A 487,587-nucleotide genomic window follows, 5' to 3' on the forward strand; every position below is an offset into this window, starting at 1 on the left:
TCACAGGATTAAATTTCATAGATAAGAGTGCCTGAAGAATTATGGACAGAGGTTCATAACATTTTGTAGGATGCAGTGATTGAAAACCTCCCCAAGAAAAAGAAATGCAACAAGGCAAAATGGTTATCTGAGGAGGCCTTATAAGTATATGATAAAAGAAGAGCAGCAAAAGGGAAAGGATAAAAAGAAAGATACATGTCTCTTTCAATTCTGGTTTCCTTGGTGTGTATGCCCAGCAGTGGAGTTGCTGGGTCATAAAGCAGTTCTATTTGAAAATTTTTAAGGAATATCCACACTGTTCTCCATAGTGGCTGTACTAATTTGCATTACCACCAACATTGTAAGAGGGTTCCCTTTTCTTCACACCCTCTCCAGCATTTATTGCTTGTAGACATTTGGATCACAGCCATTCTGACTGGTGTGAAATGGTACCTCATTGTGGTTTTGATTTGCATTTCTCTGATAATGAGTGATGTTAAGCATCTTTTCATGTGTTTGTTAGCCATCCATATTTCTTCTTTGAAGAAATGTCTATTTAGTACTTTGGCCCATTTTTTTGATTGTGTCATTTATTTTTCTGGAATTGAGCTGCATAAGTTGCTTGTATATTCTTGAGATTAGTTGTTTGTCAGTTGCTTCATTTGCCATTATTTTCTCCCATTCAGAAGGCTATCTTTTCACTTTGCTTATAGTTTCCTTTGTTGTGCCGAAGCTTTTAACACACCGAGAAAACCAGAATTGAAAGAGACGTGTACCCCAATGTTCATCGCAGCACTGTTTACAATAGCCAGGACATGGAAACAACCTAGATGTCCATCAGCAGATGAATGGATAAGAAAGCTGTGGTACAGGGTGGTCCTAAGATGGCAGAAGAATAGGACGGGAAGACCACTTTCTCCCTCACAAATTCCTCAAAAGAACATTTCAACACTGAGCAAACTCCACAAAGCAACTTCTGAATGCTGGCAGAGGACATCAGGCAACCAGAAAAGCAGACCATTGTCTTCACAAACAGGTAGGAAAAAATATAAAAGATGAAAAGAGAGACAAAGGAGGTGGGGAGGGAGTTCCATCCCGGGAAGGGAAGCCTGTACCGGGAAGGGAATTTCAAGAAGAGAGGTTTCCAAACACCTGGAAACACTCTCCCTGCCGAGTCTGTGGTGAGCCTTGGAAACACAGAGGGCAACATAACAGGAAGGAAAAATAAATAAATAATTAAAACCAACAGATTACAAGCCCAACAGTAACTCCCCCAGCGGAAAAGCAACACAGATGCCTGCATCCGCCACTAGCAAGTGGGGGCAGGGCAGGGAAGCGCGGGAGGCGTGGGCTGCAGAGATTTGTAAGAATCGGGCAGGAACGCCCCACGCATAACCAAAACGATCTAACTTGGGCTAGCAAACCAGACTGTGGGAAGGCTACCACGCGAAAAGCTCGAACATAAGACACCACCAGGACCGTGCACAGAACAAAGGACTGAACGGAAATAGCCGGCTGCAGACCATCCCCCACCGGGGACAGGCAGCCAGAGCTGTAAGGGCTGGAAAGAGGCAATTGCGGCCCCGGAGAGACTTTACCTACCAAACTGCAAGAAGACTTCTTTGCTAAGACTTCTGGGGGTGCTGGACAGTCACCATCTGCCTCACAAGGGGCGCCAGCCGTACACTCAGAAAACCGAGCAGCAGAGACAGAAAAGGTGACAAGTCGCAGCGACTGCGCTCGCCAAACTCCTGAGCTACTCGGACCTGGGGAGGGCACAAAACGCAGTCCCAACAGAATCTGAGCCTCTGAGGGTTACCTGAGTGCTGAACCTGAGCGGCTTAGATCAGGGAGGCGCACGCAGCCTAAGGCTGGCCTCAGACGGTTCCCGGCTGAGCATCGTAGAACCGGAGTGGTTTGTGCACCACGAGAAGGGACAGGTCCAGCGGGGCTGAGACACTATGTGCACACGACAGTGCTATTTGTTTGCAGCATCCCCCCCCCCACCCGCCCCCACAGCGCGACTGAACTAGTGAGCCTAAAAAACCAGCAAACAGAAGTTAAACAGAGGGAACCGCCTTGGAAGTGACCCCACACTGCCCACAACATCAGAGAAGGGCCAGATATATTTTTACTATTTTTACAGTCATTCTTTTTTTTTTCCCCTCTTTTTTTTTCTTTTCTTATTTTCTTTCTTTTTCTTTCTAACTTTTTTTAAAAATTGTTAACTCTTCTATTTCTCCTTTAATTTTTATTTCTATAACCTACTATTACTTTTCAAAACAAAGACTCTATTTTTTTAAGGCAAACACCATGTATAGGCTTTATGTGGTTGTTGTTGGAGTTTTTTAATAATTCTTGTGGCTTTTTTTTTCTTTCTTTTTTTTCTTTTTTGTTTTTTCCTTCTGCTTCATTTCTTTAATATTGTATTTTTGAAAATCCAACCTCTACTCTAGATTTTTAATCTTTTCTTTTTGGTTTTTGTTGTCAATTTTGTACATTTAAAAACCCAAACTTCACTACCCAATTCTACCTGAGAGCAAGATTACTGGCTTGACCACTCTCTCCTCCTTTGGACTCTCGTTTTTCTCCACCAGGTGGCCTCTGTCTCTTTCCTCCCCCATCTCTTCTCTATCCAACTCTGTGAATTTCTGTGTGTTCCAGACGGTGGAGAACACCTAAGGAACTGGTTACTGGCAGGATTTGTCTCTCTCCTTTTCATTCCTCTCTCTTATCCTCCTGGCCACATCTGTCTACTTCCTCCCTCTCCTGTTCCCTGTATAACTCCATAAATACCTCTGAGCGGTCCAGACTATGGAGAGCGCATAAGGAAGTGACTACCGGCTAGCTTGCTCTCTCCTCTTTTGATCTCACCGCATCTCATTCCAGTCACCTCTAACTACCCCCTCCTTCTTCTCTACTCCATGTAAATCAGTGAACCTCTCTGGGTGTCCCTCAATGTGGAGAAACTTTTCATCTTTAACCTAGATGTTTTATCATTGGTGCTGTATAGATGGAGAAATCTAGAGGCTACTGTAAAAATAAAACTGAAAACCAGAAGCAGGAGGCTTAAGTCCAAAGCCTGAGAACATCAGAGAACTCCTGAATTCAGGGAACATTAAGCAATAGGAGCTCATCAAATGCCTCCATACCTACACTGAAACCAAGCTCCACCCAAGGGCCGACAAGTTCCAGAGCAAGACATATCACGCAAATTCTCCGGCAACACAGGAACACATCCCTGAGCTTCAATATACAGGCAGCTCAAAGCTACTCCAAAACCTTTGACGTCTCATAACCCATTAATGGTCACTCCACTGCACTCCACAGAGAAGAAACCCAGCTCCACCCACCAGAACTCCAACACAAGCCTCCCTAACCAGGAAACTTTGACAAGCCACTGATACAACCCCACCCACAGTGAGGAAGCTCCATAATAAAGAGAACTCCACAAATTACCAGAATATTAAAAGGCCACCCCAAACGCAGCAATATGACCAAGATGAAGAGACAGAGGAATACTCAGCAGGTTAAGGAACAGGAGAAATGCCCACAAAACCAAGCAAAAGATGAAGAGGTAGGGAATCTACCTGAGAAAGAATTCCGAATATTGATAGTGAAAATGATCCAAAATCTTGAAATTAAAATGGAATCACAGATAAATAGCCTGGAGACAAGGATTGAGAAGATGCAAGAAAGGTTTAACAAGGACTTAGAAGAAATAAAAAAGAGTCAATATATAAGGAATAATGCAATAAATGAGATCAGAAACATTCTGGAGGCAAAATAGTAGAATAACGAGGCAGAAGATAGGATTCGCGAAATAGAAGATAGAATGGTAGAAATAAATGAATCAGAGAGGAAAAAACAAAAACGAATTAAAAGAAATGAGGAAAATTTCAGAGACCTCCAGGACAACATGAAACGCTACAACATTCGAATTATAGGAGTCCCAGAAGAAGAAGACAAAAAAAAAGACCATGAGAAAATACTTGAGGAGAAAATAGTTGAAAACTTTCCTAAAATGGGGAAGGAAATAATCACCCAAGTCCAAGAAACACAGAGAGTTCCAGATAGGATAAACCCAAGGCGAAACACCCCAAGACACATATTAATCAAATTAACAAAGATCAAACACAAAGAACAAATATTAAAAGCAGCAAGGGAAAAACAACAAATAACACACAAGGGGATTCCCATAAGGATAACAGCTGATCTTTCAATAGAAACTCTTCAGGCCAGGAGGGAATGGCAAGACATACTTAAAGTGATGAAAGAAAATAACCTACAGACAAGATTACTATACCCAGCAAGGATCTCATTCAAATACGAAGGAGAAATCAAAAGCTTTACAGACAAGCAAAAGCTGAGAGAATTCAGCACCACCAAACCAGCTCTCCAACAAATTCTAAAAGATATTCTCTAGGCAGGAAACACAAAAAGGGTGTATAAGCCCAAACCCAAAACAATTAAGTAATTGGTAATGTGATCATACTTATCAATAATTACCTTAAACATAAATGGGTTGAATGCCTCAACCAAAAGACAAAGACTGACTGAAGGGATACAAAAACAAGACCCCTCTGTATGCTGCTTACAAGAGACCCACCTCAAAACAAGGGATGCAAATAGACTGAAAATGAAAGGCTGGAAAAAGATATTCCACGCAAATAGAGACCAAAAGAAAGCAGGAGTGGCAATACTCATATCCGATAAAATAAACTTTAAAATAAAGGCTGTGAAAAGAGACAAAGAAGGCCACTACATAATGATCAAAGGATCAATCCAAGAAAAAGATATAGCAATTATATATATATATGCACCCAATATAGGAGCACAGCAAAATGTAAGGCAAATGCTAGCAAGTATGAAAGGGGAAATTAACAATAACACAATAATAGTGGGAGACTTTAATACCCCACTCACACCTATGGACAGATCAACTAAACAGAAAATTAACAAAGAAACGCAAACTTTAAATGATACATTAGACCAGTTAGACCTAATTGATAGCTATAGGACATTTCACACCAAAACAATGAATTTCACCTTTTTCTCAAGTGCTCATGGAACCTTCTCCAAGATAGATCACATCCTGGGCCATAAATCTAACCTTGATAAATTTTAAAAAATCGAAATCATTCCAAGCATCTTTTCTGACCATAATGCATTAAGATTAGATCTCAATTACAGGAGAAAAACTATTAAAAATTCCAACATAAGGAGGTTGAACAACACACTTCTGAATAACCAACAAATCACAGAAGAAATCAAAAAGGAAATCAAAATATGCATAGAAACTAATGAAAATGAGAACACAACAACCCAAAACCTGTGGGACACTATAAAAGCAGTGCTAAGAGGAAACTTCATAGCAATACAGGCATACCTCAAGAAACAAGAAAAAAGTCAAATAAATAACCTAACTCTACACCTAAAGCAACTAGAAAAGGAAGAATTGGAGAACCCCAGAGTTAGTAGAAGGAAAGAAATCTTAAAAATTGGGGCAGAAATAAATGCAAAAGAAACAAAAGAGACCATAGCAAAAACCAACAAAGCCAAAAGCTGGTTCTTTGAAAGGATAAATAAAACTGACAACCATTAGCTAGACTCATCAAGAAGCAAAGAGAGAAAAATGAAATTAATAAAATTAGAAATGAAAATGGAGAGATCACAACAGACAACACAGAAATACAAAGGATCATAAGAGACTACTATCAGCAATTATATGCCAATAAAATGGACAACGTGGAAGAAATGGACAAATTCTTAGAAAAGTACAATTTTCCACAACTGAACCAGGAAGAATTAGAAAATCTGAACAGACCCATCACAAGCACAGAAATTGAAACTGTAATCAGAAATCTTCCAGCAAACAAAGGCCCAGGTCCAGACGGCTTCACAGCTGAATTCTACCAAAAATTTCGAGAAGAGCTAACACCTATCCTACTCAAACTCTTCCAGAACATTGCAGAGGAAGGTAAACTTCCAAACTCATTCTATGAGGCCACCATCACCCTAATACCAAAACCTGACAAAGATACTACAAAAAAAGAAAACTACAGGCCAATATCACTGATGAACACAGATGCAAAAATCCTCAATAAAATTCTAGCAATCAGAATCCAACAACACATTAAAAAGATCATACACCATGACCAAGTGGGCTTTATCCCAGGGATGCAAGCATTCTTCAGTATCCACAAATCAATCAATGTAATTCACCACATTAACAAATTGAAAAATAAAAGCCATATGATTATCTCAATAGATGCAGAGAAGGCCTTTGACAGAATTCAATATCCATTTATGGTAAAAAAAAACTCTCCAGAAAGCAAAAATAGAAAGAACATACCTCAACATAATAAAAGCTATATATGACAAACCCACAGCAAACATTATCCTCAATGGTGAAAAATTGAAAACATTTCCCCTAAAGTCAGGAACAAGACAAGGGTGCCCACTTTCACCACTACTATTCAACATAGTTCTGGAAGTTTTGGCCACAGCAATCAAGGCAGAAAAAGAAATAAAAGGAATCCAAGTTGGAAAAGAAGAAGTAAAACTCTCACTGTTTGCAGATGACATGATCCTCTACATGGAAAACCCTAAAGACTCCACCAGAAAATTACTAGAGCTCATCAATGAATACAGTAAAGTTGCAGGATACAAAATCAACGCACAGAAATCCCTTGCATTGCTATACACCAATAATGAGAAAGTAGAAAAAGAAATTAAGGAAACAATTCCATTCACCATTGCAACAAAAAGAATAAAATACTTAGGAATATATCTACCTAAAGAAACTAAAGACCTATATATAGAAAACTATAAAACACTGATGAAAGAAATCAAAGAGGACACTAATAGGTGGAGAAATACACCATGTTCATGGATTGGAAGACTCAATATAGTGAAAACGAGTATACTACCCAAAGCAATTTACAAATTCAATGCAATCCCTATCAAGCTACCAGCGATATTTTTCACAGAACTAGAACAAATAATTTCAAGATTTGTATGGAAATACAGAAAACCCCGAATAGCCAAAGCAATCTTGAGAAAGAAGAATGGAACTGGAGGAATCAACTTGCCTGACTTCAGGATCTACTACAAAGCCACAGTCATCAAAATAGTATGGTACTGGCACAAAGACAGAAATAAAGATCAATGGGACAAAATAGAAAGCCCAGAGATAAATCCACACACATATGGACACCTTATCTTTGACAAAGGAGGCAAGAATATACAATGGAGTAAAGGCAATCTCTTTAACAAGTGGTGTTGGGAAAACTGGTCAACCACTTGTAAAAGAACAAAATTAGATCACTTTCTAACACTGCACATGAAAATAAACTGAAAATGGATTAAAGATCTAAATGTAAGACCAGAAACTATAAAACTCCTAGAGGAGAACATAGGCAAAACACTCTCCGACATAAATCACAGCAGGATCCTCTATGATCCACCTCCCAGAATTCTGGAAATAAAAGCAAAAATAAACAAATGGGATCTAATTAAAATTAAAAGCTTCTGCACAACAAAGGTAAATATAAGCAAGGTGAAAAGACAGCCTTCTGAATGGGAGAAAATAATAGCAAATGAAGCAACTGACAAACAACTAATCTCAAAAATATACAAGCAACTTATGCAACTCAATTCCAGAAAAATAAACGACCCAATCAAAAAAATGAGCCAAAGTACTAAATAGACATTTCTCCAAAGAAGACATACAGATGGCTAACAAACACATGAAAAGATGCTCAACATCACTCATTATCAGAGAAATGCAAATCAAAACCACAATGAGGTACCACTTCACACCAGTCAGAATGTCTGCGATCCAAAAATCTGCAAGCAATAAATGCTAGAGAGGGTGTGAAGAAAGGGAACCCTCCTACACTGTTGGTGGGAATGCAAACCAGTACAACCACTGTGGAGAACAGTGTGGAGATTCCTTAAAAAATTGCAAATAGAACTGCCATATGACCCAGCAATCCCACTGCTGGGCATACACACCAAGGAAACCAGAATTGAAAGACACACATGTACCCTATGTTCATTGCAGCACTGTTTATAATAGGCAGGACATGGAAACAACCTAGATGTCCATCAGCAGATGAATGGATAAGAAAGCTGTGGTACATATACACAATGGAGTATTACTCAGCCGTTAAAAAGAATACATTTGAATCAGTTCTGAAGAGATGGATGAAACTGGAGCCGATTATACAGAGTGAAGTAAGCCAGAAAGAAAAACACCAATACAGTATACTAACACATATATATGGAATTTAGAAAGATGGCAGTGATGACCCTTATGCAAGACAGCAAAAAAGACACAGATGTGTATAGCGGACTTTCGGACTCAGAGGAGAGGGAGAGGGTGGGATGATTTGGGAGAATGGCATTGAAACATGTATACTATCATGTAAGAATTGAATCGCCAGTCTGTGTCTGATGCAGGATACAGCATGCTTGGGGCTGGTGCACGGGGATGACCCAGAGGGATGTTGTGGGGAGGGAGGTGGGAGGGGGTTCACGTTTGGGATCGCATGTGCACCCGGGGTGGATTCATGTCAATGTATGGCAAAACCAATACAGTATTGTAAAGTAAAATAAAGTAAAAATAAAAATTTTTTAAAAAGGAAAAAAAAAAAAAAGAAAGCTGTGGTACATATACACAATGGAGTATTACTCAGGCATTAAAAAGAATACATTTGAATCAGTTCTAATGAGGTGAATGAAACTGGAGCCTATTTACAGAGTGAAGTAAGCCAGAAAGAAAAACACATATATATGGAATTTAGAAAGATGGTAATGATAACCCTCTATGCGAGACAGCAAAAGAGACACAGATGTATAGAACGGACTTTTAGACTCTGTGGAGAGGGAGAGGGTGGGATGATTTCAGAGAATGGCACTGAAACATGTATACTATCAGGTAAGAAACGAATCGCCAGTCTATGTTCAATACAGGATACAGGATGCTTGGGGCTGGTGCACGGGGTTGTTCCAGAGAGATGATATCGGGTGGGAGTGGGGTTCAGGATTAGGAACTCATGTATACCCATGGCTGATTCATGTGAATATATGGCAAAACCAATACAGTATTGTAAAGCAAAATAAAGTAAAAATAAAAAAGAAAGATAAACCCATCTGAATTCAGAGTTCCAAAGAATAGCAAGGAGAAATGAGGAAGTCTTCCTAAGTAAACAATGTAAAGAAATAGAGGAAAACAATAGAATGGGAAAGACTAGAGATCTGCTTAGAAATTTAGAGATATCAAGGGAAACATCATGCAGAGATTGGCAAAATGAAGGACAGAAATGTTATGGAACAAACAGAAGCAGAAGATATTAAGAAGAGGTGGCAAGAATACACAGAAGAACTACACAAAAAAGATCTCAGAGACCCAGATAACCATGGTGGTGTGATCACTCACTTAATATCTTATAGTGAGAAGTAAAGTGGGCCTTAGGAAGCATCACTATGAAAAAAGCTAGTGGAAGTGAAGGAATACCAGCTAAACTATTTCAAATCCTTAAATAAAAAAAAAAAAGATGCTGTTAAAATGCTGCACTCAATATGTCACCAAATTTGGAAAACTCAGCAGTGGCCACAGGACTGGAAAAGGTTAAGTTTTCATTCCAATCCAAAAGAAGAGCAGTGACAAAAAATGTTCAAACTACCGCACAGTTGCACTCATTTCACATGCTAGCAAAGTAATGCTCAAAATTCTCCAAGCTAGTCTCCAACAATACATTAACTGAGAAATTTGACATGTTCAGGCCAGATTTAGAAAAGGCAAGGGAACCAAGATCAAATTGCTAACATCTGACAGGTCATAGAAAAAGCAAGAGAATTCCAGAAAAACAATTACTTCTGCCTCATTGACTATGCTAAAGTGTTTGACTGTGTCAATCACAACAAACTGGAAAATTCTTAAAGAGATGGGAGTACCAAACTACCTTACCTGTCTCCTGAAAAACCTGTATGCAGGTCAAGAAGCAACAGTTGCAAACAGATAAGGAACAATGAACTGGTTCCTAATTGGGGCAGGAGTACGTTAATGCTGTATATTGTCACCCTGCTTATTTAACTTATAAGCTTAGTACATCATGTGAAATCCTGGGCTGGATGAAGTACAAACTGGAATCAAGATTGCCTGGAGACATATCAATAATCTCACATATGCAGATGACACAACACTTATGGTAGAAAGTGAATATGAACTAAAGAGCTTCTTGATGAAAGTGAAAGAGGAGAGTGGAAAAGCTGGCTTAAAACTCAGCATTCATTCAAAAAACTAATATCATGGGATCCAGTCCCATCACTTCATGGCAAATAGATGGGGAAACAATGGAAACAGTGAGACTTTATTTTCTTGGGCTCCAGAATCACTGCAGATGGTGATTGCAGCCATGAAATTAAAAAATGCTTGGTCCTTGGAAGAAAAGTTATGACCAGCCTTGATAGCATATTAAAAATCAGAGTCATTATTTTACCAACATAGGTCCATACAGTCAAAGCTATGGTTTTGTCCAGGAATCATCTATAGATAGATATAAGAGTTGGACCATGAAGAAGGCTGAGTGTCAAAGAATAATGCTTTTGAACTGTGGTGTTGGATAAGACTCTTCAGAGTCCCTTGCACTGCAAGGAGATCAAACCAGTCATGCCTAAAGAAAATCAGTCCTGACCATATATTGGAAGGACTGATGCTAAAGCTGAAGCTCCAATTCTTTGGCTACCTGATGAGAAGTGCTGACTCATTAGAAAAGACCCTAGTGCTGGGAAAGATTGAAGGCAGGAGGAGAAGAGGGTGACAGGATGAAATGGTTGGATGGCTTCACTGACTCAATGGGCATGAGTTTGAGCAAGCTCTGGGAGATGGTGAAGGACAGGGAAACCTGGCCTGCTGAAGTCCTTAGGGTTTCAAAGAATCAGACACAACTGAGTGACTGAACAACAACATATAAGAAGCAACCTATGTGTCCATCAGCAGATGAATGGGTAAGGAAGATGTGGGATATAGATACAATGGACTATTACTCAGCCAAAAAAAAATTGAAATTTTGCCATTTTTATAAACATGGATGGACTTTGAGGGTACTATGCTAAGTGAAACACGTCTGTCAAAGTATGTAATAGTGTATGATTTCAATGTATGGAAATTAAAGAATTAAATGAACTAGATATACAACCAAATAGAAACAGACTCACAGATACTGGCAACAAACTACATGTTACAGCTGGGAGATGGAAAGGGAGAGGGGAAATATGGGGTAGTGGACAGAGGTACAAACAATTATGTATAAAATAAATAGTAGCTACAATTATATATGTACAATGCAAGGAATTAGCCAATTTTTATAATACTATAAATGGAGTATAGCCTTTAAAATTTGTGACTCACTATGTTATATATGGACTTCTTTGGTGGGTCAAGTGGTAAAGAATTTGCCTGCAATGCAGGAGACCTGGCTTTGATCTCTGGGATGGGAAGATGCCCTATAGAAAGGAAAGGCTACCCTCACCACTATTCATGCATGGAGAATTCCTTGGACAAAGAGTTCTCATGGATATTTGGACTACAGCGCATGGGGTCACAAAGAGTTGGACATGACTAAATGACTAACATGTTCACTTTTCACTTTTTCATATTGTACATTTCTAACTTATATAATATTGTACATCAAATCTCCTTGAGTAAAGAAAAGAATACAATCCACTTCAAAAAAGGAAAAAGGCAACAATATTACCACACATATAGAAAAAGATAAATCAATTTTATTTTTTTCCTTTATGGAGTGCTACATTGCTTATGTAGCCGTTGTAGTCAACAAGAGTCCAAAATGCAGTTCATGGGTGCAATATCAAAAATGACAGAAAGATCTCTGTTAATTTCCAAGGAAAACCATTCAATATCACAATAATCCAAGTCTATGAGCCAACCAGTAATGCTGAAGAAGCTGAAGTTAAATGGTTTTATGAAGACCTACAAGACCTTCTAGAACTAACACCCAAAAATGATATCCTTTTCATCATAAGGGACTGGAATGCAAAAGTAGAAAGTCAAGAGATATCTGGAGTATAAGGCAAATTTGGCCTTGTAGTAAAGAATGAAGCAGGACAAACGTTGATAGAGTTTTGTCAAGAGAACGCACTGGTCATAACAAACACCGTCATCCAACAACACAAGAGAAGATTCCACATATGGATATCACCAGATGGTCAATACTAAATCAGATTGATTATAATCTTTGCAGCCAAAGATGGAGAAACTCTATACAGTCAGCAAAAACAAGACAAGGAGCTGACTGTAGCTTAGATCATGAACTCCTTATTGCTAAATTCAGACTTAAATTGAAGAAAGTAGGGAAAACCACTAAACCCTTCAGGTATGACCTAAATAAAGTCCTTTATAATTATACAATGGAAGTGACAAATAGATTCAAGGGATTTAATCTGATAGAGTTCCTGAAGAACTATGGACACAGGTTCATGACATTGTACAGGAGGCAGTGATCAAGAACATCCTCCCCAAAAAAAGAAATGCAAAAAGGAAAAATGGTTGTCAGAGAAGGCCTTACAAACAGCTAAGATAGAGAAGGTAAAGGCAAAGGAGAAAATGAAAGATATACCATTTGAATGCAGAGTTCCAAAGAATAGCAAGGAGAGAGAAGAAAACCTTCCTCAGTGATCATTGCAAAGAAATAGAGGAAAATAATGGAATGGGAAAGACTAGAGATTTCCTCAAGAAAATTAGAGATACCAAGGGAATATTTCATGCAATGATGGGCACAATAAAGTACAGAAACAGTATGGACCTAAGAGAAGCAGACAATATTAAGAAAAGGTGGCAAGAATACACAGAAGAACTATACAAAAAAGATGTTAGTGACCCAGATAACCATGAAAATGTGATCACTCACCTAGAGCCAGACATCCTGGAGTGCAAAGTCAAGTGGGCCTTAGGAAGCATCACTATGAGCAAAGCTAGTGGAGGTGATGGAATTACAGTTGATCTATTTCAAATCCTAAAAGATGATATCTCCCCAACACCCCATGTCCATGAATCTGTTCTCTGTGTCTGTGTCTCCATTGCTGCCCTGCAAATATTGATACAAATGTTCCCATTGCCATTTTCTTAATTCTTCTGGGTTATTTTCTTGTGTTTTCTACCTATAGAAATCCCTTTAACATGTGTTGTAAATCTGGTTTGGCAGTACAAAATTCTCTTAACTTTTGCTTTCCTATAAAACTTTTGATTTCTTCATCAAGTTTGAATGAGATCTTTCCTGCTGGAAGCCAGTGTGAGGAATCCCGCCCGTGACAAGGTCATGAGGAAGGAAGCTGACATACGCAAGGCGTGCTCAGACTTCAGGGACCCCTCTGGAAATTCCTAAGCATGTACCCCAACAAAAATCTGCCGGCTTTTGTGCTCTGCTTTTCCACTCTTCTGACATTTTCTGGAAAAAGTCAATTCAGGGCTTTAGTCTTCTGCATTTGAAAGAGTGTTTCAATCCAAAAAACCCCTCTGATGGCTTTCTAGCCTGCCTGCAGGACTCGTACAGCTGCACATGTGATTATTTGAGGCCTCCTGATGGCACGAGGCACAGGAAGCTTAAAACATCCTAGGAATGTAGGGGCTTCCGAAGAGTCAAAATCTTTAGAATAGGACCGATTAAAAGTTTCATTTGTTGAGTCAATGCTTGCTGCCAAATTTTCATATCCTTTATTTTTAGATATAGTTGGTATATAGAAAAACAAGTAGTAGACCTTGTATTAGCAACATTAGACCTTTGAGTTAAGTACCTTCTTTGTTATAACCCACTGTGCCTTTGTTCTATAGAGATGCAACTTTAATGCTTTAAGGAGATGCAGATCAAAGAAAAACACTTCAGGGGAAACAAAATTAACATTCATTAAGGAAGAGGGCCAAAAAGTGTTAACAAGCCTCTTGGCCAGAAGATAATGTAAATCACCTGAGACCTTTTGTATACAAAATGATGTATAGAAAGAGTCTGGGCTGCAAACACTACATAATTTTGTGTTACCCATTGATCTCCATGTTTTATCAAAAGTATAAAAGGCCTTCTGAACAATAAAGGATGGGACCAGGTTCTCAGACCAGCTTCTCGGACCAGCTTCTCGGACCAGTTTCTTGAACTAGTCTCTCGGCCTGGTTTCTGGGGAATCTGGCTCCCCCCGTGTCTCTCTCTCTCTCATTTTCTCTCCCTTTCCCTCTCTCTGCTCTTTACTTTAATTTCAGGCTGAATTTTCATCTGGGGCGCGGAGGCTCGCCAGGTCTACTTACTTGCCGTGGTTGTTAAGACCCGCGCGAAAGGGAGCTTAAGGCGAGGCACCCTTAGATATTCAAGCGGGCGCTGGTGGCCCAACGTAGATGGTGCAAATTCCTTGTCTGGAATTTTATTGGTCTTCCGCGTAAACCAAGCTATTCAGCCTTCTTCCTCCACTTAATCTTCCTACTATACTATAGTTTCTTAATCTAATCTTATATTAATAAATAAACGAGTTTTTCCACGCCAACGCCGTCCACCCTTCGAATTCCCTGGATCCACCGGGGCTGGACCCCGGCACTTTCCCAGGTATGTAATCTTGGTTGTAGATTTTTCCTTTTCAGAACTTTAAATATATTCTGCCATTTCCTTGTGGCCCACAGTTTCTACTGAAAGATCAACTGTTAATCATATGGGATTTTCTTGTATGTTACTTGTTGCTTTTCCCTTCCTGTTTCTAATATCTTTTCATTGTGTTTAATTTTTGTTAATTTGATTAGTCTGTGTCTTGGCATGTTTCTGAGACGCATGTATGTTTTATCCTCTATGGAACTCTGTGCTTAGTGGACTTGATTGACTGTTTCCTTTCCCATGTTGGGAAAATTTTCAGCTATAATCTCTTCAGAAATTTTCTTAAAACTTTTCTCTTTTTCTTCTTCTTCTAGGATCCCTATAATTTGAATGCTGGTACTTTTAATATTGTCCCAGAAGTCTCTGAGATTATCCTCAATTCTTTTCATTCTTTTTCCTTTATTCTACTCTTTGGCAGTTCCCTCACCCCCCAGGTGTAAGTCCAGTTATGCTCACTCTCCTATTTTTCTCCTCCATCCCTTTCTCTACCAAGCTTTGCATGAATCTCTATATCCCTTTCCAGTGCTCATGGATTCCTGCCATCTCTCATCTGCTGTTCTGAAGGATCTTCTGTATTATTGATGCATTGGTGGAAAAAGAAGTACTCCACATCCACCATCATGTCTCTCTCCTTGCCTGAGTTTAATATCAGGGTGATGGTAGACTGATAGAATGAGTCTGGAAATGTCCTTTTCTCCATAATTTTTTCAGAAGGATAAGTGTTGACTCTTCTCTAAATGTTTGATAGAAATTGCTTGTGAAGCCATCTGGTTCTGGACATTTATTAGTTGGACGTTTTTACATCAGTTTCAATTTCAGTACTTGTGACTGGCCTGTTCAAAGCTTCTATTTCTTCCTGCTTTAGTCATGGGAGACGTACCTTTGTAAGAATTTGTCCATTTCTTTTAGCTTATCTATTTTATTGACATATAATTGCTTGTCTCTTATCATTCTTTGTATTTCTGTGGTGTCTGTTGTGACTGCTCTTTTTTTATTTCTAATTTTATTGATTTGAGTCCTCTCCCTTTTTTTTCTTGATGAGTCTAACTAAGGGTTTATCAATTTTGTTTATATTTTCAAAGAACCAGCTTTTAGTTTCATTGATCCTTGCAACTGTTTTTCCCCCTCTATTTCATTTATTTCTCTTTTCATCTTTATGATTTCTTTCCTTCTAGTAACTTTGGGTTTTATTTGGCCTTCTTTCTCTAGTTGCTTTAGGTGTAATACTACATTGTTTATTTGAGATTTTTCTTGTTTTCTGAGGTAAAATTGGTATAAATTGTCCCTCTTAAAACTCTGTTTTTGCTTCATTTAGAAGTTTTGAATCATTGTGTTTTTGTTTTCATTTGTTTCTAGATTTATTTTTTATTTCCTCTTTGGTTTATTCAGTGACCCATTGATGGCTTCATATTAAGTAACCTGTTGCTTAGCCTCCATGTGTTCATGGATTTTTTAAACAGGTTTTTTTTTTTTTCTTGTATGGTATTTCTAAGCAATAGCACTGTAGTCAGAAAATTTGCTTGATATGATTTAAGTTTTCTTAAATTTACCAAGGCTTGATTTATCAGCCAGTGCGTGATCTAATGAATATCCTTATAATGTTCTATGTTTGCTTGAAAAGAATGTGCATAATGCTACTTTCAGATAGCGTGCTCTATAAATATCTATTAAGTTCATCTGATCTAATGTGTCATTTGAAGCCTGTGTTTCTTTTTTGATTTTCTGTCTAAATGATCATTACATTGATGAAAGTGGGGTGTTAAACAGTCCCACTATTTTTGTGTTACTGTTTATTTCATCATTCATGGTTTAGTATTTTCCTTATATATTGAAGTCCTCCTATGTTGAGTGCATATATATTTACAAGTGTTTTATTTTCTTCTGGGATTTATCCCTTAATCATTATGTAGCGTCCTTCTTTATCTAATAACACTTTATTTTAAAGTTTATTTTTTCTGATATAAGTATTGCTATTCCAGCTTTCTTTTGGTTTTGATTTGCATGGAATATATTTTTCCATTTTCTCACTTTCAGTCTGTATATGTATCTAAATCTGAAGTGGGTTTCTTGTAGACATCATATATATATGGTCTTATTTTTTAATCCATTCAGTCAGTCTGTTTCTTTTGGTTGGAGAATTTAGTCCACTTAAATTTAAGGCAATTATCCCTATGTTTGTCCTTATTGCCATTTTGTTAATTGCTTTGAATTTGTTTTTATACATCTTTTTTTCCTTTCCTTCCTCTTTTATTCATTTCTCTTTTGATGACTCTTTAGTGCTGTGTTTAGGATACTTTTTCTTTTTGTGTGTGTATCTATTGTAGATTTTTGTTTTTAGTTTCCATGAGATTTTGATATATCCATCTCTACATAAAAGATTTTTTTAATTGCTGGTTTGTTAATTTCAAATGCATTTTTGGTATCCTGCATTAATACTCTCCTCCTCTCACAATTACCAACTTTGATATCCTATTTCTGTGTGGATGATTCCCTACTTTTAGTATATATATATTTGCCTTGGCTGTTGACCTTTCCCATTTGTAATTTTCTTGCTTTTAGTGTTTTTTTTTCTGCCTAGAGAAAGCCATTTAGCATTTTTCATAAAGCTGATTTGGTGGTGTTGATTCTTAGCTTTTGATTCGCTGTAAAGCTTTTGATTTATCCATCAAATCTGAATGCATGCCTTGCTGTATAGAGCATTCTTGGTTGTAGGTTTTTGCCTTTCATCACTTTCAATATAGTGTGCCATTCTCTTCTGGCCTGAAGTTTCCGCTAAGAAGTAAGCTGATAACCTTATGGGGATTCCCTCTCATGTTATTTGTTGCTTTTCTTCTGTTGCTTTTAATATTTCCTGTTTGTCTTTAATTCTTGTCAATTTAGTTGATATGTGTCTCAGCTTTTCATCCTTGGGCTTATCTTGTATTGGAATCTCCGCACTTTTTGGACTTGGATGAGTGTTTACTTTTCCATGTTAGGAAAGTTTTCAGCAATTATCTCTTCAAATTTTTTTTTCCCTCAGGACCTTTCTCTCTTTTCCTTGTGGCACCAATATAATGTGAATGTTGGTATATTTGTTGCTGTCCCAGACATCTCTTCGAGTGTCCTCATTTCTTTTCATTTTTTAAAATTTATTCCACAGTAGTGATTTTCACCAATCTGTTTTCCAGATCACTTATTTGTTCTGTCTCAACTATTTTGCTATTGATTACATCTAGTGTATTTTTCATTTCAGCTACTGTATTGTTCATCTCCCCTTGTTTTTCACATTTTCTAGCTCTTTGAGAAACATTTCTTATATCTTTTCAGCCTGTGCCTACATACTTTTGTGAGATTTTTTTAAATCATCTTTATTATAATTAACCTGAATTCTTCCTCAAGTATATGGTCTATCTCCACCTCACTTAGGTATTCTTCTGAGGTTTTTTCTTAATTCTTAATTTTTTGTCTACTGAACATATGTCTCTGATGTCTCATTTTGTCTAAAGTTCTGTGTCTGTGAGCTCTGTTCTACAGGCTGCAAGATTGTAGTTCTTGCCTCTGGTGTCTGCCCTTTGTTGGGTTCATTTGGTCTAGGAGCTTGTGCAGACTTTCTGGTGGGAGGTGCTAGTGTGTGGCTGGAATTGGGTCTTGTGCATCTGATGAGTAAGGCCACATCAAGTGGTGTGTCTGGAGGTGACTATGTGCTCAAGAGGACTTTATGCTGCCTGTTTGTTGATGGATGGGGCTCTGTTCTCTTCCTGTTGTTTATATGGCACAATGCATCTCTCCACTGGAGCCTGTGGGCTCTTGGATGGGGACATTCTCAATGGCAAAAGGGTGACCTACTGAAGTTCTCACACCTTTGAATATTTCCTAGGGGCCACCAGTGACCTTGCTCCTCACTCAAGGCCACTACAAACTCCTGGCTTCCTTGGAGACCCTCAAAGATCCTCAGGTAGTCTGGCCCATTGTCCTATGAAGTCACTACTTTGCCCTCGGTCCCAGTCCATGTGAAACTTTGTGGCTACTTTCCAAGATTGAAGTCTCTATTTCTCCCAGTCTTGTGAAGCTCCTGAACTCAAGCCCTAACTAGCCTCTGAAACCAAATGGCTTGGAAGCCTGAAGTGGGGCTCAGAACTCACTCCTGTGGGAGAACCCCTGCAGTTTAATTATTTTCCAGTTTCTAGGTCATTCCCACCTGGTGGGCATGAGATATGATTATATTGCAACAGTACCCCTCCTGTCTTGTGGCTTCTGCTTTATCGTTTGATATAGAATATCTTTTATTGGTATGTCCCAATCTTTTTTATCAATGATTGTTCAGTAGTTACTTGTGTTTTTGATGTTTGAGTGAGAGGCGATGAGTCCAAGTCTTCCTACTCCATTAAATTATCACCAGTCAAGTAAAAGTTATATATGCACAGTGGTTTAAATAAACAGTTCTTTGTCCCAATTGAGATATCCAGTCTCAATTTCTTTAGCTAAATATTTTTTTTACTCACTATACCTGAAAATTTTACTTAAATTACTATTTATTCATCTCTATTTTTTTTCCATTAAACAACTGTCTTTGTTGTCTCTTTCCTTCCTTTTCCTTGAATGAACATGCACACTTTCAATTTTCATAATCATCCTAATAAACTATTGTAATTTTAGTAGAATAAATATTTAGTATTTACATTGTAAATACATTTCACAATTATAAAGCTGTTCAAAACTGAGCAATGTACTATTGTTATATGATAATTTTCTTTGCCCATATAAATTTTTCTTTTCCATGGAGTTGATGGGGATATAGTAGGATAGTTAAATTTTTAGTTTAGGAATCCTATAGGAGAGTAAAGACAGAAAGGCAATTTTAAAGAATTGGGGGAGATTATTTTCAGCCAATGACCACTCAAGAAAAGAATCCAATAACTCTCTACACTACCTTGAAAAAAAACGAGGTGCATTTGAGTGCTGGGCATAGTCAGATCACAAGACCCATTAGTTACAATGCATGCCAATAGATACGGGGTCTGAATTTTGTTACAGGAAGTCAGGGATTAATGGACTTTGAAGAGTAGCATCTCTTCATGTAACCAAGATAAGAATATAAGTGAAAGGGGAAAGAAACTAGGTGAAATGGCACACTATACCAGAACCTGAGATGAATCCTTATCTTTTGGTATATGCTACCACCATTTTAGTATTATACATATGATTCAAGTAGTGCCATGACAGTCCCAGTTACACCATATAGGTTCAAAGGAAGGACTAATGACATAAATCTTGTTAGCAACCCAAAAATGAGGAAGAAGGTGGTCTTCTCTGCTTCCACATTTTCTTTGACTCTAAAAATATAACCCTCTTTGTTCTTTTGGCTGCACTCCATTGCTTACCTGTTTGTATCTCTCACAAGCACTCACCTTTTGCCTATCACTTTGTTTATTTCTGAGTTCTGTCTGTGCTGAGACAAAAGAACCTCAGCTTCAGTAAATCCTGAGACCAGATGTGCAGTTTCAGTCAAAAGACTGTGGATTCGAATTCCCTCCTAAGTCAGAGACTGTGGATTCAAGTCCCAATTTGAGATGCGACTGGATTCAAGTCCCAATAAAAGAATACAGTTTCAAAGTTAATAGTTGTCTTTTCTTTTCCCACTAGCTTAATGTTGCCATTGTTTTTCAGTCACTAAGTCATGTGTGACTCTTTGTGACATAATGAACTGTAGAACATCAAGGTCCTCTGTCCTCCACTGTAACCTAAAATATTCTCAAATCATGTTCATTGAATAAATGATCCTAAGAGAGTTAATTTTAGGTATATTGATAAGGAGTCCAGAGCCCTTGAGGAGGAGAAAGGGGTCCAGGGACCTCAAGGAGGAAAAAGCAACAAACATTTTTTTTTTCCTACATTGCTTTGTCTTGGTCACAAGAGACTCTTTTTTTTTTTAAATTGAACTCTTGAGTTGTTATGGCAACAATATATTTATTCTAAGACTAACTTTCTTTAAGCACAGAGCCAGTGATTACATAACAAAACAATATTTCTCAAGGGTGTTTTCCTTTAAGCTCTGTACTAATGATTGCATAACAACAATGTATCATGTTTGAGGAACTTTTTCTCCTTCTTAACAAGAAACTTCTGACTAATAGTGTTATCTTAAGGTATCTGTTGTGGGAGTGAGTCTGGTAAGACCATTATATTGTTAGTAAACAATTGAAAAATTATATAAAGCCCCACCAAAACAAGTGAATGGGGCACTTCTGCCCCTTTCTGGTGCCTATGTCAGAAGTTTTTCTATCCCTTTTTTACTGTAATAAAACTTTTGCCTCACAAAGCTCTAAGTGACTGAAACTGTGTCTTTGATCCAAAACTGAAATTCTTTCCTTCAGAGATCATGAATCTGACTCCATTCTCTGTAAGCCATCAATGTTGTCTCACCATCTCATCCTCTGCTACACCCTTATCCTTTTGCCTTCCACCCTTCCCATAAATTGGCTTTGCCGATGAATTGGCTCTTTGAATCAGGTGGCCAAAATAATGCAACTTCAAAAACAATGAATATTCAGGGTTGATTTTCTTTCGGATTGACTGGTTTTATCTCCTTGCCGTCCAAGGTACTCTCAAGAGTCTTCTTCAACAACACAATTAGAAAGCATAGGAAAGTGATTACTAGCTAGCTTGCTCTCTCCCTTTTTGATTCCCCCTCTTCTCCTCCTGGTCACCTCTATCTCCCTCCTCCCTCTTCTCTTCTCCATGTAACTCTGTGTACCTCTCCAGGTGTCCCTCACTGTGGAGAAACTTTTCATCATTAACCTAGATGTTTTATCATCAGTGCAGTATAGATGGAGAAGTCTTGAGGCTACTGTACGAATAAGACTGAAAACCAGAGGCAGGAGGCTTAAGTTCAAAACCTGAGAACACCAGAGAACTCCTGACTCCAGGGAACATTAATCGATAAGAGCTCATCAAAATCCTCCATAACTACACTGAAACCAAGCACCACCCAAGGGCCAACAAGTTCCAGAGCAAAGCATACCATGCAAATTCTCCAGCAACACAGAAACATAGCCCTAAGCTTCAATAAACAAGCTGCCAAAAATTACGCCAAACCCACTGAAATCTCAAAACTCACTGCTGGACACTTCATTGCACTGCAAAGAGGAGAAATCCATTTCCACCCACCAGAACATCAACACATGCTTCCCTAACCAGGAAACTTTGACAAGCCACTTGTCCAACTGCACCCACATTGAGTAAACTCCACAATAAAGAGGAACCACAAACTGCCAGGATACGGAAAGGCCACCCCAAACACAGCAATATAAACAAGTTGAAAAGGCAGAGAAATACTAAGCATGTAAAGGAACAGAATAAATGCACACCAAACCAAACAAATGAGGGAGAGAGAAGGAAACCACCTGATAAATAATTTCAAATAATAATAGTGAAAATGATCCAAAATCTTGAAAACAAAATGGGGTTACAGATAAATAGCCTGGAGACAAGGATTGAGAAGATGCAAGTAGTGTTTAACAAGGACCTAGAAGAAATTTTAAAAAGAGTCAATATATCATGAATAATGCAATAAAAGAGATCAAAAATACTCTGGAGGGAACCAACAGTAGAATAACAGAGCAAAAGATAGGAGAAGTGAGGTAGAAGATAGAATGTTAGAAATAAATGAAGCAGAGATTTTAAAAAAGGAAAAAGAATTAAAAGAAATGAGGACAACCTCAGAGACCTTTGGGGCAATGTTAAACGCCCCAACAATCGAGTCATAGGAGTCACAGAAGAAGAAAACAAAAAGAAAGATCATGAGAAAATACTTGAGGAGAAAATAGTTGAAAACCTCCCTAAAAAGGATCAGGAAATAGTCACCCAAGTCCAAGAAACCCAGAGAGTCTCAAACAGGATAAACCCAAGGCAAAACGCCTCAAGACACATATTAATCAAATTATCAAAGATCAAACACCAAGTTCAGTTCAGCACAGTTCAGTCACTCAGTCATGTCCAACTCTTTGCAGTCCCATGAATCACAGCACACCAGGCCTCCCTGTAAATCACCATCTCCCGGAGTTCACTCAGACTCACGTCCATCGAGTCCGTGATGCCATCCAGCCATCTCAACCTGGGTCGTCCCCTTCTCCTCCTGCCCCCAGTCCCTCCCAGCATCAGAGTCTTTTCCAATGAGTCAACTCTTGCATGAGGTGGCCAAAGTACTAGAGTTTCAGCTTTACAATCATTTCTTCCAAAGAAATCCCAGAGCTGATCTCCTTCAGAATGGACTGGTTGGATCTCCTTGCAGTCCAAGGGACTCTCAAGAGTCTTCTCCAACACCATATTTCAAAAGCATCAATCCTTCAGCACTCAGCCTTCTTCACAGTCTAATTCTCACATCCATACATGACCACAGGAAAAACCATAGCCTTGACTAGACGGACCTTAGTCGGCAAAGTAATGTCTCTGCTTTTGAATATACTATCTAAGTTGGTCATAACTTTTCTTCCAAGGAGTAAGCGTCTTTTAATTTCATGGCTGCAATCACCATCTGCAGTGATTTGGGAGCCCAAAAAAATAAATTCTGACACTGTTTCCACTGTTTCCCCATCTATTTCCCATGAAGTGATGGGACTGGATGCCATGATCTTCATTTTCTGAATGTTGAGCTTTAAGCCAACTTTTTCACTCTCCACTTTCACTTCCATCAAGAGGCTTTTTAGTTCCTCTTCACTTTCTGCCATAAGGATGGTGTCATCTGCATATATGAGGTGATTGATATTTCTCCCAGCAATCTTGATTCCAGCTTGTGTTTCTTCCAGTCCAGTGTTTCTCATGATGTACTCTGCATAGAAGTTAAATAAGCAGAGTGACAATATACGGCCTTGATGTACTACTTTTCCTATTTGGAACCAGTCTGTTGTTCCATGTCCAGTTCTAACTGTTGCTTCCTGACCTGCATATAGGCTTCTCAAGAGGCAGGTCAGGTGGTCTGGTATTCCCATCTCTTTCAGAATTTTCCACAGTTTATTGTGATCCACACAGTCAAAGGCTTTATCATAGTCAATAAAGCAGAAAGAGATGTTTTTCTGGAACTCTCTTGCTTTTTTGATGATCCAGTGGATTTTGGCAATTTGATCTCTGGTTCCTCTGCCTTTTCTAAAACCAGCTTGAGCATCAGGAAGTTCACGGCTCACGTATTGCTGAAGCATGCCTTGGAGAATTTTGAGCATTACTTTACTAGCTTGTGAGATGAGTGTAATTGTGTTGTAGGTTTGAGTATTCTTTGGCATTGCCTTTCTTTGGGACTGGAATGAAAACGGAGCTTTTCCAGCCCTTGGCCACTGATGAGTTTTCCAAATTTGCTGGCATATTTCACAGCATCATCTTCCAGGATTTGACATAGCTCAACTGGAATTCCATCACCTCCACTAGTTTTCTTTGAAGTGATGCTTCCTAAAGCCCACTTTACTTCACATTCCAGAATGTCTGGCTTTAGGTGAGTGATCACACCATAGTGATTATCTTGATCGTGAAGATCTTTTTTGTACAGGTCTTCTGTATATTCTTGCCACCTCTTCTTAATATCTTCTGCTTCTGTTAGGTCCATACCATCTCTGTCCTTTATCAAGTCCATCTTTTCACAAAATGCCATATGACACAGCAGTCTCACTGCTGGGCCTACACACCGAGGAAAGCAGTATTGATAGAGACATGTGCACCCCAATGTTCATCGCAGCACTGTTTATAATAGCCAGGACATGAAAGCAACCTAGATATCCATCAGCAGACGAATAGATAAGAAAGCTGTGGTACATATACACAATGGAATATTACTCAGCCATTAAAAAGAATACATTTGAGTCAGTTCTAATGAGGTAGATGAAATTGAAGCCTATTATGCAGAGTGAAGTAAGTCAGAAAGAAAAATACCAATACAGTATACTAACGCATATATATGTGAAGGGTTAATAGGGTAGCAGAGATGTGCCTGCAAACGGGTCTCTCTGCTCAGGCTGAGCATCCTTGCATACGAGGCGTTCTGCCAAAGAGTCTGGACACAGCCTTGAGTTTAATGGTCCCTTGCAAACGAGGGAGCATTCCCTTCTTGAGATAAGAAGGAGATGAGGGCTTTGGGCAGACTCTTCAGTAGACAGAGATTTCACTCCCCTTTGCTATATGATAACATGTATGCACCTGCACTGTACTAAAAAGGCTTATTCTTACAGTCTGGAATTCTGCCTAAGGAGGGCTTTATAATAATAAACGGCAATTAGTTTGCCCAGTTGTTCCTCTGGCCAGAGTGGTGTCCTGTCTGTCTTTTGTATGTCTTGAATGTTTTATGTCATTTCACTCGTAATCTCCAGAAATCTCCTACAATATGGAATTTAGAAAGATGATAACAATAACCCTATATGTGAGACAGCAAAAGAGACACAGATGTATAGAACAGTCTTTTGGACTCTGTGGGAGAGGGCAAGGGTGGGATGATTTGGGAGAATGGCATTGAAACATGTAAATTATCATATGTGAAACGAATCACCAGTCCAGGTTTGATGTGTGAGACAGGGTGCCCAGGGCTGATGCACTGGGATGACCAAGAGGGATGGGATGGGGAGGGAGGTGGGAGGGAGGTTCAGGACGGGGACATATGTACACCCATGGCAGATTCATGTCAATATATGGCAAAACAACTACAATATTGTAAAGTAATTAGCCTCTAATTAAAATAAATAAATTTATATTAAAAATAAACTGTAGCATTAAAAAGAAAAGAAAAAAAAAGCATCAGTTCTTCAGTGCTCAGCCTTCTTTATGGTCCAGCTCTCACATTCATACATGACTATTGGAAAAGCCATAGCTTTGACTATATGGAGCTTTGTTCGCAAAATATTGTCTCTGTTTTTTAATTTGATGTCTACATTTATCATGGCTTTCCTTCCAAGGAGCAAGTATCTTTTAATTTCATGTTTGCAGTCACCTTTCACAGTGATTTTGGAGCACAAGAAAATAAAATTTGTCATTGTTTCCAATTTTCCCCTTCTATTTGTCATGAAGTGATGGAGCCAGTTGTCTTTTTTGAATGTTGAATTTTAAGCCAGCTTTTTCACTCTTCTCTTTCACTCTCATCAAGAGGCTCGTTAGTTCTTCTTTAATGGCTCTCTGCCCTTAAAGTGGTATCATCCACATTTCCGAGGTTGTTGATGCTTTCCTGGCAATCTGATTTCAGCTTGTGACTCACTCAGCCCAGAATATAGTATGATGTACTCTGCATATATGTTAAATAAGCAGGGTGATACAGCCTTGTTGTATTCCTTTCCCAACTTGAAACCAGTCTGTTGTTCCATGTCTGGATCTAACTGCTGCTTCTTGACTTACATACAGGTTTCTCAGAGACAGGTAAGGTATTTCCATTTCTTTAAGAATTTTCAACAGTCTTTGTGATCCATACAGTCAAAATCTTTAGTGTAGTCAATGAGACAGAAGTAGTTGTTTTTCTGTAACTCCCTTGCTTTCTCTCCTTCAATTATCTAATGAATGTTGGCAACTTGGTCTCTGGTTCCTCTGCCTCTTTGAATGTATATACTAGAAATTCAATCTCAATTTCTTCCCCACAGTCATATACAATAACATTTATTATTTTTGTAAGTTATTTCTTTTTATGCTGCTTTTTTTTAATTTCAGCTTTTTATGCTGAACATATTTGATTGCACTTTATTGTTAATATTCAGCTATCATTGTGAGATTTCACCTTATCCATCTCCTGAAGATTCTTTTTACTTTCCCCATTTGGATCTCCTGTTACTTGCAAGTGTGATTTTCTTCTCTATTGGTTTTGTATTTCAGAGACACATATCTTTATCAGTTTTTTGAGAGAAGTTTATGAGTAGTGTGTGAAGCACATCTTCATTTTGCTCTTCATTTGATTATTAGTTATGAATCAGTATAGAATTATGGGTTAATATCTTAACATATGACTCTGAAATTCTTTCTTCATTGTTTTCCAGCTTCCAGTGTTGTTAGTAAGAAGTCTTCAGTTCATTTTTATTCCTTATCTATTATATGTGTTAGCATTCTTAAAATTTGTGATGGTGAGTCTTCTATCAATTGTAATCCATGTCAGTAGATATTCAGTGTATTCTTTTATTCTTGAAAGTCACGCCCTTTGGTTCTTGGAAATTAATGTTTTTGAAGATTCATCCCCCCCATATTTTATCTCTTTTAACTTTTTCTGAATCTCTTATTATTCTTATGTCCAATCTCCTGGATTGGTCATCTTTTTCTTTTTTAATTCCTTTTTCATTTTTTCCATTTCTTTCTTTCTTTTCTCTTCTCTTTCTTGTTTACTTTCTCTTAATTCTGGAAAGTTTTATGTGATACACTGCATTGTCTACTGATTATGTAGAGTTAGCTCTCTGATGTTTGTTAAAAGGTACAATTTGTCTTACTGTTTTTTTGTTTGTTTGTTTGTTTTTAATTTTAAAATCTTTAATTCTTACATGCGTTCCCAAACATGAACCCCCCTCCCACCTCCCTCCCCATAACATCTCTGTGGGTCATCCTCATGCACCAGCCCCAAGGATGCTGTATCCTGCGTCAGACATAGACTGGCGATTCAATTCTTACATGATAGTATACATGTTAGAATGCCATTCTCCCAAATCATTCCACCCTCTCCCTCTCCCTCTGAGTCCAAAAGTCCATTATACACATCTGTGTCTTTTTTCCTGTCTTGCATACAGGGTCGTCATTGCCATCTTTCTAAATTCCATATATATGTGTTAGTATACTGTATTGGTGTTTTTCTTTCTGGCTTACTTCACTCTGTATAATCGGCTCCAGTTTCATCCATCTCTTCAGAACTGATTCAAATGTATTCTTTTTAACGGCTGAGTAATACTCCATTGTGTATATGTACCACAGCTTTCTTATCCATTCATCTGCTGATGGACATCTAGGTTGTTTCCATGTCCTGGCTATTATAAACAGTGCTGCGATGAACATTGGGGTACATGTGTCTCTTTCAATTCTGGTTTCCTCGGTGTGTATGCCCAGCAGTGGGATTGCTGGGTCATAAGGTAGTTCTATTTGCAATTTTTTAAGGAATCTCCACACTGTTCTCCATAGTGGCTGTACTAGTTTGCATTCCCACCAACAGTGTAGGAGGGTTCCCGTTTCTCCACACCCTCTCCAGCATTTATTGCTTGCAGATTTTTGGATCGCAGACATTCTGACTGGTGTGAAGTGGTACCTCATTGTGGTTTTGATTTGCATTTCTCTGATAATGAGTGATGTTGAGCATCTTTTCATGTGTTTGGTAGCCATCCGCATGTCTTCTTTGGAGAAATGTCTATTTAGTTCTTTGGCCCATTTTTTGATTGGGTCGTTTATTTTTCTGGAATTGAGCTGCATAAGTTGCTTGTATATTTTTGAGATTAGTTGTTTGTCAGTTGCTTCATTTGCTATTATTTTCTCCCATTCAGAAGGCTGTCTTTTCACCTTGCTTATATTTTCCTTTGTTGTGCAGAAGCTTTTAATTTTAATTAGATCCCATTTGTTTATTTTTGCTTTTATTTCCAGAATTCTGGGAGGTGGATCATAGAGGATCCTGCTGTGATTTATGTTGGAGAGTGTTTTGCCTATGTTCTCCTCTAGGATTTTTATAGTTTCTGGTCTTACATTTAGATCTTTAATCCATTTTGAGTTTATTTTTGTGTGCGGTGTTAGAAAGTGATCTAGTTTCATTCTTTTACAAGTGGTTGACCAGTTTTCCCAGCACCACTTGTTAAAGAGATTGTCTTTACTCCATTGTATATTCTTGCCTCCTTTGTCAAAGACAAGGTGTCCATATGTGTGTGGATTTATCTCTGGGCTTTCTATTTTATTCCATTGATCTATATGTCTGTCTTTGTGCCAGTACCATACTGTTTTGATGACTGTGGCTTTGTAGTAGATCCTGAAGTCAGGCAAGTTGATTCCTCCAGTTCCATTCTTCTTTCTCAAGATTGCTTTGGCAATTCGAGGTTTTTTTGTATTTCCATACAAATCTTGAAATTATTTGTACTAGTTCTGTGAAAAATATGGCTGGTAGCTTGATAGGGATTGCATTGAATTTGTAAATTGCTTTGGGTAGTATGCTCATTTTCACTATACTGATTCTTCCAATCCATGAACATGGTGTATTTCTCCACCTATTAGTGTCCTCTTTGATTTCTTTCATCAGTGTTTTATAGTTTTCTATATATAGATCTTTAGTTTCTTTAGGTAGATATATTCCTAAGTATTTTATTCTTTTTGTTGCAATGGTGAATGGAATTGTTTCCTTAATTTCTTTTTCTACTTTCTCATTATTGGTGTATAGGAATGCAAGGGATTTCTGTGTGTTGATTTTATATCCTGCAACTTTACTATATCATTGATGAGCTCTAGTAATTTTCTGGTGGAGTCTTTAGGGTTTTCCATGTAGAGGATCATGTCATCTGCAAACAGTGAGAGTTTTACTTCTTCCTTTCCAGTTTGGATTCCTTTTATTTCTTTTTCTGCTGTGATTGCTGTGGCCAAAACTTCCAGAACTATGTTGAATAGTAGCAGTGAAAGTGGGCACCCTTATCTTGTTCCTGACTTTAGGGGAAATGTTTTCAATTTTTCACCATTGAGGATAATGTTTGCTGTGGGTTTGTCATAGATAGCTTTTATTATGTTGAGGTATGTTCCTTCTATTCCTGCTTTCTAGAGAGTTTTTATCATAAATGGATGTTGAATTTTGTCAAAGGCCTTCTCTGCATCTATTGAGATAATCATATGGCTTTTATTTTTCAATTTGTTAATGTGGTGAATTACATTGATTGATTTGCGGATATTGAAGAATCCTTGCATCCCTGGGATAAAGCCCACTTGGTCATGGTGTATGATCTTTTTAATGTGCTGTTGGATTCTGATTGCTAGAATTTTGTTGAGGATTTTTGCATCTATGTTCATCAGTGATATTGGCCTGTAGTTTTCTTTTTTTGTGGCATCTTTGTCAGGTTTTGGTATTAGGGTGATGGTGGCCTCATAGAATGAGTTTGGAAGTTTCCCTTCCTCTGCAATTTTCTGGAAGAGTTTGAGTAGGATAGGTGTTAGCTCTTCTCGAAATTTTTGGTAGAATTCAGCTGTGAAGCCGTCTGGACCTGGGCCTTTGTTTGCTGGAAGATTTCTGATTACAGTTTCAATTTCCGTGCTTGTGATGGTCTGTTAAGATTTTCTATTTCTTCCTGGTTCAGTTTTGGAAAATTGTACTTATCTAAGAATTTGTCCATTTCTTCCACGTTGTCCATTTTATTGGCATACAACTGCTGATAGTAGTCTCTTATGATCCTTTGTATTTTTGTGTTGTCTGTTGTGATCTCTCCATTTTCATTTCTAATTTTATTGATTTGATTTTTCTCTGTCTGCTTCTTGATGAGTCTGGCTAATGGTTTGTCAATTTTATTTATCCTTTCAAAGAACCAGCTTTTGGCTTTGTTGATTTTTGCTATGGTCTCTTTTGTTTCTTTTGCATTTATTTCTGCCCCAATTTTTAAGATTTCTTTCCTTCTACTAACTCTGGGGTTCTCCAATTCTTCCTTTTCTAGTTGCTTTAGGTGTAGAGTTAGGTTATTTATTTGACTTTTTTCTTGTTTCTTGAGGTATGCCTGTATTGCTATGAACTTTCCTCTTAGCACTGCTTTTATAGTGTCCCACAGGTTTTGGGTTGTTGTGTTCTCATTTTCATTAGTTTCTATGCATATTTTGATTTCTTTTTTTGATTTCTTCTGTGATTTGTTGGTTATTCAGAAGTGTGTTGTTCAACCTCCTTATGTTGGAATTTTTAATAGTTTTTCTCCTGTAATTGAGATCTAATCTTAATGCATTATGGTCAGAAAAGATGCTTGGAATGATTTTGATTTTTTTGAATTGATCAAGTTTAGATTTATGGCCCAGGATGTGATCTATCCTGGAGAAGGTTCCATGAGCACTTGAAAAAAAGGTGAAATTCATTGTTTTGGGGTGAAATGTCCTATAGCTATCAATTAGGTCTAACTGGTCTAATGTATCATTTAAAGTTTGTGTTTCTTTGTTAATTTTCTGTTTAGTTGATCTGTCCATAGGTGTGAGTGGGGTATTAAAGTCTCCCACTATTATTGTGTTATTGTTGATTTCCCCTTTCATACTTGTTAGCATTTGTCTTACATATTGCGGTGCTCCTATATTGGATGCATATATATTTATAATTGTTATATCTTCTTCTTGGATTGTTCCTTTGATCATTATGTAGTGGCCTTCTTTATCTCTTTTCACAGCCTTTATTTTAAAGTTTATTTTATCGGATATGAGTATTGCCACTCCTGCTTTCTTTTGGTCTCTATTTGCGTGGTATATCTTTTTCCAGCCCTTCACTTTCAGTCTGTATGTGTCCCTTGTTTTGAGGTGGGTCTCTTGTAAGCAGCATATAGAGGGGTCTTGTTTTTGTATCCATTCAGCCAGTCTTTGTCTTTTGGTTGGGGCGTTCAACCCATTTACATTTAAGGTAATTATTGATAAGTATGATCCCGTTACCATTTACTTTATTGTTTTGGGTTCGGGTTTATACACCCTTTTCGTGTTTCCTGTCTAGAGAATATCCTTTAGAATTTGTTGGAGAGCTGGTTTGGTGGTGCTGAATTCTCTCAGCTTTTGCTTGTCTGTAAAGCTTTCGATTTCTCCCTCGTATTTGAATGAGATCCTTGCTGGGTATAGTAATCTGGGCTGTACATTATTGTCTTTCATCACTTTAAGTATGTCTTGCCATTCCCTCCTGGCCTGAAGAGTTTCTATTGAAAGATCAGCTGTTATCCTTATGGGAATCCCCTTGTGTGTTATTTGTTGTTTTTCCCTTGCTGCTTTTAATATTTGTTCTTTGTGTTTGATCTTTGTTAATTTGATTAATATGTGTCTTGGGGTGTTTTGCCTTGGGTTTATCCTATTTGGAACTCTCTGTGTTTCTTGGACTTGGGTGATTATTTCCTTCCCCATTTTAGGGAAGTTTTCAACTATTATCTCCTCAGGGATTTTCTCATGATCTTTGTCTTACTGTTTTATACCAGTCAGTTCTTTTTCTGTTGTCTCCCTTTTTGCTTATGATTTTCTGTCTTTGTAAAACATTCAGTTTAGATTTGAAGAAATGTTGACTACCTTTCTTCATATTAGTTTATTTAATATTTAATTAAATTGCATGTAGAAAATAACCAGCAAAACTAGACTCAGCAATTTTGAAATTAACCACAGTCAGTATACAACTAGATCCGGGGGGGGTGGGGCGGGGGAAGAAGAAGCTAAAAGTTCCCTGGTCAGCGACTTTGTTAAAATGGTTAATCTTGTAGTTTACTGCCAGAGGAGCCCAATCATAATAAAGAGGGGCAAATGATAATTTGATTAGGCAGTTAGGTGATAGTGTACAAGCCCAATGAGCGCAACAGAATTCAAAAGGTGCTCAATGAGTAAATTGTCATTAGAAATGAGAATCTCTGAATTAAGATCTCGCTGACTTAATGATGTGATATTTACCCTTTATAGGGCATGTAAGATTGCTCTGCATTACATGATATCTCATAAATGAAGAGCAACTAAATTCTAAAAAGTAAGATCTAGTTATTTATCTGATTTATTTGTCAGAAATGTATAAACTCTGTTTTATGAAACAATTTTTCCATTTTACCTCAAATATTAGAATTTTAGTAATTTGGAGGTCTAAGGAAAGAGAGTATGGTTATGGATGCAAAAAGTATTTAGACTGTTGTGTTTGAAATAATTTAGATTACCTGAAAACTTTGGCTGTAACTTTTGACTTCATCTTGAGACCTCAATGTAAATACTTCTGGGCTTTGTTTTGTTTTGTTTAGCCACTAAGTCAGGCCTGACTCTTTGCGACCCCCTGGACTGTAGCCTGCCAGGATTCTCTATCCATTGGATTTTCCAGATAAAAATACTGGAATGGGTCACCATTTCCTTCTCCAGGGAATCTTCCCAACCCAGGGATTGAATCCTCATCTCCTGCACTGGTAAGCGAATTCTTTACTGCTGAGCCACCAGAGAAGCCCTCAGAAAATAAATGTATGTATTATTAAATTTTATAAAAAGAATCAGCATTTAGATTTGGAATAAATTATGAAAATAACCATGTGAACAGGTAAATAGGCTTAATTTAATTTTTAAGAAAGAAATGAAAATCTTTCTGGTATATATTTTAGCAATTAATAACAGAGATCAAAATTTGTTGGCAATATAGTAACTGTTATATACAATATATTTGAATCTAATATTGCAATTTGATTAGAAAGAAATAAAGAGTGTAAACTAAGAAGTTTGTTCATAAGGTAGGAAAGAAAAAAAATTATGATCAAAAGACTTTCAAATAAATAAGGAAAAATTAGAGTTGATTACAACAAACAAAAATAATGACTATGAAACTGAAGAGAGAGAACAAGAGAGTTGGGCCCAGCTTAGCAGCTAGAGTTTGGCCTGGACTTCCTCAGATTTAGATGACTTGGACAGGAACGATCAGCTGTGAAGACTGTACTTCATGCATGGAGAAGGATAGAGAGAGTTTGACTGGATTCACAAAGTGCCTCCGATCACCCCTTCAACGAGTCTTGAACTTGAGGTTGAAGGCAGCAACCTCCCTTTGAGAAAGTATCTCCTATTTTCTCTGACTCATTCTGGGACAATGTAAGGCAGCTTGTAGATGATTCTGTGTACAATGTACACAGTTAGAATGGCCAAGGTTCCTCAGAGACTGGTATTTGGAGAATTGAAAAGGCTAAAAAAAGATGACAATAGTTATGCAACAAGAGATTGCAGTTAATTTAGAGACCAGAAGTGAGGCTAGAGAATAAAATAAGAATGGAAATTACAACTGAGTAGATGTTGGAAATCAGTGAAAATCTGGGTCTCTCACATGAATATTTTCCAACAGTGCTTTTGTCTGTGGACTTTGATAGCATAGTTGTCTAATAAATGTTTCATTGTCTCAGTCTAACAATGGATTTTATTCCAGAATACAATTGTTATAGAGCAAAACTTCAGTATGTTGGAGAAAATGTTGATCAGCATAGTTTCAAGCTTTGTTTGTCCTTTGTTTGCAGAGTCAGGCATAAATGCGCATTTGTGATTAGACTTTTCTAGTGCATTTCTGGTGTCCTGTGCCTTGGGCATGGCACATCAGAGTCTGGTGATTATCTTTTGTTAACTGCCAGATTCCTCTGGAAAAAGGCTCCATGCAATACATCATCTGCAGTGTTTGTTTGGGGTATACATATAAATACATGTTGAATGCATTTGTTACGGATATTGTGGTTTCCAAAGCCAACTTAAGTAAAACAGTGTGAGATGAATGATGAAGGGGACCTTCTGAAGGAGGTATGAAATTAATAATTATAATATTATTTACCTAAATATAAACAGGAAAACTTTTTATTATTCTATGTCAACTATTTGAGTGCCAGAATGAATCAGGACAACATGGTTATACTTGCTTTATGTCTGCATTGGGGAGGTTTGTGAGGAAACTCTCTATGACACATTGAGTATAAAAATGTAATAAAAACTAAATTCACATTAGGAAAGTGTATTTGGTTTGATTAATCATTTAAAATAACTTCATTTGAAGCATAAGTATATTAAAATTTTTAAGCCTATTTTGGTTGTTATTGAGAGCCAAATCTGTTTTTCTCAAAGTTTTTAGTTCATTCAAACAAAAAATGCTTTGAGCTTAAATGATTAAAGGTGAGAAGTCATTTTCAAATTATATTTTAAAGTGATAACCACTCATCTACTCTAGAATATCTTAAACAACTCATTTGCCAACATGTAGCATTTCTCATTATTCCTTAACATGTCTGTACCCATCTTCAGCTTATTATTCTCACAGATCATTATGAATGTAGACAGGGAGGCATGCTGTAGTCAAGACTTGTAGTATGTGAGTTTTCATTAAAGTTAAGAAAATACCATGTGTGAGGCACAATGGTAGACCGATGTACTGTGTTTGAAATAGTGGAAAAGAGAAAGTAGACTCCTCAATCTAGTAGAGAAGACAACTAAAAATGTAAGGAAAAGTGGGGTCATTGCTATGTATGATGAGTATAAGCAGATGGAGATGAGTTCTTTCCGCAAGGAAACCAGGTTACACTTTGTGAAGAAGAAACCCACTGAGCAGTGGCTGTGGTTTATCAAGTAGCATCCTGTTACTTTCAGTGGGATCAAACGATAGAAATATTTGAGTAATAGAACAAATTAATCTAAATTAAACTTGTAGCTGCAAGTGATGACTTAGAGGAAGAAAATAATTAGTATACACATCATTAGCTTTCTGAAATTTTTATTTCTAACTATTTAATTTTATCCTGGATTAGCTTTTACTACTCCTGAGACTGTGGCAGAACTGTGTTTTCTTCCCCACCTTCCACGATTTTAGTTAAGAATTTCAGATGGCCCAGTTTTGTTTTTGTTTTTAATCTATAAAAGTCACATTCTCCCCAAGATGAGTGTGGACCAAATGTTGATCGTTCACTTTCACTCTTAGGAAAACAGAAAAACCAACCATGTTTTTATAGTACACAGTTTTTACAACAAAAGATATGCTATATTTTGGGTAAAAATTCCTTGCCAGCTGGGATGGAACATTATATTTAATAGATGTAGAGAAAAAAAAAAAACCGTGAGTCTTGATGTCCACTTGACCTAATTTTTCACTGAATGACCTCCTCTGTGCTCTCCTGCACAGGGTCATATTCTCAGGACGAGAAAGATTATGGAAGGAGCAAGGAAGATGGTGTGTGACATCCCTTACCAGTTAACTGATGCCTTGAAATGGACAATGATTGTGTTCCATACCAGATACTCTGGTAAAGTGAGCAGCAGCAGGATGAGGTTAACTGCAAAAACCAAAGGCTCAGTAGATTCAGGAGAGCAGATTGTGTGCATAAAGAAAATGCCCAGAATGGTCATGTCCCCAAACTGAACGAATTCATTGTCAGAATCTTCAGTAAAAATGAACTGTTATTAACCGTAGATATGGTATGATATTCTCTAAAGAATATTTTACTGATATTCTCTATTCCAAACAATGTCATGCAGTCATGTGTTCAGCTATATTCTTTTCAAAATGAAAAGATATTAGATCAAAAACACATTCTTATTCCTCAAAATAGACCCTATTGGTGTATGAAACTGTGAAATTGAGTAAAATAGCAGCACATCTGCTTATCAAAATTAAAATCTATTTATCAAAAACCTTGAGTGTGGTACTGAGTTGGGTGATATGCCAAGTGAGTTGAGTAACATCTATTATCTGCCCTGTAGATGCTTATGACTCAATACAGAAAACATTCACATAGGTTGACACAAAAGGCTGATACTTCCACATTATAATGTGGAAGAGAAATGAATGGCAGGTGGGGCGAGGCAAGAGGCTCCTCATCTTCTGCAGCCTCTGTGTGTATTGGCAGTAAGTATGGCACAGGGGAAGCTGTGACTGATGGAGGCCACTGCATTCAATGCTAGAGACTTACCTCCCACAACTTCCCTTACTTTTCCTGCTTTATCATATTGCCTGTGCAACTTTATAAAGACTTCTTAATTCTGTTTTTATATCTTAAAGGTGCTTCTTTTAGGATTCAAAGATTTGTTTTCAGATTTCAAGGTTTTTAGTTTATTTTATACTTATTTGTATTTGCTCAATTTTACCTTCTTCCAGTTCATCAAGTGCCTCTGTCAATGTTAAAAAATTAGGTTTGTGTTTCACAAGCAGTGATTAAGGGTACATTCCCTAAAGTCAAAATGTCTGTGTTTTAATCTCAATTCTACTGCTAATTACCCGTGTCATGTGGAGTAAATTATTGGACTTCTCTGTGTTTAATTTGGACATTAATAATACCATATGGAAGAGATTTTGTGGTGGAATTAAATGCCTTAATTCATGTAAAGTGCTTTGCATGGTGCTTACAATACAGTGAGCACAAAACAGAAGTTGTTTATCATACATAATTATATTGCAGACTGAATAATAGTATCTCCTAAGTTTTCATTTTTACAGGCTTGAAGAGTTTTACACTTTTTCTTTTTTTAAAATAAATTTATTTGTTTTAATTGGAGCTTAATTACTTTACAATATTGTATTGGTTTTTGCCTTACATCAACATGTGTCTGCCACAGGTATACACGTGTTCCCCATCCTGAACCCCCCTCCCTCCTCCCTCCCCGTACCATCCTTCTGGGTCATCTCAGTGCACCAGCCCTGAGCATCCAGTATCATACAATGAACCTGGACTGGCGACTCGTTTCACATATGATAGTATACATGTTTCAATGCCATTTTCCCAAATCATCCCACCCTCTCCCTCTCCCACAGAGTCCAAAAGACTGTTCTATACATCTGTTTCTCTTTTGCTGTCTCACATACAAGGTTATCATTACCATCTTTCTAAATTCCATATATATGTGTTAGTATACTGCATTGGTGTTTTTCTTTCTGACTTACTTCATTCTGTATAATAGGCTCCAGTTTCATCCATCTCATTAGAACTGATTCAAATGTATTATTTTTAATGGCTGAGTAATACTCCATTGTGCATATGTACCACAGCTTTCTTATCCATTCATCTGCTGATGGACATCTAGGTTGCTTCCATGTCTTGGATACTATAAACAGTTCTGCGGTGAACATTGGGGTACACGTGTCTCTTTCAATTCTGGTTTCCTTGGTGTGTATGCCCAGCAGTGGGATTGCTGGGTCATAAGGCAGTTCTGTTTCCAGTTTTTTAAGGAATCTCCACACTGTTCTCCATAGTGGCTGAACTAGTTTGCATTCCCACCAACATGTAAGAGGGTTCCCTTTTCTCCACACCCTCTCCAGCATTTATTGCTTGTAGACTTTTGGATCACAGCCATTCTGACTGGCGTGAAATGGTACCTCATTGTGGTTTTGATTTGCATTTCTCTGATAATGAGTGATGTTAAGCATCTTTTCATGTGTTTGTTATCCATCTGTATGTCTTCATTGGAGAAATGTCTGTTTAGTTATTTGGCCCATTTACACTTTTTCTTTACATGACAGAACTTCGTTACTTTTCTATGTGATAATGATAACAATTATATGTGACATACATTTATATAAATAAACACACATCTGTTTACTTCTAGCCCATTAACTCTTTCCTAAGGTACAGTGCTGAGAACTATATTTAAAATTCTAGATATAGGTACATTATATTTTTAAAAAGATAGAATGCTTTCTCCTGTCATATTTAAAATATTTTTGATATTTGACCTACAGTTCTACAAAGTTCTTGGATCTTATTTGAACAGTTTTCTAAGAATCTATTATCATAAATATACATTATATTATATAATATGCTAAATGCACATTTAAAATTTTTACAAGTCTTTTCTGCTTTTTAAGCATATTCATTGCTTTCCTGCCCATCCATACCTTCAAAAATTGTTTTTATCCTACCCTCATAGATAAATATGCTTAGGTGCAAAACCTTAAGTTTCCTAAAGATTTCTTTTTTTGGTTCACTTATGGAAAAAGAAAATAAAATTGGTATACTAACACCAAGTCTGGGGAATTGACTAAATTTTTTTCAGCCTCCTTTGTTATTTATAATCCTGTTATGCAACTAACATGGTTTTAGACCTTTGGAGAAGGAAATGGCAATCCACTCCATCATCCTTGCCTGGGAAATCTCAAGGACAGGGGAGCCTGATGGGTTATAGTCCATGGGGTTGCAAGAGTTGGACACGACTTAGTGACTAAACCCTCACAATACCTTTATAAGATCATTTTTTCCCTTCTCTAAACCTATTGACTAGGCGTGCTTTTCTTTTATAGAATTTTCTGTTGCAGATTTTTCTTTGCTCCCAAAGTTGCAATTTGCTTTGGGCTTGATGTTGATGTTGCATAATTGCCATCTTGCTGGGAATGGAAGTAAGATTCAGAAGTCTTCATATGAGGAACAGCCATATCATTTACATTGTGAAAATTGCTTCACAGAGAGGTTTTTTTAAATACATAATTTCTCTATAATTCTTAGGTGTATGTGGATATATATTATATTCCAACTAATGTGCCAACTAGGATCTATGATCAGCTAGCTCAGTTCAGTCGCTCAGTTGTGTCTGACTCTTTGTGATCCCATGGACTGCAGCACACCAGGCTTCCCTGTTCATCATCAACTCCTGGAATTACACAAACTCGACCATCAAGTCGGTGATGCCATCCAAACATCTCATGCTCTGTCATCTCCTTCTCCTCCTGCCTTCAATTTTTTCCAGCATCAGGGTTTTCCCAATGAGTCAGTTCTTCGCATCCAGTGGCCAAAGTTTTGGAGTTTCAGCTTCAACATCAGTCCTTCCAATGAATATTCAGGACTGATTTCCTTTAGGATTGACTGGTTGGATCTCCTTGCAGTCCAAGGGACTCTCAAGAGTCTTCTCCAACACCACAATTCAAAAGCATCAATTCTAGTAAGCCAGAAAGGAAAACACCAATACAGTATACTAACACATATATATGGAATTTAGAAAGATGGTAATGATAACCCTGTATGCGAGACAGCAAAAGAGACACAGATGTATAGAACAGACTTTTGGACTCTGAGGGAGAGGGAGAGGGTGGGATGATGTGGGAGAATGGCATTGAAACATGTATACTATCATGTAAGAAATGAATCGCCAGTCTATGTTCAATACAGGATACAGGATGCTTGGGATAATATGGGGTGGGAGGTTGGAGGGGGGTTCAGGATGGGGAACTCATGTACACCCGTGGCAGATTCATGTGAATGTATGGCAAAACCAATACAGTACTGTAAAGTAAAATAAAGTAAAAATTAATTTTAAAAAAAGCATCAATTCTTTGGCACTTAGCTTTCTTTACAGTCCAACTCTAACATCCATACATGCCTACTAGGAAAGCCATAGCTTTGACTGGATGGACCTTTGTCAGGAAAGTAATATCTCTGCTTTTTAATATGCTGTCTAAGTTGGCCATAATTTTTCTTCCAAGGAGCAAATGTGTTTTAATTTCATGGCTGCAGTCACCATCTGCAGTGATTTTGGAGCTCAAGAAAATGAATTTTCTCACTGTTTCCACTGTTTCTCCATCTATTTCCCATGAAGTGATGGAACCGGATGCCATGACCTTAGTTTTCCGAATGTTAAACTTTAAGCCAACTTTTTCAGTCCCCTCTTTCACTTTCATCACGAGGCTCTTTAATTCTTCTTCACTTTCTACCGTAATGGTGGTGTCATCTGCATATTGGAGGTTATTGATATTTCTCCCAGTGATCTTCATTCTAACTTGTGTTTCATCCAGCCCAGCATTTCACATGATGTACTCTGCATATGTTTAAAAAGCAGGGTGACAATATACAGCCTTGACATACTCCTTTACCAATTTGGAATCAATCTGTATGACCTGCATACAGATTTCTCAGGAGGCAGATCAAGTGGTCTGGTATTACCATCTCTTGAAAAATTTTCCACAGTTTGTTGTGATCCACACAGTCAAAGCCTTTGGCATAGTCAATAAAGTAGAAGTAGATGTTTTTCTTGAACTCTCTTGCTTTTTTGATGATCCAACAGAGTTTGCCAATTTGATCTCTGGTTCCTCTGGCTTTTCTACATTCAGCTTGAACATCTGAAAGTTCATGTTTCATGTACTGTTGGAGCCTGGCTTGGAGAGTTTTGAGCATTACTTTGCTAGCATGTGAGATGAGTGCAACTTTACGGTAGTTTGAACATTCTTTGGCATTGCCTTTCTTTGGGATGGAATGAAAACTGACCTTTTCCAGTCTTGTGGCCACTGCTTAGTTTTCTAAATTTGCTGGCATTTGAGTGCAGCATTTCACAACATCATCTTTTAGGATTTGAAATAGCTCAACTGGAATTCCATCACTACCACTAGTTTTGTTCATAGTGATTCTTCGTAAGGCCCACTTGACTTCACATTCCAGGATGTGTGGTTCTAGGTGAGTGATCACACCATCGTGGTTGTCTGGGTCATGAATTTCTTCTTTTGTACAGTTCTTCTGTGTATTCTTGCCACCTCTTCTTAATATCTCCTGCTTCTGTTGGGTGCTTTATTGTGCCCATCTTTGCATGAAATTTTCCCTCGGTATCTCTAAGTTTCTAAAGAGTTCTCTAGTCTTTCCCATTCCATTATTTTCCTGTATTTCTTTGCACTGATCACTGAGGAAGGCTTTCTTATCTCTCCTTGTTATTCTTTGGAACTCTGCATTCAAATGGGTATATCTTTCCTTTTCTCCTTTGCCTTTCACTTCTCTTCTTTTTTCAGCTGTTTATAAGGCCTCATCAGACAACCATTTTGCCTTTTGCATTTATTTTTTTGACGACGGTCTTGATCACTGCCTCTTGTGCAATGTCATGAACCTCTGCCCATAGTTCTTCAGGCACTCTATCAGATAGAATCCCTTGAATCTGTTTGTCACCTCCGCTGTTGTAAGGGATTTGATTTAAGTCATATCTGAATGGTGTAGTGGTTTTCCCTACTTTCTTCAATTTAAGTCTGAATTTGGCATTAAGGAGTTCATGATCTGAGCCACAGTCCATTCCTGGTCTTGTTTTTGCTGACTGTATACAGCTTCTTGATCTTTGGCTGCAAAGAATATAATCAATCTGATTTCAGTATTGACCATCTGGTGATGTCCATGTGTAAACTCTTCTCTTGCATTGTTGGAAGAGGATGTTTGTTATGACCAGTGCATATCTATGTTATCTTATTGCAAAAGTGATGAGAATCTATAGTAGTAGAACTGAAAGCAATCTGGGTCATCCCTAACAACTGACTATTTAATCTCTTCGCAAATGAGCTTGAGGATAAAATACATGACACTTTTCTAAAGAACCCATCCTCTTTTACCCCTTATATTAAGCAAAATTCTAACTCTCTGTAACTTCCAAAATATATATCTGTATTTTCCATGTATGTTTAGTTTCACTTCAAGGGACTAAAATGCCACTTAGGTTGGAATGTGAAGTTATTTAAAAAGACTCAGATTTCTTGCTGCTTTTTTATAAAGCTACTCAGTACTTAGCATTCTTTAAGGACAACATTTTTAGAGCTCAGTATTTTGTTCCTGTAAAATTTACAAGTAAAATGAAGAAATAAAATAATGGTTTCAAACAGCATATTGAATTCTGCTTTAAATGTGTGAAGACAGACAAATTATTGCATCTTTCAGTTGCCTCAATAGGAAGATGGTCCCAATGATGTTTCATTCACGTAACACATGTTTACAGCTCTTTATCATGTATTATGCTTATATTCCATGGAACAATAAGCAATTTATTTATCCTAGAGCTTCTAGACCTAGGACTGACTGAGTCTAGGTGTTCATTATTTAAGATGCATTATGTTAATTAGTATTGACACATTAAATCTAGAAACAATTATTAAAGAACTTATATTAGAAAATGAGCCATTAAAATAATTATTCACAGTAATACTAAACTATTTTTATAATTTTTATTTTATTTTAATTGGAAGATAATTATAATGTTGTGATGATTTCTGCAATCCTTCAACATGAATCAGCCATATGCATACATATGTCTCCTCCCTCCTGAACCTCCATCCCACCTTCCACCCCATCCAACCCCTTAAAGTTGTCACACAGCACAGGATTAAGATTCCGTGAATCATACAGCAAATTCCCACTAGCTATCTATTTTATATGTGGTAATGCATATGTTTCAATGCTTTTCTCTCAAATTATCGCACCCACTCTTTCCCCTACTGTGTCCAAAAATGTTCTTTCTGTCAGTGTCTCCTTTGCTGACCTGCAAATAGGATTGTAAGTTTCATCTTTCTTTCCAAATATATACACATTAATATATGATATTATTTGTCTCTTTCTAACTTACTTCACTCTGTATAATAGGTTCTAGTTTCATCCAACTCATTAGAATTGACTCAAATGTATCCTTTTTTATAGCTGTGTAATATATGTACAACATCCTCTTTATGCATTCTTCTGTCACTGGACATCTAGGCTGCTTCTATGTCCTAACTATTGTAAATAGTGCTGCAATGAACATTGGGTGTATGTGTGTTTTTATTCAATTATGGTTTCCTCAGTGTATATGCCAAGTATTGAGATTGTTGGGTCATATGGTAGTCATGGGGCTTCCAGGTGGCACTAGTGGTAAAGATCCACCTGCCAATGCAGGAGGTGCAAGAGATGCAGATTTGATTCTCGAGTTGGGAAAATCCCCTGGAGTAAGAAATAGCAACCCACTCCGTTATTCTTGTCCTGAAAATCCCATGGAAATAGAAGCCTGGCAGTCTACAGTCCATGGGGTCGCCGAGTTGGGCATGATAGAGCACACACACACACACACACACACACACACACACACACAGTAGTCTTATTCCTAGTTTCCTAAAGCAATAACCATACTGTTCTCCATACTGGCTATATCAATTCATATTCCCACCAACAGGGCAAGAGGGTTCCCTTTGCTCTACACTCTCTCCAGCATTAATTGTTTGCAGCTTTTTAAAATGATGGCCATTCTGACTGGCCACCTAGTGCAAAAAACTGACTCATTGAAAAAGAACCTGATGCTGGGAAAGATTGAAAGCAGGAGGAGGAGGGGATGACAGAGGATGAGATGGTTGGATGGCATCACTGACTCATTGCAGATGAGTTTGAGCAAGCCCCAGAAGTTTGTGTTGGACAGGGAAGCCTGGCGTGCTGCCGTCCATAGAGTCACAAAGAGTCGGACACAGCTGAGTGAACTGAATTCTGACTGGTATGAGATGATAACATGTAGCTTTGATTTGCATTTCTCTAATAATGAACAATGTTGAGTATATTTTCATGTGTTTAATAGCCATCTGTATGTCTTTGGAGAAATGTCTGCTTGGGTTTTCTCTCAACTATTTTATTGGGTTGTTTGATCTGGAATTGAGCTTCATGAGCTGCTTATATAATTTGGAAATTAATCCTTTGTCAACTGATTCATTTGCTATTATCGTCTCCCATTCTGAGAATTGTCTTTTTACCTTGTTTACAGTTTCTTCCATGTGCAAAATCTTTCAAGTTTAATTAGGTCCCATTTGTTTATTTTTTGTTTTTATTTCCATCACTTTAGGAGGTTGGTGATGGAGGATCTTGCTGTGCTTTATATCAAAGAGTGCTCTGCCTATGTTTTCCATTAAGAGTTTTATAGTTTTTGATCATACATTTAAGCCTTTAGTTCATTTTGAGTTTATTTCTGCATATGTTGTTAGGAAGTATTCTAATTTCATTCTTTTACATGTAGCTACCCACTTTCCCCAGTACTGCTTATTGAAGAGACTGTCTTTAATCCATTGCATATTTTGGCCTCCTTTGTGAAAGAATGTACCCATAGGTGTGTGGAATTATCTCCCAGCCTTCTGTCTTGTTCCACTGATCTATAGTTCTGGTTTTGTTGCCAGTACCATGCTGTCTTCATGAATGTAGCTTTGTAGTATAGTCTAAAACCAGGAAGGTTTATTCTTCCAGCTCTATATTCTTTCTAAAGTTTGCATTGGCTATAAAATGTCTGTTTGCTTTCATACAAATTGTGAAATTATTTGTTTTAGTTCTACGAAAAATACCATAGTGGTTTGACAGGGATTGCATTGAATCTTTAGATAGCTTTGGGTAATAGTCATTTTCACAATACTGATTCTTCCAGTCCAAGAACATGGTATATCTCTCCATCAGTTTGTATAATCTTTGATTCATCAGTGTCTTATAGTTTTCTGCATATAGATCTTTTGTCTCTTTAGGTATATTTAGATATATAAATATTTATAATATTTTATTCTTTTGTTGCAGGGGTGAATGGGATTGTTTCCTTATTTTTTCCTTTTTTTCATTATTATTATATAGGAATGAAAGAGATTTCTGTGCATTAATTTTATATCCTATAGCTTTACTGTATTCATTGATTAGCTTTATTAACTTTCTGGTGGCATCTTTAGGGTTTTCATGTCATCTGCAAACAGTGAAAATTTTACTTCTTATTTATTTTTCTTCCCTGATTGCTGTGGCTAGGACTTCCAAAACTACACTGAAAAATAGCGGTGAGAGTGGGCACCTGTGTCTTCTTCCTGATCTTAGAATAAATATTTTCCATTTTTCACCTTTGAGAATGTTTGCTGTGGGTTTGTTGTATTTGGCCTTTATCATGTAGAGGTATATCCCTTTTATGCCTACTTTCTGGAGAATTTTTTTTTAATCATCAATGGATATTGTGCTTTATCAAAAGCTTTCTCTGCATGTATTGAGATGATCATATGGTTTTATCTTTCTATTTGTTAATATGTTGTATCACATTGATTGATTTGCATATATTGAAGAATCCTTGCATCCCTGGGAAAAAGTCCACTTGATCATGACAAATGATCTTTTTAAAGAGTTGTTGGATTTTGTTTGTTAGAATTTTGTTGAGGACTTTTGCATCTATGTTCATCAGTGATATTACATTATTATTTCTTTGTGGCATCTTTGTCTAGCTTGGCTATTAGGGTGGTAGTGACCTTGTAGACAGAGAAGGCAATGGCATCCCACTCCAGTACTCTTGCCCGGAAAATCCCATGGATGGAAGACCCTGGTGGGCTGCAGTCCATGGGGTTGCTAAGAGTTGGACACGACTGAGCGACTTCACTTTCACTTTTCACTTTCATGCATGGAGAAGGAAATGGAAACCTACTCCAGCGTTCTTGCCTGGAGAATCCCAGGGATGGGGGAGCTTGGTGGGCTGCGGTCTATGGGGTCGTACAGAGTCGGACACCACTGAAGCGACTTAGCGGCAGTGGCGACGGCCTCATAGAATGAGCTTGGGAGTTTTATTTCCTCTGCAATTTTCTGGAAGAATTTAATCAGGATAGGTGCTAATTCTTCCCAAACATTTGGTCTATTTCAAATCCTGAAAGATGATGGTGAGAAAGTGCTGCACTCAATATGCCAACACATTTTGAAAACTCAGCAGTGGCCACAGGACTGGAAAAGGTCAGTTTTCATTCCAATCCCAAAGAAAGACAATGCTGAAGAATGCTCAAACTACCGCACAATTGCACTCATCTCACATGCTAGTAAAGTACTGCTCAAAATTCTCCAAGCCAGGCTTCAGCAATACGTGAACCGTGAACTTCCTGATGTTCAAGGTGGTTTTAGAAAAGACAGAGGAAGCAGAGATCAAATTGTCAACATCTGCTGGATCATGGAAAAAGCAAGAGTTCCAGAAAAAACATCCATTTCTGCTTTATTGACTATGCCAAAGCCTTTGACTGTGTGGACCACAATAAACTGTGGAAAATTCTGAAAGAGATGGGAATATCAGACCACCTGACCTGCCTCTTGAGAAATCTGTATGCAGGTCAGGAAGCAACAGTTAGAACTGGACATAGAACAACAGACTGGTTTCAAATACGAAAAAGTAGTATGTCGAGGCTTTATATTGTCACCCTGCTTATTAAACTTATATGCAGAGTACATCAAGAGAAACGCTGGACTGGAAGAAACACAAGCTGGAATCAAGATTGCCAGGGGAAATATCAATAACCTCAGATATGCAGATGACACCACCCTTATGGCAGAAAGTGAAGAGGAACTAAAAAACCTCTTGATGAAAGTGAAAGAGGAAAGTGAAAAAATTGGCTTAAAGCTCAACATTCAGAAAACTAAGATCATGGCATTTGATCCCATCACTTCATGGGAAATAGATGGGGAAAGAGTGGAAACAGTGTCAGACTTTATTTTTTTTTGGGGGGGGGCTCCAAAATCACTGCAGATGGTGATTGCAGCCATGAAATTAAAAGAGGCTTACTCCTTGAAAGAAAAGTTATGACCAACCTAGACAGCTTATTTAAAAGCAGAGACATTACTTTTCTGACTAAGGTTCGTCTAGTCAAGGCTATAGTTTTTCCTGTGGTCATGTATGGATGTGAGAGTTGGACTGTGAAGAAGGCTGAGGGTCAAAGAATTGATGCTTTTGAAGTGTGGTATTGGAGAAGACTCTTGAGAGTCCCTTGGACTGCAAGGAGATCCAACCAGTCCATTCTGAAGGAGATCAACCCTGGGATTTCTTTGGAAGGAATGATGCTAAAGCTGAAACTCCAGTACTTTGGCCACCTCATGGGAAGAGTTGACTCATTGGAAAAGACTCTGATGCTGGGAGGGATTGGGGGCAGGAGGAGAAGGGGACGACCGAGGATGAGATGGGTGGATGGCATCACAGACTCGATGGATGTGAGTCTGAGTGAAATCCGGGAGTTGGTGATGGACAGGGAGGCCTGGTGTGCTGTGATTCATGGGGTTGCAAAGAGTCGGACACGACTGAGCCACTGAACTGAACTGAACTGAACTGAAACATTTGGTAGAATTCACCTGTGAAGTCATCTGGCCTGGGCTTTTGTTTGTTTGATAATTTTTAAATTACAGTTTTGATTTCTTTGCTTGTGATTGGTGTTTAAGTATTTTATTTCTTCCTGGTTTAGTTTTGGAAGGCTATACTTTTCTAAGAATTTGTCCATTTCTTTGAGGTTGTCCATTTTATTGGCATATAGCTGCTTGTAGTTGTCTGTTATGATCCTTTGTATTGCTATGTTATCTGTTATAACTTGTCCCTTTTCAATTTCTAGCTTTATTGATTTGAGTCTTCTCCCTTTTTTCTTGATGAGTCAGACTAACAAATTGTCAATTTTATTTATCTTCTCTAAGAACCTGTCTCGTTTTTTTGACCTTTGCTATTTTCTCCTTCATTTATTTTTCATTTATTTCTTTGCTGATCTTTATTGTTTCTTTCATTCTACAGACTTTGTGTTTTTTGGTTCTTTTTCTAGTTCCTCTAAGTGTAACATTAGGCTGTTTATTTGTTGTTTCTCTTGTTTCTTGAGGTAGGCTTGTATTGCTATAAACTGCCCTCTTAGCACTACTTTTACTAAATCTCATAGGTTTTGAGTTGTTGCGTTTTTCTCATTTGTTTCCCTGAACATTTTTATTTCCTTTTTTATTTCTTCAGTAATCTGTTGGTTCTTCAGACGCATATTGTTTCACATCTATGTTTTTGTGTTTTTTATAGCTCATTTCCTGTAGTACATTTCTAATGTACTCTACCTTGCTGTGGTCAGAAAAGATGCCTGAAATGATTTCAGTTTTTAAAAATTTACCAAGGCTTGATCTGTGGCCAAATATATGCTCTATCCTGGAGAATGTTCCATATGCACTTGAGAAATCTATTTAGAAGATAAACAGATGTGAAATCTATTGTTTTTGAATAAAATGCCATGTAGGTATCAATTAGGTAAAACTGGTCCAATGTATAATTTAAAGCATTTTTATCAATTTTCTGTCTGGGTGATCTGTACATTGGTGTCAGTGGGGTATTGAAATCCCCCACTATTACTGTGTTACTGTTGATTTCCCCTTTAATAGTTGTTAACATTTGCCTTATTTATGTTGGGTGCACCTATGTTTATAATTGTTATATCTTCTTCCTGTATTAATCCCTTGATCATTATGTAATGTCCTTCCTTGTCTCTTGTAATGGTCTCTAAAGTCTATTTTACCTGATATGAGTATTACTATTCCTTTCTTTTTATTTCCATTTGCATGGAATCTTTTTCCAGATCCTAAAGGAATATCCACTATTGAATCAATAACTCCTATAAGTACACATAGGGATATATAAAACATGAATTTTGGGGTGATCACTAAGATTTTCTTACTACATGTTATGTATAATCAAGGTCCATCAGAAAAGCAGAATCAGTGGGAGGTTATATATATATGTATGTATGTACTTGTGTGTGTGTGTATATTTTAGAAGATTTATTCTGGAAATTAGTTTAAGCCATTATGGGTGCTGGTATGTCCATGATCTGTTGTCTTCAAGCTGGAGAACCAGGAAAGTCACTGGTATAATTAAGCCTGAGTTCCAAGACCTTAAACTGGGGGCCACAGGTCTATGTCCAGGAGTCTGAAAGCCTGAGAACCTGTCCAAGAGAATAAGATGTCGACATCCAAGCTAAAGAAAAGAAAGAAAGAGAATTCACACTCATTATACAATTTTTTTCTACTAGGGCTCTTCAACAGGTTGGATATTGGCCACACTGGGAAGGCTAGATCTTCTTTATTCAGTCTAGTGATTCAGATGTTCTTGTATTCTGGAAAACCCTGTCTTAGTCCATTCAGACTGTATTGGTCTTGGTTTTGTATCCATTCGGCCAATCTATGTCTTTTGCTTGGAGTATTTATTTGCATTTAAGGTAATTATTGATATATATAATCTTATTGCCATTTAATTTACTGCTCTGGCTTTTTTTTATGTAGACATTTTCCTTCTCTTGTGTTTTCCTTTGTAGAGAAGCTCCTTTAGCATTTGTTGTAAAACTGGTATGATTATGCTGGATTCCCTTAATATTGTCTGTGAATGTTTTGATTTCCTCTGACTAATCAGTTTGCCTACTCAGAAAGTCCTCCTAGATTTTTTCAAATGTCTCTGGACATCTTGTGGACTGTGTGGGGTCAGCTCAGTCTCAGATCTTGCCTTGATCCAGCTTGTACTTGCTCTCAAAGTCTACAGCTGCTCCCACATTTCACAGTCTCAGGCTAATTATGGGGATTTAATCCACTTCCCTGCAACTGCAAGGGCAATTTTCCCCTCTTTCCTTTACTCACAGAGCTCCTGGTGTTCCAATTGGGCCCACTTCTGCTATATGTTCCTTTCCAGGGCATGTTCTCTGCCCAGACATGAGGGGGTTTAAGTAGCCTCTTCTTAGGGCCCAATTGCTCAGTTGTAAGTGGGGAGAGGGAGGGGTACAGTAGACACAGCTGGGCTGTGTTGGGATTGTCTGCCATGGCTGGTACCTGAGGGAGGTTGCCACAATCTGAGGCAGGTCTCGCACTTCCCCAGAAGAGTTGGTCCTGGGTTATGACACCCTTGGTAGAGCCAAGTCACTTAGGCTCCCAGGAAGATGTGGGCAGTGACCTGCAGCCACTCATAATTTGGTGGTAGCTGCAATCCCTGGGGCCAAAAGAGTAGCAGACCCCACTTTCCACCTTTGGCACTCAAGCCTACTTTTCTACCTCTGAAACTGCAGACCACAGCTGGCTCATCCTCCTTCTTTGGCATTCACTAAAGTGGGGTCCTTTGTTCTGCTAGTGGGTAGAGTTAGAGTGCAAAGTTAGAGCCTTCCCATGGGAATGATTTTTTTCCTTCTCTTGGGCGCAGGCTTTTCTCTGGTCTGCCTCCACTGTGTCACACTAGTCCCCTCACAGTATCTTTCTGGAAATCAACCCCAGTCCTCTTCCTGAAGTCTGACCCCTGAAACCCAAGTCTCTGTACCCATCTCCCACTCTCTAAAGCAACTGTGAGTATGTGGCCGCTTCTCAGCTGGGAAGTGCCCTTCAGCACAATCTCTGGGGTGAATTCTCTTTGTTTTGCCTTCTGAGTATCCACTGTTTAACTGCTCTCTGAGGTTCTGCTGCCCTCCCAAGACTCCCCCTTGTGAGAGGGCTTCTGAGTGTGTGGAAACTTTTCCTCCTTCATGACTCCCTTCCTGGGGAGCAGGTCCCCATCCCCAAATATTTTGTCTTGTCTTTTAATTTCATGGCTGCAAGCACCATCTACAGTGATTTGGGAGCCAAAAAAATAAATAAATAAAGTCTGACACTGTTTCCGCTGTTTCCCCATCTATTTCCCATGAAGTGATGGGACCAGATGTCATGATCTTCGTTTTCTGAATGTTGAGCTTTAAGCCAACTTTTTCACTCTCCTCTTTCACTTTCATCAAGAGGCTTTTTAGTTCCTCTTCACTTTCTGCCATAAGGGTGGTGTCATCTGCATATCTGAGGTTATTGATATTTCTCCCTGCAATCTTGATTCCAGATTGTGCTTTTTACAGCCCAGCATTTCTCATGATGCACTCTGCATATAAGTTAAATAAGCAGGGTGACAATATACAGCCTTGACGTACTCCTTTTCCTATTTGGAACCAGTCTGTTGTTCCATGTCCAGTTCTAACTGTTGTTTCCTAACCTGCATATAGGTTTTTCAAGAGCCAGGCCAGGTGGTCTGGTATTCCCATCTCTTTCAGAATTTTCCACAGTTTATTGTGAACCAGCCATAGGTGTACATATATCCCCTCCCTTTTGAACCTCCCTCCCATCTCCCTCCCCATCCCACCCCTCTAGGTTGATACAGAGCCCTTGTTTGAGTTTCTTGAGACATATAGCAAATTCCCATTGGCTGTCGATTTTACATATGGTAATGTAAGTTTCCATGTTACTCTCTCTATACCTCTCACTCTCTCCTCCCCTCTCCCCATTTCCATAAGTCTATTCTCTATGTCTGTTTCTCCTTTGCTGCCCTGCAAATAAATTCATCAGTGCCATTTTTCTAGATTTCGCATATATGCATTAGTATACAATATTTATCTTTCTTTCTGATTTACTTCACTCTGTATAATAGGCTCTAGGTTCATCCATCTCATTAGAATTGACTCAAATGTGTTTCTTTTTATGACTGAGTAATATTCTATTGTGTATATGTACCACCAGTTTACCCATTTATCTGTTGATGGACATCTAAGTTGCTTCCATGTTCTAGCTATTGTAAATACTGCTGCAGTGAACAATGGGACACATGTGCCTTTTTCAATTTTTGATTCCTCAGAGTATATGCCTAAGAATGGGATTGCTGGGTCATATGGTAGTTTTATTCCCAGTTTTTTAAGGAATCTCCATACCATATTCCATAGTGGCTGTATCAATTTACATTCCCAACAACAGTGCAAGAGCGTTCCCTTTTCTCCACACCTTCTCCAGCATTTATTTATTTATTTATTATAGACTTTTTGATGATAGCCATTCTGACTGCTGTGAGGTGATATCTCATTGTAGTTTTGACTTGCATTTCTCTAATAATGAGTAGTGTTGAGGATCTTTTCATGTGTTTGTTAGCCATCTGTATGTCTTCTTTGGAGAAATGTCTGTTTAGGTCTTTTTTCCACTTTTTGATTGGGTTATTTGTTTTACTGACATTGAGTTGTATGATCTTGCATATTTTGGAAATTAATCCTTAGTCAGCTGTTTCATTTGTTATTACTTTCTCCCAGTCTAGGGGATGCCTTTTCACCTTGCTTATAGTTTCCTTTGCTATGCAAGAGCTTTTAAGTTTAACTAGGTCCCACTTGTTTACTTTTGTTTTTATTTCCATTATTCTAGGAGGTGGGTCAGAGTATCTTGCTTTGATTTATGTCATCAAATGTTCTGCTTATGTTTTCCTCTTAGAGTTTTACAGTTTCTGGTCTTACATTTAGGTCTTTACTCCATTTTGAGTTTATCTTTCTGTGTGGTGTTAGGAAGTGTTCTAATTTCATTCTTTTACATGTAGCTGTCCAGTTGTCCCAGCACCACTTACTGAAGAGGCTGTCTTTGCCCCATTGTATATTCTTGCCTCCTTTGCTTTTACTCCTCTCTTTAATGCCTTCTTTTTTATTAACTCCTTTCATTAAGCATTTAAATACTTGTAAGACTTTTCTTCCTAAAAGCAACATAAGTTTTCATTGGACTTCTATGTACTCTTCCAGTGGCCGTTTCTCTATTATTTTCTTATACATTTTAGCTGCACTTCTGCCTATCTTCACTTGGTTCATTTCAATTCAGTTCAGTCACTCAGTCATATCTGACTCTTTGCAACCCCATGAACTGCAGCACGCCAGGCCTCCCTGTACATCACCAACTCCCGGAGTCAACCCAAATCCATGTCCACAGAGTCGATGATGCCATCCAACAATTTCATCCTCTGTCGTCCCCTTCTCCTTCTGTCCTCAATCTTTCTCAGCATCATGATCTTTTCCGATAAGTCAGCTCTTCACACCAGGTGGCCAACATATTAGAGTTTCAGCTTCAACATCAGTCCTTCCAATGAACACCCAGGACTGATCTCCTTTAGGATGAACTGGTTTGATCCCCTTGCAGTCCAAGGGACTCTCAAGAGTCTTCTCCAACACCACAGTTCAAAAGCATCAATTCTTTGACACTCAGCTTTCTTTATAGTCCAACTGTCACATTCATAAATGATCACTGGAAAAACAGTAGCCTTGACTAGTTGGACCTTTGTTGGCAAAGTAATGTCTCTGCTTTTGAATATAATATCTAGGTTGGTCATAACTTTTCTTCCAAGAAGTAAGCATCTTTTAATTTCATGGCGGCAATCACCATCTGCAGTGATCTGGGAGCCCAAAAAAATAAAGTCTGACACTGTTTCCACTGTTTCCCCATCTATTTCCCATGAAGTGATAGGACCAAATGCCATGATCTTAGTTTTCTGACTGGTGAGCTTTAAGCCAACTTTTTCACTCTTCTCTTTCACTTTCATCAAGAGGCTTTTTAGTTCCTCTTCACTTTCTGCCAAAAGGATGGTATCATCTGCATATCTGAGGTTATTGATATTTCTCCTGGCAATTTTGATTCCAGCTGGTGCTTCTTCCAGCCCAGTATTTCTCATGATGTACTCTGCATAGAAGTTAAATAAGCAGGGTGACAATATACAGCCTTGATGAACTCATTTTCCCATTTGGAACCAGTCTGTTGTTCCATGTCCAGTTCTAACTGTTGCTTCTTGACCTGCATACAGATTTCTCAAGAGGCAGCACACCTTTCTTAGGTGGTCTGGAATTCCCATCTTTTTAAGAATTTTCCACAGTTTATTGTGTCCACACAGTCAAAAGCTTTGGCATAGTCAATAAAGCAAAAATAGATGTTTGTTTTGTTTTGTTTTGTTTCTGGAACATCTTGCTTTTTCGATGATCCAGCAGATGTTGGCAACTTGACCTCTTGTTTCTCTGCCTTTTCTAAAATCAGCTTAAGCATCTGGAAGTTCATGGTTCACGTATTGCTGAAGTCTGGCTTGGAGAATTTTGAGCATTAATTTACTAGCGTGTGAAATGAATGCAATTGTGTGGTAGTTTGAGCATTCTTTGGCATTGCCTTTCTTTGGGATTGGAATTAAAACTGACATTTTCCAGTCCTGTAGTGGACATTTCCAGTATGCTTATTGTGTGTAGACTCAGGACTAAGCACCTCCCATTGCTCTTCAGTTTACTGCAGTCTCATTGCTCCTCACATTTTTCCACTGAAACTACACTTACCACGGCCCCCAGTACCTGGTTGCAAAAAAGGGGCGAGGCTGAGCAAGTTTTGATACTAACCTTATTTTTCATTTCATTAACAGGCCTAGAGATTCTCCCTTCTCTTATGAATAATACAGCTTTTATCTTTTAATATCAATGAAGCCATCTTGTCCCCATTTATTCTGTTGCCTTCTCATCTTTATTTTCTGACACTTTCTGGGATTCAATTTCTATATTTAATCATTAAATATCATTTTTCTCAGTTTTATTTTATTCCTCATTTTTTTTCAATTTCTGCTTTTTTTCTTTATGATTCTAACCACTGTCAGGGTTTTTCTTTTTTCATTTTGTTTTAAATATCTTTTTGATTCCGACAATACGGCTAATATTTGCTAGGTACTTCCAGAAGACATTAGACTCTATATACACAAAGCAGAACCCCAACCCCCTCAAGTCTCCTCTTTATTGGGGTTTCAGAAACCTTACCACTGTATTTGATCCTTCTGTCTTCTTTAACTCCTAAATCCAATCACCAATCTACCAAGTCTGCCTCTGAAATATACCTGTAGTTTGCTCATTTTCCTTCATCTCCCAACCATTATCCTAGTTTGGACCACTGTAATCTTTACCCTAGATTGCCCACATGGATATTGGAGGTCTAAGTAGTTCCTAGGTTTGTGACTGCAAAGATTCTTAATTCTAGAAGGAATATCTAAATATGCACTTGGCTCTTAAGGAATCATGTGATACTTAGGCTAAACTAATCACTGCCTTAGGGTTTGGAGGAAAAGGTATGTAAATGAAAATAAATCTACTTTAAAAGAATAGCAAGAAGAGATAAGAAAGCCTTGTTCAGCGATCAATCCAAAGAAACAGAGGAAAAGAACAGAATGTGAAAGACTAGGGATCTCTTCAAGAAAATTAGAGACACCAAGGGAACATTTCATGCAAAGATGGGCTTGATAAAGGACAGAAATGGTATGGACCTAACAGAAGCAGAAGATATTAAGAAGAGGTGGCAAAAATACACAGAAAAACTGTACAAAAAAGATCTTCACGACCCAGATAATCATGATGATGTGCTCACTAATCTAGAGCCAGAAATCTTGGAATGTGAAGTCAAGTAGGCCTTGGAAATCATCACTACGAACAAAGCTAGTGGAGGTGATGGAATTCCAGTTGAGCTGTTTCAAATCTTGAAAGATGATGCTGTGAAAGTGCTGCACTCAATATGCCAGCACATTTGGAAAACTCAGCAGTGGTCATAGGACTGGAAAAGGTCAGTTTTCATTCCAATTCCAAAGAAAGGCAATGCCAAAGAATGCTCAAACTACCCCACAATTGCACTCATCTCACATGCTACTAAAGTAATGCTCAAAATTCTCCAAGCCAGGTTTCAGCAATACGTGAACCATGAACTCCCTGATGTTCAAGCTGGTTTTAGAAAAGACAGAGGAACCAGAGATCAAATTGCCAGCATCCGCTGGATCATGGAAAAAGCAAGAGAGTTCCAGAAAATCATCTATTTCTGCTTTCCTGACTATGCCAAAGCCTTTGACTGTGTGGATCACAATAAACTGTGGAAAATTCTGAAAGAGATGGGAATTCCAGACCACCTGACCTGCTTCTTGAGAAATCTGTATGCAGGTCAGGAAGCAACAGTTAGAACTGGACACGGAACAACAGACTGGTTCCAAATAGGAAAAGGATTACGTCAAGGCTGTATATTGTCACTCTGCTTATTTAACTTCTATGCAGACTACATCATGAGAAACACTGGACTGGAAGAAACACAAGCTGGAATCAAGATTGCCAGGAGAAACACCAATAACCTCAGATATGCAGATGACACCACCCTTATGGCAGAAAGTGAAGAGGAGCTAAAAAGCCTCCTGATGAAAGTGAAAGAGGAGAGTGAAAAAGTTGGCTTAAAGTTCAACATTCAGAAAATGAAGATCATGGCATTTGGTCCCACCACTTCATGGGAAATAGATGGGCAAACAGTGGAAACATTGTCAGACTTTATTTTTGGGGGCTCCCAAATCACTGCAGATGGTGATTGCCGCCATGAAATTAAAAGATGCTTACTCCTTGGAAGGAAAGTTATGACCAACCTAGATAGCATATTCAAAAGCAGAGACATTAGTTTGCCGACTAAAGTCCGTCTAGTCAAGGCTATGGTTTTTCCTGTGGTCTTGTTTGGATGTGAGAGTTGGACTGTGAAGAAGGCTGAGTGCCGAAGAATTGATGCTTTTGAACTGTGGTGTTGGAGAAGACTCTTGAGAGTCCCTTGGACTGCAAGGAGATCCAACCAGTCCATTCTGAAGGAGATCAACCCTGGGATTTCTTTGGAAGGACTGATGCTAAAGCTGAAACTCCAGTACTTTGGCCACCTCATGCGAAGAGTTGATTCATTGGAAAAAACTCTGATGATGGGTGGGATTGGGGGCAGGAGGAGAAGGGGACGACCGAGGATGAGATGGCTGGATGGCATCATGGACTCGATGGGCATGAGTCTGAATGAGCTCCAGGAGATGGTGATGGACAGGGAGGCCAGGCATGCTGCGATTCATGGGGTCGCAAAGAGTCGGCCACGACTGAGCGACTGAACTGAACTGAACTGATTGATATTGAGAGTTATTTTACAAAGTCTTAAATGAGATTCCTGAGGCAACTAAACAATTTGCCAATTGTAATAAAGGAGACAATAACTGTGAGTTATTCGAACATGGTACAAAGTTTAATAAAGAGTCTACTTTGACATGGAATGATTCAAAATTGGGAAAGCAGAACGTTAAGGATACAAATTGTCACCCTGCTTTACTTAACTTATAAGCAGTGTACGTCATGTGAAATGCTGGGCTCGATGAATCACAGCTGGAATGAAAATTGCTGGGAGAAATATCAACAACCTGATATGCAGAGGATACCACTCTAATGGCAAAAAGTGAAAAGGAACTAAAGATCCTCTTTATGAAGGTGAAAAGGGGGAGTGAAAAGGTTGGCTTAAAACTCACCATTCAAGGGCTTCTGACTTGAGATAGTGGTAGAAAGATGGGAGCTTATATTCTCCTATGAGACCACCAAAATCACAACTACTTGTTTAACAACCATCAACAAGAACCCATCAAAGAAAAAAAGATACTCCATGTTCAAAGATAAAGGAAAAAGCTTCAGTGAGATGATAGGAGGGGCACAATTACAATAAAATCAAATCCCATACCTGATAGGTTGATGACCCAGAAACTGGAGAACAATAATACCAAAGAAGTTCTCCCACTGTTGTGAAGGTTCTGAACCTCATGTCAGGCTTCTCAGCCTGCGTATCTGACAAAAAGTCTGGGGATCCCCAGAGAATATGACCTTGAAGGCCAGTGGGATTTGATTATAGAAATTCTACAGGATTGGGGGAAACAGAGACTCTAATCTTGAAGGGCACAAACAAAATCTTGCATACACCAAGACCATGAGGAAAGAAGCAATGACCCCACAGGAGACTGAACCAAAACTACCTGCTGTTTTGAAGGGTCTCCTGTGGAAGCATGAGTCACCAGATGCTCACCACAGGGATGGGGGCACTGGCAGCAGCAGTCCAGGAATTCCCTCTTGGTGTAAGCCCTCTTTGAGGTCACCAGTAACCCTATCATAACACCTGTAGACCACAGGGCTGGATTGCCTCAGGCCAAATAACTACCAAGGAAGAAGTGCAACCCCAACCATCAGCAGATAACTGGATTAAAGCTTTACTGTGCAATGCCCTGCCCATCAAAACAAGTTTGTTAGTTTTTCCCACCACAGGTTCCTCCCATCAGGAAGCTTACAAATGCCTCTTAGCCTCCTCTATCACAGGGCAGACAGAAGAAGCAAGAAGAACCACAGTCCCACAGTGGCTAAAACAAAAACCACATTACAGAAAGTTAATCAGGATTAAAAAGCAGAAAGTTATGTTCCAGATGAAAAGACAAGATAAAACCCCAGAAAAACAACTAAGTGAAGTGGAGATAGGCCAACTTCTAGGAAAAAGAATTCAGAATAACGATAGAAAAGGTCACCCAAGATCTCAGGAAAACAATGAAGAAAATGCAAGAAATGTTTATCAAATACCTACAAAAACTAAAGAACAAAGAAAGAGATGAAAAACGCACTAGAAAAAAATCAATAGCAGAATAACTGAGGCAGAAGAATAGATAAATGACCTGGAGGACATAACAGTGGAAATCACTACTGCAGAATATAATATAGAAAAAGGAATGAAAAGAAATTAAGACAGCCTAAGAGACATTTGGGACAACATTAAATGCAACAACACTCGCATTATAGGGGTCCCAAAAGCCGAAGAGAGAGAGAAAGGACCTGAGAAAATATTTGAAGAGATAATAGCTGAAAACTTCCCTAACATGGAAAAGGAAATAGTCAATGAAGTCCAGGAAGCACATAGAGCCCCAGGCAGGGTAAACCCAAGGAGGAACACACTGAGCCACATAGTAATTAAACTGACAAAAATTAAAGATAAAGATAAAACATTAAAAGCAACAAGAGAAAAATGACAACACACAAGGGCTATCCCATCAGGCTATCCACTGATTTCTCAACAGAAACTCTACAAGCCAGAAGGAAATTGAATGATATATTTAAAGTTATGAAAGGTAAGAACCTACAACCAAGAACACTCTACTGGGAAGACTCATTCAGATTTTATGGGAAAATCAAAAGCTTTCCAGTGAAAGTTAAGAGAATTCAGCACCATCAAACCAGCTTTACAACAAATGCTAAAAAAAAAAAAAAAAAAAAAAAAAAAAAAAAAAAAAAACCTCTAGATAGGAAACACAAGAGAAGGGAAAGACCTACAGAAAATAAACTCATAACAATTTTAAAAATGGTAATAGTATCATTGTTGTTGTTCAATTACTCAGATGTGTCCGACTCTGTGATCCCATGGACTGCAACACGCCAGGCTTCCCTGTCTTTCACCATTTCTTAGAGTTTGCTCAAATTCTTGTCCATTGCATCAGTGATGCCATCTAACCATCTCATCCTCTATCACCTCCTTTTCCTCCTGCCCTCAGTCTTTCCCAGGATCAATGTCTTTTCTAATGAGTCCACCTTCCCATCAAGTGGCCAAACTATTGGAGCTTCAGCTTTAGCATCAGGCCTTTCAATGACTATTCAGGGTTGATTTCCTTTAGGATTGACTGGTTTGGTCTTCTTGCTGTCCAAGCAACTCTCAAGAGTCTTCTCCAACACCACAGTTTGAAAGCATCAATTCTTTGGCCCTCAGCCTTTTTTATGATTCAACTCTCAAACCCATACATATTGATAATTACCTTAAATGTAAGTAGATTAAATGAACCAACATGTACATGGAAGTACATGTATGCACTTCCACTTACCACATCACTCTGCTTGATCCTCCCCAAACCATATGTAATTATTTTATATTGTTAAGTTAATCATGTTTCCATTATAGCTTGCAGTTGTAATTATCTTTTATCTTTTGTTTGCCTGTTGATTGTGAAAATTGTTAAGCATATTTTATTATTGTGATTATGTAACTATTACTTACTTAATTGAAGAAGGGAATGGCAATCCACTCCACTTTTCTTGCCTGGAGAATCACATGGACACAGAGGCCTGGAAGTTTACAGTCTGTGGAGTCACAAAGAGTCGGACACAGCTGAGAGACCAGCACACACACTCTCACTTAATACCATTGTATCAAGATGGGTCAACAGAAAATTAATAGAGCTCTATATCACCAAAACTACCATTAAAAAAAAAAACAAAACCTGTAATCACTTTTTAAAATCCAGATGCATATCAAAAGTATCTTGATTTTTTTCTTTTTTAAATATAAATTTATTTATTATAATTGGAGGCTAATTACTTTACAATATCATATTGGTTTAACCATACATCAACATGAATCCACCACAGGTGTACACATGTTTCCCATCCTGACCCCCACTCTCACCTCCCTCCCCATACCATGAAAAAATATAAATGCCCAGGTATCGCTTTTCTTTTCTTTCTTTTTTCTTCCGCAGAGCTCCAAATATGTTTCTAATGAGCAGCCATACTTATAAAACAACTGGTCTACATGAAAATCTTTAATTTTATCTAATTTGTTTCAGTTTTCCTATTTCATGTTCAGTGCTCCCATTTCATTTAGTTTATGTTTTCCAATATCTCCATCTCTCCCTCTTTTTTTTTAATGTTCTTTCTCAAGCCTTTGTCAGGCATAGTAGAAAAGCTTTTGTATGTGCATATATATATATATGATTGATTCCACTTGCTTGACTTAGTGTGAATAAGATGATAGATTTCCAATTTTAAAAATATAGATATGCAACAAACAACAAAGTTTTACTATATAACACAGGGAACTATAGTCGATATCTTGTAATAACCTTGTAATAATAATAATGATAATAAAATAATAATCTTTTTCTGTTATTTTGCTGTTTGTTTTCCTTTTTAAATTAATTAATTTATTTTAATTAGAGGCTAATTACTTTACTATATTGTAGTGGTTTTTTGCCAAATATTGACATGAATCAACCATGGGTGAACATGTGTTCCCCATCCTGAACCCCTCTCCCACCACCCTCCCCATCCCATCGCTCAGGGTCATCCCAGTGCACCAGCCCTGAGCACCATGTCTCATTCATAGAATCTGGACTGGCAATCTGTTTCACATATGGTAATGTTTCAATGCCATTCTCTCAAATCATCCCACCCTCGCCTTCTCCCACCAAGTCCAAAAGTCTGTTCTTTACATTTGTGTCTCTTTTGCTGTCTCATGTATAGTGTCATCATTACCATCTTTCTAAATTCCATATATATGCGTTTTTCTTTCTGACTTACATTGCTTTGTATAATAAGCTCCAGTTTTGATTCAAATGCATTCTTTTCAATAGCTGAGTAATATCCATTGTGTATATGTACCACAATTTTCTTACCCATTCATCTGCCAATGGTCATTTAGGTTGCTTCCATGTCCTGGCTATTGTAAACAATGATGCGATGAACATTGGGATACACGTGTCTCTTTCAATTCTGGTTTCCTTGGTGTGTATGCCCAGCAGTGGGATTGCTGAGTCATATAGCAGTTCTATTTCCAGTTTTTTAAGGAATCTCTACACTGTGCTCTATAGTGGCTGTACTAGTTTGCATTCCCACCAACAGTGTAAGAGTGTTCCTTTTTTCCTCCTCCTCTCCAGCATTTGTTTGCAGACTTTTTGATAGCAGCCATTCTGACTGACGTGAGATGGTACCTCATGTGGTTTTGATTCGCATTTCTCTGATAATGAGTGATGTTGAGCATTTTTTCATGTGTTTGTTAGCCATCTGTATGTCTTCCTTGGAGAAATGTCTATTTAGTTCTTTGGCCCACTTTTTGATTGGGTCATTTATTTTCCTGGAATTGAGCTGCATGAGTTAGTTGCTTGTATATTTTTGAGATTAATTTATCAGTTTCTTCATTTGCTATTATTTTCTCCCATTCTGAAGGCTGTCCTTTCACCTTGATTATAGTTTCCTTCCTTGTGCAAAAGTTTTTAAGCTTAATTAGGTCCCATTTGTTTGTTTTTGCTTTTATTTCCATTATTCTGGGAGGTGTAAAGTTTTACGCATAACTTTAATGCGGGCTCAAACTGCCCCTGAGTAAAAGGAACTGTCTCCTTTTGAATTGTCTCTAAAGCAGACTGTTTTTGCACACATAAGCATATATTAACATAGATTCTGAAGCCCAAGAATTAACTAACTTGGTGACTCAGCTTTCAGCCTTTCAACAGACATTACAAGAACTCTGAAGATGACTCTTTACCCAGCCTCCACAATAAGTCTAATTTCTGGGTCTGCAGAGAGCTCCCCTCCTCATCAATTGAAGGCTTCACATGGTGGGTTTCTCTGCTTCAAGGAAAAATCTTTCTTTAAATCTACAAATACCTTCACCAACAACAATCATATGTGACACCTCTTCTTAGTCTGATAACATCTAACAATCCTAAAATTAACTGATATAACTATGGAGATAATGTAACTTTTCTTTTTAATTATATTTTTTGATTTTGCTGTTTTCTCCCTATATCTGTAACTGTGTAGCTGGATTTGTTTCTAGCTATACAAAAACTTTTAGGTTACAAATGGTTGTTCAAGCTGATACAAATGCCACAACCTCTGCCAACTATTATTTGGGGTCCCTGGATCAGAGACCCTCAACATAAGGGTAAGGAAAATATGCTGCCGCAACAATTTAGGGCCTATGCCCCTGGCCAGCAGGAAGTAGGTACAGAATGAGAGTGACAACACTTTTCCCTCAGCAGCCCTATTCTTCTAAAAGAAAAAGGGGGTAATGAGAGAGATAATTCTTAAATAGGTTGATAAGGAGTCTGGGGCCCACAAGTAAGAAGGGGTCCAGGGCCCTTGAGGAGGAGAAAGGGGTCTGGAGCCCTCAGGAGAAAGGGGCCCAGGACTCTCAAGGAGAATGGGACAAATGTTCTCTTTTTTTTCTACATTCTTTCATCTTAGTCACTTAAGAAATTATTAGCCCAGAGCTAATGACTACACAACTAAACAACTCATCTTGCTCAAAGGTATGTTTTTCCTTAAGTTCTGTACTAGTGATTATATAACAATGTATCTTGCTTGATGACATGTTTCTCCTTAACAAGAGCCTTTTGCCTTATCTTGTTATCTTAAGATATATGTTGTGGGAGTGGGTCTGGTAAGACCTTTCTATTGTTAGTTCTAATCTTGTTAATTTAAGATGCGTGTTGTGGGAGGGGGTCTAGTAAAAGTATGTAAGGCCTTGATAAGACAAGACTAGTGTGTGGGGCACTCTCCATCCCCCTTCTGATGTCTGTGTCAGAAGCTTTCTCTGTCTGTTTTCACTATAAGAAAACTTCTGCCAACAAAACCTGAGTGATCTGAAAGGTTGTTGCTGACTCACGAAAAGACTCCAGGATTCTTGGCCTCTGGAGGAGAAGAATTCAATCCGGGGTGAGAAATGAGGCTTGATCGCTCAGAGCTTTTCTGTAACAAAGATTTATTAAAATATAAAGGAGATAGAGAAAGCTTCTGACGTAGACATCAGGAGGGGCCAGAAAGAGTATCCCCTGCTAGTCTTCAGCTGTATGTTATATAGTCACTAGCAGTCTGTTAATGAAAGAAAGGAAGTCCTTAAAACTCAGAATGGCACCAGGCCCCTCATCCATAACATGTATTTTGGGATAATCTTGGCACTAGACAATTCATCCTGGGCTATAAAATGATTGACTTGAATCTTGTAGAAGGGCAGATTACCATACAAATAGTTTCATTTACATAGATTAGGGGAATAATATCTGAGTATAACATACTGGTTTGTCAAATAGGTTCTGAGCCATTAGGCAGAACCGACTTGAAGACAGAATCTGGGGTAAATGCATAGTACATTAACATAGCTTAAGACAAACGTTTATATAAGACAAATGCATTGGTTAACTCAAGGTTTGAAAATAGTTAACTTCAGGTGAAACCAGGTGTCATTATGGCAACACAGTATTTTAAGAGAAACCTCCTTTTAAATTTGTATAGAGAAGGAAATAAATATCGCTAGTTTGTTTCCTCCTGCCACTTAAGAGAGAGAAAAAAGTCTGACACTTACAGCCTATTTCCTCCATTTGGAGACCCCTAGCCTTTATGCCTGTTACCCTCTCGTTCCCCCCTTTTCTTTTAGGAGAATTATGTTGCCTAGGGAAAAGGGGTGTTGTTCTCGTTCCATAACTGCTTCTGAGCTGACAAGGGCCATTGTCCCTAAACTGGCCAGGCAACGTTTCTCCTAACCCTCATACTGAGGACTTCTGATCAAGGGGCCCCAAGTAGTAGTTGCATGAAGCTACAGCAGTAGCACAAGTTTGAGCAATCATTTGTAACTTAAAAGCTTTCATGTGATTAGAAACAAATCCAGTTATACAGTTACAGATGCAGGGAGCAAACAGCAAAAACAAAATAATCAGAATAACTATAATTAAAATAGTTTTCCACCATGGGGAAATAGCTAACGTCTCCCAAAGTGAGGCAATTGAGGCTTCAGGTGTATCCATAGCCCAAATCATCTTGTTCATGTATTTAGTAAAATGAGTAACATTAGTGCTCATCAGTTATATATGTACAACATTGGGTATGAATAATGGCACAGGTTTCTCCTTGCACAGCTGTCAGGATATCTAAAGCCAATATGTTTTGTAAAACTACCTTTCTAATTTGTCCTTGTTCAGCTTTAAGAGCTGAAATCGCTTTTTGAGAATATTGTAATGACTGTTGAGTAAAATTAGTCCAAGCATCCACTCGTAGCATAACCTCTGTAGTTCCCAAAGAGGGAACAAACACTACAGCCAAATAATCATACCAGTGAAATACAGACTTTGCCCACCGAGTTTTAAGGTGGGGTAAATTAGCAGGCTTTTCTGGAAGCTCTGAAAATATAAAGCCGTGGGTAAAGGCTAGACCTAGGAAAGTGGCCGGATTTAATTTCCACAGACTTTAAGCTTAGTTACTGGTCCTTCTAACAATAATGACTGACATTTAAGAAGCCTATTGTCTGTCATCCAAATATTAACCTTAAAAAATAAGATTCCACTCACATCATGAGAAGTCAATACAGTAAGGTTTTGTCCACTAATTATTTTTAAAGCTTCAGGCACTAATAAAGCCACTGCCCCAATTACTCTTAGGCAGTGGGGCCACCCACGTGAAATTACATCTAATTCTCTGGTTATATAAGCAATAGCTTGCTGGTGAGGCCCTCGGGCCTGTGTCAAAACTCCCAAGGCCATACCTTTTCTTTCAGTGACAAACAAATTAAATTCTGACCCTTTGGGCAAGCTCAAAGCAGGAGCTTGCAGGAGAGCAATCTGAAGAACTTTAAAAGCCTTTTTTGTATCTGGAGACCAAACCAGTTTGTCAGTTTGGGCCTGTTGAGTTTCAGCTATAAGTTTATAGAAAAGCCAGGCAAGTTCCTCATAACCCAGAATCCAAATCACAGTAGCCCTGTGATTCCCAAAAATCCTCTCAATTGTCTTAAAGTCATAGATAGGGAATGATTTAGTATAGGTTTAATTCTCTCAGGGCCTATGACCCTAGTCCCTTCTGATATGATTAGGCCCAGATATCTAACAGATTGTTGACAAAGCTGAGCCTTTCTCTTGATGCCTTGTAACTGCAGCCTGCCAGAAAGTTTAAGAAATCTTCTGAGGCTCAAGAACAAGTTTCCTCTGTCTCAGCACAGAGGAAAATATCATCTATATATTGTAACACCACCGCTTCAGAGCTATTAAAGTTTTGCAGATCCCTTGACAACTTTGTCTAAATAAGTGAGGATTGTCATGAAATCCCTCAGGCAAAACTGTCCAGGTCAACTGAGAAGCTGGCTGCATAGGGTCTTCAAAGGCAAATAAAAATTGACTTCCCTCCACCAAAGGCACTGAATAGAAGGCATCTTTCAAATCAATTACTGAGAAATATTTGGCTCATTCAGGAATTTCAGACAATAGAGTATAAGGATTAGGTACCATTGGATGTACAGGAATTACAGCCTCGTTTGTTATTCATAAATCTTGAACTAGTCTCCATTTACCTTTTGATTTCTTTATACCCAAAATAGGAGTGTTTCATGGACTGTTGCAGGGAACTAATAGTCCCTGCTCCTTTAAAATTTCAACGATAGGCTTTAACCCTTCCCTAACCTCAGGTGTCAGTGGATACTGCTTCTTATGTGGAAATAAGTGCGGGTCTTTCAGCTTGACAACTACAGGAATAGCATTTTGTTCTAGACCCACAGATTTTCCATCAGCCCATACTCTAGGATTTAGATTTTGTTCAACTAAAGGGAGAGAAAGGAAGGGCCCCATATTCATGAAAACAGAGGCACGGACCTTGCTCAGTATATCCCTCCCATAAAGGGATGAAGGAGATTCTGGCACGATAAGAAACTCGTGTGAAAATAGCACAGAATCCCAGTTACAACATAAAGAATAACTGAAATAATACCTTTTGGCTAGTCCAAACAGTTCCATTACAGAAGCGGATTGGGAAGAAAGTGGGCCAGGGGCTTCAGTAAGCACAGAGTAAGTTGCCCCAGTATCTAAAAGGAAATCGATGGATTGGCCCCCACAGTTATTAATACCTGGGGTTCTTCAGGTGTAATTAAGACAGGAGCTTGTGTGGGGAACCCCAGGCACCTTCAGTCCTGATTGTCTTGAGAGTCTGACCCCTGAGACCTATGCCTCTGGGGGCAGTCTCTCTTCCAGTGTGGTCCTTTGCAAACTAGACATGGAGCTGGGGGCAGCTAGATGCCTTAGGGCAATACCACTTGAGGTGCCCCTCCTTTCCACAGTAATAGCAAGCCCATCCCTTTTCACCTGGGTCCCTCTGGGCATTTTTCCCAGGCTGTTTAAGAATGGTTTTCATAGCCAGTGGGAAGGCTTCCGCTTGTTCCTTTGTCTTTCTCTGCCTTTCTTTCTTTTCCTCATATTCCCTACCATAATAGACTGTCTGAGCCAGTTGTAACAGATAATCTAAAGACTGATTTTGTCCATACCCCCATTTTAATAGTTTACAGCAGTTATCTGGAGCCTAGTGAGTGATAAATATATCCTTTAAGATCACTTTTCCCTCTTCACTTTTGGGATCAATCTCAGTGAATCTGCAAAGGGCTTCTCTCAGTCTATCTAGGAATTTACTGGGAGCTTCCTTCTCCTCCTGTTCTATGTTTGCCAATTTACCATAGTTTAGAAGCTTAGAACGCACCTGCCTAGTCCTTCAAGAATATATCTAACAAAATGACTCTGATCCCATCTTCCTTTAGCTGTGTCCCAGTCTGGTTCTGTAGTTGGGACCACCTGATTTCTAGTGGGGAGGGTGGTTATCTTGTCCTCCTTCTTCCCTACTGATTCATTACCAAGCCATTCATCTCCATAAGCAACCGCTTTTCCACAATGTCCATTCTTTGAGTTAGGAGTCAGAGTTTGCCCCAAGAAATACATCACATCCTTCCAAGTAAGGTCATACAGCAGAGTAACACCTTTAAAAGTTCCAATATATTTTTCTGGGTCCTCTAAATAGTCTCCCAGATCCTCCTTGATTCTTTGTATTTCTTGATAAGAAAAAGGCTTATTAACTCTCATAGACTGATTATTTCTCCCCGTGGGTGCTTCATGAAGAGGCAACAGCTTGTGTGGTTGTTCCTCAGTCTCTCTGGCTGCTCTGCATATATGATCCCAGGGGTAGATTGGAGAAACCTGCTTTTCTTTAACTCTTTGTCTCCTGTCCTCCATTTCATCTCTTACTTCAATGGTCTGAGTCTCTATTGAAACCAGAGTAATCTGAGGTAGTACTGAGACAGCCGTTGTTTGGACCTCTATGTGTACAGTTTGAATCTCAGTTTGGGTTTCCACTGAGCCCAAGGCAACCCTTCTTGGGAGGGGTGGGGTTCTCTGTCTTTCAGTTTGCTCAGTTTGGAGCCCTGGTTACTGGGGCAAAGTACGAGGACAGGAAGGAGCTGAAGTTTGCACACCCAAATCTATACCCTTAAGACATAAGTCTGGCATATTTTGCAGAGAGAAAAAGGGCAACACATATGCTACTTCTACCTATTTCCCTTGTTTTCTATAGAACCAGTCTAATTGTAAAACAGTATTATACTTAAGAGACCCTCCATCCTCCAGTGGATACCGCAGCCATGCAGTATCACATAGGAAGACCAGGTGTGTCTTCTTTAAGCCCTGGGAATCAAATCTATCCCAGATTTTCAGAATACAGTTCAAAGGAGTGAGGCTGGAATTGTTAGCTCCCATCTGTAAGAGAGAAAAAAAAGCAACCAGTGCCATCTTTCTACTGGAGGCGTCCTTCCCTGCTCTAGATGGGAGTGTAGACAGACTTTACACCAAAAGCTTTTCTTTCCTGGTCGGACTTAGTCTGTCCCTTACTGACAAAGGCGTCCTACTCGTCCCTCCCTATTCTACCACCAAGAAGGGGTGGGGATGCACCAGGGGTAGACCTGATGGCATCTCAAACTGACGTCCAGCTCTTCACCATTAAAACCTTGCTTGCCTCTGATGCTACCCGGGGTGCAATCAAAGTAACCATCCAGAATGCTTCCCAAGCTAAGACTACTGGGGGAAACATTTGTCACCTGAGTGCCTGTGCACGACCCTGAGTATATTCTTGACCACAGTAAGACTGACACAAACATAAAACTGAGATGTTCCTTCCAAGCATCACCACACCAGTATAAGAGCCTCCTCTGGTCCATTAAGAGCCAGTGTTACCAAAGGGAAAAAAACCATTGTAGTTCCAATCTGAGTAACCTTTAACCTCAGAGATGTTCTTGGAGCCAGAGCTCCATCTAGCTTCCAAATTTTCGATTCCTAGTGAGGCTAGGTACTTCCTGACTACCAATCCAAGTTTGGGACCTAAGTCACAGTACACAGTAACAGCTTAGATTGTCAGCTACACCTGTAACGCCAGCTACTTGATAAACATTTCCATACAGGTTGATAAGCAGCTGCTGACAAGAATCCCTTGAAGGTCTCCCAAGCCTCTAAACTTCTCTAACTGTCTTACTGTTTCCCTGGGGCCCTTAGACCTCTTCTTAATCTATCCACTGAAGAGTTAATATCTGGTCCTTCAGTTCAGTTCAGTTGCTCAGTCATGTTCGACTCTTTGCGACCCCATGAATCACAGCACGCCAGGCCTCCCTGTCCATCACAATCTCCCGGAGTTCACTCAGATTCACGTCCATCCAGTCAGTGATGCCATCCAGCCATCTCATCCTCTGTCATCCCCCTCTCCTCCTGCCCTCAATCCCTCCCAGCATCAAAGTCTTTTTCAATGAGTCAACTCTTCACATGAGGTGGGCAAAGTACTGGAGTTTCACCTTTAGTATCATTCCTTCCAAAGAACACCCAGGGCTGATCTCCTTCAGAATGGTCTGGTTGGATCTCCCTGCAGTCCAAGGGACGCTCAAGAGTTTTCTCCAACACCACAGTTCAAAAGCATCAATTCTTTGGCACTCAGCCTTCTTCACAGTCCAACTCTCACATCCATACATGACCACAGGAAAAACCATAGCCTTGACTAGACGGACCTTAGTCAGCAAAGTAATGTCCCTGCTTTTGAATATGCTATCTAGGTTGGTCATAGCTTTTCTTCCAAGGAGTCAGGGACCCTCTAAAACCCTGCCTTGACTTCCCAGCACCCCAGTAATTATTCTGGGGCATTCTGACTGAAAGTATTCATTAAGGATACATTAAGCACCATGTGCTCTTAAGCCAATTGCCTGGGTTTGAATCCTATCTCTATCATCTAGTAGTTGTGTGATTTGGGGCTAATTAATCTTTATTTGACTCAGTTTTACTCATCTCTAAAATGGAGATGATAATGTATCTATCTTGGGAAGTTGTTTGAGACTAAATGCAGAGCATTTAGAAGAGCCTGACACATAGTAAGTAAAATAAAATTGTTATTTTTATTATTTATGCATGTTAAATCACTTCAATCATGCTTGACTCTTTGCAAGCCTATAGACTGTAGCTCACCAGGTTCCTGTGTCCATGGGATTCTCATAGAGTGAGAATTGGAGTGGGTTGCCGTGACCCGCTCCAGGGAATCTTCCTGACCCAAGGACTGAACCTGCATCTCCTGCCGCTCCTGCATTGCAGACAGGTTCTTTACCACTGAGGCATCAGGGAAGCCCTTTATTGCCTGTATTAATGGATAAATATCTTAATTATCATCTCTCAGTAGTGTATTAGCCACCACTGTTGAGGAAAAACTAGGTGATTCCTATTACTATCATTGTGCCCAGAATGTCTAGTACTGTTGCATATTCTGAACATCATTCCAGTGTTTTTTGAGATCAGCATGTATGGGACTTAAGAACTTTTCTTCTTTACCACCTACTTTATACTTTAAATTGATTGCCAACATTTAAAAAAATCACAAAAGTTCTAGTAAAAATCCAGATTTCTGGTATTCCTTGGAAATTTATAAAACTGGCATCACTGGGGCCATATTTTGTGATGGCAACTCTTGACCAGAGCCACATATTGGCTCCTTCTTTGGACTGATGTCAACTCGGGTGTTCACCATCCAACCCACTGCATCTCTTTATTCCTTGTGTAGCACTGAGTCTGCTATCTCAGAATTAGAATAGCCTAAGTCTATCACTTTCTTTACAACTTGGAAGTCTTCAATTTCCATAACAACACTTTATTGCCTATACTAGATTGTAATATTCTTCAGAAAAAGACCATGTTTTATTTATTTTTACATCTTTGATTTTGCCTTACCCATAGTCCTCATTGTTTGGACTGGTGAAATTTAAGCCAATGGTGACTTAAGATGATTTTAATCTTTATTCAGGAAAAAGTTATTAAAACACAATATAATTGTAAAAGAATATGTAACTGAGCAAGTTGAGTGGACAAATTTTTACGAATCACACAGATAATCTTATAAAATAGAAGTGGAATTTCATCCAGTTTGACTGTCTGCTATGGTGATGTAGGAAGCTTCCCCAAGCTTTAATCATGGTGACTCTGTTTATGCATTGTCAAAATGTAGGTAATAATAAATGTTCCCTGAAAGTTGTTTTATTTAATTAGATGTAAAATATTTATTTTTTGATTATGAAAATACTTGTTAATATACTTGCAGGGTACAATTGTAGCAGTGTTTACATGAAAATGCCAAGGTTCCAGAGGACTTGTACTTAGTAGAAAAGACAAAATTAGGGCTCAAATCACATGAATCTTGCCTAGCAGAGTTTTTACTGAAACATCATTCACATTGTAACTAAATGTAGTAGGAGATAAAAGAGAATAAAAATACTTTATTAGAGGTGTGGTAAACCTGGGATCCACAAAATTTGTCTAAGCTATTATAGAAATGATAATTTTAGTATATAAGAGAAAATCAAAGGACTGAATTAAATGTATTCTTCATTTAAAAAAAAAAAGAGAGAGCATTTATTTTAGAGTCCAGAGGTGTTATTGGTGAAATTCTCATGTTAGGAACTGGATAAATCGTCCTTGTTTTTCTCTTAATAAATTCCCACTTTTAGTCTGGTTTATATAAAGGTAGGTTAATATTACTAATATAAACTTTCTCTGGACTTCAGTCTCTGGCATTTAAGAAGCAGGTTGGCATTTTGGAAACCAGAAGACCTGTCTGTACTCTCTACTTGCAATTCACTTCCATTCCTTTGGACATTTTTCAGGGTCTCACTTTTCTCATTTATAAGGTGGAGATTCTGCCTCCCTGAAGGTTTTGCTGAGGACATGTGCCTGACAGAGTGCTCAATTTTAGCACATTGTTATTTAGTATAATTAGAATTTGAAACTGAAAGAAATCTTAAGGTTTGTTTCATTTGATTCCCTCAATCTGTATGTGAGAGGATCCCTAATGGATCAAACTAGTTGGTGATGGACAAGGAGGCCTCGCATGCTGCGATTCATGGGGTCACAAAGAGTCGGACACGACTGAGTGACTGAACTGAACTGATGTTAGCCTACTCAGTTTCCTTTGATACTTATGTAAGTAGCCTAGTAAGTAAGTAAATAAGTGTTAGTCGCTCAGTTGTGCCAGACTATTTGCGACCCCATGTACTGCAGCTTACCAGTCTCCTGTGTCCATGAGATTTTCTAGGCAAGGATATTGGGGTGGGTTGCCATTTCCTTCTCCAGGGTATTTTCCAAGCCAGGGATCAAAGCTGGGTCTCCTACACTGCAGGCAGATTACCAACTGAGCTAAAAAGGAAGCCCCCTTTGTATGTAATTTTCTAAATAAGACTTCTCTGAAATAACCAGAGATATGAATATATAATAACATTTACCAAAATTATAATTATCTAATGTATATTTCTGGCAATGCAACTTTAGAAGTGGTGAATACATACAATAAGACAAGTATATTACATCAGAATCTTATCCAAAGTCTGTAGGGAAAATTTGCACAAATATTTGTATAAAATTATAAACTACTAGGAAAAAAAAAGACTATACCTAATAATAAATAGCACATAATTCAATATAAGATTATCTTCAGTGAAAAACCACAATTTTCTAAAATGTGAAACTTTAAAATCACATGCTTTATCCTATGAAGCATATCTTTTTTAAAACATAACAATGATAACAATATATCATAACTACACTTAGACACAAAAAGTTAAATTCATTTTTCCTGTTTTAACATTTAGAGATTAATTTATATAATTGACAATGGTAAAGATGTTCACCAGCAACAACTCTAGACATATATTTGTAACTTGCCTTCAGATATGGAAACTTCAGAAATGGCTCTTCATTCTCTTCAAGAGAAAATGGCTCAAAACATTTTAGAATATAAATTTTTGACCCTGACATTCTCTCCTCAAACCACAATGAGGAGTTTGTTAAAAAAAAAAAAAGTAAAATAGAAGTGTTATCATAATTCTCTCCAGATTTATCCAAGTTGTTGCAAATGGAAAAACTTCATTTTTATGGCTGATAATATTCCATTGGGTATATATGCCGTTTTATCCTTAGTGAAATAAGTTGGATCAAGACAAGTACTATATACTTTCTCTTACATGGGAATTTGTAAAAAAATGAACAAATACAGCAAAACAGAAACAGAATCACAGATACAGAGAACAACCTACCAAAGTGGAGAGAAGTGGGGAGGGATGGGTGAAATACTAGTAAATGATTAAGTGGTACAAACTACTAAATAAGCTACAAGGATATGATCTGCAGCACAAGAAATATAGTCAATATTTTATAACTTTGTATGGATTATGTGCTATAAAAATATTGAATGTTGTACACCTGAACCTAACATAATATTGTAAGTAAATTATACTTCATTTAAAAAAATATAACAATTGACTTGGTAGAACTAATAACACCTGAACAAAATTTAACATGGCAGAATCTGTAGTTGGTACATTATAATGTGTATAAAGTATCTAGCCTTCTACATAAAAATGATTGATTCTTTTAGAAATTACTTCAGTGAATTAAAAATAAAGTGGATAATTGAAAAAGTCAACATCAACTTTTAAGTTTTAAAATATACTTATTTAGCTGTATGATGCAGGGAACTCAGACCTGGTGCTCTGTAAGGAGCTAAAGGGGTGGGATGGGATGGGAAGTGGGAAGGAAGCTCAAGAGGGAAGGGGACATATGTATGCCTATGGCTGACTCATGTTTATGTATGGCAGAAACTAACACAATATTGTAAAGCAATTATCCTCCAATTAAAAATAGAGTAAAAAAGAAAAAGATATACTCTTATTTATTTCAGCTGAGTCCCAAGACAGTAGGGGTGATTCTGTCTGCTGATGAGGCAGAGACATCAAAGCTCTTCAGCCCTGCCTCAGTGTCCAGCTCCCTATGGAGAATAGCCCTTGACAACTCTGTCAAAGGATCCTGTCAAAGATTATAACTAGGGTGTTGAAGTTAGATTATTTTGTTTTAAAACGTTTTTCTGTAGGCTTTTCCAAGCTATAAAACACTTTGAGCATGACATTGTTTTACATATATAAAACAGTCACAAAATAGCATTGTACAAAAGCATGTGCTTTTTCAAAGCATTCAATAAATATTGATGCCATTAGGATGAGGGTAAGAAGAGAATGCTTTGGTTCAAAAACATTAGAGATTCTAAAAAGAGAGAAAAATTATAAAAGAGAGGTTTTTTAGCTAAAATGGGTTTGGTGAAATTACTTAAGGAAAAAAATATAATTTGAAATATCCCAGAGTAAAAAATAATGATAGACAATCTTGATTCGTCGAGCAAAACTTTCATTTATGTCATGATATTTTCTGTACCAAATATAAAGAAGATAAAGAAAATCCATCTTGTCAGCACAATGTTGAGCAACTTAATTTTGAATTATTCAAGTAGATGTGGAAACAACAAAATTTACCTTGTTGTAAAAGTCTCTATAGTCACTTTTATATTTGGCTATCCAATCATTTTTTCCCTTTATGACTTTTTGTTTATTGATTATTTTAGGACACAAGAGATGAAGATAATGAAACTAAGGCCAGCAGTATGAGTAAATTGATGGGGACAAGAGAGAAAGTCACTAAACTACATATTTTTTCAACTGAAGTAGGAGAAATGGATATATCCAACTCAAAAGGTATCTTGCCATTATAATTCCTCAAGAATATGTTATCAAAGACAATCTCTATCTGGTCTCTTTTTCATAAAGCATTTTTCTTTTTTTTAGAGGAAGTAATAAATTAAATAAAACTTACTCCTACATAGGCAACATAAAGGATGAACATATATGTTTACAATATAAATATATAAAATGATAAATATATATATATATATATATATATATATATTTAGAATTTAAAGGGAGATAGAACTAAGATAGTAGTAGGGGAAAGAGAGAACCGAAGGAACATATGAGTAAAAAGAGAGCATATTTCTGCTCTGAGAATGAGTGCAAAGATCACTACTGAGGCAAGCCACAATAAAGGAGTGGCTCATGTTTTCATACCACATTTTGGAATTCCGACTAGACTCCAGTGAATTTGAAACAGCATTGAACCTAGGAGCTAGTTTGGACAGCACTCTCAATTCAGGAACAGTAGTGTTCTAAGGCAGGGGCAGTAAGAACGGTCAGTGCATAGCAACAATAAAATGCAGTCAGACTTTTGTAGAGTTTATTACTCTTTTAAAATTCTTTACAGACAATGCATCTCCATATGGCTTGCAACTCGGATGAACTACCCCCATGGCCCCTTATTTGATATGTCACTGCCTAGAAATAAATTATTTTCTTAAGTATTCCTCTTCATATCATATTGAAAGACAGTTGAAAACAATTTCAACATGTTTTAACACTTTTCTTACTTTTTTTAAAATTGTAAATACAGTTGATTTACAATATTGTGTTAGTTTCAGGCATATAAAAGTGTGATTATACAGAGTGAAGTAAGCCAGAAAGAAAAACACCAATACAGTACACTAACACATATATATGGAATTTATAAAGATGGCAATGATGACCCTGTATGTGAGACAGCAAAAGAGACACACATGTGTAGAGCGGACTTTTGGACTCTGAGGGAGAGGGAGAGGGCGGGATGATTTGGGAGAATGGCATTGAAACCTGTACACTATCATGTAAGAAACGAATCGCCAGTCTATGTCCGATGCAGGATACAGGATGCTTGGGGCTGGTGCACGGGGATGACCCAGAGAGATGTTATGGGGAGGGAGGTGGGAGGGGGGTTCATGTTTGGGAACACATGTACACCCGTGGTGGATTCATGTCAATGTATGGCAAAACCAATACAGTATTGTAAAGTAAAATAAAGTAAAAATAAAAATTTTTTTAAAAATGTGATTCAGTTATATACAGTTTTTCTAATTATTTTCCATTATAGTTTATTACAAGATATTGAATATTGTTCCCTTTGTTATGTAGTAAGTCGTTGTTGCTTACATGTTTTATATATAGTGATATGTGTCTATCTGGAGAAGGAAATGACAACTCACTCCAGTATTCTTGCCTGGAGAATCCCATGGCCAGAGGAGCCTGCAAGGCTATAGTCCATGGGATTGCAAAGAGACGGACACAACTGAAGAGACTTAACACACATATATGTGTTTGTTAATCCCTTACTCTTATTTTATTTTCCCTTCCCACTCTTCCTTTCCCTTTTGGTAGCCAAAAGTTTGTTTCTGTGAATACCATAAATCTGCTACAGAAAATATAATTCTGTTTGTGTTTTATATATAGATTCATCTTATTTTTTTTTAGATTCCACATATAAGTGATATATATTTGTCTTTGTCTGATTTACTTCACTCAGTAGGATGAACCCTAGGTCCATACATGTTTCCGCAGATAGCAATATTTATTTATTTATTTATTTATTTATTTATTCAGCTGAGTAATAATTCATTGTGTGTGTGTGTGTGTGTGTGTGTATCCATATATGTGTATATATATATATTTCGGAGAAGGCAATGGCAACCCACTCCAGTACTCTTGCCTAGAAAAATCCCATGGACGGCAGAGCCTGGTGGGCTGCAGTCCATGGGGTCGTGAAGAGTCGGACACAACTGGACGACTTCACTTTCACATTTCACTTTGATGCATTGGAGAAGGAAATGGCAACCCACTCCAGTGTTCTTGCCTGGAGAATCCCAGGGACAAAGCAGCCTGGTGAGCTTCCATCTATAGTGTCACACAGAATTGGACACGACTGAAGTGATTTAGCAGCAGCAGCAGCGCTTGTATATGTATGTATGTATGTGTATATATATATATATATATATATATATATATATATATACACATATATATATATGGTTCGTGCAAAAGTAGTCGCGGTTTTGCCAGTGTTGAACTTTGCTGCTTGATGTTAGAACACATTCTTAAATATATGTGGTTATGTTATACATTATTTTAATGCACTTTTTTTTGCTAATGACATTACTTGTTATGTATTTTATATTCATTTTAGACTATGGAAATGATGTTACACAAAAAGCAAATTCAAGAGATTTTCTTATTCAAGTGCAAAATGGGTCATAAAGCAGCAGAAACAACTTGCAGCATCAACTCATTTTGTCCAGAAACTGCAAATGAACGTATTGTGCAGTAGTGGTTCAAGTAGTTTTACAAAGGAGATGAGAGCCTTGAAGATGAGGGGCATAGTGGCCAGTCATCTGAACTTGACAACAGTGAATTTTAAGAAATCATGGAAGCTGATCCTCTTACAACTAGACAAGAATTTGTCAAAGAACTCAAGTTTGACCATTTGCTTCATTCAGGATTTGAAGCAAATTGAAAAGGTGGAAAAGCTCAATAAGTGAGCTGACTGAAAATGAAAACAAATCGTCTTTTGAAGTGTCCTCTTCTCTTCTTCTACGCAATGACAATGAATCATTTCTCGATCAGATTGTGATGTGAGGTGAAAAGTGGATTTTATATGACAGCCAGTGATGACCAGGTCAGTGACTGGATGGAGAAGAAGCTCCAGTGCACTTCCCAAAGCAAAACTCACAGCAAAAAATGTGCTGCTGGTCTGACCCACTACAGCTTAATGAATCCTGGCAAAATCATTATATCTGAGAAGTGTGCTCAGCAAATCGATGAGATGCACCAAAAGTTGCAACTCCTGGTTGCACTGGTCAACAGAAAGGCCCCAATTCTTCTCCATGCCAACACCCTAATGCACATCACATAACCACTGCTTCAAAAGTTGGATGAATTGGGGTACGAAGTTTTGCCTCATCCACCATATTCACCTTACCTCTTGCCAACTGACTACTACTTCTTCAAGCATCTCAACAACTTTTTGAAGGTAAAATGCTTCCACAATCCGTAAGAAGCAGAAAATGCTTTCCAAGAATTCATTGAATCCCAAAGCGTGGTCTTTTGCACTACAGGAATAAACAAACTTATTTCTCATTCACAAAAATGTGTTGATTGCAATGGTTCCTATTTTGATTAATAAAGATGTGTTTGAGTTTAGTTATAATGATTTAAAATTTGTGGTCCAGACCCACAGTTACATTTGTACCAACCTACTAATATTCCAGTAATACCTTCCAGAGACACTTGAAGGGCACAGAAAAAACTTTGTGTGCATCAGGACCCAGGGACAGGAGCAGTAACCACAAGAGACTGAACCAGGCCTGCCCATGAGTGTTTGAAGGTCTCCTTCAGAGGCATGGGTCAGCAGTGGCCTGCTGTGGGGACACAGGCACTGGCTTCAGGAGTCCTGGGAGGAGTGGCGTATGGCATAAGTCCTCTTGGAGGAGGTTGCCACTAGCCCCACCATAGAGCCACCAGGTGGGCGATCCACAAATTGCAGAAAAATATCAAAGAAGCTCTCACACTGTTGCAAAAGTTCTAGGCCCCACCGCAGACTTCCTAACCTGGGAATCCAGCAAAAGGCTAAGAATACCAAGGAAATCTGATGTGAAGGTCAGCAGGATTTGATTACAGAACTTCCACAGGACTGAAGAAACAGAGACTATTGGAGAGTACAAACAAAACCTTGTGTGCACCAGGACCTAAGAGAAAAGAGTAATGAATCTACAAGAGATTGAGCCAAACTTGCCTGTGAGTGTTTGGGAGTCTCCAGTGGAGGTGTGGGTTGACAGTGGCCTGCTTCAGGGTCACATACACTGGCAGCAGTATTCCTGGGAGGCACAGTGTGCTGGCATAAGTCTTTTGGTCAGATCAAACTACAGGAAGAGGACAACCCCATCAATAAGCAGAAAATTGGATTAATGATTCACTGAACATTGCCTGCCAGAACAAGTCCCTCTGCCTACCAAAACAAGACCCAGTTTTTGCCACAGCCAGTCTTCTCATCAAGAAGCTTCTAAAAGCCTCTTATCCTCATCCATGAGAGTACAGAGAGAATGAAAACCACAGTCAGAAAACTAACCAAAATGATCATATGCATCACAGATTTGTGTAACTCAATGAAACTATGAGCTATGCCATGCAAGGCCACCTAAGATGAATGGGTCAAAATGGAGAGTTCTGACAAAATGTGGTCCCCTGGAGAAGGGAATGGTGAACCTCTTCAGCATTCTTGCTTTGAGAATCCCATGAATACTATGAAAAGGCAAAAAGATATGACACAAAAGATATGAAAGGTGTCAGTAGGTGTCCAATATGCTACTGGAGAAGAGCAGGGAAATAGCTCCATAAGGAATAGAGGCTGAGCCAAACCAGGCAACAACAATGTCCAGTTGTGAATATATCTGACGGTGAAAGTAAAGTCTGATGCTGTAGAAAGCAATGTTGCAAGGAACCTGGAATGTTAGGTCCACGAATCAAGGAAAATTGGAAGTAGTCATACAGAAGATAGCAAGAGTGAATCAAAATTTTAGAAATCAGTGAACTAAAATGTATGGGAATTGGCAAATTTAATTCAGATGACCAATACATCTACTACTGTGGGTAAGAATCACTTAGAAGAAATGGAAAAATCCTCACAGTCAACAAAAGATCCAAAATGCAGTAATTGGGTGCAATCTCAAAAATGACAGAATGATCTCAGTTCATTTCCAAGGCAGACCATTCAATATCACAGTAATCCAAGTCTATGCTTCAACCAATGATGTTGAAGTGCAATGGTTCTTGGAGACCTACAAGACCTTCTAGAACAAACACCAAAAAAAGATGTCCTTTTCATCATAGGGGATTGAAATGCAAATGTAGGAAGTCAAGATATACCTGAAGTAATAGGCAAGTTTGGCCTTGGAGTAAAAAATGAAGCAGATCAAAGGCTAACAGAGTTTTGTCAAGAAAATGCAGTGGTCATGGCAAACACTTTCTTCAAAAAACACGAGGGATGACTACACATGGACATCACCAGATGGTCAATACTGAAATCAGATTGATTATATTCTTTGCAGCCAAAGATGGAGAAGCTCTACACAATCAGCAAAATAAGACTGGGAGCAAACTGTAGCTCAGATCATGAACTCCTTATTGCCAAATTCAGACTTAAATTGAAACAGTAGGGAAACCACCTACTTAGGTCAATCAGATATGACCTAAATCAAATTCCTTATGATTATACAGTTGAAGTGACATATGGATTCAAGGGATTAGATCAGGTAAACAGAGTGCCAGAAGAACTATGGATGGAGGCTTGTAACATTGTATAGGAGATGGTGATCAAAACCATTCCCAAGAAAAAGAAATGACACAAGAGAAAATTGTTTTCTGAGGAGGGCTTACAAATAGCTGAGGAAAGGAAAGAAACAAAATGCAAAAGAGAAAAGAAGGATATATCCACTTGAATGCAGAATTTCAAAGAATAACAAGAAGATATTAAAAAGCCTTTTAAACTGAACAATGCAGAGAAATAAAGGAAAAACAATAGAATGCAAAAGACTAGAGATTGCTCAAGAAAATCTAGAGCTACCAATGGAACATTTCATGCAAAGATGGGCACAATAAAGGACAGAAATTATATGGACATAATGTAAGTAGAAGATATTAAAAAGAAGTGGCAAGAATACACAGAATTATACCAAAAAGTTCTCAATGACCCAGATAACCATGATGGTGTGATCACTCATCTAGAGCCAGACATCCTGGAGTGCAAAGTCAAGTGGGTCTTAGGAAGCATCACTATGAACAAAGTTAGTGGAGTCGGAGTTGATCACATTGCTGAGCTATTTCAAATCCTAATAATGATGCTATGAAAGTGCTGCATTCAGTATGCCTGCAAATTTGGAAAACTCAGCAGTGGAAACCAGACTGGAAGAGATCAGTTTTCATTCCAATCCCAAAGAAGGGCAATGCCAAAGAATATTCAAACTACTGTGCCATTATACTCGTTTCACGTGCTAGCAAGGTAAAGCTCAAAATCGTTCAAGTTAGGCTTCAACAGTACGTGAATTGAGAACTTCCATATATATAAGATGGATTTAGAAAAGGCAGAGGAACCAGAGATCAAATTGCCAACATACTTCAGATCACAGAAAAATCAAGAGAAGTTAAAAAAAAAAAAAAAACATCTATTTCTGCTTCAGTGAATATGTCAAAGCCTTTGACTGTGTGGGTCACACCAAGCTGTGGAAAATTTTTTTTTAATTAGAATACCAGACCTCCTTACTTGTCTCCTGAGAAGCCTGTATTCAGGTCAAGAAGCAACAATTAGAATGAGATATGGAATCATGGACTGGTTCAAAATTGGGAAAGGATTCTGTCAAGGTTGTATATTGTCAGTTTGCTTATTTAACATATGCAGAGTACATCATGCAATATAATGGGCTGGATAAATCTCAAACTGGAATCAAGATTGCTGGAAGAAATACCAATAACGTCAGATATGCAGGTGATACCACCCTTATGGCAGATAGTGAAGAAGAAGTGAAGAGCCTCTTGACAAAGGTGAAAGAGGAGAAGGAAAAAGCTGGCCTAAAACTCACCATTCAAAAAGCTCAGATCATAGCATCTAGTCCCATCACTGCATGGCAAATAGAGGGGGTAAAAGTGGAAAAGTGACAGACTTTATTTTCTTGGGCTCCAATCTCACTACAGATGGTGACTGGGGCCATGAAATTAAAAGATATTTGCTCCTTGGAAGAAAAGCTATGACAAACCTAGACACTGGGTTAAAAAGCAGAGGCATCACTCTGGTAGCAAAGGTCAAGTATGGATGTGATATTTGGACCATAAAGAAGGCTGAGCACCAAAGTATTTAAGCTTTCAAGCTGTGTTGCTGGAGAAGATTCTTGAGAGTCCTTTGGGAAGCAAGGAGATTAAACCAGTCAATCCTAAAGGAAATAAACCCTGAATATTCATTAGAAGGACTGATGCTGAAACTGAAGCTCCAATACTTTGGCCGCTTGATGCGAAGATCTGACTCACTGGAAAAGACCATGATGCTGGGAAAGATTTAGGGCAGGAGAAGGGGGTGACAGAGAGTCAGATGCCTAGATGGCATCATTGGACATGAATTTGAGGAAACTCCACGAGATAGTAAAGGACAGATAAGCCTGGAGTGCTGCAGTCCATGGGATTACAAAGAGTTGCGACTGAGCGACTGAACAACAGCAACAAATATTCCACTGTATCTATCCCACTCCAGTATTCTTGCCTGCAAACACTCATGAACAGAAGAACCTTGTTGATATGGTCCATGGGGTCCCAAAAGAGTCAGATATGATTTAGTGACTAAACAACAAAACAAAGCTTCGGGGGTTTCCCTTGTGGCTCAGTGGTAAAGAATCCACCTGCCAGTGCAGGAGACACAGGCTTGATCTCTCAGTTGGGAAGATCCCCTGGGGAAGAAAGTGGAAACCAATTCATTCCAGTATTCTCACCTGGGAAATCCCAGGGAGAGATGAACCTGGCAGGCTACAGTCCAGGGGGTTAAAAAAGAGTTGGACATGACTTTGCAACTAAGAAACAAACAACAACATATACCACACTTTCTTAAGCTAGTCATACATTAAGGGCATTTGTGTTGTTTCCATGACTCAGTTCAGTTCAGTTAAGTCACTCAGTTGTGTCCAACTCTTTGCGACTCCATGGACTGCAGCACACAAGGCCTCCCTGTCCATCACCAACTCCCAGAGTTCACTCAAACTCATGTCCATCCAGTCGGTGATGCCATCCAGCCATCTCATCCTCTGTCATCCCCTTCTCCCCCCACCTTCAATCTTTCCCAGGATCAGGGTCTTTTCAAATGAGTCAGTTCTTCACATCGTGTGGTGAAAGTATTGAAGTTTCAGCTTCAGTATCAGTCCTTCCAATTAATATTCAGGATTGATTTCCTTTAGGATAGACTTATTGGATCTCCTTGCAGTCCAAGAGACTCTCAAGAGTCTTCTCCAACACCACAGTTTAAAAGCTTTCTTTATAGTCCAACTCTCATATACATACAAGACTACTGGAAAAACCATAGCTTTGACTAGACAGACCTTGATTGGCAAAGCAATGTCTGCTTTTTAATATGCAGTCTAGGTTGGTCATACATTTTATTCCAAGGAACAATTGTCTTTTAATTTCATGGCTGCAGTCACCATCTGCAGTGATTTTGGAGCTCCCCAAAATAAAGTATCTCACTGTTTCCACATGTATTTGCCATGAAGTGATGGGATCAGATGTCACGATCTTACTTTTATTAATGCTGAGTTTTAAACTAACATTTTCACTTTCCTCTTTCACTTTTGTCAAGAGGCTCTTTAGTTCTTCTTCACTTTCTGCCATAAGGGTGGTGTTATCTGCATATCCGAGGTTATTGATATTTTTCCCGGCAATCTTGACTCTAGCTTGTGCTTCACACAGCCTAGTATTTCTAATGAGGTACTCTGCATATAAATTAAATAACCAGGTGACAATATACAGCCTTGACGTACTCCTTTCCCAACCTGGAACCAGTCTGTTGTTCCATGCTTCCTGACCTGCATACAGACTTCTCAAGAGGCAGGTCAGGTGATCTGGTATTCCCATCACTTTTAGAATTTTCCAGAGTTTGTTTTGGTCCAAACAGTCAAAGGATTCGGCATAGTCAACAGAGCAGAAATAGATGTTTCCTGGAACTCTCTTGCTGTTCAATGATCCAACGGATGTTGGCAATTTGATCTCTGGTTTCTCTGCCTTTTCTAAAACCAGCTTGAACATCTTGAAGTTCACAGTTCACATACTGTTAAAGCATGACTCAAAGAATTTTGAGCATTACTGCTAGCGTGTGAGATGAGTGCAACTGTGTGGTAGTTTGAGCATTCTTTGGCATTGCCTTTCTTTGGGATTGGAATGAAAACTGACCTTTTCCAGTCCTGTGGCCACTGCTGAGTTTTCCAAATTTGCTGGAATATTGAGTGGAGCACTTTCACAGCATCATATTTCAGCATTTGAAATAACACAACTGGAATTCCATCACCTCCACCAGCTTTGTTCATAGTGATGCTTTCTAAAGCCCACTTGACTTCACATTCCAGGATATCCACCTCTAGATCAGCGATCACACCATTGTGATTATCTGGGTCATGAAGATCTTTTTTGTATAGTCTTTCTGTGTATTCTTGCCACCTCTTCTTAATATCTTCTGCTTCTGTTAGGTTCATACAATTTCTGTCCTTTATTATGCCCATCTTTGCATGAAATTTTCCCTTGGTATCTCTAATTTTCTTGAAGAGATCTCTAGACTTTCCCATTCTATTGTTGTTCTCTATTTCTTTGCACTGATTGCTGAGGAAGGTTTTCTTATCTCTCCTTGCTATTCTTTGAAACTCTGCATTTAGATGGGTATATCTTTTCTTTTCTCTTTTGCCTTAGCTTCTCTTCTATTCACAGCTATTTGTAAGGTTTCCTTAGACAACCATTTTGCCTTTTTGCATTTCTTTTCCTTGTCTAGACTGTTGTAAATAGTTCTGTTATGAACACTGTGGTACACGCATCCTTTCAAATTAAAACTTTCGTCTTTTCTGACTATGTGACCAGGAGTGTGATTGTTGGATCTTATGGTAGCTCTATTTTTAATTTTTTAAGGAGCTTCCATATAGTTTTCCAATAATGGCTGCACCCATTTTCCCATCCATTATTTTCCCACCAACAGTATAAGAGATTCCACACTCTATCAAATATTTATTTGTAGAAATTTTGGTGATAGACATTCTGACTGCTGTGATATGATACCTCAGTGTGTTTTTGATTTGCCATAATTGGTGATTATAATCATAATTGGTGATGTTAAGCATCTTTTCATTTGCCTGTTGGCCATGTGGATGTCCCTCTGGAGACATGTCTACTTCATTTTGCACAAATGCCCATACTACTCAAAGTAATCTTCAGATTTAATCAGAACCTTATCAAATTATCCAGGAAATTTTTCACAGAACCAGAACAAACAACTCTAAAATTTATATGGAACCACAAAAGACTCAGTCTTGCCAAAGTCCTGAGGAAAATGTACAAGCTGGAGGTCTAATCCTTTAAGATTTCAGACAATATTGCAGAGCTACAGTAATCAAAACATCATGGTATGGGCACAAAAACAGGCAAACAGATCAATGGAACAGAATAGAGAGTCTAGAAAGAAATCCACATACCTAAGGTCAATTAATCTTTGTCAAAGGAGGCAAACCTATATAATGGAAGGAAAAAAAAAGTCTCTTCAGCAATTGGTGTTGAGAAAGCTGAACAGCTGGATATAAATCAATGAAATTAGAACACTCCCTCACACCATACACAAAAACAAACTCAAAATGGTTTAAAGCCCTAAATATAACATGACACAATAAAACACCTAGAAGACATAAATTGTGACAATATTTTCTTACATCAGTCAATATTTTCTTTAGAGCAAAGCAAAAGAAATAAAAACAAAAATAAACAAATGGTATTTATAAATTTAAAAGCTTTTGCACAGCAAAGGAAACCATCAACAAAACACAAAAGACAATCTATGGAATGGGAGGAAATATTTGCAATGACATGACCAACACAGGACTAATATCAAAAATATTTATACAACTCAATATCAAGAAAACAACCTAATCAAAAATGGGCAGAAGGTCTTAACACTTTTTTTTGTTTGTTTCTACAGAAAAAATAGAAACCTCAGAGTGTGCCACAAACAAACCAGTCATGGCGCCTGGCTATCCTGAATCTCATTTGACACCAGATGACAAGGACTCCAAAGATCAGCCAGTAGTGATAAAACCATTGCCCCTTCCAACATTAATCAATGCTCCTGGTGGTGAATTTCACCCAAACTCCAGTGATACTGGTAAGGACTATGGAACAAACTCTTTTATGGATGTAGCCACTAATCTCAAATTTGTATCTGAGTTAATGATAATATGATGTTGGATGTTATCTTGGGAGTCAGAATACTTGCAATTTATACACCTATCACTTTATAAAAATGCTTTAGGTTTCTTTGCCCAGTAGGCTGCTCACCTGAAAAATGAAGAGTTGCAATGGATGATCTCTCAAGTCTTTTCTAAAAGTGAAAATCTGTTATTCTATTTTTTTTTTCTTTTTTAGATTCTATTCCCATGCAGGTCATTGTAGATTATTGAATAGAGTTTCCTGTGCTACACAATAGGTTCACTGGTTATCTGTTTTATATATAGTAGAGAAGGCAATGGCACCCCACTCCAGTATCTTTGCCTGGAAAATCCCATGGGCGGAGGAGCCTGGTAGGCTGCAGTCCATGGAGTCGCTGAGTCGGACACGACTGACCAACTTCCCTTTCACTTTCCACTTTCATGCACTGGAGAAGGAAATGGCAACCCACTCCAGTGTTTTTGCCTGGAGAATCCCAGGGACGGGGGACCTTTGTGGGCTGCAGTCTATGGGGTCACACAGAGTCGGACACGACTGAAGTGACTTGGCAGCAACAGCAGCAGCAGTGCATATATGTCAATCCCAGTCTCCCAAGTTACCCATCCCCCATTCCCTGCTTAATATCCCTGTTTATTTTCTATATCTGTGACTCAACTTATGTTTTGTTAATAGGATCATTTTTACCATTTTTAAAAATTTCTCATATAAGCAATATAATACGATATTTGTTTTTGTCTGACTTACTTCACTCAGTATGACAATTTTTAGTTCATCCATGTTGCTACAAATGGCATTATTGTATTCTTTTTTATAGCTGAATAATTATCATTGTATATATGTGCCACCTCTTTACCAATTCCTCCATGAATGGACATTTAGTATTGCAAGTAGTGCTGCAATGAACCTTGGGGGTGCATGTATCCTTTTGAATTATGTTTTTTTCTGGATATATGCTCAAGAGTGGGACTATTGGATTATATGGTAGCTCTGTTTTCAGTCTTTAGGGAATTTCCATAGTGTTCTTCATAGTGGCTATACCAATTTACATTCCTACCAACAGTATAGAAGGATTCTCTTTTCTCCATACCCTCTCCAGCATTAATGTTTGTAGGTTTTTTGAAGATGGCCATTTTAATTGGTGTGAGGTGATACCTTATTTTAGTTTTGATTTGCATTTGTCTAATAATTAGTGATATTGACCATATTTTCATGTGCCTCTTGGCCATCTATATGTCTTCTTTGAAGAAATGTCTATTTAGATCTACTTATTATGTGATTAAGTTGTTTGTTTTTATATTGAGCTGCATGTGCTTTTTGCATATTTTGGAGATTTGTCCCTTGTTGGTTGCTTCATTTGCAGATATCTTCTCCCATCCAGTGAGTTGTCTTTTCTTTTTGCTTATGGTTTTCTTTAGTGTGCAACAGTTTTTAAGTTTAATTGTCTCATTTGTTTATTTTTGTTTTAATTTTTATTACTCTTGGAGGTGTATCAAAAAAAGATAATGCTATGTCAGAGAGTGTTCTGCCTATGCTTTTCTCTAAGAGTTTTTTTCAATGTAGTTCTGAAAATCCTAGCCACAGCAATCAGAGAGGAAAAAGAATGCAAATTGGAAAAGAAGTAAAAATATCAGTTTTTGCTGAAAACATAATACTATACTAAGAAAATCCTAAAGATGAAACTATTAAAATTCATGAGTGAATTCAGTAAAATTGAAAGATACAAAATTAATACACAGAAACCTCTCTCATTTCTACCCATTAACAATGAAAAATCAGAGAAAGAATTAAGGAAACAATACAATTTACCATCACATCAAAGGGAATAAAATACCTTTGAATAAACTTACCTACAGAGACAAAATACCTGTACTCTGAAAACTATAATATACTTATGACAGAAATTGAAGATGACACAACAGATAGAAAGATATAACATGTTCTTGGATTGGAAGAATCAATATTGTCAAAATGACTACTGAAGCCAATCTTCAGATCCAAAGCAATCCCTATCAAATTACCAACAGCATTTTCACAGAATTAGAATGAAAATTTTCACAATTTGTATGGACACACAAAAGACTCCAAATGGCCAAGGACAATCTTGAGAAAGAAAAAGAGATTCTTCCAAACTCTGTTCCCTGACTTCAGACTATAGTGTTGTATTTGTTTAGTCACTATGTCTTGTCTGACTTGTTTGCAACCCTATGGACTGTAGCCAGCCAGGATCCTGTATCCATGGGATTTCCCAGGCAAGAATACTGGAGTGAGTTGCCATTTCCTTCTTTATGGGATCTTCTTAATCCAAGGATCGAACCCATGTCTCCTGCATTGGCAGGCAGATTCTTTACCACTGAGCCACCAGGGAAGCCCTCAGACATAGTACAAAGCTACAAATAAAAATAGTATGTTACTGTCACAAAAACAGAAATATAGATCAATGCAACTGGATAAAAAGCCTAGAGATAAACCCACATACCTATGGTCATTTAATCTGTGAAAAAGGAGGCAAGATTATACAATGGAGAAAAGACAGACTCTTCAGTAAGGGGTGCTGAGAAAGTTGTACAGCTACATGTAAAAGAATGAAATTAGAACCCTACACACACACACACAAAAAAAAAACTCTAAATTGATTAAAGACCTAAAATTAAGGTCAGATACTGGAAATTCTGCTATTATAAATTCTTGGGTTATCAACAATAATATAGCTATTTTGGCTTATGAGTGAATTGGTCAAAAAATTGGGATCCTTGAGATAGACACTAATTTAAAATAGTTTAAAAGCTATTTATTCCACATGGGAATTCATAATGAAAAGACTGAAGAAAAAAAGGTTTGGAAAAGTAAAAATATATCAGGGTGTGAGGTTAGAAGTACAGTGTCTACCAGCTGTTCACATTTCTGACACCAGTTTCAAAATGAGATGTTCCTTAATTTTTTTGTGTGTGTGATTGGCTACAAGAATTCAGAACTCATGGAAAGCTATTATGCTCAAGATTATGGTTTTTTTACAGTGAAAAAAATATGCAGATTAAAGTCAATCAATGGAAAAGATTCATGATAAACTGTCCAAGGAATTTTAGCTCCCATTTGTTCTCTCCTAATGAAGACATGGGCAGCACTATTCTCTTGGCAATGACTTGCAACAAAGTAATTGAAGTATTGCAACCAGGGACAGTTATCTGAGTTTTGGTGTGCCCAGTTTTTATTGGAGCTCCACGGTTAACTCCACAGTCAGCTCCAAACAGCTGATCTCAGTCTCCAGGCCCACTGGGGTCAAGTTGATACCACGTGACTCAATAATAAATGACATTGCTGGACTTTCTACTTTGGCCACAGACCAAAGACATCCTGTCCTCATCAGACAGGACATCCTAAGGGATTATATATTACCCATCAGGGCTAAGTGTAAAGGCCAGAGCTATTTTGGGGCAAGGTAAAATTCTCTATTACATACAAAGCCTAAGAATGACAGAGGCAAAGTGTGAACACTATCAAGACTCCATATATGTTAGTTTTCTGTTGTCTATGAACAAATTTATCTTTTTAAAAGAATGCAATTCATTATATCACAGTTATGTACACTAGAAGTTTGGGCTGGCACAGTTGATTTCTCTACTTCAAGTATGGCAAAGCCAAAGTCAAGGTGTTATCCATCTCAGATTTTAGCCAGAGACTCTAAGAAGCAATACACTTCCAAGACCATTTAGATTGTTGGGAGAACACTGTTCTTTGCAGTCACTGGACTGAGATTCCTGGTTCCTTTTTGCCTGCCAACTGGTGTGGCTCTTAGCTCCTGGAAGCCTCTGGTTCTTTATCTCTGAGCCAGTTTTGTCTCAGATCCTTCTCACATTTGGAATTTCTCTAAACTCTTTTTCTTCCACACATCTTTTCTGCCTACAGCTGAATAAATTTCTCTCCTTTTAAGGGTTCACCTGAACAATCTAAGACAATATCCCTGTTTTAAAGTCCATAACCTTAATTACATATGCAAAGACCCATTTCCCCTGTAGTTTAACATATTCTGTAAGTTCCAGGGTTTAGCGTATCAACATCTTGGGAAAAATTCATATAATCTATCATCTCTATAATTCTCTGTGGCTTCATTAATTTCTCCATGAAGCAAAGAACATGAGCACCAACAGTCTCTAAGCATCAATGTCTATTATATTAATGTAAATACCACAGAGGCCAGGCAGATAATGCTGATGAATGAGATGGGCTGGTGAGAATGTAGTGAGTGCAGGCTATGAGGAAACTAGAGCAGAGGATGACAAACTATGGCCAGATGCAAGCTCAGTTTACTGACCACTTTCAGTAAATAAACTTGTATTTTCTATGTCTCATTTTAGTCTATAATGACATAGATGACATGTCAACCAACACAGACTGCATGGTTTACAAAGCTGCAAATATTTACTATATACCCATTTACAGAAAACATTTGCCAACCCATGAATTAGAAGCTGCATACATACCCCATCTGAAGGCCACCCCAGAGTCCCAGCCAATGGTTGTGGTGGAGAAATGTTCACCCAGTGTTCCAAATTGTTCTCTTTCTTCAAGGGAAGCTTGAGCTCAAGATTTTTATATGAAATTTTCTAATATGTATGTCAAATAATTTTTTAAAGTTTCCAAAATCCTAGGAAGGCTAATAAGAAAACATCTGGTGGTCTCATTAACTCTTCCACAGTTTGTGGCTTTTGTTTTATGTAGTTTCAGCCATAAGAGAGAAATGGAATTTAGACTCAGTATCTGAGGAGAGAACTGTGTCATGAGCTCTCTTTGCACCAATCAACTATGACAAGGGGTGTAAATACAATTATTGATGGACTCAGTTTGGTTAATTCAGAATCTTCTGCTTTGGCCCAGAGATAGATTTTTTTATAGGCCCTAAGCATGAGAAAGTTCACAACTCCAAACAAACCACCAATAAATAATTTCAAAATAAATATTAAAGTCAATCCTTAAAATAAATGTAAGGAATTTCAACATGATATTTTCTTCTCTGTAATAACTACTTTGAACTTATTAAAACCTGTATTTTTTTCAAGAAGCAATTCCCCCAACTCTGACTTTTTATTGTTTTTGTCCTGGTTTTTATGCCAGGTTATCCAAAATTTCCTCTATAAAAGAACAATGATTTAATTTATTAATTCTCTGAGAAGAAGAGAAAGGAAAACACCACCCAGGGGCCACAATATAAGAAAACAAATGACCCCCGAGCTGGCAAATTTCTCCCTGCTCTTCATATTACATCTGGGAAGGGCTGACCAAAACATTTAATTGTAACTAGCAAGTATGATTTATTTGAAGAAAAGAAATTCAGACAATTCAGATTAGTTTATGCCTTGGAAATGAAATTTGATTGAATAAGGCTCTCATATTTGGTAAAAGAATTAAATTTATAAATTAAAAAAATTGATACTTAGGATACATATCAAAACATGTGATGGCAAATTTTACTTTTTTTTTTCTTAATTTTAAAATCTTTAATTCTTACATGTGTTCCCAAACATGAACCCCCCTCCCACCTCCCTCCTCATAACATCTCTCTGGGTCATCCCCATGCACCAGCCCCAAGCATGCTGTATCCTGCGTCAGACATTGACTGGCGATTCAATTCTTACATGATAGTATACATGTTAGAATGCCATTCTCCCAAATCATCCTACCCTCTCCCTCTCCCTCTGAGTCCAAAAGTCCGTTATACACATCTGTGTCTTTTTTGCTGTCTTGCATACAGGGTCGTCATTGCCATCTTCAAGATCAAAGCACACAAGATGCATTCATTAATTAATTAAATCACATTAATTATTAAATTATGAAAGAATTAGCCAGTGAGTGCCTGTGATATATCTGTTCTGCTATAGGTACTGGAGATATACCATTGAGTACATAAATAAATAAATAGGCAAGCTCTCCTGGAGCTGACATGAAAGTGGGGAAAGACAGTAAACATGTATTAAATAATATGGCAGGTGGTGAAGGAAATGGAAACTGGGCAGTATATTATTATAGGCTGAATTTTGTCTTCTCAAAATTGATATGTTGATGTCTTAATCCCTAGTACCTTAGAATATGACTAAATTTAAAGACACAGTGTTAAAAGACATAATTATTGTTGAATAATGTTGAACAAGGTCTGTTTCCCAAGGTTCCAAGTTAAGAAAGAAGTACATCAGGTTGTATATTGTCATCCTGCTTGTTTAAATTATATCCAGAGTATATCATGTGAAATGTTGTGTGAATGGAGCACAAGCTGGAATCAAGATCGCCAAGAAAATTAACAATAATCTCAGACATGCAGATGACACCACCCTAATGGCAGAAAACAAAGAAGGACTAAGGAGCTTCTTGATGAATGTGAAAGAGGAGAGTGAAAAAGCTGCCTTAAAACTCAGCATTCAAAACAACAAAGATCACGGCATCCAGTCACATCACTTCATGGCAAATAGATGGGAAAACAATGGAAACAGTGACAGGCTTTATTTTCTTAGTCTCCAAAATCATGGCAGATGCTGACTGAAGCCATGAAATTAAGACACTTTCTCCTTGGAAGAAGAGCTATGACTAAACTAGACAGCATATTAAAAGCAGAGACATTACTTTGCAGACAAAGGCCCAGCTAGTCAAAGCTATGTTATTTCCAGCAGTCATGTATGGATGTGAATGTTGGACCATAAAGAAGTTTGAGCACCAAAGAACTGATGCTTCTGAATATCAGTGTTCAGGTTGGAGGACCATCAGGACCACCAACACCATCAGTGTTGGTGTTGGAGGATTCTTGAAAGTTCCTTGGACTGCAAGCAGGTAAAACCAGTCAAGCCTAAAGGAAATCAATCCTGAATATTCATTGGAACGACTGATGCCAAAGCTGAAGCTCTAATACTCTGGCCACCTGATGTGAAGAACTGACTCATTAGAAAAGACCCTGATGCTGGGCAAAATTGAAGGCAGGAGGAGAAAGGGATGACAGAGGATGAGATGATTGGATTGCATCACCAACTTGATGGACATGAGTTTGAGCAAGCTCTGGGAGATAGTAAGGGACAGGGAAGCCTGGTGTGCTGCAATCCATAGGGTTGGAAAGAGTAGGACACAACTGAGTGACTGGACAACAATGACAAGATCTGTAGGATGGGCCCTAATCCAATATGTCTGATGTGGTGTCTCAATAAGAAGGGAAGGTTAGGAAACATACATGCAGAGGGAAAACCATGTGAAGAAGATGGCCATCTACAAGCCAAGGAGAGAGGACTTCAGAAGAAACCAACCAATGCTGCTGACACCTTGATCTTGGATTTCTACCCTTCAGAACTGGAAGAAAATATCTGTTTAAGCCTCCCGGTCTGTGGTACTTGTTATGGCAGCTCTAGGTACACTCACTGCCCAGACATAGTGCAACTTGGTGATCTTAGACTGAATCAGAGGTTTTACCTGTCCACATTCTGATCAAATCTCATAGAATTAATACTTCAGGTGATCTTTTTCAGCACTTTCACCATGGTAAATTATCCCCCCTTTGCATTTGATGGCATGTTTATTGCCTATAGTTTTCTCACTCAATAATATAAAGCTCTATTAAGGTGTCATTCTTTTTTTGGCTGCTTCCTAGATATATGTCCAGTATAAATAGTATGTGGTAACAACAACAGCAACAATAAAAAACTATACTGAGTGGATAAATCTTTTTTTATTTTAAAATAACATACATTTATTGTAGTAATTTTTTTGAGTGGAAAACATTTATATAGATTTTTTTAATGCAAAGCAATATATGTTCAGCATGTACATATGTTGTAAAAAATTAAAACATACAGGAAAAGATACACACAAACTTCAGAATAGTAGTAATTTTAGAAGACACAGATAAAGCAAAGAACTAGATTATCTGTGATTGTATTATTCGTGAACCAGTAAGATGACTTTATTTCTTTAATAAGAGTTCTATGTTGTTAATGTATTTATATTTACATATAATTACTTATTACATTTAAAATACTGATTATCTGAAATTTTCCATATTTTAAAATGCCTATATATTTTATTTTCTTTAATGGGAATTATTCATTTTGGGCACAACACCCAATAGTTAATAATAGGTTGGAAACACAGAAACTGCTAATTTAGCATAAAACAATGTAACTGCTAGAGCTTGTTTGTGTTAAATAGAAGGTAGTTATAAAGCCTATGGAGCCTCAGAGAAGCCAAATTTATCATTGACAAGACAGCATTCCTTATATATTTGCATAGATAGAACAAGTAACTTGTTTTCCACATGCTTCATATACTTAAAATCTACTTAAGCTGTGTTTTTAAACTGTCAGTCTTTTGGTTTAAAAGCCTAACTACATCTCAAAAAATGATATTCAAGCATCGTTTTAAAATTACAGCTGTTCGATGTCAGTGAAATGGCCACCCACTCCAGTATTCTTGCCTAGAGAATCCTGTGGACAGAGGAGCCCATTAGGCTGCCGTCTTTGGGGTCACACAGAGTCAGACACGACTGAAGCATCTAAGCAGCAGCAGCAATGCCAGTGATATGATAGATTGATATATTCAGATTCAGACATGATCATGGTACTGTTACCTGAGTTAGAGTAGTTGTGCCAAGTTGATAGATTTAAAAAGTATTGATATGGTGCTTATTGTCTACCTGAAACTCTTAAGTAACTTGCTTAATCATCACAACTAGCCCATGAAGTAGGTAATATTGTGTCAGGGAGAAAGCTGAGGCACATAAGAAAGCCGAGATAAGAAAAGTCACCAAAGCAAAGGCAGGATATGGAGGGAGCCAGATGAGCTTCAGTGTTTGTGCCAAATCATTACAGTCTGTTGCCTCACCTAAAAGTTCAGACAGTATCTAACATTTGTGATGCATGCTGTGGGTCTGAGCTTTCTATATGCTTTTCATACATTCAGTTGTTTTATGTTATTGAGCCACCACTGGGAATCAAAAGGTCTGGATTCCAGTTTCAATTTTGGTGAAGGACAAAGAGTGTGATTCAGGGAACCTGGCTGTCCTTTTCTGGGATTCAAGCTAATGAATTGGTTAAATTAGATGATTTATCTCCAAAGTCTCTTCTAATTCTAAAGTTTTAAAATTTGTAGACTATCTTAAAAGCCATGAAATGAATATATATTTTTTAGTTTTCAAGTTTTTTAAACTGAATACTCAGTCTATATTTTTCATCTTCTACATTCTCATTCTTGAAAAAAAACTTGTATTTAAATTTTATTTACTTCTTTTAAATGAAACAAAGATGAATATTTTTAATAATAAAAGGTAAAGAACCTCCATGCAGTGTCAAAAACCTGGATTTGATCCCTGGGTTGGGAAGATACCTTGGAGAAGGGAAATGCTACCCACTCCAGTGTTCTTGTCTGGAGAATTCCGTGGACTACACAGTCCATGGGTTTGAAAAGAGTCGGACATGACTGCGTGACTTCCATTTCATTCACAAAGAAAATAGACATGAGAAACCATTAGACACATTAACAACAAAGAAACAAAGACACATAAAGGAAAAATCAGAAGAAATATATGGGAAAAGAAAAAATATATAACCATAGTGAGACATTAACATTTCTCTAAGAACATTTTATTAAGTGCAGAAAAAATAAGAATAGGAGCCTCTTGAATGTTGTTATTAATAATTTAAATATAACAGATTTATATTTAGCTAATTTATATTAATCATATCCTACACAAATATATTTAAAATTTTGTATCTCATACCTTGTTATTAGATGTCCATAGGACATTTAGAAAAACTGGCAAAAAGATAAAAATTACTGAATTTCAAACAGTAGAATTCTTTTTTGTGTGTGATTCAGTTATACATATACATATGTTATTTTTGAACTTATTTTTCATTTTAGATTATTGCAAGATATTGACAATAGTTCCCTGTGCTATACAGTAAACCTTTGTTTCTTGTTGCATATCTATTTTTTAAAATTAAAAATGTAGCATTCTATTCATACTAAGTCAAACAAAAAACACTTGTATATTCTCATTTACACAAGTTTTGAATTTAACAAATAGATGTAGATATCTTAGATTCAGATGCTATTATAAAGATATAAAGCCATTTTGCCAAAGAAAAGGAAATAAAAAAGCAAACCAACAGAAAATAAACAAAAACAAATAATTTTACCTTTAATATTACAGTAACTTTTTATTGGGGGAATACCAGAACACATTATTTTTCCCCTAGGAGCTAAATGTATACTTTCAGCTTCCAAACAGCATTTATTTACCCAATAGAAATGCGAGGCTAATTATAATTAATACTGTTAATTTTAGTTCTGCCTTGAATAATTACACTTCACAGAGCTATCATTTTTACTCATTGCAATTATAAAATTATGATTTGTTTGATATGAGAAAATTATGACAGAAGACTTAGGAGTAAATATAAAAAGAAATTTTGATGACTTAATAAATATCATTAAGTTTTCAAAAATAGTGAAGCTCAAAGAAGCTCAAAGTCTTTTCAGTGATACTTATCTATATACATCTTACATGGTGCCAAAGCAGTGAGGGAAATATATTTTAATTTCTGTAAGCAAAGACATTTTCACTAAGTATTTCCAGTAAGTACTTCTGTTTATTTAAGCAAATACTCTTAGACTGAACCCCATCCCAAGTGAAAATCTCTTAGGCTGTTTAGAGACTATGTTCTCAGGAATATGGCAAAGGCAGGCTAAGAAAGGTAAAATCTCCAGCTCTAAGGCAAAGACATGGAAACATGATGCTTCTGTTAATGATCATAATGACTAATTCCCTATTCTTTAGCCTCATTTTACTTCTCAGTTCATCATGATCTAATGATTCAGATAATTTTTTATTTTACAGATAACACCAGGGACAACACTCGAGTTTCTACTGCACCTCAACTATCCTCTAGAATGAAGCACATTAAACAAGAGATGGCCAAAAATCACCTTCAATTTGTGCGATTTGAAGCAACAGACCTCCATGGTGTGTCCAGGTCTAAGAGTATCCCTGCACAATTTTTCCAAGTGAGTTTTACAAGTAGTTATGACTGAATGTCGTTTCATTCAATTCATTTGCAAGTGAATGGTCCTTATTACTCTTTCTAATTTTATTGTACTGTAAACAACAATTCAAACTGAAAACCAATCTAACCTTTGTTTGATATGAGAAAACTGTGACCGAAGACTTAGAAGCAAATATAAAAAGAAAGTTTTATGACAATAAATATTATTAAGTTTTCAAAAATAATGATATTAAGAAATACTGCATTTTCAGATATTTGAGACTTGAGTTTGGTTTTTTTTTGTTTATATCATGTGTTTATTTTAATAACTGATTACTGTGTTATTAAAACATTTCTTAGGAAGGGACATCAGTCAGTATTATACAAAAGTATCAAAAATAAGCATCCCTAAAGGTTATTATTTAAATATTACATTCAATATTAAATTGTAATTTTCTAATTTGCTTTACACTGAGTAAAACTGGAATTTTTCAAAACATTTTTATAGAGTTCCAAATAAGTCAAACATGTATCTTAAAAAAATTATTTAGATCTGCCTACACATATATGCATGAAATTTATATATACAGGTCCTTGAGTGGTTGAAAAACTAAACAGTCATTGAATAGTGCTTGACTTATCAACTTTATTACTGGTAAAGGCAGATTCAGATCACACAAGTCAAATGGCATTTGAAAATGTGTAGAGATGGTGAAAAGTGAAGGAGGCAGTGACTCAATACCAAATGCAGAAGAGTCACCTCTTCTAGTACCAGCTGCTCCTCAGTAGCCATGCTCTTTGAGATTTAGAGGTAATATAAAAACTAAATTGGCTTGCAGAATTAACCTCACCATGTTCTCTGACATCATGGGAACTGAACTTTACAGTTAGCTTTTTCTCTACCCATTACTGTAAATTTCAACACATGAAACCTTATTGATATTCCTACCACACAATTTCTAGAAAAAATTTTATGTGTCAATTCAACTTCATACTTCATTATTTCCCAGTTGTGTGGTACATAGAAAAGTTAAATAAAAACTAAATCATTGAATCCAACAAGCATTTGACCAGAAGATGTGTCAGCAATCATTTAGTCTAACACTTGTTTCACAGATATGGAGGCTGAGGCATGTATATAGTACCATGACCTGCCTAACTTCACACAAGCAATTAATGACAAAGTTAGGACTAGAGATAGATTTGGTGATATTCAAGTCATGCTGACTTGAAGGCTATAACATTCTGGAAACTATAACTTAGGTGCACATTCATGGGCAAGTTTTTTGGAACTCTGTGCCTATGAGGTAGTTTGCTCATTAGTGGACTGTAAAGGTGAGTGAGGAGAGAAGCGCCATGGTCAGCAACCCTGGCTCCTCTGTCCCATGTGTCCTGTGTGTGATCACAGTCAGCTCTCTGAGAAGGACTGCAGATTGTCTACTGATTCTTTTTGGAGGATTACAATAGAATGAGTTGAAATAAAGCCTTATCTGCAGTATTAGCAACTATGCCATGTGATAAAATGTGATTTTAAAAAGTACTTTGGGTTATGATCATTTCAAATAATTCCTTTAGATTTTACCTTTTTCATTTGCCACAAAGACATTTTCTTTATTGCTATAGCTTTTATTTATGAGTGCTGTTTGCATGAGCATATAAAGTCTCCAAAGGCTAAAGTTTAAATCTATTGACTTGTTTATAAATTACCTTTGAGAATATTATTTTAAACTATTTAAAATGTATCTGTAGTAAGCTAGTTTCAACTAACAGATGAAGCATGTATTTTTTTCTCATTAGTAATGCTCTCCCACTCCCACTTCCCATCCCCCGACTTTTTTGTTTGGTTTCAAGTTTCATAAGTTTATTGCTCTGTCCTTTAACTTATTTAGGAAAAAGTGATTCATGGTGTTTACATGCCCCGAGGTTATCTTGAATTGATACCAAATCCTAAGGACAATGAAGTGGATCACATTAGAGCAACGTGTTTTAATAGTGACATAGTCCTGATGCCAGAGCTATCAACCTTCAGAGTTCTACCGTGGGCCAAGAGAACAGCCAGGGTGATCTGTGACACGTTCACTGTGACCGGGGAGCCTCTTCTGACCTCCCCGAGGCACATCGCCAAAAGGCAGCTGAGCCAGCTGCAGGATGCCGGCTTCTCCCTGCTCTCTGCTTTCATCTATGATTTTTGCATTTTTGGTGTACCTGAAATTATCAATTCAAAAACCATATCTCTTCCTGCTTCAGCACTGCTAAATAATCATGACCAGCCATTCATTCAGGAACTTGTGGATGGTTTGTATCACACTGGGGCCAATGTTGAGAGCTTTTCCTCCTCTACCAGGCCTGGCCAGATGGAAATCTGTTTTCTGCCTGAATTTGGCATCAGTTCAGCTGATAATGCATTTACCCTCAGAATGGCTGTCAAAGAAGTGGCAAGGAAGTATAATTATATCACCAGCTTTTTCATCGAGACTGGATTCTGTAACTCAGGAATTTTGTCACATAGTCTCTGGGATGTCGATGAGAAGAAAAACATGTTCTGTAGCAGTTCTGGAATTGAGCAGCTCACAATTCCTGGGAAAAAATGGTTGGCAGGCCTCTTGAAGCACTCTGCTGCCCTTAGCTGCTTGATGGCCCCTGCTGTTAGCTGCAGGAAGCGCTACTCTAAGGAGAGTAAAGACCTGAAGGAGAGTGTGCCAACAACGTGGGGGTACAATGATAACAGCTGTGCTTTTAATATTAAGTGTCACGGTGAGAAAGGCACTAGAATAGAAAATAAACTGGGCTCAGCCACAGCAAATCCTTACCTGGTGCTGGCCGCCACTGTTGCTGCAGGCTTGGATGGACTTTACAGCGATGATGGCGTTTTGTCTGGTCCAGAGAACAGCACAGACCTTCATCAGGCCAAACCTTCTGAGATCCCTTTAAAACTGGAACATGCCCTCATGGCACTAGAGGAAGATCAATGTCTGAGACAGGCTCTAGGAGAAACTTTTATTCGGTATTTTGTTGCCATGAAGAAATATGAGTTGGAAAATGAGGAAACAGATGCTGAGAGAAATAAATTCTTAGAATATTTTATTTAGAGTGGAACCCTTAACCATTTCTGTAGCAGTGTGAGTTTTTTTAAGTTGCTGATTTGCCAGAAAGAAAAGATGGAGTTTTCTAATAACAATAAGACCACAAATGCTTTCTCTTTTTTGTTCCATGAAATATTTGAAGATGACATGGGGCTACTGGGAGGATTCTAATAAAAACAAACAATAAAGTTGTGGTGCAACAGTGATGTGCAAACCCAACAAGTCTTGTCACTCGGTGATCATTGCCTCTGTGTATGTTGGTTGACCTAGACACAAATACTCAGGGTTTTTTTTTGGGGGGGGGGCAGGAAACACATATATTTACACAATAAAAAAGACTTAAGAGTTAGAAAACAAAATTTAAATGATTAAAAATACAGTGAAGTAATTTTCAATTATACAAATAGATTGTGACTGCTAAGGAAACAAAGATATTTACTGATATAATCTCATTCATATTGAGGATCTATTTTTCAAACATCATTGTGATGTTTCCAAATGATTTAATTAAGATTTTCAAAAATATGTGATGATGACAAATTAGCAGAAGTTTTCACATATGTCCCATCTCTTTCTACTCTGCATCACCAGCTCCTGAAAGTCTAAGGATGTTCAAGGCTGTAATGCCCACAAGAAATGGATTTTGAGCTGGGAACAATCAGATCAAACATTTAAAAGCAGGAAAAGTCTTTCTTTAAGCCATATCTTGTGTAGAAACCTAATGCATAGAATACAGATGAAATGGAGATGGACTGGGGTAGGTGGGCTCTGCCTGGTTTGTACCAGTCTTTGGAAATTCCAAAGATACCTCTAGTGCTTTGTAAAGTGCAAGAACAGCTGCCTTGATAACCAGAGCACTGTTTCCAGCTAAAATTGCCTTTAAATTACCAGTTCTCCTACTGTCATAGGCTGGTATCTTCCCAGGAAATATTAAATGTTCTAAACATTTGTTTGAATGAGATACTATTGTAACTATTACTAAAGTTTAGCTCCTTTGGGAAGGAAATTAAATATCAACCTACTAACAAACAAAACCTTATTCCACTGCTTAAAATCAAATAGGAAATTTTATGTTCAATTAAAACTATGATCTCATTTTAGACAGCAAACACAGTCAGAGGATTAGAATATGACTCAGATCTTCCTAATTCAAATCCATGAAAGTGAAAAGTGAAAAAATGTGAAAGTGTTAGTTGCTCAGTTATGTCTGATTCTTTGCCACCCAATGGATTGTAGTGAAACCAGGCTCCTCTGTCCATGGAATTCTCTAGGCAAGATTACCTTCCTTACCCAGGTGTTTAACCGTGGTCTTCCATGTTGTGGGCAGATTCTTTACCATCTGTACCACCAGGGAAGCCTCAAACCCTTGAAACTGTCAACTAAAAAATTAGTAGAGAGTTATTTTATTTTGTTGTAATGTTAAGGACTCCAAGCCCAGGAGGCAGTATCTCAGTAGCCCTGAGAAAACTGCTTCAAGGAGGCAGGAGAGGGAGTCAGAATATATACAAATTTGCAACAAAGGGGGCAGGTAGTCTGAATATCAAAGATTATTGTTAAGTAAACAAGTAAGGAAAACCAGGTATCCAGTTAGGGAATTTAGTATTCTTCTATGTATGGGAAGATGCAAGTTTCTGGGCTCACTGAATTTACTCCTTTCATGTGTACTTCAGCAATCTAGGCCAAATATTGTCTCTTGATTATTTACACCCTCAATTCCTTGTTCTCCTTGTTCACTCTACAGGGTGGCAGGTGTGACAGCTGGCTGTTTATTGCATCCCCTCAAGCTCCTCAGCAAAAATTGAGAGGGGTGGTAACATCTTCTGGTTCACAGGAATTATGTTCCCTTTTGAGGGCTCTCATTCCCATTGGAAGCTCCAAATCACTGGTACTCTGACATTTCTTGCCCACCAATATCACAGGAAATATTTCATTTCACAATACTCAGTAACTTGAATAGTGAAAGTCAGTTAGTCTTCTAATTGATCTCCCTCTTTCCTTTGAGCAGGAAAAGTGTGTTTGGATACACAAAAATAAGATTTTTTTAGAAGATTAAGAGGAAGAGAGAAAGGTAATGTAAGGTAGGTGGAGAAGGAAAGGAAAATGCAAGGACGCTCCAGAAAATGAAACCCCACCCCACACATTCTGGGTGGGGTGGGGGAGGAGCTTGCTGGTTGTCTCCCTGTCTTTAATTTCCCCTCTGTTCTCAGTAGTGACATACAAAAGTGTCTACTTGGAACACACTATAAAAAATTAAAATGACATTTCTGGAGTTTTATTGTGACTATGTGTGGTCATGTTATTAGGATCAGGCCAAAGAAATATAACTTCTTCAAGGACAGATTCTCTGTTCTCTGTCCTTTCCCCATGCTTCTGCCCTTATCTTCCTGTTGGCTCCCTTGCAGAGCAAGGAGAGCAATGCCTTTGAGAATGGAGCCACACAGGGGTAGTAACAGGATGGAAGGCAGCAGAGGATGCATGCTTTGCCAACTTTCAGACTTTTATTTCTATCTCCTTTAAGGCATAGTGACTTTGTGTCTTTGTTACCTGGACAAAATTCACCTTTCTCGTGTGTGTGTGTGTGTGTGTGTGTATGTGTGTTGGGGGGACATTTGAGGGGTTCAAGGATGAAACAGTAAAGGTAAAAGGACTAGTGAAAGACCACTTATTCAATCTTTCTACTACCAGAGAGGAGAATCTGAACTAAAAGATTTATACATGCCAACAAACTGTATTGTCATTCACCCTAAAAGGGTTGTATAGACCTATAAAATAAAAATTATTTTCCACCCCCAGTTCTTCAAGGATCAAGTTTTTAGCACTGCAGTCATTGACTGATGTGTGTGCATGTGTGTTTAATTGCTAAGTCATGTCAGACTCTTTGTGATCCATGAGCTCTAGCTCACCAGGCTCCTCTGTCCACAATATTTTCTAAGCAAGAATTCTAGAATGGGCTTCCATTTCCTCCTCCAGGGGATGTTCCCAATCCAGGGATGGAACCCACATCTCCTGAGTCTCCTGCTTGATTATTTACACCTGAGCCACCTAGGAAGCCCCCACTGACCAATGGTGTTCCCCAAACGGAATTCAGGATGAAAACCAGGATGAGGCACTCCATGCCTTGGAAAACAGGCCCTTAGATAGTAAGATGCATACCTGAGGAATAATTTTAATAAACCAATATTCTCGTATCTTCCCATGCATGAGAAAACACTAAAATCATTAACTGAACTACCTGTTCATTGTGGTAAGAAACCAGGTAATCTTTTATTTAATTGTATGCTTGATTATCTGCACTTATTCTCTAGCCAAAAATCATGTATATCATGTATAAACCTCTTTGGAGCAGTTCCTCACAGCTCTCTAAGAGGTTGTGTGGCAGGCTGTAGTACTCAGTAAGACCTTAAATAGAATTTATTAATTTATTATGTTTCTTTCTCAGTTTTTTTTTTTTTTTACTTTACAATATTCTGTTGGTTTTGCCATACATTGAAATGAATCTGCCATGGATGTACATGTGTTTCTCATCCTGAGCCCCTCCTCCCTCCCCATCTCATCCCTCTAGGTCATCCCAGTGCACCAGCCCCGAGCATCTTGTATCATGCATCAAACCTGGAATGGCGATTCATTTCACATATGATAATTTACATGTTTCAATGCCATTCTCCCATATAATCCCACCCTCTCCCTCTCCCACAGAGTCCAAAAGACTGTTATATATATCTGTGTCTCTTTTGCTGTTTCCCATACAAGGTTATCATTACCATCTTTCTAAATTCCATATATAGGCGTTAGTATACTGTATTGGTGTTTTTCTTTCTGACTTACTTCACTCTGTATAATAAGCTCTAGTTTCATCCACCTCATAAGAACTGATTCAAATGTATTATTTTTAGGGGCTGAGTAATACTCCATTGTGTATATGTACCACAGCTTTCTTATCCATTCATCTGCTGATGGACATCTGGGTTGTTTCCATGTCCTGGCTATTATAAACAGTGCTGCGATGAACATTGGGATACACGTGTCTCTTTCAATTCTGGTTTCCTCGGTGTGTATGCCCAGGAATGGGATTGCTGGGTCATATGGCAGTTCTATTTCCAGTTTTTTAAGGAATCTCAACAGTGTTCTCCATAGTGGCTGTACTAGTTTGCATTCCCACCAACAGTGTAAGAAGGTTCCCTTTTCTCCACACTCTGTCCAGAATTTATGGCTTGTAAACTTTTGGATAGCAGCCATTCTGACTGGTATGAAATGGTACCTCATTGTGGTTTTGATTTGCATTTTTCTGAAAATGAGTGATGTTGAATATCTTTTCATGTGTTTGTTAGCCATCTGTATGTCTTCTTTGGAGAATCATCTGTTTAGTTCTTTGGCTCACTTTTGGGTTGAGTCGTTTATTTTCCTGGAATTGAGCTGCAGGAGTTGCTTGTATATTTTTGAGAGTAATTCTTTGTCTGTCACTTCATTTGCTATTATTTTCTCCCATTCTGAAGGCTGTCTTTTCATCTTGCTTATAGTTTCCTTTGTTGTACAGAAGCTTTTAAGTTTAATTAAGTCCAATTTGATTATTTTTGATTTTTTTAATTGTATTTTTACTTTATTTTACTTTACAATACTGTATTGGTTTTGCCACACATTGACATGAATCCACCACAGGTGTATACAAACTCCCAATCCTGAATGGTGGGTCATAGAGGATCTTGCTGTGATTTATGTCAGAGAGTGTTTTGCCTATGTTCTCCTCTAGGAGCTTTATAGTTTCTGGTTTATATTTTGATCTTTAATCCATTTTGAGTTTACTTTTGTGTATGGTGTTAGAAAGTGTTCTAGTTTCATTCTTTTACAAGTGCTTGACCAGTTTTCCCAGCACCACTTGTTAAAAAGATTGTCTTTACTCCATTGTATATTCTTGCCTCCTTTGTCAAAGATAAGGTGTCCATAGGTGCATGGATTTATCTCTGGGCTTTCAACTTTTTCCATTGATCTATATTTCTGTCTTTGTGCCAGTACCATACTGTCTTGATGACTGTGGCTTTGTAGTAGAGCCTGAAGTCAGGCAGGTTGATTCCTCCATTTCCATTCTTCTTTCTCCAGGTTGCTTTGGCTATTCAAGGTTTTTGTGTTTCCATACAAATTCTGAAATTATTTATTCTAGTTATCTAAAAAATACCATTGGTAGCTTGATAGGGATTGCATTGAATCTGTAGTTTGCTTTGGGTAGTATACTCATTTTCACTATATTGATTCTTCCAATCCAGGAACATGGTATATTTCTCCATCTATTTGTGTCCTCTTTTATTTCTTTTACCAGTGTTTTACAGTTTTTTATAATTTTATGTCTTTTGTTTCTTTAGCTAGATATCTTCCTAAGTATTTCATTCTTTTCATTGCAATGGTGAATGGAATTGTTTCCTTAATTTCTCTTTCTGTTTTCTCATTGTTAGTGTTTAGGAATGCAATGGATTTCTGTGTGTTGATTTTATACCCTGCAACTTTTCTATACTCACTGATTCACTCTAGTAATTTTCTTGTGGAATCTTTAGGGTTTTCTATGCAGAGGATCATGTCATCTGCAAACAGTGAGAGTTTACTTCTTCTTTTCCAATTTGGATTCCTTTTATTTCTTTTTCTGCTCAGATTTCTGTAGCAAAAACTTCCAAAACTATGTTGAATAGTAGTGGTGAGAGTGGGGACCCTTGTCTTATTCCTGACTTTAGGGGAAATGCTTTCAACTTTTCACCATTGAGGATAATGTTTGCTGTGGGTTTGTCATATATAGCTTTTATTATGTTGAGGTATGGTCCTTCTATACCTGCTTTCTGGAGGGTTTATTTACCATAAATGGATGTTGAATTTTGTCAAAGGCTTTCTCTGCATCTATTGAGATAATCATATGGCTTTTATGTTTCAATTTGTTAATGTGGTGTATTACATTGATTGATTTGTGGATATTGAAGAATCCTTGCATCCCTAGGATAAAGCCCGCTTGGTTATGATGCATGATCTCTTAAATGTGTTGTTGGATTCTGTTTGGTAGAATTTTATTAAGGATTTTTGCATCTATATTCATCAGTGATATTGGCTTGTAGTTTTCTCTTTCTATGGCATTTTTGTCAGGTTCTGGTTTTGGGGTGATAATGGCCTCATAGAATGAGTTTGGAAGTTTAGCTTCCTCTGCAATTTTCTGGAAGAGTTTGAGTAGGACAGGTGCCCTAAATAGAATGTAAACTCACAGTTTTTACACTGCATTTTTCTTTCAGACAACATGAGCCCTAAAATAGCGCATGAGTTTTCGTGAAACCAGTCCAGCTTGCTTTTATCATAATGTGTAAAAGATAGTATAAATCTCTGTTAATCAAGGTATTTGTAGACTTTTTTACCCTATCACATAACATTAGTATAAAACTTAAAAGAACACAATATTTAGGATGGCAGTGTGAAAGAGTTATGTAACTGGGAATGTTATCATTAACATTCAGTACACAATAATGAGTTGACAGAAAATATTCAGCCATTTACTACCAATCATTTTATAACATAATTTGGTGTGGCAGTCTTCACAGAGATTTCCTTTAAGTGTGTACTGCTGTATATATTCCATTCTTTAGGGAAAACCAAAAATTAACATTGACTTATGGAGTTTAGAGCTAAAGAAAAATTAGAGAAAATATACAAATTTAGTTGTCTGTTTCTTTCCTATTTATCTGTTAACAGGCTTTATATTTTTGAAGAGATTATCTCTGATGTTTCTATTCTCTTAGTCTAGGTTAAGAGGGCCAGACAGTGATTCAACAGCATTCTGTGTGCTAAGTTTTCTGCTGGGACTCACAGTACTAGGAGAGACTAAGACAAAGTTGACCAGACAATGAGTTTTGGATCTTTGCATCTTAAACAGAATAGGAAGGATTCTTAGAGCACTAGAATTGAAAAACACTACTTAGAAGGCTGCTTTTTGGCCTGAAAAGAATGTTTTATGAATCTCTTTGTGAAATTGGGGGCTTCCCTGACAGCTCAGTTAGTAAAAATCTGCCAACAATGCAGAAAGCCCATGTTCAATTCCTGGGAGTGGAAGATTCTCAGGCTTCCCTTATGGCTCGGGTGGATACGAATCCGCCTGCAATGTGGGAGACCTGGGTTCGATCCCTGGGTTGGAAAGATCCCCTGGAGATGGGAAAGGCTATTGACTCCATTATTCTGGCCTGGAGAATTCCATGGACTGTATAGTCCATGGGATCACAAAGAGTCAGATAGGACTAAGCGACTTTCGCTTTCACTTTCTTTCATGAAATTACTCTGTTATTAATATTTTCAATTACTATAGTTTTTTAAAGATCAGGAGAAAATGTGATGACTAAATTTAAGGTTTTTATTAAATTTGTATACGTAAGAAGTATAATTTTTACAAGTTTTTTAATTTATTTATTGATGTTGCTGGGTCTTTGTTGCTGCCCAGACTTTTATCTACTTGTGGTGAGGGGGGCTACCCTCTAGTTGTGGTGCTTGGGTTTTCATTGTGTTGGTTTCTCTTGTTGCTGAGCAAGGGCTCTAGGGCACACAGGCTTCAGTAGTGTGGTGCAAGGGCTCTGTACTTGCAGTTTCCAGGCTCTAGAGCACAGGTTCAAAAGCTGTGTCCCACTGGCTTAGTTGATCTCTGCCATATGGGATCTTTCTGATAGAACCCTTGTCTCTTGCATGGCAAGAGCCACTGAGCCACCAGAGAAGTCCAAGAAATATAAATTAAAGACTATAGTGTTTTAAGACTAGAAAAGAAATGTCAGTATCATAGTAGCAAGTTGCTTCTTTCAATGACATTTTATGATCTAAAATATCATTTTACAGTGATTTAGCAACAACAAAGTTGGAATAATTATTTGAAGGTAATGAAAGATTTGAAAACTTCAATATGAATAAAAATTGAAAGCACAAGTAAAGTCTGAACTTAGTGACACACAATAGTCTATTGATATATCTTCAATCACCTGTTTATCAAAATAGATTACTAATATGTTTATAATGTATGCATTGTGGGGCAATACCTTTGATGTTGGGTTTCTTATTAGAGGTTAAAAATTGTACCTCTAAACATTACATATGTGCACTGCGCCTTGCATCTTCCTTGTTAAAACTCTTCTCATGTTGCATATAGCTAGTAGTTTACATGACAGGTTTTCTAATTAGAACGTGAGTTCCAAAAATGAAGGGCACAGATCTTGTTCATATTTTTTTATTTCTTGCAGATATCCTGGAATTCATAACTGTTTAACCAATCAATCAACTTATCAATCAACTTATATACTAAAAGAATAATACAGGTTCTATCTTTGTATGGTACAATACCATCACACACAAGCACTTAGGCAGAGAGATTGAGAAATAAAGATAAGGGCAGCTGAGGTTTGTGGTTTGTTATTGGCCCTAAAATTTCTGACATTAGATGCACTTCTTCAGCTTCCTCTGTTCACAGAAGCTCATACAGAAACAGAATTTAGTGAGCTGATGGGAATCATAAGAAACAAAGATCAGGGTGGAATGGTTATGTTTATTGGCCAAGCAGAACCCTTCAGTGGCTTTCTTGTTTGGGGAATTTCCCTCATTTTGTCTCCTGTCTTTCAAGGTAGAAGTCAGAACCCCGCCTTTCCAGGTTATCTTACAGCTATGGTGTGTGCATGCTAAGTCACTTCAATCGTGTCTGACCTTTTGTGACCCTATGGACAGTAGTCAGCCAGGCTTCTCTGTCCATGGTATTCTCCAAGCAAGAATACTGGAGTGGATTGCCATGCCCATGTCCAGGGATCTTCCTGACCCTGGGATTAAATGTATCTCTTATGTCTTCTGCATTGGGAGGCAGATTCCTTACCATTAGTGCCACATGGGAAGCCCTGTGCAGCTATGGTGTATACTGCCAATCAGATGATACAATCATTTAACCTTTGTGGATTCCACTCTGGGTAAGTACAAGGGAGGCAGCAGCAACAAGATTCCAGCGACAGCAGCCTAGGGTGATTCTTGAGGGACTGTTGCCAGTGGTAGTGGTTTAGATCCTGTCTGGAATAGTCAGGAGTATCTTCTAAACCTGATTTTCTGACCCTCCCATATTCTATGAATTATATAATATCTTCCAATACAATATTTTTATGCTTAAATTAACTAGAACTTGAAAATAATTCTGACTGAAGACAGTTTATAAAAAGATACAGATAGAGCAAGAAATTTTGATAAGGGGGAAGGGTGAAGGCAGAGAGTGCTCTTTAATCAGAAGAGGGGGAACAAGTTGTTTATATTAAATATACATTTATACAGGTTTATTAAGGTACATCATGCTCATGCTTTCCCATTAGCTGCCTTATCTGATGCTCCCTACAATTTCATAATTTTGGTGTGCTCATTAGTTTATTGGAAGAAAAGTAAGACTTAAAAATGTTAAGTGTGGAGACAATTTTGGAGCTGAATTCAAGCCTACACTTTGAGTTTTATGGTTTCTGTGCTATACACCAAAACACCATTCACTACAGAGTTCTAGTGAAGACATTAAAAAGGATGTTATATTTTCATTTCAGTTTTAAGGCTCCTGGGCACCAACAAGTAAGTCCTTTTGCTAGATAACTAAATAATTGGGCCTTTTCTTTTTTGTTAATATGTACTTAAGCTTAAAGTAGCTTCACCAGGTTCTAGTCAATGTGTTTGACTATAAACAAATTTCGCAAACCAGATATGTGATTGTTCAGGTAATAGCTACCTACCAGGTACTCCAATCAAGCCACAAAAATCTCATCAGAAAGGAACATCATGATATAATAACATTTATGTTACATTCAGAACTTTTCTCAGAGAAGAATAGTAATTTAAGTGATAAATATTTTTATACTTTTTGAGCATAAATATACCTGGTATCTGGTTGAAATATGTAAGTCCCATGTATTTAAACTGAAATTATTTTGTTCCATCTTCAGGTATCTTCTTTGACAAGAAGTCTGCATTCACTGAACACATAAAAGGTTTGATAGTTCTCTATGGCTGCTTAAGGAATAACACATAAGAAAGTACGGTGATTCTTTTTTTTTTTAAAGACAGACAGCTTATCTGAAGGGGAAAGGGTAAACAAAAGTGAAAAGAGAACTGACTAGAACATAGCATGCAAGAGAGTTTTTCCCCTCTTTTCTTTCCTTTTTAGAGTTTTTCTTCTCAGGTCAATATAGTCAGTTAATTCATCACCAGTCATCAGGAGAATGCATGACAAAACCACAATAAGACATCATTTCATACCTATCAGAATGGCCATTATAAAAGTTACAACAAAAAACAATTGTTAGACACTATATGGAGAAAAGGAAACCCTCGTGCATAGTTGGGGGGATATAAATTGGTGCAGACACTAAGGAAAATAATATGGAGATTCCTCAAAAGATTAAGAACAACCTGTCATATGATCAAGTAATTCCACTGTTGGGTATAATCACTATGTTGTGTAACCAGGAACGAACATCATGTTGTAGGTCAATTATACTTCAAAAATAAGAAATGTGTTTTTTCATAAAACTAATAATGGAAATCCACTTACAATCACATGGCTTACATTTGAATACATTTAAATCAACAGACATTATGTAGAGACTCAATATCAGTGGGGAGAGGAGAGAGGAGCATTGGAAAGATATAATATTACTGATCAGTTCAGTTCAGTCGCTCAGTCGCATCCGACTCTTTGTGACACCATGAATCGCAGCACTCCAGGCCTCCCTGTCCATCACCATCTCCCGGAGTTCACTCAGACTCATGTCCATCGAGTCCGTGATGCCATCCACCATCCCATCCTCGGTTGTCCCCTTCTCCTCCTGCCCCCAATCCTTCCCAGCATCAGAGTCATTTCCAATGAGTCAACACTTCGCATGAGGTGGCCAAAGTACTGGAGCTTCAGCCTTAGCATCATTCCTTCCAAAGAAATCCCAGGGTTGATCTCCTTCAGAATGGACTGGTTGGATCTCCTTGCAGACCAAGGGACTCTCAAGAGTCTTCTCCAACACCACAGTTCAAAAGCATCAATTCTTTGGCGCTCAGGCTTCTTCACAGTCCAACTCTCACATCCATACATGACCACAGGAAAAACCATAGCCTTGACTAGACGGACCTTAGTCAGCAAAGTAATATCTCTGCTTTTGAATATGCTATCTAGGTTGCTCATAATTTTTCTTCCAAAAAGTAAGCGTCTTTTAATTTCATGGCTGCAGTCACCAACTGCAGTGATTTGGGAGCCCCCCAAAATAAAGTCTGACACTGTTTATACTGTTTCCCATCTATTTCCCATGAAGTGATGGGACTAGATGCCATGATCTTCGTTTTCTGAATGTTGAGCTTTAAGCCAACTTTTTGCTCTCCTCTTTCACTTTCATCAAGAGACTTTTTAGCTCCTCTTCACTTTCTGCCATAAGGGTGGTGTCGTCTGCATATCTGAGGTTATTGATATTTCTCCTGGCAATCTTGATTTCAGCTGTGTTTCTTCCAGTCCAACGTTTCTCATGATGTACTCTGCATATAAGTTAAATAGGCAGGGTGACAATATATAGCCTTGACATACTCCTTTTCCTATTTGGAACCAGTCTGTTGTTCCATGTCCAGTTCTAACTGTTGCTTCCTGACCTGCATACAGATTTCTCAAGAGGCAGGTCAGGCGGTCTGGTATTCCCATCTCTTTCAGAATTTTCCACAGTTTATTGTGATCCACACAGTCAAAGGCTTTGGCACAGTCAATAAGGCAGAAACAGATGTTTTTGTGGAACTCTCTTGCTTTTTCAATGATCCAGCTGATGTTGGCAATTTGATCTCTGGTTCCTTTGCCTTTTCTAAAACCAGCTTGAACATCAGGGAGTTCATGGTTCACGTATTGCTGAAACCTGGCTTGGAGAATTTTGAGCATTACTTTAGTAGCATGTGAGATGAGTGCAATTGTGGGGTAGTTTGAGCATTCTTTGGCATTGCCTTTCTTTGGAATTGGAATGAAAACTGACCTTTTCCAGTCCTGTGACCACTGCTGAGTTTTCCAAATGTGCTGGCATATTGAGTGCAGCACTTTCACAGCATCATCTTTCAGGATTTGAAACAGCTCAACTGGAATTCCATCACCTCCACTAGCTTTGTTCGTAGTGATGCTTTCTAAGGCCCATTTGACTTCACATTCCAGGATGTCTGGCTCTAGATTAGTGAGCACATCATCATGATTATCTGGGTCATGAAGATCTTTTTTGTACAGTCCTTCCATGTATTTTTGCCACCTCTTCTTAATATCCTCTGCTTCTGTTAGGTCCATACTATTTCTGTCCTTTATCGAGCCCATCTTTGCATGAAATGTTCCCTTGGTATCTCTAATTTTCTTGAAGAGATCTCTAGTCTTTCCCATTCTGTTGTTTTCCTCTCTTTCTTTGCATTGATCGCTGAAAAAGAGTTTCTTATCTCTTCTTGCTATTCTTTGAAACTCTGCATTCAGATGCTTATATCTTTCCTTTTCTCCTTTGCTTTTTGCCTCTCTTCTTTTCACAGCTATTTGTAAGGTCTCTCTGGACAGCCATTTTGCTTTTTTTCATTTTTTTCCATGGGAATGGTCTTGATCCCTGTCTCCTGTACAATGTCACGAACCTCATTCCATTGTTCATCAGGAACTCTATCTATCAGATCTAGGCCCTTAAATCTATTTCTCACTTCCACTGAATAATCATAAGGGATTTGATTTAGGTCATACCTGAATGGTCTAGCGGTTTTCCCTACTTTCTTCAATTTAAGTCTGAATTTGGTAATAAGGAGTTCATGGTCTGAGCCACAGTCAGCTCCCAGTCTTGTTTTTTTGTTGTTGTTGTTTTGTTTTTTACTGTATAGAGCTTCTCCATCTTTGGCTGCAAAGAATATAATCAATCTGATTTCGGTATTGACCATCTGGTGATGTCCATGTGTAGAGTCTTCTCTTGTGTTGTTGGAAGAGTGTGTTTGCTATGACCAGTGCATCTTCTTGGCAAAACTCTATTAGTCTTTTCCCTGCTTCATTCTGCATTCCAAGGCCAATTTGCCTGTTACTTCAGGTGTTTCTTGACTTCCTACTTTTGCATTCCAGTTCCCTATAATGAAAAGGGCATCTTTTTGGGGTGTTAGTTCTAAAAGATCTTGTAGATCTTCATAAAATCATTCAACTTCAGTTCCTTCAGCATTACTGGTTGGGGCATAGACTTGGATAACTGTGATATTGAATGTTTTGCCTTGGAGACAAACAGAGATCACAGCCTTGTCTAACTCAATGAAACCAAGCCATGCCTGCAGGGCAACCCAAGATGGGCAGGTCATTGTGGAGAGGTCTGACAGAATGTGGTCCTCTGGAGAAGGGAATGGCAAGCCACTTCAATATTCTTGCCTTTGGAACCCCATGAATACTACTGATACTTAAGGGTATATTCTAACTCAGTGAAACTATGAGCCTTGCCATGTAGAGCCACCCAAGACAGACAGGTATGGTGGAGAGTTCTGACAAAACATGGTCTGCTGGAAAGGGGCCACTTCAAATGGCAAACCACTTCAGCATTCTTGCCTTGAGAACCCCATGTACAGTATGAAAAGGCAAAAAGAGGTAACACTGAAAGATGAAATCCCCGGGTAGATAGGTGTCCCATATGCTACTGGAGAAGACTGGAGAAATACTCCAGAAAAAAATGAAGAGACGGAGCCAAAGCAAAAGCAATGCTCAGTTGTGGATGTGTTTGGTGATGGAAGTTAAGTCCAATGCTGTAAAGAACAATATTGCATAGGAACCTGTAACCAAAGGTACAGGTAAGTAAATTGGAAGTAGTCAAACAGGAGATGGCAAGAGTGAACATCGACATTTTAGGAATCAGTGAACCTGAATGGATGAATGGATCAGTGAACCTCAGATGATCATTATATCTCCTACTGTGGGCAAGAATCCCTGAGAAGAAATGGAGTAGCTCTCACAGTCAACAAAAGATTCCGAAATGCAGTACTTGGGTGCAGCATCAAAAATGACAGAATGATCTCTGTTCATGCCCAAGGCAAATCATTTGATATCACAGTAATCCAAGTTTATGCCCCAACCAGTAATGGTGAAGAAGCTGAAGTTGAACGGTTCCATGAAGACCTACAAGACCTTCTAGAACTAACACCAAAAATAAGATGTCTTTTTCATTATAAGGGACTGGAGGCAAAAGTAGAAAGTCAAGAAATACCTGGAATAACAGGCAAATTTGGCCTTGGAGTACAAAATGAAGCAGGTCAAAGGCTAACAGAGTTTTGCCAAGAAAACACACTGGTCACAGCAAACACCCTCTTCCAATAACACAAGAGATTACTGTACACATTGACATTACCAGATAGTCAATACCAATATCAGATTGATTATATTCTTTCCAGCCAAAGATGGGGAAGCTCTATACAGTCAGCAAAAACAGGATCGGAAGCTGACTGGCTCAGATCATGAACACCTTATTGCAAAATTCAGACTTAAATTGAAGAACGTAGGGAAAACCTCTAGACCATTCAAGTATGATCCTTATGATTATACAGTGGAAGTAACAAATAGATTCAAGGGATTATATCTTATGCACAGAATGCCTGAAGAACTATAGATGGAGGTTTGTGACATGGTAGATGAGGCAATGATCAAGACCATCACCAAGAAAAAGAAATGCAAAAAGGCAAAATGGTTGTCTGAGGAGGACTTACAAAAAACTGGGAAAAGAAGAGAAGCAAAAAGCAAAGGAGAAAAGAAAAGATATACCCACTTGAATGCAGAGTTTCAAAGAATAGCAAGGAGAGATGACAAAGCCTTCCTCAGTGATCAAGGCAAAGATATAGAGGAAAACAATAGAGTGGGAAAGTCTAGAGATCTCTTCAAGAAAATTAGAGATAACAAGAGAACATGACATGCAAAGATGGGCACAGTAAAGGACAGATGAAAGTGAAAGTATAGAGTGAAAAAGTTGGCTTAAAGCTCAACATTCAGAAAACGAAGATCATGGCATCCAGTCCCATCATTTCATGGGAAATAGATGAGGAAACAGTGGAAACAGTGTCAGACTTTATTTGGGGTGGGGGGGGGCTCCAAAATCACTGCAGATGGTGATCACGGCCATGAAATTAAAAGATGCTTACTCCTTGGAAGAAAAGTTATGACCAACCTAGATAACATATTCAGAAGCAGAGACTTTACTTTGCCAACTAAGGTCCATCTAGTCAAGGCTATGGTTTTTCCTGTGGTCATGTGTAGATGTGAGAGTTGGACTGTAAACAAGGCTGAGCGCCGAAGAATTGATGTTTTTGAACTGTGGTGTCGGAGAAGACTCTTGAGCGTCCCTTGGACTGCAAGGAGATCCAACCAGTCCATTCTGAAGGAGATCAACCCTGGGATTTCTTTGGAAGGAATGATACTAAAGCTGAAACTCCAGTACTTAGGCCACCTCATGCGAAGAGTTGACTCATTGGAAAAGACTCTGATGCTGGGAGGGATTGGGGGCAGAAGGAAAAGGGGACGACAGAGGATGAGATGGGTGGATGGCATCACGGATTCGATGGACGTGAGTCTGAGTGAACTCTGGGAGTTGGTGATGGACAAGGAAGTCTGGCGTGCTGTGATTCATGGTGTCACAAAGAGTCGGACACGACTGAGCGACTGAACTGAACTGAAAGGACAGAAATGATATGGACCTAACAAAGGCAGAAGATATTTAGAAAAGGTGACAAGATTACACAGAAGCACTATACATAAAAAGATCTTCATGACCCAGATAACCACGATGGTGTGATCACTCACCTAGAGGCGGACATCCTGGAATGAGAAGTCAAGTGGGCCTTAGGAGGCATCACTACCAACAAAGTAAGTGGAGGTGATGGAATTCCAGTTGAGCTATTTCAAATTCTAAAGATGATGCTGTGAAAGTGCTGCACTCAATATACCAGCAAGTTTGGAAAACTCAGCAGTGGCCACAGGACTGGAAAAGGTCAGTTTTCATTCCAATCCCAAAGAAAGGCAATGCCAAAGAATGCTCAAGCTACCACACAATTGTACTTATCTCATACACTAGCAAAGTAATGCTCAAAATTCTCCAAGCCAGGCTTCAACAGTATGTGAACCATGAACTTCCTCATGTTCAAGCGGGATTTAGAAAAGGCAGAGGAACCAAAGATCAAATTGCCAACATCCGCTGGATCATGGAAAAAGCAAGAGAGTTCCAGAAAAACATCTATTTCTGCTTTATTGACTATGCCAAAGCCTTTGACTGTGTGGATCACAATAAATTGTGGAAAATTCTGAAAGAGATGGGAATACCAGACCACCTGATCTGCCTCCTGAGGAATCTATATGCAGGTCAAGAAACAACAGTTATAACTGGACATGGAACAAAAGACTGGTTGAAAATACTGGACATGGGACAAAAGACTGCATGCAGAGAACATCATGTGAAATGCTGGGCTGAATGAAGCACAAGCTGGAATCAAGATTGCTGGGAGAAATATCAATAATTCAGATATGCAGATGACACTGCCTTAATGGAAGAAAGTGAAGAGGAATTAAAGAGCCTCTTGATGAAAGTGACGGAGAAGGCAATGGCATCCCACTCCAGTACTCTTGCCTGGAAAACCCCGTGGATGGAGGAGCCTGGTATACTGCAGTTCATGGGGTTGCTAAGTCAGACACGACTGAGCAACTTCACTTTCACTTTTCACTTTCATGCATTGGAGAAGAAAATGGCAACCCATTCCAGTGTTCTTACCTGGAGAATCCCAGAGATGGGGGAGCCTCGTGGGCTGCCGTCTATGGGGTCACACAGAGTCAGACACGACTGAAGCGACTTAGCAGCAGCAGCAGACAGAATATTTAAAAACAGAGAGATTACTTGCCAACAAAGGTCCATCTAGTCAAAGCTATGGTTTCTCCAATAGTCTTGTATGGATGTGAGAGCTGGACTATAAAGAAAGCTGAGCACCAAAATTGATGCTTTTGATCTGTGGTGTTGGAGAAGATGCATAAAAAGTCCCCTGGACTGCATGGGGATCCAACTAGTCAATCCTAAAGGAAATTGGTCATGAATAGTCATTGAAAGGACTGATGCTGCAGCTGAAACTCCAATACTTTGGCCACATGATATGAAGAACTGACTCACTGGAAAATACTCTGACATAGGGAAAGATTGAGGCAGTAGAAGAAGGGGATGACATAAGATGAGTTGGTTGGATGGCATCACCGACTTGGTGGACATTAGTTTGAGCAAGCTCTGGGAGTTGGTGATGGGGAACAAAGCTTGTTGAGCTGCAGTCTAGGATCACAAAGAGTCGGTCACCACTGAAAGGACTGAACTGAACTGAAGGGTATTCAATAGCTTTTAGAAATATGAAACTATAGAAAAATTAGTGCACTATAGGTACCTGAAATTAAATCAAGCTTTTAAAATTCTGTATTATTCTGCAATGCACTTATAATAAACTCTGAGAAGGCCTAAGGAAGAAGAATTTATTATTTAAAAAAAACCACGAAGGATTTTAAAAAGTCTAGCTATAATTCATTACTTATTTGGTAGTTCATATTAATGAATCAGATTATAAAAACTTCTAACATCTAACAGTTAAGTAAATTCTACAAAGTGCTAAATTTCTTCCCGAGACCACTAGGAAACATATACCAAATCAGTTTTTATGAGCTAGATAGAAATTATTATTCTTTGGTGTTCAAAGTGAAAAGGGGTGGTTTGATTTAAGTTTACAAGTGCTTCTTATTTTTAAAATAAATTTTTAGAATAGCTTTATATTTACAGAAACATTGCCAATACTATAGATAATATCACATACCTCAAACCCAGTGTCACTTATTATTTTTTTAAAAAATTACTTTTTAATAGAAGGAAAATTGCTTTGCAATGTTGTGTTGGTTTCTGCCATACAACAATGCAAATCTTTCATGTTGCTGTTGTTTTGTTCAGGCACTCATTCATGTCCAACTCTTTGCCACTCCATGGACTGCAGCATGCCAAGCTGCCCTGTCCGTCACTAACTCCCAGAGCTTACTCAAACTCATGCCCATCGAGTCAGTGTTGCCATCCAACCTCTGTCATCCCCTTCTCCTCCTTCCCTCAATCTTGCCCAGCATCAGGGTCTTTTCTAATGAATCGGCTCTTTGCATCTGGTGGCCAAGTATTGGAGCTGCATCTTCAGAATCAGTCCTTTCAATGAGTATTCAGGGTTGATTTCCTTTAGGATTGACTGGTTTGATCGCCTTGCTGTCCAAGAGACTGTCAAGAGTCTGGTCCAGCACCACAGTTCAAAAGCATCAATTCTTTGGTGCTCAACCTTCTGTGTGGTCCAACTCTCACATCCATTCATGACTACTGGAAAAACCATAGCTTTGACTATACAGATATTTGTCAGCAAAGTAATATCTCTGATTTTTAATATGCTGTCTAGGTTTGTCATAGCTTTTATTACAAGTATCAAGTGTCTTAATTTCATGGCTGCAGTCACAATCTGCAGTGATTTTGGAGCCCAAGGAAATAAAGTCTCTCACTGATTCCATTGTTTCCCCATATACTTGCCATGAAATGACAGGACAAGATGCTGGGTTTTAGTTTTTGAATGCTGAATTTTAAGCCAGCTTTTCCACTCTCCTCTTTCACTTTCATCAAAAGGCCCTTTAGCTCATTTTCACTTTCTGGCATAAGGGTGATACTGTCTGCGTATCTGAGTTTATTGCTATTTCTCCCAGCAATCTTGATTTCAGTCTGTGCTTCATTCAGCCCAGTATTTTGCATGATGTACTCTATATATAAGTTAAATAAGGAAGGTGAGAATGTAGAGCCTTGATGTACTCCTTTCCCAATTTTGAACTGATCCATTGTTCCATCTTTTGTTCTAACTGTTGCTTCTTGACCTCCATAGAGGTTTCTCAAGAGGCAAGTAAGGTTGTATGGTATTCCCATGGCTTTAAGAACTTTCTATAGCTTTTTGTGATCCACACAGTCAAAGGCTTTAGCATAGTCAATGAAACAAACATAGGTGTTTTTCTGACATTTTCTTGCTTTTATCTATGATCCAATGGATGTTGGCAATTTGACCTCCCGTTCTTCTGCCTTTTCTAAATCCAGGTTGTACATATGGAAGTTCTCAATTAACATACTAGTGAAGCCTAGCTTGAACGATTTTGAGCATTACCTTACTAGCATGTGAAGTAAGCACAATTATGCAGTACCTTGAACATTGTTTGGCATTGCCTTTCTCTGGGATTGGAATGAAAACTGACCTTTTCCAATCTGGTGTCCACTGCTGAGTTTTCCAAATTTGCTGGCATATTGAGTGCAGCACTTTCAAAACATCATCTTTTAGGATTTTAAAAAGCTCATCTGGAATTTCATCAGCTCCACTAGCTTTGTTCATAGTGATGCTTCCTAAGGCCCACTTTACTTTGCACTCCAGGATGTTTGGTTCTAGATGAGTGATCATACTATAGTGATTATCTGGGTCATTAAGATCTTTTTTGTGTAGTTCTGCTTATTCTTGCCACCTCTTCTTAATATTTTCTGCTTCTGTTAGGTCCATATTCTTTCCGTCCTTTATTGTGCCCATCTTGGCATGAAATGCTACCTTTGTAGCTCTAGATTTTCTTGAAGAAATCTCTAGTCTTTCCCATTCTATTGTTTTCCTCTGTTTCTCGGCATTGTTCAGTTAGGAAGGCTTTCTTTTCTCTCCTAGTTTTCTTTGGAACCCTGCATTCAGATGGGTATATCTTTCTATTTCTCCTTTGCCTTTCGCTTTTCTTCTCCTATCAGCTATTTGTAAAACCTCCTCAGACAGCCATTTTGTCCTTTTGCATTTCTTTTTTTTTTGGGGGGGGGTGGTTTTGATGACTGCCTCCTGTACAATGTTATGAGCCTCCATCCATAGTTCTTCACACACTCTGTGTATCAGATCTAATTCCTTGAATCTATTTGCCACTTCCACTGTATAATCATAAGGTATTTTATTTAGGTCACATATGAGTGGCCTAGTGGTTTTCCATACTTTCTTCAATTTAAGTCTGAATTTTACAATAAAGTGTTCCTGATCTGAGCCACAGTCAGGTCCTAGTCTGGCTTTTGCTGACTGTGTAGAATTTCTCCATCTTTGGCTGCAAAGAATACTTTCAATCTGATTTCAGTATTGACCATCTGGTGATGTCCATGTGTATTACTGTCTCTTATGTTGTTGGAAGAGGGTGTTTGCTTTTCTTTTTTTTTTTTTTAATGACCAGTGTGTTCTGTTGGAAAACTCTGTTAGCCCCTTTGCTCTGTTTCATTTTGTACCCCAAGACCAAACTTTCCCATTACCCAGATATCACTTGTCTTCCTGCTTCTGCATTACATTCCCCTATGATGAAAAGGACATTTTTTTTTTTTGTGTTAGTTCTAGAAGTTCTTGTAGGTATTCATAGAACCATTCAACTTCAGCTTCTTCAGCATTAGTGGTTGGAGCATAGGTTTGGATTATTGGGATAATGAATGGTGTGCCTTGGAAATGAACCAAAATCATCCTGTTGTTTTTGAGACTACCAAGTACTTCATTTTGGACTCTTGTTGACTATGAGGGCTACTCCATTTCTTCTAATTCTTTCACACAATAGTAGGTATAATGGTCATCTGTATTAAATTTGCCCATTCCCAACCATTTTAGTTCACTAATTTCTAAAATGAATACAATCTCCTAAAATATTTTCTCATACTTTTCCTTTTTCTATTCTTCATCTAATATCCCTATGGTTTGAATGTTGGGGCACTTAATGTTAATCCAGAGGTCTCTGAGACTGTCCTCATTTCTTTTTTCTTTATTCTGCTCTTTTTAAATTATTTCCACCACACTGTGCTCCAGTTCACTTTTCTGTTCTTCTGTCTTAGATATTCTGTTATTGGTTTTCTCTAGTGTTTATTTTTTTATCTTAGTTATTGTGTTATTCATTGCTAATTGTCTGTTATTTAATTCTTCCAGATCCTTGATAAACATTTCTTCCATCTTCTCAATCTATGCCTCCAGTCTATTTATCTGTGCCTCCATTTTATTTCCACAATTTTAGACCATCTTTACTACAATTGCTCTGAATTCTTTTTCAAAGTAGAATGCTGATTTCCTCTTCACTTATTTTGTCTTATGGTTTTTCTGTTTTGTTTACCCTGTTCCTTCATCTCCTGCATGTTTCTCTGTCTCCATTTAATTTAATTTGCTATGTTTGGGTCTCCTTTCTGCAGGTTGAAAGGTCCTAGTTCATCTTAATTATGAAGTCTGCCTCCCACCCCCACCCCATGGAAGGGGTTGGACCAGCGCCTTGTGAAGATTTCCTAATCTGAGGGACTTGTTCCTGCATTCCAGTAGATGGAGCTGGACCTTTGTCCTTCTGAAGGGCAATGCTATGTCCAGTAGTGTGTTTTAGGGCACATATGGGCTTGGCATGGCTTGGCAGCCTTTTTCTAATGAGCAGGATTATGTTCATGTATGGCTACAGATTTGGCATGATGTGCCCAGCACTGGAGATTGCTGGCTTTTGGTCTTAGTGGTGAGATGGAGGTCTTTGGGAACACTCATCCTGATTATTATTTCATGGGGTTGGGTGTTTCTGGTGTTCCACAGTCCTGGACTCAGGTTTCCCATTTCAGGGGTTAAGGTTCAACCACTTATTGTAGCAGCAATACTTCATAAGCCACACAGCACAGAAGACAAAACCCCAAGACTAATGGTGAAAACAACACTCAACAGCCATAATTTCCAAAGAAAGTCACACATTTATAAAGAGAAAAAAGAGGGGGGAAAAGGATAAAAGCAGGAGTAAAAAAGGAAGAGAGTAATCAAGCCAACTTAAAAATCTCCTACGTGAAAATGAATACTTCTAACTCAGTTCAGTTCAGTCACTCAGTCATGTCCAACTCTTTGTGACCCCATGGGACTGCAACATGCCCGGTTTCCCCGTCCATAACCAACTCCTGCAGCTTACTCAAACTCATGTCCATTGAGTTGGTGATGCCATCCAACCGTCTTATCCTCTGTCGTCCCATTCTCCTCCCGTCTTCAATCTTTCCCAGCATCAGGGTCTTTTCCAATGAGTCAGTTCTTTGCATCAGGTGGTCAAAGTATTGGAGTTTCAGCTTCAGCATCAGTCCTTCCAATGAATATTCAAGACAGATTTCCTTTAGGATGGACTGGTTGGATCTAACAAAAATACAAAATCAAAAACATATAAAAAATGCAATATAACTAAAGGGCACTGTAAAAATAAGAAAAATAAAATCAATTTATTCAAAAATAAAATATTTTAAAAGTGGAGAAAGTAGATTATAAGAACTGAAAATTAAAAGAATGATATAGAAAAAGAACAACTTGAGAACCATATGAACATGCAAAAAAAAGAAGAGAGAAACATAGAGAGAAGTAGTAAGAATTGTGACTTTGTGATTCCTCCATTTTCCTCTCCACACAGTGTGCTCCAATAAATCTGCCTGCTCAGAAAGTCCTCCAATATTTCCAGGAAAGTTTCTGGACCTGTTGTGGGCAGTATGATTTCAGCTCAGGCTCATACTTTGTCTTGCTCCTGCTTGTACTTGCTTCCCAAATCCAGAGTTGCTCCTAAAGTACCATCCCAGGCTGACTGCAGGGACTTAACTCACTGCACCTCTGGTTGCAAGAGTGATTCCCCCTTCTTCCTTTTATTCATGCAGTGCCTGGTGTTATGCTCTGGTTTGGAGCCTGTCTCTGCTTGTAGGCCACCCTTCAATGTCTTTTCTGTGCCCAGAGAGAAGAAGGTGAAAGTAGTAGCTTATTAAGGTTCACTTCTTCAGTTGGGCTGGGGAGAGGAAGGGGTATGGCTGACATAACTTGCATGTGTAGGGAGTGCCCATTGCAGCCAGGACCTGTGGGAGGTAGCCACAGTCTGAGGCAGGTCATGCAAGTCCCTGGGAAGTTGGCCCTGGGTTGTGGGTCCCTCAGCAGAGCCAGGCTTCTCAGGCTAATAGGAAGATTTGAGCAGCAACCCATGCCCATTCATAGCTTGGTGGCAGCTGTAACTCTTGGGATCAAGACTGTAGCCACTTCCTGTCCTCTCCCTCTGACACTCATATTGGCTTTTCTAACTCTGAAGCTACAGACTGCAGCCTGCTCATCCCCTTACAGCACTCCCAAATTCGGGGTCATGTTTGTCTGTGTGTGAAGTTAGAGCATTGCTGTGGCAATGATCTCTTGACCTTCTGGCAGGCCCAGGTTTTTCCCTGGACCCCTCAGCTGTGTTGTGCTAGCCCCCTCATAGTATTTTCAAGGCAATCACCCTGATCCTAACCCTGGGGTCTAACTCCCAAAGCCTGAGCACTCAGCCCCCACTCCACGGTGGGCACAGGTATGTGAGCTAGTTCTTAGTTGGGAAGTACTGTCCAGTAATGATGTCTGTGGTGAGTTCTCTCCATACTACCTTTGGAGCACCTATTCCTGTCTTCCTCTTTTAAGTTCTGAAGCTCCCCTCTTTCCCCCTCTTCCCCACTGAGGTGTTTCTAAGCATGCAGAATCTTTTCCTCTTTCATAACTCACTCGCTAAGATGCAGGTTCCTATCCCAAAGCCCTGTCTCTTTCCTCATATTTCCTTTTGCCCTACCTCATTCCATGGAGGTTAGCTTGCCTTTTTGGAAGTCTGGGGTCTCCTATCACCATTCAGGAAGTATTCTGTAGATGTTCCACATTCAGATGAATTTTTTAATGTATTTTTTGGGGGAAAGGTGATCTCCCTGTCTTATTTCTCTGCCATCTTGAAAGTTTCTTCTTGATACATTATTATTAAATGAAGTTCATACTTTATACAAATTTGATTAGTTTTTTCTATAATATCCTTTATAAAATGAAAATAATATTGGCCTACAACACTATGTTCATTCCAGGTGCACAACACAGTAATTTGACACTCCCATACATCACAAAATCACCACCACAATGTCTAGCTACTGTCACCTTCAAAAGTTCTTAGTCAATTACTGACTTTATTCCTCATGCTATACACTTCATCCCTATGACTCATTTTGTAACTAACTCACTTTGTACTTCTTCATCTTTTTCATTTATTTTACTTATTTCCACTCCCTCTCTGGCAACCACATGTTTATTTTCTGTAACTCTAAGCATGTGAAGTTGTATTTTTCTTTCTCTTTCTGATATTTCAGTTAGCATAATACCCTCTAAGTCCATCCATGCTGCTATAAATGGCATAATTTCATTCTTTTTTTATGGCTAATACTCCTTTGTGTATATATGTACACACACACCATGTCTTCATTATCCATCCATCCATTGATATATACTTAAGTTGCTTTCATATCTTTACTATTGTAAATAATGGTACAATGAACAACAGAGTGTATATATCTTTTCAAATTAGTGTCTCTGTTCTCTATAGAAAAGTACCCAGAGGTGAAATTGCTGGATCATATGGTAATTCTAGCTTTAATTTTTTTGAGGAAGCTCTCTGTACTGTTTTCCATAGTGGCTGCACCCATTTACATTCCCACCAACTGTGCGTGTTGTTGTTCAGTTGCTCAGTCGCGTCCAATTCTTTGTGACCCTATGTACCACAGCAAGCCAGTCTTTTCTATCCGTCACCATCTCCTGGAGCTTGCTCAAATTCATGTCCATTGAATCGGTGAGGCCATTCAACCATCTCATCCTTTGTCGTCCGCTTATCCTCCTGCCTTCAATCTATCCAGAATCGGAGCCTTTTCCAATGAGGCAGTTCTTTGCATCACGTGGCCAAAATATTGGAGCTTCAGCTTCAGCATCAGCCCTTCCAATGGGTATTCAGGGTTGATTTCCTTTAGGACTGACTGATTTGATCTCCTTGCAATCCAAGAGACTTTCAAGAGTTTTCTCCAGCACCACATTTAGAAAACAACAATTATTTGATGCTCAGCTTTCTTTGATGGTCCAACAATCACATCCATGCATGACTATGTGGAGAAACCATAGCTTTGACTAGACAGACCATTACTGGCAAAGTAATATCTCTGCTTTTTAATATGCTGTCCAAGTTTTTCATAGCTTTTCTTCCAAGGAGCAAGTATCTTTTAATTTCATGGCTGCAGTCACTGTCCATAGTGATTTTGGAGCGCAAGAAAATAAAGCCTGTTACTGTTTCCATTGTTTCCTCATCTATTTGCCATGAAGTGATGAGACCAGATGCCATGATCTTCGATTTTTGAATGTTGAGTTTTAAGCCAACTTTTTCACTGTCCTCTTTCACCTTCATCCAGTGGCTCTTTAGCTCATCTTTGTTTTCTGGCATAAGGGTAGTGTCAACTGCATATCTTAGGTTATTGATATTTCTCCTGGCCATCTTGATTTCAGCTTGTGCTTATCAAACATGGTATTTCACATGATGTTCTCTGCATATAAGTTAAATAAGCAAGGTGACAATATACAACCTTGATATACTCCTTTCCCAGTTTGAACTAGTTCATTGTTCCATGTCTGGTTCTAATTGTTGGTTCTTGACCTGTATACAGGTTTCTCAGGAGGCAGGTGAGGTGGTCTGGTATTTCCATCACTTGCAGGATTTTCCAGTTTGTTGTGATTCAGAGAGTCAAAGGCTTTAGTGTAGTCAGTGAAGCAGAAGTAGATGCTTTTCTGGAATTCTTTTGTTTTTTCTATGATCCAACAGAATTTGGCAATTTAATCTCTGATTCCTTTCCCTTTTTTTCAATCTAGCTTGTACATCTGGAATTTCTTGTAGCTACTCTGACAAATGTGAAGTGATAGCTTTTATTGTTTTGATATGTATTTCTTTGATGATTAGTGATTTTGAGCATCTTTTCATGTATCTTCTGACCATCTGCATGCCTTCTTTGGAAGCATGTGTATTCAGGTCATCTTCTCATTTTTAATAGGGTTTTTTTGATGCTTTTTTTAGGTTCTTTATGTATACTGAATATTAACTCTTCATAATTAACCACTAAGTCATTTGCAAGTATATTTCCCCATTTACCAGTAGGTTGTTTTTTCATTCTATTGACTTGTACAAAAGTTTTTTAGTTTAATGTAGTCCCACTTATTTATTTTCACTTTTGTTTACCTTGTCTAAGGAGATATATTTAAAATTATATTGTTAAGATTTATGTCAAAGAACACACTACCTGTGTTTTCTTCGTTATGATCTCAGGGCTTACAGCTGAGTCTTTAATCATTTGAATTTATTTTTATATGTGGTTTAAGAAAATGGTAGAGTTTGATTCTTTTGCATGTAGCTGTCAAGTTTTTCAACCCATTATAGTCTTACCTCCTTTTCCATAAATTAGTTTAACATTTAGGTGTGGGTTTATTTCTGTTTTTTTCTGTTCTGTTCCATTAATTTTTGTGCCCATTTGTTTATTTATTCATTGCCAGTACCATACTGTTTTATTACAGCTTTGTAGTACTGTTTAAAATCGGGGAACATGATATCTGCAGCTTTTTTAAAATCAAGATTTGGCTTGATCTAGGATCAAGGCTTTGGCTATCTAGGATCTTTGTATTACCATTCAAATTTTAGAAGTATTTAACTCTGTGAATATCACTGGTATTTTGATAGGGACTGCACTGAATCTGTAGATTGCCTTGGATGTTTTTTATTCTAATAAAATTAGAATTCTTCTAATTCATGGAACAACATTATCTTTTCATTTGTTCATATCATCTTCAACCTCTTTCATCAATGCCTCATAGTTTTCCAAGTATATGTCTTTTAATTCATTGGTTAGATTTATACATAGGTATTTTATCCTTTTTGATGTGATTATAAATGGAATTGCTTTATTAATTTCTCCTTCTGATAGCTCATTGTTTGTATATAGAAATGTGACAGATTACTGTATATTAATTTCATGTCTTACAACTTTACTGAATTCATTTGTTAGTTCTAATTGTTTTTCTGGTGGCATTTTTAATATTTTCCATGTACAATATCATGTCATCTGCAAATAGCAACAGTTTTACTACTTTCTTTCCAATTTGAATATTTTTCAAGGTAAGACTTTCATTTAAAGAGAGGTCCAATAGAATGTGTTTAATTTGGTGTTACAGGGATCTATGCTTACAACAAACAACACTTACTCAATACATCATGGAAACAGGCCACATACAACTGTTGCAGTAAAAAAGGAAAAAGAGGAGTGAGTATCTCTTTCCCTTTCCTAAGAACAAAGAGGATAAGTAGAGAAGTGAGCAGGCCTGAACATTTCTAGTGGTTTTACTTTAACTGTTCCACCCTAATTCTGAATGTCTATAACTGTTTGCTTTTTTGCCTCCTAACTCTGAATGTCTGTAACTAAGTTTGCTTTTCTGCCCCTTTACTCTGAAGGAGCTGCAATTCACATTTTTTCCTTTAATCCTATTCTAAATTCATCCTGTATCTGTTGTTTACCCTTACAACACCCTTTCCCTTGTAGTTACATATCAGAAAGAAAGTCGCAAAGCCACTGAACTGCCAGACTCAATTGCATGGTTACTGACACCAGTCTATGACTGTCTTTGAAACAACACAGGAGAAAGAAACCAAGATACTATCACCTTTGTTCCTCATCACTGAGTTCTGACCTCGAGCCCTTGTCTTATATAAGCTGCTAGAGTTCTCATGAAGGAATTCTTGAGGCATGAGACACTCTGTTCCCCTCTCCACTGGCTGAGAATTAAAGTCACTTTTCTATTTCCTCCAAATTCTGTCTACATTTATTTTTTTAATTTGGCTTCGGTGAGCATAGAAAGCCAATATTTTGTCCTGCTACACAACCAGTGGGATGATGTCATGCCATTCAAAAATAAGCCACAATGGGGGGGGGGGGTTAAGATGGCGGAGGAGTAGGACGGGAAGACCACTTTCTCCCTCACAAATTCCTCAAAAGAACATTTCAACGCTGAGCAAACTCCACAAAACAACTTCTGAATGCTGGCAGAGGACATCAGGCAACCAGAAAAGCAGACCATTGTCTTCGAAAACAGTCTTCTATTTCTCCTCTAATTTTTATTTCTATAGCCTACTATTACTTTTCAGAAAAAAAAAGACTCTATTTTTTTAAGGCAAATACCATATATAGTCTTTATGTGGTGTGGTTGGAGTTTTTTAATAATTCTTGTGGCTTTTTCTTTCTTTTTTTTCTTTTTTTTCTGTTTTCTTTTTTCCTTCTGCTTCTTTTATTTAAGATTGTATTTTTGAAAATCCAACCTCTACTCTAGATTTTTAAACTTTGCTTTTTGGTTTCTGTTGTCAATTTTATACATTAAAAATCCCAAACTTCACTACCCAATTCTACCTGAGAGCGAGATTCCTGGCTTGACCACTCTCCTTCCTTTGGACTCTCCTTTTTCTCCACCAGGTGGCCTCTGTCTCTTTCCTCCCCCATCTCTTCTCTATCCAACGCTGTGAATCTCTGTGTGTTCCAGATGGTGGAGAACAACTAAGGAACTGGTTACTGGCAGGATTTGTCTCTCTCCTTTTCATTCCTCTCTCTTATCCTCCTGGCCACCTCTGTCTACTTCCTCCCTCTCATCTTCCCTGTATAACTCCGTAAATACCTCTGAGCAGTCCAGACTATGGAGAGTGCATAAGGAAGTGACTACCGGCTAGCTTGCTCTCTCCTCTTTTGATCTCACTGCATCTCATTCCAGTCACCTCTAACTACCCCCTCCTTCTTCTCTTCTCCATGTAACTCAGTGAACCTCTCTGGGTGTCCCTCAATGTGGAGAAACTTTTCATCTTTAACCTAGATGTTTTATCATTGGTGCTGTATAGATGGAGAAATCTAGAGGCTACTGTAAAAATAAAACTGAAAACCAGAAGCAGGAGGCTTAAGTCCAAAGCCTGAGAACATCAGAGAACTCCTGAATTCAGGGAACATTAAGCAATAGGAGCTCATCAAACTCCTCCATACCTACACTGAAACCAAGCTCCACCCAAGGGCCAACAAGTTCTAGAACAAGACATACCACGCAAATTCTCCGGCAACACAGGAACACATCCCTGAGCTTCAATATACAGGCAGCTCAAAGCTACTCCAAAACCTTTGACGTCTCATAACCCATTAATGGTCACTCCACTGCACTCCAGAGAGAAGAAATCCAGCTCCACCCACCAGAACTCCAACACAAGCCTCCCTAACCAGGAAACTTTGACAAGCCACTGATACAACCCCACCCACAGTGAGGAAGCTCCATAATAAAGAGAACTCCACAAATTACCAGAATACAAAAAGGCCACCCCAAACGCAGCAATATAACCAAGATGAAGAGACAGAGGAATACCCAGCAGATAAAGGAACAGGAGAAATGCCCACAAAACCAAACAAAAGAGGAAGAGATAGGGAATCTACCTGAGAAAGAATTCCGAATATTGACAGTGAAAATGATCCAAAATCTTGAAATCAAAATGGAATCACAGATAAATAGCCTAGAGACAAGGACTGAGAAGATGCAAGAAAGGTTTAACAGGGACCTAGAAGAAATAAAAAAGAGTCAATATATAATGAATAATGCAATAAATGAGACCAGAAACACTCTGGAGGCAACAAATAGTAGAATAACGGAGGCAGAAGATAGGATTAGTGAATTAGAAGATAGAATGGTGGAAATAAATGAATCAGAGAGGAAAAAACAAAAACGAATTAAAAGAAATGATGACAATCTCAGAGACCTCCAGGACAATATGAAATGCTACAACATTCAAATTATAGGAGTCCAAGAAGAAGAAGACAAAAAGAAAGACCATGAGAAAATCCTTGAGGAGATAATAGTTGAAAACTTCCCTAAAATGGGGAAGGAAATAATTGCCCAAGTCCAAGAAACACAGAGAGTTCCAAACAGGATAAACCCAAGGCGAAACACCCCAAGACACATATTAATCAAATTAACAAAGATCAAACACAAAGAACAAATATTAAAAGCAGCAAGGGAAAAACAACAAATAACACACAAGGGGATTCCCATAAGGATAACAGCTGATCTTTCAATAGAAACTCTTCAGGCCAGGAGGGAATGGCAAGGCATACTTAAAGTGATGAAAGACAATAATGTACAGCCCAGATTACTATACCCAGCAAGGATCTCATTCAAATACGAAGGAGAAATCAAAAGCTTTACAGACAAGCAAAAGCTGAGAGAATTCAGCACCACCAAGCAGCTCTCCAACAAATTCTAAAAGATATTCTCTAGACAGGAAACACAAAAAGGGTATATAAGCCCAAACCCAAAACAATTAAGTAAATGGTAACAGGATCATACTTATCAATAACTATCTTAAACGTAAATGGGTTGAATGCCCCAACCAAAAGGCAAAGACTGGCTGAATGGATACAAAAACAAGACCCCTCTGTATGCTGTCTACAAGAGACCCACCTCAAAACAAGGGATGCATACAGACTGAAAGTGAAGGGCTGGAAAAAGATATTCCACGCAAATAGAGACCAAAAGAAAGCAGGAGTGGAAATACTCATATCTGATAAAATAGACTTTAAAACAAAGGCTGTGAAAAGAGATAAAGAAGGCCACTACATAATGATCAAAGGATCAATCCAAGAAGAAGATATAACAATTATAAATATATATACACCCAATTTAGGAGCACCGCAATATGTAAGACAAATGCTAACAAGTATGAAAGGGGAAATTAACAATAACATAATAATAGTGGGAGACTTTAATACCCCACCACACCTATGGACAGATCAACTAAACAGAAAATTAACAAAGAAACGCAAACTTTAAATGATACATTAGACCAGTTAGACCTAATTGATATCTATAGGACATTTCACCCCAAAACAATGAATTTCACCTTTTTCTCAAGTGCTCATGGAACCTTCTCCAGGATAGATCACATCCTGGGCCATAAATCTAACCTTGGTAAATTTTAAAAAATCGAAATCATTCCAAAAATCTTTTCTGACCATAATGCTTTAAGATTAGATCTCAATTACAGAAGAAAAACTATTAAAAATTCCAAAATATGGAGGTTGAGCAACACACTTCTGAATAACCAACAAATCACAGAAGAAATCAAAAAAGAAATCAAAATATGCATAGAAACGAATGAAAATGAAAATACAACAACCCAAAACCTGTGGGACACTATAAAAGCAGTGCTAAGAGGAAAGTTCATAGCAATACAGGCATACCTCAAGAAACAAGAAAAAAGTCAAATAAATAAACTAACTCTACACCTAAAGCCACTAGAAAAGGAAGAATTGGAGAACCCCAGAGTTAGTAGAAGGAAAGAAATCTTAAAAATTAGGGCAGAAATAAGTGCAAAAGAAACAAAAGAGACCATAGCAAAAATCAACAAAACCAAAAGCTGGTTCTTTGAAAGGATAAATAAAATTGATAAACCATTAGCCAGACTCATCAAGAAGCAGACAGAGAAAAATCAAATCAATAAAATTAGAAATGAAAATGGAGAGATAACAACAGACAACACAGAAATACAAAGGATCATAAGAGACTACTATCAGCAATTATATGCCAATAAAATGGACAACGTGGAAGAAATGGACAAATTCTTAGAAAAGTACAATTTTCCAAAACTGAACCAGGAAGAAATAGAAAATCTGAACAGACCCATCACAAGCACGGAAATTGAAACTGTAATCAGAAATCTTCCAGCAAACAAAAGCCCTGGTCCAGACGGCTTCACAGCTGAATTTTACCAAAAGTTTCGAGAAGAGCTAACACCTATCCTACTCAAACTCTTCCAGAACATTGCAGAGGAAGGTAAACTTCCAAACTCATTCTATGAGGCCACCATCACCCTAATACCAAAACCTGACAAAGATACTACAAAAAAGGAAAACTACAGGCCAATATCACTGATGAACATAGATGCAAAAATCCTCAACAAAATTCTAGCAATCAGAATCCAACAACACATTAAAAAGATCATACACCATGACCAAGTGGGCTTTATCCCAGGGATGCAAGGATTCTTCAGTTATCCACAAATCAATCAATGTAATTCACCACATTAACAAATTGAAAAATAAAAGCCATATGATTATCTCAATAGATGCAGAGAACGCCTTTGACAAAATTCAACATCCATTTATGATAAAAACTCTCCAGAAAGCAGGAATAGAAGGAACATACCTCAACATAATAAAAGCTATCTATGACAAACCCACAGCAAACATTATCCTCAATGGTGAAAAATTGAAAGCATTTCCCTTAAAGTCAGGAACAAGACAAATGTGCCCACTTTCACCACTACTATTCAACATAGTTCTGGAAGTTTTGGCCATAGCAATCAGAGCAGAAAAAGAAATAAAAGGAATCCAAATTGGAAAAGAAGTAAAACTCTCACTGTTTGCCGATGACATGATCCTCTACATAGAAAACCCTAAAGACTCCACCAGAAAATTACTAGAGCTAATCAATGAATATAATAAAGTTGCAGGATATAAAATCAACACACAGAAATCCCTTGCATTCCTATACACTAATAATGAAAAAGTAGAAAAAGAAATTAAGGAAACAATTCCATTCACCATTGCAACGAAAAGAATAAAATACTTAGGAATATATCTACCTAAAGAAACTAAAGATCTATATATAGAAAACTATAAAACACTGATGAAAGAAATCAAAGAGGACACTAATAGACGGAGAAATATGCCATGTTCACGGATTGGAAGAATCAATATAGTGAAAATGAGTATACTACCCAAAGCAATTTACAAATTCAATGCAATCCCTATCAAGCTACCAGCGATATTTTTCGCAGAACTAGAACAAATAATTTCAAGATTTTTATGGAAATACAAAAAACCTCGAATAGCCAAAGCAATCTTGAGAAAGAAGAATGGAACTGGAGGAATCAACTTGCCTGACTTCAGGCTCTACTACAAAGCCACAGTCATCAAAACAGTATGGTACTGGCACAAAGACAGAAATATAGATCAATGGAACAAAATAGAAAGCCCAGAGATAAGTCCACACACCTATGGACAGCTTATCTTTGACAAAGGAGGCAAGAATATACAATGGAGTAAAGACAATCTCTTTAACAAGTGGTGCTGGGAAAACTGGTCAACCACTTGTAAAAGAATGAAATTAGATCACTTTCTAACTCTGCACATGAAAATAAACTCAAAATGGATTAAAGATCTAAATGTAAGATCAAGAACTATAAAACTCCTAGAGGAGAACATAGGCAAAACACTCTCCGACATAAATCACAGCAGGATCCTCTATGATCCACCTCCCAGAATTCTGAAAATAAAAGCAAAAATAAACAAATGGGATCTAATTAAAATTAAAAGCTTCTGCACAACAAAGGAAAATATAAGCAAGGTGAAAAAACAGCCTTCTGAATGGGAAAAAATAATAGCAATTAAACAACTGACAAACAACTAATCTCAAAAATATACAAGCAACTTATGCAGCTCAATTCCAGAAAAATAAACAACCCAATCAAAAATGGGCCATAGAACTAAATAGACATTTCTCCAAAGAAGACATATGGATGGCTAACAAACACATGAAAAGATGCTCAATATCACTCATTATTAGAGAAATGCAAATCAAAACCACAATGAGGTACCACTTCACACCAGTCAGAATGTCTGCGATCCCAAAATCTGCAAGCAATAAATGTTGGAGAGGGTGTGGAGAAAGGGAACCCTCCTACACTGTTGGTGGGAACGCAAACTAGTGCAACCACTATGGAAAACAGTGTGGAGATTCCTTAAAAAATTGCAAATAGAACTGCCATATGACCAGCAATCCCACTGCTGGGCATACACACCGAGGAAACCAGAATTGAAAGAGACACATGTACCCCAATGTTCATCGCAGCACTGTTTATAATAGGCAGGACATGGAAACAACCTAGATGTCCATCAGCAGATGAATGGATAAGAAAGCTGTGGTACATAGACACAATGGAGTATTACTCAGCCATTAAAAAGAATACATTTGAATCAGTTCTGATGAGATGGATGAAACTGGAGCCGATTATACAGAGTGAAGTAAGCCAGAAAGAAAAACATCAATACAGTATACTAACACATATATATGGAATTTAGAAAGATGGCAATGATGACCCTGTATGCAAGACAGCAAAAAAGACACAGATGTGTATAGCGGACTTTGGGACTCAGATGGAGAGGGAGAGGGTGGGATGATTTGGGAGAATGGCATTGAAACATGCATACTATCATGTAAGAATCGAATCACCAGTCTATGTCTGATGCAGGATACAGCATGCTTGGGACTGGTGCACGGGGATGACCCAGAGGGATGTTGTGGGGAGGGAGGTGGGAGGGAGGTTCATGTTTGGTATTGCATGTACACCCGTGGTGGATTCATGTCAATGTATGGCAAAACCAATACAGTATTGTAAAGTAAAATAAAGTAAAAATAAAAATTAAAAAAATATATATATATAATATATAACCAAATATAAAAAAAAAAATAAGCCACAATGCTTAAGCAGCAGTCATCAGGGAAATACTGCTTCATAATCTAGCTCAGATGGTAAAGAATCTGCCTGAAATGCAACAGACCTGGGTTTGATCCCTCTGTCAGAAAGATCCTCTGGAGGAAATAGAAATAGAAAGGTGACTTTAATTCTCAACCCAATCCTATGGTGCATACATTTTAAAGACAGCATAAATACAATAGAGGAAATTAAAAATTTGGGAAGCCCCCCTGACCAGAGGTATACAAGCTCCTAGCAAAATTAAACATAACTGAAGCCTGCTATGTCAATTACTTGTCATGTTATTTGGCATAATTTTTAGCAAGACTTTCCTGACTCAGCAGGCAAAGATTTCAATACCCAGAGACAAACAATTATAGTAACATATCATGAATACTTGGCTATGATTTAATATATATATATATATTCAGCATCAGATTGACTGAGAAACCTGTTAGGTATCCAACCTTTCTTCCTTACATCTATTGATTCTTACCAACCACTTCCTTTAACAGTAATCATAGTTCTCAACATGAGAAGTTCTCATTCCACATAGAACAAAACTATATTTGGGGAGCCAGTCACAAAAGATCAAATACTATAGGAATCCAATCATATTAAATGACCAGAAGAGACAAGTCCATACAGACATAAAGTAGATTACTGGTTGCTCAGGGCTGGGAGGAATTGGGATGAAAGAACAGGTGACTACTAAAATGTAGAGAGTTTCTTTCTGGCATAATGGCAATGTTTTCAAATTGACTGTGATCATAGTTGTACAATTCCATGAATATATTACAAAACCACTGAATTGTACCCTTCATATGGGTAAACAGTAAGGTATGTGAATTATATCTTAATAAAATTATTATAAAACCATACTAGGAAAGGAAGACAGGCCTCAAAAGAGAAGAAAACAAGAAGCTGTTGCAAATCAAGCCATACCTGAGGAAAATGGTAGATAGGCCTGATGGACAGAGTTTGTTTCTCATACTCTATTTTGAATTAAATGACTACTTTAACCCCTGACTTCACATTTTATCAGTAAACTCATTATTAAATTATTTTAGATTCCTAACTTTGCTCTCCTTAGAGAGCAGAATCAGTGTTTCACAGACAGAGTGGGTTAGCAAAACAAAACTAAACAATGATTAAAAATTCAATGACAAAATAATCTTGTACTTTAGGCTGTGTGTTATCAGGCAGAAGAGCTGAGGTTCATTTCTAGTGCCATCAAGGATAAAACTCTTGTGTGAGAAAATTTTTCCTTTTTAAATCTGCATAAAGTTATTCCCTTTACAACTATACAATTCAAAAAAGCAACGTTCTCTACAAAGAAGTATTAAGCTTCCTGAAAGCCAAAGAGCTAACCAAGCTTTCCTACAATTAAATTACTGTTTCTCAAATAATTCTAGTCTGTACCTTTATCCTCATTTTCGGCAAAATACAATGAAGAAGGAAATCGCTAAGTCTGCTACAAATTGGAAGCCATGAAACAATTTCTTAAATGACCTAAATTTTTTAAATTAAAAGTTACTATTTTCAAATATTTAGAGCATATTTGGCCAATTCCATTGAAGTTTACCTTTAATGAGACAGTTTCATTTTGGTAATTCACTATCATAATACGCAGTAAAACAACAGAGGCTTTGAACAAGTTAAACTGGCTAGTGGCAAGTAAACAGTTTTCTTCAGTGAATATTATTCTTCTATATAGGCAGGATAAAATTCATGGACTTTTTTGGGGGGAGGGTCTATCTTCAGATATTCTTACACTACATAATCAATTAGGGACATTTTTCTTCTTTTTTTACAGATAAATGAAGAGAACACAGAAGTTGCATTTGTTAAATATATTTGTTAGAAGATTTCTGACACAAAAATTGCTCACTGCACACAAAACCCAAGAGAAGTGATAAAACAAGACAGCTGATATTAGGAGATGTAAGAGAGTGGGATGGATTGAGAAATCATGGATAAATTTAAAACTGCCAAGTATCAGCTGAAGCAGAGCCACTTTTTAAGAGGCATAAGAAAAACTGATAAGTCACCATTTTGGTCTCTTTAGAGATATCTGTTTGTTGTTAAGAGCTTAACAACATTTTATTATCATTCATGCAGGAAAATGCAGTAGTCCACTGTTTCTGAAAGGATCCTAAAAACTGTAGTACAAAACAGAAGAAATCTAAGAAAATATAGTCTCAAAACAGTGACTTTTACAAAAAATGTGGATTTGTTGTAAATGAAAAAAGAACTCTCTGTGAAAGAACAAAGACATATTTCACAGATACCTTCTATTGCAAAGAAATAGAGGAAAACAAAAGAATGGGAAAGACTGGAGACTCTTCAAGAAAATTAGAGATACCAGCGGAACCATTCATACAAAGATGGTCTCGATAAAGGATAGAAATGGTATGGACCTAATAGAAGCAGAAGATATTAAGAAGAGGTGGCAAGAATACACAGAACTGTACAAAAAAGATCTTCACGACCCGGATAATCACGATGGTGTGGTCACACACCTAGAGCCAGACATCCTAGAAAGTAAAGCCAAGTGGACCTTAGAAACCATCACTACAAACAAAGCTAATAGAGGTGATGGAATCGCAGTTGAGCTATTTCAAATCCTGAAAGATGATGCTGTAAAAGTGCTGCACTCAATATCCCAGCAAATTTGGAAAACTCAGCAGTGGCCACAGGACTGGAAAAGGTCAGTTTTTACTTCAACCCCAAAGAAAGGCAATGCCAGAGAATGCTCAAACTATCGCACAATTGCACTCATCTCACACGCTGGTAAAGTAATGCTCAAAATTCTCCAAGTCAGGCTTCAACAGTATGTGAACTGTGAACTTCCAGATGTTCAAGCTTGTTTTAGAAAAGGCAGAGGAACCAGAGATTAAATTGTCAACATCCGCTGGATCATCAAAAAAAGCAAGAGAGTTCCAGAAAAACATCTATTTCTGCTTCATTGACCATGCCAAAGCCTTTGACTGTGATCACAATAAACTGTGGAAAATTCTGAAAGAGATGGGAATAGCAGACCACCTGACATGCCTCTTGAGAAACCCTATATGCAGGTCAGGAAGCAACAGTTAGAACTGGACATGGAACAACAGACTGGTTCCAAATAGGAAAAGGAGTACGTCAAGGCTGTATATTATCACCCTGCTTATTTAACTTATATGCAGAGTACATCATGAGAAACGCTGGGCTGGAGGAAGCACAAGCTGGAATCAAGATTGCCAGCAGAAATATCAATAACCTCAGATATGCAGATGACACCACCCTTATGGCAGAAAGTGAAGAGGAGCTAAAAAGCCTCTTGATGAAAGTGAAAGAGGAGAATGAAAAAGTTGGCTTAAAGCTCAACATTCAGAAAACTAAGATCATAGCATCAGTCCCAACACTTCATGGGAAATAGATTGGGAAACAGTGGAAACAGTGTCAGACTTTATTTGGGGTGGAGGGGGGGCTCCAAAATTACTGCAGATGGCGATTTAAGCCACAAAATTAAAAGACGCTTACTCCTTGGATGGAAAGCTGTGACCAATCTAGACTGCATATTCAAAAGCAGAGACGTTATTTTGCCAACAAAGGTCCGTCTAGTCAAGGCTATGGTTTTTCCAGTGATCATGTATGGATGTGAGAGTTGGACTGTGAACAAAGCTGAGCGCTGAAGAATTGATGCTTTTGAACTGTGGTGTTGGACAAGACTCTTGAGAGTCACTTGGACTGCAAGGAGATCCAACCAGTCCATCCTAAAAGAGATCCAACCAGTCCATCCTAAAGGAGATCGGTCTTGGGTGTTAATTGGAAGGACTGATGCTGAAGCTGAAACACCAATACTTTGGCCACCTCAGGCGAAGAGTTGACTCACTGCAAAAGACTCTGATGCTGGGAGGGATTGGGGGCAGGAGGAGAAGGTGATGACAGAGGATGAGATGGCTGGATGACCTCACTGACTCAATGAACATGAGTTCGGGGAAACTCTGGGAGTTGGTGATGGACAGGGAGGCCTGGCGTGCTGCAATTCATGGGGTCACCAAGAATCAGACTTGACTGAGCGACTGAACTGAACTGAACTCATATTGCATTAATGATTTGATTAACAGTGCACGAATGATGGTCAGAGGCTTTCAAAATTAGCTCTGAAAGATCAATATAAATACTGATGGAGGGAAATGTTTTGTATCCCAAACCCCAATATTCCAGCTCTGTGTACTGTCCTGTTATTATAATTTGTAGAAATCTTAATGAGGCAGCAATTCAAGTTTTCATAACTTTAAAGATGTATTAGAGGACACTGCACCTTGGTGAGAAGAATTTGTTGTATCTGAAGGCTTAAACAGTACTCGACCATGATAAAATACATAAAATGATGTGTGATTCCCTAAAGCATGAAATGTCTTATTTTTTAGTTCTGAAGTGCACCCATGTCTTTAAACTACCCTGCAATATGAACTATACCATAACAGGTAAGTGCAAATGCCAAAAGTGTCTGAAGAACTATATCTATTAGCAGTGATTCTTTTTTTCTTTTGGGAGAGGAATGGCAATCCACTCCCATATTCTTGCCTAAAGAATTATGTGTGGTAGCCTTGGTGGGCTGCTGTCCATAGGATCACACAGAGTTGGACATGACAGAAGTGACTTAGCATGCAGGCACGCATTGGAGAAGGAAATGGCAACCCACTCCAGTATTCTTGCCTGGGGAATCCCAGGGACAGAGGTGCCTGGTGGGCTATACTTCACGGGGTAGCAAAGAGTCGGACACGACTGAGGCAACTTAGCAGCAGCAGCAGCATTTTCTATTAATCGCATATAAGAATGATGCTGCATGTAAGAAAAGACCTCATGACAAAGAGGCCAGTTCCCTTTGGGCCCTTCCATAGCATGCTGCCATGACTCCAGAGAAGCAGCAACCAAACCCAATTTTAATTTTTTCAAATTTCTTTTTTGTTTGACTGCTGTGGCTAGGGCTTCCAATACTTCATTAGTAGGAGTGATGGGAATGGTCAACGTTGTCTTGTTCCTAATATTAGAGGAAATGTTTTCTGCTTGACGAGTGTGATAAGTAGATGTTAGCTGTGGAATTATCATATATGGCCTTTATTATGTTGAGGTATGCTCTATGCCTGGGGCTTCCCAGGTGGCACTAGTGGTAAAGAACCTGCGTGCAATGTGGGAGACACAGGTTTGATCCCTGGGCTGGGAAAATCCCCTGGAGGAGGAAATGGCAACCCACTCCAGTATTCATGCCTGGAGAATCCCATGGACAGAAGAGCTTGGCAGGCTGCAATCCATAGGGTCACACTGAGTAGGACAGAACTAAAGCAGCTTAGCACAGGACAGCACCCATGCTCTATGCCCACTTCGTTGAGAGTTTTAAGCATAAACAGGTGTTGATTTTGTCAAAAGCCTTTTCTACATCTATTGAAATGATCATGTGATTTTTATTCTCCAATTTTTTTAAATTCTCAGTGCTCTTTTATTAATATATGTGTGGCCTTTTGCTTTTTTTTTTTTTTTTTACTTTACAATATTGTATTGGTTTTGCCATTCATCAACATGAATCCACCACAGGTATACACGTGTTCCCCATCCTGAACCCCCCTCACACTAATTGACTTGCAAGCACTGAAACATATTGCATTCTTTGGAAAAAAACCCATTTTACCATATAGTATTATTATTTTAATATATTATTGAATTTCATTTGCTAATATTTTGTTGAGAATTTTTGAATCTGTGTTCAACATTGGCTGTCGTGTGTGTGTGTGTGTGTGTGTGTGTGTGTGTGTGTGTGACATTTTTGTCTTGTTTTGGTGCAGAGTAATGCTGCCTTTAAGGAATGACTTTAGAACCATTCCTTCTTCTCCAATTTTCTGGAGTAGTTTGAAAGGAAAGATGTTTTCTTTAAGCGTTTTTAGAATTCTCCTATGAAGTCATATGGTCCTGGATATTGTTTGTTGGGATATTTTTGATTACTGATTCAATTTCATTGCTAGTAACTTTTTGAAAATTAGAAAGGTAAGCTTTCTAAAGACTAATATAATTTATGTATTCTAAACACAAACAAAATATTTACTAGTAAATTCTTAAATTTTATACATTTTTGAGAAGGCAATGGCACCCACTCCAGTACTCTTGCCTGGAAAATCCCATGGACAGAGGAGCCTGGTAGGCTGCAGTCCATGGGGTCGCGAAGAGTCAGACACGACTGAGCGACTTCACTTTTACTTTTTACTTTCATGCATTGGAGAAGGAAATGGCAACCCATTCCAGTGTTCTTGCCTGGAGAACCCCAGGGATGGGGGAGCCTGGTGGGCTGCTGTCTCTGGGGTCGCACAGAGTCGGACACGACTGAAGCGACTTAGCAGCAGCAGCAGCATGCATTTTTGTGCTATGAAATTGCTATGGAACTTAGCACTCTCTATATGAAATATATAGATAGATAGATAGATAGATATAGATATATCATGTGCTACTACAAGAAAACAATGAAATTTTTTTTATGGAATATAATTGCTTTACAATTTTTTTTTTTAGTTTCTGCTGTACAATTAAGTGGATTAGCTATACTTATACATATATTCCCTCCCTTTTAGAACTCCCTCACACTCCTTCTCCCATCCCACCCATCTAGGTCATCACAAAGTGGCAAGCTGAGCTTCCTCTCCTTTATAACAGGTCATTTGTAGAGAGATGGATGGAATCAGTCTGTCATACACAGTGAAGAAAGTCAGAAATAGACAATGGACTTTCTTTTTTTTTATGAGAGGATAACCACTTTACAGTGTTGTGGTGATCTCTGCCATACATCAATGTGAGTCAACCATAATTCCACCCCTCTAGGTCATCAAAGATCACCAGGTTGGGCTCCCTCTGTTATATAGAAGCTTCCCACTTGTGATCTATTTTACACATGACAGTGTGTATATATCAACGTAAATTTTACAACCACTATGAAGAATATGGAGATTTCATGAAAAATAATATGTTAGGAATAAAACTAGTATTCAACAACTAGACTCAACTAGACTCAACTCAACTCAGTAAAACTAGACTCAACAACCCCACTGCTGGGAATACATCCTGAGGAAGCCATAATTGAAAAGGACATATGCACACCAATGTTCATTGTAGCACTATTTACAATAACTGGGAAAGGAAGCAAGCTAGATGTCCATTGATAAATGGATGGATAAAGAAGTTATGGTACATATATATGAAGGAATATTACTCAGTCATAAAAAGAAACACACTTAAGTCAGTTCTAATGAGGTGGATGAACCTAGAGTTTATTATACAGAGCAAAGTAAGTCAGAAGGAGAAAAATAAATATCATACATTAATGCATATAATTAGGTCGATGCAAAAGTACTTGTGGCTTTAAATTGTGGAAATTGGCTGAAATTCCAGTTTGATACTGGAATACATTCTTAAATAAATGTTATGCTGCTGCTGCTGCTGTTAAGTCACCTCAGTCGTGTCTGACTCTGTGCGATCCCAGAGATGGCAGTCCACCAGGCTCCCCCATCCTTGGGATTCTCCAGGAAAGAATACTGGAGTGGGTTGTCATTTCCTTCTCCAATGAATGAAAGTGAAAAGTGAAAGTGAAGTCGCTCAGTCATGCCCGACTCCTAGCGACCGCATGGACTACAGCCCACCAGGCTCCTCCGTCCATGGGAGTTTCCAGGCAAAAGCACTGGAGTGGGGTGCCATCACCTTCTCCAAATAAATGTTATATATCATTGAAATGCACACTTCTCATTTTAAGTGTTTTTGATAATGACTTACTACTTGCTGTTTATTTTTTATGTATTTTAAACTATGGAAATGATGTTAGACAGAAAGCAATTTCAAGAGATTTTCTTATTCAAGCTCAAAATGGGTTGTAGAGCAGTCGAGACAACTCACAACATCAACGATGCATTTGGCCCAGGAACTGCTAATGGACGTACAGTGCAGTAATGGTTCAAGAAGTTTTGCAAAGTAGATGAGAGCCTTAAAAATGAGGAGTGTAGTGGCCAGCCAGCTACTTCCAATGTTGTCATCAAAATTTGACAACCAATTGAGAGCAATCATAGAAGCTGATTCTTTTACAGCTACACAAGAAGTTTCTGTCAATAATCAACAAAAAGGCCTCAGTTCTTCTCCACCACAATGCCTGACTGCACTTCACACAATCAAGTCCTCAAAAGTTGAGTGCATTGGGCTTCAAAGTTTTGCCTCATCCACCACATTCACCTGATCTCTCACCAATTGACTGCCACTTCTTCAACCATCTCAGCAACTTTTTACAGGAAAAAAACTTCCGCAACCAGCAAGATTCAGAAAATGCTTTCCAAGAGTTCTTCGAGTCCTGAAGCATGGATTTGTATGCTATAGGAATAAACAAACATTTCTAGTTGGCAAAAATGAGTTGAATGTAATGGTTCCTATTTTGATTAACAAAGATGTGTTTAAGCCTAGCTATAATGATTTAACATGCAGGTCAAGAAGCAAGAGTTAGAACCAGACATAGAATAGACTGCTCCCAAATCAGGAAAGGAGTACGTCAAGGCTGTATACCGTCACCCTGCTTATTTAACTTATATACAGAGTACATCATGAGAAATGCTGGACTGGATGAAGTACAAGCTGGAATCAAGATTGTCAGGAGAAATATCAATAACCTCAGATATACAGATGACACCACCCTTAAGGCAGAAAGCAAAGAACTAAAGAGCCTCTTGATGAAAGTAAAAGAGGAGAGTGAAAATGTTGGCTTAAAACACAACATTCAGAAAACAACGAAAAGGCATCCAGTCCCATCACTTCATGGCAAATAGATGGGGAAACAATGGAAACAGTGGCTGACTTTATTTTGGGGCGCTCCAAAATCACTGCAGATGGTGACTACATCCACGATATTAAAAGACGCTTGCTCCTTGGAAAAAACGTCATGACCAACTTAGATAGCATATTAAACGCAGAGACATTACTTTGCTAACAAAGGTCCATCTAGTCAAGGCTATGGTTTTTCCAGTAGTCACGCATGGATGTGAGAGATGGACTATAAAGAAAGCTGAGCACCAAAGAATTGATGCTTTTGAATTACTGTGTTGAGAAGATTCTTGAGAGTCCCTTGGACTGCAAGAAGATCCAAGCAGTCCACCCTAAAGGAAATCAGTCCTGAATATTCATTAGAAGGACTGATGCTGAAGCTGAAACTCCAATACTTTGGCCACCTGATTTGAAGAACCAACTCATTGGAAAAGACGCCTATGCTGGGAAAGATTGAAGGTGGGACGAGAAGGGGATGATAGAGTATGAGATGGTTGGATGGCATCACTGACTCAATGGACATGAGTTTGAGTAAACTCCAGGAGTTGATGATGGGCAGGGAAGCCTGTCGTGCTGCAGTCCATGGGGTCACAAGGAGTCGATTATGACTGAATGACTGAACTGACCTGATAATGATTTAAAATTCATGGTCAGAAATTGCAATTACTTTTGCATATAGAAAGATGATATCGATGAGCATATTTGCATGACAGCAATGGAGACGTAGACATGGAGAAGAGACTAGTGGACACAGTGTGAGATGGAAAGAGTGGGACAAATTGAGAGAGAGCATTGAAATATATACATTACCATATGTAAAATACATAACCAGTGGAACAATGCTGTGTGATGCAGATAGCTCAAACTTGATGTTCTGTGACAACCTAGCGGAGTGGGATAGGGTGGGAAATGGGAGCGAGGATAAATAGCGAGGTGAGATATATACATATATTTGACTGATTCATGTTGACATATAGCAGAAAACAACAAAATATTGTAAAACAGTTATCATTCAATTAAAAATAACTAAAATTTAGAATATCTGAAATAAACTAAAAAGAATAAATTACATAAACCCTACAAAAAATAACTTTGGTTATTTGGAGTATTTTGTGTTTTCGTACAAATTTTGAATTTTTTTTTCTAACTCTAAAAATTATCATTGGTAGTTAGATAAGGATTGAATTAAATCTGCATGTTGCTTTTGTGTAATATAGTCATTTGCACAGTATTGATTCTTTTGATTCAAGGGACTAAATCTGATACACAGGGTTCCTGAATAACTATGGATGGAGGTTCATGACATCGTACAGGAGGCAGTGATCAAAACCATCCCCAAGAAAAAGAAATGTAAAAAGGCAGAATGGTTGTCTCGTGAGGCTTTACAAATAGCTGAGAAAAGAAGTGAAAGGCAAATGAGAAAAGGAAAGATATATCCATCTGAATCCAGAGTTAAAAGAAGAGCAAGGAGAGATTTAAAAAAAAATAAAAAGGCTTTCTAGTGATCAATGCAAAGAAATAGAGAAAAACAGGAAAGACTAAAGATCTCTTCAAGAAAATCAGCAATACCAAGGGAACATTTCATGCCAAGGTGGGCACAATAAAGGAAAGGAACAGTATGGACCTAACAGAAGTAGACAGTAAAAAGAGGAGGCACGAATACACAGAACTATACATAAAAGATGTTAATGACCCAGACAACCACGATGGTGTGATCACTCACCTAGAACCAGACATCCTGGAATGCGAAGTCTAGTGGGCCTTGGGAAGCATCACTACCAAGAAAGCTAATGGAGGTGATGGAATTTCAGTTGAGCTACTTCAAATCCTAAAAGGTGATGTACTCAATATGCCAGCAAATTTGGAAAACTCAGAAGTGTCCACAGGACTGGAAAAGGTCAGTTTTCATTCCAATCCCAAAGAAAGGCAATGCCAAAAAATCTTCAAACTACCACACAATTGCACTCATTTCACATGCTAGCAAAGCAATGCTCAAAATTCTCCAAGCCAGGCTTCAACAGTACATGAACTGTGAACTTCCAGATGTTCAAGTTGGATTTAGAAAAGACAGAGGAACCAGATTTCAAATTGCTGACATCCACTGGATCATCGAAAAAGCAAGAGAGTTCCAGAAAAAAAAAAAACACATCTATTTCTGCTTTATTGACTATGCCAAAGCCTTTGACTGTGTGGATCACAACAAACTGTGCAAAATTCTGAAAGAGATGGGAATACCAGACCACCTCACCTGCCTCCTGAGAAATCTGTATGCAGATCAAGAAACAACAGTTAGAACTGGACATAGAATAATGGACTGGTTCCAAACTGGGAAAGGAGTACGTCAAGGCTGTATATTGTCACCCTGCTTATTTAACTTATATGCAGAGTACATCATGCAAAATGCCAGGCAGGATGAAGCACAAACTGGAATCAAGATTGCCAGGAGAAATATCAATAACCTCAGATATGCAGACCACACCACTCTTCTGCCATAGGCAGAAAGTGAAGAGGAACTAAAGAATCTCTTGATTATGTTAAAAGAGGAGAGTGAAAAAGCTGGCTTAAAACCCAATAGTCAGAAAACTAAGATCATGGCATCCAGCCCCATCACTTCAAGACAAATAGATGGAGAAACAAAGGAAACAGTGACAGACTTTGTCTTGGGCTCCAAAATCACTACAGATGATAACTGTAGCCATGAAATTAAAAGATGTGACAAGCATATTGCAAAGCAGAGACACTATTTTGCCAACAAAAGTCCATGTATTCAAAACTATGTTTTTTCCAGTAGTCTTTTATGAATGTGAGAGTTGGGCCATAAGAAAGCTGAGCACCAAAGAATTGATGCTTTTTAAATGTGGTGTTGGAGAAGATTTCTTGAGAGCCCCTTAGACTGCAAGGAGATCAAACCAGTCAATCCTAAAGGAAATCAGTCCTGAATATTTGTTGGAAGGACCGATGTTGAAGCTGAAGCTCCAATACTTTGCCACCTGATGCAGAGAGTGACTCAGTTGAAAAGACCCTGATGCTGGGAAAGAGTGAAGGCAGAAGCAGAAGTGGATGACAAAGGATGAGATGGTTGGATGGCATCACTCACTTGATGGACATGAGTTTATGCAAGCTCTGGGTGTTGGTGATGGACAGAGAACCCTGGCATGCTACAGTCCATGTAGTTGTAAAGAGTCGGACCTGACTGACAGTGAAATGAACTAATGTGGTGTTAGGAAGTGTTCTGACTTCATTTTCTTTCACATGGCTGACCAGTTTCCCCAGCACCACTTATTGAAGAGACTATCTCTTCTCTATTGTTTATCCTTGCCTTCTTTGTCAAAAAATAAGATGCCTATAGGTGTGTGGATTTATCTCAGCACTTTCTATCTTCCCTGATGGCTCAGATGGTAAAGCATCTGCCTGCAATGTGGGAGACATGGGTTCAATCCCTGAGTCAGGAAGATCCCCTGGAGAAGGAAATGGCAACCCATTCCAGTACTCTTGCCTGGAAAATTCCATGGACAGGGGAGCCTGGTAGTCTACAACCCATAGGATTGCAAAGAATTGGACACGACTGAGCAACTTCACTTTATTTCTTTCATTTTATCTTCTTCTACTGGTGTATATTTCCACTTTTCTGCCAGTACCATACCATATTGGTGACTATTACTTTGTAGTATAGTCTGAAGTCGGGTAGGATGATTTCTCCAGCTCCATTATTCTTTCTTAAAATTGCTTTTGCTATTTGAGTTCTTTTGTATTTCTATATTAATTGTAATTTTTTTGTTCTAATTCTGTGAAAAATACCATTGGCAGTTTGATAGGTATTGCACTGAATCTGTAGACAGCTTTGTGTAGAATAGTCATTTTCATAACATTCCTTTGAAATCCAGGAACATGGTATATCCCTCCAATCCTTCCATGTTTGTGTCATCTTTGATTTCTTTCATCAGTGTCACAGTTTTCTCCATTCAGGTCTTTTGACTCTCTAGGTAGTTTTATTCCTAGGTATTTTATTATTTTTTTGCAATAGCTATTGGGATTGTTTCCTTAATTTCACTTGCTGATTTTTCATTGTTAGTGTTAAGAATGCAAGGAATTTCTGTGTAGTAATCTTATATCCTGAAACTTTGCTATATTCAATAATTAGGTCAAGTAATTTTCTTGTGGCATCTTTACAGTTTTCCATGTATAGTATCTTGTCTTCTGCAGAGAGTGAGAATTTTATTTTTTTCTTTTCCAATCTGGATTCTTTTATTTCTTTTTCTTCTCTGATTGCTGTCACTAGGGCTTCCAAAACTATACTCAATAATAGTGGCAAGAATGAACACCCTAGAGTGGACTTTTGGAATCTGAAGGAGAGGGAGAGGGTGGGATGATTTGGGAGAATGGCATTGAAACATGTATACTATCATGTAAGAAACGAATCGCCAGTCTATGTCTGATGCAGGATACAGCATGCTTGGGGCTGGTGCATGGGGATGACCCAGAGGGATGTTATCAGGAGGGAGGTGGGAGGGGGGTTCATATTTGGGAACACATGTACACCCGTGGTGGATTCATGTCAATGTATGGCAAAACCAATACAGTATTGAAAAAAAAAAAGAATGAACACCCTTATCTTCTCCCTGATCTTGGAGGAAATGCTTTTGGTTTTTCACATTGAGAATAATGTTTGCGCTGAGTTTATCATGTATAGCCTTTATTATGTTGAGGTATGTTCCTTCTGTGCCTACTTTCTGGAGATTTTTTATTTAAAATATATGAAATTTAGAAAGATGGTAACAATGACCTATATGTGAGACAGTAAAAGGGACACAGATGTAAAGAACAGACTTTTGGACTCGGTGGGAGAAGGCGAGGGTGGGATGATTTGAGAGAATAGCATTGAAACATGTATATTGTCATATGTGAAATAGATTGCCAGTCCAGGTTTGATGCACGAGACAGGGTGTTCAGGGCTGGTGCACTGAAATGACCTTGAGGGATGGGATGGGGAGGGAGGCGAGAGGGGGGTTCAGGATGTGGAACACATGTACACCCAAGGCTGATTCATGTGAAAATATGGCAAAAACCACCACAATATTGTAAAGTAATTAGCCTCCAATTAAAATAAATAAAATTTTTAAATGGATGTTGAATTTTGTCAAATGCTTTCTCTGCAACATATGATATCTTTTATCTTGCAATATATTAACATGGTATATCACACTGATTGATTTGCATATATGAAGAATCCTTGCATCCCTCAGATAAAGTCCACTTGATCATGATGTATGATCCTTTTAATATATTGTTGGATTCTGTTTGCTAGAATTTTGTTGAGGATTTTTGCATGTACGTTCATCAGTGATATTGGTTTGTAGATTTCTTTCTTTTTTTGTGGCATCTCTGTCTGGTTTTCTTATGAGGATGATGACAGGGCCTCATAGAATGGATTTGGAAATTTTCCATCCTCTGCAATTTTTTGGAAGACTTTGAGCATGATAGGTGCTAGCTCTTCTCTAAACATTTGACGGAATTTGTCTTTGAAGCCATCTGGCTCTGGGCTTTTGTTTATTAGATTTTTGTTTATAGTTTCAATTTCTGTGCTTGTGATTTGTCAGTTCATATTTTCTATTTCTTCCTGGTTCAGTTTTGAAATGTTACACTTTTATAGGAATTTTCCCATTTCTTCCAGCTTGTCTATTTTATTGGCATATAAATATTTTATTGGCACCTCATAGTAGCTTATTATATCCTTCGTATTTCTATGTTGTCTGTTGTAACTTCTTTTTTATTTCAAATTTTATTCTTTTGCATCTTCTCCTTTTTTTAAAATTTGGATTAGTCTAGGTAACTGTCAATTTTGTTTATCTTCTCAAAGAACTAGCTTTTAGTTTTATTAATATTTCCTATATTTTCAATTTATTTTCCATTTATTTCTACTCTGATACCTATTTCTTTCCTTCAGCTAGCTTTGGAGTTTATTTTTGTTGTTCTTCTTCTTTTTATAGTTGCTTTATGTGTAGGTTTATGTTGTTTGATCTTACTCTTGTTTCTTGAGGTAGGCTTGTATTACTATAAACTTCCATTTCAGCACTGCTTTTATTACATCCTATAGGTTTTGAGTTGTGTTTCCATTGTCATTTGTTTCCAGGTATATGTTGCTTTCTCCTTTGATTTCTTCAGTGATCTTGGTTATTCAGAAACATATTGTTTACCTTCCATGTGTTTGTGTTTTTTATAGCTTTTTTCCCCTGTAGTTGATATCAATTTCACAGAGTTTTGGTCAGAAAATATGCTTAAAATGACTTTAATTCTTTTTTTTTACCAAGGCTTGATTTGTGACCCAAGATGGTATCTATCCTGGAGAACATTCCATGTGCACTTAAAAAAAAAAAGAAATCTGCTGTTTTCAGATGAAATGCCCTTTGAATATCAAGTAGACAGATCTGGTCCAATTTGTCATTTAAAGTTGTGTTTCTTATTAATTTTATGTATGGATAATCTGCCCATTGGTGTTAATGGGGTATTAAAGTCCTCCAGTATTATCATGTTACTATAAATGTCCCCTTTAATAATTACTAGCATTTTCTTTATGTATTGATGTTTTTCAATTTGGGGTGCAAATATGTTTATAATTGATATACATTTTTCCTGAATTGATCCTTTGATCCTTATGTAATACCCTTCCTTGTCTCTTTTAATGATCTTTATTTTAAAGTCTATTTTATCTAATATGAGTATTGCTACTCCCACTTTCTCTTAATTTCCTTTGCATGGAATATCTTTTCCATCCCCTCACTTTCAGTTTTTATGTGTCCCTAAGCCTGAGGTGAGTCTCTTGTTGACAGCATATATAAGGGTTTTGCTTTTGTATACATCATTCCAGTCTATCTCTTTTGTTTGGAGCAATTAGTTCATCTACATTTGGGGTAGTTTTGATATATATGATTGTATTACCATTTATTTTATTATTTGAGGTTTTATTTTGTAGGTCTTTGCTTTCTCTTGTATTTCCTTGCCTAGAGAAGTTTCTTTCGCATCTGTTATAAAGCTTGATGGTGCTAAATTCTCTTAACTTTTGTTTACCACTTAAGCCTTTGATTTCTCCTTTCTGAACGTGAATGAGATCCTTGCTTGATAGAGGTCATCTTGGTTGTAGGTTTTCCCTTTCATCACTTTAAGCATGTCATGCCACTGACTTTTGACCTGCAGATTTTCTGTTGAGTGATCAACAGTCAGTCTTATAGGGATCCCTTTGTATGTTATTTGTTGCTTTTCCTGTGTGGCTTTTAATAGTTTTTCTTTGTGGGTAATTTTTTTAGTTTGATTAATATGTGTCTAGCATGCTTCTTTTGGGGGTTATATTGTGTAGGACTTTATAATCTCCTCAAGTATTTTCTCAAACCCTTTCTTTTCTCTTATTCTTCTTCTGCTGCTGCTGCTAAGTCACTTCAGTCATGTCCAACTCTGTGCGACTCCATAGACGGCAGCCCACCAGGCTCCCCCGTCCCTGGGGTTCTCCAGGCAAGAACACTGGAGTGGGTTGCCATTTCCTTCTCCAATGCATGAAAGTGAAAAGTGAAAGTGAAGTCCTTCAGTCGTGTCCAACTCTTAGCAACCCCATGGACTGCAGCCTACCAGGCTCTTCTATCCATGGGATTTTCCAGGCAAGAGTACTGGAGTGGGGTCTTCTAAGACTCCTATAATTCAAATAGTGGTGTGCTTAATGTTGTCTCAGAAGCTCTGAGACTGTCTTTACTTCTTTTTACTCTTTTTTCCTTATTCTTCTCTGTCTAACCAAGTTCCACCATTCTGTCTCCCAGCTCACTTACCCATTCTTCTGCATCATTCTGGTGTTGATTCCTTCTAGTGTGTTTTTTATTTCAGTAATTATGTTGTTCATTGCTAATTGTTTGTTCTTTATTTCTCCCAGGTCCTTGTTAAAATTTCCTGTATCTTCACATTCCATGCCTCCATTTTATTTATCTGTGCCACTATTTTATTTCTGAGACCTTGAATCATCTTACTCTTGAATCTTTTTCAGGTATACTGCATATTTCCCCTTTATGTGCTTGATCATGTGAGTTTTTACTGTGCTTCTTTACCTGCGGCATGCTTCTTTGTATTTTGGATTTTTTAATTTACTGTATTTGGCATCTCTTTTCCACAGCATGCAAGGTCATAGTTTCTTTTACTTGTACAGTCTGTCCCCAGATGGTGGGTTTGGATGAGTGCTTTGTGACGTTTTCCTAATTGGGGTGCTGGGTCCAGTGATCTGGTGGATGGAACTGGATCTTGTCTCTCTGAAGGGTAGTATCACATCCAGTGGTTTGTTTTAGGGTGTGTGAGAGCTGGGTATGGTTTTTGGTGACCTGAGTAGGCTTGTATTTCTGTTTTGCTAGTTGTTTAGTGTGAGGTGTTAGGCTTTCTGGACTTTGGGTGGGGCCAGGTTTTAGGGTTGAGATGGAGGCCCTTGGGAGAGCTCTATTCAATTAATATTCAGTGGGGTCAGGAGGTCCCTGGTGATCCAATGTCCTGGATTCCAATCTTGCACCTCAAAGGTTCAGGCATAACTCCTGGCTGGAGCACCAAGATTCCACAAGCCACACAGTATAGAATAAGGGGAAAAAAGAAATATAAAAAACAAACAAACATACAAACAATAGCAAAAAAAATGGAGAGACAAATGGTAAAAGCAATGCTAAATAGACAGGAACACACAAAGAAACTCACACATTCACACTCACAGAGGAAAGGAAAAAGGACAAAAAAGGATAGAATAAAGAAAGTAACAATAAGAGAGCAGTGAAACCAATAAACAAGAACATTTCATTCATTTCATAAATGAAATAAAACACTAAAAACTAGCGTAACATATATTTGATTCCAAAAACATGAAAAATGCAATATAGTGTAAAGTACTGTAAAAATAAGAAAAATGAAATAAATTTATTTTAAAATAAAAACATTAAGAAAAAGGAAAAAGTAAGTAAAAACTAAAATATAAAGGAATAATGAGAAAGAACAGCAATGAAACAAAAGAAAAAAGAAAAAAAGACAAAAACATATAGAGAGAGACAGTGGTAGTAAGAAGAATATTTTCCAGTGATGTCAATTGTGCTCCTAAAAGATGATGCTGTCAAAGTGTTGCCCTCATATGTCAGCTAATACGGAAAACTCAGCAGTGGCCACAGGACTGGAAAAGGTCAGTTTTCATTCTAATCCCAAAGAAGGCCAATGCCAAAGAATGTTCATGCTACCATACAATTGCACTCACTTCACATGCTAGTAAGATTATACTCAAAATAGTTCAAAATAGAAGTCAACAGTATGTGAACTGAGAACTTCCAGATGCACAAGCTGGGTTTGGAAAAGACAGAGGAACCAGAGATCAAATTGCCAACATTCATTGGATTTTGAAGAAAGCAACGGCATTCCAGAAAAACATCTATTTCTTATTCAATGACTATGCTAAGGCCTTTCATTGTGTGAATTGCAACAAAGTGTGGAAAATTCTTAAAGAGATGGGAATACCAGACCACCTTACTTGTTTCCTGAGAAACCTGTATGTGAGTCAAGAAGCCACAGTTAGACCAGACATGGAACAATGGGCTGGTTCAAAATTGGGAAAGGAGTACAACAAGGCTGTATATTGTCACTCTGTGAAATATAACTTCTATGCAGAGAACATCATGTAAAATGCCAGGCTGGATGAATCAAAAGCTGGAATCAAGATTGCCAGGAGAAATATCAACAACCCCAGATAAACAGATGATATCATTCTAATAGTAGAAAGCAAAAAGTAAAAACAAAGAGGCTCTTGATGAGAGTGAATGAAGATAGTGAAAAAGCTGGCTTGAAACCCAGTATTAAAAAAACTAAGATCATGGCATCCAATCCCATCACTTCATGACAAATAGAAGGAGAAAAAGTGGAAGCAGTTATAGATCTTATTTTCTTGGGCTCCAAAATCATTCTGGATGGTGACTGAAGACATGACATTAAAAGACACTTGCTCCTTGGAAGAAGCAAGAAAAACTGACAAAACTAGTCAGTGTATTAAAAAGCAGCAAAGGTCAATATGGGCAAAGATATGATTTCTCCAATAGTCATGTACAAATGTGAGAGTTGGACCATAAAGAAGGCTGAGCACTGAAGAACTGATGCTTTTGAACTGTAGTGCTGACTTGAGAGTCCCTTAGACTGCAAGGAGATCAAACTAGTCAATCCTAAGGGAAATCAATCCTAAATATTCACTGGAAGGGCAGATGCTGAAACCGAAGCTCCAATACATTGGCCACTTAATGGGAAGAGCTGACTCATAGGAAAAGACCCTGATGCTGGGGCAGATTGAAGGGAAATGGAAAGGGGACAGCAGAAGATGAGAGGATCAAATAACATCACTGACTCAATGGACATGAATCTGAACAAACTCTGGTAGATACTGAAGGACAGGGGAGCCTGGTGTGCTGCAATCCACAGGGTCAGAAAGAGTGAGACACGACTTTGCAACCAAACAACAATCACAGCAAACCACTGTCCTTACCATAAAGTGAGTTACAGCCAATCTTCCTACTCAGGAAGTTCTTCAGTATTACTAGGAACATCTCTGAGCCTGTTGTGAGCACTGTCGTGTCAGCTCAGACTTGGATCTGGGCTTAACCCAATTTGTACTAGCTTCCAAATTCTACAATTGCCCCCAAAGTCCACAGCCTCAAGCTAATTGCAGGGATTTAATCTGCTGCGATTGCAGCTGCTGGAATGAATTCCTTTCCTCTTCATTGGTCACACTGCACCTGGTACTCATCTTTGTTTATGGCTCCACCTCTGTTTTTTTGCCATCCTCTCATTCCCCGCCTGGACAAAAGAAGATGGTGAAAGCAGCAGCTGCTTATGGCTGACTTGTTCAATCAGGCCATGGATAGGGCAGATGGAATTGGGATGTGTGAAGAATGTCTGTGGTGGTGGCAGAGGCCTGTGGGAAGTTGCTACAGCATGAAACAGGTCATGCATTTTCCCCAGGGAATTGGCCTAAGTTGTGGGTCCCTCAGCTGTGCCGAATTATCCAGTCTCCCGGGAAGTTCTAGGCAATAACCTGTATCATAGCTTGGAGGCAGCTGTGGTGCCATTTCACCTGCCTCTGGTGTCACAGACCATATCCACAACTTGTCCCAGCTGTGGCACTCACAAAGGCAGCATTTTACTTTCTGTGATCTCACAGAATTAGAGGATCCCCATGACAATGAACTCTTGCCTCTTTGGCAGGCCCAGGCTTTTCCCTGGACTTTCTCAGCTGTGTGGTATAGTCCCCTCAGTCAGCCTTCATGGCAATAATCCCAGTCCTCTCCCTGGAATCTGACCTCTGAAACCTGAGTCTCAGCACCCAGCCTCCACTTACCATGGCAGGCATCAAACAAGTGTTTTAGTCTAAGAACTGCTGGTATGCACTGGTTTCCATTCTGAATTACCTCTGCTTCTTCCATGCACCTGTTGCAACTTTCCCCTCTTGAGGTTCTGTAGCTATCCCCATCCCTGCCCTGGGGATTTCTGACTGTGTGAAAACTTTTTCTCCTTCACAGTTCCCTCCTCAAAGTACAGGTTTCATTTGATTATTTGTTCTCTCTCTTTTTAAAATTTATTTTGCCCTACCCCTTTATGTGGAGATTAGCTTGCCTTTTTGGAAATCTGAGATCTTGTGCCAGCACTGAATTGGTGTTCTGTAGGAGTTGTTTCACATGCAGATTTTTTTAAAATGTATTTATAAGGGGGAAGATGATCTCCACATCTTACTCTTCTACCATGTTGAAATTCCTCCCTTCCTGTAATATCTTACCAAGAAACCAGATTTTATGACTGTTAATCTTTGCCAGGGCTTTCCCTGGGCTCAGAGGTTAAAGCGTCTGCCTGGAATGCAGAAGGCCCACGTTTGATCCCTGGGTTGGGAAGATCCCCTGGAGAAGGAAATGGCACCCCACTCCAGTACTCTTGCCTGGAGAATCCCATGGAGGGAGCAGCCTGGTAGGCTACAGTCCATGGGATCACAAAGAGTCGGACATGACTGAGCGACTTCACTCATTCAAGGTGCTCCTGTGTTGGTTACACATATATTTACAATTGCTGTATTTTTCCTTGATCTTTTGATCATTATATAGGGTCCTTCTTTGTCTCTTGTCCTTATTTTAAAATCTGTTTTGTTCAATATAAGTATTGGTACTCCAGCTTTCTTTTTATTTTCATCCAGTACTTTTTTTTCCCATCCCCTCACTTCCAGTCCCTATGTGTGTCTATATCTGAAGTAGATGTCTTGTAGATAGCATATATATGAGTCTTGTTTTTGTACCTATTCAGCCAGTCTGTGTCTTTTGGTTGAAGTATTTAATCTGTTCTTATTGCCACTTTATTATATTGTTTTGGATTTGTTTTTATAGGTTTTTTTCTCTTCCCTTCATTTTTTGTTCTCTTCTGTTGTGATTGATTGCTATCTTTGGTGCTGTGTTTAGATTCCTTCTTTTTTGTGTGTATATCTATTTTAGATTTTTGGTTTGTGGTTATCATGAGGTTTTGCTATAGCTGTTTATATGATTGTTTAAATTGCTAATCTCTTAATTTTAAATGCACTTCAAATATCTTGCATTTGTACTCTCCTCCTCTCACAATTATTGCTTTAGATATCATAATTGTGTGTGGATTATTTCTTACTTTTACTGTGTATTTACTATGTATTTGCCTTTGCTTAATTATTTCATAATTTTCTTGTTTCTAATTGTGGAGTTTTCCTTTCTGCCTAGAGAAGTTCTTTCAGCATTTGTTGTAAAGCTGGCTTGTTGATGCTGAATTCTGTTAGCTTTTGCTTATCTGTAAAGTTTTTAATTTCTCCATCAAATCTAAATGAGAACTTTGTTGGGTAGAGTGTTCTTGGTTGTTGATTTTTCCCTTGCATCACTTTAAATATACTGTGCCACACCCTTATGGCTTGACCAGATGTGGTATGTATATGTATGTATACATACATATGGAATGTTAGCCATAAAAAAGACTGAAGTAATGCCATTTGCAGCAACATGGATGGATCCAGAGAGTATCATACTCAGTGAAGCAAGCCAGACAAAGAAAAACATATATCATATAATATCACTTATATGTGGAATCTAAAAAATAAAAAAGATGCAAGTGAACTTATTTACAAAATAGAAATAGACTCATAGACATAGGAAAAATCTTATGGTTACCAAAGGGGAAGGTAGGAGGGACAAATAGGAGTCTTGGATTAACATACACTCCTGTATATAAAACAGATAACCAACAAGGATCTATACTCAATATTTTTAATAACCTATAAGAGAAAAGAAATATATTTTATTTTCATTATATATATATTATATATTCATTTAAAATATATATATATAACTGAATATATATGTAAATAAATCACTGCTTTATACATGAAACTAGTACACTGTAAATCAACTATACTTCAATTTAAAAAAGAAACGTAAAGTTTCAGCTAATCATTTTAATGTTTAATGTAAACAATGAAAATTGAACAATTTTTAATATTTAAAAAGGTGAAAATTGCCTAGTCAATTTTGTTTAGAAACAGCCATTCATTTTCAGGTTCTTTAGTTTAAAATGTAAAAAAAATTCAAAACATAATTGTAATTGTTAGCTTCTGCTACTATAACAGAATCCCATTTCTTCCATAGTTTATAGTATCAGTATTTTTCCATTCACATTGCATCAGGCTTAGAGTTTGGCTGCAGACTGTAATAATCTGGAATATGTTCTAAGCTGTAGGTCAGTTTCAGACATTTTTCAATATCCTTTTTGTTTTGTGACTGATATGGCTCCCAAATTAGGTCACCACCTCAAGGCCCCATATCCACCCCTTATGACTTATCTGAATAATTTGCCCTGTCATTACTAAAGCAAGTGTAATGTAATAAAAGTATAAAATTCTTTTTAGCCAAAAGTTGCACAATTTCTTGGACTAAAACTACACTGCAGTTGAGCATCTAAAGAATCCTATCCTTCTCACTTCTTACCTAAGTTTCTGTATTTGCCATGTCAGTATGATTCTGTTGCTCCCCTTCTGAAATCTCACTTATACTATAAGGTCTCAGCTGAGAAAGCAATCAGGTTTTGTGTTGCTTTAAACTATGGACTTTTTAAATATAGATAAGCACCATGTTTATATTGAGCCACTACTTAAATTATATTACAATTTTCAAGCCTCTTTCAAAAATACATTTGTAGAAATCAACCAATCAAGGTGGAAAATAGGATTTTTGCAGATCACTGGGAAATTAAGTTGGAAAAATGGGTCTAGATTGTGTAGGCTTTTTGGTGTCAGTTTATCTGACTTATTTTCCAAGAGGCAATTTCCTAAGAAGCCAATTCCATCCTTATCATAATGGTTTATTTTTAATTCAGGAAGGGAAATAAACATTGACCTAGTTGTATGCTTTCTCTGTTAATAGCCTATCCACATAATTTTCCTTCTTCAAGTCTCTGTTAAAATTCTGCCTAGGTCATGGAAGTTATCTTCATTGTGCTTGAGTTAAAAAACTTTAAACTTCATAGTCCAAGGATTGTTCTTTGGTTGGTAAATGAATGAAAGAAGAAAAACTTGAGAAACTAAGATAAATTATAAAATTATGAGTTTTCAGTGCCAATAGTTTAGTAGTTTCACACAAACATTAGATGAGATTATGAAATTTATTTAGAAACATATTTAGAAATAAAAATATATTCATTTAGAAATATATATTTGACATATAGATACAAAGTGTATATTATATGTATACATTTATATCCTAGTATAAATACATTCAAGTAAATGTAATTGTACTCAGATTTCTAGAGCAATTTCCCAGAAGTGTTGAGGCATGGATCTGGGAGTTAAACTGCTACTTTTTTCACTTAGTGAGTGGTCACTTATTTAAGCTTTCTTGTATTCAGTTTTTTTTTTTTTTGTTGTTGTTGTTAAAAGAAATAAATAATAAATTCTCATAGATTGTGAGAATTAAATACACACATTATTCAAAATTCCTAACATCATGAATACTTGGGATTATCAGTTTTCAAGAGCCTAAAGTAACCCTAAATATATCTGGATTCCTGAAATATTCCAGAGATGGCCTAAATTTTAAAAGTCACTGGTCTGAAAAGTAGCATCTCTGGTCTCATATCTTCTTAAAGTGGGGTAACTTTTAGAATAAGCTTTGGTATAAGAGGTGCATGGTGCAATATTTAAGAGCACCAGGTTAGCAAAGCGATTTATAGTTCTTCCAAGATTGACAAGAGGCAAAGTGAATTGGAGCATATCAGACATTCAGTAAATACTCAATAGATTTCAACCAAATAAAAGCCGTCATTTCAATAATCATTGAGTTTTAAAGATTTGAAGTATAAATCCCTCACTTCGTAATGCCCTGATCAGGGTGGAACATATGGGAACATTGATATTACACACTTAACAGAATGTGACAACTGATAAATACTAGGAAACATAGATCCATGCTGAGTCTGAACAGAAAACTCAGTTTCTCAGCAGATTCTGTAGGCGTATGACAACTTTGAAGAATAGTACTTGGAGACCTGTTGGATGCAGCCATCCTGGACTATACAGACTTTCTCTCTGGTCTGGGTTACACCCCCAATGAAACCCTCATCAACATCATGTCAGCTGAGGTTGGGAATTTACTATAGATCTTCCTACCAAGAGCACTGGTAGAACTTCCACCTTCAAAATTGTTATCACCATGACATCCAAAGCTAAGGCCTTGGGTGTCTCTACCCTGCTGATAGATAGAGAAGTTGTCCAGAGTTGTAAATAAATTAGAAATGTCATGAAATGGCTTTCTATAAGTAATTCCTGGTACTGGCTTTGTCTGGCTCTCCCCTCACCACTCCCTCTGCAGTTGCACCCCCTTCCTTCCCATACACACATATGTCATTGGGAGAGCATTACTATACCCATGCCTTATTGCTGAAAACCATTTGGTCTAGGGACCAAGGCTGTATGGACAGATACTCTCCCTATCTATATCCCTCCTGTGTGTGGCTGGAAAACTTTTTGGTTTCTGTGATTTGGGAAATTAGGCATGAGCAATGAGGAGTGGCCTAGCCAAAAAAGACACAAGGTGATCTCTAAAGCCCATCCCAGACACACACAGGAAAGCTCACAGATATCACACAAAAATAATCACAGAGATGTTTTTAGCTCCTGCTCATGGGTCCTAGGCACAGAGTAGATACAGACTAACCACAGGGGCTTCTCCAAATCTGGCACATGTCCTCTTGATGCACAGTTGTGTACTCAAGTAACCTTAGACAGCCAGCAGTCGGTCAAGAGTTCATAAGTATTATATGCATATATGCATCTGATTATAACAGACTGAATTATGGGAAAGACACGTGCAATAGAGCCTATTGTTATATAACTTGGGCTTCCCAGGTGAAGCTAGTGGTAAAGAACCTGCCTGCCAATGTAGGAGACTCGAGACATGGTTTCAATCCCTGGGTCAGGAAGAATCCCTGGAGAAGAAAATGGCAACCTGCTCCAGTATTCTTGCCTTGGAAATCCCATGGACAGAGAAGACAGGCAGGCTACAGTCCTTGGGGTTGCAAAGAGTCAGACACGACTTACTACTGTCCATCAAAACTGTCAATCCACACTCCCTTTCCTGATTGGCTTGAGTGTACACCTATTTGCATTCTCTTCCCCGACTGGTGGTAGGTAAAGCCCTATTTTTCATAGGTCAGAACCAAGAGGAGGAGACAGGAAGTATAAAAAGAGAAGCCAAGAGGGATTGATGCCACTCCTTTAGGGTCAGCCTGCTCTCAGATCTCGTTTTAATAAAAGTTCTGTCTGCTTGAGCTGTAACTGAGTTGTAATTAGCAAGGTTTCAAACCTTGCTACAGTGAGAAATCCTGCTTGACTGAGCTGTAATCAACTTGTCATTCCAAAACTTTGTTATGAAAAGACTAGAACCAAGGGAAAGATATAAACCAACCTGACAGTTTCTGAATGTCTTTTTCTGAATAAAAAAGGAAAAACAAATATATAGAGACTAAAGTAATAAAATACAAATATGTGTTTATTATTTTTCAGCAAAGTATCCTGTTTCCTGTTTAAAATATCATTAGAAAAGAGCTGAAGATAGTGTTTGAACTGAGATCTGTTGCCTTTGTGTCCTGGATTTAGTAAGGATGACTGTTCTCACAATACAAAAATTCTCATCAGAATCACTCAGACTGCTCATTCCTAATTGTACTTACATCATATTCATACCTCTGGCAATAGATCTTATTGTGATTCTCTTTTGCTATCTTTATTAAATACAGTATATTTGAAAATGCAGATACAAAGAAAAAAATATATATAGACTTAGGATGATGACCTTAGGACCTGATGACCTAGTTCCTAAAGATTGTGTGTTGTTGTTGTTACCTGTTGTTCAGTTGCTCAGTCCTTTCTGACTCTTTGTAACCCCAAGGACTGCAGCACACCAGGTTTCCCTGTTCTTCACTATCTCCTGGAGCTTATTCAAACTCATGTCCATTTATCAGTGGTGCCATCCAACCATGTCATCCTCTGTCATCCCCTTCTCCTCTTGCCTTCAATCTTTCCCAACATCAGGGTCTTTTCTAAGGAGTCAGCCCTTCGCATGAGGTGGCCAAAGTATTGGAGTTTCAGCTTCAGCATCAGTCCTTCCAATGAATATTCAGGACTGATTTCCTTTAGGATGGACTGGTTGGATCTCCTTGCAGTCCAAGGGACTCTCAAGAGTCTTCTCCAACACCACAGTTCAAAAGCACTAATTCTTTGGCACTCAGCTTGCTCTATGGTCCAAATCTCACACCCATACATGACTATTGGAAAAAACATAGTTTTGACTAGACAGACTTTTGTCAGCACAGTAATGTCTCTGCTTTTTAATATACTGTCTAGGTTGGTCATAGCTTTTCTTCCAAGGAGCAAGCATCTTTTAATTTCATGGATGCAGTCAGCATCTGCAGTGATTTTGGAGCCCAAGAAAGTAAAGTCTGTCACTGTTTCCATTGTTTCCCCATCTATTTGCCATGAAGTGATGGGACCGGATGTCATGATCTTCACCTGTGAATTATTGAGTTGTTTTTTTTTATTTAAATTTTATTTTTTACTTTACATTACTGTATTGGTTTTGCCATACGTTGACATGAATTCACCACATGTGTACATGAGTTCCCAACCCTGAATTATTGAGTTTTAAGCCAGCTTTTCCACTATCCTCTTTCACTTTCATCAAGAGGCTCTTTAGTTCTTCTTTGCTTTCTGCCATAAGGGTGGTGTCATCTGCATTTCTGAGGTTACTGATATTCCTCCAGAAAATCTTGATTCCAGCTTGTGCTTCATCCAGCCCAGCATTTCACATGATGTACTCTGCATATAAGTTAAACAAGCAGGATGAGAATATACAACCTGATGTATTCCTTTTCCAATTTGAAACCAGTCTGTTTTTCCATGTCTGGTTCTAATTGTTGCTTCTTGACCTGTATACAGATTTCTCAGGAGGCAGGTAAAGTCTGAAATTCCCATCCTTTTAAGAATTTTCCACCATTTGTTGTGATCCACACAGTCAAAGGATTTAATGTGACTACACACAAAGCACAAGTAGATGTTTTTCTGGAACTGTATTGCTTTTTCTATGATCCTGTGGATGTGGGCAATTTAATCTCTAGTTCCTCTGCCTTTTCTAAATCCAACTTGAGTATCTGGAAGTTCTTGGTTCATGTACAGTTGAAGACTCGCTGGAGAATTTTGAGCATTACTTTACTAGCGTGTGAGATGAGGGCAATTGTACGGTAGTTTGATCATTCTTTGGCATTGCCTTTCTTTGGGATTGGAATGAAAACTGACCTTTTCCAGTCCTGTTGCCACTGCTGAGTTTTCCAAATTTGGGTGCATACTGAATGCAGCACTTTCACAGCATCATCTTTTAGGATTTGAAATAGCTCAGTATAGCTCAGTATTGTTCATATTTCACAGTATGAAAAGGTACCATCTATCACCATACAAAGATACTATATAGTTTTTTACTATATCCCCCATGCCAGCATTGCATACTCATTATTTATTTATTATAAATCATTCCCATGATTATTTATTATAACTGAAAGTTTCTACCTCTTATCTCCCTCACCTATTTCTCTGCTCCGGCAACAATCTGTTCTAAGACTCTTTTTCTATGTCATTATGTTTATGATTTGTTTTGTTTTGTTAGATTCCACATTTTAGCATTATATTCTCTAGGTCCTTTCACGTTTTTGCAAATAGCAAGAGTTTATTCTTTCCTATAATATTCCACTGTGTGTGTGTGTGTGTGTGTGTGTGTGTGTGTGTGTGTGTGTGTGTATAGTTACTACATCTTACTTATCCACTTATCTATCCATGGGCACTTCGGGAGCTTCCAAATCTTAGGTTTGTAAACAATGCTGTTATGAATATAGGGATGCATATATCTTTTCAAATCAGTGTTTTCATTTCCTTTGGATAAATACCAAGGAGTGGACTTGCTGAATAACATGGTAGTTCTATTTTAATTTTGGGGGGAACTTCCATATTATTTTCCATAGTAGCTGTACCCATTTGCATTCCCATCAACAATGTACAAGTGTTCCCTTTTCTCCAAATCCTCAACACTTGCTATTTGTAGCCTTTTTGATAATAGCCAATGTGACAGGTTTGAGGTGATATCTCATTATGGTTTTGATTTTCACATCCCTAAGGATTATTCACATCCCTGAGCATCTTTCCATGTGTCTGTTCGCCATTGGTGTGTTTCCTTGGCGAAAATGTCTATTCAGGTTCTCTGCCCATTTTTAAATCAAGTGTTTTTTCTCATATTGAGTTATATGCGTTCTTTGTATATTTTGGGTATTAACCTCTGACTGGATGTAACATTTGCAAATATGTTTTACTCAGTAGACAGTCTTTTAGTTTTACTGATAATTTCTTGTACTGTGCAACTCCCTCTTGTCCCTCTTGCCTGAGGAGGCATATCCAAAAAGATATTGTGAGAGGGTAACAGGCAGGAAGGCCAGGGTCTCCAAACGGAGGAAATAGGCTGCAAATGTCAGACATTTTTATCTCTCTTAAGTGGCAAGAGGAAACAAACTAGTGATTTTTTTCCCTTCTCTATACAAATTTAAAAGGAGGTTTCTCTTAAAATACTGTATTGCCATAATGACACCTGGTTTCACCTGAAGTTAACTATTCTCAAACCTTGAGTCAACCAATGCATTTTCCTTATGGAAATGTCTTAAGCTATGTTCATGTACTATGCATTTACCCCAAACTCCATCTTCAAGTCGGTTCTGCCTAAAGTCTCAGAACCTACTTGACAAACCAGTATGTTATACCCAGATATTGTTCCCCTAATCTATGTAAACTAAACTATTTGTATGGTAATCTGCCCTTCTACAAGATTCAAGTCAATCATTCTATGGCCCAGGATGAATCATCTGGTGCCAAGATTATCCCAAAATACATCTTATGGATGAGGGGCCTGGTGCCATTCTGAGTTTTAAGGAATTCCTTTCTTTCATTAACAGACTGCTAGTGACTATATAAATCCAGCTGAAGACTAGCAAGGGGGTAGGGTACTCTTTCTGCCCTCTTCTGATGCCTATGTCAGAAGCTTTCTCTATCTCCTTTATACTTTAATAAAACTTTATTACACAAAAGCTCTGAGCCTCGTCTCTGGCCCCAGATTGAATTCTCCTCCACCAGAGGCCAAGAATCCCGGTGTCTTTTCATTCAGCAACAACCTTTCAATTGCTAAGACTGATGTCAAAGAGTGTATTATGTTTTCCTTTAGAAAATATAGGTCTTGGCAGGAAGCAGGAGAGATGGGGCTGGAGATAGAAGAAGCAGCCCCAGGAGTTGCCTAAGGCACAAGGACAATCTGATGTGATCTCCCTGCAGGCCCAAAGCACCTGTGGCCCCTTCCTTGACTGACATGATGTTTTGGGCTCTTGAAACATACCCTCATTTCAGTTCAGTTCAGTCGCTCAGTCGTGTCCGACTTTTTGTGACCCCATGAATAGCAGCACGCCAGGTCTCTCTGTCCATCACCAACTCCCAGAGTTCACTCAAACCCATGTCCATCGAGTCAGTGGTGCCCTCCAGCCATCTCATCCTCTGTCGTCCCCTTCTCCTCCTGCCCCCAATCCCTCCCCGCATCAAAGTCTTTCCCAATGAGGCATGAGGTGGCCAAAATATTGGAGTTTCAGCTTTAGCATCAGTCCTTCCAATGAACACCCAGGACTGATCACCTTTAGAATGGACAGATTGGATCTCCTTGCAGCCCAAGGGACTCTCAAGAGTCTTCTCCAACACCACAGTTCAAAAGCATCAATTCTTCAGTGTTCAGCTTTCTTCACAGTCCAACTCTCACATCCATACATGACCACAGGAAAAACCATAGCCTTGACTAGACAGACCTTTGTTGGCAATGTGATGTCTCTGCTTTTGAATATGCTATCTAGGTTGGTCATAACTTTCCTTCCAAGGAGTAAGCATCTTTTAATTTCATGGCTGCAGTCACCATCTGCAGTGATTTGGGAGCCCAAAAAAATAAAGTCTGACACTGTTTCCACTGTTTCCCCATCTATTTCCAATGAAGTGATGGGACCAGATGCCATGATCTCCGTTTTCTGAATGTTGAGTTTTAAGCCAACTTTTTCATTCTCCTCTTTCACTTTCATCAAGAGGCTCTTTAGTTCCTCTTCACTTTCTGCCATAAGGGTGGTGTCATCTGCATATCTGAGGTTATTGATATTTTTCCCGGCAATCTTGACTCCAGCTTGTGCTTCTTCCAGCCCAGCATTTCTCATGACGTACTCTGCATAGAAGTTAAATAAGCAGGGTGACAATACACAGCCTTGACCTACTCCTTCTCCTATTTGGAACCAGTCTGTTGTTCCGTGTCCAGTTCTAACTGTTGCTTCCTGACCTGCAAATAGGTTTCTCAAGGGGCAGGTCAGGTGGCCTTGTATTCCCATCTCTTTCAGAATTTTCCACAGTTTATTGTGATCCACACAGTCAAAGGCTTTGGCATAGTCAATAAAGCAGAAATTGATGTTTTTCTGGAACTCTCTTGCTTTTTCCATGATGTTGGCAATTTGATCTCTGGTTCCTCTGGCTTTCCTAAAACCAGCTTGAACATCTGGAAGTTCATGGTTCACGTATTGCTGAAGCCTGGCTTAGAGAATTTTGAGCATTACTTTACTAGCATGTGAGATGAGTGCAATTGTGTGGTAGTTTGAACATTCTTTGTCATTGCCTTTCTTTGGGATTACAATGGAAACTAACCTTTTCCAGTCCTGTGGCCACTGCTGAGTTTTCCATATTTGCTGGCATAATGAGTGCAGCACTTTCACAGCATCATCTTTCAGGATTTTAAGTAGCTGAACTAGAAGCCATCACCTCTACTAGCTTTGTTTTTAGTGATACTTCCTAAGTCCCACTTGACTTCACATTGCAGGATGTCTGGCTCTAGATGAGTGATCACACCATCGTGATTATCTTGATCATGAAGATTTTTTTGTACAGTTCTTCTGTGTATTCTTGCCACCTCTTCTTAATATCTTCTGCTTCTGATAGGTCCCTACCACTTCTGTTTTATCAAGCCCATCTTTGCATGAAATGTTCCCTTGGTATCTCTAATTTTCTTGAAGAGATCTCTAGTCTTTCCTATTCTGTTGTTTTCCTCTATTTCTTTTCATTGATAGCTGAGGAAGGCTTTCTTATGTCTCCTTGCTATTCTTTGGAACTCTGCATTCAGATGCTTATATCTTTCTTTCCCTATCACACCCAAATTCCTTTACCTTACTTACTCTCTTTTTTCCTTACAACATTTGTCACCTTCTAACACACAAGATAATGCACTTGTTGTGTTTATTGTTAATTTTAATCTTCTCTCATTCAAATACAAGCTACACATGGACAGAGATCTGGGGGTTTTGCAGGAGACAAAGCACTAATCTATCCTGGTAACTAAAAGTGGACCAGGCACATGAGAGTCCTCAAGAAATGTTTGTTAGAAAATGAGTGAGTATCCTCTGAGCAGCACCCAGATGTCCACAGGCAACAAGTCCACCTTGAACCTATTTATGGTTTTCCAAACTTATTTTCCCCCTCCCCATTCATCCAAGATAGCAGGCTGATATCACTCCCCAATTTTCCCTCTCTCTTATCCTGCCCTATTCCTCTTCCTAAAATTATTTGGTTTTCACAACTTGCTACAGTTCCTCTGCATTATTCCTCACCCATCACCTGCTCACCGCCCCACGGTTCCACCTTGTCCTGTAGGTGTTGTGCATTACTTGACAATATCAAAGTCTACTTGTCTCTTATATATCCCCATATGACCCCTTCCTCACACTATTTCTTGATGATCTTTTTAAAATGCAAAATAATGAGAAATGAAACAGAAACCACAATTTATAAAACTAACAGTGTGTCTCAACACCGATAAACTGTCTCATACTGTGACATGCAAGTAAAACAATCTCAAGCTAAAACTGGCTTAACACAAGCTCATTCAGGTCTATACATTTGATTCCAAGATAAGCCCTTAGTTCATAAAGGGTTTCACAAATACTCAAGGATTCCAAAAATAAGACTGTGAAAGAAACTCCCTTGGTTTACAAATTCTGGCAGGTCCTTGCTGCAACCTGCCCCAGAACCATCTGAAACTTTTCAGCACCCTGCCCTCACTCTCCCTTTGAGATGTTACCAAGACTTTCTGGAGGTGATGTTCACTCTTGCTCAGAAAGTTGAATAAACTCAGCTTCATGTACTCAGGCCGGGTGGTCTTGGTGGGAGCTTTGTAGCCATCTTTCAATTTTCTGCTTAAGCTCCTTTTATTACTCCCTGCAGAGTAATAGCCTGCAGAAAAGTCCACTAATCCCATCATGGTGCACAAGCTGTCCCTGGGAAGCCGCCTGCCCTCTCCTCTCAGCATGGTTGTGGCTTTGTTCTTTCATCTTTCCTTGACTTTGCAGATGTTCCAACTACTTGTCTTCTTCTGCTCACTAGGGCATTCTTTCAGTTACATTTCAAGTTTCATCTACCAATCTACATATCCTTCTTACCTGTTCTCACTAGCCTCTTAGACATATATTGGCCCAAGTACTGAATAGTTGGCTTACTCAGCTCATTGGAGAGACATGACTTGCCCCATCCCAGGTCCAACATCAGGCCCAGTGCCTGGTATATGGCCATCATTCGTAAACTTTTCTTCATAAATTGGAGGTAATACATATGTGACCCCATGGGCTGCACCATGCCAGGCTTTCCTGTCTTTCACTGTTTCCTGGAATTTGCTCAAACTCATGTCCACTGAGTCAATGATGTCATTAACCATCTCATCCATTGTCACCTTCTTCTCCTCCTGCTCTCAATCTTTCCCAGCTCTAGGGTCTAAAACACTCATTAAATGAGTTGGCTCTTCACATAAAGTACTGGAGCTTCAGCTTCAGCAACAGTCCTTCCAATAAATATCCAAGGTAGATTTATATATTATTAACTGGTTTAATCTCTTTTCTGTCCAAGGGACTCGCAAGAGTCTTCTACAGAATGACAGGTTTAAAGCATCAATTCTTCAGTGCTCAGACTTCTTATGGTCCAACTCTCACATTCACAAATGACTACTGGAAAAACCACAGGACTTTTATCAGCAAAATGATGTCTCTGCTTTTTAATACAATCTCTAGGTTAGTCAAAGCTTTTCTTCCAAAAAGCAAGCATCTTTTAATTTCATGGCTGAAGTTACCATCTGCAGTGATTTTGAAGCCCAATAAATCCCTGTTTCCACTTTTTCTCCATCTTTGCCATGAGGTGATGGACCGAGATGCCATAATCTTAGTTTTTTGAATATTGAGTTTTAAGCCAGCTTTCTAACGTTTGTCTTTCACCCTCATCAAGAGGCTTTTTAGTTCTCTTTGTTTTCTGCCATGAGGGTAGTGTAGTGTCATCTGCATATCTGAGATTGTTGCTATTTCCCCTGGCACTTCTGATTCCAGCTTGTGATTCATTCAGTCCAGCATTTTGCATGATGTACTCTACACAGAAGTTAAATAAGCTGGGTAACAATATACAGCTTTGTCATACTCCTTTCCCCACTTTGAAACAGTCTGTTGTTCCATATTCTGTTATAACCTTTGTTTCTTGACCTGTATACAGGTTTCTCAGGAGGCTGGTAAGGTGATCTACTATTCCCATCTCTTTGAGAATTTTCCACAGTTTATTGTGATTCACATAGTCAAAGGCTTTAGCCTAGTCAGTAAAGCAGAAGTGGATTTATTTTTCTGGAATTCTCTTGCATTTTCTATGATTCAGTGAACGCTGGCAACTTGATTTCTGGTTCCTCTGCTTCTTGTACATCCAGTTTGTACATCTGAAAGTTCTTGGTTTATGTACTATTGAACCCTAGCTTGAAGGATTTTGAGCATTACCTTGCTAGCATGTGAAATGAGGGCAATATAGGGTAGTTTGAACAATTCTCTGGTATTGTCTTACTTTGAGATTGGGATGAAAACTGACCCCTTCAATTCCTGTGGCCACTGCTGAGTTTTCCAAACTTGTTGGCATATTGAATGTGGTATTTCTCAGTTCAGTTCAGTCGCTCAGTTGTATCCGACTCTTTGCAACCCCATGAATCGCAGCACGCCAGGCCTCCATGTCCGTCACCTCTCCAGGAGTTCACCCAAACTCATGTGCATTGAGTCGGTGATGTCATCCAGCCATCACATCCTCTGTTGCCCCCTTCTCCTCCTGCCCCAAATTCCTCCCAGCATCAGGGTCTTTTCCAATGAGTCAACTCTTCGCATGAGGTGGCCAAAGTACTGGAGTTTCAGCCTCAACATCAATCCTTTCAATGAACACTCAGGACTGGTCTCCTTTAGGATGTACTGGTTCGATCTCCTTGCAGTCCAAGGGACTCTCAAGAGTCTTCTTCAACAGCACAGTTCAAAAGCATCAGTTCTTTGGTGCTCAGCTTTCTTAACAGTCCAACTCTCACATCCATACATGACCACTGGAAAAACCATAGCTTGACTAGATGGGCCTTTGTTGGCAATGTAATGTCTCTGCTTTTGAATATGCTATCTAGGTTGGTCATAACTTTCCATCCAGGGAGTAAGCATCTTTTAATTTCATGGCTGCAATCACCATCTGCAGTGATTTTGGAGTCCCCCATAATAAAGTCTGACACTTACTGTTTCCCCATCTATTTCCAATGAAGTGATGGGACCGGATGCAGTGATCTTCGTTTTCTGAACGTTGAGTTTTAAGCCAACTTTTTCATTCTCCTCTTTCACTTTCATCAAGAGGCTCTTTAGTTCCTCTTCACTCTCTGCCATAAGGGTGGTTTCGTCTGCATATCTGAGGTTATTGATATTTCTCCCGGCAATCTTGATTCCAGCTTGTGCTTCTTCCAGCCCAGCGTTTCTCATGATGTACTCTACATAGAAGTTAAATAAGCAGGGTGGCAATATACAGTCTTGATGTACTCTTTTTCCTATTTGGAACCAGTCTGTTGTTCCATGTCCAGTTCTAACTGCTGCTTCCTGACGTGCATATAGGTTTCTCAAGATAGTATTCCCATCTCTTTCAGAATTTTCCAGTTTATTGTGATCCACACAGTCAAAGGCTTTGGCATAGTCAATAAAGCAGAAATTGATGTTTTTCTGGAACTCTCTTGCTTTTTCCATGATCCAGCAGATGTTGGCAATTTGATCTCTGGTTCCTCTGCCTTTCCTAAAACCAGCTTGAACATCTGAAAGTTCTTGATTCATGTATTACTGAAGCCTGCCTTGGAAAATTTTAAGCATTATTTTACTAGCATGTGAGACGAGTGCAATTGTGCAGTGGTTTGAGCATTCTTTTGCATTGCCTTTCTTTGGGATTGGAATAAAAACTGACCTTTTCCAGTCCTGTGGCCACTGATGAGTTTTCCAAATTTGCCGGCATATTGAGTGCAGCACTTTCACAGCATCATCTTTCAGGATTTGAAATAGCTCACTGGAAGAAACACAAACTGGAATCAAGATTGCCAGGAGAAATATCAATAACCTCAGATATGCAGATAACACCACCCTTATGGCAGAAAATGAAGAGGAACTAAAAGCCTCTTGATGAAAGTGAAAGAGGAGAGTGAAAAAGTTGGCTTAAAGCTCAACATTCAGAAAACGAAGATTATGGCATCTAGTCCCATCACTTCATGGGAAATAGATGGGGAAACAGTAGAAACAGTGTCAGACTTTATCTTTTTGGGCTCAAAAATCACTGCAGATGGTGACTGCAGCCATGAAATTAAAAGACGCTTACTCCTTGGAAAAAAAGTTATGACCAACCTAGATAGATAGCATATTCAAAAGCAGAGACGTTACTTTGCTAACTAAGGTCCGTCTAGTCAAGGCTATGGTTTTTCCTGTGGTCATGTATGGATATGAGAGTTGGACTGTGAAAAAGGCTGAGTGCCGAAGAACTGATGCTTTTGAACTGTGGTGTTGGAGAAGACTCTTGAGAGTCCCTTGGACTGCAAGGAGATCCAGCCAGTCCATTCTGAAGGAGATCAACCCTGGGATTTCTTTGGAAGGAATGATGCTAAAGCTGAAACTCCAGTACCTTGGCCACCTCATGCGAAGAGTTGATTCATTGGAAAAGACTCTGATGCTGGGTGGGATTAGGGGCAGGAGGCGAAGGGGACGACCAAGGATGAGATGGCTGGATGGCATCACGGAGTAGATGGATGTGAGTCTGAGTAAACTCCGGGAGATGGTGAGGGACAGGGAGGCCTGGCGTGCTGTGATTCATGGGGTCACAAAGAGTCGGACACGACTGAGTGACTGAGCTGAACTGAACCATTCCATCATCTCCACTAGTTTTGTTCACAGTAATGCTTCCTAAGGCCCATTTGACTTCACATTCCAGGATTTTTGGCTCTAGATAAGTGACCACACCACCATTGTTATGTGGGTCATTAAGACCTTTTCTGTACAGTTCTGTTGTGTATTCTTGCCACCTCTTCTTAATCTCTTCTACTTCTGTTACATATCGTTACTTCTGTTAATCTCTTCTACTTACCGTTTCTGTCCTTTGTTGTGCCCATCTTTTCGTGAAATGTTCCCTCGGCATCTCTAATTTTCTTGAAGAGAACTCTAGTCTATCCTATTCTATTGTTTTCCCCTATTTCACTGCATTGTTCACTTAAGAAGGCTTTTTTATCTCTCCTTGCTGTTCTTTGGAACTCTGCATTCAGTTAGGTATATTTTCCCTTTCTTCTTTCCCTTTTGCTTCTGTTCTTTTCTGAGCTATTTGTAAGGCCTCCTCAACCATTTTTGCCTTGTTACATTTCTTTTTCTTTGCGATAGTTTTGGTCACTGTCTCCTGTACAATGTTATGTCTGTAGTTTATGAATATATGTAATCATGAATATATGTAAGTGCTAATACATCATGTACATCTATGTAACTCTGAAAAAATTGAAACCCAATTGCATAGTATCCATAAAACTGTATATTGATCTAGAATAGTAAAGTCTGTGCCTGATTATTACCCATTTGATTTATTTAGTTGGTTAAACCATGATATATGGAAATCTCTGCTCTGGGGAATTTTTCAATCCTTTCAATCCATATAGTCATCGTATTATCCTTTCCAGTGTCCTGCATCCTCTCCAGGGCTTTACATGTCTTTTGGCAGGAAGTCACAAAGTCAAACAGTATCCACTGGGATTAGACAGCTGGATGAATTGAATGTTGGCTAAGCAAAAGATGACGACTATGACTACTTGACCCTCTGCACTGACAACTCAGCAGTCGATAATTGTGACTACATGACTCTGATCTGACTATGTCAACAGTGGTAACTGAAAGTAACACTCATACTCTCAGTTTGGTGAAAGAATGGCCAATTATTAAAGAATATTAAAGTTAAATATTAAATAGAGACCAGACTCGAAATGTACTGAACAGACAAAAAGAATTAAGCCACATAAGTGAAACAGTTTAACTTCTTCTGCAATACAAATGAAACTTAACCTAGGCCACTTCTTGTAAATGCCTCGAGGGAAAAGCATAAGTAAAAACTAAGCTGAATATGAGGTAACCACATTTAACTAATCTGCTATCACTAGGAAAATTCTAATGCTATAAGAAGTAATTGTAAAGAATAAACAACCTTGCATTTTCACTATGAGCTATCCTATAACAATATATCTCTGAACTTTATTTCACTGATTTAAGAGCCCCCAGTTTGTGAATTGTTATTATGTATACCAAAAAGAATCTTCCTAATGACTATTTTATTGACTAGTGGTTTTAATTTTGCTATTTCTGTGCTTTTGACAGTGTGTTAGTTGCGAAGTTCCAAAGGGCCTCCTTAGATACTTAGGACACAAAGATGAATAAGGAGGCTCCCAACACCAAGACCATAGCATGCCCCACCCATCCGTATATGCACCAGCCAGGCAGCCTCAGTGGGGAGAACAGTGTGCCAGGGTCCCTCTCCAAAGGTGGCCAGTGAGGATGCACAGAGTGGGAACTTCACTGTGAGTCTCCTGGCTCTCACCATCAGCTGCAGAGATTTACAGATGGCTTAAACTCTTTGAGTCTGTTCCTTCGGGCAGGTATTTGGGCCTGTCAGATACAAGAGACTGTGCTGATGCTGAGTGAGAGCCCACAGATCTGGTGGGGATCTTAGAAGCTTAGTGTAGAAGGGAGTAAGGGGTGTGAATACAACAACTATCTCTCAGGATGTGAAACCGAAGGACCCTGGATACAAGAAGTGGAAGAGTACTTTCTGCTGGTAAGAGCCAGACAAAGCTTGACAAAAGCCAAGAGCAGCAGAGTCTGGCTGATACCAGCGGGTATGAGGGTGAATGGATGAACCAGAGCTAGAGGTAGGATATCACACTGGCTTGCTGATAGATAGGAGAAGAATATTCAGTTATTCTCTTAACAATTATATATTAAACACTTCCTTGACTCTATATAGAGGCAAATAAAACAGAAACACATATAGAGAAAAATAAAACAGAAAAAATGATCTGCCTTTATGGTAAGTAAATTATGCTAGGAGAAGGAAAATAAACGAAAACATGAGTAAAATGAATAGTATGTTAGAGGATGAAAAATGCTATGCAGATGAAAAGATTAAAACAAAAAGGGAGTATTTGCAGTTTTTCTCAGAGAAAGTGAGATTGGAGTGGAAGCTCTTCCTCTGGGATAAAGGAGAGATACCTGGAAGAAGAGCCAGACAAGCCTGTGAGGAAGAGTGCCTGGGAGCCCAGGGATCCACGAAATGTCAGTGATGGATCAGACAAATGACATGGGCTGCCTTAGTGACAACTGGGTAGACAATGAGCAGAAGGCCAAGGGTTGAGCCTGGGAGTCCTAGAAGAAGATCAGACTGGGCTGGGCAACAACACAATGGGGCTCTGGAGGAAGGTGTGTGAGAATGGCAAGAATTTGATTCTGGATTGAATCTGGGTGTGAAAGGAAAGACAGACCTAGAAGACTAAAGGTTTTTCTGGCCTGAGATGTCATTGAATGCAATGGGGACATCTGGTGGAACATGTTTGCAGAGGAAAAGTAAGTTCAGCCTTGGGCATTTCATGTGAGATGTGACCATGGAGCAGAAAAACAAAGAAGGTGCTCAGAAATGAGAAGTGAGGTCCAGGCTGGAGGCACAATGTGAGTGTTACCATGAACAGAAGAGGCACACCCTCAGGCAGCAGGAGTAGACAGGAAAGGGAAGAGTTCAGAGACAAGAAGGATGTATCAAGAGAGCCTGAGAAGGAAGGAGCTCCAGGACAAGAGGAGCACAGGATAGCATGAAGCTGCCATGTTCAGAGTGAAGAAGGGTGGGCAATAACCTGCAGCTCACTGGGATAGGGACCAATGGCTGACTTCTCAATAAGAAGTTCTCTGGGAACTTGACTAGATGTAGTGGAGAGGACAGGAGCTTAATTGGAGTAGCTCAGGAAATGGAACAGCAGCTGGAGGATGATGGCATAAAAAAAGTGTTTAAAATGGATCAAGCAAATTCATTGTTCACATAAAAAGGTTTTGTTTTGTTTTATTTTTTTAATCTCTCCTTGCTTGTCTCTGAAATTCTGCACTGCTCCTTAGAAGGGAAGCTATGATATACATAGATGGCATATTAAAAAGCAGAGACATCCCTTTTCCAACTAAGGTCCATACAGTCAAACCTATGGTTTTTCCAGTAGTCATGTGTGGATGTGAGAGCTGGACCATAAAGAAGGCTGAGCATTGAAGAATTGATGCTTTTGCATTGTGGTGCTGGATAAGACTCTTGAGAGTCCCTTGGACTACAAGAAAATCAAACCAGTCAATCCCAAAGGAGATCAGCTCTGAATATTCATTGGAAGGACTGACACTGAAGCTGAAGCTCCAACACTTTGGCCATCTGATGCAAATAGCTGGAAAAACCCTGGTGCTAGGAAAGATTGAGTGCAGGAGGATAAGGGGGTGACAGAGGATAAGATGGTTGGATGGTATCCCTGCTCAGTGGACATGAGTTTGAGGAAACTCCGGGAGATTGTGAAGGACAGGGAAGCCTGGCATGCTGCAGTCCATGGGGTCACAGAGTCGGACATTAGTTAGCAACTGAACAACAACAAGTACATACTCTATGGAGACTCTGAAACCACAAAGTGAATAATATGAATTAAAAGCATCCACATAAAATGAAACTGATAATGGTTAAAATCAAAATTATATAAATTCTGGTAAATTTTATGGTGACTTTGCATTTTATCATGGCACATAGTAAGACTGATCACTGATCAAATATTGATTGAAAAAATAAATTTGATTTGCATTTCCTTGATGATTAGTGATTTTGCTGGGGTGGGGGTGGCTTTCAAAATTTTTATCTTCAGAACCTGAAAGAGTTGGTTAACAAAGTTAGCTGGACTGGTACAATCTGAAGGCCAGGTTCACAGGCCTCCTAATGAGGGCAGATGCATGTGGATATGTAGGAGGAGTGGCCAGGACTCTTATTTGAGGTCCCTGCACAAACAAGTGTCCATGGGCAGTCCCAGGACAGTGCACATGAAACCCGTCTCCCTGCACAAGCAGGTCCAATGGACCAAGGGCTCTCCTCAAGATATGAGGTCTTTGTGATGCCACAGCACCAGCCTTTAAGTGTCCCACATCCTCTGGAGCTATGAGGCAAGGGTACATTGAAGTGGTTCTCAACAAAGGCTTCCCTGGTAGCTCAGCTGGTAAAGAATCCACCTGCAATGAAGGAGACCCTGGTTCGATTCCTGTATCAGGAAAATCCCCTGGAGAAGAGATGGCATCCAACCATCCAACCCACTCCAGTATTCTTGGGCTTCCCTGGTGGCTCAGTAGGTAAAGAATCTACCTGCAATGCAGGAGACCTGGGTTCAATATCTGGGTTAGGAAGCTCTCCTGGAGGAAGGCATGGCAACCCACTCCAGTATTCTTGCCTGGAGAATCCCCATGGACAGAGTCTGGTGGGCTATAGTCCAAGGGGTCACAGAGTTGGACACAACTGAGCAACTAAGCACACAGCACAGTTCTCAGCAAGTAAATGGATATGGAAGTGTTATTTGCTGTGTACAGGCTCAGGTCATGACAATGTTCCCCATGATGTGTCATATGATTCTTCTTTATGACTGAGTGGAATAAATCCAAGAGAATACTGAGAGTTGAAGCTACATGTTGGGGGATGAAAAATCAACACACTGAAGGTCGCTGAGTCCCTGAATCTCTGATTGGAGAAAAATCAACAAGCAGAATTATTTGCTACTTGAAAGCTTAAGCCTGTGGTGATGTGTTATATGAAGTAAACAGAAGTGCATAAAATATTCAAATGCTTAATATCATCATATATATCTGTTATAGAAGCAAACTGTAAAGTCAATAACAAAAAAAAAATTGTGAAGAAGGTTTTTCAAGGAAACATCTATTCCAAAATCTAAAAACAGTAAATATTACTTGAAGTTCTGAAAGAATAAATTTCAAATGCAACTTATAAATTTATCGATTTAAGACAGGTTGTGTTCTCCCTAAATAACTTCTGTGTGTTCATGATGTATCATATTTTAATTCTATGATCCCTACTTTTTTCAGATATTTTAGAGCTGGTATGAGTGTTAATTACTTTCTTGTGCATAAAAATATAATTGAATAGATCCATCAGGATAATGTTTTTCTTTATTTATGTATATTTTAGAGGAAATGCTAAATGAGTGAAAAGCACAGTGATTCACTTCCTGACCAGCTCCAAGGAATGACAGCTGTATTCCTCTGCTTCAGATAACTACTGCTTTCTTGGAATCACCTCTGTTCCTCAGTACCCAAATGGGAACACATCTAAAGATTTTCAACTTTTGCCTTCTGCTCAGTTATTTGTGGTAGTTTATCAAGGAGAATTTTATTCTAAGAAGAGCTGAAGTTCTCTGTGCCTAACAGGCTAAAGATCCAGTGGAGAATCTGATGGTGGAAATGGGTAGCACCTTTCTGGGCATGGCTGGAGCAGACTATCACCAGTGCCATTAAGAAAGAAGTTGCTGCTGCTAAGTAGCTTCAGTCATGTCCAACTCTGTGTGACCCCATAGACGGCAGCCCACCAGGCTCCTCTGTCCCTGGGATTCTCCAGGCAAGAACACTGGAGTGGGTTGCCATTTCCTTCTCCAATGCATGAAAGTGAAAAGGGAAAATGAAGTCGCTCAGTCGTGTCCGACTCTTCACGACCCCATTCACTGCAGCCTACCAGACTCCTCTGTCCATTGGATTTTCCAGGCAAGAGTACTGGTGTGGGTTGCCATTGCCTTCTCTGAAGAAAGAAGCTAGGGATTTTAATTTTATGGATCAGAAGGCTTGATATTGTTAAAATATCAGTTCTCTCCAAATCAATATATACAGACTTCATTGCAATCCCATTCAAATTATAAGCAAGTTTTTGTCTATAAATTGTTTTTTTTAATTTATTTTTAATTGGGGGATAATTGCTTTATGATGTTGTGTAATATGTTTCTGCTGTACAACAATGTGAATCAGCCATAAGCACACATATATCCACTCCCTCTTGAACCTCACTCCCACCATCCCTGCATTCACCCTTCCAGGTTGTCACAGAGCACTGGGTTTAGCTTCCTGTGATATACAGCAACTTCCCACTAGCTACTTATTTTACATATGATAATGCATATGTTTCAATGCTTTTCTCACAATTTGTCCCATCCTCTCCTTCCTCCGCTGTGTCCACAAGTCTGTTCTCTATGTCTCTTTCTCTATTTCTGCCCTGAAAATACATTCATCACTGCCATTTTTCTAGATTCCATATATATGTGTTAATATACAGTATTTGTTTTTCTCTTTCTGACTTACATCACTCTGTATAACAGGCTCTAAGTTCATTCACTCAGTTCAACTGACTCACATTCGTTTTATGTCTGAGTAATATCCCATGATATATTTGTACCATGACTTCTTTATCTATTCATCTGTCATTGGACATCTAGGTTGCTTCTATGTCTTGACTATTGTAAATAGTGCTGCAATGAATATTTGGATCCATGTGTCCTTTTTTTTTTTTTACTTTATTTTACTTTACAGTACTGTATTGGTTTTGCCATACATTGACATGAATCCACCACGGGTGTACATGAGTTCCCAATCCTGAACCCCCCTCCCACCTCCCACCCCATATCATCTCTCTGGCTCATCCCCGTGCACCAGCCCTAAGCATCCTGTATCCTGTATTGAACATAGACTGGCGATTCATTTCTTACATGATAGTACACATGTTTCAGTGCCATTCTCCCAAATCATCCCACCCTCTCCCTCTCCCTCTGAGTCCAAAAGTCCGTTCTATACATCTGTGTCTCTTTTGCTGTCTCACATACAGGGTTATCATTACCATCTTTCTAAATTCCATATATATGTGTTAGTGTATTGTATTGGTGTTTTTCTTTCTGGCTTATTTCACTCTGTGTAATCGGCTCCAGTTTCATCCATCTCATCAGAACTGATTCAAATGTATTCTTTTTAATGGCTGAGCAATACTCCATTATGTATATGTACCACAGCTTTTTTATCCATTCATCTGCTGATGGACATCTAGGTTGTTTCCATGTCCTGGCTATTATAAACAGTGCTGCAATGAACATAGGGGTACATGTGTCTCTTTCAATTCTGGTTTCCTCAGTGTGTATGCCCAGCAGTGGGATTGCTGGGTCATATGGCAGTTCTCCATGTGTCTTTTTGAATTATGGTTTTCTCTGGGTATGTGCCCAGTAGTGGGATTGATGGGTAATATGGTAATCTCATTCCTAGTTTTTTAAGGAATCTCCATATTATTCACCATAGTGGCTGTATCAATTTACAATCCCATCAAAAGTGCAAGTGTAAGAGTTAGTCACTCAGTTGTGTCTGACCCTGTGTGACTCCATGGACTGTAGCCTGACAGGCTCCTCTGTCCATAGGATTCTCTTGACAATAATACTGGAGAGGATTGCCATTCCCTTCTCCAGGAGATTTTCCCAACCCAGGGATCAAACCCGGGTCTCCTGCATTTCAGGCAGATTCTTTACTGTCTGAGCTACCAGAGTCATAACAGGGCAAGAGGGTTCCCTTTCCTCTACATCCTCTCCAGCATTTCTTGTTTGTAGATTTTTTTGATGATGGTCATTCTCACTGGTGTGAGGTGATATGTCATTGTAATTTTGGTTTGCATTACTCTAATAAAGAGCAATGTTTAGCATCTTTTCATGTATTTATTGGTGATCTGTCTGTCTTCTTTGGAGAAATGTCTTTTTAGGTCTTCTGCCCATTTTTTGATTGGGCTGTTTGTTTTCCTGATATTGAGATGTATGAGCTGCTTATATATCTTGGAGATTGACCTGCTTCATTTCCAATTATTTTCTCCCATCTGAGGGTTGTCATTTCATCTTGTTTATAGTTTCCTTGGCTGTGCAAGACTTTTAAGTTTAATTAGATGGGGTTTATCCCATGGATGCAAGGTTTCTTCAATATACACAAACCAATCAATATGAGATACTATATAGGCAGATTGAAAGATAAAAACCATATGATAATCTCAACAGATGCAGAGAAAGCTTTTCACAAAATTCAACACCCATTTATGGTAAAAAAAAAAAGTCTTCATAAATGAGCATGGAAAGAAGCTATCTCAACATAATAAAGGCCATATATGACAAACCCACTGCAAACATTAATCTCAGTGGTGAAAAATGGAAAGCACTTCCTGTAAGATGAGGAACAAGATAAGGGTGCCCACTCTCACCACTATTATTCAATATAGTTTTTTAAGTTCTTATCCAGCAGAGAAGAAAAAGAAATAAAAGGAATCCAGAATGGAAAAGAAGAGGCAAAACTCATTGTTTGCAGGTGAAAATCCTAAAGATACCATCAGAAAATTACTAGATAAAATCAATGAACTTAGTAAAGTCTTAGGATATACAATCAATACACAGAAATCCCTTGCATTCATATATATTAACAACAAAAAATCAGAAAGAGAAATTAAGAAAACAATTTTATTTGCCATTTCAACGAAAAGAATAAAATATCTAGAAATAAACCTGCCTAAAGAGACAAAGACCTGTAGGCAGAAAACTATAAGATGCTGATGAAAGAAATCAAAGATAATACAAACAGTTGGATAGATGGATCAATGATATATTTATATCATGTCCTTGGACTGGAAGAATCAATACTATGAAAATGACTACACTACCCAAAGCAACCTACAGATTCAATGCAATTGCTTTCAAATTAACAATGGCATTTCTCACAGAACAAAACAAAAAATATATATATAATTTATATGGAAACAAACAAAAAAAAAAAACAGAAGAGCCGAAGTAATCATATGAAAAATAGAGCTGGAGGAATCAATTTTCCTGACTTCAGACTACACTACAGAGCTACAGTAATCAAGACACAAAAACTAGAAATATAGATCAATAGAACAAGATAGAAAATCCAGAGATAAACCAATGCCCCAATGGCACCTTATCTCTGAGAAAAGAGGCAAGAATGTACAGTGGAGAAAAACAGCCTTTTCATTATGTGGTGCTGGGAAAACAGGACAGCTACCTGTACAGGAATGAAATTAGAATACTTCCTAACACTATACACAAAAATAAATTCAAAATGGATTACAGATCTAAATGTAAGGCCAGAAACTTTAAAACTCTTGCAGGAAAACATAAGCAGAACCCTCTTTGACAAAAATTGTAGCAAGATCCTCTTTGACCTACCTGCTAGAGTAATGGAAATAAAAACAAAAATAAACAAATGTGATATAATTAAACTTAAAAGCTTTTGCATAGTAAAGGAAACTATAAATATGATGAAAATACACCCTCAGATTGGGAGAAAATGATAGTAAATGAAACAACTGACAAAGGGTTGATCTCCAAAATACACAAGCAACTCATGCAACTCAATATCAGAAAAACAAACAGCCCAACCAAAAAGTGGCAGAAGACTCTAAATAGACATTTCTCTGAAGAAGACATATAGATGACCAATAAACACATGGGAAGATGCTCAATATGACTCATTATTAGAGAAATGCTAACCAAAACTAAGTGAGGTATCACTCCATACCAGTCAGAATGGCCATCATCAAAATATCTACAAACAATAAATGCTGGAGAGAATGTAGAGAAAAGGAAACCCTCTTGCACAGTTGTGGGAATGTAAAGTGATTCAGCCACTATGGAGAACAATATGGAGATTCTTTTAAAAACTAGAAATAAAACTACCATATGACCCAGCAATACCACTACTGGGCACATACCCAGAGACAACCATAATTCAAAAAGACTCAAGTATCCCAATATTCTTTGTAGCACTACTTACAATAGCAAAGACATGGAAGCAATCTAGATGTCTGTTGACAGTTGAATAGATAAAGAAGTTGCAGTGAAAAGTGAAAGTTGCTCAGTCATGTCCAACTCTCTACAACCCCGTGATAGCCCATGGAATTCTCCAGGCAAGAATACTGGAGTGGATTGCCATACCCTTTTCCAGCAGATCTTCCCAACCCAGGAATCAAAGTGGGGTCTCATGCATTGCAGGCAGATTCTTTACCAGCTGAGCTACCAGGGTATAACTTGGCTATAAAAAGAAATGCATCTGAGTCAGTTCTAATGAGGTGGACAAACCTACAGCCAATTACACAGAGTGAAGTAAGTCCGAAAGAGAAAAACGTATTAACACATACATATGGAATCTAGAAAATTGGTACTGATGAACGTATTTGCAGAGTAACATGGAGATGCAGACATAGAGAACAGATTTGTAGACACACTGGGGGAAAGAGAAGAAGGGACGAATTGAAAGAGTAACATTGAAAGGTATACATTATCATATGTAAAAGCCAAGTAATTTGCTCTATGACTCCTGAGGGAGCTGAAATCCAGGCTCTGTGACAACCCAGGGGGCTGGAATTGTAGGGGAGGCAGGAGAGAGGTTCAAGAGGAAAGAGCCATATGCATATCTATGGCTGATTCATGTTGGTGTTGGCAGAAACTAACACAATATTGTAAAGCAATTATCCTCCAATTAAAAATTAAAAACAAAAAAAGAACAGGAGTCATTTCCCATGTCTTGTGGCAACTCATCTGTCAAATGCAAAACTGAAAATTACAATTGGAATAAGTTTACTCACTTGAGTTTAAAAGATTTTCTTTGTTTTAGGTTCTAAGTTCAGTTCAGTTTCTCAGTCATGTCCAGCTCTTTGTGATCCCATGGACTGCAGCACGCCAGGCCTCCTTGTCCATCACCAACTCCCGGAGCATACTCAAACTCATGTCCATCGAGTCAGTGATGCCATCCAACCATCTCATCCTCTGCCATCCCCTTCTCCTCCTGCCTTCAATCTTTCCCAACAGCAGGGTCTTTTCCAAGGAGTCAGTTCTTTGCATCAGATGGCCAAACTATTGGAGTTTCAGCTTCAACATCAGTCCTTCCAATGAACACCCAGGACTTATCTCCTTTAGGATGGACTGGTTGGATCTCCTCGCAATCCAGGGGACTCTCAAGAGTCTTCACCAACACCACAGTTCAAAAGCATCAATTCTTAGGTGCTCAGCTTTCTTTATAGTCCAATTCTCTCACATCCATACATGACTTCTAGAAAAACCATACTTTGACTAGACGGACCTTTGTTGGCAAAGTAATGTCTCTGCTTTTTAATATGCAGCCTAGGTTGGTCATAACTCTTCTTCAAAGGAGCAAGTGTCTTTTAATTTCATGGCTCCAGTCACATCTGCAGTAATTTTGGAGCCCCCCCCCCAAAATAAAGTCTCTCACTGTTTCCATTGTTTCCCCATCTATTTGCCATGAAATTATGGGGCCAGATGCCATGATCTTAGTTCTCTGAATGATGAGTTTTAAGCCAACTTTTTCACTCTCCTCTTTCACTTTCATCAAGAGGCTCTAGTTCTTCACTTTCTGCCATAAGGGTGGTGTCATCTGCATATTTGAGGTTATTGACATTTCTCCCAGTACTACTAATCAATTAAGTAAAATTTGAACAAGCTGAGAGATATGCTGATGGGGAAACATTTTATTTTTTTTAATTTTTATTTTTACTTTATTTCACTTTACAATACTGTATTGGTTTTGCCATACATTGACATGAATCCACCACGGGTATACATGCGATCCCAAATATGAACCCCCCTCCCACCTCCCTCCCCACAACATCCCTCTGGGTCATCCCCGTGCACCAGCCCCAAGCATGCTGTATCCTGCATCGGACATAGACTGGTGATTCGATTCTTACATGATATTATACATGTTTCAATGCCATTCTCCCAAATCATCCCACCCTCTCCCTCTCCCTCTGAGTCCAAAAGTCCACTATACACATCTGTGTCTTTTTTGCTGTCTTGCATACAGGGTCATCATTGCCATCTTTCTAAATTCCATATATATTTGTTAGTATACTGTATTGGTGTTTTTCTTTCTGGCTTACTTCACTCTATATAATCGGCTCCAGTTTCATCCATCTCAACAGAACTGATGCAAATGTATTCTTTTTAACTGCTGACTAATATTCCGTTGTGTATATGTACCACAGCTTTCTTATCCATTCATCTGCTGATGAACATTTTAGAGACTACACATATACATTTTACATTTGAGGTTATACCAAATTGTTAGTCAATCATTGTACATGTCCATTTAGCAGTAGACTTAAAGTTCTATATTTCATGAGTATTATACTCTGTGATGATTTAACTAGAGATTTCCCTTTTCCTCTTGAACCCTGAGGCAAATATATATATAATGTCAGCAGTATTTGCATTTTAAGAACTTGATAAGAGTTATATCAAGTTATATCAGGCTTTATCCTAGGAATGCTTTTGTTCTCTCAGGGTCTGAATTTTGAAAAAAAGGGAAATTTATCAAGCCAGCTTTCTCTAGCTATATGTGCCAGAAGACTCAGTTCTAGAATGTCAAAAGAGTTTCATCTTAGTATTTTTCTCCAGTCTAAAGTATATTGTTGCCATGTGGTGTTCATTTTCTGAAAATCATCTTTTTATCTTCATAGGAGCACAGCTGAAGATTTCCACATTTTGTACACCATAGAGGACTGCGGGACAGAATAGAGGTCTGATTTCCAATTTTGTCAAAATATAAGAACACACACACACTTAAACAACAGTTATGGCCACGCAGTTAAGATTTAACAATTCCAATCCCCCTCACAAATGCAGGCGTCTACACAAAAGCAAAGGAGAAAAGGAAAGATATAAGCATCTGAATGCAGAGTTCCAAAGAATAGCAAGAAAAGATAAGAAACCTTCTTCAGTGATCAATGCAAAGAAATAGAGGAAAACAACAGAATGGGAAAAACTAGAGATCTCTTCAAGAAAATTAGAGATACCAAGGGAATATTTCTTGAAAAGATGGGCTCGATAAAGGACACAAATGGTATGGACCTAACAGAAACAGAAGATATTAAGAGGTGGCAAGAATACATGGAAGAACTGTACAAAAAAGATCTTCATGACCAAGATAATCATGATGATGTGTTCACTAATCTAGAGCCAGACGTCTTGGTATGTGAAGTCAAGTGGGCCTTAGAAAGCATCACTACAAACAAAGCTAGTGGAGGTGATGGAATTCCAGTTGAGCTGTTTCAAATCCTGAAAGATGATGCTGTGAAAGTGCTGCACTCAATATGCCAGCACATTTGGAAAACTCAGCAGTGGCCACAGGACTGGAAAAGGTCAGTTTTCATTCCAATCCCAAAGAAAGGCAATGCCAAAGAATGCTCAAACTACCTCACAATTGCACTCATCTCACATGCTAGTAAAGTAATGCTCAAAATTTTCCAAGCCAAACTTCAGCAATATGTGAACCGTGAACTCCCTGATGTTCAAGCTGGTTTTAGAAAAGGCAGAGAAACCAGAGATCAAATTACCAACATCTGCTGGATCATGGAAAAAGCAAGAGAGTTCCAGAAAAACATCTATTTCTGCTTTATTGACTATGCCAAAGCCTTTGACTGTGTGGATCACAATAAACTATGGAAGATTCTGAGAGAGATGGGAATACCAGACCACCTGACCTGCCTCTTGAGAAATCTGTATGCAGGTCAGGAAGCAACAGTTAGAACTGGACATGGAACAACACACTGGTTCCAAATAGGAAAAGGAGTACGTTAAGGCTGTGTATTGTCACCCTGCTTATTTAACTTCTATGCAGAGTACATCATGAGAAACGCTGGACTGGAAGAAACACAAGCTGGAATCAAGATTGCCGGGAGAAATATCAGTAACCTCAGATATGCAGATGACACCACCCTTATGGCAGAAAGTGAAGAGGGACTAAAAAGTCTCTTGATGAAAGTGAAAGAGGAGAGTGAAAAAGTTGGCTTAAAGCTCAACATTCAGAAAACGAAGATCATGGCATCTGGTCCCATCACTTCATGGGAAATAGATAGGGAAACAGTAGAAATAGTGTCAGACTTTATCTTTTTGGGCTCCCAAATCACTGCAGATGGTGACTGCAGCCATGAAATTAAAAGATGCTTACTCCTTGGAAGAAAAGTTATGACCAACCTAGATAGTATATTCAAAAGTGGAGACATTACTTTGCCAACTAAGGTCCGTCTAGTCAAGGCTATGGTTTTTCCAGTGGTCATGTATGGGTGTGAGAGTTGGACTGTGAAGAAGGTTGAGTGCCAAAGAATTGATGCTTTTGAACTGTGGTGTTGGAGAAGACTCTAGAGAGTCCCTTGGACTGCAAGGAGATGCAACCAGTCCATTCTGAAGGAGATCAGCCCTGGGTATTCTTTGGAAGGAATGATGCTGAAGCTGAAACTCCAGTACTTTGGCCACCTCATGCAAAGAGTTGACTCATTGGAAAAGACTCTGATGCTGGGAGGGATTGGGGGCAGGAGGAGAAGGGGATGACAGGGGATGAGATGGCTGGATGGCATTACTGACTCAATGGACGTGAGTCTGAGTGAACTCCTTGAGATGGTGATGGACAGGGAGGCCTGGTGTGCTGTGATTCATGGGGTCGCAAAAAGTCGGACACGACTGAACGACTGAACTGAACTGAACTGAGACAGACCAAACTGGCCCAGTTCCCAGAAGAGAAGCAACCTGTACCAGTTCAGTTCTTAAAAGAGAATAAGCCCAGATGGAGTGGAGGGTGGGATTCCTCTGTACCCCAGAGCAACCTACACCAAAACAAAACCAAAGGTTTGCTGAGGGTGATGATGCCTGTTGGGAATAGTTCCTCCAGTTCCCCATAGTAAAATGAGGCCTTGGAAGCTGGTAAGGACTTAAGAAAGAGATGCCCCCTGATCAGTGTCAACCTACCATGGGCACAGACTCCTGGCTGACTCTCCAGAAATTGTTGTCAAACTCAACTTCATGTGTCCGTTTCATGGGAGGCCAAACAAACTGAAACTTTGAAGTATGGAATAGAGAAAGATTTCTTGATGGAGAGGGCATCAACCAAGAGCATGGAAGGCTGAAGTTTGTCGCAGATCCATCTTGCTGGCTTGTTGTGAGCAAAATTACACAAAGACAAAACACGAGACACACAAGAGATAGACAATACACACTCCAGCCAGAGGAACAGAACTGCGCAAAACTAATTGCTGTTTATTATTATAAAAGCCCTCTAGGCAGAATTCCAGACTGCATGAATAAGCCTTTTCAGTACAGCACAGGTGCATACATGTTATCGTACAGCAAAGGGGAGTGAAATCCCTGTCTGCTGCAGAGTCTATCCAAAGCCCTCTTCTCCTTCTTATCACAAGAAGGTAATGCTCCCTCGTTTGCAAGGGACCATTAAACTCAAGGCTGTGTCCAGACTCTTTGGCAGAACGCCTCATTTGCAAGGACGTTCAGCCCGAGCAGAGAGACCCGTTTGCAGGCACATCTCTGCTACCCTATTAACCCTTCACTGGCTGGCTGGGGCTGATCTATTGTTTAAATTGTTACCAGTTCTCCTGGCCCAACTGCTATTTTTTCCTTACTATGTGTTCACATTCTTCCAATCATTAACTCTTGATCCAGCCTTTTGAGACTCAGGGGAGGCCTGAGAGACTATAGCAAAAGATTTTACTTCAAAAGATGGGGACACTGGGGCTTGAATGTCGTTTCATTAGGGGAAAGTGATTTTGCCATAGAAAAAAGAGCTAGTACAACAGTAGGAGCACTTTGACCGTCAGACCTGCAAAGCTCTCAAGATGAGTCAGAAGGGGATTTTCTGTCATAGGGAGGGGTGAATAAGGCTAGAAAGAACAGGGTCTGTTCTAAGTGGGTGGTGTGATCCCATAGTTGAGTAGTAAATGTTCCCAGGTGGGCATTAAGAAGGGCAGTGCTCATAGTGAGCCCATATTGAGGGAACTTGGAGGAAGGACATTTTCCTGGATTGGTGAGTGAATACAGTCAATTCAGCTAATCATTTATGAGAATGGGAATTTGGAAGGTCTGTGGTGGCCTCACTCTAGATAAATAGTAGGGAGCATCCATGAGTCTTGCCTAAGTCACATAGGGCAGGTGGTTGAGGGGGGGATCAGTAAATCATTTTTAGGAACATAAAGGAAGTTTCCTAACCTTTACAGTTTCCAGGAGCACTGACTTAGGGAAAGTTTAACATCATCACTATGAATTGTTTCAAATTACTTTTATTCAAATATCTTACATAAATTGTGGTTTTTTATTTAAATTTATTTTATTTTTTTTTATTATTTTTTTTATTAAATTTTAAAATCTTTAATTCTTACATGTGTTCCCAAACATGAAACCCCCTCCCACCTCCCTCCCCATAACATCTCTGTGGGTGATCCCCATGCACCAGCCCCAAGCATGCTGTATCCTGCGTCAGACATAGACTGGCGATTCAATTCTTACATGATAGTATACATGATAGAATGCCATTCTCCCAAATCATCCCGCCCTCTCCCTCTCTCTCTGAGTCCAAAAGTCCGTTATACACAGCTGTGTCTTTTTTCCTGTCTTGCATACAGGGTCGTCATTGCCATCTTTCTAAATTCCATATATATGTGTTAGTATACTGTATTGGTGTTTTTCTTTCTGGCTTACTTCACTCTGTATAATCGGCTCCAGTTTCATCCATCTCATCAGAACTGATCTAATTAAAATTAAAAGCTTCTGCACAACAAAGGAAAATATACGCAAGGTGAAAAGACAGCCTTCTGAATGGGAGAAAATAATAGCAAATGAAGCAACTGACAAACAACTAATCTCAAAAATATACAAGCAACTTATGCAGCTCAATTCCAGAAAAATAAATGACCCAATCAAAAAATGGGCCAAAGAACTCAATAGACATTTCTCCAAAGAAGACATACGGATGGCTAACAAACACATGAAAAGATGCTCAACATCACTCATTATCAGAGAAATGCAAATCAAAACCACAATGAGGTACCACTTCACACCAGTCAGAATGGCTGCGATCCAAAAATCTGCAAGCAATAAATGCTGGAGAGGGTGTGGAGAAAAGGGAACCCTCCTACACTGTTGGTGGGAATGCAAACTAGTACAGCCACTATGGAGAACAGTGTGGAGATTCCTTAAAAAATTGCAAATAGAACTACCTTATGACCCAGCAATCCCACTGCTGGGTATACACACCGAGGAAACCAGAATTGAAAGAGACACATGTACCCCAATGTTCATCGCAGCACTGTTTATAATAGCCAGGACATGGAAGCAACCTAGATGTCCATCAGCAGATGAATGGATAAGAAAGCTGTGGTACATGTACACAATGGAGTATTACTCAGCCGTTAAAAAGAATTCATTTAAATTTATTTATTTTAATTGGAGGCTACTTACTTTACAATATTGTATTGGTTTTGCCACACATCAACATGAATCTGCCACGGGCATACACATGTTCCCCATCCTGAATCCCGCTCCCACCTCTTTCCCCATACCATCCCTCTGGGTCATCCCAGTGCACCAGCCCCAAGGATCCTGTATCAAACCTGGACTGGCAATTCGTTTCTTATATGATATTATACATGTTTCCATGACATTCCCCCAAATCATCCCACCCCCTCTCTCTCCCACAGAGTCCAAAAGACTGTTCTATACATCTGTGTCTCTTTTGCTGTCTCGCATACAGGGTTATTGTTACCATCTTTCTAAATTCCATATATATGCATTAGTATACTGTATTGGTGTTTTTCTTTCTGGCTTACTTCACTCTGTATAATCGGCTCCTGCATTGCAGGCAGACGCTTTAACCTCTGAGCCACCAGGGAAGCCCTTAAAGTCCAGTGTGATGTGGGAAGAAAAACTGAAAACGAGCATTATATTCTAGTGTTATAATCCTCATGCTACCTCACCTTCAGCATCTGAGACTGTTTGGATCTCTGAGAGAGGAACCACCAAGGAGGAAAAAGGTGGTCTTTTCATAAGTTTACATAAATGAGGTGTAAAAACAACAGCAACAACGACAACAACCCAGCAACATGTAAAGGAAACAAAGGAAAGACTGTGGGAATTTTTGCACTGAAAATGTAAGACTGGAAGAGGATGGAAGATAAATCCAAGAAAGTTGAGGTGGGTAGGGAAGGAATGGGCTGCATGTGGGGCATTTTGGGGCCTGAGAGGAAGAGAGAGCTCAAGAACTAGCCGGTGCTGATGACAGGGACAGGAATGAAGACAAAAGAATTTGCTTCTCAGAAGTTCTGCCGTGGATTTTGTACTAGCTCTTGTTGCTTTTCTCTTAAGAGGCTGGTTGGGAAAGCAACTATCATGGGGTCTGTCATCCCTTCCTGGGATTGTACCTCCAGGGCCCTAGGCCCAGAGCATTGTCCAGCCCACTAGTTTATCTGTCCCTGTGGGAAGGAGACAGGGTCTTTGCCTGCAGCAGGGAGGGGACCATGCAGCCCATTACCTGGTGTTGACATTAGGAAATCAAAAGATACAGTACACCACAGACCAGACTTGGTTCTTGCTGAGTCTCTCCTCTGTGAATAAAGTATTGTACGGACCAATGCTTTGCTTCTTGAGCTCTCTTTAGCTACTCCAACCCCACAGGGGAGGCAGTGGGTGTAGCCTGCAGTGAGGAGACCATTACTAGTGGTGAGCAGTACTGTATACCTCACCTCCATGAACTGGGACCCTCACCAGGGTTTGTGAACTGGACCTTCCCACTGGACAAAGCAAGTAAAAATTCACATTTTGTATTCAGATATTTATATTTAGATATTCTCAGTTTTAAGATGGGTTTTACTTGAATGTTTGAAACAGGGTGACCTGAGGTCCTGTGGTTATACAATTGCAACTGCCAAGGGCAAACACAGACCCTCCACTTCCTGTCCTTCATCTCATGATTGATCAGTAATTAAAACTTTTTTTCATGATTGGCTAAAATAATAATTGACATGTCCCTTTCAGGAAACAACCCCAGTTACAAATCACCTCATCTGTAGCTTGTTTACTCCACACAAAAAGAAGCAAGTCCACCCTTCTGAGATGCTGATTTGTGGATCTGTTTTTTTCTCTTCATTGCAATAACCTAAATAAAATCAGTCTTCCTATTTTGCCCAACGTTTGCCTTTGACACAGCAATGGAGATTCCAGCATGTTTCTAGGACAGCTGGGAATGACACTCTCCCTTCAACATTCCATTCATTCATCTAGTTTTTTCTTCCAATGAACCAATATCTAAATTCCTCTGCTAGGCCTATATCTTGCAGGGTCAGACCCGGGGTTCCTCTCTCCTAAGGTCACTCTGCTATGACAGGAACACTCCAACATACCCTTGCCTTGGGAGCTTACTCCCTGAGCACTTGGCTGCTCCTTCCTTCTCTAGAAATTTCCACATCTGGTCCTTCACTTTGTTTCTGTCCAGATGTCCTGTCCCCAACCAACCTAGATAGAACTGCTGACTGCATCTTTCTTCCCAGAGCTCACCACTGCCTGAGCATTTATCTAATCTACTTTCTGTCTCTCTTGAAGATAAACACCATTAGGACAGGTACCTAGAAAATTGCCCAGCACAAAGAACAAACTCAGTAAGTGATTGTCACTCACCTACAGAGAGGAGAGCCCAACACAGCTAATGCACCAGCACAGGTGAGGCTTGGTGTTGACACAAGGTCCAGACCATGTAATAACATGGGAAATTTTGATTGATCCATGGGATTTTCCAGGCAAGAGTACTGGAGTAGGATGTCATTACCTTCTCCATTTGACTACATAAAGCAGAGCAAAACCATCAAATCTATGCTTATATTTACCTTTAGTTGGGGGCTGATGTTATTGAGAAGGATAGAGAGTAATCTTGCATTACATGCAGTATTTTTTTTTCAAGTAAAATGGGTAGTGCATACATAGATAATCATTATATTTTCCAATTTTTTATGCCTGAATTATTTATAGCAATAAAAAGTGAATGAATTGGAAAACAAAAGATGCAAATGGCACAGAAGAAAATGTTTCCAAAAGTTTTAGGAACTGGGGTGGTGGTTAGAGGGAGATGAGTATTTTTAAGATAGTCTTAAATGGAAGTTCCATACCATCAGAATTTTTTGTTTGTTTTCACTTTCCCAACTCTAGAACCTGGAAACATTGCCTGGAACATTAAAAAAAAAAAAGAAATAAATAAATGTCTTTAAATTAACAAATGAATGAATGAATGAAGCCTGTGAAGTTATGTCTGTTTGTGGGTGGAAAGGGTGTGGTAGATGATGCAGAGGAGAGCAGTTTCTTTTTAGAAAAAGTACAACTCCTGAAAAAATGAAGGTTCAAGATTCAGAGTACACACGAGGCCTTTGATGAAGCCAGAGGCACTGCTATTATTTGATAAGACAGAAATTTGGATCAAGCTGCAGAAATAAATTTGTAAATTTACTAATGACAATGTTCTTTTTGGTGGATTTCCATGAACTCAGTGGAGTAAAATTGCAAATGGGAGTTGATCAATTGTGAGGTCTTGGAGTAGAGGAGGCATGGAATCTTCCCAGAGCAAAGAAACATGAACTTTCTAAGCGAGCTGCAGCTCCTCCCTCCGACCTATAGGCTCACCTCTCCTTTCTCCATTCTGCTTCTGGCCCAGAAGCTGGCTGACATAGACAACATACTGGAGTGGGTTGCCATTTCCTTCTCCAGGAGATCTTCCCAACCCAGGGATCGAACTTGGGTCTCCCATATTGCAGGCAGACGCTTTACCATCTGAGCCACCAGGGAATTCTCTGAAAGGTGTCCAACACCCTGTAATTCTGGTTGGGTTTGGCCAATGGAAACTGCTGGCAGGAGCTAGAAGAAAGGGGGATTGACACTGGTATCTCTTTTCCTCTTTTCAGCAAACGAAAAGTGTGCTGTATCATTTCACCAAATATTGTCTGGAGGCCCTCTTCACATAGCTTTCAGTTCAGTACAGTTCAGTCACTCAGTCAGGTCAAACTCTTTGCAACCCCATGAATCGCAGCATGCCAGGCCCTCCTGTCCATCACCAACTCCTGGAGTTCACTCAGACTCACGTCCATTGAGTCAGTTATACCATCCAACCATCTCATCCTCTGTCGTCCCCTTCTCCTCCTGCCCCCAATCCCTCCCAGCGTCAGAGTCTTTTCCAATGAGTCAACTCTTCGCATGAGGTGGCCAAAGTACTGGAGTTTCAGCTTCAGCATCATTCCTTCCAAAGAATACCCAGGGCTGATCTCCCTCAGAATGCACTGGTTGGATCTCCTTTAAGTCCAAGGGACCCTCAAGAGTCTTCTCCAAGACCACAGTTCAAAAGCATCAATTCCTCAGCACTCAGCTTTCTTCATAGTCCAACTCTCACATCCATACATGACCACAGGAGAAACCATAGCCTTGACTAGATGGACCTTTGTTAGCAAAGTAATGTCTACTTTTCAATAGGCTATCTAGGTTGGACATAACTTTTCTTCCAAGGAGTAAGCGTCTTTTAATTTCATGGCTGTAGTCACCATCTTTAGGTGAGGGAGCTTTAGGGAGTGATAATGGTATTTCTTTTCCATGGGGATGGTCTCAATCCCTGTCTCCTGTACAATCTCACAAACCTCATTCCATAGTTCATCAGGCACTCTATCTATCAGATCTAGGCCCTTAAATCTATTTCTCACTTCCACTACATAATCATAAGGGATTTGATTTAGGTCATACTTGGATGGTTTTCCCTACTTTCTTCAATTTGAGTCTGAATTTGATAATAAAGTGTTCATGATCTGAGCCACAGTCAGCTCCTGGTCTTGCTTTTGTTGACTGTATAGAGCTTCTCCATCTTTTGCTGCAAAGAATATAATCAATCTGATTTCAGTGTTGACCATCTGGTGATGTCCATGTGTAGAGTCTTCTCTTGTGTTGTTGGAAGAGGGTGTTTGCTATGACCAGTGCATCTTCTTGGCAAAACTCTATTAGTCTTTGCCCTGCTTCATTCCGCATTCCAAGGCCAAATTTGCCTGATATGCCAGGTGTTTCTTGACTTCCTACTTTTATATTCCAGTCCCCTATAATAAAAAGGAGAAGGCAATATCACCCCACTCCAGTACTCTTGCCTGGAAACTCCCATGGACGGAGGAGCCTGATAGGCTGCAGTCCATGGGGTCGCACAGAGTCGGACACGACTGAGTGACTTCACTTTCACTTTTCACTTTCATCCATTGGAGAAGAAAATGGCAACCCACTCCAGTGTTCTTGCCTGGAGAATCCCAGGGACAGCGGAGCCTGGTAGGCTGCCCTCTTTGGGGTCACACAGAGTTGGACACGACTAAGCGACTTAGCAGCAATAGCAGCAGCATAATGAAAAGGACACCTTTTTTGGGAGTTAGTTCTAAAAGGTCTTGTAGATCTTCATAGAACAGTTAAACTTCAGCTTCTTCAGCGTTACTGGTTGGGGCATAGACTTGGATTACCGTGATATTGAACAGTTTGCCTTGGAAATGAACAGAGATCATTCTGTCGTTTCTGAGATTGCATCCAAGTATGGCATTTCAGACTCTTTTGTTGACCATGATGGCTACTCCATTTCTTCTGAGGGATTTCTGCCTGCAGTAGTAGATATATTGGTCATCTGAGTTAAATTCACCCACTCCAGTCCATTTTAGTTTGCTGAGTCCTAGAATGTTGATGTTTACTCTTGCCATCTCTTGTTTGACCACTTCCAATTTGCCTTGATTCATGGACCTGACATTCCAGGTTCCTATGCAATATTGCTCTTTACAGCATCAGGCCTTGCTTCTATCTCCAGTCACATCCACAGCTGGGTATTGTTTTTGCTTTGGCTCCATCCCTTCATTCTTTCTGGAGTTATTTCTCCACTGATCACTGCTTTATTGACTATGCCAAAGCCTTTGACTGTGTGGATCACAATAAACTGTGGAAAATTCTGAAAGAGATGGGAATACCAGACCACCTGACTTGCTTCTTGAGAAATCTGTATGCAGGTCAGGAAGCAACAGTTAGAACTGGACATGGAACAACACACTGGTTCCAAATAGGAAAAGGAGTACATCAAGGCTGTATATTGTCACCCTGCTTATTTAACTTCTATGCAGAGTACATCATGAGAAACTCTGGACTGGGAGAAACACAAGCTGGAATCAAGATTGCTGGGAGAAATATCAAAAACCTCAGATATGCAGATGACACCACCCTTATGGCAGAAAGCAAAGAGGAGCTAAAAAGCCTCTTGATGAAAGTGAAAGGGGAGAGTGAAAAAGTTTGCTTAAAGCTCAGCATTCAGAAAGCGAACATCATGGCATCTGGTCCCATCACTTCATGGGAAATAGATGGGGAAACAGTGGAAACAGTGTCAGACTTTATTTTTGGGGGCTCCCAAATCACTGCAGATGGTGACTGCAGCCATGAAATTAAAAGATGCTTTCTCCTTGGAAGAAACGTTATGACCAACCTAGATAGCATATTCAAAAGCAGAGACATTACTTTGCCGACTAAGGTCCGTCTAGTCAAGGCTATGGTTTTTCCAGTAGTCATGTATGGATGTGAGAGTTGGACTGTGAAGAAGTCTGAGCACTGAAGAATTGATGCTTTTGAACTGTGGTGTTAGAGAAGGCTCTTGAGAGTCCTTTGGACTGCAAGGAGATCCAACCAGTCCATTCTAAAGGAGATCAGCCCTGGGTATTCTTTGGAAGGAATGATGTTAAAGCTGAAACTCCAGTACTTTGGCCACCTCATGCGAAGAGTTGACTTATTGAAAAAGACTCTGATGCTGGGAGGGATTGAGGGTAGGAGGACAAGGGAACGACTGAGGATGAGATCGCTGGATGGCATCACTGACTCGATGGACGTGAATCTGAGTGAACTCCGGGAGTTGGTAGTGGACAGGGAGGCCTGGTGTACTGCGATTCATGGGGTTGCAAAGAGTCAGACACGACTGAGCGACTGAGCTGAGCTGAACTGAACTGAATGCTATTTAAACATTACAAACTACAGGCACTTCACTCCCCTTTGTAGTTTCTTAATATTGTGACCATACTTTGCAAAGAGTTACTTCTTCAAAGTCTTCTCATATTTTGCAGTTTTCCCTGCCAAATCCATAACTTAAGTGGATCCAGGAAAAAAACTCCCATAGTAAGAACTGGAACTATTTTCCTCACATTTCTGAGGGAGGCAGGGTTTTCACCTCCTTTCTGGAGAGAATAGAACCATGCTGCTCATGGCTACAGCAGCATTGCTATCCTTGAAGGTCAGCAGGAGGACAAGACATTGGACCTCAGTGGACTTTGATCACCAAGGTGTCTGGAATCACATGGCTTCTCCTGACAGATAAACAGGAAACTGTATAGGAGCTGAAAGCCAAGGATAATGTCTTCAACTGATAGCGTGAGTAGTTGGTCAGAAAGCTTTGAAGGCAACTTGGAAGGAGCCAGCATATCTGCTGAGGCCCAGACCCAGAGCCTGAATGTGAGGGTTGGCAATGATGCTGGTGGGAAAGAAGTGGGACCCTGATAATGGGACAAAGATATGTAATTAAACTCAGACCTACCTGAGAACACTGAACCAAAAAACTCTGACTGGACCTCCCTCAGGACTGTATAGGAGAGCAGCCTCATCGTGTAACAAACATTTTGTGGCTGCACTTGAGTTAGTTGTCTCCCAAGATGATATGAATTTGCCTCAAGACTTATTCCCCAAACCCTTCATTTCTCCAGGGATCTAACAAACTAGTATATCCTGATAAAGAGGTATAAAGTCTACTTCAAGAAAAACTATTTTGCTTATTGAAAAAGTTCCCACTCTGTGTAGGGAGTACATAGGGAATTGGAGTCAGTGTATATCACACAATGAAGGATGAAATATAATGCTTCAACAAGTCAGCACTTACTCGGAATTTGAAATTACATATGTTGGGTTGATCACTTGGAAGAGGTGTATTTTGCCAAAAGTCTTCATTTTTGTTTCATGTTTAAAGGGTTTGCTAACAAAATAATCCACTTGTTATATACAAATAAGTAATACAAATATTTATTAGAGAATTATCTAGCTTAAGTTAAATATACTAACATTAAAAGAAAAGAGAGATAGAAAGAGCAGGGAATACATCACTAAATTGGGTTTTGACCAACATCCAGACTGAATCAGCACTGGGAAGTCCCGTGTCATAGCACATCTGGAGTCCCAATTGGGAAAAGTTCCCAGGAAGTGCATCTACTCTGTGGGTGAGACTTCAAAGATTACAATTCAGGTTCCCACTTATAATCCCAAGACAGATATCACCATCAACCTGTGACCAAACTGCAAGCCTGATTTCATGATAATGTTGTTTGTTTTGTCTTGTAAAACCTGGAATGTTGTTAAGTCTGGGGCTTGGTTGGCCAGGCCCTCTCCAGGGGCTCAACAATCTCAAAATTCTTCCCCCATCTTATCTATGGTACTACAAGCCTTGCACTCACATCAGGCAGTCTCTCCTGGTCACTCCCAGTCTGGGCAGTGTCCAGGCAGGTTAGAAGCAAGATCAGAAGCCTGATCTGCTCTTTTGCCTGTGAAGCCTGAAAAAGACCACTTCTTTTTTATTTCCCTAATGGGGTGTAAATTCTAGGTACAGCTGGTTAGTTCTTGGAATATATACAAAAGAATCCAAAGGCTTGGACTGACTGTGTCTGATCTACCACGCTGCTCCATCCATTCTCTGCAAGAGAATCCAGAGGCCACTTCCTTCATGAAGGCATCAAGTGTGGTAAGGCATAAAGGAGGGCACAACATCCTTGGAAACCCCTGTTATGACTCTCCTCTGGAGAGCTGTTGAGAGTAGGGGACACAGTAATGGAAGGGAGTCCTCTTTTCCCAATGGTGATAATGTGATCCCAAGGCAAAAGAGGTACTTCATTGCGAAGCACTTCATTGTGAAGCACTTCATTGTCACAGTCAGGGTGGGCACATTGACCGCAGTGAACTTCAGAGACCTATGCCAAAAGGCAAGTTGATCGTGGAGTTCATGGTAATGAATTACATGGGTAGCTTCACACATAAAACTGGATGAAATCTGGATCTGATAAGAAGTATCAAGGATCCTAAGAAGGGTTAATGACCTCGGCCATTTCCTAGACCTAAGTATGTTCTTCAAAGGAGGCAATATTCCTTTAAGAAAGAATCCTTCAGCACAACTGAGGACATGCTTGTGATCTCCCCTCACATCTTCAGAGGAAGGTGTGGTGAAAGATCATAGCCATTTGCAGCCATTTAACAAGAACTTGTCTGCTGGTGAATGCAGCTGTGCTCCTGCCCTGTTAGTTGCTTGGCCTGAGGTGACCTAGTCCTAGAGTCTACTAGCTCTATGGCAGGGCTAAAGGCAACCTCTGAAAGGACGTAGGCCAATATGCGCCTCCCAGAACTTCTGCTGCCAGCGCCTGTGACTGGCTTCTGCCAACCCACACCTCCAACCTCCAAAGGAGATCCTCAAACACTCACAGGTAGATCTGGTTCAGTCTCTTGTGGGGTCACTGCTCCTTTCCCCTGGGTCCTGATACACACAAGGTTTTGTTTCTGCTCTCCTAGAGTGTCTGCTTTCCCCAGTCCTGTGGAGTTTCTGTAATCAAATCTCTCTTTTCTTCAATGTCAGATTCCCTGGGAACTCCCAGTCCCTTTGCCAAATCCCCAGGTTGAGAAGTCTGATGAGGGGCCTAGAACCTTCATAATAGAGCAAGACCTTCTTTGGAATTATTGTTCTCCAAAGTGTGGGTAACCCACCTGTTGGGTATGGGATTTGATTTCAATTTGATTGTTCCTCTCCTACTGTCTTGTTGTGGCTTCTCCTGTGTCCTTGGATATAAGGTATCTTTTTTAGTGGTGTTCCAATGTTCTCCTATCAATAGTTATTCAATAGCTAGTGGTGATTTTGGTGTTCTCGCGAGAGAAGATGAGTGCATGACCTTCTATTCCACCACCTTGGGCTTCCTCATCACCCATCAGCAGACAATTGTATTAAACATTTACTGAGCATGGCCCTGCCCACCAAAGCAAGACCCAGTTTTCCCCAAAGCCAATCCCTCCCATCAGGAAGCTTGCACAAGCCTCTTATCCTCATCCATCAGAGGGCACACAGAAAAAGCAAGAATTACAATCTCACAGCCTCCAGAATGAAAACCACAATCACATAAAGATAAACAAAATTATCACATGGGCCACAGCCTTCTGTAACTAGTGAAGCCGTGAGCCATGACATGCAGAGTTAACCAAGATAAGCAGGTCATGGTGGAGAGTTCTGACAATACATGGTCCACTGGAGAAGGGAATGGCAAACCACTCCAGTATTCTTGCCTAGAGAACCACATGAACAGTATGAAAAGGCAAAAAGATATGACACCAGAAGATGAGCCTCCCAGGTCAGAAAGTATCCAATACTTTACTGCAGAAGAGCAGAGAAATAGCTCAAGAAAGAATAAAGCAGCTGGACCAAAGAGAAATGACTCCTAGTTGTTGAGTGTCTGGTGGTGAAAGTAAAGTCTGATGCTGTAAAGAACAATATTGCATAAGAACCTGGAATGTGAGGTCTGTGAGTCAAGGTAAATTGGATGTAGTCAAGCAGGAGATGGCAAGAGTGAACATTGACATTTTGGGAATCAGTGAACTAAAATGGATGGGAATGGGGGAATTTAATTCAGATGGCCATTACATCTACTCCTGTGAGCAAGGATCCCTTAGAAGAAATGGAGTAGCCCTATTGTCAACAAGAGAGTATAAAATGCATCACTTGGGTGCAATCTCCAAAACAACAGAATGAGCTCGATTCATTTCCAAGGAAAACCATTCAACATCACACTAATCTAAATCTATTCCCCAACCACTGATACCAAAGAAGCTGAAGTTGAATAGTTCTATGAAGACCTACAGGACCTTCTAGAACTAACACCAAAAAAAAATGTCCTTTTCATCATAGGGTCTGTCATTCAATCACCAAGTCGTATTCAACTCTTCACAATCCCATGGACCACAGCACACCAGGCTTCCCTGTCCCTCACCATCTCCCAGAGTTTGCCCAAATTCATGTCCACTGAATCAGTGATGGCATCCAAACATCTCATCCTCTGTCGCCCTCTTCTTCTTCTGCCTTCAATCTTTCCCAGCACCAGGGTCTTTTCCAATGAGTTGGTTCATAGCATTGCACAGGAGTCAGTGATCAAAACCATCCCAAAGAAAAAGAAATGTAACAAGCCAAAATGGTTCTCCTAGGAGGCCTTACAAATAGCTGAGAAAAGAGGAGAAGTTAAAGGCAAAAGATAAAGGGAAAGATGCACCCAACTGAAGGTAGAGTTCCAGAGAACAGCAAGGAGAGAAAAGAAAGCCTTCTTAAGTGAACAATGCAGTGAAATAGGGGAAAACAATAGAATGGGAAAGAATAGAGCTCTCTTCAAGAAAACTAGAGATATAAAGGGAATATTTCATTCAAAATGGGCACAATAAGGGACAGAAACAGTAAGGATCTAACAGAAGCAGAAGATATTAAAAAGAGGTAACAGGAATACACAAAACTGTACAAAAAAATGTCTTAATGACCGGGATAACCATGATGATGCAGTTGTTCACCTAGAACTAGACATCCTGGAATGTGAAGTCAAGTGGGCCTTGGAAGTATTATTATGAACAAAGCTAGGTGGAGGTGATGGAACTCCAGGTGAGCTATTTCAAGTCCTAAAAGATGACGTTGTAAAAGTGTTGCACTGAAAATGCCAGCAAATTTGGAAATTCAGCAGTGGCCACAGAACTGGAAAAGGTCATTTTTCATTGCTATCCCAAAGAAAGGCAATGCCGAAGAATGCTCATACTACCATACAATTGCACTCATTTCACATGCTAGCAAGGTAATTCTCAATATCCTTCAAGCTAGGCTTTAGCAGTTAAATAGACAACTTCCAGATGTAGTAGCTGAATTTAGAAAAGATAAAGGAACCAGAGACCAAACTGCCAACATCCACTGGATCATAGAAAAGGCAAAGGAATTTAAAAAAAAATGCATCTACTTCTATTTCACTGACAACACTTAGACATGACAACATTTAACTTACATGCAGAATACATCAGCTAGATACCCATTGTGACGAATCCCAAGCTGGAATCAAGATTTCCAGGAGAAATATCAACAATCTCAGATATGCAGATGATACCACTCTAATGGCAGAAAGTGAAGAGGAACCTAAGAGCCTCTTGGTGAAGATGAAAGAGGAGAGTGAAAAATTAACACTCAACATTCGAAAAACTAAGATTATGGCATCTGATCTATCCCTTCATGGCAAATAGATGGGGAAATAATGGAAACAGTGACATATTTTATTTTCTTGGCCTCCAAAATCACTGCAGATGGTGGCTGCAGTCATAAAATTAAAAGGTGCTTGCTCCTTGGAAGAAAAGCTATGACAAACCTAGACAGTGTATTAAAAACCAGAAAAATCACTTTGCAGACAAAGGCCTGTATAGTCAAATCTATGGTTTTCCTGTAGTCATGTACAGGTGTGAGAGTTAGGCCATAAAGATGGCTGAGTGCCGAAGAATTGATGCTTTTGAACTGTGGTATTGGAGAAGACTTTTGAGAGTCCCTTGGACAGCAAGGAGATCAAATCACTCAATCCTAAAGGAAATCAACCCTGAATATTCCTTAGAAGGACTGATATTGAAGCTGAAGCTCCAATACTTCAGCCACCTGATGCGAAGAACTGACTCAATGGAAAAGACCCTGATGCTGGGAAAGATTGAGGGCAGGAGGAGAAGTGGGCAACAGAGGATGAGATGTTTGGATGGCATCACCAACTCAATGTATATGAGTTTGAGCAAACCCTGGGAGATACTGAAGGACAGGGAAGCCTGGCATGCTGCATTTCATTGGGTTGCAAATAGTCAGACACCTCTTAGCAACTGAACAAGCACAATAACAGTAATTTGTACATTGATGAAAACAGATTTTCTTTTCTAGTATTAATTTTCTGCAATTCTCAGTGACCCACAATGCCCTCTAGTTACTTACAGAGTAGCAGCCTACAGAGGTCAAATGGTGGATGCATTCTTGGTCTAAGCTCATACAATATTTGATTCTGTGGAGTAGTAGACCCATCTTGAGGTTATTTCCCTAGCTCCAGAATAAGTCCTGGGATAGATAATATGATAAATAACTGTCAGACTCTCCAAAACTGTTCTCTTTTATATTAGGAAGCTTCTCATCCATACCAAGGTAGTAAAAGCAAAAAAATACACCACCTCAGTTTCATTTCTCAGTGGAAAATTTAAAGGCTAATACCAATCAGTGACTTAAAATTACCCTGCAAAGTGAGAGACAAATTATTGCACTAATCACACACAAAAATTTAAAAGTACAATTCTTGGAGGTCCACTTTCAATCTTGTAGGAAACATATAACACATTGGAGAAGCTACTCCAACCCATTACCAGATGACTTCCTGAAGCTGCACATGTTGAGGGACACTCAAGCAAATGAAGGCCCTTCAGCAGGCCTAGCTGTCAAGCAACCTGCCTTGTCAACTGGGCCTTTTGCAATGGCATAGCACACTGAAGGAGTCCCAGTGTCTCTGGCTGACCTCCTTGGGGAAATCACAATGCAGAGCATGAATGGCTGGATAAGGTCCACACGCTCCCATTCTGACTACTAGTCTTCACTGTAAAAGCAGCTCTTGGCTGCTACTGGGCCCTGCTACAGATTGAAGACTTTATTGTGGGAAACACTGCCACCAGGCAAAGTGGAGCCGTGTGCTGTAAACCAAATATCCTCTAACCAACTGATCCATAAAGTTAGGCATGCACATTGTCCTCTGTTATGTGGTGTTTCGGAGACTGGGGCCCAAGATCTGCAAGGCACACACAAATTGCAAGAGGAAGTGGTTCCAATTCCCATGTTAGTTGTGTCTGTTGCTTGGCCACCTGTCCCTCCACCCTTGCCTGCACATGGCCCTAATCTGGATAGAGGTGACTTTCAAACCTGTACATAGCTACTAATGCAACTCAAGAAAGACATGATCTTCATACGCAGTAGAAGAACACTCTTTATCTTGAATTCAGACTGTAAAAGTGTGTCCCCATCGTCCTTGGACCTTCAGGGTTTATGCATGAGGCATCAGAACAATGTTTAACTCTGTCGTTTCAACATTCATAGAAAAGCCATTTGTTCCTTCAGTGCTGTCTCTTTCTATCATGATGAAACAGGATTTAATAGGTACTGGATCATTTACCTATTAATTCTGGAGACAGTATCAGGAGAATTGACAAACTTGATAGAAAATCTGATGGAACTTTCATTATTTCTTTTATTGCAGACATGAACATTTATTTTCACTTGCTGAAGAACAAAAATGATGGACAGAGCTAAGTATCTTCCATCTGCCCATTCAGATCTACTTTCCTTCTATTCGTCCTGCTGTATCCACAGGAGCAGACCTATATGGACAACATCAATAGTTTCTCTACTGAAAAGTAAGAGACTAACGAATTCTAAGACCTTTTCTCAAGGGGCAGTATGTTTTAAATACGTTTAATGTTTCCTTCCAAGTTGTATGCCCTTCCCAAGAAGGGTATGCATTCAGAGTATACAATTTGAATTCTTATTATTTTAAAATAAAAAGTGATTACATGAAGGCAAACAGTCATCTCAGAAGAAGTGACATTTAAACAATACAAGCCTTTTGTGTCTTTTCCTATAGAACAGAGCAAGATATATATTGAAATATACACATTTTCCTATAGTAGAATCTTGGGTAAGTTATCTCATATTTATCAGTTTGCCAGCTTCACTCAAATAAGAATGTGGATAGCAAAGGTCTCCATTCCAGAGCACCCCCATGGTAAGCACCTTTTTTTCTCCAAAGAGTGGTTTTGCGGCAGTTTTCTACTGACATTGATGATGGATCTTTTCCCTTAGTCTTCATACATTGTATATCTACTAATTCCATCCCATCACGATATGAGCAACAAGGAGGTAACACATCCCAACCATGCAGGAGACAACCATCATTGGAAAGCCCAGCCTGAAACACAGAGAAGTGGATTATGGTATCTGGTGTCTGGAGAGTACTGAATTTATAATTCAGTGAGATCTGAATTTATAATTATGTTACTGCAAAAGAATGTGGCCTTAAGAGCTGTATATATCCATAAAGGTAATTGTCTCTTATTTCTAGAAATCCAAAGTTGGGTTCAGCCTAGACGATGTGGATGCATGCCTCCATGAGATAGCCACCACTGTATTCCCCAAATAAATTTCAGTTCATTTTGGCAGCACTATTTTACAGGCACCACCAATGACTATTTTACCCAGTTCCTGCATCTAAATTGCAGTGGTGCCATTAAAAAACAAGCGTGCAATGGCTGGGGCCCCAGAGAAAGCCCAGCTCCCTCAGAGCAGATTCTCCTTTGCAGGAGCTGGCATCAGCTGCACTCCCCCATCCAGGGACTCCTCTCTGTGCTATACTTCTGAGAGGCACCTGCTCCCAGGCTGCCCCCAGTCTTCAATATTCCTGGATCCTTTCTACCATGAATTTTTTCACTAGGTAATACCATGCAGGATGTCAAACTCTCATTATGCACCCTCATCCTGGACAGTCAAGGCACAAATCCCCATTGGAATGTTCAAAGCATCATAAAATACCAATGTCTTGCTGATTATTAAAACATACTTATATTAAATATGTGTGGCTTATTTTTAATGATTTAAGCTTAGGAACTAATAAATTTAGACTATATAGAAAATTTATTTTTTTATTGTGTGTAAGTTTTATTTTTCCTGTTTTATATCTTTTTATTTTTTAATATACATTTATTTATTTTAATTGGAGGTTAATTACTTTACAATATTGTATTGGTTTTGCCATACATCAACATGAATCTGCCACAGGTATACACGTGTTCCCCATCCTGAACCCCACTCCCTCTTCCGTCCCTGTACCATCCCTCTGGGTCGTCCCAGTGCATCAGCCCCAATTTTTTAAGTACCTGAAAAATTCCATGAAAGAGAATCCATATCCATGCTTCTCTGCAATTCCTGCACAAACCACATTTGCTGATGCTCCAATCAGTGTCCCGTTACCTAGAATCAAAATTCAAAAAGTAAAATAAAATCTCAGTTCATCTTGGAGGTAGACTTCTATTCTCTTTTTTTCTGTAATACTTGAACCATCTCACAGGCTTTTGATTTGATGATTACAGTTCATTATGAAAGTGATTGCTTGTGCAAATATCTGCAGGGAACACAAAAAATACCAGCAAATAGAAGACAAATTCATTGCTTGCAAGTATTCGTTTTTGAATAGGGCTATTGTTGTTGGATGTGATAGGAAAGAAGAAATGCTAAGGAGAACTAGCAAGTCACCATGCTGTGGTGGCAGATATCTTTCAGAGGAAATGCAAGTAGATTCAACATGAGAAATGCAAGGAGGTTCTCATCTCAAATGAAAACCACCACCTTTAGGACTCCAGGTCAGGACATGTACCAGGAAATCCTTTGTGTGTATGGAAAGATGGATGCAAGCAACCAGGATAATATAATGCTTCGCTGGATGGGCCTTTTTGACAGAGTGCATGATCTTCAGGAAGACTAACGTGCACACATATACACAAGTGTGGCCTCAGTGAGGGATGTGACTCAAGCCTGACACCCAACAGAGAGATGGTATCACGGAAGGGTAGAATCTACTGGGTGAAGCCTTTTGGGATCTTTTATCCACTAACCACAGAGGTCAGTGTTTGGGGATGGGTGCAGAACCCAGGCTTAGCCAAGTTAGTTTAGTTCTGGTATTGTGCATCGCTGAGGACTGAATTGTGAGACACAAATCTGCAACTGCCAACAGCCCTTATTGGCCTGAGGGATGACTTTTTAATACTGGACAGCAGAGCAGGAGGGTGAGGATCAAGAAAGCTGTGCCCCAAGGTGCTATGTTGGGCCAGAACTCCACACTGGAATACAGAGGATGGAGAGAAGTAAGGAATAAATAATAAGCTGTGTCACTTATGAGGTTTATCCTGCCCCCCTCCACTTAGTCCTTACACAGTCCTGAAATACATAGGCATCCAACACAACTACCAGATCCATAGGCAGGCAGGGCAAAGGCTAACAAAGTTTTACTTCACTCTTCCTGCTTTTATTCCATATAAGAGTTCAACCTAGTTTCCGTGAAAACTCCTAAAATAGCACACCACATCCATTTACATGCTTGCTCTAAGGATGAAATATATTTGACATGTCAGTAATATAAGGCTTTGGATCTTAGGAGCTTGAGAAAAATCTTCAGGGTCTCCTCAGAGCTCTGAACCCCACAAACCCAAGCCCCAGTCTGCTGTGCTCACTGTGTTTCTGATGGTCCGTTTCATGACAATCCTCCTGTTCCTCAGTGTAATTCAAAGTGTATGAACCCATCCAGAATTTTAGGAAGGGTGCAATAGAGGTGGGAGGTCAGGAGGGGCAAGCCCATCACCAAAGGGAGAGGGATAGCTGCCCCATAGCAGGGGAGGGCATGGCAGATCAACATTCAAACTGCTTGGGGAGGACAGATTTTAGAGTGGCAACAAAGGAGGCATAGACCCTGGTTGGTGGACAGTCCAGACTATAAGATGTTGCCTTGTTCCAGGCAGTAAAATGATGACACCCCCTAGCCCCATAGAGAAGCCTACACCTTAGTCCTCAGAACATGTGCTTATGTCATTATGTTACTATGTATGGCAAGAAGGTCTTTACAGAAGTATTTCAGGTTATAGATCTTGAGATGCGGGATTACTCTCAATTATCTGAGTGGGCACAACTGACTCACATGAACCCTTAAAAGTAGGAAACTTTCTCAAGCTAGAAGCAGAAGAGAAGCCTCAGAGGGAGAGTCATAGAGATCCTGGAGACTCCAGGGAGCTGTCCCAGAGGAGAGCTGGAGGAAGCCCAGGACAGAGAGTTTGAGAGATCCAAGGGGGTGGAAAAATTCCCACCATGAGACTTCCATATAACACTGCTGGTTCTGAGATTTAGGTCCAAGGGCCATAACCAGAGAGGCCTTTAGGAGCTAAGGTCAGCCTCAAGGGACAGCAAGCAAGGGACAGGATATTCAGTCTTACACCTCCAAGGAACTGGATTCTGCCAACAACCTGAATGAGTTTGGAAGCAGACCCATCCTAAAAGTCTGGATTTCAATCTCAATTCTGAGATCTGCCTCAGCTCCCACCTTCTCCCTACCCCAGACTTCCATTAGCTTCTTCCTAACTGCCTAACCCTAGGCAGGCTTTTCCTCTCACCCTAGCAAGTCATTCCACATGGAAATCAGCTCATATCCTTCAGAGCCTCACAGGGAGCCTGTTACCAAAGACACGGCACAATGTAGGAGATGTGCAGCAGGCTTGAGATCAGACAGGCAGAGAGAAAATGCTCAAGGGGCTGAGCACTGAGGTCTTCAGTGTTCCTATGAAGAAAGTGAGGCACAGAGAAGCAACATGCTGACATGCAAATGTTCCTCAGAGGGCCCTGCCAGCCTCCATCGCAGAGCACACACCTTAATAGCTGAGTAGCATCTGCTCTGCATCCCAAACATTGCTACTCCAGGATTTAATATTGAGAACTCTCCTTCTGGACAAAACAGAATTTCACACATAATTCAGGGTCACATTTAAGAACTTGAGTGAGCTCTAAAAAATAAAAAGCAACACTTTCTTTCTCTCATATTAAGGATTAATATTTGAAAAATACTCTTTTTGTATCAAAATGGTGGAGTAGAAGGACATGGAACTCACCTCCCCCAGCAAACACATCAAAAATACATCTACATGTAGAATGAATTTCACAGAAAACCAACTGAAAGCTAACATTAGATCTCTTATACAACCAAAGCAGCAGGAAAGATTCCCATGTAACTGAGCAGGACGGGGAAAAGGGTATTGGAATGAGTCTAGCACCTCTGGGAGGAAGTTGTGAAAGAGGAAAGGTCCACATAAGTGATCCCTCTCCCTGGGAACTCCCCCTTTCCTTCATAGAGGTCTTCTAGGACAGAGAGATGGACAGGAGGGGTATGAACTCTACTTGCAAGGAGTGCATGTGTATCAGCTGCTGTACATGTATCAGTTGCTACCTCATGCCACTTCCCACCCCAAACAGGCACTGGACAGGGTTTCTAATGTGCCCTGCCCAGCTAGGCAATGAAACACAGGCTTCAGTGGAAGGTCCCTGAGAGAGAATATGGTCTAGTTCCAGAGGGCTTGGAGTGTAGTCCAGGCCAAAACTCAGAGCCCATCATTAGCACACACAGAGCTGGGCATAAGTCTGCCATAGAAGCACCACCATTAGCACATGCAGGTGAGAGCATAAGTGCCCACAGGAACATTACTGTCAGCACGCTCACAGCACTTCACAGTTCCAGTGTTGGCAGCCTTGTGACCTTGACCATGGGAAATTTGGTAGCGGTAGACTGTTGATGCATAAACCAGCTGTTTGGTGGCATCACAGAATCACTTATCTACCATAGAGAGTCCCTAGGATGTGGTACAAAGTAATTCCTTTCCCAGTGAGAGCCCTTCAGCTCCGCCCACATCCAATGCAGCTTAGAGCTAGATCTGGAATAGACAAGTCCTGGAGAGTCCTACCACAGAGGCAGCCTAGGCCCCAGGGGGAAGACCAGCAGTCACAAAACCTTGCCCCCAAGCAACAGCCTACCAAGAGGTCTGGGATGAATACAACAAAGAAAGAGACACAACCTTGGGCTGCTTCTGGCAGAATTGCAAATGGCTGCACGAGTAGTATATAGACCTGATGTGCACATACAGGGCTCACTTCCTTCATGCTCACGTCCTTAGGAATAGAGCACACACTTCAGGGCAATAAAGCCACATGGAACATAACTCTCAGTGCTTCTACTCCACCTGGAAAACAGACCCTCTTCCATGGAAATAACTTCCATGGAACAGAATACAGAAAAATGAATGAAAAGAAATGAGGACACAACATTGTTTGTTTGGTGCATTTCACCAACGTTTGAATAATAGGGATCCCAGAAGACAAAGATAAAGAGAAAGGGCCTAAGAAAATATTGAAGAAATTAGAGTCCAAATATTCCATACAATGTGAAAGGAAACCACACAAGACCAGGAAATGAAGATACAGGATAAATCCAAGGAGGAACATACCAGAACACATATTAATTAAACTCAGAAAAACTAAGGGAAAAACCTACAACCCTAGAATATTCTACCCAGAAAAGTTATTATTCAAATTCAAGGGAGAAATAAAAAACTTTAAAGACAAGCAGAAGCCAAGAGAATTCAGCACCACCAAGCAAAGGAGCTTCTCTAGGCAGGGGAAAAAAAGCCACAACTAGAAACAAGAAATCACAAATAGGAAAGCTCACTAGTAAAAGCAAAAAGCTGGAAATCAGCCATACACAAATATAATATCAAAACCAAGAACTATGAAAAGAGTACAAATATAAGAAATGGGAATTGCATTTAAAAATAAGAAACCAGTAACTATATATATATAACATATACACACACACATATGTATGTATCAGTCAGTCAGTTCAGTTGTTCTGCTGCTGCTGCTAAGTCACTTCAGTCGTGTCTGACTCTGTGCGACCCCAGAGATGGCAGCCTACCAAGCTCTTCTGTCCCTGGGATTCTCCAGGCAAGAACACCAGAGTGGGTTGCCATTTCCTTCTCCAATACATGAGAGTGAAATGTGAAAGTGAAGTTGCTCAGTCGTGTCTGACTTCGCAATCCCATGGACTGCAGCCCACCAGGCTCCTCCATCCATGGGATTTTCCAAGCAAGAATACTGGAGTGGGGTGCCATTGCCTCATCTCCAACTCTTTGTGATCCCAAGGCTTTCCTGTCTATCACCAACTCCCAGACCTTGCTCAAATGCATGTCCATCGAGTCGGTGGTACCACTGAATCATCTCATCCTCTGTTGTATCCTTCTCCTCCCACCTTCAATCTCCCCCAGTATCAGGGTCTTTTCCATTGAGTGAGTTCTTGGCATCAGGTGGCCCAAGTATTGGAGTTTCAGCTTCAGCATCAGTCTCTCCAATGTATATTCATGTCTGATTTTCTTTAAGCATGACTAGTTTGATCTCCTTGCAGTCCAAGGGACTCTCAAGAGTCTTCTGCAGCACCACAGTTCAAAAGCATCAATTCTTTGTCCATCAGCTTTGTTTATGGTACCACTCTCACATCCATACATGACTACTGGAAAAACCATAGCTTTGACTAGGCTGACCTTTGTCAGCAAAGTAATGTCTCTGCTTTTTAATATACTGTCTAGGTTGGTCATAGCTTTTCTTTCAAGAAGCAAGCATCTTTTAATTTCAGGCTGCAGTGACCATCTGCAGTGATTTTGGAGCCCAAAGAAATAGTCTCTCACTGTTTCCATTGTTTCCCCATCTATTTGCCATGCAGTGATGGGACCAGATGCCATGATCTTTGTTTTCTGAATGTTGAGTTTTAAGCCAGCTTTCTTTCTCTTCTTTCACTTTCATCAATAGGCTATTCAGTTCCTCTTTGCTTTCTGCCGTAAGGGTATTGTCAACTGCATATCTGAGGTTATTGATATTTCTCCCTGCAAACTTGATTCCAACTTGTGCTTCATCCAGTCTGGCATTTCATGTGATGTACTCTGCATGTGAGTTAAATAAGCAGGGTGACACTATACAGCCTTGATTCACTCCTTTCCCAATTTGGAACCAATCTCTGTGTGTGTGTGTGTGTGTGTGTGTGTGTGTGTGTGTGTGTGTGTGTGTGTAGAGAGAGAGAGAGAGAAAAAAGAATGAAAAGAAATGAGTACATATGAGTATACACATACTGCTATAGCAAAATCTTACAGGAAATGCAAACAAAAAACTATGGTAGAAACACATACATAAAGGAAAAAGCAATTCTAAAGATGATCATCAAACCACAAGAAAAAAGAATAAAAAAGGAACAGAAGAAAAAAAACTTACAAAAACAAACCAAAAACCATTGCGAAAATAACAATAGGAACATAGATATTGATAATTACCATAAGTGTAAATGGATTAAATGCTCCAACCAAAAGACTGTCTAAAGGGATATAACAAAGACTATTATATAGGCTATCTACAAGAGACACACTTCAGGCCTATGGAAACAGATTGAAAGTGAGGGGATGGAAAAAGATATTCCAGGCAAATGGAAATCAAAAGAAGGTTGGAATACCAATACTCGTATCAGAAAAACAAAATAGACTTTAAAATAAAGACTGTTACAAGAGACAGGGAAGACACATATAATCATTATGGAATCAATCCAGGAAGATGATAAAACAGTGGGAAATATATATGCACACAACACAGGAGCACATCTATAGATAAGGCAAACACTCATATGTGAAACTCAAATCCCCCACTATTACTGTGTTACTGTCAATTTCCTCTTTTATGATTGTTGCTGCTGCTGCTGCTGCTGCTGCTAAGTCGCTTCCGTCGTGTCTGACTCTGTGTGACCCCATAGACAGCAGCCCACCAGACTCGCATTTCCTCCTCCAGGGGATCTTCCCAACCCAGGGATCGAACCTGGGTCTCCTGTACTGCAGGAAGATTTTTTACTGGCTGAGCTACGAGCGAAGCCCCAATACATATGTTATTAAGCTACAAATGGATTATTAAAGAAATCAACCAACTCAGCTATACGTCAATAAAAAAAATTTTTTTAAGCTAAAAAAAGACGGGGCAGAGAAGATGGCAGAGATTGCCTGGTCTCCACAAATATATATTAAAAAAAATAAAAATATGGAACAACGCCTACAGAGCAACTTCTCAATGACCACAGAAGACCCCGGGCCTCCAAAAAGGCAAGCTAATTTCCCTGAAATGAGGTAGGATGAAAGAAACACATTTAAAAAAGAAAGATAGAGGACTTCAGGAGTTTGTGCTCATAGGGAGGGAAGGCGTCATGAAGGAGGAGAAGTTTCCACACACTAGGAAATCCCCTTTCAGATGGGACCAAGGGGGAGCTGTGGAACCTCAGAGTGCCATTCAACAGTGGGGCTCAGAAGGCAAAACACACAGAAAGCTGCCCAACAGAGCTCAGCCCATAAGCAGCTCACGAGCCTCAGCCCAGACCAGAGGGTGGGGACGGGGAGTCAGGATGAGTGGCTAGCAAGCTTGCCCTGCAGCAGAGGGTGGGTCCAGGGCCAGAGGCTGCAGTGAAGATCCCAGGAAGAGGTAGGGGGCTAGCGGCTATGAGGAGGCACTGAGAGGGCTACTAAAACAAGGCTGAGGAAATAGACATGACTACCATTGCCAAAGCCAGGAGGGGTGCTAGAGGCAGACAAAACACTATGGATGTGGTCCTGATCCCACATGTTTCAGCTACCTCCAGGCTATGAGCAGGTACAGGTTACGGCCCGCAACTTGCTGGGAGCTTTAACAGCTTTCTTTCTTTCTAGGGAACCACAAACTGTGCCCCTTTCCTATGGAAGAACTCACAATCTATCTTAGACTGTTAACAACACCCAACAGGGCACAGCAGCCACTCTCCAGCACAACACATAATGTGGCTGTCATATCCTCCCCTTTCTCCAGCCCAAGTGAGTGAATGAGTCCTAATGAGCCTTGATCTTTGCCCCCTCATGTCCAGGTGGGGAACAGACTGGGGACTCCAGGGGCAACTGTGAACATTAGGAGCAACTACAAGCTGGAATAAGGCCATATCTGAGATTGAATTAAACCCATGCTGCCCAAAACAGGTCAAAAGGCCTTTCTAGAAACATTAGAGGACTTGGTATAAGCCTTTCTGGGTGTCCTTGGCTGCTGAGTGTTGCCCTCACCAAGAGTATTGGAAACTTGTCTTTTGTGCAGTGTGGCTTGTGAGGTCTTAGAGTTTCAATATGAGCCTGAACCCCTGAGATGAGAGACCCAATTCTAATCCCACCAGAGAACTCATTACCTCAGGGAACATTCATAGATGAGGGTCCTCCCAACGGCCTCCATCTCAACACCAAAACCAAGCCCACTCAAAGGCCAGCAAGCACCAGTGCCCAGATACCCCACACAATCCTTCAATAAAACAGAAACACAACACTGCACACTAGCAGACAGGCTGCCCAAAGCCATATCTAACCCATAGACACCCCAAAACCTACTACTCGACACAGTGCTGCCCTTCAGAAATAGAAGATCCATCTCCATCAATGAGAACAGATCATCAAAACAGAAAATTAATAAGGAAACACAAACATTAAATGAAACATAAGACCAAATGGACCTAATTGATTACTTCAGGACTTTTCATCCAAATACAGAAGAATACACTTCCTTCTAAAGTGCAGATGGAACATTCTCCAGGATAGATCACATCTTGGGTCACAAATCAAGCCTCAGTAAACTTAAGAAAATTGAAATCATATCAAGCATTTTTTCTGACCAAGATGCTGTGAAACTAGGTATCAAATACAGGGGGGAGGGGGAACTGTAAAAAACACAAACAAATCGAGATTAAACAATACATTTACACTTAATGAATAGGTTACTGAAGAAATAAGAAAATTTTTTAAATTCCTGGAAATAAGTGACAACAAAAGCACGACAATCCAAAATCTATGAGATTCAGCAAAAGCAGTTCTAAGAGGGAAGTTTATAGCAATACTATCCTACCACAAGAAACAAGAAAACATCACATAGCTGCTAGAACAACAACAAAGAAATCCCAAAAACCTTAGTGGAAAGAAAGAGATCATAAAGATCAGAGCAGAAATAAATGAAAAAGAAAGGAAGGAAACAATAGTAAAGATTAATAAAACTAAAAGCTGGTTCTATGAGAAGATAAACAAATTTGACAAACCAATAGCCAGATTCATCAAGCAAAAACGGGAGAAAGCCAAATCAACAAGATTAGGAATGGAAAAGCAGCAGTTACAACAGAAAATGCAAAAATACAAAGGACCATAAGAGACTACTATGAACAACTATATGCTAATAAAATGGAAAACAGAGAAAATGGACAGATTCTTAGAAAAGTTCAACTTTCCATGAGTAAATCAGGAAGAAACAGAAATTATGAAAAGCGAATTACAAACAATCAAATCAAAACTGTGACTAAAAAAAATCTCCCCAAAACAAAAGTCCAGGCCCAGATGGCTTCAAAGGTGAATTCTTTCAAACATTTAGAGAAGAGCTAATACCTATCCTTCTTTTTTTATTTTTTATTTTTTTACTTTACAATACTGTATTGGTTTTGCCATACATCAACATGAATTTGCCACAGGTGTACATTAAGTTCCCACTCCTGAACCCCCTTCCCACCTCCCTCCCCATACCATCCCTCTGCGTTATCCCAGTACACCAACCCCAAGCATCTTGTATCCTGCATCAAGCCTAGACTGGCGATTCGTTTCTTATATGATATTATATATGTTTCAATGCCATTCTCCCAAATCACCCCACCCTCTCCCTCTCCTACAGAGTCAAAAAGTCTGTTCTGTACATCTGCGTCTCTTTTGCTGTCTCGCATACAGGGTTATCATTACCATCTTTCTAAATTCCATATATATATATGTGTGTGTTAGTATACTGTATTGGTGTTTTTTCTTTCTGGCTTACTTCACTTTGTATAATCGGCTCCAGTTTCATCCACCTCATTAGAACTGATTCAAATGTGATGGCTGAGTAATACTCCATTGTGCATATGTACCACAGCTTTCTTATCCATTCATCTGCTGATGGACATCTAGGTTGCTTCCATGTCCTGGCTATTATAAACAGTCCTGCGATGAACATTGGGATACATGTGTCTCTTTCAATTATAGTTTCCTTGGTGTGTATGCCCAGCAGTGGGTTTGCTGGGTCATAAGGCAGTTCTATTTCCAGTTTTTTAAGGAATCTCCACACTGTTCTCCATAGTGGCTGTACTAGTTTGCATTCCCACCAACAGTGTAAGAGAGTTCCCTTTTCTCCACACCCTCTCCAGCATTTATTGCTTGTAGACTTTTGCATTGCAGCCATTCTGACTGGTGTGAAATGGTACCTCATTGTGGGCTTGATTTGCAGTTCTCTGATAATGAGTGATGTTGAGCATCTTTTCATGTGTTTGTTAGCCATCTGTATGTCTTATTTGGAGAAATGTCTATTTAGGTCTTTGGCCCACTTTTTGATTGGGTGTCCTTCTAAAACTCTCCCAAAAGAACAGAAGAGGAGAGAACACTTCCAAACTAATTCTACAAGTTATCACCCTTATTCCAAAGACATCACACACACACACAAAAAAATTACAGGCCAATATCACTAATGAAAATGATGCAAAAATCCTCATCAAAACTCCAGCAAACAATTTTAATGTGTTCATTAAAAAGATCATGTAGTCTGATCAAGTCAGGTTTATTCCAGGGATGCAAGGATTCTTCAATATATGCAAGTTGATCGATGCCATTATTAAAAATTTAAACATAAGAGCCATATGATTATTTCAATAGATTCTGAGAAAGCCTTTTACAAAATTAAACACCCATTTATAATAAAACTCTCCAGAAAGTAGGCATAGAAGGAATATACCTAAACATAATAAAAGCCATTGAAGACAAACCCAGAGCAAACATTATCCTCAATAGCAAAAATTTGAAAACATTTCCTCTAAAATCAGGAAGAAGATAGGGGTGCCCTCTCTCACCACTGTTCAGTTCAGTTGCTCAGTCGTGTCCGACTCTTTGCGACTCCATGAATCACAGCACACCAAGCCTCCCAGTCCATCACCAACTCCCAGAGTTCACTCAGACTTGCGTTCATCAAGTCAGTGATTCCATCCAGCCATCTCATCCTCTGTCGTCCCCTTCTCCACCTGCCCCCAATCTCTCCCAGCATCAAAATCGTTTCCACTGAATAAATCCTTTGCATGAGGTGGACAAAGTACTGGAGTTTCAGCTTTAGCATCATTCCTTCCAAAGAAATCCCAGGGTTGATCTCCTTCAGAATGGACTGGTTGGATCTCCTTGCAGTCCAAGGGACTCTCAAGAGTCTTCTCCAACACCACACTTCAAAAGCATCAATTCTTCGGCACTCAGCCTTCTTCATAGTCCAACTCTCACATCCATACATGACTACAGGAAAAACAATAGCCTTGACTAGACGGACCTTAGTCAGCAAAGTAATGTCTCTGCTTTTGAATATACTATCTAGGTTGGTCATAACTTTTCTTCAAAGGAGTAAGCGTCTTTTAATTACATGGCTGCAGTCACCATCTGCAGTGATTTGGGAGCCCAAAAAAATAAAGTCTGACACTGTTTCTACTGTTTCTCCATCTATTTCCCATGGAGTGATGGGACCAGATGCCATGATCTTCATTTTCTGAATGTTGAGCTTCAAGCCAACTATTTCGCTCTGCTCTTCCAATTTCATCAAGAGGCTTTTTAGCTCCTCTTCACTTTCTGCCATAAGGGTGGTGTCATCTGCATATCTGAGGTTATTGATATTTCTCCCAGCAATCTTGATTCCAGCTTGTGTTTCTTCCAGTCCAGCGTTTCTCATGATGTACTCTGCATAGAAGTTAAATAAGCAGGGTGACAATATACAGCCTTGACGTACTCCTTTTCCTATTTGGAACCAGTCTGCTGTTCCATGTTCAGTTCTAACTGTTGCTTCCTGACCTGCATACAGATTTCTCAAGAGGCGGGTTAGGTGGTCTGGTATTCCCATCTCTTTCAGAATTTTCCACACTTTATTGTGATCCACACAGTCAAAGGCTTTGGCATAGTCAATAAAGCAGAAATAGATGTTTTTCTGGAACTCTCTTGCTTTTTCCATGATCCAGCAGATGTTGGCAATTTGATCTCTGGTTCCTCTGCCTTTTCTAAAACCAGTTTGAACATCAGGAAGTTCACAGTTCACTTATTGCTGAAGCCTGGCTTGGAGAATTTTGAGCATTACTTTACTAGCATGTGGGATGAGTGCAATTGTGGGGTAGTCTGAGCATTCTTTGGCATTGTCTTTCTTTGGGATTGGAATGACAACTGACCTTTTCCAGTCCTGTGGCCACTGCTGAGTTTTCCAAATGTGCTGGCATATTAAGTGCAGCACTTTCACAGCATCATCTTTCAGGATTTGAAATAGCTCTACTGGAAATCCATCACCTCCTCTAGCTTTGTTCATAGTGATACTTTCTGAGGCCCACTCTACTTCACATTCCAAGATGTCTGGCTCTAGATTAGTGATCACACCATCGTGATTATCCAGGACGTGAAGATCCTTTTTGTACATTCAGCGGCGGCTGGCGCACTAAGCGCAGCTGGCGGCGCAGGCGGTGGTGGCTGGCGCACTAAGCGCAGGCGGCGGCGCAGGCAGCGGTGGCTGGCGCACTAAGCGCAGGTAGGGGTGGCTGGCGCACTAAGCCCGGCCAAGAGCTACCCCAGGTCCAAGGTAGGGGCAGTGGCCTAGAGTGCCAGGCTGTGACAGCACAGGAATGGCCAAGAGGAGCTACCCCGCGTCCGAGGTCTGGGGCGCCGAGAGAAGCTACCTGACGCCCAAGGTCAGGGGCGATGGCCGGGAGGAGATACCCCACATCCAAGGCCAGGGACGGCAGCCGGGAGGAGCTACACTGCGTCCGAGGTCAGGGGTGACGGCCGAGAGGAGCCACCCTGCGTCCGAGGCCAGGGTCAGAGGCCGAGAGGAGCTACCCCGCGTCCGAGGCCAGGGGCAGAACCCGAGGCCAGGGGTGGAGGCTGGAAGGAGCAACCTGACGCCCGAGGCCAGGGCAGCGACCGGGAGGAGCAACCCCACTCTGAAGGAGTGGTGGCTGCCCGGGTGCAGGAGGGCCTAGAGAAGCCATCCCATGTTGAAGGTCAGCAAGGGTGGTGGGAGGCGATACCCCTCATCCAAGATAAGGAGCAGCGGCTATGCTTTGCTGGAGCAGCCATGAAGAGATACCCCACGCCCAAGGTAAGAGAAACCCAAGTAAGATGGTAGGTGTTGCAAGAGGGCATCAGAGGGCAGACACACTGAAATCATACTCACAGAAATCTAGTCAATCTAATCACACTAGGACCACAGCCTTGTCTAACTCAATGAAACTAAGCCATGCCCGCGGGGCATCCCAAGATGGGTGGGTCATGGTGGAGAGGTCTGACAGAATGTGGTCCACTGGAGAAGGGAATGGCAAGCCACTTTAGTATTCTTGCCTTGAGAACCCCATGACCAGTATAAAAAGCAAAATGATAAGATACTGAAAGAGGTACTCCCCAGGTCATTAGGTGCCCAATATGCTACTGGAGGTCAGTGGAGAAATAACTCCAGAAAGAATGAAGGAATGGAGCCAAAGCAAAAACAATACCCAGCTGTGGATGTGACTGGTGATAGAAGCAAGGTCCAATGCTGTAAAGAGCAATATTGCATAGGAACCTGGAATGTCAGGTCCATGAATCAAGGCAAATTGGAAGTGGTCAAACAGGAGATGGCAAGAGTGAGCGTGGGCATTCTAGGAATCAGCAAACTAAAATGGACTGGAATGGCTGGATGTAACTCAGATGACCATTATATCTACTACTGCGGGCAGGAATCCCTCAGAAGAAATGCAGTAGCCATCATGGTCAACAGAAGAGTCTGAAATGCAGTACTTGGATGCAATCTCAAAAATGACAGAATGATCTCTGTTCATTTCCAAGGCAAACTATTCAATATCACAGTAATCCAAGTCTATCCCCCAACCAGTAACACTGAAGAAGCTGAAGTTGAACTGTTCTGTGAAGACCTACAAGACCTTTTAGAACTAACACCCAAAAAAGATGTCCTTTTCATTATAGGGGACTGGAATGCAAAAGTAGGAAGTCAAGAAACGCCTGGAGTAACAGGCAAATTTGGCCTTGGAATGGGGAATGAAGCAGGGCAAAGACTAATAGAGTTTTGCCAAGATAATGCACTGGTCATAGCAAACACCCTCTTCCAACAACACAAGAGAAGACTCTACACATGGACATCACCAGATGGTCAACAGTGAAATCAGATTGATTATACTCTTTGCAGCAAAAGATGGAGAAGCTCTATACATTCAGCAAAAACAAGACCAGGAGCTGACTGTGGCTCAGACCATGAACTCCTTATTACCAAATTCAGACTGAAATTGAAGAAAGTAGGGAAAACCGCTAGACCATTCAGATATGACCTAAATCAAATCCCTTATGATTATACAGTGGAAGTGAGAAATAGATTTAAGGGCCTAGATCTGATAGATAGAGTGCCTGATGAACTCTGGAATGAGGTTCGTGACATTGTACAGGAGACAGGGATCAAGACCATCCCCATGGAAAAGAAATGCAAAAAAGCAAAATGGCTTTCTGGGGAGGCCTTACAAATAGCTGTGAAAAGAAGAGAGGTGAAAAGCAAAGGAGAAAAGGAAAGATATAAGCATCCAAATGCAGAGTTCCAAAGAATAGCAAGAAGAGATAAGAAACCCTTCTTTAGCGATCAATGCAAAGAAATAGAGGAAAACAACAGAATGGGAAAGACTAGAGATCTCTTCATGCAAAAGAAGAGATACCAAGGGAACATTTCATGCAAAGATGGGATCAATAAAGGACAGAGATGGTATGGACCTAACAGAAGCAGAAGATATTAAGAAGAGGTGGCAAGAATACACAGAAGAACTGTACAAAAAATGATCTCTCACCACTACTATTCAAAATAATTCTGGAGGTCCTAGCCACAGCAATTAGAGAAGAAAAGGAAATGAAAGGAATCCAGATTGGAAAAGAAGTAAAACTTTCACTTTTGCAGATGACATGATCCTCTACATAGAAAGCCGTAAAGAAGCCTCCAAAAATTACTAGAGCTAAGCAATGAATATAGTAAAGTCACAGGATGCTCAGAGGTTAAAGCATCTGCCTTCAAGGCGAGAGACCAGGGTTCGATTCCTGGGTCAGGAAGATCCCATAGAGAAGGAAATGGCAACCCACTCCAGTATTCTTGCCTGGAGAATCCCATGGAAGGAGGAACCTTGCCGGGAGCCAGTGTGAGGAATCCCGCCCGTGACAAGGTCATGAGGAAGGAAGCTGACATACGCAAGGCGTGCTCAGACTTCAGGGACCCCTCTGGAAATTCCTAAGCATGTACCCCAACAAAAATCTGCCGGCTTTTGTGCTCTGCTTTTCCACTCTTCTGACATTCTCTGGAAAAAGTCAATTCAGGGCTTTAGTCTTCTGCATTTGAAAGAGTGTTTCAATCCAAATACCCCTCTGATGGCTTTCTAACCTGCCTGCAGGACTCGTACAGCTGCGCATGTGATTGTTTGAGGCCTCCTGACCACAGGAGGCACAGGAAGCTTAAAACATCCTAGGAATGTAGGAGCTTCCGAAGAGTCAAAATCTTTAGAATAGGACTGATTAAAAGTTTCATTTGTTGAGTCAATGCTTGCTGCCAAATTTTCATATCCTTTGTTTTTAGATATAGTTGGTATATAAAAAAAACAAGTAGTAGACCTGGTATTAGCAACATTAGATCTTTGAGTTAAGTACCTTCTTTGTTATAACCCACTGTGCCTTTGTTCTATAGAGATGTAACTTTAGCGCTTTTAAGGAGATGCAGATTAAAGAAAAACACTTCAGGAGAAACAAAATTAACATTCATTAAGGAAGAGAGCCAAAAAGTGTTAACAAGCCTCTTGGCCAGAAGATAATGTAAATCACCTGAGACCTTTTGTATACAAAATGATGTATAGAAAGAGTCTGGGCTGCGAACACTACATAATTTTGTGTTGCCCATTGATCTCCATGTTTTATCAAAAGTATAAAAGGCCTTCTGAACAATAAAGGACCAGACCAGCTTCTCGGACCAGTTTCTCGGACCAGCTTCTCGGACTAGTCTCGGCCTGGTTTCTTGGGAATCTGGCCCCCCCCGTGTCTCTCTCTCTCTCATTTTCTCTCCCTTTCCCTCTCTCTGCTCTTTACTTTAATTTTAGGCTGAAGTTTCATCTGGGGCGCAGAGGCTCGCCAGGTCTACTTACTTGCCGTGGTTGTTAAGACCCGCGCGAAAGGGAGCTTAAGGCGAGGCACCCTTAGATATTCAAGCGGGCGCCGGTGGCCCAACGTAGATGGTGCAAATTCCTTGTCTGGAATTTTATTGGTCTTCCGCGTAAACCAAGCTATTCAGCCCTCTTCCTCCACTTAATCTTCCTACTACACTATAGTTTCTTAATCTAATCTTATATTAATAAATAAACGAGTTTTTCCATGCCAACGCCGTCCACCCTTCGAATTCCCTGGATCCACCGGGGCTGGACCCCGGCAGAACCTGGTGGGGTACAGTCCATGGGGTCGCAGAGTCAGACACGACTGAGCGACTTCACTTCACTTCACTTCACAGGATATAAATTTAACACAGAGAAATTCCTTGCATTCCTATACACTTACAATGAAAGATCAGAAAAGGAAATTAAGTAAACAATCCTATCCACCACTGCAATGAAAAAAATAAAGTACTTAGGAATACATTTACCTAAAGACACAAAAGGCCTGTATATAGAAAATTACAAAACATTGATGAAAGAAACCTAAGATTAAAGATGGAAAAATATACCATATTCTTGGATTGGAAAAGCCAATATAGTGAAAACGAGTATACTACTCAAAGCAATCTATTGGTTCAATATAATCCCTATCAAACTACCAACAGTATTTTTCACAGAACTAGAACAAATAATTTCACAATTTGTATGGAAATACAATGCAGAAGGCAATGGCACCCCACTCCAGTACTCTTGTCTGGAAAATCCCATGGATGAAAAAGCCTGGTAGGCTACAGTCCATGCGGTCGCTAAGAGTCGGACACGACTGAGCGACCTCACTTTCACTTTTCATTTTCATGCATTGGAGAAGGAAATGGCAACCCACTCCAGTGTTCTTGCCTGGAGAATCCCAGGGACAGCAGAGCCTGGTGGGCTGCCGTCTATGGGGTCGCACAGAGTCGGACACAACTGAGGCGACTTAGCAGCAGCAGTAGCAGCAGCATGGAAACACAAAAGGCCCCAAATAGCCAAAACAATTTTGAGAAAGAAGAATGGAACTGGAGGAATCAATCTTCCCAACTTCAGATTGTACTACAAAGCTACAGTCATCAAGATAGTATGGTATTGGCACAAAGACAAAGATATAGATAAATTGAACAAAATAGAAAGTCTGGAGATAAATCCATACATCTATATACACCTTATCTTTGACAAAGAAGGGAAAAAATATACAATGGAGAAAAGACAGTCTCTTCAACAAGTGGTGCTGGGAAAACTGGTCAACTACATGTGAAAGAATGAAACTAAAACACTTCCTATCACCATACAGAAAAATAAACTCAAAATGGATAAAGACTTAAATGTAAGACCAGAAATTGTAAAATTATTTGAATAAAACATAGGCAGAACACACTCTGACACAAATCACAGCAAGGTCCTGTATGACCCACCTCCCAGCATAATGGAAATAAAAACAAATATAACAAATGGGACCTAATCAAACTTAAAAGTGTTTGCAGAATGAAGGAACTATAAGCAAGGTGAAAAGGCAGCCTTCATAATAGGAAAAAACAAAGCAAATGAAACAACTGACAAGGAATTTATCCAAAATATACATGGAGCTCATGCAACTCAATACCAGAAAACAAACAATCCAATTAAAAAGTGGGCAAAAAACCTAAACAGATATTTCTCCAAAGACCACATATAGATGGCTAATAAACACATGAAAAGATGCTCAACATCACTCATTATCAGAGAAATGCAAATCTAAACCACAATGGGGTATCATCTCACAATGGTCAGAAACGACCTTCATCAAAAAGTCTACAAACAATAAATGGAGAGGATGTGGAGAAAAGGGAACCCTTTTGCACTGTTTGTTGGTAGGCAAACTTTTACCACCACTATGGAGAAAACTGTGGAGATTCCTTAAAAAACTGAGAATACAACCATCCTATGACCCCAAAATGCCACACTGAGGAAACCATACATTGAGGAAACCAGAATTGAAACAGATACATGTACCACAATGTTAATCGCAGCACTATTTACAATAGCGAGGACATGGAAGCAACCTAGATGTCCATCAGCAAATGAATGGATAAGGAAGTTGTGATACATATACACAACAGAATATTACTCAGCTATAAAAGGAATGCATTTGAGTCAGTTCTAATGAGGTGGATGAACCTAGAGCCTATTATACAGAGTGAAGTAAGTGAGAAAGAGGAAGACAACTGATGTATATTAATCTATATATAGGAATCTAGGAGCTATCCCACGTTGAAGGTAAGGAACGGCGGCGGTAAGGAGATACCCCGCATCCAAGGTAAGGAGCAGAGGCTGTGCTTTGCTGGAGCAGCCATGACGAGATACCCCACGCCCAAGGTAAGAGAAACCCAAGTAAGATGGTAGGTGTTGCAAGAGGGCATCAGAGGGCAGACACACTGAAATCATACTCACAGAAATCTAGTCAATCTAATCACACTAGGACCACAGCCTTGTCTAACTCAATGAAACCAAGCCATGCCTTGCAGGGCAACCAAAGATGGGCGGGTCATGGTGGAGAGGCCTGACAGAAGGTGGTCCACTGGAGAAGGGAATGGCAAGCCACTTTAGTATTCTTGCCTTGAGAACCCCATGACCAGTATGAAAAGACAAAATGATAGGATACTGAAAGAGGAACTCCCCAGGTCATTAGGTGCCCAATATGCTACTGGAGGTCAGTGGAGAAATAACTCCAGAAAGAATGAAGGGATGGAGCCAAAGCAAAAACAATACCCAGCTGTGGATGTGACTGGTGATAGAAGCAAGGTCCAATGCTGTAAAGAGCAATATTGCATAGGAACCTGGAATGTCAGGTCCATGAATCAAGGCAAATTGGAAGTGGTCAAACAAGAGATGGCAAGGGTGAACGTGGACATTCTAGGAATCAGCAAACTAAAATGGACTGGAATGGCTGGATGTAACTCAGATGACCATTATATCTACTACTGCGGGCAGGAATCCCTCAGAAGAAATGCAGTAGCCATCATGGTCAACAGAAGAGTCTGAAATGCAGTACTTGGATGCAAACTCAAAAACGACAGAATGATCTCTGTTCATTTCCAAGGCAAACTATTCAATATCACAGTAATCCAAGTCTATCCCCCAACCAGTAACACTGAAGAAGCTGAAGTTGAACTGTTCTGTGAAGACCTACAAGACCTTTTAGAACTAACACCCAAAAAAGATGTCCTTTTCATTATAGGGGACTGGAATGCAAAAGTAGGAAGTCAAGAAACACCTGGAGTAACAGGCAAATTTGGCCTTGGAATGGGGAATGAAGCAGGGCAAAGACTAATAGAGTTTTGCCAAGATAATGCACTGGTCATAGCAAACACCCTCTTCCAACAACACAAGAGAAGACTCTACACATGGACATCACCAGATGATCAACAGTGAAATCAGATTGATTATACTCTTTGCAGCAAAAGATGGAGAAGCTCTATACATTCAGCAAAAACAAGACCAGGAGCTGACTGTGGCTCAGACCATGAACTCCTTATTACCAAATTCAGACTGAAATTGAAGAAAGTAGGGAAAACCGCTAGACCATTCAGGTATGACCTAAATCAAATCCCTCATGATTATATAGTGGAAGAAATAGATTTAAGGGCCTAGATCTGATAGATAGAGTGCCTGATGAACTATGGAATGAGGTTCATGACATTGTACAGGAGACAGGGATCAAGACCATCCCCATGGAAAAGAAATGCAAAAAAGCAAAATGGCTTTCTGGGGAGGCCTTACAAATAGCTGTGAAAAGAAGAGAGGTGAAAAGCAAAGGAGAAAAGGAAAGATGTAAGCATCTGAATGCAGAGTTCCAAAGAATAGCAAGAAGAGATAAGAAACCCTTCTTTAGCGATCAATGCAAAGAAATAGAGGAAAACAACAGAATGGGAAAGACTAGAGATCTCTTCAAGAAAATTAGAGACACCAAGGGAACATTTCATGCAAAGATGGGCTCGATAAAGGATGGAGATGGTATGGACCTAACAGAAGCAGAAGATACTAAGAAGAGGTGGCAAGAATACACAGAAGAACTGTACAAAAAATCTTCATGACCCAAGAATCATGATGATGTGATCACTAATCTAGCACCAGACATCTTGGAATGTGAAGTTAATTGGGCCTTAGAAACCATCACTATGAACAAAGCTAGTGGAGGTGATGGAATTCCAGTTGAGCTGTTTCTAACCCTGAAAGATGATGCTGTGAAAGTGCTGCACTCAATATGCCAACACATTTGGAAAACTCAGCAGTGGCCACAGGACTGGAAAAGGTCAATTTTCATTCCAATTCCAAAGAAAGGCAATGCCAAAGAATGCTCAAACTACCCCACAATTGCACTCATCTCACATGCGAGTAAAGTAATGTTCAAAATTCGCCAATTCAGCAATACGTGAACTGTGAACTCCCTGATGTTCAAGCTGGTTTTAGAAAAGGCAGAGGAACCAGAGATCAAATTGCCAACATCCCCTGGAACATGGGAAAAGCACGAGAGTTCCAGAAAAACATCTATTTCTGCTTTATTGACTATACCAAAGCCTTTGACTGTGTGGATCACAATAACCTGTGGAAAATTCTGAAAGAGATGGGAATACCAGAGCACCTGACCTGCCTCTTGAGAAATCTGTATGCAGGTCAGGAAGCAACAGTTAGAACTGGACATGGAACAACACACTGGTTCCAAATAGGAAAAGGAGTACGTCAAGGCTGTATATTGTCACCGTGCTTATTTCTTATTTGTAGAGTACATAATGAGTAACACTGGACTGGAAGAAACACAAGCTGGAATCAAGATTGCCGGGAGAAATATCAGTAACCTCAGATATGCAGATGACACAACCCTTATGGCAGAAAGTGAAGAGGAGTTCAAAAGTCTCTTGATGAAAGTGAAAGAGGAGAGTGAAAAAGTTGGCTTAAAGCTCAACATTCAGAAAACAAAGATCATGGGCATCTGGTCCCATCACTTCATGGGAAATAGATGGGGAAACAGTGGAAACAGTGTCAGACTTTATTTTGGGGGGCTCCAAAATCACTGCAGATGGTGAATGCAGCCATGAAATTAAAAGACGCTTATTCCTTGAAGAAAAGTTATGACCAACCTAGATAGTATATTCAAAAGCAGAGACATTACTTTGCCGACTAAGGTCCATCTAGTCAAGGCTATTGTTTTTCCTGTAGTCATGTATGGATGTGAGAGCTGGACTGTGAAGAAGGCTGAGTGCCGAAGAATTGATGCTTTTGAACTGTGATGTTGGAGAAGACTCTTGAGAGTCTCTTGGACTGCAAGGACATCCAACCAGTCCATTCTGAAGGAGATCAATCCTGGGATTTCTTTGGAAGGACTGATGCTAAAGCTGAAACTCCAGTACTTTGGCCACCTCATGGGAAGAGTTGACTTATTGGAAAAGACTTTGATGCTGGGAGGGATTGGGGGCAGGAGGAGAAGGGGACGACAGAGGATGAGATGGCTGGATGGCATCACAGACTCGATGGGCATGAGTCTGAGTGAACTCCAGGAGATGGTGAGGGACAGGGAGGCCTGGCGTGCTGCGATTCATGGGGTCACAAAGAGTCGGACATGACTGAGCGACTGAATTGAACTGAACTGAACTGATGGAATCTAGAAGGATGGTACTGATGATCTTATGTACAGAAGGAGACACAGCAGACATAAAGAACAGACTTCTGGACCCACTGGGAGAAGGAGAGGGTTAGAATAGCACTGAAACATGTACATTACCATATGTAGAATGGATGACCACTGGGAGTGGATGCATGAAGCAGGGCACCCAGGACCAGGTTCTGTGACAACCTGCAGGGATGGGGTGGGAAGGGGCTTGGGAGGGGGGTTCAGGATGCGGTGGACGCATGTATGCCTATGGCTGATTCATGTTGATCTATGCCAAAAGCCATCACAATATTATAATTATCCTCCAATTAAAATATATAAAGATATTTTTAAAAGAAAATACACATACGTTCAGCAAATAAATAAAATCTACAACAATAAATGCTGGAGATGCTGTGGAGGAAAGGGAACCCTCTCGCACTGTTAGTGGGAATATAAATTGATCAGCCATTATGGAAGAGAGTATGGAGATTCCTTAACAAACTAAGAAGAAAATGACCATATGACCCAACAATCCTACTACTGGGCATATACCCAGAGAAAACCAGAATTGAAAAAGCAACATGTACCTCAACGTTCACTTAAGTGCCTTTTAAAATAGCTGGGACATGGAAGCAACATCTAGGTTGCTTCCATGTCCATCGACAGATGAATGATTAAAGAAGCTATGGTACATATACAAAATATTACTGGAATATTACTCAGTCATAAAATGGAAAGCATTTGAGTCAGTTCTAATGAGGTGGATGAACCTAGAGCCTATTATACAGAGTGAAGTAATTCAAAAATAGAAAACAAATATGATATATTAATGCATATATAAGGAATCTAGAAAGATGGTACTGATGAACATATCTGCAGGTCAGCAGTGGAGACAAAGACATAGAGAACAGACTTGTGGGCACAGGAATGGAGGGAAGAAGAGGGTGGAATGAATGGCGAGAGTAGCATGGAACTATATACACTACCATATGCAAAATAGATAGCCTGTAGGAATTTTTCTATATGACACAGGGAACTCAAATATGAGCTCTGTGACAATTTACAGAGGTGGGATGGGGTGGGAAGTGGGAGGGAGGTTCACAAGGGAGGGGACACACGTACTCTTATGGTTGATGCATGTTGGTGTATGGCAGAAACCAACACAATGTTTTAAAGCAATTATCCTTCAATTAAAAATATATAAATTTTAAAAAGAGTCTCAATCACCAAATGTTTAATCATATTTTAGGTTATTAGCCATGTAAGTGGTCCATGTTAACTTCTCTCCTTGATAATCCCCTCTATTCTATTCATTCTACATGGTCTGGGTGAATAAGAACCAGTCCAGGAGGCTTCTTATTCTTTGAGAACCAGCTCAAAACTTCCCTCTCTGGAGCCATTCCTGACTTTCCTCCAGCCTCTGTGGTGCTCCCAGAGCACTCTATGTACATGGGCATAAGAGGATCCATTTATATTGTGATCTTAATTTAGGTGACTGTCTCCCCACTCAGGAAGACAGTGTCACCATATAAAAGTAGAAGATGCTCAATAAGGTTTAATGAACAAAATTCTGCACAGTGGACATATTTCCTGGTGTCTCTGGATTCTATGTCTATCATTGATATTAAATGTGGTTGTGAATGCAGTTGTTGCTTTTCCTGGGGCCGATCTCAGATGGGGGTCATTTTAACAAGTCTAAATTCAGAATTTGAGGCTTCAGTTGCTGAATTAGGTGAACTAGCTGTCTCCAGAATTCAGAACAACTTCACTGAATGACATTAGTCCCCCTTTACAAACTAGAAGATACACTAAAAACAAAGTTGTTGATTTAATAGTTAGAGACCAATAAAAGAACAAAGAAAGCTAGATTATCTAAGCATACCTGGAAGCAAAAACAAAAATTTCAAAGGTATTTATTGTGTTTGTCGAAGATTTTTCACAATCCTCTTGTGTTCCTAAAGGTGATTAGGTCTCCTTCCAAATACAATCACATCCAAATCCCTGTGTTTACTCACCAAAGGTTAGTCTCCTCTGACACTTCTTCTAATTGAATTTTTAATGTCTCCAAAAGACAAAACACTCTTTCAGCCCCCCAAAAAAAACTTTTTAAAATTTTTCTTCTTATTCTTCCATTAGAGTCTCTACTTCTTAGCACACACATTCATCACTTTACCCACCATCACCCACAACACACACTCTTTTAAAGGGGGAATAAGAAGTTGCCACTGAGGATGGTTTCTGATTCAAAATCTGCTTCTAAACCTAAGCCACTAAGCCTCATCTGCATGCAGTGCACGAAGACATTAACTTTGAGATGTCAGTAATGACCATCCTCAAGCCACAGCTCAGAATGTCAGGGGCAGTTCTGCAGAGAATGGAAAGTAACACACTTTGCAGAGAGACTGAGTAGGGATAGAACTCTCCAGTCAAAGGTAAAGATGCATTTCCACTTAGGAAATCATGAACTATTCTTACTTTACGTATTTTTACTTTACTTTCAATTTGGCATTCATTAATCATCACTTCTCAGACTGGTTCCAAATAGGAAAAGGAGTATGTCGTCTGTATATTGTCACCCTGCTCATTTAACTTATTTGCAAAGTACATTATGAGAAACGCTGGGCTGGAAGAAGCACAAGCTGGAATCAGGATTGCTGGGAGAAATGTCAATAACCTCAGGTATGCAGATGACACAACCCTTATGGCAGAAAATGAAGAGGAACTTGATGAAATGAAAGAGGAGAGTGAAAAAAATTGGCTTAAAGCTCAACATTCAGAAAACGAAGATCATGGCATCTGGTCCCATCACTTCATGGGAAATAGATGAGGAAACAGTGGAAACAGTGTCAGACTTTATTATTCTGGGCTTCAAAATTACTGAAGATGGTGATTGCAGCCATGAAATTAAAAGACTCTTACTCTTTGGAAGGAAAGTTATGACCAACCTAGATAGCATATTCAAAAGCAGAAACATCACTTTGCCGACTAAGGTCCGTCTAGTCAAGGCTATGGTTTTTCCTGTGGTCATGTATAGATGTGAGAGTTGGACTGTGAAGAAAGCTGAGCGCCGAAGAATTGATGCTTTTGAAGTGTGGTGTTGGAGAAGACTCTTGAGAGTCCCTTGGACTGCAAGGAGATCCAACTGGTCCATTCTGAAGGAGATCAGTCCTGGGCGTTCTTTGGAAGGACTGATGCTAAAGCTGAAGCTCCAGTACTTTGGCCACCTCAAGTGAAGAATTGACTCATTGGAAAAGACTCTGATGCTAGGAGGGATTGGGGGCAGGAGAAGGGGACGACAGAGGATGAGATTGCTGGATAGCATCACTGACTCAATGGACGTGAGTTTGAGTGAACTCCGGGAGATGATGATGGACAGGGAGGCCTGACATGTTGCAATTCATGGGGTCACAAAGAGTTGGACACCTCTGAGTGACTGAACTGAACTGAACTGAATCATCACTTCAGGCTCACCATAGTGTCTGGGGGCCCTCCCTCAAATCCAATACCCGCTTACCTCCCAGACAGGCACCAAGGGCCAGGGCATACATGAGTGGTGGAGCAGGCAGGCTGACCTCAGGATCTCTGCTCAGGTTTAGGAGCACAGGAATCTGTGGAGGAAAAGGACACTGACCTCATGTCCATGAAAGCCCAGAGGAGTTACCCATTCTGTGACCAACTTGCAAAATGCAAAGCACTTTTTTAGCACTCAAACTGAACAGAGCACAGGATGTTCAAAAGGAAACCTAAGCAAACTTTAGAATCAAAAAACTTGAGTTTGAGCCTATGAGTAGGTCTTTGTTTCCAGCCACATGACCAACTTGTCCTCCTTCTCCTTAGTTGCCCCAAGCAACTATGGATCCGATATGGGGTTAAGTTGCATAGAATCTCACACAGTGCTTGGGACTAAAACCAGCTAACCAGTATATATTAGCCCTGCAGTGGACCACTTCCTACATTAACTCTATGCATACATCTTATTTAATTCTCAAACATCCTCCAGGTGTGTTTGCTATCCCCTCAATCAATAGATAGGGGCATCAAGACTTGGAGAGATGCAGATCTTTTAAATGGCCAAGCTAGACTTGATTTCTGGTTGTAAACTGAAGGTAGGTAAACCTTTCTCTGATAAATTTGTGTTCCATAAACAGGCCCCCTTTTGACTCATGCTGATAATGAAGCCCAGAAGAACAAATAATCCCTGAGCCTGTTTCCAGTATGCTCAGGAGATATTGTTCCATGTTATCACTGGTAGGTACCTCAGCCCATTGAAATTTAAAGAGGGACCCCTGGACCTCCGGCCTTGAGACAGTTGCATTGTATGGACCTCTGTAAAGAGCATGAGGAGGAGGGCTCCAATAGTAACATATCTAGAAAGGATTACCCAAAATCACAGACAGCAAAAAACCTTGTGCATGCATGCAAATTCGCTTCAGTTATGTTTGATTGTGCAATCTTACGGACTCTAGCCTGCCAGGCTGCTCTGTCCATGGGACTCTCTAGGCAAGAATATTGGCATGGGTTGCTTTTTCCTTCTCCAGGGGATCTTCCTGAGCCAAGGATGGAACCCACATCTCTGGCTTGGCAGATGGATTGTTTACCAATAAGCCACGTGGGAAGTCCTCCTATCAAAAATTACTTTAAATGTAAATGGATTAAATTCTCCAATCAAAGGCACAGAGTGACTGAAGGAATTGGAAAAAAAAAAAAAAGACCCAACTATATGCTACCACAGGACATATACTGATTGGCTCCAAGTAGAGTGATGGAAAAAGATATCCATGCAAGTAGAAAGAGAGCAGAAGTAGCTTTTTCATGTCAGACAAAATAGACTTTAAGTCAAAAATGGTTAGGAGACAAAAAAATTCATTATATAAGGGGTCAATTCATCCATAGATTATTACAGTTGTGACTATATGTGCACCCTACAATAAAGTACATAATTATATAAAGCAAATATTAAGAAATCATTGCAGCCATGAAATTAAAAGACGCTTACTCCTTGGAAGAAAAGTTGTGGCCAATCTAGGTAGCATATTCAAAAGCAGACATTACTTTGCTGACTAAGGTCCATCTAGTCAAGGCTATGGTTTTTCCAGTAGTCATGTATGGATGTGAGAGTTGGACTGTGAAGAAGGCTGAGCGCCAAAGAATTGATGCTTTTGATGTGTGGTGTTGGAGAAGACTCTTGAGAGTCCCTTAACTGCAAGGACATCCAACCAGTCCATTCTGAAGGAGATCAACCCTGGAATTTCTTTGGAAGGAATGATGCTAAAGCTAAAACTCCAGTACTTTGGCCACCTAATGAGAAGAGTTGACTCATTGGAAAAGACTTTGATGCTGGGAGGGATTGGGGGCAGGAGGAGAAGGGGGCGACAGAGGATGAGATGTCTGGATGGCATCACTGACTCGATGGACGTGAGTCTGAGTGAACTCCGGGAGTTGGTGATGGACAGGGAGGCCTGGTGTGCTGCAATTCATGGGGTCGCAAAGAGTAGGACACATCTGAGCGACTGAACTGAACTGAACTGAACTGAGTGTATTTCAATACCTTATTTTAATCAATAAACAGATCATCCAGACAGAAAATCAATGAGGAACTATGGATCTGAACTATACTTTTAAATAACTGGACCTAATAATCATATGGGCTCCCTTGGTAGCTCAGCTGGTAAAGAATACACCTGCAATGCGGGAGACCTTGGTTCAATTCCTGGGTCAGGAAGAATTGCTGGAGAAGGGATAGGCTATTCACTCCAGTACTGGGCTTTCCTGGTGGCTCAGCTGGTAAAGAACCCACCTGCAATGAGGGAGACCTGGGTTCAGTCCCTGGGTTGGGAAGATCCCCTAGAGAATGGAACATCTATCCACTCCAATATTCTTGCCTGGAGAATTCCAGGGACTGTATAGTCCATGGGGTCACAAAGAGTTGGACACGACTGAGTGATTTTCACTTTCACATTCAACAGTCATATATAGAACATTGCATCCAATAGCAGCAAAATGCACATTCTTCTCAAGCACACTCTGAGCATTCTCCAGGATATATCATATGTTAAGCCACAAAACAAGTCTTAAGAAATTTAAGAAAAGTGAAATTATATCAATTATCTTTTCTAATTACAATGGTGTGAAACTAGCTATCAATAACAAGAAAAAAGATGAAAAATTCATAAATACAGAAATGAATGTTGGAAAAGAAGCTACATGCTCCTGAAGCATCAGTGGGTCAAAGAAGATCAAAAGGGCAACTTTTTAAATCTAGACAAAAATGGAAACACAAACACCGAAAGTTGTGAGATACAGAAAAAATGATTCTAAGAGGGAAGTTTATAACAACAAATCACTACATTAAGAAAAAAGATGGACTTGGTGCTCAGCAGTAAAGAATCTGCCTGTCACTGCAGGAGACACTGGAGACATAGTTTCAATACCTGGGTCAGGAAGATACCCTGGTGAAGGAAATGACAACCCACTCAAATATCTTTGTTTGGAAAATTTCATGAACAGAGGAACCTGGAAGGTTACAGCCCGTGGGGTTACAAAGAGGTGGACACGACTGAGAACACACACACACACACACACACAAACACACACACACTCCCTTGTGGTCTGGTGGTTAAGAATCCACCTGCCAATGCAGGGGATATAAATTGCATCCCTGCTCTGGGAAAATTCTACAAGCCATGGGAATTCTAAGCCCGTGCACCAAAACTACTGAGCCTGTACAAGTCCATGAAATTCTCCAGTCCAGAATACTGGAATGGGTAGCCTTTCCCTTCTCCAGGGGATCTTCCCAACCCAGGGATTGAACCCAGGTATTGATTGAACCCAGTATTCTTGCCTGGAGAATTCCAGGGACTGTATAGTCCATGGGGTCACAAAGAGTTGGACACGACTGAGTGATCCATCCAGACTGCAAGTGGATTCTTTACCAGCTGAGCCACAAGGAAAGCCAAAGAATAATGAAATGGGTAACCTATCCCTTCTCCAACGGATCTTCCCAACCCAGGAATCGAAAGTCTCTTGCATTGCAGGAGGATTCTTTACCAACTGATCTATTAGGGAGCACTTTTCTATGTATGAGAAGATGCAAGAGTCTGCACTCACTAAAATCATGTTGTTGATATGCATCTCACCTATCTGGGGCCAGTATCCTGTGTTTTCACAACCTGAGTTTCCTCATGGCTCACCTTAAGGAGTGGCTACAGTCTGATGGCTGCTAAATGACAGATATTCTTTTCTTTCCTGAGTTTCCTCAAAGCTCACTGACTCATGCTGATGACTATGACATCCTTGTTTACTGATATGGCAGGAAAAAATTCATATCTCAAAATATTTCATTTCAGGAAATATTTAATTTCTCATGCATAAATTACAAATTTTTAACTCAACATCCTGCACAGGAATAGTCATATTTTAATTTAAAAATCATCTGAGAATTCTTCTTATTTAAGCAAATGAGGCTGAGAAGATAGGTTTAAGTTGAGAAAGACTGTCAGGGAATTCTTAGTCATTAGCAGTGTGTTTTAGTTTTCCCATACAGTCTCTAAGGCAGTGCTCTGGGAAGACTAAAATAACTGCTCACAAAAACAAATCTGGGCTCACAAGTAGCTCCCACAACTCCCTGACAACTATAGATAAGACAAGAGGAGAGAAGGAGAGGTGGGCAGATATCAAAGGGATTTTCTTCTGTGGAAATATTTGTTAAAATATTGAAATATTTCCACACCAATTGATCAAGAGCCATCATCTGAGATCCTACCCCTCAACCAAGACATTGGCTGGCATTTCTAGTCATTAGAAATGGTGATAGTATCTGCCAGTTTTCTAACTCTGTTAAATAAAATTTCCACACTTGTTAAATCTCATGAACATGCGTGCTGTTGACCTGGAGAATGATCCTGCCTAAAGCTGTATTCTTACAGAAGAATAAGTTTTAACTGAAACACAGGTAGTTCTGCAAGCCTAGCAGCAGAAGGTACAGTCACTGCTCCTATGATTTCTCTTCATGTATAATGGCCATAAGTGGGCAAACCTATCTCTACCCTTGGATTGATCTGACATTTCTATAGTATGTTCTTGGGTCTCCTTGTTCAGTCCTCCAGGAAAATAGCAGAACTGAGAATGTGGGAATTTCACCAAAATAAAAATGCACATAGCAGCCAGACCTTGATCATGCCACTCCTCAAGACTGGTGCAGTAAGAACTAGGTACTCTAAGGGGTGTTTGGTTGGAGCTGGCCCCAGAAATAGCTCAAGAAATCATAATTTATAGAGTAGAAGATGCACTACCCTTCTAGGAATGCCCAAACTCTGTAGGTCCATGTAAGACAGCCCAGACCACAAAGATTCCCTAATGCAAAACATGAGGCATTGGAGTTATTTCTATTCCAGCCAGAGGTGCAGAGGGACACTGATGACCACTGATATCTCATACAAAACCCAAGTCCCCCTTTCTTCAACACACCCCAAATTCAGAGGACCTCTCAGCTGTGCAGAGTGAAGATTGTCCTAGTTGGAAGAAGGGATGTGAAGTGGTCAGAGGTTATCCTCTCAGGCAGGAAACCTAAATCACCCCCCCAGGAAACATTCATTTCATTGCATCTGTCAGAGGCAAGAACCAGTGGGAGATATCTATACACACACAGATTTTTTATAAAGACAATTGGGGGGGCTGAAATTGAGCAAATCCCATATCCACAAGGTGTGCAGCAAGGAAGAAAGGGTGATGAATACCTATAGTCCACAGGGTGGTAGTCAGGAAGTAATATCCAAGGGAAGCAGAGCGTCTGAAACTGACTGAGCAGGACTCTGCGGAGCTCCAGGGCACAAAAACCCTTCTGTCCCATTCCCTGAGTTCCAAAGTGCAGGTTTAAACATTTGCTAATCAGAGAGGGGAGGGGATATAGAAATAATGGAGGAGCATTCACCAGCCTTGGAGCAGGGTTCTGGTTCCCCCCTCAAGGGATACATCTAACAATATTTCTTACTCCTTCTGCCAAACTAAAACTCCCACCAAGTGGAAGATGTTAACTACTTGATGTAGCATTCTTCATTCCAAAGGTCGGTTTGCCCATTATCACTGATGCCAGAAGATCTCTCAGTTGAAGGAATGCAGGTCCTGCATGCACCATGATCAGCAATACCATCCCTTGACTATAAAACTCCGCCCATACACCCTCCACTGTGGATTGGGACACACACTTTTCAGGGCATTAGCCTGCTGTTGCCCCCTTCGCTTGACAAAGCAATAAAGACATTTTTTTCCCATAATACTTCACCCAAAACTCTATCTTTGAGATTTAATTTGGTATTGGGGTACAGATTGACTATATTCTATGCATCCAAAGATGGAGATGCTCTATACAGTCAACAAAAACAAGACTAGGAGCTGACTGTGGCTCAGAACATGAGCTCCTTATTACCGAATTCAGACTGAAATTGAAGAAAGTAGGGAAAACCGCTAGACCATTCAGGTATGACCTAAATCAAATCCCTTATGATTATACAGTGGAAGTGAGAAATAGATTTAAGGGCCTAGATCTGATAGATAGAGTGCCTGATGAACTATGAAATGAGGTTCGTGACATTGTACAGGAGACAGGGATCAAGACCATCCCCATGGAAAAGAAATGCAAAAAAGCAAAATGACTCTCTGGGGAGGCCTTACATATAGCTGTGAAAAGAAGAGAGGTGAAAAGCAAAGGAGAAAAGGAAAGATATAAGCATGTAAATGCAGAGTTCCAAAGAAGAGCAAGAAGAGATAAGAAAGCCTTCTTCAGCGATCAATGGAAAGAAATAGAGGAAAACAACAGAATGGGAAAGGCTAGAGATCTCTTCAAGAAAATTAGAGATACCAAGGGAACATTTCATGCAAGGATGGGCTCGATAAAGGACACAAATGGTATGGACCTAACAGAAGCAGAAGATATTAAGAAGAGGTGGCAAGAATACATGGAAGAACTGTACAAAACAGATCTTCACGACCCATATAATCATGATGATGTGATCACTAATCTAGAGCCAGACATCTTGGAAAGTGAAGTCAAGTGGACCTTAGAAAGCATCACTACGAACAAAGCTAATGGAGGTGATGGAATTCCAGTTGAGCTGTTTCAAATCCTGAAAGATGGTGCTGTGAAAGTGCTGCACTCAATATGCCAGCACATTTGGAAAACTCAGCAGTGGCCACAGGACTGGAAAAGGTCAGTTTTCATTCCAATCCCAAAGAAAGGCAATGCCAAAGAATGCTCAAACTACCCCACAATTGCACTCATCTCACATGCTACTAAAGTAATGCTCAAAATTCTCCAAGCCAGGCTTCAGCAATACATGAACCATGAACTCCTTGATGTTCAAGCTGGTTTTAGAAAAGGCAGAGGAACCAGAGATCAAATTACCAACATCCGCTGGATCATGGAAAAAGCAAGAGAGTTCCAGTAAAACATCTATATCTGCTATACTGACTATGCCAAAGCCTTAGACTGTGTGTATCACAATAAACTGTGGAAAATTCTGAAAGAGATTGGAATTCCAGACCACCTGACCTGCTTCTTGAGAAATCTGTATGCAGGTCAGGAAGCAACAGTTAGAACTGGACATGGAACAACACACTGGTTCCAAATAGGAAAAGGAGTACGTCAAGGCTGTATATTGTCACCCTGCTTATTTAACTTCTATGCAGAGTACATCATGAGAAACGCTGGACTGGAAGAAACACAAGCTGGAATCAAGATTGCTGGGAGAAATATCAATAACCTCAGATATGCAGATGAAACCACCCTTATGGCAGAAAGTGAAGAGGAACTAAAAAGCCTCTTGATGAAAGTGAAAGAGGAGAGTGAAAAAGTTGGCTTCAAGCTCAACATTCAGAAAATGAAGATCATGGCATCTGGTCCCATCACTTCATGGCAAATAGATGGGGAAACAGTGTCAGACTTTATTTTGGGGGGCTCCAAAATCACTGCAGATTGTGATTGCAGCCATGAAATTAAGATGCTTACTCCTTGGAAGAAAGGTTATGACCAACCTAGATAGTATATTCAAAAGCAGAGACATTACTTTGCCAACTAAGGTCCATCTAGTCAAGGCTATGGTTTTTCCTGTGGTCATGTATGGATGTGAGAGTTGGACTGTGAAGAAGGCTGAGTGCTGAAGAATTGATGCTTTTGAAGTGTGGTGTTGGAGAAGACTCTTGAGAGTCCCTTGGTCTGCAAGGAGATCCAACCAGTCCATTCTGAAGATCAACCCTGGGATTCCTTTGGAAGGAATGATGCTAAAGCTGAAGCTCCAATATTTTGGCCACCTCATGCGAAGAGTTGACTCATTGGAAAAGACTCTGATGCTGGGAGAGATTGGGGGCAGGAGGAGAAGGGGACGACAGAGGATGAGATGGCTGGATGGCATCACGGACTCGATGGACGTGAGTCTGAGTGAACTCCGGGAGATGGTGATGGACAGGGAGGCCTGGCGGGCTGTGATTCATGGGGTCCCAGAGTCGTACACGACTGAGCGACTGAACTGAATTGAACTGAACTGAACTGATTGGGGTACAGAGGCCAGATTCAGCTTCATAACTGCTGAACCTGGCAGTGTCTCCAACACTAACTCATTCATAACATCCGTCTATTTCCAAGGTCTTCTCAGGGCACACCAGAGTTTCCCAGTGCTGACACATTACACCAGCCTCTGGTGTCTTTGGCCCACAGTGACAGTGGCTACCAGAAAGAAAAATCCAGAGAAGGAACAACCTCCATCTGGGGAAACATAGAGAGCTATATATTGCTAAGACCAGCTCTTAGGACACAGAAGAGAATTGAGGAGAATAGATATTACCAGCAGCAAAGAATATTGCAGGCAAAGTCACAAGATGCCCAACAACATGCTAAGGAAAGTGCCACCAGCCCATCTAGAGATGGGGTTATGTCTCAGGTGGCAAGGAGGCCTGGCAGAGAGATGGTATGACAATATTATCTGTGACTCTCAGAAACAGAGTGAGTACTGAGATGCCCAGTTCCCTCAGTGAAAATAACAGAGAGTTGCTGGAGGATGATAAGCCAAAGGAGATGTAAAGAAAGTGTTACTATGGAAAAATTAACCTATTGCAATTTATTTACTTATTTAGTCATATGAAAACACTTGCTAAACATCTTCCTTGTACCAGACACAATGCTAGTAAATAAGACAATGCAGCTGCAGACATGCCTTAACAGTCTGATGACCACTTTAGCAGAGTTATGTGTAAACTATTATGGGACCCAAGGACAAGCAAGGCCCTGCACTGGAAATACAGAAAGCATTGTAAAGAAAGCATTTAAGTAGGTATTGAAGGAGGTTCTGAGGAACTCTTATATTTGGGGAACTCTGTTTCGTGAGCTCTGGGTCCCCAAAGCAGAAGGCAACCTCATTTTCCCCATCCACTTGGTAGATAAATAGGTATGTGATATGGCCTCCTCCAATCAGACAATTTTACTTGAGAGGTAGGCTTGGAGAATTTTATCAGTGTAACAATGTGTGCTCAAGGCAGAGTGACAGAGGTCCAGACACTCAATATCCAACAATGGGAGAGGAAGTCCAGGCAAAGCAGCAGAAATTGGGGACCTCATGGGGCAAACCCCTACTCATGGCATCCTTCAGAAAATCCTTGAACTGTACACTATTCTTAGATATACTGCTATTTCTCTTAAACTATCTAAAATGTGTTCTGTTTGTCAACTTAAAAAAATGTCATAAAAGCTAACAGTTGAGGATTATGTTTGAAAGCTGCAATATTTCTTGCCATCAGTTCAGTTCAGTTCAGTCACTTAGTCGTGTCTGACTCTTTGTGACCCCATGAATTGTAACACGCCATGCCTCCCTGTCCATCACCAGCTCCCAGAGTTCACCCAAACCCATGTCCATTGAGTCAGTGATGCCATCCAGCAGTCTCATCCTCTGTCATCCCCTTCTCCTCCTGCCCCCAATCCCTCCCAGCATCAGAGTCTTTTCCAATGAGTCAATTCTTTGTATGAGGTGGCCAAAGTACTGGAGTTTCAGCTTCAGAATCATTCCTTCCAAAGAAATCCCAGGGTTGATCTCCTTCAGAATGGACTGGTTGGATGTCCTTGCAGTCCAAGAGACTCTCAAGAGTCTTCTCCAACATCACAGTTCAAAAGCATCAATTCTTCGGTGCTCAGCTTTCTTCACAGTCCAACTCTCACAACTATACATGACCACAGGAAAAACCATAGCCTTGACTAGATGGACATTTGTTGGCAAAGTGATGTTTCTGCTTTTGAATATGCTATCTATGTTGGTCATAACTTTCCTTCTAAGGAATAAGCGTCTTTTAATATCATGGCTGAAATCACCATCTGCAGTGATTTTGGAGCCCAGAAAAATAAAGTCTGACACTGTTTTCACTGTTTCCCCATCTATTTCCCATGAAGTGATGGTACCAGATGCCATGATCTTCGTTTTCTGAATGTTGAGCTTTAAGCCAACTGTTTCACTCTCCTCTTTCACTTTCATCAAGAGGCTTTTTAGTTCCTCTTCACTTTATGCCATAAGGGTGGTGTCATGTGCGTATCAATCTTGATTCCACCTTGTGCTTCTTCCAGCCCAGCGTTTCTCATAATGTACTCTACATAGAAGTTAAATAAGCAGGGTGACAATATATAGCCTTGACATACTCCTTTTCCTATTTGGAACCAGTGTGTTGTTCCATGTCCAGTTCTAACTGTTGCTTCTTGACCTGCATATAGGTTTCTCAAGAGACAGGTCAGGTGGTCTGGTATTTGCATCTCTTTCAGAATTTTCCACACTTTATTGTGATCCACACAGTCAAAGCTTTTGGCATAGTTAATAAAGCAGAAATAGATGTTTTTCTGGAACTCTCTTGCTTTTTCAATGATCCAGCAGATGTTGGCAATTTGATCTCTGGTTCCTCTGCCTTTTCTAAAACCAACTTGAACATCTGGAAGTTCACAGTTCACGTATTCCTGAAGACTGGCTTGGAGAATTTTGAGCATTACTTTACTAGCATGTGAGATGAGTGCAATTGTGGGGTAGTTTGACCGTTCTTTGGCATTGCCTTTCTTTGGGATTGGAATGAAAACTGACTTTTTCCAGTCCTGTGGCCACTGCTGAGTTTTCCAAATGTGCTGGCATATTGAGTGCAGCACTTTCACAGCATCATCTTTCAGGATTTGAAATAGCTCAACTGGAATTCCATCACTTCCACTAGCTTTGCTCGTAGTGATGCTTTCTAAGGCCCACTTGACTTCACGTTCCAGGATGTCTGGCTCTAGATGAGCCATGTCAGTAATAAATGATGTCCCAGTCACCAGTCATCAGCAATCACAGCCACCATGGATGGTGAGCTGATGAGCTCTAGGGGAACTTAGGAAAGAAAAGAATACCCACCATCTATAAATAGTAGCCTTCAAACTGCAACCACCCCCTGTGGTGAGCCCTAAGAAAACCTGGAGTCTAGTGAAGCCACAGGATACTAGCCCCAGATAGGTGAGGTGCACAACAAAGAATTTATTTCAGTGAACCGACACTCGTATCTTCTCATACATAGAAAAGTGCTAAATTCCTTAACTTGAGATATATGGTTTCCTTTCATTGACAATAATCTTTAGATGTTCAAACTACCTGCCCTTTGTTGCAAAACTTCTATGTAACCTAGCTGTTCCCCTAGCTTCCTTGGAGAAATTCTCTCAGTGTTACTTAAGATGCTGTCTCCCAGGCTTGGAGTCCTAAAAATTTTCACTGAATAAGCATAACTATCAACTTTTAGGCTGTGAATATTTTTTTAGTCCACATGTTTTATTCAGTGTATATTCATAGGATTTCAAACCCAGGAGGTAGTATCTCAAATAAACCTGTGAAAACTGCTCCAAAGAGGTTAGGAGGAGTCAAAGGACAAGTAATCTAAAGGTAAAAAAAAATCATTGTTAAGTAAAGAAAACCAGACATGAATTTAAGTCTTTCATATATAGGAAGACACAGAGTCTTGACTCATTGAAATCATTCTTTTGATAGGCATTTCAGCTATCTGGAGCCAGTATCCTGTGTTTTCACATCCTGAGTTGCCTCAGGGCTCTCAGTTCACTGTGGAGGGCTATAATCACTGATGATTGTCCCTTCTTAATGCCTTTTGTTAACTAATATGGCAGACAATATTTTGTTTCTCATGTTGATTGCAACTGTTGATTGAAATGCAGATACAACTATGTGCATTACAAATAGAAAAATTCCCACTGAAAAGACTTAGGAACAAAATCAGCACCATCCAAATCAGTTAGAGGACGAGATTTATCAATCCAAGAGAAATCAGGAAATAAAAGGGGAAAAAGAATCAGAAAGGAAAAAGTATAATATATGCAAAACCATAATAAAATGTTAGGTATGAACTCAAGTCTCTCCTTCAACAAATAAATTTAAACATGTTAAACTGATAAAGAGTAAAGGGACAAAGTAAGTAATTAAATTGTTAATCCGATTAAGGGACTGTAAGTAAAGAAAAAGTATGAAAGAGCCTTGTAAGTTAAAGCATACAAGAAAGCAGTTTTGCTTAATGACAAAGCCATAAAACCAAGCAGGCTTGCTAATAAAACCATGCAACAGAAGCATGGAACATGCTCCCCAAAAATAAAACAGTGGTGGCATGAGACCCACATCCTTCCCAGTAAGCTCAGTAAGTTAGTGATATCAAGGACATGTTCCTTTGCACACACTAAAGACAAAAATGTAAGGAAAAGTTTACAGTATACTAAAACTTGAAATAGTTTACCATTTTTAGTGTATATTACTGCCTTTTTGCTCATTTCCACTGTGCCATGTCAGTCCTGGTTGGACCATCTGCATGCAAAGTCACGTCAGTCATGTCTGACTCTTTGGACACTATGGACTATAGCCTACCAGGCTTCTCTGTCTGAGGGATTCTCCAGACAAGAATACTGGAGTGGGTTCCCATTTCCTCCTCCTGTGGCTTGATCAAGTAGGGACAAGAAAACACCCCTGCCCAACCTGGAAGAAGAGTTGATGATGGAAGCTTCAAGTCTACTCAAGAATGAGGAAAAAAGATGATCTTTTCCCCTTTCCCATTTTTCCTTTGATCATAAAACTGCAGCCCACTAAGTTCTCCGGCACAGCATCCTCTTTCCCACCCACCCACTTGTAAGCCTCACAAGCACCCTATTCTAATAAGTCACTTCTTATCTATCATTTTGCCTCTCACTGAATTTTTTCTGTGCTGAGACATAAAGAAGATCCTCAGAGTCCCTGAAACACCATCTGTTCTCTTAACAAGTAGAGATAGATGACATGCATGAATTTTAAAAATTTTAAAAATTCATTTGTTTCTTGTTTTTAAAAATACAACTAAATGGCAGTCCTAAGATGGCAGAGGAATAAGATGGGGAGACCATTTTCTCCCCTACAAATTCTTCAAAAGAGCATTTGAACGCTGAGTAAATTCCACAAAACAACTTCTGAATACTGGCAGAGGACATCAGGCACCCAGAGAAGCAGCCCATTGTCTTTGAAAGGAGGTAGGAAAAAATAGAAAAGACAAAAAGACAGAGAAAAGAGGTAGGGATGGAGCTCTGTCCCAGGAAGGAGCTCTGTCCCGGGAAGGGAGTCTTAAAAAAGAGAGAAGTTTCCAAACACCAGGAAACACTCTCACTGCTGAGTCTGTGGCAAGCCTTGGAAGCACAGAGGGCAACATAACAGGGAGGAAAAATAAATAAATAATTAAAATGCACAGATTACGTGCCCAACAGTAACTCCCCCAGTGGAGAAGCAGTGCAGGCACCTGCATCCACCACTAGCAAGCAGGGGCTGGGCAGGGAAGCATGGGCTGCACTGCTTAGAGTAAGGACCGGGCCTGAATGTCTCGAGGGCAATCTGAGGGAACTAACTTGGGCTAGCAAACCAGACTGTGGGATAGCTATCATACAAAGAGCCCTAACCTAAGACACCACCAGACCTGCTCACAGAACAAAGGACTGAGCAGAGCTAGCTGGCTGCAGACCACCCCCTTCTGGTGACAGGCAGCCAGAGCTGGAAAGGGGTAATCGCAGCCCCAGAGAGACAATATCTACCAAACTGCAAGCAGGCTTCATTGCTAAGACTTCTTGGAATTCTGGACAGTCAACATCCACCTGAGAAGGTGCACCGGTTGTACACCTAGAAAACCAAGCAGCAACGATGGGGGAGGCAATAAGTCACAGTGACCACGATCACCAAGCACCTGGTCACCTGAGCTGCTCGGACCTGGGAAGGGCACAAAACGCAGGCCCAACCGAGTCTGTGCCTCTGAGGACTACCCAGGTGCCTGAACCTGAGTGGCTTAGACCTGGGAAGTGCACACAACCCAGGGCTGGCCTCAGACAGTTCCTGGCAGAGCAAACTAGAGCCTAAGCAGTGTAGACAGAGAAAGCACACAAGCCATGAGAAGGGGCAAACCCAATGTGGCCGAGTCACTGTGAGCACATGCCAGTGCTGTCTGTTGGCAGCGTCCCTCCCTCCCCACAGCACGATTGAACAAGTGAGCCTTAAAAAGTGTCCACCACTGCCCCCTTGTGTCAGGGAGGAAATTAGACACTGAAGAGATCAGCAAACAGAAGAAGCTAAAACAGAGGGAGCCTCCTTGGATGTGACAGGTGCAATAGATTAAAACCCTGTAGTTAGTACCAAATACATAGGAAGGGGCCTATAGATCTTGAGAAATATAAGCCAGATCAAGGAACTATTCGAAAATGAACTGACCCCACATTGCCCAAAACACCAGAGAAGGTCCTAGATATATTTTTACTATTTTTACTATCATTGTTTATTTCTTTTAATTTTAAGTCCTCTATTACTTCTTTAATTTTCATTTTTATAACCTACTGCTGCTAAGTCACTTCAGTCATGTCCAACTCTGTGCGACCCCATAGACGGCAGCCCACCAGGCTCTGCTGTCCCTGGGATTCTCCAGGCAAGAACACTGGAGTGGGTTGCCATTTCCTTCTCCAATGCATGAAAATGAAAAGGGAAAATGAAGTCGCTCAGTCGTGTCTGACTCTTCCCGACCCCATGGACTGAAGCCTGCCAGGCTCCTCCATCCATGGGATTTTCCAGGCAAGAGTACTGGAATGGGTTGCCATTGCCTTCTCCATTTATAACCTACTATTACTTTGAAAAAAAAAAAGAGAGAGAGAGAGACCCTATTTTTAAAGAAAAAACACTTCATATATATATATATATTTTATAATTTTCGTGACTTTTTTTCTTTAATATTGTATTTTTGAAAATCCAACCTCTACTCTAGATTTTTAATCTTTGCTTTTTGGTATTTGTTATCAATTTTGTACCTTTAAAAACCCAATCTTCAGTACCCATTTTTACTTGGGAGCGAGATTACTGGCTTGACTGCTGTCTCTCCCATTGGACTCTCCTTTTTCTCCACCAGGTCACCTCAATCTCTTCCCTTCCCCTTCTCTTCTCTACCTAAATCTGTGAATCTCTCTGTGTGTTCCAGACAGTGGGGAACACTTAGGGAACTGATTACTGGCTGGATCTGTCTCCTTTTAATTCCTCCCTTTTATCCTCCTGGCCACCTCTGTCTCCTTCCTCCCTCTTCTCTTCTCTGTGTAACTCCGTGAACATCCTGAGTGGTCCAGGCTGTGGAGCACACATAAGGAAGTGATTACTGGCTAGCTTGCTCCCTCCTCTTTTGATTCCACCTCATCACATCTGAGTCACCTCTATCTCCCTCCTCCCTCTTCTCTTCTCCATGTAACTCTGAACCTCTCTGGGTATTCCTCACTGTGGAGAAAATTTTCATCTTTAACCTAGATATTTTATCATCAGTGCTGTATAGATGGAGAACTCTTGAAGCTACTGTCAAAATAAGACTGAAAACCAGAAGCAGGAGGCTTATGTGCAAATCCTGAGAACATCAGAGAACTCCAGGGAACATTAATCAACAGGAGCTCATCAAACGCCTCCATACCAACACTGAAACCATGCACCACCCAAGGGCCAACAAGTTCCAGAGCAAGACATACCACGCAAATTCTCCAGCAACACAGGAACACAGCACTGAGCTTCAATATACAGGCTGCCCAAAGTCACTCCAAACCCATTGACAACTCATAACACGTTACTGTACACTTCATTCCACTTCAGAGAGAAGAAATCCAGCTCCACTCACCAGAACATCGACACAAGCTTCCCTAACCAGGAAACCTTGACAAGTCACCCATACAACCCCACCCACAGTGAGGAAACTCCACAATAAAGAGAACCCCACAAACTGCCAGAATACACAATGGCCACCCCAAACACAGCAATATAAACAAGATGAAGAGACAGAGGAATACCCAGCAGGTAAAGAAACTGTATAAATGCCCACAAAACCAAACAAAAGAGGAAGAGATAGGGAATCTACCTGATAAAGAATTCCAAATAATGATAGCAAAAATGATCCAAAATCTTGAAAACAGAATGGAATCACAGATAAAGAGCTTGGAGACAAGGATTGAGAAGATGCAAGAAAGGTTTAACAAGGACCTAGAAGAAATTTTAAAAGTCAATATACAATGAATAATGCAATAAATGAGATCAAAAACACTCTGGAGAGAACAAATAATAAAGGAAGCAGAAGATAGGATTAGTGAGGTAGAAGATAGAATGGTAGAAATGAATCCGAGGGGAAAAAAGAAAAACGAATTAAAAGAAATGAGGACAATATCAGAGACCTCTGGGACAATGGTAAACACCCCAACATTAGAATCATAGCAGTCCCAGAACAAGAAGACAAAAGAAAAATAAAAAAGACCATGAGAAAATACTTGAGGAGATAATAGTTGAAAATTTTCCTAAAATGGGGAAGGAAATAATCACCCAAATCCAAGAAACCCAGAGAGTCCTAAACAGGATAAACCCAAGGCAAAACACCCCAAGACACATATTAATCAAATTGACAAAGATAAAACATAAAGAACAAATATTAAAAGCAGGAGGGGAAAAACAAATAACACTCAAGGGGATTCCCATAAGGATAACAGCTGATCTTTCAATAGAAACTCTTCAGGCCAGGAAGTAATGGCAGGACATACTTAAAGTGATGAAAGAAAATAACCTACAGCCCAGATTAGTGTACCCAGCAAGGATCTCATTCAAATATGAAGGAGAAATCAAAAGCTTTACAGACAAGCAAAAGCTGAGAGAATTCAGCACCATGAAACCAGCACTACAACAAATGCTAAAGGATATTCTCTAGACAGGAAACAAAAAGGGTGCATAAACTTGAACCCAAAACAATAAAGTAAATGGCAGTAGAATCATACTTATCAATAATTACCTTAAATGTAAATGGGTTGAATGCCCGAACCAAAAGACAAAGACTGGATGAATGGATACAGAAACAAGACCCCTATATATGTTGTCTACAAGAGACCCACCTAAAAACAAGGGATACATACAGACTGAAAGTGAAGGGCTGGAAAAAGATATTCCACGCAAATAGTGACCTAAAGAATGCAGAAGTAGCAATACTCGTATCAGATAAAATAGACTTTAAAACAAAGGCTGTGAAAAGAGACATAGAAGGACACTACATAATGATCAAAGGACCAATCCAAGAAGAAGGTATAACAATTATAATTATATATGCACCCAACATAGGAGCACCGCAATATGTAAGAATAATGCTAGCAACTATGAAAGGGGAAATTAACAAGGACACAATAATAGTGGGAGATTTTAATACCCTACTCACACCTATGGATAGATCAACTAAACAGAAAATTAACAAAGAAACACAAACTTTAAATGATACAATAGACCAGTTAGACCTAATTGATATCTATAGGACATTTCACCCCAAAACAATGGATTTCACCTTTTTCTCAAGTGCACATGAAACCTTCTCTGAGATAGATCACATCCTGGGCCATAAATCTAGCCTTGGTAAATTCAAAAAAACTGCCATCATTCCAAGCATCTTTTCTGACCACAGTGCAGTAAGATTATATCTCAATTACAGGAGAAAAACTATTAGAAATGGAGGCTGAACAACATACTGCTGAATAACTAACAAATCACAGAAGAAATCAAAAAAGAAATTAAAATATGCATAGAAATGAATGATAATGAAAACACAACAACCCAAAACCTGTGGGACACTGTAAAAGCAGTGCTAAGGAGAAGGTTCATAGCAATACAGCCATAATTAAAGAAACAAGAAAATGAACATAGATGCAAAAATCCTTAACAAAATTCTGCCAAACAGAATCCAACAACACATTAAAAAGATCATACATCATGACCAAATGGGCTTTATCCCAGGGATGCAAGGATTCTTCAATATCCACACATCAATCAATGTAATACACCACATTAACAAATTGAAAAATAAAAGACATATGATTATTTCAATAGATGCAGAGAAAGCCTTTGACAAAATTCAACATCCATTTATGATAAAAAAAAAAAACTCTCCAGAAAGCAGGAATAGAAGGAAAATACCTCAACATAGTAAAAGCTATATATGACAAACCTGCAGTAAACATTATCCTCAATGGTGAAAATTGAAAGCATTTCCCTTAAAGTTAGTAACAAGACAAGGGTGCCCACTCTCACCACTACTATTCAACATAGTTTTGGAAGTTTTGGTCATAGTAATCAGAGAAGAAAAAGAAATAAAAGGAATCCAAACTGGAAAAGAAGTAAAACTTTCACTGTTTGCAGATGACATGATCCTCTACATAAAAAAAAAACCCTAAATACTCCACCAGAAAATTAATAGGGCTAAAAGGTCAGTTTTCATTTCAATCCCAAAGAAAGGCAATGCCAAAGAATGCTCAAACTACCGCACAATTGCACTCATCTCACATGCTCGTAAAGTAATGCTCAAAATTCTCCAAGACAGTCTTCAGGAATACATGAACTGTGAACTTCCTGATGTTCAAACTGGTTTTAGAAAAGGCAGAGGAACCAGAGATCAAATTGCCAACATCCGCTGGATCATCAAAAAAGCAAGAGAATTCCAGAAAAACATCTATTTCTGCTTTATTGACTATGCCAAAGCCTTTGACTGTGTGGATCACAATAAACTGTGGAAAATTCTGAAAGAGATGGGAATACCAGACCACCTGACCTGCCTCTTGAGAAACCTATATGCAGGTCAGGAAACAACAGTTAGAACTGGACATGGAACAACAGACTGGTTCCAAATAAGAAAAGGAGTACGTCGAGGCTGTATGTCACCCTGCTTATTTAACTTCTATGCAGAGTACATCATGAGAAACGCTGGACTGGAAGAAACACAAGCTGGAATCAAGATTGCTGGAAGAAATATCAATAACTTCAGATATGCAGATGACACCACCCTTATGGCAGAAAGTGAAGAGGAACTAAAAAGCTTCCTGATGAAAGTGAAAGAGGAGAGTGAAAAAGTTGACTTAAAGCTCAACATTCAGAAAACGAAGATCATGGCATCTGGTCCCATCACTTCATGGGAAATAGATGGGCAAACAGTGGAAACAGTGTCAGACTTTATTTTTGGGGGGCTCCAAAATCACTGCAGATGGTGATTGCAGCCATGAAAAGGATTTGAGATAGTTCAACTGGAATTCCATCACCTCCACTAGCTTCATTCATAGTGAAATTAAAAGACGCTTACTCCTTGGAAGTTATGACCAAACTAGATAGCATATTCAAAAGCAGAGATATTACTTTGCTGACTAAGGTCCGTCTAGTCAAGGCTATGGTTTTTCCAGTGGTCACGTATGGATGTGAGAGTTGGACTGTGAAGAAGGCTGAGTGCCAAAGAATTGATGCTTTTGAACCGTGGTGTTGGAGAAGGTAGGCTGCAGTCCATGGGGTCGCAAAGAGTCACACACGACTGAGCGACTTCCCTTTCACTTTCATGCATTGGAGAAGGAAATGGCAACCCACTGCAGTGTTCTTGCCTCGATAATCCCAGGGACGGCGGAGCCTGGTGAGCTGCCGTCTATGGGGTCGCAAAGAGTCGAACACGACTGAAGCAACTTAGCAGCTTAGCAGCAGTTGGAGAAGACTCCTGAGAGTCCCTTGGACTGCAAGGAGATCCAACCAGTCCATTCTGAAGGAGATCAGACCTGGGATTTCTTCGGAAGGAATGATGCTAAAGTTGAAACTCCAATACTTTGGCCAACTCATGCAAAGAGTTGACTCATTGGAAAGACTTTGATGCTGGGAGGGATTGGGGGCAGGAGGAGAAGGGGACGACAGAGGATGAGATGGCTGGATGGCATCACTGACTCGATGGATGTGAGTCTGAGTGAACTCCGGGAGTTGGTGATGGACAGGGAGGCCTGGCGTGCTGCGATTCATGGGGTCTCAAAGAGTCGGACATGACTGAGCGACTGAACTGAACTGAATCAATGAATATAGTAAAGCTGCAGGATATAAAATCAACACACAGAAATCCCTTGCATTCCTATGAACTGATAATTATAAAATAGAAAGAGAAATTACGGAAACAATTTCATTCACCATTGCAACAAAAATAATAAAATACTTAGCAATATATCTACCTAAAGAAACTAAAGACCTATATATAGAAAACTATAAAACTGGTGACAGAAATCAAAGAGGACACTAATAGATGGAGAAATAGACCATGTTCATGGATCAGAAGAATTAATATAGTGAAAATGAGTATACTACCCAAAGCAATTTATAGATTCAATGCAATCCCTATCAAGCTACCAATGGTATTTTTCACAGTGCTAGAACAAATAATTTCACAATTTGTATGGAAATACAAAAAGAAAACTCGAATAGCCAAAGCACTCTTGAGAAAGAATAGAACTGGAGGGATCAACCTGCCTGATTTCAGGCTCTACTACAAAGCTACATTCATAAAGACAGCATGGTACTGGCACAAAGACAGAAATATAGATCAATGGAACAAAATAAAAAGTTCAGAGATAAATCCACGCACCCATGGACACCTTATCTTTGACAAAGGAGGCAAGAATATACAATGGAGAAAGGACAATCTCTTTAACAACTGGTGCTGGGAAAACGGGTCAACCACTTGTAAAAGAATGAAACTAGAACACTTTCTAACACCATACACAAAAGTACACTCAGAATGGATTAAAGACCTAAACGTAAGACCAGAAACTATAAAACTCCTAGAGGAGAACATAGGCAAAACACTCTCCGACATACAGCACAGCAGGATCCTCTACGACCCACCTCCCAGAATACTGGAAATAAAAGCAAAAATAAACAAATTGGACCTAATTAAACTTAAAAGCTTCTGCACAACAAAGAAAACTATAAGCAAGGTGAAAAGACAGCCTTCTGAATGACAGCAAATAATAGCAAATGAAGCAACTGACAAAGAATTAGTGTCAAAAATATACAAGCAACTCCTGCAGCTCAATTTCAGAAAAATAAGCGACCCAATCAAAAAATAGGCCAAAGAACTAAATAGACATTTCTCCAAAGAAGACATACAGATGGCTAACAAACACATGGAAAGATGCTCAACATCACTCATTATCAGAGAAATGCAAATCAAAACCACAAAGAGGTGCCATTTCACGCCAATCAAAATGGCTGCTATCCAAAAGTCTACAAGCAATAACTGCTGGAGAGGGTGTGGAGAAAAGGGAACCTCTTACACTGTTTGTGGGAATGCAAACTAATACAGTCACTATGGAGAACAGTGTGGAGATTCCTATAAAAACTGGAAATAGAACTGCCTTATGGCCCAGCAATCCCACTGCTGGGCATACACACCAAAGAAACCAGAATTGAAATAGACACATGTACCCCAATATTCACTGCAGCACTGTTTATAATACCCAGGGCATGGAAGAAACCTAGATGTCCATCAGCAGATGAATGGATAAGAAAGCCATGGTACATATACACAATGGAGTATTACTCAGCCATTAAAAAAATACATTTGAATCAGTTCTAATAAGGTGGATGAGACTGAAGCAGATTATACAGAGTGAAGTAAGCCAGAAAGAAAAACACCAATGCAGTATACTAATACATATATATGGAATTTAGAAAGATGGTAAGGATAACCCTGTATGCGAGACAGCAAAAGAGACACAGATGTATAGAACAGTCTTTTGGACTCTGTGGGAGAGGGCAAGGGTTAGATGATTTGGGAGAATGGCATTGAAACATGTATAATATCATATGTGAAATGAATCACCAGACCAGGCTCGATGCATAATACAGGATGCTTGGGGCTGGTGCACTGGGATGACCCAGAGGGATGGTATGGGGAGGGAGGTGGATAGCGGGTTCAGGATGGGGAACACGTGTACAACCATGGTGGATTCATGTTGGTGTATGGCAAAACCAATACAATATTGGTAAAGTAATTAGCCTCTAATTAAAATAAATAAATTTATATTTTTAAAAAATACAACTAAAATGAGATTTTGAAAATTATTTTTACTATATTCATAGATTAGCTCTATTAATTTTCTGGTGGAGTCTTTAGGGTTTTCTATGTAGAGGATCATGTCATCTGCAAACAGTGAGAGTTTTACTTCTTCTTTTCTAATTTGGATTCCTTTTATTTCTTTTTCTGCTCTGATTGCTGTGGCCAAAACTTCCAGAACTATGTTGAATAGTAGTGGTGGAAGTGGGCACCCTTGTCTTGTTCCTGACTTTAGGGGAAATGCTTTCAATTTTCACCATTGAGGATAATTTTGCTGTGGGTTTGTCATATATAGCTTTTATTATGTTGAGGTATGTAGCTGATTCATGTCAATGTATGGCAAAACCAATACAGTATTGTAAAGCAAAATAAAGTAAAAATAAAAATTTTTTATTATTTTTTTAAATGATTGAAAATAATAAGAAAAAGATAAACCAGGCAGAGGGTCAGAGCAGAGATGAAGAGAGACTCTACACAATGTGAAAAAAACGACCATTCAGAGGAGACATAGATAAGGAACCTCTAATTCCTAATCCAGTGGCATAGTACTCAGAGAAACTGTGCTGAACTGTAAGTGATCTGTCTATCAGAATTTACTGTTTAGAGAAGGGATAGTGAATCTAAAGGAGCCCTAACAACAATTGTCATGCTTGTGCATGTAGACGTGTAGAACTCTGCTCTCACACAGGGCAAACTAGTCACATGCTGGTTCAAAAGAACACTTCGGGGATATCTAAGTGTGAAATCCTACAGATCACATTCCTGACCATTCCCCAAATGAGAAAGAAGTGGAAAAAGACAGAGAAGTAAAAAAGAGGGAGGAAGGGACAGTTGTGTAAGACCTCAGTGTCCACCCAGCTCTCTGTGCCACATACTCCCCAGGCTCCTGCATTTAGGCAGAGCCACGGGATCACTTCCCACCCAGGGACTATGACAGGTCACATCTGATGCTACTTCCAGACTAAGGCAGAAACCCAAGTGGCCTTCCTCTGAGGCAGCCACCGCATGCTAAGAGATCTGTGGGATGCAGGAAGCTGTCTGCCAGCTGTTCATGAAGCTGCTGTTTTGTTCTGTCATAAGTTAGTTTCCATCCCACGTTGACTCACATAAACCATGATCTTTCCATTAATCCTTTCATAATAATATGCCTCAGATATACGAGCTTAGTTCCCTTGGGAGAGGAAAGGACAGAATAATACTGGGGTTGAGAGAAGGAATAGAGAATGTTATATTCATCTGTAATATTTTATTTCTTAAAAACAAAACAAACAAGAAAACTTGAAGCAAAGAGAATAAATTTTCCTCATTCTGGGTGGTAAGCATACAGATATTTGTTATACTATCCTCTATGATTCCTTTGATGTATTTTTTTTAGTTTAAATTTCAAGTAACTTTAGAGAAGAAAAAATATCAAAAGTGTCATATTTTTAGAAAGTAGAGGAATCTAAACTTTCAATGACAGGGACCATTTTGCTCAGTCCAAAAGAGGTTTTGGATCCTGATACCTGGAAGTCATCAGATGGTAGGGTGCATTGACTCTGAGCATCCTGGATTTGAGGAAGTACAGGTGAAGTTTTGCTGATGAAACCTTCCAGGCTGCTGCTGCAGGTTCAGATATACCCTATTTCAACTAAGAAAAGGATTCACACACAAATTTATCTGGCACCTCAGAAGCCCAGGACCCTGCTGCTTTACCCTTCCTGAGAGGTACTTCTGCCCCTGGCCCTCTGTGGGACCACAGTCATTGATAGCATTGATAGGACCAATACATTCAACAACATCCAGATGACTTCTCTATCTCAAGACTTCATGAACAAATAAAAACAATCAGGATTAACTCAGAATTACCAAGCCCAGACCACTGGAGAACAATAGCTTGGTAACTGGAGCATCAACCCAGCAGACACTGTGATTTCAAGCAATATGTGCTAATGCAGAGTCCCAGTCACCCTAAGGTCCTGTGAGAGAGGCGTAGCCCTCAAGGTCACAAGAACAAGAGAAAATACTCCTGTCTAGGATCCAGACATAAGAAGTGTTCACATATACCCAGCACACCTGTGACCCCCAGGTGCTGTGACAGAACCCCAGATCCTTTTTCACACTATTACACTGTCATGCCAGGGACTGACAATTCTGCCCTAAGTTGAATATTAGTGATGTCAGAAGACACAGCAGGAGCAGGGCACAACCGCCTTGTAAAAGGCCTGTAATATGGACCCTTGATCTCTGCTTGTGTCAAGATCACACAGAGAATTCAAAATCCTCTCCAGGCCATAGCATCAGAAGCCACCTTGAAAGTGAAAGTGAAAGCATCAGTCGCTTAGTCATGTCCAACTCATTGCAATCCTGTGGACTGCAGCCTGCCAGGCTCCTCTTTCCATGAGATTCTCCAGGCAAGAATCCTGGAGTGGGTTGCCATTTCCTTCTCCAAAAAGCCACCCTGGCCAGTTAAAATAGATTCTGCCTTTGTAGGAAAAAGATCAACACCTTCAACCAGCCTCTGTCTTTAATGTTTTCCAACTGTCTTTAATGTCTTCCAGTTTTCTTCCAATGTTCAGGTTGGGGCAAGTTGAGTGTGAGGGGAAGGAAGTTTTTCTAAGGCAGGGGCAGGGTTGGAGTGAGGGACCAACCTGCTCTTCCTTGAGCTGGTATAACTGGTTATGGTCTGAGTATAGATTAGAATACTCCACAAGATGGCAGAGAAGAAGAATGTGCACTCATCTCCTGCAAAAACTTCAAAATTACAACTCGCTGCTTAACAGCCATTGACAGGATAATGTTGGATCCCACCAAAAAAAGATACCCCATATCCAAGAGCAAAGGAGAAGTCCCAGCAAGGCAGTTCAGTTCAGTTCAGTTCAGTTCTGTCACTCAGTGGTGTCCGACTCTTTGCGACCCCATGAATCGCAGCACGCCAGGCCTCCCTGTCCATCACCAACTCCTGGAGTTCACTCAGACTCACATCCATCGAGTCCGTGATGCCATCCAGCCATCTCATCCTCTGTCGTCCCCTTCTCCTCCTGCCCCCAATCCCTCCCAGCATCAAAGTCTTTCCAATGAGTCAACTCTTCGCATGAGTTGGCCAAAGTATTGGAGTTTCAACTTTAGCATCATTCCTTCCAAAGAAATCCCAGGTCTGATCTCCTTCAGAATGGACTGGTTGGATCTCCTTGCAGTCCAAGGGACTCTCAAGAGTCTTCTCCAACGCCACAGTTCAAAAGCATCAATTCTTCGGTGCTCAGACAGTAGGAAGGGAGAAATCACATTTAGAATCAAACCTCATACCCACCAGAGATACTCAGACAAACAAAACGTGCTCACCAGGAGACCCCACAGAGACTGAGACAGACTTGGTTTTGAGTGTTTGAGTGTCACCTGTGGAGGTACAGGTCAGCAGTGGCCTGCCACAGGGGCAGGGGCTCTGGGTGCAGCAGAACTGGGTGTGACATAAGTCCTCTTGGAGGAGGTCACCATTAACCCCACCATCAGTTCAGTTCAGTTCAGTCACTCAGTCATGTCTGACTCTTTGCGACCCCATGAATCGCAGCACGCCAGGCCTCCCTGTCCATCACCAACTCCTGGAGTTCACTCAGATTCACATCCATCGAGTCAGTGATGCCATACAGCCATCTCATCCTCTGTCGTCCCCTTCTCCTCCTGCCCCCAATGCCTCCCAGCATCAAAGTCTTTTCCAATGAGTCAACTCTTCGCATGAGGTGGCCAAAGTACTGGAGTTTCAACTTTAGCATCATTCCTTTCAAAGAAATCCCAGGGCCGATCTCCTTCAGATAGAGCCACCAAAACTTACACAGGACTGGGAAAACAGACTCTTGGAGGGAAAACCTTGTACACAACAGGACCTGAGAGAAAGGAGCAGTGACCCTATAAGAGAGTGACCCAGTCTTGCCTGTGAGTGTCCAGAAGTCTCCAGCAGAGGTATGGGTCAGTGGTGGCCTGCTGCAAGGTCAGGGGCAGCAGTGTGCATGGGACCTTTTGAAGGAGGTCACCAATATCTCCATTACCTCCACAATAGTTTGGTCTCAGGTCAAACAACAGGGAGGAAACACAATTCCGCCCATCAACAGAAAATTGGATTAAAGATTTACTGAGCATGGCCCCACCCATCAGAACAAGACCCAGATTCCCCCACAGTCAGTCTCTCCCATCAGGAAGCTTCAATAAGCCTCTTATCCTTATCCCTCAGAGGGCAGACAGAATGAAAATCACAATCACAGAAAACTAATCAAACTGATTACATGGACTACAGCCTTGTCTAACTCAATGAAACTATGAGCCATGCCATGAAGGGTCACCCAAGACGGATGGGTCATGGTGGAGAGTTCTGCCAAATTTTGGTCCACTGGAGAAGGGAACGGCAAACCACTTCAGTATTCTTGCCTTGAAAACCCCATGAACAGTATGAAAAGGCAAAAAGATATGACTGAAAGAACTCCCCAGGTCAGTAGGTCCCCAATATGCTACCGGAGAAGAGTGAAGAAATAACTCCAGAAAGAATGAAAAGACAGAGCCAAAGCAAAAAGAACACCCAACTGTGGATGTGACTGGTGATGGAAGTAAAGTTCAATACTGTAAAGAACTATATTGCATAGGAACCTGGAATGTTAGGTCCATGAATCAAAGAAAATTGAAAGTGGTCAAACAGGAGATGGCAAGAGGGATCATTGACATTTTAGGAATCAGTGAGCTAAAATGGACTAGAATGGGCAAATTTAACTCAGATGACCATTATATCTACTACTGTGGGCAAGAATCCCTTAGAAGAAATGGACTAGCCTTCATAGTCAACAAAAGAGTCCAAAATGCAGTATTTGGGTGCAATGTCCAAAACAACAGAATGATCCCTGTTTGTTTCCAAGGCAAACCATTCAATATCACAGTAATCCAAGTCTATGCCCCAACCAGTATTGCTGAAGAAGTTGAAGTCGAACAGTTCTATAAAGACCTACAAGATATTCTACAACAAACACCAAAAAAAGATGTCCTTTTCATTATAGGGGACTGGAATGAAAAAGTAGGAAGTCAAGAGATACCTGAAGTAATAGGCAAATTTTGCCTGTTTCAAAGTGAAACAGGACAAAGGCTAGCAGAGTTTTGTCAAGAAGATTCACTGGTCACAAATTATACCCTTTTCCAAAAACACAAGAGAAGACTTTACACGTGGACATCACCAGGTGACCAATACCAAAATCAGACTGATTATGTTCTCTGCATCCAAAGATGGACAAGCTGTATTCAGTCAGCAAAAATAAGACTGGGAGATAACTGTGGCTCAGAATAGGAACCCTTTATTGCCAAATTCAGACATAAATTGAAGAAAGTAGGGAAAACCATTAGACCATTCAAGTGTGACCTAAATAAAATCCCTTACATTTATGCAGTGGAAGTGGTAAATAGAGTCAAGGGATTAGATCTGATAGAGTGCCTGAAGAACTATGGATGGAGGTTCATGACATTATACAGGAGGCAGTGATCAAGACCATCCCAAAGGAAAAGAAATGCAAAAAGGCCAAATGGTTGTCTGAGGAAGGCTTACAAATAGCTGTGAAAAGAAGAGAAGCAGAAAGCAAAGGAGAAAAAGAAAGATATACACATTAAAAGGCATAGTTCCAAAGAATAGCAAGGAGAGATAAAGCCTTCCACAGTGATCAATGCAAAGAAATAGAGGAAAACAATAGAATGGGAAAGACTAGAGACCTCTTCAAGAAAATTAGAGATACCAAGGGAACATTTCATGCAAAGATGGGCACAATACAGGACAGAAATGGCATGGACCTAACAGAAGCAAAAGATATTAAGACGAGGTGGCAAGAATACACAGAAGAACCAGACCAAAAAGACCAGATAACCACGATGGTGTGATCACTCACCTAGAGCCAGACATCTTGGAATGCAAAGTCAAGTGGGTCTTAGGAAGCATCACTATGAACAAAACTAGTGGAGGTGATGGAATTCCAGTTGAACTAGTTCAAATCCTAAAAGATGATGTTGTGGAAGTGCTGCATTCAATATGCCAGCAAATTTGGAAAACTCAGCAGTGGTCACAGGACTGGAAAAGGTCAATGTTCATTCTAATCCCAAAGAAAGACAATGCCAAAGAATGCTCAAACTACCACACAATTGCGCTGATTTCACATGCTAGCAAAGTAATACCCAAAATTCTCCAAGCCAGGCTTCAACAGTATATGAACTGTGAACTTCCACATGTTCAAGCTGGTTTTAGAAAAGGCAGAGGAACCAGAGACCAAATTGCCAACATCTGTTGGATCATAGAAAGAGCCAGAGAGTTCCAGAACAAACATCTACTTCTGCTTGAGTGACTAAACCAAAGCCTTCGTGTGGATCACAACAAACTGAAAATTCTTAAAGAGATGGGAATATCAGATCACCTTACCTGCCTCCTGAGAAACCTGTATGCAGATCAAGAAGCAACAGTTAGAACTGGACCTGGAACAGCAGACTGGTTCCAAATCAGGAAATTAGTAGGTCAAGGCTGTATATTGTCACACTTCTCATTTTACTCATATGCAGAGTACATCATGTGAAATTCCTGGCTGGCTGAAGTACAAGCTTGAATCAAAATTGCAGGGAGAAGCATCAATAACCTCAGATACACAGATGACATCACCATTATGGCAGAAAGTACAGACAAACTGTTGATGAAGGTGAAAGAGGAGAGTGAAAAAGCTGGCTTAAAACTCAACATTCTGAAAACTAAGATCATGGCATCTTGTCCCATCACTTCATGGAAAATAGTGAGAGTTTTTACTTTCTTGTGCTCCAAAATCACTGCAGATGGTGACTGCAGCCATGAAATTAAGACACTTGCTCCTTGAAGAAATTCTGTGACCAACCTAGACAGTATATTAAAAAGCAGAAATATTATTTACCAACGAAGGTCCATCTAGTCAAATTATGGCTTTTCCAGTAGTCATGTATGAATGTGAGAGTTGGACTATAAAGAAAGCTAAGTGCCAAAGAATTGATGCTTTTGAACTGTGGTGTTGGAGAAAAGACTGCTGAGAGTCCCTTGGACTGCAGGAGATCCAACCAGTCCATCCTAAAGGAAATCAGCCCTGAATAGTCATTGGAGGGACTGACACTGAAGCTAAAACTCCAATACTTTGGCCACCTGATGGGAAGAACTGACTCATTGGAAAAGACCCTTATGTTGGGAAAGATTAAGGGCAGGAGGAGAAGGAGATGACAGGGGATGAGATGGTTGGATAGCATCACCAACTTCATGGACAGGAGTTTGAGCAAGCTCCAAGAGTTGGTGATGGACAGGGACACCTAGAGTGCTTCCGTTCAGGGGGTTGCAAAGATTCAAACATGACTGAATGACTGAAATGAATTTTCTTTAAAGAAACAAAAAAGAAAGACTGTCTTTCCATGAGAGGTGGCAACTCCCAGTCAGATTGACCCTAAAACAATCAGCCATCCTGGAATTCACTACCCACAGCAGCTATAAGGCCTTAGCTCCCAGCTGCTGTTTGGGATTCATCACGTCTGTCCCCTAAACCTGTGAGCACAGCATAGGAATAGGGCTCACTCTCTGCTTCCTCTGAAAGGAAGGGTGAGCCCAGGTTATGTGCAAGTGGAATCTGGGCCCTCATCACATGGAAGATACTGTGACTCACCATAGTAGCAGTGAATGGGATGTTGTCAATCAGGGAGGATGTGATGCCTGAGACCCAGACCACCAGGATGATGGCAGCTGTAAGGCGCTGATCTTCTGGGACCATCTGAAAGCAGAAGATAAGAGTAGGGCTGTTTACCATAGTTTCACAGATCACACACACACACTGAGGATCTGATAGTAGGACATGGGGGACTCTGAAGGGACAACAGGGCTCCTGGCCCTTCCTCTTCCACACAGGAGACCAAAGGAGACTCTGGTGTACAAACAGCACTATCTGGACTTTTCCAACTCCTACCAGGAGCCTGGGGCAGAGTCTACAAGTAATTCAGAGTAGTAACTCCAAACCATGCTCAAACCAACTAACCCTTGTGTCAGTGTGGGGTGGGGTGGGGAGGGGTGCGGAAAGCAGAGTGTCCCTGTTCCTGATGACCTGATGGGACACCAGATGACACACTAGCCACATTGACCTCACTTCCTGGCAAAAACCTTGAGTTAAGACCTCTGTGCATCACTTACTGAGACTACTGTCTCAATTGTTCTCCTTCCTAGAAAGGTTTCAACTAAAGGCTAATAGAAAAATTGCGAGCATCTGTAATTATATATTCCTTGAAAAAAGTCTCTTTTCATCTCTAGCCTATATAGGCTAAAATAGTTCCCCTGTTGTACTTTTTACTTAATGAATGAGATCTAGTCTAACTGATATTTTTCTCTTTTTTGACAAAAATCAAAGGAATTGTGGCTGGAGCACATTATATTGCAGTATTTAATGTACCTTTATTAGCAAAGCAGTCTGTTCTCCAACATATTCTATTAAGTGTAGATGTGCCAATGCCTAGAAGAAATAAATGTATGATGAGAATCAGTTTAAAAGGAGAAGATATGCAAAGGTTTAAAAAGATATCTTTAAAATGAAAGTAAGTGAACATGGGCGCTCATTGCTTATAAAAGATCAAACGCACAGTCTAAATAAGTTACTCTCATGTGGATACTGAAGATTCTTCAAGATGAGAGCAGAGTAGCACTGGCAGGAACTTCTGCCAGTTCGCACTAATACAAACATTAATTTGTATTAATGTCCATGTTAAATTTAAATTTCGATAGAAGGCCATTTCTTTGTAAGATCACCGTGGGGAAGACCTTCAAGATGACAGAGTAGTAAGACATGAATATCACCTTACTTCCCACAAATATGTCAAAAACACATCTGCATGTGGAACACCTCTTACAGAACACCAACTGATAGCTGGCAGAAGACGTTGGACTTTCAACAAGGACAGCTTATCTCCACAAAACAGGTAGGGCAAAAGAAATAAGAAAAGAGACAAAGGAATCCAGATGGGACCTGTGCCTCTGGGAGGGAATTATGAAGGAGGAAAAGTTTCTGCACACTTGGAAACCCTCATGGGCAGGCACATAGGAGAGATTTGGAGCCTCAGAGATGAGCACAGCAACAGGTGTGCAGAGGAAAAGGGAGAGAACTCTGCACAGAGGTCAGTGCTGGCCAGTTCCCACTAGTTTGAGATGTTGGCATGCACACAGGGCAGGTGGAGGCTTGGTGCCAGGGCTCAGGTTTCAGAGGTCAGATCCCAGGGAGAGAACTGGGGTTGCCTGCCACGAAGACAGTCTGAGGGGGCTAGTACTACACAGCTTAAGGAGTCAAGGAAAAAGCCTGGGCCTGCCACAAAAGCAAGAGATCATTATCTCGGGGACCCTCAAACTTCACGAGGTCACAGATGACAGGACCACGCCTCCGCAAGTGCCAGAGGCAGTTATCTCTGACCCTAGAGGTGAGTGTTTCAGCCACTGCCATTGCCACTGAGCTGTGAGCAAGCACAGGTCACTGCCCACACTTTCCAGGGAGCCTGTGCAGCTTGGCACTGCCAAGGGACCCATGACCTGGAGCCAACTCCTCTGGGAGAATGCAGTTTGCCTCAGGCTGTAGCAACTTCCTACAGACCTCTGCCGCCACAGGCACTACCAACACTTCCCAGTTGTGTCTGCAGTTTCCCTCCCTCTCCCTGGCCTGACTGAGCAAGAGAGCCCTAATTGGCCTCAGCCACTGCTTTTGCCCCCTTTTGTCTGGACAGGGAAGAGACAATGGAGGGCGGCCTACAAACAGTAGGACAAACAAAACTGGGACAAAAGCAAAGCTGAGCACCAGGAGCTCTGTGACCAAACAAAATGAAGGGAATTTGCTCGTGCAGTGACAAGAGTAGTGGAGTAAATCCTTGCAATTGTCTTGGTAAACTCTGCACTTGTGGAATATCTCAATAGACAATGAGTGTTCCCATATTTGAAGCTGTGGAATTCAGGGGCAACTCTGGACTTTGGAAGCAAGTACAAGGTAGAATAAGGCCAAATCAGAATCTGAGCTGGCCCCACAGTGCCCACAGCAGGTCTAGAGACGTTCCTAGAAACATTGGAGGACATCCTGAGAAGGTAGATTGACTGGAGCTCATTGTGGGGACAAGGAAACTGACAGCTGAGGCCACAGGAAAACTGTCTTCTTACTACCACTATATCTCTCTCTATGTATACATTTAATGTTTTTCATTTTTGTTTTTTATTGTTGATTTTTAATTAATATTTTTTAATTTTTACTTTTTATTTATTTTTTCTTTTCTTGCACATTATTTTTAATAAATTAATTTTTCCACTATTTCTACTGTAATTTTTCATTAATTACATCTTTTTTGTTTTTATTTTTTCCTTTGTTTTACTTTGTTTTTAATCTTATTTTTAACTATATTTTATATTTCTCTATTTTTACTTTGGGCTTCCCTGGTGGCTCAGAGGTTAAAGCCTCTGCCTGCAATGCAGGAGGAAGATCCCCTGGAGAAGGAAATGGCAACTCACTCCAATATTCTTGCCTGGAGAATCCCATGGACAGAGGAGCCTGGTGGGCTACAGTCCACGGGGTCGCAAAGAGTCGGACATGAGTGAGCAACTTCACTTTCACTATTTTTACTTTACTTCCTTATTGTATTTTTCTTTTGTTTTCTTCTCTGTTTTTTTTTTCTTTTGCTTTATTGGTGTATATGTTTTATGCTTTATTTGCCTTTTTTTAAGTTTACTTTCCACATTTGATTTCATCTTGGTGCTGTGTTTTTGCTAATTTATCTTCCAGTGTTTTACATTTATGGGTTTCTTTATTGGTTCAATAGCTCTCTTCTTTTTTGTTTCCTTTATTTTCTTTGCTCTTCTTTTTGTGAGTTTGAGTGTGCATTTCTTTGTGTGTTCTTGTTTAGTTTTGCTTTTAGTCTATTTCTTGTGGTTCTGTCTACCTGTTATTTTCTTTTTTGATTGGTTTTTTTTTCTTTTTCTTTATCTTCTGTGCCAAGTAGTTCGTGGAGCCTTGGTGCTCCAGCAACGGATTGGACCTGAACTTTTGAGGTGAGAGACCCGAATCCAGGATGTTGGACCACAAGAGAACTCCTGACCCCATGGAATATTAACTAGAGAAAGTTCTTCCAGAGGCCTCATCCCAACAATAAGACCTGGCTACACCCAACAGCCAGAAAGATCCAGTGCTGGACACCTCATGCCAAACAACTAGAAAAAAGGAACACAACCCCACCCATTAGCAAACAGTATAGCCTGAAGCTATACTAGGCTCACAGACACCCCTTCCCCTACAGAAGAAAAAAAAAGAAAACCACTGGATGCACCACTGCCCATCAGAGGGACCGGATCCAGTTTCACCAATCAGAACATAGGCACCAGTTTCACCCACCAGGAATCTATTCAAGGTGCTGATCCAACCCCACCCACTGAGGGAAGACGTCACAAGCAAGAGAAACTACAATCCTACATCCTGTGGAAAGGAGACCCCAAACAGAGTAAGTTAAACAAAATGAGAAGATAGAGAACTTGCAGCAGATGAAGGAGCAAATTAAAAATCCAAAAGACCAAACAAATGAAGAGGAAATAGGCAGTCTACCTGAAAAACAATGCAGAGTAATGATAGTAAAAATGATCCAAAATCTCAGAATGGAGGCACAGATACATGGAATTGATGCATGGATTGAAAAGATCCAGGAAATGTTTAACAAGGACCTAGAAATAAGGAACAATCAGCAATGAACAATACAATAAGTGAAATAAAAAAAATATGCTAGAGAAAACTAATAGCAGAATAACTGAAGCAGAAGAATAGATAAGTGAGCTGGAAGATAGAATGGTAGAAATAACTGAAGCAGAGTAGAATAAAAACGAAAAAGAAAGGATGAGAAGAAATGACAACAGTCTCAGAAAGCACTGAACAACTTTAAGTGCACCAATATTTGAATTACAGGAGTCCCAGAGAAAGAAGAGAAAAATAAAGGGCATAAGAAAATACTTGAGGAGACGATAGTCAAGAACTTCTCTAACATGGGAAAGGAAATAGCCACCCAAGTGCAGTAATCCAAAAAGAGTCCCATACAGGCAAACTCAAAGAGAAACACACCAAGGCACATATAGCACAAACAAAAATTAAGCACAAACACACAAGAATATCAAAAGCAGCAAGGGAAAACCAACAACATACAAAGGAATTCCCATAAGGTTAACACCTGATCTTTCAGTGAAAATTTGTAGGCCAGAAGGAAGTGACAGGATATACTTAAAGTGATGAACGGAAAAAAAAAAACCAAACTACAACTTAGATTACACTACAAAGCAAGGATCTTGTTCAGATTCAATGGAGAAATCAAAAGCTGTACACATTAGCAAAAGTTAAGAAAATTCAGCACCACCAAACCAGCTTTACAACAATTGCTACAGGAACTTCTTTAGGCAGAGAACACAAGAGAAGAAAAAGACCTACAAAAGCAAACCCAAAACAATAAAATAAATGGTAACAAGATTGGACATATTAATAGTTACCTTAAATGTTAATGGATTAAATGCTCCAACAAAAAGATATAGACTGGCTGAATGGATGCAAAAAGCAAGATCTAGCTATATGCTGTCTACAAGAAATTAGCTTCAGTCTAGGGACACATACAGACTGAAAGTGAGCCTGAAAAAAGATATCCCATACAAATGGGAGTCAAAAGACAATTGGAGTACTATAACTCATATCAGATAAAATAAACATTAAAATAAAGATTATTACAAGAAACAAAGAACGCTACATAATGATCAAGGATTCAATCCAAGAAGAAGATATAGCAATTATAAATATATGTGCACCCAACATAGAAGCATCTCAATACATAAGGCAAATGCTAACAGTTATGAAAAGGGAAATCAACAGTACCACAGTAATAGTAGCGAAATTCAACACTCCACTCACATTAATGGTCAGATCATCCAGAGGAAAAATTAATAAGGAAATGCAAGCCTTAAATGACCCATTAGACCAGATCAACCTATTGATATTTTCAGGACATTCCATCAAAAGAAGAAGAATACACTTTTTTCTCAAGTGCACATGGAAGATTCTCCAGGATAGATCACATCTTGGGTCACAAATCAACTCTTCATAAATTTAAGAAAATTGAAGTCATATCACCATTTTTTTCTGACCACAAAACTGTAACATTAAGTATCAATTAACAGGAAGACAAACACATGAAGGCTACTCAATACACTCCTAACTAACCAAGAGGTCACTGAAGAAATCAAACAGAAAATAAAACAATATCTAGAAACAAATGACAAGGAAAACGTGACAATCTATAACTTATGGGATAAAACAAAAGCAGTGCTAAGAGTTCATAGCAATACAAACCTAACTCAAGGAACAAGAAAAGATCAAATAAATAACCTTACACCTAAAGCAACTTAAAAAAGAAGAAGAGCAACAACAACAACAAAACTAAAAGGTAGTGGAAGGAAAGAAATCAAAGATCAGAGCAGAAATATATGAAATATCAAGCATTTTTATGTCCACAACACTATGAGATTAAATATCAATTAACAGGAACACAAACACATGAAGGCTACCCAGTACACTCCTAACTAACCAAGAGGTCACTGAAAAAATCAAACAGGAAAGTAAAACAATAATCTATAGACAAATGACAAGGAAAACATGACAATCTATAACTTATGGGATGAAGCAAAAGCAGTGCTAAGAGGCAAGTTCACACTGATACAAACCTAACTCAAGGAACAAGAAAAAATCAAATAAACAACCTTACACTTAAAGCAACTAGAAAAAGAACAAAAACAAAATCCAAAGTTAGTGGAAGGAAAGAAATCAAAGATCAGAGCAAAAATAAATGAAATATATGAAATGCATGTGAAATAAATGAAAAACAAATGAAGAAAAAATAACAAAGATCAATAAAGCTAAAGCCTAGTTCTTTGAGAAGATAAAATTGACAAACCATTAGTCAGAATCATCAAGAAAAAAAAGGACAACACAAATCAATAAAATTAGAAGTAAAAAGGGAGAGGTTACAACAGATAATTCAGAAATGAAAAGGATCATAAGAAACTACTACAAGCAACTATATACAATGGAGTAAAGACATCCTCTTCAATAAATGGTACTGGTAATGACCCAGCAGTCCCATTGCTGGGCATACACACCGATGAGACCAGAATTGAATGAGACACATGTACCCCAATGTTCACTGCAGCACTGTTTATAATAGCCAGGACATGGAAACAAATTAGATGTCCATCAGCAGATGAATGGATAAGAAAGCTATGGTACATATACACAATGGAGTATTACTCAGCCATTAAAAAAATACATTTGAATCAGTTCTAATGGGATGGATGAAACTGGAGCCGATTATACAGAGTGAAGTAAGCCAGAAAGAAAAACAGCAATACAGTATACTAACACATATATATATGGAATTTAGAAAGATGGTAAGGATAACCCTGTATGCGAGACAGAAAAAGAGACACAGATGTATAAAATGGACTTTTGGACTCTGAGGGAGAGGGAGAGGGTGGGATGATTAGGGAGAATGGCATTGAAACATGTATACTATCATGTAAGAAACGAATCGCCAGTCTATGTTCGATACAGGATACAGGATGCTTGGGGCTGGTGCACGGGGATGATCCAGAGAGATGATATAGGGTGGGATGTGGGAGGGGGGTACAGGATTGGGAACTTGTACACCCATGGCGCATTCATGTCAATGTATGGCAAAACCAATACAGTATTGTAAAGTAAAATATAGTAAAAATAAAAATTAAAAAAAAACTGAACAGCTACTGGTAAAAGAATGAAATTAGAATACTTCCTAACACCATATTAAAAAAGAAACTCAAAATGTATTAAAGACTTAAATGCAAGGCCAGAAACTATAAAACTAAAACTCTTACTGGAAAACATAGGCAGAACACTCTTTGACATTAATTGCAGCATTATCCTATTTGACCTACCTCCTGGAGTAATGGAAATAAAAGCAAAAATAAACAAATTAGGCCCAAAGATTTTTCACAGCAAAAAATATATAAAAAACTGAAAAGACAACACTGAGAGTTTGAGAAAATATTTTCAAATAAAACAACTCACAAAGTATTAATCTCCAAAATACACAAGTGGCTTATGCAGATAAACAAACAACTCAATGAAAAATGGGCAGAACATACAAAACCTAAAAAAAAAAAAAAGGGCAAAACTTTTCTCCAATGAAGACATATGGATGGCCAACAAACACCTGAAAAGATGTTTTGTTCATTATTAGAGATATGCAAATCAAAACTACAATGAGGTATCGCCTTATACCAGTCAGAATGATCATCATTAAAAAATCTACAAACAAATACTGGAGGGGTTGTGGAGAAAAGGGAACTCTATGCACTGTTGGTGGGAAGTGATGTTGCCACAATGGAGAAAAGAATGGATATTACTTAAAGAACCAGGAAAAAAAAACCCACCATGAAAGTGAAGTCACTTAGTCATGTCCAATTCTTTGCAACATTATGGACTGTAACCCACCAGCCTCCTCTATTCATGGGATTTTCCAGGCAAGAACATTGGAGTGGGTTGTCATTTCCTTCTCCAAGGGATCCTCTCAATCCAGAGATTTAACTCGGGTCTCTCACATTGTAGGCAGACTCTTTACCATCTGAGCCAGGAGGGTATGAGCCACCAAGTAATCACATATAATGCAGCAATTACACTAATGGGCATATACCCTGAGAAAATCAGAATTCAAAAAGACATATGTACCCCAGTGTTCGTTGCAGCACTATTTACAGTATCCAGGACATGTGAGCAACCTAGATGTCCATTGACAGATAAGTGGATAAAGAAATTGTGTTGGAATAGAATGGAATATTACCTAACCATGAAAAGGAAGGAATGCTAATCAGTTGAACTGAGGTGGATGAATGTAGAACCAGTTATAGAGAATAAAGTAAGTCAGAAAGAGAAACACAAATATTGTATATTAAATATATATGGAATCTAGAAAAATGGTAGTGATGAATCTATTTTAGGGCAGGAATAGAGACAGACATGGAGAACAGACTTGCAGACACAGCAGGAGAAAGAGAGGGTGGAAAGAATTGAGAAATTAGCATTGATATACAGACACTACCATGTGTAAAAATAGATAGCTACTGGGAAGTTGCTATGTAACACAGAGCTCAGCCAGGCTCTCTGTGACAGACTAGATAAATTGGATGGGGGCATGTTGGGAAGGAAGCTAAAGAGTGAGGGGAGATACATATAATGGTTGATTTGAATTGCTGATGGCAGAATCCAACACAATAATGTAAAGCTATTATCCTCCAATTTTAAAAAACAGAGATGTAAAAAAATAAAAAAAACAATGTAGGTCAGATAAATGTATTGATATATTCAGCTCAACAGATATTAATTCCTAAAAACAACACAATCATTAAAAAATATATAAAAAGGTTTTAAAAAAGATTTCTCTCTGGGAGTACTGTTCACCTGTATATAATGAAATATCTCTCCATATAGAATGTCTTTCTAGTAAGTTGCATTTCAAATTTCTTTTTAAAGTTTAAAGCTCACAGAGTTTTAGAAAACGAAAAAGAAAATTCACGGTTTTTATAACTTAAAGAAAAGTCTATTTAAGTGAAGCATGTGACTCTCTTCATAGTACTAGACAGATTCTGAAAATTGTTTACAGGAAAAGGTAGGAAAAAGAATTGGATGAAAGAGATATAAGTGCAGGAGCCATTCTGCTCAGTCTATCTGCTTTGTCTCAACCAAAGATGGGATCCTCTGCTGTCCATGACAGATCCTGGACAGAAAACACCAATAGGGAACCAGACACAGGGGGGACATATCTACCTAGCACCTCTCAAATGTGGGCTTTTCACTGTGATGTCATCATGCTGCATAATTTAAAATACTTAAATTATCAGCTTGACTATAAGTTTATAACTTTCCCATCCATATGTACAGCTCTTCGTTAGGCTTCATACAAAAACTGTGGAGCAAAAATATTGGGCTTTCAATCACAGTGATCAATCAAGATTCCTATATCAACTAAATCATAAATATAAGCTTATTTAGAGCATGGTTTCTTGATATCAGCCTAAAGAGATGTTAGGAACAAAATCATTCTTTGTTTCAGGACCTGTCCTGTTCATTGATGAATGTTTAACAGCATTCCTGGTGTCTACCCAGTTGATGCCTGTTGTACCTTCTCTGACCCAGTATGGCAACTAAAACATCTCCAGACAGCGCCAAAAATGTCACTACAAAATTGCCCCTTGTTGACTGGTGCACTGGGATGACCCAGAGAGGGAGGAGGTGGGAGGGGGGTCCAGGATTGGGAACTCATGTACACCCGTGACAAATTCATGTTGATGTATGGCAAAACCAATACAGTATTGTAAAGTAAAATAAAGTAAAATAAAATTTTTATAAAAGGAAGAAAAGAAATTAAAGGAAAAAATTGCCCCTTGTTAATAATCATTGATTTATAGCAATACAACTTTTACTAAAATAAACAAAATTTTTAATTTGGAAAAAAAACTGAATGTAATGGAAAAATTATTTTTATATGCTATTGATTGAAAGAAAATTTAAAGGCCTAAGCCAGATTAAAACTTTTGCTAGATATGAAATTGACATGCTATATATACATACACACACATACATACTGTATTTGGTGTACACCTTAATGTATGCCTAAAGACAACTATCTATTTATAGATTTATTGTCATATAATTACCCCACAATGGTCTGTGGCAACAGTGTCAGACAAAATAAAGGAAAATCTTCAGAATACCTGAACATGACATCTAATAATTCATTTATGACTAACTGACCTAATTGAGAAAATAAAGTCAAAATATGAGAATACAAAAAGCCAATAAGTAATTCCTTTATAAAATAATGAATAACTGTAATAATTAATTCTATCAAGTCTGAAGTTACAAATATATAATATATATTTTACACTTCAGCAAACTAAAGTTTATGTATAGTTGAAGACTATATACATCACTTGTCTCCTCCATCAATTTATATAGTGAAAAGATGATTGTGTAATATGATGCAAATCCCTCACAATATGAAACATTATTATCCTTCTGTTTCAGTGACAGGTTGCAAAAAAAACTGGTTCAGTAATAATCTGATATCACTGCCCCACTGAAATTAGACAAATAACAAGTCAGCTCTTCTCAGCAAGATGGCGCTGGCATTGATGTGCGGGCGCCGGCAGCTTCTGCGCTTACTAGGGCCCCGGCGTCAGTTCCACAGCGTCGCAGGGCCCTGCCAGTGGCCCCGGAAACCGCTGACAGCTGGGCTCAGGTCCCCAGCCGACCGGTGCCGCGGGCACCCGCGCTATGTCCTGCTCATGGCCCCAGGCCCCCGCGGCCTCAGTACCTCTGCCGTCTCTTTTGGAGAAGCGCAGGTTCCAGCCCCTCCAGTCATTCCTGCAACTCCCCCACCCACAGCAGTACCTGAAGCATGGCTTCTGGAGAGGCTGCAGATATCATCCAAGCTGCTGCAGAGCAGAGCTTTGCTGAACTTGGGCTGGGGTCCTACACCCCAGTGGGACTGATCCAGACTTACTTGAATTTATGCATGTTGACCTAGGCCTACCATGGTGGGGAGCCATTGCTGCATGCACAGTCCTTGCCCGCTGCCTGGTGTTTCCTCTCATCGTGAAAGGCCAGCGAGAGGCGGCCAAGATTCACAATCACTTGCCAGAGATTCAGAAGTTTTCCGCTCGAATCAGAGAGGCCAAGTTGACAGGAAACCACACAGAATTTTACAGGGCCTCCTCGGAGATGACATTCTACCAGAAAAAGCATGATATTAAACTCTTTAGACCTCTCATTCTACCGCTGACTCAGGCCCCAATCTTCATCTCTTTCTTCATTGCCTTGAGAGAAATGGCCAACCTTCCCATGCCCAGCCTGCAGACAGGTGGTCTCTGGTGGTTCCAGGATCTCACTCTATCTGACCCCATCTACATATTACCTCTGGTGGTCACAGCTACGATGTGGGGTGTCCTTGAGTTAGGTGCTGAAACTGGCATGCAAAGTTCTGACCTTCAGTGGATGAGAAATTTTATCAGACTAATGCCCCTGGCAGTCTTGCCCATAACTATCCATTTCCCCATGGCAGTGTTCATGTACTGGCTCTCCTCCAACATGTTTTCCCTGGGCCAGGTGGCCTGTCTCCGTATTCCTGCTGTACGCACTGTACTGAAAATTCCCCAACGTGTTGTGCACGACCCAGACAAGTTACCTCCACGAGAAGGCTTCATAAAGAGCTTCAAACAAGGCTGGAAGAATGCTGAAATGGCCCATCAGCTACAGGAGCGGGAACGACGTATGCAGAACCACTTGGAGCTCGCTGCCAGGCATCCATTACGACAGACGTTTGCCCACAACCCTCTGTTGCAGCATGGAAAGAATGACTCTACCAACACCCCCAGCAGCAGCAGCAGCAACAAAGCAAAGTCAAAGCAGCCCTGGCGTGACACGCTTGGCTGACCTCTGCTGCCTGCTCACACTGGCAGGAACTCTGTCTCTTCAGAGACTCAGCCTTCGAACACGATTTCATGCTGGGTCTTTGCTCCAGACCTAGAAACTGTGGGACATGTTGATGTTCATTTTAAAATTGGATTCCACTACAGACTCTTCCACCTAAGTGTGAAAGAACCCTGGGAGCCAGGTGGTCTTCCCATCCGCAGAGTTAGTAAACCTCTGTGCTACCCACTGCTTCCTAACACTTACTAAAAAGGGACATGGATTGTGTGCTTCAGAAAGAATAGCTTGGGTGATGATTGCTCTTGCTGGCCCGCAGTCTTAGGAGGCATCTCAGTGTTGTAACCTGGCATTAAGGGCTAGATGTGTTGCACGCCCATATTTGCCTTGTAGTCAGAGATGTGTGCCTGATAAGTGGCGAATGTATATGGAGGAACCACATTCACTTATCCCAAGATTACTTATAAAATATCCTTCAAGAAAAAAAAAAAACAAGTCAGTACCACTAATTCCTTCCAAATGGGGGACTAAGAGGTCTTAAGCTCCCTTCTGCAGTCAAATAAATAGATATTGGATAAAGTACACTTTAAAGTCTTTATTGGATTAGCAAGACAATGTAATGTTTTCCAAAGAATCTCCTTTCCCAATAAAATGTTTAGTGCAGCTGGCTGGGAGCTGCAGATTTGAATGGCAAGGAAGGATGAAATTGCCTTGAGCTGGATGCCAATCAGGGTTTTCCAGGTGGCACTAGTGGTAAAGAACCCATCTGCCCATGCAATAGATGTAAAGAGCTGCAAGTTTGATCCCTGGGTCAATAAGATCCCCTCGAAGAAGGCATGACAACCCACTCTAGTATTCTTGGTTGAGAATCCCTTGGACAGAGGGCCCTGGTGGGCTACAGCTCATAGGGTCACCAAGAGTCGGATACAACTGAAGCGACTTAGCACAGAGGCCAACCAGGCACTAAAACCACTGTACTGAAGTGTGAGCAGCAGCAATGTGGTAGGTTGAAACCAATGATTCTCACCCTGAACTGAGAGACTTGAAACAAGCTGAAAATTATCCCCTGGCATCCAGTAGAGGCAAACACAAGCAGTTCCTGCAAGAGAACACCCCAAATGTAGCCTCTCAGGAGTTCCACAGATTAAGATCAAGTAGTCAAGAGTACAAGTAGTCAAGTAACATGAATGAGAGGATAAATAACCAAAACAGATTTAAATATAACACAAACATGCAAGAAGGAGAATCTATAGATACCAGATATAGTAGAGTAATTTTGTTTAAAGAAACTTGAGTTGAAAAGTGTAAAAGTAACAGCTAATATTTGCCTTTTGATGAGTTAAGAATGTAAGTTGTCATTTCTTTAGCAAACCACTAAAAGAGAATATTAACTGCCAAAAAATGGTAAATCAAATTCTATATAATCCTTAATCAATTCAGATAAAGAAGGAAAAAAATTGAAAATAAAAGTATACAAGGTCAGACTAATAAAAGATAGCAGATTTAAACTCAAATGTATTAATATACTCATTAAGAGTAATGGAATAAATATATTATTAAAAAGGTAAATATTGTCAGACTGTACTAAAAATATGTTTTATACCCAAATACATGCTGTCTTCCAAAGATATATTTAAAATATAAGGTAAGAAAATTTGAAAGTTAAAGGATAGGAAAAAAATGAAAGTTTCTAACTTTCTACCCCTCATGAACAGTTAATAATTCTAAATTTCTATATGCTTAGTAACACAGCCTCAAAAAATATAAATCATCCATAGAACTGCAAGGACAATAAGACATATCCACAATTAACTAGGCTAATTGGCTAATTAAGAAAAAAAGAGCATGGCTTAAGAAATCAAAATAAAAATTAAAAATGAGCTTTGAATGAATAAAACAATCAAAATACTTATAATAACTTGGAAGAATGTAGTTAAATCTATGCAAATTAAATTTATGACATTAAATATCATATTTGAAAATATAAAGCATGAAAAGAAAGCTAAGTATTCATTTTCAGAAGGTAAAAAATAACAACAAATTAACCCAAAGAAAGAAGAAAATGATAAAATAGAAAAAAAATATTCAATTGAGAGAAAAGACTAACAAAGTGTGCATGCTAATGGAGACTAATAGATAGAAAAGAAGAAAGAGGAGGACAGAAAGAATAGAAGTCACAAGTTACCAATTTAGCAATGAAAACAGCATCTCTAAAGAGACTGCTAAGCAGATATAGGAATGAAACTACAAAATGGTAAAATTAATTGTAGCACTCTTTTCATTTTTCATACATATATCCAGTTGATTCAGCAACATTTGTTGAAAAGATATTCCTTTCCATATTGAACTCTTTGGCACTTTTGTTTAAAATTAGTTGTTCATAAATGGGATATGGCTAAGATGGTGGAGTAGGGAGACTCTGAGATCACCTCTTCCCATGGGCACACCATAATTACAACTATTCACAGAGCAACTATCTATGAGAACAACCTGACAACTAACAGAAAATATTTTCAGCAACTGAAGATATAAAGGAACTGCAAGATGGGTAAGAGTGGTACAGTCACAGCACAGTACAGTAGTACAGTCACAGTAAAACACACACCCCAGTATGGCAACTCACAAATGGGAGGATAATCATGAATCCAGAAGTGATTATCCTCCAAGTAATCCCCAAGAAGTGAGGAGTCCAAGCCTCACATTGGGCTCCCCCATTCAGGATACTGCTCCAGAAAGACTATCTCCCCAAACATCTGGCATTGAAGTCCAGTGGGGCTTGCATGCAGCAGAGCCAAAGGGCTATAGGAAAGAGAGATTCCAATCTTAAAAAGTGCACACAAAATCTCACATGCTCTGAGTCCCAGTGAAGAAGGAATCATTTGAAAAGAGCCTGAGTCAGACCCATTTGATGACCTTAGAGAGCTTTTCCATTGTAGGAGACAACTTAGACTCCCCCTCAGGACACAGATGCTGGTAGGAGTCATTCTTGGAAGTTTATTCTACCATGAGGATACTGGTGCTCACAACTACCATTTTTGAATCATCTTTCTAGCCTATTAGTGCTGGGGGCTTACCCACCTACTAGCAGGCAGACACCAAACACAGGCCCCACCAGCCCTGCAGTTAGCTGTACCAGGACATGGCCCTACTCACTCACCAATGCACCAGAACTAGCTCAGGGGATCCTCAGACCCAGACTGACCCATCAGTAGGTCAGCAACCACCACATAAGGCAAGACCTGGTACCCAGCCAGGCCAGGGGCCAGGCCCACCTACCAGCATTCCCACAGAAGTTGGTCTCATCAAAACAGAAGGGCCAACACACCCTATATTGAGGGACCCTAGAGCATATAGCTCAGGCCCCCTGCTGCTGGGCCCTGTAGCATGTCTCTTACACAAGGCATTCCACCAAGATCAGGAAATGTATCTGACCTACTTAATATATAGAAATAAACAAAGAATTAGGCAAAATGAAAAGACAGAAAAATACATTCCCATCTAAACAGAATAAAGGAACAAGAGAAAACCTTAGAAGAATTAAGTGGACATCCTGGCGACCCACTCCAGTACTCTTGCCTGGAAAATCCCATGGACGGAGGAGCCTGGTAGGCTGCAGTCCCTGGGGTTGCTAAGAGTTGAACACAACTGAGCGACTTCACTTTCACTTTTCACTTTCATGCATTGGAAAAGGAAATGGCAATCCACTCCAGTACTCTTGCCTGGAGAATCCCAGAGACGGGGGAACCTGGTGGGCTGCTGTCTATGGGGTCGCACAGATTTGGACACGACTGATGCGACTTAGCAGCAGCAGTAGCAGCAAGCAATCTACTCAATAGAGAGCTCAATATATTAAATAGATAACTAATAAGAACCTACTGGATAGCGCAGGCAACTCTACTAAATAATCTGTAATGACCTATATTGAAACGATATCTAAAAACAAGTGTATATATGTATACTTATAACTGATTCATTTTGCTATATAGAAGGAACTAACTCAAAATTGTAAATCAACCCTACTCGGTTTAGTGGGTTTTTTTTTGTTTGTTTTTTTTGTTTTGTTTTGTTTTGAAGAATACAAACAACCTGATTGGAAAATAGGCCAAAGTTATTAACAGATACCTCATCAAAGAAGATATACAGATGGTAAACAAACATAAAAATATGTGCCACATCATATGACAACAGTGAAATTAAAATTAAAATAACAGAGACACCACTACATACCTATTAGAATGGCCAAAATCTAAAACACCAATACCAAGTGCTGCTAGCATGTGGAGTAATAGTAATTCTTATACATTACTGATGAGAATTCAACATGCCACACTTTGAAAGACAGTTTGGCAAATCCTTACATAACTAAACATACTCTTACCATATGATTCAGTAATCACACTCCTTAGTACTTATTCAGAGGATCTGAAAAATAATGTCCATCAAAAAAACTCAGCATATGGATGCATATAGCATTTTGTTCATAACTACCCAAACTTGGAAACAATCAAGATATCCTTCAATAAATAGATAAATCAACTGCAGTACATTCAGGCAATAGAATATTATTCAGTGTTGAAAAGAAATCAAGCATGAAGAGCCATGGCAAGCATGCATGCGTGCATGTGTGAATAGTCACTCAAATCATGTCTGACTCTTTGTGACCCCAGGGACTATAGCCTGGCAGGCTCCTCTGTCATGGGATTTTTCAGGCAAGCATACTGGAGTGGGTTGCCATTTCCTCTTCCAGGGGATATTCTCAACCCAGGAATCAAACCTGCAACTCTTACATTGGCAGGTGGATTCTTTATGCTCTGGAAGAAATTTTAAATGCATATTACTAAGTGAAAGAAGCCAAACTGAAAGCTATATATGGTATGATTCAAATTATATTATTCTGGAAATGGTGGAACTATGGAGAACAGTTAAAAGAACAGTGGGTGATGATTTCACAGTTCAGTTCAGTTCAGTCACTCAGTCATGCCCAACTCTTTGCGACACCATGGATTGCAGCATGCCAGGTCTCCCTGTCCATCACCAACTCCTGGAGTTTACTCAGACTCATGACCATTGAGTCGGTGATGCCATCCAACCATCTCATCCTCTGTTGTCCCCCTCTCCTCCTGCCTTCAATCTTTCCCATCATCAGGGTATTTTCCAGTGAGTCAGTTCTTCACATCAGGTGGCCAAAGTACTGGAGTTTCAGCTTCAACATCAGTCCTTCCAATGAATATTCAGGACTGATTTCCTTTAGGATTGACTGCTTAGATCTCCTTGCAATTCAAGGAACTCTCCAAGAGTCTTCTTCAACACCACAGTTCAAAAGCATCAATTCTTTGACACTCAGCTTTCTTTATAGTCCAACTCTCACAATACATACAAATATCAAATCAGTATATTGTACACTTGAAACTAATGTTACATGTCAATTATACTGCAGTGAAATGGAAAACATAGAAAATAAAGAGTTCAAGGTAATGATCACAAAGATGATAAAAAAAATGAGAAGAATGAATGAACACGGGGGAATTTTAAAAAAATATTTAGTTCAGTTCAGTTCAGTCGCTCAGTCGTGTCCGACTCTTTGCGACCCCATGAATCGCAGCACACCAAGGCCTCCCTGTCCATCACCATCTCCCGGAGTTCACTCAGATTCATGTCCATCGAGTCTGTGATGCCATCCAGCCATCTCATCCTCTGTCGTCCCCTTCTCCTCCTGCCCCCAATCCCTCCCAGCATCAGAGTCTTTTCCAATGAGTCAACTCTTCACATGAGGTGGCCAAAGTACTATAGTTTCAGCTATAGCATCATTCCTTCCAAAGAAATCCCAGGGTTAATCTCCTTCAGAATGGACCGGTTGGATGTCCTTGCAGTCCAAGGGACTCTCAAGAGTCTTCTCAAAACACCACACTTCAAAAGCATCAATTCTTTGGCACTCAGCCTTCTTCACAGTCCAACTCTCACATCCATACATGACCACAGGAAAAACCATAGCCTTGACTAGACGGACCTTAGTCGGCAAAGTAATGTCTCTGCTTTTGAATATGCTGTTTAGATAGGTCATCACTTTTCTTCCAAGGAGTAAGAGTCTTTTAATTTCATGGCTGCAGTCAGCATCTGCAGTGATTCTGGAGCCCAAGAAAAGAAAGTCTGACCCTGTTTCCACTGTTTCCCCATCTATTTCCCATGAACTGATGGGACCGGATGCCATGATCTTCGTTTTCTGAATGTTGAGCTTTAGGCCAACTTTTTCGCTCTCTTCTTTCACTTTCATCAAGAGGCTTTTTAGCTCCTCCTCAATTTCTGCCATAAGGGTGATGTCATCTACATATCTGAGGTTATTGATATTTCTCCTGGCAATCTTGATTCCAGCTTGTGTTTCTTCCAGTCCAGCATTTCTCATGATGTACTCTGCATAGAAGTTAAATAAGCAGGGTGACAGTATACAGCCTTGACGTACTCCTTTTCCTATTTGGAACCAGTCTCTTGTTCCATGTCCAGTTCTAACTGTTGCTTCCTGACCTGCATACAGATTTCTCAAGAGGCAGGTCAGGTGGTCTGGTATTCCCATCTTGTTCAGAATTTTCCACAGTTTATTGTGATCCACACAGTCAAAGGCTTTGGCATAGTCAATAAAGCAGAAATGGATGTTTTTCTGCAACTCTCTTGCTTTTTCCATGATCCAGTGGATGTTGGCAATTTGATCTCTGGTTCCTCTGCCTTTTCTAAAACCAGCTTGAATGTCAGGGAGTTCACGGTTCACATATTGCTGAAGCCTGGCTTGGAGAATTTTGAGCATTACTTTACTAGCATGTGAGATGAGTGCAATTGTGGGGTAGTTTGAGCATTCTTTGGCATTGCCTTTCTTTGGGATTGGAATGAAAACTGACCTTTTCCAGTCCTGTGGCCACTGCTGAGTTTTCCAAATGTGCTGGCATATTGAGTGCAGCACTTTCACAGCATCATCTTTCAGGATTTGAAATAGCTCAACTGGAATTCCATCACCTCCACCAGCTTTGTTCGTAGTGATGCTTTCTAAGGCCCACTTGACTTCACTTTCCAAGATGTCTGGTTCTAGATTAGTGATCACATCATCATGATTATCTGGGTCATGAAGATCTTTTTTGTACAGTTCTTCTGTGTATTCTTGCCACCTCTTCTTAATATCTTCTGCTTCTGTTAGGTCCATACCATTTGTGTCCTTTATTGAGCCCATCTTTGCATGAAATGTTCCCTTGGTATCTCTAATTTTCTTGAAGAGATCTCTAGTCTTTCCCAATCTGTTGTTTTCCTCTATTTCTTTGCATTGATCACTGAAGAAGGCTTTCTTATCTCTTCTTGCTATTCTTTGGAACTCTGCATTTAGATGTCTATATCTTTCCTTTTCTCCTTTGCTTTTTGCCTCTCTTCACAGCTATTTGTAAGGCCTCCCCAGACAGCCATTTTGCTTGTTTGCATTTCTTTTCCATGGGGATGGTCTTGATCCCTGTCTCCTGCACAATGTCAAGAACTTCATTCCATAGTTCATCAGGCACTCTATCTATCAGATCTAGGCCCTTAAATCTATTTCTCACTTCCACTGTATAATCATAAGGGATTTGATTTAGGTCATACCTGAATGGTCTAGCGGTTTTCCCTACTTTCTTCAATTTCAGTCTGAATTTGGTAATAAGGAGCTCACGATCCGAGCCACAGTCAGCTCCTGGTCTTGTTTTTGCTGACTGTATAGAGCTTCTCCATCTTCGGCTTAGAAAGTATAGATAACAAACAAAACTGAAGAATACAAAAAATTAATTTTTTTTTAAAATCCCGTTAGAGGGAATCAACCATAGTCGAGATTATACAGAGGAATGAATCAGTGAACTGGAAGATAAAGTATAAATAATCAAAGTTGAACAGAGAAAGAATATTTAAAGAATGAAGACAGTTTAACTATACTAATATTTGCATTACACGGATCCTGGAAGGAGAAGAGAGAAAGGGGCAGAGGACATATTTAAAGACATAAGAGCTGAAAACTTCCCTAACCAGGGAAAGGAATAGACATCCAGGTCCAGGAATCACAGAGAGTTTCAAACAAGATCAATCAAAAGAGATTCACACGAAGACTCATTGTAACTAAAATGGCAAAAGTAAAATAATCTTAAAAGCAGCAGGGGAAAAACAACCAGTTACATAAAAGAGAATTCTTATAAGACTGTCTGTTGACTTTTTTAGTAGAAACTGCAGGCAAGAAGGAAGTGGCACAACATATACAAAATGATAAAAGGAAAAAATCAATAATATTGTACCCATCAAGGATATCACTCATATGTGAAGGAGACATAGCTTTATACACAAGCAAAAGCTGAGTTTAGCACCACCAAAGTGGCTTCACAGGAAATGTTAAAGGGACTACTCTAAGTGGAAAAAAACACAACTAGAAAAGTGAAAATTATGAAAGGAAAAAAACTCTCACTGGTGATGGTAAACATACAACAAAGGTAGTACATAAACTACTTATAAAGTTACTAGAAAGGTTAAAAGATGTAAGATCATTCATGTCTACAATAAGTAGATACAGGATTCACAAAACAAGAAAGGCATAAAATATGAGGTCAAATGTATAAACCATGAGTGAGACGAGAACATGTTAATGTTAATGTTCAAATTTAAAAGATCATCAAATTAAAATAATCATATATAGATAGATAGATAATTAGATAGATTGACAGTTAGATATTTATGAACCTCATGATAAGTACAAAGCAAAATCCTACAATGGCTACATACAAAAAAGAGAGAAGGGCACTCAAGCATGAAACTAAATGTAATCATCAAGTCACAAAGGAATAAACAAAAGAGAAAGAAAAGAACTAAAAAGCACTGCAAGAAAAATTAAGACGATGGCAATAAGTACAAACCTATCAGTATTTTAAATGTAAATAGACTAAATCTCCAATGAAGACAGACAGTGTCCAAAAGACTGTTGTATACATCTGTGTCTCTTTTGCTCTCTCGCATACAGGGTTATCATTACCATCTTTCTAAATTCTATATGTATGCATTAGTATAGAACAGTCTTTTGGACTCTCTTTTGGAGAGGGTGAGGGTGGGATGATTTGGGAGAATGGCATTGAAACATGTATAATATCATATATGAAATGAATTGCCATTCCAGGTTTGATGCATGATACTGGATGCTTGGGGCTGGTGCACTGAGATGACCCAGAGGGATGGTACGGGGAGGGAGGAAGGTGGGGGGTTCAGGATGGGGAACACGTGTATACCTGTGGCAGATTCACATTGATGTATGGCAAAACCAATGCAATATTGTAAAGTAATCTCCAATTAAAATAAATAAATTTATATTTTTTTAAAAAAGACAGACAGTGGCTGAATGAATTTTTTAAAAAAAACACAAGAGCCAACAAACATATGCTGCCTACAGGAGATTCACTTCAGATCTAAAGACACACACAGACTGAAAGTGAAAGGATAGAAAAAAGTACTCCATTGAAAATAGAAGAGTAAAGGTAGCAATACTTTTATCAGACAAAAGAGACTTTGAACAAATATTGTAATAAGAGACTAAGATGAACATTACATAAAGATCATGGGCTCAATCCAAGAACAAGACATAACAATTGTAAATATAGATGCACCCAACGTAGAAACAACTAAATATATAATGCAAATGTTAACAGACAAAAATTATTAACAGGGAATATTAACAGCCCACTTATATCAATAGACAGAAAATCAATCAGGAAACACTGGCCTTAAGTGACATATTACCAAATATTATATATATATATATATATATATATATATATATATATATATATAAAACACTCCATTTGAAAGTAGCCCAAATACGTATTTTTTTCAAATGCACATGAGACATTCTCCAGGATAGATCACATGCTAGACCCCAAAACAAGTCTCAAAAATTTTAAGAGAATAGAAATCACATGAAGCATTCTTCAAGAATATGTTCCTTTGACATAGGTTGTTGAATTTATTGGCATAAAGTTGTTAACAGTAATATTATTATTCTTTTAGTGTTTGTAGTGTTTAGGTTGATAGCTCCTTATTACTGATGATATTGGTGCTTTCTGCTGTTTTATTTCTTGATCTATCTAGGTGGAAGTTTGTCAATTTATAAAAATTCTTAGAACGAAGTTTGGCTTGACTTATTTTCTATATATTGTCTGCTTGTTTCCTAATTTGTTGATTCTGACCTTATCTTTAATTTCCTTACATTTACTTTGGTTTTCCTTTGCTCTTTTTTCCTCCTCCATTTTCTTAAAAATGGAATGTTAGATAGCTGGAATTAGATCTTTCATTTTCCTATTATGAGTATTTAATCAATAAGTTCCCACTCAGAGAGCTTTAGCATCATCCAAACTTTTTTGATAAGTTACGTTTTCATTGACATTCATTTAAAAATATTTTCCCCTTAGATTTGACTTTCACTCATGATTTGAATAGAAGTATCTTTGTGAATTCCAAAATATTGGTTTTCCCAGATCTCTGGTTGCTATTCATTTAAATTTGTTGCTGTCAGAGTATGTAGTTCTTAGACTGAAATTTGTAATCTTAGTAATTTATCATGTGTATATGCAGTAAGATGTAGAGTTCTACAAATGGTGATTAAAGTAAAATGGCTGATAATGCTTTCCATATCTCCTATGGTTTTCATGACTTCTTTGTTTAGATCTTTTACCAATTTTGAAAGAAGTGTCATAAAACCTTCTATGATTGTGAAATTATCTATTTTATAATTTAATGAACCAACTATTTTAATGTTTTATTATGAATATCTCTGTTATATGTTCCTGATAGGCTATCCTATTTATCTTGATTAAATATCCCTCATTATTTCTAAAAATTTATTCCTTAAAGAAATAGGAATATCAAACCACCTTACCTGTCTTGTGAAAAACCTGTATGCAGGTTAAATAGCAACAGTTAGAACCTACATGGAAGAACTTACTGGTTCAAAATTGGGTAAGGAGTACACCGAGGCTGTATATTGTCACTCTGTTTATTTAACTTACATGCAGAGTACATCATGCAAAATACTGGACTGGATGAATCACAATCTGGGATCAAGATAGCCAGGAGAAATATCAACAACCTCAGATATGCAGATGATACCACTCTACTGACAAAAAGTGAAGAGGAACTAAAGAGCCTCGTAGGAAGGGTGAAAGAGAAGAGTGAAAAAGCTGGCTTAAAACTCAACATTCAGGAAATTAATATCAGGGCATCTGGTCCCATCGCTTCATGGCAAATAGATGGAGAAAAAGTGGAAACAGTGACAGATTTCAATTTCTTGGCTCCAAAATCACTGCAGATGGTGACTGCAGCCAGAAATTAAAACACATGTGCTCCTCGGAGAAAAAGTTATGATAATATGCTAGACATCAAATTAAAAAGCAGAGACATCACTTTGTCAGCAAAGCTCCATATAGTCAAGGCTATAATTCTGTCAGTCCTGTACGGATGTCAGAGTTGGACCATAAAGAAGGCTGAGTGCCAAGTAATTGATGTCTTCAAATTATGGTGCTGGACAAGACTCTTGAGAGCCCCTTAGATGGCAAGGAGATCAAACCAGTCAATCCTAAAGGAAATCAACCCTGAATACTCATTGGAAGGACTGATGCTGAAGATGAAGTTCCAATACTTTGGCCACCTGATGAGAAGAGCTGACTCACTGGAAAAGACCCTGATGCTGGGAAAGATTTAAGGCAGAAAAAGGAGGCAGTAGGGGATGAGATGGTTAGATAGCATCACCATCTCATTGGATATGAATCTAAGCAAACTCTGGGAGACAGTGAAGGATAGGAAAGCCTGGCGTGCTGCAGTTCACGGGATCACAAAGAATTGGATATGATTTAGGAACTGAAAATCAAACAGTAAACAAGGATGTCATAGTCATCAGTGATTTTAGTCCTCCAATGTGAGTTCCTGAGTCCTAAGGGCACTCAGGAAGGAGAATACCTGTAATCTAACAGACATCATATTGAAGCCACTCCCTATGTTGAACACAAGGGAGCTCATGATGTGAAAAACACAGAATACTGGCCCCAGGATAGTTGAGATCCATATTAAAGAAATTATTTTGGTGACCCTAGACTCTCGCTTCTTCATATATACCAAAAAGTGCTTAATTCCTTAAGTGGGATATCTGGTTTTCTTTAATGAGCAATAATCTTTTGATATTCAGACTGCCTGCCTATTGTTGTATAGCTTCTATATAAGCTGGTTCTCTCCTCACATCCTCAGAGCAATTCTCTCCAAGAATTTCTATCTTCCAGGCTTGAGATGCTATCTTCCAGGCTTGAAGTCCTAAAAATTCCCACCAACTAAAACATAACTCTCAACTTTTAGGCTGTGACTGTTTTTTAAGTCAACAATTATGATAGAGATCCTGAAGTAAACCGCTAGACTCTCAGTGTAGTGCTCAGATTCAGAAATTACCTGATTTTTACCACTAGGATGCTCCTGCAGAACAATGAACATAATGATAAGAAACAGGCATAACAGCTTTTCCTGGTCTCAAGGAAGCTGATTTAAGAAGCACAGTGTGGCTCCCCTGAATATCCAAGAAGCAAGAGCCAGTCAAAGAGAATAAAATGTTCTATAAAGAAGATATAAGAAGAGAGTGGTCCTAAGATGGCAAAGGAATAGAACCGGGAGACCACTTTCTCCCCCATAAATTCATCAACAGATCATTTGAATGCTGAACAAATACCACAAAACAACTTCTGAAAGCTGGCAGAGGACACTAGGCACCCAGAAAGGCAGCCCACTGTCTTTGAAAGGAGGTAGGACAAAATATAAAAGATAAAAAGAGAGACAAAAGAGTTAGGGACAGAGACCCGTCCTTGGGAGGGAGTCGTAAAAGAGAAGTTTCCAAACACCAAGAAACCCTCTCACTGGTGGGTCTGTGAGGAGTTTTGGAATCTCAGAGGACAACATAACAAGGGGGAAAAGATAAATAAATAAAACAAACAGATTACACACTGAACCGCACCTCCTAGCAGAGAAGTAGCCCAGATGCTCGGGTCTGCCACCACCAAGCGGGGGCTGAACAGGGAGGCGCAGGCTGCATTGCTTAGGGAAAGGACCAGGCCTGAATGCCCTGAGGGCAATCTGAGGGAGCTAATGTGAGATAGCAACCCAAACTGTGGGAGAGAGAAAACCTTCCCACGAAAAACTCTAACCTAGGCACTGCCAGGCCCACTCACAGAACAAAAGACTGAGCAAATACCAGAGGAGAGCTAGCCCTTAGTGGACTGGCCCATCCCCCACTAGAGGCAGGGAGGCAGGCAGTCAACAGCCAGAGCCAGAAGGCAGGGGGCAAACTTGGCCCCAGAGAGGGCATCCTCCACCAAACTTTGAGCAGGCTCCCAGTTGCTAACCAAGTCTTCCTGGGGTCCTGGACGGTTGATATCCACCAGGAGGGTCACAGCCAGAGATCAGGTCCCCAGAGGAGACACACAACACACCTTAAACGGTGCTCCCGCTGTGCATCCAGGAAACTGAGAGGCTGGGATGGGGGCAGTGATAAGATGCACCACCCCACCTAGAGAGTGTGCACTCACCAAGCACCTGATCTCCTGAGCTGCCTGGATCTGGGAAGGGCACAAAGTGCAGGCCCAACCAAGTCTGCGCCTTTGGCGAGTACCCAAGAACCTGAACCTGAGTGGCTTAGACCTGGGACATGCACACAACCCAGGGCCCGCTTTAGACAGTTCCCCTGCAGAGCAACCTGGAGCCTGAGCAGTGTAGACCGGGAAAGTACACACACTGTGAGTGGGGGCAAAAAAGTGTGGCCCAGACACTGCAAGCACTCCCCATACACGCCAGTGATATTTGTTTGCAGTGTTCCTCCCTCCCCGCAGCACAACTGAACAAGTGAGACTAAATAAATGACCACCTTTGCCCCCTTGTGTCAGGGTGGAAATTAGACACTGAAGGGACTTTCAAACAGAGGAAGCCAAAATAAACAAAGAATAGGGAACCGCTTTGGAAGTGACAGGTGCAACAGATTAAAACCCTGTAGTTAGCATTGACTACATTGGAAGGGGGCTATAGACCTAAGAAGAAGTATAAGCTGGAACAAGAAACTATCTGAAACTGAACTGACCCCACACTGCCCTCAATAACTCCAGAGATATTCTAGATATACTTTACTATTATCATTTTTAATTTTTTTATTTTTTTTACTTTTTAAGTTATTTATTATTCCTTAAATTTTAATTTTTAAAACTGCTATTACCTTGCAAAAAAAAGACACTATTTGTAAATTTCATATATATATATATTTTTATAATTCTTGAGATTTTGTTTTGTTTTTTTAATATTGTATTTTTGAGAGTCTAACCTCTAGTCTAGTTTTTCATCTTTGCTTTTGGTATTTGTTATCAATTTTGTACCTTTAAAAATCCAATCTTCAGTACCCATTTTTACTTAAGACTGTGATTACTGGATTGATTGCTCTCTCCCCTTTTGACTCTCCTTTTTCTCCCCAGGTCACTGTTATCTCTTCCCTCGCCCTTCCCTTCTCTACTTAACTCTAAATCTCTTTGAGTGTTCCAGGCTGTGGAGAACACTTAGGGAACTGATAACTAGCTAGATTGGTCTCTCTCTTTTTGATTACCCTTCTTGACTTTATCTCTTTCCTCCCTCTTCTCTTCTCTATGGAACTCAGTGAACCTCTCTGAGGGTTCCAAATTGTGGAGAGCAAATAAGGAATTGCTTAATGGCTAGATTTCTCTCTCCCCTTTTAATTCCCCCTCTTCTCCTGGTCACCTCTATCTCCCTCCTCCCTCTTCTTTTCTCCATATAACTCTTTGAACCTCTCTGAGTGTCCCTCACTGTGGAGAAGCTTTACACCATTAACCTAGATGTTTTATCATTGGTACAGTATGGATGGAGAAGTCTTGAGGCTACTGTAAGAATAAGACTGAAACCCAGAGGCAGGAGGCTTAAATTCAAAACTTGAGAATACCAGAAAACTCTTGACCCCAGGGAACATTAATTGACAAGAGGGCATCCAAAAGCCTCCATACCTACCCTGAAACCAAGCTCCACCCAAGAGCCAACAAATTTCAGAGCAAGACACACCAAGCTAATTTTCCAAAAATGCAGGAACATAACCCGAAGCATTAAAATATAGGCGGCCAAAAGTCACACCAAACCCACAGACATCTCAAATCTCACTATTAGACACTTCATTGCACTCCAGAGAGAAGAGATCCAGCTCCAACCACCAGAACACTTACATAAGCTTCCCTAACCAGGAAACCTTGATAAGCCACTCCTTCAACACCCCCTCAACAGGGAGGAAACGCCACAATAAAGAGGAACCACAAACTTCCAGTGTACAGAAAGGCCACCCCAAACACAGCAATCTAAACAATATGAAAAGGCAGATAAATATTCAGCAGGTAAAGGAACATGATAAAAGCCTGCCAAGCCAAACAAAAGAGGAGGAGATAGGGAATCTACCTGAAAAAGAATTCAGAATAATGATAGTAAAAGTGATATAAAATCTTGAAAACAAAATGGAGTTACAGATAGAGTCTGGAGACAAGGATTGAGAAGATGCAAAAAAAGTTTAACAAGGACCTAGAAGAAATAAAAAAGAGTCAGTCAATAATGAATAATGCAATAACTGAGATCAAAAGCACTCTAGAGGGAACCAACAGTAGAATAACTGAGGCAGAAGATAAGATAGGTGAGGTGGAAGGTAGAATGGTGGAAATAAATGAAGCAAAGAGGAAAAAAGAAAACAGAATTCAAAGAAATGAGGACAACCTCAGACACCTCTGGGACAATGTTAAACACCACAACATTAGAATCATAGGAGCCCCAGAAGAAGAAGACAAAAAGAAAGGCCATGAGAAAATACTTGAGGAGATAATAGCTGGAAACTTCCCTAAAATGGGGAAGGAAATAGTCACCCAAGTCCAAGAAACCCAGGGAGTCCCATTCAGGATAAACCCAAGGCAAAAAAACCCCAAGACACATATTAACCAAATTAATGAACATCAAACACAAAGAACAAATATTAAAAATAGAAAGGGAAAAAATAACACACAAGGGGATTCTCATAAGGATAACAGTAGATCTTTCAATAGAAACTCTTCAAGCAAGAAAAGAAAGGCAGGATATACTTAAAGTGATGAAAGAGAAAAATCTACAACCCAGATTACTGTACCCAGCAAGAATCTCATTCAAATATGAAGGAGAAATCAAAAGCTTTACAGACAAACAAAAGCTGAGAGAACCACAAAACCAGCTCTTGAACAAATGCTAAAGAATCTTCTCTAGACAGGAAATACAGAAAATGTTTATAAACTCTAACTCAAAACAACAAATGAATGGCAACGGGATCACACTTATCAATAATTGCCTTAAATATAAATGAGTTGAATAGCCCAACCAAAAGACAAAGACTGGCTGAATGGATACAAAAACAAGACTCCTATATATGCTGTCTACAAGAGACCCACCTCAAAACAAGGGACACATACAGGATGAAAGTGAAGGGCTAGAAAACGATATTTCCTCCCCATAACATCTCTCTGGGTCAAAAAAAAAAAAAAAAACGGAAAAGAAAACGATATTTCCTGCAAATGGAGACCAAAAGAAAGCAGGAGTAGCAATACTCATATCAGACAAAAAAGACTTTGAAATAAAGGCCGTGAAAAGAGACAAAGAAGGATACTACATAATAATCAAAGGATCAATCCAAGAAGACGATATAACAATTATAAATATATATGCACCCAACATAGGAGCACTGCAATATGTAAGGCAAATGCTAACAGATATGAAAGGGGAAATTAACAGCAACATAATAATAGTGGTAGTCTTTAATAACCCACTCACACCTATGGATAGATCAACTAAACAGAAAATTAGCAAAGAAACACAAACTTTATATGATACAACGGACCCTTTAGACCTAATTGATATCTATAGGATATTTTACAACAAAACAATGAATTTCACCATTTTCTCAAGTGCACATGGACCCTTCTCCAGGATAGATCACATCCTGGGCCATAAATCTAGCCTTTGTAAACTCAAAAAGATTTAAATCATCTCAACTGTCTTTTCTTTTTTTCGTTATATACATAAATTTATTTATTTTAATTGGAGGTTAATTACTTTACAATATTGTATTGGTTTTCCCATACATCAACATTTATCCACCACAGGTATACACGTGTTCCCCATCCTGAACCCTCCTCCCTCCTCCCTCCTCCCTCCCCATACCATCCCTCTGGGTCGTCTCAGTGCATCAGCCCCAAGCATCCAGTATCATGCATCTTTAGATGCCAACTACAGGAAAATCAAACTATTAAAAATACAAACATATGGCGGCTGAACAACACACTTCTGAATAACTAACAAATCACAGAAGAAATCAAAAAAGAAATCAAAATATGCATAGAAACGAATGGAAATGAAAACACAGCAACCCAAAACCTATGGGATTCAGTTAAAGCAGTGCTAAGGGGAAGGTTCATAGCAATACACGCCTACCTCAAGAAACAGGAGAAAAATTAGATGAATAACCTAACTCTACATCTAAGGCAAGTAGAAAAAGAAGAAATGAAGAGACCCAGGGTTAGTAGAAGGAAAGAAATAATAAAAATTAGAGCAGAAATAAATGAAAAGAAACAAAGAAGACCATAGCCAAAATCAACAAAGCTAAAAGCAGGTTCTTTGAGTAGACAAATAAAATAGACAAACCATTAGCCAGACTCTTCAAGAAAAAAAAAAATAGAGAAGAGTCAAATAAACAAAATTAGAAATGAAAATGGAGAAATCACAACAGACATCACAGAAATACAAAAGATCAAAAGAGACTACTGTAAACTACTATATGTAAATAAAATGGACAACTTGGAAAAAATGGACAAATACTTAGAAAAGTGTAACTTTCCAAAACCGAACCAGGAAGAAATAGAAAATCTTAACAAACCCATCAAAAACACAGAAATTGAAAGTGTAATAAAAAATCTTCCAACAATCAAAAGCCAAGGACCAGATGGCTTCAGAGCTGAATTCTATCAAAAATTTAGAGAAGAGCTAAATTGCAGAGGAAGGTAAACTTCCAAACTCAATCTATGAGCCCACCATCACCCTAATACCAAAACCTGACAAAGATGCCACACATAAAGAAAACTACAGGCCAATGTCACTGATGAACTAAGATGCAAAAATCCTCAACAAACCTCTAGCAAACAAAATCTAACAACACATTAACAAGATGATCAAGTGGGCTTTATCCCAGGGATGCATGGATTCTTCAATATATAATATCTGATACAACATATTAACATATTGAAAGATAAAAATAATATGATCATCTCAATAGATGCAGAGAAAGCCTTTGACAAAATTCAACATCCATTTATGATAAAAAACGCTCCAGAAAGGAGGCATAGAACTAACATACCTCAACATAATAAGTCATATATGATAAACCTACAGCAAACATTATCCTCAATGTTGAAAAATTGAAAGCATTTCCCCTAAAGTCTGGAAGAAGACAATCATGCCCACTCTCACCACTATTATTCAACATAGTTTTGGAAGTTTTAGCCACAGCAGTCAGAGAAGAAAAAGAAATAAAAGGAATCCAGATTGGAAAAGAAGTAAAACTCTCACTGTTTGCAGATGACATGATCCTCTACATAGAAAATCCTAAAGATTCCACCAGAAAATTACTAGAGTGAATCAATGGATATAGTAAAGTTTCAGGATATAAAATTAATACACAGAAATCCCTTGCATTCCTATACACTAACAATGAGAAAACAGAAAGAGAAATTAAGGAAACAATTCCGTTCACCATTGCAATGAAAAGAATAAAATACTTAGGAATAAAGCTACCTAAGGACACAAAAGACCTATATATAGAAAACTATAAAACACTGTTGAAAGAAATCAAAGAGGACACAAATAGATGGAGAAATATACCATGTTTATGGATTTGAAGAGTCAATATAGTGAAAATGAGTACATGAATCAAAGCAATCTATAGATTCTATGCAATCCCTATCACGCTACTAACAGTATTCTTCACAGTACTAGAATAGGCAATTTCACAATTTGTATGGAGTTACAAAAAACCTCGAATAGCCAAAGCAATCTTGAGAAAGAAGAATGGAACTGGAGGAATCAACCTGCCTGACTTCAGACTATACTACAAAGCCACAGTCATCAAGACAGTATGGTACTGGCACAAAGACAGAAATATAGATCAGTGGAACAAAATAGAAAGCCCAGGGATAAATTCACCCACCTATGGACACCTTATCTTTGACAAAGGAGGCAAGAATATACAATGGCGAAAAGACTATCTCTTTAACAAGTGGTGCTTGGAAAACTGGTCAACCACTTGTTAAAGAATGAAACTAGAACACTTTCTAACACCATACACAAAAATAAACTCAAAATGAGTTAAAGATCTAAGTGTAAGACCAGAAACTATAAAAAAAACTCCTAGAGGAAAACATAGGTAAAACTCTCTCTGACGTAAATCATAGCAGGATCGTCTATGACCCACCTCTCACAGTAATGGAAATAAAAGCAAAAATAAACAAATGGGACCTAATTAAAATTAGAAGGTGTTACACAACAAAGGAAACCATAAGCAAAGTATAAAGACAGCCTTCAGAATGGGAGAAAATGATATCAAAGGAAGCAACTGACCAAGAATTAATCTCAAAAATATACAAGCAACTCCTGCAGCTCAATTCCAGAAAAATAAGTGACCTAATCGAAAAATGGGCCAAAGACCTAAACAGACATTTCTCCAAAGACATACAGATGGCTAACAAATACATGAAAAGATGCTTAACATCACTCATTAGCAGAGAAATGCAAATCAAAACCACAATGAGGTACCATCTCACACCGGCCAGAATGGCTGCTATCAAAAAGTCTACAAAAAATTTAACTATTTAAAATAATAATAATAATAAAATAAATGCTGGAGAGAGTGCAGAGAAAAAGGAACCCTCTTACACTGTTGTTGGGAATGCAAACTAGTATAGTCACAAGAATACACGGAAGAACTGTACAAAAAAGATCTTCACGACCCAGATAATCATAATGATGTGATCACTAATCTAGAGCCAGACATCTTGGAAAGTGAAGCCAAGTGGGCCTTAGAAAGCATCACTACAAACAAAGCCAGTGGAGGTGATGGAATTCCAGTTGAGCTATTTCAAACCCTGAAAGATGATGCTGTGAAAATGCTGCACTCAGTATGCCAGCACATTTGGAAAACTCAGCAGTGGCCACAGGACTGGAAAAGGTCAGTTTTCATTCCAATCCCAAAGAAAGGCAATGCCAAAGAATGCTCAAACTACCACACAATTGTACTCATCTCACATGCTAGTAAAGTAATGCTCAAAATTCTCCAAGCCAGGCTTCAGCAATACATGAACTGTGAACTCCCTGATGTTCAAGCTGGTTTTAGAAAAGGCAGAGGAACCAGAGATTGAATTGCCAACATCCGCTGGATCATGGAAAAAGCAAGAGAGTTCCAGAAAAACATCTATTTCTGCTTTATTGACTATGCCAAAGCCTTTGCCTGTGTGGATCACAATAAACTATGGAAAATTCTGAAAGAGATGGGAATACCAGACCACCTGACTTGCTTCTTGAGAAATCTGTATGCAGGTCAGGAAGCAACAGTTAGAACTGCACATGGAACAAGAGACTGGTTCCAAATAGGAAAAGGAGTACGTCAAGGCTGTATATTGTCACCCTGCTTATTTAACTTCTATGCAGAGTACATCATGAGAAACGCTGGACTGGAAGAAACACAAGCTGGAATCTAGATTGCCTGGAGAAATATCAATCACCTCAGATATGCAGATGACACCACCCTTATGGAAGAAAGTGAAGAGGAGCTAAAAAGCCTCTTGATGAAAGAGGAGAGTGAAAAAGTTGACTTAAAGCGCAACATTCAGAAAACGAAGATCATGGCATCTGGTCCCATCACTTCACGGGAAATAGATGGGGAAACAGTGGAAACAGTGACAGACTTTATTATTTTGGGCTCCAAAATCACTGCAGATGGTGACTGCAGCCATAAAATTAAAAGGCGCTTACTCCTTGGAATAATATTTATGGCCAACCTAAATAGTATATTCAAAAGCAGAGACATTACTTTGCCGACTAAGGTCCGTCTAGTCAAGGCTATGGTTTTTCGTGTGGTCATGTATGGATGTGAGAGTTAGACTGTGAAGAAGGCTGAGCGCCATAGAATTGATGCTTTTGAAGTGTGGTGTTGGAGAAGACTCTTGAGAGTCCCTTGGACTGCAAGGCGATCCAACCAGTCCATTCTGAAGGAGATCAGCCCTGGGATTTCTTTGGAAGGAATGATGCTAAAGCTGAAGCCCCAGTCTTTGGCCACCTCATGCGAAGAGTTGACTCATTGGAAAGACTCTGATGCTGGGAGAGATTGGGGGCAGGCAATAGCCAGGACATGGTAGCAACCTCAATGTTCATCTGCAGGCAAATGGTTAAGAAAGCTGTGGTACATATACTCAATGGAATATTACTCAGCTATTAAAAAGTTTCATTTGAATCAGCTCTAATGAGGTGGATGAAACTGGAGCCTATTATATAGAGTGAAGTAAGCCAGAAAGAAAAACACCAATAGAGTATATTAACGTATATATATCGAATTTAGAAAGATGGTAATGATGACCTTATATGCAAGAAAGCAAAAGAGACACAGATATAAAGAACAGACTGTTGGACTCTGTGGGAGAAGGTGAGGGTGGGATGATTTGAGAGAATAGCATTGAAACATGTATATTATCATATGTGAAAAAGATCACCCGTCCAGTTTCAATGTATGATACAGGGTGCTCAGGGTGGTGCACTGGGATGACCCTGCAGGACGGAATGGGGAGGAAGGTGGGATGAGGGGTTCAAGATGGGGAACACATGTACACCCATGGCTGATTCATGTGAGTGTATGGCAAAAACCACCACAGTATTATAAAGTAATTAGCCCCCAATTAAAATTTTAAAAAATATACAAGAAAAAATTAAATGATTAAAAAGTCCAAATGGTCTACAAAAAATTAAATATCCAAGGTGACAAATACTGTATAGCTCTTTTCAAAGAACCATTATTACTCTCATACCCACAATTATGTGAAGAGGTCCAAAGTATAGGGAAGTAAGGTAACACACGCATGGTCCTAATAGAATCGGCATGGGTGTAGGCTATCAGCGGGTGTGGTTCTACAGTTTCCATCAGTTCCTAGAATACATGCTGAGTATTTTACCAACTTGGGAGTTCCCTATGTGTTATAATTATTACTGTGGCCTCAAGGAAGTAATAGGAAAATATAAGGAATACCAGACAATGTTGCCCAGCTAATGTATCCAAACATACAGGAAACAAATGTTACAAACATCACCATACTTGTGGAACATTTCAGGTCAGTTTTAAAGACCGTGTTAATTGGCTTTATTTTTCTGAAGATGCACTTTGTTTTGTCAGGGTGAGATAAATAAACAATGAATTAATTCTCAAGAAAAACTCAGTTCCTAATATAATTCATAGTGTTTTGGAGCTATTACTAGCTTTGGATATCATCAATCATTGACGAGATAAACAAAGAAACAACAAAAAAGGAATGTGATGGTACTTTCTTGGTGGTCCAGTAGTTAAGAATTCACCTTCTAATGCAGAAGATGCAGGTTTGCTCCCTGGTCATTGAAGTAAGATCACACATGGCACTGGGCACTAAGCTCACATGCTGCAACTACTGAGCCCACACACTGTATAGCTCATGCACCACAACTAGAGAGAAGCCTACATGCCACAACTAGAAAGAAGACCATAGACTCCAACTAGAGAAGCCTATGTACTTAAATGAAAAGCCCATATGCCACATCAAACTTCACATGTTGCATCCAAGACCCGATGCAGCTAAATAAATAAATTAGGAAGGAATGTTGGGGGAGCTTAACCTTGGAATGGCCAGATGAGGAACTCTGCAGGCTGACTCTCTGGGGGGAGGGGGGAACATAAGTGGAGATAAAAGCATCTGTGAAAGTCTCTGAAATTTTCTTTATGGTTTATAGCCAGTAAAGAGATATTTGTTCAAGATAATTTGGTAAGAACAAGAATTAGTGACACTTGAACTATAACCCACTTCCATATTGTACTCTATGTAACAAACTGTCTGGGTCTGTTCAAGAACAGAGGGCTTCCTTTCTCTCAAATCACAGTCAAGAACTATAGCTCCCTGGGAAGAGAAGGCTACCCTACCACCATTCTTTGTCTCTGCAGTACTGTATTGCAGAGCTTAATTTCTAGGATAGTTTTGCCAAGAAATCAGGGGTTCTCATTCTCCACACAGCCCCCAATTATGGGGTAGAAGTTTTGAGGTGCATCAGAATAAAAACACTGGGACTCTGCCCTCACCTCTGCTCAGCTGTAAGAAATTCCACACCAAGAGAGGCAAACCTAAAAGATTACCGTCTCCACTAGTCCCCAGATTATAAAACAGAGTTTTCACTTCAAGAGAAAGAGGCCTCTAGCTATTTAGCAGTGCCTCAGAGGTTTTCTCAAGAGGAAGGCAGGACACAAGAAAAGAGAGCTCTGAAACTCTCTCCAAATGAACTGTTTTTAGTTTTGGGAAGTTCAAAACAATGTAGAAACAATGTAGAAGTAATGTTAAGCATTTAAGAGGAGGCTGATAGCTCCAGAAAAACAGTAAGATCAGCTGTATGCCAATTAGTTTACCAGAGGGAAACAAGGAAAGAATCAGCCTAGAGAATCCTTCTGTGGTCAGAACAAACCTCAAAGGCCAAACTCAGAAACTACTCCTGAAGAAGGAAACAAATTTAACTGAACCAAACTCTATAGAAATTTATGATCCAGTTCAGTTCAGTTCAGTTGCTCAGCTGTGTCCAACTCTTTGTGATCCCATGGACTGCAGCATGCAAGGCTTCCCTGTCCATCACCAACTCCTGAAGCTTGCTCAAACTCATGTCCACCGAGCTGATGATGCCATCAAACCATCTCATCCTCTGTCATCCCCTTCTCCTGCCTTCAATCTTCCCCAGCATCAGGGTCTTTTCCAGTGAGTCAGCTCTTCTCATCAGGTGGCCAAAGGATTGTAGTCTCAGCTTCAGCATCAGTCCTTCCAATGAATATTCAGGACTGATTTCCTTTAGGATTGACGGGTTGTCTTCTTCAACACCACAGTTCAAAAGCATCAATTCTTCGGTGTTCAGCTTTCTTTATAGTCCAACCTCACACCCATATATGACTACTGAAAAAAAAACCATAGCTTTGACTAGACGGACCTTTGTTGGCAAAGCAATGTCTCTACTTTTTAATATGCTATCTAGGTTGGTCATAATTTTTTCTTCCAAGGAGCAAGCATCTTTTAATTTCATCACTGCAGTCACCATCTGCAGTGATTTTGGAGCCCCAAAAGAAAAAGTCTCTCACTGTTTCCATAGTTTCCCCATCTTTTTATCATGAAATTATGCGACCAGATGTTATGATCTTAGTTTTCTGAATGTTGAGTTTTAAGCCAATGTTTTAACTCTCCTCTTTCACTTTCCAGAGTATTGTAAAAAAAAAAAAACAATAGAGCAATAATTTACGAATTAGTGAAGTCTAACAGCTATGTTTTGTAATAAAGGCAAACACCTTAACAAAGATAGCAAGAAAATACATACTCAAAAATATATATAAAAATAGAAACATGGTATAATAAACACTACCTTTTCAATATTTATATTAAATATAAGTGGAATAAACACACCAAATAAGAAACAGATAGTGGTGGAATTTTTAATATGATCCAACTATATGCTACCTACAAGCAATTCATTTTAGATTTAAATACTCAAATGTGTTGCATGAAAAAGATGGAAAAACATATACCATACAAAATATAAACTAAAGAGCTGGCATGGCTAGGCTAATTTTAGAAAAATTAAGATGAAAATTGTTTCTAGAGACAAAGGACATTTATAATGGTTTCATGTAAATAAAATCAACAATTCCTGAGGGGGATGAATCAGTAACCAGAGTTGCTAAAATTTCCAGTTTTTGGCAACATAAACAAGAAGTATGATTCACATGCTAGGGGGGAAAAATAGTAAATAGAAACTGTCTGTGAAGTGGGCATAGATGTTGGACTTAGAAAGACTTCAAAGTAGAATTTTAAGTGAGTTCAGAGAACTAAAGTAAATCATATTTAAAGAATTTTAAAATGATGGCAATGACCAATACAGTATACTAACACATATATATGGAATTTAGAAAGATGGCAGTGACGACCTTGTATGCAAGACAGCAAAAAAGACACAAATGTGTATAACGGACTTTTGGACTCTGAGGGAGAGGGAGAGGGTGGGATGATTTGGGAGAATGGCATTGTAACATGTATACTATCATGTAAGAATCGAATCGCCAGTCTATGTCCGACGCAGGATACAGCATGCTTGGGGCTGGTACATGGTGATGACCCAGAGAGATGTTATGGGGAGGGAGGTGGGAGGGGGGTTCATGTTTGGGAACGCGTATACACCCGTGCTGGATTCATGTCAATGTATGGCAAAACCTATACAGTATTGTAAAGTAAAATAAAGTAAAAAGAAAAAGAAAAAATAAATAATAAAATAAAATAAAATGGTGGCAATGATACATATCTAGAAAATATCATGAAAGTGAAAGTCACTCAGTCATGTCCAACCCTTTGTGACCCCATGGAATATACAGTCTGTGGAATTCTCTAGGCCAGAATACTAGAGTGGGTAGCCTTTCCCTTCTCCAGGGCATCTTCCCACCCCAGGGATCGAACCCAGGTCTCCTGCACTGCAGGCGGATTCTTTACCGCTGAGCCACAAGGGAAGCCCAGGAATACTGGAGTGGGTGAAGTGAAATAAAGTCGCTCAGTCGTGTCTGACTTTTTGTGACCCTGTGGACTGTAGCCCACAAGGCTCCTTCATCCATGGGATTTTCCAGGCAAGAATACTGGAGTGGGTAGCCTATCCTTTCTCCAGGGGATCTTCCCAAAACAGGAATCGAAGTGGGGTCTCCTCCATTGTAGGTGGATTCTTTACCAACTGAGCTATCAGAAAGCCCTATCATAAAGAGATAAAAATTATATTGAAGAGAATAAAATAGAAATTCAAGAATTGAAAAATATGAGTGAAATTAAAAATTTACCAAAGGAAGTCAATGATGTATTTGAGATGATATAAAAACTCACTGAAAATAAATGTGTATCAATAGAAATTATCCAGTCTGAAGACAGAAAGAAAAAAAGTGAAAAAAAAAATGAAGAAAATATCAAAGGACTGTGGGACATCTACAATCGAACTAACATGGGAATATAAGAAAGAGAAATCAATACTATACTTGAAAGGAAAAGTAAGGAAGAAAAATGTAATTGAAACAATGTTAACAAAAAATTATCCAAATATTCACTTGATTTTTTTAAAAAAAATTAATCTACAGATAAGAAAACCTTGGGAGATGTTCAAGATGTCAGAGGACTAAGATGTGAAGCTCACCTTCTCCACACAGAGATATAAAAAATTCCTCTAAATGTGGAATGACTCCCACAGTATATCTACTAAAGAATGGCAGAAGACATCACACTTCCAAAAGGGCAAAGAAATCTCCACATAACTACGGAGGGCAAAAAAAATGATAAGGAATCAGGATGAGACCTGCACTTCTGGGAGGGAGCGGTGAAGGAAGAAATGTTTTATACCCTCACTGGCAGAGATTGGGGAAAGAACATCAGTGTCTCAGAAAAGGGTGCAGCAACAGAAATGTGAAAGGCTAAGCAGAGAGAGTCCCACACAGAAGGACATTGCATCAGCACTGCCCAGCCCGAAATGTTTACCTGCTTACAGTTGGCTGGTGGGGTAACTGGGGGCTGAGAATGGAGGCTCAGGCTTCAGAGGTCAGACACTATGGAGAGGACTAGGGTTGGCTTCATGAAGACAGCCTGAGGAGGCTAGGGCATAACGTGCCACAGCCAAGGGATGAAGTCTGGACCCACCAGAGAGGCCAGGGACCATTGTTGTGGTGTTGCATGGTGTACATGAGGAGAGGCGTGGGCCGCCATAAGGAGATTCTTTCACTGTGCACTCACAGGCATCAGAGCACTGCCTACATGAGCTCCAGGGGCGGGTGCAAGCTGCTGCTCCTATCTTGGATCCCCTAGGCAGGTGCAGACCTACTGTGGCCACCGCTGCCTCCAAGAGTCCTGTGAGCAAGGACAGTACAGTGCCTATGCCTTCCCAGCTGCCTGCTCAGTCTGCCACTGCTGAGGGTCCATTGGTCTGGGGACAACTTCCCTGGAAGAGCATACAGCATGCCCCAGGCTGTTCCAACTTCCTGCCAGTCTCTACAGCTACAAGCATTCCCTGCACATCCAATTATGGCTGTCATATTCATCCTTCTCCCTGGCCACAGTGACTAAATATACTGAAATCATGCTTTTGAGCTCCAGGGGCGGTACAACCAAAGGGGAAAAAAAATGGAATTTTCTCCATGCAGCCACAGAAGCAACAGATTAAATCCCACAACTGGCTTGGTAAACACTGCATATGTGGAATATCTGAATAGAAAATGAGTGTACCCACAATTTGAGGCAGTCTAACATTAATAACTGTGGGCTTCAAGGGCAAGTACACATGGGTATTCTACCAGGTCAGAGTCTGATTTGGTCCAACAGTACACACAACAGGTCCAGGGCCTTACCTAGAGGTAGGTATTGGAGGACTTCCTGAGGAAGTAGAGATTGCCTATTGTTCACTGTAGGGGCAAGGAAATGAACAGATGAGGCCAATATTATCATTATTGTTACTGCTATTCTTGTTTTAATTTGTTCTATTATTCTTCTAATTTTTATCTTTTCTTTTTTTTTGCTTATATTTCTAATATATTTTTACTTTACTTTTTTGTTATATTGTAGTTTTTTCTTATTTTTGTTTTATCCATGTTCTGTTTTTATCTCCATTTTAAACTACAGTCTATATTTTTTATATTTTTCCTTTTTTGGGAGGGTTGTCTTGTGCTTTTTCCTTTTGTTTCCTTCTTTCTTTTCTTCTTTTCTTCTGTTTTTCTATTCCTTTACTTTTTAGTAATAATTTTTCATGCTTTGTGTTCATTTTCTTAGTTTGGTTTATATTGTTTGGTTTTGGTTTGGGGTTTTTTATTTGGTTGCCCTCCTCTTTTTGTTCTCACTTCTTTTTTTCTTCTGTGTGTGTGTGTTGCTTTGCCTATTTTTGTCTGTTTGGTTTTGCTTTTACTGCTTGTTGGAGTATTTGTTCATTTTCTTTTCTTTTTTCTAATTATTGTCTTCTTTTTCCTCCATGTCATGTGGCTGGTAAGGTCTAGTTTCTCCAGCCATGAATCAACCCTGAGATTCTGAGGTGTGACCGCCAAGTCCAGGGCCACGAAACACCAAAACAAAGTCCAAGCCCCAGGGAATATTAATTGGCAACAGCTCTTCCAGAGGTCTCCATGTCAACACTAAGACACAGGTACACTCAATGGTCAGAAGGCTCCAGTGCTGGAAACCTCATACCAAGCAACCAAAAAGACAGGAAAACAGCACCACTAATTAGCAAACAGGATGCCTAAAGTCATACTAAGTTCACAGATACCTTGAAACACACCACCTGATGTGCCCCTGCCAATCCACCCACCAATCCCCCAACCAGGAAGACTACACAAGCAATGGGACCAACCTCATTTACATGGAGAAGACACCAGAAACAAGAACAACTACAACCTTGCAGGCTGTGGAACAAAGACACCAAATGCAGTAAGTTAAATAATTGAGAAGATGCAGAAATACGTTGCAGATAAAGGAGCAATGCAAAATCCCAAAAGACCAAATAAATGAAGAGAAAATCAGCAATATACCTTAAAAATTCAGAATAATAATAGTAAAAATGATCCAAAATATTGAATATAGTATGGAGAAAATACGAGAAAAAAAATTTAACATGGACCTAGAAGAACTAAAGAACAAACAGTGATGAACACCACAATAACTGACATTAAAAATACATGAGAAGTAATCAGTAGCAGAATAACGGAGGCAGTAGATTGGATAAGTGAGCTGGAAGATAGAATGTTGGAAATAAATGCTCAGAATAAAAAATTAAAAGAATTGAGCAAACTATCACAGACTTCTTGAGCAACATTAAACACCCAACATTCAAATTATAGGGCTCCCAGCAGAAGAAGAAAAATAGAAAGAGCCTGAAAGAATATGTGAAGAGATTATATAGTTGAAAACTTCCCTAACATGGAAGAGGAAACAGTCAATCAACTCCAGGACCCACAGAGAGTTTCATACAGGATAAATCCAAAGAGAAATACACCCAGATACATATCAGTCAAACTAACAAAAATTAAACACAAACAAAAAATGTTAAAAGCCACAAGGGAAAAGCAACAATGGGAATCCTATAAAATTGAAAGCTGCTCTCTCAGCAGAAAAACTGTAGGTCAGAAGGGAGTTGCAGAATGTACTTAAAGTGATGAAAGGACAAAACCTTCAACCAAAATTATACTAATGAGAAAGGCTCTCATTCATATTTGATGAAGAAATCAAAAGTTTTACAGGCACGAAAAACATAAGAGAATTCAGCACCAGCAAAAGAGCTTTACAACAAATGCTAAAGAAACTTCTCTAGGCAGGGAACACAAGAGAAGAAAAAGACGTTACAAAAACAAACCCAAAACAATTAAGAAAATGGTAATAGGAATATCTATATCAATAATTACCTTAATACTTCAACCAAAAGACACATATTGGCTGAATGGATACAAAAACAAGACCTGTATATATGATGCCTACAAAAGACCCACTTCAGACCTACGGACACATACAGACTGAAAGTGAGGGGATGAAAAAAGATATTTCCATGAAAATGGAAATGAAAAGAAAGCTGGAGTAGCAATAACCATATCAGACAATATAAACTTTAAAATAAAGACATAAAAAATAAGGAAGAAAAATATGTAACCATAAAGACATCAATCCAAAAATATATAACAGTTACAAATATTTATGCATCCAACATAGGAACACCTCAATACATAAGGCAAATTCTAACAGCCATAAAAGGGGAAATGGACAATAACACAATAATAATGGGGAACTTTAACAACCCACTTACACCAATGGATAGATCATCCAGACAGAAAATTAAAAAGGAAATGCAAGTCCCAAATGAAGTAACAGTGCAGACAGACTTAATTGATACTTATAGGACATTCCATCAAACCAACAGAATACACTTTCATCTCAGGTGCACACTGAACATGCGGTAGGGTAAGTCACATCTTGAGTCACAAATCAAGACTAACTAAATTAATAAAATTAAATATATTAAGCATCTTCTCTGATTGTGACACTATGAAATTACATATGAATTACAAAGGGAAAAAACTTTAAAATACAGACACATGGAGGCTCTACAATATGCTACTAGGTAATAAAAATATCACTGAAGAAATCAAAGAGGAAATTTTTTAAAGTACCTAGAAACAAATGGGATTCGAACTCCTGACCTCCAGACGCTAGCCTGCCTGCCTGCTAACCGCTACACTGCCTGGAGAAATATCAATCACCTCAGATATGCAGATGACACCACCCTTATGGCAGAAAGTGAAGAGGAGCTAAAAAGCCTCTTGATGAAAGTGAAAGAAGAGAGTGAAAAAGTTGGCTTAAAGCGCAACATTCAGAAAACAAAGATCATGGCATCTGGTCCCATCACTTCATGGTAAATAGATGGGGAAACAGTAGAAACTGTCAGACTTTCTTTTTGAGGGCTCCAAAATCACTGCAGATGGTGACTGCAGCTATGAAATTAAAAGACACTTACTCCTTGGAAGAAAAGTTATGACCAACCTAGATAGTATATTCAAAAGCAGAGACATTACTTTGCCGACTAAGGTCCATCTAGTCAAGGCTATGGTTTTTCCTGTGTCATGTATGGATGTGAGAGTTGGACTGTGAAGAAGGCTGAGTGCTGAAGAATTGATGCTTTTGAACTGTGGTGTTGGAGAAGACTCTTGAGAGTCCCTTGGACTGCAAGAAGATCCAATCAGTCCATTCTGAAGGAGATCAGCCCTGGGATTTCTTTGGAAGGAATGATGCTAAAGCTGAAGCTCCAGTACTTTGGCCACCTCATGTGAAGAGTTGACTCACTTGAAAAGACTCTGATACTGGGAGGGATTGGGGGCAGGAGGAGAAGGGGACGACCGAGGATGAGATGGCTGGGTGGCATCACGGACTCGATGGACTTGGGTCTGAGTGAACTCCGGGAGATGGTGATGGACAGGGAGCCTGGCGTGCTGCGATTCATGGGGTCACAAAGAGTCAGACATGACTGAGCGACTGAAATGAACTGAGAAACAAATGAGCGTGGAAAATGCAATGACCAGAAGCCAATGGGAAGGCAACAAAAGCAATTCTAAGAGGAAAGTTTATAGTAATATAATCCTACTTCAAGAAACAAGAAAAATTTCAAATAAACAACCTAACCCTACACCTGAAGTAATTAGAAAAAAATAACAACAACAACAAAAAGTTAGTGGAAGGAAAGGAATCACAAATATCAGAACAGAAATAAATTTTTTTAAACAAAGTGAAGAAAACAATAGTAAAGATCACTAAAACAGTATTTTGGACTCTGGGAGAGGGAGAGAGTGGGATGATTTGGGAGAATGGCATTGAAACATGTGTAATATCATATAAGAAACGAATCACCAGTCTAGATTTGAGGCAGGATACAGGATGCTTGGGGCTGGTGCACTGGGATGATCCAGAGGGTTGGTATGGGAAGGGAGGTGGGAGGGGGGTTCAGGATTGGGAACACATGTACACCCATGGCGGATTCATGTTGATGTATGGCAAAACCAATACAATATTGTAAAGTAAATAAATAAATAAATAAAATAAAATCTGCAAAAAAAAAAAACAAAAACAAAAAAGCCCAGCTGGTTCCTTGAGAAGATAATCAACACTGATAAACCATTACCCAGATTCATCAAACCAAAAAGGGAGAGGATTCAAATTGATAAAATTATAAATGAAAAAGAACATACAACTGACACTGCAGAAATACAAAGGCTCATAAGAGACTATTATAAGCAAATATATGCCAATAAAATGGACAGCCTAGAAGAAATGCACAAATTCTAAGAAAAATACAGCCTTCCAGGACTGAACCAGGAACAAATAGAAAATATTAATGGTCCAATCAAACTCAGTGAAATTGAAACAGAGGAAAAATTTCATAGCAAACAATAGCCTAGGACTTGATTGCTTAATAGGTGAATTCAATCAAACATTTAGAGAAGAACTAACACCTCTCCTTCTCCAACTCTTCCAAAAAGATGCCCAAGGGAGGAATACTTCAAAATTAGTTCCACAAGGCCACCATCACCCTGATACCAAAACCAGACAAAGATATGAACAACAAAAAAAGAAAAGTACAACGCAAAATCAGTGTTGAATATATATGAAAATATCCTCAAAAAATAATATCAAACAAAATCCAACAACATATTAAAAGAATCATACATCATGATCAATTGAGGTTTATCCCAGTGATTTAAGAGTTCATCAATACATACAGATCAATATGATACACTATTAACAAACTGTGGGGAAAAATATGATAATCTCAATCAGTTCAGCTTAATCATTCAGTCGTGTCCACCTCTTTGCGACCTCGAGAACTGCAGCACGCCAGGCCTCCCTGTCCATCACCTACTCCTGGAGTCCAACCAAACCCATGTCCACTGAAACGGTGATGCCATCCAACCATCTCATCTTCTGTCATCCCCTTCTCCTCTGCTCCCAATCTTTCCCAGAATCAGGGTCTTTTCAAATGAGTCAGCTCTTCGCATCAGGTGGACAACGTATTGGAGTTTCAGCTTCAAAATCAGTCCTACCAATGAACAGCCAAGACTGATCTCCTTTAGGATGGACTGGTTGGATCTCCTTGCACGCTCAAGAGTCTTCTTCAACACTACAGTTCAAAGGCATCAATTCTTTGGCACTCAGCTTCCTTTACAGTCCAACTCTCACATTCATACATAACCACTGGAAAAACTATAGCCTTGACTAGACAGACCTTTGTTGACAAAGTAATGTCTCTGCTTTTTAATATGCTATCTAAGTTGGTCATAACTTTCCTTCCAAGGAGCAAGCGCCTTTTAATTTCATGGCTGCAATCACCATCTGAAGTGATTTTGGAGCCCCCAAAAACAAAGTCTGACACTGTTTCCACTGTTTCCCCATCTATTTCCCATGAAGTGATGGGACCAGATGCCATGATCTTCGTTTTCTGAATGTTGAGCTTTAAGTCAACTTTTTCCACTCTCCTCTTTCACTTTCATCAAGAAGCTCTTTAGTTTTTCTTTTCTTTCTGCCATAAGGGTGGTGTCATCTGCATATCTGAGGTTATTGATATTTCTCCCGGCAATCTTGATTCCAGCTTGTGCTTCCTCCAGCCTAGGGTTTCTCATGATGGACTCTGCATATAAGTTAAATAAGCAGGGTGACAATATACCGCCTTGACGTACTCCTTTTCCTATTTGGAACCAGTCTGTTGTTCCATGTCCAGTTCTAACTGTTTTTTCTTGACCTGCATACAGATTCCTCAAGAGGCAGGTCAGGTCGTCTGGTATTCCCATCTCTTTCAGAATTTTCCACTCAATATATATAGTAAAAGCTTTTAACAAAATTCAAAATTTTGATAATACTTTTAAAATAAAACTGTAGAAACTGGGCATAAATGAAACCTACCCCAACAAAATAAAGGCGATATGTAACAAACCCACGGCAAATATTATTCTAAATGGTGAAAATTTGATGGCATTTCCTCCAAGATGGAAACTAGACACAGGTGTTCACTCTCACCACTATTATTCAACATAGTTCTAGAAGTCCTAACCACAGCAATCAGAGGAGTAAAAGAAATAGCAGGACCCTAAATTGGGAAAAAAAAAAAACTCTCACTGTTTAGAACTGATATAAAAATACATATATAGAAAATGCAAAAGATGCCACCAGGAAACTACTAGAGCTAATCAGTGAACCTGGTAAAGTCACAGTATTCAAAATTAATACACAGAAATCCCTTGCATTCCTATACATTAACAATGAAAACTCAGGAAGAAACTTTTTAAAATCCCATTCACCATTGCAGCAAAAAGAATAAAATACCTAGGAATAAACCTACCCAAGGAGATAAAAGACTTGTATGCAGAAAACTACAAGACACTCAAGAAAGAAATCAAAGATGACACAAATATATGGAAATATATACTATGTTCTTTTATTGGAAATGTAAATATTCTGAAGATGACTATGCTACTCAAAGCAATCTACAGATTCAATGCAATCTTTATGAAACTACCAATGGCATTTTTCACAAAACTACGACAAAAAAATTCCAGTTTTCTTGGGAATACAAAAGAACCCAAATAGCCAAAGCAACCCTGAGAAAGAAAAATAGAACTAGAGGAATCAACCTCCCTGAGTTCAGACTATACTACAAAGCCACAGTCAGCAAGATAGTATGGTACTGGCACAAAGACAGTAATGTAGGTCAATGGAACAAGACAGAAAGCCAAGAGATAAATCCATCACTTATGGTCACCTTATCTTTGACAAAGAAAGAGTACACAATGGAGAAAAAAAGCCCTCTTCAATAAGTGGTGCTGGCAAAACTGGATAGCTACATGTAAAAAAATGCAATTAGAACACTTTCTAACACCAAACACAAAATTAAACTCAAAATATATTAAAGACCTAAATGTAATACCAGACACTATAAAGCCCTTAGAGGAAAACATAGCCAGACCAATCTTTGCCATAAATTGAAGCAAAATCCTCTTTGATCCATCTCCTAGAGTAATGGAAATAAAAACAAAATAAACTAGCAGGACATAATTAAACAAAAAAATTTTCACAGAAAAGGAAAACATTAGCAAGACAAAAAGACAGCCCTCTGAATGATAGGAAATAATTACAAATGAAGAAACTGACAAAGGGTTAATCTCCAAAATATACAGGCAGTTCATACAGTTTACAATATCAGAAAAACTAACAACCCAACTTAAAAATGGGTGGAAGACATAAACAGACATTTCTACATAGTGAGAAGATATTTTATAACACCATAAACACATCTTAGTGCTCTGTGATGACCTAGGAGATGGGAAGAAGGCTTAAGAAGGTGGAGATATACATATGCTTATAGCTGATTCACATTCTTGTACAGCAGAAACTGACACAATATTGCAAAGAAATTATCCTCTAATTTAAAAGAAAGAAAGAAAAGCTCAAAGACACAAAACTAAAATAAACAGAGATCCAAGCCTAAAAATGCACTATAGTCACTGTATTGAGAGACAAATACAAAAAAAATCTCAAAAACAGCAACAAAAATGACTCTAAATGCATAAGGGTAAAACAATATGATGAATAGCTGACATCATGAGAAGTAATGGAGACCAGAAGGCAGCAAGACAATAGATTTGGAATGTTAAAAGACAAAAGTTAAAAGACCCAAGAATTCCACATTGATTCATCAAAACTATTTTTGGAAAATAATGCAGGGGGTGGGAAAGGCATTCACATACAAATAAAAACTAAATTTGCTGCTCCTTCAAGCCAACACTAGATGGCAATTTAAATCCATCCTAAACAATAAAGAACCATGGAAAAGGTAAATGTATAGATATATAAAAAGACTGACTGAGTCTTTTGGTTCAAGGTGGCGGAGTAGAAGGATCTGTGGTCATCTCTTCCTGCAAGAGCATCAAACTTGCAACTAGCTGTTGAACAACTATTGACAGGAGAATGCTGGAACCCATCAAAAAAAGATACCTCACACCTAAAGACAAAGAGGAAACCTCAATGAGAAGGTAAAGTGAAAGGTGTCTCAGTCATGTCCAACTTTTTGTGATCCCATGGACTATACAGTCCATGGAATTATCCAGGCCAGAATACTGGAGTGGGTAGCCTTTCCCTTCTCCAGGGGATCTTCCCAAACCAGGAATCAAACCCAGGTCTCCCGCATTGCAGGTGGATTCTTTACCAGCTGAGCCACAGGGAAGCCCAAAGAGGGGCACAATCACAATAAAATCAAACCCTATACCCACCAGGTGGGTGACCCACAGACTGGAGAACAATAATACCAAAGAAGTTCTGACTCTATTGTGAAGGTTCTGAACCCCATTTCAGGCTTCCCAGCCTGGGGGATTTGACAAAGGGACTGAATCCCCAAGGAGTCTGGCCTTGAGGGTCAGCATGGTATGATTACAGGCCTTCCAGAAGACTGAGGGAAACAGAGACTCCAATCTTGGAAAACACAAACAAAATTTTGTGTGCACCAAGACCCAGAGGAGAGGAGCAGTGACCACACAGGAGCCTGAACCAAAACTACCTGCTAGTGTCAGAAGGCTGCCTGTGGAGACATGGTTTGACAGGCTCTTACCACAGGGCCTGGAGTTGGCCATTAACCCTATCATGGAGCCCATAGACACCAGGACTGGGTCACCTCAGACCAAACAACTACCAGGGAGGGAGTGCAACACCACTCATCAGCAGATAATTGGATTAAAGCTTTAATGAGCAAGGCCCTGCCCACCAGAGCAAGACTCAGTTTTTCCCACATCAGTCCCTTCTATCAAAAAGCTTATACAATCTTCTTAGCTTCATCCATCAAAGGACAGACAGAAGAAGCAAGAAGAAGCACAGTCTCACAGTGGCTAAAACAAAAACAATATTACAGAAAGTTAATCATTATGTAAAAGCAGAAAGTTATGTCCCAGATGAAAGGATAAGATAAAATCCCAGAAAAACATCTAAACAAAGTGGAGATAGGCAACCTTCCAGAAAAATAATTCAGAATGTTGATAGTGATGATCCAGGATCTTGGGAAAAGAATGGAGGTAAAGATTGAGAAGAGGCAAGAAATGTTTACCAAAGACCTACAAGAACTAAAGAACAAACAAACAGAAAAGAATAATACACTAGAAGGAATGAATAACAGAATAACTAAGGCAGAATAATGAATAAATGACCTGGAGGACAGAATGGTGGAAATCACTGCCACAAAACACAATATAGAAAAAAGACTGAAAAGAAATGAAGACAGCCCTAGAGACCTCTGGGATTACATTAAACACACCAGCATTTGCATTATAGAGGTCCCAGAAGTAGAAGAGAGAGAGAAAGGACCTGAGAAAATATTTGAAGAGATAATTGTTGAAAATTCCAGAACATGGGAAATGAAATAGTCAACCAGGTACAGCAAGCACAGAGTCCCAGGCAGGATAAACCCAAGAAGGAATACAAATTAACAAAAATTAAATTAATCAAATTAACAAAAATTAAAGACAGGTAAAATATTAAAAGCAACAAGGGAAAAATGACAAATAACATACAAGGAAACTCCCATCAAGATATCAGCTGATTTCTCAACAGAAACTCTACAAGCCAGAAGGGAATGGCATGATATATTTAAAGTGATGAATGGGAAGAACCTACAACCAAGAATACTTTACCCAGCAAGACTCTCCTTTGGACTTTATAGAGAAATCAAAAGCTCTCCAGATAAGCAAAGGTAAGAGAATTCAGCACCACCAAACCAGCCTTACAACAAATGCTAAAGGAACTCCTCTAGGCAAGAAACACAAGAGAAGGAAAAGGCCTACAGAAAATAAACCCCAAACAATTAAGAAAACAGTAATAGGATCATATATACTGATAATTACCTTGAATGTAAATGGATTAAATGCACCAACCAAAAGACATACACTGGCTGGATGGATGAAACTATGTGCATGTATGCACTTCCACTTACCACATCATTCTGCTTGACATCCCCCAGAGTTGTATGTAATTATTTTATATTGTTAAGTTAATCACATTCCAATTATGGCTCAAAACTATAATTATTTTTTATTTTTTGTCTGGTTACTGATTGTGAAAACTGATAAACATCTTTTCCTCTTGTGATTATGTAACAATTACTCACTTAATACCATTATATCATGATTGGTCAACAGAAAAAGAATAGAACTCTGTCTCACCAAAACTAGGATTTAATGGGAAAACCTGTAATCACTTTTTAAAATCCAGATGCATATCAGAATTATCTTGGAATTTTTTGAAAACTATCAATGCTCAGGTATTGCTTTTTTTCTCCAGAGCTCCAGATATGTTTCTAATGAGTATTCATGTTTAAAAACAACTGGGTTATATGATTATCTTTTACTTTTATCTAGCTTGTTTCACTTTTTCTATTTCATATTCAGTGCTCCCATTTCATTTAGTTTATGTTCTCCAATTTCTTCATCTCTTTTTTAATGTTCTTTCTCAAGCCTTTATCAAGTGTAGCAGAAAAGTTTTTGTATACATATATATATATATATAATATATACATATATTTTAAACATTTATGAATTTTTGCCTAACTAAAAAAGTTATGACATTTTGATTCCACTTGTTTGACTTAGTATGTATAGAATGTGCGATTTCTATTTAAAAATAGACATGCAACAAGAAACAAAGATTTACTGTATAGCATAGGGAACCATGGCCAATATCTTATAATAACTATGATGGAAAATAGTTTCTAAAATAGTATATGTGTATTTGTATAACTGAATCACCTTGAAACATTTTAAGTCAACTATACTTTAATAATATATATGTATTTAAAAGACTATAAGAATATATTTTCTTTTCTTTTTTTATTTAAAATGCATATCACAAAACAACAAGGATGGTAAAACTATATGTTAGGCATATAACCTAAAGATATAATATATGTGACAATAGGAGCACAATGGAGGAAGGAAAAACTGGAGCTATACTGCAAAAAGATTTCTATATTTTACTGGAAGCAAATAACTGTTAACCTGAAGTAAACTGTAATAAATTAAGATGCATAGGGAGTCAATACAGTGGAGCAGAAGGACTTGAGTTCACCTCTTCTCATGAAAATACTGAAATCACAACTTACTGCTGAACAACCATTGACGGAAAAGACTTGAACCTACTAAAAAATATATTCAACATCCAAAGACAAACAGGAAACCACATCAGGATTGTAGGAGGGGGCACCTCATGATGTAATCAAATCCCATACCCACTGGGTGAGCAATTCACAAACTGAAAAATAATTAGACCATGTGGACTTAATTGATATTTGTAGAACATATGAGGCAGCAGAATACACATTCTTCTCAAGAGCACATGGAACATTTTTCAGGATAGATCACATGCTAGGCCACAAAGGAGGCCTTGGTAAATTTAAGAAAATTGAAATCATATCAAGCATCTTTTCCAACCACAATGCTATGAGATTAAAAATTATTTACATACACACACATTTAAAAACTACAAAAAACACAAGCATGTGGAGGCTGAACAATATGCTACTTTAGTATAACAACTAATGGATCACTGAGGAAATCAAAATATACCTAGAAAAAAATGCAAATGAAAACACAAAAATCCGAAACTTATGGGACACAACAAAAGCAGTTCCAAGAGGGAATTTTATAGCAATACAATCTTACCTAACACAACAAGCAATATCTCAAATAAACAACCTAATTTTACACCTTACATCATACATGCAGGGGCCTCCTCGATGGCTCAGTGGGTAAAGAATCTTCCTGTAATACAGAAGACACAGGAGATGCAGATTGGATTCCTGGGTCAGGAAGATCCCTTGAAGGAGGAAATGGCAACCCACTTCAGTATTCTTGCATGAAAAATCCCCAGGATGAGGAACTTGGCAGGCTATAGTTCATGCAGTTGCAAAGAGTCAGACAAGACTGAGTGACTAAGCACAGCACTGCACAACCTTACACCTAAAGCAACTAGAGAAAGAAGAACAAACAAAACCCAGGTACTGGTAGGAAAGAAATCATAACAATCAAAGCAGAAACAAATGAAATAGAGATAAAGAAAACAATATAAAAGATCAATGAAATGAAAAGGACATACTGTATAGCATAGGGAAGTCTACTCATTATTCTGTAACAACCTACATAGGAAAAGAATTTGGAAAAGAATGGATAAATGTACATGTATAACTGAACCACATTGCTATACATCCAAGATTAACACAACATTGTAAACAAATATACTTCAATATAAAATAAAAACTAAATTTAAATTGATGCATAGTTTAACTCATAATAATATAATAATTTTAAAATATGGTGTAAAAAACAAAATGAAAGAGAATTTAAATGGTTTACAGTTACATATTTGTTTAGCACAAAGAAAGCAGTAAAGGAGAAGAGAGAGGTACAAAAGAAACAAAACATGGCAAAATCAAATAACAAAATGACAGATAAATTCAACCATATGAGTAATTTTATTACATATAAACAAATATTTCAATCAAAAAGAAATTGTCAGACTGAATTTTTTTAATGGCAGCACCTGCAAACAACAACAAATGAGAGCTGAAGTGGCCATATCAATACCAGTCAAAAAAGATTCTAACACAAAAATATACTAAAAAAAAAAAAGAGGGAGATATAATAATGAAGAAAGTTCTATTCACATGAATGTTATAATAATTATAAAATACATGTGCCTAACAACAGATCTTCAAGACATATGAAACAAAAACTAATACATGTGAAAAGAAAATATACAATTCAACAGTGATAGGTGAGGACTTCAATACTCCACTATCAACAATTGATATAAATTATATAGAATATAGGAAATGTATAAAACTTAAACAAAACTATTGACAAGCATGATGTATCTGATACTTGTAAAATTCTCCAACAAACAAAAGCAGAATACACATACTTTTCAAGCACAAGTACAATATTCTTCAGAAAAGACAAAATGCAAGACTATAAAACAAGACTCAATAAAATTACAAGGACTGATATACGCAAAATATGTTCTATGACAATTGAACTAAATTAAAAATAAAAAACAGAAAGAAATACAGACAACCCTCAAATATTTGTAACTTTAAAAATATACTTCTCAATAACCCATATGTCAAACAAGAATACCATATTTAAATACCTCTCAAAAAGCACTAACATCAACTTTGCTTCTCTTACCTATTTTGAAGAACAATCTACTTTGATTGTTTTATAGACTTGTCAAGATTGTCTAAGTGAAGATTTACAAACAGTGATAAAAGCAAAATATGTGACTCTAATGAATCATGTTCTGATTTATGTAGAGTGAAAAAATTAAATAAACCTGGAATCATCTCTCAAATGAAAATATTACAAATAAATTGCTAACAAATCTTTTCAAAAGTAAATTATAAGAAAAAAAATAGCAAATATTTTGAACAGACAAAAATGAAAGAAGAGTATAGGTAATAAAGGATTCAGAGAAATGATGCTTGGGGAAAATTTGTAGCTAAAATGCTTATGTAAAAATAAGAAAGATCTCATTAATAACCTAAGGTTCCACTTTAAGAACACAGGAGGCAAAGAGAGAATATCAAATCAAATTCCAATAGAACAAATGAAATAATAAAGATTAGAGCAGAAACCAATGAAATAGAAACCAAAAAATGTACAAAGAAAATTAATCAAAGTAATCTGACCTCCAAGCAACAGCCATGGAAACCTTATGGTCTGCCTGAAAGCATCTGAATCTATGGAGAGGATCATTAAAATAAGAAGACTTAGGTGGCAGAGTAGCAAGAGGAAACGAGGAACTGAGAGTCTAGTGAAAAGAAGCTTGTTGGAAATGGATTTTCTTTCTGGCTAGCAGAATAACCTGAGAAAATTTTTAAAGATTAAGAATTTTTAAATTTTTATTTATTTTTAACTGAAGGATAATTGCTTTAAAGTACTGTGTTGGTTTCTGTCAAATATTAACACGTATCAGAAAGCCTGAGAACTTTAAATACATACACATCTATAAGGGAAGAAGCAAAGAGGATGGTAATGAAAAAAATGAAATGTTTTTGTAACTGAGAGAATAGACAGTTTTAGATGAAATGCACTACATTCTAAAGCTTAGAAAGTAAGATCTTAAGGCTTTCCAACTTTAAAAAATATTTCCAATTCAAGAGTTTATCCAATTACTTAATATGAAAAAAAAGAAAATCAATGTAATTAATATTTCCTTTTAAAAATAAATATCTAAAAGTAGACAAACTTTACCTAGGCTAGCCAAGAAAAAAGAGAGAAGACACAAATCATCAAAATCAGAAATAGAAAGGGGGATATCACTGATTGCACTGAAATAAAAAGTATTATAAGGCAATATTACAAACAACTTATGCCAAAAATTAAGAAAATTTGGATGAAATAGACAAATTCATAGAAAACAAAAACTAGTAAAATTTACTCAAGAAGAAATAGAATACCTAAATAGGCCAAAGAAAATGAATTAGGAAAAACAAACAAATATATAAAATTTTTCCACAATTTAATGTCATGCCCATATGACTTCACTGGAAACTTTTATTGAATATTTAAAAACAATCTTTCACAAACTCTTCTGCACAGAATTCTTGGCAAATCATTCTGTTGCACTCATTCAGTATGATGCTCATAACAAATCCAGAAAAAAACATACATGAAAATTATATAGACCAATATCCCTCATGAATATAGATATAAAAATTCTCAAAAAATAATAGTAAATGGAACTCAACAACTTATTACAACATGATCAAGTGAGATTTACTTCAGGAATACAAAGCAGATTTAACATCTGAAAATCAGTAAATGTAGTATACCATAATAATAGATTCAAAGTTAAAAAAAAAAGTCATCTTAATAGACACATATAAAATTTGACAAAATTGAATATTAAATTTCACAACAAATAAGGAATATATCCTAATATATTTCTCAGCTTAATAAAGGACATCTATATATAGCCAAAAAAATAAAAATTAAAAATTAAAAAACCTATGACTAACACTATACATAATGGTGAAAAACCAAATCCATTTCCCCTAATATCAGATATAAGATATGAATGTTAATACTCATCACTTCAACATCAAACTAGGGATTATAGCTAACAAGACAGGAAAAAATTAAGAGAAGGGAAAAAGAGAGTATTTGGAGGAAAGGAAGGGAGAAAATGTGAGCTAGTTAAAGGCATCAAATCAGAAAAGAAATTAAAATGTCTTTGCAGATGACATGAAAAGAATCTCCAACGGATCTAAAAACAACTACTAGACTAACGAATGAATTCATCAAGGTCTCAGGACACAATGTTATTATTTAAAAATTTGTATTTCTGTGTAATGTTAATATGCAATTAGAATATATTAGGTTGTTGCAAAAGTAATGGTGGCTTTGCACTGTTGAAAATTGCCATTTGATATTGGAATACATTCTTAAATAAATGTGGCTATGTTGTACATCATTTTAATGCACATTTCTCACTTTATGTCTTTTTGCTAATAACATTACTTGCTGTTTATTTTATATTTATTTTAGATTAGGGAAACGATGTTAAATAAAAAGCAAATTCGAGTGATTTTCTTTAGTTCAAAATGTTCATAAAGCAGCAGAGACAACTCACATCTACAATGCATTTGGCCCAGTAAATGCTAACAAATGTGCAGTGCAGTGGTGATTCAAGAAGTTTCGCAAAGGAGATGAGAAGCTTGAAGGTGAGGAGCATAGTGGCCAGCCTTTGAAGTTGACAATGACCAACTGAGAGCTATCATTGAAGCTGACCCTCTTACAACTACACTAGAGAATGCCCAAGAATTCAGTGTCAGCTATTCTATGGTCATTTGGCATTTGAAGCAAATTGGAAAGGCAAAAAAGCTCAATAAGTGGGTGCCTCATGAGCTGACCGAAAATTAAGGGAAAAAAAAGAATGTTGTTTTGAAGTGTTGTCTTCTCTTATTCTATGCAACATCAATGAACCATTTCTCCATCAGATTGTGAGAGAGACAAAAAGTGGATTTTATACAATTGGCAATGACCAGCTCAGTGGTTGGACTGCGAAGAATCTCCAAAGCACTTTCCAAAGCCAAACTTGCACCAAAAAATGGTCATAGTCACTGTTTGGTGGTCTCCTGGCCATCTGATCCTTTACAGCTTTCTGAATTCCTCTGAAACAATTACATCTGAAAACTATGCTCAGCAAATCAATGAGCTGCATTGAAATCTGCAACACCTGCAGCTGGCATTGGTCAACAGAATGGGCCCCATTCTTCTGCATGACAACACCAGACCACACATCACACAACCAACACTTCAAAAGCTGAATGAATTGGGCTGCAAAGTTTGGCCTCATTTGCCACTCTTCAAGCATCTCAACAACTTTTTGCTTTCCAAGGGTTCATTGAATCCTGAAGCACAGATTTTTATGTAACAGGAATAAACAAACATTTCTCATTGGCAAAAATGTGTTAATTGTAATGGTTCCTACTTCAATTAATAAAGATGTGCTTGAGCCTAATTATAATGAATTAAAATTTAGAGTCTGAAATCGCAATTAGGTTTGCGCCAATCTAATAAAATTTAAAAAAACAATTATATTCACAATATCATCAAAAAGAATATAACACACTGTAATAAATTTTGCCTAAGGAGGCAAAAGACCTATACTCCAAAAACTATATACAAGATGTTGAATAAAGAAATCAAAGATGACACAGATGGAAAGATATACCATGTTCTTAGGTTGGAAGAATCAATATTGTGAAAATGACTATACTACACAAAATAATCTATAGATTCAATGCAATCCCTATCAAATTATCAATGGCATTTTTCACAGAACTAGAATTTTAAAATTTTACATTTGTATGAAGACACAAAAGACCTTGAGTACCCAAAGCAATCTTGAGAAAGAAAAACAAACCTGGAGTAAAAAAGTTCCCTGGCTTCAGACTATACTACAAAGCCACAGTAATCAAAACAGCATGGTACTGCATAAAACCAGAACTACCAATCAATGAAACAGGACAGAATGCCCAGAAATAAACCCATGCACCTCTGGTCAATTAATCTATGACGAAGGAGGCAAAAATATACAGTGGAGAAAGGACAATCTTTCTTCAATAAATGGTGTTAGGAAAACTGGACAGCTACATATAAAAGAATGAAATTAAATATCCTTTAACACCATACACTAAAAAAAAAAAAAACTTCAATCAAGATGGATTAAAGATCTAAATGTAAGACATTACTATAAAACTCTTAGAGGAAAACATAGGCAAAACACTCTTCGACATAAATTGCAGCAATATCTCTCTGATCTCTGTCCTAGAGTAGTGAAAATGAAAGAAAAATAAATAAATGGTACCATATTAAACTTAAAAATTTTGCACAGCAAATGTAACCAGAAACAAAGCAAATATATAATTCATAGAATGGGAGAAAATATGTGCAACTGATACAACAAACAAGGGAATAATCTCCAAAGTTTACAAACAGCTCATGCAGCTCAATATAGAAAAAAATCTAATCAAAAATGGGAAGAAGACATAAATAGACTTTTCTCTAGAGAAGACACACAAATAGTCAAGAGGCACATGAAAAGATGCTCAACATCACTAATTACTAGAGAAATGAAAATCAAAGCTACAAAGAGATATCATCACACACCAGTCAGAATGGCCATCATCAAAAATGCTGATGATGCCATCACATGAGATATCATCACACACCAGTCAGAATGGCCATCATCAAAAATGCTGATGATGCCATCACCTACTTGCAGGGCAGCAGTGGAGATGCAGAAATAGAGAACAGACTTGAGGAAACAGGGAGGGGAAGGAGAGGGTGGGACAAACTGAGAGAGCACCATGGATACATTTATACTACTATATGGAAAACAGCCGGGCACTCTTGGCCGCTGCCCCAACCTCAGATGTGGGGTAACTCCTCTCGGCCACACTTAGTGCGCCAGTTGCAGCCGACAGTACCAGGCTGCGACAGTGCAGGAATGGCTGAGAGGAGCTACCCAAGTACGAGGTCAGGGGTGGCAGGCGAGAGGAGCTACCCCACTTCTAAGGCCAGGGGCAACCAGGAGGAGCCACCCCGTGCCTGAGACCAGGGGTGGTGGCTGGGAGGAGCAACCGCATGGCTAAGGAGCAGTGGCTGTGCAGGCGCAGGAGGGCCTAGAGGAGCAATCCCACGTTGAAGATCAGGAAGGGTGGCGGTGAGGAGAAACCCTTCGTCCAACGTAAGGAGCAACGGATGCACTTTGCTGGAGCAGCCGTGACGAGATACCCCATGCCCAAGGTAAGAGAAACCCAAGTAAGATGGTAGGTGTTGCAAGAGGGCATCAGAGGGCAGACACACTGAAACCATACTCACTGACAACTAGTCAATCTAATCACACTAGGACCACAGCCTTGTCTAACTCAATGAAACTAAGCCATGCCTGCGGAGCAACCCAAGACGGGGAGGTCAAGGTGGAGTGGTCTGACAGAATGTGGTCCACTGGAGAAGGGAATGGCAAACCACTTCAGCATTCTTGCCTTGAGAACCCCATGAACAGTATGAAAAGGCAAAATGATAGGATACTGAAAGAGGAACTCCCCAGGTCAGTAGGTGCCCAATATGCTACTGGAGATCAGTGGAGAAATAACTCCAAAAAGAATGAAGGGATGGAGCCAAAGCAAAAACAATACCCAGCTGTGGATGTGACTAGTGACAGAAGCAAGGTCCGATGCTGTAAACAGCAATATTGCATCAGTTCAGTTCAGTACAGTTCAGTCGCTCAGTCATGTCTGACTCTTTGCGACCCCATGAATCGCGACACGCCTGGCCTCCCTGTCCATCACAAACTCCCGGAGTTCACTCAGACTCACATCCATCGAGTCAGTGATGCCATCAAGCCATCTCATCCTCAGTCGTCCCCTTCTCCTCCTGCCCCCAATCCCTCCCAGCATCAGAGTCTTTTCCAATGAGTCAACTCTTCACATGAGGTGGTCAAATTACTGGAGTTTCAGCTTTAGCATCAGTCCTTCCAAAGAAATCCCAGGGCTGATCTCCTTCAGAATGGCCTGGTTGGATCTCCTTGCAGTCCAAGGGACTCTCAAGAGTCTTCTACAACACAGTATTGTATAGGAACATGGAATGTCAGGTCCATGAATCAAGGCAAACTGGAAGTGGTCAAACAAGAGACGGCAAGAGTGAATGTCGACATTCTAGGAATCAGTGAACTAAAATGGACTGGAATGGGTCAATTTAACTCAGATGACCATTATATCTACTACTGCGGGCAGGAATCCCTAAGAAGAATTGGAGTAGCCATCATGGTCAACAAAAGAGTCTGAAATGGAATACTTGGATGCAATCTCAAAAATGACAGAATGATCTCTGTTTGTTTCCAAGGCAAACCATTCAATATCACAGTAATCCAAGTCTATGCCCCAAACAGTAATGCTGAAGAAGCTGAAGCTAAACGGTTTTATGAAGACCTACAAGACCTTTTAGAACTAACACCCAAAAAAGATGTCCTTTTCATTATAGGGGACTGGAATGCAAAAGTAGGAAGTCAAGAAACACCTGGAGTAACAGGCAAATTTGGCCTTGGAATGCAGAATGAAGCAGGGCAAAGACTAATAGAGTTTTGCCAAGAAGATGCACTGGTCATAGCAAACAACCTCTTCCAACAACACAAGAGAAGACTCTACACATGGACATCACCAGATGGTCAACAGTGAAATCAGATTGATTATATTCTTTGCAGCAAAAGATGGAGAAGCTCTATACATTCAGCAAAAACAAGACCAGGAGCTGACACTGGCTCAGACCATGAACTCCTTATTACCAAATTCAGACTGAAATTGAAGAAAGTAGGGAAAATCGCTATACCATTCAGGTATGACCTAAATCAAATCCCTTATGATTATACAGTGGAAGTGAGAAACAGATTTAAGGGCCTAGATCTGATAGATAGAGTGCCTGATGAACTATGGAACGAGGTTCGTGACATTGTACAGGAGACAGGGATCAAGGCCATCCCCATGGAAAAGAAATGCAAAAAAGCAAAATGGCTGTCAGGGGAGGCCTTACAAATAGCTGTGAAAAGAAGAGAGGTGAAAAGCAAAGGAGAAAAGGAAAGATATAAGCATCTGAATGCAGAGTTCCAAAGAATAGCAAGAAGAGATAAGAAACGGTTCTTCAGCAATCAATGCAAAGAAATAGAGGAAAAGAACAGAATGGGAATGACTAGAGATCACTTCAAGAAAATTAGAGATACCAAGGAAACATTTTATGCAAAGATGGGCTCGATAAAGGACACAAATGGTATGAACCTAACAGAAGCAGAAGATATTAAGAAGAGGTGGCAAGAATACACAGAAGAACTGTACAAAAAAGATCTTCATGACCTGGATAATCAGGATGATGTGATCACTCACCTACAGCCAGACATCCTGGAATGTGAAGTCAAGTGGGCCTTAGAAAGCATCACTGTGAACAAAGCTAGTGGAAGTGATGGAATTCCAGTGGAGCTATTTCAAATCCTGAAAGATGAGGTTGTGAAAGTGTTGCACTCAATATGCCAGCACATTTGGAAAACTCAGCAGTGGCCACAGGACTGGAAAAGGTCAGTTTTCATTCCAATCCCAAAGAAAGGCAATGCCAAAGAATGCTCAAACTACCGCACAATCTCACATGCTAGTAAAGTAATGCTCAAAATTCTCCAAGCCAGACTTCAGCATTGCGTGAACCGTGAACTCCCTGATGTTCAAGCTGGTTTTAGAAAAGGCAGAGGAACCAGAGATCAAATTGCCAACATCCCCTGGATCATGGAAAAAGCAAGAGAGTTCCAGAAAAGCATCTATTTCTGCTTTATTGACTATGCCAAAGCCTTTGACTGTGTGGATCACAATAAACTGTGGAAAATCCTGAACGAGATGGGAATACCAGACCACCTGACCTGCCTCTTGAGAAATCTGTATGCAGGTCAGGAAGCAACAGTTAGAACTAGACATGGAACAACAGACTGGTTCCAAATAGGAAAAGGAGTATGTCAAGGCTGTATATTGTTACCCTGCTTATTTAACTTCTATGCAGAGTACATCATGAGAAACGCTGACTGGAAGAAACACAAGCTGGAATCAAGATTGCCGGGAGAAATATCAATAACCTCAGATATGCAGATGACACCACCCTTATGGCAGAAAGTGAAGAGGAACTAAAAAGCTTCTTGATGAAAGTGAAAGTGGAGAGTGAAAAAATTGACTTAAAGCTCAACATTCAGAAAACGAAGATCATGGCATCCGGTTCCATCACTTCATGGGAAATAGATGGGGAAACAATGGAAACAGTGGCTGACTTTATTTTGGGGGGCTCCAAAATCACTGCAGATGGTGACTGCAGCCATGAAATTAAAAGACGCTTACTCCTTGGCAGAAAAGTTATGACCAACCTAGATAGCATATTGAAAAGCAGAGACATTACTTTGCTAAGGTCCGTCTAGTCAAGGCTGTGGTTTTTCCTGTGGTCATGTATGGATGTGAGAGTTGGACTGTGAAGAAGGCTGAGTGCTGAAGAATTGATGCTTTTAAACTGTGGTGTTGGAGAAGACTCTTGAGTCCCTTGGACTGCAAGGCGATCCAACAAATCCATTCTGAAGGAGATCAACCCTGGGATTTCTTTGGAAGGAATGATGCTAAAGCTGAAACTCTAATACTTTGGCCACCTCATGCGAAGAGTTGACTCATTGGAAAAGACTCTGATGCCGGGAGGGATTGGGGACACGAGAAGGGGACGACCGAGGATGAGATGGCTGGATGGCATCATGGAGTAGATGGATGTGAGTCTGAGTGAACTCCGGGAGTTGGTAATGGACAGGGAGGCCTGGTGTGCTGCAATTTTATGGAGTGGCAAAAAGTCGGACACGATTGAGTGTCTGAACTGAACTGAACTGATGGAAAACAGATAGTAGGTGTTTACTGTATGACTCAGGGAGCTCAAACTGGTGCTCTATGACAACCTAGAAGTGTGGGATGTGGTGGGAGGTTGGAGGGAGGTTCAGGAGGAAGGGGACATTGGTATACCTATGGTTGAGTCATGTTGATATATGGCAGAAACCAACACAATATTGCAAAGCAATTATCCTTCAATTAAAGACAAATCAATTAAAAGCAAAAAAGAATAGAAATAGAGTCACAGATATAGAAAACAAAATTATGGTTATCAGGAGGTTAGGGTGGAGGGATAAACTGGGAGATTGATATTGACATATACATACCACTATATATAAAACAGATAACTAATATGGACCTACTCTATAAACTAGGACATTCTACTCAATATTTTTTAATGGCCTATATGGAAAAAGAATCTTTTTTATTTTATTTTTACTTTATTTTACTTTACAATACTGTAATTTTTTTGCCATACATTGACATGAATCTGCCATGGGTGTATATGAGCCCCCAATCCTGAATCCCCCTCCCACCTCAAAAAGAATCTAAAAATGAGTGGATATACATATATGTATAGCTGATTCACTTTTCTGTACAGCAGATACTAACACAACATTGCAAATCAAGTATACTCCATTAAAGATTAATCTTAAAAAAAGGCTGGAGAGGGTGTGAAGAAAGGGAACCTTCCTACACTACTGGTGGAAATATAAACTGGTACAGCTACTATGGAGAACAGTATCGTTCAAAGAATGTTTTCCCATATTGCCTTTTTTAAAAACTAAAAACCATTTTACACCTACTAAGAAAACTAAGATCATGGCATTTGGTCCCATCACTTCATGGCAAATAGATGGGGAAACAGTGGAAACAGTGACAGACTTTATTTTGGGGGCCTCAATAATCACTGCAAATTGTGACTGCAGCCATGAAATTAAAACACACTTGCTCCTTGGAAGAAAAGTTAAGACCAACCTAGACAGCATATTAAAAAGCAGAGACATTACTTTGCTAATAAAGTTCCATCTAGTCAAAGCTATGGTTTTTCCAGTAGTCATGTATGGATGTGAGAGTTGGACCAAAAGGAAAGCTGAGCACCGAAGAATTGATGCTTTCGAACTATGGTTCTGAAGAATACTCTTGAGAGTCCCTTGGACTGCAAGGAGATCCAATCAGTCCATCCTAAAGAAAATCAGTCCTGATTATTCATTGGAAGGACTGATGCTAAAGCTGAAACTCCAACACTTTGGCCACCTGATCTGAAGAATTCACTTCTGGGAAAAACCATGATCCTGGGAAAGATTGAAGGCAGGAGGAGAAGGGGATGAAAGATGAGATGGTTGGATGGCATCACCAACTCAATGGACATGAGTTTGAATAAACTCCAGAAATTGGTGATGGACAGCGACACTGGCATGCTGCAGTCCATGAGGTCACAAAGAGTCAGACACGAATGAGCAACTGAACTGAACTGACTGATATACCTACTAGAATGTCTATAATCAAAATGAATGACAATATGTGACAATGACGATGTAAAGAAACTGGAATCTACCATATTACTGATAAGAATGTAAAATGGTACAACCACTGTGGAAAATATTTTAGCAGTTTCTTAATAAGTTAAAGCAATGCTAAGACCTATTATCTACCTAAAATAAAATAATACATATGTCCACATAAAAACTCATACACAAATATACATAAATGTTTATGAAAATAGGTAAATAAAATATAGTATATCCATATAGCAGAATGTTATTCACCAATAAAACAAATGAGTCTAAGGTACATGGATGAACTTCAACATCATTATTCTAATTTAAAGAAGCCAACAGAAAATAGTACACAATATATGATTCCTTTAGATGAAGGACAACTCAATAGAAAAAGGATCAGTGATTGCCTAGAGCTGGAGTTGTGAGCTAGAACTGACTATAAGGGATCATGAGGGTCATGGGAATGAAACATTCAAAAGTAACTAAAAATTATTGAACTGCAAATGTAAAAGGAATTAATTTTGTGATATATAAATTATATCTCAAGTTGCTTTAAATATTCCAGCATTTACCCTATCAGACAAAGAGAAGTATGAAATTCAGAACAATATGCCAAAGCCCAGATGAGATAGCAGTTTACATCTTGAATAAACATGCAATTGAGGCACTGACTTTCAAAAGCCAATCATGAAATAGTAACTAGAATTTCCCCCCTCAACAGTCTATATGTTTTGTGCATAAAGAAAACCCAGAATAGAAAAGGTGAAGTTTTTGAGTAGGAAATTGATGAAGTAGAATATGATTCATAACTCCTTGATGTATTTGGAGGAGCAATGTGAGTTATTACTCCTATGTAATATATTATGAATTAAAGACAGATTTCAATGATACAAGGGACCTGTTTAAAGATAATTAATAAAAAAACTACTAGTTTTAATCAAGAGAATAGTGAATATTGAATGAATTTGTAATCAACAAGTTAAGGTGATCAATGTGAAACATTTGGTGTGTTTGAAGTAATGCTTTGGGGAATAGTATTTTTTATATAGCAAATCTTTGTATTTGAGGAGGTACATGTTTGTGAATCAATTCCCAAGATAAAAGTTATTGTGATAATTTTGTGACAACAATTATAACTAAAACAATACATTATTCATTCTTTTCTTTGATGCAGTCTTTCCCATTATGAGATTATTTATTTAAATATTACACAAAAGGAATATACTATCAAGATGTTTCCCTACAAACTTTTTGTAACAAGTCATTTTGCTCTAAGCCCAATTTAGAGTAAATTCTACTTTACAGCAAATCAAATTAGAGAAAGTATACAAACCACAAACGTTATTCAAGAAAAAAACAACAGCAACCAAATAAACAAGTTTATTAAATATTATTTAAGTGCCTGGGATAAAAGTTGGTTTAACTTAAAATAACCTAATTTCAACCCCCATAATTTTCCACTTAGTGAATATGTAGAAAGACTTACAAACTTTGAGCTTTTTTCATTCAGTAAATAAAATGTGAAATATAAAAATCGGGTCTTTTTGAACTATTGCAAAAGTTCAACAAAAGACTTACCTCCATCAGAACAAAGAGTGCTGCAAAGAACAGAAGCGTTGCCCATTCCACTCTGTGTAGAATTATCTCAAAATCATGGATATCAGCTAAAATTAGCAACCAGATGGCACCTAGAATAGCAATCCACCCTGAAAAACAAGTAAACAGACTTAAAGTTTAATTGTTAAAATGCTAATTCTTCATCTTCAGATTTCTTTCTTAATTGAAGGTAATTGATATTCTGCAAACTGAACACACTTAACATGTATCTTTTGGCTAATATATCAAAGAAACCAACACAACAGCCATCAGGATAATGAATACATCCACCATGCCAGCATTTTGCTCACGTCCATATTCTTTTCTCTCTCTCCCTCCTCCTGTCACCCCATCCCACCCCCAGGAGACCGTTCATTGCTTTCCTTTCACTGTATAGTTTTTATATTTTCTATAAATGCAATCATATAACATGTATTTTTTTTAACAGACTGCTTCCATTCAATACAATTATTTTAAGATTCTTCAACATTGGTGTGTTCATTCTTCAATTCTTCAGTGTTGGTATTTCATTCTTCTTTTTTGTTAAGTATGGCTATGCCACAGTGCACATACTCATTTACCTTTGATGGACACTTGCATTGCTTCCAGTGGTTGGCTATTACAAATGAATGTGCTATGAACTTTCATATAAATTATCTATATGTACATTATGCTTTCAGTTATCTTGGATCAATATCTAGGAATGGAATTGCTGAATTATATGATAGGCCAGTTTATGGAATATTTGTGTTTTAAGAAACTGTGAAACTGCTTCCCAAAATGGTTGTAACATTTTGCAGTTCCACCAGCAGTATATGGAAATGCCCATTTCTCCATATTTTCAACACTTAGATTTTTTTATTTTCCAGTGAGCATAAAATGATATCTCATTATGGTTTCAAATTATATCCCTCTAATGACTAATGATGTTGAGCATCTTTTCATGTATTTATTTGCCATTAATATATGCTCTTTCATGAAGTTTTTGTTCAAATAGGCTGAGCACGTTTTTTTCTAAGCAAATAAAACTCAAAATAAGTAGAAAAAAAATGTGCTGGATCAGAAATCAGTGAAGTGAAAATAGAAAGTTATTAGCGAAAAGCAATAATACTAAAACTTGGTTCTTTGAGAAGATCAAGAAGACTGGTAAAACTTGGTCAATCCAAATACAATGAAAAATGAAAAGAAAATAAAAATGCCAATATGAAGAATAACATCAGCAATATGGCTTTAGATTATACAGACATAAAAAGTACTAGTTTTCTATAGCTGTCATCACAAAGTACTACAAATGTAGTGGCTTGAAATAGCACCTCTTTATTATATCATTGTTTTCATAGATCAGAAGTATGATGAGCTTGGCTGATCTCTAATTAGGGCCTCAAAACAAAATCAATGTGTTTGCAGGGCTGCATTTCTTTCTAGAGGCTTCAGGACAAAAACTGTTTCCCTACTTATTTCAATTATAGACATAATTCAGTTCCTGCTTATTTTGATTGTAGATACTATTCAATGCAAACTAAAGTACCTACTTCCTTGCTTGCTATCACCCAGGAGTTGTTCTTAGTTTTAAGAGGCCACCCACATTTCTAGCTCATGACTCACTTCCTCTGTCTTCAAAGCCAACAGTGATGCGTCAAGTCAGGTCACTCTCACAATTCAAATCTCTCCTGCTCCTCCTGCTGAATCTCTCCAATTAGCTCTCTTCTCTCCCACTTCCATTTTAAAGGCCAATGTTATTACATTGAGCACACCTGGATAACCTAGGAAATTTTCCCTGTTTTAATGTTTGTAACCTTAATTTTACCTGCAAAGTCCCTTCTGCCATGTGACATAACATACACTGGTATTAATATCACATATTAGGAAGTAGACACCTTTGAGGAGCCACATATAGAGTAATTTGGGAATAACTAGCATTTTAACAATATTAAGTGTTTAAGAAGTCTATAAACATGATTTATGTCTCTACTTATTAAGAGCTCCTTTAGTTTTTCCTAAGAACATTTTGTAGAAATTCCAGAACTTATGTGGAAATACAAAGGACCTAGAATAGCCAACACAAACTTAAAAAAGAAGAGCAAAATTAGAAAACATACATTACCTACCTAATCAAAACAGTATAGTGTTACATTAATATAGTCAAACTGATCAATGGAGAGTCCAGAAATGCACCCACAATTTAAAGATCAGATGATTTGCAAGAAAAGTTCAACAACAGTTCAGTGAAGAAATTGTAATTATTTTCATGAATGGTGCTGAAACAACTGGATATTCACAAACAAAAAATTTTTTTTACTTTGATCCATTTATTGAATCATACACAAAAGTTAGCTATGTGGACAATGAAAAGTGAAAGTGTTAGTCACTCAGTCGTGTCTGACTCTTTGCAACCCCATGGACTGTAGCCCACAAGGCTCTATGTCTGTGGGATTTCCCAGTCAAGAATGCTGGAGTAGGTAGCCATTCCCTTCTCCAAAAGATCTTCCTGACCCAGGGATAGAACCTGTGTCTCCTGCATTGCAGGCAAATTCTTTGCTATCTGAGCCACCAGGAATACGCACATAGAAAATATGGCTAAAATGTAAAATCTGTAATTTTAAAACTGCTAGAATAAACATATGCAAAGACTTCTTTGATCTTGGGTTAAGTTTCCATCAGTTCAGTTCAGTTCAGTTCAGTCACTCAGTCGTGTCCAATTCTTTGCCACTCCATGAGTCTCAGCATGCCAGGCCTCCCTGTCCATCACCAACTCCCGGAGTTCACTCAGACTCATGTCCATCGAGTCAGTGATGCCATCCAGCCATCTCATCCTCTGTTGTCCCCTTCTCCTCCTGCCTCTAGTCCCTCCCAGCATCAGAGTCTTTTCCAATGAGTCCACTCTTCTCATGAGGTGGCCTAAGTATTGGAGTTTCAACTTTAGCATCAGTCCTTCCAATGAATATTCAGGACTGATTTCCTTTAGGATGGACTGGTTGGATCTCCTTGCAGTCTGGGGACTTTCAAGAGTCTTCTCTTACACCACAGTTCAAACGCATCAATTCTTCGGTGCTCAGCTTTCCTTTTAATCCAACTCTCACATCCATACATGACTGGAAAAACCATAGCCTTGACTAGATGGACCTTTGTTGGCAAACTAATATCTCTGCTTTTCAATATGCTATCTAGGTTGGTCTTAACTTTTCTTCCAAGGAGCATCTTTTAATTTCACTGCTGCAGTCACCATCTGCAGTGATATGAAGCCCCCCAAAATAAAGTCTCTCACTGTTTCCATTGTTTCCCCGCCTATTTGCCATGAACTGATGGGACCAGATGCCATGATCTGAATGTTGAGTTTTAAGCCAACTTTTTCACTCTCTTCTTTTACTTTCATCAAGAATCTCTTTAGTTCTTCTTCACTTTATACCATATTCAAAAATTAAATGAAATATAGACTTAAATATAAGATGAAAAACTATAAATCTCCCAAAGAAAACTTAAGAGAAAATCTTTATGACGTTGAACTTGCCAATATTTTCTTGGCTACGACATCAAGAGCTCAGGCGACAGAAATAGACAAATGAGACTACATAAAGCTTTAAAACTTTTGTTTATCAAAGGACACAATCTTTAGAGTAAAAAGGCATCCCATGGAATAGGCGAAAATATCTGGAAATCACATATCTGAAAATGAGTTAATATCCAAAATATATAAAGAACTCCTCAGTTCAGTTCAGTTCAGTTCAGTTGCTCAGTCATGTCTAACTCTTTGTGACCCCATGAAATGCAGCAGGCCAGGCCTCTGTGTCCATCACCAACTCCCGGAGCCTAATCAAACTCATGTCCATTGAGTCGGTGATGCCATCCAACCATCTAATCCTCTGTCATCCCCTTCTCCTCCTGCCCTCAATCTTTCCCAGAACTCCTAGGACTCAACAAAAAAAATCAAATAACCTAATTTAAAATGGGCAGAGGGACTTAACAGACATTTCTCCAAAGATGGTATACAAATGGCCAGTAACCAGATGAGAAGATTTCCCAGCATGACTAATCATTGGAGAGATGCATATCAAAATGACAATGAGAAATCATCTTTCACCTGTTAGGATGACTACTATGAAAAGGCAGAAAAAAGTGTTGGTGGGGATGTGTAGAAATTGAAACACTTATGCACTATTGGTCTTTCTAAAGTGATTCAACAATTATAGAAAATAGTATGGAAGTTCCTCAAAATACTTAAAGTGTAACAACCATTTGATCCAGCAAACTCTCTTTTGGGTGTACATCCAAAAGAACTGAAGCAAGGTCTCAAAAATTATTTGCATACCCACATTCACAGAACACTACTCATAATAGCCAAGAGGTAGAATCAACCCAAATACCCATTAATGGATGAATGAATAAACAAAAATGGTATAGTCATAGAATATAATTCAGACTTAAAAAGGAAGGAATTTATATCACATTCTACAGCATGGATGAACCTTGAAATTTTTATACTAAGTGAAATAAGCCAGTCACTAAAAGATAAGTACTGTATCATTTCACTTTTATGAAGTGTCTAAAGTAGTCAAACTCATAACAAAACAGAGTGTAGAATAGTGGTTACCAAGGTATTTCATGAATAAAAGTTTCAGATTTGGAAGACAAAAAATTCTGAAGATCCATGTCACAGCAATGTGAATGTATACTTAAAAGTACTAAAGTATGCGCTTTAAAATAGCTAAAACAGTGAAGAAGAAGAAAAATAAGGAAGAAGATGGGAGAGAGGGAGAAGGAGGGAGGGAGGAGGAAGAGGAAAAGAAAGAAGGGAGGAGAGGAGAGGGAGGAAAGAGAGGAGGAGAGGTAGGGGAAGGGGGGTGGGGGGAGAAGAAAAAGAAACCAAAGTCTCAAACTGAAAAGTATAATAACTGAAACAAAGATTCACTAGAGTTCAAAAGAAAATTTTAGCATGCAGAAGAAAGAATCAATGAATTTAAAAATAGGACAATTGAAAGTATTGACTCTGAAGAGCAGAAAGAGTGAATAAAAGTGAACACAGACTAACAAATGAACAAACATATGGGAGTTCCAGAAGGACAAGAGGAAGGGGAAGAGAGAATATTTGAAGAAATAATGGCAGAAATTTGCAAATAAGAAATTAGAAATAAAATAGAGAATATCAACAAAACCAAACTTTGATTCTTTCTAAAGATCAACTAAATTGACAAACTGTTAGCTATAATCACAAAGAAAAAAGAGAATGCAAAAAAAAAATCAGAAACAATGGAGACATTACTATCACCTTACAGAAATAAAAAATATATAAGAGATTACTATTAACAATTATACATCAACAAATTAGATAGCCAGATGAAATGAACAAACTTATAGAAACACAAATACCTAAACTGTCTCAGAAATAAATACAAATCTTTACAGATTTAAAGCAAGAGATTGAATCACTAATCAAAAACCTCCTAGCAGTGAGTAATACAAAACCAGATGACTTCACTGGTTGTTGTAGTTGTTATTCTTTAGTCACAAAGTTGTATCTGACTCCTTATGATCCCATGAACTGTAGCTTCCAGACTCCTCTGTCCATGCTATTTCCCAGACAAGAATATTGAAGTCACTGGTGTGAATTCTACCAAACATTTAAAGAAGAGTTATACCAAATCTTCTCAAATTCTTCCAAAAATATAAGAGGAGGGAATACTTCTAAGAGGCCAGCATTACTCTAATACCAGAGCCAGATAAAGGCATCAGAAGAAAAGTAGATTTGAGACCTATAATCCCTTATGATTACAGATGAAAAATTATCAAAAAGTATTAACAACTGAAATCCAACAACATATTAAAAGGATTTGACCTAAGAATGTGGTCAACATAGGAAAATCAGTGTTATACATCACATTTATACTATTCATGGGGATCTCAAGGCAAGAATGCTGAAGTGGTTTGCCATTCCCTTCACCAGTGGACCATGTTTTGTCAGAACTCTCCACCATGACACATCAATCTTCACAAAGCCGACACAATGCCCATTTGTAGATGTGGCTTTGGGTGAAAGTAAAGTCTGATACTGTAAAGAACAGTATGCATAGGAACATGGAATGTTAGGTCCATGAATCAAGGTAAGTTGGAAGTGGTCAAACAGGAGATGGCAAGAGTGAACGTTGATATTCTAGGAATCAGTGAACTAAAATGGACTGGAATGGGTGAATTTAATTCAGATGACCATTATATATAGTACTGTGGGCAAAAATCCCTTAGAAGAAATGGAGTAGCCCTCATAGCCAACAAAAGAGTCTGAAATGCAGTACTTGGATGCAATCTCAAAATGACAGAATGAGCTCAGTTCATTTCCAATGCAAACCATTCAACATGATAATAATCCGAGACTATGCCCCAACCACTGATACCAAAGAAGCTGAAGTTGAATGGTTCTATGGAGACCCACAAGACCTTCTAAAACTAACACTGAAAGAAAGATGTCCTTTTCATCATAGAAAACTGGAATGCAAAAGTAGAAAGTCAAGAGATACCTGGAGTAACAGGCATGTTTGGCCTTGGAGTACAAAATGAACCAAGGAAAGGGTTAATAGCATTTTGCAAAACAACACACTGGTCATAGAAAACACCATTTTCCAACAACACAAGAGAGGACTCTACACATGGACATCACCAGATGGTTAACCCTGAAATCAGATTGATTACATTCTTTGCAGCTGAAGATGGAGAAGATCTATACAATCAGCAAAAACAAGACCAGGAGCTGACTGTGGCTCAGATCATGAACTCCTTATTGCAAAATTCAGACTTAAATTAAAGACAGTAGGGAAAACCACTAGGCCATTCATGTATGACCTAAATCAAATTCCTTATGATTATACAATGGAAGCAACAAATATATCCAAGGGATTAGATCCGATAGACAGAATGCCTGAAGAACCATGGAAGGAGGGTCATCACATTGCACAGGAGGCAGTGATCAAAACCATCCCCAAGAAAAAGAAATGCAAAAAGGAAAAATGGTTGCCTGAGGAGGACTTGAAAATAGTTAAGAAAAGAAGAGACTCCAAAAGGCAAAGGAGAAAGGGAACGATATACCCATCTGAAAGCAGAGTCCCGAAGAATAGCAAAGAGAGATAAAAGAGCCTTCTTAAGTGAACAATGCAAAGAAAAAGAGGAAAATAATAGAATGGGAAAGGCTATAGAGATCACCTCAAGAAAATTCGAGATTTCAAGGGAACATTTCCTGCAAAGTTACACACATAAAGGACAGAACGGTATGGACCTAACAGAAGCAGAAGATATTAAGAAGAGGTGGCAAGAATACAAATAAGAACTATACCCAAAAAAGGACTTAATGACCTGGATAACCACGATGGTGTGGTCACTTATCTAGAGTCAGACATCCTGGAGTGTGAAGTAAAGTGGGCCTTAGGAAGCATCACTATGAACAAAGCTAGCGGAGGTGATGGAATTCTAGGTGAGCTACTTCAAATCCTAAGAGGTGCAGCACTCAATATGCCAGCAAATTTAGAAAACTCAGCAGTAGTGACAGGGCTGGAAAAGGTCATTTTTCATTCCAATCGCAAAGAAGGGCAATGTCAAAGAGTGTTCAAACTACCACATAATTGTGTTCATTTCACATACTAGCAATGCTTAAAATCCTTCAAGATAGGCATCAACAGTACTTTAACCGAGAATTTCCAGAGGTACGAGCTGGATTTAGAAAAGGCAGAGGCTAAGATGGTGGAGGAATAGGATGGGGAGACCACTTTCTCCCCTAAAACTTGATCAAAAGATCATTTGAATGCTGAGCAACTTCCACAAAACAACTTCTGAACGCTGGCAAAGGACACCAGGCCCAGAAAGGCAGCCCGTTCTCTTCAAAAGGAGGTAGGACAAAATATAAAAGACAAAAAGAGATACAAAAGAGTTAGGGACAGAGACCCATTCTGAGGAGGGAGTAGTGAAGGAGGAGAAGTTTCCAAACAGCAGGAAACCCTCTCACTACCAGGTCTGTGAAGAGTTTTGGAATCTCAGAAGGCAACATAACCAGGAGGGAAAAAAAGAAAACCCACAGAATATGTGCCTAACTGCAACTCCCAGCAGAAAAGTAGCCCAGATGCTAGTGATCACCACCAAAGAGTGGGGTCTGGACAGAGAGGCATGGGTTGCATGCATAGCTTAAGGACCAGGCCTGAATGCCCAGAGGATAATCTGAGGGAGCTAAGGTGAGATAACAACCCAAACTGTGGGATAGCCAGAGAGAGAGAGAAAAAGAGAGAGAATTTTCCCATGAAAAACTCTAACCTAAGGCTCTAACCTAAGGCACAGCCTGGCCTGCTCACAGAGGAAAGGACTGAGCAAATACCAAAGGAGAGCTAGCTGGATGTGGAATGGTCCTTTCCCCCGCTGGAGGCAGAGAGGCAGGCATGGGACAACCAGAGCCTGTAGGCAAGGGCCAAGCTCTGCCCCAGAGACCGGCATTCTCCACCAAACTGTGAGCAGACTCCCAGTTGATAACCAAGTCTTCCTGGGATCCTGGGTGGTTGACATCTGCCAGGAGGGTCACAGCCTGAGATCAGCTCCCCAGAGGAGACACATGGCACACCTGAGAGGGAGCTCTTGCAGCATACCCAGGACACTGAGCAGCCAGGACCAGGGAGGTGATTAAGATGCACAGCCCACCTAAGACAGTGCGCTCACCAAGCACCTGATCGCCTGAGCTGCTCTGACCTGGGAAAGGCACAAAATGCACAACCAAGTCTGTTCCTTTGTGGAGTACCCAAAAACCTGAACCTGAGCAGTGTAGACCAGGGAAGTACATGCCACCAAGAGCTGGGGCAAGCCCAGTGTGATCCATACAATGTGCAATCCCGACACAAGCCAGTGATATTTATTTGCTGTGTTCCTTCCTCCCCACAACACAACTGAACAAGTGAGCAAAAATAAGTGATCACCTCACTCCCTTGAGTCAGTTTGGAAATTAGACACTGAAGAGAATTGCAAACAGATAAAGCCCAAGTAAAGAAGAGGGAACTGCTCTGAAACTGACAGGTGCAACAGATTAAAACCTTGTATTTAATGTTGACTAAGCATTGGAAGGGGCCTATAGACCTTGAGAAGAACTATAAGCTGGAACAACGAACTATCTGAAACTGAACTGACCCCACACTGCCCTCAGCAGCTCCAGAAAAATTCCTAGATATATTTTTACTACTATAATTTTTTAATTTATTTTATTTTTGACTTCCTTATTACTCCTTTAATATTCATTTTTACAACCTATTTGCATAAAAAGAGCCAATTTCAAAAAAATTTTTCATATTACATTTTTTACAATTTTGTGATTTTGTTTTTTATTTCTAATATTGTTTTTCTGGGAGTCTCACCTCTACTCTGGATTTTTAATCTTTGCTTTTTGGTATTTGTTGTCAATTTTGTGGTGTTGAAGAAGACTCTTGAGAGTCCATTGGACTGCAAGGAGACCCAACCAGTCTATTCTGAAGGAGATCAGCCCTGGGATTTCTTTAAAGGAGATGATGCTAAAGCTGAAACTCCAGTACTTTGGCCACCTCATGTGAAGAGTTGACTCATTGGAAAAGACTCTGATGCTGGGAGGGATTAGACGCAGGAGAAGGGGATGACAGAGGATGAAATAGCTGGATGGCATCAGTGACTCAATGGACGTGAGTCTGAGTGAACTCCAGGAGTTGGTGATGGACAGGGAGGCCTGGTGTGCTGCAATTCATGGGGTCACAAAGAGTCGGACACGACTGAGTGATTGAACTGAACTGAACTGATCAATTTTGTACCTTTAAGAATCTCATCTTCAGTACCCATTTTTAGTTAGGGGTGTGATTACTGGCTTGATTGCTCTCTCCCCTTTTAATGCTCAATTTTGTCCCCCAGGTCACCTCTATCTGCTCCCTCCCCCTCTCTTCTCTACTTAACTCCATGAACCACTCTGGGTGTCCCAGACTGTGGAAAGCACATAGGGAATTGATTACTGGCTAAACTGCTCTCTCCCCTTTTGACTCCCCCCTTCTCCTCCCGGTCACCTCTATCTCCCTCCTCCTTCTTCTGTTCTCCATGTAACTCTGTGAACCTCTCTGGGTGTCCCTCATTGTGGAGAATCGTTTCACCATTAACCTAATTTGTTATCATTTGTGGTGGATGGATGGAAACGTCTTGAGGCTACTGTAAGAATAAGACTGAAAGCCAAAGGCAAGAGGCTTAAATCCAAAACTAGAGAACACCAGAAAACTTCTGACCCAAGGGAACATTAATCGACAAGAACTCATCCAAAAGCCTCCATAACTACACTGAAACCAAGCTCCACCCAAGAACCAACAAGTTCCAGAGCAAGACATACCATGCTAATGTTATAGCAATGCAGGAACACAGCCCTGAGGATTAAAATAGAGGCTGCCTAAATCACACCAAACCCTTAGAAACCCTAAATTTCACTTTTGGAAGTTTCATTGCACTACAGAGAGAAGAAATCCAGCTCCACCCACCAGAACAAGCTTCTCTAACCAGGAAACCTTGACAAGCAACTCGTCCAACACCCCCAATAGGCAGCAATCTCCACAATAAAGAAGAGCCACAAACTTCCAATATACAGAAATGCCAACGCAAACACAGCAATCTAAACAAAATTAAAAGACAGAAAAATATTCAGAAGGTAAAGGAACATGTAAAATGCCCACCTAACCAAAGAAGAGAGGAGCAGATAAGGAGTCTACCTGAAAAAGAATTCAGAATAATGATAATAAAAATGATCCAAAATCTTGAAAACAAAATGGAGTTACAGATAAACGCTCTGAAGACAAGGACTGAGAAGATGCAAGAAAAGTTTAACAAGGACCTAGGAGAAATAAAAAAGAGTCAATCAATAATGAATACTGCAATAACTGAAATCAAAAGCACTCTGGAGGGAACCAACAATAGAATAACTGAGGCAGAAGATAAGATAGGTGAGGTGGAAGGTAGAATGGTGGAAATAAATGAAGCAGAGAGGGGGAAAAAAACTGAAATAAAACAAATGAGGACAACCTCAGACACCTCTGGGACAATGTTAAACACCCCAACATTCAAGTGATAGGAATCCCAGAAGAAGAAGACAAAAAGAAAGTCATGAGAAAACACTTGAAGAGATAATAGCTGAAACCTTCCCTAAAATGGGGAAGGAAATAGCCACCCAAGTCTAAGAAACCCAGAGTCCCATTCAGGATAAACCCTAGACTAAACTCCCCAGTTCACTTCAATTCAGTTCAGTGGTTCAGTTGTTTCCAACTCGTTGCAACCCCATGAATTGCAGCACGCCAGGCCTCCCTGTCCATCACCAACTCCCAGAGTTCACTCAGACACACGTCCATCGAGTCCATGATGCCATCCAGCCACCTCATCCTCTGTCGTCCCCTTCTCCTCCTGCCTCCAGTCCCTCCCAGCATCAGAGTCTTTTCCAATGAGTCAGTTCTTCGCATGAGGTGGCCAAACTACTGGAGTTTCAGCTTGAGCATCATTCCTTCCAAAGAAATCCCAGGGCTGATCTCCTTTAGAATAGACTGGTTGGATCTCCTTGCAGTCCAAGAGACTCTCAAGAGTCTTCTCCAACATCACAGTTTAAAAGCATCAATTCTTTGGCGCTCAGCTTTCTTCACAGTCCAACTCTCACATCCATACATGACCACAGGAAAAACCATAGCCTTGACTAGATGGACCTTTGTTGGCAAAATAATGTCTCTGCTTTTGAATATGCTATCTAGGTTGGTCATAAATTTTCTGCCAAGGAGTAAGCGTCTTTTAATTTCAGGGCTGCAGTCACAATCCACAGTGATTTTGGAGCACAAAAAAATAAAGTCTAACACTGTTTCCACTGTTTACCCATCTATTTCCCATGAAGTGATGGGACCGGATGCCATGATCTTCGTTTTCTGAATGTTGAGCTTTAAGCCAACTTTTTCACTCTCCTCTTTCACTTTCATCAAGAGGCTTTTTAGCTCCTCTTCACTTTCTGCCATAAGGGTGGTGTCATCTGCATATCTGAGGTTATTGATATTTCTCCCAGCAATCTTGATTCCACTGGTGCTTCTTCCAGTCCAGCATTTCTCATGATGTACTCTGCATATAAGTTAAATAAGCAGGGTGACAATATACAGCCTTGATGTACTCCTTTTCCTATTTGGAACCAGTCTGTTGTTCCATGTCCAGTTCTAACTGTTGCTTCCTGACCTGCATATAGGTTTCTCAAGAGGCAGGTTAGGTGGTTTGGTATTCTCATCTCATTCAGAATTTTCCACAGTTTATTGTGATCCACACAGATGGAGAAGCTCTATACAGTTAACAAAAACAAGACCAGGAGCTGACTGTGGCTCAGATCATGGACTCCTTATTGCCAAATTCAGACTGAAATTGAAGGGAAAACTGCTAGACCATTCAGGTATGACCTAAATCAAATCCCTTATGATTATATAGTGGAAGTGAGAAATAGATTGAAGGGACTAGATCTGATAGATAGAGTGTCTAATGAACTATGGACGGAGGTTTGTGACATTGTACAGGAGACAGATCAAGACCATCCCCATGGAAAAGAAATGCAAAAAAGCAATATGGCTGTCTGAGGAGGCCTTACAAATAGCTGTGAAAAGAAGAGAAGTGAAAAGCAAAGAAGAAAAGGAAAGATATAAGCATCTGAATACAGAGTTCCAAAGAAGAGCAGGAAGAGATAATAAAGCCTTCCTCAGTGATCAATGCAAAGAAATAGAGGAAAACAACAGAATGGGAAAGACTAGAGACCTCTTCAAGAAAATTAGAGATACCAAGGGAACATTTCATGCAAAGATGGGCTCGATAAAGGACAGAAATGGTCTGGACCTAAGAGAAGCAGAAGATATTAAGAAGAGGTGGTAATGGGGATGATCCGGAGGGATGATGTGGGGTGGGAGGTGGGAGGGCGGTTCATATTTGGGAGCTCATGTACACCCGTGGCGGATTCATGTCAATGTATGCCAGAACCAATACAGTGTTGTAAAGTAAAAGGAAGTAAAAATAAAAATTAAAAAAAAAAAGAAGAGGTGGCAAGAATACACAGGAGAAATACACAAAAAACGATCTTCATGACCCAGATAATCACGATGGTATGATCACTTACCTAGAGCCGGACATCCTGGAATGTGAAGTCAAGTGGGCCTTAAAAAACATCACTATGAACAAAGCTAGTGAAGGTGATGGAATTCCAGTAGTCTATTTCAAATCCTGAAAGATGATGCTGTGAAAGTGCTGCACTCAATATGCCAGCATATTTGGAAAACTCAGCAGTGGCCAGAGGACTGGAAAAGGTCAGTTTTCATTCCAATCCCAAAGAAAGGTAATGCCAAAGAATGCTCAAACTACCACACAATTGCACTCATCTCTAATGCTAGTAAAGTAATGCTCAAAATTCTCTAAGCCAGGCTTCAGTAATAGGTGAACCGTGAACTTCCAGATGTTCAAGCTGGTTTTAAAAAAGGCAGAGGAACCAGATATCAAATTGCCAGCATCTGCTGGATCATCAAAAGAGCAAGAGAGTTCCAGAAAAAAACACCCCAAATTAATGAACATCAAACACAAAGAACAAATATTAGAACTAGCAAGGGGGAAAAAAGTAACACATAAGAGGATTCTTATAGGATAACAGCAGATCTATCAATAGAAACTCTTCAAGCAAGAAGGGAAAGACAGGACACACTTAAAGTGATGAAAGAGAAAAATCTACAACCCAGATAACTGTACCCAGCAAGAATCTCATTCAAATATGAAGGAGAAATCAAAAGCTTTACAGACAAACAAAAGCTGAGAGAACCACAAAACCAGCTCTTGAACAAATGCTAAAGGATCTTCTCTAGACAGGAAATACAGAAAATGTTTATAAACTCTAACTCAAAACAACAAATGAATGGCAACGGGATCACACTTATCAATAATTGCCTTAAATATAAATGAGTTGATAGCCCAACCAAAAGACAAAGACTGGCTGAATGGATACAAAAACAAGACTCCTATATATGCTGTCTACAAGAGACCCACCTCAAAACAAGGGACACATACAGGATGAAAGTGAAGGGCTAGAAAACGATATTTCCTCCCCATAACATCTCTCTGGGTCAAAAAAAAAAAACAGAAAAGAAAACGATATTTCCTGCAAATGGAGACCAAAAGAAAGCAGGAGTAGCAATACTCATATCAGGCAAAAAAGACTTTGAAATATAGGCCTTGAAAAGAGACAAAGAAGGATACTACATAATAATCAAAGGATCAATCCAAGAAGACGATATAACAATTATAAATATATATGCACCCAACATAGGAGCACTGCAATATGTAAGGCAAATGCTAACAGGTATGAAAGGGCATATTAACAGAAACATAATAATAGTGGTAGCCTTTAATACCCCCACTCACACCTATGGATAGATCAACTAAACAGAAAATTAGCAAGGAAACACAAGCTTTAAATGATACAACGGACCCTTTAAACCTAACTGATATCTATAGGATATTTTACAACAAAACAATGAATTTCACCATTTTCTCAAGTGCACATGGAACCTTCTCCAGGATAGATCACATCCTGGGCCATAAATCTAGCCTTTGTAAACTCAAAAAATTTGAAATGTGTCTTCTCTGATTATTATGTGGTAAGTTTAGATGTCAACTACAGGAAAATCAAACTATTAAAAATACAGACATATGGGGGCTGAACAACACACTTTTAAATAACCAACAAATCACAGAAGAAATCAAAAAAGAAATCAAAATATGCCTAGAAATGAATGAAAATGAAAACACAGCAACCCAAAACCTATGGGATTCGGTTAAAGCAGTGCTAAGGGGAAGGTTAATAGCAATACACGCCTACCTCAAGAAATAGGAGAAAAATCAGATAATAACCTAACTCTACATCTAAGGCAACTAGAAAAAGAAGAAATGAAGAGACCCAGGGTTAGTACAAGGAAAGAAATAATAAAAATTAGAGCAGAAATAAATGAAAACAAAGAAGACCATAGCCAAAATCAACAAAGCTAAAAGCGAGTTCTTTGAGTAGACAAATAAAATAGATAAACCATTACCCAGACTCTTTAAGAAAAAAAAATACAGAAGAGTCAAATTAACAAAATTAGAAATGAAAATGGAGAAATCACAACAGACAACACAGAAACACAAAGGATCAAAAGAGAAAACCAGAATTGAAAGAGACACATGTACCCCAATGTTCATCGCAGCACTGTTTATAATAGCCAGGACATGGAAACAACCTAGATGTCCATCAGCAGATGAATGGATAAGAAAGCTGTGGTACATATACACAATGGAGTATTACTCAGCCATTAAAAAGAATTCATTTGAATCAGTTCTGATGAGATGGATGAAACTGGAGCCGATTATACAGAGTGAAGTAAGCCAGAAAGAAAAACACCAATACAGTATACTAACACATATATATGGAATTTAGAAAGATGGCAATGACGACCCTGTATGCAAGACAGCAAAAAAGACACAGATGTGTATAACGGACTTTTGGACTCAGAGGGAGAGGGAGAGAGTGGGATGATTTGGGAGAATGGCATTCTAACATGTATACTATCATGTAAGAATTGAATCGCCAGTCTATGTCTGACGCAGGATACAGCATGCTTGGGGCTGGTGCATGGGGATGACCCACAGAGATGTTATGGGGAGGGAGGTGGGAGGGGGGTTCATGTTTGGGAACGCATGTAAGAATTAAAGATTTTAAAATTAAAAAAATTTTAAAAAAGAGACTACTGTAAACAACTATATGTTAATAAAATGGACAACTTGGAAGAAATGGACAAATACTTAGAAAAGTGTAAATTTCCAAAACTGAACCAGGAAGAAATAGAAAACCTTAACAAACCCATCAGAAACACAGAAATTGAAACTGAAATAAAAAATCTTCCAACAATCAAAAGCCCAGGACCAGATGGCTTCAGAGCTGAATTCTATCAAAAAATTTAGAGCAAAGCTAACACCTATCTTACTCAAACTCTTCCAGAAAATTGCAGAGGAAGGTAAACTTCCAAACTCATTCTATGAGCCCACCATCACCCTAATACCAAAACCTGACAAAAATGCCACACAAAAAGAAAAATACAGGCCAATATAACTGATGAGGTAAGATGCAAAAATCCTCAACAAACCTCTAACAAACAGAATCTAACAACATATTAACAAGATGGTCAAGTGGGCTTTATTCCAGGTATGCATGGATTCTTCAATATATAACATCTGTTACAGCATATTAACATATTGAAAGATAAAAATAATATGATCATCTCAATAGATGCAGAGAAAGCCTTTGACAAAATTCGACATCATTTATGACAAAAAAATTCTCCATAAAGCAGAAATAGAAGGAACATACCTCAACATAATAAGTCATATATGATAAACCCACAGCAAACATTATCCTCAATGTTGAAAAGTTGAAAGCATTTCCCCTAAAGTCTGGAAGAAGACAAGGGTGCCCACTCTCACCACTACTATTCAACATAGTTTTGGAAGTTTTAGCCACAGCAATCAAGGAAGAAAAAGAAATAAAAGGAGTCCAGATTGGAAAGGAAGAAGTAAAACTCTCACTGTTTGCAGATGACATGATTCTCTACATAGAAAACCCTAAAGACTCCACCAGAAAATTTCTAGAGCTAATCAATAAATATAGTAAAATTGCAGGGTATAAAATTAACACACAGAATTCCCTTGCATTCCTATACAGTAACAATGAAAAAGCAGAAAGGGAAATTAAGGAAACAATTCCATTCACCATTGCAATGAAAAGAATAAAATACTTAGTAATAAATCTACATAAACAAACAAAAGACCTATATATAGATAAATATAAAACCGATGAAAGAAATCAAAGAGGACACAAATAAATGGAGAAACATACCATGTTCATGGATCAAAAGAATTAATACAGTGAAAATCAGTGTACTACCCAAAGCAACCTATAGATTTAATGCAATCCCCGTCAAGCTACCAACAGTATTTTTCACATAACTAGAACAAATAATTTCACAATTTGTACAGAAACACACACACGAAAATCTTGAATAGGCAAAGCAATCTTGAGAAAGAAGAATGGAACTGGAGGAATCAACCTGCCTCATTTCAGGCTCTACTACAAAGCTACAGTCATCAAGACAGTATGGTACTGGCACAAAAAGACAGAAATATAGATCAATGGAACAAAATAGAAAGCCCAGAGATAAATCCACTCACTTATGGACACCTTAAGAGAGAAAGCAATGGGACCCCACTCCAGTACCCTTGCCTGGAAAATCCCATGGATGGAGGAGCCTGGTGGGCTACAGTCCATGGGGTCGCTAAGAGTTGGACATGACTGAGCGACTTCACTTTCACTTTTCACTTTCATGCATTGGAGAAGGAAATGGCAACCCACTCCAGTATTCTTGCCTGGAGAATCCCAGGGATGGGGGAGCCTGGTGGGCTGCCATCTATGGGGTTGCACAGAGTCAGACATGACTGAAGCGACTGAGCAGCATCAGCAGCATGGACACCTTATCCATGACAAAGGAGGCAAGAGTATACACTGGAGAAAAGACAATCTCTTTAACAAGTGGTGCTGGGAAAACTGGTTGACTACTTGTAAAAGAATGAAACTAGGACATTTTCTAACACCATACACAAAAATAGACTCAAAATGTATTAAAGATATAAATTAAGACCAGAAACTATAAAACTCCTGGAGGAAAACATAGGCAAAACACTCTCTGACATAGATCACAGCAGGATCCTCTATGACCTACCTCCCAGAGTAATGGAAATAAAAGCAAAAATAAACAAATAGGACCTAATTAAAATTAAAAGTTTTTTCACAATAACGGTAACTATAAGCAAGGTGAAAAGACAGACTTCTGAATAGGAGAAAATTATAGCAAAATAAGCAACTGACCAAGAATTAATCCCAAAAATAAACAAGCAGCTCCTGCGGCTCAATTCCAGAACAACAAGTGACCCAATAGAAAAATGAGCCAGAGAACTAAACAGACATTTCTCCAAAGAAGACATACAGATGGCTAAGGTGGCTAAAAAACACATGAAAAGATGCTCAGCATCACTCATTATCAGAGAAATGCATATCAAAACCAAAATTAGATAACATCTCACGCTGTTCAGATGGCTGCTATCAAAAAGTCTACAAACAATAAATGCTCACAAGGGTGTGGAGAAAAGGGAACCATCTTACACTGTTGTTGGAATGCAAAATAGTACAGTCACTATGGAGAACAGTGTGGAGATTCCTTTAAAAACTGGAAGTAGAACTGCCATACAACCCAGCAATCCCATTGCTGGGCATACATACCGAGGAAACCAGAACTGAAAGAGACACATGTACCCCAACGCACTGTTTACAATAGTTAGGACATGGAAGCAATCTAGATGTCCATCGGCAGATGTATGGATAAGAAAGTAATATTTCATTGTGCATATACACAATGAAATATTACTCAGCTATTAAAAAGAATGCATTTGAATCAGTTCTAATGAGGTGGATGAAACTGGAGCCTATTATATAGAGTGAAGTAAGTCAGAATGAAAAACACCAATACAGTAGATTAATGCATATATATGGAATTTAGAAAAATGGTAACAATATCCAAGACAGGAAAAGAGACACAGATATAAAGAACAGACTTTTGGACTCTGTGGGATAAGGGGAGGGTGGGATGATTTGATATAATAGCATTGAAACATGTATATTAACATATGTGAAATAGATCACCAGTCCAGGTTCAATACATGAGACAGGATGCACTGGGATGACCCTGAGGGATAGGATTGGGAGGGAGGTGGGGGGGAGGAGGTTCAGAATGGAGGACATATGTACACCTATGGCTGATTCATGTCAATATATGGCAAAAAAAAAAAAACACTACAATATCGTAAAGTAATTAGACTCCAATTAAAATAAATTAATTAATTTCAAAAATGAAAAGGCAGAGGAACCAGAAATCAAATTGCCAACATCTGTTGGATCATAGAAAAAGCAAAGGAATTCCAGAAAAAAATCTACTTCTTCTTCACTGATGACTTTGACTGTGGATCACAACAAACTTTGGAAAATCCCTAAAAGAGATGAGAATACCAGACCACCTTACCTGTCTCTTGAGAAACCCGTATGCAAGTCAAAGAGCAACAGTTACAACCAGACATAGAACAATGGACTGGTTCAAAATTGGGAAAGGAGTACATCAAGGCTGTATATTGTCACCTTGCTTATTTATCTTATGCAGAGTACATCATGAGAAATGTCAGACTGGATGAAGTTCAAGCTGGAATCAAGATTGCCTGGAGAAATATCAATAACCTCAGATAAGCAGATGACACTGCCCTAATGGCAGAAAGGGAAGAGGAACTAAAAAGCCTCTTGATGAAAGCAAAAGAGGGGAGAGAAAAAGGTGGCTTAAAACTCAACATTCAAAAAACAAAGGTCCTGGCATCCAGTCCCATTGCTTCATGCCAAATAGAAGGGGAAACAATGGAATCAGTGACAGGTTTTAATTTCCTCGGCTCCAAAATCACTTTGGGTGGTGACTACAGCCAGGAAATTAAAAGACTCTCATTTCTTGTAAGAAAAACTATGACAAACCTAGACAGTGTATTAAAAAGCAAAAATGTCACTTTACCAACATGGGTTCATCTAGTTAAACCTATGGTTTTCCAGTAGTCATGTACAGATGTGACAGCTGAACCATAAAGAAGCTTAATACAGAAGAATTGATGCTTTTGAATTGTGGTGCTGGAGAAGACTCGAGAGTCCCCTGGACTCCAAGGAGATCAAACCAGTCAATCCTAAAGGAAATCAGTCCTGAATATTCATTGGAAGGACTGATGATGAAGCTGAAACTCCAATACCTTGGCCACCTGATGCGAAGAGCCAACTCATTAGAAAAGACCTTAATGCTAGAAAAGATTGAAGGCATGAAGAGAAGTGTGAAGCAGAGGATGAGATGGTTGGATGGCATCATTGACTCAATGGACACAAATTTGAGCAAAGTCCAGGAGATAGTGAAGGACAGGGAAGCCTGGTGTGCTGCAGTCCATGGAGTCACAAAGAGTTGAACACGACTGAGTGACTGAACAACAACACCACCACATTAATAGAATGAAATGGAAAATTTTATATGATTATCTCAATTGACACAGAAAACATATTTGATAAAATCTAGCATCTTTATAATTAAAACTACCCAGAAAAATAAGAATAGAAGGAAAGCTTCTTCATCAACACGATAAAGGAACTTTACAAAAAACCCACAGCTAACACCATGGAACAACAGAGTGGTTCCAAATAGGAAAAGGGGTACGTCAAGGCTGTATATTGTCACCCTGTTTATTTAACTTCTATGCAGAGTACATCATGAGAAACGCTGGGCAGGAAGAAGCACAAGCTGGAATCTAGATTGCCAGGAGAAATATCAATAACCTCAGATATGCAGATGATACCACCCTTATGGCAGAAAGTGAAGAGAAACTAAAAAGCCCCTTGACAGAAGTGAAAGAGGAAAGTGAAAAGGTTGACTTAAAGCTCAACAAAACTAAGATCATGGCATCATGGGAAGATGATCAAGATGATCAAGTGATGATCAAGATAATCTCTTCATGGGAAACAGATGGGGAAACAGTGGAAACAGTGTCAGACTTTATTTTGGGGGGCTCCAAAATCACTGCAGATGGTAACTGCAGCCATAAAATTAAAAGACGCTTACTCCTTGGAAGGAAAGTTATGACCAACCTAGATAGAATATTGAAAAGCAGAGACATTACTTTGCCAACAAAGGTCCGTCTAGTCAAGGCTATGGTTTTTCCTGTGGTCATGTATGGATGTGAGAGTTGGACTGTGAAGAAGGCTGAGTGCCAAAGAATTGATGCTTTAGAACTGTGATGTTGGAGAAAACTCTTGAGAGTCCCTTGGACTGCAGGGAGATCCAACCAATCCATCCTAAAGGAGCTCAGTCCTGAGTGTTCATTGGAAGGACTGATGCTGGAGCTGAAGCTCCAATACTTAGGCCACCTCATATGAAGAGTTGACTCGTTGGAAAAGACCCTGGTGCTGGGAGGGATTGGGGGCAGGAGGAGAAGGGGATGACAGAGGATGAGATGGCTGGATAGCATCACCGACTCGACAGACATGAGTTTAGGTAAACTCTAGGAGTTGGTGATGGACATTGAGGCCTGGCTTGCTGCGATTCATGGGGTCACAAAGAATTGGACACTACTGAGCGACTGAACTAAACTGAACTGAACAACATACTCATTAGTGAAAGGATGAAAGATTTTAGTTTAAGATCATGGACAAAATAAGTATGCCCACTTTTATCACTTCTATTCAACACTGAACTGGAACTTCAATGCAGAAAAAATTATCAAGAAAAAATAAATATATAAAAGGTCTCTGAGTTGGAAAGGAAGAAGTAAAACTGAACATTAACAGATGATATTGTCTTATACATAGAAAATCGGCAGAAAAAGAATCCAGAAAAAAAGCAACAAACAATATGCAGGCTATGAAATCAATGCAGAAATGTGAGTTGTGTTTCTATATATTTGCAATAAGTTATCTGGAAAAAATAAGTAATCAACTGCACTTGAAGAGCATCTAGTAGAATAGAAAAAAAGTGAAACTGTTAGTCTTCAGTCGTGTCCAATTCTTTACAACCCCATAGACTGTAGCCAGCTAGGCTCTCCTGTCTTGTTATTTTCCCGGCACAGATTCTGTAGTGGGGTTGCCATTTCCTTCTCCAGAGGATCGTCCCAATCCAGGGATCAAATTCAGGTCTCCTACATTGCAAGCAGATTCTTTACTATCTGAGCCATCAGCGAAGGCCAAAAACAGAATACCAGGGAATAAACAAACTGAAAAGGTAAAAGTTTGTACACTGAAAACCAGAAACATTACTGGAAAAAAGTTAATAAAGAGAAATCCTATCTTTGTGAATATAAAACCTTAATATTTCCAATATGTTCACATGACCCAAAGAGACCTGCAGATTAAGTGTATTTTCTAACAAAATGCTTTCTTTGCATAAATGGAAAATCCAACTCTCAAAATCATGGGATTGCAAGGGTTCCCAAACAGCCAAAACCATTTGAAAAAGAGCAAAGTCAGAGAACTCATATTTTCTAATTTCAAAAGTTGCTACAAACCTACACTAATAAAAACAGTGGGGTACTGGAATAGAATTTAGAGTCCATAAATAAACCCATATATCTATGACCAATTGATTTTTGAGAAGGCTGTCACATCCATTCAATGGAAAAAGAGTCATCTATTCAACAAATGGAGCTAGGACAACTGAATTTCCACATCCAAAAGAATAAAGTTGGACTCCTTCATCACACCATATACAAAATTAACTCCGAATCTATCAGTGAAAAATATAACAGTTAAAGCCATAAGTCTTAGAAGAAAACAAAAAGGTAAATCTTTCTGACCTTGGATTTGGCAATGGATTCTTAGATGTGTTCAGTTTAGTTCAGTTGTTCAGTCGTGTCCAACTCTTTGCGACCACATGAATCACAGCATGCCAGGCCGCCCTGTCCATCACCATCTCCCGGAGTTCACTCAGACTCACGTCCATCGAGTCCGTGATGCCATCCAGCCATCTCATCCTCGGTCATCCCCTTCTCCTCCTGCCCCCAATCCCTCCCAGTATCAGAGTCTTTTCCAATGAGTCAACTCTTTGCATGAGGTGGCCAAAGTACTGGAGTTTCAGCTTCAGAATCATTCCTTCCAAAGAACACCCAGGACTGATCTCCTTTAGAATGCACTGGTTGGATCTCCTTGCAGTCCAAGGGACTCTCAAGAGTCTTCTCCAACACCACAGTTCAAAAGGATCAATTCTTCGGTGCTCAGCCTTCTTCACAGTCCAACTCTCACATCCATACATGACCACAGGAAAAACCATAGCCTTGACTAGATGGGCTTTAGTCAGCAAAGAAATGTCTCTGCTTTTGAATATGCTGGTTAGGTCGGTCATAACTTTTCTTCCAAGGAGTAAGCATCTTTTAATTTCATGGCTGCAGTCACCATCTGCAGTGATTTTGGAGCTCCCCCAAAATAAAGTCTGACACTGTTTCCACTGTTTCCCCATCTATTTCCCGTGAAGTGATGGGACCAGATGCCATGATCTTCGTTTTCTGAATGTTGAGCTTTAAGCCAACTTTTTCACTCTCCTGTTTCACTTTCATGAAGAGGCTTTTTAGCTCCTCTTCACTTTCTGCCATAAGGGTGGTGTCATCTGCATATCTGAGGCTATTGATATTTCTCCTGGAAATCTTGATTCCAGCTTGTGTTTCTTCCAGTCCAGCGTTTCTCATGATGTACTCTGCATATAAGTTAAATAAGCAGGGTGACAGTATACAGCCTTGACGTACTCCTATTTCTATTTGGAACCAGTCTGTTGTTCCATGTGCAGTTCTAACTGTTGCTTCCTGGCCTGCATACAGATTTCTCAAGAGGCAGGTTAGGTGGTCTGGTATTCCCATCTCGTTCAGGATTTTCCACAGTTTATTGTGATCCACAGTCAAAGGCTTTGGCATAGTCAATAAAGCAGAAATAGATGTTTTTCTGCAACTCTCTTGCTTTTTCCATGATCCAGCGGATGTTGGTAATTTGATCTCTGGTTCCTCTGCCTTTTCTAAAACCAGCTTGAACATCTGAAAGTTCACGGTTCATGTATTGCTGAAACCTGGCTTGGAGAATTTTGAGCATTACTTTACTAGCGTGTGAGATGAGTGCAATTGTGGGGTAGTGTGAGCATTCTTTGGCATTACCTTTCTTTGGGATTGGAATGAAAACTGACCTTTTCCAGTCCTGTGGCCACTGCTGAGTTTTCCAAATTTGCTGGCATATTTAGTGCAACACTTTCACAGCATCATCTTTCAGGATTTGAAATAGCTCCACTGGAATTCCATCACCTCCACTAGCTTTGTTCATAGTGATGTTTTCTAAGGCCCACTTGACTTCACATTCCAAGATGTCTGGCTCTAGATTAGTGATCACATCATCATGATTATCTGGGTCATGAAGATCTTTTTTGTACAGTTCTTCCGTGTATTCTTGCCACCTCTTCTTAATATCTTCTGCTTCTGTTAGTTCCATACCATCTCTGTCCCTTATAGAGCCCATCTTTGCATGAAATGTTCCCTTGGTATCTCTAATTTTCTTGAAGAGATCTCTAGTCTTTCCCATTCTGTTGTTTTCCTCTATTTCTTTGCATTGATGGCTGAAGAAGGCTTTCTTATCTCTTCTTGCTACTCTTTGGAACTCTGCATTCAGATGCTTATATATTTCCTTTTCTCCTTTGCTTTTCACCTCTCTTCTTTTCACAGCTATTTGTAGGGCCTCCCCAGACAGCCATTTTGCTTTTTTGCATGACAGTAAAACACAAACTGCTGGGAGCCAGCGTGAGGAACTCCGTCCATGGCAAAGGTCATGAGGAAGGAGGCTTCACCATACTCAAAGGTGGAATCTAGCCTCAGGAAACCCCCTGTTTCCAAGCATCTACCCCCAAAACCAGAGTCTGTTTTATGCTCTCACCTATACCTCTGACTTTACGGGGTGCTGTTCCCCCACCATGTCTCTCAGAGAAGGAGTTAACTTGCAGTTCCAGTTAATAAAAATTCCTGGGTGTGACAAGAGTGTTTCAACTTACAAACTCCTCTGAAGGTTCTCTAGCCTGCCTGAGCGGGTTCGTCCAGCCACATGTGATTGTTTACAGGCTCCCAACCATGAGAGGCACGAGATGCTTTAAAACTTTCTAAATACAGACTCTTTTGAGAAGTTACAAAATTGCTAGTATAGTATAGTAGATTGATTAGAAATTATATTGGTGAAGGGTTTTCATTTGTTGAGCCAATATTTGCTGCTAAATCTCCGTATTCCCTGCCCTTATAATGAATATAACTAACATATAGGAGAAATAAGTATTAACCTTTAAGATTAATCATGTTAAACCTTAGGCTAAGTAAATTCCTTTCTTGATTGTAACCCACTACATCCTCACCCTAGAGGAATGCAACTTTATTTGGAGGGTGGCGCTTGGTTTAAGAAAAAATCACCCCTGGAAAAAATAAGTTTTCTGGTTGACTGACCGTTATCAGAAAGGGCCATAAAATGTCAGCAGGCCTCATGGCCAGAAGATGATGTAAAACCCATAAGACCTTTATATACATTTATATGAAGCACCTGATTTTGACAAGGGCCAGGTCTGCTGACCCCCGCGTGACTCTGTATTCATCCCTATGTATAACAAAAAGTATACAGCAAACATGAAAAATAAAGAAATTGGATCCGTTTCTGGAAAGACTGATTCCCCCGTGTCGTTCTTTCTTTCCTCTTCTGGCTGAATTCCCATCTGGAGCGTGGATACTCAGCAAACTCCTTGTCTTGGAGTTTTATTGGTATTCCACATAAACCAAGTTATTCAGCCTCTTTATTTCCACTTATATTTCCTACTACACTATCCGTTTCTAATCTCTATATATATCTGTAATTAAATAAGTTTTTTCCTAGGATGCCTACTCCGTCTCCCCTTTGAATTACCCTGGATCCACTGGGGCTGGACCCCGGCAACAAACAACATAGGAAAAAACAAATTGGACTTCATCAAAATTAAAACCTTTTGTGCATCAAAAGACATTATCAGAGAGAACAATATGGTGGAGGAGTAGCTGAATGTGGAGTACATCTCTCTCCATGGATACATTAGGAATACACCTTCAGACACAGAAGTGCATACAGAACACCAGCTGAGAGTGGACAGGAGTCCTGACCAGTGGAAAAGAATATATAGAACCATGCAAAACTCGGTAGGATGAAGGAACTAGGGTGGAAAACAGGAGTGTTAGTAGGACTGGACCTGCCCTTGGTGGGTGGGGGAACTGAAGCAGGAGTTCTAACCCCACATCAGGGCAGTTGTCTGAGTCAGAGGAAGAACATTTAAGGCTAAGAGGGAAGCAGCTGATCTGTGGCAGCCTAAATGGAATGAGAATAAAACAGTCCCTGCCACACCATACATACCCCAGACAGGGACACAGGTCGCCTGGAAGGGGCAGCAGCTGGGAGCTGGAGCATAGGGTTTGTGGAACAATCTCAGGGTGAGGGCTGCTGTTGACTGCAAGAGACAGATCAAGGGGATGTGAGGGAGGAGACTGTGGTGGGAAATGCCTGTGGAGGAAAGCCAGGCAGCCATGGAAGCAAGGCAATACTACTGAGTCATGCATACCGGGTGAAGCCATCACTATAGCCTCTCTCCCCCCACATACCAGCATTGGCAGCTGACCAATAGAGAGGCTGGACCATCAAATGCCTGATGCACTGAACTACAGAGTAGGATCCCACCCATGGTGTCCTTTAAGTGACTGATGTGCTGAACTACAGAGTAGAACCCCACCAAGGGTGCCCCTTTAAGTGCCTAAGGCCACCGATCTACAGAGTAGGACCCAAGCCAGGGGGCCCCCTCTATGTGCCTGACACACCAAACAACAGAGAAGGACCTCAAGCAAGGGAGCCCTCTAAGTGCCTGAACATGAGGAACTATGGAGAAAAACTGGCTAAAGAGGCCTTCTGATTGCCAGCTACAGGAGGCTTGAAAAAAGACCCTGATAGGGCCATAACTCTTGCATTTGGAGGCAGTCCATGTCCCTGCACACTTGGCACCGCCAGGGTCCCTGAAAGCCAAGCAGCTGTGCCACCTTCGTGCTCAACTCTCACTGGGGCAGAGCTACCACAAGCAAAAAAAGTCTTGCCTCTTTGCACACAGGATTGCTTCAGTAGTGTCCTACTCTTTGCAACCCTGTAGACTGTGGCCTGCCAGGCTTCTCTGTCAGGGAAGGGGGTTCTCCAGGCAAGAATACTGGGGTGTATTGGCCAATACTGGTTGCCATACCCTTCTAGAGCATTATATTTCCTGCTGCCCAAGCCGCCAACTCCCCTGAGTACCTGGTGTGCCAGAATCCCTGCAACCCAAGCAGCTACACCACCTCCACACCTGACCCTCACAGGGGCAAACCAAGTCCTCCAGGGCAGCCTCAGGAGCAAACCCCAGCAGATGACCTACATGTAGAGGTGGAAATAAAACCACAATTGAAACCCAGGGGCAGTGTGACTAAGGAAGAAGACCCAAAACTTCCCACTAGCTGTACAAGCTGCAGATTAAAGCCACATGATCAACTAGGCAGACTGTGTCTATAAAAGGTCACTGAGAGCTCCCACAAAAGAAAATGCAGTAGTTCTGATAGCTATGGACATTTGAAGCAAGAATACAGAGGAGTAGGACCACATTAGAATCTGAGCTACCCCCACAACAGGTCCAGAGATCTCAGGTGGTGTTTTGTATGCACTTCTGTGTTGGAGGGTATCCTAGGGAGGTGAGGTGGACTGTGACCTCCAGCAAGGGAAAGTACTATGACAGCAGTGACTCAAGAAAAACATTTATTATTCTTATATTTTGACTTGTTCTGTAGATTCTTTTGGATCTTTTTTTCTCCCCGCACCCCCCGCACCACCAACCACCCCCTCCCTGTTGCTTTTATTGGCACTATGAAATCTAATTAAGCTTTTGAGATTTATCTTTGTCAGCCACATTTATTTATTGTTGTTATAAACCTCTGCCTCTACACTAAGCTTTTGCCATTCTGGAGAGTTTTCCTTTTTTCTTTTTCCTCTTTTTTTAATTTTTTAAACCTATTATTATTTTTCTACATCTATTCCTTTGTTTGTTTTTCCTACTGTTCTTTTCACCTTGCAACTAATCTTTAATGTATATAAATCGTTTTTATCTACCTCTATTTAACTTTGCATACTTATTCTTTCATTCTTTTCCTTCTTTCCTTTCCTCTCAACATATTTGTTAGTTTTATTTTCATTGCTTTATTCCCAAATTGGCATCTTGCTTTCATTTTGTTTTCCAGTTAGTGCTTTAGTTAATTTTGTTCTGGTAGACATAATTTTTGGTTTCCTCTGTTCACCAGGTCAATCTATTTTACTTCATTTTTATGGGCTGTTTTGATTTTGCTTATGGGTGTATATGTATATGTGTATATTCAGTCACACTTATTGTTGTTATAAGCCTCTGCATCTATGTTGGGCTTTTGCAGTTCTGTGGAGGTTTTTTTTTTCTTTCTTTCTTCTTCCATTTTTTTCTTTCCTCTTTTTTTATAATTTTAACTTTTTTTAAAACCTATTGTTTTTTCTATATTTATTCCTTTTTTTCCTTTCCTACTGTTTTTTTCCCCTTGCAGTTAATCTTTAATGTATATAAATCTTTTTCATCTACCTCTATTTAACTTTGCATATCTATTCTTTCTTCCCTTACTTTCTTTCTTTTCTTCTCAACATATTTGTTAGTTTTGTTTTCATTGCTTTATTCCCCACTTGGTACCTTGCTTTAGTTTTGTGTTCTACCTTGTGCTTTACTTAGTTTTGTTCTTAACAAGAAAATGCAATTTTTTATTTCCTTTCTTCACCAGGTCAATCTATTGTACTTTATTTTGGTTGGACTGTTTTGAGTTTACTCATGGGTGTGTATGTATATGTGTATATTCCATTATTTTAATTATTATTTGCCTGATTTTGTAATTGACACTTGTCTGGGGTTCTTCCTTGCATTCTCATTTTCTGGATATTAGTTTTAATCTCAATGCCATAAGAAACCACATGAATCTTCACTCCTGACCAGAGATCAACCCCTGAGACTTTGGAGTGGTAATACTGACTCCAAGACCCTGGACTACCAGAAAACTAGCCCTAGGGAATAGCAAATCGTGAGTACTCACACAAAGGAAACCACCTGAATAAAAGACAACCTGGTATCACCCAACCACCAATAGCACCCTGTGCAGGATGCCTCATCTAAACAACAAACAAAACAAAAATATAAACCTAATCATCAGCAGACAGGATTACTCCCTCACTCAACCTTCCTCATCAGAGGAAAAACAAACAAAAACTCACACAAATCTCACCCTATAGGAACCTTACACAAACCACTAGACCGACCATAGGAGGGCGGAAACCAAAAGGAAGAAAGAATTCAACCTTGAAGCCTGAGAAAATGAGCTCTCAAACAAAATAAGTTTTAAAAAAATTATCAAAAGGCAGAGAAATAATAAACAAATAAAGAAACAAACTAGAAACACAGAAGCCCAAATGAATGAAGAGGAAATAGGCAAACTTCCTGAAAAAGAATTCAGAATAATGATAGTAAATATGATCAAAAACATTGAAAACAAAATGGTGAAAATGTAAGAATCAATTAACAAAGACCTAGAAGAATTAAAGAATAAACATACAGAGACAAACAACACAATTATTGGAATTAAAAATACTCAGAAAGAATCAATAGCAGAAAATCTGAATGAATCAGTGAGCTGGAAGATAAAATGGTGGAAATAACTTCTGAAGATCAGAATAAAGTAAAGAGAATGAGAAGAACTGAGGATAGTCTCAGAGACCTCAGGGACAATATCAAATGCACCAACATTCAAATTATAGGGGTCCCTGAAGAAAAAGAGAAAAAGAAAGGGTATGGAAAAATGTTTGAAGAGATTATAGTTGAAAAATTCCCCAACATGAAAAAGGAAATAGAAAATCAAGTCCAAGAGGCACAAAGAGTCCCATACAGGATAAACATAAGGAGAAACAGGCCAAGACACATACTAACCAAACTAACAAACACTAAACACAAAGAAAGAATATTAAAAGCAGCAAGGGAAAAGCAACAAGTACCATACAAGGGAAACCCCATATGCTTAACAACTGATTTTTCAGCAGACACTCTGCAGGCCAGAAGGGAATGGCAGCATACATTTAAAGTACTGAAAGGGGAAAATCTACAACCAAGATTACTGTATTCAGCAAGGATCTCATTCAAAATTGTTGGAGAAATAAAAAGCTTTTCAGATAAGCAAAAGTTAAGAGAATTCAGTACCACCAAACCAGCTTTACAACAAATGATAAAGGGACTTATATAGTTAAGAAATATAAGAGAAGAAAAAGATGTACAATATCAACCCAAAACAATTAAGAAAATGGCAATAGGAACATATATATTAATGATTACTTTAAATGTAAATGTGTTAAATGCTCCAACCAAAGGACACAGACTGGCTGAATGGATACAAAAACAAGATCCATATATATGCTGTCTACAAGAAACCCACTTTAGACCTAAAGAAACATATAGACTGAATGTGAGAGGCTGGAAAAATATATTCCATGCAAATGGGAAGCAAAAGAAAACTGGAGTAGCAATCCTCATATCAGACAAAATAGACCTTAAAATAAGAATATTACAAGATATAAGAAAAGACATTATATAATGATCAAGGGATCAATCCAAGAGGAAGACATAACAATTGTAAATATACATGCACCCAACATAGGAGCACCTCAATATATAAGACAAACACTAACAGACATAAAAGGAAAAATTGACAGTAACACAATAATAGTATGAGACTTTAACACCCCTCTCACACTAATGGACAGATCATCAAAACAGAAAATTAATAAGGCAACACAAGTCTTAAATGAAACATTAGATAAGATGGATTTCATTGATATCTTCAGGACATTCCATCCAAATACAGAAGAATACACCTTCTCAAGTGCACATGGAACATTCTCCAGGATAGACCACATCTTGGGTCACAAATCAAACCTCAGTAAATTTAAGAAAATTGAGATCATATCAATCATCTTCTCCAACCACAGCACTATGAGATTAGATGTCAATTACAAGAAAAAAAAAACTGTACGAAATGCAAATACATGGAGATTAAACAACATGTTTCTAAATAACCAACAGGTTACTGAAGAAAAAGGGAAATCAAAAAATTGCTAGAAACAAACAACAATGAAAATACAACTCAAAACCTATGTGATGCAGCAAAAGCAGTTCCAAGGGGGAAGTTTATAGCAATACAATCCTACCTCAAGAAATAAGAAAAACTGAATAGACAACCTAACTTTACACCTAAAACAACTGGAAAAAGAACAACAAAAAAAAAACTCAAAATAAGTAGAAGGAAGAAAATCATAAAGATCTGAGCAGAAATAAATGAAAAAGAAATGAAAGGAACAATATTAAAGATTAATAAAACTAAAAGCTGATTCTTTGAGAAGATTTTAAAAAAAAAGCTGAGAAACCTTTAGCCAGATTCATCAAGAAAAAAAGAAAGAAGAATCAAATCAACAAAATTAGAAATGAAAAAGGAGAGGTTATGACAGACAATGCAGAAATACAAAGAATTATAAGAGACTATTATGAAAAACTATGTGCCAATAAAATGGATAACCAGAAAGAAATGGACAGATTCTTAGAAAAGTTCAATTTTCCAAGACTGAACCAGAAAGAAATAGAAATTATGAACAACCCAATTACAAGCTCTGAAATTGAAGCTGTGATCAAAAATCTCGCAAAAACCAAAAGCCCAGGACCAGATGGCTTCACAAGAGAATTCTATCAAACATTTAAAGAAGTCCTTCTAAAACTCTTTCAAAAAATTGCAGAGGAAGGAACACTTCCAAACTCATTCTATAAGGCCACAATCACCCTGATACCAACACCAGAAAAAGACAACACAAAAAAGAAAACTACAGGCCAATATCACTGATGAACATAGATGCAAAAATCCTCAACAAAATTTTACCAAACAGAACTCTGCAACACATCAAAAAATCTCATACCCCATGATCAAGTCGTGTTTATTCCAAGAATGCAAGGATTCTTCAATATACACAAATCAATCAATGTGCTATACCATATTAACAAATTGAAAGACAAAAAACATATGATAATCTCAACAGATATAGTAAAGGCCTTTGGCAATTTCAGCACCCATTTATGATTAAAACTCTTCAAAATATGGGCATAGAAGGAACGAACCTACCTTAACATAGTAAATGCCACATATAATAAGCTTACAGAAAACATTATTCTCAATGGTGAAAAACTGAAAGCATTCCCCCTAAGATCAGGAACAAGACAAGGTTGTTCACTTTCATCACTATTATTTAACATAGTCCTAGCTAGAGCAATTGGAGAAGAAAAAGAAATAAACGGAATCCAGATCAGAAAAGAAGTAAAGGTCTCAGTGCTTGCAGTTGATATGATATTGTACATAGAAAATCCTAAAGATAGTATCAGAAAATTACTAGAGCTAATCAGTGAATTTAGCAAAGTTACAGGATACAAAATCAATACACAGAAATCACTTACATTTCTATATACTAACAATGAAAAATCAGAAAGAGAAATTAAGGAATCAATCCCATTCACCATTGCAACAAAAATAATTAAATATCTAGGAATAAACTTACCTAAGGAGACAAAATAATTCTACACAGAAAATTATAAGACACTGATGAAAGAAATCAAAGATGACATAAACAGATGGAGAGATATTCCATGTTCCTGAGTAGAAGAATCAACGTTGTGAAACTGACTCTACTACCAAATGCCATCTACAGACTCAATGCAATCCCTATCAAATTACCCATGGCATTTTTCACAGAACTAGAACAAAAAACTTCACAATTCATATGGAAACACAAAAGACCCTGAATAGCCAAAGCAGTCTTGAGAAAGAATGGAGAAGGAGGAATCAATCTTCATGGCTTCAGATTATACTACAAAGCTACAATCATCTAGAAAGTATGGTACTGGCACAAAAACAGAAATATAGACCGAGGGAACAAGATAGAAAACCCAAAAATAAACCTATGCACCTATGGGTACTTTATTTTTGACAAAGGAGGAAAGAATATATAATGGGGCAAAGACAGCCTCTTCAATAAATAGTCCTGAGAAAACTGGACAGCTATGTATACAAGGATGAAATTAGAACCATACACAAAGATAAACTCAAAATAGATTAAATACCAAAATGTAAGACCAGAAACTATAAGACTCTTAGAGGAAAACATAGGCAGAACACCTGATTACATAAATCAAAGCACCACCTCCTAGAATAATGGAAATAAAAACAAAAGTAAACAAGTGGGACCTGATTAAATTTAAAAACTTTTACACAGCAAAAGAAACTACAAGCAAAGTGAAAAGACAACCCTCAGAATGGGAGAGACTAATAGCAAATGAAACAACTGACAAAGGATTAATTTCCAAAATATACAAGCAGCCCATACAGCTCAATACCAGAAAAACAAACAACCCAATCAAAAAGTGGGAAAACGATCTAAACAGATATTTCTCCAAAGGAGACTTACAGATGGCTAACAAACACATGAAAAGATGCTCAACATTGCTCATTATTAGAGGAATGCAAATCAAAACCACAATGAGATATCACCTCACACCAGTCAGAATGGCGTTCATCAAAAAGTCTACTAACAATGAATGCTGGAGAGGGTGTGGATAAAAGGGAACACTCTTGCACTTTTCATGGGAATGTAAATTGATACAGCCACTAAGGATAACTGTATGGTGATTCCTTTAAAAACTAGGAGTAGAACAACCATATGACCCAGCAATCCCACTCCTAGGCACATACCCTGAGCAAACCAAAATTGAAAGACACATGTATCCCACTTCTCATTGCACCATTAACAATAGCTAGAACATGGAAGCAACCTAGATGTCCATCAACAGGTGATGGATAAAGAAGTTGTGGTACATATACACAATGGAATATTACTCAGCCATTAAAAGGAAACTAGAACCTATTATACAGAGTGAAGTGAGTCAGAAAGAGAAAAATAAATATCATATTCTAACACACATACACAGAATCTAGAAAACTGTTACTGAAGAACTGATTTAAAGGGAAACAATGGAGAAACAGACATAGAGAACAGACTTATGGACATGGGGAGAAGGGAGGAGAGAGTTAGATGTATGGAAAGAGTAACATGGAAACTTACATTAACATATGGAATTAGATAGCCAATGGGAATTTGTGGTATGGCCCAGGAAACTCAAACAGGGTTCTGTATTAACCTGGAGGGGCGGTACTTTGGCTACCTCATGCGAAGAGTTGACTCATTGGAGAAGACTTTGATGCTGGGAGGGATTGAGGGCAGGAGGAGAAGGGGACGACAGAGAATGAGATGGCTGGATTGCATCACGGACTCGCTGGACGTGGGTCTGAGTGAACTCTGGGAGATGGTGATGAACAGGGAGGCCTGGCGTGCTGCGATTCATGGGGTCGCAAAGAGTCAGACATGACTGAGTGACTGAACTGAACTGAACTGAAATGTTTAAATAACATTGTGAATGTAATTAGCACTGCTGAACTGTACTCTTAAAATAGATCAAATGACAAACTTTGTGATATATATTTTCTACCATAATAAAAGATAGATTTCCTGATTGGGAAGGGCATTATCATTTTCCAAAGGAGGTGGGACCTTATTCTACAGAAAGAAATCACTGAAGTTTTCTAAGGAAAGTAGCTGGAATACCTGATTTTTCCATGTATGCAACATTGTCTGCCTGACAAAGTTGCTCTAAATTCTCTAGAGCACCTACCTATCAAACTGCCTGTGCATAAGTACATCTGATTGGCAATTAGTGCCTTCACTGAAGAATCCAAGCAGCACTTTCTAATGTGTCCCCCCAGGCCACTGTCAGTAACATTTCATTCTGTTCTCACTCAGAGATAGCTCCTTAGTGATAGGCAGTCATAAAGGATGAAGTGGTATCTCTTTTATAGCATGCTGGAAGATAAGACTGCTAATAGGAACAACACAATTTCCAGCTTCACATTCTACTACAAATTCTAACAATGTACCATTGAGACTCCTAAAATTAAAAGTTTGGTTGTGTAGAGACGGCTAAAGATAAAAAGTAACATTTACCTAAGCTATCTTTATCCTGTTGCTTTTCTATCAACCCCCTCCTTGGGCATTAATCTTTCATCAAGAGCTCTGCCATTCCTTAAAGCAGACTCTATGCTAAGTGGTTCTGTACTTTCTCACTCAGATTTCCTATAGGGTCAAGCTTCAGTGCAAAACAAGGAGCTAAGTAAGTGACTCTATCCCTGTTCCTAAAGACCTGGGCAATATGATTCAGAGTAGAGCAGAACAAGACTTCTACCATTCACTAAGCAGCCTCCTTGGCACAGACATTCTGGTCACCTTGTAGCAACCCTGCTCATGAGGAAACCCTGAAGCTCCCTATAATTTACAGGTTTTCTTCAGGCCACATGGCTTGTTGGGGGCAAAATCAAAATGCAGCCAATTTGTGAGAATGCCTTTCCCTTGCACCAAGGTAGACTCTTCTCATGTGCTCAGTTTTTTTTTCCTAACATATAACATATATTGAGGTTTGCTTTTGTGACCAAAATTAGATGTTTTCACTACTTAAAATCACTGGTGAAACCTCTTCCCAAAAGGTGATCTGTCTCATGTGCTCAGAGATACTATTTGACTATGTTCTATCTGAAACTTTGTAGTCTTATTAAAAAAAAAAAAAACATACTGTAGCTAGTCCAGCTCTGAACATTTTTCAAGTGCCATTGGTTATAAACAATACTGTTCTGATGAATCCACTACCTCAAGTTAGGATGAGATAACCTATAGTCTTAAGCCACTCAGGATGCATCTCTAGAGAATATCTCAACAGTTACATACCTCATGTTCATCCTTCAAATCAGAGAAACTCGTGAATGGACTGTACATACTGTATAGAGTACAAACCACCCTGTCTGCCTCCTTTGGTGATGTATCACTAAATTGTGTTGGCCATTGACTACCTAAAATAGACAACATAACATTTGTCACATATAATTAAGGAATCTCAGTTGAAAAGAAACACTATGAGTGTCCAGGGGGTAGTTTTAAATCTACCACTAAACCTGTCATTCACTCAAGCATTAAACTTCCAGGGTACAAGCTTAAGCCTGGTCTTAGGGAGCTCCCAGTACACAGTTGGTTAGGCAAGTAGGACAGGTAGCATGGGATGAGTTAGATTCGAAGGTGACAATGAGGAGAATCACCAAGGAGTTAAGTTCTACTAACACACATAGGGCCTGAGACCAAAAGGAGGAAGCATGTCATTACCTGTACATATAGTCTGAAAGGTGCCCTCTCATGAGAAAAGTCCTATTCTGTCTAGTTTCCCTTTAAAATCCAGCAAAAGCAAGGCCACTTTTCAACATCTTGTATTTTCCTGAGTTACTTAGTAATCAGCATAAACTGTTCATTCACATCACACTTAATCCAGTGCCAGGTGCACTGTTTCTAAGACTTCTGCCTGCATGAGGTGATTCAGTCCTCACAGCATCCTTACAGAGAGCACTGACGCACCCTGCAGGTGCCCAGGGGCATCAAACAACTGCAAATAAAATTTTAAAATAATAATAATGAAAAAAAAAAAAACCCATAAGTACTAGAGCTATGCTTTGAGCCAGGGTAATCTGGCCTTAGCTCTGCCCTCTCCTTACTCGATCTAGGGATGTGGCCACAAACATTCATCAGCAGCTTTGATGTCAAAGCTCAGCGTGAAGCTTGTGGCTCCATTTCAACACCTGGAAACTTCTGTGTGGCTTCCAATCAGGCTTAGGAAACACCATGATTATAGTGTCAGTAGTTTTTAAACAATTGAGATTGAAAAAAATAAAGGTAATTTAAAAGTAAGTGATTCTATTTCTAATCATTTTGCTGCAACTAAGCTTTCAATCAACACTGATGGGAAAATGTAAGTGGACAGGACCCTGCTGAGTTGCCCGCCCCTCTTCATGCCCCTCCATTCTCTCTTGCTCTCTTCCTTCATGGATTACATCAAGAGGTTGTCATACCCAGGTTTCCAGGTATGCTCTGCTAAGGGGAGGCACAGCAGGAGATGGAATCCGGGCATGGGGATTCACAGCATTCATTATTTTGGACTATTCCCTACAGAGTCCTCTCAATGAAGGTCAACACAGCTCTTGTCAAGGTGGCTTTGTCATTACATCCTTCTAGTTCCTAGAAAGATGCTCTCTCTCTCACACACACACACACACACCCATATACACACAAACACTGGCCTGGGATACCACTGTACCCCTCATGGATTCCTCCATCTTGCCCAATAATGAGTTCACTCAGAAGGAAATAGCAACCCACTCCAGTATTCTTGCCTGGGAAATTCCATGGACAGAGGAGCCTGGTGGGCTACTGTCCAGGGGGTTGCAAAAGTCAGACACAACTCAGTGACTAAACCACCACCACCAAGTTTGAGTATGCCATCTGAAGGATACAGTGAATATATTCATTAAATTATGTTATAAACATTTTAGTTGAACTATAGCATGCATACATAAAGGTGCATCAATTTTAAATAAACCACATAGCTCAATTACAAAGGAAACTCAACAATATAACCTCCTCCCAGCAGGGCAAGAAAGAGGACACTATCAATATACCAAAAGCCCAATTAGATCTCCTTCCATTCCTTATACTCTCCCTTCAATGCATCATTCCTAACATCCCAAGAAGTACATTTGCCTGTTTCTGAGTCTTCATACATGGAATCACATGCTACATATGAATTTCTATCAGACTTCTCTTTTGTTCAACATGTTTGTGAGATTCAGTCACATTGTTACAGTTTCAGTAATGCATTTGTTTTTATTCTGTGGAGTGTTCCTATGATTATTCCACAATTTCTTTATCAGGTCTAGAGTTGATAGATATGTGAATGACTTCCAGCTTGGGGATATTATTATATAATAATGCTGTTATGAGCATTTTAATACATGTCTTTTGTTGTGCATACATACATATTTTTGTTGGGCATATAACTAAGAACAAACTTTCTGGGCTTCACTAAACTTTAGTATTATAGACGCTGACAAATTGTTTTCAAAAGTTTGTACAAATTTAGTTTTATTAACAGCTTATGACACTTCCTGTGGCTCTATATTCTCTAATATTTGGTACCGTCAGACTTCGATTTTAGCCATTTAGATGTAGATATAGCCATATCTTTTTGTGGTTTAGATTCACATTTTACTGATGACTAATAAGGTTGAGCACTTTTTCATATGCTTATTGGTAATCTCAGTTATTTTAATATTCTCTTTTTTGAAGAGTCTATTGATGATTCCTATCCATTTTCTTTCATTTAATTTATAGATTTTTTAATATTCAATTGTACTTTCTTTTTAAATTGATTGGCCATAATTTCTATGTGCCCCCTTGTTATCCTGGTGATAATTTCTGGATTAGGAAGGGAAATTAACCCAACCTGGGTCAAACAAACTCTTCACCAGGGAATTTGGGATTCAAAATAGACTTTTTGCTCTATGTGGTTGAAATTGAGATCCTATAATTTGGGAAACTAATGAGATCATCTCCATTTTGCCAAGAGCAAAAAAAAAAAAAAAAAGACAAGAAAATTAGAAGAGAATAAAGTGTTTGGCTGACTGGAGCATGCCTTTTGTCTGGGTGATTTTCCAAACATTTCCTAAGTCTGCTTCCCTCTGCTCCATTCCACCCTCTCCACCTCACCTCCACCTTGGAGCACACTGTTTCTTGGAGTCCCTTTCTATGTTTTACTTTATTTATTTGTTTTTCTTTTTGGCCACACTGTATGGCATGTGGGATCTTAGTTTCACAATCAGAGATCAAATCTGCACCTCCTGTATTGGAAGTGAGGAGTCTTAACCACTGGACAGCTAGGAAGTCCCCAGTAGCATTTTAATAATTTCTTATTTTGCTTAATATCAAGTATATTGTTTTGTTGGTAGCTAAAAAATACTTTAACAAAGACAAAAAAATTTCTCTGAATGACACTGACAACACCAGCAATTAATATCAAGGAAATAGTTGCACAAATATCTCCAGAAATGAAATGTAATCAAACTTACTGTAGGAAAACCTAGGGGGATACTGTGAACTAGTTATCAAAGAAGGAGAGCTAGAAAATTGTTAATCAAGATTATAAATTTTAAAGACAAAGGTAAAATTTTGAAGCCAGCTCACTGATTCTTATAGTTTTTATACTCAGTTATCCACGCTTACTCCTTGGAAGAAAGGTTTTGACCAACCTAGATAGCATATTGAAAAGCAGAGACATTACTTTGCCAACAAAGGTCCGTCTAGTCAAGGCTATGGTTTTTCCAGTGGTCATGTATGGATGTGAGAATTGGACTGTGAAGAAAGCTGAGCGCCGAAGAATTGATGCTTCTGAATTGTGTTATTGGAGAAGATTCTTGAGAGTCCCTTGGACTGCAAGGAGATCCAACCAGTCCATTCTAAAGATCATTTCTGGGTGTTCTTTGGAAGGAATGATGCTAAAGCTGAAACTCCAGTACTTTGGCCACCTCATGCGAAGAGTTGACTCATTGGAAAAGACTCTGATGCTGGGAGGGATTGGGGGCAGGAGGAGAAGGGGACGACCGAGGATGAGATGGCTGGATGGCATCGCTGACTGACTTGATGCACGTGAGTCTGAGTGAACTCCAGGAGTTGGTGATGGACAGGGAGGCCTGGCGTGCTGTGATTCATGGGGTCGCAAAGAGTCGGACCCCACTGAGCAACTGAACTGAACTGAACTGATCCACAATTTTAGAATTTAGATTTTAGAATCCTAAAGTTTGGGAAAGCAAATTTTTTACATTTTATGTCAACATACAACAAAATCTGATTTGAACTGAAATGGGGCTATTTGTGGTCATAATTTATCCCATTTGTAGAAAATATTCAAGTTTCACTGCAGAATTATTAACCCTTGAAGGACAGGATGCCAGCCCTGAACTCCTCAGGGGTGTTATTAATATATACAATTCAGTGTGTGCTCATGGCTTTGTAAAATACAAACAAAAAATCAGAATTTTGAAACATATCTGGCACCCAAGAACTTCATGTGGGGACTATGAACCTGTCTCTGCATAACTGCTTGAGCAATCTGGAGTTAATGCCAGTGTGTCTTAACAGATAAAAAAATACTTGCACATTAGGGAACTATTTCTTTGCCAGGTGCATATGAATTGTGACCATGGGCTTTTCTTTCTTCATTATTGTCCACCTCTTGCATACCTTTGGGGTTCTCCTGTCACTCAGTGGAAGTCTGTGGCAGTGGCCAGAGAGTAAATATGCTCTCATACTTAGCTGTACCCTGACCAAATCTGCCCCTGAATCCATGTACCAACACCTGCTCCCCGGCAGGGGCTCCTCTGTTGCATGTCTTTTATGCATTTATTAGCTACATGTACCGGTAAGTTGGCGTTCCATAGGAAAGAACTTGGACTAATGGATGATGGGCACCAATTGGTAATGCTACAATCCCATGGACAGTTCTGAGACACATCTCATATTTCTTCTCAGATAATCCTATGGACCCATAATGTGGTCAGATAATGATTCAGCCTTGTTTTGACTCACTCCTTTCACTACTCTTCTTCTCTGTCCCTTATTTTTCTTCCTTGGTATCATTTCCCCAATGAAGAATCCCCACAAGAGGCTTTTGCTCCCTAGAGAGCCAAGGATGAGTCAACCACACATGAAATTCTCACAATAATGAAATTGGAATCTATAAGAATAAGAAGTTTGTACATACATCATATTAACCTATATCGTATATCTACTAATGTGCCAGGCATTAACACAAGGCACTGAGTAGAGAAAAGCTTAGATGGCATGGACCATACCCTTGAATTTAGCTGGGGAAGGGATACCAGGGGACAGGGAGGTAAACAAAGATTATAATAACACATGAGTTCTAGATTTAAGACGTAGTCTATTTTTTAAATTTTAAATTTATTTATTTTAATTGGAGGCTAATTACTTTACAATATTGTATTGGTTTTGCCATACATCAGCATGAATCCGCCACATGTATATCATGATTAAAAAATAAATAAAACACAATAATTTTTTGTAAATATCTCTTACAACTTGTTATTTCTAATTTGAAAGGATCAGAAAACTCATTATACCTCTCCAATAAAATATATTTGCTCCAAAAAAAAAAGACGTAGTCTACATCACTTTCTCCGAGTGCTAATGAAGATATAGAGCTGCTGTAATTCCCACACAGTACTGCGAAAGTGCAAAGTACTACAGTCACTCTGAAAATGGTGCAGCAGTTGCTTTTAAGGCTAAACACACACTCACAATATGATCCAGCAGTCCCACTCTTAGGTAATTACCCAAGAGAAATGAAAACTTAAGTTTACACAAAACCATGTACATCTATGTTTGAAGTAGCTTTACTCACAATTACCAAAAACTAGAAACAACCTAAATGTCCTTCAATGGGCCAGTAGATAAACAAACTGGTATCTCCATGCCATGGAAGACTACTCAGCAACAAAAAGAATGAACTATTGATACCCACAATAACATGGATGAATATGAAAGAGAAAAGTCAGTCCCAAAGGTTGTCTGAGTCCATGTGTATGACATTCTACAAAAGACAAAAATACGGTGATGGAGAAGATATGATGAATCACCAGGATTAAGGCAAAGGGTGATACAAAAGAATAATACAAAGAAATTTTGGAGGGTGATAGAACTATTCTGTATTCTGATTATAGTGGCAGTTACATAAATACACATCTTTGTTAAAGTTCATAGAATTTTGAAAAGAAAAATCAATTTTTCTCTATGATAATTTAAAAAATAGAATTAGCGAGAAAAAGAGAATGATAATCACTGCTGAGTTTAGGTTATGATGTTTAAATAAAGGAATGTGTTATATAATGTCAGGCTTTATTACATGACATGAGAGTATTATATGACACCACATTGTATTATGTGATATCACACTGTGTTAATGGTACACCTTATGTGATACCACCTTGTCATGTGGCAAGGTGATGTTACATGATATACATTGTGTAATGTGATAGTACCTCATGTTACATGGCATTACGTTGTATTATGCTTCAGCTTACCCAGCATGTCATGTTCAATACAGCACTTCACCAAGGACAAATGATCTGTCCACTGAAGCCCTGGGAAGATTCTGTATTAATTTTGTCTCTGTTCCCATCAAGAGAGTTACTGAAGCTCTAAGAAAACTGTATTCCATTTTAAATATTTGCTAATCAAACTTTTCTCCAGGTCAACCTCTTTCCTATTTCAGCAAACATGCAAATATACAGATTATGTATTTTGCAAATATACAGATTATGTATTCTAGAATCCCCAGATAAAATAATTTATCCACAATCCAAAAACATAAGATTTAAAAGCAGAAACAAACCCTTCAATCTCATAGATATGGTAAAAGATATGACTAAGTTTTTAAAGTATTGTTATTTATACCACTGTCAAATGTTAACAAAATTACATGCAAATTTCAATATATTTTTTCAGTCTTTAAAATGCATGATGTGTTCTTTTAAAATAGGATCTCAAACAAAATTAGAAACAAAACAATATCCTACTGTATTGCCCAGGGAATGATATTCAATATTCTGTGAAAAACCATAATGGAAAATAAAATGAAAAAAAAAATATATATATATACACACATACATATATATATATGTAAAATTGAGTCACTTTGCTCTACAGCAGTAACATTACATTTTAATTCAAATATTCTTTAATTAAAAATTGTAAGAAAACAATTGAAGGTATGACAGTAAAGTTTAAATAGTTTTACAACCTGTTTAAATTTGAAAGCTTCTGTAGCTGAGACAATAACTTTCCTTCAAGCTTAGTAAATTTTGCGAACATGAAGAAAAAAAGAAAAGAAACAAAATAATCTGTGAACACCTAAAGAATTAGCTAATGGAATCCTGCCCACAAACTACCAGTTTTGTAGTATTTGTTTAATCTTTAGAGATATAAAGAGTCTTAGTGTTAGCCAAGAACCAAAGGAGCAATGCTGTGGTTTGAATAACTAGTCTTCCCATGATATTCATCTATTTCACACAGTTGAGAGTTCTTGCTTTCTACAGAAGTTATATTCTTCAAATGTTGTAGTAATTAAATTTTATAAAAACATTTTAGAAGAGCTAATTTTTGAAGGAAACCCATAGGTAAAAATTTTATTTGAGATGAGTTTTGGAAATTGTTTTATTTTGTTTTAAATAAAGATACAATAGGCAATAGAGATAACTATCAAATCAGTTAGGAAGCTCTATGAAGCATGAAAAATGTTAATGGACAGTGGAAGAATGCTAGGGTAAACAAGATATCTGGTGAGTTCATTCTGCAAGATGGCCATGTGTCAGGTGGAGATGAGCCATGCAACCTAGACCTTAAGAAAGTACAAAGTGAGAGCCATAGGATTGTGAAAGCAAGAGAAGAGAAACTCACAGGAGCAAGTGGGAGATCAAAGTTCTGATGCACAGGGGAAATGGATGCACCTTCGAGTAAGGAGAGGGACCAGTGTAGACTTCTTATAATTCTCTGGCCCTTTCACTAACAGTCTCTAATCTAATCATCAGATTGGGTTGTACAATCTGCAGGACTGTGGCCTTGCTGAAATAACCTCTTATCTTTTCTGGAGGTGCTTCTGAGGTAACAATTTGAAGATCAGATCCGATTATTAAGTATGATAGAGATGATGCTATCCACCTTGCTCTCTATCCCTTCTAATGTTCAACCTAGAGGAGCTGAGGACCCACGGCACTAAGATGTCTCTCTCTACTCTCCTCCTCCTCTTCCTCTCCTCCAGAAAACTATCCCTCTCAGCCCTCACCAATGTCTGCAAACAAGCTTTGAAACCTTCCAGATTGTGATATCACTTGAAAAGCCCATCAACAAAAGCTAAACAAAAAATTAGACTCACCAAGATCAAGATGAACACCAGGGACAAATGAATTGAGAAAAAACATGAAGATAACAAATACCAACACTGTCAGGCATTTGGCGAGCAGAGTCTTATCTGATATCCTGTGCTGTAAGAGAGGAAAACACAACTCATGTACTCAATGCAACCTAATTTCTGCAGTGTGTCCACAATCCTACATGATTTGAATCACTACAAATTTCTCCTTATGATGAAATATAAAACATCTTGAACTTGAAAGATGATAAATTCATGGGTACAGATTCAAGACTGCCACATTACAGAATCTTGAAATCAAAATCTATGAACAATCAACATAATAAATTTAAAATATAGTAAAACCCTTTTATATGACACATGACTGAATAGATTTTTCAATATGACACAGAGATGCTAAGCTGTTCCCAATCCCACTGCCAGCATTAGATGAGATAAAGCCACTGGGGAGCCAACACATAACCTCCAAAGACTTGGCCCTTCAAGACACATGCATTTCCACAGGTTTTATGTGTTCATAGTCTTTTAGTTCACCTTTCTGTTTATTATGCAAAGCCCCATTCATCTGACACTGAGGTTAAAATATTCTGGACTACTGCTGAATGCACTTAGCAGTCCCCTAGTCACCAAATGACACATATGGATCCTGCTTCCAGCATTTCGGGGGTAAGGGGAAGTGCACTGTAGCACCTTCATTAGCTTTGGAATTGAAGACCTCCTTCCAGTGAGCCTGAGCCACAGGACAAGACAGGGCAAGGTTCCCAAAGGGCTCTGTGCTCTGAGAGCCATGGCTGTGTGGAACTGGGGCGGGGAGTAAGGTCCCAACAAGCAGACACAGATGCTTGCACACAAGGCACATCTAACCAGGTCCCAATGTGAATCACACTTCACTGTGTGAACCAACTGCACTGTGTATTTTCCTCAGTGTGGTCCCAGCAGCACCTCTGTTTGTTGGTCTATGCCTAGGATATCCAAGTCTAGATGTAAATATAAATAAGGTTATCAATACAGATCTTGGTATAGGTAGATATAGACAGAGCTATGCATAAGATATGGGCATAGATAAAGATACAGAGATAGACATAGACACAGAAATGAGTATAGACAAGGGTATAGACATGGACATGGACAGACACAGACTTGAGTGTAAGTATGGGTATAGACAGAGATAGAGATAGATTTCCTCTCTTGATTTCCTGTGGTCACAGTTAAAGCTGCTGCCACAAAAATCATAAGCATATCCCTCTGTCACAGTGGTTTTGGCAGCAGATCCTGGCTCCCTGGTCATGGGCTTAGGGATTGCCTTGGGAGCCACTATCTTCCTTCCCCACCTACTGCCAAGACTTGCAGCTTGGCTGGCCCCAACTCTTCTTTCCATTCACCCTCCAAGGAAGCCAATTTTGCTAAATGAGTCTGTGATGCAGAATCAGGAGGAAAGGAGCCTGGCATCTCACTGGGCCAAGCTAACCATAGAAACTGGGTATTACCATGCCAACTCCAATATAGGAAATAAGGGATCAGGGAAGTCAGTGTCATTCAGCTGGTATAAGATAATCAAAAGTTTGCGCTTTGTTATTTTTGGATATCAATCAAATTTTACCATTTGATTACCTGGGGCCATCACAATGAAAAGTTTGAGAAATAATGAGGGTACATGTCCAGTCCTTCTTCACCAGGTATGCACAGAGGTAGTCTCATCCCTAACTTGTGGCCAGAACCACACAGGGTCTGTTTAAACCTGGGGCCAGAAAAGTGTCATAGCCACACCTGCCTTCCCTAACCCTGACCATCTGAGTAGGACAAATGATGGGAGGAGAGACTCAAGGAATGTGTTAGCTACAGGTCCCAACGTTTAAATTTTGTTTAGCAAAGGACCAAATGTTCCTATCATAACTAGGGAGTGGATATTTTACCTCTCCCTAGGAAACAAACCACCTGGATTTGAAATTTCATGAAGATATTACAAATTACTTCCAGCAGATCTTGGGCAGAGCTCTCTTAGTGGAAGAGGGGCACTATAATGTCCTCAGGTAGGTTGAGAAATTCCACCAAGGCAGGAAAATGATAAAAGAACTCAAAATAACATTTGCCTCCCCAAGTCAGAGCTGTACAACAGAAGATATACACTCCATTTCTACCTGCAAAAGTGTTCCGTCTCAAGCACCATGCCTTTCTTGTCTAGGCTTCCACCTCTTAACCTACACAATTGGGAACCACAGACTTGCCTTTCAAGGTCAGGTGGAGCTGAGAGCCAGCCAACCTTCCCTACATCCACATTAACCACAGAAAGCATTGCCCTATCTTAAAGGAAATATTAAAAGTTTAACTTTTCAATTCCTGGGCAAAATAAGCTTACCATGCCTGGAAAATTATCTTTCCCATTAACTCAAAGAAATAGCTATGTCTTATGTACAATTACAGGAATAAAAGAGAGGTGACTTTAAGTTGCAACTTCACATGAAGAGAAGAAAAGGAATTTACTCTGTTTTTCAAGAAATCCCTAAAAAAAGAAACCATAATACCTTTCTTTGTAGCTCCTGGATATTGGTTTCCCAATTTTTATCTTCCTGTGAGATCTGTCTAAAAGAGAAAAGTGCAGACATCATTTTCCTGCTGGCATTGAGCAGTGAGGCCAGCAGGATAGCAGTCAGCAGTAGCACACAACATGATCCCCTGGCCTAGACACTGTCCACTGCATGACACCAGGTGCAGCCATAGAATGGGGCAGCTCTTGTCATATAAGGCACCCAGTAAGACTGGGTTCATGGACTAGGAAAGATGCTCACTCAGAAGATTCCCAAGGAAAGTAACACATGCAATGACCAGACTGTTCAATGAGGTATGTATGAGTACAGCACAGGAAACATCAGAATACTGGCCTAAGTGTAAATAGGCAGGTTTCCGTAATGGCTCAGATGGAAAAGAATCCACCTGTAATGCAGGAGACCTGGGTTCAATCCCTGGCCAGAACAATCCCCTGGAGAAGGACATGGCAACACACTTCAGTGTTCTTGCTTGGAGAATCCCCATGAACAGAGGAGCATGGCAGGTATAGTCCATAGGGTCACACAGAGTTGGACACGACTGAAGCGACAGGGCATGAGACAGTGAGTCATCTCTTTTTATTTTTTTATTCTGAATTTTCTGAATTTTTTTCAAAATGAGGCTGTGTTATAATTTAACTAAAGGAGAAAACAGTAAAAGAAGTGCCACTTGCTTTAGTGGTGATTTCTATCAATTGGAAATCTACCTTGAAGCACTTATGTCTGTTTCCCTCCCCTCTAGTCATGGTACCCACCTTATCTCCATTTCTATTTCAGTCACTTCTATTTGTTCCCACTTGCCTTTCTTTTCTAACCTTTCCTATCAACTCATCTTTCTGCTTTATTTCATCTCTCATCAATTAGGAAAAAGATTTGTAGGGGAGAATTTAGTCTTCATGAGCTCTCACGTGTCATCGTATTAATGGAGGTTGACCACGCAGCCAGTTATAAACCCTAGAGGAAATCACAGCTTACCCAAGTGAATGGTTCTAAGGAAATTTTAAAAAATAAAATGTAGAAATAAGACCTGTAGAGCAAGTACATGACTTAGATCACCCTCACTACTATTTGCTTCTCAGTGACTGTGTGGCCTTAGAAAGGCCACTGCAGTCTCTGCGTCTCAGTTTCCCTTTCTGTGATCAAAACAGGATGAGCTGATGCAAACTTGGTGAATCTCTGAGTCCACATGTCTCTTCCCATTTTAACCCTGAGATACACTGACTATGTCTTAATGCCCATGTCAGAAGGAGCATGAAGAAATTGAAGGTCAGGAAATTTAATACATTCAGAGAAACTTACTGCTGCATCTTTAATTCACAAAGTTTTTCCTTTTAAGATCTATGCCTGTTGCTGAAGGTGGCCACTCTGTCACCAGTTGGCAACTCAGGGCCTTCCTGTTAACCTGGAGATACCAGATCCTGGTTCTCCAGTGCCACAAGGTACAGGTAGGTTCTGCGCTGAGATAGAGCTAAGGATGCTGAGACAGAGCTTCTCCCTGGGCTTCATTTCTGGATAGAGTGAATCTCCACATACTCACCTGTGGAATTCTCACCCCAATACCCAGACTCAGCTGCAACCACTCTAGACGGCCCTCAGAGTTTCATCCTGGCACTGTGCCAGCTCCTGTCCTCAGCTTGCCTACTCTTTGGGAACACAGGGCTGGTCTCACTAAATTGCCACATGTAAGATCATTCCCACTACCTTCACTAGGACTCACAGTTCCCCTTGCTGTGACAGACCTCATCTCCACCCAGTACCTGATCCTGCTGCAGGACTGCTTCTACATTTCTGAGGAGTGAGCAGGGTTTTGCACTTCCTGGCAGTACTTCCGGAATAAAGACAGTTTGGAACTCAGCATCTCATCCAACTGAGGAGGAAAGATTCAGCACCTCATTGTTACCCATTAGATCTCAGCTTTGATTAAAAATAAATTCAAGGGATTTAACCTGTGGTCCAGTAGTTAGGAGTCCATGCTTCCAATTCAGGGGCAAAGGTTCAATCCCTGGCTGGGGAACTAAGATTCCAAGTGCCACTTGGCAAGGCCAAACAAACAAACTCCAAGAAATGAATTAAACTTAGGTATTCTTTGAGCCCCCTGAAAATAAGCTACTGGGAGAACATTTCATTATATTAATTTGTTAAATTGATTTTTTATTCTCGTTATGCAACATGTTAGGTGTGAAGTGTGACAGGCATGTGAACTCAATCCCAGGCATCACTCTTTTCTAGATGTATAACCCTGGGCAACTTGCTCAAATTTTCTGACCCTCAGTTTTCTCATCCTTAAACTGGGACTAATATCAGCACACATTCCAGAGAGCTAAATGAGGGTTAAATAAAATCATACACCATAACAGGCTTAACACAGTGTATGGTGCCCAAAACCTACCTAGTAGCCTGCAGTTAGTGTTTCTCTTTTGCAGAATCATGGACTACTCTACAAAATCATTTTAGCTCACATTTTGCAGTTGACATTTGAACACTCTTAGGGTGGTCATATGAAGGTTATCAATGATTCAACCATTGAGCATAATTGGTAAAGATGAGGACCACAGTTGTAAACCAAGAGTGGTCTTAGCAGGGTCTGGCTTGGTACCTGTGGAAGCTGTGTAGCCGCTGGGCCAGCAGGCGCTCCAGTGTCAGCACCTTCCCCAGGAGCATACCTCGAACTGCTGTCTCCTCCCTGCTGGCTGGGCTGATGTGCTGTGCAGTAAGACGCCAGACATGGATCTCATGCTTCAGTTCTGCAGGAAAGGAAAGTTGAGGCTTCAGTATCCTGCAACTTCAGATATCAACACCAACTCCCCTCAGCATCCTCTAAGAACAGGAAACGTGCATTCATGATGCAGATATTCAGGGACCAAACCAAAAGAGTTGTTTCTTAGCTTTCATATTATTATGATGGAAACAGAAGACACAGCTGACTTTGAAAAATTACAGTGGATGTGAAGTAATATAATTTCAACTCTTTGTGTTAAGAATAAATTCCTGAGTAGGCATATCAAAGCTAGTACCCAAATACTTTTTTCCCAGGCCAGCCTATGGGACCCTCTCCATCTCTGTGTTTGCAGAAGTAGAAACTGTGAATCTGGCCTTCCAGGTCCCCAGGGCTCCTTTCTGCAGTTGTCTTTTCCAGTGGCAGCTTCAACCCCTCACACACACACCTAGATGCCTTCTAACCCATCAAATCGAACAGGATGGGTTACTCTCCCCAGATCACCCAATGGGTTAATGCTTAGCTAGTCCACTTTTGTTCTCCTAGTTAGAAAATGAAATAAATATGTCATTGATCATGGGAAAATTTGGTTAAGAAACATTTTGCCAAGGAAAAGGGAGCTCACTGCCTGCACCCAGAGCTCAGTTTGGCCAAGTATTCACTCCTTAGTTCCCAGGCTTACTGTGCATCTCCACCACCATTTCCCCATCCTGTCTCTGCTGAGCTCCAAGACTATGATCCCAATCAGCTACTTGATGTTGCCCTCTGACCCTTGTGCTATAAGATTCACAGATAAACCTTCCATCTGCCCCCATGAAACTCTCTTCCCTCTTTCTTAGTTTTTATATGACATCATTAATCTTCCAGGCACATGAACCTGAAATGTCATTTTGGTCCTATCAATGACATTCTTCTCTACATTTCTGCATTGAACATGCAATAAGTGCCAGACAGGATGCTAGATGCTAAAGGAGAGAATGAATTTGACATTATAGGGACAGGCCTCCACCAAGATAGAGAAATAAGATACATTACAAATGAACAGTACTTAGCCATAGGAGCAGTTCTGAATATAATGATGTGGATCTTGCAGGATCCACTTGTTCTTGCCTCAGTTCACCAGGTTATCCACGTTTCATCTCCCCACATTTGCCAATTCTGATTGCTCTCAGTAAACTTTGACCGAAGCCACTTCTTACCAACCCACCGTTTAGTTAGTTAAGTCGCTCAGTCGTGTCCAACTCTTTGCGACCCCATGGACTGTAGCCCACCAGGCTCCTCCGTCCATGGGATTCTCCAGGCAAGAATACTGGAATGGGTTGCCATTTCCTTCTCCAGGGGATCTTCCCAACCCAGGGATCGAACCCAGGTCTCCTGCATTAGAGGCAGACTCTTTAACCTCTTAGCCACCAGGGAAGAGACCCACCTCTGGTTAATCTTAAAACACTGCTTGTTCTATCAATCTATCTGTCATCTACAGAAACTTTCTATATATTAATCTATTGATAGATAAATTCAGTTAGATTGATATATAGAAACAAGGACTCTATCTTCCCCTTTCTTCTAAGAGGATAATACTATCTAGGCTGATCAATCTAAGAAGATAAATGACAGATCGATAGATACATAGATTACTTCTTTCAAATATCCAGTGGTTCTTCATGACCCACAGAGATCTTTAGGGAAGACTCAAGATCCTCAAATAGTGTGTGCCATTGTCAGATTTGTTCCCATTGTATAAGTTTTAGCTGTTGCTTTTGGCTGACTGGCCCTGACCAGGACACAGTATCAGATGACTTATCTCTGCCTCTCTGATTACCACCAGCCCCTAGGAGCTTCTCAACCAACCTCAGGCAAAGATATTACCATGTGGGATTTGCTCTCTCACAGGAGGTGGCTCTAATTCAGGAGTCTCAGGGGAAGACTCTGAGGCCAGAAGTTGATAAATGAACTTAAGCTATTGTAAAATTCTTATACTTCATGTTAAGTAGTATAGTATCACTTGAAGTTAGTTATATAATTATAAATAAAATCACAATTAGAAAAATGCAACATGAAGATACAATTATTTTTTTAAGATTAAATCCATTTCCTTTATTTTTTTCATTCAACCAGTATTTATTTTTTCTTTTTTTTATTGTCATCATATTACATTTATTTAGTCTTAAAAGTCCCCTGATCATTTTTTATTGTATTCCTTTCTCCTTCTAATTTTTTTAATTTTATTTTTACTTTATTTTACTTTACAATACTGTAAATCCATCCATGTCACTAATCAAATTAAATATCAATGACCTAAACATATCAATTAAAAGACAAATTATCAGATTGCATAAAAAGCAAGACCCAACTGTAAGTTATTTGCAAGAAATGCACTTTAAATATACACAAAAACGTTAAAAGTGAAAAGATGACTTAAAAAATACATCAGACTAACAGCAGTCAAGAAAAAGCTGGAATTGCTACATTAAGATCAAATTAGATTTCAAAGCAAGAATATTACTATGGATAGGGAAGGTCACTTCATAATAATAAAAGTGTTAGTTCTTCAAGAAGACACAGTAACCTTAAAGGTTTATGTACCCTGGTAATAAAATTCTCTACTGATCTCAAGTAGCATATTGGGGACCTATCGACTTGGGGAGTTCATCATTCAGTGTCCTATCTTTCTGCACTTTCATACTGTTCATGGGGTTCTCAAGGCAAGAATACTGAAGTGGTTTGCCATGCCCTTCTCCAGTGGGCCACATTCTGTCAGACCTCTCCACCATGACCCCTCCGTCTTGGGTGCCCCGCATAGTATGGCTTAGTTTCATTGAGTTAGACAAGCTGTAAGCAGGTCAGGAAGCAACAGTTAGAACTGGACATGGAACAACAGACTGGTTCCAAATAGGAAAAGGAGTACATCAAGGCTGTATATTGTCACCCTGCTTATTTAACGTATATACAGAGTACATCATGAGAAATGCTGGGCTAGATGAAGCACAAGCTGGAATCAAGATTGCCAGGATGCGGCAACCTCAGATATGCAGATGACACCACCATTATGGAAGAAAGTGAAGAGGAACTAAAGAGCCTTTTGGTGAAAGTGAAAGAGGAGAGTGAAAACGTTGGCTTAAAGCTCAACAGTCAGAAAACAAAGATCATGGCATCCAGTCCCATCACTTCACGGGAAATAGATGGGGAAACAGTGGAAACAGTGTCAGACTTTATTATTTGGGGCTCCAAAATCACTGCAGATGGTGATTGCCACCATGAAATTAAAAGATGCTCACTCCTTGGAAGGAAAGTTATGACCAACCTAGACAGCATATTAAAAAGCAGAGACATTACTTTGCCAACAAAGGTCCATCTAGTCAAGGCTATGGTTTTTCCAGTAGTCATGTATGGATGTGAGAGTTGGACTATAAAGAATGCTGAGCACCAAAGAATTGATGCTTTTGAACTGTGGTGTTGAAGAAGACTCTTGGAGAGTCCCTTGGATTGCAAGGAGATCCAACCAGTCCATCCTACAGAAGATCACTCCTGGGTGTTCATTGGAAGGACTGATGTTGAAACTGAAACTCCAATACTTTGGCCGCCTGATGTGAAGAGCTGACTTATTTGAAAAGACCCTGATGCTGGGAAAAATTGAGGGTGGGAGGAGAAGGGGACGACAGAGGATGAGATGGTTGGATGGCTTCACCGACTCAATGGACTTGAGTTTGGGTAGACTCCGGGAGTTGATGATGGACAAGATGCCTGGCATGCTGCAGTTCACGGGGTTGCAAAAAGTCAAACATGACTGAGCAACTGAACTGAAGTGAATAAAATTCTGAAATATGTAAAGCAAAAATCTTAGAATTACAAAGATAAAAAGACAAATTCACAGTCATAATCAAAGATTTCTATATATACCTCTCAATAACTGATAGAACAAGTGGACAGAAAATCAACAAGAATATGGATGATCAAAATAACAGTATCAGCCAACTTGACCTAATTGGTCATATTGGCATAACTCCAAACAACAATGGCAGAAAACATATTCTTTTCTAGTACAAGTAGAATAGTAGAATATTTATGAGAATAGGCCACATTTTACCATAAAAACATGTTTCAATAAATTCAAAAATAATCAAATTTTACAAAATATATTCTCTGACCATTGTGAAATTACATTGTTGTTGTTGATTTAGTCTCTAAATCATGTCTAACTCTTTGCAACACCATGGACTATAGCCTGCCAGGCTCCTCTGTCTATGGAATTTCTCAGGCAAGAATACCAGAGTGGGTTGCCATTTCCTTCTCCACAGGATCTTCCCAACCCAGGGACCAAACCCATGTCTCCTGCTTGGCAGGTGAATTCTTTACCATTATACCACCTGGGAAGCCCATGAAATTAAATTAGGTAAAGAAGTCCCCAAATTTAGTGTAAGTAAAGACCTTTAAAATACCCAAAGATCAGTGGAATTAGAGGAATCAACCTGCCTGACTTCAGGTTATACTACAAAGCCACAGTCATCAAGAGAGTATGGTACTGGTACAAAGACAGAAATATAGATCAATGGAACAAAACAGAAAGCCCAGAGATAAATCCACACACATATGGACACCTTATCTTTGACAAAGGAGGCAAGAATATACAATGGAGAAAAGACAATCTCTTTAACAATTGGTGCTAGGAAAACTGGTCAACCACCTGTAAAAGAATGAAACTAGAACACTTTCTAACACCATACAAAAAATAAACTCAAAATGGATTAAAGACCTAAACGTAAGACCAGAAACTATAAAACTCCTAAAGGAGAACATAGGCAAAACACTCTCAGACATAAATCACAGCAGGATCCTCTATGACCCACCTCCCAGAATATTGGAAATAAAAGCAAAAATAAACAAATGGGACCTAATTAAACTTAAAAGCTTCTGCACAACAAAGGAAACTATAAGCAAGGTGAAAAGACAGCCTTCAGAATGGGAGAAAATAATAGCAAATGAAGCAACTGACAAACAACTAATCTCAAAAATATACAAGCAACTCCTGCAGCTCAATTCCAGAAAAATAAATGACCCAATCAAAAAATTGGCCAAAGAATTCAATAGACATTTCTCCAAAGAAGACATACAGATGGCTAACAAACACATGAAAAGATGCTCAACATTACTCATTAGCAGAGAAATACAAATCAAAACCACAATGAGGTACCACTTCATGCCAGTCAGAATGGCTGCGATCCAAAAGTCTACAAGCAATAAATGCTGGAGAGGGTATGGAGAAAAGGTAACTCTCTTACACTGTTGGTGGGAATGCAAACTAGTACAGCCACTATGGAGAACAGTGTGGAGATTCCTTAAAAAATTGCAAATAGAACTGCCATATGACCCAGCAATCCCACTGCTGGGCATACACACCAGAGAAACCATAATCGAAAGAGACATGTGTACCCCAATGTTCATCACAGCATTGTTTATAATAGCCAGGACATGGAAGCAACCTAGATGTCCATCAGCAGACATATGGATAAGAAAGCTGTGGTACATATACACAATGGAGTATTACTCAGTCACTAAAAAGAATACATTTGAATCAGTTATAATGAGGTGGATGAAACTGGAGCTGATTATACAGAGTGAAGTAAGCCAGAAAGAAAACCAATACAGTATACTAACACATATATATGGAATTTAGAAAGATGGTAACAATAACTCTGTATGCGAGACAGCAAAAGAGACGCAGATATATAGAACAGTCTTTTGGACTCTGTGGGAGAGGGAGAGGATGGGATGATTTGGGAGAATGCCATTTAAACATGTATAATATCATATAAGAAACGAATTGCCAGTCCAGGTTTGATGCAGGATACAGGATGCTTGGGGCTGGTGCATTGGGATGACCCAGAGGGATGGTACAGGGAGAGAGGTGGGAAGGGGGTTCAGGATTGGGAACATGTGTACACCTGTGGCGGATTCATGTTGATGTATGGCAAAACAAATACAATGTTGTAAAGCAATTAGCCTCCAATTAAAATAAATAAATTTAAATAAAAATAAAATAAAATATCCAAAGATCAAAGGAGAAATAAAAACGGAAATTAGAAACTAATTTGAACTGAATCAATTTCCACAAAAACCAATAACCTCAGCTCTAACATTAAGAAACAATAAGGGGGGAACACAAGAAGATGGAGGAAGAATAAGAGGAGGAGATCACCTTCTTCCCCACAAGTACATAAAAAAAATTCGTCTGAATATAAAATAGCTCCTACAGAACAACTTCTGAACAACAGTAGAAGACCCCAAATTTTCAAAAAGGCAAGCCAATCTCCTTAGAAAGAGGTAGGGGAAAAGATAAAGACTAAAAGAGACAAAGGATTTCAGAATGGGACTTGCACCCCAGGGGAGTGAGTCATGAAGGAGGGAAAAGTTCTGGACACTAGGAATCCCCCTCACAGGCAGAATCAGGGAGGGAGCTTTGGAACCTCAGATAGGGGTGTGATGGTGGCAGGGGGCTCAGGAGACAAAACAGAAAATTCACTACAGAAATTACTGCCAAACAGCACTTCTCAATTGAGAAGCAGCTCACACACCTCCACCCGCAGCAGAGGGTGGAAGCAGGGTGCCAAGGCACAGGCTCAGGTATCAGATCTCAGGGAGAGGATCAAGGCTGGCTTCCATGAGGATACTCTGAGAGGGCTACTTCGACACAGTGGACAGAGTCCAGAGAAAATACTGGGCATCCTAGAGCAGCAAGTTGTTGTTTCTGGGACACTAAACACCACACTCATAGACAGTTTTGGTGTCTGCCAAATCTGGCAAAACCAGTCAGAGTGTCATCTGTGGAATTAAACACAATTGCCACTGCCAAACCCAGGGAAAGTGCCTGAGACAGCAGGCAACACATGGCTGATGCAGTCCTGACTCCGGAGGTGGTCACAACTGCCTGGTTATGAGCGGGCACAGGTTACTTTCCACACCTTTCCGGAAGCTTAATCACCTTGACTCTTTCTAGGGACCCATAATCTGAAGCCAGTTCCTCTGGGAAAGCATACAACCCACCTCAGACTGCACCAATATCCATGAAGTCTCTATTGTCACAGGCACTCTCTGGTGCATCCAAATTGTGGCTGCCATGTCCTCCCCACTTCTCAGCCTGAGTGAACAAATGAGCCTCAATAAGCCTTGGCCTTCGCTGCCTTGAGGCTAGGCAGGGAACAGACAGTGAACTTTAGGGGAAACTGTGAACTTTAGGAGTAAGTACAAACTGAAGTATGGCCACATCTGAGACTGAGCTGACCACATACTGCCCACAAGTCCAGAGACCTTCCTAGAAATATTGGAGGACTTTGGTTTGAGTCTCACTGGGTATTCTGGGCTGCTGAGTGTTGCCTTCAGCAAGAGTCTCGGGGTTTGGTCTTCTATGCTGTGTGGCTTGTGAGGTCTTGGAGATCCAGTAAGGGGTCAGGCCTGAACCCCTGAGGTGAGAGACTCAACTCCAGGATTTTGATCCACCAGAGAACTCCTGACCCCAGGATACATTAATAGGCAAGAGCTCTCCTAAAGGCCTCCATCTCAACACTAAGGCCAAGGCCAGTAATCTTCAGTGCCAGATGCCACACTAAATTTTCAGCAAAATAGGAACATAACTCTGCACATGAATAGACAGGCTGCCCAGAGCCATACCAAACCCATAGATACCCCAAAACTCACTACTGGATATGGCACTGTCCCAGAGACAAGATTGAGCTCCATTCACCAGAACACAGGCATGTCTCACAACCAGGAAATCTTCACAAGGCACTGGTACAACCCCAACCATGCAGGTAGACTCCACAGTTAAGAGAAATTATGTCTTTCCAGCCTCAGAAAGGAGACCCCAAACATGGTAAATTAAGCAAAATGAAAAGACAGAGAAAGATGCAGCAGATGAAAGAACATGCTAAAAATCCACAGGACCAAACAAATGAAAACAAACTGACAGTCTACACCAAAAATAATTCATAGTAATGATAGTAAAGATGATCCAAATTCTTGAAAATAAAATGGAGGCACGGATACATAGACTGAAGGCACAGATCAGGAAGATACAATAAATGTTTAACAAAGACCTAAAAGAATTAAAGAATAAACAATCAACAATGAACAACACAGTAACTGAGATTAGAGATGCACTGGGGGTGGGGGGGAGCTAACTGTAGAGTAACTGAAGCAGAAGAAAAAATAAGTGAACTGGAAGGTAAAATGCTGAAAACAACTGAAGCAGAAAAAAAAAAAAGAAAGAAATGAAAACAGTCTCATCTCAGAGACCTCTGGGACAACATTAAGTGTAACAACATTAGAATCATAGGGGTCCCAGAAGAAGAAGACAAAAGGAAAGGGCATGAGAAAATATTTGAGGCTATTATAGTCAAAAAATTCCCTACAGTGAGAAAGGAAATAGCTACCCAAATCCAGAAAGCCCAGAGACTCCCACACAGAATAAACCCAAGGAGAAACATGCCAAAATACATATTAATCTAACAAAAATTAAACACAAAAAGCAAATATTGAAAGCAGCAAGGGAAAAGCAACATACAACATCCCCATAAAGCTAAGAACTGATCTTTCAACAGAAACTCTGCAGGCTGGATGGGAATGGCAGGATATACTTAAAGTGATGAAAGGGGAAAACCTACAACCAAGCAAGGATTTCATTCAGATTTAAAGGAGAAATCAAAAGCTTTCCAGACAAGCTAAAGTTAAGAGAATTCAGAACCACCAAACCAACTCTACAACAAATGCTAAAGGAACTTCTCTAGAAAGGAAACACAAAAAGGAAAGACATACAAAACAAATGCAAAACAATAAAGTAATTGGTGAAAGCATTTGTTTTCAGTTGTGTCCTACTCTTCGTAACTGCATGAAATGTAGACCACCAAGCTCCTGTATCCATGGGATTTCACAGGCAAGAATACTGAAGTGGGTTGCCATTGCCTTCTCCAGTGGATCTTCCCAACCCAGGGATTTAACCCAGGTCTCCTGCACTGTAGACAGATTCTTTACAGTCTGAGCCACAAGGGAAGATTCAGAGTCATATATATAAATAAACTGGCTAAACACTCCAACCAAAAGATTCAGATTGGATAAATGGGTACAAAACCAAGATACATGCTATGTACAAGAGACCCAACCCAGACCTAAGGACGCATACAGACTGAAAGTGAGGATCTAAAAAAAGGTATTCCATGCAAATGGAAATCAACAGGAAGTGGAAATAGCAATACTCATGCCAGATAAAATAGACTTTACAAAAAAGATTGTTTCAAGAGACAAAGAAGGACATTACATAATGATCAAGGCATCAACCCAAGAAAAGGATAAAATGATTATTAAGTTCATGCACCCAAAATAAGAGCACCCAACACATAAGGAAAATGCTAGCAACTATTAAAATGGTAAATCAACAGTAACACAATAATAGTGGGGGGGACTCTAATAGCCCATTCACACCAATTGACAGATGATCCAGACAGAAAATTCATAAAGAAATGGAAGCTTTATTTTTTTTTGCTCCAGTATACTTTTAATATTAAAACTTTTAAAATTGAATATAGCTCATTTACAATATTATATTAGTTTCAGGTATACAACATAGTGATTCAATATTTTTGTACTCTTTAGTTAAAGTTATTAAAAACAATGGCTATATTTCCTTATAATATACAATATATCATTGTTGCTTATTTATTTTAAACAGAGTTCAGTTCAGTTTTAGTTGCTCAATTGTGTCCGATTCTTCACAACCCCATGGACTGCAGCGCACCAGGTCTCCCTGTCCATCATCATTTGTAGTGATTTTGGAGCCCCCCAAAATAAAGTCTGCCATTGTTTCCACTGTTTGCCCATCCATTTGCCATGAAGTGATGGGACAAGAAGCCATGATCTCAGTTTTCTGAATGCTGAGCTTTAAGCCAACTTTTTCACTCTCCTCTTTCACTTTCATCAAGAGGCTCTTTAGTTCTTCTTTAAATGATACATTTGACAAGTTTGACCAATTGACATCTACAGGCATTTCATCCAAAATCAATATATATCACTTTTTCTCAATTGCAAATGAACATTCTCCAGCATAGATCACATCTTGGACCACAAATCAAGCCGTGGTAAATTTTTAAAATTTGAAATAATTCTAATCATCTTTTCTGACCACAACACTATAAGATTAGATAAAAACAACAGAAGAAATATCTATTTTAAAAAAAAAAAGAACAACACATGGAGGCCAAACAATACTTCTCTGAATAACCAACAGGTCACTGAAGAAATCAAAAAGGAAATCAAAATATGGATAGAAGCAAAAGACAGTGAAAACATGACAATTCAAACGTACTGGACACAGTAAAAGCAGTGATAAGAGGGAAGTTTATAGCAATACAAGAATACCTCAAGAAATAAGAAATATCAAATAAACAAGCTAATCTTACACCTAAAGCAGCTAGAAAAAGAAGAACAAAAAAAAAAATCCGAAGTTAGTAGAAGGAACGAACTCATAAAGAATCAGAGCAGAAATAAATGAAGAGACAATAGCAAAGATCAATAAAACTAAAAACTGGCTTTCTACGAAGATAAAATTGACAAACTGTTAACCAGACCCATCAAAAGGGAGAAGACTCAAATCAATAAAATCAGAAATTCAAAAGGAAAAGTTACAACAGAAAACACAGAAATACCAAGGCTCACAAGAGACTAATATGAGCAACTATATGCCAATAATATGGACAACCTGGAAAAATGGACAAATTCTTAGAAAAGTAGAACCTTCTAAAACTGAACCAAAGAAATAGAAAATATGAATAGACCAATCAGAAACATGGAAATCAAAACTAAAATCAAAAATCTTTCAACAAAAAGCCCAGGGCTAGATGGTTTGACAGGCATCTATCCTGCTCAAACTGTTCCAGAAAATTGCAGAAAAACTCCCAAACTCATTCTACAAGGCCACCATAACCCTAATATCAAAACTAAACAAAGATGCCACACAAAAAAAGAAAATTACAGGCCAATATCACTGATGAACATTGATATAAAAATCCTCAACAAAATTCCAGTAAACAGAATCCAACAACACATTAACGGCATGATCAAGTGGGCTTTATCCCAGAGATGCATGGATTCTTCAATATATGCTATCTGATGTACCATATTAACATTGAAAGATAAAAATAATATGATCATCTCAATAGATGCAGAGAAAGCCTTTGACAAAATTCAACACTCATTTCTTATAAAAGCTTTCCAGAAAGTAGGCATGCTGCTGCTGCTCCTGCTGCTGCTGCTGCTCCTGCTGCTGCTGCTAAGTCACTTCAGTCGTGTCCAACTCTGTGCGACCCCATAGACAGCAGCCCACCAGGCCCCCCCGTCTCTGGGATTCTCCAGGCAAGAACACTGGAGTGGGTTGCCATTTCCTTCTCCAATGCATGAAAGTGAAAAGTGAACGTGAAGTCACTCAGTCGTGCCCGACTCTTAGCGACCCCATGGACTGCAGCCTACCAGCCTCCTCCACCCATGGGATTTTCCAGGCAAGAGTACTGGAGTGGGTTGCCATTGCCTTGGACATACCCCAACATCATAAAAGCCATATATAGTGAACCCACAGCAACCATTATCTTCAATGGTAAAAGATCAAAAAGCATGTCCTCCATAATCAAAAATAAGACAAGGGTGCCTATTCTCACCACTTTTATTCAACATAGTTTTGGAAATACTAGCCACAGCAAGCAGAGAAGAAAAAGAAATAAAAGGAATCCAGATTGGAAATGAAGTAAAACTCTCATGATCACAAATGACATGATTTTCTACATTGAAAACCATAATGATGCCACCAGAAAATTACTAGAATTAATAAATATTATAAAATCATAGGATATAAAATTAATACACAGAAATCCCTTGCATTCTTATATACTAACAATGAAAAATCAGAAAGTGAAATTAAGGAAGTGATCCTATGCACCTCTGCAACAAAAAGAATAAAATACCCAGAAATAAACCTACCTAAAGAGACAAAAGTTCTGCATGCAGAAAACTCTAAGACACTGATGAAAGAGATCAACACACCACAAACAAATGGAGAGATATACAATGTTGGAAGAATCAATATACAAGGCTGGAATCAACATACAAGGTCGTGAAAATAACTATATATACTACAAAATGCTATCTAGAGATACAATGTGATCCCTATCAAATTACTAATGGTATTCTTCACAGAACTAGAACAAAAAAATTTCACAATTTGTATGGAAGTACAAAAGAACTCGAATAGCCAAAGCAATCTTGATAAAGAAGAATGGAGATGGAGGAATCAACCTTTCTCACCAGATTATACTACAAAGCTACAGTCGTATGGTACTGCCACAAAAACAGAAATATAGACCAACTGAACAAGATAGAAAGCCCAGAGACAAACTTAGTCCCAAGTACCTTACTTTTGACAAAGAAGGCAAGAGTATACAATGGAGAGAGATAGCCTCTTCAATAAGTGGTATGGGATAACTGGACAGCTGTATGTGAAAGGATGAAACTAGAACACCTCCTAATTCCACACACAAAGATAAACTCAAAATGGGCTAAAGGCTTAAATATAAGGCTGGACACTATAAAGCTCTTTAAAAAAAAAAACATAGGCAGTACACTCTGATATACATCACAGCAAGTTCCTCTTTGATCCACCTCCTAGAAAATGGAAATAAAAACAGAAATAAACAAAAGGAACTTAATTAAATTTAAGAACTGCACAATGAAGGTAACAATTAGCAAGACTGAAAGACAACCCTCAGAACAGGAGAAAATAATTGCAAATGAAACAACTAACAAAGAGTTAATATCCAGACTATATAAGAAGCTAATAGAGATCAAATTGCCAACATCTGTTGAATCATAGAAAAAGCAAGAGAATTCCAGAAAAACATATACTTCTGCTTCATTGACTATGCTAAAATCGTTGATTCAGTGGATCACAACAAACTGTGGAAAATTATTCAAGAGATGGGAATACTAGATCACCTTACCCTCCTCCTAAGAAATCTGTATGCAGGTCAAGAAGCAGGAGTTAGAACTGTACATGGGAAAGTGGACTGGATCAAAATTGAGAAAGGGTTATGTAAAGGCTGTATATTGTCACCCTGCTTATTTAACTTATCTTCAGAGTACATACTGCAAAATTTCAGGCTGGATGAAGCACAAGTCAGAATCAAGATTGTTGGAAAAAATATCAATAAACGCAGATATGCAGATGACACTACCCTTATGGCAGAAAGCAAAGAGGAACTAAAAAGCCTCCTGATGAAGGTGAAAGAGGAGAGTGAAAAAGCTGGCTTAAAACTCCACATTCAAAGATCACAGTTTTGGTCCTATCACTTCATGGCAAATAGATGGAGAAACAGTGGAAACACTGACAGATTTCATTTTCTTGGGCTCCAAAATCATTGTAGATGGTGACAGCAGCCATGAAATTAAAAGACATTTGCTCCTTAGAATAAAAGCTATAACAAGCCTAGACAGCGAATTAAAAAGCAGAGACATTACTTTGCCAACAAAGGTCCATCTAGTCAAAGCTATGGTTTTTCCAGTAGTCATGTATGGATGTGAGAGTTGGACCATAAAGAAAGCTGAGCACAAACAAATTGATGCTTTTGAACTGTGATGTTGGAGAAGACTCTCAAGAGTCCCTTGGACTGCAAGGAGATCAAATTAGTCAATTCTAAAGGAAATCAGACCTGAATATACATTGGAAGGACTGATACTGAATCTGAAGCTCCAATACTTTGGCCACCTGATGTGAAAGACCCTTATGCTGGAAAAGTCTGAAGGCAGGAGGAAAAGAGGACAACAGAGGATGAGATGATTGAAAGGCATCGCCGACTCAATGGACATGAGTTTGAGCAAGCTCCAGGAGATGGTGAAGGACTTATAAGCCTGGCATGCTACAGTCTATGGGGTCACAAAAAGTCAGACAAAACTGAACAACTAAACAACAATGTGATCCAGCAATCCCATTCTTGGACATATATCTAGAAGAGATGAAAACTCTAATTCAAAAACATATATGCATAGCCAAGAACCTGGAAACAATCCAAGTGTGCGTCAACAGATAACTGGTAAGAAGATGTGGTGTATATATGTTTATAATGGTATAGTCAGTCAGTTCAGTTCAGTCGCTCAGTCGTGTCTGACTCTTTGTGACACCATGAATCACAGCACACCAGGCCTCCCTGTCCATCACCAACTGCTGGAGTTCACTCTGACTCACGTCCATCGAGTCCATGATGCCATCCAGCCATCTCATCCTCGGTCGTCCTCTTCTCCTCCTGCCCCCAATCCCTTCCAGAATCAGAGTCTTTTCCAATGAGTCAGTTCTTCGCATGAGGTGGCCAACATACTGGACTTTCAGCTTTAGCATCAGTCCTTCCAAAGAAATCCCAGGGTTGATCTCCTTCAGAATGGATTGGTTGGATCTCCTTGCAGTCCAAGGGACTCTCAAGTCTTCTCCAACACCACAGTTCAAAAGCATCAATTCTTTGCCGCTCAGCCTTCTTCACAGTCCAACTCTCACATCCATACATGACCAAAGGAAAAACAATAGCCTTGACTAGACGGGCCTTAGTCAGCAAAGTAATGTCTCCACTTTTGAATATGCTATCTAGGTTGGTCATAACTTTTCTTTCAAGGAGTAAGCATCTTTTAATTTCATGGCTGCAATCACCATCTGCAGTGATTTTGGAGCCCAAAAAAATAAAGTCAGCCACTGTTTCCACTGTTTCCCAATCTATTTCCCATGAAGTGATGGGACCGGATGCCATGATCTTCGTTTTCTGACTGTTGAGCTTTAAGCCAACTTTTTCACTCTCCTCTTTCACTTTCATCAAGAGACTTTTTAGTTCCTCTTCACTTTCTGCCATAAGGGTGGTATCATCTGCATATCTGAGCTTATTGATATTTCTTCTGGCAATCTTGATTCCAGCTTGTGTTTCTTCCAGTCCAGCGTTTCTCATGATGTACTCTGCATAGAAGTTAAAGAAGCAGGGTGACAATATACAGCCTTGACGTACTCCTTTTCCTATTTGGAGCCAGTCTGTTGTTCCATGTCCAGTTCTAACTGTTGCTTCTTGGCCTGCATACAGATTTCTCAAGAGGCAGATCAGGTGGTTGGGTATTCCCATCTCTTTCAGAATTTTCTATAGTTTATTGTGATCCACACAGTCAAAGGTTTTGGCATAGTCAATAAAGCAGAAATAGATGTTTTTCTGCATCTCTCTTGCTTTTTCCATGATCCAGGGGATGTTGGCAATTTGATCTCTGGTTCCTCTGCCTTTTCCAAAACCAGCTTGACCATCAGGGAGTTCACGGTTCACATATTTCTGATGCCTGGCTTGGAGAATTTTGAGCATTACTTTACTAGCATGTGAGATGAGTGCAATTGTGCGGTAGTTTGAGCATTCTTTGGCATTGCCTTCCTTCGGAATTGAGAGAAAGAAATATTGCCATTTGCAGCAACATGGACATAGAGAATATTGCACTAAGTGAAGAAAGACAGATAAAGAAAAAGTATTATATGATATTTGTGAAATCTTGAGAGTCCCTTGTACTGCAAGGAGATCCAATCAGTCCATTCTAAAGGAGATCAGTCCTGGGTGTTCTTTGGAAGAAATGATTCTGAAGCTAAAACTCCAGTACTTTGGCCACCTCATGCGAAGAGTTGACTCATTGGAAAAGACTCTGATGCTGGGAGGGATTGGGGGCAGGAGGAGAAGGGGACGACAGAAGATGAGATGGCTGGATGGCATCACCGACTCGATGCACATGAGTTTGGGTGAACTCTGGGAGTTGGTGATGAACAGGGAGGCCTGGCATGCTGCAATTCATGGGGTCGCGAAGAGTTGGACATGACTGAGTGACTGAACTGAACTGAACTGAAATATTATTTGTAGAAACTAAAAATAATAAAAATAAATCTATATGCAAATCAAGCAGATTTACAGACATAGAAAATAAACTTATGGTAACCAAAAGGGAAGAGGAGGGGGAGACATAAATTAGGAGTATGGGATTAACAGATAAAAACTACTATGCATAAAAGAGATAAGGAATTGTATCTGTTTAATACAGGGAACTACATTCCATATATTATAATAAACTAATGGAAAATAATCTGTATATATATATATATATTTGCATATATAACTGAATCACTTTCCTGTTAACTGTAACTATACACAATTTTGCAAATCAGCTATACTTCAATTTTAAAAGTTCTATAGCTATTAAAGGATAATGGAAAACTATTATAAACAATTTTAGAATAATTCTTTCAACAACTGAGTTTGAACAGGGACAAATTCCTTTAAAGGCAGAAACCACCAGTGAGCCCTCATGAAGAAACAGATAACCTTAATAGCTAGCCTATATCTATTAAAGAATCAGTATTTGTATTTAAAAACTAGAAGGGAAGGAGAGAGGGATAGAGGGAAGAGGAAATCAAGGGAGATAGCTGCGTAAGAAGGGAGCGAAAGAGGTTCAACTCTAAAATAACGTGGAAAACGTTTAAGGTAAAATGTAATAGCAATTTTACACCATCTCTTCCCAAAAGCTGAAGAGGAGGGTATACTTATGTATTCATCCTTTGAGGACAGCAAAAAGTATATATTTTAAGAGAGGATATTACATACAAATATCCCTAATGTACACAGATATAAAAATATTCTATATAAAATATTAGGAATAAGCATCATGAGTTGGTATTTGATTACCAGAGGGGCATACTCTGGTGATTATTTGTGCTTTTCAATAAATAAGTCAAATTCTCTCTCGTGTTGATCACTTGGCAGGCTGACTCAACCCAGCCTCTGCAACTGGTGGAGCCTAGTGACAGTCAGGACAGTCAGGAGGACTCATTCAGTGACAGAGTGGAACATATGGTTCTCTCTGGTCTCTATGATGATCAGCAGCTCACAGAGCTGAGAACTACTGATCAGCAAGGCACTGTGATCCCACAGTGGACATTAGGCCAACACGAAGTAGTGTTACTGAGATTTCAGGGATACTTTTTCTTGTAGTATTAGTTCACTTCAGTTCAGTAGCTCAAACGTGCCCAACTCTTTGTGACCCTTGGACTGCAGCACAGCCAGGCTTCCCTGTCCATCACCAACTCCCAGAGCTTGCTCAAACTCATGCCCATTGAGTCAGTGATGGCATCCAGCCATTTCACCCTCTGTCATCCCCTTCTCCTCCTGCCTTCAGTCTTTCCCAGCATCAGGGTCTTTTCCACTGAGTCAGTTCTTTGCATCAGATGGCTTGGAGCTTCAAGCTTCAGCATGAGTACTTCCAGTGAATATTCAGGACTGATTTCCTTTAGGATGGACTGGTTGGATCTCCTTGCAGTCCAAGGGACCCTCAAGAGTCTTCTCCAACATCACAGATCAAAATAACCAATTCTTTGGTGCTCAGCTTTCCTTATAATCCAACTCTCACATCTATACGTGACTACCGGAAAAACTATGGATTTGACTAGGTGGACCTTTGTCGGCTAAGTAGTATCTCTGCTTTTTAATATGCTGTCTAGGTTGGTCATAGCTTTTCTTCCAAGGAGCAAACGTCTTTTAATTTCATGGCTGCAGTCACCATCCACAGTGGTTTTGGAGCTCAGGAAAATAAAGTCTCTCACTGTTTCAATTCTTTCCCCATCTATTTGTCATAAAGCAATGGGAATGAATGCCATGATCTTAATTTTTTGAATATTGAATTTTAAGCCAACTTTTTCACTCTCCTCTTTCACTTTCATCAAGAGGCTCATTAGTTCTTCTTCACTTTCTGCCATAAGGGTGGTGTCATCTGTATATCTGAGGTCATTGATATCTTTCCTGGCAATTTTGATTCCAGCTTGTGCTTTATCCAGCCCAACATTTCACATGATGTACTCTGCATATAAACTAAATAAACAGAATGACAATATACAGCTTTTGCATACTTTTTTTCCAATTTGGAGCCAGTCCATTGTTTCATGTCCAATTCTGACTGTTGCTTCTTGACCTGCATACAGATTTGTCGGAGGCAGGTAAGGTGGTCTGATATTCCCATCTCTTGAAGAATTTTCCACTGTTTGTTGTGATCCACACAATCAAAAGGCTTTAGTGTAATCACTAAAGCAAAAGCAGTTTTTCTGGAACTCTCTTGCTTTTTCAATGATCCAACAGATGCTGGCAATTTGATCTCTGGTTCCTCTGCCTTTTCTAAATCCACCTTGATATCTGGAAGTTTGTGGTTCACGTACTGTTGCTGTCTTGCTTGGAGAATTTTGAGCCTTACTTTGCTAGTCTATGCAGGAGAGTTTTGAGCATTACTTTGCTAGTCTATACAGTCAGCAAAACAAGACCAGGAGCTAACTGTGGTTCAGACCATGAGCTCCTTGTTGCAAAACTCAGACTTAAATTGAATAAAGTAGGGAAAACCACTAGACCATTCAGGTATGACCTAAATCAAATCCCTTATGATTATATAGTGGAAGTGACAAATAGATTCAAGGGATTAGATCTGATAGAGTGATTGAAGAACTATGGATGAAGGTTCGGGACATTGTACAGGAGGCAGTTATCAAGACCATGCCCAAAAAAGAGAAATATAAAAAGGCAAAATGGTTGTCTGAGGAGGCCTTACAAATAGCTGAGAAAAGAAGAGAAGTAAAAGGCAAAGGAAAAAAGGAAAGATATACTCATTTGAATGCAGAGTTCCAAAGAATAGCAAGGAGAGATAAGAAAGCCTTCCTCAGTGATCAGTGCAAAGAAATAGAGGAAAACAATAGAATGGGAAAGACTAGAGACCTCTTCAAGAAAATTAGAGATACCAAGGGAACATTTCTTGCAAAGAAGAGCACAATAAAGGACAGAAACTAACAGAGGCAGAAGATATTAAGAGGTGGAGAGAATACACAGAAGAACTATACAAAAAACAGCTTAATGACCCGGATAACCACAATGGTGTGATCACCCAACTAGAGCCAGACATCCTGGAATGTGAAGTCAAGTGGGCCTTAGGAAACATCACTATGAACCAAGCTAGTGGAGGTGATGAAATTCCAGTTGAGCTATTTCAGATCCTAAAAGATAATGCTGTTAAAGTGCTTCACTCAAAAAGCCAGCAAATTTGGAAAACTCAGCAGTGACCACAGGACTAGAAAAGCTGTTTTCATTCCAGTCCCAAAGAAAGGCCATGCCAAAGAATATTCAAACTGTAGCATAGCCAAGCTATTCTGATATGTTTTGGACTCATCACAGACCTGCTGAACCCAAATCTCTGGGGTTAAGCTTAGGAATCTATAGTTATACCAAGCAATTCAAAATCAGATTTCCCTATACCCAATAGTGGCTCAGAGCGATTGCTCTGGATCTGCACAGTTCACTGTGTGCTGATGTACAACCTGTGTTGTCCTTACCATAGGGTTCCAGCATTATCCATATCCCACTTCCCTCAAAGCTTCCTTCAGCTCTTTATTCATGATGAGTAAAGGAATCAATACACAGATTTATTTTCTATGTTTCCAAACCAGTATGTCCAAGTTAATCTCAAGATAAGACTTTCCAGATAAGAACAGTTTATTCACAGCACAGATTTCCTGGGGGTGGGCCTGATAATCTGTATATATAACAATTATTCCTGAGTAATTCTGATCACCAGCGAGGTGGAGGGATATTGGGGAGGAAGGAGGTGCAACTGTGCCCACACAAGCTTCTAAAGACAGATTAGCCATTGTGATTGATTAGTTTCCCTAGCTCTCCATTGGTATGACCGTTTCCATTAGAAAACCAAAGCTACATATTAAGTTACCCCACTTTACATATACTTGTTGATGATAAAACATTTTGAATACCTCTTTCTGATTGCTATGGGTTGAATTGTGTCCCCCTGAACTCACGTGTTGAAGTCCTAACCTCTAGTACCTCAGAATGTGATCTTTATTGGAAATAGGGTCACTGCAGATATAGTTAGTTAAGGTGAGGTCATTAGGATGGCCCCAAATCCAAGATGACTGGTGTCCTCACAAATGGGGAAATGTGGACACAGACACACATAGGAAGAATGCCATGTTAACATGAATGTGTGTGCATGCTCAGTCGCTCAGTCATGTCTGACTCTTTGAGACTCTATGGATTGTAGTCCACCAGGCTCCTCTGTCCATGGAATTTTCCAGGCAAGAATACTGGAGTTGGTTGCCATTTCCTAAGCCAGGGAATCTTCCTGACCCAGGAATTGAATTCATGTCACTTGGGCCTCCTGTATTGGCAGGTGGATTCTTTACCACTGGCACCACCTGGGAAGCCATGAACATGAAGATGTTCTTTTTTCTCAAGAAAATCACATACTCTGCTCTGCAAATGACCAGGTGAGTAATTATCAATGTTATTAAGAAAACACGTTCTTCCTAAATGAAGTAAACTATGTTACATGGCAGGAATCTTCCATGGCCCAGGAAGCAGCCAAAAAGACTATTCCATTTGGCCCCCGGCATCTGTGCCTGCTTTCCTTTCCTTTCCTTTCCTCTAGCCCCCATACTGGAGCCACCCCCCACAGTTTTGGGCTTCTTTGGTGAGGCCCATTCCTATGTCTACACATGCTGCCCACTTGTCTTGCACCTATGCAGCCTTCACTAAGGGCTAGGCCAAGAGGCTGCCCAGGAAATCCCTGTTGATTGTTTGCATTTAAAGTACCACTTTTATATCTACAAGGGCACTCCAATTTTTGTGCAATCAATACATATTGTCTGGAATAGAAATTTCTTCTTATGGTTCCATTTATCTGGTAGAGGTGGGTGATTCAATTCTACAGGAACAAGCTGGTTTTATATAGGTGACTTGAGAAGGTGTATACGACATTTTCCTAGTTAGAACAAAAACAGTTAAATTCTGAACACAAAAGTCACCCAGGAAAGAAAGGCAGATCTACCATGTAAAGTCACCATCTGATGAGCAGGAAGGCTGGTGAGAACATACTTAGATTCCCAGCCATTTATACAGAAATGGGAATTGATTGCGCTTATTTCACATGCTAGCAAGATTATGCTCAAAATCCTTCAAGCTAGGCTTCAGCAGTGCACGAACTGAGAACTTCCAGATGTACAAGCTGGATTTAGAAAAATTTCAAAATAACATCTACTTCTGCTTCATTGACTACAATAAAGCCTTTGACTGTGTGGATCACAACAAACTGTGAAATATTCTTAAAGAGATGAGAATATCAGACCACTTTACCTGCCTCCTGAGAAGCCCATATGCAGCACAAAATGTAACAGAACCAGACATGAAGCAACAGAGTGGTTCAAAAATATAGACTACAGTCTATATGCTCTGCTTTTTGTATTAAATACAGGTGGTTCAATGCTATCATGACATGCAAATTGTATGCAGTGGACATTGCTTCCTACATGTAACCAGATTTCATTCTATAGAAAACTAAAGAGGCACAGTTCATGGATTTAAAGCCCCTGAAAGTACACTGCCTACAAGGAGGCAGACAGGGACATCCTAGTGTGCAGCATCCCAATGACGGATACTTCCCTGGTATTCTACATAGCATTAACCTCCTGCCTTTTTGAGGCAACCTCCCCCAGAAAATAATAATATTGTGTTAGTAAACTCTGAAGCTCTATGAGGAGGTGCTTCTACTCACCAACAATCTCACTGGGTTCCTTGTTATAGATCTTTTTGTTCCAGTAAAGGAGTCTGAGGAGTGGAAAGGAGAACAAGAGAACGAAGCAAATCCCAGCAAACATGTGTGCTGTAAACCCAGCGAAGTCCAGACCCTGGAAACAGGAAAGGAGACATGAAACCACAGGCAGCACAGGCACAACCTCATGGCAGGGCCCAGGGAAGTCTGAGATCAAGGGCTGGGGAACCTACATAAAGCCCACAGAACAGGTACTCTTCACTGCAGTTTTGTAAACATTCAAGATTTGTTTCTTTCATAATAAAAAGCCAATTATTACCTGAATGACAAGCAACCTTAGAAGGAAACAAAAACAGGTCATCACATCTTATCCCAACCTTAGCTGGTTCTACTTCACCACTATATGACATGTCCCCTGGGATCCGGTGAAACAAGACTGAGGGAGACAAAACATAAGGCTATCACTGCTATATATAAAATAGATAACCAACAAGAACTTATTGTTATAACACCAGGAACTATGCTCAGTATTTTATGATAACTTATAAGGCAAAAGAACCTGAAGCAATATATATGTATATATAACTGAATCATATTGCTATACACCTGGAACTTACACAATGTTGTAAATGAACTATAGCTAGCTAGCTAAGTCGCTTCAGTCGTGTCCAACTCCGTGCGACCCCATAGACGGCAGCCCACCAGGCTCCGCCATCCCTGGGATTCTCCAGGCAAGAATACTGGAGTGGGATGCCATTTCCTTCTCCAATGCATGAAAGTGAAAAGTCAAAGTGAAGTCGCTCAGTCATGTCCGACCCTTCGCAACCCCATGGACTACAGCCTACCAGGCTCCTTCATCCATGGGATTTTTCAGGCAAGAGTACTGGAGTGGGGTGCCATCGCCTTCTCCGAAATGAACTGTAATTCAATTTAAAAGAAAAAAAAAAAGACTATGAGGCAATATTCTTCTGTTTGAAGGTAAATTGCATTTTCTTAAACACTTCATTTAAGTCACTGCTATCGATACGAAAGAGCTTCACCATGCCTGGAAAGCACAGTCCTTCACAGGTCACCTAGTGGCCATCAGGACTTAAGAACCCCAGGGTGTCCCAACCAGTCTCAAGGGTCCCAGGCAGGAGCCCTCTCCTTCCCCTCACAATTCCTTTGCCTGACTCTGGGCTCTTTTCCACAGTCAGCTGCTGAGGATATTTTTGTTGTTGGATGAAATCTCCACTAGGTTGATTTGTAAGGGAATAAGTCAGCAACAATATTGGTCAGTTTTTTCCTTTTGTTTTCACTGTGCTTAAATATTCAGCAAACACATGTGACACCCTCTGAGACCCTCGCAGGTTGTTGTCCCCATGAGCTGGGCTGCGAGAACCAGTTTCTTGCTGGCAGGAACTCCTGGACCACTGATCCACAAAACAGGGTCAGAGGCATAAAGACAGAACATTGGGGGAGACTTCCAGGCAGGACCAGTAGGGCGAATGGGGTGTAAAGAGAGTAGATCCCAGGGACACTAATGACAAACTTGGAGACCATTCCCAAGGCTGCAGTCTGGAAGGTCATCTTCTAAAGGCCTGAGATGGAAGGAGTGAACTCAATATTAATTATCATTGCTGGGAAATATTGAGGGCAAGAGGAGAAGGGGGCAACAGAGGATGAGATGGTTGGGTAGCATCACTAATTCAATGGACATTAGTTTGAGCAAACTCCAGGAGATGGTGAAGGACAGGGAAGCCTGGCATGCTGTAGTTCATGGAGTCTCAAAGAGTCAGACACTGAACAACAAATTATTGTTTATTAAAATTTACTTATTTGTCCCCCTCTTTTCCAGAAAAGACCTGAAACCACTTATAACATTGCTAAAGATAAAACACAACTTAGAAACCATTATCACAACTTAGAACCATTAGTAAGTTGTGTGAAAATTTAGGCTTGCCAGTGTACAATGATCTGAAGTTCTTAATCACTTGCAGTTTATCTGCACATCCAGTGGTGGCCCTTGAAAATAGCATCTGAATGACAGATGGAATTATGTAAGGCTGATCATATACAGATAGCAGGGAAACCTATGAAGAGCTGGGACTCATGGCATGCTTTCAGTGGCCATTAGAATTCACCACGTTTCTGAGGATATCACCATGGATGTTGTGTCTTTAGAATGCATGCCCCAAATACCTTTTTTTTAAAAGGTCCAAAATACTTTTTAAATGAAAATCATTTCATTTGTTTTAAAATCAGGAACAAAATAGGAAAGAAGATTGCTTAAAATATATTAATGTATTTCCTGTGTATGAATTCAGTCGTGAAATGTAATTAATATTTTTTGGAGACAGGAACTCATGAAGGCCAAAGTACTTATATCCTGAAAAATTATAGGTCCCTTTGGAACACAATACAGGTGTCCCCCACTTTTTGAAATTTCACTTTATGCCACTTTGCTTTTACAAAAAACCTACATTAGCACCTGTTTTCACTAAGGAAGAAATCTGAAGAGGATTTTTGCTTTTAGGAAAACAAGTGACTGTTTTCTCACTCTATGCCATTTTGACTTCTGAAAGTTTATATGGGAAAGCTCTATTTTGGGATAGTGAAGAAAACCTGTAACAAAACTGTTAATTTTTCTCCCATTGGAAATGATGGAGCAGTTGAAGGAAAAATCAGATGAAAAGGGTGAAATGAGGAGAGAGAAAAGGACAAAAGGTGTCTTGGAATGGCCTCCACAGCAAAACTAACACAGTGTTGAAAAGAAGTATTTGGTTGCTTCTAGAATTGTAACAAGTAGATTTTTTAAGTAAGAACAATATAGAATGGAAAAATCCAAACTGAAAATTTCAAGAAAAAACACAGGCAGGTGCAATGCACAATAGGCTACATATGTGTTTTCTAAGCTAGGTCAGTGCATGTGTCAGGGCCTCCTTGCTGTTTTTACATGGCTCTACAATTTCTGACAGTTAAGACAACTGTCTCTGTTATGTACTCAGTAACAAAACTACCTACTGTCATACTTACATCAGTGTGGTACTTAAATGCAGCCCTTTCTTGCAAAGTGCTGGTTCTGTTTCTTCCCTTCCCTCTCAGCCTCATTTTGTACTGTTTTCATTTTGACTACACTAAGCCACTTTATTCTTAATTTTCCACAATGTCCTCATTTGATAGAGTAAGTGGTCAAATGTTGAGGCATATAAAATAATCAAGGATCCCTCAGAATCAGATTAGAGCATTCAGAGCCTAATAAACTACATATATTTAAGGGATATCTAGCTCCTGACTCACCAATTCCATTTTATAGGGATGAAGCTGTCAGGCTAGCTTTGTGAAAGTCAGAACCATCAACTGGATTGTAGCAGGGTAATTCAAGAAACAATTTTGGTTTGAACCCCACTGACACAATTACTTCAAAGAAATTCTCTTCAAGTGTCTAAAGTAAAACTACTGGATGTTTTACTAAATATCATGGTGTAATTTGAGGATAGAAACATGTCTGGAGACCCAGCAAGGAGATGACCCCAGCACTGCAGAATGGATGTGATCCAGGTAGAGCATCTTCAGTGTGAGGGATCCATCAAGTATGTGGAGGCCAGGGCACTGGCACACATGATCTGAGGAAGGTGAGACTCTGGCAGAGACAGAGGTGGGCAATCCTAGCATTCAGGCAACAGCACAAGCCACTAAAGGCATAAGCTCCACTAGAAAATGCTCACCTAACAGGGATAAGAGTCAAAAAATCAGAACCACAAAATCCATAGATGTTGAAGATGTGTGGAAATAGAAAACTCACAAAGGAGACTAAGAAGAACTTACAAAAGAGACAGGGTGGGAACGAGCAGAGACCAACACCATCGAAGTTCTGGATGGAGGATGTCAATGGATGGAGGAGCAGAAGAGTGCTCCACTGGCACAGTAGCTTGGTGGCAGAGCCAGGAGGAAGATCCCAGTGGCACAGGGTCTGGGAGCCTGGTGGAAAAGACCTGAAGAATGTTCTAGTGCACACATATCTGGGTCACGGTAAGAAATGCCTTCCTGTGATGGGTGAAAATGCCACTCAAGAGCATAGAGTACATGGCTCTCTTATAGAAACTCTTCCAGTGTTGTTTAAAAGGTGTTTAAATAATCATGTTCATTAGTGGGGAGTCTCCCTAGAACAGGGAAAAAGGAGCAAGTGTAACCAACAAAGGAAGACTATCTCCCCATCAGTCGGTTGAGAGATGAAAGGACAATGTGTCATTGCACATGGGATCCTGTAGCACTGTAGACTTGTGCCTATGCCAGGAAAGAACCAGTGGACACTGGAGATCTGCCCATCTGCCTATTCAGTACTAGAAATTCTGCAAATGGGACCCATCCCAAGAGATCCACGAGTGAGCAGAGTGCAAAGGGCGACTTGGAATAATTTTCCTCACAACTTCCTGTAATTTCTGACTAATTCTTACACAGAGGAAGCAGAGATTTGTCAGATGTGATTTCTTGACTCTCATGAAGCCTAGTAGTGATTTTTGCTTTGTTTCTTAATTTTTATTTTACATTGGAATATAGCTCTTTTACAAGTTTCTGTTAGTTTCAACTGTACAGCAAAGTGATTCAATTATACATATACCTAAATCTACACTTTGCCAGATTCTTTTCTCCTGTAGGTTATTACAGAACACTGAGTAGAGTTTTCTGTGCTATACAGTAGGTCATTGTTGATTACCTATTTGGTATATACTAGTGTGTTTCTGTTAATTCAAAACTCCCAATTTATCCCTCCTCCTCCCTTTATCCCTTTGGTAGCCATAAATTATTTTATTTTTATATCTGCAAGTCTATTTCTGTTTTGTAAATAAGTTCATTTATATACTTTCTTAGATTCTACATATAAGTGATATCATATATTTATCTTTCTCTGATTTATTTCACTTTGTAAGATAATGTCTAGATCCATCTATGTTGCTGCAAATGGCACTATTTCTTTATATGGTTAAGTAAATTTCTATTGTATGTATGTACCACATTTTCTTTATCCATTAACCGTGAACATTAGGTTGGTTCCATGTCTTGATTTTGGAAATACTACTGTCTTGAACATTATGGTGCATGTATTTTTCAAATTATGGTTTTATCCAGACATATGCCAATGAGTGGGATTGTTGGATCTTATGGTAGTATTACTTTTAGTTTTTTTCTTTTAAAGAACTTCCATGCTGTTCTCTATAGTGGCTGTACCAATTTACATTCCCACCAACAATGTAAATGGATGTCTTTTTTCCTATCAGTTCAGTTCAGTCGCTCAGTCGTGTCCGACCCTTTGTGACCCCATGGACTGTAGCATGCCAGGCTTCCCTGTCCATCACCAACTCCTGGAGCATCCTCAAACTAATGTCCATTGTGTCTGTGATGTCATACAACCATCTCATCCTCTGTTGTCCCCTTCTTCTCCTGCCTTCACTCTTTCCCAACATCAGGGTCTTTTTCAGTGAGTCAGTTCTTCACATCAAGTGGCTTGTAGCTTCAAGTTTCAGCATGAGTCCTTCCAATGAATATTCAGGAATGATTTCCTTTAGGATTCACTGGTTTGATCTCCTTGCAGTCCAAGGGACTCTCAAGGGTCTTCAACACCACAGCTCAAAAGCATCAATTCTTTGGCACTTAGCTTTCTTTGTAGTCCAACTCTCACATCCATACATGACTACTGGAAAAACCACAGATTTAACTAGATGGATCTTTGTCAGCAAAGAAATATGCTTTTCAATATGCTGTCTAGGTTGGTCATAGCTTTTCTTCCAAGGAGCAAACGTCTTTTAATTTCATGGCTGCAGTCACCATCTGCAGTGATTTTGGAGCCCCCCCCCAAAAAAAAATAAAGTCTGACACTGTTTCTATTCTTTCTCCATCTATTTGCCATGAAGCAGTGGGACCATTGCTAAGAATGCCATGATCTTAGTTTTCTGAATGTTGAGTTTTAAGCCAACTTTTTCACTCTCTTCTTTCACTTTCATCAAGAGGCTCTTTAGTCCTTCTTCACTTTCTGCCATAAGGGTGGTGTCATCTGCATATCTGAGATCATTGATATTTTTTCCCAGCATTCTTGATTCTAGCTTGTGCTTCATCCAGCCCAGCATTTCACATGATGTACTGTGCATATAAGTTAAACAAGCAGAGTGACAATATACAGCCTTGACATACTCCTTTCCCAATTTGGAACCAGTCCATTGTTCCACGTCCAGTTCTAACTGTTGCTTCTTGACCTGCATACAGATTTCTCAGGAGGCAGGTAAGGTGGTCTGGTATTCCCATCTCTTGAAGAATTTTCCACAGTTTGTTGTGATCCACACAGTCAAAGGCTTTGGTGTAATCACTAAAACAAAAGTAGATTTTTTTTTTTAATGCTCTTGCTTTTTCTATGATCCAATGGAAGTTGGAAATTTGACCTCAGGTTTCTCTACCCTTTCTAAATCCAGCTTGAACATCTGGACATTCACGGTTTATGTACGGTTGAAGTCTGGCTTGGAAAATTTTGAGCATTACTTTGCTAGTATATGAGATGAGTGCAATTGTGCGGTAGTTTGAGCATTCTTTGGCATTGCCTTTCTTTGGGATTGGAATGAAAACTGACCTTTTCCAGTCCTGTGGCCACTGCTGAGTTTTCCAAATTTGCTGGCATATTGAGTGCAGCACTTTAAAAGCATCATCTTTTAGGATCTGAAATAGCTCAACTGGAATTCCATCACCTCCACTAGCTTTGTTCATAGTGATGCTTCCTACGGCCCACTTGATTTCACATACCAGGATGACTACACATTCTAGGAGAGTGATCACAATCTCATAGTTACCTAGGTCATGAAGATCTTTTTTGATAGTTCTTCTGTGTGTTGTTGTCACCTCTTCTTAATACCTTCTGCTTCTGTTAGGTCCATTCCATTTCTGTCCTTTATTCTGTCCATTTCTACCCATCTTTGCATGAAATGTTCTCTTTGTACCTCTAATTTTCTTGAAGAGGTCTCTAGTCTTTCCCATTTTATTGTTTTCCTCTATTTCTTTGCATTGATCACTGAGGAAGGCTTTCTTATCTCTCCTTGCTATTCTTTGGAACTCTGCATTCAAATGAGTATATCTTTCCTTTTCTCCTGTGCCTTTCAATTTTCTTCTTCTCTCAGCTATTTGTAAGGCCTCCTCAGACAACCATTTTGCCTTTTGCACGAATTCCATCCATAGTTCTTCAGGCACTTTGTCTATCAGATCTAATCCCTTGAATCTATATGTCACTTCCACCACATAATCACAAGAGATTTGATTAAAGTTGTATCTAAATGGTCTAGTGGTTTTCCCTACTTTCTTCAATTTCAGTCTGAATTTTGCAATAAGGAGTTCATAATCTGAGCCACAGTCAGTTCCTGGTCTTGATTTTGCTGACTGTATAGAGCTTCTCCATCTTTGGCTGCAAAGAATATAATCAATCTGATTTTGGCATTGACCATCTGGTGATGTCCGTGAGTAGGGTCTTTTTCCTATAGCCTCTCTAAAACTTACTGTGTGTAGGCTTTTTGATGATGGCTGTTCTGAACTGTGTAAGGTGATATCTCATGGTTGTTTTGAGTTTCTCTAATAATTAGCAATATTGAGCATCTTCTCAGTCCCTATTAGTCATCTGTAATGTCTTCTTTGGAGAAATGTTGTTTAGGTCTTCTGCCCATTTTTTGACTGGATTTTTTTTTTATATATATTGATCAGCATGAGCTACTTGTAAATTTTTTATTAATCCCTTGATGTTGTTTAGTCACTAAGTCATGTTCGATTCTTTGTGACCCTATGAACTGCAGCATGCCAGGCTTCCTTGTCCTTCACTATCTCCTGGAGTTCACTCAAACTCAAGTCCACTGAGTTAGTGATGCTCTCTAATCATCTCATTCTCTGCCACACCATTCTCCTCTTGTTGATTGTATCATTTGCAAACATTTTCTACCATTCAGTGTCTTTTCATTCTGCTTATGGTTTCCTTTGCTGTGAGAAAAAAAAAAACTTTAAGTTTAATTAAGTCTCATTTCTTTACTTTTGCTTTTATTTCCATTACTCTAGGAAACAAATCAAAAAAGATATTTCTGCAATTTATGTCAGAGAGTGTTCTGCCTGTATTTGCCTGTATTTTCCTCTAAGAGTTTTATAGCATTCAATTAAAGCATTCAAAATCTTTAATCCATTCTAGGTTTATTGTTGTATATAGTGTTCAACAAAGTTCTAATTTCATTTTTCACATGTAGCTGTTCAATTTTCCAAGCGCCACTTACTAAAAAGACTGTCTTTTCTCCATGGCAGTCTTGCCTCCTTTGTTGTAGGTTGACCATAAGTGTGTGGGTTTATTCTTGACTCTTTATCTTGTTTTATTTATCTATATTTCTGTTTTTGTGCCAGTACCATACTGTCTTGATTACTATAACTTTTTAGCATAATCAGAAGTCAGGAAGTCTGATTCTGCCACCTCCATTTTTCTTTCTCAGGATTGCTTTGACTATTCGGGGATTTTTATGTTTCCATACAAACTTAAAAATTTTTTGTTCTAGTTCTGTGAAAAATACTACAGCAAATTTGATAGGGATTTCATTGAATCTGTAAATTGCTTTGGGTAGTATAGTCATTTTGACAATACTGAATTTTCCCATCCAGGAATATGGTCTATCTTTCCATCCGTTAGTGTCATCTTTAATTTCTTTTATCAGTATCTTATAGTTTTCAAAGTACAAGTCTTCTCCCTCCTTAGAAAGGTTTACTCCTAGATATTTTATTCATTTTCATTTGATGGTGAGACTGTTTCCGTGACTTCTCTTCCTGATTTTTCACTGTTAGTGTATAGAAATGCAATAGACGTGGGTGTTTATTTTGTATACTGCAACTTCACAAATTCATTGATGAGCTCTAGTATTCTGCTAGCATTGTAAGGATTTTGTATTGTACAGTATCATGTCATCTTCAAATAGTGACAGTTTTACATCTTCTTTTACAATTTGGGTTCCTTTTACTTCCTTTTAGTCTCTGATTGCCATGGTTAGGACTTCCCAAACTATGTTGAATAAAATTGACAACAGTGGATATCCTTGTCTTGTTCCTGATCTTAGAGGAAATGCTTTCAGCTTTTCTCATTTGAGAATGATGTTTGTTGTGGGGTAGTCATATATGGCCTTTGTTATATTGAGGTATGTTCTCTCTCTATGCCCATTTTCTTGAGAGTTTTTGTCACAAATGGGTGTTGAACTTTATCAAAAGCTTTTTCTGCATCTATTGAGATGGTTGTATGATTTTTACTCTTCAATGGTTAATGTGGTGTATCACACTGATTGATCTGCAGATATTGAGAAATCTTTGAATTTCTGATATAAATCCTACTTGATGATCATGTGTGGTTCTTTAAATGTATTGTTAGATTCTGTTTGCTAGTATTCTTTTGAGGATTTTTGATCTATGTTCATCAGTGATATCGGCCTATAATTTCTTTTTTGTGGTATCTTTGTCTAGTTTTGGTATCAGAGTGATAGTGGCCTCACAGAATGAGTTCCAGTGTTCCTTCTGCAATTTTTTGAAAGAGTTTCAGAAGAATAGGTATTAAGTCTTTACATGTTTGGCAGAATTTGCCTGTTAAGCCATCTGGTCCTGGACTTTTATTAGTTGGGATTTTTTAAATCATAGTTTCAATCCCAATACTTATAATTTGTCTATTCATATTTTTTTTTATTTCTTCCACATTCAGCCTTGGAAAATTATACCTAAGAATTTATCCATTTCTTTTACTTTATTCATTTTATTGGCATACAGTTACTTGTAGTAGTCTCTTATCCTTTGTATTTCTGTGGTGTCATTTATAACTTTTCTTTCTTCATTTTTGATTTTGTTGATTTGATCCCTATCCCAACTTTTCTTAATGAGTCTAGCTAAAGGTTTATCAATTTTGTTTATCTTTTCAAAGAATCAGCCTTTAGTTTCATTGATCTTTTCTATAGATCTTTGTCTATATTTCATTTACTTCTGCTTTGATCTTTATGATTTCTCTCCTGCTACTAACATTGGATTTTGTTTGTTCTTTCCCTAATTGCTTTAGATATAAGGGACAGGTTATGTTGTTTAGGCGGTTTAAGATTTTTCTTGTTTCCTGAGGTAAGGTTGTATTGCTATAAACTTCCCTCTTTGAACTGCCTTTGCTATGTCCCACAGATTTTGGATCATTGTGTTTTCATTTTCATGTCTCTAGGCATTTTTTTTCCTTTCCTCTTTGATATCTTCAGTGATCCATTGGTTGTTTAGTAGCATATTGTTTAGCTCCCATGTGCTCATGATTTTTTCAGTTTTTTCTTGTAGTTGATTTTATAATCTCATAGCTTGAAGTCGGAAAAGATGCTTGATATGATTTCAATTTTCTTAAATTTGCCAAGGATTGATTTGTGACCCAAATGTGATCTATCCTGGAGAATGTTCCATGTGCACTTGAGAAGAATGTATATTCTGCTGCTTTTGGATGGAATGCTCTAAAAATATCAATTAAGTCCAACTGGTCTAGTGGGTCATATAAAAACTGTTTCCTTACTGATTTTCTATCTGGATGATCTGTCCATTGATAAAAATGGGGTGTTAAAACTCCCTACTATTTTTGTGTTATGGTAAATTTCTCCTTTTATGGCTTTGCCTTTATGGCTTCTCCTTTTCTGTATTTGCCTTATACAAAAAAGGTCCTGGATAATGACATGGATAGCCACAAAGATGTGGTCACTCACCTAGAGCCAGACATCTTGGAGTGTGATGTCAAGTGGGCCTTAGGAAACACTACTACAAACAAAGCCAGTGGAGGTGATGGAATTCCAGCTGAGCTATTTAAAATCCTAAAAGATGATGTTATTAAAGTGCTGCACGCAATATATCAACAAATTTGGGAAACTCCATGGTGGCCACGAAAGGGATGGAAAAGGTCAGTTTTCATTCCAATCCCAAAGAAGGGCATGTCAAAGAATGTTCAAACTACTATATAATTATACCCATTTCACATGCTAGCTAGGTTATGTTCAAAATCCTTCAAGCTATACTTCAACAGTATGTGAACTGTGAACTTCCAGATGCACAAGCTACATTTCAAAGGGGCAGAGGAACCAGATATCAAATTGCCAACATTTGTTGGATCATGGAGAAAGCGAGGGAGTTCCATAAAAAATCTACTTCTGCTTCATTGACTATGCTAAAATCTTTGACTATGAGGATCACAACAAACTGAAAATTCTTAAAAAGATGAGAATACCAAACTGCCTTACCTGTCTTCTGAGAAACCTGTATGTGAGTCAAGAAGCAACAGTTAGAACTGGACATGGAACGATGGACTGGTTCCAAATTGGGAAAGGAGGACATGAAAGCTGTATATTGTCACCCTGCTTATTTAACTTCTACACAGAGTACATCACACAAAACGCCAGGCTGGTTGAATCACAAGCTGGAATCAAGACTGCCAGGGGAAATATCACCAACCTCAGATATGCATATGATACCATTCTAAAGGCAGAAAGTGAAAAGGAACTAAAGAGCCTCTTGATGAAGGTGAAGGAGAGTGAAAAAGCTGGCCTGAAACTCAACATTAAAAAAACTAAGATCCTGGCCTGTTCCATGGCAAATAGATGGAGGAAAAGTGGAAACAATGATAGATTTTATTTCCTTGGGCTCCAAAATCACTGTGAACATGACTGCAGCCTTGAAATTAAAAAATGCTTGCTCCTTGGAAGGAACATTATGATAAACCAAGCAAGGCAGCATATTAAAAAGCAAGATATCACTTTGCTGACATAGATTCATGTAGTCAAAGCCATGGCTTTTCCAGTAATCATGTAGAGATGTGAGAGTTGAATTATAAATAAGGCTGAGAGCCAAAGAATTGATGCTTTCCAACTGTGGTGCTGGAGAAGACTATTGAGAGTCCTTTGGACTGCAAGAAGATTAAACCAGTCAATTCTAAAGAAAATCAACCCTGAATATTCATTGGAAGAACTTTTGCTGAAGTTGAAGCTCCTTCAACTGAAGCGCTTCAGTTTAAGTGCCAATCAACTTCAGCAATAATCCGACTCTGGATTACTCAATGGAAATTGCTGAAGTTGATGTGAAGAGCCAACTCATTGGAAAAGTCTCTGATGCTGGGAAAGAGTGAAGGGATGACAGAGGATAAGATGGTTAAACAGCATTCCCAACTCAATGCACATGAAACTCCAGGAGATAGTGAAGGCCAGGGAAGCCTGACGTCCATGGTGTCGCAAAGAGTCAAACACGACTTAGCGACTGAACAACAAAATTTGCCTTATATACTTATGCTAGGTGTATACGTAGTTACAACTGTTACACTATCTTCTTGGACTGATCCTTTGATTATTATGTAGTGTCCTTTTTGTCTCTGGTAACAGGTATTTTGTCTCATATGAATATTTACTTGAGGTTTCTTTTTATTTAATTTACATGGTATACATTTTCCATCCCCTCACTTTCATTTTTTATGCCTCCCTAGTTCTGAAGTGGGCCTCTTGTAGACAGCATATATATGGGCCTATATATGGGTCTCATTTTTGCATCCACTCTATGGATGGATGTCTTCTGGTTGAAGCATTTAATCTATTTTAAATGAAGCAATTATCAATATATATTTTTATTGTCATTTTAATTGTTTTGGATTTGTTTTTATAAGTCTTTTTTCTTCCCTTCCTCTTTTGCTCTCTTCTTTTATGACCTAATGACTAACTTTAGTGTTGTGTTTGGATTCTTTTTCTTTTTTGTGCATATATCTATTGTGTATATTTGGTTTGTAGTTATGAGGTTTTGATATCACAGTGTATATATATTCAAGATTATTTTAAGTTGCTGGTCTTTTCATTTCAAATGCATTTCCTATATCCTGCATTTGTACTCTCTTCTCACAGTGGCTGGTTTTGATATATTTGTGTGTGGATGATTTCCTACCTTTGCTGATTGTTTGCCTTTACTGGTGAACTTTTGTTCACCTTTTTTTTTTCCATTTTTTTCTGTTTTGCATTCATAATTTTCTTGTTTCTAGTTGTAGCTTTTCCTTTTCTTCTTAGAGACTTCTTTCACATTTGTTGTAAAGCTGATTTGGTGCTTTTAAATTCTCTTAGCATTTCCTTGTCTGTAAAGTTTTAAATTTCTCTGTCAAATCTGAAAGAGAGCCTTGCTGCATATTCTTGATTGTAGGCTTTTCCCTTTCATCACTTAAAATATTAACATAAAATGCCTCTCCCTTCTGGCCTCAAGAGTTTCTGCTGAAAAATCACTTGATTACTTTATGGGGATTCCTTTGTATGTTATTTGTTGCTTTTCCCTTGCTGCTTTTAGTATTTTCTCTTGTCTCTAATTTTTGTCAGTTTGAATAATATGCATCTCATCATGTTCCTCCTTGGGTTTACCCTGCCTGGGATTCTCTGAGTGCCTGATCTTGGGTGACTATTTCCTTTCCCATGTTAGGGACATTTCCAGGTATTATCGATATCTTTTCAAATATTTCCTCAGGTCTTTTCTCTCTCTGTCTTCCCCTTCCGGGACCCCCTGTAATGCAACGTTTAATGTTGCCCCAAAGGTCTCTTAAACTGTTCTCATTTGTTTTCATTCTTTTTTCTTTATTCTAGTCTGTGGCAGTATTTCAACCATTCTGTCTTCTAGCTCACTTATCTGTTCTTCTGTTTCACTTATTTTGCTAAGGATTCCTTATAGTGTATTTTTCACTTCAGTTATTGCATTGTTCATGTCTGTTTGTTTATTCTTTACATCTCCTAGCTCTTTGTTAAACATTTCTTGTATCTTCTCAATCCATACCTCCATTCTTCTTCCAAGATTCTGGATCATCTTTACTATCATTATTCTGAATACTTTGAGGGGTAGATTGCTTATCTCTACTTCACTTAGTTATTCTTCTGGGGTTTTTTTCTTGTTCACCTGAAATATACTCCTTTGCTATCTCATTTTGTGTAACTTTTTGTGATTGCACTTTCTATTCCAAAGGCTGCAGGATTGCAGCTCCTCTTGCTTTTGGTGCCTCCCTTCCTGGTGGGTAAAACTGACTTGATAGGCTTGTGCAGACTTCCCGGTGGAAGGGACTGGTGCCTGCCCACTGACAGATGGAGCTGGGTCTTGTCCCTCTGGTGAATAGGGCCATGTCAAGGGTATGTTTACTTTTTTATTTTTATTTTTTATTGAAATACAGTTGATTTACAATGCTGTGCCAATCTCTGCTGTACAACAAAGCGACTTAGTTATATATATAATATATATATATATATAATATATATACATTTATATATATATTCTTTTAAAAAATATTATTTTCCATTATGGTTTATCCCAGGAAATCGGCTATAGTTCTCCATGCTATACAGTAGGACCTTGTTTATCCATTCTAGATATAATAGTTTGCCTCTGCTGCTGCTAAGTCGCTTCAGTCATGTCTGACTCTGTGCAACCCCAATAGACGGCAGCCCACCAGGCTTCCCCGTCCCTGGGATTCTCCAGAGTAGGTTGTCATTTCCTTCTCTAATGCATGAAAGTGAAAAGTCAAAGTGAAGTCGCTCAGTCATGTCCAACTCTTAGCGACCTCATGGACTGCAGCCTACCAGCCTCCTCTGTCCATGGGGTTTTCCAGGCAAGAGTGGAGTGGGGTACCATTGCCTTCTCCAAGTTTGCCTCTACCAACCTCTAATTCCCAGTCCATCCCTCTCCTTCCCCACCCCTTTGACAACCACAAGTCTGACCTCTATGTCTGTGAGTCTATTTCTTTTTTACAGATAGAAGTAGCATATTTAGAGGTGGCTGTAGGCTTAGGAAGATTTTAGACAGCTTGTCTGATGATGGGTGGGGCTATATTCCTGTGTTACTGGTTGTTTGGCTTGAAGTGGCCTAGCAGTAGAGCCTACAGGATGTTGGGTGGTGCCAGGTCTTGGTGACAAAGTGGTGACCTCCAGGAGAGCTCAAGCCAATGAGCACTCTGTAGTACCTCTACCACCAGTGTCTTCATTCCCACAGTGAATCACAGCTGCCCCCTGCCTCCCCAGGAGACCCTCCAAGACAAGGAGGTAGTTCTGGCCCAGGCTTCTATTTAGTCACAGCTTTTCCCTGGGTCCCACTGCACACAAGGCCTTGTGTGTGTCCTCCAAGAAAGGAGTTTCTATTTCTCAGTCCTGTGGCGTTCCTGTCATCAAGTCTTACTGGCTTTCAAAGCCAAATGCTCTGGGAGATCCTTGCCCTGATGCCAGGATCCCAGGTTGTGAAGCCTGACATGGAGCTCAGAACTCTCACTCCCGTGGGACCACCTCTGCAATACAATTGTTTTCTGATTTGTGGATTGCCCACCCAGTGGGTGCAGGCTTTGATTTTATCTCAATTCCACCCCTTCTACTGTTTCATTGTGGCTTCTTTTTTGTCTTTGGATGTAGAATATCTTTTTTGGTAGGTTCCAGTCTGTTTTGCTAGTAGTTTTTCAGCAGTTAGTTGCGATTATGGTGTTTTTGTGAGAGGAGCTATGCACAAGTCCTCCTACTCCACCATCTTGTTTCCAGCCCTTCAGCACTTTCTCCAGCTTAGTACTGTTTTTCAATTATTACTCTGAATTACACATTAAGTATTAAATCTCTTTGTGAATATTTTAAATTAACTTCAAATTTTATTTTAATTTGATAATCATCCTTCCTATTCCAGTAATGAACCTATTAATACCAAATAACTCTGCCCATCATTTGATTCAAATGTATAGCTGTGCTGTCATTATTGATAATGAGAATTTATGTTAATCTCTTATAAAGATACTGTCCCTGGACCTATGTTTTCATTTGTGGCTACACAAAAATAAGTAGTGAAAAATGTTAGTTGCTCAGTCATGTTCAACTCTTTATGACCCCATGCACTGTAGGGTCAGAGGAACCTGACCCGTTCCAGGTTCCACTGTTCATGGAATTCTCCAGGCAAGAATCATGGAGAGGGTAGCCATTCTTTTCTCCATGGAATCTTCCCTGACATAGGGGTTGAATCTGGGTCTCCTGCATTGCAGACAGATTCTTTACCGTCTGAGCCACCAGGGAAGCTCAGCAAAGCTCACACCATGTAAATAAATATTCCCTTATCTCTGAACTACTATAAAATGAATCACAACCACTCTTGGTTATCCACAAAAAGACATTAACTAGATACCTTTTCTGAAAGATATAGTTTAACCCAAAAAAGGAGGGAAAGTCACTGAGGGGAAGACAAGGAATGTCATCTTTAATAAGACAGGACAGCCCTAAATCCACGTCCCCAGGGGATGTCATTTTGGCACAAAGCTGGGTAAGGAGCCAAGGCTTAGCTTTAGTGCAATCAGAGAGGGTGCAAACCTCCAGGGTCCTTTAGGTGTTTTTACAAAACCTTACCTTTCTCCCTTATTGTCAGGTTTAAACTCTGGATATTCACCACACCATGTCAGGATCCCATGGAAGACTGTGGGAATAGTCTAACAGACTGCTCTTTCCCTTCATCTTTCTGTGTGACTTGGTAAAGGCCCAGGACCCAGGCCCTGTCTTGGATAACATCCCACAGATGTCAGAGAATTCAGATCTAGGATTACAGGAACAGGTTTAAAAGAATGTAGAGTTAGCTCAATTTGTGTCCAAGAGAGACATTATGCGTAGTTCTTGTTGTTCTGTTGCTCAGTTGTGTCCAGCACACCAAGCTTCCATCTCCTTCACCATATCCCAGAGTTTGCTCATGTCCATTGAGTCGGTGATGTCAACCAACTATCTCATCCTCTGCCATATCTTTCTCCTCCTGCCTTCAATCTTTCCCTGCATCAGGGTCTTTTCCAGTGAATCAGCTCTTTGCATGAGGAGGTCAAAGTATTGGAGCCTCAGCTTCAGCATCAGTTAATAAAATTAATATTCAGGGTTAATTTCTGTTAGAATCAGACTGACTTGTTTGATCTCCTTGCAGTCCAAGGGACTCCCAAAGTCTTCTCCAATGCCACAGTTCAAACACATCAATTCTTTGGTGCTCAGACTTCTTTATGGTCCAACACTCACATCCATACATGACTACTAGAACAATCATAGCTTTGACTAGATGGATCTTTGTCAGCAAAGTAATGTCTCTACTTTTTAAAAAAACTGTCCAGGTTTGTCATATCCAATAAAATAGACTTTAAAACAAAGGCTGTGAAAAGAGACAATGAAGGCCACTACATAATGATCAAAGGATCAATCCAAGAAGAAGATATAACAATTATAAATATATAATATATATGCACCCAATATAGGAGCACCACAATATGTAAGACAAATGCTAACAAGTATGAAAGGGGAAATTAACAAAACACAATAATAGAGGGAGAATTTAATACCCCACTCACACCTATGGACAGATCAACTAAACAGAAAATTAACAAGGAAACACAAACTTTAAATGACACATTAGACCAGCTAGACATAATTGATATCTATAGGACATTTCACCCCAAAACAATGAATTTCACTTTTTTCTCAAGTGCTCAAGGAAACTTCTCCAGGATAGATCACATCCTGGGCCATAAATCTAACCTTGATAAATTTTAAAAAATCGAAATCATTCCAACCATCTTTTCTGACCATAATGCATTAAGATTAGATCTCAATTACAGGAGAAAAACTATTAAAAATTCCAACATATGGAGGTTGAACAACACACTTCTGAATAACCAACAAATCACAGAAGAAATCAAAAAAGAAATCAAAATATGCATAGAAATGAATGAAAATGAAAACACAACAACCCAAAACCTGTGGGACACTGTAAAAGCAGTGCTAAGGGGAAAGTTCATAGCAATACAGGCATACCTCAACAAACAAGAAAATAGTCAAATAAATAACCTAACTCTACACCTAAAGCAACTAGAAAAGGAAGAATTGGAAAACCCTAGAGTTAGTAGAAGGAAAGAAATCTTAAAAATTAGGGCAGAAATAAATGCAAAAGAAACAAAAGAGACCATAGCAAAAATCAACAAAACCAAAACCTGGTTTTTGAAAGGATAAATAAAATTGACAAACCATTAGCCAGACTCATCAAGAAACAAAGGGAGAAAAATCAAATCAATAAAATTAGAAATGAAAATGGAGAAATCACAACAGACAACACAGAAATACAAAGGATCATAAGAGACTACTATCAGCAATTATATGCCAATAAAATGGACAACGTGGACGAAATGGACAAATTCTTAGAAAAGTACAACTTTCCAAAACTGAACCAGGAAGAAATAGAAAATCTCAACAGACCCATCACAAGCACAGAAATTGAAACTGTAATCAGAAATCTTCCAGCAAACAAAAGCCCAGGTCCAGACGGCTTCACAGCTGAATTCTACCAAAAATTTAGAGAAGAGATAACACCTATCCTACTCAAACTCTTCCAGAAAATTGCAGAGGAAGGTAAACTTCCAAACTCATTCTATAAGGCCACCATCACCCTAATACCAAAACCTGACAAAGATACTACAAAAAAAGAAAACTACAGGCCAATATCATGGATGAACATAGATGCAAAAATCCTTAACAAAATTCTAGTAATCAGAATCCAACAACACATTAAAAAGATCATACACCAAGACCAAGTGGGCTTTATCCCAGGGATGCAAGGATTCTTCAGTATCCACAAATCAATCAATGTAATTCACCACACTAACAAACTGAAAAATAAAAGCCATATGATTATCTCAATAGATGCAGAGAAGGCCTTTGACAAAATTCAACATCCATTTATGAGGAAAACAACTCTCCAGAAAGCAGGAATAGAAGGAACATACCTCAACATAACTACATCACTTTCTAACACCACACACAAAAATAAACTCAAAATGGATTAAAGATCTAAATGTAAGACCAGAAACTATAAAACTCCTAGAGGAGAACATAGGCAAAACACTCTCCGACATACATCACAGCAGGATCCTCTATGATCCACCTCCCAGAATTCTGGAAATAAAAGCAAAAATAAACAAATGGGATCTAATTAAAATTAAAAGCTTCTGCACAACAAAGGAAAATATAAGCAAGGTGAAAAGACAGCCTTCAGAATGGGAGAAAATAATAGCAAATGAAGCAACTGACAAACAACTAATCTCAAAAATATACAAGCAACTTATGCAGCTCAATTCCAGAAAAATAAACGACCCAATCAAAAATTGGGCCAAAGAACTCAATAGACATTTCTCCAAAGAAGACATACGGATGGCTAACAAACACATGAAAAGATGCTCAACATCACTCATTATTAGAGAAATGCAAATCAAAACCACAATGAGGTACCACTTCACACCAGTCAGAATGTCTGCAATCCCAAAATCTGCAAGCAATAAATGCTGGAGAGGGTGTAGAGAAAAGGGAACCCTCCTACACTGTTGGTTTGGAATGCAAACTAGTACAGCCACTATGGAAAACAGTGTGGAGATTCCTTAAAAAATTGCAAATAGAACTGCCATATGACCCAGCAATCCCACTGCTGGGCATACACACCAAGGAAACCAGAATCAAAAGAGACACGTCTACCCCAATGTTCATCACAGCACTGTTTATAATAGCCAGGATATGGAAACAACCTAGATGTCCATCAGCAGATGAATGGATAAGAAATCTGTGGTACATATACACAATGGAGTATTAGCCATTAAAAAGAATACATTTGAATCAGTTCTAATGAAGTGGATGAAACTGGAGCCGATTATACAGAGTGAAGTAAGCCAGAAAGAAAAACACCAATACAGTATACTAACACATATATATGGAATTTAGAAAGATGGCAATGATGACCCTGTAGGCGAGACAGCAAAAGAGACACAGATGTGTAGACCGGACTTTTGGACTCAGCGGGAGAGGGAGAGGGTGGGATGATTTGGGAGAATGGCATTGAAACATGTATAATATCATGTAAGAAACGAATCGCCAGTCTATGTCTGATGCAGGATACAGCATGCTTGGGGCTGGTGCACGGGGATGACCCAGAGAGATGTTATGGGGAGGGAGGTGAGGGGGGGTTCATCTTTGGGAACACAAGTACACCTGTGGTGGATTCATGTCAATGTATGGCAAAACCAATACAGTATTGTAAAGTAAAATAAAGTAAAAATATAAATTTAAAATTAAAAAAAAAAACTCACTGGGGCAGAGCTGTGACAGCAAAAAAAAAAAAAAAAGTCTTGCATCTATATGCACAGGGTTACTTCAGTCGTGTCCAGACTCTTTGTGACCCTGTAGACTGTGACCTGCCAGGTTTCCCTGTCAGAGAAGGGGTTCTTCAGGCAAGAATACTGAAGCTATTGGCCAAGACTGGTTGCCATACCCTTCTAGAGAACTATATTTCCTGCCACCCTAGCTGGCAACTCCCCTGAGTACCGTGCTGTCAGAACTCCTGCGACCCAAGCAGCTGCACCACCTCCACACCTGACCCTCACAGGGGCAAACCTAAGTCCTCCAGGGCAGCCTTGGTAGCAAACCCTAGTGGAGGACCCACATGTAGAGGTAGAAATAAAACCGAGGTATAAATAAAACCGCAATTGAAATCGAGGGGCAAGCTGGCTAAGGAAGAAGACCCAAAACATTCCCACCAGCTGTACAAGCAGTAGACTAAATCCACACGATCAACTAGGAAGACTCTGTGCGTATGGAATATATAAAATGTCACTGAGAACTCCCACAAAAGAAAACACACTAGTTCTGATAGCTATGGACATTGGAGGAGAGAACACACAGGAGCAGTATCAGATTAGAATCTGAGCTGTCCCCAGAGCTCGTCCAGAGATCAGAACAGTGCTGGAGGGCATCCTGGGAAGGTGAGGTGGACTGTGATTCCCAGCGAGGGAAAGGACTCTGACAGCAGTGACTCAAGAAAAACATTTATTATCCTTCTGCTTTGACTTGTTTTTATGTTTTGTCTGTACCCAGCAAGGATCTCATTCAAAATTGATGGAGAAAGAAAAAAGTTTTCAGACAAGCAAAAGTTAAGAGAATTCAGTACCACCAAACCAGCTTTACAATAAAATGTTAAAGGGACTTAATAGTCAAGAAATACAAGAGAAGAGAAAGATCTACAAAATCAAACCTAACAATTAAGAAAATGGCAATGAGAACATATATATCAATAATTACTTTAAATGCAAATGTATTAAATGCCAACCAAAAGACACAGACTGGCTGAATGGATACAAAAACAAGATCCATATATATGCTGTCTACAAGAAACCCACTTCAGACCTAAAGACACACATAGACTGAACGTGAGAGGCTGGAAAAATATATTGCATGCAAATGGGAAGCAAAAGAAAACTGGAGTAGCAATCCTCATATCAGACAAAACAGACCTTAAAATAAGAATATTACAAGAGATAAGAAAGGACACTACATAATGATCAAGGGATCAATCCAAGAGGAAGACATAACAGTTGTAAATATATTTGCACCCCACATAGGAGCACCTCAATACATAAGACAAACTCTAACAGACCAAATGGAGACAGTAACGCAATAATAGTAGGAGACTTAACACCCCACTCACACCAATGAACAGATCATCAAAACAGAAAATTAATAAGGAAACACAATCTTAAATGATACATTAGATGAGATAGATCTCATTGATATCTTCAGGACATTCCATCCAAATGCAGAATATACCTTCTTAAGTGTGCATGGAATATTCTCCAGGATAGACCACATCCTGGGTCATAAATCAAACCTAATAAATTTAAGAAAATTGAGATCATATCAGTCATCTTCTCCAACCACAACACTATGAGGCTAGATACCAATTACAAGAAAAAACTGTAAGAAACACAAACACATGAAGATTAAAAAACATGTTTCTAAATAACCAACAGGTTACTGAAGAAATCAAAAGGGAAATTTAAAAATTTCTAGAAATGAATGACAATGAAAAACAACAACTCAAAACCTATGGGATGCAGCAAAGCAGTTCTAAGAGGAAACTTTATAGCAATACAATCCTACCTCAAGAAACAAGAAAAACATCGAATAGACAACCTAACTTACACATAAACAACTGGAAAAATAAGAACAAAAAAAAACCAAAATTAGTAGAAGGAAAGAAATGATAAGAATCCGAGCAGAAATAAATGAAAAAGAAATGAAAGAAACAATAGTAAAGATTAATAAAACTAAAACCTGATTCTTTGAGAAGATAAACAAAATTGACAAACATTTAGCCAGATTCATCAAGAAAAAAAGAGAGAAGAATCAAATCAACAAAATTAGAAATGAAAAAGGAGAGGTTATGACAGACAATGCAGAAATAAAAAGGATTGTAAGAGACTATTATGAAAAACTATATGGTAATGAGTTGGATAACCTGGGAAAAAATGGACAGATTCTTAGAAAAGTTCAATCTTTCAAGACTGAACTGGGAAGAAATAGAAACTATGAACAACCCAATTAAAAGCTCTGAAATTGAAGCTGTGGTCAAAAAACAAAAGCCCAGGACCAGATGGCTTCACAGGAGAATACTATCAAACTTTTAGAGAAGAGTTAATGCCTATCCTAAAACTTTTTCAAAAAATTTCAGAGGAAAGGACACTTCCAAACTCATTCTATGAGGCCACCATCACCTTGATATCAACACCAGACAAGAACAACACAGAAAAAGAAAACTACAGGCCAATATCACTGATAAACATAGATGCAAAAATCCTCAATAAAATTTTAGCAGACAGAATTCAGCAACACATCAAAAAGTTCATACACCATAATCAAGTTGGATTTATTCCAGGAATGCATGGATTCTTCAATATACAAATATCAATCAAGGTGGTATACCATATTAACAAATTGAAAGATAAAAACCATATGATAATCTGAATCAATGCAGAAAAAGCCTTTGACAAATTTCAGCACCCATTTATGAGTAAAACTCTTCAAAATATGGGCATAGAAGGAACCTACCTCAACATAGTAAAGACCATATATGATAGGCCTACAGCAAATATTATTCTCAATGGTGAAAAATTGAAAGCATTCCCCCTAAGATCAGGAACAAGACAAGGATGTCCACTTTCACCACTATTATTAAACATAGTTCTGGAAGTTCTAGCTAGAGCAATCAGAGAATAAAAAGAAAAGAAAGGAATCCAGATGAGAAAAGAAGAAGTGAAGGTCTCACTGTTTGCAGATGATATGATATTGTACATAGAAAACCTGAAAGATAGTATCAGAAAATTGCTAGAGCTAATCAGTGAATTTAGCAAAGTTGCAGGATACAAAATCAATACACAGAAATCACTTGCATTTCTATATACTAACAATGAAAAATCAGAAAGAGAAATTAAGGAATCAATCCCATTCACCATTACAACAAAAAGAATTAAATATCTAGGAATAAACTCACCTAAGGAGACAAAATAACTCTACACAGAAAATTATAAGACACTGATGAAAGAAATCAAAGATGACATAAACAGATGGAGAGATATTCCATGTTCCTGGGTAAGAAAAATAGGAAGAATCAATAGTGTGAAAATATCTATACTACAAAAAGCAATCTACACATTCAGTGCAATCCCTATCAAATTACCAATGGCATTTTTCACAGAACCAGAACAAAAAATTTCACAATTCATATGGAAACACAAAAGACCCTGAATAGCCAAAGCAGTCTTGAGAAAGAAGAATGGAGCTGGAGGAATCAACCTTCCTGGCTTCAGATTATACTACAAAGCTGCAGTCAACAGAAATATAGACCAATGGAACAAGAGAGAAAGCCCAGAAATAAACCCATGCACCTATGGGTACCTTATTTTTAACAAAGGAGGCAAGAACATACAATGGGGCAAAAACAGTCTTGTCAATAAATGATGCTGGAAAAACTGGACAGCTACACGTAAAAGAATGAAATGAGAACACTTCCTAACACCATACACAAAGATTAACTCAAAATGGACCTAAATGTAAGACCAGAAACTATAAAACTCTTAGAGGAAAACAGAGACAGAACACTTGATGACATAAATCAAAGCAAGATCCTCTATGACCCACCTCTTACAGTTACATAAATAAAAATAAATAAGTGGGACCTGATTAAACTTAAAAACTTTTGCACAGCAAAGGAGACTATAAGCAATATGAAAAGACAACCCTCATAATGGGAGAAAATAATAGCAAATTAAACAACTGACAAAGGATTAATTCCCAAAATACACAAGCAATTCATACAACTCAATACCAGAAAAACAAACAACTGAATCAAAAAGTTAGAAAAAGACCTAAACAGACATTCCTCCAAGGAAGACATACAGATGGCTAACAAACACATCAAAAAGATGCTCAACATCTCTCATTATTAGAGAAATGCAAATCAAAACTACAAGATACCACTTCATGCCAGTCGGAATGGCCATCATCAAAAAGTCTACAAACAGTAAAAGCTGGAGAGGCTGTGGAGAAAAGAGAATGCTCTTACACTGTTGGCAGGAATGTAAATTGATACAGCCATTATGGAGGATGGCATGGAGACTCAAAATTGTTCATATGTAAAATCTGAAGGAATCTACATCTATTTTACTGTAAATTATCTTTTCTATTAAGAATTTTAAAGTTTTGACCTTTATATTTATGTCTATAATCCACAATTCAGTTAATCTTTTGATAAAGTAGAAGGTGTGGACTGAAATTCATTTCTCCTGCATATGTATGTTCATTCATTCCAGGACTATATGTGAAAAAATTATCCTTTCTCCACTTAATTGGCTTTGCACCTTTGTCAAAAGTCATATATGTAAGGATTTATATCTGAAATTTGCATCTGATATTTATATCCTTTGTTCTATTTACCTTCCACCTATCTTGATGCTAACCACACTGTTTTTGTTATTTGTGGCTTTATAATAAGTTGTGAAATTAGGTAGTACTAGCCCTTCCAATTTGTTCTGCACTTTAAGACTTGTTTATGATCATTCTGGATACTTTGAATTTCCATATAAATTTTAAAATCAGTTTGTCAATTTCTACAAAAAGAAAAATTTGCTGTTTTTTTATAGGAATTGCATGACTCTATAGATCAATCTAGGGAGAACTAATACTTTAATGATGTTGAGTTTTCTGATCCATGACCAAAATATATCACCCCATCTATTTTTATCTTAATTATTATCTGCAATATTTTGTTGTTTTTTTGCATGTGTGGTCAGATTTCACTTATTTTATATATTGATGCTATTGTAAATGGCATTTTTATTTCAGCTTCCAATTGTTTGTTGTTAGAATATAGAAAACCATTAATTTTTCTATGTTGATCCTGTATTGTACACTTGTTAATTTTAGTTATGATTTTTCAGAAGTTTTTGTTTTGTTTTTTTCTTTTGTAGATTCCTTCAGATTTTACACATGAACAATCATGTAATATGCAAAAAGACTTAATTCTTCCTTGCCAGTGTGGATGCCTTGTATTTCTTTTCTTGACTTATTGTACCACCAAGAGCCTCCAGTAAAATGCATTTAAGTGGTAAGAACAGACATCTTTGTCTTGTTTCTGATCTGAGGAAAATATTCAGTTTTCCTCTTTTAACTATGATGCTGGCCATAATATTTTCATAGATGCTCTTTATCAAGCTGATGAAGCTCACTTTTTCGCTACTTTATTGAGTGACTTGATCAGTAATGGATGTTGAATTTCCCAAATATTTTTCTATATCTATTGAGATAATCATATGGATTTTCTCACTTAGTTTGCTATTAAACTGCATTGGTTGACATTTTCAAATATAGCACCAATCTTCCACTTCTGGGATAAATTCCACTTATTATGTATTATTCATTTTATAAGTTGTTAAATTGGATTAGCTAATTTTAAAATATGTTATTTGTGCTTATAAAAAGTATTTGTCAACAACTTTCTTATCCTGGTTTTATCTGCTTTAGGCATCAGGCCCTTATAAAGTAAGTTGAGAAGTATACTCTCCTCTTCAATTTGCTATAAAATTTTGTGTAGAATTGGTATTGTAGTATTACTGCTTCCTTAAACATTTGGTAGAGTTCACAAAAGCTATCTTAGCCTGAGTTTTTTGTTTGCTTTGCTTTGTTCTTTCTGGGAAGATTTTTCATTACAAATTCAATTTTTTTAATAGATATAGGGCTACTCAGGTTACCTAGTTCCTCTTGAGTGAGGTATGTCTTTCAAGGGAATTGCCCGTTTAATCTAAATTGTGAAAGTTATTGACTTAGAGTTGTTCACAATACTCCCTAACAATGTCTTAAATGTCTGTGTGCTCTGTAGTGATATAATTCTCTTATTCCTGATACTGGCAATTTATGTCTTCTCTCTTATTTTCTTCTCAGTTTGGCCAGAAGTTTGTCAGAATCATTTATCCTATCAAAGAATTAGCTTTTTCTTTCATTGATTTTCTCTATTGTTTTTCCTGTTCTCCATGCTGGTCTGTGTTTCTTCAGCTTACTTTCAGTTTAATTTGCTCTTCCTTATCTAGTTTCTTCGGACTGAAGCTGAGGTCACTAATTTGAGACAATTCTTCTTTTCTAATTCGTATTTAATGGTATATAATCCCTTCTAAATACTGTTTTAGAGCAGGGACCAGAAAACTACACTTGCAGTCTAGAATATAGACATGCACATTCATTTGTGTGTTGTCTGGGGCTGCCTTTCTGCAACAGTGGCAGAGTTGAGAGATTGCATCAGGGACCGTAAGGCCCATATGCCTGTAATAGTAAGTATATGGCCTTTTAAGAAGTTTGCTGACTCCTGCTTGAAAGGAATCCTAAAAATTAAAAAAGATATAAAAGATATAAAACATATATCTTTCATGTTTCTTTCTATTTTTTAATTTAAATTTATTTATTTTAATTGGAGGTTAATTAATTTACAATATTGTATTGGTTTTGCCATACATCAACATGAATCTGCCACGGGTATACACGTGTTCCCCATCCTGAATCCCCCTCCCTTCTCCCTCCCCATACCATCCCTCTGGGTCATCTCAGTGCACCATGTTTCTTTTCAACTTAATGAACATCTGGAATACAGTAAAAAAAAAAAAAAAAAGTTTTAATGCACTTGTCTGTTAATTATAACACTTGTGTCTATTCTGGGTTGATTCCAAATGGTTCATACTCTCCTCGTGATAGATCAAATTTTCTTGTTTCTTTGTGTGCCTGGTAATCTTTGATTGGATGTCAGACACTGTGATTTTTACCTTGTGTGTTGTTGGATATTTTTGCATTCCTATAAATATTCTTGATGTTTGTTTTTGGATGTAGTTAAACTATTTAAAAACAATTTGATTATTTGAGGTTTTTTAGATTTATTAGGTGGAATCAGGGCCAATACCTCATGAATTAAGAGGTTTACAGTCTTCCTGGCAGAAACAGACATTTTTCTTGGCCCTCAGTGTATCAAGCACTCTTCCCTCTAATCTTTTTGGGTTATTCTTCCCCCGGACACAGGTAGTTTCCCTCTGCAAGTTCTCAGAGGTTCTCTCTGTCTCCAACTCTCCCCTCTCTGGTTCTTGTCTTGTTCCCTCCAAAGTCAGTTCTACCTCCCCGACTCTAGAAATATGGTAGGCTCCACAAGGGTTCTCTTTCCCTGAACTGCATCCTGGAAAATCTCTCAAGTCAGTGAGCTGGGGAAACCATAAGTTCATTTCATTTGTTTCCCATTTCTCAGGGATCAGTTTTGGTTTGTTTCTGGTTTTGTTTTTTGGATTTTGGTTTATTTTCTTTTTGGATGTCTCAAGCAAGAGGGTAAATACAGTCCCTGTTACTCCCTCTTGGTCAGAGCAGCTTTTTTTTTTTTTTTCTGATGTATAGCCACACACAAACATTCGTGCAGACTACATGCACCAAAATAAGTGGCTTCCCTTGTAGCTCAGCTGGTAAAGAATATGCCTGCAGTGCAGGAGACCCGGGTTCAATCTCTGGGTCAGGAAAATCCTCTGGAGAAAGAAACTGCAACTCACTCTGGTATTCTTGCCTAGAGAATTGCAGGGACAGAGGATCCTGCCAGGCTACAATCCATGGGGTTGCAAGAGTCAGACACGACTTAGTGACTAAACCATCACCAAGCAACAAAGCAAAATATTGAGAGGATTTATTTCTGGATGGTGGGATTATGACAATTTTTTTATTTCTGATATGTGTGTGTGTGATTGACATTCTCTAAAATAAATGTATTACTATACAATAAAAATAATAAAACATTATTTTCCTGTGAAAATAGGTCTCTCTCTCATGTGTATGCAACCTATCCTGGGTGACAGATTACAAAGCAAATTACAGAGTCCACACACTTTCTGGTGTGCTCATGTGACATGGTCAGGAGGGGCCTGCTGCTCAGCTCATGCAGTAAGACTGGTGAAGTATCACAGTTGGCTTTCAGAGCAACCAGGGAGTATTAAATTTAGCCAAAGTATCTAAGTTGTACCCTGAATCTCTAGAACACAGTAGGCCCACAAAATGCCCTTCAACACCTTAGAGCCATGAACTCTCAAAGGCTTAAATATTTTTATGAAAGACAGCAAATATACACAAACATACTAACACACTTCAGAGACACACAGGCATAAATATATCACTTATAATAAGTGACACCAATTTGAAAGCATTTTTATTGATACTTCAAAGAAGAGATATTGAGAAAATTCTAATGATCAAAGAATGACAAATCAAAATTAATTGTATAATTTAACTTTAACTCTAAGATAGGTAAAATACCATTTGCACTCTCTTTAATACTTGCTTTTATTTTTGTTTACAAGAAATTATATATTAATAAGAGCTTACCAAAAATCCAGAAAGACTTTCATTTTCTCACCCTTATTTTAAAAAACTTAAGTTCTTCATCAATGAAGAACTTATTCATCTACCTCAGTTGAAAAATGAGAGGGAGCAGATCATTTAGTTCTTAATATTGTTGGAAGAAACCTCAATTCCCATTAATATATTACGGCATACTATGACTAAATAGAAAACGTAACCATTTTCTCAAAATTTTATCAGAATGAGAATGAAGTCAATTCAGACCACTACATTAGAGGATCAGTCACCTAACCTCCCACTCTCCAGAGGACCAAGAACACTCCATAAGAAGAAGTGATATCCATGTTGGTAAAGTATTACTAAATGTGCAAGTAAGCTGGGGTCTATATGTATTGGAAACAATGTGATTATAGTGATACATACCATCTTCCTCAACTCCTGGTTGGAAACAATAATGACATTTGGTGGGTCCCCAATGGCAGTGGCAGCTCCCCCAATGTTTGTGAAGATCACTTCTGCAATCAGGACTTGTCTTGGATCAAGGTTGAGCACCTCACACAATCTGTCATAAATGAAGGAAAGTGAAAACAGTCCCACTATCCATATTGTGAAAGGCACATGTGTGACCTAAATATTTTCAAAGCACTTGCAGGTATAAGAAGCATGCACACACACACACACACACACACACACACACACACATATCTATGAGAAAGGCAATGCTGAGGGGTAAACAATGACAACAGCGCTATAGAGCTACAGGATAAAGTTGACTCTCAGCCCTAGACTTCTCTGAAAGTTAACACACAACCCATTTGAACCATCCATGTGAAAATACATTCCTGCCTCACCCCCACAGGTCTGGAGGAAGCACTCGGTGTACAGGCTCCCTTGCAGGGCAGGAAGTGGAACAGATGAATGCATCTTTGCCACCAGACCCCTCTGAGTCAAGGTGGGGCTGGAGCACAAAGCACTGCCGCCCAGTGGCTCACACCACACCTGCCAACCTAGCTCCTTACTCACCTTACCTTTTCAAAAGCTGAGGCACTGTGCTTAATTCTAACAAGGAGTACACATTCTATAGCAGTGGCTTTCCACCTTAGCTAAACATTAGATTTGTCTGGGGATCTTAACAGTCTTGCTACCCAGCTCATGATAGAACAACCCCGGGAGATGAGCTTAAGCAGCAGCATTTACAGCCCCCCAAGTGGTCCACTGAGCACACAGTTGAGAAAGGATGCTCTAAAGAAAGTTCAGGGAAAACCTCATGGTGTCTCCTCCACCCACCCACTACATTGCCTACTTTCTTACAGAAGCTAGTGTGGGTCTGGATGTTGGCAGCAAGGGGAGCCCCTGCTGCACTCAAGGACCTTTTTTGGTGGGGGTGCCCTGTGGCATGAGGGATCTTGGTTCCTTATCAGGGAGTGACTCCATACACCCTGTAAATGGAAGCTCATAGTCTTAACTACCAGACCACCAGGAAAGTGCCTCAAGGGTCCTTTCTACTATCTTCTGGCTCAGAGTATAGCCAGCAGCTCTTCTGAGTAGGATTGGCCTACAGAGCTGTATAGAAGTTGAGAAGGGAGTTCAAAAAAGAGGATCAGACTCCAATCAACAGCAGCAGCTTTCAACTAAGGAAGCACCAGGCTCTGCTTTTAATAAGAAAAGGATTAGTCTGTGCTAATCAACAATGCCAGATTTGGATGTCTAACTATAAAGATGCTGTGCTGTGCTGTGCTTAGTCGCTCAGTCATGTCCGACTCTTTGCTCATGGACTGTAGCCCACCAGGCTCCTCTGTCCATGGGGATTCTCCAGGCAAGAATACTGGAATGAGTATCTCCTCCAGGGGATCTTCTTAACGCAGTGATCGAACCCAGGTCTCCTGCATTTCAGGAGGATTGTTTACCATCTAAACTACCAGGGAAGCCCAACTCTAAAGACTAATGTTACTCAACTCAGACAGAGGCAGAAGAAATGTGATTAAGCTTAGAGAGTCACAAAGAATATAATAGTATAATATAAACAGTGAATCTGAGCACACCAATCATGAACGATGCAGTTTGTATACTAATAAAAGGAATTGCTATTCTCACATAGCAATTATAGTGTGCTCACTCACCTAGAGCCAGACATCCTGGAGTGTGAGGTCAAGTGGGCCTTAGGAAGCATTACTACAAACAAAGCTAGAGAAAGTGATGGAATACCAGCTGAGCTAGTTCAAATCCTAAAAGATGATGCTGTTAAAGTGCTGCACTCAGTAAGCTAGCAAATTTGGAAAACTCAGCAGTGGCCAAAGGACTAGGAAAAGTCAGTTTTCATTCCAATCCCAAAGAAAGGCAAAGCCAAAGAATGCTCAAACTACCACACAATTGCACTCAACTCACACACTAGTAAAGTAATGCTCAAAATTTTCCAAGCTAGGCTTCAATAGTATATGAACCAAGAACTTCCAGATGTTCAAGCTGGATTCAGAAAAAAGCAATGGAACCAGAGATCAAATTGTCAACATCTGCTGTATCATAGAAAAAGCAAGAGAATCCCAGAAAAACATCTATTTCTGCTTTATTGACTATGCCAAAGCCTTTGACTGTGTCAGAACAAACTGCGGAAAATTCTTCTTCAAGAGATAGGAATATCAAACCACCTTACCTACCTCCTGAGAAATCTGTATGCAGGTCAAGAAGCAACAGTTAGAACTGGACATGGAACAACAGACTGCTTCCAAATTGGGACAGGAGTACGTGAAGGCTGTATTGTCACTCTGCTTATTTAATTTATATGCAGAGTACATCATGTGAAATGCGGGTTGGATAAAGCACAAGCCAGAATCAAGATTGTCAAGAGAAATATCAATAACATCAGATATGCAGATGACACCACCCTTATGGCAGAAAGCAAAGAGGAACTAAAGAGACTCTTGATGAAAGTGCAAGAGGAGAGTGAAAACTGGCTTAGAACTCAGCATTCAAAAAACTAAGATCATGGCATTTGGTCCCATCATGTCATGGCAAATAGATGGGGAAACAAGGGAAACAGTGACAGACTTTATTTTCTTGGCCTCCAAAATCACTGCAGATGGTGACTACAGTCATGAAATTAAAAGATGCTTTCTCCTTGTAGGAAAAGCTATGACAAACCTAGGCAGCATATTAAAAAGCAGAGACATTAATTTGCTGACAAAGGTCCATCTAGTTGAAGCTATGGTTTTTCCAGTAGTCATGTATGGATGGACCATAAAGAAAGCTGGGCACCAAAGAACTGATGCTTTTGAACTGTGGTGTTGGAGAAGACTCTTGAGAGTCCCTTGGACTGCAAGGAGATCAAACCAGTCAATCCAAAAGGAGATCAGTCCTGAATATACATTGGAAGGGCTGATGCTAAAGTTTAAGCTCCAATACTTTGGCCACCTGATGATGCAAAGAACTAACTCATTGGAAAAGACCCTGGTGAGAGGGTAACAGACAGGAAGGCTAGGGGGTCTCCAAGTGATGGAAATAGGCTGCAAGGGTCACGTGTTTTTTATTTCTCTCTTAAGTGGCAGGAGGAAACAAACTACAAGTGTCAGATTTTTTTCCCCTTCTCTATACAAAATTAAAAGGAGGTTTATCTTAAAATTCTGTGTTGCCATGACAACACCTGGCTCCACCTGAACTTAACTTCTCAAACCTTGAGCTAACCAATGCGTTTTTCTTGTGGAAATGCTCTTCTTAAGCTATGTTAATGAACTATGTATTTAAGACTCAGAACCTATAAGGGCTCAACAAACCTGTATATTTTACTGATACACTGTTCTCCTAATCTATGTTAATGAAACTATATATTTACTTGGAAACCTGCCTTTCTTCAAAATTCATGTCGATCGTTTTGTGGCCTGGGATGATTCACCTGGCACCAATGTTATCTCAAAATGTATGTTGTGGTTGAGAGACCTGGTGCCACTCTGAGTTTTGAATCATCTCCTTTCTCTAATTAAGAACTCACTGATAGGTATAGACTAGCAGGCGGGTACTGTTTCTACCCCCTTCTGATGTCTATGTCAAAAGCTTTCTCTATCTCTTTTACACTTTAACAAAACTTTATTAAATACACATAAGCTCTGAGAGATCAAGCCTCGTTATTGACCCCGAATTGAATTCTTCTCCAGAGACCATGAATCCCGGTGTCTAGATTCAAGGTGGGAGGAGAAGGGGACAACAGAGGATAAGATGGTTGGATGGCATCACCGACTCAATGGACATGAGTTTGAGCAAGCTCCGGGAGTTAGTGATGGACAGGAAAGCCTGGCATGCTACAGTCCATGGGATAGCAAAGAATCAGACATGACTGTGCAACTGAACTGAACTGATTCTCACATAAAATTACAAAGCCAGTTCCTAGCAGAGTGAGGATGTAAACAAATCCCAGCAAGGCTGAGACAATCTTCAGTCGTACAAGCTGTACAGGGATGTTGAGAATCAGGGTGCCATCATCAGAGTGTGTAGTGACTTGCTGGAATCTGGCACATTGTGAGATGGTTTCAAACCACTGTCAGTAGCAGAGTTGCCCTGGTTGGAGGGTGGTAGGTGTGAACTGCCTCTTGCCCACTGAAGTGTCCAGGGGCAGGGTTGGTTTTAGCATATGCTTTATCCACCATTTACCCTCAGAAGAATTATAGCTCTGGATATTGGGAGGTGCTACACCTCCTGTGCAGGAAGGCTAAATCTAGTGTCTTGCCCCTCAAATCCATACTTAGACATGGACCATGACAGTGCAGCCAGGCTTGCAGAAGCCTGGGCAACAGATTAACTCATAACATTGCAGGCCAATCCACGGGATGCTGCTAACTCTCTGTTCCTCTCTACCCTTCTTCTCCTCTTCCTACTCCACATTCTAACTTACTCCTCCTCTGAGGGTCACTACTCTCCCAAACACCAAAGGCATCACCCAGAATTAGTCCTGAGCTCTGGAAGTAGCCCCTTGTTGATGACATTGAACTTGCTGAGGGTCATGCCTCATAAGCAGGAGAATCTCTTATCTGGTAGAATCCTCAGAACACTAGCTTGTTTTAATTCCTTTGATGGAAAACCCAGATCAGTGCAGCTGAAGTGAGTTGTCCTCAGCTGAAGTGAGGACATTTAGAAAAATGTCCTTACTACCTAGCTTCCCAGAAGCCACCAGGCATACCTGTAACACCTCAGTCTCTCTAGAACCAGCCAGCACCAGCACATGTTGAGTCTAAGCAGGGGAAGACCATGATATGCTAAGAAGCATCTTTAAAATAAAGGACATAAAGTCTAGATAAAAGTGTAGGTCCATGACCTTGGAAGGGGCTGCACAATCACAGGCTGAAGCCCAAGCCCCAGTAGGCCCCATGCAATCAGTCCCACAAATGAAATGGTTGGAATTAAAAGGAGCAAAATGGAATCAAACTGAATTTCTCTTTCCCAAAGTTACCTTGCAAGGCCTTGCCAGGCTAGGTCTTGCAACCCTCCAATAATCCCACAAGGATCCTGCCAGAGCAAGACAGTAGCCCCATCTCCTGCTCTCTGGCTGAGAACCCCATAAAGCCCATGGAGTAGAACTCCTGGCCCCTGATGCTCTGTCCCACAGGACATAAACATTTGTGTGTCCTGATTCCTGTAGGCATTTCTGCAACCACTGCTACTGCCATCACAGCTGTGCAGTCAGAGCCACAGTCCCAGTGGATGTGCAGGTCAGACCCCATCATGTGGGAGGAGGGCAGCCAGCACACACTGCCATCAGCTGGCCTGATGTCCACACAAGGCCACTTTGCATACCTTATGGTCACGGGAGTGAAGAGGAGCACTGTTGTGACATTGTCCAGGAAAGCAGAAAGGACAGCAGCAACGAGACACAGCATGAAGATCATGGTCCACACTCTTCCTCGGGACAATTGGTATGCCTGGAATGCAATAAAGAAGAAGCTAGGACCAATGGGGCCAGAAAACAGATGCAACTTTTCATTAGGGACTCTAAGAACTAAGGGTCTAAATAAACACTACATGGTGGATTAAAACTTAGACCTACAAACTCCTAAACCAGCTGAGATGAGGCAGTAATGACTGGACCTGAACTTTTAAATCCATGCGGGCCTACACTCCTTCCCTCCAATTCTCATTTCAGTACCTTGCGATGGTCTATCTCTCATAAGGTGACAATCTGTCATGTCTGTATCTTTTTACACACTCCTTTTGGTTGGACAGCCTGGGCTGTGACTTTGGGATTCACCTGACCCTAGAGTCTGCTGATCTTTGGGGATCTAGGGGTTGCTTTTAGTACCAAGGTATTGGGAGGAAGAGGCCAGATAGCTACCTGGGAGACGCAAGATAGTGCACAAAATTGGCAAAAATCATGACATGGTTCTATCATTCAAAGTTTGGAAAGGACTTCATAAATAACTAATTTTTTAAAAGAACTTATCAGTTTCAAAAAAAAAAATTCAAGCCCAGCCCTGGTTTGCATTAGTCTTTTCCTCCCAATTCTGATGATAGGATCAACACAAATTCTACCAGTCAGAAAATGGTGAAGGATTCCCCAAGGTCCCAGTTATAAAAATGAATGCTTATATGTTCAATGTCATAAAGTAATCATTGAAATTATTTCACTTAAAAGCAGAGTAATCAGAAACTGATGACTTAAAATATTTACTCTGAAGTGCAAAACAGTTTTTGTGCATAGCTCTCAACCTGCCAATTTGAACACCATCACACAAATAGTCAACTTGAATACTAGTCTCCTTGATCCTCTTCTTTGGTTATTTGTTGAGAATCTGAAAGTGATGCTCAAAGACACTTTATTTAGCATAGCAATTATACTCAGGTTTGCAGCAGTGATTTTGAAAAGGAGGACAGAATTTTAAAATATTTGCTTTAAAACATAGTTTTATTCACTATAAATATGTAATGGCAGAAAAAAAGTATCAATTGATACATAACTATTAAATGCCACATCATACATACCTTTACAGCACAATAATCAAAAAATCCAGTTTCTGAAAATATGGCTACTAAGATCATCTATAGGGAAAAGAGAAAAAGGAGACAGAGAATGTTTCAGAGCACCATCCTGAAATGACATCAGTGACCACTTACACATCTGAGCTCTGGCCTCTATATGAAAGCTACCACCTCATCAAACGTCTCACTCTTTTGTTGAGTGTTGTCCACTTACTAACTCTCTGAATCAAGCCCCTTACTAGAGGATTTGCACCTTTACATTTGTCCAAGAGTATGTGCCCAAAGTACATTATCATTCCATCTGAACTTCACAATAAACATCTGCGTTATAATTACTCTCTGACTTATAGACCAGGAAACTGTCAGGCAGAAAGGAAAAGTGACTTGCTCACAGTCACAAAGCTAGAAACAGGGCAGGAAATAGGATAGAATGTGGCCTTTTGCACCTAGGTGTTCACACAAGCAACAATTAAAAGTTTTAAGACTTTTAAACTGACTTAAATTATATATTTTTTTTTAACTGGCTTAAATTTTATGAGTAGTTACAATGAAATGAAGACTGCTGGGGGAAATATTAACAACCTCAAAAATGCAGAGGACACCACTCTAATGGCAGAAAGTGAAGAGGAACTAAAGAGCTTCTTGATGAGAGTGAAAGAGGAGAGTGAAAAAACTGGCTTAAAATACAACATCCAAAAAACTAAGATCATGGCATCCAGTCCCATCACGTCATGGCAAATAGATAGGGAAAAAGTGGAAATAATGGCAGATTTTATTTTCTTGGGCTTCAAAATCACAGAGGACAGTGACTTCAGCTACAAAATTAAAAGACATTTGCTCCTTGGAAGAAAAGCTATGATCAACCTAGACAGCATATTAAAAAGCAGAGACATTACTTTACCAACAAAAGTCCATATAGTCAAAGCTATAGTTTTTCCAGTAGTCATGTACAGATGTGAGAACTGGACCATAAAGAAGGCTGAGTGCTGAAGAATTGATGCTTTCTAACTGTAGTGCTGGAGAAGACTCTTCAGAATCCCTTGGACTGCAAGGAGATCAAATCAGTCAATCCTGACGGAAATCAACCCTGAATATTCATTGGAAGGACTGATGCTGAAGCTAAAGCTCCAATATTTTGGCCGCCTGATGCGAAGAACTGACTCATTGGAAAAGACCATGATGCTGGGAAAGATTGAGGGAATGAGGAGAATGAGGCAAAAGCAGATGAGATGGTTGGATGGCATCACCGATTCAACATGAATTTGAGCAAACTCAGGGATTTGGTGGTGGACAGGGAAGCCTGGCATGCTGCTGTCCATGGGGTTGCAAACAGTCAAACAGAGCCTTGAGCAAAAAAATTTATTTAATTCTCTGTACTTTGGTTTTCTCACCTTACTTCTGTATGTCTTATTCCCTTGTGAGGTTGTTGTGATAATTCAATAGAATTATGTAAACTAAAGTACTTTAGAAAATAGTGGGCCCAAAACTGTGTTTCACAAAAACAGTTCAAAACAGTACAAATCTCTACCTTGTCTATAATGACCATCATTGTTCATCCTATCCAAATGGCCACTGTGAGGCCATTTATAGAGTGTGGTGCTTCACACCAATGGAAGCTACACATGAATGTGAATGGGTAGGTCCTGTGTGGTCTTCCATTGTTGTGGTGAAACTGTTACACATGTCTGCTGCCAGAACCACCCAAGAGAGACTGGAACTCAGGGACTGGATGAGTGGTCCCATGGGTGGATGACTGGCAAGAAACAGGGTAAAAAAGATGGGGGTCTGGTTATACAGACTGTCTCTGGACCACACACACCCCGAAGTTCTATATAGAACCTTGTTGAACTGATTCCAACTGAGAAAAAATTAAGCCATTCATTGTTAAAATCCAATATAACTGTATTGAGGATAATTAAATTAAAGTGAAGCCCTAATCCAATATGACTGTTGACCTTATAAGAAGAGAGGAGGACACAGACATGCCCAGAGGGACAATCATGTGAGGACTTGAGCAGATGATCATCTATAAGCCTCAGAAGAAACCAACACTGCAGACATCTTGATCTCGGACGTTAGCCTCCAGAACTATGAGGAAATATATTTCTGTTGTTTAACTCACCCAGTCTATGGTACTTTATTATGGCAATCCCAGAAAACTAATACACCAATCATTTAAGCTTTTTTTATAACAAAAACTTATGAGATATCCGGTATGCCTTCCTTTTTCTTTTCATATATCCAAACCCTATATACCTTTCAGAACCCAATACAAACATTAGTTTCTCTATAAAGCCTGGATTCAGAGCACTGACCTGAATCCCACACTGCATCCACAAAGGAGACAGTTACTTTGGATCAAATTGAAGCCTAGAGCAGCACAGCCCTCCTTCAGATCACTCAGCCACTGTGGGGTCTGTTCAAGAACACATGAGCCATTCCCACTGCTGTCCAGACCCTTGTCAAATTCCCCTTATTCAAATTAAATCTGTTTATGACTCATGTTCCACACTAACTCAGTAGTGTGTCTTAAAATTCCCTTCCTACAGATTGATTTGGTGACACTCTTCATAGCATGCAGTAGACTGGTCACTTGAAAATATGGTAAATTAACAAACTGTTACTTAGGGACAATTTCTTCCTTTCTTCCTTTATCCATATAATTAAAGGTACATTTTCAATCACTGAAAAATTTATATGGTTCATTTATTTAAGATATATCATTTTATATTTTAAGGACAGTAACTCAAAAAACTGCCAAATTTTCTCAATGGCAAGATTATTTCTCTGTTAGAGGCTTTAGGCTAAAATTTTCCAGCTAACCAACCAGAGCACCAATTACTCCATTCCTCATCAGGAGAAATTAGCTAGACCTGCAAACACTTCTCAATCAAGCCCTAACAGTCAAGCAGCACGGTGTCCTTAAGAATTAGCAGTGACAGCAGTAAAAGAGAAAGTCCCAGGTTACAGCAAACTTGGGGCACAGGCCCACTGGGAGGACTGTCATTACCATGCCAAACAGCAGGGCCAGAGTCTCGAAATCAATCCACTCCACCACATGGGTCAGGCTGGGTCTCTGCAATCAAACCACAAATTAGCCAATTAGTCCTGGGCATCATCCTCCTGGTGATAAGCTGTAAACATGTGCACTTTACAGAAAACCCACTCATGGCCAGAGTTAAAAATCACAAAAATCACACCGTCCACTTGCCTTTGAAATCCTATTATATCATTACTGAAAAACAGTCGTGATCCAAAGCATCGTAACATCAAAACTATGCACTTGTCAATGAGAAAGGCAGACTTCTTAAGCCTGTCCCTGTCCCTAAGGGAAGGTAGGATCATGGGGAACTGGGAGCCCAGACTGGGAAGTGAGGACGCTTGGAGAGTCTGGTTGTTGAAAAAGGACTTCACAGTGGTCCAGAGATTTTCCTGCCACATCAATTATTTCCAAAATTAAATAACTACTACTACACTACTCCTTAACAATTAAATCAAAATAACAGAGGTTTATGTGTAAGTTTTAGGATTCTGGGACATTTTACCCTGAGAGTTAGTGTTTGTTTACACCAATTCTAGCCATAAAAAAGAAAATAAATAACAAAGTCTCACATTATTTTTACTCTTTGGTTGACTGACTGGCCTTTAGAAACATTTTTCAGAACAATCTCTGAAATTCTACAGTTTTTTTCCAATCCCAAGTTCCATGTGTGGCCACCTTGGTCAGTTCAGCACTGCTCCTCAAGCAACCCCAGGCCTCCAACTCTAGAGTATTTGGCCTCTCTGGCTTCTCTACATTCATTCCAATGTCCCTGCAGGATGGAACATGCTCAGATCCTGAGGGGACAGTATCACCTCACAGACATGCACTTCCGGGGACCTCCTGATGTCTGTCCCCAACCTCACTGTCTCCCACCTCTCTGCTCCAGCCAGGATGGCCTCCCCTGGTCTCCAAGGGCTGACAGCGCATGTGGCTGGCTCTAACATTGCTCAGGCACATGGCCTGGATGAATACTTGACCATCATGAGCTTTTCCTCAGCTAGGATGGGGTGTGTGTGATAAAGTCAAATGTTAATTGCTCATCAGTGCTATAAAGTTCATTAGTTCATGCCTTTAACAGGAAATGTGAAATAGTATATTAAAAACTAACCATCTAACACCTAATTATTGGACGGTCTTTGAAGCTGACATTGTATCAAATGCTAAGCCTTTGACTCAAAATGTTACAACTTACATCACCAATCACAGCCAGTGCTGCTAATGCTGAAAGGGACCCCAACATGGCTGCTAGTGTTCTGTGAACAATCTGGAAAGAAGCATAGAACATTACTTCACTCTAATCCACAGGATTTTAAAACACACAGAAGACTTACTGGTATAAGTATATGTGAAGATTGGCCATTCTATACCATACCTATTGAAAGTGAAAGTGAAAGTTGTGTCCAACTCTTTGCGATCCCATGGACTGCACAATCCACAGAATTCTCCAGGCCAGAATAGTGGAGTGGTAGCCATGCCCTTCTCCAGGGGTTTTTCCCAACCCAGAGATCAAACTCAGGTCTCCCACATTATAGGTGGATTCTTTACAAGCTGAACCACCAGGGAATTTAGGATAATAGATAAATCATAGTTTTCAAACTCTGGATGCCCACAACTATCACCAGTCTGCTTTCTAAAGAAAGGTGATTTAAGGTGGTTATCTATATGTATTAAAATTTTTTTAATTGTTTTGGGTTTATTTTCTGTTGGCAGGTCTTATTCCTTTTCTTATGTTTCCTGCCTACAGAAGTTCCTTTAGTATTTGTTGTAAAGCTGGTTTGATGATGTTGAATTCTCTTAACTTTTACTTGTCTGGAAAGCTTTTGATTTCTCCATCAAGTCTGAAGAAGAGTCTTGCTGGGTAGAGTATTCTTGGTTGTAGGCTCTTCCTTTTCATAATTTTAAATATATCTGGCTTGTAGAATTTGTGTTGCTGCTGCTGCTAAGTCACTTCAGTCATGTCTGACTCTGTGCGACCCCATAGATGGCAGCCCACCAGGCTCCGCCATCCCTGGGATTCTCCAGGCAAGAACATTGGAGTGGGTTGCCATTTCCTTCTCCAATGCATGAAAGTGAAAAGTCAAAGTGAAGTCGCTCAGTCATGTCCGACCCTTCGCGACCCCATGGACTGCAGCCTACCAGGCTTCTCCATCCATGGGATTTTCCAGGCAAGAGTACAGGACTGGGTTGCCATTGACCAGCTAATACTTTGATGGGAGTTCCCTTGTATGTTACTTGTCATTTTTCTCTTGTTGCTTTTAATATTTTATCTGCCTTTAATTTTTGTCAGTTTGATTACTATGTATCTCAGTGTGTTCCTCCTTGGGTTTATCCTGCCTGGGACTCTCTGTGATTCCTGAACTTGGTTGACTATTTCCTATCTCATGTTTGGGAATTTTTCAGGTCTTATCTCCTCAAATATTTTCTCAGGTCCTTTCTGTCTCTCTCTTCTCCTTCTGGGACCCCTATAATGCAAATGTTGGAGCATTTAATGTTGTCTCAGAGGTCTCTTAGGCTGTCTTCATTTCTTTTCATTATTTTTTCTATATTCTGTCTGTGCCAGTGATTTCTACCATTCTGTCTTCCAGGTCCTTTATCCATCCTTCCTCAGTTATTCTGCTATTGATTGCTTCTCAGTTAAGTTCAGTCACTCAGTCGTGTCTGACTCTTTGTGACCCCATGAATTGCAGCACACCAGGCCTCCCTGTCCATCACCAACTCCCGGAGTTTACTCAAACTCATGTCCATCGAGTCAGTGATGCCATCCAGCCATCTTATTCTCTGTCGTCCCCTTCTACTCCTGCCCCTAAACACTCCCAGCATCAGGGTCTTTTCCAATGAGTCAACTCTTTGCATGGGGTGGCCAAAGTACTGGAGTTTCAGCTTTAGCATCAGTCCTTCCAATAAACAGCCAGGACTGATCTCTTTCAGGATGGACTAATTGGACCTCCTTGCAGTCCAAGGGACTCTCAAGAGTCTTCTAAAACACCACAGTTCAAAAGCATCAATTCTTCGGCGCTCAGCTTTCTTCAGAGTCCAACTCTCACATCCATACATGACTACAGGAAAAATCATAGCCTTGACTAGACGGACCTTTGTTGGCAAAGTAATGTCTCTGCTTTTCAATATGCTATCTAGGTTGGCCATAACTTTCCTTCCAAAGAGTAAGCGTGTTTTAATTTCATGGCTGCAATCACCATCTGCAGTGATTTTGGAGCCCCCCAAAATAAAGTCTGAAACTGTTTCCACTGTTTCCCCATCTATTTCCCATGAGTGATGGGACCAGATGCCATGATCTTCGTTTTCTGAATGTTGAGCTTTAAGCCAACCTTTTCACTCTCCTCTTTCACTTTCATCAAGAGGCTTTTTAGTTCCTCTTCACTTTCTGCCATAAGGGTGGTGTCATTGGCATATCTGAGGTTATTGGTATTTCTTCCGGCAATCTTGACTCCAGTTTCTGCTTCCTCTAGCCCAGTGTTTCTCATGATGTACTCTGCATAGAAGCTAAATAAGCAGGGTGACAATATACAGCCTTAACGTACTCCTTTTCCTATTTGGAACCAGTCTGTTTTTCCATGTCCAGTTCTAACTGTTGCTTCTGAACCTGCACACAGATTTCTCTGGAGGCAGGTCAGGTGGTCTGGTATTCCCATCTCTTTCAGAATTTTCCACAGTTTATTGTGATCCACACAGTCAAAGGCTTTGGCATAGTCAATAAAGCAGAAATGGATGTTTTTCTGTAACTCTCTTGCATTTTCCATGATCCAGCTGATGTTGGCAATTTGATCTCTGGTTCCTCTGCCTTTTCTAAAACCAGCTTGAACATCAGGGAGTTCACAGTTCACGTATTGCTGAAGCCTGGCTTGGAGAATTTTGAGCATTACTTTACTAGCATGTGAGATTGTGAGGTAGTTTGAGCATTCTTTGGCATTTCCTTTCTTTGGGATTGGAATGAAAACTGACTTTTTCCAGTCTTCTGGACGCTGCTGAGTTCTCCAAATTTGCTGGCATATTGAGTGCAGCACTTTCACAGCATCATCTTTCAGGATTTGAAATAGCTCCACTGGAATTCCATCACCTCTATTAGCTTTGTTCGTACTGATGTTTTTTAAGGCCCACTTGACTTCACATTCCAGGATGTCTGGCTCTAGGTAAGTGATCACACCATCGTGATTATCCAGGTCATGAAGATCTTTTTTGTACAGTTCTTCCATGTATTCTTGCCACCTCTTCTTAATATCTTCTGCTTCTCTTAGGTCCATACCATCTCTGTCCTTTATTGAGCCCATCTTTCCATGGAATGTTCCCTTGGTATCCCTAATTTTCTTGAAGAGACCTCTAGTCTTTCCTATTCTGTTGTTTTCCTCTATTTCTTTGCATTGATCACTGAGGAAGGCTTTCTTATCTCTCCTTGCTATTCTTTGGAACTCTGCATTCAAATGGGAGTATCTTTCCTTTTTTCCTTTGCTTTTTGCTTCTCTTCTTTTCATAGCTATTTGTAAGACCTCAGACAGCCATTTTGCTTTTTTGCATTTCTTTTCCATGGGGATGGTCTTGATCCCTGCTTCTAGTGTATTATTTATTCATGTTTGTTTGTTCTTTAGTTCTGCTAGTTCTTTGGTAAACATTTCTTACATCTTCTCAGTCTTTGCCTCTATTTTTTTCTTCAGGGTCCTGAATCATCTTCACTATCAATAGTCTGAATTCTTTTTCTGGAAGGTTGCCAATCTGTACTTCATTTAGTTGTTTATCTGGGGTTTTATCTTGTCCCTTCATCTGGGACATAACCTTCTGCTTTTTCATGTTAATTACCTTTCTGTAATGTGGTTTTAGTTTTAGTCACTGTAAGACTGTAGTTCTTGCTTCTTTTGTCTGCCCCATGATGGAGGAGGCTAAGAGGCTTGTGTAAACTTCCTGATGGAAGGGACTGGTGGTGGGAAAAACTGGGTCTTGCTCTGGTGGGCAAGGCCTTGCTCAGTAAAGCTTTAATCCAGTTATCTGCTGATGTGCGGGGTTGCCCTCCCTCCCTGGTAGTTTTTTGACCTGAGAAGACCCAGCCCCCAAGTCTATGGACTCTATGGTCCAGTTAATGGTGACCTCCAAGAGGGTCACCATTAGACCTCAGGGGGACCTTCCCAGACTGCTGCTGCCAATACCCCCATCACTGTGGTGAGCCCCTTCTGACCCACGCCTCCACAGGAGGCCCTCCAAATCTAGCAGGTCGTTTTGGTTCAGTCACCTGTGGAGTCACTGCTCCTTTCCTCTGAGTCTTGATGAGCACAAGGTTTTGTTTGTGCCCTCCAAGACCGGAATCTCTGGTTCCCCCAGTCCTGTGGAAGTCTTGTAATCAAATCCCGCTGGACTTCAAGGTAAATTCCTTGGGAATTCCCAGTCCCTTTGTCAGATCATCAAGCTGGAAAGCCTGACGTGGGGTTCAGAACCTTCACAACAGTGGCAAAAGCTCTTTGATATTACTGTTCTCCAGTTTGTGGGTCACGCACACAGCAGGTATGGGATTTGATTTTACTGTGACTGTGTCCCTCTTACTGTCTTGCTGCAGTTTCTTCTTTGTTTTTGGATGTGAGGCATCAATTTTTTTTTCCTTTGGAAGGCTCCAGTGCCCTTCTGTGGATGGTTATTCAACAGTTGGTTGTGATGTGGTGCTCTTGCAGGAGGAGATGAGTGCCCACCCTTCTACTCTGCCATTCTGAACTGGAAGCTCAGCAATCACTTCTTTAAATTAACTTTCTTCCCCCTTCTCTCACTTGTCTCCTTCTAGAATCCAGTTATCCTACATGAACATCTGACAGACAATGAAGGTTTTCTTTGCTCTTTTTCATTTTCTTCTTTGGTCTCCTCTGATTGGGTTATTCAAAGTTCCTTTCCTCTTGATCACTTATCATTTTATCTTCCATTTGGTCTGCTCTGCTGTTGATGTTCTATTGCATTTTCCATCTTCCTCACTGAGTTCTTTAGCTCCAGAATTTCTGTTTGTTTCTGTTTCATGATTTCTATTCATTTGTTAATTTCCTCATTTTGTTCGAGTGTTGTTTTCCTGATTTCACTGAATTATCTTTTTGTCTTTCCTTGTAGCTCATTGAGTATCCTCAGTATAACTATTTTTAATTTATTTATTTATTTTAATTGAAGGCTAATTACTTTGCAATTTTAAAAGTTATACTCCATTTACAGTTATTACAAAATTTTTGCAATAGTCCTCATATTGTATAATACATTCTTGTAGCTTATCTTAACACCCAATAGTTTGTACCTCCCACTCTCCCACCCTTACATTTTGCCTCCACCCCCTCCCTGCAGGTAACCAGTACTTTGTTATCTGCATCAGTATAGCTACTCTTCATGCTTTATCAGCTAGATAGCAATATTCTGTGCCTTTGAGTTAACTTATTGAATGACTGTTGTTATCTTTGGTGATGATATATTTCCTTGATTTTTCATATTCCTTGTAGCTTTACATTGATGCTTTCTCATTTGAAGTAGCAGTCAGTTAGTCAGTTAGTTCAGTTGCTCAGTCATGCCCAACTCTTTGCGACCCCATGGAATGCAGCACGCCAGGATTCCCTGTCCATCACCAATTCCTGGCGCTTGCTCAAACTCATGTCCATCAAGTCAGTGATGCCATCTAACCATCTCATCCTTTGTTGTCCCCTTCTTCTCCTGCCTTCAATCTTTCCCAGCATCAAGGTCTTTTCCAATGAGTCAGTTCTTTGCATCAGGTGGCCAAAGTATTGGAGTTTAAGCTTTAGCATCTGTCCTTCCAGTTAATATTCCTTTAGGATAGACTTGTTAGATCTCCTTGCAGTCTAAGGGACTCTCAAGAGTCTTCTCTGACACTACAGTTCAAAAGCATCAATTCTTCAGCATTCAGCCTTCTTTATGGTCCAGTTCTCACATTTGTACATGACTGCTGGAAAAATTATAGCTTTAACTACATGGACCTTTGTCGGCAAAGTAGCAGACATCTCCTCAAATCTTTATTAGTTGTATTCAGGTGGGATATAGTTTGTTTGTTCTGTTATACCTGATACTTTCTCTGATCTCCTGTGGACACACCTGCTGCACTCTTCTTGCTCCTTCTTGTGACAGAATTTGTATGCTTTTATGTGTTCTCCAGCTCTGCAGCTCACCAGGCTAGCTGCTGGAGAAGCCCCTTTTATTGGCAGTAGACAGTGCTATAGCTCCAGTTCTCCTTTGCCCATGGCAAGTCTGTTTTCTGGCAGCATTCCATCTACTGTTGACCAACAGTGCTCTCACCACCACACAGAGAGCATGTGTTAGGAGCCACTACCAAGGCAGTGGGGGGAGACAGGGGGAGGCTGGAGTTAGGGATGGCTGCAGGCCTTGAGGGGAGCCTAGGATGAGCTTCTCCAGGTCAAAAATCAGATTTCCTGCTGAAGTGCTGAGTGCAGTCAGCAGGAAATGTCTTCCTTTAACGCCCTTTGATAGTTTCACTTGACTCTTTCCTGACCTCCCTCCCTGCAGGCATGGATGCCCTGCCTGAGTACTCTGGTTCTGGCAGAGAGAAGTTGGTTCTCTTCCTGCATCCTGCACAGCTGGGGAAGCCAAGCACTTACTCCCTGTCAGTTAGTTCAGCCCGATGGAGTGTGGCCTTAGGAGAGGGGCAGTGCTGACCATGGTCCTATTACCCTCTCCAGTGTGTCCTAACTTGTATTGTTTTCCTTCAGTGATATGCTGTAATTTCCTCTCAGAAAGGCTGGGCTTCTACAAACTCTCTCCTGTTCCTGGGTATCTGCTCAGGTTAGCACTGTCTAGGTTTTCCCTGATAGCAGCCAAGAGAGATGAGGTTGCCATTGCTTGCTCCTGCTGGTTTCACAGCTTAGGCTAGTGTATGTTTGCTTATTACTGGATGCACAGGCAGGAGAGGCTCCTCCTAGGTCCTTTGAATCTCACTGCTCCTACAGAGGTACTTTTTCTTTGGGATGGATGCTTAGTTAGCTATCAGGAAAGGGGGACAAAAAGGAGGGCTAGCTCATGCTGCCATGATGCTGACATCATCTCCCAGTTTACACTTAAATGTTCGGAACGTGAGATGGTTGACTAATCTTCTTCCTTGGGCTACTTTGGTAAATGTAAGGATAAATAAAGTGCAGAGAGACTCATCAGAAGAATGAGCTACCTAAATATCTGAAGATATGTGGAACTCCCATGGCTGCCATTTCTGCCCATGTGGTGTGCTGGCTGCTGTACACTGTCCCCAAGCAGCTGTATGCCACTGCTTCTGTGCCTTGCTCTCTAGGGACCCCACATGAGCTCTGGGAGCCTGTTATCTCATATAAATTCTCCTGGACTGGGGAGCATTGGGCAGCAGGAGCACCTCTGTTTAAGGAGGGGCTGCTCATGGAAGGAGGGACCTGTGCCTTCTTGAGACCATTCCCTCCCAGTACGTGAGGGCAATGGCAGGAGCCAACTGGTCCATAGTGACAGGTGAAACACTGGTGGTGGGTTTCCTAGACGTTCCTCGGTTCTGAATCCTGTGTTTCTAAAAATTCCCAAGACAGTGTACAAGTGGCACAGTTCTGGGCCTTGAATTCAGTACCACTTTGTGTTTCATAGGCATTTTAGCACTTACAATGTGCGTCCAATTGAAGGCCGTGTTTTCCAATTGTTTCTTACTGCCATGATGTAGTAGGATGATTATGGGCTTTTTGATGCTAAGTAAATTCTCCACATTTCACTTTCTTCATCTGCAAAACTTAGAGAACTTTTTGGTTTGTAGGGCATGAACTGGCTGTCCCTTGAGGTGACACCCTACCTCTCTATGCCCTGGTATAAGACCTGGGCCAGCTCCTATTTTCCTGGGCTGGGTCTTGTCTGCCTATGAGGTAGTAACAGTGCTCTGCTTGCTGCACTGTCTTCCAGGTGGGTCCTCTTTCTACCCTCCCTTATCTCCTAGGAAGAGGTGCTTTGGCCTCTTTGAAAGTGGCAGACCTTGCCTGCTTGTTTTTCCATGTGAATGCATTCTTGTCCTTGTGCATGGTGAACTGCCCACCCTTCTCTCTGAAGTCAGATTTGGTTGTGAACTCTGTTCTGCTTTTTGGGATATGAGAAGAGAGACTCCCCCTTCTTCTTGCCTCAGTGGTGCCCAGGTGAGAAGCAGCCTGGGTCTCTTATAGATTACAGTGAGCAGAGGCCTGTTGACCACATGTGCAGATGCTGAGAGGCTGGCTGGAAGCAGGAGGTGGCCATACCCCTACAGGGAGGGGTGGTGCCTTCTCCTTCTGGTGCCAGAGCCCGCTGAGCCTGGTTCTCACATAGCTAGAGAGAATCTCATGACTCTTGCTGAGCTGGGGACCTACCTTGGGGGAGCACCAACTGCTGCACTTCTCACTGCACTGCCACTGGAGGGAACTTCTGGCACCCATTGCTATTCTGGAGTCTCCTTTGAGAATGTTGCCATGAACCATCTCCTTTCATCAAGGGGTCCTAAGCTGCATAAGGAATGAAAGAGGGTTCACCTGCTGGCCAGTGGTGTGGGAGGGCCTGGCAACAAGGGTCTCTGCTCTTTCTCCCCCAAACCCTACTGCTCTTGTGACTATTCCTCTTGCCCAGGGCCTTCTGTGTGTAGGAGAGGCAGGGGCCATGTCTGAGGGGTGGGCCAGCTGCCACCTCACTGGGGGTTGTCTCATCACTGTCTTTGAGGTCTGAGTGTCAAAGGCACTTCACATAAGAGCGAGCACACCCACTTTCTTCTCAAACTCATCTGTTGTTTCCACCTGTGATGGTTTGGCAGGGTCTGTATGTTACCAAACAAATCGCCTCAGCATGGGTGCATTCATGTGTCTGTGAGGGAAGGGTGGCTTGGGGATGGCACCCAAGCTAGGCTGTGTTGGTGTTTCTGATCCCAGAGTAACCCACAGTGCTGTCTGTCCTCTGTGTGTGCTAAGTCACTCAGTCATGTCCAACTCTGTGTGACCCATGGACTGTAGCCTGCCAGGCTCCTCTGTCCATAGGATTCTCCAGGCAAGAATACTGGAGTGGGTTGCCATGCCCTCCTCAAGGGGATCTTCTTGACCCAGGGATTGAACCCACATCTCTTATGTCTCTTGTATTGGCAGGCATGTTCTTTACCACAAGCGCCACCTGTGAAGGCAAGGTAGCAGGAGAGGGAGGGTAGGAACAGCTGAGACCACCTGTGCACATCTGGATTCTTTGAGAGTTAGGAGAAACAGTCATGTCTAATGTGATATTTTCTTATTTTTTTCTTTTCTTTTTTCATTGGAGGAAAATTGCTTTACAATGTTGTGTTGGCTTCTGCTGTACAATAACACAAGTTAGTCGTTATATAGGAGAAGGCAATGGCAACCCACTCCAGTACTCTTGCCTGGAGAATCCTATGGATGGAGGAGCCTGGTAGGCTGCAGTCCACGGGGTCACTAAGAATCGGACACAACTGAGCGACTTCACTTTGACTTTTCACTTTCATGCCTTGGAGAAGGAAATGGCAACCCACTCCAGTGTTCTTGCCTGGAGAATCCCAGGGACAGGGGAACCTGGTGGGCTGCCGTCTATGGGGTCACACAGAGTCGGACACGACTGAAGTGACTTAGCAGCATATACATATATGTGTATATATATATATATATATATATATCCTCTGCCTCTTTAGCTTCCCTTCTCTCCCCCATCACACCATTCTAGGTCATTACAGAGGCTGGGCTCACTGTGATATATAGCAGCTTCCCGCTAGCTATCTATTTAATACATTATAGTGTGTATGTGTCAACACTACTTCCTCAATGCATCCCACCCACTCATTTCCCTGCTCTGTCCACAAGTCCATTCTCTATGTCTGCAACTCCATTCCTTCCCTACAAATAGATTCATCAGTATCATTTTTCTAGATCCCATTTATATACATTAATGTATGATATTTGTCTTTCTCTTTCTGACTTACTACAACAGATTCACATCCTTTCCTTTATATCCGGCTGAGTATTGTACCACATCTTCTTTATCCATTTCTCTGTTGATGGACAACAAGGTTGCTTCCATGACCTGGCTAATGGAAATAGTGCTGCAATGAGCACTGGGGTAGATGTCTTTTTGAATTGTGGTTTTCTCAGGGTATATGCCCGGTAGTGGGATTCCTGGGTCATGTGGTAGATTTATTCTTAGTCTTTAAGGAATCTCCATGCTGTTCTCCATAATGGCTGTATCAGTTTACATTTCCACCAACAGTGCAGAGGATTCCCTTTTCTTCCCATCCTGTCCAGCATTTATTGTTCGTAGATTTTTTGATGATAGCCATTCTGACAGGTGTGAGGTGATACTTCATTGTAGTTTTGATTTGCATTTCTCTAATAATGAGTGATGTTGAGCATCTTTTCCTGTGTTTATTTGCCATCTCTATATCTTCTTTGGAGAAATATCCGTTTAGGCCTTCTGCTAATTTTTTGATTAAGTTTCTTGTTTTTCTGATATTGAGCTATATGAGCTGCTTATATGCTTTGGAGATTAATCCTCGGCCAGTTGCTTCATTTGAAATTATTGTCTCCCATTCTGAGAGCTGTCTTTTCACCTTGTTTACAGTTTCCTGTAAATAATCCAACCAGTCCATCCTAAAGGAGATCAGTCCTGGGTTCATTGGAACCCAGTTCATTGGAAGGACTGATGTTGAAGCTGAAACTCCAATACTCTGGCCACCTGATGAGAAGAGCTGACTCATTGGAAAAGACCCTGATGCTGGGAAAGATTGAGGGCAGCAGGAGAATGGGACAACAGAGGATGAGATGGTTGGATGGCATCATCAACTCGATGGACATGGGTTTGGGTGGACTCTGGGAGTTGGTGATTGACAGGGAGGCCTGGCGTGCTGCAGTTCATGGGGTCACAAAGAATCAGACATGACTGAACAACTGAACTGAACTGAACTGAACTGAACAGTTTCCTTTGCTGTGCAAAAGCTTTTAAGTTTAATTAGATTCCATTTGTTTTTATTTTGACTACTCTAGGTGGTAGGTGTTGGAGGACATTGCTGTGATTTATGCCAGAGTGTACTGCCTATGTTTTCCCCTAAGAACTTTATAGTTTCTGGCCTTATATTTTAGTCTTTAATAAATTTTGAGTTTATTTTTGTGTTCTGTGTTAGGAAGTGTTCTAGTTTCATGCTTTTTACATGTAGTTGTCCAGTTTTTGCATGCTACTTATTAAAGAGACAGTCTTTCTTCCATTGTATATTCTTGCCTCCATTGCCAAAGATAAGATTCCCATAGGTACATGGGTTTATCTCTGGGCTCTCTATCTTGTTCCATTGGTCTATATTTTTTTTGTGTGTGCCTGTACCATACTATCTTGATGACTGTAGCTTTGTAGTATAGTCTGAAATCAGGAAAGCTGGTTTCTCCAGCTCCATTTTTCTTTCTCAAGGTTGCTTTGGCTATTTGGGGTCTTTTGTATTTCCTTACAAATTGTAAAATTTTTTGTTCCAGTTCTGTGAAAAATGCCGTTGGTAATTTGATAGGGATTGCATTGAATCTTTAGATTGCTTTGGGTAGTATGGTCATTTTCACAATACAGATTCTTACAATGCAAGAACATGGTGTATCTCTTCATCTGTCCATGTTCTTTGATTTATTTTATCAGTGTCTTATAGCTTTTTGCATACAGGTCTTTTGTCCCTTTAAGTAGGTTTATTCATGAGTTTGAGTGAACTCTGGGAGTTGGTGATGGACAGGGAGGCCTGGCTTGCTGCAATTCATGGGGTTGCAAAGAGTCAGACACGACTGAGCGACTGAACTGAACTGAACTGATTCTTAGATATTTTATACTATTTGTTGTGATGGTGAATGGGGTTTTTTCTTTAATTTCTCTTTTTGATTTTTCATTGTTAGTGTATTGGAATGCAGAGGATTTCTGTGTATTAATTTTGTGATTATAAAATCACCTCAACAAAAACCTTGCACACTACGTCTCAAGCAGCCTGCCCTTAAACAATGCCACTGGAGGAAGTAATGTTTTCTGTGGCTCCTTGAGGAGGAAACTGCTCAGAAACTTGCTCCTGGATTCCTCCAGACTCTGCCTGATCACAGAGTGTGTGTGTGATCATAGGAACCCTGAAACAATAATAATATTGGTGGGGGGTGGGGACAGAATAGAGCTGCCCCAGAATAAATGAGACAGAGCAACTAAATCCATGGATGGACCTTGTTGGACAACTAGGGGCTCAACCTGCTGAAGCCAACATTCCTCACAGACAGATCAGACAGCCTCAGGGAATTTCAAGAATTTTCCTGGTCACTCCCCCCTCAGATCACCTCCTTGAAGCTCCAGGGCACTTTTCATATTTTGAGAAAACACACCCCTTTACTTTCACCTTCACCTCCTGATCCTCCAGGCTCAGCCCAGTGGAGCCAAAAGTCCCATCTGTGTGTTGCTGTAAATCTGGTTTCACAACTAAAACAACAATGGACCTGCCCAGTCAGGCAGTGTCTGTACTTTGTTTCATGCTATTGAAGGTATAGCCACACTTAAAATTTCCCAGAAACACTGAATTGATGGGACATGAAATCATTAGGCTAATTAGCTGAGTTGATAAACATAACAGATAATAATCCTTCCCCACACATAGCCCAAGGTCTCCAAGGTCCTCATCGTGCATACAATCCTATGAAGCAGATAGGGGGTATTTTAACATGCCCATTTTACAGACCCTGATTCTCAGAAAGTTTCAACACTTGTCCCTTCACGGGCATTCTGTGTGAGCAGCAAATCGAGGGTGAGAAAATCATGTGCACATTCAGTTTTCTCAACAAAATTTTTCTAGTGCCTGGCAAAACTCATCTTGCATATGGCAACTGCCAAGATTCAGCAAATATTCCAGTACAGAGCAATTTTCTACCTAGAATGAGGGAAATGTTACTTTTTAGGAAAGACACTATTTCAGTTCGATTAAAATGCAAGACTGAGCCCATCCCCAGCACCCAACATGTTAAAATACACTTACCTGTGGGCACAGATAAACCCAGGAGAGCAGGCATGCAAGTTACCTCAAATATAATTAGCACGTAGACCCCAGCGAGGATGACTGCAGCAATGGTCACTTGTGCTTCAACACTTGCTCGGAGGTACTGATGAGTCATCAGAAGAGGAACAATCTGGGTCTGCTGGAGGGAGGCGTGGACGCTGATGGAAACAGGCTCTCTGAAGAATGAAGCAAATATCATACCACTGATAAAGGAAACAGACCTGACATCAACCATCAGCACTTGCTCCCTCAGCTTTCTTCCCAACACCAGTCGCCCATGGCTATACCCAGAGCCTGAACCGATCTCAGAGTGCCTAACCTGCCAGATGAGGAGCCCTGAGCACAGGCAAGCCACGTGAATATATACACAGCCTCCACATAGCCAGGCCCCTCTGACATAGCTCCTCAGCCTCCCTCAGTCATTGCCTGCCTCACCACAGTGCCACCAGTACAGCAATGAACAGGAGCAAGAATGTTCACAGTGGTTCAAACCATTTAATTTTCCATCTTCCTCCTCACCACACATCTGATTGCTTTGTGCCCATGCTAAGTCACTTCAGTCGTATCTGACTCTGTGCAACCCTATGGACTATAGCCAGCCAGGCTTCTATGTCCATGGGATTCTCCAGGCAAGAATACTGGAATGGGTTGCCATGTCTTCCTCCAGGGGATCTTCCCGACCCAGGGATCGAACCTGTGTTTCTTATGACTCTGGTATTGACAGATGGGTTCTTTACCACTAGTACCACCTGAGAAGCCCATGCTAACAAATCGCAAATCCAATGATTCTCGCATGTGAGAAATTTGGAAAAGAGTCATGTGCAACCTGAGAAAAGGTAATCAGGTTGTCACTAATGGTGGGAAAACACCAGGAACAAGAAGCATGCAGATCAATAGTATGTGGCCTGGTGAAAATAAAGACTCTAAAATTTCAGTAACTGCTCTGAGCTGAATTGTGCCCCCTCAAAATTCATATCTGGACATCCTAGTTCTCCATACTTCAGGATGTGACTGTATTTGGAGATAAGGTCTTCACAAAGGTGATTAAGTGAAAAACAGTGACACCAACATGACTGGTATCCTTGTAAGAAAAGGAATTTGGCACACAGAGATGCAGAGGGATGACCACGTGAGGACACAGGGAGAAGACACCATCCACACACCAAGGAGAGGGGCCTCAGGAGGGACATACCCTGCTGACAGCTTGAGGAAATAGATGTCTACTGTTTAAGCCACTTGTCTGGTATTTATATAAGCAGGCCTAGAAAACTTATATAGTAACCAAAAGTACAGACTTAAAAATGTAGTGGCGTTACAGAAAAAAGAATTCTAAGATATACTAGAATTCCCCACTGTGTAGCTTCATGATATTAAGGAATTTAAAGTATCAGCTGTAAAACATAGTTTGCTTCAAAATGGGTTCTGCAATCTTACTTCCTGACACCTGTGGTTTTGATGCCTGCCACAGACTCATGCTCACTAGCTACACAAAAGGAGCAACTCCAAGCCCATAACTTGCCTAGCTATTCATAACTGGAGTCCCAAGGGTCACACTTCTCTAGGGAACATGTCCCAGAGTAGCTTCCCTGAGACTTCAGTCACCAAGACCTACCTGCTAAGAACCTCAAAGGTCCTGCTCACCACCACGTGCTCACTTCTGCTTGGATTTAAAAATATAGTCCAGTTATGAGTGACCTGCAAAAGTCGAAGCATGAAATCCTGGTAAGGCTTTGAATCTGGGCCATCAGCTGGGGTCCAGCAGTGTTCAGGGCAGGTGCTTGTCTAGAATCAGAAGAAAGAAAAGAGCACAAGTCCTTTTCACATAGAGATGTTAGAGACAGCCAGGTGATGTGCAGCTGGAAACATCCATAATTTGGAGAGCTGTGTTTAAGAAAAAGAATACAGAAATACAAATACAGAATTCATGTACAAAGACACAAAAATACAGAAGTAAATATAACCTATTCAGAGAAAAGGAAATCACTGCATGCTATTGGAGACAGTCGTCTGAACCCACTGAGGCAACTGACTGCTTTCTGTTTGCAAACTGGAGGCAGGAAACTCTCCACACCCAGATCCCAGAAGCCTGTGGGAGAAGGGCCTGAGGATGAGCTTCCAGTTTCACAGGCTGAGGTGCCCTTGTCAAGGGCAGGGGAGTGGAAAAGCCAGATGAAAGGGGCCAGATGTGTGCAGAGATGGAGGTGCTGATGGGGCAAAGGCGGGAGGCCTGGCTGTGGCTGCTGGGGAAATTTCAGTGGGAAGACAGAAGTCTTGCCACCCACAAATCATAAAGAAAATAAAAACCAGGAACTCTGAAATTGGTCAAAGCCTGAATGAGAAATCACAACTTCTCTTAAAACTTTCATGTTTGGAAAGAGTGTATCAGAAAAAAAAAAAAAAAACCTTCAGTAAAAATCTCCTGTGTTGTGTTTCTGGAGCCAGGAAGCTCAATACAGATCCAAGGGTAGGCAACTATTGATGTGTCAGCAGGCTACAAAAGGTCATGCCCTCCTCCACACAAGGTCACAGAGGGAACCATCAGCAGATTAAGTGTGCCCATCTCATCTTTACTGAGGAATCCTTGCCAGCGAAATAGGCAATGCATACAGGGAAACCAAGTTTATGTCCTAAGACCATGGCCAGAGCAACCAGTTTAGAACATCAGTGCTGCATCAGCCATTGTCCATGAAACTGCAGCCTTCTTCTTAATGAAACTCTGGCTCTGGGGACACTGCTCCGTATGGCAGAAAAACGTGACGGGTGCTCTACCCACCATTACTGCAGTTATACTCCATTTTGGATGACACAGCCTCATATACCAGCAGTGTTTCCTTCTATTAGTTATAACAGGGAAAATCTGTGAACTAGGGATATGACTTCATATGGAAGTCATCATGGAAATCCAGGGGAGTCCCTGAGGCCAGGATTTGGGAGACGAGAGAGAGACTTGTCTGGGCTCTGGGACATGGTGGCTGGGACTGCTGGCTCTCCTAACCTTTGCAGGATGTGAACTAAAGTCCTTGCCTTAGGCGCTGAGCACAAAGTCATATTGGTACAGAAGCAGAAGCTCGGGGAAAGACAGCCTTAGCTAAGAGTCCACAAACTCAAGGGAACCATGGTGTTGAACTATCTTCTGTGCCATGATGTAAGGCTCAGATTTAACTGCACTTTCAAAAATATGTTTCCCTGAATTGTCAAAAAAAAAAAAAAAAAAACTCTAAATTGAAAAAAAAAGAAACCTCAAAAGCCTGACTTTACTGAAATGGTAAGAGTTTTATGACCGCCTTAGAGAAAAGAGAATTTCCATGACAAAATAAAAGATAACAGCTTGCCTAATAATGGTGGCTCCCATCAAATCCATTCAAGAAGAAATTCAATTTATAAAGAAATAAAATGATTTTTTACAATTCTTTTCAAGTAACTTTAGGTGTAACCTGCTGTGGCCGCCGCCACCTGGAGCCTGGTGTGTTGGCCTGGGTCACCTCCACCAGCAGGTGCTCTTCTCTCCCGAGACGACTGGGGCTGCCGGCCACCAGGGCCCCTGCCAGGCCCACCTGGAGCAGCATGGAGTCTGCGTGGCTGCTGAGGTTCACAGCTGGGGGAGTGTCAAGGCAAACTACGACACAAGAGGGAGAGGCCTGGACTGCACCCCCCCTCCATCCCCACCCTCCCAGGGAACACCCATCTCAGGAGGCACACAAGGAAAGGAACGTTCAGGCCATCCCTTCCATCTGCCCTGCCTGCTCCTGTTCCTTCAGCCCCTCACTCTTGACACACGCAATTGGTTTTGTTTTCTTTAATTGTGTTTTGAATCATCTGCTTTAACATCTAGCTGGTGTCTCACATGCTACGATCATCTCTGCTACCACTCTTGGCAGCCAGAATAAAACACCTGTCCCAGTTCCTGGACTCATGGTGAGCAGCAGACAGGATGGCCTCCTGAATGAACAGATAAACTAATCCACAGCCATGCCCAAGTCCTAAGGTGGCTGGTGAGAAATCACAGGGAGAACTGAACAACAAATCTGAAATTGGCTAAACCAGTGAAGCCCATTGCAGTGAGAGGAGGGAAATCCCTTCAAAGCTTGTGAAGGACTGAATCAGGGAAGATATATGGAAAAGATGCTCCTTCCTCTCAACATGTAACCCTCATGCCCTTGCATCCCCACCACAACCTGGCCCCTTCACTCCTATACCCCATGCTGGTGTGCTGCACAGATGGAAGGGTCTGTGCTCTCAGGCTCCCTCTCTCTGTGCCAGCTGACTCTCACCTCTGCTGCAAGGTCTGGGGCCCACCCAAGGATTCTAAACAGCAGCTAGCCCAGCTATCTTGCTCCAGGAGAGAAAGCTGCTGTAGGTGCAAAACAAAAATGATTCCCAAAATGATCTATGTTTTGTGTAAGGTCTCAAAAGTCTTAGCAGCAGCTCACTGATTGCAGGACTATTCAGTGACCAATTCCTTTACTCTTCCTTAAAGCCCTTAAAGAAACAGGTGGTTTATGGAGCTGACTTGGGAGAAGGCAGAACTTTACTGTTGCCAAGGTGTTTACAGGATTTAAACAGACTGTTGGGGAGTGCCAGTGAATAGTTAACCCTTTTTAAAATTCCCCCAACAAGATGCACTGGGTTTGTTTGTTTTTTAAGTACAAAAATATACTGATAAATAAAGTGTTTTTCACTCTCTGACATAAATCACAGCAGGATCCTCTATGACCCACCTCCCAGAGTAATGGAAATAAAGCAAAAATAAACAAATGGGACCTAATTAAACTTAAAAGCTTCTGCACAACAAAGGAAACTATAAGCAAGGTAAAAAGACAGCCTTCAAAATGGGAGAAAATAATAGCAAACAAAGCAACTGACAAAGAATTAATCTCAAAAATATATAAGCATTTCATGCAGCTCAATTGCAGAAAAATAAATGACCCAATCAAAAAATGGGACAAAGAACTAAACAGACATTTCTCCAAAGAAGACATACAGATGGCTAACAAACACATGAAAAGATGCTCAACATCACTCATTATCAGAGAAATGCAAGTCAGAACCACAATGAGGTACCATCTCACGCCAGTCAGTATGGCTGCTATCAAAAAGTCTACAAACAATAAATGCTGGAGAGGGTATGGAGAAAAGGTAACCCTCTTACACTGCTGGTGGGAATGAAAACTAGTACAATCACAATGGAGAACAGTGTGGAGATTCCTTAAAAAACTGGAAACAGAACTGCCATACAACCCAGAAATTCCACTGCTGGGCATACACACTGAGGAAACAAGAAATGAAAGAGAAACGTGTACCCCAGTGTTCATCACAGCACTGTTTACAGTAGCTAGGACATGGATGCAACCTAGATGTCCATCAGCAGATGAATGGATAAGAAAGCTGTGGTACATATACACAATGGAGTATTACTCAGCCATTGAAAAGAATACATTTGAATCAGTTCTAATGAGGTGGATGAAACTGGAGCCTATTATACAGAGTGAAGTAAGCCAGAAAGAAAAACACCAATACAGTATACTAACGCATATATATGGAATTTAGAAAGATGGTAACGATAACCCTCTATGCAAGACAGCAAAAGAGACACAGATGTAAAGAAGAGACTGTTGGACTCTGTGGGAGAAGGCGAGGGAGGGATGATTTGAGAGAATAGCACTGAAACATGTATGTTACCATATGTGAGATAGACCGCCAGTCCAGGTTTGATGCATCAGACAGGGAGCTCAGGGCTGGTATACTGGGATGACCCTGAGGGATGGGATGGGGAGGGAGGTAGGAGGGGGGTTCAGAACAGGGGACACATGTACACCCATGGCTGATTCGTGTCAATGTATGGCAAAAACCACTACAATACAAAAGTAATCCACCTCCCATTAAAATAAATTAATTTTTAATTAAAATTAATTTTTAAATTAATTAATTTTTAATTTTTTTTAAAAAGGAAGTGTTTTTATCAGCACTGTTTCCTGTATTAGAGCTGAGAATGGGCAGCCAGCTCTTGGCTAGAAAGCATCTACCCATAGCTATGCTGCTACATGGCTTCCAAAAAGGACAAAAGGCAAACAGAAGTCACACATGAGGCAGAATATAGTAGGGAAAGGCCCAAGAAGACACTGATGATTCTGCCACACTGAAATTATTCCTGTCTTGGTCTTTCCCCAAGGCAGACACATGATATGTATGGAGTGGGAAAAGATATTTCAGCACAGTAGAAACTTTATAGACCTTGCAGAAACCCAGGAGATGGATCAGCACCCTTGAAGGCTAATATCAGAAAAGCAGAGGCTTCTTCTGATAATGTAATGAATGTTTATGGGGCTTCCCTGGTAGCTCAGCTGGTAAAGGATCTGCCTGCAATGCAGGAGACCCCAGTTCAGTTTCTGGGTGGGGAAGATCCCCTGGAGGAGGGCATGGCAACCTACTCCAATATCCTTGCCTGGAGAATCCCCATGAACAGAGATGCCTGGTGGGGTACAATCTTTGGGGTTGCAAAGAGTCCGACTGAATGACTAATCAGAGCACAGCACATTGCAAACAAAGAGCAAGGAAAATGGAACAAGGCCTTTGTCCTTGCGGGGGTGTCACGCCCTAGCAGGAAGATTAAAACACACTATGATTAACCACCACTCAAATGGAGTGCACACAAAATCCAAGGGACACTGGACCACATGTACCTCTGCCCTCCTTTCCCTCTGTCTTTCCAGATGCCCACATTGTGCCTGGGAGTCAAAGCCCACTGCAATGTTCTGGTGTCAGCAGTGACTTATGGATCCCAGAAACTTGGACCTGTGGTCAAGCCCACCCTGCAGACAGTTTTGATCCTTGCCTTCCAGCTGTTCTGAAAGGTCTGCTCTGCTAAGGTCATATCTTGCCTTTGCCTCAGAGGCCTCCCCCAAACCTAGAGAACCCCACTATCTTTTAAGATCTTACTCAAGCTCTCCTCTCCTTAAACCCTTTCTTGTCATCCACAGCATGAGAGGATCCTCACTCCTTCCTGTGTCCTCTGTAGATCAGGCTTATTCTGTTAGAGTGCTCACTCAAAACATACTATTGTCTGTTTTAGATTTTTCTCCCCCCTGGTCTAGCTCCTCAAGAGAAGAAACTACATGCTATTCATTTCTCTCCTTCTCTGGAGACCAACATGATTCTCACCACATTTTATGTCCCCAAAACATCTTGGTCTAACTAATAAATATTTGTTTTCAATATCATCCTTCAAGTCCTTTGAACCTATACCAGAGTCCCAGCCAGACCAGGTCATGGAAGAGAGAAGACAAAGAAATCATCTTCTTCCTCTGTTGTATCGAACCATGGTCCTCTTGCTTTTCCCATTACTCAAATCCATGACTCAAATTTAAGCTGTCTTTCAAGCTTGACTTGACCCAACCCCACTGTGAGCACCAGGGCCACTCTCCTAGGAATTCCTGGTTCACAGTCTCCATACTGTTCTTCTAACAAGCATGACCATCTACTCTGCTCTGGTGTTCTCAGAACAGAGAACTATGTCCTAAAGGCCCACACATGATGGAAAGAGACACATGAGCAAAGTACTTCTGAACTGCTGGCAATGTGCTACTGCAGTGCACGGAACAAATCTGTGAGGTTCACCTAAACTGTGGAGTCTCTCAGGCTTCTCCTTCAGTTTGCTTCAGAGCTTATCTAATGCTGGGCTCAGAAGCACTGGCAAGAACCTCCTCCTTGACCAAACTTGAGTCAGGATCCTCTGAGCCCTCTTCTCAACTAGGCCTTGACCTTGGCCTGGTGAGCCACCAAATAGGGATGCTAACATCTTGTAGGCTCTTCTTCTTCCATGAACTCTAGAAAGTTCTCACAGGGACAATGAATGGAATGGGGAGATCCCTAAGAAAGCTTGAATTTAATAGGGAAGCACATCAAATCTGGAGCCCAAGAGTACAACAGAACCCTAAGAGCTGGGGGCAGGTAAGATGAGAAAGCAGCCCTACCCCTGAAGGATGGGTAGGAACAGTACAGGGCCTGAAAGAAAGAAATGAAAGAAAACTGAGAAATTCCAGGTGCCTGGGGCACTGATGGTTACCATGGCAACCATAGACCACAACATAGTCAACATTTAATTTGATTTACATAACTCCCCCTGGCCCATAGAATTTAAGGTGTGTTCACCTTCAAGATTAAAATTTCATCTCTGCTATGGACTGAATGTTCATGTCCTCCTCCAAGGGATCTTCCTGACCCAGGAATGGAATACATGTCTTCTGCGTCTCCTGCATCGGCAGGCAGATTCTTTACCACTGAGGCACCTAGGAAGCCTGGGTCTCTAAGGAAATAACTGAAAGTAAATGAGGTCATAGGTTGAGGCCCAGATTTGATAGTATCAGTGTTCTTGTAAGAAGAGACACCAGAGAGCTCTCACTCTTTACACACACACACACACACACATATATACACAAACACAGGAGACATAGCAAGAAGGTGGCCATCTGAAAGCCAGAAAGAGAGTGCTCACTAGAAACCAAATCAGCCCATCTGACCTTGAATGTCCAGCCTCTAGACCTGTGAGAAATAAATGTCTGTTGCTTAAGTCATCCAGGTTGTGGTATTCTGTTGTAGCAGCTGAGACCTACAAAATGGCAAGAGATCCCAGAGGATAAGAAACCAAGCAATCATCAAACTCAGATGACACTGCCAAGGAAAGAACCAGTGAACTTAAAGCTAGGTAAACAGGAACGATTTAAGCTAAAACATAAGAGGGCAGGGGCTGGGGGTGTGGTTGGGGGGACAGAAAGAGCATCCAACAGCCACAGAAAGCTGGGCCTTAACTAAAATGCACTGTTTGCTGTCACCTTTCCATGGGGAATCTCCCCACCACCCACCCACTGCAGTCTCACTAAAGGCCCCTCCCTTTATGTTCTGAAGCCTTATCTTTCAAATATCCTGGAGAAACAAAACACACATGGGGAGTAATCATGATTGCTTATGCTGTGACTTTGGGCAACCATCATAATAGTTCTCAGGTCTTTTCACTTTGTGACTCAACCACGGGTGACTGTCCATCTCAGAAAAGGTTCAGATACAGTAGCTTTCCAGCGGTGACAGAGCCAGCAATTGCCAGAGCTTTCCTTGATCTGGATACAGGCTAAATAAAATCTGCAACAATCAGAAACATTTAATGATAGATTTGTGGTGTGACAGCAATAGGATTTAAGTAACTTTGATAAGAGCTGAAAATAGGGTTATGATAATTGTGCTGCTTGATGTATCCAAAATCTACCTGCTTACTCTGAATAGCTTTTCTGAGATATTAAAAGTTAAAATTCTGATCCATTAAACTATTTTTTTTTTGCTACAGTGGGCCTTGATTATTGATATTTGACAGTTTTAAGGATTGACTACCCAGCCCTAAAATTAAATTGTCAGAGGAGGGTAAACGTGGTTTTCTAGTACGGGAGAGTAGGGAATACAACCCATATGATGGTGAGAGCTCACGCTGTGGAATTTTCAGAGCAACTTATACACCCTCAGAAACTAAATTATAGTGATGATAAGATAACAGATTACAGAGGTTCAAAACAAATTCCTCAAATTTTGCTTTGGTTGTGTCCACAAAACACCAAAATTTCAATTATCAGAAGAGTGAAGACCAGACACAGAGCTCAGGTGAGCTCACAGGGATCAGGGGAGACTTGGCCCAACCATACCTCCCAGTACACCCTTGAAAATTCCAGTACACCCACTCACCAGACTGTGTTAAGCAACTGGGTCTTCAGAAACACACAATTGTTTGAATAGGAAGTAGAAAGGCAAATTGGTAACCAAAAAAGTAAACTCATGAAGTTTTCAGTTCATTGTAATTGTCTTTAGCCTAGATTTCCTTTCTGCGGACCCCTCCTCTCCCCCCTTGTGGGTTATTAAAGTGTTGCCTGTATTCAATTCAATTCAGCCAATATTGACTTCGTGCACGCTTGCTGTCTGAGATGCAACGTTGTTCTCTACACGTCACACTGAGAAGAGTCTTGTCATGCACTATCCTGCACATGCATAGAACCCTAGTCCTCGTGCCCACATACACAGATAATGAAGACCATGTATTTACAGCTACACATGGTCACACACACACAGCTTCCAATCACAAAGGGCACCCAGCACAGCTGTCACCACAGGCTGCCTGCTGAGAAGAGCCATAACCACACCAGTCCTGGAGTCCACAGGGCACAGGTATGGAAACACTACTCACTCATCCCTTCCTTGCTCACAGTCTCATACCCTGTCACATACTGGGGTCTCTCAAAAATGGCCCACACAAAGTATCCTATGCCAATGCTAAAATTAGATAATAATTATTAACTGCAAAAATAACTCCCTAGGCACACACACAAGCTCAAAATGGCCACAGACCACAAAAGACCTACTTGTCCTATAGAGGACTGCACACACACAAACACACAGGCAGACATGGATCCTCACATCCACATGCACACACACAGATTGGGTCGGGGGAGGCTCACAGTTGCTCATTCAGCAAATGTATTTTAAGTGCCTATAATGTTATTTTGGCTAGGGCCATATCAAGGCACATACCACACAAATGCTGGCAATGACACACATGACACCTCAAGCGAGAGGAGAACTCAGGTTGCCCCCAGGGGTCTAGCTCTGCAACCATCCCTGGGATGTAGGGCAAGTAAAATCAGAGCAGTCTCCAGGGAAGAGGCAGACACAGAACTTCACTCTCTCCCAAACAGCTGGGCGCCACTCCAAATGGGCACTGAGACATTCCTAGGGGCAACAATGATTGCTGGACAAGTCCCAACACAAATAAAGAGTGCTTATTGCACGTGGTTGAAAAGAGAATTTGGCAAGCCACTTAAGATAGGGATTAAGACCCCAGGGCAAGCTGCCCTCTACAGACCACAGCCAGATTGTCATGATTTCCACTGTACAAAGTGGGACAAAAGTAGAGGAACATTGCTAGGGGCAGGACTCCCTAACCACCTCAACTACCATCTCACATTTGCTCAGCATCTCCTCCTAAGAAATGTGTGTGTGTCCCACACCTCAGGCACCCTGCTACCCAGCCCGAAGCACCCAGGGACTCTGCTAAACAGACAGCAAGGCTCAGCATGCCATGGTACTCACAGAGCACAGCACCACAAAGACAAATAAGCCTGCGACTTTTAGCCACCGTACACAGCACCTGCAAGAGAAAAGACAGGTCCCAGATAACGCTGATGGCAGTCCTATTTGCATGCACCCACAAAGGTCAAACCTCAGATGTCTGCTGAAGCCTGGGGTAATGTCCATCTAAAAGAATTCCACATAGAATTCTTTGAGAATTCTTTCTATAACATGATATGAAGGAGGATACTGCTGAGAACATCACTGACCTGTTGTAAACATACAGCTTCATGAGAAGCAGTTTAGAGGAGGTTACAGGAGGAAACAAAGTTAAACCTGAATGTCTGAACACATCTTCTTGTCAGAGATGCTGAAGTTCAAGATTTGGGCCTCTTCACTAGCTTTTTAAAGGCTCTGATTTTCTGGAAACAAGCTTTATCTTGGCTCTCAGATTCATATTTATCAATTATTTTCCCTTAAGTTTTCTGGAAGGTAAGAATATGGATTTGATCATTGAATAAACATTGACTGAGACATAACCAAACAATTCAAGAAAGAATTTGCAGTGTTGTAACTGGTTGTACCAGCAGAATCATTTAAGAATTCCTTAAGAGATAATTTAACAGACAATCCAGCCCTCTCTGGACCCCTGATAGTCATCATTACACACTTCTTAATTGTGACCCTCAGGCCTTTGGCCAAATATGGTCCTGGCAGCCACTCCAGGCTTATCTCTGCTCCTTTCACCTCCTCAGGGCCCACCAGACCCCATCTCCTGAAGATATTATCACTGTCCGGTTGCTGGAGGGTGCTTTCCCTTGGTTGCTTCCCCAGGGCAGGCACTGGGGTATTTGTGCTAAGCCCCTGCCAAAGATAGGGTGCTGGTATACAGCCTGTGCTTGACATATGTTTGTAGAATGAAAGAAGAAAGTCTATATTGGGACATCTTTTTCAAAATCTTTCTGATCCTTTCAAAATGGCAAAACCTTGTTCTGCATTCTTTTAGATTTAATGAATCCGATGAATAATCATATCATTCATACTTCCAAATTATGATCAATAGTTTCTATTCAAATGGGAATAAAAAATATTCTTTTTAAAGCATGAAGCATTAATTGAACTATCCTAAACACAAATGTCTTTCTACATAACTGACATATACAGCAGAGCTGACCATCCAAAATAGCTTTTACAAGTTTCAATAATGTATAGTACTTTCTAGACATGTTAAAAAGAATGTCACTAAATCTTTAGTTAAGTGGAAAGTTTGAGGCTACTACTCTATGAATCATAGAAGATAAAACAACTACTGAATGTAAAGGCTTAAATGTACTGATCTTATTTTCCATGCCACAGGATATTTGAAGAACCTCGCATTCTCTGGAGTTGTGAGCCAGCATGCTGGAGAAGGGTGTAAACAGTATCAGGGCTTACCATCATGGTGAACAACGGGGACCAGGAACCTGTTCACATGCTTTCATATAATTCAAATGATTTTAAAGCAGATTAAACTGGCTGAACATTTACCACACCTATAGCTAAGACCAGTCATGGTAAAGAAACTACACATGGCTAGAAGTGAAACCGTTAGGTGTCTTTTCAGGGGGCTCCAAAGAGCTCCTGGTCCTTTATGTCTCAGTGCAGAAAGAATTCAGCGAGAGATAAAGTAATAGATTGAAGTGATTTATTGGAATAGGACATTTGTGAGGCTTATAAGTGAGTGGGTGAGGCAGTGTCACACCCTGAAAACTCAGTGGGCCACAGTTTTATAATCAAAGATAAAGTGGGGAAGGGGAGAAAACATCTTTGTCTTTCTTGAGTAAATGTCAAGCTTCCACCATCCTCCTCCAGGTTGAGCAGGGGAGTTTTTCTTTTCCCTATATGATCAAGCTAAGTTCACAAATTATTACTTTTTTATGTGTGCAGAGAGCATGTTATTGAACTCACTAGGCAGGATGGTGTCTCATGCCACCATTGTTTTATTGTTTTGAGGCATGTCTTGTGTTTCTGTTGCATGGTTTGTTGCTAAAAAGGTCTGCTAGGTTTTGGTTTTGTGGTTAAGCAAACATGCTTTCTTGAGTAATCATTAAAGTACAAGAGTCTCTCACATTTTTTCCACTATTAAACACTGTAATACTATCAATACTTAAATTCCTCAAGTGGGATTTAATTACCTACATTGTCCCTTCACTCTATCCCTATCAGGAGACATGGTCGAAAAAACATCTCTATGGTCAAGCACTGGTGGGAGACCTGGGGTCACATTCCTGCCCCTACCCCTCTGCTTCTCTCAAAAACCTGCATGAAAGTGAAAGTGAAAGACACTCAGTCGTGTTTGACTCTTAGTGACCCCATGGACTATACAGTCCATGGAATTCTCCAGGCAAGAAGGGTATCTTCCCAAGCCAGGGATCAAACCCAGGTCTCCCACATTGCAGGTGGATTCTTTACCAACTGAGCCACAAGGGAAGCCCATGCATGACCTCAAGCAAAATCCTTACTCTCTCAGAGGTACCTTCCTTTATCTACCTCTCAGGATTGCCTGTAACATCAACAGGACAACTGAGAGTGGGCCTCTCTGGCTAAAGACAGATACACTTTGCGATGCAAGCAGGTACACTTCTAATCAGCCCTTCAAACAGCTTCAGAAAAGATGGGCCCCCTTATGTAGAGAAATAATAACACTAATATTTGACAGCTTCGTGGTGTCCTCTCACCTATCCATGGGGTTTTGCATAGATCATCTTAGTAGAAGCCACAGAAGGCTGTGGAGCAAAGGGAATGCCAGGCAATAAGGAGATAGTTGCATGGACACACCTGGCCCCTGCTGGTTCCTCAGCTACCTTTGAGCAGATACAGAATGGGGACCTTGGTGGTCCTGGTCCACAAGCCTTATTCTGTCTCTAAAAATGCCACTTTCAAACACATGGTTTTTAATAGAACACTTCTCTCAAGTGAATGCTCATGCAGAAGCCCCAGCACACAAAGCAAGGAGAGCACCCCTCCTCTGACCCCTGCGGGTGGTCCTGCAAAATGCCCTCACATCCCCCATGCATGTGTGCACTGTGCCCTCCTACATATGCATGGAGGGCTTGGCCTCTCTCAGACCCACCCAATTCCTTGCCCCTTGTGAGGAAATTAACAAGATGGCACCAGTCTCTCGTCCCATGCTCTCACACCCTCTCACCCCATGTTCTGTAAACAATGGCTTTGCATGAGTATGTAACAACTGAGATCACTTAGAGCACTGCACATACGCCTCACGTGGTACTCGCTTGGCTACAGGCTACTTTTGTTCTGGAAATATATATAAGCTTCACCTGGAAAAGCCCTGATTGGTCGTGTGCAGTTATGTTATGTCTGCTGCTATGGCTGCTGTGCCAGCCAGGAGACACCTTTCCTACAGCTCTTCACATTTTCTTCCAGCCTCTTAGCTTGTGCCTTGCCTACTATGGGTTCAGTTTACAGTACACACAGTGAGATTCAGCAAGACAATTGGTGTCACAAACAGGATCAGGGAGACACCCCTAAAAACACTCTGCCGCATGTGCAGAAACCTTAGTCACTGATTATAAATGATAATATCAGCTTCTAGAACACCACAGGGCCTATTCTCATCTGCAAACCCTCATGTACGTGAAGACCCCAGCCACACAACAGAAAGGAGTATGGGATGTTAGTCATTAAGGTCTGTAATTAGGTTTTCCTGCATTCTTAAAAGCTCCATGCTGGTTCAAATGTGCCCTTATCTGTCTTCCAAGGCCTGAAGGAAAAGCAGACTACTTTCCAGGAAAGTACCACTTAGCCTTCTTCCTCACCTCCACCCTGTCCTTGGGAAAGATGTCCTGAGGGCAAGACCCACTTCCCTGTCCCAGCCCAGTCCCAGGGCGTGTGCTGTGTGACCACCACCCCATGCCAGTGGTGGCGCTCCAAGTCATCGTACCTCAGCTTGGCAAGACGGAACCTGATGTGAGCACTGTCCAGAAGCTCCCCCTTCTCTAAGGAGGCAGATTCAGAGGAACCTGCCAATTCTCTGCTTAGCAGGGATCTTCCCTCCCACTCAGTTGAGCTGTCCTCCCAAGATTCTTCACCAGTAATGAACTCTGGGTGGCAAACGGGCGTGCACCATGACCTGGAAATTGAGGCTTTGTGGTTATTTTCACAGCAACAGTAGCATCTCCAAAACAGTTCATCTCAAAGGTGAGCCTAAAATGTGAAATCAACCCTGGTTTTTAAAAGGGCCATAAACACTGTAATACTGTCAAACTGGTGGGAATAGATCTTTCTTGATATCACAGACCCTTGACTTCAGGGAAATCTTCTGGGGTCACACAATCTTCAAAATAAACTGTGGCCCTTCAAGAAACATCAGCCTGTTCTGATTTTAGAATTTTCCAGTAAACCTTTTTCTGGCTCAGACCACCTCTAGTACATTTCAGTTTTTGCTTTCTCTTTGACTGTGCTGGAGTTCTCAACACCTGGTTCTGTTATACTCATCCTGAAGCACAATGAGTGATGTAAGCCTTCCCTCCTCTGTACTAGGCATCTTTCTGTAATGGAGCTGTAGAGAAGATTGTCTATGTTGTTTTCCTGCCCAACATCTACACGAGCAGAAATGAGGAACATCAGTGCTGGATTAGATGGACCCAAGAACAAGACCTCTATCTAGAAGGATGGATCAAGGGGGATCATAAATTTTTATCAAAATTACATGTGGATGCATTGTTTACTTTTATTGAATCCTTGAGTTTCTGAACAACTCCTTCAGTACACATTCTCAGTTAGCACTTGTCTCTAGTAAGGCTGCTTCAAAGCTCAGAATTCCCCTGTATTGCATGGAATACTTGTGGGATGGCAATATTGACACAATAGCCACAATCTATTATGTTATGCCCCTCAAACCCAGTTAGCTCAATTGGGCATTGTGAGTCTCCTGAGCCCTTATCACTGCTTTAGGACTTGTTCACAAAAAAAAAAAAAAAAAAAGTTTTATTCTTAAGGAGAAGCTCGAAGGTGTAAACTAGGCTATGTGAAACCTATATGTAATATCCATATTCTGCTTCTGTGATGTGAGACAGGGCTCAGCATCCCAAGGCCTCTGTCTTCCAAACCCAGGATAAAAGCTTTCATGTTCTTGAGTTCTTGGTTTTCTAGAGAATCATGAGTTGAAAATGTCTCAGGCCTTAACAGTTTACCAAGTAATTCAAAGGAAAGCATTAAAGGGAATAGATGGGTGAAGTGTTCATTTTCAAAGTTACTCATTAGGAGAGATGAGAGTTGTTATCTCCCCGGTGGCAGAGGCCTTGTTAGGTGCTGGGATGGGATGAAGAGGACTCAGGCTGGCAGGCATAATCACAGATAACACACGGACAAGTTCCAAAGACATGAATTTGGTGTCTGAGAGCAAAGGAGAAGGAGCATTGACTCTTGAATGAGCTGTGGAGGAACCAAAGTTTTACAAAGGAGGTGACATTTGAGCCCCCTTAAACTTGAGTGGACCTGACCTGGAGAACCAAGGAGGAGAGGAGTTCCCTCTCGTAAAATGGACTCAGTGGGAACTTTTTCAAGGAAACACAACTTGTCATCAAGAGTTTCCTGGAAGAAGCCAGATTGGCTCTGCATTGGAAGGTGACAGTCAAGATTCCTACACCCTATCAAGTTCCCATGAACTTGAGTCTTTGGACGGTGAGACCAGGAACCCACATGGCATAAGAGCACCCTCAAATTCTGATGCACCCTAAATGGTGAAGGCCCCCAAACAGTTACAGACAGAGCTAGGGAGAAGGTGGGAAGTTCCTCAGAGGCTGTGGGAGGGAGGCTGAGTGCAAGGGTCAGTGGGCAGGAAAAGAAGGTCCAGGACAATGTCCCAAGATTGTAACGTGTGAGCAATCAGAGAACACCAACAAGGTGACTCAGGTTTCTGGAAGTTTGCCTGCTGAAGGAAGAGGAGATGAATTGGAGGACTGAGTTAAGGTTCTTCACCCTAAGGGAGACAGTCTAACTCATCCTACAGAGCAGCTCTGCTTATTGGTTTCAGAAACAGGCAGGTTTATCCTCAAAAGGAACTTATAAGAAGTAGAGTTTTCTTTCAAATCATACATTTTCAACTTAATAACTATTGACATTTGAGTTAGATAATTCTTTATTGTGGGGAGGTGTTCTGTGCATTGCAGTGTTTAGCAGCATTTCTGCCCTCTACCGTAAATGCTAGTAGTACTGCTTCCCTATTTGTGACAACAGAAATATCTCCTGACAGCACCAACCTCAGCCCCAGTTGAGAAGCCCTGACCTCTCAAGACAGCCTGTCAGAGCTAAGTGCATGGATGAGTGTGTACATATGCTATACACTCATGGCAGTGTTATGCTCAAGGTTATTTGGAAACTCATAAGGCACAGAATACAACTACTAGAATCATGAACACACATTGAATTGACAAGGATCTAGCAGAGACCAAACATGTCAGGTAAAAACTCATCCTATTCTCCAGCATGAGTGTAATCAGCATAAGGGTAATGCTCAGAGATTTCTTAATTTTATAAGAAAGAAAGAAAAGAAAAGAAAAGAAAAGAAAAAAAACCTCACCCTTTTTCTTGCGAGAAATTCCTCAGCAAAGGAGTGTTTTCTGTAAAGCAGGAGTCTTTAGACCTGGAGCCGAAGACTTGGGAGAAAGGAGGGTGAGACCTGAAAGACACAGTGAAGGAAGGGATCATTAACAAAAACTGAAGGATGTGTTCAGTGGTGGTTACAGCTAGATCCAAGAATGTGCCCCGAGAATCAGTGGCAAACTTCACATGTTATATCTGCATTGTAAAAAGTTGGAATTTAAGATAATTAGAGACAATTTCCCACCCCAGGCTAAACCACACTAGAAATACAAACAGAAATTCACACAGACTAGATGCTGTGGGGTCAATACTTTTAGGCTCCGTTTAGTGTTATAATAGAGTCCAGTCATGTTTGCCATTCTGTGCAGTTTTTCCTCACAAAAGCCATGTTGCCAAGGGTTCCCAGTGCATTTGCCAAAACTGCTTACCCAAGTTGACCAACTCTGCCAGAGTATATGGTCGACATGTCATGAATCAGTCACCCTGGGGGCCCCTTGAGGATGACCCCCTGGACCACAGCAGTGTGCATATACATGAGCTCCACCTAGAAGGCAGTAACATACTAGTGCTGCATCATGGCTGTGTCCATTAAGTCAGGTACAAAAGGAGAGAATATAGCATGTCTCCTGCTACGGCTGCTGCACCAGCCATGCAAGAATACTGCTGTGCTTCACTTTCTGCTAAATAATGGGTCTCACTGCCAAGCAGGGATCCAAGGTCTCATAACGTTCATCATCTCTGTCACTTACTGACTCTCTGTCAGAAATGCTGGGTTCTTCAGAGACAGGGGGTTCTTTTTTTTTTTTTTTTAGTTTTTTATTTTTTTAATTTTAAAATCTTTAATTCTTACATGCGTTCCCAAACATGAACCCCCCTCCCACCTCCCTCCCCATAACATCTCTGTGGGTCATCCCCATGCACCAGCCCCAAGCATGCTGTATCCTGCATCAGACATAGACTGGCGATTCAATTCTTACATGATAGTATACATGTTAAAACGCCATTCTCCCAAATCATCCCACCCTCTCCCTCTCCCTCTGAGTCCAAAAGTCCGTTATACACATCTGTGTCTTTTTTGCTGTCTTGCATACAGGGTCGTCATTGCCATCTTTCTAAATTCCATATATATGTGTTAGTATACTGTATTGGTGTTTTTCTTTCTGGCTTACTTCACTCTGTATAATCGGCTCCAGTTTCATCCACTTCATTAGAACTGATTCAAATGTATTCTTTTTAATGGCTAATACTCCATTGTGTATATGTACACAGCTTTCTTATCCATTCATCTGCTGATGGACATCTAGGTTGTTTCCACGTCCTGGCTATTATAAACAGTGCTGCGATGAACATTGGGGTACATGTGTCTCTTTCAATTCTGGTTTCCTCGGTGTGTATGCCCAGCAGTGGGATTGCTGGGTCATAAGGTAGTTCTATTTGCTATAGTGCCAATATACATTGCTCTAGTTCTTACAAGTGTCTTTGCACACTGAGCACTGGTGCAGCATCGCATAGGGCACAATTCATATTCGCCTTCAGGACAGTCAGGAAAATCCACCCCACGGTGCCAGTGACAGTCCGGCAAATGGGAGTTCAACCATATACTCAGGCAGAGTTGGTCGATTTGAGTTAACAGTTTTGGCAAATGCATCGGGAACACTTGGCAACATGACTTTTGTGACTTTGGGACACAGGGATGGGCCCAGCATCTGTAGGGGTTTTGTGGGTCCTTATTGAGAGAAGTAGAGGGACGGCATGCAAGATGCCAGTTTGAAAGTCAAAAGACTCCCAAAGGAGGCCCGAGCTGGCAGGAGTCCCATCCAGTTTATGAGGATGCAAAAGTACAGAGGTACACTGTAAAGGCTGTGTCTTATGTAGAAGAGTATACAGTCAAGGCTGTCTCCTGTGATGGAGGTTTAGTGGAACAGTATACTATAAAGGCTGTGTCCTGTCATGTAGGGTTAGGAGAACAGTGTGCAATAAAGGCTGTGTGCTGTGCTCTACGTTTCGTAGAACAGTGTACTGTACAGTCTGTATCCTGTGATGTAGGTTGGTAGAACAGTGTACTGTAAAGGCTGTGTGTTGTCATGTAGGTTTAGTAGAACAGTGTTCTGTCAAGGCTGTGTCCTGTGTTGTAGGTTTAGATATTGTACTATAAAGGCTGTGTCCTGTGATATAGGTTTAGGAGAACAGTGTACTATAAAGCTTGTGGCCTGTATTATAGGTTTAGTACAATAGTGTACTGTAAAGGCTGTGTCCTGTGATGTAGGCTTACTAGAACAGTGTACTGTACATGTCCTGTGATGTAGGTTTAGTAGAACAGTGAACTGTAACATCTGTGTCCTGTGATGTAGGTTTAATGGAACAGTTTACTGTAATGGCTGTGTCCTGTGATGTAGGTTTAGTAGAACACTGTGCTATAACGGCTGTGTCCTCTGATGTAGCTTTAGTAGAACAATGTACTGTAATAGCTGTGTCCTGTGATGTAGGTTTAGTAGAACAGTTTACCATAACAGCTGTGTCCTGTGATGTAGGTTTAATAGAATGGTGTACTGTAAAGGCTGTGTCCTGTGATTTAGATTTAGTAGAAAAATATATGATAAGGGTTGTGTGCTGTGATGGAGGTTGGTACAACAGTGTACTGTAACGGCTGTTAGATGTGAGGTAGGTTTAGTAGAACACTGTGCTGTAACCACTGTGTCCTGTAAGGTAGGTTTACTAGAACAGTGTACCGTAACAGCTGCAACTTGTGATAGGTTTAATAGAACAGTGTACTGTACAGGCTGTGTGCTGTGATGTAGGTTTAGTAGAACCCTGTGCTGTACAGGCTATGTCTTGTGATGTAGGTTTAGTAGAACAGTGTACCATTAACCACTGTGTTCTGTGATGTAGGTTTAGTAGAACAGTGTACTGTAAAGGCTGTGTCCTGTGATGTAGATTTAGTAGAACACTGTACAATAAAGGCTGTGTGCTGTGATGTAAGTTTAGTAGAACAGTGTACTGTAATTGCTGTGTCCTGTGATGTAGGTTTAGTAGAAGAGTGTACAGTAAAGGCTGTGTCCTGTGATGTAAGTTTAAGGAACACAGTGTACTGTACAGGGTGTGTGCTGTGATTTAGGTTTAGTAGAACACTGTCCTGTAAAGGCTGTGTCCTATGATGTAGGTTTAGGAGAACAGTGTACTCTAAATGCTGTGTCTTGTGATGCAGGCTTAGAAGAGCACTGTGCTGTAAATGCTGTGTCCTGTGATGTATGTTTAGTAGAACAGTGTACCATAAAGTCTGTGTCCTGTGATGTAGGTTTACCAGAACAGTGTACCATAACAGCTGTGTCCTGTGTTGTAGGTTTAGTAGAATGGTGTACTGTAAACACTGTCCTGTGATGCAGATTTAGTAGAACAGTGTACTGTAAGGACTGTATACTGTGATGTAGGTTTTGTACAACAGTGTACTGTAACAGCTGTGTGATGTGAAGTAGGTTTAGTAGAACACTGTGCTGTAACCCATGTGTCCTGTGAGTTAGGTTTAGTAGAACAGTGTACTGTAAAGGCTGTGTCCTGTGATGTAGGTTAAGTAAAACAGTGTATTGTAAAGGCTGTGTCCTGTGATGTAGGTTTAGTAGAACAGTGTGCTGTAATGGCTGTGTCCTGTAATGGCTGTGTCCTGTGATGTATATTTAGTAGAACCGTGTGCTGTAATGGCTGTGTCCTATGATATAGGTTTAGTAGAACAGTGTACTGTGCAGGCTGTGTGCTGTGATGTAGGTTTAATATAACCCTGTGCTGTACTGGCTATGTCTTGTGATGTAGGTTTAGTAGAACAGTGTACCATAACCACTGTGTCCTGTGATGTAGGTTTAGTAGAACAGTGTACTGTAAAGGCTGTCTCCTATGATGTAGGTTTAGTACAACTGTGTACTGCAATGGCTGTGTCTAGTGATGTAGGTTTAGTAGAACAGTGTACCGTAACAGCTGTATCCTGTGATGTAGGTTTCCTGGAACAGTGTACTGCAATGGCTGTGTTCAGTGATGTGATTTAGTAGAACAGTGTAGTGTAAAGGCTGTGTCCTGTGATGTAGATTTAGTAGAACAGTGTACTGTAAAGGCTGTGTCCTGTGATGTAGGTTTCCTAGAACACTGTGCTATAACGATTGTTTCCTGTGATTTAGGTTTAGTAGAACAATGTACTGTAAAGGCTGTGTCCTGTGATGTAGGTTTAGTAGAACAGTTTACTGTAATGGTTGTGTCCTGTGATATAGGTTTAGTAGAACAGTGTACTGTAAAGGCTGTGTCTTGTGATGTAGCTTTAGTAGAACAATGTGCTGTAAAGGCTGTGTCCTATTATGTAAGTTTAGTAGAACAGAGTACTGTACAGGCTGTGTGCTGTGATTTAGGTTTTGTAGAACACTGTGCTGTACAAGTTGTGTCCTGTGATGTAGATTATTAGAACAGTGTGCTGTAAAGGCTTTGTCCTATGATGTAGGTTTAGTAGAACCATGTACTGTGAAGGCTGTGTGCTGTGATGTAGGTTTAGTAAACACTGTGCTGTAAAGGCTGTGTCCTGTGATGTAGATTTAGTAGAACAGTGTACTGTAAAGGCTGTGTCCTGTGATGTAGGTTTCCTAGAACACTGTGCTATAACCATTGTTTCCTGTGATTTAGGTTTAGTAGAACAATGTACTGTAAATGCTGTGTCCTGTGGTGTAGATTTAGTAGTACAATGTACTGTAAAGACTGTGTGCTGTGATGTAGGTTTTGTACAACAGTGTACTGTAATGGCTGTGTGATGTGAAGTAGGTTTAGTAGAACACTGTGTTCTAACCGCTATGTCCTGTGAGTTAAGTTTAGTAGAACAGTGTACTATAAAGGCCGTGTGCTGTGATGTAGGTTTAGTAGAACAGTGTATTGTAAAGACGGTGTCCTGTGATGTAGGTTTAGTAGAACAGTTTACTGTAATGGCGGTGTCCTGTCACATAGGTTTAGTAGAACAGTGTACTGTACAGGCTGTGTGCTGTAGGTTTAGTAGAAACCCTGTGCTGTACAGGCTATGTCTTGTGATGTAGGTTTAGTAGAACAGCGTACCATAACCACTGTGTCCTGTGATGTAGGTTTAGTAGAACAGTGTACTCTAAAAGCTGCGTCCTGTGATGTACATTTAGTAGAACAGTGTGCTGTAAAGGCTGTGTCCTGTGATGTAAGTTTAAGGAGAACAGTGTATTACTGTACAGGCTGTGTGCTGTGATGTAGGTTTAGTAGAACACTGTGCTGTACAAGTTGTGTCCTGTGATGTAGGTTTATTAGAACAGTGTGCTGTAAAAGCTGTGTCCTGTGATATAGGTTTAGTAGTACCATGTACTGTAAAGGTTGTGTGCTATGATGTAGGTTTAGTAGAACAGTGTGCTGTAAAGGCTGTGTCCTGTGATGTAGGTTTAGTGGAACAGTGTACTATAAAGGCTGTGTCCTGTCATGTAGGGTTACAAGAACAGTGTGCAATAAAGGCTGTGTGCTGTGATGTAGGTTTAGTAGAACAGTGTATTGTAAAGGCTGTGTCCTGTGATATAGGTTTCATAGAACAGTGTAGTGTACAGGCTGTGTGCTGTGGTGTAAGTTTAGTAGAACCCTGTGCTGTACAGGCTGTGTCCTGTGATGTAGGTTTCATAGAACAATGTACTGTAAAAGATGTGTGCTGTGATGTAGGTTTAGTAGAACACTGCTGTAAAGGCTTTGTCCTATGATGTAGGGTTAGAACAGTGTGCTGTAAACGCTGTGTGCTGTGATGTAGGTTTAGTAAAACATTGTACTATAAAGTCTGTGTCTTATGTAGAACAGTGTACTGTAAAGGCTGTGTCCTGTGATGAAGGTTTAGTAGAACAGTGTGCTGTCAATGCTGTGTCCTGTGATATAGGTTTAGTAGGACTGTGTACTGTAAAGGCTGTGTGCTGTGATGTGCTACTACCCTCTGATTCTCTTGCAGATTTATAACAGTGTGAAAGTATTTGGAATCTTTGGGTGGGCTGTGAATGCCACAAAAATCTCCTCCTTGAAGCAGTTGGCATGGCACCTGTAGGGGGTTTTATGGGCCCTTAATAAAATTCTTCAGGAGTGGACTTGCCCCTGTAGAGGCTTTCCTGCAATTTCACAAGGAAAGATGGTGGACTGGACCTGGCCATGTAAAATAAAGGTGCTCCACATGTGGTGACTGGCTTTTCTAGCCTCATGAGGGCAAGGACATCAACATAAGTTCCAGGTGATACCTGGCATTGTGTTTTGTTTTGTATTGGGGGTGTAACTGATTGTTGTTGTAGTTACTGCAGTAGCAAGATGTAAATCCAAGGGTCAGTGTTACTTGCCAAGGGAACATCACAGAAGATGGACTGCACACAGAACGTGAGGCGAGAGCAAATTGGCCAAGATGGCTTGTTCAGGCTTTCACCCCATGTTTTGTAAATAGTGACTATGCTGACTCATTGGAAAAGACCCTGATGCTGGGAAAGATTGAGGGCAGGAGGCAAAGGGGACAACAGAGGATGAGATGGTTCGATGGCATCACTGACTCGATGGACATGGGTTTGGGTGGACTCCAGGAGCTGGTGATGGACAGGGAGGTCTGGCATGCTGCAGTTCATGGGGTCACAAAGAGTTAGACACCACTGAGAGACTGAAGTGAACTGACTATGTAACAGTTGAGATCGTTTATGTACCTCACAACATGAGGTACTCGCTTGGTCACAGGTTGTGTGTGGTAGACATATACATGAGCTCAATCTCTGGGTCAAGAAGACTCCCTAGAATAGGAAATGGCAACCCACTCCAGTATTCTTGCCTGGAAAATTTCAAGGACAGAGGAGCCTGGTGAGTTATAGTCCATAAGGTTGCAAAGAGTTGGACATAATTGAGCATGCACACACTTCACATGCACATAACAGAGAGCTAGCACCAGCTCTGATAAACTCTAGACTCTGTAGCCAGATACTGCAGGATTCAGCTTGGCCCACTAGTGGACTGACACCAACTCTGGGACCCCCAGGGTCCTAGAACCAAAGATTCCAGCACCCTGGTCTACCCACTAGCAGTCCAGCACTAGCCCTGGGACTCCCTAGACATAAGTGCCACCCACCAGCAAAATAACACTAGCTCCACTAGCCCCACTAGCCCAGACCAGGCATCAAAGATCCAGGATCTTTGATCTTTTTTTAAAAGAGAAGTTAGTCTTTAATTTCTTGTTTCACAAATAAACTGGCTAAATTGATTGCTTTTTGATGATTAGTTAAAGAGACCAAATCCCATATCTTCATCCAAATACTCCAACTGTTTCTTTGCTTCAGCTCTGTGGCTTTGGCAGCACAAGAAGCAGCAGTGGTTGCAGCACTAGCCCTGTGACACTTTGGAGCTCTTCAGTCATCTACCTTGTGACCCAGCCACACCCATCAACTGCCAGGCAGGGCCTGGCAATCAGCAGACCAGAGGCCAATCACAACTACCAGACCAACCACGGTACTCATCTCATCACAACAGAAGAACCCACACAGCCCACACTGGGAGCATCCCTAGTGCATTTGGCTCTGGAGACCAGAAAGAGTAGACTTCTGGGACACATAAGCATATCTCCTACATAAAGCTACTTCTCTAAGACACAGAAGTATAAGCATTCTACTAAATGTTTTGAAATAAAAATATAGAATTAAGAAAAATGAATAACAGAGGAACATATTCCAAAATGATGGAACAAGATAAAACACCATAAGAACCAAGCAAAGTGGAGATAACCAATCTACCTAATATAGTTTCCATGAAAATGACCATAATCACGCTCAACAAATTTAGAAGAATGGATGAACAGAGCGAGAAGTTTAAGAAAAACAGAAATTATAAAAAAAAATCAAACAGAATTGAAGGGTAACTTAAACAAAAATACATCAAAAGAAATTTTGCAGTATATTAGGTGATACAAAGGGGCAGATCAGTGAACTGAAAGAATAGTGAGAATTATGCAAGCTGAATAGAAAAAAGAATTATTAAAATGGAGAGACTTCTGGGACAGCATCAATATAATAACATTCACATTAAAGGATTCAAAGAAGAAGGAGAGAGAAAGTGGCAGAGAACTTATTTGAAGACATAGTAATTGAAAACATTTCTAACCTGGAAAAGGAAACAGACAGTCAAGTCCAAGAAGCACAGAAAGTTCCAAGTAGGATCAACCCAAAGAGATCCGCATCAAGACACATTGTAATTAAAATGACAAAAATTAAAGATGAGTAGAGAATATTAAAATAGCAAAGGAGAGGCGGTCCTAAGATGACAGAGGACTAGGACGGGGAGACCACTTTCTCCCTCACAAAGTCATCAAAAGAACATTTAAACTCTGAGTAAATTCCACAAAACAACTTCTGAATGCTGGCAGAGGACATCAGGAATCCAGAAAAGCGAACCATTGTTTTCGAAAAGAGGGAAGAAAAAATATAAAAGACAAAAAAAAAAAAAAAGAGAGAGAGAGAGACAAAAGAGGTAGGGCCGGAGCTTCATCCTGGGAAGGAAGTCTTAAAAATAGAGGAGTTTCCAAACATCAGGAAACACTGTCACTGCTGAGTCTGTGGTGAGCCTTGGAAGCACAGAGGGCAACATAACAGGGAGGAAAAAAAATACATAATTAAAACCCACAGACTATGAGCCCAATGGTAACTCCCCCAGTGGAGAAGCAGTGCAGATGCCTGTGGAGGCTGGGCAGGGAGGCGTGGGCTGCATTGCTTAGAGTAAGGATCTGGCCTGAATGCCCTGAGTGCAATCTGAGTGAACTAACTTGGGCTAGCAAACCAGACTGTGGGATAACTACCACGCAAAAAGCCAGCCCTAACCTAAGACACCGCCAGGTCCACGCACAGAACAAAGGACTGAACAGAGATACCTGGCTGCAGACCATGCCCTTCCGGTGACAGGCAGCCAGAGCCGGAAGCGGGCAATCACAGCCCCAGAGAGACATTATCTAAAAAACTGCGAGCAGGCTTCTTTGCTAACTAAGACTTCTTGGGGTTCTGGATGTCAACATCCTCCTGAGAAGGTGCGCCAGTTGTACACAGAAAACCGAGCGGCAGGATCGGGGGAGGCTATAAGTCACAGCGACCGCGCTTGTCAAACACCTCATCACCTGAGCTGCTCGGACCTGGGAAGGGCACAAAACACAGGCCCAACCGAGTCTGTGCCTCTGGGGACTACCCGAGTGCCTGAACCTGAACGGCTTAGACCTGGGAGGTGCATGCAGCCCAGGGCCAGCCTTGGACGGTTCCTGGTGGAGCAACCTAGAGCCTGAGCAGTGTGGGCAGGGAGAGTACACCTGCTGTGAGCGGGGGCAGGCCCACTGTGGCTGAGGCACTGAGAGCACACACCAGTGTTATTTGTTTGCAGTGTCCCTCCCTCCCCACAGCGCGACTGAATAAGTAAGCCTAAAAAAAGTGTCCACCACCACCCGCTTTGTGTCAGGGTGGAAATCAGACACTGAAGAGACCAGCAAACAGAAGAAGCTAAAACAGAGGGAACTGCCTTGGAAGTGACAGGTGCAATAGATTAAAACCCTGTAGTTAGTACTGACTACATAGGAAGGGGCCTATAGATATTGAGAAATATAAGTTGGACCAAGAAACTATCCTAAAATGAACTGACACCACAATACCCACAAAAACACCAGAGAAATGCCTAGACATATTTTTACTATTTTTACGATCATTCTTTTTATTAATTTTTTTTATTTTTAAGTCCTCTATTATTCCTTTAGTTTTCACTTTTATAAACTACTATTACTTTGCAAAAAAAAGCCCCTATTTTTTAAAAGCAAACTTTATATGTATATATACATATATATATTATAATTTTTGTGACTTTTCTTCTCTTTTTTTTCTTTTTCTTTAATATTGTATTTATGAAATTCCAAACCCTACTCTAGATTTTTAATCTTTGCTTTTTGGTATTTGTTATCAATTTTGTACCTTTAAGAACCCAATCTTCACTACCCATTTTTACTTGGGAGCAAGATTGAAAACCAGAAGCAGGAGGCTGAAGTCCAAATCCTAAGAACACCAGAACTCCTGTCTCCAGGGAACATTAATCGACAGGAGCTCATCAAACACCTCCATACCTACACTGAAACCAAGCACCACCCAAGGGCCAACAAGTTCCAGAGCAAGACATACCATGTAAATTCTCCAGCAACACAGGAACACAGCGCTGAGCTCCAACATACAAGCTGCCCAAAGTTACTCCAAAACCATTGACATCTCATAACTCATTACTGGACACTTCATTGCACTCCAGAGAGAAGAAATCCAGCTCCACCAAACAGAACACCGATACAAGATTCCCTAAACAAGAAACCTTGAGAAGCCACCTGTACAACCCCACCCACAGTGAGGAAACTCCACAATAAAGAGAGCTCCACAAACTGCCAGAATACAGACAGGCCACCCCAAACTCAGCAATATAAACCAGATGAAGAGACAGAGGAATACCCAGCAGGTAAAGGAATAAGATAAATGCCCACCACACCAAACAAAAGAGGAAGATATAGAGAATCTACCTGACAAAAAGAATTCCAAATAATGAGAGTGAAAATTGTCCAAAATCTTGAAATCAAAATGGAATCACAGATAAATAGCCTGGAGACAAGGATTGAGAAGATGCAAGAAAGGTTTAACAAGGACTGAGAAGAAATAAAAGAGTCAGTATATAATGAATAATGCAATAAATGAGATCAAAAACACTCTGGAGGCAACAAATACTAGAATAACAGAGGCAGAAGATAGGATTAGTGAATTAGAAGATAGAATGGTATAAATAAATGAATCAGAGAGGAGAAAAGAAAAATTAATTAAAAGAAATGAGGGCAATCTCAGAGACTTCCAGGACAGTGTTAAACACCCCAACATTCGAATCATAGGAGTCCTAGAAGAAGAAGACAAAAAAAAAGACCATGAGAAAATACTTGAAGAGATAATAGTTGAAAACTTCCCTAAAATGGGGAAGGAAATAATCACCCAAGTCCAAGAAACCCAAAGAGTCCCAAACAGGATAAATCCAAGGTGAAACACCCCAAGACACCTATTAATCAAATTAACAAAGATCAAACACAAAGAACAAATATTAAAAGCAGCAAGGGAAAAACAACAAATAACACGCAAGGAGATTCCCATAAGGATAACAGCTGATCTTTCAATAGAAACTCTTCAAGCCAGGAGGGAATGGCAAGACATACCTAAAGTGATGAAAGAAAATAACCTACAGCCCAGATTACTGTACCCAGCAAGGATCTCATTCAAATATGAAGGAGAAATCAAAAACTTTACAGACAAGCAAAAGCTGAGAGAATTTAGCACCACCAAACCAGCTCTCCAACAAATGCTAAAAGATATTCTCTAGACAGGAAACATAAAAAGGGTGTATACACTCGAACCCAAAACAATAAACTAAATGGCAACTGGATCATACTTATCAATAATTACCTTAAAAGTAAATGGGTTGAATGCCCCAACCAAAAGACAAAGACTGGCTGAATGAATACAAAAACAAGACCCCTATATACGTTGTCTACAAGAGACCCACGTAAAAACAGGGGACACATACAGACTGAAAGTGAGGGGCAGGAAAAATATTTTCCATGCAGAGAGAGACCAAAAGAAAGCAGGAGTAACAATACTCATATCCGATGAAATAGACTTTAAAACAAAGGCTGTGAAAAGAGACAAAGAAGGACACTACATAATGATCAAAGGATCAATCCAAGAAGATATAACAATTATAAATATATATGCACCCAACATAGGAGCACCACAATATGTAAGAAAAATGCTAACAAGTATGAAAGGGGAAATTAACAGTAACACAGTAATAGTGGGAGACTTTAATACCCCACTCACACCTTCGGATAGATCAACAAAACAGAAAATTAACAAGGAAACACAAACTTTAAATGATACAATAGACTAGTTAGACCTAATTCATGTCTATAGGACATTTCACCCCAAAACAATGAATTTCACCTTTTTCTCAAGTGCACACGGAACCTTCTCTAGGATAGATCACAACCTGGGCCATAAATCTAGCCTCGGTAAATTCAAAAAAAAAAAAAAATCATTCCAAGCATCTTTTCTGACCACAATGCAGTAGGATTAGATCTCAATTACAGGAGAAAAACTACTAAAAATTCCAACACATGGAGGCTGAACAACATGCTGCTGAATAACCAACAAACCACAGAGGAAATCAAAATATGCATAGAAACGAATGAAAATGAAAACACAACAACCTGTGGGACACCGTAAAAGCAGTGCTAAGGGGAAAGTTCATAGCAATACAGGCATACCTCAAGAAACAAGAAAATAGTCAAATAAATGACCTAACTCTACACCTAAAGCAACTAGAAAAGGAAGAAATGAAGAAACCCAGGGTTAGTAGAAGGAAAGAAATCTTAAAAATTAGGGCAGAAATAAATGCAAAAGAAACAAAGGAGGCCTTAGTGAAAATCAACAAAACCAAAAGCTGGTTTTTTGAAAGGATAAATAAAATTGACAAACCATTAGCCAGACTCATCAAGAAACAAAGGGAGAAAAATCTAATCAATAAAGTTAGAAATGAAAAAAGAGAGATCACAACAGACAACAAAGAAATACAAAGGATCATAAGAGACTACTATCAGCAATTATATGCCAATAAAATGGACAATGTGGAAGAAATGGACAAATTCTTAGAAAAGTACAACTTTCCAAAACTGAACCAGGAAGAAATAGAAAATCTGAACAGACCCATCACAAGCACGGAAATTGAAACTATAATCAGAAATCTTCCAGCAAACAAAAGCCCAGGCCCAGATGGCTTCACAGCTGAATTTTACCAAAAATTTCGAGAAGAGCTAACACCTATCCTACTCAAACTCTTCCAGAAAATTGCAGAGGAAGGTAAACTTCCAAACTCATTCTATGAGGCCACCATCACCCTAATACCAAAACCTGACAAAGATACTACAAAAAAGGAAAACTACAGGCCAATATCACTGATGAACATAGATGCAAAAATCCTTAACAAAATTCTAGTAATCAGAATCCAACAACACATTAAAAAGATCATACTCCATGACCAAGTGGGCTTTATCCCAGGGATGCATGGATTCTTCAATATCCGCAAATCAATCAAAGTAATTCACTACATTAACAAACTGAAAAATAAAAGCCATATGATTATCTCAATAGATACAGAGAAGGCCTTTGACAAAATTCAACATCCATTTATGATAAAAAATTCTCCAGAAAGCAGGAATAGAAGGAACACACCTCAACATAATAAAAGCTATATATGACAAACCCACAGCAAATATTATCCTCAATGGTGAAAACTTGAAAGCATTTCCCCTAAGGTCAGAAACAAGACAAGGGTGCCCACTTTCACCATTACTATTCAACATAGCTTTGGAAGTTTTGGCCACAGCAATCAGAGCAGGAAAAAAAAAAATAAAAGGAATCCAAATTCGAAAAGAAGTAAAACTCTCACTGTTTGCAGATGACATGATCCTCTACATAGAAAACGCTAAAGACTCCACCAGAAAATAACTAGAGCTAATCAATGAATATAGTAAATTTGTAGGATATAAAATCAACACACAGAAATCTCTTGCATTCCTATACACTAATAAAAAGAAAATAGAAAGGGAAATTAAGGAAACAATTCCATTCACCATTGCAATGAAAAGAATAAAATACTTAGGACTATATCTACCTAAAGAAACTAAAGACCTATATATAGAAAACTATAAAACACTGGTGAAAGAAATCAAAGAGGACACTAATAGATGGAGAAATATACCATGTTCATGGATCAGAAGAATTAATTTAGTGAAAATGAGTATACTACCCAAAGCAATTTATAGATTCAATGCAATCCCTATCAAGCTACCAGCGGTATTTTTCACAGAGCTAGAACAAATAATTTCACAATTTGTATGGAAATACAAAAAACCTCGAATAGTCAAAGCAATCTTGAGAAAGAAGACTGGAACTAGAGGAATCAACTTGCCTGACTTCAGGCTTTACTACAAAGCCACAGTCATCAAGACAGTATGGTACTGGCACAAAGACAAAAATATAGATCAATGGAACAAAATAGAAAGCCCAGAGATAAATCCACACACCTATGGACATCTTATCTTCGACAAAGGAGCAAGAGTATACAATGGATTAAAGACAATCTCTTTAACAAGTGGTGCTGGGAAAACTGGTCAACCACTTTTAAAAGAATAAAGCTAGAACACTTTCTAACACCATACACAAAAATAAACCCAAAATGGATTAAAGACATAAACCTATGACCAGAAACTATAACACTCTTAAAGGAAAACATAGGCAAAACACTCCGACATACATCACAGCAGGATCCTCTATGACCCACCTCCCAGAATATTGGAAATAAAAGCAAAAATAAACAAATGGGACCTAATTAAACTTAAAAGCTTCTGCACAACAAAGGAAACTATAAGCAAGGTGAAAAGACAGCCTTCAGAATGGGAGAAAATAATAGCAAATGAAGCAACTGACAAACAACTAATCTCAAAAATATACAAGCAATTCCTGCAGCTCAATTCCAGAAAAATAAATGACCCAATCAAAAAATTGGCCAAAGAACTCAATAGACATTTCTCCAAAGAAGACATACAGATGGCTAACAAACACATGAAAAGATGCTCAACATCACTCATTATCAGAGAAATGCAAATCAAAACCACAATGAGGTACCATTTCACACCAGTCAGGATGGCTGCGATTCAAAAGTCTACAAGCAATAAATGCTGGAGAGGGTATGGAGAAAAGGGAACCCTCTTACACTGTTGGTGGGAATGCAAACTAGTACAGCCACTATGGAGAACAGTGTGGAGATTCCTTAAAAAACTGGAAATAGAACTGCCTTATGACCCAGCAATCTCACTGCTGGGCATACACACCGAGGAAACCAGAATTGAAAGAGACATGTGTACCCCAATGTTCATCGCAGCACTGTTTATAATAGCCAGGACATGGAAGCAACCTAGATGTCCATCTGCAGATGAATGGATAAGAAAGCTGTGGTACATACACACAATGCAGTATTACTCATCCACTAAAAAGAATACATTTGAATCAGTTCTAATGAAGTGGATGAAACTGGAGCCGATTATACAGAGTGAAGTAAGCCAGAAAGAAAAACACCAATACAGTATACTAATGCATATATGTGTAATTTAGAAAGATGGTAACAAAAACACAGATGAGAGACAGCAAAAGAAATACAGATGTATAGAACAGTCTTTTGGACTCTGTGGGAGAGGGAGAAGGTGGGATGATTTGGGAGAATGACATTGAAACGTGTATAGCATTATATATGAAATGAATCACCAGTCCAGGTTCAATGCATGATACTGGATGCTTGGGGCTGCTGCACTAGGACGACCCAGAGGGATGGTATGGGGAGGGAGGAAGGAGGGGGGGTTCAGGATGGGGAACACGTGTATAACTGTGGCAGATTCATGTTGATGTATGGCAAAGCCAATACAATATTGTAAAGTAATTAACCTTTGATTAAAATAAATAATTTCTTTTTAAATAGCAAAGGAAAAACAACTAGTAATGTATGAGGAAACTCACACGAGGTCATCAGCTGATTTTTTAGCAGAAGTTATGCAGTCCAAAAGAGAATGACCTGATATATTCAAAGTGATGAAAGTGAAAAACCACAACCAAGAATACTCTACCTGGCAAGGCTTTCATTCAGATCTGATGGAGAGATCAAAAACTTTACAAACAAGCAAAATCTAGAAGAGCTCAGCACCATCAAACGAGCTTTACAAGAATTATTTAAGGGACTTCTCTAAACAAAAAAGGAAAGGCCACAACTAGAAATATGAAAATTACTGAAGGATAAATCTCATTGGCAAAGCCAAATACACACAATGTAAGAGATCAACTACTTATAAAGATAGTAATAGTTTAAAAGAAAAAGTAGTAAAATCACCAATGTCCACAATAAGTTAAAGGATACACAAAGCTAAAGGATATAAAATATTATGTCAAAATGTAAAAGTTTAGGGGGGAATAAAACTTCAGTGTTATTAAAAACATTCAAGCTTAAGAGATTAATAACTTAAAGTAACCATGTATATATAGATAGATTGCTCCATATAAAACTCAAGTTCTAATGAAAAATCTACAATAGATACACAAAAAAGAGAAAAAACATGAACACCAAAGATAGTCATCAGATCAAAGGTAAAGAGAGTTTTAAAAAAGAAAAGAACAAAAAGAACCACAAAAATGACCCCAAAACAATTAATATCATAAAAGTGTAATAAGTACATGTCTATCAATAACTACTTAAAAGATAAATGCATTAAATATTCTAATCTAAGAATGTAAAGAGCCTGAATGTATTTTAAAACAACACCCATATATATTCTGCCTACCAAAGACTCATTTCTAAAGACACACACAGACTGAAAGGGAACAGGAAAAAAAGTATCTTATGAAAATGGAAACAAAAAGAAAACCAAGGTAGAGAAACTTAAACAAAATAAACTTTAAAACAAAGAGCTGTCATAAAAGACAAAGAATGATATTACATAATGATCAAGGAATTAATCCAAGAAGAAAATGTAGCAATTGTAAATATATATGCATTCAACATCAGTTGCCTAAATACATACATCAAATATTAACAGATATAAAGGGAGATACTGACAGTAACACAATAATACTAGAGAACATTAACACCCCACTTAGATCAATGGACAGACCATCCAGACAGATCATCAATAAGGAAATGCTGGCCTTAAACAACATATTAAACCAAATGGACTTAATAGATATCCATAGGACATTCCATCCCAAAGCACCAGAATATACATTCTTTTCAAGTGTATATGGGACTTTCTCCAGGATAGCTCACATGCTAGGTCACAAAACAATTTCAATAAATGTAAGAAGACTGAAATCATCTTTGCCAACCACAACTCTATGAGACTAGAAATCAACTACAAGGAGAAAAAGAACGAAAAACCTGCAAGAAATAAAACACATAGAAACTAACCAATATGTTACTAAATAAGCAATGGATCACTGAAAAAATCAAAGAGCAAATAAAAAAAATACCTGGAGACAAATGAAAACAGAAACACAATGATCCAATATCCATGAGATGCAGCAAAAGCCATTCTAAGAGTGAAGTTTATAAAGAGAGATGCCTACTTCAGTATAGCAGAAAAGTCCCAAATAAACAATATAAGCTTATGCTTAATGGAACTAGAAAAATATGAACAAAACCCAATGTTAGTAAAAGGAAGGAAATAATAAAGATCAATGCAGAAATAAATGAAATAAAACCAAAATAAGCCAATAAAAGGATCAATGAAATTAAGAACTGGTTCTTTGAAAAGATAAACAAAATTGACAAACCTTTAGCCAAACTTATTAAGAAAACAAAGAGAGGGCCAAAGTCAATAAAATCAGAAATGAGAAAAGGAGAAGTGATAGAAATTCAGAAGATCATAAGAGATTACTACAATGAAATGAACAACCTAGAAGTGGACAAATTCCTATAAGTGTACAATCTCCAAAGACTGAGTGAATAAGAAATATGAACAGATAAATTATCAGTAATGAAACTGATTTAGTAATTTTTTAAAACTCCCAAAAAACAAAAGCCCATGACCAGATGGCTTCACAGGCTAATTCTACCAAACATTTAAGGGAGCATTAACATCTATCCTCTCTAACTATTCTTTAAAACTGCAGAGGAAGAAAACTTATGGACTCTTTCTACAAGGCCAACATCACTCTGATGCCAAAACTAGGCAATGATAGCTTTTAAAATTAAAATAAGAAAATTACAAGCCAATATTGCTAGTGAACAGAGATACAAAATCCTCAAAAAAATATTAACAAACCAAATTCAAAAATATATTAACAAAATCATGCATGATAATCAAGTGAATATCCCAGGAATGCAAGGATGGAAAAATCAATCAAGATTATACATCACAAAAACAAACTGAAGAATAAAAATTATATGACCACATCGATAGATGCAGGAAAAAGCTTTTGACAAAATTCAACATCTATTCATGATAAAAACTCTGAACAAAGTGAGTATGGAGGAAACATACATAAACATAGAAAAGGCCATATATGAAAAGTCCACAGCTAACATCTTTCTCAATGGTAAAAGCTGAGAGCATTACTTCTAACTTCAGGAACAAGACAAGGATGCCCTCTTTAACCTCTATTATTCAACACAATGTTGAAATTCATAGCTACAGCAACCAGGCAAGAAAAAATTTTTAATGCAAATAGAAAATGTAGAAAGAAAACTGTCACTGTAGAAGACATGATACTGTAAATAGAAAATCCTAAATATGACATCAAAACTCTACTGGAACTTATCAATGAATTTGATAAAGTGGCAAGATATAAAATTAATATATAGGAATCTGTTCATTTCTATATACTAACAACAAACTATAAAGGTAGAGTGCTGACTAATTTATGCTTCTGAACTGTGGTGGTAGAGAAACTCTTGAGATACCCTTGGACAGCAAGGAGATCAAATCAGTCAATCCTAAAGGAAATCAACACTGAACATTCATTGGAAGGACTGATGCTGAAGCTGAAGCTCCAATACTTTGGCTACCTAATGTGAAGAGCCTACTCATTGGAAAAAATCCTTATGCTGGGAAAGACTGCAGGCAAAAGGAGAAGAGGATGGAATAAGATGAGATGGTTGGATGGCCATTGATCATCAACTCAATGGATAAGAGTTTGAGCAAACTCAGGGAAATAGTGAAGGACAGGGAAGCCTGGTGTGCTGTAGCCCATGGGGTCACAAAAAGTCAGACACAACTTAGCGACTGAACAATGACCAGCAACAAACTATCAGAAAGAGAAAACAAGAAAACAATACCATTTACAATTGCATCAAAAAGAATAAAACATCTAGGAATGACTCTAGCCAAGAAGGTAAAAGACCCACACTTATTAATGAAAGATATTCAAGATGACACAAACAAATGGAAAGATATACTGTGCTTATGGATTGGAAGAATTAATATTGCTAAAATGACCCAAGTATTATTGTTAATACTATCCAAGGCAATCTATAGATTCAATGTGAGACCTATCAAAATGCCAATAGCATTTCCCATAGAATCCCATCTAAAATTTGGGTGGAAACATAAAAACCCCTCAATAGCCAAAACAAACTTTAAAAAGAGCAAAACTGGTGTATCACACTTCTTGGCTTCAAACTATACTACAAACCTACAAAAATCAAAACAGCATGGTACTAGCACATACACACACACACAAAAGATACATAGCTCAATCAAACAGAAGAAATTAAAAGCTCAGAAATGAACCCACACTCAAATGGGCAATTAATCTATTATAAAAAAAGGCAAGGGTATACAATGGGGAAAAGATAACCTCTTCAATAAATAATAGTGGCAAAACTGTACCTCTACAAGCAAAAAAAAAAAAATCAAACTAGACTACTTCCTCATACCTAGTACAAAAACAACAACAACAAAAAAAAAACTTAAAATGAATTAAAGACTAAATGCAGGGCCTGAAATCATAAAATTATAGAAGAAAGCATAGGCAGTATGCTCATTGACATCTGTCTTGGCAATATTTGGGGGGATATGTCTTCTCAGACAAGGGAAACAAAGTAAAAATAAATGTACACATCAAAGCTTTTGCACAGTGAAAGAATCTTATCAACAAAACAAAAAGGCCACCTACTTAATGGGAGAAGATATTTGCAAATAATACATCCAAAAAGGAGTTAATATCCAAAATATAAAAAGAATTCACACAGCTCAACATCAAAAAACCAAACAATCTGATTGAAAAATGAGCAGAGTACCTGAATAGATAATTTTCCAAAGAAGATATACAGATGCCCAACAGACATGTGAAAAGATGCTCAACATTACTCATCATCAGGGAAATGCAAGTCAAAACCACAAAATGAGATATCATCTCAGGCTTGTCAGAATGGCTGTCATCAAAAGTCTACAAATATCAATTGTTGGTAAGGATGTGGAGAAAAGGGAACCCTCATACACTGTTGGTGGGAATGTAGAATGATGGAGCCATTATGAAAAACAGTATGGAATATGCTTTATTAAACTAAACTAAAAATGTGTGTGTGTGTGTGTGTGTGTGTATGTGCATGTGCACTCAGTTGTGTCCAACTGTCTGCAGTCCAATGGACTGTATCCCACCAGGTTCCTCTGTCCATGGAATTTTCCAGAAAAGAGTACCGGAGTGGGTTGCCATTTCCTATCCCAGGGGATCTTCCTGATCCAGGGATCAAACTCATGTCTCTTGTGTCTTCTGTGTTGGCAAGCAGATTCATCCACTTTTGTGACAGGCAACCTTTGTCTGCCATGCCCTCAATAATCTACTCCAGGTGTTCATGTCCATGTGTGATCCCATCCCCTACATTGTGGGTACAACCTAGTGACTCATCCTAACAAACAGAACACAGTAAGAGTGATGGGGAGTTACTTCTATGATTAGGTTACAAAGGACTGTCTCTCATGCTAGCCTTGATGGAAGAACTAAGTCCAGCCAACAATGATGACTTTGGAAGCAAACCCTACCCACTTGAACGACAGTCAGCCTCTGCTGACAACTTGTTCTCAGCCTGTGAAAGACCCTTAGGCGGAGGATCCAGCTAAGCAATGCTGATTTCTGACTCACAAAACTGTAAGGAAACAAACGTGTCATTTTAAGATGCTGAATTTTGGAATATGTAGACCCAGTTTTGATTCCTGGGTCGGGGACATCCCCAGGAGAAGGGAATGGCAACCCACTCCAGTATTCTTGCCTGGAGAATTCCATGGGCAGAGAAGCCTGTCGGGCTATAGTTCATGGGGTTGCAAAGAGTCAGACACGACTGAGTGACTAACACTCTGACACTAGATAACTAACACACTCTTCTTTCCTGTGTATCTATATCCTAATTTTAATAGCTCTAAGAAAAACTAACCAGTTTGTACACAGTTGATGAGGCCAACCTGATTTCTATCTTTATTACCTTTTGGATTTACATTAGCCACATTTTAGAAACAGCATTCATTCAAAACAGGCCAGGAAAGTGATCTAGTGCTGGAAAGAGTCTTGCAGAATATCTGGAAATTTTTCCCACAAAAAAATGTAAGGGAACTATGTTCATGGAAATCCAGTGGTTGTGAATTCCACATTTATAAGGTAAAACTGTTTTAAACTCACCACCGTTCCTTGAGGCATGAGCCAAAATCCTGGTCCACAGGAGCCCAGCAGCTCTGCCCAGCAGCCCCATTGTGGTAGGGGCTCAGGGAATCTGCCTTGCCAACTCCTTGCTGTGACCTGTGGTTGCTGGTGTTGAGTTCCACCAACCCTGACCCTCCCAGGCCAGCACTCGTGGGAGCAGATGTCTGATGTAGCTCCATCTCCAGCATGCCAGAGGTCAGCCTGCCATCTTTGTTCTCTAGGTGCATGTTTCTGTTGCCACTCTTCTCACTGGGGTCAAACAGAAAGAAACTGCTGTTGATAAAAAGCAAACTGGGAATATCATTTGCACCTTGAGGAATTTATACTACTGAATGGTATGTAAAAAGACCTGTTATAACAAGGACTTTATCATGTTTCAGCATTCTAATATCTAATATTATATTCCAATGTATGCTCATCTCCAAGGATGAATATTTTAGCATATTTCACACTAGCAGTGACCTAACTATTCAACAACAAAGTATTAATTAGGGTAAATTGTGATACTTTCACAGTATAAAACACTATTCAAAAATAAACATCCTCTAAAGATATTGATAATGGGAAATGTTTAAAATGTGGTAAACACCACTGGTACAATGGGATATATCTCTTGTAATAAATATGTTGCAGAGAGGAAGCCAATTCTGACTCCACATTGGAAATTTTCTTTGACTTGCTTTTCATTGCTTTTGTTATTATAATCATAAATAATGGTTTGCCTCAAAGAACCCTGTCTGACTGTAAACTAAAGTGCCTTTGTTGAGCTCATGAGAGACAATCTGTCCCTGCCCAACTGTGAATAGGAGATTAACACACCCCTTCCTCTCTCCTAAGCATGGGTGGCTGTGACCGGCACACTCAGCGCAGCTGAGAGGAGCTACCCCACGTCCGAGGTCAGGGGCAGAAGCCAGGATGACCCCATGCCTGAAGGGCGGTGGCCAAGAGGAGTTACCCCACACCCGAGGTCAGGGGCGGTGGCCAGGAGGAACAACCCCACATCCAAGGAGCAGTGACCATGCGGGCACAGGAGGGCCTAGAGGAGCTATCCCATGTTGAAGGTCAGGAAGGGCGGTGGTGAGGAGATGCCCTTAGTCCAGGGTAAGGAGCAGCAGCTGTGCTTTGCTGGAGCAGCCATGAAGAGATACCCCACGTCCAAGGTAAGAGAAACCCAAGTAAGATGGCAGGTATTGCAAGAGGGCATCAGAGGGCAGACACACTGAAACCACACTCACAGAAACTAGTCAATCTAATCACACTGGGACCACAGCCTTGTCTAACTCAATGAAACTAAGCCATGCCAACAGGGCAACCCAAGACACAGGGGTCATGGTGGAGAGGTCTGACAGAATGTGGTCTACTGGAGAAGGGAATGGCAAACCACTTCAGTACTCTTGCCTTGAGAACCCCATGAACAATATGAAAAGGCAAAATGATAGGATACCGAAAGAGAAACTCCCCAGGTCAGTAGGTGCCCAATATGCTACTGGAGATCAGTGGAGAAATAACTCCAGAAAGAATGAAGGGATGGAGCCAAAGCAAAAACAATACCCAGTTGTGGGTGTGACTGGTGATAGAAGCAAGATCTGACGCTGTATAGAGCAATATTGCATAGGAACCTGGAATGCCAGGTCCATGAATCAAGGCATTTTGGAAATGGTCAAACAAGAGATGGCAAGAGTGAACATCGACATTCTAGGAATCAGTGAACTAAAATGGACTGGAATGGGTGAATTTAACTCAGATGACCATTATATCTACTACTGCGGGCAGGAATCCCTCAAAAGAAATGGAGTAGCCAGCATGGTCAACAAAAGAGTATGAAATGCAGTACTTGGATGCAATCTCAAAAATGACAGAATGATCTGTGTTCATCTCCAAGGCAAACCATTCAATTTCACAGTAATCCAAGTCTATGGCCCAACAAGTAACGCTGAAGAATCTGAAGTTGAATGGTTCTATGAAGACCTACAAGACCTTT

The 487,587-nt window shown here is 39.4% G+C and overlaps 2 protein-coding genes and 1 pseudogene across 2 annotated transcripts; 2 read left to right on the forward strand and 1 right to left on the reverse strand.

The window, feature by feature from the left end:
- The first annotated feature begins 67,831 nt into the window (after window positions 1–67,831).
- Window positions 67,832–99,221, forward strand: LGSN (lengsin, lens protein with glutamine synthetase domain). The gene is made up of 5 exons (XM_068968439.1): window positions 67,832–67,909; window positions 73,834–73,963; window positions 84,879–85,052; window positions 95,988–96,154; window positions 98,022–99,221. Exons 1-5 carry the CDS (start codon window positions 67,832–67,834, stop codon window positions 99,219–99,221), a joined length of 1,749 nt encoding a protein of 582 aa, XP_068824540.1.
- Window positions 99,222–202,443: 103,222 nt separating this feature from the next.
- OCA2 (OCA2 melanosomal transmembrane protein) lies at window positions 202,444–485,833 on the reverse strand. Its single transcript, XM_068968987.1, has 23 exons — window positions 485,586–485,833; window positions 464,273–464,371; window positions 461,633–461,821; window positions 457,711–457,768; window positions 455,649–455,721; window positions 450,024–450,184; window positions 448,202–448,284; window positions 446,612–446,765; window positions 433,780–433,851; window positions 432,555–432,620; window positions 429,548–429,604; window positions 428,366–428,490; window positions 423,011–423,149; window positions 393,834–393,966; window positions 372,039–372,186; window positions 369,422–369,479; window positions 366,903–367,011; window positions 323,131–323,258; window positions 258,992–259,051; window positions 258,218–258,322; window positions 228,637–228,730; window positions 203,493–203,586; window positions 202,444–202,528 (listed from the first exon to the last, which is right to left on the reverse strand). Exons 1-23 carry the CDS (start codon window positions 485,831–485,833, stop codon window positions 202,444–202,446), a joined length of 2,538 nt encoding a protein of 845 aa, XP_068825088.1.
- Window positions 268,795–270,119, forward strand: LOC138077131 (mitochondrial inner membrane protein OXA1L pseudogene; annotated as a pseudogene).
- Window positions 485,834–487,587: the final 1,754 nt, after the last annotated feature.

This window comes from Capricornis sumatraensis, chromosome 3 (genome assembly GCF_032405125.1).
Source record: "Capricornis sumatraensis isolate serow.1 chromosome 3, serow.2, whole genome shotgun sequence".
NCBI classification, from domain to species: domain Eukaryota; kingdom Metazoa; phylum Chordata; class Mammalia; order Artiodactyla; family Bovidae; genus Capricornis; species Capricornis sumatraensis.

Coding starts and splice junctions, on each gene's coding strand:
- LGSN (XM_068968439.1), top strand. CDS start 67,832: ATGGCATCTCAAACTGACGTCCAGCTCTTCACCATTAAAACCTTGCTT. Junction 67,910..73,833: donor CTACCCGGGGTGCAATCAAA/GTAACCATCCAG, acceptor TGATTATTTTAG/GACACAAGAGATGAAGATAA. Junction 73,964..84,878: donor GGATATATCCAACTCAAAAG/GTATCTTGCCAT, acceptor TTGTTTCTACAG/AAAAAATAGAAACCTCAGAG.
- OCA2 (XM_068968987.1), bottom strand. CDS start 485,833: ATGCACCTAGAGAACAAAGATGGCAGGCTGACCTCTGGCATGCTGGAG. Junction 457,769..461,632: donor TTCCGTCTTGCCAAGCTGAG/GTACGATGACTT, acceptor TTTCTCTTGCAG/GTGCTGTGTACGGTGGCTAA. Junction 203,587..228,636: donor CCTTGGTGCCTGTCTGGGAG/GTAAGCGGGTAT, acceptor TTTTGATTCTAG/GTAACGGGACACTGATTGGA.